Here is a 455,539-nt window from a genome sequence, read left to right as displayed (position 1 = left end):
AAATGGTTCTATTTAGTTTGACAATAAAACTAACTGCTGGGTTATTCCAGAGCTCATAACCCCTGCCTCAGTTCAAGGATGTTTGTTTTTCTTTATCTATATATTTACCCACTAAAACCCTCTCGGTATCTAAGGCCTTACAAACAAGTGAATGCATTTCCGACATCATAAAACTAGCAATGCAAAAGTTACAACGTTTCAAAACCTGCAGTTTCTGCATCAGCTTGTGGTGGTCTCCTGTCTTGACGTGCCATTTAATACAATGATAACACAGTTTCCATAATGATTTAGGCCATGTAAAGAGGAATAATTACTTTTATATGGTGACTATGGACTAAAACCACCTAAACCAAAAGCAGACCGGTGTGAGTCCAAAACTGCATGACAGACTGACAGACTTCCATTTAAAACGTGTAACATGTCAACCAGTCTCGGGTACTTCACCAGTTGTAAGGACACCTATCACTGGATCCTTGATACTGAGGAAAAATGGATGATTCTCACAAAGGTTTCTGGAATAATGAATGTTTAAAGAGATCATGCTATTTTGGGATAGCGTATGCTAAGTCACTCTGAATCCACTAATGTGTGCAACATATTGGTTCTCCTTACAATTTTGAATTTTAAATATTTCAGTTATGACTCCGAAAATGTTGGAGTATTTGGCCCAAATTGCGTCAATTTGGCAGAAATGGTAACGTAGCTACATTTATGTCTTTTCACCTTGTGTATCTTTGCCTCACGTATCTTCCTGCATGCTGCCTATTTAAACTTTCCATCATAGTTTGAACAACCCTACAACACCATTGTAGAAGTCTCTTCCAAGGACCTTTAATGATAACATGTTGATCAGGCTAGTCATTTTGCTCCTACAAAAACGCTGCTCCTTGTCATGGCCATTCTTTGGATTGATGGACAAAGCCCAGGTATAATTGTTAAAAACTTTATTCATATTCACATGTGAAATAGCAGGAGCTGTTGGGTTTCAACATGTGATAAAAGAGTGATGACATAAACTATCAAGCGTCAGTTTGTATTGGTATACACAATGTGGCTTATTATTTCAGCGATTCATCACTCCATTCAGTGTGTGCTTGCTTTGAACAACTGGCAAACAAAACTATTGGTAAGAGTCAAACGCCGTTATAATGAAATGCCTTCCGCGCGGTCGAGAGGCACACACCAAGGACGTCTTGTGATTGTCTGCGTTCCCAGGGAAACGAAAGTTATAATGAAAGAACGTTCATCTCTCTTCATTGAATGTCTGACACCGCTGCCTCTTTATGAAACACGTCACAAAGAAATCATTCAGGAATGAAACGCAAACAACATTACCATTATGCGCGATGCTTTACAATTCTATTGACTTTTCAAACTTGATTTCATCATTCATCAGGCTCATTGAACAAGAGCTGACATTAGTACAGTATGTGTTTTTCCAGTTTAGTTACCACACTGTGAAGAAGTCTTTATGGCCGCCTACATTCAACTCTACCTGATCACACCGTCAATGTCATGATTATCTGTGGTCTTCTTCTCCTTTTGTCCTCCTTTCTCATCAGTGGAATTTTCCTTTTTTTTTCCTTGATTATCATCACCTCTGAATACGCAATCACTCTCTGAAAGCTCACGATGCACTGCAGAGTGATGTCACCGCAGCCATTATCTCTCTTCCTGGCGCCAGTGGATGGCGAGCGTCCTGTCAAACTCAAGATGAAGCACCACAGCGAAGACCTAGTCATCCCTTCTTCTGCAAGCTCCCCCTCCTGCTCTGCTTAAGTTGCCTTTTTGTTTTGAAACAAAGCTGTCCTGTTTGACTTCACTGTCCATTTTGAGAGAGATGGAGGACTAAGAGCATTCATACATAAGACACTACAGTTTTGCCTTATCTGCTGTGTGATTTATCTCACCGTCAACCACTAAAAACATCATAAGGCCAATCTCATAGTTCCTCATAGACTTGACTAAAGGAGTCCATGGGTGACTCTAGTTGTGGACGGGATGTCAGGAATTTGTCTGTCTTTTACTTGATTTTCCCTAAAACTGTCAACTCTAGCAGTTATCATGAGGGGCAGCAGCAAGTACTGCACGGCCAAAAAGAGGTCACAGTGCTAAAAGCTGAAAACTGCTGGTAAAATCTTTAAAGAATTATTTAAACAATTTTAGAAACAAAATCTTAACTGGAAGTTACTAACTTTATCCGTGAAACTGTTGTAGTGGAGTTAAAGTGCAATATTACCTCTGAAGCGTATTGGAGTAGAAATATAAAGAAACATGGTAACGTACAAGTACCTCAACATCTTAATAATTGATAGGTTTTATATAGCGCTTTATTGCCTAGGCACTCAAAGACGCTTTACAGGGTTCCTGGTTCAATTCGTTCACACACAGTCATACCGGTGGTGGTAAACTACGATAGTAGCCACAGCTGCCCTGGCTGGGGCAGACTGACGGATTGACAGATGTTGAGTGAATCTACTTTCCCATCATTACATAAAGCTGTAGTTCACTTTGATGTGTAAAATTGGTGGTCTATCCCTTTATTTCATTCTATGGCAGGGTGACAAGCAAAACATGTAAATCAATGTTTCAAGACGGCTGAGGAAGAGAACATATCTCCAGGAGATGCTTTGGCACCCTTTGATCAGATCAGACGCTTGGCTTGTTGCGCTTAAATTCACTAATGAATGATTTGGTGCAGTCCCTCTGGTGTTTAAGCAGGAGACTATCCCATAGTGCCAATGGTGAAGTGTGCCAGACATATTTTCCCATGTAATCGTCGGTATGACAGCTGAAGAGATGTTGCTGTAAATAGTCTGAATCTTTGTCAAGGACTCTGCTCACAGAGGGAAAAACAAAGCCTTTTGTTTGTAGACAGCCACGCTGCAAACTGGCAGCCATCACGGCTAGATCTCCCACAGGAGGCTGCCGGGGGATGAGACGGCTAATTATTTCCTAAGAGGTGCTGCTTCTCCTCGTCTGTCCAAATCCCTCAGCCCTAGACACAGAAGCAACTCCGAAACCACTACAATGAACGAACAGCAACACTTTCTAGCTTCGTCCGTCAGCGTCAGCACACAGAATGTGAAATCTAAAGTGGAGTGAGCAATCGTAGAACATATTCCCAAGTCATAAATGTATTACCACCAACTCTGATGTGTGTGGTATCTGCTCTAATATGGTCTTACATTTCTAATGAAGGGTTTCTTTTCTGTGGATATTTTTAACTTATTTTCTACAGCGTGGACAATACAGCAAAGCTCTGACTCGCACTTCATTGTTCATCAGCGGAAATCCTAATAGTATGTATTAACAGGGACTTTATACCCCTTAAACAGGTCATGTGGTGAGATTTGATTTCCGTACACACATTCAAATGATAATTTCATCTCCTCAAAGGATTCATTAACCCCCAAAATTTGAGATGGGAGGAATCAAAGCAAATGCTTTGTCCAATATCTCAAATGTATTCACGACGAGGGTGTAGTATGTAATATAATCAAATTTCACATAGTGCCATGTACTTTATGAAATGCTTCAAAATCACCCAAGGGACAAAATATATCTGGCTGTCATTAAATATACATAAGAGGAGAGGGGAAAGAGAGATGAGCGTGTTTCAGAGCTAAATCCAGACACTCCGCATAGCTAATCATTTTAGATGAACACTGAATGTGGCTCGCAGATCTCACCATTTTATCCTGAAGAGCAAGCAGTGCTGAAAAGCCACGTTATCTGATACACAATGGGAACACCAGCATTTCCAGTTAACTGAACAAATAGTAAAGTATCAAAATTACCAGTGCATCAAAGTTGAATAAAAGTTTCTTAAACAAGTTATAGCATCAAATTCAAATGGGTTAGTTTAAAATAAAATAAAGTTTACCAAATGGTGAATGCAATGGATGCAAGTCTCTAAATATATGAAATATTGCTCTCCTTGTCCAGGGAAACACAACTTACTGTATATAACTTATAATATTGCCCTACCCACCGCCTCCTATTGGGGTTAGAATGACAGCATCCCTCGTTTCAGTAAGTGCCCAAAAAACGACATAACACAGACGTTTTGTTCCCGGGACAAAGCCTTCAGGCGGGCGGTAGTAGTAATTCTGACAGGAGCGATGGAGGAAGTCTGGTGGAAGGTGGCATTGATTTTGAGCAACAAAGTTCACATAGGGAGAAAAACGGTGTGGTATGGGTCAACGAAACATCAGACTTTAACACGATGTCGCTGTTTTTTTCCTGGCCCCGATAGTTGACAATTTTCATTCTTGTTCTCACTATGCCATGATGCACGCGGCACGCCCCACCAACTGTTAAGGTCCCATTTCTAAAGAATATTTTACTTACTGACCAAAGGCAGCAACAGAGGAGACCAGAGCAACAGTGCTGCTGAAAAATAGGAAGTCATGCTGCAATATGCTCACAGCTACAAGCTAATAAGCTAACAAATCAACAAGCTGAGAAACATTAAAACTCACACTTTGTCAGATTTAACTATTGTTTTGATTTTCTCTCATTTTACTCCCCTGAATAATGGATGCTGTATTTAATTTTTTATATTTACATCTCACGTCTTCGGTTTTAATTTGATTCGCGTTAATTAGGCAGCCATGTCTCTGTGTGGGTTTTGCTTCACGCTGCTCCGCTCGCGCCACACATCCAAAGACATGCATGTCTAGTGGAATGGAGACTCCTAATTGCCCACTGGTCCGAATGTGAGCGTTAGTACGTGGTTTCTTCTTGCAACCTGCTGTCCAGGGTATTTCCCTGCCATTTGGCCAGAGCATGCTGGGACAGGCTCCAGTTTAACAGAAATACATGAATATGATTATTTCAGTATCCTTGGATGGACCTGTCTTCCTTCTCATGTCATTTAAACGCTCATTCTCACAGTCACTCTCCTCATTGTGACAGAAATCTTGAATATTTCCAAATGTTGCACCTTACATCTCAGTTTGTGTACATGCGAAATCCTTTGAGGCCGTCGACTGCTTTTCCCCTGGGCTTCCTGGAAAATATTAGAGCCTCATTCACAAGCTGATTTTCAGATCCTTTTCCGCGTCTCGCTGAGTCCTGTCAGCGTTCGGCATCAGTGAGGCTTAATGGCAGATGGACAGATGGACCGCTCCATCCATATTCATTCACAGGATACCTCATGTCTCTCGTGTAAAGATCTGTCTGTCAGCAAACTGCATGTGTCAGTGAGTCAATGAAAAGTTGTCAGAGAGATAAAAAAAAAATAGTACTGCTCTAAACATGAGCAGTCAGTCCAAAATAGTCCCTGCAGGGGATGAATTGAAGGATATTAGCAGCTCAGTTGTCAAAATGGCTGACAGGTGGATGGCAGCAGGCCGGAAATCCCTCTGTGCCAGATTTACACACCTTTTGGCTTTGTTAAACACATAGATTCATGACAGCTCTCTTTCCCTGTCTGCTGGCTGTTTTATGTTATTGTAAAATGTACAGTAATAAGCAAAAGAAAGCAGCAGAAGTAGAAAGCTAAATTTGTAAACTGACTACTTTTAGTGAAAAATCCTGCAATTCTTCAGTAAAGACAAATACAAATATATTTCTCTGCTCACTTTGCATAGGAGATGCCTCATTACTTTGGCAGGAAGCTTCTCCTAAGTATTATTCCTGTGTCAGCGACAGGTCATGTTGCATCACAGTCGATGCGTTGCTGCAGGGTTCCACTGTGAGAGAAGTAAACAAAACCAGGGACGTTTTTTAATTTGGTAGGAGGAAAATTAATTCATGCTAATGCATAAAATGCCAAAGGCTGCTGTTAAATACAGATTGCTGCCATAGACTGTATATAAAAGATTTTGCGGCAGAGAATCCCTCTGTGATATGGCAATCGAGTGGTTAAATCTATAGGTAATACAATTGTATGATTGATCATCAAAGCTTAAATTGCCTTCACACACAAATATAATTATTTGGTTTTCTTTTGGTTGTATATTGATCATTTTAACAGTATGATTAATTAAGTTGTATGTGCACACAGCAGCATTAACAGTTGAATGAAGTATGTCCTTTTATACTTGATGATATATGAGATTTTTTCTTTCTGTAAAACAAAAGGTTTTTTCAAAACTATTGCTTTCTAGTCTTGTAGTGACACTGAAAACCCTTCATGCATTGCATTACATAAAATGTATTATTTTACAAGACTTCAACAGGAAATATAGTCACAATAAATCCCTTTCTTTTAGTACAATCAGTTCTGCTATATTGATCCGATAGCCGATGTAGGGCCAGAATATGTTTGGGCTGAAGCTCCATGCCTGCTAGGCTTGTGAATTATCATTGGTTTCAGGAACAGGAGAGGCATGTTGTCAGGTTCAGCTGGAGAATACCAATCGGCCCATCTCTGCTGAGCAAAGGTCAGTGTTGTTCCAAACAAACCTCAGTGTGACATCGGCTGGTCTTTCTTCTCACAAACTGACACTTTTAAGAGCCTCTGTTGGTGTTTGAACGACTTTTCCAAAGCAGCAGGCCAACGGCGGATGCGGAACAATTCGGAGAGCAAGTAAATGCACAATTTCAGCTTGTAATTTGAACGAACGGAATTTGTAATGACTGTAACAAACTCATGCTGTGCAGCTAAACAAAGAGACGGTTTGAATTTTTGGTGGGTGTGTTTGACATGATGCAGAAAACATCCGGAATATTTATACAGTTGTGCAGCCACGAAAATCATGTAGTCCTGGATTTGAATATGTCAGAGCTGTTTTGCAAGAAAAAGAATCAACTGAAGCTTCCACATCATTGGAGTGATGAAAAAGGTTGGTAAACAAATGCGCGGAGCGATGAGGAGACTGAAATGTACCACAAATGGAAACATGAAACAAATATATAGTAAATGCTGTTTTTACAACCTGCTTTCTTGATTGTTTCCCATAATTAAAGCTAAAGTGCGTCACTTTTTAATATAAATAAATGTCGGTTACATTCAAGCCATCGCCAAACGAGTTGACACCAAATTTGATCAGCTCCACAAAACTCTCTGTATTTCTCAGTATAGCAGCATTTACAAACTGGTGAAAAAACCTGGATGTACAGCAGAAGGAATAAAATGTATTTGTGATCACCGAAGGCTTATCTCATGTTGATGCAATAAGTGTTGTTGTAATTACTCAGAATTCCTTATGGGGGTGACAGATGATACGTGCTATAGCTTTAAAGGTTTGCCTTGTGCTCTCATTGGAGAAGACTGGAGAAAGAACGCCACCAGTTGTTTCTCTTGATGAACCGACTGCTAGATTTCCCATCGATGGAAACCGATATTAATTAATTTTTATTTGCCAATTTTCAGGGAAGTAAGTTCAAATATGAGCTACATTTGGATGGAAACCTTGCTAATTAATCATGCAGAGCACTTTCTGACCACACAAGAACGGGTGCTATCAATTACCTCTGCCCACTGTCTTGACATGCAACAAGGCCATCCATGCAGTTGAGGAGAGTGCAGATGGAGCCACACCTGGTTTCTTTCTTGAGGGCTTCTGGGACAATACATTCCAGCTTCTGGTGCCATGAAGTATTACCAGGATATCAGAGTAAAAAGCTCTGTCTGTGGCGGGCAGTATGTGACAGAGAGTGAATTAGACGGTTTAGGATGTGGGTTTGTGGTGATGAGGCTGCAGCTCTGGTAAGAGCCAGCTACCCGGTCGTTCAGGGGGATTTACATGAATCTCAGTCCGTGTGGTGTGTCTATGCCTGCCTAAACTCCCACCTCTGCAGTAACGCAACAACCCCCTCTCTTGGTTTTTACCTTGACCTTAAAATAAGACATAGACACAGTAAAGCAGAGTTGAGATAAATTACATGTAAGATTATCAGAGTGAAATTTTGTTGTTGAAATGTTACACAAATATGAATGCACAAATGCATACCTTTTTTAACCTCCAAACACAGGGCAGCTAGCGCTGTGAACCTTTGTATTAAAAGTCGATGGAATACATTTTAGAGTAATAAAAATAACTTAAAATCAATAAACCCCTCTGTAAACCAAGCCAGCAGTAGGGCGAATGTTTAAACAGGCTGCTCATACAGCAGTATGGATCGCAGCTTTATGGAAAGAATCCCTATGGATAACCTTTGTGAGGTATTGACTCAGGCCCACAGGGTTAGTATCCTGATATCAAGCTGACTGCAGGAGAAGTGATCAAGTTAAAATAAGATCTGCTTGAATTCATTTTTTAGAGTAAATTGTGCAAAAATGCTTAGTTGAACTATAAGATGCTACAGGCATTTTTGACTGAATTAACAGGTATTTTGTTATTGAATAAAAGCCCTGCAACTTGGTATGTCAGAGTAAAATGGTGCATGAACTCATTTTAAAATGTACAAAATTGAAATGTGTGAGGCTTGTGAAATATAACTTTAGGCAGTGTTAAATTTATCACCAATAAAAATGTCTCCACCCAGGAGAATAGTCATACACACTGCTCACATCTTCAAAAAGACACAACGAATAATGCCAAGGGATGGATGAATCATCCACACTGAATTTAGTGAGGTGTACTGTAATAGCAAAGAATAACTTATATTCATCACATTGTCAAGATGCTCCTTTATTCATATTGTGTCAGTTCCAGGACTAAAACACTGGTAAACAGTATGGCCTCTAGAGGTTTCTCTATCCTAAACACATCTTCAGGCCTTTCAAAGCCTTTCCAAGAAAAAATAAACCTGAGAGCAAAAGGACGATTAAACTGTGTTTATCTCCTTTGGCTTGAACTGCAATCGTTAGCATGTCCAGCTAAGTAACAGGAAAATAGCATTACTTTTTACATTTTATCATGTTTGTTGCCGTCAAATCCCTTTGTTTAAGGTTCTCATTCCAAAGCGAGTGACCTTTAATTAGTCAGCTTGAGATGATGTTTTAAACCAACTTGAGGATCTCTTATATCAGCTAAATGTGCTTGCTAGCTACAGTTGATAACATTTTCCAGCAAGTTCTTTTAGTAAGTAATGACAGTCACCAACTTGAAAATATTAGGAGACACATTTTCAGCGATCACGAGGCTAAAATCTCCGACCTTTCTTACTGCACGTGCCATGTGAAAACTAAGTATGGGCATAGTGAACAGTTTCTCACGTATCTGAAGAACTTGAAAACTTATTTATTTATTGTTTCTATAGAAACTGGTTAGCATCTGCCCTATGAACCAATATTTAACACTGCTGAAAAGTGTATTTTTCTAAACAAGATATGTGTCTTTCTCGTGTTGTGATCAGTGCTGTCAAAGCTCTTCGCCAACAAGGTGGAGAACGTTCTCGCTAAAGATGAATGAGTTTGACCTTTAACGCTGAGCGGTTGTGACGGGAAAGGACCCATGTATAATGAATTTCAGGTCATATAAAGGTAGCCTGCGGTTGCCAACTGAGGGGCTATTTTCTAAATGTTAATTTGTTACAGCGGTTAAATTGATTACGATGAATCAAACTCTCAATTATCTGTTTCTGCTGTTAAATGTCTTTGTTATAGCCTATGTGATTTGTTTTAACTTTGATATTGATGAAGGGGTTAAATATGAGAGCCCCCCAACCTAAAAAAATGTTTAAACAAAAGTATTATTTCATTCCAGAACTGGCACGAAACGTGTCGATAAAGTTCAACTACACTGAAGATTAATCATACAATAGACTTGATTGTACTTTTTCAAACAAATGCTAAAGAAGCATATACAAGGCTACAGTGTGTTAAAATGGATTCATCATAGATCAGCAACAAAGACATCCAGCCTCCCACGCCCTTACTTGTGGCTTTTATTAACCCACAAATTACAATTTCCAATTTTTTTCTCTGTATTTCGGGCTGGATGCCCCGCAGCACCTGCCATGCCTCATAAAGCTTCTCTGTTCGGTTAAAGTTACATTTCCATGTCCACATTATATCACTCCTTATTTCCCTTTGCTCCTGACAGCCCGCAAATCTTGCACAAAATATGTCTCCACTAATGACATAACAGAGTGTTTCCGGCAGTTTAGAAAAAAATCTATTTCTCGGACATTTGTAATTACTCTACCCTCTGGCACAGGGGAAGACTGTGGCTGTGAACCAAATTAACCACCAGTCAAAAATGTCTCAGGTCTGCCAGTGAGACGGGAAAGAACATACATGCATTTTGCAGTCTATTAGGTATGTGCTGCAAAATGATAAAAGTATAGAGTCAGGTATGTTAGATGTGTTTCCTCTTAAATTTTCATCAGGTGAGGGATTTTTCTGAGCTGGTCTTAACATAGGCGAGGTGGTGAGACATTGTGTTGCCAACTGGCCCAGCAAGAGAGAGCGACAGGCCGCTGACAGGCCGGGGCACACAGGCCTCAGTGAGTCACTGATATGGGACAGAGATGACACGCCGTCATTTCAGCATCCGCTCTCTAGGGGTCTGCAGCTCTATTTTAGAGCAAAGACTCCGTGGGAACTGACTGCAATAGCAAGGCTCAATGTAAGAGAGAGACAACTAATTTCCTTCTCTTCAAAGCATCTTTAGAAATAGAGATGATGATGTAAAAAGTGAAATTGACGCCATTGAAATTGCGTCACCAAACAGTGCATGGCTCCAAGGAAGACTGTCCCCCCTAGAAAAGTGGCGCCATCAGTAGTTTCTGCAAGGGCCCAAAAATGTCATTGGGTTAAAGTTGTAGTGGCAAGGCCCTTTAGCGACCGTAGGAGTTATGTCTGTTGTCCATCTGGAGCTAAGGAGGAAGTAGATTGACAATGTTATGGTGACTGACTGCAAAGGATGGGTCAAGTAAACATCAGACTTCATCATGGGAGATCGTCGGTTCATGTCCTGCCTTTTTTTAAGGTGTGAACTAAAAATCTTTGTTGAAACGTGTGGCTGAGATGGAAGAGTTAGTTTCTTGATAAAAGGAAAATGCAACAAAGTAAATAAATCATGATGTAGAGACACTTAAAACACAAATCTTCACCATTTGAGGTTTGAGTGGCGCTCTTGTAATTACAATATTAATAGTTAATTACAATACATTTTGTTTTGTCTTCCGCTTTCACAACAATCAAAACTGATTTCAGTTCATCTTGATTAATCACCTACTAATATTTGCATTATGGCAGTGGATGGAAATACTCTAATTAGCATTTTCCTTTACCGGTTTTAGAACAATTGGGTTTAAATTATAGAGTAAAATTGGGCTTTTGCTAGTTTCCTTCCATCATAATTCCAGGACTTTCACCACCACCTGGTTATTATTGTAAGTATGATGCCACAGGTCCCCTAACTGTAATGAAGGAGTTATTTCAACCCAGAGAGCCTTCCCTTTAGCCTGGCACCGCCCGCCTATCTACTTCCGCCCAATTTTCATTTCCCTCCAGTAGTCAGTCTGGGTCCACGGTATATTGACCATATTGCCTCCTCATTGTGGGTCTGATCCTGAAACCAGAACACGGGGTCTTGATTTGAACTGTTTTCATTAAGTATTCAGCTCCTGTTTTCTGATCTGACGTCCACCATGGATTAATTGCTTGTCAGAATTTTTGAAGAGCTTAAAATTCCTTTGATATAGTGATTCACACAGGCAGAAGTAACTGTAAGAAAGTGTGTGATGATTTCATCAGCAAATGGTTAAACCATGCTAAAAACTCAACAGTCTCAACCTACACACATGCTAATTAGCTGCACAACCACATACCTGAAAAAAACAGAGGGAGACAGACCGACAAGCAGGAGATATTTTTTGACATCTCTCATTCAGCTTCTGGTGGAAATGTTGCACTAAAATGTAGGTCTGCTGAAACAAATTGTCAGTTCCCACTCCATAGCATGAACCTTTTTCCTATATGTCACTGGTTCAGTTTAATACAGAGAGGAAAGTGACAGGTATATACCGACTAAGAGAGACACTTTGGTACGGCTTGTTATAAAGTAAGTAACAGGGTGCAGCCAGTTCGGACCAAAACTTGTGACGACAATCTGGAGGCCTCCCTTCTTTGGAAAACTCAATACATGATTGATGCTCATGCGAAGATAGCAGAGGATTTCCTCAAGGACTCATCCATAACATTTGGTTAATGATTACAGGCCAGCTCCCTCGCTAAAGGAGGAGATGAAGTGAAAGGTGAAGATATAATGGTTTGACCACGGCTTAATTAGGCACCCTTTTGGGGCCACTTTGGCATTTACCTTTGTCTTAAATAAAGTATTGCACACACACACACACATATCCAACACCTCTTGTTCTTATCCTCCGAGTCCATGTAGTCGAGCGTAAACTCACTCTGCCCCCGATGAAGCAACCTGATCACTCAAATCGCAAATCACTCAAAGATTTTGGTGTATAGTCCCTGAATTTAGGCTTAACTAATTCCTCCATCAGTCATTGACTTTATGCTTGTTGCCTGTGACCCTGAGCTTGTTATTATTCCCACCATGGCAGAGATTTCCTTCATTAGCTTGGGATCAATCGTGGGTAATATATTCAGATCAGAATAATATACACTATCACAATACTGAAAAACGGTCCATTCTGCATATAGAGTCATTTTACATACACAATACATAAACAGTAGTAACACGTCAGTTCGAGCAGCAATAGTGCTTTCACTATACAGCTCAATGCAATAGATGTCAAAAGCCTCCCTCATCAAATGATTAGATGATTAGCCCAGAAGAAACACCACTGCGCTGCGTGGGATTTTATGATTTGTAAAATGATCATGAATCTGAAGATTTGGCAGTCAATAAGCAAAAGTGCCAGAGTAGATTTCCTCTGAGGAAAAAAGTGCCCATGTCAACCTGACTTATCTGGCTTTAAAGAAAAGTCTTCAAACAGATGCATCTGGTAATGTGAGCTAGCACAGAGCGGGCACCTGCAGAGAGTCATGTCTCGTGCCCTACTTAACCTGTCAAGGCCAGTCTGAGAACTACTCAATCAAGTCTCTGTGGGCGAGAAGAAAAACAAATAAAAGACAGAGAGCAAAGGTGATGCAACATTGAGGGGATCAAGAGGCTTGTGCGTATATTTATCTTGAGGCGTTCACTCAGTCTTTGTTTGAGAAAACGTACCTCTCCATCCATCTAGGGTGTTAAAGCTCTTCATGTTGAACAGTTTCTTCAGAGGATTGAGCCACCTGGACAGCAACAGAACTTACGGCTGCGGCGGATGTGAGAGAAATAAAGGCTCCTCTGAATAGCTTCACCCCTGGGAAGGACTGTGGGTGAAGATTATTTATGGAAAGCTTTTCATAGTCTTTCCAGGGTATCGCTTTGATACATAGCATCCACAGACCTGCAACCTGCAACTCTAATAACCCAGTGACTTTTCTTTTGAGGTTGAATACAGCTCATACCAAAATAGTACAATCAAAATGTACAGACAATAAAAAAGTATCACAAATCAAAGAGTTATGGTGAGTTAGGCATGCAATTCATAAAACTGGAATGATTAAAATGGTCAAATGTTAGAGCAGCAGATTTCAAATGTGCCTGACTCTTAGTCCCTGGTCTATTGAAACTAATGTGTAAAATTGGTTGTTACCATTTGTATTAGCAATAACCGAGATATCCTGACTTTTTGTACCTATAATGGGTCAAGCTAAAAACATATCCTGTCTCCTAGATTTCCCATAATGCAACTCAACTCTTTGTTAGCTTACACACCAACTTTATAATAATAATAATAATAATACATTTTATTTCGAGGCGCCTTTCAAAAGCTCTCAAGGTCGCCTTACATTCAAAGAATTCAATAACATATACTGTTTAAAAGCAAGGTACACAAATAGAATTAAAAACAGTTTAAAATAAATACACAATGGGTGGTGAGGTGATGAGGAAGGCAGGATCAGGGGGGGTATGCAGATTTAAAAAGGTGGATTTTGAGTTTGGATTTGAACTGGGTTATGGATTCAGTGTTGCGGATGTCGGGGGGTAGTGCATTCCAGAGCAGGGGAGCAGAGCAGAGCAGCTGAGCTCTGCTCCCCATCGTCTTGAGACGGGCAGAGGGGACAGTGATGTGAACAGAGGAGGAGGAGCGGAGTGCACAGGAGGGAGTGGCAATTTGGATAAGGTCTGTTAGGTATGGGGGGGGGCAATGTTATGGATGGCTTTGATGAAGCTGGTGCAGGACAGGGGTGATGTGGTGTGAGGATGGGGTTCTGGTGATGATTCTTGCTGCGGAGTTTTGGACCAGTTGTAGTTTATGGAGGGTTTTTTGGGGGAGACTGAAGAGGAGGGAGTTGCAGTAGTCTAGTCTTGAGGTGACTAGACTGTGGACCAGGATGGCAGTGGAGTGAGGGGTGAGGGAGGGCCGGAGACGGTTGATATTGCGGAGGTGGAAATAGGCAGTGCGGGTGATATTGTTTATGTGTGATTGAAAAGAGGATGACACCCAGACTCTTAACCTGAGGGGAGGGGAAAACGGGAGTGTTATTGATGGGGATAGAGAAGCTGCTGAGTTTGGCGAGTGTGGATTTAGTACCAGTGAGAAGAAACTCAATGCTCAATGCACATCACAAACACACAATCTTATCAGTGTAAACTGTTAGGCTGAATCTTTTTTCCACCACTGATGATATACAATCTCAAAATTGTAAGTTAGAACCACTGTTTGAATCACAATGACCTGTTAATCCGTTATATAACAATTCTTAAAAGACACAACAAGAGAGTAACCCATGGGCATCTCAGTGGGCAGCGACACCAGAATGACACTTAAATGCTTCAATATCTAGTGGTGTAACCCGACACAGGGCTGGCATCCCTCTGTGGGGGGCTCTGGGTGACATTTGAGCAAGACTCCAGGAGGGCCAGATGTGCCAGTTTGATGGAAAAGAGACGTGTCAGCTTAGAATACCAGCGTGACAGAGACGCCACATAAGAGGGAAGACCGGTCCCAGTGTTGGGATGCCACTGCCCTTTTCCAGAAGCCTGAGGCCCGAGTTTAAATGAGAGATACCTTTATGAAAACTCCTGATGCAATTTAAAGGTGCACTATGCCATTTCAGACGAGGGGCATGTGTTTACATTTGCAGAGTCAGGAGTAAGTTTACAAAAAATATTTTTTAATATCGAATCACTATATCATTATACATCAAAACAAAATTATTTTGAGCAACCTTGAACCAGACTGTGGGACAACAGTGAAACAGTAACGTGTCAGCTATACAGCTTTTTAACTTCAACCATTGTTCCATGGATCCAATTTGCTTGTGAAGAAAGTTTGTTTATTCAGTTATGAGGATATACCTTAGAAAATGTTCACTTCTCTCACACCCCCAAAGTGCTTCCTTATTCAAACCCCGATCCATCTGAACTGGTGAATCCTCGACTATAGACTAAATAAAAGGAGGAAATAAAAACAGCCAGCTTTATCGCTTGCTCGCTGTCAATTAAAGTGAGGTCTTATCAAAGCCCTCCAGCTTTATTACAATGCATTGCACTGACAGGCGAATAACCTATGACAAATTAATTGAATTTTGACAGACGGCTCATAGCAAAAAGGCAGCAACGGAGAGATCATTAAACAGACCTCAGTGGAGACCGTACAACAGATGTTCATAAGCTTGTCTGTTTGGATGGCAATAAACACTGCATTATACAGCAGAGGTGTTTGCTTACATAATGGGTTCATTATAAATGTATCCAACGACAGACTTTTACGACAAATGCGTTTTAGAATTGAATTTCAGGGGAGAAGAAGACGAAAAAATACTTACCAGCCGCTTCATTAAAGCAGTTGACTTTTTTTTTCTTGCTTCTTGAATCATAAAAACAAGATTTTTTTATTTTTTATTTATCCTTTATTTAACCAGGTTAGTCTCATTGAGATTAAAATCTCTTTTACAAGAGAGACCTGGCCAAGATGGACAGCAGAACACAGTTACACATAAAACACAATACAAAATACAAGTTCGATATTAAATACAGTTGTACAACATAAAAATAAGATTCTTAACTAAAAACATTCACAATTTCCGATGGAGTCCAACTTCAAACTGTTAACAACAGCCTTAAATTCGTTTAGAAAAGATAAGCTAGTATATATTCCATATGGTTAAAACAAATCAGGACCATTACGAATGAACACGGTCTTTAATACAGTATGGAGCGGCATAACTCTATTCAAAATTGATCCTGTGAGACCCTGCACTTAATTAAACTTTTATATTTGATGTCTCTTTTTTCTCCAGTTCTTATAGCGCCAATCTGCCTTTCCATCATCGTAAAGTCTCTGTGAATTAAACTCCTCACACCGTTTTCCCTGGGGAGAGCCCCGGTCGGTATCAATTGTCTGGATCACTCTGGAATCTGGTCTGAGCTGTCACCCTGCTACCACCTTAGTCTCAATCTAGAAACGTTCACAGTCCCACCAAGGGCTCAGTGAATGAGATATGATTGTTTTTTTCTTCATTAAAACACACCCACTCCCCTTTTTTTAATACCCTCAATCCACCAAATTGTTGCATATTTACAGTTTCATAATGCATCCTGTTTATTGTTTGTTTTTCCGTATGAGAAATATTGCCCTTCATATTAGGTTTGACTTTTTCATCCAAAGATTAGCACCCCTATCGTTGTTATAATAAACCTTTATTATGTGGCGTGTTGGGATGTTATTATCTTATCTATAGGACCTTTGTCCATGAACTGTATGTGTGCAGGCATTGCCATCTCTGAGACAGGAGTGTGTCTATGTTCCCTCAAGTGATTAAAATAAAGAATTTCACCTGTTTTTTTATCTGTAAAACTAAAAGAACAAACTTGAATGAACAGTAACCTCAAAAGCTAAAAAAGGTTTAGCTTAAGGTTTAATGGTAAATAGCGGAATTTCACATGCTAATGCGCTATATTAATATGGTGAACATGTTGAACATTATACCTTCTTTCAGCCTCACGTTGCCACATTTCTATAGTGGCCCTTACGGTCAAAACTGGCTAGCTTTCACAAAACACAACACAATTATACAAAACATAAAAGTAAAATGTTGTGTTTTAAAAAAAATTTTGGGTGTTGAGTTTTCACCCTCAAGGCCTTCAATATACTCTTAGGGACAGCGTTGAAAACTGAAGCAAAGATAACACTGTGTGAGAAACCAAACATTTTCACGTTGTTCTCAGGATCAGTGTGTCAGAAGGCTTAACTCAGATTTATTTTGTCATAAAAGAGGGTAACAGGAAGACAAAGGCATTTCATTTGATTTATTTAACAATAGGCTCTTTATTTAAAAGAAGATTAGAATCACGAGCACCTCCTTGATCAGTGCAACACTTGTGTTATTATCGCTGATGATGAAGACATTTCAAATGATACCAAAGGAAAGTGGAGTAGAATAGCAAATGATTACAGTGGATCAGTGTAAGTGGATTCTTTGACTCTGGAGAACTGGGCTTTGTTCATGTGGTATTTGGGTTTGAATAGAGTACCACATGTGGTCGTATTATGTTGTGACTGAATGCTGGTTAGGTGCATGCAGACTATCAGTGACTTACTCTCACTGCCACTGTTTCCCGCAGCTCTCTCTTGTTTACCTTCATCTGCATTAGTTTGAAAGGACCTCAGTTTGGCAATTAGTGTCAGGGCGTGCCACAATCTCCCAGCAGGCCCAAAAGCTTCCAGATATCCCAGGAGTTTATGGGAGCCCCAGAGTAAAAGGTCTTCCTGGATAATTGGCAAAAAAGGTGGTGTATTTTTCCCAGACTGAAATTAATTTGAAATAATTTGGAAGTGAATATTTTACAGACAAAACCATTTGAATTTGACAATTCTCACTAAATATTTTCCTTGTGCTAAATAGTTCCACATTGTTATCATTCATAGTTAGACCCAATGTCAACACACTCATCTGTTGAGGCTTCCTCTTGGCTTTGAGCCTGTAGCGGCCAGCTCTGTGTGAAGAACGTGGACTTGATATGGGCGGAGTGACGCTACAGCCATGTTTGTTTGGGGACGGCAGCACACGTAATCGTGAGTTACCTGCCTCGCGACCCGTGATGTTACCTGGATTGACCTTTTCCCCCGCATGTGACAGGATGCGGATCGGTGGGAGAGCGCGGCGGTGGGTCCGTGATTAGACCAGATCAGAACTGCAGGGTGTGGTGTTCTCTGTACCGCTGCCACACACATCAAACAGTCAGATGTCCCCATCAGGTATGAAGGAGCAGCAGGACGCACAGACACTGGAGGTGGAGAATGACTCAAAGCTGAGCTCGTCCATTTTCTCCTGTGTCTCCACTGCCCCTCTGACCTCTGGGCTTGTTTACATCCGTGGGTGTGTGTGTGTGTGTGTGTGTGTGTGTGTGTGAGTGTGTGTGTGTGTGTGTGTGTGTGTGTGTGTGTGTGTGTGTGTGTGTTTGTGTGTGTGTGTGTGAGTGCGTGTGTGTTTGTGTCTGTGTGTGTTTGTGTCTGTGTGTGTGTGACAACCAGGAAGGAGGTGAGAAATGAATGTGTGTAAATGCAGTAACCCTGAGCAGCTCTCACATTGGCATAACAAAAAAAAATTACACCTCTTTTACACTGACCCGGTTTCATTATTCATAGAAAATAAGGCATGAGGATGGCGAACATATTGTAGTTACATTTAAACAGCACTTCAAATGCTACAAATTACATAAACTCAGACAGTTTCCACTGAATTTGCTATTAACATTAGAGGCAAGCTTCATGAAGAGTAATACAATCTGAACTGGAGGCTTTTTACGTGCCCTATTAAATACTACTGTTAAGAACACTATTAACTGTCACACTATGGAGAGAATCCCATTTAAGAGCACCGCTTAATACTGAGCTCTCAGCCAATACCAAAGGCTTTAGAGCCTAAGTGCATACAATAAAATTAGGGCTGTCAAACGATTAAAGAAATTAATCTAATTAATTACAGGCTCTGTGATTAATTCATCTAAATTAATCGCATACTTATATGACACTTTTATGCCTGTTTATAAACAACTGTATAGGCTACCGTTCATCTCTCTCTCTCTCTCTCGATCGTAACTTCTGTCTCCTCCTCTCAGCCAGGTTACTACATTAAATACATTTAGGCCGCAAAAAAAATACAAAACAACAAGCAGGCTAAATGACTGTCTATCTCCCACAACAGACTGCCACAGGTGCGGTGCACATAGCCTATGCCGACTCATTCACCGTCCTCCTCATAGCCAAAAATATTGACACACACACACACACACACACACACATACACACACACACACACACACAAAAGAGGAAAAAAGACAGGCATATGCTTGGAAGAGTGAGAGGGGGCGGGTGTCCGTTTGAAGGAGACGATCACAGCTAGCAAACAAAAGTGAGACACAGAGGAAGATTGAGAGATACTGTTTTGAACCTATTTTTAATTAGGCACCCACTAAATCAATAATGCACAGAATAACACAAGACGTATTCCTACCTTCATGCTTATTTTCCCGGAGCTTCCCATAAAACGTCCCTCTCTATGCTTCTTTCTTTACTCTTTAATCCCGTGCGGGCCGTGTCAGCAAGCTACAGGTGCAGCTCCGCTATCGCCTCACCTCTTTTGCACCGGGTCAAAGGGCAATATAGAAGTGCGATTAATCTGCGTTAACTTTTTTAATCGCGTTAATTTTTCTGTGATTAATTAATCGAAATTAACGCGATAATTTGACAGCCCTAAATAAAATACAATATGCTGAAACAAATATTCCAGGTAACATACAGTATTTAACTTTTTCCTTCTGATTTCTGATATTGAACTATGTTCTCCTCCTACACAGTCTTATTTCAGTCTGCCCTCAAGGAGCTAGCCCTGTTTTTGTGTGGCTATTTTACCTTTGGTTTAATGTGATGGTATGAGGGCAAGCAATCAACCAAACACTGCACACATGACTGTGGAGCAGAGCAGGATGAGATATTGAAAAATGACATATGTTCGGTGACCCCGGCTCTGTGTGTGTGGGTGTGTGTGTGCGTGGTATGTGTGTGTATGTGCATGCGTGCTCAAAGACATGCGAATACAATATTATTGATTATTCAGACAGCATACAAGCAGAACACACTTTCATTCACACTTGTAAATTTCAGCATATTGTGTTCTGCTGGCGGAATGAGGGGAACATAATTTTCAAGCAGCGGGAGCCCATCAGGACATTTCACCTCCATTCGTGTGCATGTGTGTGTGTGTGTGTGTGTGTGTGTGTGTGTCTCAAAGTGTGCCTCACTGCAACCGTGTTCACTAGAACATCTGGGTGCACTGTCGTGAAATCTTAAGCCAGCTGTTGCCAGACTATGATAGTGTGTTGGCTTTGGAGGACCTGAAACAAAATGACGTAATTCTCTGCCTGACTTTGAATAAATAATTAAAATTTGTCACACAGAGCTCTGTGGGTCGAGAGGTGTGGGAAGGTTAAAGAAAGACGTCATCTGGGAGGGGCCAAAACACACAAAGGCGGTGGCCTTCGTGTCACAACTCAGACAGTGTTTACAGAAAGGCTTGGTCCATGCTGCTGTCAGTGGAGAAACAATTGATTTAATCTTTATTATGGAGATAAATGATAACACTTAGAGGGAAGTGAGTTTGACATCTTACTCTGAGTCACTGGCATTGTAGAAGTGGATACGAATAAGAAAACAACAACAAAACTAAAAGCAAGAGCCACATCCTTTTTCTGCCAGAGTCGCCTTTTAATTAAACATTTTAATTAAATATTCCAAGCTGTGCGTTGGCCCTTCCTGCATTTGTACCACTGAATGTTTAACAGTGACACAAGGAAGTAATCCAAAGTACAAACATTGCTGTTAGTTATGCAAGTTAACTTTTTGCTGTTTACTCTCAAATTAAATTAGCTGTGTGGCCATGCACCTTGCTTTATAAAGGATACAATATGCTGCACAAGATTTGATTTTGGACTTAAAATGTAACCAAAGAAAAACAGGGAAACTGGCTGATGAATGGGTCAATCCACCAACCTAAGCAGGTAGTTCTCCAACCTCATTTCAAAATGTGTCAGTCATTGTTTTACAATATAACCCATTTTCCCAATCCATAATGGAATGATTGTGCTCACGGTCAACAAAAAACAACACTGACTTTATGTATAGGATGGGACTTGAATGCCTGACTTGGCTTTAATATGTAGCATTTCAGTTAAATGTAAACTGGATTTTTTTCAAGACTTTAAAGTGAACCCCAACAGGAACAAGGAACATATATTTATTGTGTTACATTGTGGATTGTTTCGTATTTGAATGCGGCAAATCAATCCAATCAAAGTGTGAAATTACAGTATGTTTATTGTACATTTGGTGAATTGGCCCCTTAAGTATTACAGTAGGTGATTTAGGAGCATCACCATGAGCAAAAGTCACTGTCTGGCACTTATGTCAAACAGCTCATCTGCATTTGAAGAATACACCTCTTGGAGGCTCTGATCACATGCAACCAGCAGAGGCCCGGAGCCTATATGACAGGGACGATGGGGGAGAGACGTGATGAGGCGGGAGCTCCGACACACACACAGCCCGGTGATGTGCGGTGCACCCTCTCCCTGTTCTCATTATCCTCTCTCTGGGTGTTAAGGAGGAGTGGAGATGGGCAGGGAAGGGTGGTGGTGGTGGTGGAGACTGGCTGGCTAACCCAACAACCCCCCCCCATGGACAGGGAACAGATGGGAACAGATGGGACGCGACTCCCTTCACACCAGTCCCTGCCAAAGAGGCTTCGGCCTGCTCCCATGACCGTTTCCACATGACACTTATACTGTTTACTCAAACAAGATCAGAATCCAGGGATGAGCGAGCGAAGGGAACACAAACTAAAACATGTAAAGGATACCAAAATATTTTTAGAAAGAGTCATGCTTCAGTTCTCTGGATGGGTGTTTCCGATGTCAACAATTGCTAACAGGGGGGCGCCTTTAGCTCAGTCGGTAAGGCGTCCCCCTCCCGGGCCGGGCCCAGCAGCAGACCCGGGTTTGATTCCCGCCCGCGGTCGTTCTCTGCATGTCACTCCCCTCTCTGCCCGCTTTCACCTCTGTCTCTCTGCACTATCAATAAAGCATAAAAATGCCCAAAAATATATTTAAAAAAAAAAAAAAAAAAAACAATGGCTAACAGATGCACTGTCAACTTCTGTGTTGCATGTCCAACTGGAGTATGTTACAGCCCTGAATAGCCTACAAACGTTGATAAAAAAAAGAAAAATTATTATGTAGTGTATATGCTTAAACAATTTTAACACCTGTCTCTTTATTAGTAGCCATGCTGACTGGCTTGCTAATGTTTGCTAACAACTGCAGAACCATGACATTGATAATAGGATGTTTCCCCTTTTTCAACAAGTCCAAATAGCATTATCTTTCAAGCATAAAAAACTGTCTGTCCCTTTACAACATTAAAAATGTAGGACACACCTGCTGGTGGACGCTCGTTAGGCTGGCATGGTAACGACAGCAAAGATTCTCAGTGGACATTTCTTTATGTTGTTTTTATTTCAAAACCTGCTGAGTACTTGGTAGCGACGTAATGCTAGGGCTAAGGTATTATACAAAGGAGACATTTCAGTGTTTTACAGATATTTGTTGGATGCAGGACACTCAGCTTGAGTCACAAAGTAACATATCAATTGCTGAAATCACACTTGGAACTACACAGCTATTAGATTCATTTTAGGGCTCGTTCACACAGACACTGGACGAGTCAATAGGCCAACCCGTCACTGGCAGTGTCAGTTGACAAATGCAAGGGGCGCTACCACAACATAAAGACTAATACAAATGTTACATTATAGTAGAAATCTGAAAAACACAGGAAACTATACAGAAGAAAGGGGTACAAATGGTTTGCCTGTACGCCTTCCCAGTGATTTAAATTATACTGTGCAGACCCCAGAAGTGATTCAGTACATCCTGATGAAAATCTAACTAATCAACGATTGTGAGACAGTGAGCTTACCTAATAGAATAACTGAGGAAATGAATCATCACATTTGTCATTCGTCCCAGTGATGGCCCATTTCCCAAATCCATCCACCCACCTGCCAGAGGCCTGGGGTACCTGGGTAATGTAGTCATCCACTGGGGACATAATTAGAGAGCTGCCACCTGTACTTCCTCCTCATGCTCTCCTCCTCTACAGCTAGGCAGGCCTCATTAGAGAAACCAGAGCCTGTGTGTGTGTGTGTGTGTGTGTGTGTGTGTGTGTGTGTGTGTGTGTGTGTGTGTGTGTGTGTGTGTGTGTGTGTGTGTGCGTGTGTGTGTGTGTGTGTGTGTGTGGAAGAGAAGAGTAAATTAATTTACAGTGGAAATCTGACACTAATTAGTATTTTTGCCCAAAACACTTTAAAGGTCCACGGAGACAATAGCATCGAATCACTGAATATATTTTAATTGTGCCGGTTAAATGCAAGAAAACAAAAACACATCAAAACATAGCAATTGGATTTTAATGAACATCTATTACCAGGACAAAACTGCCAGAACAGTGAAACATCATCAGTCTCTAGGGGGTTTGGTGGAAGACGAAGAGGTGAGTGTGTGTGTGTATCTGATTAGTCCTTAAATAACACGTCAACAATGTGTGTTTGTCTGTGTAAGTTTTTCTGTGTTTGTGTATTTAGTTGACCTTGTTGACCTAAAACTCCTCTGAGAACTTCGCATTAGAAGATCTTACATTGAACATTGAATCTTACTGTAATTGTATGCTGTGTGAAATAGTTGATGTAATGGCCCCTAATAAGAACTCTTCTATTCAGATATGGAATCTCCTGCATTCTAAGGATATTGGGGATATGAATATGGATATGATATGAGAAATAAGATCCTGTGTCTCTTACTCTAAAATGACAATTGAAAAAAAAAACTACAGTCAGTTACCTAGTTGGTACATCAGTACTAAATTATATTATAATTGTAACAAATCTAAAAAAAAAGTTGTAATTTTCAAATAGTAATGATTCCAAATAAATGTGTATTTCGATCTGATGTTGATAAAGGTGTCGCAAGTAGAGAAATCTAAATGTCATATTATCGTGTGAAATGTGTATGTGACTCATTCCAAGATGGTAAATACAGCACAAATCAAACTATTGTAGTCCATGTAAGGCACTTTTTGTTCCTTTTGGGTGCTGCAGTTGTCAGGTTTTCACAGCTGAAACATCTGTCGCGGGAAATATTATGCTGCCACATTTAGTTTGGCATGTAAAATGTTAAAAGTCGCAACTTTCGTTCTTTTCTTTTTTTTACAGAAGTTGTAAACCCTCACAGGCCACAAGGTGAAGAGTCATGAGTGAAATGCAATAACAATAAACCAAGTGGTAGCATAATGTTCACTTCCTTAATGATTTGGCAGAATTTTGGTTTTCGCTCCAATACACTTATTTTTAGAAACACCTATCACTTCTGTCAAACAATGTCATGAGAGCAAAACAATGTCTCCCTCCATGAAAGCTATGGTTGTGGTCAATGTTGACAGATGATAACAAGTGTCTCGCGGGGTTGCCAGATTTGTCATCGATATTACAAAGCCAAGAGACAAATCTGGTGATTGTTTGTTTATTCATCAACCCATAAAGCAGCAGAGCTAGAACAGATGCTGGGGACATGCTCGCAGAGATGGAGACAGACACTGCTCTGCCTGCTCAGTATCTCGCGGGAGGATAAAGAGATAGTGACAAAGCACACCTTGCAACGGTGCAATCACAGGAGAATGGAGAGAGGGTAATGCTGACAAATAATTAAAGAGCAGAGGGCAAGGGTGTGAGAGCATTAATTAAATAGCAATATCACATGCCCCGTTTTCCCCAGTGCGTCCTGACTCCAGCTGTCCAGTGTCAGAGCTGCAGTAGCACAAAGAAGTAAAACTTTTTCTCTGCGGCTGCTGGTGCAATTGAGCAGCTTCCAACCTGCTGAAGAAGGCTTTGTGTGGCTTTGGTAATAGAAAGTCACCTGTTGGATTGGAATAATTACCTATAACCTGTTTATACAAATGCAAGAAAATAGATAAGACTATCTGACCAATATTTTAGTAGAATATTTGGTTATGTTCATTTATCCAGTCCATGTTTTGCTTTGAAGCAACAATTTTCCAGAACACAGCATGACATAGTATAAATAAACAAAAGCACATAAATCAAAATACAATAAAATACATGTGAATTGTTATCTTCAGCTCCTTAATAAAAGAAATACTTTGTTTATAAAGTATATTGACCAAACTGTATACCATTACAGACATTCAGATATTTTATTACACTAGAGCGAGGAAGGCGCCTACGCTGGGTGACACAAATAAATCAGACTGCAAGAACAACCAGAGCAAGAGTGAGATCTTGGTTAATTAGCACTCTAAATTTAGCTGCAGCTCACACATTGTAATTGTCAGCAACATTATGCATGCTCAAATGATGTGAATGAACAATAATCTCAATGAGAAAGAGAAATAAAACAGGTGTTTGTTCAAGGCCAAGTTTTAAGTTCTTGCCTGTCAGGCATCTGAGGGACTGTAAGGGGACGTGGAGAAAGCGCTCAATGTGCCAAAGAGAGAGGTGGCATACTGACTGCTACAACAGAGAGCTAAAGACTGGGGGGAGAGCAGGACGTTTAAGAGAGGGTGGGTTACATGTGTGATGTTGCGATGAGTTGACAGCTTGAGATGAGATGACGGGGCCAAGAGAAAAAGATCCAATTTGTGATTTGGGGCCGGCTTATAGTGTCATCAAAGGGAATGCACGAATGTGACAAAGTTGAGGAAATAAATAAAATTGCTGCAAGCTTCAATTGCTTTTGTCAAAGTGACTAATGTTGACTGGTTTCACTCACAACTAGAGGGGCTTCCTTTCTTATTTCACATTTTCTGAATTTGCAGCATGGGGGTCAACACCAGGCTCAAAGTCTTATTACATCCCATCTCCTCTCTGCTCTGACCTGCTGCAGCCCTGTACCCTGTGTGACTGACAAAACCAAAAGAGAAATGAGGGGAGGTTTAAGGTGGCTTTCAAGTTTTCTGGAGCAGCACAAAAATATGCCATGAATTCAAAGAGCAACTCGTCCAGAATGTAAAGTCAAAGTTGGGTTGATTGGTAAATATTTCTCATCCAAGTGATTGTAAAAGTAACGATACATCTTTTCTTGGCACACTTTTTGTTGTTTTCTATTCGTTGGGTGTTATATCACAGCATAGTGTGTGTATGTGTGTGTGTGTGTGTGTGTGTGTGTGTGTGTGTGTGTGTGTGCTATCTGGGCTACACCTATCGTCATTGACATTTTCCACCTACTCGCCGACACATGGAGAGGAAGCAAACAAAATGCCTGCAGGATTGGGAACGTGATGTGAGCAATTAAACACATGTTGAGCCAACACGGCAGAGAGACACCAATCTTCCAACAGATTCTCCACATCAAACAGGCGGAGTGGGAAACAAAACGTATGTGCTCTTTGTCAGTGCGGGTGGGGCTGTAAACTTTAAAGAGTCATTGTTTGAACATGATAAGAAGGCAAATAGAGCATTTGACGAAGTGAAGATCACGTAATAGCACCTTTTATGAGCCAAAATATATGCAAGTTTATTGGAATCTGAATTCAAATAAATATAAAAATATATAAAAAGTGTCATTCACATCCAAATCATTTAGTTTAAAATTTCAATTGAGGTCCCAAGGTTTGAAAATATACCAATCATATCACCACCTACCACCATTTCATAAAAATGCGTAGAACATGATAAATTCCACTTACTGGGAGGGTTTGGTGGTATTATGGTGCATTACTCAAGTTTATATTTTCAATTACCTTTCTTTCAGTCACAAGAAATTGATGCGGATGTCTCACTCTTTTCAGAGTTTGGCGGACATTCATTTTCCTTGGTTTCTGATTTTGGGTATCTTTGAAACTTGTTAGCAAAGTCCTCAGAAAATTGGGACAAAGCCATGGCGTGGGTTGTGTATTTCAACTGCATACAATATAACTCCACCAGGCTATCAAATAACTTTTTGTTCAGCATAAAGCTGTGTTACTTCATCGACGTAACTCAAAATGAATAGCTTTCTTGAAAATAACATCAGCACAGCATGCAACATACATGAACCGCATCTGACTGCATTTTGTTTCAACTCACACTCTTTCATGAATCATAATTCCATCTCTTTTAATCAATGCATATTATATCTCAACACACTGCAGTCGACACATTCCAAAGTATCAAAAAACCAAATTGCTTTTTCTTTGAGAGACTCATGTGGACAATTGACAAGATATGAGGAGTGCTGGCTGGCTCGTGCTTGACGGGGGGGCATGCTCATACATGCAAACAGTGGGATTATAGAATTCGAGATGGACTGTCTTTGGAGAGCTCAGTGGAGAGGTTGCTGAGAGTGATAGTCACACGCAGGCACAGGCTGCCACATATATCGGCATTGACTCTTCAAGTCTGTGACGATCTTCTGGAGATGGAACACCATTCTTTCAAAAGAAGTTCCTCATTTGGTGTTTTGAGGATGATGGTAGAGAGCACTCTCTAACACATCAGTCCAGAATCTCCCATAGGTGTTCAATTGAGTTGATATATGGCAACTGCAAAGGCCACAGTACATCATTCACATACATTTCATTCTTGGATGGGGACATAGTCAGCCTGGAACTGTCAGAATCCACTTTCATAGGGACATACATGTTTCATCATAGTATAAAGCTTCTTACTCAGAAATCTTTCTTTATTTCTAATTATCTAGAACAATTCAAATATAAGAATAACAGAAAGAAAAAAATATAAATAACAACCAGCCAATTACAAGATAGACAAGACCCCTAAATACACAGTATTCATCATACTCCTTGGTCCTTAATTAATAATTAAACAAGCACCATTACCATCAGTGATATACATTCTTCTTCCTTACTAAATGCATTATATTTATAATTTATATATTTTCTTCAAGACCATTCTTCAAAACCACCCAAACAATCAACATCCTTTTAAGACTGATCCGAGCATAATGCTGTTTCATATGTAATCTCCCTCTTAAATTAAAGCCACCCCTCTCTATCTGTGAACAGTCTTTGTGTATTACCAGGCAGCAGTACTTTTTTTTGCTTTATAAATTATTTGTGTCTTAAATTTTACTCAGAACAACTTTGTATTGCCTTGCAGTGACCCTTCCCTCCAAGGGGAAAGTGGACCTGAACCACGCCAGCGAAACCCGTAACAGAGCCACTGAATCCCCTCACTGTGGGTCAAGCATTCAGCCTGTTATTCTCTTGGTGTTGAGAATATGGTGCAGGATGACTCATCTGACCATAACACCTTTTTCCACTTCTTTAAGACCACTATGTCTATGGTTTTGCACTGCTAAACTCTCAAATTTGCATTCATCTTTTACAATATCCTTCTCCATGTAATTGGGGACGGATTCTTTTTTTTTTATTGCTGACACATTCTGATAACATCCTGCATTGACATTTGCAGTCACCCGTAGAATACTAGATATTTTCCTTGTGCCATCTTGTTATACAATCTGATACTAATCTGATATACTGGGTCTGCTCATCATTTTATCCATGCCACAGGGCATGATTGGATGGTAATTGCTTGATTGTACAATGCAGTGCACCAGTGTGGAAGCATCTAGCATTGTTATTGTGGTAACACTTTACAATAAGGTACACAAAAAAGAGTAGTTACCCTTTTAAAAAGGTTAGTTTACCCTTTTAAAAGGTAAGTTTACCTTTCAAAAAAGGTTAGTTTACCTTTTAAAAAGGTTAGTTTACCTAAACTAACCTTTTAAAAAGGTACACTACCCTTTTTAAAAGGGTAACTACTCTGTGTACCTTATTGTAAAGTGTTACCGTTATGGTTTCTCCATCCATCTATGTATTCAGGTTTTCCCTCCCGTCTGTATCTTGCTTGCTGTGTGTGAAAGTATATGAGTCAGCATCTTAAAGACAAGTAGCGAAGCTACTTGTTTCAACCCTGCGCTCCCATGGCTACCATGCCTATAAAAAATGCATCCCCATTGTCCAAAGTCTGAGCGATAACTAGGCCATTTAGCATGTGTTTTTATTCATGAGGCTGAGAAGAGTACCCCAGGTTTTTTTTTTCATTTTTAAACCACACAAAAAGCATTAGCATATCTTTGAATCCAACAACTTGCTAAAAGATGAAGCAACAATCCAGCTCAATGAGCTTGGCAGTCATTAAATCTTAACCAAGGTGGTGGTGAGTGCAATTAAAAGCATCTAGGCTCAGTGGCATCCCTGGGTGGTTCGTGACATAACAAAAAAAACAAGCTACTATCAAGTTCTCCAACAAAGTGCTATGGTAGCTGATTCACTTTCTCTTCAAGTTTCCCTTAAGGTCAGCTTGGCACACTGAAAAGGCTGTGCTCAGACTGTAGCTGGGCTTCTTATCCTTTGGCCCGACTCTGGCCTCTTGCTTCCGCGACGTGTCAGCAATCAATGACAGGTCTGATACTGTGCACACTCCTAACAGCTGCAACATGCTAGGTGAATTGTAATCTCGCTCCCTTGCTACCATGCTATCCATGAATTGAATACAATGTGTGTAGCTGAGAAGTGATGTTGCCTGAGGGTTGTTGGTGGTTGGATGGTTGTTTAATGCTGCACTGATCGATCATTTTCTAGTGCTTTCCTAATTGTATACATTATACGTTCAAGTACCAGCCTTTGTTATTGAACTATTTCATATAAATCTATTTGAAAAGCTTTGGAGGACCAAACAGAAAAGACAAACGGATAAAATAAAGGTAAAAGCAGAAGGAAAAATACAATAAATACATTGAGACAGCAAGCACTGAAGACACAAATATATTGTTTTATTGGAACGTTAAAGCAAATAAAAATTTCTTGGATTTGAATCGATGAAGTGGATTGTACATTTGATGTTTAAACTATTCCGAATAAATCTGAGTTGAGGAAATCCAATAAAAAACTTTGCAGAGAAAATTGCTATAGTAAAGTCATATTAAACTCAAACTGTGACTTTAAGTTGTCACACTGTCTGAGTTTGTGTCCACTCTCAATGACACATTCGGAACTTATTATACATTTTAATATGAGATCAATACTTATTGAATTCCGAGTTACTTTTAGCGAGAGGTGTTAGATAAAACAATTACTGTTATGACAGCGACTGAACATCACTCAGCCAATAAGACTTTTAGAAATCAATTATGTGGCACCAATGTTCCATGACACATGGTAAATAAGTCACTCACCCCACTTATTAAACATTTATACAGCTTTCAGTAAGTGACCGCACAGCATTATATTGAGCTGAGCTCAGTTGATAACCATTTCCACTGACAGATTTTAAAGTCTCTGATAAACAGACATCTAAAGTGTTCTTTTTGTCATTTGTGGTGGGGTGACAATTAGATACATGAATTCAATCACAAGCAGATACTTTCTCCCAATTCACAGAAAACAACAAAGAGAAAGATACTTTTTTCACCAACCAATTCAACCAATAACTAAAGAAAGAAAATGGTCTTAAAACATCCTACAAAGAGAGAAATGATGTTGGCCTATATGCAAAGCAGGAGACAGGGGTGAACCTTGATGCATGAAGTTAAATATGAAACCTGTTTCATCGCCCTCAAGCACAATTTTACAGGATGTCACATTGGCGGCGGAGTGATGAAAACAGGGTTTCAAATCACATTATCAAAGCATAATCGCACTGATAATCATACAGTGTCACACAGAGACACCACAAGGACTATTCTTTGTCCTGCTTTCCCCTGTACTGTATTCCACGGTTCATACAAACCCCACCCAGGTCCCGAGCAGGGCTTTTGATATGGAAATCCAACTGCTAATTTGGTCGGAAGCACATTTTACTCCAGAGATTTTAAACTCTCTGCATGACTATTCAGTGGTCACGTCCAATAGATGAAATATTTAGTACACATTGACATTTCTCTCATAAAGCTCTTTCATCTGCTTTAAAACGCCAGAGGCAACACTGACTGGATACTCTTTTTTTATGTATTACTGAGTATAAGTGTAAACTATATTTGGATGTGAATGACGCATGAAGAGCCTGGACTTGCCTTGCGTTTGTAGACGAGAGAAAGTGTCTGAATCCGGAATGATCAGTCAGTCAGACAACATCAGACAATCAGAAAATACTGTATCAGACAAAGCCGGACAATGAAGACAAATAAGTCATCCGAATGTGTAACTAGGCTGACTACTAATGATTGATACCCTTTTATTGGAAGCCATCAGCATGTTTTGTATTTATATTTCATTAGAACACTAATAGCAGTACTTGCATTTATTTTACTGCTGCACCATGTTTGCCTCAAGTCAACAGATATATTATGCTAACAAGAGAGCACTCTCCAATTTCCTGTTTGTAATAAATGGCCAATATGCAACATGTGTTGCTTGTTTGGGAGTCATCGAAAACCCAATAAACTTTGAGTATTTGTTTGCTTATTTAATCACCTACACTGTAAGCAATTGCTGTTAATTTACGGCCAAATTTTAACAGTAATTTACTGTATTCATGTATTACGGTTCTTTACTGTACTTAGCAATGCATTGTGGGAAGGTACATTTGAAAAGACAGCTCAGAAGCCCTTAACAGTATGATAATGTTTTAAATTACAGTATACTACAGTATTTTTGGGAAAGTGGGCGGGCAACGGCCTTTTTCAGGAACATTAGTTTGAAATGAGCCATTCCAGATAGGACAAACTTCGAAGGACATGTGCTACGCATCAACAAAAAGTCCAGCATTAGGTCTACTCTGCATTGATCGAGTGGAGCGTCTACAAATGTTAAGGTAATATGTTTCTGATCAATTATTTACTCTTAAAATGTGGCTTTAGATAATGTTTGAAATTAAACTAATGCTCAGAAGCCTGTCTATCAAGTGAGTATGTGATTTTAGAATATTGTTTACCAGTGAAGATGAGTTAACTAGCTCAAACATTTATACTTAAGCGCATGTTAGAGTCCATGTATGTTCAAACCTAACAGTGTTGAGCATTAGTGAGTCTTAGAGTCTTAGTCTTTAGAGTAGTAGCCTACTGGTTGTTTTTAGCTAGTGGATAGCCTTTAGCTCCTTGTTAAGAGCTGACGCAGTGGAGCTGATTATCATATCATGCCACCTATACATTTGAATTGAAGCCTAATATATCAACTGTTTCAAGTGTAATACATTGTCAATTTTGAACCCATAAAATAGTTAATTTTTTACAGTCAGTATCTAATCTTTGACTATTCTGATTTCAGATGCTTCAATGGTTTAGCCTTAATCTGGAGAGAGGCACAAAGGCCATCCGGGGAACAGTTCCCTCCAAGAAGACATGGTGTGGGGGTCCAGAAGAAGTCAGCTACAGTCAATACACATGTATCAGGTCAGTGCATTCTCTCTCATCTCTCTCTCTCTCTCACTACTACACTTTTGATTGAGTGATGAAGCAACATTTAGTCACAACAGACTTCATCAGCTTTTTCAGCAGTTGTTTCTGTACATTCCCAATTCTAGATATATTTTGACAATTTTTTTTGTTGCTGTTTTACAGTCTCAACACTGGATCAAATCAAGATGAAGGAGCAATGACAGCAAGGTGATGGTCATCTCTACCCGACCCAGAAGACTCCTCTCAGATACCAGCAGTCTACAAACACCCAGACTCTTTCTGGAGCTAAGAATGCTCCTATCTCACAAGACTCTTTAAGAGGTAAAAGACAAGCCTATACCTCAAAGGATTATTTTAAGAGGTAAACCACAAGGCTTCCATGAGTTTCCCAAATGATCATATATATGTTTAACAGAGAATGCATTGTATTAAATAAATCAAAATTGTATAGCTGTATTTGTTAATACTGCCCTTAATAAAAGTCTGTTTGATTCACAATATTTTAAGTTGTTTACTGCTTATTTTGCATCACTTCAATATTAATGTATGATATGCATATGTCTTTAGGCCACAGAACAAAACATGTGTAATGTTAGAAGTTTGATATTTTAATTTGCTAAATTGAGTTATTGTATTACATTACATCTGTCTAAAGCAAACATTTATCAGTTATCTACTTGCAACCATCTAATCAGAATGTTAATTTATTTTCAAACAGAGAAATACTGCATTTCACTTTACTTTGAAAAACTGTAAAATATTCAACAGTAAGAATACTGTAGAATTAACAGTAACTTGCTGGCGTCTCTGCTGCCAGTATCTTACTGTAAATTTAAAAAAATACAGAAATATACTGTTTTTTCGATTACAGTAAAATACTGTAAATCAATTTAACAGTAAGGGTGCTGTAAAATAACAGTAACTTGCTGGCGTCTCTGCTGCCAGCATTTTACTGTTATTTTACAGAGAAATTATTTACAGTGTACTGTATATGAGCACACAATCTATTCCTTGCTGAACAGGTAAGTACACTCACCTTCAGCTCTACTGAAAGCTGCTCTGATCAATACTTTCATATGAAGAATGGATGAAATGACTTTGTGTAACATTGAAAGTGTGAGTAGGAGTGAATCTCCAGGGCCACTCAGCTCTACAGGGCTTCTTAGCCTTTGTTCGCCATTTTGTGTTGAACCAAAATATTTAGAATGTGTTTTTTTTCATAACACTACATTTTCAATACATATTGATTTTTATAGAATGTGTGTATTATCACATACAGATTTAAACAATTGTATTTATAATGAACTACAATTTGCATTGTGGAGTCTGAAAGCTCTGCAGAATATCTCCTTCCACTACTGGCCATTATCTGGCTGCATAAATTATTTGGTGACGGAAACTAAAACAGGATGATTTACGGAGAATATGTTTCACTTCTAGTTTGAAAAGAATCCAGGACATGTGCCATCGGTGTATGAGTGTGTGTGTATGAATGGGTGAATGTGGTAAGAAATGTAAAGCGCTTTGTGGCTGAGAAAATCGTCTAAAAACGCTATAGAAGTCAAGTCCATTTACCATTTTACCATTTATGTTTCCTTTGCAGAGTTTCTCCTTTTCAGCGCTGTGGTCTGACACTGACCACTGCACCGAGCCGCTGATGGACTTGTGAATGTCATTAGCTGTGCGAGTGCTCCCTCGCCACACACAGAGAGTACCTCAGTAGTGGGCCAACCGCTAACCTTTTAGGGGTCATTATAGGCAAATAGACACTCATTTGATACCATAACTAATGTCTGATATAAAATATTTAAGGACCACAGACTTTGCCAATTAGCCAAGCTGGTAGGCGGTCGATGATGCGGGCATGACTGCATCCACTGTGACTGGAGATGTGACCGCCATAGTACTGTCACGGCCAGTACAAGGCTGTTGTCAGTGTCCCTGTCTGAGTGGGAAGGAACAGTCGCAGGAAAAAAGTTGTACATTTCTCAAAGGTGCAGTGATTCAGCCCACACTTCATTCAACAACACAATGTGGCACTGCAGTATTTAAGATTTTAGGGCCCTAAATGAACATTTTTATTCAATTCTAGACAATTGTTAAAGTGGATTACAGTGGATCACAAGATTTTAGTTTTGTTACGTCAATTGTCTTGGAGCCTGCCATAGATGTGTTTTTGGTTAAAAAATAGCTGCTATGTTTATATATTATCCTGTTACAGAGCTACGTTATCATTTATTTTGAGTGGGGTTTCTGTCCACCAGATGAATCTAATCTAATATATCCAATTTGACTCTCTTTTGGCTCTGATTATTTTGTCCCTTCCATCTCCTGAGGGAAGTATTTGGCTCCTTAGCTTCTTAATGCTCCACTATGTTCACCACTGTTTCTGTCATTTTGGTGCGTGGCAGGTATGTGAACAAAGGGTTTTTAGAGATGTTTCTGCCTGCTGCAGCCAAAACATAAACAAGGTTGCTCGTGTCACCAGAGTGGTGATGCTGTGCATGTGTTGTACTACATTAAACTATGATAATAATAATAATATTAACATAATAGGAGCAAAACTGTCTTAATAATCGGATTAGTCTATGAAGTTTTGGGGGGAAATACATTTTTGAGTGTAACTATGAAAGAAATAGAGATTGTGATGTGCTTATTACTAGGGCTTTCAAGTGATTAAAACAATTAATCTAATTAATTACAGGCTCTCTGATTAATTAATCTAAATTAATCGCATACTTTTATGACACTTTTATGCCTGTTTATAAACACGCTGTTTTATAAACAGCTGTATAGCCTACTACAGTTTGTTTCTCTCTCTCTCTCTCTCTCTCTCTCACTCTCTCTCTCGGTCTCGTAACTTCTGTCTCCTCCCCAAAGCCAGGTTTCTACATGAAATACAATTAGGAACTAGCGCCGAATTTTCAAAAAAAAAAACAAGCAGACTAAATGACGACTTTCCATCTCCCACAACAGACAGCGCTGCACTGCAGGTGCGCATAGCCTATGCCGATTCATTCACAATCGCCGTGCTCATAGGCAAAAATATTGACACACACACACACACATACACACACACACGGGGCGGGTGTCCGTTTATGCGGGAGACGAGACAGCTAGCAAACAAAATTGAGACACACGGAGGAAGATTGAGAGATACTGTTTTGAACCTACATTGTTGCACCCACTAAATCAATAATGCACGGACACTGCGGAGAATAAAGTAAGATGTCTTCCTACCGTCATGCTTATTTGCCCGAAGCATCCCATAACCGTCCATAGAGCCCTCGGCCCCTTTCCCCTGCTTCTCTCTTTACTTTTCTCCCTTTTACCCGTGCGGGCCGTGTCTGCAAGCTACAGGTGAAGCTGAGCACCACTTTTGTCAAAGGGCATTATAGAAGTGCGATTAATCTGCGTTAATTTTTTAAATCGCGTTAATTTTTCTGTGATTAATTAATCGAAATGAAAGCGTTAATTTGACAGCCCTACTTATTACTTTTAAGATTGTAATTAAAATTTGATTGATTTCAGTCTAAAAGCTAGCTCGTCCTGGGGCAACCTGCACTATTGGGCCCCCTGGGTGAGTCACTGTTTGAAAATTTGATCAAACATATATTTGAGATTATTCACCCTGTAAGCAAAATATATGCAAAGATAGTAAGAGATTAACGACAGATTTTGTAATTAAGCCTTTTCGACAACCTTAACCCATTACAATAAAGCCTCTTAGTCACCAAACGTTCTCAGTAAGAAGAAGTGCACAATGTCATCATCAAACTAAATCCATGCCACTTGTTGCTCAAGTTGCTCGGGGCCCTCACTTGTCCCTCACTTGTCGTTGCTTATGAAAAGTGTCCAATCTTCCCAGCGTAGCCCTGAGCTCACCTCCACTGGTGAAAGGGTTGAGCAGGTAATTCTGTGTGACAGCTGACGCAGAGGTAGGAGTGACGGTGACTTTGACATGGGGAAAATATCGTGCCACCGCCGAGATTAAACAGCAGCTGAATCAATGGGGAGCTCGCCTCATGATTAATGTATGAGGGGCGTTCTCTCAACAACTCCCTTCGAAGCCCTCCAAGAGGAAGCACAAACAAGTATGAATTATGCAGGCGCAGGTCAGATTATTGGCCTTTGGTCACGTGTGCAAACAGGGAAATCGGCAAAGGAATTGGTACAAGGGCATCGGGATATACTAAGCTGTTGCTGAATGTGACGCAGGAACAGATAATCACTACAGCAAAGAAGAAACTTAAATACATTTTAAGCGGGATAAAGACATTGGTCTTCTTCCTTTTCAGTTCAGAGTTATGAGGTATGCTTTCCTTTTAAGGAAAGAAGAAGGTGTTTTATTTTAATTCACTTTTTTACCATTACCATCCATGGAAACATCCGGTAACGTGACGACACGATACCCGGAAATTTGAACAAGTGAATTCTCGACCGGCTGCACTCAGATGATACTTGAGATGTTGTTGAACAACTTGTCTGTATCTTCACAGTCAAGTCCAAAAGGACGAGGCCTTGAGCCTTTGTGCGAGTTGTAAATTGCCTTTGGGTTAAATCTGCAAGGATGTGTTATGGGTTGTGTGAGTCTGTTCTCAGAAATGTTTTCATTTCAGAAGAAAACTGTCTCAGAGTTTCTATGGAAACCCTTCAATTCTCCCAGATGATTCTTGAAGAGGTTGTGTGTGTTCTCTGAGACATTCTTCTCGGTACGCAGCAGGTTCATTGTGACAAGCACTAACAAGCAGACTGTTCATTAACACCTATTTCCAATCAAAGAGCGTGGATGTGAAATGAGAAATCTCTCTTCACAAAAGCAACACTGTTATTTTTAAGGGGCAGAATTATCAATGCTTTTAATGTCACGATGTCTTCTCCTGAACCAAGGAAACAAGACAGGTCCTTCACGTGTTTCGAATTATGCTTTGTATCTGGATAAAACGTTTTGTTTTAATGCAACACATTCTAACTTGCCGTCTTTTGAGGTGAGTCTAATTATTATTTGTTGTTATGGTAAAATGTTAACTCAAAATCTCCACTCACATAGCATCCTTGTTATCCAATGTGAGGGTGTAAAACTTACAACAAACATCTTGAGATAAAATGGAACTGGCTTCCTGTGTGTCAAAGTATAGATTTAAAAATCATATTACTAGTTTATAAAGCACTAAATGGTCACAGACCCAAATACATCTCTGATTTACTGGTACGTTATGAAGCTACTCAGGTTCCTCAGAATCAGGTTTACCTGAATACTTCTGCTCATAAAAATCACTTCTTAAAACCTTGTTGTTTACTGTGGCTTTCTTACAAGTTACATAAATAACATATTATACATACAACTTCCTTGCTTTTGTTTTTATTGCAATTTTTTGTATGTATTCCATCTGTAAAACATTTTGAATTGCCTTGTGACTGAATGGTGCTATAAACTTGCCTCGCCTAAGAGATAAAGCATTGTGTTTTCAGTAAATCATCCTCCAACTCTCCTTGAATTATTTTATTTCTACATTCCAAAACAAACTTATACGTTTGTCTGTGGATCTCTTTAGGTTTAGATTTATTTTTTCCATTCCCTTAGAGGAGATGCCACTCCTATGTATCTTTATGAGATCTCAGACTTTGATCTCATTCCGTGGTTTGGTCACTAAAATGAATTGATGTCAGCTGTGGTGCAGGAGGCATCAAAGGGCCCCTGTGTGAAGCCTTCTGTCTGTCTACGTCCTGTCTATCTTAGTGAAGTAGCACCTGGAGTGCCATCACCGCCTCAGTGACGTAGACAGCAATGATCCATTCAACTCTGTTGGGAGCCTTGTTCCTGAATACCTCTCCATATGAGACAACAACCTTTTATTTTATTCTATAAACCCAACAATACCCAAGAAAAGGTTGCCCTTGAGCTATTATTGATTGCGTCTGAATCATGTTTGTATTTCCATTCAGTTCTCTTCAGGTGCCGACCTGTTGGTATTCAAACCCCTTCGTTTTACAATCAATGTTTTACTATCAGGAGGATGAAAAGTCGTAACCATAGTAACCAGAAGTTCAGACCTTTTTTCCAAATAATTGTGGGGAGTGATATCAACAGCCAGGCTTGTATTATGGGCCTTATTATTTGATTATGAGTATGATCCCTTGGGAATATCAGGTGTTATTAACCTGGCAGGTAGATGAGTCGATGTTGTAGTGGATCAGCTCGGAGAGAAACAGCCTGGGAATTGACTGCGGCTCTGGACTTGATCAGAGAGCTCAGCTGTCGCTTTTTAATCATCTTTGAACAAACCTGAGCTCCATCTCAGTTGGTTTAAAAGACTCTCGATGCCCCCGGTTTGGTAATAATCAGTCTCTCTCTGCTCACTAATTAATTTCTACTTTAAAGTCTCTTCACATGCTCTCTTCATGTGTAGAGTCGACTCGTGTTGGCCCATTTATACATTTTGATCCCGTCCATTTTTTCTGTTGATTCAAGATTCAGTTAGTGCTGATTCCGCCGCCTGGTAAACATTTCTGACAGAAGCTAAGGAGATGTTGGCACGTTGAAAGATACAGAGAAATGAGCCCAAATACATATTAAATCTGTTAACACAAAAATAACTGCTCAATGATACTAATACTCACTCAATATTTTACAACACACACATTCAACTGAATTAATTTATATGATTTTTAGTGTGTTACACTGCCAAGCTAAGTGGGGTCATCACAATGTTCCCAGGGCTCAATGTTCCAGGAATTGTATGGGAACACCAAATGGGACGTTTTATTATTTTCATATTCCAGTGAAACAGAAAGTGAAATATGGTTTTGTGGATAAAGTCAACAACACTGACTTGATATTAGTGACTCCCCTGATTGATTCATCTACCACTAATTTTTTTTTTACCCCTGACATATTATCCATTTGAATATTTTTATATTTGTATAGTTACTTCAATATTTTATGTCAATATGATGTTATGTCATATGTTAAATGAAAAAAAGTAAGATAATTTCAAACGAACGTTTCTTTAAACAATTTAAAGCAATCCAATACTGAGAGACGGATAGACCTCAGCATCACCTCCCACACACTCCTTTTCACTTCATTTTCCCAGTGTGTTTTTCTCCGTTGTTTGTTGCTGCAATACATCCATTCAGCTGGGATGAAAGCCGGTGAAAGCAGAGTCCTATAATGCGCGACATTCTTCAGCGGTCAGATCGATAGAGGGCGGTCGGCCTTGGCTGAATGGATGAGCGTGTGTGGGTTCGGTGGGATGAAGCTGTCGTTACTTCAGTAAATGCATGTTAATTGACTGTGCAGTGTCTCCTTTTCTCTCAACGCCCAGGCTTGATGGAAATCTACTTCTTTACTAATTGCTTGCTTCTAATGTCCTCTTCTTGGAGGGGCGTCAAATCTTTGGGCCGTGCCTGACACTGAGTAAGAGAGGTGAGCTGGCTCGGAGGAGGAATAGTAATGAAGGGTATTAAAAATGTATGCAGGTAGGTTCACTTCTCAACTCTACAGCGCTGCTCCTTTACACAAATATTAATATTTATCTCTTGAAGACGCTCAAGTTATTTAACAGCATGTGTCGTATTTGTCTTATAGCTCGTTTTTCTTGGTTTACCGTGTTTCCTCACCTAACAGGTTTTGAAATGGTGAGAATGTATAGCCATAAACTAATTGGTTCATCCATAAGCAACAACATTTATCAGGAACACTCAGTGGAGCCGGACTGTTCACCTATTGTCCAATGAGGCTATTGTGTGAACCCTTATTTCAAGTAGCAGGTTGAAGTGGCAAGCTGCTAATGAGCTGAAAGATATGGCAGGTGGTGGTCACAGCTCAATGGAACAACATACTACTAGACCAAGGAAAGCATTAATGATGGCACGGAATGTTGTGATACATGTTAATGTAATTGCTTATGACAGCAAGAGAGGTGTCGTGAGTACCTATTTAAAATATGCCAATAAACGTTTATGCCTTTTTACAACCTCCCTGTTTGTCATTCTTCACAGTTCAAGGTATATATTTTAGTGAAAGAAAACGTCTTATTGAAATTACTTTAAAGCTAAGTTCAACGGATTTTAACACTGAAAACTGATCCGTGGGCCATATGATCTATACTGTCACACCATGACCGTCAAATAACACTAATCCAAAGTAGGCAAATGCAAGTTAGAATTTAAAATAATCCCTGTCCCCCATTTTTTCTGATGGTAGTAGGCCGAACAAGTTCTTCATTTGCTGTTTTATTGTTTTTTTACAGTGGCGTGATGAACGTCAGTTATTGTAGATGAGAATTTAGCTAGTGAATTTGGTGACAGTAAACTTGATCCACTAATTAAAGACACTGAGCTTTGAACTTTTGTCCATGGAAGAACAGGCTGACATCCAACTTAACTAATCTACTCCTCTTCACACATAATGAGACGCCATGCATCTCCCACCACAGCTTTTTTTTTAAACCCAAATTAAATAATTTGTACCTAAAGAAAAAAAAATGTATCATGAGGATTCATCTCAGCATCACTCATCAAGTACATATTTTCAACAGAGAACCATTAATGTGGTTTTGAACGTTAATGGCTCTCTTTAACCTTTTTTAATGTAAACATGTAAGTGCAGCAGATGTCCTAACGATCTAAATTATTAACAAACCATATGCAACGCAAAAACTAACTGATGTCCATCAAGTCATCTATGGGAATTTGGACTTAAATCTATAGAAATCTTGTCTCACAGTGATTAAATATTTAATTAGATTTTCTAACAAGTTTCAAAATAAAGAAACAGTCTTAACATATAAATTGACACGATCTGTGATGAAATAAGGCAACAGTGGTTTGAAATTGTGTGAAAGGGGTTTTTGAGGTAAAAATCTGATTCAAGAATCAATACAAAAAAAACAAGAATATTCCATTGAAAATGTAAGAAGCCATAATGCAGAAAACACATAACCCCACTCCCTCCGCAAAAACTCACAGTGCACATGTGGCGCGAGACTTGAGAATATCATATCCATGTTTGTGTGTCTGCAGTGTGAGAAGTTGTGAATACCATGAGAGTAACACGTGTGTAGGAGGCATAACGTCGGTCCGATACCAAATGTTAAACCTCTTTATTATTTCACACATAAAGTAGTACCATAACAGATTATTACAGATTGTGATTTATACCGACGTGATATTTCAGTTCTCTACCTGCTCTTAGGCTCTGTAGGCTTCTCGCAGTTAGCATTTAATGATCTCAGTCACAGGGAGCTGATTGAGAATGACAGGCGCTGTGACAATGAGGGAAACTACAGTCCACAGACACACACACACACACACACACACACACACACACACACACACACACACACACGACTCAGTGAGATCCTTGTTTCCCAGCAGGGAGGCTGCATGGAGAGTTGATCTGTTCTGCTCTGCCTCCAGAAATGCCAGCAGGTCAAAGCATAACAGTTCTGAGAGCGGGTGTGTGCATTGTGACAGGATGCTGGAGGTTTTACTTGCACTTGACATCGGGTCAAAATCATCCCATTGGTACTGGATTAAATGAACCCAGTATTGCTCCTGGTGCTGCCCATGGAGGTTCAATGTTTAACCCAGAGATTGTTCATGTATTTTGCAACATCTGCTGGCCAGGCCAAAATAAAAAGCTGACTGGTAAGGATTTTGGTTTAGTTTATTGAGAAAATAACTGAAATCAGCTTGGCGTTACACATCATACTGAGGAAATACTAAAGCAAAATACAAACTGTAGCTTTGGACAATACCCATTTGAACTGGCGAATTCAGACTGCTGAAGTCTCAAGGTGTCATTAAACAAGAGCCAATGATGTTTATTTTTGGGTTGCTCAAAGAAAGGATGCCTTCAGAGCCCCCATGGTCAGGAAGAGTTCATAAAGCAATCAGTCTATTACTGAACATATCACCATGCCGGTATAGTGCAGTGGACTGAAACCTGAAACTGTCCTTTAAGGCGTAACAATAAAAAAAAATACCTGCACAAGCTGAGAAGAATCTAGAAACTTCAGCCAACGTTGAACCATTTCCAATTTTTAGAACTTGATCTTGTATTAATATAATAAAGTCTAACTTATTGCAGGAATATTTTTCTGTAGCCTCATATTTCTGTGCAAAAAATGACCAGAATCTTGGATTTGAAGACACTGACAAATCACCATAATGTTGTCTGACAAAGATAGGCTTTGCTGTTTTCAGCCAAAGTGAACAGTTGAGGTGCATCCATATACGTTTTATTAATAATTTCAGGTAAGAAAGGCTCAGTTTAGAAGAGGTGATGTCACATATATCCATGCATGATGATGATTGCAATGATTGCACAGTATATGTTTGCCATTCAGAGATATTTAACAGATAACAAAGGCTGCTTAATAAGATTGAGCATCCGGATACTGTAGATGTCCATCTAATTGCACTAATTTGAATGTATGCAAATATCGCCTCCTCTCACGCTGGTCTCTGCTCTTTCATCCAAACCTGGAAGTCAAAGCACATGGGCAAACGTGTCCATTCACCTCAGCCGGCGATCTGCTAAATGACAAAGAGCATTTAGCCTCCATGTGGCCCTCACTGCGGGAGCTTCCACCAACCGAGCCTTAATTCCAATCAAGCTCTCCTCTCCATGGCCTGACATCCAGCTCAGCCTCAAGGCCACCACACCATAGCAGCATTATTGCATTGTACATATGTGTGGGGGAAATAAACATAGTTCCTACAGTGTGTTGTGGTATGCCCTTGTATTCAAGGCCTCCTGTAGTTGGTAGACACAATATTAACCAAAAAGACGCACAAAAACTGATTTACCTTTACCAAAAAATAAGTTATCGCTGATCCCTTCCTGTTTTTTTCTGAGTGATCACGATGTTTTAATTAGCTGCTTCCTGTTTGACACTGAGAAAAACTGAGAAGTCTTTCATTGCCTAAAAATATCCATCAAACGGGGGGGCCAACGATGAGACTGCGACAGACACAGAGGTGCTGATCCACTGCAGTGATAATTTTTGAGCTGGTAGCTCATGCCATCTTTTCTCAACATCAAGTTTTTAGTTTGTATTGGTCTTTTTAATTTACAATGAAATAGTATTGTGAGAACATCATCTTTTCTTAATTTGATGCATTTCATGCTAAAGCAGCAAGATGATCTTTAAAGTTAAATATCTCAACAATTATTGGATGGATTGGCATGGAATTTTGTACAGACATTCATCATGTTCATGTTCAGGTGGAGTTGTAGTGACTGTTGATCCACAATTTTCCTCGAATGCCATGGTTAAAAAGGGTAATGTGTCCAATAACTTATTCTATGACCTGCGAAAAAAAATCACATTCCCATCAGGCTCAGCTGTACCTTAGTTTTTAGTACCAATTAACTAATGATAGCAAGCTATCACGCTGCACTAAGATAGTGAATACAGTAAGCATAATAGCTGCTAAAAATCAGTAGGCCATGTTAACTTTGTCAATATAAGCATGATAGCATGCTGACACTAGCACTAAGCTAAGTAAAGTCTTACAGAGCATGGCTGTGGAATTCGAGACTGATATAACATACCTGTTAAGTTTTTCTTTACAAAAAAAAACAAGACTCTTTGATTTGAATGTGATTGTGCAAGTGAAGTGCAAGACAATATGTGCTCTCTGTCAGTTTGATTTCATTTGTTACCTGCTGCCTGAACATAGAGTAGAAATATCTCAGAAGCTCTCAATCGTCCAGAGATGCTCAGTAATGCTCATTCCTTGATTGACATTTACAGGGTCAGACATACTGAATAGCTACCACTCACTGAATACAAAACACGAAAGATAACCTGCAAAACTCATAGGCAAGAAGCAAAAAAATGGTGTTATAACTTAGGGGAAATTGAGATGAGTCCCGTACACGTAAAAAATATGGCATTCTGCATATTTTGATGGTCACACACACACACACACACACACACACACACACACACACACACACACAATGAAAGATTCTGTTTTGAGGAGGGAGCGTAGTTGACTTTCCTATCATTGCCATGATTGACAGAATGAATCAGACATTGAGCATGTGTCTGCCCCTCAAACTTTAATGAAGGTAATTAATGGACAAGAGAAAATAACCCTGCTCTATATCTAGCACCCCCACCCCTCTTCCTCCCTCTCCATCAGGGGGAAAATTCACCGTAGCACCTGATCCATACGGTTAAGTGATATCAAGGCATCGCCAGGGGGCCGACACGATATGTTGCTCATAAAAGTGTCAACATTTCTCAAAGATCAATGGAAGACATGGGTCTTGCTCTCTCTCTCTCTCTCTCTCTCTCTCTCTCTCTCTCTCTCTCTTTCTTTCTCTCTCTCTCTTTTAAAGGATTTGCATTTTTCACACATGATTCTTTGTTTTGTTTATTCAGTCACGTCAGATCAAAGAGTCCACAATCTCGAAAGGCTTCTCGTTTTAAATGTATTTTTTAGTTTTTAACATCATCCATAGAAGGAGAAGATAACGTTCAACTTGTTGCTTTTGTTCCAGGGTCACAGGAGTTGTTCATCATTAATAAGGCTTGATCTTTGACTGATTAGCCGTATCTGTAATTCAATCTCTTGAAACTCAAAGGAAGACTTATATTAGCATACTTTAATCTTATTACCCCAGAGAACAATACTGCAGCTAAATCGTTGACCTACTCAGATTCAAAATATTTTTTTAAGCAGGTTTTCGGACATTTTCCAACCAGACAGATGCTAATGAACCAAGGCACAGTATAATTGTCCCCTCTTGACGCTGAATGTCATGTCTCAGGCGTGTTCAAGCTGCAAAATAACTCTTTTTCGCCACTATGGAGGTGGCCAAAGCTGTCAATCACAGCTGTCGAACAAAGAAATGAGTTCTCGCCATGTAAAACAGTTTGTGGCCTTCAGGTTTAATCTTCTGATTTGACAAAGTTCATCTGGAACTGATTTGGGCACGGAGGTGTGCAGTTTATATCAATTGTGAGTAGAATTAAGGTTGACTGCATACAAATTGCATCTCCTAGCAAGTTATAGTCACAGTTTATGTGTTTTTGTAATGTAATCAATGTCCAAACATCACATATCCAGATGGAGCTTTACTCCACTGTGTCTTAAACGCGATGCAAGGTCACCGCGGAGGGGAATGTCGTGTGAATCGCCTGCCAAATTGTTTCACACGGCAAAGGGGACGCACGTCATAAGGACAGGAACACTTTTTATCGCTAAATCATTTATGACATTTTTATTCAAATCCTACCCTTAAGCTAAAGATTTGTGAGGCATGTATAACCAGGACAACGCTAGCAGACAGTGAAGGACTCCGATCTCTGAGCCAGGGCCATCAATATACCAGGAGGGTCTGTTTCCTCTGTGGCCCGCAGCCAGCTAAGGTACAGGTTCCTTTCCTGCTCTGTGGAAGCTGTAACACATACAGAAGGGAATTTTATAAGTCAGTTATTTAAGGTGAAATGACTTGTCATGTTGATGTTCTGGCACTGTTAAATTAGCTGGACATGTAGGTTCCCTGTCAAGCAATCTGCTAAGTAGGATGATCCCAACTGGAAATGATAATATAGACTGTTCTCCCAGGAAGAATGGCAGCTTTGTTGGTTGTGCAAACTCTCTGCAAGTCAGAATACATTTGGGCGGAAGTGTTGGAATCCTTTTTGTAGCTGTTGTAGTTGAGACTCAGGATTAAAGGAATAAGTATTATGATGTTGTTGTCGAGTCAAAAAGTGCTGATAGAGAGAGAGGAAGTCAAGGTGGAACAAGTCACTTACTTTAAGTGACTAAGAGGAACTTTCAGTTTTTGTTGATTCTAGCGGCATCTTTGGACACAAGCGGTAGTGTTTTTACGACACTAGCACCTGCTGTAGCGAAGATATCGAGTCATAGTGTTTGCCGGTGACGCATGCATTTGTTACGGAAGCTATAGTGTAAGAGAGACCACAGGATGCATCTCAATGAGGTAATGTATTTATATGTGACTGTGTAAAATTGATAATAGTAATATGATGATTTTAAAAGCAAAGTGAACTTTGATTTTAGTACCGTTTTGGAAACACAGGATGTTCCGGTCTGTCTGCCGTAAATTGCTTTGTCTAAGTTCATGGGAAATCATATGTGATCAGAGGCATTGAAAAAAACAGTCTTGTTTGCTGTTACAGGTCTTTTATGATCAGCAGAGTAAAAATTATTCTTTTTCGTAAACATTTAAAAGTTCCTCGTAGTCTCTGTAAGGTGATATACTTGTTGTAATGTTGTTGTTTAGGCACGTCTACACTAAATGGAATAATATAAGAATTCCTCCCACTAAGAACAACAGCATCTGTTGCCGCAGAAGCAACATGCTTTTACATTGTGGCTTGTGAGCAAAGGAGGAAGTAGTATGATGTTGTTATAAAGTCTGGAGAAAGAGGAAGTGCTTCCCACCGACAGCTTAGCTTTTAATCATGACCGCGATCGTTCCCTGACCTTTACCGACTGTAAGTACTAAACATCCGCAGCATGCTTGAGCACAAATAATTAATGATTATCTCCAACCTTTTGCAAATGGGATTTGCCTGCATTTTTACAAATTACATTACAGAAAAAGAATTGGTCCAAACAGAGAGTAAAAAATTGATGAGTGAACAAACAGAAAACAGAAATGATCGAGATACAGGTATTATATCATTATAATTTTGATGTGCTTTCTTTTATACACATAATATAGGAGCCTACATAATACTGTATAATCATATATGACAAATGATCGATCCTACAATACAATAGATAACGAGTTTACACAGAGCCACTAAGAAAGGGGAAGCTTTAGCACTTTTTGTAGACATTAAGGGGGGAAATTATTTTTTATTTTTGGGGCTCAGATGTGACATGAGTCATGACTTCATGATTTACTCTAACACACGGTGATGGATGATGATGAACCAACCAGGTGACTCTAGCAGGCTCCATGGGAGAAAAGTACCACAGCTCTGTATTATTAAAGTGTCTGTGTGCCTGCATTACCCATAGCGCAGTGAGCTTGTTTTATGAACACATTATAGACATTAAATGAGATTGTGGAATCATCCCCAGTCATTGTTCATCACTGGGATGTTGTTAAAGGAGTTTCATAAATACAAACTTGCCAGGGATGAACTTTTTAATTTGAGTTTTATGGGGAGATAATATGCTGGCAAAACACATTCCGCGCACACCTTTCATGAATTCATCAAATATTTTCGCAGTCTTCTCATATATCTGCAAGCTTTATTGCCAACGGAATACCAGAATTTCTCTTGATTCCACCCCCAAAAAAAAGACATTTAGCTCGAAACAAGCCATCAGCCATTAGATTAGAGAGCTGGAGACCTGTGGATTGTGGAGCTTGGCCCTCTCAGCTGCAGAGGCTCCACACAGCCAGACGGGAGCAATTATTCACCATAAAGCAATGCAGCGCTGGCGGAGAGTAAATTACGGAGAGAGCCTCCACCAATTACTTCTTGTAATGGTGAGACAAATCTCATTTGACACTATAACACCCTTGCATTGAATGGACCAATAATGAGCAAGTCCTCATTCCTACAAAGCAGAGACGAGAGACGAGAGGAAACCACTCATCCAGCTGATGCATCCTCTCAATTAGACAACATAAAGAAAAGGGTTCGACATAATTACCCCAAGCTCATTGACACTTTTATTAAAGCCTGTTTCACTGGTATTTTTTAAATACATTATTCCTTTTTGAACCACAATGTAGCGTAATTTACAATATGGGTAAAATTACCTTCTTGGGGAAACTTTTCTCCTCCAGGTAGATGTTTGTTTGACCATTTACCCTTGAGGGTAAATGAGCTGATGACATTCAGGGCATCACTCCACTCAAATGAAACGGTCTCCCCAAGAACACATAGGCCACAAGGAGCACAATTAATAACAAATCCACCCCTAGGATCATGGCATACTGGCATGAACCTTAAAGATGAAGTAAGCGATTTATTTATGTTAATATAAGTGTGAAATCGCTCTTTATTCGTACAGTGATCACTTAGACAGTGTGCGCCTTTCATGAAGCCGATCTCTCAGTCACTCACTCTGCATGCAATCGGCAAATAAACTTTTCGGGGATCCCGAAACTGGTATCCAATCAGAAGAGAGAACGCTACAAACCGGCACCCGTCTCAGACATCACCTATAGCTTTCAAATGGCACCAATTCAGTTTCTGCCTCTTTTCATTTGTTTTAGGAGGGAATAACATATCAGACTATATACACAAAAGAGGCTTTACTTTGGTGAACAAGATGCTTTAAGCTACATATTATCGTCATCATTCTAACAAGCTAATAATGACAATGTTAACATGGTGATGTTTAGCAATGCTCACTATTAGGCTGCTAGCATGCTAACGTTTTGCCAATTAGTACTGAAGCATCTGACAGCTAAAAAGTTATCGTGGCCCTTATGTCGTTGGTCAGATGTATGGCATAATTGGGCGGTTTCAAATGGAGCGGCCGGACATAATGACGAAAACAATGCACGTCGAATGACACCCGAGAGTGTTGCCCCTCCACAGGTTCCCAAACACTACAAAACAAGGCTTTACTGAGATATTCAGGGCTGTCAGCAGATATGGCCGCGCTCAGTCTTTTTTAATAAGCTCAGAGCTTCACGGTGTGGCTCACTGTCAGACTGTAATGGTGCTGATTCCGACATTAAGTGTTGTTTGTTGCTCAGCTGGGATTTTTCAGTGTGTGCAAATATATGAGCATCATGCATTTTTCAAGACTTTAAACTTCAAGGAAAGTGTAGATTTTAAGAAAGGCATACAACTTTTCTCCATTTATACATCTTTAATATCTGATTGGTTGCTGAGTTGCTCGTGGTTATTCTGCGTTTCTGTCACATCTATGATATTTTATGTTGACATTATTTATAAGCTCCAAAATAATGATATCAATGCTTTTTTCAGTCGTTGAAATTGTTCTGGGTCTTCAAAGTGCTGCTTCATCAACACTCCCACCCTGCAGCATTACCTCGGGAGAAATCTGAGAGGAGAAGACAAGAGAGTTTATTTCAGGAGCAGTCACTGTCTGCTAAGATGAACTGTGAACGGCTAAAGATAGAGGCTCTATTTTAGTAACTGCAGATATTAAAGATACACACGAAACACGGCAATGGAGAAGATGAATGATAGCGTGCTCATTTAGACCCAGCCGACTACAAAGCTGCCTTTGTTAAATAGCCAAAGGTTATCGCCAGTCGGGGTAATTATGGATGTTTAATTGACAAAGGTTAGAGAGCTGGTGATTAGCGGTCAAGCTGCAAATTAGCACCAACATCACAGACACAAACCTGCGCCTATTTATGCTCATTAACCCACTGACTGGTGACATAAATCTATTAAAATGAGTGCATGTTTGTATTTCAAGGGGCAACATAAAAACAATAACAATTTGCATATTACAGTCAGACTCATCAAGGAAATGTCGACCAAAGGAGCACTACTGTGTTAAATATCCGGCTGCATTTCAAAGGGGTGTGAGCTTCTATTGAGTAGTACTAAAACAAATGTATGATCCACATATGTATCATATTGCATTATATTTGATCAATCTATCTATCTATCTATCTATCTATCTATCTATCTATCTATCTATCTATCTATCTATCTATCTATCTATCTATCTATCTATCTATCTATCTATCTATCTATCTATCTATCTATCTATCTATCTATCTATCTATCTATCTATCTATCTATCTATCTATCTGTCTATCCACCTAACTAGCCAACTAAAATATGATCCAATATTACAGATCAAAAAAGTAAATAGTAAATTAACTAAAATTGAGTTCAAATGAGCTGCTGTAAGTACAGCTAACATAACAATATACCAATAATAGTGATCCAATGATAACTTTCACTTAATGGGAGTATTTATATGCGGTGGTACCGCTAATTTACTCAAAGTAAATGGTTTGAATACTTCTTCCACCACGTGTTTAGATGAATGACTCATTTGATCAACTGTGAACAGGATTAGAACAAGCTGTCTAATCATGTACGACAGGAAATTAATTTCTTTCACAAAGCAGATTGTAATGGTCATGAAGCTGTTGCTCAGCTAATTTAGAAATATGTTTGCCTGAGTCAAGTCTAATTACCTGTCTCATTCATCACCTGTATATTGATGTGTCATCACAAAGGTTGGCCGACTAGCAGGGTTAAAAGGAATTCATGAAATCTTGTTAGGCTGCCGCTCACTTTGGCATCTGGGAAGACCGATGGAGGGAATCTCCGATGAAGACGAATAATGGGAGCCTTTGCTTGAAATGCCAGACCCTAAGGGTGTGGAGCAAGATGGATGGAAGGACTCTTTATAGCATCTGTGTAGATTTGGCCGTGCACACCTTTAATGATTACATTTTATTTATTTATTTTACAAATATGTACAGCATGCAATGAACCAAAAGTGAGCCCGTAGATGATAATGGTAGCCTTTTTTGTGTTATTTAGCATTTTAAACGTGGAAAACAATGGTTAGCCTCGCTTATGTTAGCATATGTACTCAATCCAATATTTCTTTGTCTTATATCTTTTCATTATCAAATACTTTGTCTGAAAAATGAAATATCATTTGTGTGGTTTCAATATAGGCTACGAAAGGACAATACCAGAAAAGCGTGATGCTCATTTTTTAAGAGATGACTCAATGCTCTAGTCTTGCAGCCTAGATTTATCGCTGCTTGCGGTGTCCCTCCTGCAACAACAGAATGAGGCAGGTATATCCATGTGAGATAAATTTACTCTACCTCTATCTTTAGCAGGATTTACAGCCGGCAGCTGAACTGATGTGTAACCACTATCTCATCGGTGTCAGATGAGTGATGAATGCCCCAGATATGAAAACTACAACACACTCCATAGCCTTAGTTTCTATTATTCTCTATGAGCTCCCAACGTGTGCTGTAATGTGCAGAGAAGTGTGGGATTTAATTGTGTACATATCTTTCAAATCGCCCAAAGTGTCTGTGACCTTCTGCGTCACGAAGTTACCGCCACTGTCCTTTCCTCAGTGAGGACTTCATGAGGTAACGCGTCGTGCTAATGGATAGATCGATCTTGTGATGTCAGTAGATGCATATTAATGGCGCTGACGCCTGTATGCATGTGTGTGTGTGTGTATGTATGTGTGTGTGTGTGTGTGTGTGTGTGTGTGTGTGTGTGTGTGTGTGTGTGTGTGTGTGTGTGTGTGTGTGTGTGTGTGTGTGTGCGTGCGGTCTCCTTTTAGCCTAAAGGCCTAGAGTATCTCTAATGATGTGAGGGAAATGACATCAGGGGTCAGCTGACAGCCCAATAATGAGTACAGCGTTCAGTCCAAATCCAGGTACATGCTCCCCTTTACCTCTGGCCCCTGATCCAGACTGCCATGACGTCTGTGCCACCAGAATGCTAATTGGGCTCATATGTACTGTAAGGTGTCTGCAGAGAGAGAGAGAGAGAGAGAGACAGAGAGAGTAAGGGAAAGGGGAGTAGAAATGGGTTGGTTTGTTCCGCAGGTGTAAATAAAATATTATTTAATTACTTAGATATGGTTCTTTGTTTCGACAGCTTCTCGAAGATATTTTTGTAAAATAAAACCACCAGCACTCCATGCCTTGGACAGAGAGGTGGTGTGAAAAGCAGACATTCCTTCTTACCATTTATAACATGGTTTGCTGTGAACTGCTGTCGGCTCACTCCATTCCCAATGCACTTACCGAGCGAGAACACACATATGCACTACGGAACTAAGAATATGCTGCAAACAAATCGCCAGCTGTTTGGCGTTTATCAAATGTTACATGTCGACTAGTCGTGTGGGTCCATCACCCATTTAAATTTACCTGAAGCTGAAGAGGAATTTTTATTTTACTGTTTAATAGGCTAAAAGTGAGGTTATGTAGTGTGGCCACAAGTGACAATTATAGGAAAATGATAAATTCAGCAACATATTGTAAACTTCAGCATGCTGCCTGCATATGACAGAAAAATGTTGACAACTATTGCTGTGAAGTCCATGTGTGTATTGAATTAAGAGAGGAGAGGAAGAACATGTGATTTCTTTTTCCATAAATTACAGCCTCACTCTAGAGAGATGTAAAGGGATCAAATTGTCCGCTTGTCTTGAGAATGGTCAAAAGACTGGATTTGTGTTCATTACCCCGACAGACTATTTTCACTTTCTGGTCAAATCCATGGTTGAATTATTTCTGAAGTTTTAAGAGTTAGAAACTTTTTCACTTTTGAATGAATGTGACTCTTATTGTTGTCTCTTGTAAATACATGTCAAACTCCAAAAGATGTAATAATGTTAAAAATGTTTCAAGCTTCAATACAAAATGTGAGCACTATAATTGGCCTTGTCGAACTCAGGGCTGTTCTTTGTTTAAATTATTGATTCAGTTGCAGCACTGCTCAAAGCCACATATTTACACTCATCAAGTGCCTCCTCACCTCAAAAGGTAGAAGACGATGCACCCAAAGTCACAGTCTCATCCCATAGTAGATATTTCTCTTGCTGGATGTCTGACATTAAAAAATGACACATTTCACCAGCGTTAATACAGCGATAGCATTGCACAATGGCTGAACTTTTGCACAGTGTTGCAGTCAGTCAAGCAGGGCCCAGGGGGCGGCACTGATGAAACAGGCTTCATGTGGATTTCCCCTTCAGAAAGCTGTCACTCACACGGACCCCCAGAGGAGCAGGGGGGATCCTGTTCTGAAGCTCTGAGTTTGGGTTCTGGGAGCAACAGTTTAACGTGGAAGACAGGCAGTCTAAGTATTTTTGGCAGCAGTTTGCCAACAGCAAAGTTGGATTTGATAGAAGCAATGACGAACAATGGCAGCACATATACTTGAATATATTTGCTATTTCATCAGCTTGAATCTTTTATTTTATCTAAAGGTGGCTAAGGAAATAAAGGGAGGTGGAGTTTAATTTTGTGCTGATACATTGTAAAAGTGTGGGGAAGGGTCTAGTCTGGATTTCAGCGGAGGGATTTTAATTCAGACATTGTGAAATCTTTCCACATTGAGGCTACAAATTGCCAATATGTGTGTTTCTGTTAGCTTCAATCAAAACATATTTAGTATCCGCTTTGATAGTCAAACTCTGGGCATTAGTTGGGTTGTACGTCACTGCTTTATAGCAATGGTAGTAGCAACAGTTGTCCAACTGACTGAAATATCTAAATAACTATTGCATGGATTGCACTTACACTCGTTTGTGGTCTCCTGGAGGAGGAACCCTGCTGACCTTGGTGATCCCTTACCCTTCTATTGCACCACCATATTGATTCACTTTTAGTGCCTTGATAAGTTCCTTAAGAACCGTAGGGTTGTGTTTACTTTTCAGCAATCGTTTTGTCTTGATTCTGCTGCTGAGTTGTGTGAGTAATTTGTGAAAAGCAACTGTGTCTCCTTGTGTGTGTCTTCCTTTATGTCCTAACACTTATTTCTATGAATCACTAGACATTACTCAACCTCTGTTTTTTCCTCAGCCTCTCCCAGCAAGTTGCCATTGCAGCGGCTATAGCTGAGACCAAAGCCATTTGAGTGAAATATATCTAGCGTGATCTTTGGGTTCCCAGGAAGGCCACCGGCGACCCTCCCACTCTCAGCGCATCCTCCTGGGACCGGTTGCCTAGCAACACTGGCTGATTGGGTTAGCAGGTTTAAGAAAGGGTCTGGCACGGCCGAAGGGAATCAGATCACTCCCATTGATCATCTTCTCCCAGCGCTCATCTGAGAGCCGAGGCCACGGCCACAAAATCAAAGCCCTACCGTGTGTCTGAGAGGGGGTTATTACACACTCAGGGGAGAGACAAGGTGGGCTTTGTGGTGAGGCTCGGTCTGACATGCCATACGATGCTGCCACTACTCACGTGATTGTAATTGAAGTTCTTCAAAGAGTTCAAGCAGGTGGAGGGAGACAGGCCAAAGATGCATAGAAAAGGTCCTGCTCTGTTGTGACCTGATGCTTTGACTTTTATTATATATATCGAAATGGAAGGAGGATCTATTTAGGGTACATTTGTGGTAATATGGTTTGACATGCAAGTATAAAAAGGTGTCACGTGTGGAGGGCTATAGGGTGGGTGGTGCTTTCCTAAATGCCACCTGCACCCAGTGTGGGTGAGTCTCTTGGGGTCTCGACAGGAGGGAGTAAAAGTATTTATCCACTTTAAATAATAACATGTCATTTGAATATTTTCCATCCATCTACTGCTCAAGAATGAAAACCACCTAGAGTTTAAATGTTGGCCCTTAAAGAGGACCTATTATACTACTTTTCTGGTCTTAATTTCTTGTTTTACACTGCTATAGAGCAACCTGACACGTCCTGTCAACACTTGAGTGTGTGTGCTTCGGCAATCTCCGCTCCCTCCGCCTGTGATCGGCCATCTCCGCTCCCCTCCCCCCCCCCCCCCCCCCCTCCTGCAAACCCCACTCCGTTGTGATTGGTTACCTTCCTTCCGGAACACTTTCAGTGGCGGGAAGCGCGAGCATGGACCTATAAGGGCGCGAGGCAGACGCGAACAGGGAAGTGACAGCATTACCATACATGGAAACATCCGCGTGGTGACTTCACGAAGTTACATGCGACGTCACGAAGTTACAGAGGGTAGACCGCTTTGAACACGTGACTTCTCGACTGGCTAGAATAGTGTTTAGTGCTCGGCACAGACACCCCAGACGGTCAGCAGGGAATACGTCGAAATGCATGTAAGTCATTAATTGATAATTTAGTATGGTTAAGCATGACTATGAATCATCATAACAACGTTTATAGGTCATAAAAGTCAAAAAGCATCATAGGTCCTCTTTAAGCTGCTACTTTCCAGCCTAATAAAGAGACGTAATATTCTTTTGTTACCATTAGGCTTATATAATTAAGTCTGACATTGCTAGTTTGAAACCCTAACCGGGACCCTTAAAGGAATAGTTCAACATTTTAAATGTTTCACTTTTTTGTCTCACTCTCCGGCTCAAGAAAAGTTGAAGAAACCGTTCCTGTAACTGTGCTTGCATTTTCTCTGTAGAAATGGGCAAAGGTCGCTCATCGCTAGTTAGCTTAGCTCAAACACTGGTAGTCAAGGGGAACGGGTCAAAAGATAAACTTTACGGGAACCTTTTCTTGAGCTGGAGAGTGAGTCAAAATGTGGAACTTTTCCTTAAAATGTTTAAGCTTAGCTTAGCACTTCTACTGTGCCAACATTTCAACACCATTGACGCTATGAACGCAGTATTTTCGTAGTCGGTTACTTTACGGAAGAAGAATAAGCCTCCTTTCTCTTACCATTAGCACACTGACAGCTTAACATTAGCATACTGACAGCCAACCGTAAGAGTTCTGCATTCATGACTCATAGACTAGCAACGCACACGTGCAGAAAATCATTGTTGATTTCAGACAGGTGATGCATTGTTCACATTTTTAAAATGGGTTAGGGAATGAGTTGGATAAAGCATAATAAACATCTGTAAGAGTCGACTACAAATATATTTGAATTAATATTTTAATTGTGGCAAAAACAGGGACATTTTAGTGTTTTTCAAATAATTATTTCGACTTGGGACACCCAGCCTGAAACTGAGACAATCCCTGACAAACCAGGAAGTCTGGTCACTAAAGACATTGTTGCAGAGTAATTCGAAAACAGATAGTCCTGCTCCAACTCTGAGTTGTTTATCATGTTGAATTATGTTTTGTACAGGGAACAGGCATTAATCTCATAAATTGCTGTCATAATGTGGTGAATGTATCTGAAGACTAGCAAGACCGTGTGTTTACAACACTTGTCTTATCGTTGTAATTGAGTGATTGAATCATTGTTAAGTTTTCTAATATTAACATGTACTTTGTGTATTTATTTACCCATATAACTTTAAACCTTTATGTAACCAAGAAAGACATTAACAAATAAAAGTGCCCGGGCCCAGAATTAAACTGCATTCGGCCTATTTAGTGATGTTGGTTGGAAGCAGCAGATTATTTTATGTAAGCCTGGACATGAAGTGGGTATATATTTATTTTTCTAATACATTTGGATATGTTCCCTCATTGCTGTGCATGTGTCAGTTGAAACCAGTTCACATTGTTGTTTTTGGCACAAAGCGAATGTTCCAGCGTTGAGTCCAGCCAACTGTCTGTTCCACCAGTACTGCACGGCCTTTGGTGGCGAGTGCTGGAGTCCTGGAGAGGTGTAAAGTGCAGCGAGGCAGTGTGTGTAGCGGGCTGGGTGATCCCTCCCACGTCTCTTTACTCATGCTGTCCCGAGGGGAGGCAGACACCCGGCCAACTGGTGTCACTGTTCCTCCGCCAAAGCCACTCTGAGTCACCATGAAAAATGGGGCAAAAGACTTGGATCTCTTAGAGCTTTGTTTCTGGGGTGGATTTATTTTTGCAGCATCTTGTAGTTATTGAACGTCCGCAATGGTACAACATGTAACACCCACACCAATGAAGACAGGATTGTGATTGACACTTCATGGTTTTTGGTATTTAAGTGTGTTTTAATAGGCTTTTATTCCAGCTAGTAAGTGTGTGCTGTTGCATGCTTTGAAACTGATTGTTTCTTTGTCTTATATATGATTGTATGTGGTTTGAGATTGTGAGTGTCTCCATTGGTGTTGCTGATTTTTCTCTTAATTTCTTTCATCTCTCTTTTCTTATGTAACATCATGTTAAAACTGTTGAGGAAGGGTTTATCTCTATTATATTGATATCATTAGTTTGGTTTTTATTACTTGTGTTCATCCTCTTCCACCGGTTTTAACATCAACGCTTATGGAGATATCGGCTTCAAAGATTAGACGAAATGTTTTTGTTGTTTACAAAAATTTATTCATACAAATCTTACAACACTTTTTTTTTAGACATTTATTGACTTGACCCTTGCAGATCGCCATTTGAAGTAGTAATCTAATATTCACCTTCTACACAATAAATATATATATATATCTTTGAAGATTTTTTTCATTTTGGTAAGGCTATGGGCGCTTTCATTATCATACATGTAATGTTTCATGGAGAGCGGGAACTCGATCCTTTCCCACTAATTTCACAAAAATCTACGTCTAGTGCTCTAGAAAAACAAAGTGCAAAAGAAAAGCAGTGCAAGCGAAAGGCGCTTGACGTCTTAGCTAGATGCTACTGACGATACTATCGATCATCTGCGAAACACAGAGAAAACAACAACAAAAATGGTGAAATGTAAGCTGGTGATGTGCAGCATTGTAGGGCCACTAAATAGCCATCTGTGATTCATGGCGATTTTAAAGTCGATGCAAGGCACCACAGCCGCAAACTGCTTCCTGCGTCACAAAGCCTAGAGGAGAATGCAAAATTAAAGAAAGATAGATACAGTAAACACAGAACGAATAACTTTAACCTGCAGCTTGACAACTGAAATAAAGTGTATTCCTTCCGCATAAATTTGGTAATGTTTTTTGTCAGTTTTTAGTATTACATGTCGATTTTTTTAAATCTTTGCCACAGTGTTTCAAAATCACCATTTGCTTCCCATAATTCCCTTTCTTTATGTCTCTCTGTGTATGCCTCATGTGAACACCACCTAATTCTTCCTCTTCTTAAAATATAAACAGAAATTTGATATAGTCAATAATGGGAAGCCTTTGTGCCACGGTACAGTTGCGTAGATATATAATGGGAATAGAACACTTTAAGTGTCCAATGGTGGCTGTTTCTTCATACATAGTTCAATGGTTGGGTTACAAAATGCTTTTCTTAACAGATCCTAAAGAATAAAGCATGACATTGGACTCAGGGACATTTTGCCAGCAGTAAAGTACATTCAGATTAAGCTTCAAAGGATCAAAAGAGAACAGAACACAAAACAACATCCAGAGATGACAGGTATGTATGTTTGCAGTATTCAGAAATCAAGCAAAACCATCTAGTTGGAGTTGATTGCACGGATGCGGTGGCTAGTGCAATTACTTTAATCATGCAATCTACTGTAGTTTTTTTTGTTTTGTTTTTTACATTCGGTTCACATGACAGAAAAAGGGAAGCACAATAGACCCCGAAAGGTTCAAACACACAAGAGTTCAAACTGCCTCGTACATCTCTCACAAGGAACAAGTCGATGAATAAGTTCCCATGTAACAAGTATCATTTCTCTTTTTCTCGTTTTTAGATTTTTTAATGTTCTTTTTTGTTCTTTTTTAAAATTTGCTCGATGGTGCTGTAAATGTGAGTGATACTTATTATATGGGCGGAGAGACACGAGAACAACCCTTCAGCTGAACAAGAGGTTTCCAAACACACAGAAACCAGTTGATAGGAACACAAGATTTACACTTTACATGAGTCAAAAGGTGTAAGCTCACTCTGTAAACAATGCGGAAGCAGAGGGACGAAAGAAAAACCTCATAAGTACTCTGGTCCTCATCTCAGATTTTGGATTTTTTTTAAATATATATTTAAAGAATGGATAACTGGCATTTTGAAAATGTCTATGCCTACAGGGCTCTGGTTCAACCCAAATCTACCAAACAATTTTTTTTTATCATTATAATAGCATCCTTCTATCCATAAACAGGATGTGGAATCTGTATTTTTAAGTATCAATAGGCAATGATCGATCTGAGCAAAGTCTCTCCACATTGTGGGATTTAGAGTTTAAAAAAAATATGTGACGAGACTCTATAGAGAGACAGGAGTACAAATGAGGTGGAAGAAAAGTCAGGTTTGAATGTTTCGGAGCGAGATCACAAGGTTAAAGTTAAAAGTGAGGAGGAAAAGGGGGAAAGGGGGACATGAGACGCCCCCCTAGCGAGGACACAGGCCTCAGGAAAGAGCCTGGCACTCACCGGAAATTCGGGAGAGAACTGTTTCAGCCAGTCTCCCATAAAAGCATCAAACTCATCCCCGTCCGGGAGGGCATCAAAGTCTATGTCTTGTAGGATATGGTGCAAACCTATGTCTTCAAGGCTGTTGTGAATAAAGACAACTAAACTCTTAATGTCACTTTACAAAAAACAAAAAAAGCAGCATTCAATACATTGATTGTCTTTTAAACAATTTATTTCTCCTCACAATCATTATCTCTCTCTCACTCAATGTTTAAAAGACAGGGCTGTTGGATCATATATCTTCACGTGAACAACTGTCTCCCCTCAATAAGTCTTAACAAAAATAAATCAATGAATACATAAATATAGGCTATTTTTTTAAGGGTTTTTTAAACTTTTTTTAAACTTTTTTTTCTTCTTTCTTTTGAATGAACAAAAAAAAATTGGTCCACAAAGTAGATATGTGTTTTTCCTCAAGTGCTTTAAGTACAAAATAAAAAACAATATTATTATCAAAATATTCATTTTAATGGCTTACTTCATACATAAATACATGTTTTTAGAACACAAAAAGCGATCCACTGATTGTTCAGAATCTCAAAATGACTTCATCTGGGGCTGCACACACTTAAGATGTTTTTGTTTTTTTGTGTTTTTTTTGTGGGTGAGGAGGATGCTACAAATATGCCAGACGGCGTCCTTTGGTTCTAACTCTCTGTCTATACCTTTTCCCAAGGACTGCCGCCAGGTATTTCTTGACTGCCATTTGCTTCCGGTAGCGGCTGTAGCTGTCTGTGAAGATCCCATCCGAGTGTCTCTTGGACAGGGGCTGCTCCGAGCTGTCGTCCAGTGTTTTGCCCCCGCTGAGAGAGAGTGGGAGACATGGAGGTCAGGGTTTCACCACCATCACATCACATCACACTGTGCACGTCTGCAATTCACATGAAAGCTTGTGCGTGTGAGAAAGGGGAAAAAAACATTGGATGCTGAAGTTATGATAAGATGGATACCCCTCATGTTGGTCAGAGCAGTGTAAGCCTTTAGAGACAGGAACTAGTGCTGCAGATTTTGGAGCACTTTAGGAAAGATAACTTCAGTTTTGTTTGTTCTAGGAGAAAGCCTGTGAGTGCATTGTCATTTTGCAGACATATTTAGCAGGATACATTTTCTGCAAAATGATCTTACAAAGGCCTTAATGTATAAAGCTAAAGTAATGCTCTCTTAATCTGTTGAACTTTTAGTCCAGGGCAATGTGGCATAAACTATATCTTCCACCTGCAATAAGATGTGACAGCCCTTCTCATAAGGCTAGTAATAGCATTCCCACATCCCCAACCCCATCTTCCATATAGGGAACCACTTGGGGCTCCATGCCATAAATTATTCATATGGATATAAATGTAAGTCTGCACGCGGGTTAATTCGCCCCTCTCTTCGCCTTAACGACGCAGCAGAGAGAAAATGACACTTCCCAAATCAATCACTCGCCGTTTGTGCCTCGCAGCGCCCACAAAGGCGAAGATTCAGAGGGCGAGGTTCGCGTGCTTTAGCTGCATGCTGGGGAATAATGGGACCACACACGCGCGCGCACACAAACGCACACACAAACGCACACACACACACACACACACACACACACACACACACACACACACACACACACACACACACATATATATATACACTACGTATAACAGCGTGATTCATGGGCATTTAAAGAGAAACAGTCCAAAGAAAAACCAAACACGCACACAGGACAGAAAACATTGAGCATAAAAGAAGAGGTGACAAAAACAAAAAACGAAACAAAAAAGGTGTTTTCTTACCCTACACGCTTTGCCATCAGAGAATGCAGATATTTCCTTGCTGATAACTGACCCAGCGCTTTCCTGTAGGCATTATTAAACATGCCGTCTGCGTGCCTTTCCGTTCTGGGATGATAGATAGCCACACAGTAAAAATCACCACACACCCAGCGCAAAAAAAAGGAGGCAACATTTTTCAAGTCGCTGCACTACAAAAATATATAACAATTTTAACAAGGTTTATAGGTTTATAGGTGTAACACCTGGGCCTGACTTTCTGAATTTTAATTGGAGGAGGTGAGAAATAAAGGTAGTTTTCAGATTGTTCTACTTGCATCTTCATTTGAGGAGTTTCGTTTATTCAATTAGACTACGATATTTTTTTATCTGTCGTTTTGGAATAATATTTCACTTAGCCTAATTTTAGAAAAACTGCATTTTAAAAACGTAGTCATGCAGCCCAGATTAGCATTTAATCATGTCAGTCCTTCATGCTTTACGGTGGACTAAGTTCCCCTGGGAGTTTAGTTAACATATATTATAATAAATAATAATAAAAAAAACTCCTTTCCATTGTGTTAAAAGAACAAAAAAAAGTTACTGACAACATTTCGACAATACATTACACTGATTCAGACAAAACGTATAACATAAGTGGACAGAAATAGGACTAGAGCGATGAGATGTTCTGACATGAGTGTCTTCAATGTTGAATGGTGGATGACAATAAATTAAAACACAATTGAAATGACAATGATATTCACCTTTTCTCTGGTGGATAATACAAAGCGTAGATTTCATCTGCAGAAGAAGGGCTTCTCACATCCATTTGGTCTCTGTCGTAATCCAGGGAAGGTAAAGAGTTTCCATCCTCGTCGTAAACGTCACTATCAAGTCTGGAAAAATGACAGGCGACTCTAATAACATTTGCATATTTAACCTTTAACATTAACTGATATTTTTAATCGCCTTCTAAAGATACTTTTAAGGTCTTAAATAAAATGAAATAGAATGATTCTACCAGAGATTTTACTTGTAACACTTTTTAAAAAGAAGAAAAATGCTATTTCCTCTGAAAATCTGATCTCTAACCTTATTTAGCTATACACAAACGTTTGCTATAAATAATCAAATCACATGAATCGGCGCAGGATACATTGAGACTATGGGCTTGACTGTCTCAGTATCCTAATTATGCGGATCCCTAGCGAATGTTTCTCCGCAATTATTTCTGTGTGAGCAGCCCTATGTTACTGAAGCAGTAATCCAACGGACTGTTACAACCACACACTCAAACTCACTGTAAAGCCCTATTTACCCTGTGCCCTGCTGCTAAGTGCCACAATAAAATCTCCCTTAAAGATGATAAACAGTTGAAAGTAAACGAAAAAAGTGTCACTTTTTCGTCAAGTAAGAGTGTACATACCTAACACTGGGAAAGCTAAGCCCCACAGGTGAGCAGTTGACGCTGTACATTATGAGTCCATAGATGAGACAGGCTAAAATCGCTTTACTGGACATTGTCCTGCTGCAAAAGAAAGACACGATATCAAGTGAGAACACAGCTGTACAGTCAAACTCAGAAGGGCAATGCATTGTTTCTATTGTTTCCTATACTTTCACACCACACCTGTGAGTTTCTTAAAACATTCAAAAAGAAGAAAAAAATCAGCCACACGTGCCTTTCCTCGAAACGCTCCACACTTTTACGCTGCGTAAAACCCCACCAAAGTGTCTCCTCTTACCAGTTGCGAGACGCTGGAAGCGATCCGCTGAAGACCTCGACTGGGAGAGTGAGATAGGATCTCTATCTCAGTCTTTCTCTCTCCCTTCCTCTCCTTTTTCCTCTAGTCCCCTCACTATAGTGAAGCGGCTCTTCAGTCTCCTTGTGCTTGTTCCGAGTGTGCAGCCCTCCGCGCTCAGTGGATCTCTACGTGTTCTCGGTAATGAAGAGAGCCAAACATTTGTCTGCAGAGAACTTTCCGGCGTCCTATGAACTTAACTCCCCCCTTGGTTTTTATTCGTGAATCCGACATGCATGCCTATTTATTTCTCTTGTCACGGAGGCGAGGGGGGGTTGGAGGGGGGTGGCTGCGTCATTGCCCCCCCCCCCCCACCCCCCGTCCCATTGGAGTGCATCCCTCTTCCATACTTCCTTCCTTCCGCGTCAGTGAAGGCAAGTCATAAAAAAAGAATGGATCCTTGAATTCAAACATGATCATTAATTAAAAACGGTGAATTTATGTCAACATCTGACGTCACGCCGTTAATGGGATCACGTGGCCTCTCTGAAGGGATGGAGGGAGCTGTCTGGTGCTGAAATGAAATTTGACACCAAAAGTTTCTCCAACTGAGGCACCAAAGGGATAGTATTAGGGCTACGGGAAAGAAAAAGGGAGAGGAAGATTCAGTTTATAATCATTATGCACTTCTTCGATAATATGGCTAGATGTCCAGAATAAAGTGGTAATAAAATTTCGTGAATAAAGACGAGACGTGAGGTAATGCTAATGCATTAGCATTTTACATTTTTAACATTAGCTGTTGTGTCATGGAGCTGTCCGGTGCTGACATGTGACTGATACCTTCACTCCTATGATAAGGTTCCCTTACTAAGCTAACAAAGAGCTTCACCTCATGTATACTTATGTTGAAAGTTGACATTTTTAATTCTGATGTTTTGCTTTATGTTATGAGCTGTGTTGCTCTTTTGCAGTAATAACAAAACACAATTTTCCTTTCCAATGGAAACCACGTACAAAAGAAAAGAGAATATGTAAGTGGAAATGAACAATTAAACCTTTTGTATTCTTGCATTTTTCAGGTAATCCAGTGGCTCTTTAAAATGGTATATTCAGTTTAAGAGGAAGAAACCATTTTTTTAAAGACAGTTTATTTGAAAAATTCAAAAGCATCAAAGTAAATGTGGTTTTCATTAGACAGTGACAGAATAGCTGACGTATTAACCTATTTATATGACTGTAAGTCTGTGGGGGCAGCAGACTAAATTCTTAACTAAAGCTATAATTCTTTCTCATTTTTTACCTTTGCATCGTACTTCTTCCTCTTAAGGTAAGACGTCAGACTCAGTTATAAAACCTAATACTTTAGTATAACATACAGAGGTTGAACCTGAGTCATCTGGTTGAGGGAGAGTCTAAACATAAATCAATCAGATTCCATCAAAGAACCAACAATATGGAACAGGCAGAAGCATAATGCTTAGTACTGCCCCATACCTGACAATATCATATTATTTTAAATGGAATAAAGTAACTCTAAAATTGTACTTGAGCACAGTTCCTGGTTACTTTACTTGAATTATTATTAACTATGGGGTTTGCTGACTGTTCTCCCCGCCTACTTACTAATCATTTACAATCAGCTGTGTCATCTTTAATCACAGGAATCAGGACAAAATGCTACTTATGAATGTATGCATCAGTATGAAAAATATGATCGTCGTAGGCTTATATTGGTATTAGTCATATTGGTCATATTCCTTCTCTGGACATCTTTACAAGACATTAGCTAATGTTAAATATATAAATATGTTTATACTTCAGCCTTTCACTCACTGTCCAATGAAAACCACGTTTCTCTAAGTGTTGGTGCTTCTGAAACAACCCATTAACTGTTGACCACTTCCTCTTTCCACACAGGAATCAGGAACATGTGTGGAATCTTTAGTGGGTGATTCAGACCGGTCGATCCTTCTCAAGCTCTGACGTCATGACGTCTGACGCTCTGTTTAGCGCAAAGAAAGGAATTATAAGAATTATTATGATGTAAAGGAGTAAAAAGGTGCCTACTGACGAGTGGAGCTCTTTCTATACTCTGAGAGAGTGCTGCACCCAAGTGGAAATGAGAGCAAAGTGCACTCTAGTCAAATGGACAGGATGAGATTTTATACAAAATACAGTAAGATATCACCTTATGCAGAAACTTCTAACATATTTCAAAACATAATTGCAAATAGACCAACATGCTAATTTCACAACCTAAAATTGCGTTTATGTATTGGAAAAGCTAATTTAATAACCCAATATTGTTTAACCCTATTGTAAAAAATTGCCTAAAACGCTAAGGCATACCCAAAGTAAATTGTATGCTGTTCTTGAATCATTTGGGGTAATGCTTGGGGCTGGTCTCTTTAAAAAAAATGATAGTCTGAAGTTTCACATTGAGCAACATAACTGTAATTGCCATTGGAACTGAGTAATTTAAGTTTGAACACACCGAAGAAGAAGGTTTTTATTTTCTTCTTAATTACTCTTCGCACACAGATGCAAGGAGGCGACTATATCTTGGATATATTAGCTGGAAAACACAACGGGACCACAGCCTGAACCCTTCCATAATCAAAATGTATATTTGATAACAATACCACTAAAAATGTATGTTTCACACATGTTTTTATCAGGGAGTTTCCAGGCGTTCCAGGGCAAAATAACCCTTTAATGTGCACACCTTTTTTGAATAAATTTTTAATGTTTTATTAAAATCAATAGCGCCACACCTTTCCAGTCATATGTTCTTCAACAAAGACAGGTGAAGAACATATGACTCACTCTAATTTGAGCACTGTTAGACAATAGCTAATTCTGTGCAGAATTAAGGGGAAAACATACTTCTCTGTGCATGTTTCACCTTTATGCCATATACCTGTTAAACAAGTTGCATAATTAATATGCAAGATTAACACATAATATTTGAGTTTATGTAACCAGGATATCCTCTAATTACACATTCAGAACAGAGAACACGAGTTAGTTAAGACTATTTATTCAGTGATCACATGATACTTGACTCACCACATTGCTACTAGGTATCATAGTGGAATATTAATAAACTTGCTACCCTGAACACCATTTGAAGGAGCATTTTAATCTCCTGTCGAAAGTGCTTTTCAGACCACAAATTTATTATAATAAACACCTGATTACAACTAGATGTTTTAATTAAGTTGTTTAAAAAAAAATCATCGACAATATTGGCACTGCACGTGCAGTAACATAAAATATGCTTCTGTCTGTTTGAATGGGTGTGCAAACAGCAGCTGTCACTGTTCAATTTGTTTAAGTGGGTGAGCGAGCTGTGAGTAATCATACCATATCATACAGTGTGTGACTGAGCTTTATCACGCCAACAAAGACAGGTGAAGAACATATGACTCACTCTAATTTGAGCACTGTTAGTTTTTTATAGCACCTACTGTTATTGACACATCGTGTTTGGAGAGTTTTATTGGGGTTTAAGCCTCATGACTCAGGTATTTTTATATTCAGCTTTCCCAGCCACAAGTGTTGACAGAAAGCAGCTTTTTAAATCAAATGTCTAATTTGTCAAGAACGTGTGTGTGTGTGTGTGTGTGTGTGTGTGCGTGCGTGTGTGTGTGTGTGTGTGGGAAAAGAGTTAAGACCAGTTGATGGGATTTTTGAGTCATTGGGGACTAAAGCCACTAATCGCTAAAACGCTGATTTTAGAGTCAGTGGTTAGGGTTAGGGTTAGGGCAAGGTTTAGGTTTAGGTAAGTACTGGTTACGGTTATGTTTAGGTTAAGTCTCCAGGTAATTAATGGAAGTCTATTTAAATACCCCAAAAGTAAGTCACTTCGGGGGACACACAAGAGACTTAAGACCGGTTGATTGGGGACGGCTTGCATATTTGGGACTAAAACTGTGTCCAGTTGGTAAAATGCTGATTTTTGGGTCAGTGGTTAGGGTTACTGTTAGGTTTAGATATCGTAAGGGTAAGTCCCCAGGAAATGAATGAATTGTGGGTTTTTTTAAAGAAAGAAAAAAGAAAAACATGTCTCTCCAAATCATGATTTTTTCACGAGTCAATAAAAACAGATTTGTTTTCAGCTTTGACACAATTCATTTTCTCAAATGTCAATGGATTTCCTAATTATTTATTTTGAATAATAATATACATACCATACAATGTTTACTGTGCTATTGATGTTAATATCTTTACAAATTAAATATTTTGGATATCTGTTATTGTTATTTATTCTGATAAATTAAGAAGCATGAAGTAACTACTTATGTAGTGTTCTTCTTCTTCACCCACTGACATGTATTTGTCTCTTTTTCTTATGTCTCTGCTTTCTTCTTATGTTTGTCTTATTTTTCATTCATTTTAACTGCTGCCTTTTTGGCCAGGCCTTGCTCGGAAAAGAGGTCATTTGACCTCAAGCAATTTTGCCTAGTAAAATAAAGGTTAAATAAATAAATAAATGTAGTTACAAATAGTGTATAACAATTTCTAGGTACAGTAGCTGAATGAATTGTAGTCTCATACAACAGTCCTGCAATAAATCCTACTGTCATGAATTACCAAATTAATTGTCATTAGTTGGGCATCTGTATCTAAGAATTTGTGTACTTTTGTTACTTCAGGTTGCATAAAATAATACTTGGAATAGAAAACAATAAATAATTTCAGATACAATAATAGAGACATTTTAAAAACTCACTTGATAAGCCTAGATTTGTACTTAGGCACATAACTTGAGTTTGTGTAACCCACTTAAGTTATATTGAACTGACTGAAACTACACCCTTCAAAGTGAGATTTTATATTGTTAATATGTAAGCATTTCTTGTTTCAGATGTCTCTTCATACTATGGCCCTGTGTGTCTGAAATCAAGTTGAATTCAATTCAATTGATTTTCCTGAGATGCAGATGTGTAGCTGCAGTACCAAGGCACTACAACCAGCAGGGGGCGTCAGAGATCCGCACTGGTGACTGAAGACGGTGCAAATTGAGGACGCTGGGAGTCCTCCTTAAGCCCCATGAACGCGTCCTCCACTGCACGCCGCTGTCACGTTACTATCTCTTAATATTTGTCTTTGATTCAGCCGCTTCAGCTGCTGTCTCCTCTCCGGATCGTCTCCTCCTCCTCCTTCTTCTCTCTCGCTCTCAGATCAGCTGGATCCGGATCCGCGTCTCCAGCTGTGTGGCTCCAGTCCCGCAGGCAGGGTCGGCCATGTTGTTGTGTGGGGGTTGATGTAAGTTTAGGATAGTAGGAAGTAGAGGCTACAAAGAGCCGGGACACCTATAGGATCTCACTTTCTTATTTTTCGTCTGGATGCATCTTCCGTGCACACAATGAGCATCTCCTCCCTGATAACACTTACACTTGAGCTGCTTTGATTCAACTTCCTACACTGAATCGCTGCACAGTCGCCCCGCTGGATGGATGAAGTGGGGATGAAGGCGGTTCGGTCCCTGTTGGAATAACTCGGATCAAAAAAAATATATAACCAAGGAGAAACCCCCCTAGGAGGACCGCGGATTTGTGAAGGTAAAATCCCCAAAATGAAACGGGTCTTTATGTCGGATTAGACAAAGATGGGCCGAGACCATCTAAACTGCTCGTCTGTCTGACCCTGTCATCAACAAAGGAACGAAGCTGTCTCGTGATCATTCATTTAGATTTATAAATGTGTGCGTAGGCCTATAGCCTACCTGCGTTTAGGTTGTGTCTTTTGGTGCGATTCTCCCTGCAATGCCATGTAGCAATCAAAATAGGTTGAAGTATCAGGGGATATACAACATGTGCTCAGAGTCCCACAGGAATATCAGTGCAACCATAAATACTTCAAAGTAGGACAAGGTCGGATATTTGACAGTATAATGACATCAAAGCGATTTAATTATGTCAAACAGTTCCTATTAGATGGTGTATCTTGTCATTGGATGGTTGTAGTGAAACAAAAGGTAAGTAGCTGTTTTATTGATGGTATATGTGTTTCTTCTAGCCTATGTGTTTGGCTGATATAGTGAAGATGTAGTCCCACATATTGTATTCATTTAAAGCCAGATACAGTTGCCACCTCATCATTTTCAAACATCTAACCCATCTATTTGACTCTTGCTGATTCAGATCATTGTCAGAGCAGTGTGGGGTTAAGGATGAAGAAGAGTGGAAGGAGTTTCAGAGACCTTTTAGTGATGGGTGTGTCAGCATTGAATTCATACTAACTGAGGCATAGTTTCTGTATCCCATTGCCTTCTTCTTCTTCTTCTTCTTCTTCTTCTTCTTCTTCTTCTTCTTCTTCTTCTTCTTCTTCTTCTTCTGCTGCTTTTCCACATTCAAATTGAGGGCATAGGTTGGGGCAGTGTGACACTCTCAAGCTTAAACCTGACTGAAGAACATGTCATGTAAAGGGTGCAGCTCATCCAGAGCATTGACTGAATCCCTTCTTCTGTGAATCCTTATAAGGGCAGGTGAACATGGAGTGATGCACGTTAAAGGAGAATACCGCAAAGATGTCTTTTACTGTGACATCACAGTAATATTTACAAAGTACGTTTTTTTTTAACCCTATATTTCTCTTTCTGTGATGTCACGAGAAAGAGAAATATAGGGTTAAAAAAAACACTCTTTCTGCCTTTTCTCAGGCTAGGATGAACCGATTTTTTTTTTTTTTGCACATTTATACTACATAGGATCTCAGAATTCAATACACCTTCATATTCAAACCGGTGAAGTAGGCCTTTAATGTTGTTAAAGAGTGTGGTACAGATCAGATTCACAATGAGTAAACCTAATTGAAAGTGTCAAACTTATTGAAATCACTTTTTAAACACAACAGAAAGACTGAATTTTTAAATGACTGGTAAAAAAAATTGACTAGCAGATCCCAAAGCAGTTTAATAATGTCAATTTCAAGCTGTTTTTTCTAACAGTGTCACACATTCAGATGTACTGTCTTTATAGCTTAAGGAATTAATGTTGCGAGTATATAGCTAGGCTACTGACTAAATGTTCCTAGAGTAAATAAATAATATTTGTAAATTCTCATCGTCATCATCCTCTCCAAGTGACTATGAGCAAGGCAGCAAACCCTACCTGCTCCAGCAACAGCTCCATAAAATGGGGGCCTCACTGGCAGGTTTGCTGGTCTGAGTGAACATTGAAAAGCTGTATAATCTGCCCTGTCTCTGCAACAAAATAGGTCCTCTGTTTTTGTAGGATTTTGCTCAAATGAAGTCAGCAGCTTTTGAAAACTTCCAAAAATCCACACTTTACATATTATTATTGGGTGAGCACCACCAGTTATCTTCTTACATTTGTTTGAATCAATATTCCTTTATTGTGTCCTTGGGCAAGACACTTCATCCACCTTGCCTGGTGTGAATGTGTATGACTGCTGTATGTTTGAGGTTGTGGTCGGAGGGTCCGTTGGCGCGGAATGGCAGCCACGCTTCCGTCAGTCTGCCCCAGGGCAGCTGTGGCTACTATAGTTTACCACCACCGGTATGACTGTGTGTGAATGAATGGAACCTGGAACCCTGTAAGCGCTTTGAGTCCTTAGGGAATAAAGCGCTATATAAATCCTATCCATTATTATTACACAAACAGATGTTTTGTGAGTGCTCGCTGTATACTTGCATGTAAAACGTAGATGGAAAAACATGTTGTATGAGCAAACATCTAAGTCAAAATGTGGGTTTTGATTAGTCTGCCCTTGAGGGAACCAACTATACCCTTGTTCCCTTACAGTAGAGCTGCCTGTTGCCTCAACTCTTACTGACCTGGTTTCTACAGGAAGCAGGTGCAAAATCTTTAAAGAATTCAGATTTTAGTGAGCCATATTTTTCTCCAGGAGAAAACAACCAAATCCAGGCTATCGCATGGCTGTTGCAGTCACTCTTTTAGATGTTGGCAGTTCAAACACACAGCCTTGTTTGTGTGTGCTGACAAAATGATGATTGTACACACATTCAGATTCCCAAAATAGCTGACTCTTACCCACGACTCAGGTGCCAGTGTTCATGTATTCCCATAAGACCTGCTGTTCTAGAAAATGTGTGAATAGCACAACAGAAACCCTCTCTATGTGGATTTCTGCTTTTCAGAATATCTTGTCACACAATTTCCAAGATTACTATTTTACTCAGGAAGTATTGACTCTATATTTGGTCGAAATTATTTGCACAATCTCCATGGCTCTTCAATTACTTCCTTTGTGTTGGATATTTCTCAAATCTAACTGCTTTACAAGTCTGTTCTTGCCCTCAAACTGATGCAAGCATCGGGATCAGTTTACTTTCCGTTGCAACATTACTCACCCAGCACTGTCTAAATCTCATAATGAACCATTTATTGATGTGCCTCCGGATGCTTTTGAGGCTTCCCATTCGTAACATCACATGACATTTCTCCAGACCCAGTTTTTAACCCTTTAGGCATCAGAGGAATGTGGTAGATGGTGGCAGGCAGCATATGTTGCCGATCTGACGCCCAGTAAAGCTCCAGAGAACCCCCATCCCCGTCTGCACATCGGTCGCTAGCTGTCCAACGAGACGCTGGGCAGGGTTTCACTCAGACTGATGGATGGAGGAACTCCACCATAATACGCCTCAGCTCGGAAACTTCATTAGAGTCTAGATTATCTGAAGCCCAGGGGAGTGGAGGCTGTTCAAACAAGTGAGACGTTAAAATGGACCAACAATATATAGTTTAGAATCAGGGTTCAGTCGTCATTTATCAAGCAAAAAATTACCCATTTAAGTGATATCACTGTAATACAAAGACAACATTTTTCCAATAATAAGGCACACTTCACTAACATATTTTATTTATTTGATCTCATTTAACGTTAAAATTCCATCTGTATTACTCAAAATTGGTCATTTCTTTATAAAATGTCTTCTCAGTTGAACCCCTAAAACATGATTAATGATTAATAAACAAATAACCCTTTGCAATGTTTGTTCTCACAATGTAAAAGTTTGCAATTAAAAGTAAAAAAACTCATCTTTTCATTACGTTCATCATCACATCAAAATGTTTCCTTGTCCAATGGTTGCAACCCAATCCTGCCAGTCTCGGCTTACTCTCGTTTTTTCTAGAACTTATGATCAAATGTTAGCATGCTAACACCAAAGCTAAGAGGATGACAACGGCAAACCTGAGCATATAGCGTGCAGTCCTCAATGATGTTAGCATTGACCTAGCAATAGGAAAAGTACAGCCGCACAGAGTAGTATTAAAAGATGCTTAACATTCTCATTTAACTCAAAATGCTTATATCAGTTCTGAGTCTAATTATACATGGGCTTCATGTAATTTGTATGAACAACCACAAGTAATGGTTATTTTTATTATCAATTATTAACTTCCGATGAACCCATTACTATCTTAATTTGTCCAACTCATGTTCTAAAAGCCCAAAGCATCAATTAAAATCGTATAAAACTATAGGAAAGCAGCTAATCCAGAAGTGCTTTACTAATCAATCTGCAGTTCCTTCTTCTTCCTTAGTAAAGTATATCAAAGGTTATTTCTGACCACCAGGACCAAACATGCAGAGATCTCGGCCCTAAAATCCTGCTGCACTGTCAGCGACTTAACTTCTCTTCTGCAGCCTTCTTTAAAATTCTGAACCATAGGCCGAAGGTTCTCGCTATCAGGGAGTGTGGGAGAGCAGGAACTGAGTTTTCCTCTGTCTTATCAGCATTTTGAGAAACCTGTGTGGAATTCTCACACTACAGTCGGGGTGGCAGGTCGCTGATAAGAGGAGTGAGTGCAAGTCAAAGAATAGTAGGAATTTAGGATGTTTTAGGATGCACAGGGCTGGTGTGAATAGTTCCTTCAAAGCCTGTTAGTATGTGTATGAAAGCTATGTATGTTCTATATAGTGGACACGAGCATGGAAAAGAGAGTTCAAGGGTCACAAGGAACCTCGGATGTTCATGGAGGACTTGGTCCCTCGGGGGAACATCTGGATCCTTCTCAGACTTCAAATAATACACTTTTGTTCATCATGTATTTCCAATATTGCTTCTTCGTTGTTGCCCTTGCAATGTACCTACGTTGGTAACTTACAGCTACAGTGAGCTGTAAAAAATCTTTTCAATTTGTTTGATAATCAAATAACCTTTTCACAAAATACTTGCTCTTTTCAGCTTCACACATTTGAGAATTTGATGGCTCTTTTTGTCATGAATGATTGCAAACTGAATATCCTTTGGTGCTGGACTGCTGGTTTGACAAAGTAAGACATTTTTATGTGTCACCTTGGGTTGTGACCAATTATAACAGGCATGTTCCACATGTTATGAACAAAACAAGTAATCAATAAGTCTATAAAATAGTTGCAGTCCTAGACTGAAGGCTTAATCACTAATATGAAAGCATAGAAATGTCCCCGTCATAGTTTTCTTTGTGGTAGGGAAACATCGACAATTCCAAAAAACCTCTTAAAAGTGTCCCTGAGCTGCTTGATGTGAGTGTTAGAGCTGGGTTGGTAACTATGTCTAGGCAGGTCTTGGCAAGTATCAGCCCTGGTGAAGTGTCTTTGAGCAACACTGAATCCCTACCAACTATCAGTTGTTGTTTGTAACATTTCACACAGTCACAAAGAAAGGCCAAAGAAAGAAAAATCCTATTTTAAGCCATCTGTTCCAAATCACAAGGTATTGAGTAAAGCTCAGCGAAAAGCCGGACTTTCTTTGACCTTGTTTTCTGTCCAAACGGAGCAGCGCTAAGACAATAGCGCCACACCTTTCCAATCAGATGGAGGAAGGAGTCTCAGAATATTCTTTATGTTTTGTATATTACGATTTACGACATTTACAACTTCCTCATTCAAACTCTTCACCTTCCTCTCTCTCATTGTTTCTGTGTGGCCATAACTGGTACAACTGGGAGTCCTCTCCTGTGTGTGCGTGCGATGTGCGGTTGTAGGTCATGTTATCGTCCTGGGGGCAGTGCGATGTTGTTGGCTATGAGATTGTTACTATAATTAGCAGCAAGGCAGATTTCTTTCCTTGTGGTTTCATGGCTCCGCTGTTCAGGAATGATCTTGTGTTCAACAGAATGGACTTTGACATTTGAGATCAGGCCGCACAGTTTAGTCCTGACTGCTTGCTCTTTGAGGCTCTTTTGCCACCTCAAGACACATTATATTGGTTGAATAGTTTTTGACCTCACCCAGGGTCACTGCATTCTCACTATCAATATGAAGTAAGGGACACCGCCCAAGGTGCCATTATGTGATGGCTGGCTGGTTTAACCAATATGGCACAGATAGTGGTTTACCCGAGGTGATTCCGCGGCTCTGGGTAAAGCCAGTCTGCATCGCATCATAACAGCATAAGAGCTCCCCAACAGAGATATCCCATCTCACTGACAGATACCCATCACTATGGGCCAAAATGACCATGTGCACCCAGGTGGAGTCTTGGGGTTCGGGCATTGTTTCAGCTCCAGGCCCCGGTGGTCACTCCTTTTTGTATTTGTGTTTTCGGTTATTATCCTCTTAGGGTAAATCCTCCATCCTCATAATCCTCCTAGTAGCTCAAGCTGGTAGAGCTGGCAGTGCCTCCCTCACTGAACTAACCTGCTGTTACCCTCTGTGTTTCCCTCCCTATCTTTTAACATGTGCTACTTTTTCTCTTTGTTCATATTCATTCATTGATCATTGTCTTTCTCAATGTCCTGCATTGCATCGAAACAAATCCCTATCATTAAGCAAACGTTTTCTTGGTCCATATACTAAATTGGGTGTTTTATTTTGGCATCCATGGACTTAAATTCTCTCTAAGGGTGTATTCACACTGGGAAAGTCCGCTAGTTCACTTGCTTTGGTCCAGGCTCCCAGTCAAACCACAACTAATCTTCCTAACAATGGCGACAACAACACTTTCCCATAATGTGAAGCTGACGGCGATTTATTAAAAAAGAAAAGGCACAGTGCTTCCTGCAATTGGGTCGGATCGAGTCCGGACAAATTCACACCACAAACGAACTGCAGCAGAGTGCGTTTGGAAACGCACAAGACTACCTCTTCAGCTGGGTCTCCGACCGCTTGTTTGGTCCGCCCCCGAGTGCGATTGCTGTATTCACACATGTCTGAAAGATGCGCACCGATGGCGGAAGTGCATCTGAGTTCGTTTCAACCGAACTAAACACGGCATGTGTGAATACACCCTAAGAGGCTCCATAAGTTCAGCTCAGATAGTATTTTTGCAGTTATGATAATTTTAGAACTGTGATGTCACTTTTATGAAATGACTGATGTCTCTTTGGAAGGGGAAAAAACATCCTCACTTTAAAGTGCAAATATTCCCGGGATGCTTTCCAGAGTTTTATAGCGTGGTGAATTCACTGCTGGGCCGACGAAACCCGGCTCTCGTCTGTCTGATGATGAAACACAAGCCCACCATAGATGAGTTAAAGCTGCCGAGTGAAGACCTCTGCTTTCCATGACACTGGTTCTGTCTCGGGGAGGAAAGGTTGGCTTGGATCTTAAAAGTCTTTTTTTCCATGCCAGCATTCTATGCATTCGGGCTCAAGATCAAACATCTAACGTTTGATTTATTGGGATATCCCTTTGAAGACATTTTCAAGAAATCTGTTTCCTTTTGACTCGTCTCCGCTGACTGAACACTCATACAATTGTTTTGTGTAGAGGATGACCGGCGCTCAGCATGAGCTGTGACCTGTGATTGAAATGGTTGTAAGGTTTTATTTGAGCAAAGAGATCTGGATCTTTGGAAGGTTTCTGTGGTTTGTCCCCATTTTGTTGATTTCCTTGGCAGTTCAGCTGGAGAACTCGATGAACTCTGGATTTATGGCCCTCCTTCTCAGATGAGGGAAAATCCCTCCCACCTCTCTCAATATCAAGGCCACTGTTACAAAAATCAGTGAAAGGTGCATTAATGCACCAGCAGAGCCTCTTCTGTTTGGCTGATGCATGCTTGTGACCCTGTGACTTAGTGAACTGTCATTCCTGTCACTAGCTGTGCCACATTGCTGCTCCGTTCCACTGTATTTGTTAAGTCTGCTTTCATAGTTCAAGTCTTCTCCCCACCAAATGAAAGCTCCTTTTTTCACTTCAACCCTCCATTGTTTTACTGTCTTGTAATGTGTCAGCGCCAATTAACCAAGTCCAACTCCTCGAGCAGCTGTTGTTCTTGGCCAAATAAAAACGCTTTGATCTCCCCGAGCAAAGACTTCTTTACGAGCGTGTCTGATTTTCTCCACATTTTCTTGGCCTTCCCCTCAAAAAAGAATGCCTCGGTATGACTCCGGCCAACTTACTTTAGGAGGAGAATGACAACCATGCAGATGGAGGCACATTGATGTTTCGAATCTAGCAGTGTGGTCAGGCTTAGGCATGGACGAATAATGACACAATGGACTCTAGGGTACAGATGTCTTAAAGGCCCCCCACCACTCCTACAAATGAGCAGGATTGTTGCTGTTACATCCTGCAGGTCAACAAGAAATAAGTTGTCTGTGGTTATTATATGTCATTACGTAGTCTTAAAGGATTTCTTTTTAGTTTTTTACTTTTTTTTAGTCTCTTTGTGGTCATTTGGCGTCACATTTGATCTTCTTGACTTTTTTTCTCCATTTCAGCACACAATGGCCTTGAAAACATTAGGTTATCTCTAAATGGAATTGACATTGTTGACATGTAATACTGTAGAGATCACAACATTATAAAATGATAATCACTTGTATCCCTCCATTTTGCATTCGTCATACCACAAAACACGCAAAATGTAATCTACATCTTTGGGTTGTGCATGATTTTAAGCAGATTGAACTATGATGAACCATATGTCCCAGTTACCACATGGCTTATAGTCTTAGCATTTGCAACTACAAAATGATGCACATGTTAATATCAGGTCATTCAATTTTCCTCTCATCACTCATGTAACTGAGCGCCCTATGTTGCAACCGTTAATAATCCTGCGCTTCCCTTGGCCCTTCACTTAATTCATGTAAAACCGAGGCAAGTGAAGAATTGGTTGGTGTATGGTATGTTTGATGTGTTCAATCTGTTGGTATTAAAAAACGGCTGTGTGTTGTGTCTGTCCAGGCAGGGCGAGACGATGGGCTGCATAAAGAGCAAAGAGGACAAAGGCCCTACGATGAAGTATCGGCCGGAAAATTCCACCGTGTCCAACCCAAATGCCACCGCCACCACACCTCACATAGGTCACTACGGACCGGATCCCACCCAGAATCAACCTCCCTCATCCTCAGCAGGCTCTGGAGCCACAAACTTCAACCACACACCGTTTGGAGGCTCCTCAGCTGCCATGACTCCCTTTGGTGGGGCATCGTCCTCCTTCTCTTGTCCTGTGTCCAACTCATTCTCTGGTGTTGTCTCAAGTAAGTAGGCTTCTTTTAAAATGGTCTGCATGGAGAGCATTGTCCTTGTAATATCACATACACCATCTACTATATAAACCGACAACATTTTGTAAAAAAAAAAAATGGATACCAAACAATCTATTATAGATATATCCTGATGACTTTGACAAACGTCCAGCTTGTTCTCCAGTTGATGGATTGCCATGATATGTTCATGTCCCCTGAGGACGAATTGCAATAACTTTGGTGATCCCCTAAATTTTCATCTGGCACTATCCCTTTGTACCTAACTTCAATGTATGACCATACAAGTGCAAGCGTGACAGTCCCATCAGCCTCAAGCTTCACTTGCATGGTTGTGGCCTCAGTTTTTGGTAATTTCTGTTGTTTGGCATGTGACGATAGGACAAAATGTTATATAAAACACAGTATGCCAAAGATAATTATTTGTATTATGGCAAATGGGCTGAAACATGCAAACATGCTGACGTGCTGATCCAACATGTCAGTGGACACAGCTAATTCCCCAGTCATTGTCATTTTAACTAGATTTTCCCTTGTTTAATTGATCAGATGTCCTGTTATCACCTGACATCACCCTAAATGTGTCTGAGCAGCTTATAGAGATCCTGAGAGCACAGACATGAGATTGAATCCTCCTGTTTTCGGTGGGATTTAAATTGTAATCCTCCTCCATGTTGGATTATCTGCCCCACAAAGGGGAGGGTGAAGGTGGCAACGCTATGGTATTTACTTTCTGGAGATAATGGGATTACTGTTGACAACAATGTCGTTGGTATATAAATGTGTCATATCTCTCTGGGGGGGTATAGCTGTGCAGTGTGGCCGACTGTTGTATAGCATGTTGGCAAGGGATGGAAAGATGAGTTGACTATATCATAATATACAGAACTATGTCTCATAATGTGTAATTTGAGCTCAAGTTATCACCTTTAATACTGAAGTATGCATACTAGGATGTAGAGTAAGTGAGGGAGGCAATTTTGTTAAAAACTGGTTTGATATATTGACTTCTGTCTTTGTGTAATTGTCAGTCTCTGTAATCTAGACATATTTCCATGCAGGGGAAGTACTTACACTATAAATTATAAGAAAATCAATACCGTAAGGGCTCTCAGACTGATTTATCTGCCTTAATTGTCCTTTAAACAGTCACCCACACAAGCAAAAAGTACTATTTTGTGATACAGAAAAGTAATTGTTCCGATATCATGTGTTAACAGGACTTACTTTCACAAGCTCACAACATGCGGGTCTGTTTTTTTTTTGGTGTTTTTCTTTAGGTGGCGTTACTTTCTTTGTGGCCTTGTACGACTATGAAGCTAGAACATCGGATGATCTCTCGTTTAAAAAAGGCGATCGCTTCCAGATCATCAACAATACGTGAGCATCTTCCTACCTTTGCTCTCGGCTAACGGGGGGAATTTATTGGAATTTTTCCTTGCAAGTAGTGCAGCAGTGATTTAGAAATGCCTCTTTTTCATACTGTTATCCCAAAACTGCACCTGTTCCTTGTGTGACTGTATATTCATGAATGAGTCTGATTGCAATTTGTTTCCCGATGCTGTGGATCTTTTATTTTATTCATACCGTGGAGGAGACGCGCCGGAGGTTACCGTATTGTAATGTTAAGTAGATTAGTGTCATTCAATCCTCAAGTTGACAATGTTTTTCAGCCCTGCCTCACGTTTTAAAGAAAATAAAAAATTTCTTGCATCAAATCTGGAGGTTTAAATGAACACTGAACAAAAATATAAAAAGACAAAAAAGCAAAGCAACGTACCTTGAAGCTATTTCCATAAGCCACCATGATGCTGAAGTGAGGATACTTTCATACAAGGCTGACTATTAAATGATTTAACATAGACTGCAGTTAAGTGGTTTTCATTCAGAGTATCAATCATAGCACCAATCCTTGGTTGAATGTTAAATGAACGAGCCATTTGTCTTATCTCTCCTATGTCATTGTCTTCCTGCAGAGAGGGAGACTGGTGGGAGGCTCGCTCCATCAACACTGGAAGGAATGGCTACATCCCCAGCAATTATGTGGCCCCCGCCGACTCCATCCAGGCTGAAGAGTAAGGCTTTGTTGCCGCTTGTTAAAACCTCATTATTCCGCGGTGACTTCATTAGGAGACTAATAACACTTGCATGATACCATCACAAATGGCTTGCAACAAGCACAATATTAACAGCTTCACAGCCCAGACCCTTTCGATTTCTCTAGCGAAGACATTCAGTAAAGTCATTAGTCAGCCACCTCATTTGTGAGTTTCGAGGTTTCTTTAAAATATATATATATTTATACTTATATATTATTTCTCTTGACAGGTGGTATTTTGGCAAAATGGGACGCAAAGATGCTGAGAGGTTGCTGCTGAATCCAGGGAACCATCGGGGAACTTTCCTGGTGCGAGAAAGTGAAACGACTAAAGGTGAGTTATAATGGGGGAAGTGTAATTTACATCCATAAGTTAAACTCCTGTTCATCTTCTGTATGGACCATGTAGGCCAGTTAGAAACTAGGAAAGGAGTTTCCTGTTGGGGACAGTGTAAGCCACCGTTAAAATATAACTGTGAATCTACAGTGGTAAAAGATAGCCATGGAACCAGCGTCTCATCTCACTTTTCAGCTGGTTTTACAGGCACCATGTAGTCCAGTCGTTGACACTTGAATTAATTAACTCGATGAAGAACAATTCCCTTGCCTCCTCCAGGTGCCTATTCTCTCTCTATACGAGACTGGGACGAAGCCAAAGGAGACAACGTGAAACACTACAAGATCCGCAAGCTTGACAGCGGGGGGTACTACATCACCACACGAGCCCAGTTCGACACGTTACAGAAGCTCGTCAAACACTACACAGGTTTGTATTGTGAAAAGCTTTCCCTGCTTAGACTCATTCATAATTCATCGCGCTCTTCCATCACAACTAAAAAATGACACTCATTCATACCCGCTGCTCCGTGCCACCATGCATAGTTTTATTCGCTACCTGCGATTGGCCCCAGGGCGTTACCAAGGGAGATGAAAAGCATTTCATTTTAATAACAATTGATGGTGCTTTAATGACTTTGAGACTTCTCCTCATCTTCAGCTTGCGTAGAGGGGCTGAGGTTAAATCTCTGTGATCCTGCTTCATGCCAGTCTTGACGCTGGAATGGGTTTCAGCGTGTTTAAAAAACCCCACTTCATCTCATTTATATTTCATCACAGTTAGTATCAGTGTGTGAATTCAACCACAGCACTTGGAATGAATCGAGGCATGAAATGTACTGGCATTAAAAGTGCGCTGTATCCTGCTGTTTCAAAGACTTGTGTGAGTGGGTGGGTGGGTGTGTGCGTGACACCACTGGGTGTAATGTATCGGGTTTTGATATCTGTGCGTCTCTCTCTTTATCACAGAACATGCCGATGGGCTTTGCCACAGGCTGACCGCGGTTTGCCCCACGGTCAAACCTCAGACCCAGGGGCTAGCTAAAGACGCCTGGGAGATTCCCCGGGAGTCCCTGCGACTGGAGCTCAAACTGGGTCAAGGCTGTTTCGGGGAAGTGTGGATGGGTAAGAGCAAGATAGGCCAGACACACATGCAGGAACATGCTCTGGGAAAAAAATGCTTTCTGCTGGCAGCAAGCATTTATTTAGTTTTCAGCGGTGGTTAACTTGATGGGGGACGGGGACGGGGGGACACTAGATTAGCTCAGATTTATGTAGGAAATGCTGGCATTATGCACAGAAATACAAACACATACAAACACTCCGAAAGCCTCTATTTATTTTGTCTATTTTGGTCAGAGCTGGGGGAATTATCCACTTCCTGCAGTTGCTTCCTCTGTTTGTTGTTTATCTCCAGAGAGATCGTCTCAGTCAGGAGGACAGATCCAGCCAAACTTATTTGGTCATTTTTTTTTTTTTTTACTGCGTATCCGCTCATCACTGGGATATTTGTGCGAGGAGTGCACGCATGACAGCACATGTCTGAGCAATTACAAGACCTAATTAATGATATTGTCCCCCTCCCACGCCATTAACAACGCTGATTACCCCTGCGGCCTGTGAGCTTTTTCTCTCTCCCCCTATCTTGCAGGCACATGGAACGGCACCACTAAGGTGGCCATAAAGACGCTGAAGACAGGCACCATGTCGCCTGAGGCCTTCCTACAAGAGGCTCAGATCATGAAGAAGCTCAGGCACGACAAGCTGGTGCCTCTGTATGCCGTGGTGTCCGAGGAACCCATTTATATCGTCACAGAGTACATGGCCAAAGGTACAAGCGCAGACACCTGAACACACATGTGATCGGCATAGAATTAATTGGCAATTAAAGTTTTCCTACAACGCCCAGGAGAATAACAAGACTCAGCTGTTTTCCTGTTACAAGACACTGATGAGGGTCTTTATTTAAAAGAAAAGCAAAACAACACCAACCCTCGGAGTCCTTGGTATTTAAAAAAAAAAAAAAATATCAGGCATTTGAGCACTGATGACACGCGGTGATTTCCTTAAAGGAAAAATGTTAATAAAATAAATTGTATGGATGTTTTAATTAATATGCTGTACGGATTGAAAGTCCTTGAAAGTCCCTCTTGGTTTCCTGAGGCCAGAAACTGGGATATTTAATTGAAGACTGCAGTTAGTTTTGTGGGAGGTTTTCATAGGTTCAGCTGCAATGCGTTTTTCTTTTTCCAGGCCCTGTATAGGTAATTAGATTGAGGGTGTGTAATTGTTAACTCTGGGCTAAATTTGTGCATTTTGTTGATCAGCTGTGTGTTGCGATCTCAATGAGCAACTGATGTATTATTTCCCACAGTTCCTCCACTCTTCATACGGAAAACACTTCACTATGTCACTATAAATAGCATAGCAACTCACCAAGCAGATTAATTTAATATTCAGTTTAATTTTTTCAACCAGGTATGGGAAGGATGTAGGGCCTACTTGAAATATTTAACACTTCATATAGTGTACATTAGTATGCAGCAGCCCTTTAATTGCTTCTACAACATATCCTTATACCAACCCTGCATTTATGTCTTCTCACTTTTGCTTGTTATAGGAAGCCTACTCGACTTCCTCAAAGAGGGTGATGGCAAATTCCTCAAGCTCCCCTTGTTGGTGGATATGGCTGCTCAGGTGAGACAAACCACAAATTCCTGTATTTTTTTCATCAGTGAATCGTGCTGTCTAGTTCAGAGTCCTATTTTAAACCTCTTGATTTTAAAATAAGAACACTGGCGTCAGGTAAACATCTTCCTGTCCCAGATTTGGTTGTGGTTCTTTTTTGTTATCCAGCCTGTCTTTGTGCCCGACAGATGGGCTTGATGTTCTTGAGAGTGTGAAGCCAAAAATGATTTACCAAAGCGGCTATCGTGAGTCGCTGTCAAAGGTTTTTTTTTTTGTGTTTTTTTTAAAGATTGCAGACGGCATGGCTTTCATCGAGAGGATGAACTACATCCACAGGGACCTGCGAGCCGCTAACATCCTTGTAGGCGACAACCTTGTGTGCAAGATAGCTGACTTTGGTCTGGCCAGGTTGATAGAGGACAATGAGTACACGGCAAGGCAAGGTGGGTACACACACACACACACACTCTGAGTTACAATAAATGGATATGGTATCAGGGATAAATGGATGGAGGAGTGACCTCACAGCAAGGACGACTACCCACTGTCTCCTATCATGGTACATTAGGATAATAGTGGAAAGCAGATGCTCCTGTACACTCTGATTAGTTGCGCTTTTCACACGGTAGGAGAATTCATCTCAGTGCCCTGTCTGCTCCCTAAAGGGCAGCATCAAGTACATTACTACAAAAATATATTTTCTCACTCAGCTGACAGCTGTTATGTGGATTACTCTTTTTTTACACAGGTTTTGAGATTCTGCCTCCAACCTGACAAAGAAACAAAAGGGTCTATTTCCATGACTACCAGTGTAGGTCAATCTGTGCAGTGAGCTAAAATAAGAAATTACAAAAAAAACACATTAGTCATCTATATAAGACTCAATAGTCTTTAAGACTGTACTGTATATATTCCAGCACTGTTCTTTTATTTTATGAGATATACACTCTGCCCAAAAAGCACAATTTTTTTAATTTTTTGAGCGACCTTTTAAACAGAGCTTACTTAATAACATCTCTACATTCAATTCGACAGAGCTGGGATTACAAGCCTGTATGAGCCTAAATACCAAACAATGATGTCACAGTGGGTCCCTATGGTCCATTGTGACTTCCTGGAAATTAGGCCAAATAATGAAATCAGGCACCCTCTAGTGGCCGCACCTCAACAATCCCTTCTCTCCATCTCTCATACAGGAGCCAAATTTCCAATTAAATGGACAGCCCCAGAGGCTGCGCTGTACGGCCGTTTCACCATCAAGTCAGACGTCTGGTCTTTTGGGATTTTACTCACCGAGCTTGTCACCAAAGGCAGAGTGCCCTACCCAGGTAAGTGACCACACACACACACGCACGCACGCACGCACACACACACACACACACACACACACACAAAATAAAAATGTTTAGGGTGGCGATGGAAGATGCTGATTCACGTTCAGAGTTATCAGCTTTCAATCTGTAAGGAGACGTCAGGCTGGTGTGCTCGTTAATGTCGGAGGATGGAGTGAAGCTGTCTGACATTGTCTGGGCTAGTTGTTTATGCCTCTGCAGGGGGAACAGTGACACACACACACACACACACACTCACACACACACACACACACACACACACACACACACACACACACACACACACACACACACACACACACACACACACACACACACACACACACACACACACACACACACATTTGAGATTAGATGAGACCATCTGGTGGAGGACGATCGGGAGATTGAACACCATTCTTGTTTATAACCATCTGCTGACTGATACTGCCCTGGGGAATAGTGCCTGTAGTGTTCTGCACCACCTCCACACAGCTCCACTGTCTATCACTATCAGATGTAGTGCTGATAAAACTAATAGATTAGTCTGTTAACAGAAGATTTAAAAAAGATAAATAATTTATTAAACGGTTCTGTGTGTATAAGGTATTGACATTTTCGGTGGAAATTAAATATAATATTTTATTTTCATTACCATTTTAGAATGAGCATTTTAAATCTACTAGGAGCGAGGTGCGCCGCTATGTTGCACCGTCATGTTTCTAAAGTAGCACAGAACGGACTTACATAACCTTACACGATTTTATGTATAGTGGCTGCCTCCCGGAAATGCACCTGTTGGATTAAGAAGTACTATAGAATAAATAACTGAATCCATCTTCACCTCATCACTTAGAATTGTGGAAAGACTTGAGGCAGTGCTGGATGTTATATTGCCATCTTTAGTAACTAGCTTCTTGTCCTTGTCCAAATGGAGCGGTTAGCAAGGGAGCGTTGCAATCTAGAATCTCAGTTTTGGGAAATACTGATATACACTTTGTTGAAAAAACCAAGGTGATTAAAAGCCTTTCTGCCTCCCGTCTACCTCTCAGGCATGGTGAACCGCGAGGTGCTGGAGCAGGTGGAGCGAGGTTACCGCATGCCCTGCCCCCAGGGCTGCCCCGAGTCCCTGCACGAGATGATGAACGTCTGCTGGAAGAAGGACCCGGACGAGAGGCCTACTTTCGAGTACCTGCAGTCCTTCCTGGAGGACTACTTTACCTCCACTGAGCCACAGTACCAACCTGGAGAGAACCTATAACCAAGAGTCTGCTGCATATCCCTACGCCTAGGAGCGGCCGAGACAAGGAGAACACCTGAGCTCTTAATTAGTCGACTTGTAAAAAAGTCGACTGAAAACCAGGCAAAACCACTACTATCCCACCCATTCTTAATTTTTTATTTTTTTTTGCTTTTTGCATCCACCATGATTTCATCTTATTTGTATGTGTTTTGTTGTCACTCATGGTACTATGGAAGTATTAGCTGTGTGCAATGTCTTGATTTTTTTTAAATCTGGATTTCATCACCATGTGAGACTGTGGTAGAAAAAAAAACTAATTGATTTCTGCTTTGCTTCAAATACACTACACATGGGATTCTTTCTCGAGAACGCAGTGTAGTGCTGTGAAATAAACTGTGATAATCCCTTGCGATAGAAAAAACATGTTGAGAATGGCTGTCGGTCGTTAATGTGGTTTACACTCCATTTGCCTCCAAATTGTTATTGGTAAATTATGCATTACACAATTAATTATTAACAGAGATAATATATTATACCAGTGGCAGGACTCTCAGGGGACTGGTCATTACCACAGTCCATATGACAGTGATTATTTAAAAGTAAACCCCTCCCAGCTTCTCATTTCATCAGCTACAGTGCAATGTTTTCATGTGTTACATTCGGGCGACTACGACTGTGACATTGTATTTTTTATGTCTTTACAATGCATTGTTTTTAAGATTATTTTATGTTCTTCTTTTATCATGAGATTTTATTCTTACAATTTATCATCAATTTCATCATCATCATCATCATCATCATCATCATGCAGAAATCTAGGCTAAGGCTTTTTTATAAGAAGGCCGTAATTCTCTCTGTCCCCTCACTGCCCACCTGGGTTTGTACAGTATAAGCTCACTGTGATCACTACAGGGAAACACTTAGCTACATTAAAAAAAAACTTCTGTGAGTTAATCAGTGATGATTGTGGACTTGTAGACTTCCTGCCAAGCCAGAACGACTCTTCACATGATATTTATACCAACCGAGGACGCAGGAAGATTTTTACTCTCTGTAAAAACATGGAAAACATGAACAAAGCCACCAAAATAAGTTGGAAACCACCATCCTATCTTCTGAAATGTGACTAAACCAAGCACTTGGGACTCTTTCATGTGCACATATCTAAGGAGGCTCTCCAAAGACTATTTGTAATGCAATGATTTTTTTTTTTTTTTACAGTGTTTTATCTTTGCATTTTGCTCCTGTAGGCCTACGGACTCTTTGGGACAGTATTATGATGGGAATAAAACTAATTGATGCCCGGCTTGTAAAGAAGGGCTTTGTATATAATTATACAATCCTCATTTTATAAGATTATTAATACAAAAAATGGACAAGATTGTAAAATATATTTGGGATGGGGGTAGTGGGTGAAAACTCGTGAAAAATTCGTACAATAAAGACGTGATTTTACACAGTCCATAGTGGCTTTTTTTAAATGCGGTGTTTGATGTGTCTCTTTAAGTGTTCAAACCAATGGCTGAGGTGGGTGGGATCAGCGTTTACTACTAGTCAAATTAGAAGGAAACTGAAACTTTTCCAAACAGTGTCTCGAATCACAAGACAAGTGCAATCAATCTGAGGGGCAAAATGTTGCACAAAATTATTCATTTGACAGTCCGGGATGTGAGATTCCCGACGTCTCTGGAGCAGCATGGCTCAGATGCAATGGTAAGGGACCTTTTTGCAGCTGTAGCAACAATCTGGATAACATAGCCAAAGGCAGGCTATACTTCCTGACATTTGCATTTGTGTTTTTACTGAGACCCTTATCACTGTAACTTCCCTCGCTGCAGCACACCGACCCGGATTACTCGGCCGCGTACGTGGTGCTCGACACGGACAGCGGCTTGAAAGGCTTTGGCCTCACGTTCACTTTGGGGAAAGGGACGGAGATTGGTGAGACTCACAGTTATTTAACACGCACATTATAGCTTGACCAGGGCACGTAAACTAGAGCCATAAACAGTCGGTTATATCGTGCTTCGTTCAAGTGCAGCCAATAAACTCCGAATTTCGACTTCCTGGATCGAATCCTATGTAAATGCCAAAACCCTGGTATGCATTTATTATACTATCTATGGTATATGCAGTGATATATTTAGGCTACTGAAGTAGGCCTACCGCATACCCAGTTGAGTATTTCCATTTCATGCAACTTCTACCTCACTAAATAGCCTAACAGAGGAAAAATGTAGGCCTATAGCCTACTTGAGTATTTTCGTAACCTAGCCTACTATTAATTAAATACGGATTTGCATTCTTCATCCATTTACAGTCATAGGCTAATAAAGAAACCCACAAAAAAATCCTTATGATAAATACAAGCCTACTTAACAGTGCAATGTTACATGAAGATATCAAAATAGTTCCCATTATTCTGACTGTACTTGAAGATCATTTTCTCTCGTGCTCGTGTGCAAAATTGAACCTTTTAGCGCCATCTCGTGGTTGTGATAATATATGCACAATACAACTTATTTCATATGAGGTTTGGTGAAAATGTAAAAGGCCGGTTCCTTGTTGGTTTGAAACCCGCAGTGGTGTGTGCTGTGAAGGCCCTGGCCGGACTGCTGGTCGGGAAATCCTTGCAGGATATTGTGAGCGACTTTCGTGGATTTTACCGCCTCCTGACCAGTGATGGCCAGATGAGATGGGTAAGAGCAGTTGCAAGCAGTGGAAAAAAGGAAAGAAAAGTCTCACTGGAGAGAGAATAATTGTACAAGTCATGATTCCCCCCCCCCCTTCCTCCTCCATCGTTCTGATGACATTACCATTTATACAGCACCTTGTTGTGATTCACATCTTCTTATCTTGGTTCCATTTAACTACATCTGTTCTTATTTTAATACTATATCCGGCTTCTTTCTCCTCACCCAGAACACTATCATTTCTGTTACTCACCTTGATCCAAAAATAAGAGCCACATGAATCCTGTTTAGTAACACAATTCAATTTAAAATCATTCAGTCTGTCATGCTGGCAGACTGAATGATGTTGCCTCGTAATATTGAAAGGACCCACAAGTCCTCTAATTTGGTTTCCGAAGCTCTCTGATGGGTCAAGGGAAATACATGTGAAAGGGAATCGTCAGGATGCGAAAAAAGCTTTTTATGGTGTGTGCAAATGGCAACAAAATGTGAAAAATGACAGTTTTTGAATGCCTATAGGCTCTTCCCACAAATCCTATTTCAACACACTTTCTTAAATTTAATCTCCTTCCCATGCCATTAAAGGAGAGTCAGCAATACTGGAGAATGTTTGTTATCAAAATCACTTTTTCTTAAAATCTGTGAATATCTCCTCACCACTGTCCATTATGTGTGTGTGCACTGAAAGAAACATCTGTTGTTAATTGACTCTGCAAACTGACATACTATGGTGGGCACCCTTTGTTTAATTACCCTGTTTACATAAGCCTATGTGTTTACAGAGCCTAGGATGTGTATTAACACCAGATTGTTTTATTTAGCGTACACACAGTATGTTCAGGTAGCGGTGTGAAGGAGATACTCACTTATTTTGAAAAAGTGTTTTGACAACAATCGTTCTCAGGAATAGCTGACTATCTTTAAGCCTCTTTTTTTTGTGATGCAATTTGTTTAATATTGTTTGAACCAGTTAGGTCCAGAGAAAGGTGTGATCCACTTGGCCACTGCTGCCATACTGAATGCTGTGTGGGACCTGTGGGCGAGGGCTGAGTCAAAGGTGGGACTGTTTGATGATACATAATTAGAAAAACACTGTTTCTTTCCCACGTATGACACTTTGTCACTCACCCCTTTGTCACAATTTTTCTGTAGCCGCTGTGGAAGTTGCTCGCTGACATGGTGAGTCACAGGAAATGTAGGTCTCATTTTGAAAGAAGTCCAGGATGGGATCACAAGGGAAAAAGCAGGTCTTGTGTGTGTGTCTATTCAGGATCCCAAGCAGATTGTCTCCTGCATTGACTTCAGATACATCACCGATGTGCTCACAGAGGAGGAGGCTCTCGGTGAGATTATGCTTTATGATGCACAGAATGTCCAGCACAGTTTAGGGAAAGAGATCCCTTCTTTCTACCTAACAGACTCTTTCTGCTTCTCTTCTCTCATTCAGACATACTTGTGAAAGCACAGGAGGGCAAGCAGCAGAGGGGTGAGTGCACTAAAAAGAGCCATTAATTACATGGCTGAATGGGATTTTGCGTAACGAAATTGCCTCTTTAGAAACTAACAGGAGGGCTTTTAGCTTGCTTAATAGGCCCCGACGCTCCATAATTGCTTTATGAACACACACTTGTTCTTGAGTGATTATTACCTATGTGTCGACTGCTTCCTTCTTTCTGCCAGAGGATCAGATGCTGAAAGAGGGTTATCCTGCCTACACCACCTCCTGTGCGTGGTTAGGATACCCAGACCAGCAGCTCAAACAGGTCTCTGTGCTATATAACTCATCTAATTTTTCACGTTGGGGTTGGACCAATCATTGTCATGACAGTTTCTGTGTGTTTCTTAAGCTCTGCACAGATGCACTTAGAAGTGGTTGGACCAAGTTCAAGGTGAAAGTCGGTGCCGATCTAGAGGACGACATACGCAGGTGTCGCCTCATAAGGAAAATGATTGGACCCAATAACAGTTTGGTAAGTTTGTTTCTTTTGTTGCACCCTCCATGTTGTATTAACATTTGGAAATAGCAGTATACTGAAGTGTTTTTGTGTAAGATGATCGATGCCAACCAGAGATGGGACGTGCCCGAGGCAATCAGCTGGGTGTCCAGCCTGGCTGAGTTCAAACCCGTTTGGATTGAGGAGCCCACGTCTCCAGATGATATTCTGGGTCATGCTACCATTTCCAAGGTTTTATTTTGTCTCATTGTATTTATTATGTCTGCATTTGTAGTTATGTGTCCGTTTTGAAATTGTTCTGTCTTTTTGTAGTTTTTACATTTCTTCAAAGTAATTTTGCGTCTGTGTTGTCGTTTCACATCCCTTTTGAAGTTTTGCGTTTCTCTCTGTAGATGTTTTGGTAATCCACTGGTCATCCATCCCTGGTTGAAGGACTTGACAAAATATACTTGACTTTGTTGTTGCAGGCTTTGGCTCCACTCGGGATCGGAGTTGCAACAGGAGAGCAGGTCAGAGCTCAAGTTTGTCTCTAGCATACGCATATCACATGGCGGATGAAATAATAGTTTCTAGCTGGGCAACTGTTTCCTTTTCCAGTGTCAAAACAGGGTGATGTTTAAGCAGTTCCTCCAGGCCAAGGCCCTGCAGTTTGTCCAAATAGACAGCTGTCGTCTGGGCAGCGTCAACGAGAACCTGGCTGTGCTGCTGATGGCCCACAAGTTCAACGGTAAAAGTTATCAGATGCCTTACAAATGTGAACAAATACATCAATAAATAAAACTCTGTATGAAAATAATATATATATACACACTGTCTTCTCCCCTAGTGCCTGTTTGTCCTCATTCTGGAGGAGTTGGTCTCTGTGAGCTCGTCCAGCATCTCATTCTGTTCGACTACATCCGTGTGTCTGGAAGTCTCAGCAACAACAGGTAAGAGCAGAATGGAGTTATTTCTATTTTTGTTTTTCAGTCAGAGCTATTGACCGTTGAGCAGCTGTTTTTCTGGCTTCTTTTTCTCTTTCCAGAATGTGTGAATATGTGGATCACCTGCATGAGCACTTCACCAGTCCTGTGGTGATTCAGGACGCCCACTACATGCCACCCAAGGTGAGACGGAGCACAGAGATGCCAACGACAACTTACTAAATGACTCTGCATGACACACAAATGTCTCTTATTTGACATATTTCAAACTTGTTTCTTAAGGCATTTGTTTGAGTACATTGTAATTCTTGTTCTCAGGATCCCGGATATTCCTGTGAGATGCTGGAATCATCAGTGCAGAGGCATGAGTACCCTGAAGGAGATGCATGGAAGCTGCACACTAACAAATGAGGACTTGATTTGAACATAAAGGCTCTTTTAGACTTGATTAATTGGAATTAATCGATTACACACAAAAAAAAAACGTGAAGTGTAAAGCTGAGAACACACCGGGCGCGTTGGCGCTTTGGGCCAAAGCGACCAACGCGCCCGATCTGGCGCGTGGTCATTTTGTGTCAAAAAATGGTCCAACGCGCCCAAAAGCAACGCGCCTACGTCATGGCCTACGTAGATGAGCCCGCACGAAACTTATTTCCCCCCGCTTTTTCTATTGCTGATCAACCATGGCTGAGATAATCCCCATCGCTGCGCTCTATCTTTTGTGGGAGTCCGAGGAACGGAGCTACGCAGCTAGTCTCCCCCGATATATTTATTCCCCTAATCAACCATGGCTGCGATCAGATCCGACCCGACACAACAGCGTTCATGTCCACACAAAAACAACACCTACACGGCCAACAATTGTGCCAAAAAACAAATAAACAGCAAGTGAACGGAACAAATAGCCTTAAAACAGCATTGCAGATTCACGCCACTCGGAAATGAACACAAACAGCAAGGCAGCACCATACCAAACACATTTACAGCAGCATTGTGCACAGGGCAGTAGAAAATAAAGGCAAGTAGCCTACATTACCTGGCTGTGACGGGACCGTGGCTGGCGTAGATAGCCTATAGGGCAGGCATAAACACCGGTGCTTCGCTGTACTCGTTGTGAAAGTTCCCCGGATTTAGCCGTTGTGGGTTCATTATATGGAGGTGGTGGCCGCACACAGCCGGGTGAGTTAGCTAACGCTATCCGACCGGTGCTAACTTGGTTTATCGGCTTAAGCACAGCCACACATATTCACTGAATTAACCAGGAAGCCCATTCTCCTGGCTCACTTTCCCCACCCGAGCGGCTTCATATCACCAGCCAGCCGCATTAACTCCACGGTGTTTATACAGTCTCGCACACACAGCGGTGATTATTTGCTCCTGGTTCACCTTCCCCACGTCTTGTAACCCCGAGCTGCTTCATACAGCACCAGGCAGCCAGCCGTAAATACATTTCCTACTCGGTGTTTGCCTCTGTGTTGTCACGGTCTCGCACACACAGCGGTGATTATTTGCGCCTCCATTTTGTCTCAGATTTTTCTGTCCTCCGGCTCTCTGCCAGTGACGTAGGGTCAAGCTCACCGCTGATTGGCCAACGCGGCTAAACGTCACGCGCCGGAGCGTTGAAAGTTCAATATTTTCATCTTTTTTTTGAAGCTTTGCCGGCGCGGTGACGCTTTTTGACGCTTTGCCGGCGCGGTGACGCTTTGGCAACGCGCCCAAAGTGCCCAAAGCAACGCTTTGCCGCGGCCAACGGATCCTCGCGCCCCAACCAATGGTTCCCTATGCAAAAATAGGATTTTTCAACGCGCCCACCACACCCAACGCGCCCGGTGTGTTCTCACCTTAAGCAGTCTAATTCAGTGCTATGTTGTGAACTATAAATGACCCATGATCACATTCACCCACATTAATTCGAAAAGTCAGATGTAGAAATAACAGGGTTACAATCAGCAATGATTCTCATCTTTCTCTCAGGGAAGAAACAAGTCTTGCCGACAGGCCTGAATGCAGCTAATGTGATTGTGGTTCAGCTTTTGAAACTTTAAATTGAATATCATATTTCAAGGATTCAGTGACTTCTGTGCTTCTTGGACATGTATTACGTAAAATGATCACCAGCAAGAATCAATGATGCAGCACATAAACACAACTTTAATGTGAGCAAATTATATTTAGCTTTAAAAGAAATATCCCAATAAGGAAGCAGTTTCTCTTTATCCTGTTGGTTGGTGTGTAGAGGGTGTTGTCAGAATGTGATTGGCAACCTATTGCATTGTTTGTCATTTTCTTTGTGTTGTAATACATGCGTTTTTCTATTATTAAACTGTAATACTGCATGGCTCCCGTTTTGTCAATAACAATTCTGTATGCATCAAGCTGACAAATGAAAATTCTTTATTTACAAATGAAATCATGTATACAATTTAAAGTAAGGAAAGTGAACACAAACTGGCATTTTTCCCCATAGCACTCAAAACATTTCATAACCAAGCATTCAGCTATAGAAAACACAGCAGAAGTGGAGATTTGTTTCTTACAAGAGTTTAAAATATATTTAAAAAAAAAATTTACGGAAAAATATTAAACAGTACGTTTAGAAAATTTGAAAATAGATTTTCTAAAGCATCCGGGCACTACATTAATCTTGTTATGATTATTGCAACTTTTTTTTTTTACACAGCCAACTTCATCTTAATGGTCGGATGAGGGTTGTAGTCGTAGATCTCAAAGTCCTCTGCGCGGAAATCATCGATACACTCCACTTTCCTCAGGATCCTCAGCTTGGGGAAGGGTCGGATCTCTCTCGACATCTGCACAGTCGGACAGATTTGGTCGTTTAAGTTTAAATTAAAATCAGAAAACGGAAAGGGACGGAAAAAAATAAAAATAAATCTTTAGCCAACCCACCTGTAGTTTGAGAGGTTCTATGTGGTTGACGTATATGTGAGCATCTCCCAGAGTGTGAACAAAGTCGCCAGGCTGACGGGACAAAAAAAGATAAAAAGAAAATAAATGGCAGGTGAGGTGACGGGAGCAGACAAAATTCCAACCACGTGTGTTTCGAGAAAAGCGCAGCAGTCTTACCTTGAGTCCTGTGATGTGTGCGATCATGTAGGTGAGAAGTGCATAGCTGGCGATATTGAACGGCACCCCGAGGCCCATATCACCCGAGCGCTGATACAGCTGACACGACAGCTCGCCGTCAGCCACGTAAAACTGAAAAAGGGCGTGGCAGGGGGGCAGAGCCATGAGGGGGATGTCTGTATCAACAAAACCAGAAGAAAAGAGATTTAAAATACACCCAGAATGGTAACTACAAACAAATGTATATATTTTTTTTTTAAAGTTTGAGCATGCTTCACCTTTGGGGTTCCAAGCACACATGATGATCCGTCTGTCCTCTGGATTCTTTTTGATGGTGTCAATGACTTTCTGTAGCTGGTCAACACCTTGTCCAGTGTAATCTGTTGAGAGGGAATTGATTAAAGAAAGGATCATTGTAGATCTGAGGCACAGTGTGTGTAGTTGTTACTGTGCAATATGCAAATATGATCCATTTTGAGATGTGTGGAAACATTGAGAAGAGAATGTGTGATTGTACATTAGTAACTGAGTAGATACCACACAATGTATGTGTATATAATATATATATAAAAAAAAGTTTTTTAAAAAGCCTTTGTCAGTACACAGTAAAAATGAAACACTGTATACCTGTATGCATGTCTTTGTACTCTGCACCAAAGTGCCTCCACTGGAAACCATAGACGGGACCCAGGTCGCCCACCTCTCGATCTGTGAACCCAAGATTGTCCAGGAAGGACCGGGACCCGTTGGCCTCCCAGATCTTCACCCCTTTTTCTGAGAGCTCGTTTCCATTTATTGATCCCTGAGATCACACATTGAAAAGACACATCAAAAATGCTGCAGGTGAAGGCTCAGTTCACCCAAATCACTTAAAAGTGTAGCCATGGAGATATTTTTTCTCGTTTAGGGTTAGGCTAGACACCACATGAGGAAAGTGAAAACAATATTTTCATTTATATAGATGGTAGCCTAAATCTTATCCTCACCCTGATAAACCACAGCAGCTCTTCAAGGATCCCTCTCCAAAACACTCTCTTGGTCGTCAGCAGGGGGAACTGATCTACAAGTAAACAGCAACAGGTTATTTTACATTCCTGAAAACTTAATTACAGCAAGTTCAAAGTACTCTGGCACTGGAATTTTAAGGCCAACACAGATATTGATATTAAAGAACAGTAGAAACATGATTAAAAGGATCCTTCTCGTTTATGTTTATGGGAAATCTTACAGTTGAAAAATAACTACAGCTGCTCCCTGGTGGACAAACTATGTAATGGTGACACAGTTTCATGATAATGACAAATATTCCTCCTGCAAAGTCTGTGCTTCCATTTCTAGTTACTTTTCGGTCGACCTACATAGCTTTGATAAGCGAATTTCATCCAATGTATCAGACACTTTGGCCTAAATGCAAAAGCATTTAGAAAGCGTACTTCTAACAATCTATTAACTGTAGTAGACAAAACATTATCACTCACTTCATATAAAAGAGGAACAGTTGATTCTACTACCCCCAGTGTATACAACATTGGGGGTAGTAACATTATTTCCTTATCTTGACAATTATTAGGCCTACATAAATTACTCATTGTACAGTTTGTAGAAATGTGCAACAGTACACATTTATGACACTTTGAAAAGTTGACAATCTGCATAATTTACCTTTACGTTTACCTCGCAGATACTTTTCAAGAAAATTCAATTCACGATTCATAGTTCAAGTGTTTTTACATTGTTGTATTTATTTTATTTTGAAGGGCATGGATACTACTCCAGCTAAACAAGTTAAATAAGAAAAGTAACAAACCTCGCAGGTTGTATCTGATCTGAGCCCCGAACACTGACAGGATCCCAGTCCCGGTCCGGTCCCCCTTACTGCGGCCGTTTTGCATGATGTACTCGACCTGGTTCAAGTACCCCTGTTCATCACACATAATACCGAAGTTTTTCTTTGACGCTGCAGTCGTCTGGGTCTCTTCCTCCATTTTACAGCTGTCCTCATGTCGCTGTGGCTCCTCGTTGTGTATTTCTGTTGTGGCGGGCATTTTTCTGGATAAAGTTGAGTCCGTATCAGCTGAGACCATAGAGAGAAGTGCTGTATTGTTGCAATGAATTCACTATTTCCCGGTTAAATTTGGCGCTTGACAGATCTGATTGGTTCATGCAGCGCCCACCCATTTCTTTCGGCGGGTTTTAGTTCAGGCACCGGAAGTAGAATGACCCTTTCAAAAGTAAAACCAAGCTCAGTAATAGTCATGGTTTAGTCGTAGTCGTAGTAGTAGCTTTTATAATAGGTCCATGGTAGGTAGTAGCATAGACATAATAATTATGGGTAGTAGTAGTCTAGCCGGTTTCGAACCATGTTTCGAACACACCCACAAAAGGAGGGACTGTTGACTAAACGATTGTAGTCCCTGCTTTCCAATAGCCTACCCATACTTATGCTGGGCTTACACTACACGACTTTTCACGCGATTTGACAGTCGCAGACAATCTTCCAATGTCGGACTGAAATCACTGGAGTCGTGCTGGAGTTGTGGCGCGCGCACGTTATCTCAGTCGTTTGGTGTATGGTGGTCTTCCGACCCGATTTCAGCCAGTCTTCTTCCCGTCTTGATTATCAAACATGTTTGATATTATCGCTAGTCTTAGGGGGTTGGCTCAAGCGAAATGACGTAAACACTGTCACACTCTCGCATGCACCAAGCACGACACAGGAGGAGCGGCATTAGTCGCGACCTGTGCCCGCCTGGTGAGGCACTTATTTCGGATACTTTTTCATATAAGCCTCGGTGGAGAACCAGGCTGACAGCCGCGCAACCTGAACACTCTACCGTCAAATACAGGGTTAGGAGTTAAAGTTATTGGGGTATGAGATCAGCAAATAAAGCTGGTCAAATAACTAAAGGAAGTCCCCCGCTCGGAATATTGAATTAACTTGTTTTTAATTAAATAATCACAATCGCGTTTGCGGAAATGATATTAATCTCAAAAGGAATCTAGTTGTAGTCTTGCAATATGAGACCCCTGTCTTTTCAAAATCTCACTCTGTGACTGAAAACTAATGACTAGTTGTCTTCAGGTGTGAGTTGATTGTCTTTAGATGTAAGAGGGTTTCAGTCTTCAGTCTTTTCAAAGTCTTTAAAAAGTCCTCTAGTGTAAGCCCAGCATTACCTGATTTAGTATGGTAGAAAAATATTTATGAATATTTGAAGTATTATGTAGCCTAGTAGTATGAAGTGTAAACTATTTCAAACGCCGTCAAAAAGTGTGTAATGCTTTATCCTATATCAAGTAAACAAGTAGGCTATGTTCAAATTCCTCGTGTATAATCTGTAAAATGTGGGGAAACTTTTACTCTAGATTTAGGCATGCAAACTCGTCACCTTTCGGCGAAATTCGCCGTTTTGGAAACGAAATTTGCCATCTATGTGATTCGTGGAGATCCGTTGAGAAAATATTTTTTGGAGGGGAGGGGGGGGGGGTCTGATGGCCAGCTGTGTGTGTGGGTGTGTGGAGCGGAGCATGGACATGGTGACCATAGTGACTAACTAACTATGATTGACGCATCTTAACTCCTATCATATGAGCTTTGACGGTCATTTGGCCAATCAGAAACAGTGTTTGTCATTGAGGGGCGGTGACATCAGTCAGTCAGAGCGTCTGCAGGAAAGTTAATTTTTTTTTCTCTCAGAGTCATCGGAGCGTTCAAGTAGCCGCAGCCGCAGTACTATTATTTTACCGTGTTAATATGCCTACTAGTGTTGCCACCCGTCCCGTTTTTCCCAGAATTGTTCTCTTTTTTCACCAGCTGTCCCGGGAAAAAATAAATCTCTCCCGGGACACAATTTGTCCCGTTTTTTGGGGGGAAATGCCAAAACCTCATTTGATTTCCTTCGTTCAGTAGTTAAGGCCGTTTCACACGGGCCGAGGAATTTGTTGCGCCAACTAATGCATTCTCGATGGAGAGGCGAGCGGGGCCGGGCAGAGAGAAAGCGCAGCGGGCAGGGGCGGTCTCAACGATCTCGGGGCCCGTTTCAAGACCCAGTGTGGGGCCCCCCACTTTTTTTTTTTTTTTTTTTTTTTTTTTTAAATAATGCTTGTGCATGCTCATCGCGAAAATAGATGTTAATAATAAAAAAGATTGTGGAAAGACTCTTAAAGCCCCCCCTCCCCCTGCCCCACTCCTCCCTATTCCTATTCAACAGATAAAGGGTGGATAGCTACTTTTTATGAACAGTATAGAATTTACACATAGAAAGCTTATTACTGTATGTGTGAGGGGGCCTTCAAGGCCCCTCATGAAGCCCCTAAGACAGAGCTAATAATGCTTTAGTTTTGCACTTGCTTTTCTATTATTCACCTACTAGTTGAGGGGCCCATGATGATTTCTTTCCTTATATTATGCGATTCCTTTTTGGACCCTGTTATTGACATGAGTGACTGAGCTCTTTGACAATGTGACATGTAAAGTTACTATCAGTATTTCTGGCTTAGGGGCCCCTGGGCCTGGTTGCATGCAATTTTCTTCTCAAAGTGCACCAGATTGATGAATTTTACTTTAAAAGGTTGCATTTTTTTCTTCCGGGGGAGCATTCCCCCGGACCCCCCTACAAGGTCCAGGGTTCCCACCTCAGTCTCCTTATATATCCTATTGTAAAAAGCACTCTAGGTGTTTATGGTTATTATAGGTCATTACACTGGTCAGTCTGAACTGGTAGCCTAATAATGGCCGAGCCCTCTGCACCAAACATTCATTCAACATCCCATTTTGCACCATTATGTTCCTGCGCACGACTGAGGTGTGTGTGTGTGTGTGTGTGTGTGTGTGTGTGTGTGTGTGTGTGTGCGCGTGTGCGTGAATACGAGAGTAACTATGGTGACAGAGTGTATTCTTATGTGTTATATTGATGGTTGTGTAACAAAGATAAGGCAAATCCTGTTTGCCACAATATAAATAGTTAGTTTATTGTAAGGGAATTTGGTGTGATTGATTTGAGGCTCCATGTTATTTTCTGTCTTATTTAAAGCTGGTTTTGCCAGCATTTTTAACCGTTTTGTTAAGCTATTTTTAACGTTTTTCTTGGTAAATAGGCTACCTACACACTTTGTATTGGAAACGTCAAGAAGGTTGGCTGACTAACTGGTTTTGCTCATTTCACTATTCATCTGACAACGTTTTGTTTGTCCTTAATTCTCTTCACCAGAATACACCAAATTGCTTCTCTTAAATGTTCAAATCACAAAAAAAATCTTCTGATATCCCTACCGGGGTTTGTTTTCGGACTTCTCACCTTTTTCATGGTTTATGAGTTTGCATGCCTGTTTAATTTTAGCAATAACTTATTGACTAAACATTTTTAAATGCGTCAAATACAGTAAACTATTCATATGGCTCTTTTTTTGACAATGGTAATGAGGAATAAATGTGGTGCATATCACAAGAATAAATGGATAAAATCCAATACATTTTTATCAATTAACAAGAATAATATAGAATACAAATATAATAATAAAAAGTCAGCACAAACTCGTTTAGTGCACTTTCTTTGATTCAGTAAGAAAGACACAAAATCTGCTTTCACATCTCCGCATTGCTCAAATAGATTGTTTCACAAAAACGCGTTACCAAAACTAATAGTAATTATGATAATAATTAAACATTGCTGCAATTAATCAAATATCATCTTTATAAAATATGCAAATATCACTTTAAATTTAGGTTCAGGACGACTTTGTGACAAAGTTAACAAAACAAAATTATAGCTCAAATAGAAGTTTCACAGTTTTATTGCAGAAATATATCCAAGAATCTACATAAATAAATTAAAAGAAAAAAGATCCTGTGTTGGTAAAGGTTTAAAGGTCTGTGGCTGCAAATATGCACATTGCACATGAATCCATTTAATCTTATGCAAAGTCGATAACTGTGTTTAAAATACCTCATCATTCATAATTTATCATCCCAATTGCCTTGTGTCTCTTAGAAAAATATTACATTTGAAGAAATGTACAGGGATGTGTCATGCCATAAGGTTGATGGTTTCAAACGATCACAATGTATAGGGGAAGGTGGGGTGATTTGTGCATTTTGGAAGTTGCAAAACCCCTTGTTTCTAGAAAACCGTGGAAGAAATTGGAAATGTGACCACATATTTAAGAAGAGCCGTCCATTTGACTCATCCTGTAAAGAAGGGAGACACAAGGAATAAGATATAAGCACGTTTAAGCTCAAAAAACTGTGTTTTGCCTTTCAAAGTAAAATTTCCATGATCAAGGTTTTTTGATTATTGTGTCTGAACAATTATAGACACGTTTGAAAACATTTGACACATGTTTTAGTGCTTTGGTATGCTACACTTTGAGTCTATATAGTTAGCACAATGTCAACCCTAAATTGCTGCATCATGCCTATTATCCAAAATTCTGGGGATGGGGTGATTTGTGCGCAAGGGCCTGGGTGAGTTATAAGTAAGTAAGTAAGTAAAATGTATTTATAAAAGCACATTTATGACAGTTTGCACTGTCCAAAGTGCTGTACATAGTGCATTCAGTAGGTAAACAATGAAGGTACAATAACAATAACCAAAATAAAAGACGTAAAGCCCATACATCCACATAAACACAGATAGTAGTGCAGAGGTAAGATAGTTAATGGGGAGGAAACACCAGGGTGTACATATGGGTTTTGAGCCTTGATTTAAAGGCAGAAATGTAGGGGGAATCACATTTGTCAGGTGGCAGTTGGTTCCACAAGCACGGAGCAACTAGTGCAAAGTACATTTCTGAGAGTTGTGCCAGTGGCATGGCTGTATACGCTGGTCACCAAAAGAAAGTGACTGTCTACAGTAGCTCAGAAGAGAGTGACATCTCAATTCCACTTAACGACACCACTGATGAGAGTTAAGATGGCCAGAAAGATGATGATGGTGACTTTGTCATTGTGACACAATGACGCACAAATCACCCCACTACGTGGGGTGATTTGTGCGACAAGACAACTTTTTTTCCGAAAGCTATATTTCTTAAACAGTTTATTCCAGATCCAAAGTTTTTATTGCCAGGGATGCACAACATCCTGAAATATATGTACATATTTGAGTTGGAGACATAACTGTCAAGGCCTCACTTTAAAATCACTTTGAGTAAAAAGTTGCACAAATCACCCCACCTTCCCCTATAGCTCAAATTCTGTTTGGAATTGTGCCAGGTGAAGATAGGAGCCAAATAATTGATTAAGTCACAACAGTGCAGGGATGTATGTGCCATTTAAAGAGTGTCAGAGCCTCCTGAGCTGCATATTCGATAAAAGCAGGGTCTTCCACCTCCAGCTCTGCAGGGACTGAAACAGTAATTGGGGCAGAGTCCAGTATGATTAGAACCACACTGCTGTCAGCTTTAGGTCGGATACTCCTCAGCTGTTGCTGTGGACTCACCTGAAGAATGAGAGAACTGCATCAGTTTTTGAAATGGCAACAAATCATTTTCTATAGCACCTGCCACATGATGGTAATACATAATAACTTCCCCCATCCTTTAGCCAAAAGTATATATACATTTTTAGGTTTTATTATTGAGTCGGATAAATTCATTTCTTGTTCATTCCTTTTAGTGATCAAGCCTATACAGTATATTATCAATGACACAAGTCAAATAACTATACATCACATAGCTATAACATTTTGAATGTATCAACAGCAATCCTTGTTGATCTACCAACCAAAGAGAAGTATGAAAATGCATTTCAGTCTCAAAACATCACTAATGTAATACTGTAAGATCAAGTCTAATACATTTAGCATTACTCTAAACACACCGTGATCAGGCTGAAGATGTCATGTGGGCCACCAGTGTTGTTGGATAGCCGGCCCACCCAGCCGTACTTGTCTTCCATGTTAATGAGCCATCTCTGTGTGTCCACGGTGTGTCTCTGGACCAGCTGCAGCCAGTCATTCTGCTGCTGACGGGAGCCGTTGAGCAGCGTGTGCATCTCCTCCAACTCAGAGTGTAACTGCTGCACACTGGGACACTCTGCATGTACAAATGACCCGGGGTGCAGGGTGAAGAGAACAACACACACACACACACACACACACACAAAACAGTAGGCATTTATTTTCTAAAGTCAACAACTTAAAACTAAATTTCATTTACCTCACTCTATCAATTGCAATATATTATATAGCTAAAATGCCATTAGTTATATTCGAAATCAAGGAATTGTCCCTCATCGATAAACAGCTTGTTATTTAGGCTATATTTTGCATTAAAGGCTCAGATAGGAATATTTCTGCATATCTGTACTATATGTGAATATGTGCCTGTGTGATTGTCTGGGATGAACAGCTAAAAAGATCCAGAAAAAACACACGAATATATTGTTTGAATATAAGTTATTTACCTGTAAGCAGATACTCTTCACACATCTCACACAAACTTTGGAGCTGCCAGCACTCTGATGCTTGTCTGCGCAGGCGTCTGCACAGCTGTCTGCCCTGGGACTGTCCGGAAGCAGAAAGTGATCCATTATCTTTATTGGTAAACACACAATAACAGATGTTACAGTGGTTGTTTTTACATGTGAGTTTAGAATTAAAGTGCTACAAATGACATCCGATACCTCTGCTTGGGTAAAATAAGTCCTCTGCTTCTTGTGTCTCTTCAAACACATCCGCCATTGTGGAGCTGAATTCCTCCATCACGTTCCTCCCAAAGTCATACACTGAGTCGAGGATGTGATCCACACCCACTGTCCCGAAGAAGCCAGAGCTGGAGTCGCCCTGCGTGCCCGCCGGCTGGCTAGGCTGGATCTCTGAGGTGAAGGCCGCCATGAAGGAATGCCCAAACTCCTGTTGCATCTGTTTGGCCAGAGTGTTGCTCTGGTTGTCCAGGAGGCTGACATTTGACAGCAGCTGTCTGAACAATGCATCTGCCTTCAGGAGCTCCAGATCTGCCTCATCTTCCACGACCGCTTTCTCGGGGGAGTTGGTTGCGCGACCCGAACTCTCCTCGTTTTGATTGTAGACATGCTCTGTGGCTTCCAGCTGGGCGGCCATTTTCCTGAAAAAGTCCTCCACCTGCAGGAGGAGCAATCATGTTTGGAGCCTATTACAAATCAGTCTCATCTCTTAATACATTGAAGGTCTGTTTATAATTGGAATATGCCAATTCAAACCTTCATCGAGAAAAAGGTGAAGCCACGGCGACACTTAGAGGCGAAGAAGGCCTTACAAGTATCTTCAAGACATGGTCGGCACTCCTCAAAGGAAGATTTGGTTAAATCCTGACACTGCTGCTCAGCCTCATCCAGTTTCTGCTCCGTTTTCCAGGCCAACTGCATGGCCCCCTGAAGGAAACCCCCAAAACAGAAACGTCCTGTCACAGATACTTTACCTCTTAATACGCCAGAGAGGAGAAGATGCGGTTTAGGGGCCCTGGTACAAAGCCCCGTCTTATAGTTTGCAATATAAGAAAAACAGATTAATCTACAGACAGTTCATTTATCCTGGCTGCAGAAAAAAAACTATACAACCCAACTCCCCAAACTATCCCAACTCCCACACACATTATTCACTGTCTGCTTTGAGGTTTCTCCGTGAGGTTTTGTGTAGCAGAAAATATGTGAGGGGCTTCAGAAAGTCATTTGGTTACTATACATCATAAGGAGTGATTACTGCCAGTCTAATGTCTTTGCAGAGGATGGGCACTTAATTGCAATCACAGAAAACACAAATTATACCTTCCTCTTGTCACTGCTGTGTCTCAGGGCATCCATTAAATGTCTGTGTTTCTCCTCTTTCTTCTCCATCACTTCCTTCACCTGCTTTATCCCAAGTAACGCTTGCTTTATTTCCTCATCAACATACTGCTCCCCAGCTGCAGACAGCTCTACAGAAAGCCAATAATATACATTCATTCATTTCTGCAAACCATATATCAGTAAGATATAGACGCAGATTATTAGTGTGTTTTGTTAATGAAGTCCTCACTTTTCAGCGTTTCCTCGCTTACAGCTGAAGAATCAGCAGCACAGAGCAGGACTTCAGCGATGCAAATAATTCCAACAAGCAGCAGCCTCCTCATTCTGTGTCGATCTCTGGAAAAAGTGCAGAACTTGTTCATTGTTTTGCTGTGTAGCACAAAACAGCACCAGGTTTTGACTTATGTGCCTGCCATGCAGACCGCCACAAGGTGGTGCCATTTCTAAATCATTCTAATTTGGAAATAAATTCAACAATTTATCCCAGTGAGTGTGAAGCCCAATAAACAGGATTACCATTAAATAAAGCCACTGCAGTCCACTAATCTGTCTGAGGCTGCAGTAACACATGGCACAACAAAGGATAGTAACTCAGTGTATTTAATTATTTTTTACAATTTTCTTTTATTTATTTACACAAGTTCAAATTATTACTTAAATATTTCACTAATTTATAAATTGCGGTACTTTTTGTAGCTTATATAAAGATAATATGTATTAAAGACAGCGCAGATGGCCCATGAACCTGCCCACATACGGCACTACACACGTAGTAATTTTACCTTTTTACTGCTAATTCATTTCATTGACTTCTCTGAAAACATATATCATTACTTTAAGTATACAAGGTTGCCCAAATGAATCTTATTGGAAAATGATAACTGTATTTGATGCTACCTTTAGTTTAGTTTAGTTTAGTTTATTTATTTAGCACACATTAACAATTAATGGTGCAAGGAGGGAACGAAGCCCAATGGGCTTGTACAGAGTTCCACCCCTATCAATAATCACAATGAAATCATATTCAGGCTAACAAGTAAACTCTAGAAATTAAGGAGACAAGGTACATAAATACTCAAAATAATCAAAAATAGATGGAAAAAAAATTGATAAATACATGTCAAAGATAATGAAAAAATTAGAAAGAAAAACCTGTGAAGAAATACCTTCCCTTAATATTAAAGCGTAAACTGTGACAATCCCCTTTGCAAAACAGAAACAAAATCAATTGTAAGATTGCTAAAAATATTTACCTTGACAACTCCGTGGGAAAAAATCACACTCCAGAACCACAGGCGGCTGTGTTGTTAGAGATGTGAAAGTGAGGCTCCTGCTGCATCAAAGGATTGTTCTATTTTTATGGATCTACTCACCAACACAGATCCTATTAGTGTGTTTGCATTATTAAGCCTTACACGCTCAGCGTAACTAGATCAGCTTAAAATGGGGTTAAATCCTAAACAAACAATGACCTACTCGATTATATGCCGGTCTATACCACTAAATGGTGTGCAATGTGCTCCAGAACTGTCAACAGGTAAAACCTTCTACTCTAATCTCAGTCAGCCGGACACACAGTAAATCTGAGCTTCCTGCAGAGACCTGGCACACACTGGCATCATGGTTTTAGCTATAAGCTCTAGAAGGACTGGGTGTGTGCAAACATGCATGGTGTAAATGCATTAAAATGGAAACTAGTGTGTTTGCAACCTTACTTTCAAATAATGAAACGCATACTGTACATTTTACAGGCAGTTTTTAAATGCATGCATTTAAGTTTTATGATGTATTTTTTATACCACTGCTGACATTAAATGTCTCCACAGTGTGGCTTCAAAATGAGAAAAAACATTTAAATCACTTAAACTCCTTAAGGTTTGTTGTTTTACAAAGGAAGGCATGGTGATTTAGTGACTGAAAAAAGTCTAAATTGAAGCAGTAGAGTTAGCAAAGCCTCCCAAAACCCTGGATCGTCCCAGAATGCATCTGGATAGTGTCTTTCGACCCTCCTTCCCTCAATAATGACCATTACTTTCTAACCAAACACAAATATTCTAACACAGGCTTTTTGTTAAAAAGTCTCACACTCAATCCACTATCTTCTGAATAACACCATTAGGGTTATATTTTTAAATGAATGAAAGCCCCCTCCAGAGCCACAGAAGCAGTGGACAACTGTTTCACAGGCTTGATAGTAGTGTACTCCTTGTGATGAGTTAGCTGAACTATATATTGAAAGTCGGCAGAGTGCCCATTTAAAAAATACAGAATTTATATTGTGAACATGGAGAATTTAGCAGGCAAAGTTGGTCAGAAGATGGGGGAGACCAATACAGAGATTAAAGATAATGAGTATTGAATATAAACATGACGAAAAATGAATGTTACTGTTGCTCCATAACTGGTTGTGTTTTTAAGCAGCTGTTTGGCCAAAAACAAATCAGTTATTGCATTTTTAAAAGTGTGTGTAAAATACATTCAACATTTAAGAACAATGGCGGTATACCTGCCTTACATTTTTTAAGCAGAGAAATGCATGATATACTTTCCTGCAAGTTCTATAGCTCACATAATCTCAAACATCCATCACACTGTGCCAGCACTGTATGAGAAAAAAATCACCCCGCTTCCTGTCCTTCTGGCCTTACAACCACCAGTGACTCCCTCCTTGTACATTTAAAGACCAACTGAGTTGTTCTTATCAGGATATCTGAACGTGGTAAATGTGGAATTCCTGCTCACTCTCTCTCTCTGTCACTCTCTCTCTCTCTTTCTCCCTGTGGGTCTCGGTCCCCATGTTAATCTGAGCCCACTGCTGAAAGCCTTGACCCAGCAAATGAGGTCCCAACCTCTGAATGAGGACCAGCAGGAGCGGGGCTGTAAGATACCTGACCCCTCAGCTGCTTTTTATCAGCTCGCCACGATCCCCTATCTGAGCCCTAATGCCAGCCTGCCGCTCCAATTATAGCCGACAGTAGAATAACAGTTTTGAAGCCTTTAGGAAAACAAGTAATTAGTCGCTTTATCATCTCAGGCTGGTCTGGAATCTCATATGTGGTGGACTGGGTCAAACTGGAGCTATTACCACTGAGCCCGGGGTTTGACGGCTCTGCTATCCAAAGACAGAAGAAAAACAGATCTGAGTTTGGACGTCTGTGTTCCTCAGAGGATTTTCTAGAGCCCAGGCGATTTGCGTTATCTGTATCTTTGTCCTGTAAATCAATGGGTTTGAACTAGGAGTGTATAAAAAGATTAACATCAGGGCCACATGATGTAACCCACACAACCTGCACTGTGAAGACACTCAACCCAAGGGGGTCCGTCTAACTTCTTTGATGTGTGATGCGGCTGTTTTTAGGCCTTTGATCAGTGATCTGCATCTGCAGGCCGGAGAGATTACGGACACAGGAACTGCACCTATGGATGTTAAAGGGAAATGGCCGTTGGATAGTTGTGGTCAGTCTTGGCCGCAATTGGGATCTTCTAGATCTGATTCAATTTAAGGAAAAAGGTTAGGATATGTGGTGTACCAGCAAAGTAAATCACAGATACTATAGCTCTTCATCTACATTACATCTAGTCTCGCGAAGCCAGACCAAACTACAGCAAATACATTACATCTAACACATCCTTATCTGTCCGCAAACTGTGATCATTTACACATGTTTGATTGCACTAATGTACAGATCTTCATTTTAAATAGACCATTGAACATATTTATCCTTTTTTATATAATATCTTATTGTAAATGTACTATTAAAGGTGCTGTAAGCGAAATGGTTCTTTTAGCTAACTTCCTGTCACTGACAGCAGTTAGCAGTCCCCTCCCTTGTCCCTACGTCACCATATTAATACACTGCGGTCTTCAAGCAGCGAGTTAGCATCATCTCAGATCTGTAAGTGTGATAAAACATGATAAAAACCATCAAAACAGACATTGGGAAGGATATTTACCTGCTCCGCCATTGTAGGAGCATACACATTCACCCATCTGTCGCTCTGCGCGTGCACCGGCAGTGAGACGTGACGGTTATACCGTTCTCTCTTCTGATTCGAGATCAGTTGTGGGATCCCAGAAAAGTTTATTTGCCGATTACATACAAAGCGGGTGACTGAGAGATCGGAGTTATGAAACGTGCACACTATAGGCTATAAGTGATAAATATAGAGCGATTAAACACGTACAGTATCTCACAAAAGTGAGTACACCCCTAACATTTCTTCAAATATTTCATTATATCTTTCCATGCGACAACACTGAATAAATGACACTTTGATACAATGTAAAGCAGTCAGTGTACAGCTTGTATAACAGTGTAAATTTACTGTCCCCTCAAAATAACTCGACACACAGCCATTAATGTCTAAACTGTTGGCAACAAAAGTGAGTACACCCCTAAGAAAAAATTTCCAAATTGGGCCCAAAGTGTCAATATTTTGTTTTGCCATCATTATTTTCTATCACTGCCTTAACCCTCTTGGGCATGTAGTTCACTAGAGCTTCACAGGTTGCAACTGGAACCCTCTTCTACCCATTCATGACGACATCAAGGAGCTGGTGGATATTAGAGTCCTTGCGCTCCTCCATCTCCCGTTTGAGGATGCCCCAAAGATGCTCAATAGGGTTTAAGACTGGAGACATGCTTGGCCAGTCCATAACCTTTACCCTCAGCTTCTTTAGCAAGCCAGTGGTCGTTCGGAGGTGTGTTTGGGGTCGTTATCATGTTGCAGTACTGCCCTGCGGCCCAGTTTATGAAGGGAGGGGATCATGCTCTGCTTCAGTATGTCACAGTACATGTTAGAATTCAATGAACTGTAGATCCCCAGTGCTGGCAGCACTCATGCAGCCCCAGACCATGACACTCCAACCACCATGCTTGACTCTAGGCAAGACACACTTGTCTTTGTACTCCTCACCTGGTAGCCGCTCCACACTCTTAACACCATCTGACCCAAATAAATGTATTTTGGTCTCATCAGACCACAGGACATGGTTGCAGTAATCCATGTCCGTAGTCTGTTTGTCTTCAGCAAACTTTTTGTGGGGTTTCTTGTGCATCATCTTTAGAATAGGCTTCCTTCTGGGATGACAGCCATGCAGACCAGTATGATGCAGAGTGCGGCGTATGGTCTGAGCACTGACAGGTTGACCCCCCACCCCTTCAAGCCCTTCAGCAATGCTGGCAGCACTCATACGTCTATTTTCCAAAGCCAACTTCTGTGTACGACGCTGACCACGTGCACTCAACCTTCGTAAACTGGGCCGCAGGGTGGTATTGCAACATGATAACGACCCCAAACACACCTCCAAGACGACCAGTGGCTTGCTAAAAAAGCTGAGGGTAAAGGTTATGGCCTGGCCAAGCATGTCTCCAGACCTAAACCCTATTGAGCATCTTTGGGGCATCCTCAAACAGAAGGTGGAGGAGCGCAAGGTCTTTAATATCCACCAGCTCTGTGATGCTGTCATAAATGGGTGGAAGAGGGTTCCAGTTGCAACCTGTGAAGCTCTAGTGAACTACATGCCCAAGAGGGTTAAGGCAGTGCTGGAAAATAATGGTGGCCACACAAAATATTTACACTTTGGGCCCGATTTGTAAATTTTTTCTAAGGGGTGTACTCACTTTTGTTGCCAGCAGTTTAGACATTAATGGCTGTGTGTCGAGTTATTTTGAGGGGACAGTAAATTTACACTGTTATACAAGCTGTACACTGACTACTTTACATTGTATCAAAGTGTCATTTCTTCAGTGTTGTCCCATGGAAAGATATAAAGAAAAATGTGAAGAAATGTGAGGGGTGTACTCACTTTTGTGAGATACTGTATATTAACATAGCCTAAATAAATCACTTACTTCACCTTTAAGGCTAAACTCTCTGACTTGCATTAACGTAGGCTTCTATTCTTTATGTTGCAACCTTTGTTTTAGCTAAATTCCTTGTATGTGTGAGCGTACCTGCTAAACCGGATTCTGATAAACATTATTTTGTCTATTATGAAGTGCAAAAAAGTTATTTGTATCATGCAAATTGCTGTTGCATTAGGCCTGGTCTACCCATGCATGATTAAATACTGTAAACCTAATCCAATAATTAAGTAGTAATTTGTCTTGATTTTAGTTTAACTATTTGTCTTTGTTTCGAGACACTGATACGTAGCCTATTTCAAGCATTTTTTTACGAAGAAGTTGTTTTTACAAGCCCAGGTTGAAATAATACTCGTGTTGTGAGTTTTGTCTGTCTTGTTTAATGAAAAAATATATTGAAATAACGTTAGGCCTAGTATTGCAGAAATGTGTGGCGATCTTGATGAATCAGTATGAAATACCCAAACCACAAGATTAATCTATTATTAAGTCTGAAACAGAGAGGCTAAACAGCCCTCAAGGAATAGCCTATCATAAGAATATGAAAGTGATTTTTCATCCTGAAAGGAAATTGAATGTGAAGATGTAAAAACACAGGAACTGCACCAACATGTCACCATTTCAGTGTCGCTTCCACCTCCCCAAACCTTTTGAAATTATCTTTAATGGGTACCAGATTTTCACCCGGAGACGCGATTGCCATCAACCCCCAGTAATTTAATCTCATCTCCGGCTGGATTACTGACGCGACGTCCCGGGGTCTGCGGTGATGAAAGCATCCCGCACGTTCTACGTGCGCAGAGGAAGAGACAAGACTTGATCGGACCGGACTGTCACTGAAATGACTTAAAAAAAAGAAAGAAAGTCTGACAGTGTTGGAGAGAATTGTTGACAATGAAAAGTTACAAAGAGACAGTTAGGACCGGAAATGGGGCAAATTAACCTTCAAAAATACGTCTTTTGTTGGCCTTTGTTTTGGAGGGGAGATTGTTATTTATTAGTTGAGTTGAACATGACGACTGTATATAACATAGGTTGAACATTAGCAGGTAAACTAAAGCAGCAAAGCATTTATGGGAAAACTTGCAATAATGTATATCATATACATATCTGGTGATAACTAGGCTATCAGTAGGCCCATTTTCAACAAAGAAAACAAGAAATAGGCCTATGCCTACACAACAACATACAGCCTACTTTGTACAACATATTATAGTGTAATACACATTATCATTTACCGTTTGACAGAGGCCAGATTAAATATTGGCATTTTGAGCCATAAAATTGTGTTGTTGTTTGTTTTTGGAGTATACAATTAAACAAACGAGACATAGGCCTAATTGTGCTAATTGTGTATTTTTTAGGCACCCAGATAAGGGCCTACTTTATTCTTCCTGAAACTATATCTTTATAATTTTTTGTTTCCAAAAATATTTTATTCTGAAAGCGACACCGGACGTCCAGCTTGTCATTCTCTGTAACTTGACGCTGGAAGAAAAAAACCAGACAACTCTCGGATCAGCACTTCGTCCTCCTCCAACCGTTGTGAACATCACTCACTTCACTCACTGAAAATAAACTCCCGAGAACGCAGAGACGATGGGATTTTAAACTGAAGACTCATCATGAAGACACAGTTATAGGCTATTCATTTCATCTCTTTTTATCAGCGTGTGTCCTTCTCCGTGGAGGAAGTTTTACACCAAGTTTGCACTGGATGCTGAGATGCGCAGAAAGTGACAGGGGTCCTTATCTCTTCTACAGTCCACAACGATTTATAAAACGCCATGAAAGGTATGCTGCATTCACGTGTAGATGATTATTAACTGTGTTTAAAACAAATCCAAACTCAGAGTCACACCTTTATGCATATTTAAATCGGTCTGCGCGTATAGCATACATTTCTTTGTGGTGCGCGTTTCACATCTGGATGACATAACGGTAGGCCTACTGCGGTGCAGAATAAGTTGTGAAATACTTTGGGAGTTCGTCTTTAAAAAAAATCTTTCACCACTTAGCTGCATCCCATTGAAGGATATAAAAGATCACATAATGTTTGCACAATTACGCTATGCATAGTGTGAAGAATCCCATGTCAAAGTTGTTTTATTGGTTGTGTTTGAGACACAAGGAGTCCAGATGATGTTCCAAAAAAGTGATCCTAAGAAACTTTAATCATGGTAAAGGAACTATCCTGCATGACTCTGTGGATGACCAGTGAACGCCTCTTTATTACTAACTGCTGTAGGCTACTATTTTTCCGAACACGTCAGTATAGCCACTTGTTTGTATTACAAATAACTAGGTTTCATAATTTTTTCAGGAGAAACTGAGGTGACATAATTGATTACATTGGCATTAATAACTCTCCCTCAAGTCTGACCCCCCACCAACAAACACACTCTCAGCTCATCCCTCTCTGTCTCTCCCCTGTCTCCCCCCTCGGTCCCATCTGTTTACCATTACCAGTGATGTTCTCCGAGCTCTGCTCCAGTCTTCAGTGACTAGTGCAGCAGAGTGTAATTAGGGTTTACTGTCAACAACCCAGAGAAACCGCAGCCTGTGGCTTTTACAGTTCCCTGGACCTCCTATCTCCACACACACACACACACACACACAGACACACAAACACACACACTGGCGTTGATACTCCACTATCTCCAACCTAATGCATCGTTGGCTGCCTCCACTCCACTAAACAGACGCAATAAATTCTTGAATTATTGTCTTTCTGCAGCCGCCCCGCAGTGTTACATTCTGTTTTATTTTGTTTCTGGAAACACAATGTTCCCCCCTGTAGCGCGCATCTTTAAGTCATCTTTGTCATGTTTCTGATTATGTCACACAGACGACTTTGCAGACGAGGAGGAAGTACAGTCTTTTGGATACAAGAGGTTCGGTGAGTAAAACAAATTTCCTTTTTTTTCTTACTCAAGGTGGAAAAGAGAAAAGCCAGCACACCTGGAGCTCAAATCATAAAACTTTTTATTGTTTTCAGGGTGAAATGTTGTGAATAAAAGCCACTAAGTGTGTGGGCTTGACTGTTTTTACTCTTTTCTGTCACTTCTTAAGTAGAATAACTTTAATAGTTATGGATGAGGGACATGCAGGTCTAGTAGTTTACACAAAAGACATGTTTGTCGTGTCAGGACAGACAATGGACTGCTGGAGCCTCCTCTCTGTCCTGATATTTGGCTGGATCACTAATGGTTCCGCAGGGTTTGGGTTGAGAATAAATGTGGCTGACAGTCTGTGAGGTCCAAACTCACCACAGGCCCAACAACTGCTGACAGGGACTCGCCAGATCAAGAAGCTTCGGTAACTCTCTTCTCCCTTTTAACCACTTAAACTGAGCCACTTAAACATGTTGACTCACACAAACATGCCCCAGGACCTAAGAGATGTGTAGTTTTTCCAACTGAAATTATTGTCAACATATTTCCTTTGTGTTGTGGTATGGCACACGCAGACAGGGTTTACATGCATTCGGTCTGCACACAAGTGCACACGCAGCATGGTTGTGTAGCTCACAGGATGCACTCTGACACTCGTTCAGCCTCATTTTTTAAGAAGTTGTCCCAGTGGACTTGTACAATGGTAGTGAACCAGATAAGACCAGAATGATAAGAATGAAACAGCGTAAAGGGCCAGTTCACACACATTCTTATCTCTAGTGGTATGAAGCCTTGCAGCTAGTGTTGGTTGCATATTTCTCCTGCAATATAATGGAAGTGGTAGATCGTTAAATACAAAAATACAAAAGCAACTTATCTAAGATGTAGGTTAAAATGTATTTTGTTATTTATTCTATAGTACTTCTTCATCTTCAGACAGATACATTTCCGTCGGACACCCACTAACATAAAAAGGTTTGAGACCATTCTGTGCTACTGTAAAAACATGGCGGTGCAACAAGGGGGCCTAAGCTCTCCACCCCTATGTAGATATAAAAGGCTCATTCTGAGGTAAAACAAAGAAACAACAGCTTTTATCGTCAAGCATATATTCCATTTCTACCACGACTGTTCTGACAAACGCCGATTCCCTTTACACACTGCTCATTTAAAGAGCGAAAATGTCTTTCTTTAATATGGTGAACTAAGCCTTTTTTCTACCATGGCAACTTAAATAACATTCTGTCCCAATGCAAAACATTTGTATTTTATATTAAGTGCACATGTGTTACTCATAGCCTACACGCTACGCTAATGATGCACAATCTCCCCAACATAATTAAGAATCACAAAGTATTACTCCTCCAGTCGCTGCTGTTGGATTTTTTTCAGGCAGTGTGTTTTCCATCAAGTGCACGTGTTCATGCTTTTAGATAAATAAAAAAAAAGAAAAAAGAAAAAACTCTGGCAGCAAAGGGCAAATGCTGTGTCACACACACACTCAAACACATCGTTATTACTCTCTCCTTGGTAACGGAGCGCATGCTCTCCATCACTGTTCTGTTGATTCAACATTGATGTGAAATCAGGAGCCTCCGTGTCTCTGTATTCTGTATTTCAAACACAGTTCGGCCCAGGTCCATGAGAATGGATGTGAGGCGGCGGACAACACTGCGGCGTCGGAAAGACGAACTCAAACTGCGTTAAAAACACACATCTCTTTTATCCAAGTGATCCGAGTCGAGGCAGATCCTGTTTGTCTTTCTGTGTGAGCGTGTGTGAGTCCCGCCAGTGGCTTAGATTAGAGAGCTTCAGGGAGCGGGGCCAAATCCAGATCACTTTTAACTTTTATTCAAATGAACTCTTGACTTGAATGGGAAGACATAGCTGCTGAACTCTGAGTTGAGTGCTGTTGGCCCTCTCAGGGACACGGCAGCTGTTTTGGAGGGTCTGCTCCGAGGGTCCACCTCCCCCTCAAGAGGTTTTGGTTGTGCAAGAGATCTGCATGCATGAAAACCATCACAAGCGCTCTCTCTCCCACTATTAGCACTATGATATCAGCACTCAGGGGAAAACAAGCAGTTATTTCCCCTCTGCATGTTTGGCTTTAAATCATTGCAGTCCCCCAGGAGACCGATAGTGTTTAAATTGTTGAGATGTATCAAAGCTGGGACTGTTGTGCAAATCTGTGTCTAGTTTATAAAGTCAGCGCTGAGCTCATAAGAAGACGTCTTGACACAGAAACAGAGAACACTTAATCCTTTTGGAAAAAAAAGCTTTAGCGATGTGGGACAAGGCCTGGGGAGCTTGGTGGATTTAAGTTTAGTTTAAAAAAAAAGTTTTTTTAAAGCAATAGGAGAGATAAAGGAGCAATGAAAAACCATATGGTCTAATGGTTGGCTTCATAATGCAAGAAAGATTTTTCCAAAACTCTCCTCCAATACCTTGAATTCCAAGGTTTCATGAACTCATCTCAGCTCTATTATAAAATGGGACACAGCTTTCATTCGGTTTCTTTACTGTTTTGGCCAAGTACTAACCATGTGTTGAATATCTTGAATGGAACCTTTGGGACTGTTTGTGCATTCACTGAAAAGTTGCAAGCCAGCTATGCGAAGGTCAGAAAATGTCCAATAGGGAAACACAAATAAACACAGTCAACTGTTTCTTATTCTCTATCTTACACAACGTCATCCGGAAGGCATGCACATATCTTGTATATTTACACAAACACACACGGCGATCCACTGGTTTGTATACAAGTGGAAATGCACTCACTCACTCACTCACTCACTCACTCACTCACTCACTCACTCACTCACTCACTCACTCACTCACTCACTCACTCACTCACTCACTCACTCACTCACTCACTCACTCACTCACTCACTCACTCACTCACTCACTCACGCTCATATACACACACACGCTCATATACACACACACACACACACACACACACACACACACACACACACACACACACACACACACACACACAATCACACACACACACAATCACACACAAACGCACTACTGCAGTTGCTGAGTGAATTCATATGGTAATCCCATCCCTATCCCTGCCGAGTTGAAGCCAGGCCGGAATCGCTTCCACAGTGCTCAAGGTTCAAACATATTTATTTTTCTGTGGGGGGTTGACATGAGAAGGCCATCAGAATAAAACAGAAATCTACCTGAGCTTTGGCTGAACTCTTACAGGCCCTTTAGAGCTGGTATAATCATCGCTCCATGGCAGGCAGCAGTCACCCTTGGCCTGACACAAACCAGGAACTATAACTACTGCGACGATAAAGTTTGAGTCACATATTTGTTAAAGAAAAACCTATTCTGAATAAGTGCTGCAGGAAGAGAAACACAAATATGCAGATGGGCACCACGGGTTAAAACATCCCCAATTAAGACTAAGAGAGATTAATGTGCAGATACCTTTCTGAAGACGATATCTATGATGAGACTAAAGCAGATTCAAGTGAAGCTTTTGGTACTTGGACACACAAACTTCCACTGTTGACAGATTGCAAATAGTCTTGACGGTAATGTTATTTGAGGAAACAAGAGACCTGGAAAAATCCAAAAGGGAGGATGTTATTGTGTTAGCCATGTTGCATAATCCAGTTTCTTAGGACCCTGCCAGACTATGAACTCCTCTCCACAAAGAGAAGTAGCATAGTGGAGATTTGGCCTTTCCCCTTTAAAAAAACAGCATTATCTTTTATTTCAGTGAGTGAGGCAAGTATTCAACAACATTTGGAGCTGTTTTGTGTTCAGCTTATCTCACTCTTCTCAGTATTCATGTTTCTCTCTTAATCACAGTAAAATGCAAGAAAGTTCAGGCGCATGCACATTTGTGGACATTTAGATTTAAAAAAACTTCAAAACATGTTTTTCCGAAAGCATAGCAAACTTTCATATTTTTCATTTGTTTAAGCTAGGATAGCAAGATTAACTAGCTAGTCAAACATCATAAAATAATTTAGGCCTATATGTTATATTTAAGTTGTATAGCAGTCACAAACACATGTAAAGTGTTGAATTCAACTGACCTCACTTAGGAAATTAAACTGCAGAACAGTGTGGTAAAGTGATGTACTGGGAGTTTTTCCAAATTGTATTCAGTAAATTAAGTTAAACACAAAGAAAGGTCAGTAGAAAAAGTCAATAAAGGTAAGCTCTAATGCTCTAAACATCACATTTTGGCAATGAACTATGTTCGAATATAAGAATGTATTTTTCACAATTCAGTGAGTTTACAGTTCCAGCTGCCACCATATTGTACACATATATTTCATACCATGCATTTCTGGTTTGTATTACTGTACGCTGGGCTCTTGGATTATTACTGGAGACCTTGCATGATGGTCTGCAGGTAAGAGTTTGGGGCCTGTCATGAAATAATGGGGGCCTGATTACTCCGTGCAGAAGGCCCTCTTGGGATATGCGCTGATGTCTAGATGGGGGTCCTACTCCCTCCAGAGCTGCGTCTCCTGTTCCCACACATGTGTGTGTTTGAAAGGGCCGGGCTCTGGAGTTTTTTTTTTTGCGGCCGGTGTGGAACCCAGAGTGCACTAATCTATTTCCTGCACTTGTTATGGTTTCTCCATTGAGGCCTGGAACATTCCTGGAGCCCAGCATTGGTGTTGGGCCTTCTGTGCCTGGAACCAGCTGTGTCAGCACAGCCAGCCGGGGCTTGGTTCGGTCCGGTTTGGTTTCTCTGGCAAAGAGCTTTTCCCTCAGGCATCACAAGCACCTTGAGCTGCAGCCATAATGACACCTCAACCACCACCTCATCCATCCTGCTGAACACGGAATCTAACGTGGTTGTGTTAACATTACAAGCTAGCGTTTGTTAGGCCCCGACACGTTTAATGTATACCGTCATGTGATACTTTGCAGCATGTTTGTCAGAATGTCTGATGAGGATTTTTATGCACTTTGCTGTGGTTTCTTGGCCTCCATTTTTAAGTGTTGTGTTGTGGTTTTCTCAAATTCCGCCTCTTAGTTCTTTCTCAAAATTGCGTGACGGGTTTTGATCACTTAATGCTTTCTGTGAATTGTACAAAGCCTTCTTCCCTTTCTGCCATACCGCTGTCAAATGTTCCTTTGGCCTTGAGACTTAACAGTCAGCATGTCTTCACAAACAAAATTATCCTGCGTGTGAAACATTTGTAATTTTTTTCCCTCTGCTTTCTCTCATGTGATTCACAAGGTCCATCAAGTCCTATTTATTATTGCCAGTTACCTAAATTGCATCTTGTCCTTACAACTGCTAAAGATTATGTGTAATTTGATCGGTGGGAAAGGGTGAAAATAATAACTTGACTCTGCAGTCCTTCTCAGTTTTATGGGGCTTTACAACATTTTTCAGAACATTGTTTTGGTTTGCAGCCCAGAACTTTACCCTTTCTGCATCCAAAAATAAAATAAAAGCCCCAAAAACCCACTGTATGCTATGTGTCCAGCAAACAGGCAAAATAAGCTACTAGATGGTTAACATTTAGCAACTTTTAGAGCTACAGTAGATGCTTTCCTCAAGAGTTGGTGGAGACCAAAACAAAGGTAAAAGTGTGCTAGTACACTCATCTGGTGGACCCAAACACAGAATGCTAATGTTGCTCTGTATATTTACTGACAAGGTGCAGAGTGTTAAGAGAATTGACGTTGTTCAGAACAGACTTGTTAGTAATGGAATATAATATTTATTAGCGTTGTTTTGTGTAATCACTTGAAAATAAAAGTTGTTGTTTTATTTTATTACCTTAGAATTTTACATCCATTCCACACAGGAGTCGGGTGTGCCGCCATGTTTTTACAGTAGCACAGAACGGACAAACTTGACGGACTTATGCATTTTATATAGTGGGTGTCTGCTGGAAATGCACATGTTGGAAGACTACGGTCTAAGAAGAAGAAGTTCAATAGAATACATCTTCACCTCATCACTTGATATTGTTGAAGACTTGAGGCAGTGGTATATGATGCCATCTTCAGTATAGCTTTTTGTCCTTGAAGGCCACCATAGTTTCTGTAAATTCTCAGAATGGGAGGGGTAATCAAGGGAGCGTTGCAGTCTAGATTTTTCACCACTAGATGACGCCAAAATACACCTTTATTACACACAGGACCTTTAAAAGGTCATAATATGTCCACATTGTGTTAACAGCTTGTTTGTGCTGCCCCCAAGTGGCTTAAAACATCAGTGAGTCAGGTTTGAGTTTTTACAAGTGCTTACAAGTGCTCAAATTCAGCTTGTGGAAAAGCTCCAGACGCACACGTGTCTGAGCTGAGCGGCTTAAACACCTGTCAGAGAGAGAGAGAGATGGGAAAACACTTACTGCAATAAAACACAGGCTTTTTTTCTTGGGCTTTCAAGGGGCTTGTCTTGTAAAAATCAGGAAGTAAAACATTCTCTTCTGGGTTAGACATCACTTTGGTCTCGTGTTTAACTCATAATTGTTATGGTGAAATCATTGATTTTATTTGAAACTGCGCTGTATCAACATTATAATCCATCATTCCTTCACATGTAAAGTAAAAGATAGTTCTGTAGTTGGTATAGTGATGCAATGGGGTGCTATATTTTCAATGACATAAATAGATTTTCCAAGCACAGATGCTTTATTTTAATGATACAGTTTACCCCTTTGCACCACGCCTTTTTAACACCTGTCCTTAATTATTGGTGATCTGCTGCCTCACACCTGTTGCTTGTTGACTAATTGTGCCCATTCAGTATAAACGGAGCTGTGTGCTGTCGTTCTGTTATGTCTGCTGAACTTAATCGCTTTAACAATTTTCCTATTAACTTTAAAGTCCCTTTTGATGTTTTGGCTGCTTTGTGCCATCTGGTGTCACGTGCTGAAAATCCTCAATTGTGTTTTTTTTTCATCTCCTTTTTTCACTGTTTCCAGTCCTGTTGCCAAATAAATTGATTTTTCTCGAAAGAATTCATACCCACAATGAGGTTTCTTCAGGCCTCTCCACCACTTTTTTTTAAAAATACTAAAGCAGTGCCGAGCCCTGAAAACATCTCAAAGCACGTCTGAGGATAATTGTGGAATTGAAGTGGTGACAAGTGTGAGTGAGAGAGAGAAAAATATAGGCCCAAACTACAAATTGCAATACCAGAAAGACACCCAGAAGTATAATGTTATTAAAAACAAAGTCAGATGTCAGGCCAGTGGCTTACAGAAAACCAGCTTCACGTCTCACTTTCTCATGTCAAGCTTTAAGTCTTATTTTTTCTTCTCTGTGTGCGGGGAGAGGAGAGAGTTCAACCCAGAGTTTTTTTTGGCAGTTAATGAAAAAAAGATGATGTGTAGAGCAGGGATGAGGAATTTCATCGTATCTTATTTTTGGGGCGAATCTCACATCCCTGGACAGAACGGGAGGATGAGAGATAACACCGTTGAGATGCTGAATGAGCTGAGAGAGCATGGGACACTGGGGGAGAGCGTATATTATCCCTAGAGATGGGGAGGTGAGAGGAAAGGAAGTGGGAGAAGGTGGAGGAGACACAGCCGGTTGTAAGAGAGGAGCGGGAAGTGGACGGATGGGTTCAGAGGAGCTCATCGTGAGGAGATAAGGGGTTGTGTGTGTGTGTGTGTGTGTGTGTGTGTGTGTGTGTGTGTGTGTGTGTGTGTGTGTGTGTGTGTGTGTGTGTGTGTGTGTGTGTGTGTGATGGTAGATAAAGAAAAGGGGGTAACTGTATAAGAACCAGCTGGAACTGTTTATCTGAAGTGCAAACTACACACCTTTTTATGACATGCGAACATATGCACTCGCATATACAATTAAAGAATCATCAGTTTAGTGCCGCAGTGTCTATTCATCTGGCTCTCTCAAGACGTTTAGACATGGCCTTATCTCTTAAATAATTCAATCCCTTCACCCTGGAATCTCCCACAGTACTGCCTGAACTGCGAGGAAAGGAAAGGCAGCCAAACGGGAGAAATGGCAACAGATCACAGAGGAATTTTATAGACACATATATTTTTCTCATCTCTTCAAGTTTACAACAGTACGGCCCTCAAATGACAGAAGCAGTGGCGGAAAGTACATGTACACACATGCTGTCCTCCAGTATGATTTTAAACTACTTGTACTTGATTGTGTCAGTTTTAAACACAATATAAAAGTCCTTCTTTTGCAATCATTTGACAGCGATAGTACAATATACTTGCATTTTAAGATTTACCTATTTATTTCCACACATTTTATCTTTGTTCTTATGAGGGTATCATTACAACATGGGTAAATATGTACATTCAGCAGTGCTTTTGATGCTCAAAGCTGCATTGATCTTAATTTTCCTATAATTGATCAGTCAAATGACCATGTGTAATGCGTAAAATGTGTTTGTTGCAACAAAAAAACTTATTCAGCATTTACGCTCAATTCTTTGAGCTATATATCACCTTTTAGTTTGTTGTTTTGGTTTAACAGCCTTCAACTGAACTTGAAAACAGACAAAGTTGGCAACTATCTGCTAAACATAGTACATTTGGCAGCTATAGAGTTAGATATTCTCAGGAATTTGTAGCAAATGAAAGTTAATGTTCCTTCAGGTCAGCTTAACGTGTATACAAGCTACTGTCTGCTAATGCCTTTGTCATATCAATTCATACATTGGTAGTTTACCACCACCAGTATGACTGTGTGTGAATGAATGGAACCTGGAACCCTGTAAAGCGTCTTTGAGTGCCTTGAAAAGCGCTATATAAATCCAATCCATTATTATTCATTATTGATAATGTTACAGTTACACTCACTGTTTGCTGCACTGTACACTTTTAAATGCAGGGGCCTGTTTCACCAAATTTGCAACATGAGATCACTTCCCCTTGCTTTATTTCCACTTATTTCACTAATCTAAACGATATGCCATATGGTACTTGCAACCCTTTCTCGAGCATGTAAGAGACAAGTTCTCTATCTTCAGTTCAAAAGCCACAATAAATTGTGTCCGGAACAGAAATTGCTGAGATTCTGACTTTAAGTCCCAAATATATAGGTCCAGATCCAAAAATCTATGGGTCCTACACTTCCCAGGATGTAACTTGACCCCCTCCGGTTCTAATGCAGTCTTTTTGTTAGCCGTCCAATACCAAACTGAGATACCTGAATGCTTTCACTCTTGTAACTTTCTCAGAGAGCTAATAGTAACTTGACTTAAATGGAAACTCATGGGGTATGCATCTAAAAGGATCTGCTTACCTCACAGTCAGTTCTTAGGGATTGTGTAAACGTTTGTCCAAACTCTCCATCCCTTACTTCCTTTTCTCTCTCTCTCTCTCTCTCTCGCTCTTTCCCCTCTCTCTCGCTCTCCATTAAGCTGAATGAAACAGCAGTACCATGACTCTGGCTGCTAGATGCAAAGTGCAGGCGTCGATCGTTGATGTTTTTGCCAGAACAACACACATGTTGGTAGTTAGCTGCTATTTTCAATCTGGCTTGTGATCATCCGAGTGTCAGTGACTTTTCTGACTCACCTCTAAGAGTGAGGCAAAGCAGCAAAGCCCATCACAGTCCCCCCTCCCCATTCTCACACACCATAATGTCCCCGTTGTCCTTGACGTGACCCACATGCAGAAGTCAGGGGAGGCTTTCTTGAGTTCAGTATTGCCTCTAATAGAGAGCCTGTAAGGGGTTGTTCTACCTGGGGGTCTGACTCATTTATTTAGTTATTAAATAAAAGAATAGCAGAGCGGAAAGAAGGCGCTCCAAGACACCTGCCTTACTTTAACGCCACCCGTGAAAAGGCTCGTGTTCGATTTGGCAAGCTGCTGCACTTCGTTCTGCGGGGAGAACACTTCTTGCATTTGTATTCCCTCCAGTGTGTGTGTGTGTGTGTGTGTGTGTGTACTTCATAGTAACTAGTGCGTGCGTGTTCAACCTAACAATAACACTTTTTTAATAGAAACTGATAACTTTTATGCATGCCAGTCTCCTGTGTGCACGAACGCTGAAAGCCCTCCAACACCTCCGGCAGGAGAACACACAGGCACACTTTAACAATGAATTTGGGGATTTTTAATTTATCCTCTTTTAGTGTAAGTAATAAAACCTCCTACATCTGGTATTCACAGACCAAAATGGTAATGAAGGGGGGGACCGGACTGTGACGGTTGCCAAGATCAACGTACAGCTTCCTGGTTTGCAAAAGGGAGTTGAAGGGGAGAAGAATAGTGCTCGGCTCCAAAACTCTGTAAGCTGCATAATGACTATCACATTTTCCATGTGTGGCTGAGGCTGCAGACACAGGGAATTCACCAACTTCATTTTTCTGGCATCTCGCAGAGCTCTGCACAATGCTCGTCATGCATGCATATGGTTAATCAACAACATACAAAGAAAATAGGCTACAGAGCATTTCTGCTCTTCCAAAGATCACGTACCTCATACATTCAAGTGATCCACTTTGAAATCGATGCTGCTCTGAACAGGATGTCTGTGTTGATGAAGTTCACTTTCACACTAGTCTGTATTCAGTGGCTCCTTATGGTCAGAGCTTTCAACTTCCCAGGCATGGTAGTGCATCGTCAGTCATTTGACAAAATGAAATGAGAACTTGTCATGTAAATATTGTAATATAAATTGATATGTGATGATGTATTTTACATGTTTGTTGAATAGATTAGATCCAATACTCCATTCTTCAAAACTGCAAGAAGAACAAGTACCGAGACAATGAATCTCAGTTTTGAATTGCATCTAACCAAAAGTTAAGAAACAGTAAGGTTTAGATATGAATATGCGACATATAGTGTGATTTGTATCGTTAAACATCTCTTCTAATGCTTTTTTCCCTTACTGATGTTTGTGTTTTCATTTTATGAACTGTGCCAGTTCTGGGTCAGAGGCAACTGGACCGATTTACAATAGATTATTGACGACTCATTCATAAATATAATTATGTCATAGGCAGACTGAGATATGTAATGTAGAATATTTAGTATGAAGATGATTTGAGCTCTTGTGTTGTGGTGTGAATGGCATAGGAGCACTCTTGTGAGTCCCAGCAAAGTTTTTCCCTATGAAAACTAATAAAATAATAGTAGTTTGAATGGAAACCTACTTTCTTTAGGGTGACATTTTCCTTTGTTATCTTGAATATCTGTAATCAGAATACATTATTTCGTTAAGTTAACAGAATGCAATATAATATATGTATAGCACACATTGCTGACACTAAGATAAGGAAGTGAAAGCTCAGCAGTTTGATTACAAATAGTTTAATCAGATCTTGCTGTTAGGAGTAATAAAGTTATCACGTTGGTCCCTGCTGAGGCCTGTGCAGCATATACTGTAGGTTCACATCTTCCACCATTCATATAGAGGAGTTCCCCTCCCCCTGCTTCTTCTTAATTACCCTACACAAACAGTAGAGTCATTTAAATCCATTGTCTGGTGTCGATTACAGCCAGTCAGTGGTATCGCCTCTGTGTGATTCACTACCCAGATGTTAGACAGTTCCCTCCTGCCTTTCGAAGCTTGATGTCTTGACTGCAGGGCTGCTCTGAGGTAGAAGAACGTGCCACCCTCACGTCTGGAGTGCGTCGGTCTGAACGCAGTTTGGCAGGAGAACTTCCTTTCCTTCCTGACCAGCGGCTGTAGAGAAGAAGGCTTGTTGTCATTCAGACTGACAGACCACGGCCACGCATCCGACCGCAGACGTTGAGGGCCACCCAGAAGGAACTCCCAACACCCAAAAGAGAAGGCATTTTCCATTGTTGCCCATCTCAGAGAGCATCCCACCAGCCTTTAGACCTGTTCCTTTTTGTATTGTGTCTTGCTGACTTTGGACAGAAAGTATATCAATTTGTAAGTGGACATTCTGCATGTGGTTTGCTCTCATTTGTGCTAAGCAATTCATCCAAGTGCTCATAATTACTTTGTTTCCATTCTGAAGTTTCCACTCTCAGAGGGGAATACAAATGTTAGTCCCAACTTAACATGATTTAATGCAACTTCACTGACACTTTTGGATATTATAGGGTGTAAAAAACACCTGTAAAGTTGAACTATAAACCACAAACTACATTAGAGATCCGCCTCTTACCCATTCATATTTTCCAAATTTGCATGAATTAATCCTTAGTCCCTGTGTCGGTCTAACAACCTGAAAAAGCACAGACCACAGTCGTATTCAACTTTTACAGCCCTCCTTGTTTTCTCAAAGCCACTGTTAACATTTTAGAGCCTCTTATTACAAGCAACCCTGAAATCACAGAGCAGCTCACTCCACGATGACCATAATGTTATACCGACGTTACCCACAAGCGACCCAAGAGCAGAGAGCGTCAGTCCGCAGTAGATCTGCTCAAGAAGCTTAAGCAGACCTGCCCTCTGTCCATGTGGCGGATGTGGTCACCGTGGTGATGAGTTTGGGTGATGTGGAAATGGTCTATAAAATAACTGCCCCATTGAGATTTGTCCTAACTGTCTTAACCTCAAGTGACTCTACTTTGTTCTGGCAGCACCTTAGCCTAACAGAAATTGTATTTCGGTACATTTACTGAGGATGAAGTGTGACAGCAGACAGGGCTTTAAATTCAATCAACATTACAACAACTGATACATTCTGTTTGGCCTCGTTTAGAAGTTTGAAGAACATTCGTGTTCAATTTAGACACAAAACATTCTGCTGCTGTCTTTTTGTTCATCATTTACATCCGTCCATTACAAGTGATATATCGAAAACAACTGATCATATTATGATCGCAAATCACATATTTTTATATAACATGATATCGCTCTAATGTCAGGGTATAGAAAATACTAAATACCAGGCCATTAGCCAGAATGTTGCTTGTTTCTTTTATCTGGTTCAATGCATATTATTTTAAACATCACATAAACAGGCACTTTTTCTTTCCTCCTTAAAGAGGAAAAACCTTCAGTGTTATCATTTGGCATGCAGCTCTATACAGTAAACACTACCTTATTTAAAAAAAAAGATTCTTTATAGCATCGTTTCTTTATCGTTTATAGCAGGTCGATTTAACGTTTTGGAAAATACTGAATAATCCCTGCAACCATTGCAAGATTGAAAGGGGTACATTTTTTGCCTCAAATACCATGTTGTGGTTTATTATTCCAGCTGCTCATCAGAGGGAAAAGTCAAGTTATTTATATTATTTCTGGGTGTTTTTCTCCATCGTACGATATTTAGTTGTTTATTTCTCCTTGAAGTGGTTGCCAGTGCTCAATTGGGACTTGGGGTCTTTGTAGTGGTTTTCACATTTTGACTGGCACCTGAAGCAACCAGCGGGAGATCTGAGACACAAGGGTAGACATTGATCAGATGAGGTTTCGGAGACAGTAACTGAAATCCAGGTTGTCGCGACTCCACAGGAAGTGTCTGGATCCTTGGAAATGCTGACTGAAGAAAAATACAGATTCTAAGTGTTGCAATTGCTTTTGAAAGTGGATACAAATCAAACTCAAATATTGTTTGGTTATAGTGGGAAGTTCTGCAGTTTGTGCTGACTGAAGACCTTTGAATCTTGTGTCTCACTGGCTAAAGGTTTTCTTCTGTTTGTCTTGTTCGCTGTCCTGCATTCTCACTTTGAACTCCCTCCCTCCTTTTTGCGGATGGTGTTGTATTTCTTTCAAGGTTTAGCTAGGCAGGCTATCAAATATTGGATGCTAATGTGATGATCATTGAGCAGTGGGCCACAAACACACACACACACACACACACACACACACACACACACGCACAAACACACACACACGCACAAACACACACACACGCACACGCACACACACACACACACACACACACACACACACACACACACACACACACACACACACACACACACACAGAGGAAAAAGCACACACACTTCTTACTGGAGAGCTGCGACATTTGGGTGCTTAAGCTCGGTTGTTTTGCTTTGTAACTAAAATCCAAGTTGCTCCGTGGGCCCCAAATCCCTCAGCTGAGTAAGTCCATTCCCTCTCCCCACTCCATTGTTGATGTAGTTTTCTGGAAAGACGACCTGTTTGTGTAAGTGCTGTAAGTGCTTAGTCTGTGCAGAGCCGAGTGGGGCCTCTGGGCTCGTGGGAGGAGGCAAAGCTTCAGGGCGGGGATAAAGCCAAGGATGCTGCCCGACTGACCGCAAACTCATCTGTGCGAGTGTTTATTTCTTTTCCTCTTTACTATCAGTTGGGGAGGCGTCACTATGGCAGGATGAGGAGTGGGCAGGTCTGGCAGCTCCCTGTGTCTGACCAGAGTGATTGGCAAGCTGAAGGATTACTCAATTATTTATTTTCATGTAATCCAAGCCAGCATTTTTTCACTTGGGATTTGGCCTTTTGGCAAATATTTATGGTCATAACTCAAGAAGGAATGACATTTTATAAATCTATGGCATTTGCACAAAAGCTTCACTGGACAATGTTTTTGTGTTTTCAATGGATTCAAAGTTAAAGTCAAATGATCACGCTGTGCCCTACACAAAATTGTCATGTAGTTTCTTGTGAAAAAACTGATGAACTCACTGTACACACCGTATATCCATCATCAAATGGTGCACCTAAGGTGGAGACAAGCCCCAACCACAGCATGTTCTACCAGCATCCAATGCGGAAGTGACAAACATTTTAGTTCACAGAGTGGCCACTACGAGGTGGTACCAAAAAAGAGCAATTTCTCGTTGACTCCCATGTTAAATAGGCCGTTTTCACAGCATTATTAAACCTATTTACGTCCTGGTCCAAAAGACCATTCTAGTCTGTATGCTTAGTTCATATCTCCATGACAACACTGAGGGGGGTGAATATGTTTGGATTACGCTAGTTTTTAAACTATTGGAGGTTAAAATGTACAAATAATAAGAGGCACGGCCTCTTGAGTGACAGCTAGCCGCCTGCTGGCCCTCACTTCGCCCCGGAGGTATACGTCAGCTAGATGGGCGTATCTCCCTCCCCCGACGTCAAATCAATGCCCTTTTTCGGTACGAGAAAATGAGGTGGAGTTCAAATCTGACAAGATGGCAACGCGCATAGGCCAGGACGATTGGATGCAGTTGGAATAACTGAGGTCAGCCCGGATGCTAGATCCATTTTATATACTTTCTATGGGTGGATACTAGCTGCTAAATGCTCAATGCTTCTTCATTAACTAACTTTCCCTCTGGAGTTGGCTGTCGCCTCTGATAAGCAGGTGGTGCAGCTTTCGAAGTTGTGTTTATGCTCTCAATAAGCCAAAATACAGTAACTGTATGTATGAACAAACAACAAAAATGAGATGTTTCTGATGTAACTCCATAACCCTGCTACTGGATCAAAGGAGATCTGACAAATGAATTAGATCTTTATGTGGAAAAAACTAAAGTTCAGCCCCTCTGCCCCACAGCGAGGCGGCAGACGGTTGGAGCCTGAGAGCTGCTGGATGAATCTGACAATGCCTTCTGTTGGATATGATTCAAAGCTCAGTCATTGATATCCTCTCAGATAAACACCAACTTTCTCTTCTCTCTTTCACTTTTCTATGTGTAAGATTTGGCCATAGTCAAAGTCCACAGAGAGCTTCTTGGCTCGCTGTGGGACCATGTGACACGGGTCACTGCCTTTTACACTTCATCTGTCACTTGTGTCTCTTCACATCCTAGATCTTTAAATCATTTTTGCCTTCCCAGTCTGCTTTGTATTTTCTCAAATTTCAATTATTCCATTTTCTTTAATGCAATTGAGTGTTGTCCTTGTGTCCTGCCTGTCTTCACTCAACCTCTCACCCCTTACTCATTCACTTGTAACAATTTGCATCATGCCCGCCTATCTCATGTGATGGAGACGTATGGTTTCCATCACAAGCAATAAAAGAGATGGAACCTAAATCAGGCCACACATGGAGCTGGGTGGTGTCGGTTTCCTGTAGGCCCCAGAGCCATCCCGTGAACTCAGAACCCTTTGGCTCTAATTCTGCACTTCCCCCGATTGCGTCATTGGCAGGTACAGCCTTGGAGTGAGCGCAGCGGGCACAGGTTAGGATGGAGTTATGTTCTCCAAGCTGTTAAACAAGTCAGTTATAAGGTGAGGTAACCATGCAGCCAGGACCGCCGCTATACGGGGGATATTTGTGCATTGGCTGTGGATTGTGTTCCTCTCTGCACAAGTTCCTTTAAGAGTAAAACAAATCAAAATGTACAGTTACAAGAGCTGTGATTTAGTTTTCACTAACTATGACAAGAACATAGTCTATGCCGAAAATCTTTCCAGCTATAGAGTGAACTTTTATGCATTTTGGGACATGTTTGCTGCAAGAAATCCTCAACTTAAGACAGTTTGAGGGAAACATGAGGTAAGTTACAATATCAAAAAACTTTGCCTGGAATGGACCAGAGATCACAGCTGGATAGTATTTTCACCATGAGATGATCCAAAAGGGGGAATATTTCTTTAAAAACCAAAACAGAGGTTAGAAGTACCCGACAGTCGCTGATTTATGTCCACCAACATTGAAAGGCACACACGCAAACACACACACACACACACAATTGTGCAGACGTACTGTTGCAGCGCATGATTCAGTGCAGGCCACCTCACCATGCCAGTGAGAAAGCTGAGCTTTGTATGAGTCATTCATTGAGGCATCATCTCCCTCATGACTGTAAAACATCTGGGCTTCGATTAGTGTATCAGAGATCTTGTAAAACTTATTTTCTGTTTGAGTAATCAAGGACAGATGGCATGAAAGACGAGTGCCTTGGAAACAACAAGTTTGGTTTACAGCATTAAGTAAAATTGTACTCCACAATCAGTTTGTGGTGTATTGTTGGTCGATAACAGACATCCACGGTCAAAGGAGATGAGAGGCATTTACTCAAATACTGGTCTTGAGTGCAATTTTGAGACACTGGCACTTTAAGCCACTTTGTATTTGATCCTTATGTGATAATAGCCTATTTTTAAATTGTTCTGAAGGAACATGTTTTTGTCTGCAGAAATATTACCCTGTTTAAGTGAAAACTGTTTTCTGTCTATGTCAGTTTTACATCTATTGAATCTATTGGATGTTGGGAACAGGCATTCAACTGTCTCCAGTACATCTTTTTCAAATGCCACCAGTAGATGGCGGCTGTCAGAAAAGTTTGAATCAAAACTAATGCGACTTTAAGTAATTTTTACTATCTACATTTAAATTGGAAGCTATAGATAATTGTACAGTTTCTTAACATTTTGGATTCAAAATTGCATATACAGTTTATTGCTGCTGTCAGGTAAAAGTCATGTATGTCTAAAAATATCAGCTCAGACAACAATGGAAAACTGCCTTGTCGTAGCTCATTGAAGCCCTTTTCTTTGCAGCAAATGTCCAAAAACATTTTTGTATGAAGAGGTCGAGGTTTGGACGAAATGTCAGACTTTAACATGGGAGACTGACATTTGTTTCCTGTTTCCTGGCGGTAAAGTGTTGTGGTTAATACTGTAACCACGATGACGAAGGTGGCCTAACCTTAACAAAATATAAATTTGATCTCAAACCAAGGTGTTTCCGTTTCACTAAGTACGTATTTCAACATAAATCATGATCTTTCCCTGAACCTAACCAAGTTGTTTTTCGTGCCTCAACGTTAATTAAACCACGTCGTTTTCACTTTTGAAAAAGCGATCCCTGTCCCTTCCCTTTTTTTCTTCCTTTTGTCCTTCCTCTGCACTGGCCATCAGGGAATATATATATAGTATAACACACATGCTCTGGAGTGTAATCTGGGGGGTAAACTGTTTGTCTGTGATACCAGCCATGAAACTGAATGTTCGCATTTGTCCCGTTTTGTCTTTGGCAGTGTAATTTTGTCTTTGGCGGTGTAATATAAGAAAGCACCTGTGTGTGTGTGTCATTCTGGAGAGAATGGACATATTATTTTGTTGTATCATTTGGATGACTTGTTCTTTCTGTCTTGTTTTCTTCCTTTGTTCCCTCTTTGATCCTTCACTGCTTATTTATGTCACTCTTCATTCAGTGTTTTTCCATCACTTTTCCTTTCTTATATCCTCAAACCCCTTTCCTTTTTTGTCAAACTTTCCTGTGTCCTTCCTCTCTGATTTTCCTTTATATAATATGATAAACTTTCACTTGGTTCGAGGCTCTGAGAACTTCTTACACCGATGTAGTTTGTCTTGAACTCTGCTCCCTGTCTGTGGTGCCAGGTATAATTCACTGATTGCCCGTTTGGAGTAATCTGCACTTTGGTTCCTGGAAAGGGGGTTTGAGTGTGTGTGAGGCGAGGCAGGGATCCAAATCACAGTTTGTGTGACCTCAGCTCACAGCTTTGTGTTCTCATCCGTTACTATAGCGTCCCTTCTGCTATTTACAGTAAATAAACATTGTCTTCTAATGAGCGTGGCCCACATATCGGTCTGCTTTGCTGTGGACATTACTTCCGCATGTCAAGGGAAAATGAATGGCCAGATTGAGATGAAAAAGATGATGTTTGGGTTTGTTGCAGGAATGAGCGTGGTGAAAGACACAGGCTAAAAGGCACTTCATTATCACTAAGGTGAGACACTGTCCAGATATATATAGTTAGCTAAAACACACACTGACAAGAGCTCTTTGTTTTCAGAGCATCATTTCTGTTTTGCTTTGAGCAGTAAAAGTTTTGTTGTCATCTTGTGGTCTGAAGCATCCCCGGAGGAAGGTTGTTTTAGAGGTCGCGGTCGGTCAGATCCGACTGTGTCTGACTGCGAAGACGAATGGGAAAGATGACGAATCAGTGTCCTATTTAATGAGCAGCCAAACTCAAGGAAACTGAGTGAAACTGTGAACAAGGAGGTCAGTGTTCATGCCTGTTTTTCCATAGTCTGTTTTAAGTTCTCTCCTTCCTCATTTTGAACAATCATTAAGACCTGTGTCACTTTAGAAGCTATATCATCAGGTCTGAAGCTTTTACGCACAACCTCAAGATGTTTTATCCATGTGTTATGATTTGGGCATCTGGGCCATGTTAATGTGACAGATATATGAGGATGTGTGAAAGACATTTATCCTAACTGTGTCATATCCATCTAGCCATTTGTCATGTAAACAGCCGGTTAGGGAATGGTGGAGGGATGCCATAACCAACATGTCTCTGGGGTACTTGACGATGATGTTGAGTTAGATATTTTCTTTAATTATATTTACAGTCAAAACCTATTTGATTCTCTTTGTCTATTCCGAATATATTGTTTGTAATGCATAAGGTATTGGATTCAGTTTTCATTTTGAAATGCATACATTGTCACACCTAGCCTGATATTTCTTTACATTCCTAACAAAAGTGGCCCGGCAGAAGGACGTGAATGTGAAAATGTAGTTTACAAAGCTACATACCATGCAAGCATTTTGGTCATTTGAATTGGTAAACGAACCAAATTAGATTTTGTTAGTCTAATTTTGTAAATAGACACGTAGGCATCCAACTTCAAACTTTTGCTTTTCAACCCACTTTGCTTGTGGTACGTGGTGAGGTGACAGAGTAAACATAATCTACTGTAGCATAACTTAGAACTTACAACCTCTGTAATGTTTTGATGCTGAAGAGAAGTCCGGATATATCCTCTTATGCCGATGACGCACTTGTGCATATAGAGATATCTATAGATCTATACAAGGAACAATGTAGAAGAGACATGAAACACAGATGATTGGCACAGATTACAAAAAAACACCAATATTATCCTAAAGCCTCGCTCAGCAGTTCGGTCTAGCATCTGTCTGTTTTCCTTATTTGTCCTTCTCATACAGGAAGTGACCTGCTGGGAAATGAGCAGCAGGCGGGTCGCAACCCCTATTCGAGGTTTAGAAGGCCCACTCATGTGTCGACACTCTGGGGGTTTGAAAAGATAACAGCTGCTCCGTCTGATGCCATTTTCTCTGTCTGCTCATAGAGGAGATGTGAAGCTGCACTCTCTCCTTTGTTGTTGTTTTGTCGGCCACAGGTTTTGTGTTATGCCAGGTGTTTGTCCATGTTTGACAGCCAATGCAGAATTTCTCCACTTATCCAGCAAGCATCTGACATTCATCAGTCAAGCGTGCACTGAAATGGAAAAGCCCTTTGTCTAAGATGTCTATACATCTACAAAGTGTTTGGGTATCATTTCAGCGCAGCAGATTAGTAAACACTGTCAGCGTGTTTGGATTGGAGCAGCAAATTAAGGCAGCAGCGCTTTGATTGCTGTGAACTGATGAACTGATATGCTTGCTGTATTGTGGAAGCATGCGTGAGCTGACACTTCAAACATGTGAGTGGTTATGAATGATTCAGAAATGCAATCATTTATCGTGGCTGTATTCCCAGAGTGCACTTCTCTGCTTACAGGGAAACCTCCTGGTGTCTCACACACAGCTGTGTTGGCCACTTGGTGCTCAGGAACACACTCCACATGTAGAGTTGAGGCTTTGCTTTTAATACTTGGAGGTTGCTAGTTGTTAATACATTGTAATTAGACCATTGAGGCTCTTTACATGACTTGGACTTGAGCATGTTTAAGGGCTCTAAATGCTGAGGTCACTCTCAGGTGTATGGAAGGAAATAGGACTAAAACTAATACTTTTCCCCTCCACATAATGGCCTGCTATTTTTAAGCATATATTGATACATAACACAATCGTTAATTTGGTTTATTTCAAGTTGCCATGCTTTGAAACAGCTTGAGGAAATGTATGGACTTCTGCGTAGTCATACTTAGGAACACATGTGCGAGATCAGATTTCTAAATGGATTTTTCAGTGCATCTAACGGGGGAAAGTAAAGTATTGGACTGTTATTTGGCCTGAGAAGCTTGTGTTTGCAAAGAGTCGAAACTGTGAAAGCATTACATTACAAACCTTTATTTTTGTAACTCAGTTTAAAGCTGCAATAATAGATATTTTTATATTACCTCTCAAATAACTGGCGGTGAATTATCACCTGATTCTGCAGTCATCCTTAGTTCTACTTATACTGAGCTTGATAGGGTCTTTCACAGTAACTGCATGAGCTGATATTTTCGGATACATCATGTTTTTTACCTATCTTCTGGATGTGTGAATAGAATACTGTCTGCAAGTTTGCAATCATAAATTAATAATGTGATTAAATGTGAGAGTTGTGGTTATGAATATTTATGTCCCCAAGTGGCCAACAAACACATTTACAAAGATTAAAAGATATAAAAAATTATGGCCCAGGATTTATCTCTAAAAGTTCATCGAAGCCAGTATTTGTGAGTTAAGAAAAAAATCACATAAACAATATAACATCCAAATGATATCTTTACGTAATTCACATGTAACATAATAGATCACATATTTTAACAGAGACACTGTTCCTAAATCTTCTCCTCTTCTATAACATTACTGTGCTGCAATTTATTGTTATGGGCTAAAACATATTACCAATACATCTGCATGTGGCTAATATTAGAGTTGAATGAGTTTGACATTTTTAGAAACATAAGGAGTTCGGCTTTAGCTTTTAAAGTAAAGTAGGTCTTTATTTTGGCCTGTGAGTCAGCAGTGTCATTTAAGTGTTGACTTGTTATTTTAATTTCTTTTGTAGTACTTGCCTGTGCTCTTTACCGTAAATCTCATGCACTCTCAGGTTGGCTGGGTGCTAAGGAGACCTCGCTTCCAGCTGGACTTGATGTTTTACTGAGGTCGAACTCTCTGTGATCATTAACAATCCCTTCACACCCATAAGAAAGAGTCAAGTTGTTAACTTTGGCATCTAAACTCCCATTGAGACCCTGCAGAGCCAATCAGCGCTGCATTTTTAATTTATAAAAGCATTACCTCATCTATAAAAATGTCTGTGAACTAGATGTGTGGTAAAAAATAAAACATTAGCACTAAACGGTACTTGCACTTAACAGGTTGATGAATCATGGTCTTGCGATTGACTGGCTTTCAGATGGTGATGGTCATGCGCTCTTTGTGTAACCATGATGTTGAATAAGAGTTTTTCCTTCACATTGCGAATATGAAGTGGGTTTCATTCCAGGTGCATGAAACTAGAACCCCCCACACACACACTCACACACACCGCACCCCCCCCCCCCAACCTTTCCACACACACGCACACTTCCTGAATTGAAAATGAAACACAGCTGTGTTCCCGTCAGTGCTGTGGATCTCGCCACTCGTCTGTCATGAAAGATATCCTTAGGAGAAGAAATATTCCACAAGTGTCCCCGCTAGCTAAGGCCTTGTAGTTTGACTCCAAAGTCAGCTGACACAGCAAGAGAAGTACTAAAAGGTGGCAGCGTTTAATGTTGCAGGAAAGCACGTAACACATGGTTTACTTTCAGGGCTTCTTGTTTAAAACTCAAGCTTCAGTGGGCGAAACGCTCAAGAGGAACATCGACTGAAAAAGAGGAAGTTTGCTGAGTGAAGGCTTGAGTTCAGGAAAATAAGCATGTCCCTAAGAGTAAACAAGTCAATGGGGGGAGGGGGGGATTGTTTTTGTGTCCCCTGCCCCTTTACCACCCTGACCCTTTAATGTGGACTCCAGGGCTGTTTGTCCAGATGTTGTATTCCTGTACATGGAGAGTCCCTAGCTAACACCAGATTCTACCCACATGTCCTTTTTTAACCTTTCTGTATACAAATGTACAATGAGCAGAAACAATTTATTGAATCATATGGTTTTTTTTTACCCAGCGATCCAGGAGGGCACCCAGTGCACCAAGTGTAAGAATGAATGGGCGCTGAAGACCTCCATAGCTCTGCTCTATGTGCTGTGTACTCTCCTCACTATCGCTGTTGCTGTGCTTGGATATAAAGGTAAGACTAAACTTTGCTCTGCACGTCTCCCGTCACAGTGACCTGATGGGTACAATTACAGGGGCCCCTTATGTCAAACATTTCTAAACATCCCTTCAACAATGCAATTTGTTTTCCATAATGTTGAAATGGTTTGCTTACAGTGTGCTGAGAGGGTGGGGTGTCCAAGCACGTGATTTGGTTTTTCTTTGAGCTGTCAAGAAATAAGGGCATTGCTGTGTGATGAGTATGCACACACGGCTACCTCGAGTGTGTTTGCGTGTGTGCATGCATGCCACAAATGTCCTTCCTTTGGCAATGCTTCTTTGTCATTATTTAAGTAGATTGAATATGATGAGAGGACAACTACACACCTATACAAAAACATAAATTTTATCCCAGAAACGTATTTGTTAATCCAGATAAAGTATCAGTTTTGGAATGGATGAAACAGATCTGTACAACTCTGTAAAATGCTCCTCTTTGTTAAACATGAAACTACAACCAGGAGATGAATAGCTTAGCTTAACACAAACACTGGAAGCAACTGACCTGGCATTGTCTTAAGGTTACAACATTTGTCTACTAGCACTTTTAAAGGCCATCAATTAACATCTTGCTTCAACTATGTTTCTTGCCTGGACACCTCATACAACCACTGGTAACGACAGGGAAATAAATAGTCCAATTAATACATTTTTGATGAAACAACATATTACATGTTAATAAGTGAGCTTTGGAGATGGTGCTCACCTTTGGAAAGAGCAAGGGTAGATGTTTCCCCGTGCTTTCAGTCTTTATCCTCAGCTAAGCTAAACCTAGCTATGCTAACTGACTGGAGCTTTGTATTTGGTGTACAGACCAAAGAGAGATATCAATAATCCCTTTTAACTCATGGCAAAAAAGAAAAAAAGTGTATTTCCCCAACTGTTTAGCTTTTCCTTTAATACAATTAGAATACATGCTGGAAGCATAATTTTGGCTTAATTTTATTATTTTTTTCAGATTATTTTCTCTGAGGTTTGTGCTGCTGATCCAACAGAGTTGAGCTGAATGAAATTAATTTCCAATGTTTGCAATGTGGGACACAGATTTTGTAAAGATATGTTGCCACCAGGTTAATCAAATGTAATGCTTAATGCTCTGAGCACAAAAACGGTCATTCACCTCCATTGTATTGATGCGGAGGCAGACAATACAATAGGTTCCTTTGTAATTTGGCTGAACAGACTGTGCTTTAGCCCCTCTGTCTCCACCCCACAACTGTTTTTTTAGTTTATTTTACCAGCACCCCCAAAGCTCACACCTCTGGAGAGGGTCTTCAGGCTTTTGAAGACGCTGAACTTCCTGGTTTGCGCTTTCAAATTTTTTGTCCAGGTCAGGAAACGGTCCCGGCGTCTTTCGGAGAATTGAACTCTGAATGTCCCTGCCATAATTGTGCTAAACACTCCAATATGCGGCTGCGTGTGCCCCTTCCTTATTTTCAGTTGTTCAGGGGTTATCTGTGTGTCTTGAGTACATTAACAATGATGTCCTCTTACTCTCCGAGCTCGGTCGGCCCTGCTTGTTCCTCGGTGCATGTTTTCATGCCGGGCCTAATTGATGCCAGATGAGCAGCGAGTGAACTCAGTGCAACTCCAGCAGAACCCACTGAAATTGGGTTTTTACTGGCACTGAAGCACGGCTCTGTCAAGGGAACCACAGCTCAGCCTAAACACACTCCTTGCTCCAGATGGTTATGTAGTGAGCCCCAGAGTGCTCTATGCGCTTAACATGTGTGCTTCTCTCTGTCCTCCGCCTGTGACCCACAGAAATGTCTTCTTTTGTTTTGGTGCAATTAAAACCTTAGAAGTCTGGCAGGGATTTGTGACCTCGTCTTCCCTGTTGTCTTGATTGACACAACCGAAGGTAACATGAGGTCATTATCTGTAGTCCGGGGGATGTAAATCCTATAAGTTTTCCCTCAAAGACATAAAAAAAGTGAGTTATTCTCAAAGATTAAGTGTTACAGTGTAAGAGGAGAGTGACGAATCTCCATCAGTGTCCCCTGTAGGAGTTTCCACGTCTCTCAAAAGAAGCTAAATAGCGAGTAAGCTGTGTCTGGATCCAGGAGGAGACGCATTTAAAATCCAGATGGATATCGTTCAGTTTTCTTTACATTAACCACACATCAGTTGTGATTGTAGTTGTTGAAGTGAGCCGTGTAACTTTTGAAAGAAGAAATAACATAGTATTCTTACAGGTGAAAAGTTGAATTCATGCACCCTTGCTAAGTTCAGTGCACTCACTTGTTATCCTTTTGCAGCCTTATTTGGTCCGGTTTGAACAGTAGCTTATGGTGGCAAATGTTAGCTAATAGCTAATGATAGAAAAACTTATACCGTATATATATATATATATATATATATATTGTTGACCAAGTTACATGTGAGTGCTTTTTTAGCAAAACGTAGAACAAGATGCAAACACGTCATCAAAGGTTGAGACCATCAGGATTTTAACAAAGTTAAATGAAATTTAATTGTGAGCATTAAGTAATTGCCTTTATTATGAGTTAAAGAAAAACATGTACAGAGGAGTTTGTAGATGTTTTCCTTAGAAGTTCTTGAGGGCTTCCTCAGACTACAGGTACAACCACCAGAAAGGGTCTTTGTGGCCTGAAAAGCAAAACCCAAAAGTGCACTATCCACCTGCTGCTGATTATAAAGCTTATTGTCATAGTTGCTTTGACACACGTAATGATCCAAAAAAATATATATATTTAAATATACAGATCAGCTCCTCTCCTCTCAGTGTTTACAGAAATGTAAGTGACGATCAACCTTTAACTGTGTATAGGACGTTTTAGGAACCAGGACAGTTTTAGGAACCACCAACGCAAGAGTTGGAAAGATTTCAAACTGGGAACAAAAGAGCTCATTCTCACAACATTTGGAACTCTAACGATTCTACTAAAAATAATACTTTCCTCTGCAGCCCTGTTTCAATTTCAACTTCTTTGCATGTGTGTTTTATGGTTAAATTTGCCACAGTGTGATGCAATGAGTCTCTCTGGAGGGCAGCACATAGACATAGCACATGGTAAAGCTACAGAAATGTCTGTAAGTGGGAGTCTGTAGTACCATAAGTGTTGGTGAAAGAAACAATGTGCCATAGGTTCGTATTCTATGGACCTCTAAGTCAAAGCTTTTTTTTGTGCTCTGCAACTGTACATTGTGTGTGGAAGAATGTCCCATTTAGTTTGCTGAGTGGAACTTTTCCTGTCCAACTCACCATTTCCCCCTAACAACTAAAAACAATGTGAAAATCTGAGGATCATTTTATATGGTTTCAAAACTGTTAAAATTTGTTACGAGACAAACAGAGGTGTGGTTCTAGGATGTATAACAGGGTGAGGAAAGGAAACACAATTTTTCTTTTACCAAATTGGTTAAATATTAATTTTCCAATTTGAGGTTTTCCCAAACATTTCAGTCTCAATTACTCAGGAGGCAAGTTTTTTCCAGCAACATATATTTTCTATTTGCAGTCCAGAGACAAAATAATAATGTTCTTTTACTTTTGAAGTCTTACATTTCTTTTTTTTTTAGAATTGCACTAATTTGCCTTCTCTCGTGTAAGACCAAATGTAGAGCTACAAAGACAGTTAGCTTAGCTTAGCATAATTAACTCTTTCCTGGCTCTGTCCAAAGGTAACAAAAATACACCTACCAGCACTGCTCCCAGCCAAGCAGTAGAAATATGATTTTGTTACATTTAGGCTGGCTGTTTCCCTGTTTATGCCAAGCTAAATTAACTAGAGGCTGGTATGCTTAATGTACAGAGAAGTATCAATCTTCTCTTCTAACTCTCAGCAAGAAAGAAAATAAGTGTACTCCCCAAATGTTTTGCAAAGACTTTATTAAACACATGATTCAATAAGTGGGTAACTATGACAGAAAGTAACTAAGGCACATTTGTATTGCTAATCGGTCTCTAATAAAAAAATGCTTTACCTGACCTAATGTGGAGGGATGTCAGCTCATATTTCTGGTGATTTGACCTCTGGCGAGGTGAAACCCTTGGGACTGAGCTGTTGTTTTAACTGTCGGCAGCAGCTTCCCAGCAGAGGAGCCCATGCTGTTCCCAGTTCCAGGACGTGTCCCCCTGGCGAAGCTGGTGGTAGAGTTGGGCTGATTCCCTGGAATCCCAGACACATTCCAGAGGAAATGAACGCTGGTGTCGCCTGTGGGGGCGTGAAGAGCCTCCCTGCCACAGCGTCTGTCTCCTCTGGGCCGTCTTTGATCCGCCTGTTTACTGAAGAGCCCTCCCCCAGGTCACTTCCTGTCCCCTAGGGCCCTCGCCAGTGTCTCCCCGTGCACCTCCAAACGCGGTTTCTGTCACTGACCACCCACTCTATATTTGCTGAGTCTGTGTTTCTACATCCTTCCTTTCTTTATTCCTCTTTCCAATTGTATTGCACTCCAACTCCAAAATCCACTTTTTCTAAATCTCTGTCACACTCTAAATCTGGCCAATACCAAGAGATTACATTAATCGAGTCCACCATTATTACATGCCTACAAGATATGTAGGAGCATCTCTTATAGTATCTGTCAGTGAAGTTCATTGGTTTCCTCTCTGATCCCTTTTATATGATGTCTGTGGTTGCAGGCAATTCTGGTCTGGTAATAAAGCACAGAGCCTGTGATGAGACTATGACACTAAGCTTTGTCCTACCTGTCCTGTTTTTCTTTCAGTGGTGCAAAAAGTCGACACTGTGTCTGAAGGTATTGCCAACTATGGAGGAAAGATAATTGCTGTTGAGACAGATTTGAAAAAGCTGGGTAAGTTCGATGCGTCTGGGTTTAAATATTAAGTCAAAGCTAAAGTGAGAGGCAGAAACTTTTTTATCATAAACATCTCTGTCTTTAGATGATCAAGCAGGGAAGAAGTCTGAGAATACCACCACAGAGATCCAGGCTTTTAAGAACAACATCTGGACTCTCCAGAGACACCTGTCCGCGGTGGAGGACCGCATCCACAGTGATCAAGTTAAGCTAAGTCAGCTGCAGAACATTGACTCAGACATCCAGGGCAGCCAGGGCTCCATTCAGGGACTGCTGGATAGCCACACGGCAACCTTGCACTTTGTCAATGGCACCCTGCAATCTTACGGTAGCATCATCGAGGGTCTGCAGGACGACACGGCCCGGCTGCAGAAAGATGTCCACCAGCAGGCAAACCTTCTGGACCAGACGCTGCTCAGCATCAGCAGCCTTAACTTCACCCAGACCCAGCAGAGAGGCCTCATCGGCATTCTGCAGCGCTCAGTGGATGACACCAGCCAGGCCATTCAGAAAATGCGCAATGACTTCCAGAACATGGATCAGACGGCGCGACAGACGCGATCTGATACCGAGTGGCTTCGTAGTAAGGTGGAAAACCTCCAGGTCATGGCCAGTAATGCCTCAGCTCTCGCAAAGGCCAACAACGACAGCCTAGATGAGGTGGGATCACAGCTGTCGTTCATGACCAACCAGCTACAGAACACCAGCGGACTGGCTGACGCTCACGACCAGACCCTGAGGGAGATCTTGGACCAGCAGAGGGACTTCGGCAACCTCACGTCCACCAAGTTTGACCAGCTGGAGGTGCGGCTGGATGCGTCAGAGGAGAGTATGGACCGTGTGACTGGCAATGTCAGCTTCACCACGCAGCTCCTGGGTGCGATAAACATTAACCTGAACGGGTTACGCACTTGTTCTGAGACCGTTGGCCGTCACTCGGACTTCCTGCTGAACCTCAACAGCTCCCTGACGGATGTGAGGACTGATGCATCCAGTCTGAGGTCCCAGCAGGAAGAGCTGGCAGCACGTCTTGACAAGGAGGTCACCAACCTCTCTTATGTCATGGAGGAGATGAAGCTGGTGGACACCAAACACTCACAACTAATAACCAACTTCACTATCTTACAGGGTGAGGCATGTGAGGCTGCAGTGTGTGTTCTACTAATAAACTGTTTGATTTAAAGTTAAAATTGTTAACATTTTGGGGAAATATGCTCATGTGTCTTCTTGCAAAGAGTTGGATGACAAGATGGATACCAATCTCATGTCTATACCACAACTATGAAGGTACAGGTTAGCTCAGTACAGAGATTGGAAACAGTTAGCCTGGCTCCATCTAAAAGTATGATATCTTGTTTAATTAATCCGCACAAAAACAAAAACAAATTGTGTTAACAGCTTTAACTTCACATTGGTCCTTATTAAGACAGAGAACAATATCAATATTTTACTCTAACTCAGAAAGAAAGCAAATGAGCATTTTTCCCAACTTTTTCAAAACTATTCTTTAAAAAAAGACTTGTTTCACTATCTCACAGTATGTCTTACTTTCTAGGCCCCCCTGGTCCGAGAGGGCCAAGAGGGGACAAAGGACCTCAGGGGCCATCTGGTCAGTCCGGCCAGAAGGGAGAAAAAGGGGAAAAGGGTGTTCCAGGTCTACGGGGTACCCGAGGAGAGCAGGGTGTCCCCGGACCACCTGGTCTACCAGGGTTGAAAGGCCTATCAGGCGTACCAGGCATCCCCGGTTCCAAAGGTTCCCGAGGGTCCGGAGGGCGGATCGGACCTCCTGGGGGTAAAGGAGAGCCAGGTAGTGCCGGTTTGCCTGGTCGAGACGGACAGTCTGGACCTCAGGGAGCACAGGGCCCACCGGGGATCAGAGGCTCAATGGGACCAGCAGGGGAGCAAGGGCCAAGGGGACTGCCTGGACCAGTGGGGCCGCCAGGGCCAGCAGGGCAACCAGGAATCCCAATCCGGGGCCCTTCCATTCCTCTGGGCCCTGTGTCTATGCAGGACGAGGCAATGGCTCCTACGTTATGGGCCCCAGGTGTGACTTCACCCATTAAGTCTCTCATCGATTTTAACTTATTTCTGTTTTCAACTCTTTACTAGAATCAAATTATGAGATCCTGAAGTAATGAGTTTAATGAGCTTCTGTAGCATCAACATACTTTACTTTTACACAACATCTTAAGTTTACTAGAATATTTGTTCTATTATTGCAGAACACTTTCTGTACTACTCGGGGATGACAGTTTGACATTTTGTGAAATAACCTACAGTCATTTGCTTTCTTGTGAAGAGTAAGAGGAAAAACGTTGCCTCTGATGTATGTGGATTAAATATGAAGCTAGAGCTATCAGCTAAGAGCTTAGTATAAAGACTAAAATCAGAGAATAACAGTTTGCTTGACTGTGTCCAAAGCGCACCTCTAAAGCTCACTTATTATCATGTTAGCCTATATTTTGTTTGTTAAATAAAAAAACTAATTTCAAAACAAAAAGATGTTGTAGGGGAATTTTGAGATATTTTGTAAACTTTGGTCAAAGCCGGGCTAGCTGTTTCTCCTTTTCCAGTCTTTATACTAATTTTCCAAAATGTCAGTTATTTTATAATATTTTTTTAAAGGGGGAATTAAATGGATAACCAGGTATCATTGATAAAAATATGGTAGGTTTAGATGACTTAATTGAAATCACTTTATGTTTTACAGGATGCCCATCTGAGTGGGTAAACTACAGAGACAAGTGCTACTTTTTCTCAAAAGACCTGCACAGTTTCGATGATGCAAAGGCAACCTGTGAATCAACGTCTTCTTCATTGTTGATTATCAACGATTTGGAGGAACAGGTGGCTGATTAATCCTTTATTTTCTGGCACTTACATAATTAATTCCACTAAGTAAGGTAATTAAGTTCCTGGACGGAAAGGTTGTCATTGCTCTGTATTTTGTCCTCATGTGACCACAGAAATGGCTGAAGAAGCAGACTTTAGGAAAGGGCTACTTCTGGATGGGTCTGACCGACAGAGGGGAAGAGAACACTTGGCGCTGGCTGGACGGGACTGAACTTGCGTTCACGTCAGTATTTAATTAAATACCTCTCTTATAGGGAACATTAGATCCTGTATGAAGGTGCAGTTCCTTGGATTGATATTTTGCTTCCGAATTGTGAAAAACACTTCTGTCCAATAACAATAATATTTATGTTCCTGATGAAGAAAAAAACACCTATAGGTGTTTTGAAAATTCTAACTTTTTGATGTTTTTTGAATGTTTTGACCTGTATGCAAAACCCCCACTACCTTTTGCTTTCACACTTAATAAACCTTTATCTATTTAGGGTGGGTGGAATTCAAATCAGGACAACAAAAGCAAAACATTACATTTTAAGAAACTACTGGATGAGGATTCATTTAAGAGATTCATCAAACTTGCATTAAATGAAATCTGATTCTGAACACGGCAATATGGGATAAAAGCCTTAGAAAAACCTCAGGAGATCAGATGATCCAACTTCAAGTCCTGCTGCAGTTTATTCTTATTTATTCTCTCTCTCCACCACTGTAGTTTTTAACCAGTCTTTGATGAACTAGTGTAAATCTAATGTGTGATCGCCCCCTGTTGTTTGCCTGCAGGAAGTGGAAGCCTGGTCAGCCGGACAACTGGAGCCATGGGCATGAAATGGGAGAAGACTGTGCTGGGCTCATCCACGAAGGGTTATGGAATGATTTCTTCTGTGAAGATCTCATAAGCTACATCTGTGAGAAAGAAATGGAGACCTGTACGTCTATTTCTGCATTTCTAAACTCTTTTGTGATTCTCAAGTATCTTGTGGTTCATGTCCTAAGAAGTGTCTTAATGTCATTCTGTATCGTTTTCTGCAGCAAGATCACCTGGATCGTAGCGAAGTCTTGAAAGAGATCTTGCAGAAGTGAGCAGCTAAACTTTCCACATGTGGAACTGGTCCACTGACAGACACAGCACATGGAGAGTCCGTATGGAGAGAGCCAAGTGACAATTTTGAAAAGGGCCAAGGGCTGCAGAAGCAAACGTCTCTCCAACGCTGAAGAGATGCATTTCTCCTCCAAAGTGAACACAGTCCAACTTTACCAGCAAGTGCAATACAGCAGGGCAATCAAAGAAGGAGGACTTTTATTTTTTCAAGTACCAAATCACCAATTGATTTGTACACAGTATATATATATATATATATATATGCTTATTTGAAATACATTTTATGAAACTGTATCTGTATTCCACGTGCAACTGAATATCTGAATGTATATTTCATTATGCAAGTTTTTTTTAGGAAATTATAAATTCTATGAAGCCAAGTTGACTTACCGTAGTGCTTTTCATTATATGTAACTGTCTTAAGTTGAAGGTGCAAAATGATGCGAAAAAACATAATGTCGCTGATATGCTATCTTTGAGGAACCTGTTATCTAACCTCATGAATGTCTATATAGCATTTTCATTTATACGAGTTGAAACAAATAAAGTATTTACACATAAATACAGAAAAATGTCAGTCAGCTTAAGTTTTGGTTACTGCAAGTTTACAGTTTTAATACTCAATGTAAGATACAGCAGTTTGTGATAATGAGATTTATTTTTCACTTTTAGTCGTAGGTATTTTTATGAATATGAATCTGTGGATCCTACCTACGAATATAAAATGTGCCATTTTCTGCACTCAGGTACCGTTTCCTGTTAAGAAAAAAACACTTGAGTTTAAACAACACTACAAAAGATGAAGGAAATAAAATACTTAAAAACCGTGAGATGTTTGTATTTGGTGGCTTATTTCAAGATTTGAATGAAGATCCGGATACACAATAGCCTGGCACCGCCCGCCAACATACTTCCGCTCAATTTTCATTTCCCGTCAGTAGTCAAATGAAGTAGGACCAGGCTAGATACACAAGCTTGTCTAGTCTGCATTTGACTCGGGTTTTTGATCACAAAACTCCACAGTTTTGTAGAATTTAGTTTATTGATTTTGCACAAAAAGGTATTTTCACATTTGTTTTTTATCTTGAAAATACTTTCCCCTTAATTAGACATTGACTTTTATTGTTTTTCTCCTCATAATTCCAGATTATAAACAAAAAAAGAAGATTTCCTTCCATTAAACATGAGCTATGCATTTTCTTTCAATCATTTCACATCCTTTTTTCTTACTTAAAATCCACTCCATAACAGTCACTGCTTCAGCTGCACAGAAGATTGAAATGATCTTAAAATAGCACCTTTAGTAGGAGGGAATCTATCTACCTTTCTATCAACGTGGACAGAAGATTCTTTATGTTAAAAAACAAACAGCGACTGAAGACTGCGAGTGCTCACAAACATCTGAATTTTCTACAAAAAAAGCGGCCTATGAAAACAAATGCAACTTTTTGACTCCAAATTGGTTTGATGCACTCTCGTAAATTAATTTTACATAGTAAACATCAAAGCAACATAAAATAATGCAGGCGCCGAGCCATGCAGAACAACGTTTAAATTTGAGCTGTGCTTGGTTTAAGTGACACAGTATGTGAATAAATTATCGTTAAGATTTTCCTATTGATAGCCGCTCATTTCACATTGCATCATTTACACATTAGGTAAAAACAAACATACACAAAAGAAGCAGCACATTGTCTAAATGGAGATTTATTGTTGAGGTATGAAAGAGCTATTATTATTTTCTCTTTCCAAACCTTGTTTTGTATAAACTCACTATGGTGGAAACACTTTAAAAGTAATACAACTGCCAATTAGGTGGGTTTGGGGATGACGACTCAGGAGACACAACTTACAATCTTCCTCCCGTGTTTCATTTCACATTTCCCTGGAAGCCTCTCGTTTGCCCTTCTCTCCTTCAGACAGGTGGGTGCAGTGTTGGGGCTCATGTTTTTCAGTGCAACAAGATGCGGTAAGGTCCGTGTGTGAATGTAGGACTCAGGATCTCTCTAGGCTCTCTCAAGCCGCAGCAACACTGGGACTGTAAACGTGATTCCAATATTAACGCTCAGATAGGAAATAATCCTGTGCAGAAATACTTTTTGTCCAGTTGTTATTGCTCAGTACTGATGAACTCCTCTCTTCCTGATTATTGCCAGTTCTCGTCAGACAGGTCGACATGTAGGCGCCTCGTCCGGTCCTGTGCAACGAAGAATGTAACGGCCGATTGGTGCTTAGAGAGGTTCGGGATGAAGTGGATTGAAGGTGAGGGTGATGTGGAGGCAGGCTGGCTCATAAACGTATGTGAGTTGAGGTGGTTGCCCCCTCTAGTCGTCCTTCTCCACTATGACCTCCCCGTGAAGAACCCTTCTCCTCTGCCGCAGCATGTGGAAGTAGAGCTGAGGAAACACTGGTGGGAGAGAAACAAATACAAGATCAATCACATAACATTTTCAACATATTTTTAAAACACGACATGAAGCTTCATATGCTTCTTAAAAGTAGTGTTTCTGCATGGATTTTGGATTACAATGGTCATGGGGGGATGGTACAGGTGTCTGTGCCTTGTATGTTTTTTAATGTGGCTATGTTTCTTATGTGTTTTTTGATGACTCTTTAAATGCCATATATGGACAGGAATTGGATGGCATTGTCTATGTGTTGGCATCCGTCCCTATCATTATAAACATGAAATAAAAACATTCAGGCAAAAAACTTTGAGAAAATCACAACTTGTCATAAGCTAAGCTAACTGTCTGCTGGCACCAGCGCCATATTTAGCAAACAGATATAAGAGTGTGATCAAAATGCTTTTCCCAAGGACATGTGGGATACTGTCTTATTTCAGTTCTTTTGAAGTGATGTCACAACATTTCAAAAGAGAAGAAAGTTTTCATAACTTAAAGATGTTCAGGTGAATCCTCACTCTGACACCAGGAATTGGAGAATCAGATCAGCACACTTGTCATATAAGCATCATAGTCTGACCAGCGATCTTTATTAGTTGGGGTCTTCCTCTTCTACATGTTTTATCATAAATACTAGTGTGGGACAACAAATGCTCCTTACGTGGGATGTAGGACAACATGAAGATGATGAGGCAGTAGTAGTAGTCAAACGACACGTTATACATGTTGGGGAGCCTCGTGGAGAACATTCCCGATCTGCGTACGAACGGCAGAGCAGCGTAAATGGTCAGCAGCTCTCCAGCGACTCCCAGGGGGTACAAGATGATGAAGAGGTTGTATCTGGGGAAGGAGAGAAGAAATTACATTTTGACAATACATACCCTTGCGAATGGTAAAACGCTCACGTGGTTAGATGTCAGAAACACACACACACACACACAAAAGAGACATTTGACACACTCAAAGGCAACCGTGAAAGGATGAGTTCAACAATAAGCAGCATGCTTCCTAAAATCGGTTTTCACAATTAGCTTAAATTTCAAGGTCAAAAAAGAAGTATGCATAAGTAATAAGAGTTTTGGATAATACGGCAGTTTCTGCATGTTTTAGCCCATTTACCTTTGATTTCATGAAGTAATCTTAAATACACTGAGCTGTAGTTTCCTTCACATTTTCTGGCTTTACAAAAGTAATCGAACCCAAAGAATTCAGTTATCTTCATTTTCTGTTACACTGTGCCGTCAGTGAAGCAAAGACATCCAAGACTTTAAAGCTTCAAAACAGATCAGTCAAGAAGCTGCAAAAATCACACCATCTTTTTTCCAAAACATTGATGTGACGGTTTGCTTACAATAACCTTTTCTTGGGTTTAATTTCTAACCACATTTATAAGGAATTCAGTGCTGCTCAGAAGCCAATCGTGGAGAGTGGAGATTATCACCACCAGCACAAAGCGTAAAAAGGGAAGCCGAGAGAAAGAAGAGGTTGTGATAAAGTGGAATCTAAATGTGGAGCAAGCCAGCTGATCAAAGAAAGATCTCCAGTGCTGACGCAGGAGTGGTGGCTAATCCGTGGACAGGGAGCTGGGAATCCCCGGGGAACAAACATTTGATTTGGCAGATGTTGAGGGCAAAGCTGCAGGATCAGGTTGTTGCTCTCAGAACTGAATCGCTGCACTAAATACTTGATTGCTACAGTGACAATAGCCACATTTTTTCTGACTTGGCATGAAGACACTTAAATGCATCCACAGACAAATACAACCACAGGGCTTTCAGCTCCAACTTCCTGTCACTTCACATAACTGTAAGTTGGCTTGCCTCCCGTTTGTGACAACACACGGTTTTCAATAGTAAGATATCTGCTGTGGCTCAGGGTTACAGAGACCCTGTATTTAGTCAAGACCACAGCAAAGGCTCAGAGGAGCGTCTCAGCGGATGTGAGAGAAAACATTCCATGACCAAAACAGATGGTCTTAAAAACGGGAGCAGCTGAACATGAGCCCCTCTCCCGGGGGGCCTGACGTCTCCTCCATGTTTAAAGGAAGTTGCGAAGGGTGGGGGCCAGGGAGGAGCGTGGCATTCAATACACAAGAATCACCACCTAAAACAAAACAGTAGTTGGCACAAAGCTAAAATGCCTCATCCAGGAGGCTCACGTGTCAACCTGACGTAGCAGAAAAACTCTGGTCTGTGGCGACGCAGAGAGCGAACAATGTCGCACCTTGTAAATGGGTTGACGGAATATATGACAATCCCTATTCTGAAGTGAGAACTCTTGGCTGTAAGATGCCAAGCCGGTGTGTTGGACAGCTATCAATGTGTACAGCTGACGTTCCCAGTGACGACTCCGGTTTCAGCTGAGCAACTGTAGCCGTGAGACAAACATAGGGGGCCGGTATGCCACGTCACAACTCCTCTTCATGCAGAAGTATGCAGGCGCTACGTCACTTCATGTGTCGATCGGAATCATGTTTCACTGATAATCATGACAAGTGTTTACATTTTCTGATTTATGTATTGAGAATTAAGGGGTTTCAAATGATACTTCTTTGATAGCCCACTTTGACCTATGTTACTATAAAACCTTCTATTTACAAACTTACTTTTAAAATGAAGAAGTAATTGGTAAAACATATAAGTGCACACAATAATAATTAAATGTCTTCAGTAACCTGTCCTGCATTATCAGTATTTGTCGGAGCACAATGTTAGCAATTAGTACCCATTGACAGGGAATGGCTAATGAGGTGCTAATCAATAAACACACACACATGCTTATCCTCTGTGTGTTTGCCAGGCGAAACTTAATACAGTCAAACACACGGCTGCACTACTTCCAGATGTAAAGACGGTCTAGGCCTGGGGAGGGAAGCATGCCAGAGGGAGCATGCTTATACAGTGTCCGGCCAACGGCTAATGGCATCTCCACCTGGCCCATTTGATGAAGTATGGCAGGTGGTTGAGCAGGTTGAATGTGTAGTAGGAATATCTGGTAATCTCTGTCATCGTCCACACAACCAGGAATAGGATTACACTCTCTTCATTCTGGATCTTCATTTCAGTCCCCCCCAAAATGGCAAAATATACAGAAGAAGGGAAAAGTAAGACGCAAATGCAATGTGTGGGAGCAACACTAAACAACCAAACCATTGTAAAGCACATGGATTTATGCAACAGATGCTGAGGGGAAAGCCTAATTTGTCCCATGAAAGATTACTCTGTGTGTGGAGGTAATAATACTGAAGTAGAACTTGTGATTAAAATACTGTATTTTCTCACGGCAAACAGAAAATAATGCTAGTTCAAATTTGCTTTGCTTGTCAATGAAAACCTTTGGTAGCGGCATAGTCTGTGTCCTGCTTTGATTTGTTACCTGTCTGATGCTGCTAGCGACGAACCAAACCATGAAAATCCGTGAACACACTTGAACCCCGGTAACAATCACAGAAGTTCTCACTAGTCCTGCAGTGGAGCGGGAGAAAAAACAAACAAATGATTTACAGCTGCAGACCTGGAAATGTGCATTTTACTCTTGATTGAAAGTCAAAAAGAAATATCATCACATACCCAGGGCACAATGTCCCACCTGCAAGATAAGACACATAGAAAATAAGTTCTTAGTGGTAACAAGTAGGTTCAAGCATCTGACGAATATTATTACTTGTGAATGCTTACCTCAACTAATGCAAAGGTCTGGAAAAACTTGAGTGTCCTTGCTATACTTCTGTAAAGACCCTTGTGTGTGCGTTTCTGGACGTAGAAGCGCATCATCGTCATGGCCAAAACCAGCCACCTGCAGAAAAAAATTGAAACCGACAAGATTATATAATTGCAGTATGGAACCAGAGTAAGATTTTTAGGATGCTGAAAGACACGTTAGAGCATTAAGTGGACAGTGTAAGGTTTGTAAATCCCCTATGACAACATAATCTATAAAGTAGCTGAAAATTATGTTATCTAGCTCTACATATACTTGTACACAGTGTATTTCCTAACATGGCACACTGTATACAGGGTGAGACGTTCACATAATATCTGGTCACTTCCTCATTGTGTCAATCAACAAGGAAAAGAAAGAACATTTGAAAGTTATGTACAGTCAGTTGCGAATCTTTGAATCAAGACTAAATAACCTACTTCTACCTACCTACTTCCTACTTTTTATATTGAAAAGGTTGAAGATCGTATTTTTATTTGATCAAATTTTATATTTGAAAATATTTGACAATAAGCTAAGCATGTGCATCTACTGAATCACAAAGAGTCCACAGCACTATACACCAAGTTAACCTGAGATCCAATTTTTTGTATTAATCCAGCATGCTTCAAAAAAAAACACCAGCTCAAACGGTATTTACAGTTTTAAACAGTCAAACATTCTCAGTTACTGTATCCCATGCATTTTAACACCGTTTCAAAACTGAGATGTATCCCTTAAGCATGCAGTTTTGTGTTTTAAATGTGTTCATTCATTATCACCACTTTCTCTCCAAGTCTCCTTTATTGTAACAGTAGCTAACCCTCAATATAAGCCAATGCAATAATCTATGAATTCCTTTACTAAAACCGCTGAACTGTTAGTCATGTGACTGCTCCCAAACTCTTAGTGATAGTGATTAAGGGCCGGTTTCACAGACATGGATTAAGCCTAGTTCTGGACTAAATTGTACTTTGAATGGACAATCTCCATTCAAAATTCCATTTAGTCCAGGACTAGGCTTAATCCGTGTCTGTGAAACCGGCCCGATATGACCTAAAATAATCATCAAAAAAGCATTTAAATAAACCGTAATAATCTCTCTCACACTGCCATGTCTGAACCTGGATCAGCAACACACAAAACTAGTTATGAAAGACAGAACTGGTGAAATGATCAATAGTAGCCAAAACGTAATGGGCTATATTGGATGTAGGAGTGTGGACTTATTATTAGCTGTAACCGTGCCATATTTGCTTAAAAAGTACCAACATTGTAATCAAGATATCTTAGTTAATTTTCGGTCAATCAACTAATCAGCCATTTAATCCAGCAATTTAATTACATAATCGTAATAATTTTAAAATAACTAAAGCTGTCAAATCAAAATAGAAAGGTACAATATTTCCCTCTGAAATGTAGTGGAGAAGAAGTTGAAATGAAAAAAAAAGATGGTTCAATCACCTCAAATCTGCTAATAATTAAATCTATTTTTTTCACTTTATAATATCACAAAATAGTAAAGAAATGTAAAAGAAAATATATTTGTCTTATTTGACATCTTCAATTTGACCAAGTCATTGTGATCATTATAATGAAGTGCATGGTGCGGCAGCAGGAAGTGTTTGTAGCAAAAACACTTTATCCTGATGAACAACATTTAAAAAGAAATCCATGATGGATGATAAACCACAAATTCTGCATGGAAGGGGGTTATTGATTGTGAGTGAGTATGACAGGACAAGTTTTGATTGCTGAATATGTTGAATAAAGCAAGGTGTGCTTTAATGGGCTCAGGACATTTATATCAGCACAACAGTTCATCATCTGTGTCATGCTAATGTTCTTTTCCGGCCCCTCAGTTGTATTGTGTTAGGTTGGGATCGGACTAATCCACTGATTCATCAATATTAACAGTCCAAGAACTACTTTTACTTTGAGAAACTTAAGTACATTTTGATAGTAACGCTTCTGTGCCTTTACTAAAGAAATACTTTAAATTAATGACTTGTACTTGTTGTAGAGTAAAATATCTGAGGAATTCTTTCACCACTGACTGTCATTAATATGGATATCCCATTTTACACTTATTGATCCGGCAATAGTAGGGGCCTACTTAAGTACAGTTGTGAAGTACTTTTTTGAGGGTTTCCATTTTATGCTATTCTACTCCACTACAATTCAGAATCAAATCTTTACCTTTTACTCCAGTATTTACTTTGCAGTAATAAAACAAATAAAGATCATTTTAGCTATTTTTATGGATACAGATTTTTTTTTATCCCTTTGTGTAGCATTCAACCTATACCTGTGTAAAATCTCCAGTTGCAACATTAAATTATTGTATCAGTAGGCCTAATTATAATTATTTTATTTTATTATGATGACACATTCTGCATAATTGGTGTGGCAGACCTACTTTAAGGATAGTTTGATGCTAAAACTATTACTTGAGTGACGTTTTTATAGCAGGACACTGGTAGCCACTTTTACACAAGACCTGATTTATAATTGAATAAACGCGCTACAAGTCACCTGTTCTGTTCGGAATTTATAAATGTTATGATGTTATGAAAAAATCTGCCCATTGAGCATTTCACTATCCCAGACCTGAGCTCCAGTGTCAACTCTCCCCGGCTATACTTATCACTGCAACTGTCGGACGCACCGCAGGCCTTTGCACTCAGCCCTATTTGGACACGGCTGCGGCGCGAGCCTGTCACTTCTACCAAACGTCATTCATTCATTTTTCATTACACTCACATAAACACCGCGCGAGTTTCTACCTGTGTACCTATGAAATTGTTCTCTCAAGTTACTTGATAGCTCTGGTGAGCCGCAAAGTTGCGCGAGCTGAGCAGACACTTTGGACTTGACACACAGACCTATAAACAGCAACACGCGCTAACAGTGTTTCAGGGAGCGGCTGATTTATACGCTTTCCTTATTCATTGGCGACGCACGGACGGAATCACGCACGTACCCGGCGGTCATGGCGATGTTGTAGACAGTGAGCCATGCGGTGGCGAGGGCGCCTCTCGTTCTCTTCTTGTTGTTGTTTTCCTTCTCCTCAACCGCGCCGTCCTCCTCGCTGGACGCCATGGTACCGGGGGCAGGGTAGGGTAGCGTGGGGTGGGGTGAGGAGGGGGGAGCCAGGAAGGGAGCTGACAGCTGGGACTGGAAGGGAGGGGAGCAGTGGGGGGCTCATACATCCATCTATCCAATCTCTCGCGGGACTATGGGCTGCAACGAGCGCGTGCTCTGCCAGTGTGAACTGTTATTATGAAGTGTGGGGGAAAAACATTTACTCAAATTGGCTGCTGTATTTCAACAAATTTGAGGGGGCCTAGTTGTGCTTTACTTGAGTATCTCCATTATGTGAAGTGAAATTATGAACTTGTTGGCCTGTTTTTGCATAATTGTAAAGGCGTCACTCTGGGCTCTGGGTCATTTTAACAACGGATATTTTTTCAAACCAAACATGTTATCTATTTATGAAGAAAATAGTCAGCAGATTAATCCATAATGAAAACAATTATAGCTTAAAATCATATAAAGTATGAAAAAATGAAAATACTTACTTGAGTAAAAGTATGTTCACTTACAGCTTGAAGCCACAGGGAAAAACAGTTTGAATAACTAGATTTGTCAGCATCTTCATAACTCAATTACATTATAATGGGAACAAATAAGTAAGTCTATAAAATGCACCTTTAACAGCTGATGACTATTTCCCTCGTACGGAGACCTGTCTGTGGAAAACAGTTTGACTGCTTCACAGTTTGAAGGTTATTCCGTTCCCTATATTGAAGCTGACCCGAATCACTGCATTGTGAGAAATCCCCACTCATGCAGTCCAGTGCTTTTAGCCACTAATCCCATCAAGGCTCCGGCCATTAGCATGTTTTGTATCTTGAGTCCTTAGGTGTTTCATTGGTGGTGGTTTTAGGAGGAATACAACTCCAGTTAGAGAAGTTTTAGTCATATTCTGTATAAGGTTTTAGTCCTTGTATTGAGGTCATGGACACAAGGGATAGTGCTCAACATTTACCGGTATTTATCTGTACTGGTCTTGATCTCATGGAGAGCACTGCCTGAGAAACTGCACCAATGCAGAATCTAAAATGAGCTGTTTTAGTGAGAGCCCAGTGGAGATGTGTCTAAAAATGTCAACTGCAAATTTATACTTCTTTATTTGTCTTCAATTGCATGAACAAACAGGGTGATGGCTTAAAATATACTGTGCGTGGATGGTATTTGGACTACAGAGAGCAGTGATATAAATTCATAATTTTACGTCATGCTTTTATTTGGTTAGATTTAGGCATGTAGCATGCTTTTTGAAGGAAAAAAAAATCCCCTGTTACTAATTTATCTGAAGTTGCTGGAATTTCCGTAAGTATTTATTACATCAATGACATTTTACAGTTATCACATTTTGCCACTAGATGGCCATGTGTAAACATGAAAGGAGCCTCAAGTGCCTTCAGGTTTTCTGTGGCATTACAGCCGCTTGCCCTTAGATGTTGCTTTTACTGTCCACTTATTTTTGCTGGTAATGTAGAATGTTTACACATAATTAAAAGTAGAACTGATGCAAAACTATATTTATTTTAGATGCTCAAACTAGGTTGTCAACTATGTGTAGCTCATTGGGATGGGATTTTAGGTATTGGTAGGCATTGATTGAGGTACAATTTGAGATGCCTGTGGTACATACAGTACATATCCTTCAGGACGCAGAGTTAGACAACATTTGTTTGCATTTCTATATATAAAGGGATTAAAGGTCCAGTCACATCACTGTCACACCAAGAGACACAATGCCTAGTGCAGTGTAAGCAGTTGGGTGAGCAGAGAGCCAGGGCTGTGGTGTGTGGAAAATGCTAGTGGAGGCAGACAATGCACCGGTCCGAGGCCTGACCAGCCCTCAGAGGGACAGGGGTCGCCTCACTGCGACAACAGTCCCCGTCTCCCTCCCTTCTTTTTTTTTTTTTTTAGTTATCACAGCATGGGCTCGGGGAGGACGCTGAAGTTCGCCCTCTGCGAGGTGCTACAGTTTGCAGGCCTGTGTGTGCCCCTCTTCATCGTCATGCAAAGGTTCGCAATCATCGTAGCAAAGGTCAAAACCTCGGCGCAGCCCCCTGGAGACGGAAGCACAGCCTACTGGTTGATCGTGGCCTCCTCTATTGCCTATGTCACCTCCACCGCCCTGCTGGTCTGGGTACCCATGAAGTATATGGTCTTCATGAAGAAGAAGTTCCTCATTGGGAGGAAGAAGTGGTGAGTTTCTCCTGCTTTTGCTCCTGATGTCAGGACTCAAGAACGGAGGTTGGGTATACTGTGTGGTCAGCAGTTGGGACACTGTCCTAAGACTTGACAAGCTAGTCTGAGTCTGAACAGGCCTATAGATGGGTTGGACTTTACTTGGCTGGTGAATACCATGAGTTAGCAAGTCCTGCAACTGCCTTTGTCTTCCTTCCTTACTTTTTTTTGTCCTTCCCTTCTTTTGTCTTTGTATCAGGAGGCCTGTGGCCCTCGTATATGTGATCCTGTCCACATTACCCTGCTTTGCCTTTCTCATCGCCAGCTCTGAGGTACAACTTGTTGTGGATTGTTTCCTTACATACATATATCCGTACTATGATCATGACCCCTTTGGAGGTTTGTGTTTTTCATCTGAAGAAGGTGCTTGATCCTATAACTTTTCCAAAATATGATAACAATTTCAGTAGGTAAGTGGAATCACAGTGACATCTGTGAGTAGAAAGGTGATGATTTGTGAGGAACCTTTAGTTCTCAGGGGAGGCATATCTAGCCTTTTGGATAAGGAGCTACTGATAAGCAGCTTGGTTCCTCTTCCTGTCCAGGCTGCCCTTGTCAAATCATCTGTCCATGAGGCACATTTTCACTTCCTGGCTTGCTGCAGCCCATGCCCTATTTGCTGTTTTATGTGGCCCTTTTCTCAAACCAAGCTAACCTTTTGGCCACTGCTTATCTGGTATATTTTACATAAGAGCCCTCAATTCTGCTAAGATAACCAACTTGTCTGCGTTGTTCTGTGTCCTGTTGGTATGAACTCCTGACTCAGGCAAATATCAGAGCAGCAAGTGATTTAGCCCACAAACCCAGTGCTAGAGGAAGTAAACTATGCAAATACTTGGTGCAAACAACCATTATTATTAAGGTCAATTTCATGGGTTCTATATTGACTGGAAGTGAGTACGTAATTACATTGAATGTTCTGGTCAAAATGTATGTTCAACTAATGTTTTTATGGCTGTTGCCCAGGTACAGATAAATAACAACATGAAAAATGATACATTCACGGAGCTCCCTGTATCACTAGTCCTCTTCTCTCTCATCTGTATTGACGTTGTGGAGCGGATTCGCCACTGCAGACTGACCGGTCAGGGTGAGCGCAGCTTTCCAAACATGATACACAAACGTGACAAACCACTCACTGCGTTCTATAGATCCTGAACTTTCCTCTGCCAACTTATATAGTGATACCAGCCCGGCTTTACATTACAGGAGCTAGGAGGCAACAAATACAGCTAACACTTCTTTCTATCATTTAATCCAGAACAATTCAGAGACCCAATTTGAACTCCTTATTGTTTGGCTCTGTGCCTGCAGTTAAAACAATTATTCGTGCAGCTGAGGAAACAAGCAGGACATTTTCCCCACTTCTTGTAAAAAAATTGCTGAATTGACAAAACTACAGCAAAGGGAGGTTGAGTTGGTTGTGGTTGAGGTTGATAATGTTGTATCAGTATTATACTGATTTCTTTCCACACACCATTGGCCGAAGAACATTTAAAATTAAACCATGCTTTCTTGATACTATTAGACAATAAGCAACATTAGCAAATTAATGTTCAGATATAATCTTGTTTGACCTCCTTTCCTCTCCCCAGCAAACGACACAGAGAGGGATGCTGACATCCCTACCACTGTTCTGGAACAGGTAACACCTATCAACCCAGCTGTGCCGGGGCCGGCTGTGCCCGGGCAAGCTGTGCCAAATCCTAGGCCACCGGGACCAAGCCAGCACAACCAGGACAGGAACCAGCAAAACGACAGGAACCAGCTCAATGACAGAAACCAGCTCAACGACAGGAACCAGCTCAATGACAGGAACCAGAACGGAGCTCGACCAGAGACCAACAGGACTGTCCCAGGGATACCAGGTAATCATGGGAGACCTTTTAGTATCTCTGGATTGAGCTCAAGATCAGCAAGCAACACAGCATACAGCATACCTCCGTATGCCTACACTGGTCCACTGCGATTCCTGTGTGCCAGCGACGCCCGAGCGGATGTGTTTGTGGACAGCTTTATGTTCTGGATGGACACAGTGGAGATGGTGAGGGTGGCAGGACATCCCCTGGTCTTCTACTCAGGCTGGGTGTTCCCCATCTACATCTTCAGCTACCTGTCTTGTCTGCGTGTTGTGGTCATGCCCCACAGCCCCCTTCTTTCGTCGCTAGGAGTGGCCTTGCAGGACCTACCATTCTTTTTTGTGCGTGTTGGCCTCATTGCCTTTTTTGGTTTTGTCACCCCTGTGCTCTATCTAATGAAAAACTTGTTGGTCTGCCTGGCCTTTGTATATTTCAACTTCATGACCAAGCTGAGGGTCTTCAACACAGAGAGGATGTTCTTTTGAGACAAACCCTCAAAGCATAGACAGTGCAACATTAAAACATAAAGTAGGAGCAACAGGTTGCCGCAATAAGGAACTATAGGATGTAAGGATACAGGAAACAATTGCACCAGCTCTTCATTGATTCAAACTTAACATTACAACTTAAGTGTTTAATTGAAGATGCATTCAATTTCAAACCGGTCAAACCACGATATCCGGTTTTACATAGAGATTTGTTAAAAAATAGTTACAACCAAATAACTGTTCGATAGTTGATAACTGAACTATATAATGGAAATAACTAACATAGGTTGCCAATACATGACTCCTTTACAGTGAAGGTTAGTTAATATGGTCGACACAGTTAACATGGTATACATTGAATGACACAATATACCTCAAATAGTTGTGTTAATAACATTAAGTAAAATGTCTGCTCGGTCTGATCAGATATTCCCACCGATACTATTACTTTTTTTTGAATATACTGTTTTCCCCCATAAATCACTAGTAGCCTGAGTTTGAAGATAGCTAGGAGTTGCGAAGAACTCTGAAAAAAGATTAGTCACAAACTTATGGATTTATTGTAGACCTACCAGTAAATGTTTACTGTAGATTTATACTTCACTATCTCAAAAAGGGCTCCACCTCACAATTGTTTTTTCATGTGGTGATTGTTACTAAATATTCTCATCCACCTACTTGAGAACTTAGAAATACCTCTAGATACTTTCTTTTAATAGATTTAAGAATAGCTGGTGCAACCAAACTAAAGTATGAATTTGCAACACAGGAAATATATACTTTATTAAAATACCTAATAGTAATTTTAACAGGCCAAAAGGGAGCTCTTGAGCAATGTTTTTCCATAAAGGACATTATGTGTCTAATGACTGTTGTGTTATGTATTATTTACCTCTAGGTTCAAAAACACATTTTTTTTACCCCTCTAAATCCCTCACCAAGCATGGCACTTTGGAATTTGTACCTGTAATGTCACTTGAGAACTTTTAGCATAATTCTTCTACCATCATAAAGTGCAGTGAATATGTTAAAATTATAAATCCATGTTGTTTATATTAGGTTTTTCTTTGCTAAGTTATATTCACAAAAGAAAAACAAAGTGTGAGTTTGTATCATTGATACATATATTTTGGTAATATTAATAAAGAAAATTATTCAAATATAGAGTTTCACTAGTGTGATCATGTTTTTGTTCTCCATTCAAACCCTTTACACTGAATTTTACCCTATTTCTTCTCAATCAGTCCCCAAGAGAACAGATTTCCTGTCGTTAATCGGCGAAAACATTCCCATCACATTCCTCCCCATTATTCTAAATGGTCAAGTCAGCTATACTTATGTGCAGACTGTTGCAATTTAACAGAACAGCCATGCAAAAATCTAAATCTCTTGAAAAAAGCATGGCAAAAAATCCAACCTTTAAGTAAAAAAATACAATTTATTGCTGGGCTGTTTGTATTGAATTGTACATGTTTTTATTGTATTATGTCTATGTTCAATATATGATAGTTCTCTGACCATTGTTGTTATGACCAACATCACAAGATACAGCATTGCTATACACTTATGTCTATTGTAAGAAGATGTAGGCTAAATGATGATTAAATGTAGCCTATTGTCACCAATCTTTAGATCTTTAACAGAAGCCATTATCTATATACCCCTATATTTTATATTGTAATCATTTCCACTAATGAGTACTTCTGCTTTCTCAAGTCTTAATATTTATCCCTTTCAGAAAACTCGTCAACCAGTTAAAGCAAGCTAATTTTCGCTTACATGCAGCAACTAATCTATTATTTTGATATCAGTGTTTATTGCTACTTAACTATACTTTCTACAATCTTTGGCATTTATTTTTAAAGCTGCAATAATAAGTATTCTTAATATTAACAATGGATCAAATGACAATTATACAATGTGAAAGGTGTGTAACCAACCCGAGCAAATGTGTCATTAATAATAAGACAATATTATACATACATATATAATATAATACATTAATAATAATTCAAATTGCCTTTAAAAACAATAAAAAAGTCATGAATGCATTCACAATTGAAAATGACTTCAAATGTTTATTTTCCTTTTGATAAATAATAATATAATAATAAATCATTTAGAAGGTGCAATCCCTTTACAAAAGCTGCACATTCAATTGATGATATTTGGAGAATATTTAACCTTTGAAGTGGAAGAAGTATGCACATGTAAGCAAGTCAATGTCCTTCTGTGTAGGATTTGAAAATGTATCTTCTTATGGTTGAATCAAAAGGACACTTTGATCCAATTACTGCTTCATGAATCTCATTCTCAGAGACAAGCACAGAATGAAACATAAAAGGCTGCAGTCTGTTCATTGAAATATGCTCTAATACTTATAGTGTTTGATTAAGCATCATCAATGCCAAGCACAGGTATATTACAGGTACATGACCAACTTGTCTGCACCTCAGCTGTCTGAACACCATGTGGCGCTTTTCCATATGCATAGCTGGCTCGGGAAACCATGCAGTATGAGGCCAAAGTAGTCAGATCTTTACTCACTTCCCCGAATAGGAAGCAGGATTTCCTTCTGTCCTCTCTTTCTACTGACTTTTATCATCACTGCACTCCTAACCCGGAGCCTTGAGGACCTCCTGGGGGCTACTACCCCATGAAAAAAACACCCATCAGCAATATGCAGCAAACCTCATTTAAACAATGTTTACTCTGGCATGATAATTATGAAACTGGCACATTCCTAATCAGATTTGCATAAATCTTGTGACACCTGAAATGTCTTACAGAAAGGTCAATGGGTTCATTTTACGGGCACAGATTAAGAACTGGACTGTTTATAATGCTTCACACGAACAGCAATACATTGCAGTCGGCTTGTCATACCCAGACACTTCCAAGTTTTTCTTTAAGCTATCATTGGTAGCATTTATTTTCTTGTGTGAGACCAGTGAGATGGGATTGCTTGCTTCCAACTTCCTGTTTCCCTCTGCCTAAAAAATTCAGTGGAAGCTCATGGAAATTGCTGTCGTTTGACGAACCTTAGCTAACCATGTGACAGGATATCCATCAGCGTGATTAAGCAGGTGGGGGGGAGGGGGGTGAGCACCATGTCTCTGTCATTGTTGCTCTATGTCACACACCTTAGCACACACCAGACCTCTACTCTCATGAATGGAAAACTCTCCTACAACTTCATCCACCTCTGACTGAAAACTGCATGCAAAGGATAATGTTACCTTGTTCAAACTTTGCTGTGGTCCTCTGTCTCATGCAAGTCCTCCGCATTACTGCCGACATAGGTACGTACCACTGACAAACAAAAAATGCAAGTGCAATCTTAATGTAAATTAATTTGAAATTGTCTTACGAGACATGCTGTTGAAGCTGTTCTGTTCTGCTCCAGATAGTGGCTCCTTCGTGATCTTCAATGAGAACCACAACAAGTGCATGAAGGTGGAGAGTGCAACCTCAATAACGGTGGCCCGTTGTGATCCTCATGCCAAAGAGCAGCAGTTTCGTTGGGCCTCCGAATCACGCGTCCTCAGTCTGTCCCTCAAGCTGTGTTTGGGTGCGACAGAGATTAAAGACTGGGTGAAGGTTCTCCTCTATGAATGTGATGAGAGCAATGTCCTCCAACATTGGCAGTGCAAGAATGAGACCCTCTTTGGCCTAAAAGATCAGGACCTACACTTAAACTGGGGCAACCGCAATGAGAGGAACATAATGATCTACAAAGGCTCAGGGCTCTGGAGTCGCTGGAGAATATATGGCACCATGGGTGACCTTTGTTCGAAAGGATTTCAAGGTAGGACTTTTAGGGACACACAATCGTTCTTTATAAAGACAGATCACAAATAGTGTATACTGCGGAATCTAAACTGGAATGTTTTTTTTTTTTTAGAAGGTTTCGAAGGGGTCTTCCCAAGCTGTAGAATGTTGTAAGGTTTTTCATTTAGCATGCAAAGAAAAATTTATTTTTGACAAGTAATACTGTTTAGCCAACTGTCATATCTAGTTGCAGCTTTCATTCTGGATATTTTGGAACAAGACATGATCAGATCAGACTGGTTGTTGTCCGCAAATGATAAATGATTGAAGCTTAATTGGCTAAGTTGTAGAAAGCCTTAATCACATTTTATTACATGTCTATAGCTATTTACCAGAAGATACAGTATGTTGGAATGAAGTAATGTCTTAAGATTTGCTTAAGATTTAGACTGCTGAAACAACCTTTTTTAAGATAAAAGTGTGCTTGTAAAAAATTAACTTTTTCAACATGACACCGTGTGCATAAAGTGAGGTCCATAAACTAGTTTCCTACAGCTGTGCATAGCACCCTGACCGCAGTCCCATCAGTGGACGAGCTCACTTGTGTTCTTGTGGTTGAAAGGAATAAAACCCTGCAGCTGGGTTCAAAAGTCTTTTGGAAAGCCATCCCAAAGTGCCCATGATCAGCAACTGTCCACTGGCCACGTCGGTCATCTTGCAACAGGTTGCTGATTTGCAGGCTTTGTTTTTTTATTTTGCTTCATAAAATCATGATTTGTGTCCCCTCAGAGATCTTCACAATAGGGGGCAATGCATTTGGAGGCGCTTGTCAGTTCCCATTTAAGTTTATGGAGAAGTGGTACGCTGAGTGCACAAAGGACGGTCGCTCAGACGGACAGCTGTGGTGTGCAACTGTGAGAGATTATGATCAAGAGAAGAAATGGGGCTTTTGTCCCACTACAAGTAAGTGCAAGAGAAACCTATCACTTCGACATTTTCACATCTATTAAAATCAGTATTATCAAGCCATACATAATTATCTTGTTTGTCTGTAACTTCTCTAAGTGCTATCAATCAATAGGTCAGTGATGACAGGTCTGATTTCTGACCCCCCACCCTCCTTCTCATCTCCCCCAGCAGATAAAACACTACCATTTCCTATCATGATGTTGTCAACACAGCACTCTCCCGGTTTTCCTTTTCTAGCATGCTTGTCTTTCCCCTAATGCTGCTCTAAAACTGGTTCAGGAAAGGGATGAATAAAGAAAAAACAATGAACTGTTCACTAATACTGCATGAAGTGAATCATTTCCCTCAGTAATTTCTTACTTTTTTAATACTTTGTGTCTCTACTATAATGCAGCATCCTCTGGTTGGGACACTGACCCGGTTACTGGCGTTCAGTATCAGAGGAACGCAGGAGCAGTGTTGACCTGGTATCAGGCCAGGAAGAGCTGCCAGCAGCAGGGAGCTGACCTTCTCAGTATCATAGAGCTACACGAACAGTCATACATTTCAGGTACAAAGTCTAACCTGTATTACTTCTCAATACTACATAATGACCATGACTGAGCATTACTTGCATTATAATGTATGGCTTGACACAGGGTTGACAGATCATTTGGGAACTTCAATGTGGATTGGCCTGAACAGCATGGATTTTGAGAGAGGATGGCAGTGGAGCGACGAGAACCCATTCAGATATCTAAATTGGGCCCCAGGTTAGTAAAGACAAGTGTGACAGAAGCAGGACTTTACTGAATGTTGTGGATTCCCTTAATGTGAACGGTTGCATGATAACAGTAAGACTCTTAAATAATCTGAACTGAAGTGCACTTAAGAATTATTTATGAATTGTCGCTGTCCCAATAGGTCATCCCTCATCAGAGCCCGGGCTTACTTGTGCAACTCTTAATGCTGCAAAAGCCTCAAAATGGGAGAGCAGCTCCTGCACTAAGAAACTTGGTTACATTTGTCGTAGAGGAAACTCCACAGCTCTGCCTCCACCACCAAGTAATTCTAAATGATCTGAATCTGGGTTATTAGAGTCTTATAGTGCAAATTTACAATCGAATATTTTCTCACCTTTTTTAGTCTCTATCAACAGACAAAGACCAGCCCAACTTCTGCCCCAGTCACTGGGTTCCATATGCAGGTAACTGTTACTACCTGGAGCGGAGTAAAAAGATTTGGAAGGACGCTTTGGCTGCGTGCCACAAAGAGGGAGGAGATTTGGCCAGCATACACAATATAGAAGAGCAGAGCTTCATAATATCTCAAATTGGATACCGTAAGTATGCAATTAGAACATTCTTACATAATCTATGCTAAAAATAATGTTTTGGACAACACTTAATGATATTATTATTTATAATTATGGGATATGATTTTTTATTTTCTATTGACTTGTTTTTTACACTTCAGTTTGTGTAAATAGTAAACAAATGAAATATACTGTGTCTCTTCGTGAGCTTTGCAGGTGCTGGTAGGCCAATTTAATTACCTTTGGACAAAGCAAGATTAGCTAATTCTTTTGTTTGCAAAATTAAACTAATCCGCTGCTGGTTTCATATTTACAGTGGTGTTAATCCTCTTGGGCGATTCTCACAAAAGAAAAAATTAATAACCATGGTTACTGTCTGAAAAACTGTTCTTTATGACTAGATTAACATCTACATCTGTATTTAAAACACTCAGTGTCGACAGATGTGCTCTGGATTGGCTTGAATGATCAGAGGAACCAGCTGCTGTTTGAATGGTCTGATCGGTCCCACGTTACCTTCACCCAGTGGCAGACTGGGGAGCCGTCACATTCCACCAACCTCCAGGAGGACTGTGTTCTCATCAGAGGAAAGGTATCCACAACTATACTAACTATTGCAAAAGGGACCTGTGAAATTTGAACGCAATGTTAATAAGAGTGCTGGTGTTGTTTTGTGCTGCATATTGCCCATACAGGACGGGAGTTGGGCTGACCACATGTGTGAGAAGATGTATGGATACATCTGTCAGAAGAAGGGATCCACTAAACCAGCTGAAGGACCCCAAGAGGATGCAAACCCGGGATGCAAGCTGGTGAGTGATCCTTTAAATAATGATGAGTATCATTATACAACAAGGTCTCAGATTTATCCTGACAGTGTGTTTATATCACCTCAAGGGCTGGATCAGGTTTGGTTCTTTTTGTTACAACGTTGGATCTGAGACGAAAAATGCTGATGAGGCAAAGCAGGCATGCTCAGCGGCTGGCGCCTACCTGGTGGATGTGGCTGATAGGTATTTCCATCACTTTGATGAAATTAATTCTTAAAACAGGCTTTAAATGTTGTTTTTGTGTATAAGAAATAGACCGTTTTTGCTTTTTGGCATATAAATGTGAAGCTTGATTTTCCTGAACATAATCTAAGGTTTTATTTTCAAGTAATTTTCTGCTTTTATATGTTTTATATCCAGATATGAGCATGCCTTTTTGGTCAGTTTGGTTGGTTTGAGACCAGAGAAGTATTTCTGGACAGGGCTTTCCAACACAGAAGACAGAAGCACTTTTAAGTGGACCACCAGAAGAGAAGTCACATTCACTCATTTCAATATGGGCATGCCAGGTAAAACACACTTATTATTAGCCGTGCCTTTGCTTCCAAACCAGGCTTATATTGTCTGATGAAAAAGTTATACGTTATGTATGTTTAAATAACATTCAGATCGGTAATATCGGTAATTACATTTCCTATCTGTAATGTAATGTAATGTGCAAATGTTGGCAGGACAACACACTAATCTAAAATGGTTAACATGGTACATGTACTATATGCTATACTTCAGCATGTAAGCATCAGCCTCCAAGAGCATTGCTTAGTCTTTTATTGTTGTTCATCTTTTCTTTTATTGACACCTCCATTCATTATTCACTCCACACATTTCATGATCATAATAATCAATTATAATTCTAACATGTTTGAGCTCAGTTAATAGTTGTTTATTCCTGTTTCTTTTGGTGTGTTTAATAAAAGACAGAAACCAAGGATGTGTTGCAATGGCAACTGGGTATTTATCTGGATTATGGGATGTCGTCAGCTGCAACAACAAGGAGAAGTACATCTGCGAAAAACCAGCAGAGGGTGTTCAGGTGACAACCATTCCCCCCACCACCCCAACCCTGAACTGTGAGTCTGGTTGGACCCCTGTCGCCAAAAGGAACGTCTGCTACAAAGTAGGAGGACAAACTGAAGTCATCTGTGAAATATGTGTGATTTAAGTACATGGACCTCATCTCACTTAAACATTTTCTCATTAAAAAGCTTTACAAAAATACAGAGGGCCAACAGAAGACGTGGCAGGAAGCACAGGACTTCTGTAGGGCCATTGGTGGGGACTTGATCAGCATACACAATTCCCAAGACCTGAGCAACACACAGTATGTTAGCTTTGTACGTTGTATATGTCATAATTTATTTCATGCTACCTAACCATTCAGTAATCAATGTGGATGTTTTCTTCTGTCATAAAGGTTTCATTCCAGTGAAACAGCCTGGATTGGCCTCAGGCTGGGAGCCAATGAAGGTTATTATTGGAGCGATGGGTCACCTGTATGTAGCACTTCCTTGTTGCCAAAAAAAGCTTTACTCACTGTTATACTCAACTCTGGTCTAATAATGTATATTTCCAAAAATGTTGACCTAGTTTGGTTTCGAAAACTGGGGCTATGGGGAACCAAACAACCATAATGACAACGAACACTGTGCAGAAGTCCACTCTTACTACAGACGTAGCTGGAATGATGTACACTGTGAGTCCTTGAAAAGCTGGATCTGCCAGATACACAAAGGTAACACACACCGATCTCAACATTGAGCTGCAGTTTACATGGAGCCATTTGTCCCAAGTAGTTATGTGATGTTAAGTAGAGCCCTGCCCTGCTTTTAAGACTCTCTCTCTCTTTATGGTTCTTGTACTTTCAGGTGTGACTCCTAAACCTGAGCCTGTCATAGTTGAACAAGGTAAGTTCCAGCAGTGGCCCATTCCCCAAACAGCCCATTTACCTCTTTCATTTTATTTCCATGATTTACTGAGCTAAAATCTTGCTGTTTTTCCATTCCTCTTTTTTAATCGTCCTAGCTATGGCAATGTTGGGTTGGTCCACCACTCTGGTCCAGACTAATATATCGCAAGTTTGAGACGGATTTTCATGACAATTTTGAAAATGTGTCCTGTACATTGCTTTACAATTAAATACCTGCTAAATTAATGCTATTCTAATCAGCCTCAGCTATAATTTGTGTTTAGTGATAACTAGCAAAAGCACATACTACACCATTGTTTAAGAATAATAACCCATGGGGCGCCCTTTGCTCAGTTGGTAGGGCGTCCCCCCCCACCTCCCCGGGCCGGGCCCAGCAGCAGACCCGGGTTCGATTTCCGCCCGCGGTCGTTCTCTGCATGTCACTCCCCTCTACCCCATTTCACCTCTGTCTCTCTGCACTACCTCTGTCTCTCTGCACTATCAATAAAGCATAAAAAATGCCAAAAAAAAAAAAAATGCCAAAAAAAACAAAAATAATAATAATAATAACATATACTGTATATTGGCATTAAGATCAAGGCACTGTTGTGAATAAGTACTGCCTCATAGAGCTGTTGGCATGGCTGTAGACTCTTATGACTCGTTTCCAACGAGCAGAGCGGCTCGGTTAGGTGCGGCTCAGTCCGCTTCTATCGGCTGTTGGGGTACCAGCCTTCTAAAAGGGTGCCGAAAAGGTGGAGCTACACAATGCCGTCCGTTGATTAGTCAAAATAATCATTTCTGCGTTAGATCTAGCGTAAGCGAGCTGAGCCGGTCTGAGCTGTACTGACACCCGCTCTGCTCGTTGGGAGCGAGGCATTAGTGCTGTTTGCAATTGATCCCCAATACTGTATTTGTATCTGTTTGATAACAGTGTTGTTCTCTTCCCAGTATACAACACCACAGAAGATGGCTGGCTCATATACAATGACTCACACATTTATATCAACACTGAGCCCCTAGAAGTAGAAGCCGCCAGAACTTTCTGCAAAAAAAACTTTGGTGACCTTGCAATCATCACAGGGGAGAGTGAGAGGAAGTTCATTTGGAAACAGGCAGGATTTTTTTTTCTTCTTTGCAAGACAACCTGCATGTTTAACATTGAAGTTTAAAACAACAAACAAACTAATCCGATGTGGTTACAAAGTTACAGGTACAAAACAACCTCTGTGTTGATTAAACCTTAACGCAATGTCTCTCTTCTAATTATGTTCTTACAGATAGCAAATTCAAAAATCACAGATTTGCAGTTCTACATTGGCTTGACATTGGATTTAGATAAATCCTTTAGGTAAATCTAACCTCATACTAGGCATCAAAGTTTGACTGACATTTGATACTAAACAAAAGTAAAGCTGTTGTACCAAGTTATTACTAAGTCCTGTTCATTATCATCTTTCTACTTTCAGCTGGATGGATGGCAGCCCTGTAACATTCACTGCATGGGAAAATAATGAACCCAACTTTGCTAATAATGATGAAGGATGTGTGTCTATGTACAGAAGCATGGGTGAGTCTAATAACATACAGTAACCTTACCGAACCTAACAATGTATTTATCTATTTAATTCATTGATTAATTTCCCTCTTTAAATGTATAGGGTACTGGAATGATATCAACTGTGGTTCAGAGCTGCCTTCTGTTTGCAAAAGAAGCAGTAGTTTTATCAATGCAACAATGGCTCCAACATCTATTCCTACGGGAGGATGTGCTCCAGAGTGGCTGGCTTTCCAAGGCAAGGTAATGTTATCTTGCTGCATATAACACTGATTACTCTTATAAAAGCTGAAACCTTGCAAGATATAAATGGTTTTTATCAAGACAAACATGTCCTTCTACTTTCAGGATGTGATTTAAAGAGTCAGATGTACACTGCCCGGCCCAAAAAAGTCCCACCTGGATTTTACTAGGCAAATAGGCAAGAGCCCTCCATCGGTCAAAAACTGCAGTGATTAATATGTTTCAGTTGGCAACAAGTTATTTAACCCTAACGGATGCAGTGAAGATAGGAGATAACTTAAAATTAATACAATTATTTGGTGGAATCAAAATGTAAAATATCGACAGTAGAACTCCCGGCTATGTTTAATAGTGAAAGTAAAAGCATTTCCAAACGCACAATGCAGAGAGAACATAAGGGATATGGACTATGCAGATGTGCAGCCTTAAGAAAACCACTTATCAGTGGGGCTTATCAGAATAAAATACTTCAATTTACCATGGAGCATTATTAAAACATGGATGCTTTAATAATGCCTTGGAAAGTTCCAAAAACAATTGTAGTAGTTTCATAGTTTTCTTTGTTTTATGCAGGCCAATCTTTTCGGCCATCTGAAACAGAGTTATCTTTCCAAAAACCACAACATATGTCTTCTGACATGGTTGTTTAAGAAATAAGAAGCTATACAATGCATCAGTTAGAGTTAAATAACTTGTTGCCAAATGAAACATATTAATCACTGCAGTTTTTGACCGATGGAGGGCTCATTTTCCTAACCAAAATCCAGGTGGCAACTTTTTTTTGGGCTGGGCAGTGTACTTCAATCTGCTATGGTAAAATGTGTTACCAGTTTACATTGGTTGCATACAGTCCCTTTGCATGATATTCTAATACACATTGCAAATTCATCTTGTTTACATAGTGCTACAAAATTGTTTCGGGGAAAGATATTAAGGACTGGCAGGAGGCCCGGACGTACTGCATGAACCAGGGAGGAAATCTGGTTTCTATCTGTAATGAGCGAGAGCAAGGTGAGCAATTTGAGAATCCTGACCTTTGGGGCTAGTCAGTTAATAATCCACTGTTTAAATACTTTTAAAGAATAACTTTTTCTACCTTTACAGCATTCCTAACAACACAGATGCTGGGATACAATGAGAATGTGTGGATCGGCATGAATGATGTCAATTGGGAGATGCATTTTGTATGGACGGATGGCAAGGGCATTTCATACACCAACTGGGCAAAAGGGCATCCAACATCAGTGCCTGAGGGACGTTATTCATTTACGGATGAGGTTATTATAACTTTAACTTCTTTATCCAAAGCTTCTTTCTGTCAAACTATTACTTTCCTACAGTTGACTTCAAAAAAGTGATTTTCATATGGTTGCAGACTGGTTAGAAGAAGTGTGAAATAAGACTGAAAACAAAAACCATCTGCTATCAATAGACAAACCAGCAATGCAACCAAAGAACCATGGATATTCAAATGCCAGGCATTTAAAATTACAATATTGACTGAGCATAAAAATAAGCAAATATTAGGACAAAAGTCCAAAATTGAAAATAGGTTTACTGTCAGTCATCTGAACATTTAACTTTAAATTCAATGTATTAAGTTTTATTTATTCAACTGTTTTAATCAATAAAAACATCAATGTGCATATTTTCATTGTAAATTAAAGACAATGTAAGGAAATGGAAATGGTACAACCAAGGGTAACTAATGTACCCTTTTCTGCCTGATAGATGTTTGACTGTGTGATTATGGTGGGTGGCGCCCCAAGAACAAATGGATTGTGGAAGGTGGGAGAATGTAGCTCAAAACATGGCTTCATCTGTAAAAGAAACATTGGTGAGTAAAATTATTAGCAATGCCATTCAACCATCAGCTGTATACCGATAGAAAGCCTGGTGGGACAACATAAATAACAACTGCTGTTTCTTGGTTACAAAGATTCTCAGATTGTAGTCCCACCCACGACTGTGATACCGAAGAATTTCTACAAACTTGGCAATGACTCTTACAAACTGGTGACCCAGAAGATGAGATGGGATGAGGCTAGGAGGCAGTGCCAAGCAGACGATGCAGATCTGGCCAGTATCCTAAATCCTGTAACCCAAGCGTACATCATCTTGCAGATTTCCAAGCACAATGAGCCTGTCTGGATTGGCCTCAACAGCAATGTGGTAAAGGGGAAAACCTATCATCATATTTTTACACTAATATGTGCAGGATTTCAAATAGAAACAAGGACCTTTTAGTAGGGCTCTGCATCATAAATGCAACAAATTATTTTCTTTTCACAGACTGGTGGGCGGTTCAAGTGGGTTGATAACTGGTTGATGTCTTTTACTAAATGGGGCGTGGATGAACCTAAAAACAACTATGGCTGTGTATATATGGATGTGGACAGAAGATGGAAGACAGCACCATGTACCAATACCTACTATTCCATTTGCAAGAGGTCTCCAGGTCAGCCAATACCTTTATCAGTCCTTATGCACTATTAATATGGTACATAACCAAACCCTTAGCATGGTCAGAAAATAAATCTCCTGATTCTTTTTCAGACATAGCACCCACTGAGCCCCCTCAACTCGCTGGCAACTGTCCAGAACTCAAGAAGCCAAAAGCCTGGATACCTTTCAGAGGCCATTGTTATGCCTTCCTCAGCTCACTAGCGGACAACTGGGCCCATGCCTCAGTGGAATGTCTAAAAATTGGTATCTAATTAATTGGTATCTTATGAAGAAGTTCCCCTGATAATTTCCAATTTGTATGTGTACAAAATCTTGACAGTATGCTATTTTGGCTGTGTTCTTCAGGTGCTTCTCTGGTGAGTATTGAGGACCCTCAGGAGGATCAGTTCATACAGCAGAACATAGAGATCCTACAGGACGAAGCCAAGGCCTTTTGGGTCGGCCTCTACAAGACTCATGCAGGTGAGCATAGCTTATTGAATCAAATCAGAAAAAGTTTCTGATAATTCCTTTTTTCAACATGTGTAAATATTTCAAAGACAGTACCAATTACACATGCACTTCAAAACTACACGAGAAAAGGCAAACATTTAAGCATTTAGGTATTTTTTAAGATACTTAGCTCTATGAATAGAATGTCATAGAGGCAGTCTGGAGGTAATGTTTATTCTGAGTTAATACTGTAACAAGCTTCCCTATTTCAGGTGAGTGGATGTGGATCGATAACAGTGTTGTGGACTACACCAACTGGAAAACAGGGATGCCAAAGTCAGACTCATGTGTTGACATCCAGTCTGAAAGTGGAAAGTGGGGTACAACTAGCTGCAGCAGATATAGGTCTTTTATCTGCAAAACAGCCAAAGGTAAGTTTAATCAGCTGTTTTGTAGTTTTAAATTCACCAGTCAGTCTCTTACATTGAGTGTGTGTTCTCTGTTTCAGTTATTACACCTACAGAAAAGCCACCATATGTTGGTAAGTTGTTTTATATAATATATGTTGAATATGTTTCAAACTCAAGTTATATCATAGTAATAATACTTCTTTTTTTGCCTCCTCAGCCCATGTCATTAAAGAACCTTCTCAAGGGTCTGCTGGTGTTACTGTGGCTGTTATACTTGTTGTAATCGCCATACTTGGACTAGGTGCCTTCCTCCTCTTTCGTAAACGGATACCCACCCCTGTCTTGGGAGAAAACACCTTTGACAACAAGTTATACTTTGCCAATCCAATTCGAGCCCCTACGGACACCAAGGTTCTGGTGGCCAACATAGAGCAGAATGAACAAGCATAAAATGCATGAGATCAGTGGTAATCAGCACTACCAAAATTATATGATCAGACATTTTCTCATCTTTACTGGCAACTGAATCACAACCAAATCTTGTAGTGTTTTCCCATTTCAATAATAATTCTTACAAACACTGGCACTACACTAAGGGAATTAGGGACAAAGATAGTATATAATGGAACAAGCTATAACAAATTTAACATGAATATGTGATAAGTGAAATGTGTATAGATTTTTTACTTTTACAGATCAACATAAATCAACACATTTTGAAACCAGCACCAGTTAAAAATCAAGGAAGGTGAAGATTTTTCATTAATGCAATTAGCCAGATTATTCTCAACTGGGTTGCATGTTATCATTCTCCATGGGCTCTGCATCAGCCTTCTTCTGGCTTGTGATATTGTAAATAGATGCTCAATAAAATTAATTGAATATACTAAACTGAATTGTCATCTTTTTTTGTACTTTTGTTCTACAAAAACAGAGACGTGATGCATCGAGATGTATTGGTTAAAAATCAATTAAAAATCAAAGGGGTTTTGATGATGATCACAAAATGCTCAATTTGCACAAGTCCTGTCACTATTAGTTAAAGATGTAATCCGTTACGTTAACATCTAGTTTATTGTCTTAAGTTCCCATCTATCAAACAGTGAGTTAAAACAATGGTGATTGAGCATATGACCCACTGATAAAAGTGCCCGTATTTGCTGCTTTGCCCTGTTATACATCGGATGGGCTATGTTGTATTACCCGCGCTGCAGCGGTGCGTTCTTTCACTCAGGACATGGGAGCTTTAGACTTAGTACTGACCTGTGCATTCTGGTACATCTGTTAGTTTTTTAATTTACTTTTTATGTTTTATATACAGTCTATGGTTTGTATAAGACATGGTCCTAGGTCCAACATTTTCAAAATTGATGAAAAGGTCTTTCTGCACATCTGCAATCGAAGTCAGCAGGCATGGAATTTTTTTTGTAACAGGCTAATTTCTTTTGGAAGTTAAAATGTACGAATAATTAGGGGCGTAGCCTATTGAGTGACAGCTAGCCACCCGCTGCCCTCACTTCGCCTCGGAGGTATACGTCAGCTAGATGGGCGTATCTCCCTTCCCCCTACCGTCACATCAATGCCCTTTTTCGGTAAAAGGAAATGAGGCAGTAAAAATCTGACAAGATGGGGACGCGCATAGGCCAGGACGATTGGATGCAGTAGAAATAACTGAGGTCAGCCCGGATGCTACATCCATTTTATATACTATCTATGGTGCCAACTACCGTAGTGATACAGCCTCTCTGTCTGCACTTCTCATAATCCTGAGTCACAATGTTGGATCAGAACACACAGAGAAAGCAGTCTGCAGGTAAGAACTGCCAATATACTAACATCATACAGTCGGTTCGGTTTTGAAAGAAACTCTGGCCCAGAAGTGCCTGCAACTACATATACGGCCACTAGGAAATGCCGGATTAAAGTTTTAAGCAAAGCTAAATGCAAACACCAGCATTCTCACAATGTCAAAGCTAAAATACGTATGTTTAGCAGAGATTATGTTAGCCATGTTCACTATTTTAGTTTACTATATTAGCATGCTAACATTAGCTAATTAGCAATACATTTCATCAATGTATTTGGTCATAAACCATAATTGGTCACATTCAAATTTGGAATGGTAATGCTTAGTGAAAAGTCAGGGGATCACTGAAAGTCATTAGCTTACATTGTCTAGGAACCATTAATACAATTTTGGTTCTAATCTACTGTATGTGTAAGATATTGAGATGTTTCACTTAACAACTGAAAACTTTGTCAGGGCTTTACAAAAGTAGCCTAATAAGTACTCAACCTCTGAGGACTGTAAATCCCTGGTAATCCATCTAATAAAGTCAGGGGCACAGAAGCCAAACTCAGTTTCAGCCTGTGTGGACCATGAATCTCCATGAATCTCTATCAAAAGTTAAAATCAATCGCTCTTGGCTATTTCTTGAGATATTTCAATAAGGACCAAAGTTACAGACCAACTTCATTGATGCCAATGCCTATACATCTCAAGAAAAGGAAATATATTCAACCCAAAAAAGCCTCCTAATCAAAAAACTGATATATGTTTTTCAAAAATCACCATCCTTTCTTCTTTGAGTTATTAAAGACATATTGTTGTCATACCAAGATGATCAACTTTCTTTATGTGATAACAGGATTCTACCCATGTGACAGGATCAAAGGAGGAGATCACCAAGTCATGTAATTTCCCACACTTATCACAACGAAAACAACTTCTTTACTGACTAAGAACAAACTACAGCGTCACTCACCTCTGATTGCAAACTATAAAAAAATGTTTTATTGTTTGTGTCTCCTGCAAGTCTTCTGCATTATTGCTGATATAGGTAAAACCATATTTGCCTAGGATAACAGCATGAATTTGAATTTATTTGAAACTTGATGTTGATGAAAGTGAGGGAAATTACCAGATTATTAAATATCAGCCACAGAAAAAAGGTTCTGAAAAATCCATTTGTAAAGATTTGTATCTGCAGCAATTTTTTATTAAAATCTTAAATAATTCTTGTCCAATTTCAAAATATTACTCATTAAGAAATCCGTCATTCAATCACCCTACCAGCGACTGCATAACCTGTTGTTAAACATGAGGCAGCATTCTCCATGGCAACAACAGCCTTTTAAGGCTGTGGCAGCTTATCCTCATGAGGCTTATTCAACTCTTACTTCTCACAAGAGGTTTTTACCAGCAGCACAAATGCCCAAGAATTCTCCCAAAACAAGCCTTGGATCTCCTATTTTTCCAATCAGAGAAGGAAAGCAAACCTAGTTAGAGCAGCTGAGAGGAGCAGAGGGGCGAACGGTAGGCCCTGCTCATCCGGTAAACTTCTTCATCTCTTCTATCACAGGTATTACTGCAGCTTTTATCCTCTTATTTCTCAGTTGTTTCAACCTGTGGGGTGTGGAGTGTGGGAGGATGCTGGAAAGTGTTGTGAGAAAGCTAGGCATGTTTTGCACTGTGTGTTGATCTTTGATAACTCGGAGATCGCACAGAATAAGAAACCTGTTGATTTGAATGCTTTTGTCATGGGGGGCTTTGGGGCTCGGACTCAAGAGACTACATGCACCCACACCAGTGTTGTTTTAGAACAATTGATGCTTCGATATGAAGAAACTAGTTCAATACGTAGACTATTATGAAAACCAACAGTTTAAAAAAAAACATTCAGACATCCCTTAATCGAGTTTGAAGAGGTGCTGCCTCTGTGCTATTTGACCCGCACTTATGGATAACTGATTTGTTTTATATACTGTATGGGTCTCCGTATTTGTTAGCTGCTGCTTGGCATTAATAATAGCTTTCTCCTAGCCTCTAGTTTTCCACAATACTAATTATTTTCTCCACCGTCTTCCCCCCCTTCATGCGCCCTCCTCCCTGCCCCTGTGCTCTCTCACTTGCCTGCACTAATCCTTTTGTTGTGAAATGAGGGGCCCAGGCTTTGGTTGACCATTCGGCACTGTAAGGGCTGGTGTAGCTCAAGGGTGCCCACTGAGCAATCCGGTCCTCCATGCCATTACTAACTCACTTACTAACGCCTCCCACTACTTTTATTTTCTAGGAGCTTTCTGTTCTGTCTTCTTGCTCATCTAGATTCTGACTTCTCTCTCACTTCTTACTTGTTTGTGTTTTCTATCCTCATCTACTCGTTGTCTCACACCCTAAGCTAGTGCTGGGAGTCAGACAGCCTTGGTAGGAACATGCACTTCAGGAGCAATGCCCCCTCTTTGTTGCTGCTTATTTGTCTGCTGGGGAGGGTGCTGGAGGTGAAAGGGCAGGAGCGGGGTTACCTGCAAGAGGCTCTCAGGGCCTTGGACCTGCCCCTAGGTACCGAGGGCGAGCTTCATCTCCAAAAGAACCACATCGGTATCCTGATCTCCAAGCTCCTCCAGGCAGTGCACTGTGCAGAGCGGACTGGTGCCACTCAGGATGTCTGTGACAAGGTAAGGCCTAGACCTCTCTAAATGTTATCTTGCATGTATCACTACATGATAAATTAAGCAATAACTTTTACATCCACATGCTAAGAATTTATTATGTATTCAGGTCATTCCTTGCTGCTTATTCCAAGCTTGTCTTGGCTGGAATGTGAGTGAATGTGGAGGCTTAAGTCCTTGACCTCTGTGGGGCATTCATACCGAGTGGCTTTAGATGTCCCTCAGTTTGCCATAATAAGCTCCATTGAGTGGCCTTCTCCTGTTTGTGCAGGCAAGCTGACAATATAATTGTGTGTGACTGTGTGGTGTCTTCAAAATGGTAGAGCAACTTTCTTCTTTTCATCATTGTTTGCCATTTGGCAAGCTCTCTCTAAGAAGGAATACAACCTAAGCCACTAACTCCAGTTTCTATAGACCTGTATTATAAACAAAAAAAATGCATTACACAGCTTTAGCTTGTCTGAGAAGCAGAGTATGGCGCGCGTTGAGTCAAATAATTTTTCCACCACTTGTTGACATAATAATACTTATAATACTAACACTATCTAATCTAATGTCAAAACACACATGACCTGATAATTCTTTACTATTCGTCCCTAAAATCTGCCTTAAATGCTTCTTCTTCTTCATGCATATTCCTGTTCTTGTTACAGTGCCTGACACCTGATGTAGCTCTTTCTGTACTAGAGGATGATGGGATGGCTTACGTTGCTCAAGAAGAGTACCAGCGGATCTCCATTGTTCTGCTATTCTACATAATTAACTTGCAAGACCTATGTGTGTCAAATGCTGCCTCCCCTTCCTCCCTTTCATCCTCCTCCTCCTCATTTGGAAACTATCAATTCTACCTTTTGGCCCTCACCAATCTACACCCAGCTGAGGACAATGGCTACCTGTCATCCAATGAAACAGAAACTATCTTGCAGCTCATCAACCAGCACTACGACCCCTCAAGTCAAGATATCTCATCAGAAGTAAGGAGTTTTTATCTGAGAGATCTATCCCGTCTCGACAGGTGCACATCCAGATATGATCATTTCACCTTTGTTCCCACAGTGTATTGATGCCTCTAGGCTCCTTGAAGATGTTAACGCTGCAGAAAATCCAGGTGCTGGTGTCTCTTCTGTGCCCAAACTGGCCACAGCCATCATCAATCATATCCTGCAAGGCCACTGTTTCAAACGGACAAACCTCCCATCTCCTGCTTTCTTTACCAACTATATCTTTCAATCCCTTAACCGCACAAGTAACCTGCAGATCATAGGTAACTTTAAGAACGTAGTTGGCTAGTCGTTATTCAGAAATAGTATTCTCGCGGAAATGCTTGCCATCAGCTTTGAACTTTATAACTATATAATAGTTGCAAACACATTATCATGATGCAATGATTTTTATGCTCAGATTTAGAGGAGTTGCTTCACCAACTAGGAGTAGGACAGGAACGAGCAACACACTCTCACGGCAGGAAGAGACGGAGCATCATAGGAAGTCCACAGAAAGGGGATGATTGCAACAATGGTGGAATGATTCCTGGAAGAATAAGCCGAGATTGGACGCGGGTGAGTCTGAGGCAAATATTTCAGTTGACTTACAAGAAGCATGACAACACAACAAAATTAATTGAAGGGCTTCCTACTCATCCACAAATTTGTCTTTTCCTTTTAATCTAATTAGGTTTGTTTTTCAGCAAATCAGCTGGTGGATATTTTTACTTTAAATCCTCAATTGCCAATTTCCAAGGAGCACTTCAGACAGATTTGCCCAGCCATCATTCAGCAGTTGCTAGGCAATGCCTGTGAGTCTGAAGAGCAAACAAGAAAAGGACCTCTGCCCACTGCTCTGGAGAGTAAGATACAATTGTTTCTCTCTACAATCTGCAGTCACTATAATAAATATATGAAACAATTGGTTTGCTAATTCACTTTTTACAAAGCTCTTTTCTAAAAGAAAATGGGTCCAAGCATTAATTGAACTACTATTTAAAAAAATACAGGGCATTGGTTATTGATTATCAGCCAGAATTAATAACCTTAATATGTATCTAAACGCAAAACACTCTCCTTCCTACAGAGTATGGCTACAGCACGGCTGCTGTCCTGCTCATCACGTTGGGCTCCATGTTCGGTATCTGCCTGATCTTCTTTAACTCTTGTCAGGAGACCTATTCACTTATCCTGCAGCTGTTTGTGGGACTGGCAGTTGGGACCCTCTCGGGAGACGCCCTCCTGCATCTCATACCACAGGTATAGGACACAGAGCAACTGCACACTCCTTTGTAACTGAGTCAAGCGCCATACATGTACAGAGATAATCTTTGTTGAGTCGAGTAAATATCTAATTGTTTTCCTCTTTGTCTCCAATGGAGATCCTTGGCCTCCATGACAACACTCACAGTCATGAAGACCAACACTATACAGAAGGAAAGGAGTATCTGTGGAGGATTCTGGGCATGATAGCAGGAATCTACGGCTTTTTCCTGATTGAAAGAATCTTTTCCTTTTTAGTGCCTTCTCATAACCATGTACGAGTTAAGTTTTTGTATGTCAATTAAATGACATACAATTGTAGCAGAAATACTCAAACCATCAAGTGGAAGAGCTTAAGTTGTGGCCGATTTAATACAGTATATACACTTAGAGTATATTTTTTTTATCTCACCAGAAGTTTAACTTTTACAAATTTCCATATGCAAGCGAGAGTTTGTACGAAGTCTGACTTTCATGACTTTCTTTTGTCTGCAGGGTCACTCTAGCGAGCTTCCCTTAGAGCTAAACTACAATGGTCAGTCACAAAGGGGCAAGTCCATCTCCACCATACAGCTGGTGAGTCTCATCACTGCCCAACCAGCGCTATTTGTTTTTTTTAATGGGGTTTTGGCAGGATAGCCCTGATTCCCGTCTTCTTCATCCCTGTTATTTAGTTGCCAGAGACATAGGGACCATGACAAGGCAGTTCCTGGAAGTTAAACAGCCAAACATAAAAACACTGCCATATATCAGTTGCCAAAGAGGATAAAAAAACAGATTGCATCTGCCGTACTACCAGTCTTTTTAAATAATTTATCCAGAGCAGAAGTTGTAATAGCTTCTGCTCTGCTTTCTTGCTGACATGACATTTTCACAACATTCTCACAAACATGTACAGGTATTATAACTAACTGAGGTTAGTTGGAGGACTGTCCTGTGCAGTTTAATTTGCAACAATGAAAATAAGATAAGTTCAGCATCATATTCATTCGTGATCTATTTATTTTTGGTTTTCTTTCGAAACACATGTACATGGATCTTTTTATGAAATCATAATGTCATTGTTCTCCATTTCTGTGAACACATAGGTGTTTGGAAAGCAGCTATAATAGCACCTAAGTTAACGCATGGTTAAATAATGGTGTTTACTGCTGTGCCACTGTGGAGTTGTTGAAGTCATAAAAAGTTTAATTCGCTCCAATGATACTTCACTCCCACACTAGCACTACCCAAGTATCAAGAAAGCACTATAGCACTTGTTCAGTGGAGTTCTGCTAGAGGGAAATGTTCTATTTTCACAAACATGCAACAGCATGAAACAGATGTGAGAATGAAATATCCATATTTAAAAAAAAAAATCTTAACACATACGACAGATCGAGGGATTGTATGAATCCAATTAATTCATGTTTACATTTAAGAAACTAAAGGACTGAAATTCACTTTAATCAGATTTCCTGTGCTGCCTTTATATAACAGGCAATGCAGAGTGGTGTGGGAGGCAGTGAAGGAACAAAGCATGTAGGTTGTTGAATTGAATCATTCAGAAAGCACTTCATGTTTGGTGGAATCATGTACAAACAGTTGAATACCATCACCCTCTTAAAATAATGGCCTAAGTCACTTTTTGGCCAAAATTATTTTTTTGCTTAAATCATCTCCTTATGATGCTGGCCACCTCTGGTAAAATGGCCTAAATCCTCAGTTGAACAGATCATGTGATTTTACTTGACATAGGCCATTATACCATATTACCAGAATGTCAAGAGTGTGTTTTAGGCCATTTTATTTTGCCTAAGTCAAAATTTACTGTTAATTTTTTTTTCAAGGACATTTCACAAGTGTGTAAAATGGCTTAAGTCACAAGTTAAACATTAATAAAAAGGGTTTATTCGTAATATCTTACATAATTGACAGAAATTGTTATTACAATATCAAGAGTCATCTATTGACATAACCTGTTTGAGTGAAATTATCAATGAATATCATATTCAATCTTTGGTTAAGTTTTTTGTGTTTCCTGAAAACACTGAAAAGATGACTTAGGCCGTTATTTTAAGAGGGTGACGATACATTCTTCCGAACTAAAATATTTCGGACACAGAGATGGATCATGCACACGTAAAGCCTTGGTTTTTGTTAACAGCTGACTGGGACCTATTTTCTGACCATTCTTGTTCCATAAGAAATATTCTAATATTATAGCTGTGCTGTGAATAATTATCGGTATCCTGCAGGGACCAGTGGATGACTTGGAGTGTACAGAAACATCTCCTGAACACATAGACATGAGGAGCCCTTCACATCCGAGAGAGCAAAGTGAGTCAATGAGCTGCACAAAACAGTTCATAGTGATGTACTTTGTAATTAGTCGCCTGGCATGACAGAGCAACTGTCACGGTCCGTGGACGGACAAGGGGTGATGACACAGGCTATCCCTTTGTGTTTTGCAGGACACGGGATTCCTCTGCTGGCTGTGATGGTAATCGTGGGAGACAGCCTTCATAACTTTGCAGATGGCCTGGTTGTTGGGGCAGCCTTCTCTTCTTCAGCAGAGACTGGCATGGCGACCACAGTGGCCATCTTGTGCCACGAGATCCCGCACGAGATGGGTGAGAGATCACTTTGTTTACTTTGGCAAGGCTGTTGTTGATTTGTTGTAGGTTACAACTGATGACTTGTCTTCTCTGCTTTTCCAAAGGGGACTTTGCAGTGTTGCTCAGCTCCGGACTCTCTGTGAAGACGGCTGTGCTAATGAACTTTCTGAGTGCTCTGACAGCCTTCATAGGCCTCTACATCGGGCTGTTTGTGTCTTCAGAGACAGAAGTACAGCAGTGGATCTTTGCTGTTACGGCTGGAATTTTCCTCTATTTATCACTAGTAGAAATGGTACTGAAGCCTTATTCAAAGATAAGGCTGTTGATTATCTACATTTCTCTTAATGTCAACTCATCCCATGAAAAAAACACAAACCAACAATTAATTGATCCCGATATAGTTTAGTGCCAAAGGTTCTAACTCATTTTCTTCAGCATGATCATTGGAACTGTAGTTTCCGGCTACTGTAAAAAAAAGAAGCTTGAAACAGTCCCTTACAAGCAGGACTTTGTGAAAAAATGTTATGAGGCCCCCCGCGTACACTCCCGCCCGTTTGGTGTAAAATAGGTGCAAAATCAAGGCATACCAAAATGCCATTTAACAATACAATCTTTATTAATAAGACCAAACAACATCTGTAATAAATAAACAATATATTTTTTAAATGTCAACAATGGTATCAATAAAAGCTGAGGAGCTGCTGGTTGACATACCTGGCGGTGTACTGGGCGCTGCATCGGTGTCTGCTGATATCGGCCTTCTTGACAAATGTCAGCTTTGACACTGTTAATTAGGGAAATTCAGACAATAAATCCATCATACAAGCAGAGTTAAGATATTTGTTGGTCTTAATGGCACACTACAGAATGAAAATAATAAAAATATGAGCCTAAAAAAAGATTTAAATTTAATTAATGCAACTACTACTACTTCTACTACTACTACTACTACTACTACTACTACTACTACTAATAATAATAATAATAGCTAATAATAACAAAAATAGCTAAAATTAATATAACTATCTATAATTGTTATTATTATAATAATATTATGTACAATACAAAAAAATACTACTAAATACATGGATCAAACAGACTGACATATTAAAATCTGCATTCAGATTTAATTGCCTCGGTCAACAATGTATCAACTAAACACATTTTGGTTTAACATTCTTTCTTCATTTTGGCCAACATAAGAGCCAAAGCTTTTTATAGAGGGAAGGTTAGATATCTCTTTTTATCAATCTTATCAATCAAAAAAAAATGTTTTAAGTGTATATGTTAACCAATATACAGTATGTCCACCAACTGGTCAATTTCTTACTCCTGTTTACCAGAGGTGAAAGCAGAGAAAGGCTTAACAGGACATTAAATGAATTATAATGTCTGCAGCTGGACTCTGTCACGTTTTGAATTGCGGTTGAAGTACAATATGGTCAAAGTTTTTACATTTTTACTTAAACAACATACCCACCTTCAAGTGAAACAAGCTGCTTCTTGGTGAGATGTTGGTTATCAATCGCTTCAGTAATGCGTGCGTTAGATGACGGACCTCAATTATTTTCTCTCAAACTCAATTAAATTGACTTGACATGTGCAGGCCCCACAAGCCTAAACGACGCCTTGTGAACTTCTTGCGCCAAGTCCACTGTGTTGTGCAGGATTGCGCCGCATTTGGGCCTAGAGTGGGGCCAAAAGTATAGCATATGTTCTGCGTATAGGGAGAGGCGGCCCTGCTAACAAGTCTAAACCTTTTTACTCCCATTCTCGTAACGTTTCCTTTGAACTTCAGTGTGGTGACCTAGCCTAGTAGGAACATGTAGCCATATTATCTTAATAATAACAACTTCTACCAAAACTGATTATAATGTTTTTTTCTCTTTTTCTTTCCTTTATTTCAGCTTCCAGAGATGAGTCGAGTAAAGACTGACAGACCATGTCTCATGTTTCTCCTCCAGAATCTTGGTCTGTTGATGGGTTGGGCCTGTCTTCTGCTGCTGGCTCTCTTTGAACATGAACTCAAATTCTAAATGCATCCACGTTGTACATGTCTTCACATGGGGGGTTCATCCAAAACAATTGTTGACTTATTTCATATTTAAAAAAATAATAATGTTATCCTCGTTACACACAGGTGTGTTAGTATGTGCAACCAGGATGTTTTAACAAGTCCTGATTGGTGAACAAGTGAGTATTTCTGATGTTGTAGTCTCAGAACAGGCTGATAAATGTACATTAGCTGTATCAATCCTCTCTTTTTTTTATACTTTGTGATTTATTTTTGTATGTTAGGTATCATGTGTTCCTATATCTGGACAGTACATTTTTGAAACTCTTATAAACCTTGTTTGTCACCATCAGGTTATGTTGTTCAGTGAAATATTTACATTGCCTCAGACAATCCAATCATTTGATTTACAACTAATTTCTCACCAGCAAATATTAAATATTATTATGTACTTGTTTTAATTGGTATGTATTTGACTCCAACATATTTACACTGATTGTGGGAATGTGTAATTTAAAAAGTCATCCAGTTTATGTGGTCTTTTGTTGAAATTGAACATCCTATGCTATTTAACATGACAACATGTTATTCTAGAAAGCCTTTAATTCTTAAAGCATTTACCAAGAAGTTTCCTGAAGAATTTTGACTAATTATAAGAAAAATAGAGAACGTGCCAATTAACTCATTTGAATCAAATGGAGAAGTGGATTGATTTAATATTGCACTTCAACAGATTTGGAGAACTCACAAAAGACACGTTTTAAAAATATATTTAGATTAGTATACCCTTTTTTGTCTGTCTTTCACTGGACCCTCTCTACAACTCCCACTTTTATTTCAAGGAAATTCATATTTCGATGTTATGGGTACAACAACACATATGTACAACAACTCCAGAACATGACAGACCCATAAAATGTAGCAATACATTGATTTGAACAAATTAATACATCAAACCTGATACATTTAATGAGAAGCTCCAGTATTATTAGGTGTAAAAAAGGACGGATACCTCTTTGTTTAGAATAAGATGCTCTATTATATATGCTCTATATTTAAAACCCTGTTTGGAGAAAGGTTGCTCTATTTCAGCTTCTCACCTCAGAAGCATTGTTCTTTTGTTTTTGAGGGCCTCTTATATGAGGGCACTGCCACCCACCTGGGCTACTTGTTCTCTTCATCCACCGACCTCGATGACTAATGCCCGCTGTACAAGATAGAAACTCCGAAGCGATCCGGCCCACACAGCACACATGCTCTTTACCGTTCGACGTTGGCCTGCAACAGGAGGTGGAGGAAAAAAATTGTGATGAATACAACATAAAAAATACACAGTAAATCGACTTGTTTGTCTATAGAATTGGATTTGATGAGGCATGGCATGATTAAATTATTTTTAATTAATATTGCTCTTTGGCTCCAACACATTTCTGTGAAATTTGGAGACAGCTGTCAAGCAGTTCCCTTATTTGCATTGGGGATTAGTTCAATTGCACAATTTACACTGCGATTGTGTTAATTTGCCATTCTAAACTAATTGTCAAAGTGCAAAGTCAGTTGTGTTGATTGTGTCATGAGATTATCTGGCAATCGCATCAGAAAACGCTGACACCATTTATTGTGATTTCCCAAGAAATGTTCAAACAATAGCAGGAAGTCCATTGCTTTTTCTCTTATTCTAGCATTTTTGCTGTTATTTTGGAAATGCCAACCCCTTTGGCATTTCCAGGAAAGCCTCAGGCCTGGTTTGTGTGTAAATGATCTGATCTTTTGCACTAAAGAGGCATTTGTTGGCATATGTGTGTGTTTTCAAGGCAACTGCTGCCAGGATGGAGGAAGGAAGGGCTTTTTATCTGTGGGCCATGCTGGTGTGAACATTGAGTATCCTCAGTTGCTCCCCAGAGACCAGCCAGAAAGAGTTCAGCTCCAGGGTCATAAGAACACAGAGAGAGAGGGATAAGACAGGAAATATAAAAGTGTGTTTCCTTTGATTTGAAAGGATTTGACTGAGTATAATCCTTTGCACCTGTTCTTGTTATCGCACAAAACCACTTGTAGTGGGATGAGAAAGCAGCAGTTTCCTTTTATTATGTGTACTAAAAACTACATTCTCGTGACATTAAAGGTGGAGTCAGCTATTTCTGAAAAACGTGTGTTCAAAATCAATGAATATTTCTTTAGGATCTGCTACTGGTATGGTATGTAAACAAAGTGTAGCTAGCAACATGCCTGTTTACAGAGCAAAGGCTGTGTAGAAAGAAAAATCTCACCCATGCACAGTATGTACAGGTAAAATTCGTGATAAAAGGGTCCTACCTCCAAGCCCAAGTCAATTTAACAACTTATTGACAAGTAGTAGTGGCTTGGATGTGTGAAAAAAGTGTAATGCTCCTTTAAAATGTAAAAGCACATGAAGCCACCAGAGGGCAATAATGGGCTAGAAAACTTTAAGAGAGGAAATGGTTCCCTCCAGTTGCAGTATATGGCAACGAATTTAATGGTAAACTGGTGCACTGTGTACAGCGCCGTACATCACAGCTTGTAAAAATCCCAGAGGCTTGATCCTATAGCTACTAAGAATATAACTATTACCATGGAACTAAGATACAGTACCTTCCATTTAGCGTTATAGAGAACTTACCTGAAAAGGGGAAAAACAAGCCATAAGGAGATTACTTTTACTGTTTTAGGAAGTATTCAAGCAAAGTGGAAGAAATCTATAGATAAAATGATTGAACGATCAAAAGAATTATTTGGATAATCGATAAATCAATACACTTGATCACCTTCTCAGATTTGCGGCTTTCCTCTGTTTGACATAGCCTAATTACAAATAGAATATCTTCAGGTATTTGTCTGCTGGTTGGACAAACCATAATTGTATGACCATTAAGAGTGCAAATTATCCAGACCAATCAACAATACAAATGGTTGCTGCAGTGCTACTTTAATCCAATCATTCTTTGTACCAGCACAATGTAAAAAAAGAAAAGAAAAAAAGAGTCCTGGATCAAAATGTTACTTGAGTAAAAGTGTATTCAGGTAAAAGGAATCAAAGTTTTAAAATAAATAAATGCAGAAATATAATATGACCTTGGAAGACATTCTAAATATTAGGCTTTATCATTAGAGAATGCATACATGTTAAAACATGGTTTTACTATTGAGATGGAGCATATATATATATATATATATATATATATATATATATATTAACCTTTATTTATACAGGTATATCCCATTGAGACCGAAGACTCTTTTGCAAGGGAGACCTGTTTTCCTTTCCCACGTTACCATTCACACATCAATAGCAGGCTAACTATCGGCATTCACACGAGGCAAGGTGGGTGAAGTGTCTTGCCCAAGGACACAACAACTATGACTCAGGTGGCAGGGCAGGAATCGAACCTCCAACCCTTTGAGCATCGGCCAACCCGCTCTACCAACTGAGCCACAGTCGCCCAAAAACTACTAATGGACTCCAACTTGTGACTTTTTTCTACTCATGTAGGCCTATTCATTTGTTCATAATTTTCTCGATTATTCTATTATAATTGTTACAGTAAGTGGCTAAAGCTGTCAGATAAATGTGGTGGGGTAAAAGTAGAATATTTCACACCGAATTGTAGTGTAGAAGGTGGCATGATAATTTGTCTAGGCTACCTTATATAAGTAGCCCACAGAAGGCTACTTGAGTAGGTCTAAATGTAGCCAACTTTGTCCACTGTTGATTACTCAGAAATAATCATTTCCACCACTGTTTCCAAGGGGAAACAATGCTTTAAATCTACAACGGCCTATTTTATGTTCAGGTTGTCTGTGTGGAAGCCATTATTCATCTTCATCCTTTAGTAGCCTAGCCTACTGTGGGGAGGCAGAGAGGTGTTGGCGTTTGGAGCAAGAGAGCTCTCAGCCAGTGTAGGGAGGAGGGCACTGGTGAGGAGACTCTGTAAACCTGAAGGCTATAATATCCGAGAATTGAAATCAGCATCATCACCATCATCTGAACTAGAGGAAAAAACTTGCCCCACAAACCTCTTCCGCTCAAGCTCCTCCTCTGACTCTCCAGGCTCAACTTGAAGATTGGCGCTGCTGCCAACTTATCAGCAGCAGCCTCGTCTCTACTAGCGTGAAACGGTGAATTGATAGAAATTAAAGAAAAAAAATGTGCTTTAGCTTTTATATCGGAGACAGCTGGGGCGTCTGTCTAAGTATAGAGGCTTTGTCGAATATGAGCTTTTATCAAATCGTGTAATGGTCGTCAATAATACTCCAAAAACAAGAGCAACACCTCTGGAAAAGCACATGGAATCGTTGGAACATCCGATTTTACAAGTAAGTTCATTACATTTTAATGACGGCTACGTTTTTCATTTAAAAAATGTGTCGAAAGTTGGCATGCTAAAGATCAGAAACAAGTCAACTGTCAGCTCACCTGCCCCTCAACCTGCCCGCTTCCTCGCGCCAATTGGTTGTGGCTTCTAGGCTACTTATAACTTTTGATTACGTAAGCCGCGAGGACATCAGATCGCGATTGCCAATTTTGAATTATAACGGTCGGTTTTATTGAAACATGTAATTGACGCTGTTTTTACTTAAATATTGCTTTATTTTGGTACAGCCTACATCAGGTTGGTTTCTTACAATATGTTTGTGAGGTTGTCCAGCGCATGATAAAGTTTTCATTTGGTCTACATGACACAACCATATACTTAAAATAGTATAAGAAACGTTTTTACCATTACAATTTAGCTGCTATTGACGTGTTCAGATTACACCATTTAGTCTAGTGGTGTAAGAAGTAATTGCATCATTTAAGATACTTTATTAAAACGAGGGGTGCCTCAATTAATGTAGGCTATCATTGCAAGTCATTTTCAAAATTGGTCTTAATGAATCAGCAAAATGTAGCCAGTAAACGCACTTATTATGTGCTAATAGACTAGACCTATTATAAATGGGTGTAGCCTATGCAGGGTTTTAATGCTATAGCTGGTTTAAGTAGGCTAAAGCTTATTGTGTTAGAGTCAGACACATTTTAACAATAGCCTTTATCATATTTAAATTACACATCTGATGTTTTGAATCTTCAAAATAAGCTGTCAGATAGGTTACATTTCCCTGTGGGATAGGCCTACATGTAGCCTGTACAAAGGAGGCTACACTTCCTTCATTAATGTAGCCTGATGTAGTTGAAATATAAACTATTAAATATGATATAGAAAAACTGTGAAATCCTAAGTAAGCTAGCCTATAGCATAATGGACTTAGTTAATTCCCACCACTGAAGACATCCGCTTATATGCTACAGGAAGCCTCAGGTAAGACTGAATTGCAAACACATCATCTTCTTCATGCAGTAAAGTTATTTTTCAACATGTATTATTTTGAATTTAACGTATTATTAGCACATTCTGATCCTCTATACACTCTCTGGGCAGCTCAGACTGTTCTACATGACCAGCTCCAAAGAAACAGTCTGAATCTCTCTCTCTCTCTCTCTCTCTCTCTCTCTCTCTCTCTCTCTCTCTCTCTCTCTTCTCTCTCTCTCTCTCTCTCTCTCTCTCTCTCTCTCTCTCTCTCTCTCTCTCTTTATTTATATGTGTGATTAACATGTCTCAGGGGGACAGGCTGGAATAAAAGGCAGATTTAAAATGAATTTCTGTTTTTCAGTTGCTACTAGCAACACATGCTGTAGGAGCACTTGAGCTGAGTGCATTACTTTTCCAGCCCCTCACCATATCAGCTTACACATTCAAGACCACCCACATAATTGCCATCGTTTTTATGGCACCTGTCATAATATTACACTTCATATGAAACATTGGACCCCGTAATTAACAAATTGGAATAACAGCGATGCTCTATGTCTATATTAAAAGGACAGGTTCTAATTTTTTCAAGGCTGTGTTAAAACAATGCTCAATTTTTGGTGGGTGTAATTTTTCCTCCTCTTTATACAAACTTCAAAGAGATACCTTGACGCAATTACAATGTTAGAGATGGGGGACAAGTTATGAAAAAAAAATATTTTAAAATTCTGTGACGCTCATATGAGGCTTCAACAAATGAAGTGAATATATGTCAAAGTTACAGTGTTTTTAGTATAGTATTATCCCTCCACTACAATTCAGCAAACAAACACTGTCTGCATTTAAACATAAAGAGGGAGGTTTGCATTTGCAAGAGTCACTTGATTAATCAGTGCATTGACAGAGTAGTATCAGCAACTATTTGGTAACTTAAATAGTTTTAGGGCCGCAACCAAGAATGTTTAATATTTAAGCAACCTTTCTCAATGAACCCATTACTTGTTTTGTCTGCTAGATGAAAAGAGATAGTTAAAACATGCCTATTGATTCATCCAAGTCCTTGCTATTGTCATTAAATATTTTTATTTATCCAACCAGCAGTCTCCACAACCCAAATGTATTCAGTTTATCATGACAGTAAAATGATGATCAACTAATTAATGAGCATTTCCTGCTTTGCTTTCTCTATTGTAAACAGACTGTATCTCGGACAAACCCACTGTGATGGGCACTTTTCTTTCACTATTTTCTAGTTTTCAGTTAGTTTCTGCCGGACGTGAATGCATATTGCATAGAATAACAACTTTGAATGTTGTCCCATTATCTCGTTTATAAACAAAATGCAATAAAACAAGATCTTTGATGACAAGGGTGGACAGGATGAACTAAGACGGCAACAAAAATAATTATTAAAGTCATAGGGCTTGCAGGTATTGGAAATTGTAATATGCAAGACATGAAAAGACGTGAATACCTGCCTTTATCCATTTAATTAGTTCCTCTTTTGTGTTCTTTAGTCTCATGGCAAAGGAGCTCGAAGAAAAGGTCGATTTAAAGGTTCAGATGGCAGCACCTCTTCCGACACCACAACCAACAGCCTTGTTCGCCAGGTAAGGACACCAGTTCATTTTTCAAAAACACTGTGTGTGTGTGTTTGTGTGTGTGTGTGTGTGTGTGTGTGTGTGTGTGTGTGTGTGTGTGTGTGTGTGTGTGTGTGTGTGTGTGTGTGTATAAATGAATGCTAATGAATGCAAACTGGCATAAATGCCCAGCCTCAGTCATCATCATCCATCAGTGATGAGATGTGCATTGCAGTGAAAGCCTTCCGTAAACACTGCCGGGTACAGTATGTTAAGTGGAGCTGCAGCATCGACATAGTCGCCTGTTATAAAGCAGACCCTGCGAGGTACACACTCAACGTGTCTGGTATTTGTTGAGCGGACCTGCAAAGGGACAGGATGGGCCGGGTTAAGGATGTGCGGCCTTGCCTAAATGTTTCTGCCTTTTTTGGAGGAGGCACACATCGTCTTGTCTTTGGCACGGCAGCGGCAGAGCGACGGGAAGCTGGAGGGGATCTGTCCGGGAGACGACACCCACCAGTCTGTTGTCTGCTTCGTCTCAAGGCCACGGACAACTTCTGAATGAGCGGCTTACTTCAGTGTTACGGCTCAACAGCATCAGCTTAGTGAGAAATTGCCTAATTTTACCATCACCCTTGGGAGCTTGTGCCCATTCCCACAGTCCTGTCCCCAAATGAGGAGTTCCCCTACAGTCTGACTCATCAAAGGTTAACTAATTTAGGTTGAGAGTGAGCATCTATCTATCTGCATCTATCTATCTGCTACCTAACACCAAATCCCACAGAAATAAAAGGCCATTAAAGTAAGAGACTGTGGGGAGAGTGGAGTAGTTATGTGTTTCAGGGTCAGTGAGGGCTTTGCATGCCAGCAGAAATACCGTCTCTCAGATATTTGCCGCAAGAGGGCCCCAGAAATAGCAGACCTTCCAGTAACTTCTCATATGTTTGGATAATAATGTAAATACTGTTATTCATTTGTGTTATCCTGACATCAGTTTTAATCTGACCTTATTTCCCTCACCCACCCACATGTTCAATCATACTGCCTGTGATTATTTTCACTTTTCACAGAAGAACGTGGTAGTATTCAAAATCCCTCAACTAAAACAACCGGAGAGTATGGCCCCAACCTTTTTCTGGTTATTTCACTGCCTATACATCAATCTGTCATTTTGTATTTCATCTAATTATTGTCTCTCTTTGTTTTATAATTTCTCTCCTGACTGTCAACAGTCAGTTGACAGATTTAAGATTATGAAATGATCTTTTGTATATTTCGTTTTGCTCTCTGTTGTGTCTAAATCTGTTGTTTCTGTGCCTCATAGTCCTGTCATTGTTGTAGGCGTCTAATAGCGAACAACTATTGCTCATCGAGGTCACTGTGTGATCGATCCAATGCAACTCCGAGCATCATAAAACTGACTTTCCAGTAAGCTGCATATAAACAGCCCCTAAACAACGGAATTACTCATGTCTCTACACATAGAGGGCAGAAGCCAGACAGTGAGTAGGTTGAGAGAGAATGGATGAGAGACGTTCCCTGTGGTCGTGGCCTGATGCCCGGGGGAGTATGGAGGAGGCTGGGAAGGGTGGAGGTCCAGGCCAGACCAGGCGTGGGAGTAGCGAAGTCAGTGTTGAACTAGAGCTCGGCTCTCCATTGAGAAGTAAGGAGGGCAGAACTGTCAAACTTCAACATCAGGTGGACGGTCTATTTTTATTCATGTGGAGGTGTTCTAGTTCTGCAGTGTAAGCAAAGACATCCTCCCCCTGATGGCAAACATTTTAGTGATTTATGGTGCATCGCCCGTCATTGTTTTGACATCATTGTTTTAGCACTGGGCATGGACTTCCTTTTACAGTCCAGACATTTACGTCAACCCATTTCTTATGAGGTAGAAAAACAGATGTTTCAGCACTAAGTTGATGAAAGCTTTATTGGTTAATGGAATAGTTTTTTGGTAACAACTTGAATTCACTTTCTTTCTATGAGTTAGATTATTACCTCTTATGTATCATGCAAAGCTCTAACTAATCATCATGTTGTATCTCGGTTGTTTAGTCTGTACAAAAGCCAAAGTGTAAATATCAGCAGGCATCAGGGAACCAATGGGGACTCCAGGAAGTTACTGAAATTAATATTCAAGTACATAAACTCCCTGTAAAATGGCAGAGCTTAATTTCTCACATTGAGATATAACATCTCAATTTGTGAGCTGAGGGGCTTGTAAGCGGATTTTGTTACTTTTGGACAGAGCCAGACTAGCTGTCTCAACCTGTTTCTAGTGTTTATGCTAAGCTTAGCTTACCAGCTGCTGGCTGTAGCTTCATATTTATTTAAAATACAGTATATGAGAGAGGGATTTCCATGTTCTAATCTAACTCTTGGCAAAAAAAAGCAAGTAACTTGTAAACTTGTGTGTTTATTTGAACACAATACTATCATCTTGTAGTGTGCACACCCATTTGAATTTTGTATTCTCTGCTGATATTGGCAACTCAAAACTGCCCTTAGGTGTACTGTTAATATGAGGGATTGTCTATCTGTACAATGGCAAAGTGTTTAGAGAGTCTGCCTTGTGCCTAATGCATCCTGGGAAACGATCCAGCCCCCCCTGACCCTGTATAATAATAAACTTTCTTTATATAGCACTTCTCTAAAAACAGAGTTGACAAAGTGCTACAAGAGTGAGAAACAAAGCTCAGAGCAAACAACAGGCTTAAACACGAGGTGATGAACTACTCAAAAGCAAATCTACAAAACCTATGTCCTGAGTAGTGAATTTAAAAGAAGGACATTGACTTTCTTAGTAGAATTTATTTTCTCAGGTACTCTAATGACGAATGTCTGATCACCTGTTTTTTTCATTCATGGTTAAGACACAGTCTGATGATCTCCCCTTAATGTTTTCCCTCTGGCTCTTGTGTAGCAATGGAAACGATACAGTAACAATGAGGACCTGACACACAGTAGTTCAAGCTATGATTTGCTTATAGAAACTCACAGGGCATTATGTCATAATTAGCCTCCTGCTGCTTCCCACACTCTTTATGTTTATGTAAATAGTTGCACCAGTCTCTGTATCGCCCGCTCTCTTTCCCCTCGATCTCTATATAACACTGTGTCTGGATGTCTCCCACTGCAGCAGTTTTTCAATTGTACATTGTTGCAGTTGGACCCTTTCTCTGTCTGCTCCTTCTGGACATTCAGGCTGGAGAAATGGATTTGGTGAGGAAGCCTGTCTGAAGAGTAGGGCGTGGTGAGAGCAGGAAACCTCTCACTGATTGCGGGAATTTTTCCTTATCATCATCATCATCCTCTACATTATTTTTTCTCTTCTCAATAGAAAGAAGGTGGTGACGCAAAGAGCTTCTACTAGACTCTGATACTTATCAGATCTGGCAACCCTTGACTTTTTATGTAACAGATACCAGGGCCATACTATAGTGGTATGGAGAAGCTGCATGCCACTGGAAATCTTGGAAAGTTAAAGTGTAACGTTAATCCTGGCTGCAGACTTTTGTCTGAACTTTGAGCAACATATGTCATAGTTTTCCAATGGTAGATATTTCCATATGCGTTTTCTGGCATCTGGCAACTGCAGTACTGATGCATAGGGTTTAATAAGTGATGAAATGCTAAAATGTGGAAATCATAGAAGCACCAGAATGCCATCTAGTGGCAAAACTATTGAATACAGGTATTTAACTTAATGATATTTTACAGCGTCTTTGGCAGGGAAACCAAATCAAGCTGCAAAATCTGTATTTATGTTTATAATTTATCCTGATTGTGGCGAAGGTGCTTCAGTATTCCTACCTGATATTGTATACAGTACCAACTAGGAAGTTTCTTTTTTATACATGTATATTGCTGTTTCTACATAAACATTTTCTAAGTAACAAGCAAATGTGAAAAATATCTTGAAAAACACATACACAAGGAAAGAGTTTGTGCATGCTTGTGTTCACAGTTACCTGAATCCAAGTTTCTCTGCCTCTACATTCACCCCACACCCTGCTGTGTTACAGCAAAGCCTAAATTAATTTGCACTGCATTTATGCACTACCCTCCTACTGGACAAGGTCAGTGCGTTCCCGTTTTTATTATGCGTGATCAAAGTCATCTATTTAACTGTCCATCAAAATGATACTCCAGAATTTGAACGATGTTATAAGGACGGTTGCAGAATGTTATAGTGCTGATTATTCAAATATTTGCTTTTTATTGTTGTCACTCATACTTTATGGTGATTAGAGTATAGGCCATGGTGAGTGCTGCTGGGGATTTTATGTATTTGCGTTTTATCTATAAAAAGGGGCAACCAACAATTATTGAGCGAGTTATTTTTTTCTACTTCCATAAAATGTCAGAAAATCCCAATTTGTGTGGTCAAAGGTAACGCTTTAGTTGTTTGATTTGTCCATCCATTAGTCAAACCCGAAGGTTTTGTAGTACTTTATTGTCACATAAGACAAAAGAAAAGTGGAAAATCATCACAATTGAGAAACTAGAATGTGTTGATGTGCAGTGTTTTAATCATAAGATGGATGCATTTAATTAGCTCATTGTCATTCCTTGGAAGATTGCTCTTGTCTTCAGGTGTCTGCTGCCTCTGTGATTGATTGAGACCGTCTTCTGGGTAGTGAACCAATTGGGGACTTGATATGTCTTTCTCTGGCGCATAACTTGCTTTGTCACAGTTCGTTTCTATCAACTTGTGGATACTGGACTAATGTATACATTGCAGGTGCAGTTTTTTTTATTCAGTCCGTAGACATGATCTCTCCAGCAGTATTTGGTCACGTCAGCAGCAGCTGAGTGATGATTGCTTCTAAAACGGGGACGGTGCATGACATATTACCTGATCGATAGTGTTCTCTTCTCACTGTAAGGTGCACCTCTCTCTGTTTATAATGATGCCATTCCATCACACCAGACACATGTCAGCCGGTGAAATATTGTCAGTGAACTAAGGAAGCTTCAATGTTGATGAAAACCTGTGCCAGATTTATACTGGGCTGAGTGTCTGTCAGACCTGTGCAGGATATATAGATACTGATACTATCAATGATGTGCACAAAGCTTTACAACAGGTTACACACTGTATGCACTGACAAGTCCTGAAATGCTGCCTGTATTCACCAAAACAACACTGTCTTCTGTAGACCTTATAATAAATACTGCAGTTTGTTGTAAGGGTAAAAAACATCGAGGGAAATGCCAGTGAAAAAATAAAGGCCTTAGGGATGTTATTTGGGAACATACAGTGTATTACTTCTAAAGCAGCATAAGGACAAACAACCCCATTAACAAGTTTATAGTAAATATATATAAGATCTTTTTTTACCTACTGTTCAAATTTGAGAAGATTTTATTGCAGTGCTGCATTACTTTGTAGGTATGACTGGTGGGGTTAAGTTGCATTTTACTTGTATTGAATTCTCTTAATGAATAGGCATGCTTTCAAATTACTAGCTCTAGCCTAGGTCTGTCCAAAGCGTACCCTATGGGTTAGAAGTGCAGTATAATACATAGTACTACAGTAATACATACTATATATTTTGTTTTCATGAGTTGTACATAGGTAATAAATACAAAGAGCATCTCTTCTGATAGTGGAGTTTGTCTTCATATTTAAAGACTGCATGTTGTTATATTCCTGGTGACTAACTTCATAGAAACAACACTGTAAAAGAGGGTGAACATATGGGTATTATGGAAAATGAACTCAGCTTATACATATACAGGGACCAGAGACATCAAAACATTGAAGTCTCAGTATTGCATATTTATATCATCATAAATCAAAAAATTTTTTTGAGGAACCTGGAACCAAATGTTAGACTTAAATAAGTTTGGGCCCACCAAACTTTGGGCCCTGCTGAAACAGTAACTTTTCAAGAAGCTTTTTAACTTCAAACTGTGTTCCAGGGATCCAATTTTTCCACAAGGACAGTTTGTTTATTCAGTTATATATCTTTAGAAAATGTTCACTTCTCTGACACACCTAAAGTTACACAGTCCACCTTTAAAGCCATGATGTGTTTACTGTAATGCATCCTCATGAACTTTTACCACAAATCCCTGTAATTCAAATGAATATACTCTATCATGTTAATATTCCTGCATCATTTACAAATCATTTAAACTGATGAATTGTTGCGGGAAAGACATTTTGAAGGTATTGTTAAATACATTGAAATCCATTCTCATCACTCGTGTTGTGTGCTTGTGCTAAACTGCCCTTTTAGCCAGAGGAGATTCATAAACACATCCACATTCACGCTTAGCATATGAATATTACCTCTGTAGCTCCCTGCCACACGTGTGTCTTTTAATGACAGAGTGAGTATAAAGGGCTTCTGGCTGACACAGCAGTTACGATGCAGCAGTGAGGCTGCCTGTCGATCTGGACTCAAGGGCAAAAGTGGTTAGGAGGTATGTGAGGGGGAAAAAACACAGCAGCCTTGCGTTCACACTCGGCACTCGGGCATGACCTAACAATGAGAGCAACTTCCCTCTGCACCACAGGCAGAGTTGGGCTGCTCCTCTTCTGTCTGTTCAAGGCGCGCACACACACACGCACACGCACGCACACACACACACACACGCACGCACACACTCACACACACCACACACACACACACACACACACACACACACACACACACACTCTCTTTTACATGAATGCACTGTTCAGTCTATTCAGCGACCAGTAGCTGTCTCAGTCTCTGTCCTAACTGAATCAAGACACAAAGTCAAAAATAAAGAAGAGTAAAGAGGTAAGTGAAGCAGAGATAAGACACAAGGTAGAAAGTCAATAAGAAACACAGAGTGTGTGTGTTTCTGTCAAGCTTTTAAAGCAGATTGAACCTTGGATGAAATAAAGGGGGAGAGGCGGAGAGTGTAAAGGCGACGGCGTCCATTAGGAAGCAAGAGACAGCGGTCACTAAAGGACACTCAGGACTCCACCTCTTTCCTTCCCATGCTGAGAAGGAACTTGTGTGTGTGATGATGAGTGTGTCTAAATCCACCAGCAGCTGAAGCAGCGTGCCAGCCTGAGAACTGTACCTCTCTGCCACACAGCACAGCAGCACTGCAGAGGATTTGGCAGCCCCGGAGGATCTGCCGGAGCAGTTACAGATTTCGGGGTGGGGTAAACAGTTGTCACTGTCAGCTCGTGGATACTCTGTCTGCTGCAACAGTCTGGAGATGGGTAGAGAACGAGGAGGAGGAGGAGAAAGGGGCATCTGAATCTGACTTTTTAAATCCTGAGAGTTTCTGAATCGGGGGGATTTGGTTGCACACGTGGGGGGTGGGGGGACAGAAGTAGGGGGCTGGTGTGGAAGCGTCAGTCCTCTGCTCCCTCCTTCGTCAAAGATCATCTCCTCTGCGTCTTTTGCTTGGTCTGCACCCCCTGTGGGCCAAGTGTGCAGGCATGGACCGAGGCTGAGCGGATGCTGCTGCCTGACAGGGGAGTCTGTGAGACGGCCGTCCATTCCTCCCCGCCCGGGTCCCCTTCATGCCGTGCTGTGGGCTGGGCCATCGCCGGAGAGCACAGCTTCCATATGTGAGTTTGTGTAGCTGTGATGCTTATTCACAGAGGAGAGAGTGTGCGTGAGAGATTAAGAAAAGCTGATGAAGCTGAGAGAGTCGGCAGCATGTGCAGACTAATGTGTTTTTTATTCTAATTGCTTCATGATGGGTAAGGTTGTATGAATAATTCAGATATGATGTGTGTGGGTGTTACGTCAGTAAATGCATAACTTCAATGGAAATGTTATTGTTGCTTTAAAGCACCGAACTGAATAGTCGATGGACACCTGCCAGCTTTCTGCCTCAATGTTGATGATCACCGTTCCTTGCTAGATCTCCATCCTGAACCAATCGTGAATGCTGCAGGATTAAACTGAAATAATTCAGTAGCACTGGCCTGACAGTTTGATGCAGAGCTCCACTCTCACGTGCATCCAGCCAGACACAATAAATCTTTTATTTCATGTGTATTCCTGGTTCTATCCAGACAGAGAGCTTAGGTTGTAATGTTTTTGAATACTGAGGCTTCCCACTGCAGGCACATGCTCAGTTCACAGTTCCACTTAATGGGTTGTTCTGGTTAATCCCACGTTACCATTTTGTGTTTTAGTGTAATATAATGAGAATAAGACGACTGTTGCAGTTTGGTGTTAGGAAATGCAGTGAGAGGAAAATGTGGGTGTGTTTCTGCAAATGGCTTTGACTTGAGATGGGAATTTTGATGACAGATACCCTTATTGCTGGAGTGTCCTTTGGATTGTTTATTCCGTCATTACGCTTTTGGTTGGAAGATGACATGAATATTCTTTGCTTTCTAAAGTTCACCAGTTGATTAAATCTATGTTATTTTCCATCATCCACAAAATCCTCCAGCACTGCAGATAATGATGCTCCTCCATTATTAAGTTTTACCACTAGATGGCCATGTTACACTTTTACTCTCACTCACACATAAATGCATAAACACACCATTTCCATGCAGAGAGAAAACGCTCGAACACCCTCGGGGCAAAGAACCTAAGTTTTAATGAGGTGAAATGTTTTCATGTCATTGTCTGAAATGAGTTATGATGTCATCCCCAAATTAAAGACAGAAGCTGATTGGACAAAATGTTATGCGCTCTTAAGCCACAGGAACATTAAATAAACCCAAACAGTGATATGTAAATACAAAAAGGTCTGCGTGTCTTTATAGTTCACTCATCTAACATGACATATACATGGTACTATTAAGGCTCAAATGTCCTTTGAAACGTTTATAGTCACGACTGTTTTGATAAAGGATTAATTATTTCGGTTGTTTTAAAAGTCCATATGCCAAACATTTAGCTGATTCCAGCTTTTTAACTGTGATTATTTGGCACTTTGTTTGTGTTAGACTGTTGGTCAGACAAACAAGACGTTTTAATTTTAGGCTTTCCATAATTGATAGATATTTGTCCCTATGTTCCTGCATGTCATTAACTACAAACATTGATGAAGCAAGAAATAATCAGCAGATTAATCAGTAAAGTATTTTGCATCTCTCTCCCAATTCAGTTGTTTGATATTCCCAAAGACATGGACTATTAAACTGTGTGATTCAGAAAACAAACTAGAAGCTACACCAGCACAATAAACATCAATCGACCTGAAGGTTAGGCTGAACCTGTGCCACCCACCTAATTGAAACAGTACAGCCGCCTCACACAGACTATGTAATGATGACGTTTAAAGCTGCCAAATCATCACCATAAGGTATAAAAACTAGTGTAAAATAATTTATGATACTTCCATTTAAAGGCGATTTAATACATGGAACACATAGCAGACAATACACTTAGATAATGATGCATATTCATTTTCTTTATTCATAGTTAACATCAACAAATACATTTAGAAGCTGGTATGAGGTGAATAATTTCTTTAACAAGTAATTGATGCTCAAAGAAGTTGCCACTTGTGTTTCTGTCAGTTGTCCAATCGATCAATCAACTGATTGTTTCTGCTCTAATATACCCATCTGCATGCTCAGTGAAACAACTGAGGTGCACAGTGGATCATAATGCAATTGAAACATCAAGTATCCTTTAAAAACAAACAAAAGAACGCTGCTTTTCTTTGGAGGAGCCTTTCAAAAATGGACCAAGACTTGTGGGCCAATTATGATGTAATCTGTCTAGAAATGTGGTCCACGAAGGGTCCAGCTTCTGAACTGCGACAACAACTTCATCCAAGGATTTGTAGAGAGGGAAACATGTTAGTGGTTCTGTGCAGACTACTGTAATGTGGTTACACAATCTGGGTTTGTCTGACGCAGGCTGCAGTAGGCTGAATCAACATTTGCTGTACAACTGAGTAAGCTTTAATTTAACTGATGAGTGGATTAGTGTAGCACCAGCTGTTGGTACTCCACACCGGACTGTTTAAGCCCCATGTGTAAGGTGTTTGCATGAAAACAAACCATTCAGTGTGATGGAGTATCACTGGCAACATGTGTTTGTGTTTGATTACAGTGCACAAAATAGGCCTGTTGAAATTAATATAATGAGTTCATTTAAACTTTTTGGCTCACAGAGGACAGTCCAGTAAGTGTAGCCAGCATTGACCTTGAGAGGACCCCAGCTGCCGTGACTCGCCACTCTTTCTATGACACTCCTCCCACATGTTTCCAATATGGAGCACCAGACCGCCGCTTTACGTCTGAAATGGGGCAGAACACAATTCCGCTCTGGATGGAATGTGGAGCACGGAGACCCGGCCGGATGGGACTCCGTCTGACAGACTGAGTGGCCGGTCCCAGACACTCCTCACGGAAACTCAGCTAATTGAAGACAGCAGGCCCTACTCCAGTCCCTGCTTTGTTTTACTAGGCTTTCCTGATGCAGCAGTGGTAGCCAGTTCTACCTGTGAACTTAGGGAAGTGAATTGGGTAACACAGCAGTGAGACAATGAAATGCCTAAAATGTTAATTATGCAATGGTATAAATGGCAAATTCTTAAAATTATGTGGCAGAAAATGCAGTACAGTGCACTAACTATACTAAAGCTCTAAAATGCTCGCAATGACAATGCTAACATGCTGAAGTTTAGTGGGTATAACTCTTGTACAAAATTGTATGGCATTCCATCCAATAGTTGTTGGGACATTTTATTTAAAAACATAGAATGGAGGTAAAGTGAGGGGATCACCAAAACCAGAAAGATTGATGCTCTTGGGACCACGAGTGTCTGCACCAAATGTTATGCTGATCAATTCATTAGATGCTGCGATGCTAACCCTAAAGCTAACACATACAGGATGAGAAATGGCAAAGTATGACACAGAGGAGTGTACTAATTCCCCAACACTTTGCTTATTTGTTCTAAGGGTGAGCTAATATCCCACAGCAAAAAGTGTGACCTGGTATTCCCAGTTCTCCAGGCTTTGGGATGCACGCCCAGGGAGGAGTGTTGGGCCAGCACAGAGCCGACTAGAGCAGGGTTTCCTTGGCAGCAGTTGTGCGTTCTTGCACTTTTCCATTGGATATGGAAATGTCCGAAAACTGAGCAGCTAATTGGCCACATAGGCCCTAAGGAATGTCTCGGATTTAGGTGGATTTTTACTGCTTTTACATAATCCATCACCTCACTGTGGGACTGGAAAGTGTGATATAAATCTATGAAGCCCTATGTTGAGCATAGCTTCACTCCAGCCTGGAAACACTGATGTCAGTGATGCCGTGTGTTGAATCTATGTCCACTGACCCCGGTTCAGTTAAGACTGGGCTTCAACAGACTGAGTTTTAAAACCTTGACTTGTCTGGAAAGTCATGGGAGAGAAGATGTAGCTCACTCCCTCCAAAGTATTAGGTAAAAGGTGATAGATTAGTGTATTCCATTATGTAACGTGACATCATGTGACAAGGAATCACTATATCACTTATTGGGGGCATCTTGGAATTCTAGTGGCTAAGATGCATACCACATAACCGCAACATACTCTGATTGACTGGAGACCCTTACCGTAGGTCATACACCCACTCTCTCTCTCCCCCTAGTTTACTGTCTGTGCCAAATCTATCATCTGTCCAATTTAGAGATGACAAAGAGAATAAATATTGATTAGATAATTCCCTGTTAGGGGGCGCCCTTAGCTCAGTTGGTAGGGCGTCCCCCCCCCGAGCTGGGCCCAGCAGCAGACCCGGGTTCGATTCCCGCCCGCGGTCGTTCTCTGCATGTCACTCCCCTCTCTGCCCCATTTCACCTCTGTCTCTCTGCACTATCAATAAAGCATAACAATTCCCAAAAAATATCTTAAAAAAATAAAATGCCCTGTTGGAGCCCTGGAACAGCCATATAATGCAAAAAATCTCATGGTTAGTAGACTGTACCCTATGTAACTTAAATATTTATCTTTCCAAAACGTCTGTGTAAATCCAGTTAAAAGATGAAAGTATAAAATATTCAGCTAAACAGCCAGTTGTCAGTAAATATCACTGAAGAATCTATACTATTCTACGGTAGGTTAACCTGCTGCATGAGATCCATGCGTATGAAGTCTCTCTCTGGTGAACGTTAATTTTAGCCTAGCCTCTTTCCTCCAACACGTCATATTGGCTGCATCAGTGCTATCGGTGAAAAGCAGCTGCTTTGAAGGCTGGAGGGCCATCATCCATTTCTGTGAAGCTTGTGGTTTCTGGCACAATCTATTCTCTTATTCCACTTACTAGCGTTACGTTACACTTACAACACATGGCTTGAGGAAGAAACATGTCTGTAGTAGATTCTCTGCTGTTGGTGGAGCTGTTGTATTTATTAACTCCCTATGAGGAATAAGGTTTAGTTCAGGACTCACTTAAGTTCAATTTGAAACAATAACTCCTCGTATAATTTGTTTCTACTGCGTCTCTAATACCATGTGCTGACTTTACTTTGTGTCACTTCTTCCACCAGCAACCAGCAGACTGTGTAGAGTCTGTCTGTAGACAAATGGACAATCATGCTATCATTAGAGGGATGAAGGAGCTGTGGGCACAGCTCGCCCATTAAACTAGCACCTCAGACAACGAGGGCATCTAGGCCAAAACGAGCATCACTTAAAACAGGAGCAGATGTTCTTGTGGCTAATTAACAGTAGGGAGATGCAGACAACCTTGTGCATCAGAGGAGGGCTGCCAGCCCATATGGATACTAAAAACAATTAATTAGAGCGACAGGCGTTAAAAATGGATCAGGAGCTGTATAAAGTCTTGCTTTAAATCCCTGAATACCTTGACTCACAGATTGGGTTTTAATTATATCTGTCCGTTGTTCGTAATCTGGTGGTTGTCATCAGTATTGATTACTAAGTAATACAACTATGTATTCATAAATAGTCAAGCTCATTACTGTTTGTGAGGGGATAAAGTTTAGAGGTGAAACAATGTGTCAAATATATTTAATTAGTAGATCAACAGAAAAATAATCTGCTATAAACTGTTTTATAATTATTATCATTTTTCATCTTTCAAACAATGCACAAATTGAATATCTTTAAGTTTTAGACTTTGTCAGATTAATTAAGCAAATTGGAGACACTTTCGTGAATTGTGAATGCCTTAATATTCGGTATTTTTCAACATTTCAGAGACTAAATGTTAAATTGAATAATTGAGAACATAATCAACTGATGAGTGGATAATGAAAGCATTTCAGCCCTGATAAAGGCTTATTTCAGACTTCCCTTTTCTTGAAGAGTTTTAAATAAGGATAAATATGGTTTGAAGTAACTTGCACCTTTATTATTCCAGTTAAAATCCATGGTTGTTCTGATTGTACAGTCTGTCGTTTTTTTGGGCTCTGCTGATCTGGATAAAGGAACTCTCGCCGTGGCTCAACTCTGTTATTAGTGCAGCTACTTGAGGATAGTCTCAAAACTCCACATTGATCTTTAACAAGTAATCCGGATTGACTCTTGCAAACAGAAGGCAACAAGTGAGTTGTTGGTCTCATAAAGGAAGTTAGGACAAAAGTGAGTTAGACCATAGAAGTGTGGGGAGGGGAGAAGGTCAGGACAGCATGTATGGGCTAAATTGTTATCACCATTGAATGAAAATAAACAAAAGAAAGAGAAAGAGAGAAAGAGTATCCCATTTTCAGAGAGCATCGTTTACTCTGTCTGTCATACTACTCGTTTCTTAGCAAAGAGGTGCTATGACAACAGTTAGCAGCCGGGCGAGGAGAAGCACCCCTGGGAGGGAGGGAGGGAGGGAGTGAGGGAGGGAGGGAAGAATTTAGAGGTTAGAAGTAGGTGTGGAGTGGAAGGGAGAATACATGAAAAAGAAAAGACTGCTGAGTGTAATGAGCAAGGGAGGCACCTATAAAAAGGCGAGGTCAATTACTTACTTTTTTTTTGTCAGTTTTGGGGGAGATTTTGGATGCGTCAGTTACCTGCCAGTCAGGGGAGAACACCTTCCTCTCCTCCAGAGAATCAGTTATGTTCATCCTAATGCTTCTATAAGCTCACCCTCGGGAGTCGGCCACACAGATCTGCTTTGCGATTGGGTGCGCGCTGAGGCTCAGCAGGGCGGGGTTAAACCTGCTGGGATGTTTCATATTCATACTCGGCGTGAATACATAATCAGTCCATCAGGTCATTGTGTGCCGTCAGGAGGAAGAGAATCTGACTTTGCCGGATAATAATTCTTAACGTGACTTTTCCGCCACGTGAAGGGAAACCCTGAAAACTTTTCTCATCGTCCTCTTCTACGTGACGCATGGAGTGATCCTGCTGACAGATGCTGGATTCTGTGAGAGCAGGAGATTTGGGCTTGCAGGTTTGCATGGCAGATAATGACCTATGGCTGAGCGCAGAGTGCCCCCCGCGGCCGTCACCCCTGATCCCGCTCAGACCTGCCCACACCACAGACTGTGGGGCTGAAATCTGCTGAGGAGGGGGCTCCTCTCTCCATGTGAACCGGCCTGCTCTTGTTGCCATGATCAAACACGCCAAGAATAAAAACGTCTCGTGGGTAAGTGAGGCGTGTTGATGGAGTTTTTTTCTCCCCTATTCTTGAACAATTTACTCCTGTGTGTGACTTTTACTATCCATGCTATGCTCTTTGAAAAACAGAATTACATTGTTACGGATCTTTCTTTTTTATAAGGTTTTCAGGTTTAACAGATTATGTTGAGACCATTCCAGTATATTCTCATTGGTTTTTTGATGCTCCTGTGCCCAGTGGCTTTGCCAAGGCGAGGCTTAGAGATTTAGGTATTATATAACTATGCTACTACATGCCCACTTTATGAAATCTGGTTATTACTCTGCCAACTCTGCCTGTGTAACAAGGAATATGCCTTATGTTGATGAGTTGGAATTATACACCAAGACAACTCAAGGTTGAATCCCCAGCAATATGCACTGCTGTTTGATTATAATCATTATAGTAGCAGTAGGTAAGGTAGTGTTTTCCCTGGTTTTTATATGTGTTTGATATCTGATTCTTTGCCAGTGCAGACGGATCAGGGGAGATTAGAGTGAGAGTGGCTTTGCGAGGATGAAATCAGCTACTTGGGGGGATAAGGGGGGTGGGGTATAGGGAGGAGAGGATGTGATAGAGTTATGGTTTCCTACAGAATCTGCTTTCTGTCTCTTATTTGTTGTTTTCTCTCTATGACTTTGTTGCTTGACCTCCAGCAACTCAGCTTGGCCTCTGGGTTATGTTATCTATAAACACGGCTTATTATATGTCAGGTGCAAGTGACAAAGTTATGTTGTGATGAACCTGAGGCTAAATTCTCCATACCATATGTTATGCTCTCCTAAACATAAATAGAGATGTACTTTTGTGTTTTCCTCCGGAGGGAAACACTGCTCCACTTTTGCTCAACCCACCCATATGGCGTTATGTTACGCTGCTGCTCTCTGTAGCCTAGCTCTATGTCCTCACAATGAACCTGAGCATTCTTGCACACATAGCTGCAAAGCGGAGTTCCTTAATGTACCTCAGTACCTGGTAAGATATTGCCTGAGTTTAAATTGTTGCTAACTAGAATTAGATGAGCACGTCTATATTAAGTTGCCTGCTTTAACATTATGAAAGATATATTTTCATCAAATTGTTTTTTTTAACATTGTTTTATTTAGTTTTCTTACATAATACATACACTTTAACACTTTGCAAGAGTGGAAATGGTTGCCTCATGTTGGGGCTGGTGGCAAGATCAGGGGGTCATCATTAGAAAACTTCAACTCTGGGAGTTATCAATAAACGACACATTTTTCAGTAGCACAGCTAGGCCCACTGCATTGTTCTCATGCACATACTGTAGCTATTCCAGCCACTTCCTCTTCCGCTGCCTTCAAAAACACACTGGCTATTCGATAAACAATCTATTTAGCTCTAATTGTCTACATTGGAGATATGCAGCCTTTGTAAAAGTTTGAATGTCACATTCAATTTGTTTCTGCTTTCTTCAACTTCAGCAGTGGTTTTCACAAGCATGCTTACCAAACATTTAATAACATTGGTGAATTTAGCTTCTGATATCTTTCTGCAAAATGTCACTGATTCCCAGGTATCTACTTGTCTATCCAATAAGCCTAATGACTTTAAGGGCCACATCATAATCACAGTGGTGGTCAGTGCCGGGCGGATTAGGACTCCAGATGGTGCTGTTACTGCCTGACTGTCAGTCTGTCTGTCTGTCTGTCTGGGCTGAGAAGCACAGCTGCAGTAGGGCACATGTTTTACTACAGCAGTCGGCTCTGCCACTGCAGCCCAGCCCTTCACATAGATTCTTCAGTAAGGCTAAAGCTGACTATCGCCACAACAAGTATCTGTTGACAGAGTGTTTCTGGAGTTGAAAGGCTATGCTTGTGTTGTGTATGTGGTGTGTGGTTCTGTCCACTTCTTATAGGGTCATATTGCTAAGTTGACCAAGCAACAGATGTCACACTATCAAATTAAAGCTTAATGCCAGGCCAGCTGAAGAAAAACACTTCAGAGCTACCCATGACACCCCAGAGCTTAAACACTCGGCTGTGTGTGTGTTTGCCTGTGTGTGTGTGTGCGCGCATGAGTGTTTGTTTGCCTGTGTGTGTTTGTGTGTGTTCGCTCGTGCATGACTGTGTGTCTCCGCTTGTGCCCATGTCGCTGAGTGTTTGGTCGGACTGAAAGCCTCCACTACACTTGAGGCTTGACACTTGATGTTGTAACAGCTCTTGAAGACGACGACAGTGACCCGGGTGGTATCACAGAGCAACTTTGCCAGGTACCGCAGAAGTCAGTGTTATCCCTTTTTTCGACTGAGGCAGAGGTTGACTTTCCTATGCCAGGCGTCAGCTGCTTGCACCCCTGGGTCATGGTACTCTGAACAAAAACCAGGGGATTTGCATAATTCATTACAGTCGCTGTGGAAAAGAGAAGCGACACAGGTGTCCTGGGCATTGTGGGAGAACAAGCATGTCTAAGAAGCCAAAGGTAAAAGAAAAAAAAACTACGAACAACCTGTTCATGTTTTTTCTTTAAACTAGCTGTGTACTTATCTATTCAGAGCTTGCACTATCAGTTTTAACATTTGCTTCTTCCCTCAAAGCTTTATATGTTCTGTTGTTGTTGATTCTTTGCTCGGTGCAGTTTTGTTTGTGACGACAACAAGAGTATCGCGGTCGATATTCTGTCGGTTAGGTCTGATTATAGGCCTATAATGTCGGAAATGCTCATAATAAAAGTAGAGCTTAGTTTTTTAAATAATTGATTTGTGCAGGAGTGTATTTGCTTTTAAGTCCTTTAAAAGGGCTTTTTTTTCCCTCACATGGTTTTTTAGGTGAAAGACAATCTGCATGTTCATCTTTCTCATTCCATGTGTAGATACCTAGTTCTAGTGAAAGAGCTTGTTCATGCAGATATCCTATCTTTGAAAACTGCTTTAGATCAGAGAAGAATAATTCTTTGTCGATGTAGGGCAGCATTTCCAAACCTGTTGACATGTCTGTTTGAGGCAAGTTCAGAAAAAAGTGATTGTTTCATTTCAAGAATTTTAAGGAGCAAAGGCGCCCTTGGAATTTTTATTTTAAACCAAAAATACAGTTCTTTTGAATATAAATATAAAATGTGCGTTTTTAACGTCCATATTCCCTAACTAGCAGTTCATCCTTACTTCCTTTGTTTGTGCATTACATTTTGTTTTGTGTGAAACCGCCAGCAACTGTCCATCGAGAAAAAGTGAAAAACTGGCAGCAGGAATATGCTTTGTGTGCATATGTGTCCTCATGTAGGTGCATGATGTAAACCAAATGGGGAACTTCTTGTAAAAACATTACTCCATATTGTCATTAGTGGTGAAAACCTCCACAGGGAAATTTTAAAAGGTTAGATTATCCAGTAATTCATCAGAGAAAAAAAGAGATTATGGGAAAGAGCAAAAACCTAAACCCTCGAGTTTTCAACCACTACTGTTCACTATAGTCTCCTTTATAATCATATCTCATAGCGTTATGACCTCTTTCAAAGAACCATTTTTAACTGTTTCTGACCGTCTCATGTGTGTCATTCCCTTTACTCTGAATCCTGGATTGGTTGAAAGGCAGAGGCAGATTTAAATCTCTTTACTGAGAGAAGCAATCATTATAAAGTGAGTCAGGGATCAAGTGGACATAAGCAATCACCCCTGTGGGGGTTACTCTGTGTGCAGCATGGATCGTTCTCTCCCTCCTGTAATGAGGTACAGTGCACAGAGGAGCATGAGAAGACCAAAATGAAAATTTAAATGATCTATATAACAAATATTGTCTGAGAGTCCACATGTCTGATATAGCTACTTAATGCTGAGTCTGACATAGCCTCACTAGATGTGTTCTCCTGTTTCCAGTGTTATGCTCAGCTAAGCTAACTGGCTGCTGGCTATAGCTCAATATTTAGGTTGAGGAAAGTCTTCAAGAAACACATAGGTCAATGCAGTTCCCTCTTGAGTGACAAAAACGAAGTAATTTGTGATGTGTGCATGTGCAACCCAAACTTGAATCGCTAAATTACCAGATATTCAGCCGTCATGACTAATTAATAATGACTGGGCCTGAGCTCTCAGCAAAAACCATTGACTCCAGTGTTTGATGATGTGTGTATCTGAGTCTCTTGATCTACTAACTCTAACCTCCATCATATATGTGTCACCAGAATGCAGAGGGAGAGTCGCTGTGTTCGAGTGTGAAAGTATGTTTGCATACAGTGTGCCAGCGTAGCGCGCTCTGCTTGTGTTTGCCTGACCTGTTTGTGACTGTATTGGTCACAGCGTTCCCAATTTGCCGGCTGAGAAGTTTTTCCTATGAGATCCATGTGGGACAGCTGATATGTTGATGTGTTCATCGGACGTGTAGTGAGTCGGCACCACACGCCTGCACACTGCAGCCGGGAAACGTTGAACACTGTTGAACATGTCAGCGCTTCATACGTCATCGAGTCTTTGGTTCCACTCGCTCTCCAGCAATTCTGAGATGATCCTCATTCCTTTGGGCATGCTCGACAAGTTTCCTTTGTCTCCACTGAATAAACACATCTGGGGAAGGGTAAGCTGTGCTCAACTTTTAACATCAATCTTTGGCCTCAACTGGCAATAGGCTGCAGTTTTTGACTTTGTTGTCTGCTATCAGTTATACAGAAGAGTAGGGCTTCACAATTAATTGTAAAAAAAAATTGTGATCTTGATAAATATATCTATGCGATCTCATTTATCAATGATGAATATTCTCTCGCTCATATTCCCTTTTGCATTATAGCTGAATGAATGTTCATTCCTTGCCTTGGCAATTAGCTACACAATGTGAAACAAAAAGAGCTATTATTAATGTAACATTCACGCAGGCATACTTGTGTTTTTAACCAAGAACCTTAAATACAATGGTTGGTTGTCCAAACGTTCTGGGTGCTAGGTTTTATTTCTTTATAGTATGTATTCTAAAGCTGTTACTTTACATTATATGTCTTTAGGGCGTTTAAGTGTCAGTAAATGTTTTTATTGAAAGTACAAGAATTGTTAGAGAAAATCGTGATATAATTCTTGGGGAGACAAAACGTGGTTCACTTTTCGAGCGAGAATCGTGCAGCCCTTATTTTCAAGTTAAGCTCACATGTTAGCAGGATGCCCTTTAGTGGAGTTGAGGAAACAGCAGACAAACTCTTGAAGAGTCGCTCACAGAGGCAGCAGGAAGCAGAACACCTGGGGCTTCTATGTCTCCTTCTCATCTTCTATCTTTACCCTTTTTCTTCTTTCTCCCTCTGTCTCTTATTCTCTCTCCCTCATTTTCCTTTCTCTCATTGTCTGTAATTAGAGACAGTCCTGGGGCTCAAGTGGCCGGGCGTGTGTTGTAGCTAGGTAACCTAAGTCAGATGCTGGCTGCCTGCCCTGGGGGCGTCATTAGATGTGAATCACAGTCAGTCAGGCCCAGCATGGAGTCTACAGTGTGATCTGGATATTATGGATCAGGATCAGTACAGTCCTGCTTTAAATTAAATGTATTAAATATCAGTTGAGTTTTATATCATTTATTATCTATAATAATTTTAGTACAGGTAGGCCTACCATGACAAATAATACAGTATTTCTTTTAGTACAACCATGTTTTTGTACAACACCTTTTTTTACCCTCAGTAACAACTCAAAGTTTTCACATACATTGGTCTTCAAGCGATTCGTAAATCTGGATAAATGTGCGTATTCGCTTTCTTGTCAGATGTTGGATAAGAAGGTTGATACAACTTTCATCTGTGACTGGAAACAGAGAATAAGGGGCTAGCCTGGCTCTCTCCAAAGGTAACATGTTCACCTATCAACACCTCTAAAGCCCCTTGAATATCTATAAAAGAGCTGAAGTTGCCAGGACTCCAGGAAGTTAGAAAGTAGAAATGTTGTTTTCTGCACTTTTTGTTTGTCTTCAACAAATCCAATATAACGTGTGAATTAGTTTCCTTGTTTCCAGTTTTCATACATAACTAACCAGCTGCGGGCTCTAGTGACATTCGGATATGAGAGATACGAGATATTATTACTATCATCTAACGTTTAGCAATAAGCAAATAAGCTCTTTACCCTTAATCACGTCAAACTATTTTATTTAGTTTTATCTATAAATACTTAACACGGCTAGAAATGAACTTTTCCTTGAAATAAATTCATTCTACAATTACAAAAAAGATTTTATTTGAAAATATCTTAACAAAGACTAAGTAAACAAGACTTAGAAGCTAACCAAGCATTTGAGACAACTTTCTAGACTAGACAGCTTTTGATGCTATAGACACGTGAACGAAACATTTTATTTTCTACAATTCAGGCGTTTAACTGACATGAAGTATGATTAAAAGTATGTGAGGTTGGAGGTTGTTTTGAAAATTCTAATTGTGAAAGGTTATTTACAGGATTAACTAAGTACAGTGCTGTACTTGCTAATAGGATATTTCTATATTTTTTCCTTTTCTTTTTTTTAAACATTTGGGACAAAAAGCAATAGGCCTAGGGAATAGGAGACTTCTGGAGGGGAGATTTTCTTCCAGGGAAATTGAAAGATTTATCCACCAGCACTTGGAAGTCCTCTTGGAGAGTTTAATTTGGGTAATAGGTTTCTTGGCAAGGCTAAACGTGTTTCTGAAAGATCTTCAATGATCTAATTGTGGTGTATTTTTGTTATTTTACTAAACATCCCTAACATCATTTGTGTGAATCATGGCCTGTTACGATAGCACATTTGACAGAAAACAAAACACAGTTGATGTCGTTGCATGTTGTTTGTGTCATTGGCAAGATGCTCCGGTTTCAGAGTCAATCAATTATCTTCAGTGTCTGTCGTTGTTTTGTCTTGTGTTATGATGTCTTCATTGCTATGATCTTGTTTGATGTAACACAGATTAACTATTAATCCTTACTGCTTTAACGCTGGCAGTCTGTTTGTTAGTGAAGCTGTTTTGTTTGGGACTTAGTGAAACAAGTTAGTTTTAATAGTGAGTCTTAGCCACTGTGGAGTCGCACCAGTATGGAAGTGTCCGACACTTGTCCACCAAGCATGGGACAATAAGAAAACTTCATACCACGATAATCCTGTCCAAAATGTATGTGTGTGTGAAAAACAGTCAACCTTAAAAAAATCACCATTTTTGGGTGAATGGGCAAGCCTAGCTTAGCCAAATGGTTTAGTATCTTGGAATGACTGGAAGGATGCAGCGCCCCAATAAGCAAGGAAATTAAGATAGTACTTTACGTTAGCGAGCTAGACAGTTTTTTCAGGTCAGTCATATGAAAATATCTCGATAATTTGGATTCAAGATTATCAGTCACCATAATGAAAATTCACCACAATCTACATATTGCAAGTGTTTTATCACACTTTTGTAATCAAAATCTAAAATCCTCCTATCCCTTGTGTCCTGATATAGAGGTAGATCGTCCTGGTCGCATTAGACATAGTGTGCTGTGACGGAAAGTACACATGTATGATCGCCGCAATACTGAAGACTCAAGCAGCAGCTAAAGGGTTGAGACAGTGGCTTGAATAATACAATACAGTAGCCCTGAAATAAATCCTGCATTCATGAAGGTTGTAATGTTAATTTTCTTGTATGAACTGTTTTGGATAAGTGTTGATTCTATTTGATGGTTGTTTTGGAAAATGTTGTTCATAGTACTGTTGAATTACACTGCGTTATATGAAGATGTTTTTAGGTTTCAATGAAGATAAACTTTATAAAGCAATGATATATGGCAAGGCTGTTGTTGCAGGCAAAATGTAACGGAGGCAGAATGTATTCAGTCTATACCACCAGTCTCCATATTGTACAAGGTGACTCTTTAGTGACTGCATAATGAAAGGAAACGGTTTGCAATGTCATGTCAAGTAAAACACATTGGGAAGTTGTATTGATCCCCCCTTGTGGTCCAATTACTGTATGCTGGTTTTGTAAGCCATGTCCCTTGTCTGTTGGCCTTTGTGTGCTTGTCAGTGTGGAAGCCTGCTGACGTCAAGCCTGCATGTATACTGATCGATAAGCCAAAGGCAATGCCGGCACTCATTTCCCAGTGCAGGCAGAACTAGAAGACATTGATCTGTCAAATCCAATTTAGAGAGCCCATTAAGAGAGAGCTGATACTTGCTGTTGGCAGTGAAGAATGCTATTGTATCTTTACATTATAGTAATTACAAAAAAATAAAGCAACTATCTGGGCTATTGCTTAATTCGCTTTAGTAAATTCGATATATTCAATGCCGAAAATAGTTAAAGCCTTTTAGCTAAAACCAATTACATGCATTAAACTTTAGTATGGGCGGCCTCTGCATATAAAATCCTGGCAGGGACACAGAATTATGATAATGCGAAAAAGTAATTGTATGTTTATTGATCAAGTTTTGTCGTAAAAATCGCATTTAAAATGCATACAAGATTTATTTATTGATTTGGATTTTCTTGCAGCATGTTGCAGACTTGACATGCAAAAGTCATTTTTAGGGAGCATCCAGATACACCAGATCACACTTCCTGATGATCTGTCATCACCCTCAGCACGTGGAGATTTTTGCCTCCAGGGCTGAAATTAATTAAGAGTCTGATTTTCACCTTCATTTAACTTGACCTCATATTGCCACAGCAGGGTTTGGATTAGGCTACAAACTGTGCAAGCAAGAATGCCCTCCAACAATCTCAAATGTGAATATTTGTTTTTTTAGTTAGCCTGGAAATCCAGACCCATATCTAAACCGATAAAGGGTTTGGCCACGATCAATAGACCTTCCCAACTCAAGGGGTGGCCCCTACGAGGGCATTTCAAATACCATTGCACGCAATTGGATTGCACTACGACCAATCAGAGCAAGGAACAAGGTGACGTATTAAGCCCAGTTCATTTAGCAAACAGCGGGGTTAACTGGTAAATTAAGCTTTTGCTGTGGTCGGTCGGCAAAACATTATTTTTTCTTGCTAATGAAAGATTTGAGTGCCTTCTTCCAAATCGTTAAGTGTCGAGGCCAAAGCCATCTCAAACTCAAACAACATATCCACATCCATCTCTGTTGTTTACTATCAGGGCTTAGACGGCGCATGAACAGCACTGTCGTCATCCGATTACGTCCACCCAAGAGCACCATACATAGGGCTCTGGCCCGCCCATATCAGATGTAACCAATTGAAACGTAGCTCAGGATTTTCTGACATATTTAATGAGCTTCAATGGAGAGTGTCCAGACCAACAGACGCAGCAAATTTAATTTGCCAGCAGCAGGTCTGGATTTCCAGGCTAGTTTTTAGTCTTATATGATATTAAATTGGACAGCTCTGAATTTGGGGCAAAATAATCGTTAGTTACACCCTAATTATCAGAATTAGACACTATTGACACTATACAGTATGTATGAAACATTGCGAAATTGTGAGAAATGTGATTATCAATTGATATCTCCTTCATGTCTCTCATGTCTATGGTAACTTACAGAGCTGAGTGAGTTTAGCTTAGCACAAAGACTGGAAACAGGAAGAAACCAAAGATAATGACACTAACCCTGTCCACCAGCATCTCTTAAACTCTCTAATTGACACGTCTCATCTGTTTTAACTTCACAAAAGCCACACTATTTCTTGAAAAAGTTTTTTCTTCACCATGAGTTTAGGAATAGTCCAGCACATAACCCCCTTTTAAAATGACCATTGCATTAGTAGACTCAGTTTTTTGTAAAGATTAAACAAACACAATCTAATGTGTAGGTTTTGTAATTATTGGACAAAGCCATGCTAGCTGTTTGCCCAGTTTCAATTTGTTTCTGCTAAGCTAAGCTAGCTGGGTGCTGTCTGTAGCTTCTTACTTAAGGCTGTTACATACTCCGCGAGAAGAAAGAAAAAAGTTCTCGGTGACAGAGCTGCGAGAAGTTCTTTCTGGTCTGACATTACATACTTCACGAGAACTCAACTGCCAAACTCCTCACCGCGGCGCATTGTTACCATGGTAATTGACTCAGTAGCGCCAGCTGATTTCACTTCGCTTTCCTCATTGACTTCAGACTGACCAATCACACAATAGTTCTCGGACAACCTGCGAGAAGAAAGTTCGGCCCGGGTGATGTGTCGAGAACAAGCTACGAGAACAGCTAAACAAGAGCTGAGAGAAGAAAATGACGCCATTTTCTTCTCGCAGCTCTGTCACCGAGAACTTTGTTCTTTCTTCTCGCGGAGTATGTAACTGCCTTTAATGGACAGTGGATCTGTCTTCTCATCTAATGCTCTACTTGAAAGTGAAAACTTTTGCTCTTACTTTTGTTTTGTTTTATATATTGCTATATAGTCGTGATGTTAAAAATGAGTGAATATACAATATAAATATCTCTTCTATAACAACTGATTTCATCATCTTATGTTGTTATTGTAAACTGATGGACATGGCTTTAAACAATTGTCCTGGTGTCCTGGTTTGTCACGTGCCGAGCACAAGCCCTGGATGATAATCCCTTAGAAAGGGGTTAACCCTGATCAAACACACTATAATCCAGGATTTAGTATGGGCTGCCCAGAAAATGTCCCCCCCCCCCCCACTGAAAAAAAAATACAAATCTGGGCTTTATGGGGATGTCAAATAAAGCTCAGGGCTTGTAGTTTTATAGTTGTATGATCTTACAGGTTGGACATAAAAACTGACAACTCAGATGCCATCTGGGCTGTTCAGTTCAAATGCATTTCTCTGTTGTTGCTCCTCTTTTGTTGGTGAACATTGAAATGAGTTATGGTATCATTTTGTGAACTCAAGACTCATCTGTGTGTTTAACTGCTTCAATAGAAAATTGAACTCGTTCAGCCTAGACGAGCTGTGACGTTACAGCAGCGTGATAACAAGCCACACATCACAGGTTCAGAGTGTCTGACGTCAGGTCACAAAGTCACGGATCTGCTGAGTTACTTTGAAGTGAATGTGCTTTTATTTTTACAGTAACCACTACAGTTTCTTAGATGCCTACGAGCTGAATTACACTAGAGTAATATAAATGTGCCACTTGATCATTTAACCAACTTGTACATGAATTTAATGTTATGAATGCAAGAGTTTGTGGTGTGTTATAACTTCCTTAGGTATTTTTTTTATGTTATGTTAAACAGAAGTAAAACTGTTTGCCATCAAATGACCAAACGGAAAGTTTCAATGGCTTTTGGTCCCCTTGATGATGAAAGCAAATATGGCATTTTGTCGATGTAGTGAAGATAATTACTTCCTGACGTTTTGGTCTCGGCAACATGTGCTGAGACGATACATTGAGTTCAAATCCTTCAGCCTTCCTCTCCTTCAGAGTGTAACCTCTTTAAGGCAAAGCGAAACACATGTTAACTCCCCCAGATCACAAACTCGCACACAGACATAAAAAGCTTCTGCAGCTGCTTTTGGTGCTTTCTGGAATTTCCAGGTCGGCCCTGTTGGCCAGAGATCTTACTTCCTAACTGCCTGTGTGTGTATGTGTGTGTGTGTGTATGTGTCTGTGTGTGTGTGTATGTGGGAGGGGAGAGGGGCAGGGGGCTTGTTTTTGGGGGCTGGAGGATGGTCGCGGCGCTCATGAAGGAGTGTTCTCCCAGCGTGGGAAAGACGTTGGTCTTTTCTCTGCCTCTAAGGGACTGCAGTAGGCCAAAGAAGGGCTAAGAGCTCCAATTTACTCGGCTTGGGGCTTCAGAGGCCACACTGTTCCCCTCTGGAGCTGGGGCGAGGGGGATTTGTAGGGAGAGAAGCAGTCGGGGCTGGCAGGAGTTCCCCTGCTTCGGAGAGGAGATGGCCAGCGGCTGAGGAGATTTTCTCCCAGCCGGGCTGAACAGCACAAGAGTCGGGTAGGACAGAAATGTATCACTCCGGCAGTGAGGAGTCAGATCTGGTAAGTTTGACTAAAATTGCTTTGTGCTACTTATACAGTATCCTTTCACCCTTCATCTGAGCCTAACTCGGCAGTTCCTCTCACTCTTCTTCCCACTACCCTCCAAACAAAGAGGAAGGGCTCGAACTGCAGGAGAATGTGGGTTATTAGTGCAGGATTTAAAGGGGCATATTCAACACGTCCTGTGTTTGGACCTCGTCGCTTTGCTGGAAAGTTAGTGAGAGTCCCACTCAGGATGCACGCTGTGACTGTGGGTCTGTTTCAAACAAAGGCGCTTATTTAGGCATCTTGTCTGAATTTTGCGAGCACCGCTGTGTGACCACTACTAGCTTAAAGTGGGGAGCTGAGACAGTGGTTAACAAGCAGGGAGAGGGAAATAAAGTAAACACCTAGGGGAAAGCTTGGTCCTTTATCTACATAAACCGGTAGATAGCACAACAAATTGGCTTCAACGTAGAGCCGAGGGGAAAGTTTTGTTTGGCCAAACAGAGAATCTCTATCTAAAAAAATAAATAAAAAAGTTTTGACGTCCTTTTGTGTAACTTTGGTGCAGATTTTGTACAGCATGAGTGTAAATAAGTGGATGTCCAAGCAACTTTCTTGTTAGTATTTCAAACATTTCCTGTTTTGTTTGGAAGTGAGTGAATGATATGCCAGGGAAAGTCCAACTATTTTCCTGAGATAGTAATCAGTGACTGTCATTAACAACACCTTTGTATTTAAATTGAAAAGCTTCATTAAAGAAAATCAAAAAGGGAGAAATCTAAACACTAAAAACATCTACTTAAAGGTGGAAACAGCGATTCTGGAGAATGCTTATTGTCAAAAGCCCTTTTTTTCCAAATACCTCCTCACGATCCTCTACCTGTCTGTGCTGTGTGTGCAATGAAAGAATCCAGTGTTAATACACATCATAGGTTCTCTAAACAGGTATGTTAATATCTACTGCGGGCCCCTTTGTTTACATACCTGTTTACAGATATAGAGCCTAACACCAGATTTAATTAATCCGCATACACACAGACAGGTAGCGGATCATGACGGATATTTACTTGGATAACAATCATTCTCCAGAATAGCTGACTCCACCTTTTAATGCATGACTAAAAGCTGACAAAAAAGGACATTAAATCATATAGTATTCATAGCTACAGTGTGTCAAATAGTATTGTGGAAGAAGTTTTTTGTTGAAGAAAACTTCACTATAGTCCAAAATGAAAATAAATCTTTACTTAGTTCCAAAAGACAATAGAGATGATTATGGTCAGCATTCATGCATGGAGAAAAGACCAGAGCATCCTACTCAGAGCAATGCCAGGGTCTTGACTGAGTTGTATACACAAAATGAGCTGCTTTATACAGAATAGTTGACATGGTCAGATAGGTAGAATAACAATGGAACAATCAAGTTTGGTTCTTGATGACATCAATGCTAATCTGAATCTGGGAGCTTCCAGGATAGCCCACACCTAGGATGTCAGCCCAATCAGACTGATTTAATTACAATAGAAACTCCAGACAGGATATAAGATGAGAGGAAATACACTTCATACAATGATCGAATAATTAATGTAGAGACAAGAGTAGAATTAAACTAATCAATATAAAATTGGCTTCCACAGTATGTATGCATCAGATACTGTTGTCTCCTTCTAAATGATTTATAGTATATTTGAGATGACCTGACTATTTGCCTTTTGCTGTTCAATCTATAGTCGGTAGCTATTAGTCTAGTTCTTGGAAAACAAGTTAGTCACACACACGCACCACTCAGAAGCTCCTGATTTATTATTTAAGTGGTCTGTGCCGTCTGATTTACATCCACTTGGTTTGACTCCTCAAGTCAGGCAACTCCAACATATATAATATTTTCCGAGCGTGTGTTTAAGTGTCACTGTGTCAATATCTGTGGCTGTCAGTGAGAGATGTGAATAATTGAGTTTCATGGCTGATTATGAAGTGGTATTTGGACAAAACACAGCGCCGGGGAGAAAACGTCAAAGTACCACACTGTGTTTAACATGTAACATATATCAAATGTAACATTGATTCAAGGTGAAGCTAGAGGGAAATGGGACCGTTATCTCTTCTTTTTGTTTCATGGTGTTTACATCAACATGAGAAGAATGATTCACACACAGAGTGGGTCTGCAGGGTCTTTAATGAATTGATGAAAAGGTAATTAAACCTGAGATGTAGATGGTGATGACCATCACTAAACTCTAGATACATGATTTCTAACAACGACTAAAAATCAAAGAGAATAATTAAATAAATTCCCATAATTACAATTCATCTGCGACTAAAGAATGAACGATTAATCGTTTCACTCATTTAAAGAGAAACATTTTGATAAATTTATCAAATGTGACTGTTAATGCCTTTATTCATCATATATGATAACAAACTGTACCTAAATAGTTAATGTTACCATAACAAAAATTATTCTGTACTGACTTTTTGTGTTTTGTTTTGTTAATTTTTTTGTTCGTTTGTTTTTGCTTAATTTATCACTGAACTCTAGGAAATTCAAGAGATAAAGTTTACATAAATCTGAAACTTTGCCAGGATTTGGTCCAGCATGCTGGTTGCTTGACCGATTCATTGGGTTCTTTGTAAAATTCACCCACCACAATGTTTGGATGAAGTCTAGCGTTGAGTTAGCTAGTTAGACCCCCTGTTGAGTTAGGTAGCTAGGCTAAAGCATGCTCCCTGCTGTTTTGTTGCACATGAAATATGAGGGTTTATGTTCCCTGTTTTGGTCCAAAGTGCAAAATGTGTCTCTGTATGAATTTAAATAAATGAAGCATTTTACCCGAGCGCAGTCCCATTTGCAGGATGATGTGTGTTGCTCCACTGAAGATGGTAAGCACCTCGTTCTGCTCCCTTAGCCAGCTCTCATCAATCATCCACAGCCTGCTTTATACACCAGGAAACTGCCAGAATATTGATGACGCAAGCAAAAATAGCAGCACAGAGCAGCGCCCGGCTTCTCTAACTGTATCCCCTTTATCAGCCATCATCCTATTATGGTGTGGTGTTTCCACACAGGGACCTGAGCGGGGAAGGAGCCGTTAAATAAACTAGATCTCACTAGAGGGGATTCAGTGTTAACGAGAGCAATGCTCCTCAAGGGACTGATGCTGCTGGTTGCAGGTAATGCCTACATGGGAGATAGAATTAGCACATCATTTGCAGTGCTAGGGTTCCTATCACCCTTCATTTGTCTTTCCATAATCTCGCTGTACAGTGCAGCAACGTGCAAAACAGTACATGTTCATTTGTACGCCACATTGTCAGGACAGCCCCATACAGGTTCAACAGGCATGGTTTGTCAGCCCACCTGGCTGCTCTCCTGTGTGCCTGTCTCTTTTAGTAGCAGCCTGAGGGAGACGTCTCCTCATGGTCTTCACATTTGGTCATTTTGATTTGAATTTAGGTCTGTTACAACATTCACACATTGTGATGCAACCAAACATTCCTCAAATTACTGATTACACAGCCACACTCCATCTTATTTTTTGATTAATTTAAATAGAATAGTTTGTTATCTCTTCTTGTAAGAAACCTGAGCCAAGTTTGTAACTAATGGGGCCTCAATCCCGGATTCTCTGTAAAATTATCGTTTATGTTTTTTCAGCAGTCAGGTTTTTCGCTTGAAGTGTGAGTAACCACCATGCGAGGAGAATATTCATTTTGTGCTGTCAGTATTACCTCTCAGCCTTCATGGTTAAAGTGACCACTGTAAGCATTTTTTAAAGGGAGTTCCACATACAGTGGGTGTTTCATTTGACTGTTCCTTGTTAGAGTTTGTCTGGTGTGTTTCAAGCAAGGTTACTGGTTGGAGCTAACTTTCCCAGTAGGAATAAGAGTGTCTAGGTGGCTAGACATGTTGTTTGTCATTTTAGTTTGATGTTTTTGTGCACTTGTGTGGTTAGAGCAGTTGCTCGGGGACACATATGTGACTGTCTAGGTAGTTAAACAGTATGTTTTGCATGAAGTCTAGGGGTTGAGCTAGCTAGTTAGATCCCTGGTTAGGTAAGCAGCTAGGCGAAAACATGCTCCATGTAACTGTTTTGTTGCACACCAACTATGAGGGTTGATGTGCCCAGTTGTATGGTAGTTTAGCAGCTAGTTGTTTTGGGGGGCTGGATTGTTTGGCCTGTAACCTATATTTTGTTGGAAAATCTGAACTCTGTAGTGTAAAGCTTATACATTTGTCAGGCTCTATTTTTTTGCTCTGTAATACTCAATATTAGATTAAACAAATCACAAATCATCACAGTTAATTACCAAGCAAAATGCATAACAACAAAAGGTTCCATTTTCTACAAAAAATATCTTTCACAAATATGTAAGGTGAATATCGGAGAGAGTTGGATTGATGATCAGACAAAACAACCATTTTTGTGTCATTTTTTAGAACAATTAAGTCATTAAGAAAAGTTTATTGGTTTACTGATAGTAGAGGGGTACATGTTTATTTCTGTGTTTTTAAGCATTACCTTTTTTCCCTTAACCATTTAATTTCAGTATTGTGAATTAGATGTTTATATTCCCATTTTAGTCAATGTGCGATAATAGACTTGCGCACAAAAAACATCTCGAAGAAGATATTCAAAAAGCTGATCTACTATTAAGTCCTCCTGCCCCATGTACTTATTTCCTAATAGTAGCACCAGCTAGCCACTATGCGCTGTGGCACCATGTGATTGACAGCCAGTGAGTCCATCACCTCAATGGGATGATGCACTTATCTAATGCACTGGCACATGGAATGCTGGGTAAACACTTTTTTCATAGGCCTGTCAGTGTCACCTTGACGTCCATGCAGCCAATCCCTCTTTTGTCACACAACTCCTCATTACTCCTCCCCCCTCTCCTATCTCTCTCCTCATTTCTCTCTCACACACACTTTTCTTTTCCTTTCACATATAGACAATCTGTTTCTACTTCACTTTTGTGTTCACTTGGTGTTCATCCCTCTGTTCTGTGTTAAATATTAGTAACTATTCCTTGTAGCAATCACACATCTCTCACTCTCGGCTGTCACGTCCAGAGCCGGCCCGAGGCAAAAGCGAACTAAGCGGTCGCTTAGGGCCCCCGACCGCCAGGGGGGCTCCCTCAAAAAAAAAATAAAATAAAATTATTTTTTATTTAGTTTGTGTGTTTGATATTAACATCATATTATGCAAATGTGAGTTATCGTACAAAAAAAGGAATCAAATGTTTTGGTCTAGATAATTAATAGCCTAAAAATGTAATCAGTTCATCTGGGAGGTAATCCGAAATTATCTGATCATGTCACGTTCACATCCATGCACAGTGTGTATTGAGTTTATTTAAAAACAATTGGAATTGGGGCTGCCCTCAGTTGCCCATGCACTGTGTATAGTCTATAGCCTATTTCAGCCTCGTCTGTGGAAAAAAAGATACAGTAGCTGGACAACAGAGTTCTTCTGCTTCGTTCCTCTCACTGCATTTAAATGCATTCATTATATTACAGAGAAATATGTCCCGTAAAAGAAAAAGAGCTCCAAGCCCAACCCAGAGGACCCTCCATAATATTTAATTTTATATTAATATTTTTATGGAGAATCCATGTGTCTTTCTTCAATAGCTTCTAATTCATCTTACCCAGTGTCTCCAAATTATTTGTTCACACAAAATTTCTTAGATTTAGCCTCTTAATTTTCCTCTCAAAGTGCACCAGATTCATGCATTGCACTTTAAAATGGTTAAAAAAATCTCCTGGGGGAAACCCCTAGGAGGGTCTGAATCTCGGCCGTCTAATATTTTCGCACAGCTGCACAGTGGAGGCACTAGCGGAAAACACTGAGTGTGTGAATGATATTTAACTAAGATCTATAGTTTCAGCAGCGCTAACATTGGAGAGGTGCCCCCTAATCATATTTCGCTCTAAGCTGAAGAGCAGGGGAGACAGAGCCTTTGCTGTAGCTGGACCCAAGTTGTGGAATTCTCTTCCTTTATACATCAGATCTGCCACTTCTTTGGAAAATTTTAAATGTCTGCTGAAGACACATTTTTTTGCACTGGCCTTCGGAACCAGCTGAGCTGAGTATTTTCTTATGTGTTTTTCTTTTGGTTTCTTATTTGTAATAAATGTGGATTATTTTATTATAATTTAACCTGTACAGCACTTTGGGGCAGTACCCGCTGTTTGTAAATGTGCTTTATAAATAAATTTGACCTTGACCTTGACCTAGGGCCCCCTGAAGCCTTGGGCCGGCTCTGGTCACGTCTGCTCTCATTGGCTCTGTTTGACAAAAGAACCAATGATTTAATTGACTTTGTGTTGTGACTGAACTGGCACTGATGGACAGATGGTTGGTAAAAAAAAGTATTTGGTTCCAGCCAAGAATGAGTCATGCCAAGCCTTAAACTGCTCACACACTTGCTTAGCCCATTGTCAGCTACGGTCTGTCAGCCAGAACTGAACATGACTTGGCACAAGCAGTAATCTTCATTCTTCAATCATGATGCATAATGTGAGGTATACTGTGCAGTATGACCACGCCGGCCTATTAAATTCACTGCAGACGCTGGTATGAATTTTGGCTGTTCTGCTCTTTTGTTGGTACGTCTCAGTTGGAATGAGATTTATTCCGTCATAATGTTCAGATGGAGTTTCTATCTATGGAGTATGATCCACGGTCAGATGCCCACTGAGACAAATGTATTTGTGATTTTGGGCTATACAAATAAAACTGATTTGATTTGATTTGATCTAGAGCAGTGGTTCTCAACCGGTGGGGCGCTTCCCCCCGGGGGGGCGCGGACACTCTACCGGGGGGGCGCGAGGGGGATGAAAAAAAAAAAAAAAATCAGATTTTTTTTTTTTTTTTTTTTTTTTTTTTCAATTTTTTTCCTGATATGTAGCCTAGTTCAGAGATGATATGTATTTTTTTTCTTTCTTAACTTTTTTTGATAGGTAGTTGCCAAGTTCATCACACAAACACTCCAATCCACTGATATGAGATCAGTTTGCAATTTTCAAGTACTGAATTAATGGTAGGACTGTGGCCACTAGAACTGGTCTCTGGTCAGCAAAGGTCTTGAAAACAGCATAAGTGTGCTTGTGACATGCGTGCCACCCATGCATGTGTATGGGCACGTGTCCCAGCAGATTTTTGAAATCTGAATAAAAAAATTTAAGTTTGTAGTTAGCAAGTGTAATATGTTCTTAGGGCAGAATTTCATAAATAAAGGTTTATTTTTTTAGCAAGATATTTGGTCAAAAGCTAGTTGTCATCCGTCCCTCTGTCCAGTTGTTAGGCATCATGCTAGCAAGTTATGTTGTCTTGCTAATTTTACTATTCATCTGAACTGAAATAAATATTGACTTTTTCCTTTATTATCTTCGCCAGAATGCACCAGAATGCTTAGATTACATGTTAAAAACACAAAAAAATCTTCTGGGGGGGATGCCCCCAGACCCCCCTTCAGGGGTTTAGTTTTCTGACAAACATTACAATGGATACTAACATGATTTGGGCATTTGGGATTATAAATCATCTTTGAATTGGTTGTACAGCATATCACTTGCTATTAATTCAGGGGTGCGATGGCCACCCCACTCTAGCTCTGTGGCCCACCTTGGCCACCCCCAGTCAAAATTTCCTGGAATCGCCACTGAGACACACACAACTCCGCGTTCAGGCTGCACAGCACATTAATCGCAGGTAGCATTTTGAGCTAAATCTGGCCACTTTCCAAATCCAAGACTCAATAGTTGAAACATTCTCTGAACTGGGTTGTCAGACAGCAGTGTTTCCCATTGATCATAGACTTTGTTTTGTGAAGCTCTATCTATCTATCTATCTATCTATCTATCTATCTATCTATCTATCTATCTATCTATCTATCTATCTATCTATCTATCTATCTATCTATCTATCTATCTATCTATCTATCTATCTATCTATCTATCTATCTATCTATCTATCTATCTATCTATCTATCTATCTATCTATCTGTGTAGGGTGGTGTGTGTGTGTGTGGGGGGGGGGGGGTTGTCAGGGTCGGTGGGGGGGCCCAACTGCAATGACCCAGCTTTGGGGGGGCCCAGCTTGCAGAAGGTTGAGAACCCCTGATCTAGAGGGTAAGTTGTTCTGTTGATTTATATGCATGTATGTTACTTTTTAGCTCTTTGAGGCAATTTTTTTTAACACGGCAAAAAAATCTTAACTCCACGTACCTGGAGCTTTTGACAGTATCACGCTGTCCTTAAAAGGATATAAACTTTTGCTCAGTTGCCATTGAAAGGTAGGTTACTAAGAGGAGAAACTGCTATCACTGGAAAAAGCTAATTGTAAATACTGACACTGACAAGAATGGGCATTTTTTTCTTAAGATATTTTTTTTGGCTTTATTGATAGTGTAGAGACAGAGTTGAAATGGGGCAGAGAGGTGAGTGACATGCAGAGAACGACCGCGGGCTGGAATCGAACCCGGGTCCGCTGCTGGCCGAGGCCCATGGGGGGGACGCCCTAATAACTGAGCTAAGGGCGCCCCTAGAATGGGTGCCATTTTTGATTTGATTTGATTAAATTTATTTCAGACATATCAAACATACAAAACAAAATGAAAAGCATGGAAATACAATAAACAAAAATTATGTTTTCACAAAAAAAAGAAAAGAAAACAAATTATCTGTATTGCTGAGATATGCCTGAAAAGGAGCAGGAAGAAGTATACACTTAGCAGGAAGAAGTATACACTTAACAGGAAGAAGATTTTAACGTGAAATGCATCACTCACTACTGTAACAGTGGGGGAAAATACATGTGACGCACGCAAGCGTCTTCCCCCATAAGAGGGAGAAGAGGGAGGCCAAAGCCATTTGTAATCCTGAGAGAGACGGGAGATGAAAGCAGCTGAGTAAGGGGTCACAGTGCGGGAATGAATGGAAAAAGGTGAATGGATTTGCAAATGGGAGAAATACTGTAAGAGTGAAGGAACATTTGGGGAGCTGCAAAGAGATTGGTGAGCGTGCAGTGTTGTGACATTACTGAAGGAAGCAGGAGTTTTACAAGTAAGGACAGAGGTTAAAAACTGCTAAACTTAGGACTCCTCGACCATGAGAGCACTTTATTGCTCTCATGCACAGCCTTTATTTTCTGCATGACTACTCTCCATTTTTATAGTGGATACAAAAAAACGAATAACTCATATAGTAGCCACAAATGAAAATGAAAGCTTTCATATCAGGAAGAGATTCCTTGGTGTAAGAGTTTCATCCACTGTAAGTGATTCTGTCAGATGCAAGAGGCAGCAGTGGCTGACTCACATCTTCCTGTTTTACTGCGGTAATAGCCACAGTGATTTGTAATGTGGTGATTGCCGTGGCACTGCTGCATGTAGAGGTCATTGGTGGTCTTACAGCATGGACCTCTGTCCAAATGAATCAATAAGAGTGGCATAGAGACCAAAGGACTATTGCCCTTTCAATCCCCCCCCCCCACCTCCCTTCATCTCTCTTTCTCTAACCAATGCATGAAGATGGCCAACTCTCACACATAGTGCAGTTTCTGTTCTGCCTGTACAGATTTGCCAACCCAGCTTCCTTAGTAATTAGGATTAATATTGGACGATTCTGCGGGTCAAGATTTGGGTCCAGTGCCAACTTTCAGGACCAATGCATGGAGTAGTGTGCCATTAATATGTCGAGGCAAAGGGTGCAGAGGTCATGTTGGTGGATGGGACTGTACCGCTTCAGTGACCCATCTCAGACCAATGAGATGTTGGGTTTTTAGGAAGATACTTCCGTTGATGGTGCTTGATGGAAAAGTCAAGGGATCAGTCCGTAGCACTCATAACATAAGTGGCCATCCAGTACTTGAGCTATTTCACTCAATCACAAATGTCAACCTAATGTTGGTCAGTGGTGGAGGCAGGCTGGCAATCTTACTGATTTGTGATAAGATTTGCAGCTTTTTGGATCACGATAGAGAAGCAAAGTCTCCTGGAAGAGCTTCCTGTAATGCTAGTTTATGGTGCTGTGATTCTTGGTGAGCAGCCCTCAAAAAAATGAAAACCTCTCCTCATGGATCAAAGCAGTTTCATACTGCTGTAAGATTAATATTAGTTTGTGTGTGTGAGTGACAGAGCGCTGTCAGTGAAAGTGTGGCAGCGGGTCTGGAGGTCGGCCATGTCAGGCAGCCAGAGGCTTGTTCTGTCGCTGTGAGTCTTTGTCAGTGTGTTGCTATCGGAGCGCAGCCTTCACAGCTCCACCACTCTCATCTCCGGGCTCCTCAGCCCAGCGTTCAGAGCATCTGTGCCCTCTGAGGCTAGTGTCAAGCCACCTCGTTGAAACATATGTGACCATTGCACAAAAAAATACCAAGCAGTCAATTGACTTCCTGTTGTTTTCAGTGCATGATGATCAGAGTAGTTTGATGTTATGATGGCTAAGAAGATACATATTCTTGTCCACCATTCCCATTTATCTCTGTTCAAAACATTATCTACCTCACATTATCACCTTCATTGTTAGTTTAAAGGTGGAGTCAGCAATGCTGGAGACTGCTTTTTATCAAAACCAATTTTTGTCAAAATCAGTGATCTCCACACGATCCACTGCCTGTCCATACTGTGTGTCTGCTTTTTTTTTAAATCCAGTGTTAATACACAGCCTTGGCTCTGTAAACTGGCATGTTGTTAGCTATGGTGGGCCCACTTTGTTTACATACCATTTGTTTACATACCAGTTTACAGTCCCTAGGCTTTGTATTAAAACCAGATTTTTTTTCAGGCCACACGGACAGGTAGCGGATCGTGAGGAGATAATCACGGATTTTGTCAAGAAGTGATTTTGACAACAAGCATTCTCTAGAATCCCTGACTCCACCTTTCATTTGTTATGATGATCTAAACTCATAATTATTCTTTCCTCTCGTTTTAGATGAGTTGTGTTTGGTGCACGTGTCTTGTTGAAAAGCCCCTGAGCAGATGGAGGCGTATCATTGATTGGTTATGATAAGCAGCGCTGATTAGCATGTCATCTTATGATCTACAGTAAGTGCTCCTTGGAGAGTGACTGCTGGTCATAAACCATCAGGCTTATTTCGACCGCTGGTCCCATGGGCCAACCCCTGACTTCTATGACCTCACACAACCTAATGGCGGTTCGGACAAAGGAGCACTGCGTGTCAGCAGTGAGAATAGAAAAAAGGACACCTTGAATAATCCTTTTTCTGGTTTTCACTTCAGCTGTTCCTTTTATGAGAGAGGGATTTTTTGTTGTAATTATACTCATTTGTCCTGTGTGGCTTTGCAATTCCTCACTCAAATGTAATGATTCACTGCTGATCTGAAAGCCAAGGATTTGGCGCAGCTTTTACATTGGAATCTCTAATACTGAGACGAGTAAAGAATGGATGATTATAAAATCAAACCAAAATTATGATTTTCTTTTTAAGTTATTGGGAAATAATTTGCAATCTTATTGTTGCTGCTCCTGTTTTCGTTGTCAGTTAATCTTCTGATTATGTTCTCTTTTCTATAGAATTGTTTTCCCAGAGCCAAACGTTACATATTTAGATTAGTCATTTCTTTTGTTTACAGAGTTCAAAACCCAAATATATGCAAATCACACTGATAAAAAAGAGGAAAAAAAAGGAAAATACCCACATGTAAAAAGTTTGTCCCAGCTAATTAATTCAGCTCTACTCTAACTAGTCAGTCAATTTTTATGTGCTCTGAAGTTCACTGTCATTATATCTTATAATTACTGTATGTCTAATTGAGCCGCATTGTTTAACACATTCACATTCATCTTTAAATACATTTCAGCTTGCCAATTTGATTTAGTTTCCTCATCACTGTTACTGATTAATATTAAAAACCAAAGGGTAGGGGGGATTAAAGAACGAGTTGCACAAACTGATAATGAGAATAATGATCAGTTGCAGCTCATAATGATGAGTGAAAAAAGTGCGCAGATTCACATTCATATTTCAGGCTTTTGCACGGTAAACAAGCTTTCCACTTCTGAGACGATGGCGACGCGACACCAATTGTTCATCAGCTATAAACAGCTCAAATCAGGGTGAATGCAATGTGTTTACATTTAAAAAAAGAACAACACAGCAGGCAAATCCTTCTTATTAACAGTATCTATATAGCACATGCACTGCCCAGCATTGATCACTGCAGAGACACGGTGGCGAGCAGATGGACTGACTGTGAGGGGGTAAAATAAGGGGAGTGACAGAGAAGGAGGAGGAGAAGGAGGGGGGAGACGGAGATATATATTGGCAGAATGACAGAAGGAAGTGTGCAGGACAAACACTGGCAGGCTGAGACGAGAGAGGAGAGAGTGGGAATGGAGGGAGCTCGCAGCACCTGAGAAAGGCGGCAGCTTCATTAGCATCAGGAGGCTGAGCCGTTCACGGGCGAACACACCGGGACGCATGTAGATACACACTAGTGTTATCCATCCAGTGCTTGTGGAGCAGCACGGGGAAGCTACAGTGCAGGAGGAGGAGAGCCAAAGCCTGAATGAGAAGCATCCTGCCACCTGACTCACACTGGGAGTCAGCCCCAGCACCTGCAGCAAAGCACTCTCACTGCCTGAGCACTCCGGCTCTACCGAGGAGCCTGGGGCGGACGCGGGAAAAAAGCTGCTGAGATTATGCACGGGGCAGAGAGCTCCTGTGGATTCCCCATCTTTGGCAACGGCAGCAGTAGCAGGAGGAGCAGGAGGACGAGCTGTGGCTCTACAAATAGCAGCAGAGCTAGCTGGAGCTGCAGGAAAATAAGGAGCCCTAACTACTCCAAAGCTATTTATTTACCCAGAGATGAAAGTAGCATTTACAGCCAAGTTGTAGTAACAGGAACCAGCGGTGGATGCTGCTGCCACCACCACAGTGTTGAATGTACCTGTAGCGGTGGCAGTGACGGTCGCTGCAGCGCTGGTGTAAAGGTGACCACAGCAGCGGTGCAGTTTGGTGTAGTTGTAGCAGCAGCAAGGGGTGGCAGTGGCTCAGGACAGTGAATGACCAGTGTGGCTGATGAAGGCCACCTGGGTCCGCTTGCTGAAACGAGCCAAGGGAGGTCGCGTCAAGAGCGCCGATGACTGTGTAAGCAGATTTTGATTGTGTTTACATCAGTTTTCCTTTTTTTTTTGCGTGTCCGTGTTGTGCAGTGAGTCTGAGTGTGTCTAGTTCATCCATCATTCCATCGTGTTGAGGGGGTCAGTGTGGCACGGTTGTGTATTGCCTGGTGATGATGAGAAGCTGCGTTTTGTTATCAGTTATGGCTGTCACATTCTGGGCAGAGCTCCATATCACTTCCCTCTCTGACCCACTGGGCCGCTGTTCTTGTTCACGCCCCGTCGTTAGACGTGACCTGATGGGATAATCACACCGTGTGCCAGGTGTGTGTTCACCTGCACTATTCAAAGCCAATTGCAATAAGATGCCAATTTAAGACACTTATCTCTCATCCGAATGTGGTGGTGCTTAGAGCTGCAACGATTAATCGAAGAATAGATTATTAACCGATTATGAAAATAATCGCCAACTATTTTGATAATCGATTAATCGTTTTGAGTAATTTTTTAATAAAACATTTCCAAATTCTCTGATTTCAGCTTCTCAAATGTGAATATTGTCTGGTTTCTTTAATCCTTTTATGACAGTAAACTGAAATATCTGTGTGTTTTGGACATAAAAATACATTTGAGGACGTCAACATGGGCTTAAGAAAACTGATCAACATTTTTCACCATTTTCTGACACTTTACAGACCAAAACACTAATCAATTGATAATCGATTAATCGAGAAAATAATCTACAGATTAATCGATTATCAAAATAATCGTTAGTTGCAGCCCTAGTGGTGCTGCATATTCAAACTCAAGCTTGAGCAGTATTTAGATGCGTGTTTTTTAAAAGCATATATTATATTATATTATATTATATTATATTATATTATATTATATTATATTATATTATATTATATTATATTATATTATATTATATTATATTATATTATATTATATTATATATCATATCATATCATATCATATCATATATCATACATATATGAATGTTCTGACAGCAAAAGCAACACATGGATACTTAATGAGCTGGCTTCAAATGCGTTATTCATATCAGGTACAAAAGAGGGAGGATGAGAGACACAGTGGCAATTGATGAGCAGCAGGGTTTCATATGAGTTGGAGGACATAAATATAAATAACCTTGTTTGATGTGTGACAACAACACTTGTGTAGTCTGTATGCATAACTCAGGTAATGTAAGAGCCTCCTTTGTATGCATGTGATGGCTGGGTTATTCTAATCAGCCACAGAGTGAAGGAGGCTATTTTTAACTCAGACAGCAGAGTGTGGTGGTGCAGTGAGATGAATGAAAGACCTTGTGTGGGCGTTATAGTAGCGAGCAGGAAAGGATAAAGCTCATGCTGGCCTGACTTATTTGACAATCCCTTCCTTTAATCTATGTGTACGTTCCTGAAACTAGTATGTGGCAGTAGGAAATTATTCTGTAGTATATGCACACATAATGATATTCATTCCAACATCCACAAATGAAATTATACACTTTTCATCAGTATTTACTTTCATTTGCTGTCCTAAAAAATGCAGTCACTGCATAGTTAGTCATAGTTAATCACAATTTAACAATTTAGACCAGAATCTGATTAATTGATTTGTTTTGAATTAAATATATTCATTAATACAGTTATTTACACCCCAATTTTGTTGCACTTTGTGCAATGACAATAAAGAGATTCTGATTCTGAAAAATTACAAAGAAAAATATCAAGGGAGAGCCATACAGTATAGCTAGGCTAGTTTTTGCATAGCCAAATATGGTTAAATATATTGTATGTATTTTAACTTTTTTTATCCCCTAGATTTGTCCTATAATTTAAATATATCAATGTGGTTTACTTTTGGCAATTGTTTTGTTTAAAAAAGTGATTTGGTCGTTGTGTATAAAAACAACCAAACTAGCTATGCTAAAGCCTAGCTCATAGTAGAGTTACAGTTTTTATCTAGTGGAATCAATGGGTTGGTGTGGTAAAGCTATACCTTTTAATCATATTATATTTGTTTTTAATCAAGTGGTTCTGTTGTTACTGCTCTCTTTGTAGGACAGAGTGGTTGAAAAACTCATTGCAAACAGTAACACTATGTTCAGTTCCATACAGTTAGACCATGCACGTATTGCACTTATCCACTATATTATTATTTATGGTCTGTTTTCATGAAGTATATAACAAGAAATGTGATGTATATGTTTGTTCATGTGGTGGTGTGCACAATGTCTTTTTTTAGGAGTATATATCGATCACAACCACATATCACTTTGAGACGTACTGTACAGGGACTTGGTGTTCTTCAACATTTCCCCCAGTGTTTGTCACTTAATGATCACAACACATCTTGGGGAGCAGCTGAGAGAGCTAAGGATAGAAAGTAGCCTCTGGGGATGTGAAAAACTATTTGTGTCTTTCGGCATCCACTTTTAGAAAAAGAAGAAATGTCAATACATTGCTCTGGGTTCATTAAGTTCTTGTGATTTTTTCAAGTGGTTGCAGGGATGGGATTAGTCGATTAGTCGAATTGCATTGTATTGAGCACAGCCTTCACATTGATTATTTCTTGTAATCTACTGAGACCTTTGACGATTAGGGTCTGGGTTGGTGTGTGTTTTGCACAATTGTAGTTGCACATCAGATGCTTCACTTCAAAGTTAAACATTTGTTTGAAGAGCAAAGGGTAACGCAACACAAATTAATTCCTCGTGCTCACCTCTTGTCTAAACACCTGTCATTTGTACAGTGTGAATTCAAATGGACAGAGTTGAGTTTCATTGTATATCTGTGTCGCTAAAATGTTTTTCTGTCTCTGCAGGGTTCGGCCGACTCCTACACCAGCCGTCCATCAGACTCCGATGTTTCCTTGGAGGAGGATAAGGAGGCAGTGCGCAGAGAGGCAGAGCGACAGGCTCAGGCACAGCTTGACAAGGCTAAGGTTGGTAATCCAAAACCAAGCAGCACCCACATCACTCTAACCCGTTTGTGTGTGTGTGTGTGTGTGTGTGTGTGTGTGTGTGTGTGTGTGTGTGTGTGTGTGTGTGTGTGTGTGTGTGTGTGTGTGTGTGTGTGTGTGTGTGTGTGTGTGTGTGTGTGTGTGTGTGTGTGTGTGTGTGTGTGTGTGTGTGTGTGTGTGTGCGTGTGTCAGAAACATATTGACACAGGGCCATGTGGGGCCACATACTTTAACACAGTATCAACATGTTTGTGTGTTTTTAGAAAGAGTAGCTTGAATATTAGTCCTTGACAGTGAGAACATCTTTGAAAAGTAAGGCTTTTCTGGCTTTTTTTTTAGTAGACTGTTTGAGAGTTAAAGGCCACCTGTGGAGTTTTAGATACAACAAAAAACAAAAGCTATGAAAAATATTAATAGCAATGTTTCCAAAAAGGCATGAAAAATAAGATGGAAAAAATATTTTCAATATTCAAAATTTCAAATATTTGTGAAAATACTTTGTTTTAACTATGAATAACACGTTTCACGTACCATATTCAGTAGACCTTAAGTGTACACACACTTTGTTTTCATGAGAAACATTGAATATAAACAAACTTTTGTTTGTCTGTAAGAAAAACTCCACAGTGCACCTTTAAGAATATGTTTTTGGCTCAAGTAAGGATTAGTTTTAGTTTGATGGAGTGAGACATGCTGTGATGGTTATGGACAGGAGAATCCGTAATGTCAATGAGAAGTCCCCAAAGGTGTAGAAGTGTGTTTGTACGGATACAAATTGGTTTGTTATGCTTGAATGAATGATGTTGGGCAACTTGGATGGTAATGTAAACTTTACACTAGTTAGTTTATTATTGGAAGATGAAAATCAGTCTCTGCTTCCTTTTTGGCAAATTTGACTTCGAGACGACTTCCCCAGCACATTTTACCCCCACTCAGACATTAAAATTGCGATTATAAATCATATGTTGTTTTATTAATCTTTAGTTAATATCAGTGGACAATGCTCCAGGACTACCTTGGCTACTATGAGAGAAGCAGGATATTTTCCTCTGGTTTGTAAGCTGAAGACATGGGGGCTATCAGGGGCTGCTGATGTGAGAGGTTAGTGGCCTCGGAGGGCTCTGCGCCACTGTTTATCAGAGCCAAGCTTGGCCGGCTTTGCTCTGCTCTGGGCCACAATTAGCATCATATAAACAAACACACACACGGCAGAGCAATCCGGCCTTTGCGCGACAGGAATTGCAATCAGCGCCCGCTTCCGCAGAATCACTCAAATCGCTGGTGCTGCTAAGATTCATGCCTTTGATCTTTAAAATAATTTTGCTTTTTCTTTTGTGCACATTCTGCACTCTTCCTGCTTCACAGTTAATTTGACAGCTCATGATGTTCTATTTTTGCATATTAATTCAAGTAAGGGTCTGAAAAATTTGTTTATTGTCTTTTTAGTGTATGTAAGAGCTAGCTCGCTCATTAGCTGTAAGCTCTAAGCTCTGCGCTGTGTCTCAGGGTCGCTCGTGGCTGGCAAAGATGGATCACAACAGCAGGATCTATGTTGTTAGAGCCACCCTTTCTGGCTCACTAATTACAAAGATAAGTTGGCTTTATAGATAACCTGGCATGGATTATCCCTGTTGGCATTTTACATGACAGATGACTAGTAAAAAATAGTCCTCTCCGTGGGCTGGCCACCAGAGAGAAAGTGAAGCGGGGGTCAGAGGAAGTGCAGACTCCCTGACTGTGAGCCTTTATGGGCAGTAATTCACAATGGCTTCCACAACACACCACGGATATTTGTTAGTAATGGGGAGAGGGGTGATGCCTGTAATGGTATGTACATGTCTTCCAAGTGCCATAGTATACTTCATCACATTACAATACATTACATTCATAAAGTGTACAACATGCACATGTTTATTGTTAGAATCCCCATTAGTGGTACCCTAAAGAACAGCTATCTTCCTGAGGTCCATATAAAAATAATTAAGTATATTTTAACTATATTGAATATTTAAAAACATACATTAAGCAATGTAATCAGAGTATTCCAATCCACTTTCATTGCTACCTTGCGTTTTAAGAAACACTTTGTGTTTGGCTTGTATTCGTACATGTATTTACTACAAGCACACACTAAACCCCCTCTGTTGTTTCTAATTGACCTTAATAGGGTACTTTAATTTTACACTTCTTGACTAGTATTTGGAATACTTTTCAGTCTGTGAAAGCAGTTGTACAATGTTTTCTGTCTGAGATAATAAACCCGATGATGTCATTAGGGGTTAACCTGGCTTTAACATTTTTCAGTGGAAAGACCTAGTTACTTGGTGAGGAATTGTTGAAATGTGAATGCAGTTTAGCAGAGAGGGAGCATTAGAGTTGCATTATGGAAAGTGTACGCTCAAAGGTTGTTGGAGCTTGACCCATATATTGGATGAAATGTCAGTATATCTTGCCTTGGCTTTTTTATTTTGACTGCATTCTTTCTTTTTTGTGGAAGTGCAGTTCTAAATAAGTGGAGTACTTTAAAATCCATATTATAGGGAGCAACAGTATGTTATTTTACAAATACATTATGTATGGAAGCAATACATTGCTTTCAGTCAGAATTAATTTGTTTAAAGCTGAATGAGGCAGTTTTATGTATGAGTTTTTGTTGTTAATATCCAATTTTTTTTTAAATGTGTACGTTAAGTTGAGGTGGATAAACGTCTGTGGCTGCTGCGAGTTGAGGTGTTGGAGTAGTAGGAAGCTTTTACTCAGATAATGGATACAATATGAAATCTGACTCATTGAAGTAGTCCATACACATCATGGCACAAACAATTGATGTACTGTAGCTGCAGTCATTGCCATTAACAACCTTCATTTATCACATACTAAACTAACCTTGGATAATTATAGAAAATATATTTCCACACTGAATTAATGAAGGTTATGGCTCCCGTCATACCACATAATAATAAATACTACAGGCTCTTAGTGCCGCCTGAGGCCAGTGCACATAGTGCAAAAGAGAATGAATTTCAAATCGATCCACAACAGTCAAGGTGAAACACTGTGGGAATCTTGATTTATATAATGTGATAGTGCTGTGTGTGTGTGTGCGTGTGTGTGTGTGTGTGTGTGTGTGTGTGTGTGTGTGTGTGTGTGTGTGCTGCTAATGGACGGGATCTGGTGTGTTATATCTAAAATCTGCCTGTTCACTTACTCAATGTAAGTACTTATAGAACTGGGAGGTGAAATATTCATTAAGTGATGAGATATTTTGACAATCGTCGTTGTGTGATTTTAATTGGCTGTAGTCCATATAGTGATGCCTCCCAGGTTTCCCAGTTACAGATAAGGGCTTCTCTTGAGCTGGTTAACTCTTGTCTTATCTTTGCTCTGCCTCTTATCTCCATGAATGTGTCTCCTCGCCACTTCCTGCCCTCTTCTTTGCACTACATATTGTCCTCTATCATTCAAATCCATTTTCTCTTCTCCCTTTCTTTTCTTATTCTCTCCATTTTCCCCCTCCTCTCGAGCGTCTCACCAGGTCCCTAACCCTCCCTCCCACCCTCCCTCACTGCAGTCGATATGGCATCCGTAATGAAGCCCCTGTTACGTAAGAAGTAACAAAGGAGTATGATCTCGGTCAGGAGATGTAGATATATACTGTGCAGCTGAGTTAAAGGTGCTATAATGTACAAATCCCGCTGTCACCTGTGATACAAGGTGGCGTGTAGGACATGTACATGTGTGTGATTACCTTCGGGTCTGTGAAATGTCATTAGGCCTATAGAGAAAGCTTCTTCTGACAGGCAGCCATGATGGATAAGAGCAAGGAGGGCAGCGGAAGGAGGCAGCGACCCATAAGACAACCGGCAGAGCACGCACACGCACACATATGTCCGCTAATGGACCTTATACCTCCATGCAGCCCATGTGACTCTATGCAAGCAGGCACCAAGGTCACTCTGTCCTCTACTACAGGTCCGGGCGCTGCACACATTGGATTGGATGATCTCCTCAGTGGAAATGCTGCACACGCACATGCAGCTTACAAACCATCACTCCACCGAATATTTACATTTCCGTCTGCATGAGGGAATGATTCCTGGAGGATTTCACTAATGTATTATGTCCATAATCCCTTATAGTTTGTCCAAGTCACTTCACACCTGTTGTATGTCAATGAGGCATTAGTGGACAGGGGAGTCTATGATCAAGGAGAACGCCCGTTGTCTGTAAAGCTTCTCCCAGAGCCGCTGATGAATCACTCCCATGCTACTGAGCATTGCTGCCTATTTAGATCTCAAGTAGAACTCAAATACAAGTCAATCAAATCAGTGCTAACTGCCCCTGCCCTAACTGTCGAAGGTTAAAGGTGATTGAGCTGCATGAAAAATATTAATCTTTTACATCATTTAATCTTTAATTTTCTGGATTTAAATTACATTTATATAGCTTCTAGACACAGGTATTGTTGGACTATATGATGCCATATTCGATTGCACTTTGAAAGCATTTTTCAGAATCTGTATGAACTATGAAGTTCAACTAAAGATACAGCATCAAAGCTCTGATCTAGCAGAACATCTTCCCGCCCTTCACACAGCCTTTCCCCTCATCTTGCTCCCTTTCATCTGCAGGTAAATATTTAGCGTGTAAGTCTACGCAGGGAGATTACTCTGAGCTACCTCCCTGTGCATTGCTTTTTTGGCTTTTCAGTTGACTTCTGTCATGCTTGTCGCACAATCAAAGGCAGAACAAATGTAAGCTTGTTGAGGGCATGGACATGTTGCCAACTGTTGCTGCCATCGCCGCCAGGCTGGCTCCAAGATGATTTCCAAAATAATTGAATGTAATTCTTAAAGCAATGTGTCTCGGTGGGTATATTCCACGGATAGATCTACATTTAGAGTTTGTTTGTGAGCGTGTGGTTCTCCCATTACATTTCTTCATGTCATGACCTAAATATAATCTTGTTCAAATCCCTTTTGTAGTAAATGTCACTATGGGCAACATATTTGTTTTTTTTGCTGTGTGCAAAAATATTTGTGTCTGGAAAGAAAGAAAGTTGCTCATTATTTGTGGAAAGTGTTTGTAGGTTATATGATGGCTAGCATGATGAGTACAGGAAACATTTAATTAGCTTTGTGCATTATCTCAAAGGTCTGTTTGTCCCAAAAAATGACGGTCAGCAGTGGTGCCATAGGAAGGCCAGTGTTTATTGAGCCATTGTAAAGGTTGTGGGATTGATTTATGAACCATTAATACAAGCACTGTTTGTGTTCCTCATAAGTAAAACAAGAGTCCTGGCTGTTTTACTATTCATGTCAAAGCGCCGCGGTGATCGCTGCAGACACTTTTACGTCACATATCCTAATTGTTACGCGTCTCAGTCAATGCAGCAGCCATATCAGTCGGAGAGAGATAAACTAGGTCTGGATGAGTCAGAGCCGGCTTGGATCCTTAGCCAAAGGTTATTTTTACACTTCATACAAATTTAATTTTACACTTTCTTGTGGCTTATTCTGAAATGTCTGGCCTGGGTTTTCTCTCTCTCTCTTTTTGTAAATTAGGATACAGTTTTCTATGTGACATTTGTATCTCATGCACCATCTGTCATTTCCCTCCTGTGTTCCTCACGCAGACCAAACCAGTTGCATTTGCTGTTCGCACAAATGTCAACTACAGCCCGAGTCACGATGACGATGTCCCCGTGCCGGGCATGGCCGTCTCCTTTGAGGCTAAAGACTTCCTCCATGTCAAAGAAGTGAGTGCAAAACTTTCAAAATAAGATATTTACAAGAAATTGATTAGGAGAACAATTCTTATTTTTTTGTGTATACTCTATTAATGCTGAACTTTGACTATTTCTACTCTACTTTATCTTACTTTTGCTATTATTTTCATGCCTAAGTTAATTGGATGTATTTTAATGTAGAGCTTGTAATGCATGCAATTGTATCATTCTTAAGCACTCTTAGCTGCATTTCTTGTATGAAAGGTGCCGTACGAGTAAAGTTTGCTATTGTGATTTTATTATTTAATTATTCTGTGTAGAAATTTAACAACGACTGGTGGATAGGACGCCTGGTAAAGGAAGGCTGTGAAATCGGTTTCATCCCCAGTCCAGTGAAGCTTGAAAGCACTCGTCTCCTCCAGGAGCAAAGAGCCAAACAGGGCAAGTTCCATTCCAGGTAAAAATCCTCATCCTGTTGCATTATTGTAAGTGTGTCTTGGCTGAGAGTTTGTCTTAAGATGAATGAGGGCTCTTTGTTGGTGTTGTTGATCTCACGTGTCAAACACTTCTTCTCTTTTCAGTAAATTGGGAGCAAACTCATTCTCTAGTTTAGGTGAAGTCGTTCCTAACTCACGGAAATCTACGCCTCCTTCGTCTGGTGAGTAACCTTATGGACAAATTCAAAACTTTACACTTAATGGATTCCTTGATTTTTTTTACACCAACTTTAAACCACTAAATTCAAGTTCAAGGTAAGATGAGCTACTTAGATTTATCATACTCTATAATTCTACCTGAAATAAAGTTAACATTTTCCTGTGTTCACATCTGTATGGTGGTGCTCTTGTCTGTCTGTGCGTAGCCCTTGATATAGACGCCACAGACTTAGACCTCGAGGAGAATGAGCTTCCAGTCAACCTGCCCAGCTCCCCTAAAGCAAGTCGAAACACTGTCACGTCACCCCTAGCAAAAGAGAAACGAATGCCTTTCTTTAAGAAGGTAAACCTTGGACTGCGCCAATATCTCTTCTACTGTGTCCTTCCGCCAACTCAGACTAAACGCCTGTGGCTGCTCAGCCTCACTCTGCGTCCGTCCTGTTTGTCCACAACACTGTCCGCGTCCCTCGGTGTTGCACCCGCCCGTTAGCGTGCATGTCTCTTCTTAACCTCTCTCTCTCTTTTCTTTCCTCTTCCGTCTCATCACAGCTAAGCAGAAGCAGAAGTCGGTAAGTTGCTGCCTGCGGTGCACCAGTTCTTTAGGGTCTGGAGATGATCCCTGTACAAACCCTCTATACGTTTTCTCTGCAGAGATTCAGCTCTACACTAACCTCTCACCCCACTCACTGCTCCTGCAATGCTCTGTCTTCTGTTTGTGAATGTGTTGGATAGTGTACTGGTGAGTGAGAGCTCAGTGGGAACACACTTTTAAAACTAGACACGACCTGAGTCTTATTTTTATTTAATTTTTTTTAATAGTTCATCATTTTAGGAAATATGCCCAATTGCTTTCTTTCGTTTTTATGCAGATTATCACACATGATACATGTTAGATTAGTCAGCCTTAAAGGTGCTGGTAGGCAGATTTAAGCCAAATTAAGATAAGCAGTTGCTTGCTTTAGCTTCAAATGTAGCAGACAAATGTATTGATGTATTAAGCCATCTAATGTGACTATTCAACCTTTTACTGGTATTTGTGTCAGTGACACAACTACTGGGCAGAGTCGATAAAAAATAAACACAGAACTCCATTATCAAAATATATCTATTATGTAAATGTATACAAAATCGCAACAAACATTTCACACGTTTTGTGAATTGCGAATACTTCATGATCACATCGTCACAATATGGCGACTCAAAGTTTCCCATGTCTATGGTGACGTTATGAACGTAGGCTAAAAGATGTATTTCTGCAGAACCATTATTATCCTCGTGTTAGTCAGCAGCTCCGTGCATGAGTTCCCACAAGGTCCCCAGGGAAGCCCAGTGACGACAGCAGATGTTAGACAGTAAGGAAATGTTTGGAAGAGGAAGAGAGGCAATAGACTGCAACATGAAATCTACTAAAACACTCAAAATAAAGAAAACACAGACTGAGAAAACAGCTTCAACATTAGGACAAATAAGAAAAAGAAAATACTGCGTGGTGGGTTAAGATAATCAACGGTCGCTCAGCTCTCCAACAGATCATTCTCTGTTCTTGCTTAAAAAAAGAAAGAAAGAGAAAGTACTTGAAGTTTCTTCAAGTGTGCCGAGATATCCTTTGAGCAAGCTTCTCTGCCAGACGCCTGATACAGCAGCGTCAGGTTAGAACAAATAATTATAAAGATGTAAAGCAAACCAGTGAGATAGTTTGCAAGCAGTGTGCAAAGAATTAAAACAAATTAAAGGGAAGTTCTCTCCAAAAAGTACTCAAACGACTCTTAAACATCTAAATGTGGCACTAGCTGTAATAAAGAGAACCAGAAGAAAAATATAACTTTCCTTTGTAACATCTTTTAAATATGACTGCAATTAATGACTGTTTTTGATTCAGGGATCAGGATAATGTTGTCGCTACATCTTTAATTTTGTCAAATTGACAGATTTGAACTAATCAACTAATTGCTTCAAATATCTTTTTAAAAATCCCCTGTATGATTTGATTTAAAACTGAGCTCCCACTCCCCATGTTAGTTCTCCAGTTGCAGACGCCGTCTGACTAAGTTTCCCTGTTACATAGTTTCCCTTTATGATTCAGCGACATTAGAACCATGAAATCAAGATTTATCTGAAAAATAATAATCCGTCATAAAAATATTGGCGTTAACTTGTGTGGCTTGTGTTTTGTCGGGCCAGCTGAGACGTCTCGTTTCATGGTTCACAATGTTCCGGTGCTTTTGAATTGTCTAGTTCATTGTTGTTCCAACCCCTCAAATGATTTGTGATGGCGAGTGTTTACTTTGTCTCCATAAATGTGTGCAACTGTTTTTCTTCTTCTCTGAAGACGGAACACATTCCTCCGTACGACGTTGTGCCTTCCATGCGGCCCGTGGTTCTGGTGGGACCGTCACTGAAGGGCTATGAGGTACTAAAACATACCTAATTAAAAAAAATGTATACAACACTTTTCGCAATAAGTCAATTTTTAACAGTTCTCCCTCTTAATTGTGTGTCCACAGGTGACAGACATGATGCAAAAAGCACTGTTTGACTTTTTGAAACATAGATTCGAGGGAAGGTAGGTTCCCTGTGACCTTTAAAAAAAACTCATCCTGCTTCCTTCCTCATTCTTGCTCCCTTCTCCAGCGCTATAGGCTGGTATTTATCGGTCCCCAGAGGTTAGCCAGGGGAGTGTGTAACAAGTTTGTTTGGCCTGGAGATGTGTGCTGCTGCTTTAAATAGGCGCTCTCCATGTCCTTAATAGGCCATAATGGGCCCTAGAGCAGAGCGGGACTCGCCTGACTCAATGTCGAGTCCATCCACCATTCTGAAGCAGAGAGGCCATGAAGTTACACAACACTAAGATCCACTCAGGCCACCAGCCGCTGCAGTGAAGTCTGTAAAATCCCTTTTGAATCATGCTCTTCACACTTGGTTTAAACTAAAGCAGCCTAACGTGTTATCAAGCTACAATGATCCTATGCAGAGACTTTTGGTTCTTTAAATTTAGAAATGAAAGAGTTTATGTGTTATAGTGCATTCTTATTTTGAGATATAAGTCAACATGACTCATGAGTAGTACATAATATCAGGTCAATGTGTCCGTAAGCCTTCCAGCATGCACTGGGGCAACAGAACCATTGAGACATATGTCTCATTTTCCGCAAGGTTTCCACACATCCAAGTGAGGTTTTCCTTAATTCAGGTGGATGCAGTTGTTGCAGATTTAATTATTAGCCTGATGCCACCAGTAAACATACTTTTTTATCCTCACTGAGAATCACTGCAGCAAACATTCAACATATGAAATGAAACACTGCCACCAAAGTCTTTAGAAAAATACAGTAGATGTATTGTTTGGGCATATTGTCATTTAAAAATCATATAATATTTATCTTGGAAAAGTTGCAAAATCCAGGTCAAATCATAAAACAATCAAATGAATCTTACTCACTCAGTGTTCCACGTTAAGATAACGGTGATCAACTTCATCATGTGTTAACAGGATTTTTAACAAATCTCCATCTATATTCTTTAAATTCAAACTATCAGGCTCTGATTTATTTCAATCGTCTTTGACTCTATGATTTTCTTCAGGTGTTTTAAGTTTTTGTCTGCCTGTCTCATATTCTTGTCCCTCGTTTCAGAATATCAATCACTCGCGTCACGGCGGACATCTCTCTTGCCAAACGCTCAGTCCTCAACAATCCCAGCAAGCACGCCATCATCGAACGGTCCAACACGCGCTCAAACTTGGGTACGTTCGTGTTAAAAAAAAATCTGTGCAATGCCTGGGAACATCTGGTGTTTTGATTCATAATGTTTTCAAGGAGACCAGCTTATGTAGAAGAGGAAGGAAACGATTAAAGAAACTCTTGACAAAAGGGGGGATGATAACTCCCGACGGCGCCGAGTGGCCTTGGCCGGTGTTCCTTCGTTAGGAAAGAAAGATGGAGCAAAGACGCGCGATAACAAGTTCATGAACCTGCTCTGATTAGACTGGGGTTGATTGGGGTTTAGATGTGATTAGAATGAAACAGATTCCTGAGTCAAACTAAAGTGACATGGCTTATCTCTGCTATGTATCAACATCAGTCGGCGGCTGCAGCGGAGTAAGAAGTGCCCGGTAAAGCGTACGCTGGAAGCAAAAGGTGTTTCATATTTAAATGTTTTATGATTACACAGACACCACATTACAACTTGGTTATTTGACTTCAGTCTTTTTTTAATGGTGCGCTGCTGTCCCAGAAATCAACTCAAAAGGAGCTTTAAGGCAACAGCTCCTCCACCTCTGCTGTCTTTTTAATGATACATTAGAAGTGAGACGCATTTTGAGCTCTAGCCATATTCTACCCAAAGCTTTTTATTTTAAGCGAGAGACACTGAAGTCTTTTGAGTCCTTTACCTACAAAAAATATTTATCCTATCCCATTATGTTGCCCTATATGCAGCCTGAGCCTGAGTTATCTATTAAATTACATTTGTACACTTGTCTTATGCACATTTTCATGGATTTTCTTGAATCCAAAGTGACATTTGCTTGATGCTATTGAAGTCTCTCTTTGCAACAAATTATTTCAGGAAATTGATGCCTCAGGAACTAGTGAAATTATCTTAGCCATTTTAGCCGGGAAAAGTGAATTAGTGACTCAGTCAAAGTCTAAATGAGCTGTTAGGTTGGAATGTTTTCATGTTATCGGTATACTTCAGACTTAGTTGTGACTGGAAGTCATGAAACTTGGCCGTGATTCTTCTCAGATTTTGGAGTTGAGCCCTGCTGTGATATTTGGTGGATAGTTTTTGCAGCCATCATCTGTTGGAGTGGAGATTTAGTGAGATGCAACAGTCTGTATTTGTTACAGAACACGACTCGCTGTTTCTAACAGAGCTATTAGTCTGGTCCCCAAAGTCATGATATCTTTTGAATTTTTTATATTTAAGAAGAAAAAGAAGTCAAGCATGAAATCAATGATGCAAAACAGTCAAGATATTCAACCACATTTAGTCAGACTCATGTACTCCACTTTCTATAAAGAAACGACCTGGAAGGGGATGTACTTCCAGGCATGAAATGTAGTAAGTTCACAATAAATAATTAAAAACATATTGTTAAGTTCTTAATGTAGAATGAGCCTGGCCAAGAAATACCAACATTAGACAAAAAGAGACAAAAGCCACAAACCAGCATGTTTAAGAAGCAGCACTGATGCAATAATAAAATCATATCTTTCACTGTTCAGGATGTGTAGCCATGCAAAGCAGTTTAAATCAACAGAACACAAACACAGTGAATCAACACTCATTAGCCGTGCTGAGCAGCACGAATGGATAGACAGATTAAGTCTAATGTTTACTTTTCACTGAAAGACAATACAACATTCTAAAATATTACATTATATTATTCCTAGGCTAAGTGAAGAATAAGTTTTAGATAATATTTTTTTATTTTGACAATAAAGAAAAACCTATGCGTTGACTCCCACTCTCATTATTCTTTTTCAGCTGAAGTCCAGAGTGAGATCGAGCGGATTTTCGAACTTGCCCGGACGTTACAGCTGGTCATTCTGGACGCCGACACCATCAACCATCCATCGCAACTGGGGAAGACTTCTCTGGCCCCCATCATAGTCTACGTCAAGATCACCTCCCCAAAGGTGAATACATTTAACGCATCTGATCTGGTTGCAGAGCCAGTCAGTGTGAGATCAAAAGAAAAGAGAGGAATGAGAGGGTGACGAATGAAATCAGCTATGTTGATGTTCCCTCTACTTCCATATATAGGCCTATATACAGTATTAATCAAAGGGTTTATGAGTGTGTCTGGCTTGGCTTCGTGTCTTGTCACTGCTAATGTTTTTTTTCTGTGTCTGAGCTGCTCCCCAGCTGTGATTTTAAACACAACATTTAATAGAGCGCAAAGGAAAGTGAGAAAATGTTTGAGCGGGACTGATGCATCACTCTGACTTTCAGCACGAGCGATGATTGATTCACTGATCAATATAAATAAGAAAAAACAGAGGCATTTGGGTGACATAGAAAATGAGAAAAAGTATAGCTAAGGAGGCATGAAATGCAAGCTTTAAATCAATGTGGCACCAGCGTGAAACACACTCTGCACCACCGGTCTTCTCAACTACAGCCTGCTAACATTCAAGGGATAATCACGGCATTTTCATTTTTATTTCTATGTAAGTTATAACTGTATAATCAGCGGTGGAAGAAGTACTCATTTACTTGCGTAAAAATATACAAAAATTATTGAAATAAAGTACTGAAGTATGAACAATAAAATGTGCTTAAATAATAAAAACAAAAGTTTGACTAGTTCGACTAGAAGTTTAAAAACAAAGAAGAAAAACTAGATAGAATTGATTGGGTGAACAACTCAGACATCAGAAACATGACAAGAAAATAGCTAGTCTTAAATAATACTTTGTGTTTAGTAGGATAATTATATGTAACCATAGCTATCAACTCGGTGTGGTGGAGTGAGATTATTTTCCTCTGAAATGTAAAGCAGAAATACATAGTAGGATAAATTGGAAATACTTAAGTAAAGTACAAGAGCCTCACACGTCAACTTTTTGTAGTACATAACTTCAAAAGACCTTCATTCTTTGAGGATTTCATTATAACCGCCCACAGAGATCTTAAACTGGGTATATTTAAACAAGACGACCATGACCCTGTGGCCTTCTGTCTTCAGGTGCTGCAGAGACTCATCAAGTCCAGAGGGAAGTCTCAGGCCAAACACCTCAATGTGCAGATGGTGGCTGCTGACAAACTGGCACAGTGCCCTCCTGTAAGTCTTCGCCGACCCAATTATCACAGACTCAAACTTTTATAGTTTTGCACTGTAGAGAAGATTCCAGCTCTGTATTTTATTTATTTCTTAATCTGCTAAATTATTATTTTTGATAAATGAAGCAAGCACCACAGGCTTGTGAAAGTGCATGCTTAATTTAATTCAAATGACAGTTTATATCTTTAGGGATTTACTGTTTTCTCAGAATAAATATTTATGCCAGTGGTTTTATTCATCCTTGTAAATATTTCCTTCTAGATCATTTAAATTTCAGAATCTAGATTGAGAGTATTTTATTGTGAAATTACACCACAACACCATCTTGTTTTTCCTGACTTCGACATGTCTCCTTTCCATATTGGTTAACTCTGTGTGCACCCCTCCCCTCGTTCCCTTGTTCCCCAGGAAATGTTTGACATCATCCTGGATGAGAACCAGCTGGAGGATGCCTGTGAGCATATGGCTGATTACCTGGAGGCCTACTGGAAGAGCACGCACCCCCCCAGCCTCAACCTGCCCAACCCACAGCTAACCAAGCTGCCCACGGCCGCCCTGCCCTCCAGCCCTGCCCCGGTCTCTGCCGTGCAGGTACAAGTGCTGCTCGATCCCATAGGGGCGACTGGGATACCTTTAGCAAACCTGCTCATGTGAATGTGATGAGACAGGAAGTGACAGAGGCCATGCTAGAGGGCTACAAGAAGAAAACCTTCACTAACTGAGGTTTAGGGTCCGCCCCCATACCTGCACTTAAAGTTTATGTGAGGATTCAAGTGCCTACATGTATTTTAACTTCTTTTTCTCTTGATTTTTCTCGATCTTAAAACCGGCTTAAAGTCGTGAACTGCCACTATTGAACTAGATTGGTGCAGAGACTGTTATGCATTGTTGGAGATGTGTTGCTTTGTATATCGTTCCAAAGTAGAAGTACAAGACGAGCACAACAAGTTTATTTTGGATTGAAAATTTAGAGAAGTTCCAGAGGTAGACAGGGAATGGTGTCAGATAATGTTTATATATATATATATATATATATATATATATATATATATATATATATATATATATATATTTATTCATATATATATTTCGTACTATTGAATGTGATTTTTTAAAGCATTAAAGGCAGGGTAGATTGTCATGCATTTCATTTCCACATTATATGCTGCATAATCCCTTAACCTCTGCCCTCTCTCCATCCACTGCTATCACAATGGGAAATGTAAGACTGAAAATGAGGAAAATCTTGATAGTGATGAGGAGGAGGATTGAGTTTGACATGTGATTGCTAGTGTGGTGAGTGAGTGTGGAGAGGCGTTCAGATAATAGTCCTGGAGACTGAAAACACTTTTCTTTTAAAAGTTGCTTCTTCAAGGACTCATCCACCTTCAGATGGTTGGATGGTTGATGAATATTCAAACACAGAGAGAGAGAGAGAGAGTGTGTGTGTGTGTGTGTGTGTGTGTGTGTGTGTGTGTGTGTTCATGTGTGTGTTTCTGTGTGTGTACAATATGCACACAGAAGCAACAAGGGTGAAGTGAACAAATAATCTGCATGAGTTTGCATTTGCCGTGCATTTCCTCACGTTCCGTCCCATCACTGACTCACCTTGTTTTCATGTTATACCAACTCCTCAGGGCGGCAGCAGCGCCGAGCCCAAAGGAGACAAACCGCTGGCGGAGAGAAAGGGCTCCAGAGAGGACCACCAGCACCATCACCACCACCACCACCAAGGCCCAGAGCAGGAGCAGGCTGACGGGGACGCGGAGGCAGAGGAGGAGGGGGGTCAGGAGGAGGAGGAGGAGAGGCCACTGAGGACCGAGGCCTCCAGGAGAGGAGCCCAACACATCCACCACCGCTCTGCTTCCACCAGGACGACTGAGCACCACAACAACCACCATCACCACCACCACCACAACAGCAGCAGCCGAGCCAGGGGCCTCTCCCGCCAGGAGACTCTGGACTCTGAGACGCCCGAGAGCCGAGAGAGCAAAGACTCTGCTTACATCGAGCAGCCGCGCACTCAGCTCCTCCGCCAAGAACAGGGGGAGGTAGAAGAAGAAGAGGAAGAGGAGGAGGAAGAGGAGGATTTAGGGGAAGGGCATCCCCAGCAGCAACAGCGTTACGAGCCACTGCCCCACCGGGACCACAACCACCATCACCACCACCACCATCATCGCGGCAATGGTGGTGGAGGTGGTGGTGGTGGTGGGGGGGCGGACGAGGCTGGACACAGCACGGGACAGCACCATCGTCCCTCCAAGGAGCGCGAACAGGACCACAACGAGCGCAACAAGCAGCGCTCGCACCACCACCGGCCGCCACGAGACCACCACCACCACTACTACGACCGGGACAGAGACAGGGACCGGGAGGGAGAGGTGGCTCCCAAAAAGAGAGGGGACAACACGGGGGAGTGGGCCAGAGACTCGTACATCCACCAGTGACAGACCAACCCCCCCCCCCTCCTCTCTTCTGTTTCTCCCCCCATTGTGCTGCTACACCCCTAAACCACGGCTATCCTATTTATGTACACTTCCTTTGTAAAATGCTGTTGCATCTTTTTCAACGGCAGGGATTTTGATTACATAGATACAAATATAAATATATAAATATATGTATATGTGTGTATCTATGCATAGACGTTGTTTATGTGTGGATATGCATGAATATTCTTAAATATGCATATTTTAAAACCTGTGTTTGATAAAGCATGACACAAAAGCAGAATTTTTTTCTGTAATGAGCTGTGCTTTCTGTGATTAGCGTTTTTATTTTTAATATTATTATTATAATTATTATTATTATTTTTTGCTTGCTACCACTTGAATCATTTGTTCCTTCAGACTACTACTAGGGTTGACTGCCAGGGTTGACTAAACAAAGTTAGTTTGCTATATTTTCAGAGGTATTTTGTTAAAAATAATAATTTGGCAATTGGGAAATTCATTTTACTTCTTTGTTTTCTTGCTGACTTACACTCAGTTGCCAGTTTAAGGTACACTAAGCTAAAACTAATGCAGTCCAATACAACATACATGTGATATAAATTAACAAAGGTTAAAATCATTGAAACTGTTGTTGAGAACTTTTAGATCATTTTGGAGGATGTTGTTTGAGGTCCTGTTTATACACTGGCAGGTGTTCCAATAATTGTGTCCACCCCATTTTATATTAGTGAGGGTATTAATACAATTTAATGAAGGTGAATCAACATCTCTAAAACAAAATGAACAGAAACAAAATTATAACATCACAAATGTGGATTCATTGGTGCATCAAACTCAGTAGTTTGAGCTGCATGCACCTATATAAACTGGCAACTGAGTCTAGATGAGAAGACCTCTTATATTCAAGTTAAATATTGAAGCTACAGTACAGTTAGCAGCCTGTTAGCTTAGCTCGGACTGGAAACAGGTCTGTGTGAAGGTAAAACCGATCCATCTACCAGCACCTCTAAAGCTCACTAATTAACACGTCATATCTAATCTGTTTAGTCTGTGAAAAAAAACATATAGTTTTTATGGCGGGGCTTAACTTTAGTTTCATATTTACCAGAAGATAAAGAGGTCTCAATCTTCTCATCTTACTATCGAGAAAGCTCTTAAGCATGTTTCCCAATAGTGTCAGACTACTCCCTTAATTTTATTTTCATCATTCACTGCTTAGTTCCTTTTTTTAAATTGTGCGCCCATGGTTTCAATTTGGTTCTGACATATTTACTACGCCTCATCCGAGGTGCACCTTCGTCTTGCCTTACAAGACAAAACGACTTCTACAATAACTTCCTCTCTTACATGCAGTACTGTTCTCTTTGTATGGGTCCAGAAACATTTTATAACATTGATGCACCCTTTATTCTGCACTTTTACTGATTCATATTGGTTTCCAGTGAAAGCTAAATATTTGATATTTTACTGTTGGTCTTACTACCAAAACTCCCATCAAGGTTCATCTTTTTATTAAGTCCAACCCCCCCTTTTTCTAACAAATGTTGTTTAACTCCCTCTTCATACTATAGATAATGTTCATTTTAGGAAATCTTCAGTGTGTTCCTCACTAAAAACAAAGAAACATTAAAAGCTGCACTCGACAAAAAACAACTCAAACAATTGAAAATGTTTACCAGACAAAGTCCCTCCCCTGACTTGGATCTATTTCATGCAAAGAGATGGTTTAACACCTGCCTGTATGCTCAAACACCTTGGATAAAGTCATATTTTCACTGATTTCGTGGTTGAATTCATGATACCGAATGGCCCTCTGTTTACAAAATACTTGTCCCTTCACTCTCTTTCGTTTTGCCTGACAATTGTATTTACAAAAATGACTCAATTTCTATGCTACATTGTCAGCGTAACAGATTTTCTAACCCTGTACATGTGTAATGTACATAATGCATAAATACAACGAATAAAGTTGGCAACAAAGGACTGTCGCAGAGCAGGGGGGAGAAGAATTTAATGTGCGCTTTGTTAGAAGACTCAGACAGGCTATAAATAGTCATCTGAAAAACTCTACTGAAAAATTGAGGTAGACTCACCGTCCTGTCTCCTTAGTTGTCATGACAACGTGGACAAGAATGACAATACTGAGACAGGGAGGGGATGCTGCTGCTTCTCTATATACAGATGCCTCCGAAATAGACAATAAAGGAGCAATGCCAGAGATGCAGCTGATGTGATCTGAGAATTTTAACATTGAACAGAAGAAAAAAATCCTTCAGTGCTGCAGTGACCAGACACAGGTCTAGGGAGGCGATGTGTGGGTGGACCCATAAGATAAGGTTTTCCCAGGGCCAAGAGATTGAGCGGAGGTCGTCTGGAAGGTTCTTAGAATGCCGCATGATGACAGGAGAACAGGCCAGATGTTTGTGTCGGCACTAATCAATAAATTACTGCTGCATGCGCAATTTATAGGACACCCATAACTTAATTTGCACTGAATTAATCAGTGATGAGAACTGCAGTTCATATGCTATAATCAGATAATGTGCATGAAGAAGGGCTGCACGATTTAGAACAAAATATCAAATTGCTTTTATTGTAACTGATATGGCAACTGCAATATTTGTCATATTGGAGAGAATTATGACTTTTACAATCATTATGGTGAGATTGTTTTGGGAATCTGTACCAAACAAAGGCGTTTTCTTAAGTCTGTAGAACATGATGTGTAGACAGGATGCCAATATCTACTTTAAAAATGGTATTTTGACTCACATTTAGCCTTATAGACAAATATTGCACCTTCCTGCGATTTGAAAATTTGCAGTAGGGTCGTATTGGGATTTTGAATGAATGTCGACTAATTGTGCAGCACTAGCAAGAAGAGAGAATAATCTTATTTTTAAGGAGGCAAGCTTTTATTTTGAAGAAATTAATCCAGTTGCCTCCCCCGGCAGAGCAACACGAGCAGCTGAAATTCTAAGCAGAACTCTCTGTTGTCTCATTTCTACTAAAATACACTAAATTGTTAATACCTCTCATGACCTCTTTCCGCACGCTACTTCCTGATCCATGCTCTGACATCCAGCCAATCCGCTGTCCCCATGGCAGCTGTGTCGTCACTGTTGTTATGGCGACGCTAGCACTGCTGCATTTGCCAATACTCATTCAGTCTCCATCTCCACGTGCCCTCGCTCCCTCCCTCCCTCCCTCCCACCCTCCCTCTCTCTCTCTCTTGTCCTGGGTGTTTATAAAGCTTATCCCTACATGGCCCTGCAGTTTCAGAGAGCAGCTGCTGAGAGGCAGACGCTATAAACACCCGGGTGAGCGTCTTTGTCAACAGCGCCCCGTCAAAGCACATACACAGTGTCGTAATATAAACACTATTGTTCCCATCTGCAGTCCCGTGTGATGGTATTGCAAGACAAAAACATGCCCTCCAGTCAGTTTTTCAGGAACTTGGCAATAAAGAAGCCGATAGTGTCCCTGTCTGCTCTGCAGTGTAGGGGGGCGGCCGCTGTCTCCGCCTGGTCCCAGATCAGCTCGGGACTGAACCTCTGGAGGAGGCTCAGCTGCTCCGCTGTTAGCCCGGCTCCAAGCATACCTTCAGCACCGACGTGAGGCTCCTGGACACAAAAAGTGTGATTTGGTGAGGTTTACTTACGTCTGTCCATGATTTTTTATTGTTTTTGTTTTTGTTATTTATACCTGTGGCTGAAGTGTGAGGCAGGGGAAGGTGTTGAGGGCCCAGGCTACCTGCTCCTCATTCTCAGCTAGAGTCACCGTGCAGGTGCTGTACACAAGAACCCCGCCTTTCTTCAACAACTGCACCGCCTGCAATCACAATACAAATACATGAAGGGCGTTTATCTCAGCAGTTCTAATCAATATTTTTTAAATAACAGAGTGGAACACAGTGTGCCAATGAGAAATATGTCGCCCAGGGAGAAATATAACCCGACTGCAGCTATTATCACCTCTAACGGACTTTACAGTGAGTTTTAGATCATTGTTTTGGTTTTCTGTGCTTTAATCTTTTTTAGGACAAGCTGTAAAATCCTACTTTGGTATACGCCCGCTGCTCAGCACCAAACAGCAAATACAATGGAGAATTTGGTGGTGGTAGAAACCAAAATTGGAGCGAAATGGATTAAAATACTGCTCTGTAACAGCTGGCTGTTAATTTGTCGAAGTTAAAAGGTGGTGTATGTCAATGTGAACAACTGATTTCCACTGCCGCCTCGTAGCCTAAAATAAATCAGTCATTGCAGGTTTAACTTCTAAAGCAAATATGCTTTGCTTTCAAAAAGCTGTCTTTTTTCAGCTTACATTCTTAATAACCTTGAGAAAATGCTGCTGGACAGGAAAATGGGATAAATAACGTCCTCTGCATTGGACTCTAATCTCACTGTGGTAATCCATCTAGGAGCCATACCTAAAACGAAAAATCCACAATAAAAGGTTGTGCACTTGATTTATGCACATTTTTATGAAACATTTCTAAAGGTAGACGTAGAAATACTCTGGAGTTGCTTTTCTTGACTCTTTAAAAATAGCACCCAACAGCAGATCGAGTGTGAAATCATAACAAAACATTGTAGTGTGTAAATCAAAATGATCTGTATTATGTTTATATCTTTGTCACAGCTTTGAGTAGACCTAAAAGGAAAATCATGGAGGAAAAACCTTCCTAAATATAAATTTTGTATTTCTGGAGGTGTACAGCAGTGCAATAACTACCCAATACTGCCCTCTACTGGACACAATGAGATACTATCAATGTGATAGGAAAAAAAAAAACTGGTGCTTTATCTGTGTGCGGTGAAAACCTACAGCGTGGAATAACTTGCGCTGCAGTGGCTGGTAGGAACAGATCTCCTTGAGGCCCCAGGTGCTGGCCATGTTGGGTCGCTGTCCCAGTCCGCTACAGGGAGCGTCCAGCAGAACCCGGTCAAAACTCTCAGGAGGGAAGGGAGGTCCTGGAATACAGTCAGTAAAATACACAGAGTCCTGTAGTTATGGATTGAAAGATATTAATAGTAGAAACCTCTGTGTGTGTGTGTGTGTGTGTGTGTGTGTGTGTGTGTGTGTGTGTGTGTGTGTGTACCTTCAGCTTCCTGTGACGGGTCACTGCTCACAGCCTGAGTGCTGTTAAAGCAATGGGCTTTGATCGAACGCAAATGCAACATTTGGGCGTTTTGACAAATTTTATCGATCTTATTTCGGATCCTGTCCAGAGCCACAACCTCGCCCTTTGTGAGACGGAAAGAGAGACAGAAATTCAGCTATACAAGATTCTGATTTCTTTACTTGGGTAAAAGTATTAATACAACGATGTAAAAGTGCAGCACTCAATCAAGTAGAAGTACAGACGTAGTGTTAGCTAAATGTAATATCAAAGGTTATACAAGTAAAAGGGCCAATGTCACTAGTTTTGTTAAATAGTAGTATTACTGACACTGATGCATTAATGTGTGAGCAGCATTTTTGTTGATTTGAAATACTTAAAAATGTTGTAAAGTTTGTTTCTTCAAAAACTTCAATTGTGTTCAAAAATACATTTTTAACCAGTTCATGTCCTACCTGATCGCCCATGAGGGCGGCGATGTGACAGGTCTTCCCTCCCGGTGCAGCACACATATCCAAGATCCTTTCTCCAGGACGAGGCCCGAGCACATGTCCCACCACTACAGAGGGGAGGTTCTGCACAACATTATATCACTTCAGTTTTCCATGACAACAAAAAATTAAAAAGCATCGGTCCATTCTGCATATCCAAATGTATTATGCTACCCAATCCATCACTCTGACATGTAGATAAAAAAGCACGTATAAATACTCTATGGCACATTCTACTACATAAAAATACCTGTAGGAATGCCAGGCCGGGCAATACACCATCAAAGGAAGGGCTGTGATAAAGTGGCTCCACCATCCGTACACCAATCCCTCTAAAATAACAGAAAACAGCGACTGGATTATTTTGCTCTCACCATGACTTACTTCAGGAGCACCTGTTCAATCACTTCCTCATTTTGTGTTTTCTGATTGGTAAACTCACTAGTATACAACCAGTCACTACATCATCCTTCTCGTATCACTCTGAAGCTAAAAACTAATAAACACCAGAAGAAAATGCCGACCTGAACTACACATTGACCAGTTATTTCGCATCATTTGTATTTGAGTCCTATATTTATCTAAAGAAAGAAAATATAAGTCTACTTACTTGGCAGGTTCATCCGTGCGGAAGATTCTGGAGCGGTTCATTTCAGCGACTCCATTTCCCACAAATGCTCTCTTTCCCTGGAAGCTGATGGCTCCTCGGGTGCACTTCCCCTCCAAGTCAGAGAAGACGGACACCAAATCTCCTTCCTTCATGTCTGGAAACAGAGCCACACATTTCATGTTAGATTAACACTATCAACAAAGGAAAAGCAATATGATGTTGAACTAAAAACTAAATTAGACAACCTTTGGAGACAACAGCAACTATGTATATTGATTTACTTCAACCAACATTTTTTTTTTCAACAACTTTTGAGTCTTACATTTAGGGCTGGCGACGATCCCTGGGGCGAAGACATGAGCACCTCTCAGCACAGCGTTGCCGCACTGTGCGCCAACCACCACCTCTGAGCTCAGCTGCTTCACAGCTCTGCAAACCAGAGAGAGAGAGAGGGAAGTCACTACAGATACACCCATCCACTTCTGTTTCACTTCAGATCCAAATCCCACACCTGGATTTTGATACCTTCTGCTACTGATAGCGATTCCGATACCAGAATATTATCATTGCTGTTGTTTGTATTGTGTGTGAGGTAGCAACAATTGTTAAGAAACAACAGGAGAATGTTTGTGAAAAGAGACCTGCATTATAGTGAATAATGGCCGTATCAGCACCATATAATGCATTGGATCGGATCGGTCCCATTTGTAGAGGTCACACATTTCTAAATCTCTCTCGTTAGAAATCAAAAGACAATTTGAATACTGGAATTACATGCATGAATCCCGGCATAATTCCCCTTCTTTTAAACTTATCCTTTGTTTGATTGTTAGTCTACAGGTGAATCAGGTTGTGTTTCTGTATAAACTTGTTTAAAATAAGTGTTTTGTTTTTTGTCTCTTTTGGGATCAAAACACGTTTAAATGCACACAAAAAAAAAATAAACAAGTGTTTTTTCTATTGTGTTTCCATGAAATTCCATTTGGGTTTGGCCTCAGGAAACCCCAGTCCAGCGGTCGGACTGATACAACAATTTAAGGCTCAATGCGTGTACGGAGATTGAGTTTGGTCTGACGTGGTTCCAGCATTCCTCACATACCTCGGGCCATCGACAGGAAGGAGCAGCACATCTGGAATTCGCGGGTGAGGGAGAATCTGAACGTCCTCGACTGATGAGCTGCACATCTGCTGCTTCAACAACAACAACCACGACAGAAACACACCCAGTGATAAAGACTCAACTTTAAAGCCTCTGGAAACGTGCTCTTATATAGTAACACAAATAATACATGATATCAAAGATGGGTGTCTCAATACACTTTAACAAAAATCTGATTGAAAATAAATATGTTCATAAATATTAAAAAAATAAAAATGTTCTACTGTCTACCGTTTGACAGGACTGTGTGGGCGTGGCCATATCAAATGCTGGGGCAGACAACTGCCATGATTGGTTAAAAAAACCTGTGCTGTTTATAATAACCAGAGCATAGCCCACCTCAGCTAAAACCAATTGTTATAAAGTTAATAAAACTCAAATGACAATATCTTAAATATTTTGGATTGATAAATATGCCTTACTCTTTTTAGATCCTTACTATCACACATCTAACTCCCCAAATGACTTTCTTTGAATGATTTTGTAAATTTGGGTTGACAGCGGCTTTAATCTCAAAACATGTGAAGACAAAAGACTCCTACCTTTTTCAGCTCTTCTCCTAACTTCAGTCGGATCTCCTCCAGGGGAGCTAGATGAGTGCTCGCCCGAACACATGTATATGAAGGAGGGTGAGACAGGCATGAGAGCAGCTTGTGGAAACGACACTCTGCCTCCTGATGGCCCACTGCAGCCAACACCTGAACACAGACAAACAGAGGGAGTCATTAAACAGAAAAATACATCAGAAACTTTCTATCATCAGTTAAAAGTATTTTTGTCAATTATATAGCAATTTCCCATAAACAGTCATCTTACATTCAATTTAAGTGGAAATAACAATACTGTCACCTAAACAAGTAACATCATTCATATCATATAAAACAGAATGAATGAAAATGTGATTATGGCATTTCCCAAGGCCGGCATTAGTACATTTGTCATCAATTCGTCATCAACAAACCAGAAAAAAAGGGAAAAAAATAGCAGAAAACATCTATTTTTTAAATACGTGACAGACAAAAATCAACAACAAAATAATGATGGTAACATTTTGGTAGAAGTCAAAAGTTTGGTAGGGAGGGTTTTACTTAGTATATCTAGAATCTCTCTTAGCACATTATCTTTTCCAATGAAAGAGAAGACGTTTCCTTTTTCATCAAGTGTATTTATGATTCTCCAGAAGAGAACCATCGCTTCCAGGAATTGCTTCTGGTATAAATAAATCCTACCTCCTTGTTTAAGAAGACACTCCTTAGGAAATCAGTCACTTCAGGCTTCAGAGAAATTCTTGGGAAAACAGACATTTCTCTAGCAGCCTGTGCAGAAGAAAAGTATCCAATCAATAAGAGGAAAGCAATTAAATCATGACTGATGAGCTGTAGTGGTGGAATGTTTATTGTATAAGGTGATTACAATCTGGAAGACTCTGATGTTTATTGATCCCTTTCTTACGCTCTGGCAGATTGTCAAAGACTATGTTTTTTTTTTAAATAATATAATAATAATGTTCATTATTATAGCCTTCTATGAAACAGCTCAACATGAATCATAACTGGTATCATTAAACTCTAGTTGAAACAGTTTTATTTAACTGCTCGTCATGCAGTTGTATGGTGTTTTTCTAATAACATTTTTCGTTTTGTGCTGTATGGTGTGTACTATATTGTGTTTATGTGTATTTGTAAATTAGCTCAGGGCTACAAATGCATGTATGTTGCAATGGCTCACAACTATAATAATAACAGCGCAATAAAATACAAAACATCCTCATTTCAATGAGTTGCAATTTAAGAAAATGTATTTTAAAAATAAATGCAGAGAAAACACAAATAATCTAAACATATATGTTGATGTTGTTGTGTTGTGGAGATTGAGCTATATTATCTTTTCTGAATAATCCGTATCTGTAATGTCCTTCGATCTATTATTAGCTCAAAACAAATGCAATGTCTGATATTTAGGCTAAATACCAGAATCCACATGAGCGTATGACCTGATTAAAGAGAAAATAACATGTAATAACATACATGTCATATTTATAATGTAAATCCTCTACTGAGTCTTAATCAACACGTCTGCTTTTTACAGTCATACTAAACTTCTTCGCAAGTATATTCACTGTCTATTTGCGATGTAAAGGCTGTTTTAATGTTCTTTAGGTACTCACGCGTACTCACGGTTGTGTGCTGTTACTGTGCTGCTACTTCCGCATACGTCACTTGCTTCTTCACATGACACCAGTTGAATTCATAAATCCAAGTGATGCAGCTGATCAACCGCAGAACTATGACAAAATGTGTTTCAATGATAATATATATATATATATATATATATATATATATATATATATATATATATATATATATATATATAATACATTTTATGTCATTATTTTATGTCATTGAAAATACATGACTAAAATACCAAAAAGAATGTCTCATCAGATCATGCCATGCTGATATTGCTTTAGACAGGCATTAGTGAATTGTTTAAATTTTAATTTGAAAACAGGTGCAACCAATTTTATTTATAAAGTTTATAAATTGAGACGTCAGAAAAAATGTATACCATTTTGAAGATTTTAAAGTATTGATTAAAGACATATTAAATACCAATTAATGCATTATTTTTACATTAGGTTATAAAAGTAATCGTGTATAAAACTTTTATTTTTTTTTAAACTGCTTTTAAAAAGCCCTACGTAGACACAGCCTACGTCATCACGTAACCGGAAGCTAACTAATAGCTGGGGTTGCTGTTTTCGCCGGAGCACTGCCAGCAGCTAACGGGCTGGAGGAGCACCACTTCTCTGCCCGTTTACACGATTAGCGGAGGCTTTAGCGACACCCGAGGCGCTTAATAACAAGTCCTCACATCTTTGTTGGCCTTCAAAAAATGTTCCGTCGTGTGAGCTGCGTTTTGTGTGTGTCTGGAGCGCATGGAGCCCGCGTTTAAAAGATCGGTGAGGTGTTTTGCGGACAAGAGATCATCCAGCTAATGTGAGCTCGGTGCTGCTGCTGCTCACTCGACAGACGGACGCAAAAACAGCCCCGTTCACCCTAAAACAATGGGGCTCATATTCGCCAAACTGTGGAGCTTCTTCTGTAACCAAGGTGGGTGTCTGTGCAGCTTGTTACCGCTTCAATAAACCTCGCCGTTAATGTGAACCGCGGGCCACAACAACAGATGGGGGAGAGTTCACCTCGCTGCATATCTCTGTGACTTCAGCCTGTTTCTGATAAACAAGCATAGCTCAGGACAGTAGCAACCACCTTTTAATAGCTAATCTATTTATCAGTTTGTCCAACATGCTTTATCTTTAAGCCTTCAAGAGCGCATTCATCTCGTTGTGTCAAATCAGCTTTACTTCACCTTCCAGGCCACATTTCGTTACATAACTCCTCTCTGACTTTCTGGAAAGCTTTTCAATTATGATACATCTCATGTAGATTGATTATCCTAGTCAGAAAGAGACTAACAAAGGGAGAAAGAATGGAAAACAACAACAAAGAGCCTAGATGATCCCACCCACAATAGCCTACCAAGTATGCAATTTAAACTGCATTCTTGTTCAATTTTATATCGTAACACTTTTAATAACAATAATGGGTTCTTCTTCAAGCTTTCAGCTGCATTGTGTTGTGTGGAACCGCATGTGTGGATGATTATTCTGTTGTAATGTGTAGTGTGTGACGCTTTGGACACTCCCTGAGTCTGGATTAAACGGTTCCCAGTGTCAAATTTCATTCACTCCGGAGAGATTAAAGGCGACGTCTGAGTGGAACTGTTATTAACAGAGTAGTAGCTAATTACCTGAAATCAACACGTTGCAATGGGATTATCTGAGAAACAGTTTATCAGGTTAGGAGTGTATTGTTACTTGCATTTGTGTGAGTTCTGCTCTTAATGTGTTTCAATGTTATTTGTCTACCATTCTGAAACTTTTTTTTTGCTGCAGTGTGCAATCCTACTCAAAACACAAGCTCCTACTTCTGTGGTGCAGTGTCTCTGTACTTTTGAAAAGTGCAGCTTTTTTAGGTAGACGGCCAAGACATGCATGTCAAAGATAGTTGTCTGCAGCAGCCAGTGTAAATAATCACTTTCACGCAGGTAATATAATGTCAACATTTTGGCTTAGAACTCTGTACAAGACGCACATCACACGTTTATAAGTGTTCTCTTTCGACAGTCTTAAAGGGTATCCAATAGTTTAATCATTTCATTTCATTTGTAATAACAATGTCTTGGATCAATCTTTTCCCAATGCAAAGACATTGGCAGTAGGATTTAATAATTTTTTATGTTGCATTTTTAAACGGAGTAATAATTGGTAGCATCTAATAAAATAATATTGTAATGTGTCATGCAGATCAGCATGGTATGATCCTATATGATCATGTTGACACATTAAAGTGACACATTATTTTTCATGTTGGGCTTTTTAGCTGTGCATTTGAATGGCCTGAAAACGATTTGAAGTCTTCAATCTTACTTGCCTTAAGCTGAAGGAACACTGACTAACTGAAGACATGCTTGTCATAAAAGAGGGACACCCTTTTTTATTACAGGATTTGGACATTTGGATTTTCTCACCCAGTCTCGCAGACAGTTAATTCTGTTGTGCTGTCAGACTGGTCACGGCGTATCTTCTCTTTTAGGAAGCAATAGTGGAGCCCAGCGTGTTGCTCCCACCAGACTTCCTTCCTCCGTGGCGGTCTGAGGCCTCACAGGGGCGGAGAAGTCAAAGCACTAAAGTGGGATATTTTGGCACTCCCATCCCAGCTCTGATTCTGTGTTTAGTGGTCGGACAGGCGTCAAAGCCTGCTTGGTTTTTTTTCAAGAATGTAAAGAACGTGAACGTAGTTTCAGCGACGCTTGGAAAATATGAGGTCTGGGACGGGAAGAAGTTTGGCCAGAAATGAACGACCGGAATACTTTGTGTGAACTAAAACCAGACATATTGGCATACTCTGTGTTGTGTGTCCTCTTGACAACAAGTGTCAATGTAGATTGAGGTAACTCCTATAAGAAACTGTTTTTGTTTTACAGAACACAAGGTGATCATCGTGGGATTAGACAATGCAGGGAAAACCACTATCCTCTACCAATTGTAAGTAGTTTTATTGTCAAGTTTCCAGTTAACATCTGTTCGTCTTTTCTTCATCTCAATGTGCAAAACCTGACCTGTCCATTGTGTTTGTGTCCAGTCTGATGAATGAGGTGGTCCACACGTCGCCCACCATCGGGAGCAACGTGGAGGAGATCGTGGTGAAGAACACTCACTTCCTGATGTGGGATATCGGAGGGCAGGAGTCTCTGCGCTCCTCCTGGAACACCTACTACTCCAACACAGAGGTGAGAAATCCCAGCTGGCTGACTTTACTGCTCTGAAGCCTAGGAGCCGAGTAGTGTGGGGGGAGTGGAGGTATTGTCCAGCAGCAGTGTTTGTATCCGAGGGTGGCAGCTGGTGTGTTTGTTCAGAGCACAGACGGCACCAGGGACTAGCCCGAGTCAGAGGTCACACTCCTCCTTTTTTTTTAGAAGAAGAAGAACGAGGAGAGTGGTGGCAGATGTGTGGCAGATCTTAAAGAGAGCATATGCCAGACACTGCACATGACATTCAGCATGAGTGTATGCACTCTGTAATGTTTTACTTTTATTTTTTACATTTTATAAATTAAACAATTTGTTACAATTGTTAATTGCAGCCCTACTTGTTGCTTCTGATAATAAAAAAACATGCATTTGTTGCAACCAACAGTGTTAAAAGTCTCGTTGGTGTTATTTCTATGACATTTATCTCATAAAACCTTTATGCAACACATGACAATACACAACCATACTCAACCTGTGTTTGCCGAGAAGGCATAAAGGCCTAAATATCTCACAATAGATTTAGTGTCAACCCTACAGTTACTATAGGAACCACATATCATAGAAAAGCTACAGTAACTATAGTAACTTCTCCCTCTCATTGAAGCGCCATCAGACTCGTGTTCGATAGCGTGTGTCGTTGAAGCGCTGCTCTTTTCCCTGTGTGGTATGGCGTCTCTCACATTAACGGGCCTTTGGTCTTTTGTCATGCAGGGTCTCTCTCTCATTCACAAAGGGCTATTAGCATAGCCCTTACCATTGTGTGGAGGCCTCTGGCCCCCGGAAATGCCCACCCGCTGTCTTTCATAGCTGTAAATGTCTCTCACTCACTGCAGTGTGATTTCCTCCATAGTTCATCATCCTGGTGGTGGACAGCACAGACAGAGAGAGACTGGTCATCTCTAAAGAGGAACTCTACAAGATGTTGGCCCATGAGGTAATACACACACCTTTTGTATAAGGAAACAGAAGTTATGTTTCTGTTAGCCCTCTCCCCCCCTGCCACATTGTTTAGAACTTGTGGGTCAAAAGGTTGGCGACAGAGCGTGGGTTACGGTCTCATTGTTCTGGTGTTTTCTCCCCTCAGGACTTACGGAAAGCAGCTGTGTTGATATTTGCCAATAAGCAGGATATGAAGGGCTGTATGTCTGCAGCCGAGATCTCCAAATACCTCACCCTGAGCTCCATCAAGGACCACCCCTGGCACATCCAGTCCTGCTGTGCACTGACTGGAGAGGGGTGAGACACGCATGTTAATGATGCTTTAATTACAGAGGTAGACAGCAGAGTGACATGGTTAGCAGGGTTTAAATTGATTCAAGGGTTGGATATTGATGTACTACCATCAATGTGCCAACCAAACAGACCAACCGTCACAAGATGTTACAGATGTTTTTCATTGATCCTCTTAAAGACGCAGATTAGAATGAATAGCATGTTTCCTACACAAGCCAAAACAAAGATAAATGCATTGATTCCAAAGTTACACATCTTTCTAGGACATTCTATGTCCAGGCACATAAAGTTTTCAATGTTGTTTTCGCCAAATGGAGAGTTTCTCGTGGTGGAGGACCTTGAAGCTTTAAACATCACCTGCTTTCGCAGAAAACATAGCATTTCTTTATAAAACTATTGCATAAAAATATATTAAGTATCGTGTAAATATGTTGGATAAGAAAAGAGGAGCATAACACAAACACACAGTCAAAAGTCTAGAATAAGTCAAAAATAAGATCTAGAACATGAGATTTAAAACAAAAGTAAATAAAAAGATAAAGTGTCTGCGTCTATCCCAACACTTCCCTGCTGTTTAGCATGCCAGAGAAAGATTCACAATGTCCCAATACATGATGTCAGTTCTCCCAAAATACCCGGGTTTCAAACCACATCCGGTCGCATTTTGCGATGTACAAGCCTGAATGCTTTTTTTGGCTTTTCTTACCCACAATCTCTGCACATTGACTGAGCAACCGAATTAGAACAAGCAGTGATGCAACTTATAAAGACTTTAGTATAAACTTTATTGTCCCCATGGGGAAACTTTTTATTCACACCATTGTACGTTATTAACTGATACAGGAGCTTTACAGATAAACAGTAAATAACAGAAGTACAAACATAACAAACGGACAGGAAGAATAAACAAGTGGGTTCAAGGTCAAGGCACAGAGTTGAGATAAAACAGTATGTCTCAATTGAGTGCATACTGCATTGCAAACTAGATACTTCTTAAGGTCAGTGGCAGTATGTAGTGTAGTGTGGTAAAAAGAAAAAGTATGTGCGAGTTTGAAGAATTAAAGGTAAAACACATGAATGGATACTGGGTCTTCTCCACACATAAGAAATACTGAGGACAAAGCATATTGCATCACACTGTGTGAATTTACTGCACCATTTGATGTCTGAGTAAAAATCTTGTACATTTAATAAATAACACGTAGGCTTCTTGGACTTTATTGTGCACGTCATATGAGATTGAAACCAGGTGTTAAAAGAAGTTTGGAGAGCTGCTGTGAGTTCTGCAAACCACCAGGTGTCGCTGTGTGTGTGCTGAGTGTATCAAATCCATTCCAATGGACATAACTTTTCCAATATTTATTCAAACAATACACCCAAAAGTGTGTGGACTTTAAACAACTTCAACACTTTTTACTGCTGGGATATTTAGCCAATTATGAGAATATATACAATTAATTTAAGAATTATAGAAAATAAAACTCTGGACTGTAAGTAATTATGTATTGTTTGTTAAAATAATACAACATATTTATGCAAAGTGCTTAAAAGACACTTTTTGTTTATAAGTTATGTATTGATAAAAAAAAATAAACATTTCTATGAACAATCACAATTTATAGAATTTTTTTTTTAACTATTGGGCGTTTTTGTGTGTAAAGTTTCGTAGTTCATTCCGATGGATGTAGAAAAAAAAACTTTTTATAAGTGCAGTTAAAGTAGAACTATTACAACATTTATTTTGTGTGTGTTTGGATGATAGTTGCTTGGCTTCTGAACGGTTAAAGCCACAAACAGGAAGTAAAGCCTCATTAAGCTTCATCTGGCCCTCACTAGTATCAACAATAGGTCTTGCGAGAGTCTAAAGGATGTACACTGATGTGCTTTTTCCCTCTGTTGTTTGTCCAGTTTGTGCCAAGGCCTGGAGTGGATGACCTCGAGGGCCGGACTCAGATAGCGCCTTCCTCTGCCGTCGATGGCCTTGACTACCTGCACGGTGGCACGACAGCTTGTTATTACCTTTTTTTTTTTTTATAATGAATTTTAATGGACTTTGAACCTCTGAATACGATACAGCGAGGGAGCGTTGACCCTTTGACAGCTTCACTTTTTCAGCTGTGGGAAACGTGACCAGAACGAATGAACTTTAACCTGCTGGAAAAACAACAAAGTCTCTTTCAAAGGAGGAGAAGAAAAAAAAAGAGTTTGTCTGAGTGCAAAGCAGGGCTGCACCGGACACTCGTCATTTACACTACGTACATATCATGCCAGCACATCATATCATGAATACAATATCGGGAAAATATGGTGCATCTCTATTCACTATGCCTCATTATAAGTTTGTTCATGTTCAGGTGCAAATTGAAAGGACAGACAGAGGGATTAAGAGCAGTATTGTAAAACCAAGTTTAATGGGAAAGGTGGCACTAAGTTGTGATTTTTGAAATAATGTCCTCATGATTTTCTTTGAGATTTTTTCTTTCTTTATCCATAGCACAGCTATTGATATCTGTTACACATGATTTCAGTTTCATAAGCTACATTTTTGGTGGTTGTTCTCACACTCATTGGTGCCGTTACGGAAAATAATGTGGTCAAATATGAAAACTCGGGATGTAATTGAGCCAAAATGGTGGAGATTCAGAGTTGGCATGAACACCTTTTCTTAAAAACTAACCCTCTGATACAAAAAAAGGAGGCTACTCTCTTCATTTATTTAATGTTGAAAAGCATAAGCTCAGTTTTAATAACAGTATTTTAAATCCAAACAATACATTTTGTCAATGATGCATTATGCTTTTTATTTAATATTATTTTTATTCTTTGCTTTTATAGACTTCTTTTCCGTGTAAAGGAGTGCAAGTCGGCGTTGTATTGACACGTTTTGGTGCTCTGCAAGTGTGTGATTGATCCAACATAACCTCATATATTCTCGGTCTCATTCATTTCCTGCAGCCTTTTTGGCGCATGTTCTCTTTAAAACATTTTGTACTTTTTAAGACTAAGGGATCGGAATAAGCCGCTGTCAAACAGGTGCCACACATTAATGGTTAAGTTGTTACTTTTCAACCATTTGGATGCGAGTGTTCATGGGTTAAGTAGCATTCAATTCTAACTAAAGATTTGGGCCATCATGCAGATACAAGACTTGATCCATGGGCCTTAACTGTGTGCGTGTGAAGGGTGAATCCAACAGTCTGCACACGATCATAACCTTGTTTGACCCGGGGCCTATTGCATAAAACTAGGATAAGGGATTAACCTAGGATATTTCGGTTATCCTGGCTTGCGTTAGCCATGATCCGGTTGCATAAAAGCGGAGGGACATAAGTTACCGTGGAGATTTATCCTTTACGTTTAACCTGGTCCCGACCAGGCTAAACGTAAAGGATAAACTTATTCTGTTGCCTGATTGGCTCAGTCAGCTGTCACTCCGATCTGAAATCAAAGTGTTTAACAGTTATTCCATGATATTCCGTGTATTGCTTTATTTTCATTAGCCTGTTTTAAGGTACCACATAAAAGACTGCATTGTCATTTAGTTAACTAGTTCTTATTTTTTATTTATTTAACCTGAACCATTTATAATTAACTTAATTATAATTAGATTAAGATGCAATGATATAAATTATAATAATTTATGTGATAGTCTGTTCATATTGCAGGCTATATTTATACAATTGATTATCGATGGCAGATGACGTTGCAAGTGTGGGTCAAATAAATTCACTTTGTACTTATAACTATATCGAGGTGCATCTGAAACAAAATTCAATTTCAATGAAAAATTCCTTTAATTGAATTCAAAAAGTGAAACTTAAATATATTCTAGAAATTCATTACACATGAAGTGAAATTAATCTAGAATAAACATCAGAAGGTCGACATTTCTGTATTATAAATCCTTTTTCTGATTGGTTGTATGTAACATTCTAATATTTTGAGATACTGGATTTTTTATTCCATGATCAATCAATCATCCAAAAAAAAGGCCTGACATATTTCACTTTGTGTAAAGAATCTATGAAAGTTTCACTTTTTGAATGGACTTTCCATGATATTCATTTTTTTAGATGCACCTGCAGACTGCTCACTGTCAACTATTTTATCATAAAACAATGCAGGGACAGCAAGAACAGACAGCAGAGAATACATCTCCTGTATGAAATGAATTGCCCCCTGACTTACGGTTTAAACTAGCAAGGCATTGTGGGAAAATGGGCCGTCTTTTCCATTTTTCCATCAGTAAATCTGTGTTCGATCTTTGGGTCTACTTCTGAAAGCTGAGGGCTGGCACTTAACAGAATTACTTACACCTGGCTTGACAAAGCAGCCCCTTTACATCCTGGATTGGCGTTTATGCAACTGACTAATCCAAAGTGCCCAGGCTAGACTTTGTCAAGGCTGGCTTTATCAATCATCCTGGATGTCTTTATTCCACTTTTGTGCAATAGGCCCCTGGTGTAAGAACAGATCTATGCACGGTCACTTTGAAACCATGTTTACCTTTTGTGAGTTCCACAGTGGCCAAATCCGAGGAGGAGGTGCATGAGTTTCATTGAATGGAAACGGTTTGGATCTCGGCCTGGGAGGTGCCTCTGCGTATCTACAGTATAGTGCTTTTTGCTTTGTGGGCACAAGGTATTTTTACACTAAACAGGAGGCCCCAGACTCTACAGCATTGGGGTTTACAGCGTTTACCTTGATATCTCAAAACAAGGGAAACTGTTCATGTACTGTGTGGTGGGGTTTATTCCTGGTCATGTACTGTATTTCAGTTTTGTTTTTAAATAAAAGTTTGTTTTGAACTTCAAGCCTGAGTCATTTCCTCATTAAATGTATTTTTACATTGAACGCACTAACACACCTGGGCCAGAATGTGACCTTTGTAATGCCAAAAGTGGTGATTGATGATTATTTTCTAGGTTCCAGCAGATCCTCAGTCTTTAAACACTGAATTCATTCATTAAAATATGTGAAACCAATGTTCCAAAAAAAATCTAAGAAATAGAGAGTAGGATCACAATTAAAGTGTTAGCATCTATTTTTTGAAATGTTTCATGTCTGCCATTATCAAGCAGTTCTTTTATATAGTCTATGGGCGTGATCCGATAAGTGCAATATTTAACTGACACAATTATTGGTTTCCGAGCTGTGTATTTTGAATGACCTTAAACAGAATGAAAACATTCCAAGATTTGAATTACAATTGAGTTTTTCCACTGGACCAAAGATGTCAGGGTTTACGCTAAATTGATGTTTGTTTTTTGTAAAATAAAAATGATATAGTGTTACATACATTTACTGTTTCCAAAGGGAGGAACCACACAGTCCGATTCAAACAACGGTTTATTCACATCACGTTATATATAATCTGCCGATTAAAAGAAGCACAGAGCAGTCAAGAAGTCACAGAACTCCTACCCACTTTTAAAAAGGAACGTTAAGGGTAGCATCTCAATTTCTAAAAAATTAAAACAATGTAAAACATCAGCCATTTTTTGTACTGTTCTTTTTTCCTCTAACAGTTTACAATACATTCACTTTTCAATGAAGCCTTTGCACCGAGGTAATGAGCAAAGAAAAGCACTGGCAAGATCGACATTTAGAAAAACGGGGAGGGTGAACCGTGAAAAGGTTCGGAATCCTGGAACTGGAAAATAGAGGATTGAAACAAAAGAATGGGACATCTGTTAAATGCTGATATGTTTTTTTCTAAGCTGCAACCCAGGTGCCAATAGTTTTTCTTGGCAATGCCCTACCGTCTAAAAGTACAGATGAGCGATCGCAGTAATATGGTTCGATAAGTTATAAATGCGTTTCAAAAAATAACTCACAGGTACTATCACTGTCACACGGCAAAAAGCAACACACCGAAGAAAAAAAAACTGCAAACAGAAAAGTTATCTTCAGACTTCACTGGGGCTTTCAAGGACCCCAGTAGCAGGTCGGAATATCAGAAAACTTTTTTTTTTATCCTCGTCAGTTTTTCATTGATGCTGGTGTTTTCTTCTGAGCTCCTTTTGTTGGGTTTTTGATATCATTTGCAAGAAACTCAACTGTCTTTTTGTCGGCCATTCATCCACAACGAGACCATCTTCTTCTCAAGAGTCTGTATTCGGGTCTCTTTGGAAACGTGGCAGGTGGATAGAAGCCTTTGTGTGTGTGATGTTTATTTTCTCAGAGCTTAGGGTCAGAAACAATACTGGAGAATGAAGGAGCTCAATTACCGTGGGGTCTTAAACCAAATGTCATTCCGCTCACGGTGCACAGTTCACTGCCAGCAGAAGAGAAGCCTTCAAACATGCATTAGTGAGAACATGGCTTTGGATGAAAGCAACAAAAAAATATATCCCAAAACAAGAACGGTACATGGGGATGAAAAATGGGAAGAGGAGGAGGAGGAGGGGGGGGGGGGGCCTAGATATTCTTTGGCTGGGGTCATGAGCATCAGAGGGGATTCACACGCACAGAACTCTGGGGAACCTGGAAAGAGAAAAGAAAATGTATAAATAAAATAAACTAAAAATTAAAATGCAACTTTCATCACAGATGTTTTATAATTGGAAACCTTTCTCCTGCATCCTCGTCACCAACACTAGAGAATAAAGATCCACTGGATGATAAAAATCAGACTAACCTGTCCTCAGTGAAGCCGTCCATCTCCTCCTCGTCTTCCAGCTCCATGTCTAGTTCGTTGTCGAAACAATCCCGGCCATAACCACTCAAAACACTGCAGACGTGAAAAATGCATGAAGGAGCAGTACTAACCGTCTTGAGTTGTTACAATATTTGTGTGTCCATAAGAAGGTGGAATTTATTTAACATTACTGTTCAAACTAAATTTGGGATGAATAAACTACGTGTTTGTCTATATTTTATACACAACTATAATGGCTCTGCGCTGTGGACGCTGACCTGACTGAGCGACATGTGAAGAAAACAATCCTTTTGAGCTTCTTGTTGTAGAAGAAGTAGTTGAATGACCAGAGGCTCCCCTCCTCGCCAAAAGGGTCTGAGTCCAGATCAGGGTTGTAGCTGGAAAAACAGGAAAAAAATTAAACCTAAAAATTACAGAACTCGACACCAAAGGGATTTCCAGCAGCATAAACGATCTGCGTCATAATGCCAAATGGCATGTGTAAACACCGACCTGTAAATGTCGCAGCTCTGCAGGTTGATCTCTTGGTCCATGGCATTCCACAGCTCCGGCCCCAGAGAGTTGAAGTCTTCTCCCACGGCCGAGAACAAGCTGCCGTTCACCGCATTAGCCACCTGGACGTATGAAACAGTTTGTTATTAAATGCATCTATGACATAGCCTGGAAATCCAGACCTGCCACTAGGTGCTGGCAAATTAAATTTGCTGCGCCTGTTGGTCTGGACACTCTCCATTGAAGCTCATTTAATATGTCAAGAAATCCTGAGCCATCAATCAAATCGTTCTTTCTGATAGGGGCGGGCCAGAGCCCTATGTATGGTGCTCTTGGGCGGACGTAAACGGATGACGACAGCGCGCCGCCGAAGCCGTGATAGTGAACAGAGATGGCTGTGGGTATGTTGTTCGAGTTTGAGACGGCTTTCGCCTCGACACTTAGCGATTTGGAAGACGGCACTCAAATTTTTAATTAGCAATTAAGAGGAATGTTCTGTTTTGCCAACCGACCACGCCAACAGTTAACCCGCCGTTTGCTAAACGAACAGGGCTTAATATGTCATCTTGTTCATTGCTCTGATTGGTCGTAGTGCTATCCAATTGTGTGCAGCGGCATTTGAAATGCAGGCGTAAGTGCCACCCCTTGAGTTGGAAAGGTCTATTGATCGTGGCCAGACCCTCTATCGTTCTAGATATGGGTCTGGATTTCCAGGATCTATATGACATTGATATCATCTAATTTGCCTGGGAAACAGCACACTGACCCAGTTGACGCTGGGCTCTCGGCTGAACTCGTGGGCCTTTGCCGCGGTGAAGTCGTAGTCAGGCCTGAAGGACTCGTTGAGCGTTGTGATGAGGTAGAACAGGGTCTTCCTGCAACACTTGTCACTCAGAGGGTTCTCTCCGTCCTCACTGCTCTTCGCCAGCCTAAAACAGAAGAAGAAAAAACATGGGGAATTATAAAAAAGGAAATACTTGAAAATCATCTGCTCAATCCGTCCCTGTAGGCTGCAGTACTCACTGTGAAGGGCTGGTGGCGCTGGTGGACTGAGGCGGGCTGAGGGCCTCCAAGACATGGGGCTCCCCCTCCTGGCAGAACTGCTTGAACATGTGTTTGTCGTCGCCTGCCATCTTACAAGAGTAGCTCTCGATCCTAAGCGGGCAGAAAATACCATCATTGCATTATTACAGCCTACAGTGGTGACGTATGTTCCATCACGAGCTAAACAAAATGAGATTCCAGATGTGAGGAAACGGTCGCCAAATCCGCAGAGGATTACTTCAACAGACCATTAGGATTAAACATAGAATTACACAACGCATTAGAGGAACTTCTGGGTATTTGGTGCATTTTATCAAATACTTAAATCATATAAACCACTTTCAGCCCTCCACCCACAGTTGTTATGAAACAGTTAGATACCAATAAATACTAAATGATACCAGCTATATTTTTATAGGAAACCAGCTGATGCAGACAACATTTCTATATTTTGGTGTTACTCAGTTGTTTTAATATTACACTACTTTTTTTCCTTTTTGTAAACATACCTTGTAAGTATTTGTATACAGAATAACTTCTTTTAGATTTGTTGAATGTAATGAACTGCCAACATTGACGGCCTGGAAATGCCCCTGTTCAAATCAGAACATGTCTAGACATGCACCGTTTGAGAAATGTGTAAGATTGAGGATAGAACCAGCAGACCATAATACACACCGAAGACATAGCGCTGCATATACTTTTCCCCCGTACATTACACACACGAGTACCAAACAACATCATGTGTGTGTTCAAGAAACGGAAGGTAATGTTACACTACCTTAAAGCTTAGTTAGCACTCTGCAGATGTATTATTTAGGAAGATACAAACAACCCCCCACCTGACCAGACTTGGTTCTATAAAAACATGACTGCAGGACCTCAACAAACCATAACTCTGTTTTGACAAGATAGTACGCAGCGTATCTGCCAGACGTCTGCCAAGAGCAAGTCGGTGCTAAAACTTCCTGTGTGTGCTGTCATGTTTCTGGTCAGCCGCCAGCGTACACAGATATGCCAGTAGAGCAGACTGCTGTGCAGTTGTTTACTTTGCCTCCTCCCTCCTCCAGAGTTATGCAAGAGCAAAAAGGTTGTGCAACTTAAGATAGACTGAATCTGCGACCCTTGCTGGCCCAGCAGCTCTAATTATAGGGACATTGGCAGCCTATACCCAGCGCATTTTCCATCCACAACACAGTTGACCTGCCGACAAAACACTGACAACGAGTTAAGATCTTTAACTCAAAGATTTTTTTTTAAAGGCTACAGAAGCAAGAAACTATCAGTACTATAACAAAGCTTCACTATATTCGTTGTTTAATGCATTCAGTTATTATTGAATCAGCTATTAATGTGGTTAATTTAGTGCTGCGACAAATAAATGACCTTTAAAAAAAAGGAGCACTATCTGTGTTCATACTTTAGTTTTATCCAAGTTGTAAAGCAATGCATCAGTTCTAAAGTGCAGTACAAATAATGTTGGTTCATTTTATATCTACATGAAGGTAATAAAAAAAAAAGCTCATCTCATCTTCATAAAAAGCAGCATACAAACTTGGTACATTTTTAGTTAAAGCCTGCAGGTCCTGCTACATCCCTAATCCTCTAAGCAGCCATCACTGCAATGTTGTTGCTGTGTGTGTGTGTGTGTGTGTGTGTGTGTGTGTGTGTGTGTGTGTGTGTGTGTGTGTGTGTGTGTGTGTGTGTGTGTGTGTGTGTGTGTGTGTGTGTGTGTGTGTGTGTGTGTGTGTGTGTGTGTGTGTGTGTGTGTGTGTGTGTGTGTGTGTGTGTGTGTGTGTGTGTGTGTGTGTGTGTATATATATATGTGCATGCACAACATACGTGCCAATAACACACTTCACAACAGTCTCAGAAATAGCCACAGGGAGGTGTGATAGGACACTGTGTTGTGCGTCAGTCGAGGTCACACAAACCAGTGGGTGCTGTGGCTCGGTTTCAGCACCCACAATCAGACTGGGCTGCATAACTCTACAGCCCACTGCACTTTTTGCAGCTACACCGTCACTCTAACTGATGGCCTTGCATAACCTAAAACGCACTGTAATGTTTTGTACAGTATGCACTGTCTGTTAACTATTGACGTTCAGTATGTGCTCTAAAAGCAAGTTGTCAGTTTTAACACTGTTATCACCAAATTGCATAAGACTTCATGCTCGCCTTATTTGCTCTACTGCCCCGTTTTACGAGCATGCCCGATGATCTCTTGACCAGCCACACCCCTCACTCACACACCCCCCTCTGATTATGTCAGATTTCCCGTAAATGGAAAACTTAAAAGTAAGAGGCTGCTTAGGATATCTAAATGGTTACCACTCTAGTGGAACTTTGGCATACTCTCCTGTTTCAACTTTTATATAAACACAAAGTGTTAAGTCCCAAAGTCTTTACGACTGAAAATAGAAGCAGTAAAGCTTCTCACGCCAACACACCTGGAGAGCCGACCTGTGCATTGCATGCATCTTTGTTTTATTTACAGCTGACGTAGGCAGAAAGACCATCCTTTTTTTCCCCATTCAACGCCAGTGGGGCTCAAGTGTTAATGTTGCAATTTGAGCTTAAATGCCATGACTCTTACCTGCCAAGGATGCGAGACTCTCCGGTTTCAACACACAGCCGGGAGCTGACGGCTTCAAAGCTGGAGTTTTCCAACAGTTTCATGGCTGTCTGTGAAATACAACAAAATAACAGCTCATGTAAAGTGGGCTCTCTTTTACAGTTCTGCAGATTTCAACAAGTTACATGTAAGACTTTAATACCTTTTTAAAATAACATTATTTGTTTTAAAGCGCTTTAAACATCCACATTTCACATCCATAAAGTGCAGTCAAAAAAATTGCTCAATAAAAATGTATAAAATCCATGTTCCCATTTGTAAGACCCTTTAAAGATCTGTTTAGGACATTTAATACCAACATACTTTGTATTAACATATTCAATATCTTTTAGGACATTAAGTATTTGTGGTAAACATTTATTTCAGACATTTTAAACGGCATTATACTCAACTTATTGAAACACTGAAAATGTATTGTACAAACCAGTAACGGTACCAAGGTAAAGGTGACAATGCCAACACATAATTTAAACCATATTTAGGTAAAATTACAACCTAATTAAGTCAGTTAATATCATAGATAGTATATAAAATACAATATATACGAGATGCGAAACTACAGCGCCCTGGAGGGTACATTCTGGGTCAAAACAGTTTCCTCTTTCGCTTACTGCCCCTCCCCCACCCCGCTCAATACAAGTTGACAAATCGTCTTCCTGGTTCAAGACATTTGACGGTATTACAAAACATTTGTACTTACCAATAGCAATATTTCCACTCTGGGCAGTAAATGGAATCCAACTCTCGTCTTCTTGTTGACCAGTTAGAAGATTAACGACCCCCGCTTTGCTTTGTTTGTTTGTTGACCCGCTAATGGTTAGCTCGCAGATTAGCACCGTTTATATCTTTAATTCACAGCTATGTTTAATTCGCAGTCGACTTTAAGCATCTTACAAAAGCACTCGGTCGAGAATGACTTACTCTGAAGCTTTTTAAATGTATAGAAAAACTGCTCTTGCCCATTAAATGCGATGAGATTAAATCCAGAGACTGTTTGCGTCCGTCGGAGTCTGTCTGCAGCGGCATCCCTTTCGACCTAATTTCACAAACAGCGTCGTATTTAGCTTAATCAAGCCGCCTTTTTCCGAGCGACTCGATCACACAAGTAGCAACCGACGAGCTACTAAAACCTAATTATTCGCTGAAGATGGTCAGTGTTTATAAATATCGATCAACTCGAACGACGCATCTATTTCCTTCAAAACAACGGAATGTACTGTGCGCGAGAAGACCAGCCCCTTTTCATTTATATATACACAGAAGACGTACCCACCCACTTTTTATCAAAACGGCCCCTTGATTGGCTGTTTCACCTGTCCATATCCATGACAACTACTGAGATTGGTTGCCACTTGCTCGAACAATCCCCCCAAGGCTAGAATTGTGTCAGATGTCACTTTATTGTCTGTCAAGGGATAGCATACAATTCAGATGTTTTTTTGCTTGTATTTTATATTTGTTATGGGTTTGTCTTAACAACAGTCATTTAAAACCTTTATAAATACTTATGAATGTATATGCATATAATCTGACCTATCATAAAATCTATGGCTAAAACAGTCAATTTGACTTGTATTGCATCGGTTTTCTTAATTTTTATTTATTTAACTATGTTATGCAATTTGTCTTTGCTCACTAGTTTTCTTGATCGTCCTTAACTTGATTGCAATATTTCATCCAATTAGTCTTTGCCCTTACATGTGTGTTTATTATATTATGACTTTCATAGTAGTAAAACACCATTCTTTGCACATCATGTGCTGCTTTCATCAAATATAAGCCCTTAGCATGCAGCAAATGCACAATTATCTGAAGAAATATCAAGAGAAAATGGGATAGCAGACTAGGCCAGAGTGGAAAACTTCAGTAATGTTCTTATATATCTGCAATAATCATCTAACTGCTTACTGTTATTAAATTTTATATATGATTTAATGATTTATGCGGCCTAGTGGCCTAATGGATAAGGCATCAGCCTCCGGAGCTGGGGATTGTGGGTTCAAGTCCCACCTGGGTCGTTATATATCATGTGTGACATGATTTATAATATATTATAATGAGAACGATATTTGTGATCTCCAGTCTTAACCATCATGCCTGTTACATAATTTGATACCATGCATAGCTATTAATCATTCCTCCTTGTTTAAAAGAAACAGAGTAGGCATACTTACATAAGAAGGCAAACATTTCATGAGAACATTTTATTTACAGTTAAACAGACATAAACAGAAATCCTCTGTGCAGTATAGCTGATGTTGTTTCTTCAGTTCTGTGTGATATAGTCTGAAACATCCTCCAGGCTGTTGAACTCATTGTCCAGGTACTCCAGGATCACGTTACCCCCATTGTACAGGGGGGTGTCTTGGTGAGCCAGCAGCAAGAGGAGGGTGTCATCCATCCGGAGGGCCTCACCTGTCTGAGGGTGACACAGCCGCAGCTTCTGCACACAGGTAGGAGAGAGGCACGCTCGTAAGAATCACTCAAGAGATATCCACTGTACTATGTTTATTCTCTAGGTATATTTGAATGTGTGTTTAAAATGTACTCACACTTGGAAGAAAACTTACAAAATACAAAAAAACATTGGAATCCCTTTGTATTATGAGAAATAAAAACATTGAAAAATAGACTAACTTTATACTATGGACTGTAACATGACTTGGCCAGCGTGCTTATAGCTGTAACCAAGTTGATACACAAACACTGACACCTGTTTAACCCAACTTCCTGTCAGTTCTTTGTTGCTGCTGTCACATGCTGTTGGCAGGAAGTGTTCATACCTAACACCTGCAATTCATGTGTGCAAACAAAGTTGATCTGTACGTAGTGAAGGAGGTAACTATTTTTTTAGCTTCATTGTTGACCGTTCCCTTTTTTAAACCTTATTTGAGGAAGATATAAGAAAGACAAGAATAGGGAGGCTGAGAGGTAGGTAGAAAACTCCACTACTGCTCTCCGTTACCTTTGCTGTCAGCACGTTATTGTTGTTCTTGAGGCCTGCTAGAGACGCTGCATAATCCACCACTTTCCCCACACTCCATTTGGAACAGAAGAACATGGGTTGGCTCGCGTCTTTGGATTCTTTAGGAAGGTAAACCTGGAAATAGGATCTCTCTGTCTGGAAAACCATAAAAAAGGAAGAAAGTAGTCAGCAGGGTTTCTGCAGGTTTTAATAAGTTAAACGTAAGACTTTTTAAATACCATTATGAATGCAATTTAAGAGCCATTTTACATCCATATTGTCAAACAATTAAGAATATGAAAGAATTCCTTTTCTAAGTAACAAAGTATTTATTCACATTCAGCACAATATCTATGGTATTGTGTTGATTTTGTATTTTGCTACAGCCTGATAAGTGCACATATTTCCACCAAAAATCAATTTAAAAAGGAGACAGCTATTAAAGGGATGTTGACTTCATAATCTAATAGCTGTGCAACTGATTACAGACGGTTTGGATCATATCGTGGATTTGATAATGTTTTGGTTCAGTGGAAAAAAAGAAAAGAAAACACAACTATGAGTCTGCTTTCCATTTATTTTCTCGACTACCAGTGACTGTAACTGAACTATTTACTCTGTTTTTGCACCACGAGCATCCAAGATTAATTTGCTTCTGTTCTGAACCGCGTGGGTTGATCTGTACGGATCACAGATCTGTCCCTTACACCACTATAATCCAATCAGATTTTAAACCCTTTCAAAATTCAATTTATGACATTTAAGGCATACAACTCAGATTGTTAGATTTGAGACTTTTTAAGATGTTTTTTGTCCTACATGAACCCTGGGTCAGGTGAACAAAATAACCACAGAACAACATGCAGAGGTAAACTGTAGGTAAAATGTAATTGTGTTGATGTATAACACTATTTATAAATCAAGAGAGGTAGGATTTTACCTGTGGCAGTCCCTTGTCTCCTGTGGCATGCAGCTTCAGTTTCATTAATGCTACCTTAGCTGCAGTTGCACTGTTCTTTGCTCCTCTGCGTCCTTTACTCTTGGACTCGCCCTTTGACTCTGAGAAGCCACAAGAGAGAAATGCAAACATTTAGATGAAGGCTGATGCCATGTCCACCATAAATAAAAAACAAGAGGAGAACTCTTGTTGGTGGCAATATGTCATGAAGAAAGTACCAGAGAAATAACAACACTGTAACTAAACTAACCAATAATCTTTTGCACCAGCTGTTTTGTGGCGGCCATTCGAGGCTTTTGGACCTCCAACTTCTCACAATTGTGATCATCTTGGTGACGATGGCTTAAGAGGAAGGAACACATGGATAAATTAACCTTTCAGTAGCATACTTCATATATTGATGGCAAAGCAGTAACCCCTTTCCCTTATAGCAAGGAAGTTACAAAAAGTGATTTTGTATTGTAAAAATGTAAATGGAGGAGAGGAAAAACCTACGTCAAACAGAAATGTATTTTACAATGCGGACATATCACTGGCAACAACTCTTTCCCCTTGCAGTCTTGGAATGAGCATGGATAACTTGTGCTGCCACCCACAGGCCGGGGCTCCTTTTTCACTGGCTCCTCCTGAAAAAACGCCAAATTAAAACAACTGAGCTTAGTATCTGAGTGAGAGTGGGGGAAGGATATGTCCTAGTAGTAGTAATCTTATCAAAGAAGCACATATGGAAATACGTAAGCAACAACACAGTTTACCACTGAACATGAATGGGCTTCTCTGCTTCTGTGCTCAAGGCTGTAAGAGACAAAAATTATTCATATAATTTATCAATAATAAACACATTGAAAGAGTTTAGCTGATGATACATTTCTTACAAACTTTATTTGACTATTTCATTGCTTTGCAACATTTTACCTTTGCATCCGTATATATTGCAAGGCTATTACAGAGTGATTTATTTATTTAGGGATTTGAATATGTCCTCTAATTTTGTAAATGTGTTTGCAGTTGAATCATTCTTACCAGAAAACACCACTGCAGGAGCTACACACAAAAGGAAGGAAATCTAAAAGAAAAATGTGGAAAACAATTCAGTTAAACAACAAATTAAAAACACAGAAACCTCCTTGAATTCCACTCACTTTAAAACACATTTAACATCTGTTTCTGTTTACTACTGTTTGTTTTTCCATTTTAATGTATTCTATTCCAATTATATGAAATATAAAATTTTATTTTACATTCTATTTTTTATATATTATACTTTATCTCTTTATCCCTGCATTTTAATTGTGTTGCACTGCCTTTGATCTATTTTTGTTTATTTAGTTGAAGTTCTGAGATTTTTCTTTTCACTGGTGTGTTCCCCTTCACAATAAAGATCTGGAATGGAATCTCATTTGACAAAGATTTGTCTATCGTAGCTGATGCCGCCTTCCAGTCAAGTCGGTTTAATCGGAAGAAATATTTCCCCATTTGGAACATTCACGTAGGCGGGACCAGAACTCGGAAAGTGAGCGAAAATCAACATCTTGATAAGACTCACTGAGCAATTAAATACAACTAATCCTTAGCGAAGCGTCTCGTCTTTACCCTCATATATATATAATAAAGCAGATGAACAAAACGAAGGCAAAAACTGGGGAACCCGGAACGTCCAAGGAGAACGTGAATGCAGCATGAGATATTATTATTTACTATCTATGTTCATTACGGATGCACGAGTGTCAAACACACTTTCCACAATGAACTGCTCGTCTTACGAAGCTTTTTAAGTTATATAGTAGCTGAGCCAAAAAATTATTCGAACTATTAGTTTGCTAGCTAAGTATTGAGCTAACACTAACTGACAGTCAAACCATGCTAACAGGCTAACGATGCTAAGGAGGCTTTTATCGTTTTTCACATTACCTAGTTATGGCAGATTAATATCACACACATCTTTGTTTATTGCAATTCATGTGGAGATTAAACGGACCTTTCAGATAGCAGGAATCAATCTGACAATGTTTCCCAATGTCTACGGCAGCCATTAGAGATGTCAACACGAACTTTAACCCCCAGACGTTATGTCACGTGACAGAGCTTTCACGAAAGATTAATTTAAAACACTTGGCTTTTTAGCTAGACCTTCTTTTATTTGCTCACCATTCACAAAATACACCCGTAGTAATTAAATACAATATCTAAATTAATAAATAAATATGAAAGTGAATTGCTTTATGATTTAAATTCAACAGGGCGTCAGGTGTCGCTACGTCACACCAGCGTCACACAGGTGCTTTTGAAAGGTGCGGTGCATTCACTGGCTGCTTTGAATTGAACACACAAAGCCGTCGAGCCTGAATATCTGCTCCTAACACACCTGTCTGATACAGTATAGCCAAGTAGTCCGCGCTACCTGGGAGAGCTTGTTAACACGGTGTTCACCTGTATTTTCCTGGGTTTTTTTACACCGAAAAAATGAGCAAAATCTCGAAATTGTTTAAGGGGAGCTCGAGCTCCAGCTCGTCCAAACACCACCGGTCGCGAGGGGGACCTTCACCCCAAGAGGCCATCCACAAACTGCGGGAAACAGAGGAAATGCTCACGAAGAAACAAGACTACTTGGAGAAGAGGATAGAGCAGGAACTTGCGATAGCCAAGAAGAATGGTACCAAAAACAAGCGGGGTATGTTTGAATATATCTATTGTTGTAGGTCAAATTGAAGTTTTAAAGCAAATAGGCATATAACAAGCATGAAAGAAAAAGTTTCAATAGACTTTCATGTAGGCCTAGCTAAAGTGACGTCCCTAAACCAAACACACAAGCACACTTCCCTGTGCGATAATGAGCCTACAGTGATAGTTTTATAAGGTGAAGGTGTCTACTTCTAGGGAGAATTTAGCATTTGATTACAGCAGCATGTGTAGAAAGAATGGGAATTATTAGTTTATTAAACCTGAACGTTTCACTCCCTGTGCATTTAACCCACAGTGCTAAGTGTGTTTTTCTTTTATCAAGCCTCGAGGAGGTGCATTGCTCAGTTGAATCACCTCAAGCCTATAAATAAACAATACCATGCAAAAGGGAGGAACCTTAGTTTCTTGTGTACGCCCAACTCTGAAAATTCCTTGAGCGTAAACTGGAAGTGAAAGGTGTGAAAGAAATAATCATAAAATAGTCTCACACTTTTCCTACAATCTGTGGCTTTCAGCTGCCCTGCAAGCCCTCAAGAGGAAGAAGCGCTTGGAGCAGCAGCTGACGCAGATCGACGGCACACTCTCCACCATTGAGTTCCAGAGGGAGGCTCTGGAGAACTCACACACCAACACTGAGGTCCTGAAGAACATGGGCTTTGCCGCCAAGGCCATGAAGAAGGTCCACGAGAACATGTGAGAACACGGCACAAGAAAAGCTGATGAAGGCTTTGTTCAAATGGCATCTTTTTAATTTAGACTCTCTGGATATTGATACTTTGATTTTCCTAAAAGTCATAGCATGGTGGTTTCTTTGCCGCCTGATTAATTTGACTTTTGATCAGACACCTTACAGTATGTGACAAGTCATTTAAAAAAAATTGTATTGCACAAAAGGACTTAACACGTGTCATTTAAAAAAAAGATAGAAGAGAAAATTATAAATGAGTGAAACTGGGAATTAATCTTTATCCTTGTACATATTAAGTGATAATTTAATAGAGAATACCCCCAATATCCACCTTCTTTACTGTGATAATTTGATAATCTTACAGATAAATGTTTCCCTCTTATTTTTTTTCTTATATTTTTTTTTACAGCATCAAAGAATAAAACATTCTCGTTTGTGGTGTTTAATCTGATCTTGTGTCTCTCCTCTCTATTTCAGGGATGTTGACAAGATAGATGACCTGATGCAGGACATCACAGAGCAGCAGGACGTGGCCGCAGAAATCAGCGGGGCAATCTCCAGACCCTTCGGCGAAGATTTTGACGAGGTTGATACCTTCCACAACTCCTCTGTCAAAATCCACTTTTATGGGCACTCGCACTTTAAACACACTCAGCACTTTGTGTGTGTGTGTGTCACATACCATCTATTTCCTGCTCTACTGTAAAAATGGCATCTAACCAACCACTGAATCCTGTATGCTCTGTGCGTTTTCTTAGGACGAGCTGCTTGCGGAGCTGGCAGAGCTGGAACAGGAGGAGATGGAGGACAACATGAAGAGTATGGGTGGATTACCCAGCGTGCCCAGCTCCTCGCTGCCATCGGCACGGCACGGTCACCGTGCAAGTAAGTGCAATACTTTGTTAGTTGGAAACGTTTTGTATAGCAGCTACTTTACTTGTCGTTTCCAGTTCCCCAAAGATGAACATTTGCTGATTTTGATATAACAGTAGACACTTAATACCTTTTTTAGTGTTTTTGACTGTTGCTCAGAAAATAATCCACAATTTGAAGATATCCCTTTGGCCTCAAATAAATTATAAACTAAACTAACTAACATATCATTTTAAAACATTCTTATCACAACTTTCTACATTATTCAGCAGGGAATGTTATGCCTTTATTTGATAATGAGGAAAATAATTATTATTTCAATAATAAAATGAATCCGTAGCTACAGCCTTTACCCCAATGATTGCTCCTTTCTCTCCACAGCAACCAAGAAAAGGGTTGAAGATGATGACGACATGCGTATGCTGGAATCATGGGCAACTTAACTACATTAACACATCCTCTTGTTTCGAGAAAATAACACACAAAAGCTATGGGAAGATATTTAACTTTTTTTGTTTAACTTTTAATATAACATTTGAAATCTTTTTTGGGGAAAATGAAGAGCAGTATATTCTTTTTTTAAATAAGTTTTTTCTTATTTTTCAAGGCTTGTAATGCCCCTTTACTGTATATATTTATAATTAAAAATCATGTGAAGGAATCAACAAACTGCATTTTAGATGTCACTTTTATCTTTTCTGTTCTCCTTTTTTCATTCTTACTTTGCCTGAACAGACTGCACTACGTTTACTGGCCTACTAAAGACATAAGAAGGATCTTATATTTTAAACACAGAGCAGGATGCCATATTTCATACAGCTGTAAATAAAGTCTGATTTTGCATTATTGTTGTAAATAAATTGCTCTAGCAATGTTTCACAATAAACAGTCTCCAACATATTGTCTTATATTTATTTGCTGTTCCTGGTTCTTGAGAGAGAGGGACCACCATAGTTTGTCTTGTGTGACATGCAAGTGTTAATGTGTTTTTTAGATTGACATATTCTAAGGTGAGTAATAACTATAATTATTCATTATAATAAGTACTGTAGAAATTCACTTCACCAATAATTTGCCAAAACATTTTGCTAAAAAAATAAATGCATAAGGTGAATGAAGGTTTTTGTGAAAGCTGGGTAAAGTAGAATTACATACATATTACAAACATATATATGATATATTTTTTGTTTTTTTCAGAAGAGTTATTTTATCAGTATATTATTATTGCAGTGTTACATTGCTGTTACATAATTATTGATAATTGTATGTGTAAATATTATAGGCCTTATATTACATTTACATTTTTTAGGCTAAATATTGTAGTATAAGGCACAGCTTATTTTTTGCTATATTTCTATTTTATTTGAACCGAATTCCCCAAAATATTTGAATTTACAACATGCATAACACAGACTACAAATAGCAGGCATTTGAAACAGTTTTGTTAACAAGTTTCGTGAGTACAATCATTCATCATAAAAATGTACTAAAATTACGCGTTTTAGATATTAGGCCTACATTTAAAATGTCGCTACTGATCTTGCTTCAGTTTTTATTGCCAAACTTTTATGTTGAAAGGTGTGGCTAGAAGTGACGTCATTACATTTGAGCTGTCGTCAGGTTAAGGAGGAAGTCTTCGGAACCAACTATCCGCCCAAAGACCAGACACATAACAGCGGAATAAAACTACGACCAGTACTAAAAACAGAAGAGAATGGCCACGAGTAGACCACTTCAAACGTCAGGTGAGACATTTACTTTATTCACTTTTTCCAAAGCTGTGGTTAACCTGCGAGTTTTGAAACAAAAACGGGGAGTTTCCTTGGCTATTCAAATTAGCGCTGAGTTATTAGCCTCCAAACCGGAACGCGCAGGAGTTGACAGCAAATATTTAACCTACTTTATTCCCTAGTAACAACGTAAAAACACGGGTATGAATTGAATTATATGACTATTCTAGCTTATAGTTTTAGTAAGATGTTGTAGTTAATTACTTTGGAAACTATGTTCGCAGTGAAGGTTATCTTTTAGGACGAAAGCTTGTATTTGTGAAAGTTTGGTGAGAATCACGTCATCAATATAAATAATCCTATTGGGGTTTCAGGAGATAGTGATTTAAATGATTATATGTAGATATATTTCACAACTTCACAACGACCAAACAAAGACATTTCATAGTAAAGTTTTTTTTTGTCTTCCGGGTTCCAACAGATCCTTAAAAAGTCTTAAAAGGCATTGAATCAGTTCATCCAAAAATATGGCCTTAATTTGTATTCAAATTGTTTCAATCAATCTCTAAAAGGTAAAATGCTTAGACTTGGGGAGGTTCAGGACTCTGTCAATATTTTTTTCTGACGCTGCAATTTTAAATACTATTTTTAGAATAATTTACAAATACCTCCTCAAGGTAATTTTATGCAGATCAGCATTACATGATCCAATATGGACACTTGAGACATTTAAGTGATTTTTGATAATACAAAATAAGTTATTTGAATGTCTTCTTTGGCTTAGGGAATTGATATGTTCCTTTATTATTGTTTTCTGACATCCAGCAGATGAATTACGCATAAATAACAAGTTAGTTTATAAACCCTTGTTATGACAGCTTGATCCTCTGTTGCAACCTATTCATCACTGATATATTATCTATATGTACTGACCACAGCAGGAGATGGCCCGCAAACAGACGAGCGGGCCCGAAAAGCAGCGGCCGCGGCAGCAAAGGAGGCTAACCGTCTGCCTGAAGTGCGTCTGGTGATGGTGGGCTGGAGGTGGCCGGGGAAGAGCCTGACTGGGAACACCATCATAGGCCGAGAGGAGTTCCGCTTGGAGCGCGCCGCAGAGTTCTGTGTGAAGAGGGAGACGGAGGTGCAGGGGCGGGAGGTGACGGTGGTGGACACTCCGGGCTGGTTCTCGGCCCAGGACACTCCAGACTCCTATAAAGAGGAGATAGTTCGGGGAGCGTCTCTCTGCCCGCCCGGACCTCACGCCTTCCTGCTGGTCATCCCCGTGGGCATGTTCACAGAGGTGGACCGCGCTCGCATCGAGGAGCACCTCAGCCTCTTTGGCGAGCGCGTCTGGAAGCATACCATCGTGGTCTTTAACTGGGCTGAGGTGTTGCGGACCATTTCCATCGAGAGATACATTCGCAGGGAGGGCAAAGAGCTGAAGTGGGTGCTGGAGAAGTGTAAGCGGAGGTACTTTGTCATTAACAACTGCATATTCGGAGAGCATCCCCAGGTGGGACGCTTGCTGGAGAGAGTGGAGAAGATGGTAGCGGAGGAGGGCGGCCACTACGACCCCGAGGATGTGGAGGTGGAGAAGGAGAAGAAACCTTTGGACGAGAACCAGAATCCAGCCGTGGTGGCGCGGGGACTGGGGGCGCGGCCCAAACAGAACTCCGGAGTGGGTTTGTCAAAAACCATGCAGGCCGAGTCGCTTACCAGTGAGTGATGTGTTGATCTTTTCCCACTAGAAAGTGAATCCTCAGGGTGTTGTGAGTGTATATAGGGACCTTTGTTAATTGTTATCTTTGTCAATATTTGTATATATAACAATTGATTACGTGAATACATTGAAGCTTTATAGTGTCTTCCAGCTCAGACTTTTGGTTCACTCTCATCTCTCTCATCAGCATCATTTTGGCCACAACAAGCAGCTATTTGCAATTTAAGAAAACATTCTTAAAAACTGACTGACGTTCGTGGCTAGCTTTTTAATATAGCATAACATTTAGCAGGTACAATAGACAAAGATTTTCCTAAGAAACAGCTTTGGACAGCAGAAACAAGCCTTTAATACAATATTGACCTATTTCTGCCCTTTAGGTTGATATGTTCAACATGTTTGCAGGCTGCTTTATTTACATACCCAGCAGAGATACAGGTACATGTCTATTATCCACTATGTTCACCAGCTAGTTGTTAAGTTCAACACCTGTCTGCTGCAGAAGGAAACAACGCCATGAGAACAGTGAGAGTGACTCAAACTGTAGCTTATAAAAATAAAAAATAATAATATGTAAGGCGCTAAAAGCCACAACAGAATAGATTATTTCTTGTTTGTTTGTCACTGTGAGCAACTGCTTTTCAATCTTTTTGTCCATTGTTATTATAAAAATATTGATTATGCTGCTAAAATGGAGGCTTTAAATGAGATGCCTTTGTTAGCTTGGTTTCTTAATATCGCTACTCTGTGCCAGCTGGTGTGTTTAAACCTTATTAGACTACAGCCGCATTTCTCTTACAAACTGATCTCTTCTTTTTTTTGTACATTTTTCATTTCCACCTGTGTCTCCCTAGCAACTCAAGAAAGACGCACTTCTTACACCACTACAGCATTGTCACACTAGTTCAGCTCAATGCATGCAAATGAATCTTGTTGTTTGTAAAATGGAACCCTATTCATAAGGCCCTCTGTGTTTGATTCCAGATTAACCAGACACTCTTGGCTGATGGACCCTCTAAACCACAACCAACGGACCCTCTGCCTTGCTGTACTGATGGCAAAGCTGCTTATTTGACAAGACAGACAAAGGGTAATTAGGTGAAAATTAACTAGTTGTAGGGATAGTTTATTTATTTTTTTAAATCCGACATGTTACTGAGCGTTTAGGCACGTTTTGCGATGATACAGGTTCATTTCTCTATGATGATATCAGAGGCCTTTATTCATGCTGTCCAAAGATTTTTAACCCTGACTGTTTTAACATGAAATTATTTAGTTTGTAGATTTGTAACCATGTGTTATGGGTTATGTGATGGGTCGTGTGGTGGGACAGAGTTAATTTGATCTAAAACACGGAAACACAAGCTGTTACACAGGGAACCGTCATCATTTGAAGCCCAATATTTACACTCCTTAGTCATGGTGGATATACCAAGGACTGAACTGCACTACTAAATTGTTACTATAATAATATTCTGTCTGACTGTTGAGGGAATTGCTTTTTGAAAGCTTCCCATTTATTGTGACCAAACTGTAAATGCCTTTCTCATGCTGCAATGTTTATTACACTCAGAGTGAACAGTTATAAAGCACTTGTGCAGTTATTGATTTCCGTCTGTAGTCTGTGGCCTTAGAGGACTGATTTTCTTTCCCTTTAATGGATTTTTCCAATGTTTATCACTGTGGCAGAGGGATATGTTTGAGGCAAAGATGTGCCACCATGTGTAGTTGTAGTAATTTCAAGACAAAGGATACTGCGATCAGTATTTTCTGTATTTGGTGACCTTTTAAAAAATCACTATAGACATTTTTATACACCAAACAATATATGAATTAATGCAGATATTAATCATAAAATGCATCCGTATACAGTGCCTTTATGAAACCACCATTTTGAGCTGCTGGCTCAAGGGACCTTTTGGCTGTTGTTCCCAACAAAACAGGTGCTAAGTTACACTCACTCAGGTTACTATAGGTTACGGATCTGGTCACTCGGATCCAAGCCTTATTTCCTGCAAAAAGTCCTACATAGTTTATGTAACAGTCCCACTGGGGACGAATATGTGATTATCACATCTTTCAAATAACAGTGAAAGCTTAAACGTCCCACTTTGAGTTTTGTGACTACTGTGTTTTGCAATTAAAGGGTAACATAACACCTCCTGAATTTAATTTGAGTAACACAAACAATGTGTATCAGAGAGAAGCTCAGAGTGTAAGCATTACTTCTGTTTATTTGCAATAAAACTCCATGGGTCACCCTTTCTTTAGATGTCTGTTTTCAAAATATAAGTGGCCTTTGGCTTCAAGCAAGCAGAACAAGACGTCTCCCCGCTCTCTGTTTGTGACGGTGCCTTATCATCGGAAAGCACACCATCAGGTTAGCTTAAGTTACATGTTCCACTGGAACAGCCAGCTGAGACTTGCCCCTTTTCAAATGAAGTGTGGCAGTTCTTAACACTAACAGTAGAGTCAGCTGCTGGCGACAGACCCTCAAATCTTCCTTGAGGCAACGTGAGTCCCTTGAAAGCTCAAGCCTGTTTTGTGAGCCATGAATTGGGTTGTGTGTAGTGGACCAGTTTTAGGAATATACTGTAACAAATAATGGATACATAGTTGACCCAGTTAAATCGTTCCTGTTCGACCTCTTGCTGTTTTGTTTATCGGGCTGTTAAAGTACTGGCCTGGCTGCATAGAGCATGAAGAGGTGAAGAACACAGTAGGGACTCCTTGCTTTGGACATATCCCTGCACTGCTAAGTTAACCTGGGTCTTTAAGTTCAATGGACCTGGGTTAAAAAACAAAAATGCCTTCAATCTTTTGTAAACGTCTCACTCTTGGCCTTTTAGACCTGCTGGTATTTCATCTAGCCATCCAATCTGGACCTGTTTCCACTAAAACAACATGTTAACCAAATTACCAAAATGATCTGATAGAAAGCCCGGCAAAGACCTGATTTAAAACAACTGACATAAGGCTTTTCATCATAGGAATGCTGTAGAGGTTTCTGCTGACTTTATGCATGAATGTGTGTTTGTGTGGCAGAATAAAGACATATTTGTTGACGTTAATCACAGAAATCTGAGACAGGATGCAGGCCTGCTTTAGAGCTGGTGTATGCTGGTGCTGAAAGCACTCTGTTACTGATATTTAAGTTTAGATTATGTTTAGATGTAAATAATCAAAGTTACTAACACTGCTACAGATGTAGGTCACACTTTCATATTCAAGACCTCAGAAAATCATTGCTCTGATACATGTTTTTATAGCAACACAAATCAACTTATTATCGTCATTACTAAATAAATATAAAAGGGAACAAAAGGCTGATCTCATTGGCTGGAAAAGAGCATCAGTCACAAAATAAGGTCAAGACATGCAACCAAATACAAACCACCTTTGTAGCAGTGTTTGTTAACGGTGGTTCAGTTACTTTTAGCGTGTGAATCAAGTTACTCTTTAGAAATGAATGAGCGAAGCAGAGCCGTCCATCCGAGCTGTTTGTGCCTTTGTTAGGCCTGCAACATGTCCTTGTATGCAGACACTATTCAATTTGCTTGTTAAAGATGGAATGGCTTTGTTTTGATAGGTGCACTGTGTTTTTTCCAATAAAGTCCAAATAAATGTATATTTTGATCTAACTCTGCGTCATGCTCCTTGAATATTTAACAGGTGAAGACTTTATAGTGACAAACCTTCATTAAATCAATGTTTAATACTTAATTGTCTTAAAAAGAAGAGGCAGCTGTACATCTTAATAAAGCTGCAACTTGTTTGTTTTTTCATGATTGGTTGAGCTGCCGATATTTTCTTGACTTATCTAATTATTTGGTCTGTGAAATGTCAGCAAAAAAGAACAATGAAATAACCAATTTTATGTCTTAAAATTGGTTTTTTTATCTAAAAAACCATCCAAAAGCTAAAGATATTTGATTTACTATGACGCATGACAAATAAAAGCATCAAAATGTCACATATGCAAAGATAAAACCAGATTATTTCTGGGCAGTTTTGCTTGAAAAAACGACTTAAACAACTGATCAACATTTAAAATATAAACAACTGATTAGTCGTGTCATTGTCTCAGCTCTACAAACTAATCTAGTCAAATACACAGCTGAGATGGAAGTTTATGAGGGACATCAGTTATAATGTAGTTTTACCACTAGATGGCAGTAAGATACAGCAATGAAGGGACATGTCTACAGAAGCAGCAGTAAGCGGCATGATCCACAGCACTCTATGACCTTGCCTACAATAGAATCATTAATTTTATTTGGAAAGTGTAATGTCCAACAATAAACTCCCACTTATTATTTTTTTATAGGCTAAATGTGCAGGGCTTGTTTTTATGTAGCACACACTTCATTACTTCCTGACTCCATCATTGAGTTATAACTCAGCTGTGCCGAACATTCCAAAAGTTTTAATTCTGTTTTTGTCCTTTGTGCCACTGATGCCAATCTTACGCAACAAAAGTTACGCAACACATTTTCCTCCTTCATGCTTCTATTTATATATTAAATGTTTTGCTCCACTGCAGCTTACCCTCTGTGCTGCTGTATCTCCTCAATCTGTTCCTCTATCTACCTGATCCCAGGATTTCACATAAGCTTGACAGCATTTGTTACTTTCCTGCTCTCTTTCAGGTAAAATATATATGCTGTAAAGAAGAATGTTATGTATGTATTTTTTTTCTAATACAAATGTTCTGCATGAAGTTGTGGGAACATTTTAGTCAAGTGATTGACTTACAGAATTGGCATCAGGCAAACACTGGATTAAGCCATCCTAAAATCTCATTTTTAATTTCAAGCATGAATTTGAATTGATGCATGAATACTGAAGTGGTTATATGAAAATTGCTCCTTCTATCCTCCTATGGTCTATGGATATGAATACTGCCAAATGAGCACTTAAAGGTCAAATAGTATGCTCTTCTTCAGATTCAAAATGTAAACTGGGATATCTAATAGAAGCTGTTTGCATGACTTAAAAACGTTATATTTCTCATGGTGCCATGGCTGAATCTCCTCTTTTCAGCCTCTGTCTGAAATGCTCCGTTTAAGCCCCGCTTTCCAGAAAGACCAGTCTGCTCTGATTGGTCAGACCCAGTAGGGACACAGGCACTGCCCACCAGCTCAATATAGCAGACCGGATTAGATTCAGGTATATCTGGAGTTGTGCTTATCGCAGGTGTATTTAGTGCTTAAATAGTTAATGAGGTGTTGTGGCTTTTCCCGTTATGACATCATAAGGGGAGATAAAACTGACTGGGGGTTTTGAACACATGTTTTCAGAAAGGTGGAGGTGAAGAAAAAGAGAGGTGGTGTTTCTTCACATACTTTTGAAGTCTCTAGTCACACCCATATTAATGTTGTAAACAATGAAAAAGTGCATTTTGCATAATAGCTGATCACATCAACAGCTGTGCGACAGTAATATTCAGAGGATGTCCTTGTGTATTTAACAACATTGTTTATTATTTCAAATGTAATCAAAACAACAGCAGTTACATAATTTACAGACAGCTATGATATGGTGTGATTTTGAGTGTCTTGGCGTGTCATGATTAGATAAAACAAGATCACGGTTCTTGTTTTCATTATGTCTAAGCTCTGGCAATCGTCACTTAGTGTGTGTGTGACTCAATACTACACAGCAGTAAGTAACCTATCTCAACAACACCACTATGCTGCTTCTCTGTCACCTAAAATAATAGTTATTGTTTGGAAGGAGTGTGTGAAACCAGCGATTAGTCTGGTCCGGTGAAGCGAGCGAAGACTTTGCTGCAGAAGATTACCTTTTGGGGCCTTTTGTAGATGCGTTTAGCACAGACAAATCCCAACGTAGGCCACCTTCGTTCTCTGACTGATTTACAGACAGTGGTTAAAAAAAACACTTGCAGTTTCAGGTAGCAGTGTATACAACAAGCAGATGTTCCAAGTAGAGAGCATTTCTCCACAGGGATCAATCTATCAATATGTAAAAACACTAATCTGTATGCATGAAAAAGACACTGACCTTGTGTGTTCTCCTGTATGCAAATGTATGTATGAGGAGTCATAAAACAGGGAGTGGGAAAGCAGGGGTTTGTGCTCTCTGGTCGACACCGAATGAGACCACATCAGAGCTCAGTGGGGCTGTAAATAAAGGTCTGTGTGAAGGTTTGAAACAGCCAGGGGAGTCTTGATTTGGTATTTGTGCATGGCTCTTTGGGTGTGTAGGTGATGTTATGTGTTACTGAGGGAGCACTCATATGATGAAATGGTTAAATTGGATTTAAATTAAAGAAATAAGCTGTTTGCAAAGCCCAGCCCCCTAGGTTAATAAATAATAACAACTATGTGTCCAATCCATGGTCCAGTCCAGCATATCAGTGGCGGTCGCCCATATTTAGTTTGATTTGGGGAAAGGAGTATGTATAGGCCTATATCATTGATTCGAAAAAAGATATATTTTATAGTTAAAGTTTTAAGGGTATTCTGGGAATACCTTCAGAAGGATGGTGAGGTTTTGAAAATGGTCTTTGTTGCAGGAAAGATTAAATAAATAGACAACACTCTTTAAACATAGGCTTGTCATGCCTAGATACGGTTGCTTAACTACGACGATTGTGCAATCGGTTTTAGGGGGAGGGGCCTAGCGAAAGGTTCATTGTGTACATGGCTGTGAAACATGTGAAACAGCATTATAAACAGTAAACATACACAACTTAAAACTATGCCTACAGTAAAACTGCTGTGTTGTGGATGGCTGCTGAGGCTGTGGGTAGGTTGAGGTAAATACTTGAAAATAATATATACTGTAGCTCACTCAGATGCTGCTGAATAGTCTTTGGTCTCAATGTGATGATGAAGTGTGATTTAAAAACAACTCCAGATGTTGTTATTTGAATGTACTTTCACTGTCAAACTGAACGGGTGTAATATTGCACGTTTTATTTTTCAGTAGAATTCCAGGATACCAATACGTGTCTCTAAAATGAGTCTACAATCATTGGTGTGAAAACATGATTTTTGTCCTGAAATAATATCAACCAGTAAAAATAATGTGCATTTGAATGTGATCAGTCAGAAGCCTTGAGAAATTGATTGGTGACAGAAATGATAAGAACAGTATTCACATTTAAGTAAAAAAGTAGAGAAAAAAAGGCCACTCATAAAAAATAAAAAAGTTTTTTCTGTACTATACTGCTATCCTACAAATGTTTGCCATGAGTTACCTGAAATCTGCAAATGTTTTGGCCTTGGTATATACATTAATGTGTTGACACGGATGAGCCAATTATGACATAAACATAGACTAGCCAATGGTTATGCTGGCAACATACGAAAAAGAAAAAAAAAGGAAACCACACTTTAAAATCAAGGAAAACTCCAACTGTACCAGTGTGTTTTCTGGCTCACACAAACCGTATCCAGATACCTCAGATTCAAATCAATAAGAATCAACTGTGCAGAGCCAGCTCAAACAAATGCACCCGAGCAGGTGGATATCCAAACACTACTGTAAACGGCTCTCTTTTAAGCAAACACACACACACACAGACACACACACACACACACAGACACACACACACACACACACACACACACACACATTTAGAAAATATTTTCAGCATACACACTCACAAGCGCCTGTCTTGTCATTTTGCATTAGTACCACATGTCAAATGAAGGAGAAAAAAAATGTGCAAACTCTAGTCAGGGACAATATGGCACAGCATTAATGGAAGAAAAAAAATTTAAGAAGAAAAAAAAATACATTAAATGGTATCAATGATGAATCAATCAAAGAACCAATCAAAAGATAGGACAGAACGTGCCCCTCGCCCATTTAAAAGTGAACAAAAAACATCTTACACTTCCAGTCAGACATCTAAACAAAACTAATTCAACAACGATGCTGAATGTTCAGAACTCTTTCTCTGTCCGAGCTGCGATCGATCGCAGCGACGGGAGTTCACACCTCGCGTCATATCGCACAGCGGCAGCCCGTCTGTGCAGAGCGCGCAGTGGAAAAGTCAATAAAGCCTGCCCTATGGTATTGAAAAGAGATACCCACCGTCTATACAGATTAATGTGCCAACCCCATGTGAGAACAACACACTGAAGGAAAAAAGGAAAAGAAGTCAAAATCTGGTTGATATACAAAGGCCTATACCGTATAACCCCACCTACAGTGAAGTGGAAATCTCTGTTCATGTACTCTGTATTGTTTCTGAAAATATATATTGTATAATTCACCCCCACACACCAGTATCCAGTCTAGGAAGTCAGGCTGTTCAATCCCTTCCATGGGCAACATGATCGGGGTCTTTCAAAAAACGTAACATCAGCACTGTCCCCTCCCTCTGTCTGTGACACAGGTGATGACCAATGAGCTTGTCTGGGATCAGCTTTTTTTTTTTTTCTCACTTGCTCAGGTCGTTGGCTGCTATATCCAGTCTCATAGTCTTAACGAGTGTACACTGAGCTCATAAAAGCAGAACCTGTAGTTTTTTCCATTGAAAGGAAGAGGGCTGAGGGAGGGGGGGAGGTGGGGGGGCTGTGGGGGATGCAGACGCCCCCTCCCCCCTCAGCACTGCTCTGACACGATGAAGCCCTCCTTCTCCTGGCCCACCGGCTCCACCTCGGCGTACGCTGGGTGACCCGACCCACGCCGGAACTTCATGGCTGGCCACCTGCTCGGGCGTCTCTGCAAAAAGGGAGAGGACAGGAGGAGACATGTGTGTGTGAGGATAAAGGTCAAAGGTCAAGGTGTCATCAAAGACAGAGGTCAAGGCTCTTTGTCTGTGACCTGAGGAGAACCATTGGCCGAAATCACTCCCTATTTACTACATAGTTCACGAGATTTACCCACCCTTATTTGTTTAGCTTGAATTCTTAGTGTGTCATTAGTGCTCTATTTATTTAGACAAGTAGTGTCCTCAGTGTGAACCATATACAGTCTATGGAGTTAGCTACTTTCTGCAAACAATCCTGTGATGCAATGCTCCACATTTTATAGATACAGAAAAATGCCTGTTGTGTGACTGTCAGTTATGAGGCGAAATGAGTGATAACAAAATCTTGAATTAACATGTGTGAGTTTTGAGCAGCTGCTCAGGTTTAATTGGGATAATTTGTATTGCCTCGAAGAAGGCAAACCTCTACAAAAAAGTACACATTAAAGAGATATATTTTTTTCTATCCGACCCAGACCACAACTATGCACAAATGCAGCACACACTCATATTTGATTAACATTTTTAACAACTTTTATTTACATCTTCAGTTGTTATTTTTTTTGGAAAGTCAAAAAAGCATTGCGAGGCCAATGATAGTGTTGGTCTTTCATTAGATTTGTTGACGATAACCGTGACAAAGAATATCACCTTCCTTACCCTTTAAAAACTTTTTGAACGTATCAAAAGTCAAATATGACTGCTGTGATATGTGGCATGCTGAGATGGGGATTCAATATAGTTAGATCTACATCAGGGACTTTCCCTTGAATGATTATGACCTTGTAATACTGACAATGTAAAATACCTTGTAAAACATGAGCCTTTGTGTTTTTGAAAGATGTTTCAACACCACTCTGTGAACCAAACAGCACTTTGTCATCCTTAAGGAATTGACATTTAGACAGTGTGCTGTGTACCAAGTCATCATTCCCCTTTGAAACATCTCAATGCATATTAAGTCAGGAATTGAAGGCTGTTGAAGTCAAACAGACATATGGTGCACTGGATTTTTTCAAGGTCTGATGAAATGAGTTTGTACACATTCCTAACTTAACTTTATTCTGCCAAGGGACCTGAAGAAGGTAGACAGAATGAACGGTGAATATCCTTACCTGAGTATGAACAAACATATTATTGAGGATGTTATTACAAATGCCTCAAATTTAGGAAAATATGGCTGCATAACTCATCATTTTATAAATAAATACATAGAGGATCCATCTTCTTTTTTTTCTCACTTTTGCAGAAGATTACTACCCACCACTTCAAGTTGACACAAATATCTCACAACATGGTCTTGGTGTAGTGTGTACTGAAGCTTTTTAAGTTGAGTAGCCTACATCTGTGGCCAAAAGTTTTGAGAATGTCGCAAATATTCATTTTCACAAAGTCTGCTGCTTCAGTTTTTATAATGTCAATTTGCATATACTCCAGAAGGTAATGAGGAGTGATCAGCTCAACTGCAATTAATTGCAAAGTCCCTCTTTGCCTTGAAAATTAACTTCATCAAAAACTTCAAGGAGAAAGGTTGTTGCCAAACAGGCTCCAGGGCACCCAAGAAAGTCCAGCAAGCGCCAGGACCGTCTCCTAAAGTTGATTCAGCTGCGGGATCGGGCTGCCACCAGCACAGAGCTTGCTCAGGAATGGCAGCAGGTAGGTGAGAGTGCATCTGCACGCACAGTGAGGCAAATACTTTTGGAGGAAGGACTGGTGTCAAGAAGGGCAGCAAAGAAGCCACTTCTCTCCAGAAACCACCAGGGACAGACTGATATTCTGCAAAAGGTACAGGGATTGGACTGCTGAGGACTGGGGTTAAGTCATTTTCTCTGATGAATCCCCTTTCCGATTGTTTGGGGCATCTGGAAAAAATGTTGTTCGGAGAAGACGAGGTGAGCGCTACCATCAGTCCTGTCTCGTGCCAACAGTAAAGCATCCTGAGACCATTCATGTGTGGGGTTGCTTCTCAGTCAAGGGAGTGGGCTCGCTCACAATCTTGCCTAAAAACACAGCCATGAATAAAGAATGTTACCAGAACGTCCTCCGAGAGCAACTTCTCTCAACCATCCAAGAGCAGTTTGGTGATGAACAATGCCTTTTCCAGCATGATGGAGCACCTTGCCATAAAGCAAAAGTAATAACTAAATGGCTCGGGGAACAAAACATAAAGATTTTGGGTCCATGGCCAGGAAACTCCCCAGATCTTAATCCCATTGAGAACTTGTGGTCAATCCTCAAGAGGCGGGTGGACAAACAAGAACCCACAAATTCTGACAAACTCAAAGCATTGATTATGCAAGAATGGACTGCCATCAATCAGGATTTGGTCCAGAAGTTGATTGACAGCATGCCAGGGAGAATTGCAGAGGTCACATATTGACTTGTTGCTTGAACTCAGTGTAATTGTCAATAAAAGCTTTTGATACTTATGAAATGCTTGTAATTATATTTCAGTATACCATAGACACATCTGACGAAAATACCTAAAAACCCTGAAGCAGCAGACCCTGTGAAAATGTAATATTTGTGTCATTCTCAAAACTTTTGGCCACTACTGTACTTCAAAGACTTCTTGTACTTGTTGGCTTAAAAGATTAAAAGTCTGAAAATTCACTGTTGACCTTTTAAAACACTAGATCTAAAGTACTAGCGTGGTGAGATTATCCCTTTGCCTTCATGTCAGATGGCGGGGCGTCTCGCTCTACTCACCTCGATGAGGAAGAGGCCGGCTGCAGAGGACGGGTGGTGGTAGATGTACACGGTGACCAACACACCGGCTACCATGACGATCGTTACCAGGAGGATGCCGAGGATCAGTCCGATGTGCAATGGCTGTGTGCCAGGCTTCCTGTCTACAGAACTTTCAGCTGGCATCACTGGGGAAAAAAACACACAAAAATAATCCGTTACAACCTGTTGTACAGGGATACAGAGAGTAATGTTTTTTATAGATTAACCTTTTAAAGTATTTGTAGTGTTTTACTTGGTTTGTGAAATAAGCTGCCTAGCTAATTCGCTTAACCCCTAATGCACTTACATTGATATTGACCCTTAAAATTAATCAAATAAATATATATTTTTTTAAATGCAGAGTTGCTGTGTTTTCTCCTTGTACTACAGTTCCACTTGTTGACCAGCAGGGGGCACTCATTAATCATCAATACACTTCTATCTTACGGTACAAAAATGCCTTAAAATGTACATGTGCTTGCAGTAAAAAAGTTGCTAAATGTCATCACATTAATAAAAAAAGAGAGAGACCGACATTTGATTTCCAAGCTTAAAACAGTGACCCTTCTATTAAAAAGCCCCTTCAGCCATGCATGTATCTTTCAGAAGAGTTCAAATTTTTCCCTAGATTCCATAGGTTTTTTTTTATGTATTAAAGACAGCGATTAAATGGACATTTAATTTGCTTTGAGAGCAAACTCAAGGTTATGTCCATGTGTCTGATCTTTCTGTGGTCTGTTTAGGTATTCAGGAGCAGTGTCTTCATTCCCACAAGTACTAGTGCTCACTTCTCCCAAAGCAATGTTAGCAGCACATGGTTCTGATAGGAGGAGAAGGAGGAGGAGACAGGCCTATATATGTCGATTAGGGTCCGATTGTATCCTCCTGTCATGGCAACGCAAACTAAAAAGAGGCTGTCTATGGTGCCTATACATAATAAGCCTGTCCTTCAAAGAGTTTTAGAAGATATCAGTCGTCTTTAAAGTATACTCTCTCAGATTCATATCGGAGGCTGCCCTTATAGTCAACCCAGCAGGTGTTCAAAGTGTTGTTTTGAAGATGATGAGAGCGCCTTGTAACCTATTTGGAAGATCGGTTGTTGTTTCATCTATGGAGGCACAATTTACATACACACACAGACACACACAGACACACACGGACACACACACACACACACACACACACACACACACACACACACACACACACACACACACACACACACACACACACACAAAAGTGTATTTTCACAAGAAATTTGTCAGCTAGAAGAACATACGGGATGAGAGTAGAAGATGTAAATAAAAAGATATGCATCTTCTTGGTGCAAGTGAAGCACTGATAGTAGCCAGTATAAGAACTAATGAAGTGATTATAAAAACAAGCATCTTATCTCATACAGATTTATGAACAGGTTCAAGCCCAGATCTTATTCACAGATTTCTTCTCCCTCTCTGCCCCCCTGACAACCCCTTCCCAGGCTCCTCCGTGGCTTTAATTAGCAGATATAGCCGCTGCCGAGTTCGTCTGCCAACCAGCCTCTCTCCTGGCTCCTTGCCTCATTGATTTTCAGCACACAGAAGGACCTGCTGGTAATCAAACCTGTCCGAAGTGTGTGTGTGTGTGTGTGTGTCTGTGCAGTCAATGTGAATGTCTGGTTGTGTAAGTCAGTGCGGCCGTTTATGTGAAAGTATGGATAATGTGCTGAAACATCAGCAGCGTTACACAAACAAAACAAGACAGTGGATTAGCTCCACTGTCCATAATCCAAATGTTTGCATAAAAGCTTTTGTTATTGAACGTGGCGTTTCTCACGATATAGCTCTCACTCAGTATACTGTCAGTCACTCTTACACATAGCAAAAACAACTTGGCAGAGAGACTGACATAAGACATTGGCGCTAATTTGCATAATCCTATAAGATTTTTTTCTCTGTTTTCTCACAAAGTATACTTGTTCCTGCATTTATGTGTCTCTTGGTCAGCAGGAAGCCCAAACAATGCAACAGGCGGTTAGTCTCGGTGTTGGGAGGGCTGGCAGGGGGCAAGCGATTGAGTGGAGATGTGAGACTCAGTGAGATATCAACAGCCAAGCAGTTAAACAGCCAGCGGGTTAGCTAGCAGAGAGAAGTCTTCTCCAAACCCCTAGAGGAGCTTTAAGACTGACAGGTCCATCCAGACTTCTTCAAATAATAAGACAACACAGACAAGGGCTTCAAATACCATTTAGGATGGCTAATAATGCTCCCAATGACAATGCTATCATGCTGATGCTGAACAGGTATAATGAATACCATCCTCACCATCCACCGGGCACCATGAATGTTTGTACCCATTTTCACACCCATCCAATCTGCCCTTTGCCCAAGGTGATGTCTTTAATTTGTTTTGCCTGATCAAAAGTATAAAAATATTGTTTTGGGGATTCCGTAACATTTTTTGTTGATTAAAGCCTTCCTTATTTTTGGGTTCATAATCTTTTAAATGATTGGCCATATAAACCATTGAAGCACAATGCAGCCGGGACACAGAATGTATTCTCCATTAGCTTTGTCCCTACGACTGCTAGATACTAATGGACAGCAGGGCACTTAGGCAGCAATACAATACATTAGGGCTTTTGAGAAAGGACAAATGAGGCCAGCATTTACTGTACAAGTGGAGCTGAACCGGTATTTTACCTGGATAATGTTTTATTTTAGGAACCTAAAATGATCTATTTTGCAGACCTCTTATATTAACTTGTTGAAAATGGGCAGTGCGGATTTGCGATGTTGAGTAGATACTCCTGAGAAAAGGGCGTTTCGCTCCTGCTGTTCTTTATCTCAACACTCCTTGTGGCTTACCGTTTCAACAGTCAAGGTCAGAGGACACTTTGCTGTAGCTGGCTGATATGAGAGCTACACGGCTGATCACGACATACACACATTTGAAAATCACTGCCATTTACCAAATCTATAAATTGCCAGTTGATATTAAATGTAATACATAGTGTGTCTGAAATCAAGACGTAGAAGTAGAGATTCATGCTTTGAATGTTTTTCTCCTCTCAACATGATAATCCTGGTGTGTGCCTCGCAATTCGGAACACGTTATTGTCCCGGTATGTGGTGGAGGGAAAGAAAAAAGGTTAGACGCATAAAAGACAAAATGCCATGCAGAGAGATATCATCACAGAGCCATTGGGCCAGAGCACGGGTGATGAGAGACATGCAGTGTTTGTGTAATGCAAGGCAGCCACAGATTCCAATTTCTTTGTGATCGTATTTGATATAAAGTGTAACTTCGTACACCTAACTTTTAACTACACTGCCTGTACTCTCCTGCACACCAGTCCAGACACTTTGATTGATCACTGCGACCCACAGAGGTACTGTTTTAAGCATTATAGTCGGTGACTGGATCACGTTTATCGGCTGAATGAGCCACACGTACCACGAAAATAGATTTTAAAAAGCAATCAATGGTAAAAACAACAGGGAGTAAAGGCACAGGTTAGCAGCAGCCAAAGTAAGCGCATTGGACCTACCCTGGTTGTCTCTGAGATGCAGGGCGATCTTGGTATCATCTGAGGAGACAAAGACAGGAAGACATGTTGAGCGTCAGACATATTAATCAATATTTCTCTTTGTAGTTTGCTTATGAAGCTCCGACAATATAAACAACTTCCAGGGGGGGTCCCAAATGAGATGTGGAGCCTCGTTCATAAATGGATCATCTTCCTTTCAACGTGAAATTTACTACACTTTACAATGTGATTAAAAATTAATGCTTTGAATATAATGGTCCAGCGTGCATAATTCAGCACATAAAAGATGTCTGGGGTTAACTGTACATGCAAAATATGTAAATGTACCATGACCCACTTCTCCTCGAAGGGTAGCAGGCATTTAAACACAGCATAGGGATTCACATTATGCAAATGCAGCTCATACTCCGCCAGATGCATTTCACTGAATGATGTAATTCAAAAGGATTTTTATTATTTCGATTCTCAAAAGAACGAGTGCGGCCACATTTCAGTGTCTCAAATGAATCATTAAATGAGATATTCTACTGTGAGAGACCACACAGATACTTAGTCCCAGTCAAACCCACACCAGAGTAAAAAGTCATGAATATAGATTATCATCGCCCCTCAAGGAAAAGAAGTCGAAGTCTTTAAATCTGTTGCAGACATTAGTGGTATAACACAAAGATACTATCTGCATCTGTTTATTTCATAAAATAGGGAAAAAAATAAAATTATATTCATATTTATACCAAAAGTCAGACATTGTCTTTCATGCTCTATTTTTTTGTATAAAATTGTTTTCTACTGCAGTTTATATTCTTCATACATATATGTATGAGCTGGGTTGGCAAAACAATACACCAATTTAACCATGAATCCCATATCACTGAAATATTGAAGCAGGATTTTCCCCTTCTGTCTAACCAACAGACTGTGTAGTAGAACAGGAGGTTTATATACAGGAGGAAATACATTCCTCGTGGCATGATTTTTCTTTGTATATATATATATATATATATATACACAAAGAAAAAATATATACAAAAAAAAAATATATATATATACAGTATATATATATATATATACTGTATATATATATATATATATATATATATATATATATATATATATATATATATATATATATATATCGGAAGTGGGTCAAGATTAATGTAAAGTTGGTCAAAAATGTTTCAAATAGACAAAGCAAGATATCAACAAGAAGATATTAAATAGGTTATGAAATGTTCTCCGACTTCCGCTCATGACTGTGGAGTAGGGATGTAACGATATGAAATTTTGGGTACGATACGATACGATACGATATTGCGATTGATATCACGATATCACGATACGATATTAAGCGCGGAATTCATTTCTACCCCCTCAAATGAAATGTTGTACCGCTGATTTAAATAAAACATAAACGCAAGAATAATTCAAATTTTTTATATCTTAATATGAAGAAGAGATTTCTGAGAGATTTAAACAATTTATCACCAAAACAAAGACACTGCTTCTCTACTGCTGTTTTTAAAGAAGCTTTACATCTATATTTTTCAAACTGAAATAGGAATTTTAAATCTAAACTTAATTTAGTCACTTGTCTGTAACTGTAAAAGTATGTATAAAATAAAAATTATTTAAATAGTGTGATAATTTCCCCATTTATTTATGTTTTATTTGCTTATCAACTCTATTTTTGCAAGCCATGCTTTTACCTTATTAGGCCTACATTATGACAAGCACAATTAACTCTGTAAAATATTTATTTATGATTTTTATTTGTTATTAACTTAAATTGCAGTCTCAAAATCAATGTTTTTGCAGTGCACTCCTCTCCCCCTCCCTTCCTCACACTTTCGCAACGTCACCTTCATTTGACCAAAGTAGTGTCACCTAAGTTTGACATAGTAGGGATTCCATAGTATTGCGCAACATGCTGTTAGCTACTGTCTGCTGAGTTCACGTGAAGTTGTGATGAATATATCAAGGATCTTTGGACTTATTTCCTTCATCTGCCTTTCACGGAAGTTCGCCGACTTTACCGGGGATTTAACGCGCGGTGGCGGTGGATTCTATTCTATTTTTTTTTTTTTTTTTTTTTTATTTTTTTTATTATAATCTCATTTCCTCACGTTCGCCTGGATTCATAATGATATAATTGACCCGCGAGCAACTTTCTCTTCAGTCTGGTAAGCTAGTCGATCTTTTTCTCTATCTCTCCCTTTTCTCTTTCTCTCTCTTCTCTGCTGCTACGTGACTCAATGTTGTGAAGCTGCACGCGCTAGTGTAAACAACGGCCCACGTGAGACGTGACTGTTCAGTTTAAAGTTAGAAGTCATGTTTCAGTGATAAGATGTTGTGTCAATGTGTTATTGTTTGGTTTCCAATGTTGGTGTGGCCCATACAGTGTTAGATTGAGTGCTACGTTTATGACAACGTTGCTTACCAGACTCTCCACAATGACGGAGCGCATTTACCATGCATGCTCGCCTCAATACCGTGACGCGGTATAACAAGAAAAAACTTACGGTTGACATTCGTGGCCTTTTCATATCGCGAACGACCGTTTTGCGGTATATTGTTACATCCCTACTGTGGAGTATCTCATAAAAACAAAATTCAAAAAGTATTTACAAAATGGGCCACAATAACTCATTCAGATTTTAGAATGATTTAAAAAAGAGGGGTTGTTCACAAGTCAGGATGTAAATAAACTGTCTATAAAACAAAATAAGAAAGTTGTTCGCTAAAATCTGCAAAGCCCTCTTGACAGTTACGAATGCACTTTTGAGACGGTCCCTAACTTCAAACAGGCGCTAGGTAAAAAAAACATGTCGTCCAGCTGCGGTTTCACCAGCCTGCTCTCTAACCTAAACCTTTGACCCCTGCAGCTGAAGGGACAGGGCGAGGGTTGGGAAAACTGATCCGCTGTACGTGTCAGAAAGTGCATGTAGTCTTTCAGTGTCGGCTACACAACGCAAATCACAGGAGGACCTCTTGACCTCGTTGACACTAACACTCTAGGATACAGTCCCTCACACGTAAACTAAACACATTATATTTCTCTCCAAAGTGTTCACTGCATACACACCCTCATCGCAGCAGCCTGTCCAGCTCCCCTACTGTGATGGAGCGTCCATTTTAAAACTCTGCTGATTAATGGGGCTGGGATGGAGAAAAAGGTTGTCTACTGAAAGTAAATGCCCTTTTTGTGGGAACACACTAATGGATAACCCAGGCCTGAATGTAGAAAGCCTTATAAAAGAAAAATTCAATAAAAGAGAAAAAAATAACATCAGCGAGATAGGAGCAGAGTGGTATAACACTGCAGACGCTGCAGTCTCCCACAACAAATAGGCCACCTCAAGTTATTTAGCCCCTGAAAAATAGCATCTTCGGGACAATCTTTAACAAAGTATTAATTTTTGGAGAAATACAATTTTGATAACAATATATTTAAAAGAAAAGTGCAGTAAAGGAGAACAGAATGAAAGGTTAACAAGGTACAACATTTGAGGAGATTAGGAAAACATGGACAAATGCCAAAAATACAAAATTATCTCATTGAGAAATTGCCATAGGACGCAAAGTCATTTTATGATGCCTTTTAACCCCTACGTCCTGTAGGAAGAGCCAATTGTCCCTTTAAGATGGGTTCCTTGCAGCCATCGTAACTAATAAGGTCTGTCTTGTTGGGTCAAAAACCTTCAGAAAATCCTTCATTCCAACGTATTACTGTTTGTGAAAGGATTAGTTCAACTTTTAACCACAATTACATTTCCCTCAGGAGCAAAAAATGCATTAACTCAACTTAAATTATGAATACAATTTTGACATTGACTGATATTGAAATTTTTTCTTAGTGTAATATTTTTTGGCCATATCTCCCGGACCTATTTAGGACTAGTTTTTAGAGATGAATGGAGCTTGGGCCAACAGCCACAGACAGGATAGAGAAGTCAGAAAGCATTAAGAGATGGGCTAAGGCATAGTTGGTTGTCTATTTAAAAAACAAGACATAACAGAAGCTTTATCCATTACATTATGAACAAGCATTCTGCCCTAACACTTGAACATGACAAAGCCATATGTCCTTTTAAGGCTCATCTACTCTATAGACAGATCTTATGTTCTTCAAAGGATTAAGTGAATTCATTGATCCCAGGGATAACAGTGGACATCTGAATGGATTGGTTGTCCATCAGTACATCCACTGCAGTGTTTGTGCTTTCGGTATTGATTAAATACATAGCCTTTTCAACTGATGACAGAATGTGAGTGGCTCCTTCCTATCAGTTTGATTTAAAACCTCCTGTTATGGAGCGAATACTGATTCATTGTCTGTTTACTTAAAATAAATAAATAAGAAAAGGGAATGAGCTTAAAATTGGCACAATAAATTCAGCCGTCACTGAGGCATCTCTGTAGAGAAGGGGGGTGAAAAAAGAAAGAAGTGGAAGTAAACAAACTTAGAAGGACACCTTGGCTCCGATTTGCTGTGATCAGCAGAAGAGCGCAGTGTGTGCTCCTATTAAAAGAGGATTTGCATAAAATAACTGAGATTATGCTGCAGTATGGTTTGGGTTTAGCCTCCCGCTGGGGTGCAGTCAATACTTAAGACTTAAATATCAAAGTAGCACGTTAAACTTTTGATGGTTAAGAATGTCATGAGAGAAAAGGAACTGTTACTAATGAAGGATGAAATACTTGAATAATTATCGGCTGTTTATAACATGTTTTGCCCAAATTTAAGGAGATTATTATTATCCTCTATCCTCAATATCGGGATCAGATCGAGGCAATTTAATTAAACTCCTAAATGATTGTAAATTCAATTTCCACTTACAAAAAAGCCAAATCAAATTTCCAATTAAATGTTCAGCCTTCCAAATAAAAATCGCTAGCCGTCAAAGTCAAATAATGAAAGGTAAAGCTTAACAATTGACATGAAACATTATTTAGAAGAACAATAGCGGGATGCACATTTTATTGTAACATCGATTGATCATCAATCATCAGAAAAGTTTTCAGGAATAAAACATTTCTGATACGAAAGACTGAAGTTGCAGCTAGCAGAGCCGAGCAACATAATCACAGGTGATCTTTGTTCCAATTCAATCTACATTGTTTAAAAGTTGGTTCCAACACGCCTTGCTCCAATGCCTGCCATCTGGAATTCATTTGTTCAGTTTAAGTGGGGAGAGCTACCGAGAATATTTATGTCTTCTCCAAAAGCGAGAAGTGTCTTGTGCATACCGTGAAACAGGAAACACATCAATACCAATAAATAACATTTCCCAGCAAATGCACTTCATTTAACACCTTGCCAGAACCAGAGCATCCATCACTGACAGAATATGCACAAACTGTGGCTTGGTTCCAGCCAAAGTAGTGGTATGTGTTTTCTATTCTACCTTCTGTGGGGACGCTGGTGGGTGGCTGGGAGGTGGAGGGCGTGTCCCTGCCTTCTGTGGCCTCTTTGCTCCTGGACGTCGTCTGGGCGACAATGGTGGTGGTGAAGGGGTAGAGATGTGTGGTGTCGATGGTGTCACACATCTTGTCCTTGGTCTGAAAAGTGAAAGAAGTCAGTCAAACAAATGCTTTGCACACTCCGGCACACACACATGTATTTAACTGTGCGTAAACCCACTTTTAGAAGTAAAGCTGCGTTCCAGACAACAAGGAAGTCGAGATATTTCGACCTCTAAGTAAAATATTCCATGGAGCGCCAATCAAAGTCAGCCTTCCTACTTGTTAACTCGGAGCAAATCCATCAACCCAGACTTTGCGGAGTGCTTCTAAGTAGAAAAGTGAAGTTAAATCAATTGTAAAATAACATCTGTTAACTGATGCAACCTGCCAAAGAAACACCAGTCACAGTTAATCGGCCATGTTTTTTTGTTTACGTTTGTTGTTGTGGAACCAAAATGATTGGACGTCGTAAAAATCGGAAATGACAACTTAGAAATTCTCCACTTCCGACATGTCTGGAATGCAGCATAAGACACTGTAACATCTCACACACCTTCACACAGTTTCAAGTCATGTCTTTATCCTTGACTGCAGCTTACCTCATCCGGGCAGCTGTTGTCCACCCAATCCTGCCGATGGCGGTCAAAGCCACTGGAGCATCTGAAGGTGGAAGAAACAAATATTTAACAAGAAGTGAATATTCAACATATTTAATATGGTTGTATGATAAGTGGTGGGGGGGGGGGGGGGGGGGGGGGGGACTTGCCAGGTCAAAAAGGCCCCAGACTTGTAGGGCCCTTGAAACATTTAAAACATTTTAAAAAAATACTTGAGATTATTATGTGTATATTTATTATTATTATAGATTATTATATTTTACTCTGAATCAAGCTGAGAGGAAAACATCAGCACCTCCCACTCCCTGCCTCCCCCTGAGGTCCAGACTCAAAGAGGGAACGGCTTTGTGAAGTATAGGAAAATGTGGGATCTGTGAGGGAGAGGTTCAATGGGTTACGGGGCTGAGGTGCGCTGATTTTTGAGCGGACAATATATCACGGTCCAGGACTTTTTTAAAACCCTCACAAGGCAGACAGCAATCCAGGCGGCAGCTACAACTCCTTCATGTCGTAAACAGATCCAAATCATGACTCCCTATAGGCGAGTAAACTGTTTATTCGTGTCTTGAAGGAAAAGCTAGTATGCAAAGCAGCAAACCCACTCACACTGTGTTCTGTCAAATAAGTGTAGTTTAAAAAAAGTTTTGGTAGTTCGCTAATTATTTGGTCACTGCATGTGGGAGATTTATAGAAAACCAAATAAAAACAACACACACACACACACACACACACACACACACACACACACACACACACACACACACACACACACACACACACACACACACACACACACACACACACACACACACACACACACACACACACACAATGCCCTAAACACAATGATTTACAGCATACAATGGTCTCTATGCTTTGTGCTTCAAGGACAAAATGAATCCAGTCCAGTCTTTAGACATCCCCCAGCAGGCCTCATTTGTCCAGTAAACATATTGTTATAGTAATGGGTTTATGAATGCATTTTCATCTCCCTATAGTTTTCTTATCATCCCATTCCATATCCCTTCCCCACCTAAACAACTCATCTGTTCAATCAGGCGAGAAAGATTCCTCGGCTTAATCCCTCTACTTTCCCCCAGACTGCTTGCGTTTCCCTCTTGAGAGGAAAGCAAAACGAGACACAACATTACAGAGCAGGTCTGGTACAGTCAATGTGGGTATAACCAGTCCCTATTGGGGGCACAAGCGTTTTGTCTCTTCTCAATGGCATCCATCTAAGCTCTTTTAATTAGAAATGGTCTGAGGCGCTTTACATTTGAATATAAATGAACCCACGGGAAAAGGGAATATTTCTCTTTCAGGTTTTTTCTTACATTCACAGAAGGATGGATGGATTAAATTATTGGGTTTCATTCCCGCTTCTTGAGATGCCAACTCAGATTAAGGGAAGACATGCAGATTGTCTTTTGCATTTGCAGCGGCCGAAAGTCACCTGGTACATTTACTCAATTATCCACCATCAAATCATTGGAATATGATGCATGTATTTCTGTTGCTCAGCAGTTTCTCTTTTGTTGTAGGGATGTTTTTAGTGTTTGCTGTTGTATTAACTTGCATTTGCTGTTGCCACGGTAAACAGATCTCCATTTTTTTTCCCAAGTCATTTAACTCTCGAAATAAGAAATTATACACATTCCGCCAGTGGTTGTGTATTTCAAGCTGTTTTAATGCAAACCAACCTTTTCATCATTTTAAACAGCCCCAAACCATTTATTAATTATTTTCTTTGAACAGAAACAGTTCGAGAAACAGTTTTGAAATATGCACTGCGAAATAAGGGTTTGTTTTAAAAAAACTAATTATGGTGGATTAGTGTTAAGCAGAAAACTACACTTAATAAAGCGGTAGATACATCCTACTCTGTCCACACATAAATGCATCAAAGATAATATTCTTAGAAAAGGGTAATTTCACACAAGTACAAAAGAGCCTTTCCACATTGTTGTATTATTAGATTTGCCAGAGTGAATACTTTCACATCCCTGATTGTTCAGCAGTGCAGCGACGGCTCAAAGAAAGGTGAGTCTGTAATTACACCATTTTTCTCAACATAAAAGTATGCACTAATAATATCCTGGGAGGCGAAGACATATTAATTGTCAATACTTTTCTCCTTGAAAGCCATTTATTTTCTACAAGCTGCCTTTCTTGTGCTCTCCAGTCAAGGTAAAGAAATCCCTGCAAGTCTTCTGAACATCACATCAACAGTGGTATACACAGGCTCTTATGGTCCCACTTGCGGGTCCACTGGGACTTCTCTCATGCTTTATTAACCTGCTTCAGCACCGGCTGTACACAACAAACAGACCATAGCAGCCCAGAACTTAGCATGAGCGAGGCGCCGCACTCTCACCTTAGCACTACTTGGCGAGTTCATTAGGGCTTTTCTCTTGAAATGTCAGCGCCTTTTTATTAACCCTGGAGCCGACCAGGACGCCACCACGCTTTTTAATTAGCGCGTGTTTAAGGCGTGTTTGCCTTATTTCAAAGGAAGTGGCTGAGGGATCCAAAGGGGCAGAGCAAGGCTGAAGAGTAAGATATTAACAGAGTGTGAAAAAGCCAATTAAATTGCAGCTTAATGAGATCACTGCTTCAGGCGTACAGTATCTCTCCATAAACTGCTGAGAGGAAAAAAGCACGTCTTCATGTTGCCGCACTTAAAGCTCCTGTAAATCCAAATCCACAAAATCCTTCTAACTATGAACTTTGGGGAGTTAGTTGCATGATAGTAAAGCATCTGAAAAGAGTTAGGCGTATTTATCGATCCAAATGAAAGATGTTATCATTTAAGTTTGATAATTTTTACACAAATTGCTCTGGTTCTTATGACACTGCATGTATGTTTAAAGAATCACAGCAGTTCTTTGTCCGAACGTTCTAAGAACGTTTTTTTTAACAAAGTTTTATAATATTTAGGAATGTTTATTTTCAATCAGATTTTTGTAAAAGCTTACAGACACCCCTAACTTTGATCCCATATATTGATTTTTAATATAGACCATGTTCCCAGAGGCATTAATGATTAGTTTGTCTAGGTCGAAAGCAAGGAGGATTAATTTCAAATTCAAAACACATCATAACCAATCTCAATGGAGCAGAGCAGAAGTGCGGCACATTCCTCCATTCAACCATATTAGGCCACACACAGAATAAACAATGAATCCACAATAAAAGAGTGGCAGGTCAATATTTGATGCAGAAGGCATTCAGCGGCATTCACAAGAGAAGAGATAGTGTCTGCCCCAAGTCAAACTGAACACAACCCAACCACAACCTTCAAAAAAACAAACTTTTTCTAAGCAAAAAGCAGGTCAAATATTTATCAGGCTAGTAAACATGGTTTGACTTACAAGTTAAAAACGTTCTCAACTTTTCCAGTCTACAGATAACGCAGCTCTTGCTGTCCCTCCATTATTTACTTCTCCTCGCCGTCTATTTGGCTCAAACTTTTTTTCAAATCCAACACAATATAAAAATAACAAAGAAAGAAAAACACTGCGGTTCATATTTCAGCTGTCAGGAAATTCTAGGAGGAAACACTAACACCTCTTTAGCAGCTCAAATATTTACTTTAGCTTGAAGTGCAGGGGGGGATGGGACGGGGGGGGGAACGGATAAGATGAAACAGTGGAGCAGAGGTTTTGAAAGAACAGGTGTGAGCTGAATGAATGTTAAAATGAGCTCAGATTCTTTTTCTTCAAAATGTTAGAGGCATGTTCCCACTCACTGAGTAGGATTATCCTGCAACGCTAACAGAGATAAGATGGATACGGGTCAAATATCAAAGTGTTAATCCATTCTGACCTTTCGTTTGGTGGTGCAGACTGGTTGATACATTAAATATGTGTTTAATATTGTGTAAGGTACCATAAAACGTGCTGCTATAAGTATAATTCACTTATTTTAAGCTTGGCTGAGTTTTTCAAATAGTTGAAAGCTTACCTCATTAAAATGCAGCCGTGTGTTGATTACGTAAGAAACAAAGTTGATGCCAATGTCAAATTTAAAGCTGAGAAATATTTAACAATCAACAAAAATGCTAAAATAACCCGGTTCCAGCTGCTCAAATTAGAGCATTTTCTGCGTTGTAGCTAAAACAATTAATCGGGTCAATTGACAGGAAAATTATATTAAACTATTTTGATGTTAGATTAATCATTTGAGTGGTTTTTACCATCTGATATGCAGAGTTGTATGTATTTATAAAGTGAATATCTTTTTCAAATGTTTCTGCCATTTTATATGCTAAGTATACAACTGATTACTTAGAATAATAACCCTCAGATTAGCAGGTAATCCAAATGTGTTGGTAAATGTTTGGAATAGAGGTGTGAAAGACGTCACAGGTGAATTTGTTGGGGAGATAAAGTGTTTTTAAAAGTCCAACCTGTTGAGCCGATGGCACCAGCTGCAGTTGAAGTTGATCTGTGAGGAGATGCATGTGCTACAGCTGGTGAACTGGAGACAGGCTGGAGAGGAGAGAGATCAAAACAGTTCAAATCTCAAACAATTTACACCACTGCTATAGCCCTAATATGATAGACAGCCAAGGCAAATGTCTACACTCCATATAATGAGAAGAAATCCGTCTACTAACACTATACTCCAGAAACTGACTGAGCACTAAAGCTGTTACGATATATTCTTCTTACTGGACAGAGGGAATATTTCCACGGCTGTGGAATTGGTGATCTTGGTCTTCGTCAGCTCCACGCGGTGATACTCGTAGATCGTCCTGCGCCTCACGTCTGTATTATGGAGAGAGAGGAGATGGAGTGAGAGAGAGAACAAAACACCACAAATCCTTCAGATAAAAACTGGGACGAAGTTGTCCCCAGAAGACAGAGGCAAGAGATTGGGTGGCAGAATGGGGACATAAGGGATGCTACCGCAGCACTTTATGTCTGCCCTCTCTTTGTGCCCCGAGTGTCAGAAGAACTGCGACTTGGCAAATGGACGGTGGCAATTTCCCCCGGGACGCTGATATCAATCAGACCCTGTTGAAAAGCTGCCTTCCCCCATTCATCCGTAACGGCAAGTCATCAACCGAGGGACGATGGTGCAATTGATTGGATACATCATTGACTCTCAATGCATTCTGGCCCTTATAACTCATATGGGTCAGAGTGAAATGGACTGCTTGCTTTTGCTGACTATGCATTTCCACCGTCATCAGTTGGGAATGGGAAAAAGGAGGACAAATGACATCCTTTGTTAAGTTAGAAAGGTCTTTAGGTGCCGATCTGATAATAACTTCTTGGCTCTGTTAATAAAGTGGTTCATCCAAACTCTAATTGCATTGTAATGTGACTGTTTGTGTGCAGGTGTTGTAATGAAATAGTAAATATGAACAATAACTCACCGACATGCACCGCATCGAGCCATTGCTCAAAACATGACATTTCCTATTGCACTTGTGTTTGCTTGAGCAATGAGCTACAAAATTGATATTCAATAGGCCTGACTAAGTCTGTGTGACATATTAGAGCCAGCAGTGACTTGCAAGTCTCATTCATCATTTTTGTAATATGCTGAAACTCTTTCAGAGTTAAATGAATAGTTTGACATTTGGTGAAATAAGCGTATTCCCTTTCGGATCAATTCCACTCTAATGTCTGCCTTAAATATGAGGCTGCAGCCAGGAGGCGGTTAGTTTCTCTCTCAGAGTGTAAAACAGCCCTTTGATTTATTCACACAATAGCTATAGATACAGCCTTTATTTAGAATGTATATTCAACTACACACTTTAATAGAACAATACTTTGTGCAATAATTTTACTGTCCAATACCGTGGTAAACTTTGTTATTAATGCTTATTTTATACTGTACATAATCTATATAAAAAAATAAAAACAACCCCTGCAACACCAAACAGCAGACATAAAGTTATCAACTGGCTGATAGAGCATTTATCAGTCCAAAAGAACCACATATTTCCCTCAGGAGTTGGTGGCAGAGTATAAAGAAAAAGAATATCGGACTTGATTTATCAGGTGGCCCTAAACAGAAGTCCATACTAATGTTGCTCAGTATCTGCTGGATGTGTTAGCAGCAAACTGTTATCTCAATTTAAAAGGTGATCTTGTTGCTGAAATGAATCAATTAAGGTAAGTTCAAGGACAAAAATGCAAATAAGTACTTTCTTTGCTGTGCTTTTGCTGTTGTTCTTCTCATGTGATAGGATGTTGTTTCCCTGCAGACCTGCTTACTTTGATTACACACCGGACAGCTGATCAAAGCAGCCTGGTCCAACCTGAGAATAAGCCCCCGCCCTCCTCTCCTCCCCTGGTGCCTGACTTCCTCTTGCCCCTAGCAAAGGGATTATCAGGTGGCTAATGACATGGTGGGGGCCAGAGGAAGCACAGTTTCCCCCCCGCCTGAGGCTGCTGATGTGTGGGCAGACTGTGCAGCCTCGTGGGCCTGTGGGATTGTGGGTGGAAGGAAGCCAGAAATCAGATCAATTATGACCTGGTCTCAGCCCACAACATAAACAAGGGCTAATGAGGATTTAGCTACCTTCCCCTGATGCTATCAAACAAAGGCAGATTCACTATAGTGTCTAATCAATTACGCACTAGAGAGCCATTTAACTCATTTTCTAATTAAATTTACCATCGTGAAAAGACAATACACTTACAATACACAGTGTTCTCAGTGCACTCTTTTAAGCTATAAAATAAAATGGGAAAATTGCTGTGTTTACATGCTCGCTGTGACAGATTTACAATACCAGGCATTCTAATATTGGTTATACATTTGTATTGAAGAAATGCTTGGAAATCAATAGAAATGTGAGGTCAACCCATTGAGTTAATGATTAATGGTGAAATAACCGCTCATCAGACAGGACTGTGGCTGTTTGTGATCCTATATAATAATATAAAATGGTGTTCAATTGACCTCTTCAACCCCAGTTACACTCCGTATCGTTGAAATCTCCAATATATAAGATCACAATTTTTCTTCTTAAGCAAAGTTGGTCTTTGTTGGAAAAATCTAAAAATAAGAACATAGGATGACGACTGCACCCTCTAGCTGGGAATAAAGATTATGAGTCAACGTACAGGCAAGAAGATATGAAACGGACTCAGGTGGTTTTGGCTTCATTTTAAGAATCACTCACTGTGAAGGATGATGCATAAACTATCATTGGGAAAGTATATTAAAGCCTGGGTCTTCACATGTGCTTGTACCTGACCTGTTAATTACGCACCCTATCCACAGGACACGCACAAATCTTCCCCCTCATCTCTTCCTTTTACAGGAAGGGCTGTTGGCCGGCAGCATAAAATGTTTTAATTGAGCTTTTAATCTGGTGAGAAGCTACAGTCGTTTAGAAAAAAATGTCCCCCTAGTTGCCATGGCTGCCATGAAGTAATTGGCTGCAGAGACAATTAAAGGAGTTGAAACCCTTCTTCGGGTGCTGCCTGTAGCGATCTGCTCTCTGTTTTTTCTGTGGTCAGATTAAGGACCCAATGTTCTCGGTTCATGGAGACTTCACATGCCAACTATCAGAAGCCATTTATTAATCTGTCATGACTGACTTGATACATTATGAAAAAGGTCACAATATTTTTCTTTCACATGGCTGACCGCCCTTAAATGAGATCCAAGATAATTTCCTACATTTCTACTGTATATGCAAAGGGTAAGAACAAATGGCGATGTTAACTTAAATCATCCTACAAAGAGGGACTGTATACTCAGGGAGTAATAAACTACTGAGGCTTCAAACTTCATAATGAAAACGGCGAGTTTGTGCTATTTCTAAAGGTCATTTCTTCTCCATCTATGGTTAGTCTTCTATTTAAAGTCCCATTCTCTATGATCTGTATCAACATAAGGACTATTATTATAAGAACATTTGATTTGAGAGGTTCCATCCTTTACTGTCTCCATACAGCTCCTGGGTTACATCAAGCCAGTTGGACTGACAGGTGCGGGATGCAAATGCTGCCCTTTCCCTTCAGACAAGTGAACTTCAAATAACACCTTAAATATCACCTGCTCGTTGCACAGCAAGGATACAAAGCTTTGTTTATTTGAGCTGCAGTGAAAGTTTGATTCTATGTTCAATTGACTATTCATTAAAAACCCCTCCTACTTCACCAGTGGGAATATGAATGTGTATCGAACTCTGAGATCCTATGTACCGTAGTATAAATGTGCAATTTTTTTAGAAATCGGTTCATCCTAGCCTGAAAGGCAGAAAGAGTGTTTTATGGTCTCACGGTCTAACCCACAGTTTGTCCAGTTGTGACAACACATTCCCACTGGTGAAGTAGGCCTTTAACATCAAATGTCCAATCATAACTTAGTAATGGTAGGCACATTAGGCCTGTCCAGATTTAAATTTCTACATGTTGAAGCAGTGTATGTAGTAAGACAGATACACATAAATGTAATGTAACGGCTACAACTATGTGTGTTAGCCTGCTCCAACATAAGCCGAGAACTTAAAAACCGCATCGACCCCGGCTAACTTTATCCAAGATAGTTTAACTTTTGCCAAAGTCATCTTCCAAATAGACCGTTTTTGTTTTGTTACATTACATGTTAAAATAAAATAACAGTATGCTCTTACTTTTCTTTATGTATCATCAACTGATGAGCTCGATAACTTAGCTTTAACCTCAGTGTTTCAGCATGATAGTACGTACATAGCTGTCAAGTATGTATTTAAGACCCTGTTTACTGGATTTATTGTTTTTTCAATCAGCTCTTGTTGCCAACATAAGCCGAATTAGGTAGCTCGCTAAAGCTGATCATTTCTACCATGACAGTTGTTATTAGAGCCGACAGAAATTGACGTTCACTGACCAAAACAAGAGGCCTGCTTTTGTGTGTTTTGATTTTTCTTTGATTTTGGATTATCAAAGCAGAAGCCATGTCTCTGAGATAAGAAGAGAACACACACACCTCAGAGATGCAGCTTATGTTCAACACAACACTTCGGCCTCTGCTTCCATTCAAGATTTCATCACATCTGGTTTCATCATGCAGCTTGGTCAGAGCCAGAGGCATCAAAGACAGCTTGATTTATGAAGTCTAGGAGGACTGCACTTACAGGTTCAATATACACACTGCTCAGTGCCAACTTCTAGAAAGAGATTTTGAAGGAATAGCTTTCAAATGAGACAGTCCATGTCAAAACACCTACCACTATATATCTGATGTTTTGTTTTACTCTTAGCGCATACTTCATTCATTCTCACGACATTAGCTAATGTTAATGTCCTCCCCGTCCAATTCAACATAAATATGCCAAACAAACGATGAAAAAACACCCTTCCTATGTACTGGGTTTAAAGTTTTAAGTTATTGCTACAGTTTCACACACGGATTCAAAACAGAGTTTAAATTACTGAATAAATCATATTTGACAACTCATTATTGTGGCTCTCATAAGAGAGAGAGAGAGAGAGAGAGAGAGAGAGAGAGAGAGAGAGAGAGAGAGAGAGTGACTGTGAATGACAAGGTTTGAACCGACTCCCCTTTGCTCGCATTTGCTTCAAATTTAATGGGCCTAAATTGCCGTAACTCCAAAGCACATGGGAGCGGCAGATCTGGAGCTGTGCCCACTGAGAGGAAGTGTTGTGGAAGAAATGATGACAGTCGGCGCTAAAGCAAAACAGACCTGGCTGAACTCAGAGCTCTGAAACACAGTTTAAAATGGGAAATCAAAAAGCTGATGCAACGATTCACTCAGTCAGCTTAATGACTCTTAGCTATGCCCGGCCCCCTTAGTTACTGTTGCTACCAGGCCCCAATGCCACTCATGAATTATGATGGAAGTGCGAAGGACAAGTATTACATTAAGCCTCCAACTGACTTAATTTAAATTGAGTACCTTGCAAAGGGGCCTAAAACATGTACTTGATGGCTAGGATAAAGCTACATGTCCCAATTAGCATCATCACCAGTGGATGATCCACGTGTACAGTAAAATCCATGCTAATAAAAAGGAAATTTGTTTTTGTATTGAAAGGTGGAGGTAGAAGGCCTACGCCATAACATTTCTTATTTGTTGCATATAAAACCGTTCCTATTTGCATGCTTACTATAAAAAATAAAAAAACATTCTGGTTACTAATAAAGTTGGCATTTGAATGTATTCAGAATTTCTTTCTGTTTACATTTCAGCAAATGTAAGCTAGAGAGGTGTGTTTGGGACTCACTGGGTATCTGTTGGATCTTGTGGACCACCACAAAGGCATCAGACAGGCCCACCTTCACCGGATGATTGATAGAGCTGATCTGGGACACCTCAATAGGGATCTGAAATAGAAAAAAGGGAAAAACAATTACCAGAACACTATAGTGATCTGTCTGGGACAGGCTAGAAGAAAAGAAGCAGGCCACAACAGTCTGACAGCATGGACCATTCAACACCATTTATTATTATCTCCCATTGGAATCTGCTGAGGCATGATGAGACTTGAAGACGTTGGTGCATAGGCTAAACATTACATTTCTGGAAAGCTGATGAGACAGAGGTGCATCTCAGGTGTCCTAACCAAACCTTGTGTTATCAAGAAACACATAAAAAAACTCACATAATATGGTCAGGTTGATTTTTCAGACCAATTATAACAGCAAAATGAAACACTCCATCAACTTTCAGATCAGTTCTAACATATGGAAACTATTAAATGTCAAAAGAGTCCTCATTCATAAAAGAAGCAGCACAGCTGTGAAAACCATTGCAATTATTACAGATCATTACTAAGCCATTGCAAGTTCACACTTTCACAGCAGTCTATGTTGGATAATATCTTTCATTACCATCCCTTTTATTTTTTTCGATTACGTTGTTCAACATTTTTTTAAATTAGGAAGTTATAGAAAAAATCTGATCTCTGAATCCTGATCCAAAACCTGTAACATAATGTTACAATCAAATCAGGCATTTGGTACAATAGTACAAAGGCATGAAGTGATATTTTCCTAAGAGGCGGACATTATTAAACCTATTATTTTGTCATTGTTGTTGGCGTCACTCTTCTGTATAATGACCAGTGGTAACATCGGGCATGTTTCAAAAGAAAAGGCAGCGGGCTGCAGAAAGTGTTGGAAGAAAGGTCAGACAGAATTAGAAACAGCAGTAAAACACATGCAGACGCTTGCGTGAGCCGTGTGAATTTGGAGAAATGGAAAGAGAGCCTTATTTTTGCTCTGTACAAACTGAGTCGACTGTTTCTAAAAAGCCTGGGAAGAAGGCAAGATGAACTATATAATAGAAATAACAGTGATTGATAAAAAAACATTTCTGTAGGTCTGAAGATCTGATTTTGACTCTTTACACTTACAGTCATCTGAATCTGACTTTTATTCATTTGAGTTGTCTTGTTAGGTCACATAGGCTGTGGCATAGTTGTATTCATGTTAAGAAAAACTTTTATTTCTGTAAATCAGATACTGCAGATGTAATATAGATTTAAAAAATTGGCATTTTTACCTCTTTATATGCAAAAACAATCCTGCCGGTGTTGTGCAGCGTTGCTTGGAATGTGAAGCTCCCCAGGTTGTAGTTGTCCTGTAGGTGGACATGGTCCCATTGCACCACCAGAGCAGTACCTGAAGGAGGAAGAACCCCAATAAAAACACATTCAGCTCTTTACCACATGGAGGTGGACATAGAACTTACAATACTGGAAAATACAGCCGTCACCGGTGTTGTAATTCAAGATTATTGTAGGTCTTGAGACCATTGTTTGAAGGTCTTGTCTCATTTCAGAATCGAAAGGATTTTTACACTGCTCAAGACCACAACTGCTGGCATATCACTAAAATGCCTATGCATTTTCTGATTTAATGGTTAACATCATTGCTGTGATTGGGTGGTCTTCTTGACTACAACACTGGGCGTCACTGACAGCTTCATAGCTCACACCTTCTCTATTTTCCTTTGTAAACACTGACTTGTAATGCACTGCTTCTTGAAATACAATCTCTACTGACTCAGATCTACCGTGAAATGAACCGCTGACTGGGCAAACGCCTCCTGAAGAAGACATCAATGTAACAATCATGTGTGTGAGGCCGATGTGTTTTTAAGGGATTATTTCCTGGCAGAGGCTTCATTTTCCCCCTGTGGGTGTGAAGCAGTGCGACCGCCGATACGAAAACACTCTCACTGGAGAGGAATGAAGAGGGTGATAAAACTGAAACCTTGTGACAAAACCCCAAATGGAGGCGTGGTGGTTACTGTGATGGATTACGTAGCTCAATTTTCAGAAACAGTGAAAGTTTTTTATATGGTGCAAGAGAGGAGGGCAGAGCTGTAAATAACTTTCTCCTCATCATCATCAGGAGAATGAGAATACATCTACACAGGATGTAGGCAGTCACCAACTACAATAAAAGCAGGCAACATTGATGCTAACTTATAGGCAAAACAACACAACACCCTTTTTTATCTCTTGTGGTGAAAATGGTTAATAACAAAGTGTGTAAATCATCCAGAAAAAGACATGTTGCTGTTGAGTTTTTCAGGTTGTCAAGCATGAAGTCCTTTAGAGACAGACTGAATAACTGTTTGTGTATGGAAATGAATGAATTAACCAATGAATGAATACATAAGCAACCTAAAAGCCATAACATATAATGTAATGGCATCAAAGAGTCACCATTAGGTCTTGGCTTCATTTGGGTTCAGGCTTAATTAGCAGCAGACTCACAGGGCCCTCAGCACCACCCTCCAGACTACAGCCCTCATGTTACTTTTAACAACATCCTGATTTAGTGTGGACTTAGGAAAACCTATTGATGTGAAAACCCTTCCCTACTCCGAGCTAGTCATTTGGCCGTGCGCCAGGGCAATAAATGTTTGTTAACACAAGTAATCAATTTTCACGTCACACAGCCGGAGCTCTTCCATCCAGAGTAAAGATGAGATGCAGCCTCTCTGCTGACAGATAGTGCATAAAAAAAAAACATTATAAATAACATATCATGTGTATAAAGGGGCCTCTGGCGCTAGACGTAGAAGCTTTAAAGACTAGCTTCAGTTCGATTTCTCATTGACATTTAATATCATGTGGTTAATATTACTGCAACTTGACAACTGTATACAGTTAAGAGCAGCAAATGTAGGGAATACAGAGAGGGCTGTTAAAGAGTGGCTGTGTAATGCATCACAGAGGACAGTGAATTTTCCAGGGAGGACCAGAGCGTTAAAGTTCTGCCCAGCATGCTCACTCAGTCAGCACGAGTTAAGCCTAATATAAGACTGCTTAAAATGCATTGAGTTCAGGAGGGGAAGCTGCCATCCTATCTGGGGCTTCCTGGCTAAAAATACAGAGTGGGCGCGGAATCAGGGAGGGAGTACACCCTGGCCTTGTTTCTAACTCCACAACACCAACTTTTATTTTACATTTACTGTGTACATATCACATGAGTATTTATTTTGTTAGTTATAATTGTTTTGATGATTTCCATTGTATAAAACACTAATTTGTAATGCCCTATATATAGGCCTTTCAAGTGTTCTGTGTAAACTGGGCATCTGCTTCCTATGGGAATCAGCAAAAAAGATTGTATTTCTTCAATAATAAAGAATTTAATTTTAACAGGGTCAGATGACAGTGTTGCGACCCTAAATAATAAATGCATGTCATGGCTTTCCGCTATAACTTTGAATTTCAATCTCCATGCCTCAAACTTTCAAATGCTCTAAGAAGTATTTTTACCACTGACTGCAGTTCTGTCACTATGGTCCCACTGGCAGCAACAGTCAAACTCACAGTCTGTCAGATGCTGAATCACTTCACTCCTCTATAATTGTGTGAAATCGAGCTTCAAGATAGTGTTACAGTGTTCACGTCCTCACCTATCACACGTGTTCTTTATTTAGCAGATTCTAATTAATCAAGGCGTTTTATGTGATATAGTCAAACAGCTTTCACACCATCTCTGTGAAGTTTGACACTACTCCCATGAACCTGATTAAGTGTGTCGAGAGCAAACAATACGTCTATGCTGTGAACTCCTCATCATCAAAACTGCTCAAAATGTGATGGGCTGACTCTGCCACAATACATCAGACAATACAGCGCTGTCTACTGTATTGGCGGGACATTGAGCGATGGACAGGGGGGCGGGTTGAGAATCGATCCGCTGCCAGTGAGGTGAAAGTCTGATGAGCTCCACACTGCAGAAGGTCTAACAGTTGGTCAGTCAGTCCGCAGCAGAGATTAGACGGCACACGGCAGTGACACACATGAAGGAGGAATTTAGAGTGACCCTACGAAGCTCTTGGAGGATTTACAAATAATTTAATAAAAAGCCTTTTTGTGTCAAAATGGTGAGCACTGAGCCAAATTTCACCAAGCAGAGATGGCTCATGAGTCACATAACTTGAAAATAAATTTAGCTTGGAGCTTGTTACCATAAACTTGGCTTTGGGGATATCTAATTTCATTCTGTTATGACACACATTCAGGCAGAATGAACATATAAGGAGTGAACTTCTGTTACCGTTGTCAAAGTAGATGACGGTAGAGTTTCTGGAGACGCTGGGGTCAAAGTTGGCCATTAGCGGAGCAATGTACTGCGTAGCTGTTAGCATCCTGTGGACCACATCACCCGTGTAGATGAACCCTGGGGAACAAATAGGAGATAGAGGAGACAACATATAAGTACTCTGAAAATACTCAAGCAAAACTCTTAGATTAACTGCAGTGTTGTACCTGCTTTAATTAAGTGTATGGTGGATTTACCCTTTAACAACTCATAAAAACAAACCCCAATCTTCTCCACCTCCACTCAGACCTTTCCTCCCTCTACTAAGCTGCTATCAGATACGAAATCTTTATAGTAAAAAAAATAAATCCGTCCTCCAGTCCAAAGTAAGCCCACAACCACCACTTCCCTCTCTCTCACCGGCCTCATGCTACAAGCCGCTGCAGCTAACAATGGCTTTTAATTAGCGCCATTATCTTTTATTAAAAAGCAGATGGGCTGTAAAGTAAGATACCCTTAGTGGGCAGTTATATATCATCACTTCCAACACTTCACTATCTTTTACCCACTTGGTGTAATCCTTCATGTTCTCCTGTGTGTGCGCTTTTTACTCAACACCATAAATCACAAGTGCTAACGAAGAGACCATGACAACCAAAAGGGCTTATGTTAACTTTTCCAATTTATTCATGCCTTCGACGTCGAGGCCCAAATAGATCTCTCCACAGAGAGCGACGTGCTCAGTCCACACAAAACGGAGCTGCATCATTTAGCAGCCTGTAAACATGGTTATTAATGGACTCCAGGAAAGGGGGAAAAACGCCCACAATTCATCACCAAGGAACAGTCTTTGCATAACCAATAAAGCTAGGATGACACAATCAAACATGGCTTAATTTACCTACTGACAAAGTTTAGCAACGTCAACTGCTATTCAAGATTTATTCAAGGCAAAAGCCTTTTTTTTCTCATAGGCGAAGAAAAATCCATTACAAACTTGATTGTACCTATATGTTTTACTCAGAACAAATGGGAAAACGTAGCATTGGGGTGAGACAAATTTACACTGACAGTATCTTGTAAAAAAACATTACATGTTTATTCAAATAAATTAATCCTGTTTTAAGTATTTTTGCAACGGGAGACGAAGCGGCAATTTTAGTCGGACACATAGGGCCTAGTCTTTAACGTAAAGTTATGAGTGACTGACATCACATACCATAAAGTGGTGAATTTTTGCTTTTACACTTTGTTAAAGTGCTAATTAATGTATTCTAAAGGTGCTGTGAAGCACATTTGTTCAAAACTGTCAGGTTTGCAAGGTTAGCTGTTTCTCCCATTTCCTCTCTTTGTGCTAAGCTATAAGCTCACTGGCTCACTGGCTATAACCAGGCCATAACCAGGCCATTGCTTGAATAAGACATTGTTTCTTAGCAATTTTTGCCTGTTTAAATAAAGGTTGATGATGATGATGATGATGATGATGATGATGATGATGATGATGATGATGATGATGATAACGACAACTATCATTTGAAATCATGGTTGGGCATGTTGAACGTCCTTCACCTCACTTGGTCTTAGGATGGAAATGTTTTCAATGATATAGGCCTACTGACTATTGCAATGATATCATCAAACGACCCAGAGTAAGAAATCATTCCTGTATGAGTCTTTAAGAATACAGTCTGTTAAGTTGCTGCCTGAGGCGTAGGGAAAAAACTCTGCTCGGAAAGAAAAGAAATAAGGATTTTTGGGAAAATTTTCATCAAGGCCAGGCCTGTAAAACCCCTTATTCATGTCACCATATGTCTTCTTGTGCAGTAGACGGGCTATAAAAACACATCTATCACTTCTGAAACCAGGAGCAGAGCATGTCATTGGAGGGAATCAATCCTTCCCTAAAGACCTCAATGTAGAGCGCTGTCAGCACACACAGCAAGAAGAGCGGGGAAGATGTAACTTTATTTAGTTGTGTGAAGTCATGACTTTAACTGCGAAAGATTCAGCGCTTTTATGGCCCAATAATAGGAGGAGCTGCCAAGGTCATGGTTTGCTTCTTAAAAGTGTGCACAAATGACCTCAACTCAGCGGCCGCTCACTCATTTCTCCAAAACTTTTTTTGTATACTTTTGGTTCAGGCTCATCCAATAATTAATAGTTCACAGACAGTGAGGGAAGAAAAAAAACAATTCTAAAACATTTTGTAGTACATGTCAATTAGTGTTGCATGTAAAAAGGTGCGTATAGGGCTGCAACTCACTATCTCTTTCATTATCCGTTAATTGGTTGAATTGATGAATTTGTCTATAAAATGCACAAAGTTGCAAATTCCCATTATTGAGGGCAGCATCTTCAAATATAGTTTAGTGTCAGTTTCCCACACTTCATTCCCATAAACTTTCCTTTTCTGATAATACGTGATAATCTTTCAGGAACATTGATAAATGTGTAAAGGCTGTAAAATGGCAGATAGGATCATCCACCCTATGTTATGTCATGGTGTATGAATGTAAAGAGGGGGCAGCGTTGTTTAGTCTACCTGCCTGAATGAAGGTAAACACACATAAAGCTACGGCGTTTTATCTGATGCTGCCGCGACACAATTGACTTCCTTCAAATCAGCCACTATACATTCCTCATCTCATATTTACCCTCCATTCAACTCAAGCACTTTTTTTTTATCTCTTTCACTCATTCTTTGGATTTTGCTATGTTTTGCTCCTTTCACTTTAAAACCTCTCACACACACACACACACGCGCGCGCGCGCACACACACACACACACACACACACACACACACACACAAACACACACACAAAAGCTCTATGTCAAATGGTATTTTACTTACTCACTGCCTCTCTCCTGACAACACAATCCAACTTATTTGACAGTCTAAAGGATATCAGACAGCCTCTCAAATCACTAAAGAGGTGAAAGCCACCCACGGGGCGCTCTATGGAGAGGGTGATTCATCCATCATGGCTGTCACTTACACCAGAGGGAGGCCGGACAGAGAAGGGAGGGGACCTTGGGAACGACAGATATACAGGGCGGAGGTAGACGAAAAGGTTTCAAGAAAGTGGGATAACTCTTTCCCCAAGTTATGTGTATAAGTGTTGCTGTCCAAGAGTGCTAGGCTGTCTGTGTAGGCCAAGAAAAACATGAGCATGGAATAAGACGTCCCCAGCTCTACTAAAGCTTCACTTTATTGAACATTGTGTTTGGACAAGTTCTTTGTTCCTCTGTACTGAGCTGTGCTTAATATACAGGATATTTTTCTGTTTATACACACACACACACACACACACACACACACACACACACACACACACACACACACACACACACACACACACACACACACACACACACAATTTTAGTCTTTCAAATAGAAAGATTTAAGGTTTTTATCTAAATTAAATATCTGCTTTTTTTTTTTTTACTGAGTCAGCCTATAACCAATCCATTATGTTTCACCTGTAGGAAAAATCCTCTGGCACACAGCACGTAATCGTTTTATGTTTCACAACTAAAAATTGGCAGCCATCTCAACCATGACTGGACAAAAAAATAAATCTTTAATATGCCCCAAAAAAAGTTACCATCCTGTCAATGCTGTAACCTACAAATTGTGTTGAACTGAGGAAACATTTTTGTACCATCAACGGTTTGTAGACGCAACTGGGGTTTGCATAAAATGTCCAATAAAAGTGCCCTGAGGGACCTTGGTTTAACGTGCTCTGGTATATTACAGGAAAACAAATCAAATATATGGTCGGGGTCGGGGAACATCTTAAGAATACATTTAGAACATTTTCCAACTGGGTCAATATGTTCAATAAAGACATTTCACTATTATGTTGAGTAGTGTTGCAATTTATTTAAGTGTATACTATACTTTACGAGAGTCATGTTCTCAGCGGAGCAGCAGAGATTTGAAAAAAATAAAATAAAATATGAAATTATAAACATAACTTGTCCAGCAAAAAAGTGTTTCCTATCTTGTTAATAAACCAATAATTCCATCATGTGTTTTCTGAATCTCTATGTTTTTGTTCTGGTTGTATATTGTGACAGCTGGCCCAAACAGCTGCATATCTATACACACAGCTGGTGACGGTGAGATCATATCGTCTCTGATATTTACAGTTTCTACTGTACATGTCGAGTCGTCCACACACACACACACACACACACACACACACACACACACACACACACACACACACACACACACACACACACACACACACACACACACACACAAAGTAACTCTGAACTTACACACCTAAATGTACAGTAATGGCAACTGTAGCTGAAAGGAGTTTTCATTACAGGTAACAAAGAGAAGTAATATTTCCTGGAGTCAAAACAGTGACTTGCTGACAGCAATGAAAAGGGGCAAGATGAGTTGTACAGTTCGGAGGGGAGGATGAGTTGACTGATGGAGTGCTGAAAAAGAGGGATATGAGGAGTCTCGAAGACAAAGCCCCAGAGGCCTGCGAGAGTCAGATAGCTGCCTTCTCTACCTCCTCGGCCTCCTCCCTCCATCTCTGTCTGCACAAATGCAAATTCCTGTTATCTCCCTTTGTGCTAGAAGCTCTGAGAGCCCTGTCCATACCTCAACACCATCCACTCTAAAAAGCCATAGAAACCAACTGAGCTTCTGCGCCATAGACAGAGTTACCAAGTGGGCAAACGAGACAGAACCGATAATGATGATAAGAGACACTGCGGATTATTCCTTTATTATTCCAGCGGCATTTAAACGCAGCACCGCATCTCTGACATAGTTTGAGTAAGAGCAGAGCTTTGGTCTCTGATGTGATAATGGATGGTTGGGGTGTTGTGGTTTTTGCCGTCAAAGACTCAAGTGGAAAATTGCTTTGCACACTCCGGCAAATATGTCTGCTGTGTAACTAGTGCGACCCCCCCCCCCCCCCCAAACACACACACACACACAAACACACACACTCGTTACACACATCTCCTGATACCCCCATCTCCTTATATCCATGTCTATCGAAGTGTGCTCGCTAGGCCACTTGGCAGAGCGACTCCTGTTTCCAGTCCAAACCCAATCTGGTCTGGTTTCTCTTCCAGTTAAGTCTAGTGCTGACCGAGCGCTGGGAGCGGTTTGTTTTCTTACCCCCTCAGTCTAGCACTAGCAGACTCTCGCGCAGAGGTGAGAGCTGCAAAGCGTTTTGTATCAGGTCGACTGCCCGGCTGGCGGTGGTTTCGTACTGTGGTTTGTGCCAGACGGGTCATTTACAACCAATAAATCATTTGATGTATTTTTCCCAGGGTCCAACAATGTCTAAAGAAAATAACTCATTGTTTGGTTCTTTTCTGTATTCGGGGGAAAGGTCTCTCCATACAGTAGCTGAACTCACAGGTACACCAAGGATCAGAAACACACATGCACACACACTCACAGACACATACACACACACACACACACACACACACACACACACACACACACACACACACACACACACACACACACACACACACACACACACACACACACACACACACTTTTCTGCTCCGTTTCCACTCTAGACTCTTTTTTTTCTAAATCCCTACCACATTCCCTCCTAAACCCAGCAGCAATACAAAACGGTCTGTGTGTGTACAGTCCAATATGCCAAGCACATAGAGTATATCCAATAACAACAGTAATGACTACTATTGAGAGAAATGAGACCCAAGAACAGTGTTCACTTACCACCAGTGGCCACGGTGATTTCACGCAGGAAATGTCCGTAAAAAGGGAAATCGAAGGACAGATTAACTCTCTGTGAGGAGGAGAAAACAGACGGATGACCCAGGTCAGAAAGGTAGAGGGAAGAAGAGGAGCAGAGGAAATGCTTTTCTCATCTTCAATACATCACAAAGATTAAGAAAAAAAACGTGTAGAGGAAATACAGGGTGACTTGACACATTTGATTCTTGTTGTGGTTATACAAACCTGGTTTTGGTGGAGAGTTACCCGACCATTAGTCTTGTAAAATCAGAATTATGAGCTTTCAAGTAGAATGTTGTGACATTATAAGTCAAAATGATGTTTTTTAGTAAGCCATAATCATGACTACGTAAGTCTAAACCTTGAATTACTGTCTCATAAAATTAATTTTCCATTTGAAGATCTATCACTTTTTTTAAACGCATTTTTTTATATTGCTGGCAGAACTGTGCTCCATACTTATAATATAATAAAATATCAAAATAAAAAGGGTTTCAACAAACACATTATATTATAACATGTGCCACTGTTGCATCGCACCACTGCCAGAACATGTTGTGGAGATGGACAGTCAGCAGCGAACATGCAGCTATTCTACATCATCCTAGAAGGTGCTGGAGGGAGCTATCTTGTGGCAAACCACACTGAATCTCCTAGACTATATAGCTGTTCCAGAGCTTAAGTTTCCTGCAATCCTGTGTTGAAGTTGACCTCTGCGGCGGTGTTTTGTTTTACAGCTCTGTTGGCCAATTCCCTTTCTAGTGTCGGGGGCCAGAGAGCCGGCGGGCAGCCACATGGAAGATTGTCTTCCAACCGTGCTCCAGCACTCAGAGTTTAATGCAGTTTCTCAGAGATTTGTTTTTACTTCCATCATAATAAAGCTTATTTGTTTAACATATCAATCTGCTGACACGGTGGCTGACTTTCAGACTCACATATGGTTTTGTTTTAACTTCTCCTTGGACTAAAATGTATCATGGCAAGATTTCCACATCTCCTTTTGACTCTGCATTGCTTGGCTGGTCACTGAATTGAGAAAATTCACTTATTGAAATTTTCAAAAATGAACCCTCCTTTCCAATACTATAATATTATCTGTTACTCTGTTAATACACAGTCCTGTAAACTGGTATGTATACAAAAGGTATGTAAACAAAGGGTGCACACCTAGCTATAGCAACATGTTTTCTTACAGAACCTACAATGTGTATCAACATTGGATTTTTTTCCAGCGCACACACAGTACGTACAGATAGTGGATCGTGAGGAGATATTCACTGATTTTGACAAAAAAAATTGACAACATGCTTCTCCAGAATTGCTGACTCGACATCTTTAAAGCTTTATATTAAGAAAAGCCTTGCCTCGTAGCCGGCCCGTTCTGTGCCTAACATGAATAGCCTGACTTATAGTCGGTTCAATCCATCATTACATGACTGAAGGCAGAGCAGCTGAATGCACAATGTGGAACTCTTTTCTCTATTTCCTGGCCTGCTATTGTTCACCCTGGTCGGTCTACCGCTGCCTTGTGTGACCTCATCAGTATGCACCTCACATGAGTCACCTGCTTGTTCACAGGCAGAGGCTGAGGAGCGCTGAAACTTTACTGCAGAGAAGCATTATAAACTGTCTGAATGCTAAAAGGAAAACTTTTTTTTCTGAACCACATCTCCAAGGTGTTAATGGTAGAGTAAAGAAAATCTACTCTGGTAAAAAAAATTCTTGAGTCATGTGTTGGTGACATATTATTATTAACATATGGTTAACCTAACAGCTGATGGTTCATGTTCAGCAATGATGAAGCTGTCATAATTGTTGTAATGTTTTAAGCACGATAATGTTTCCTGACAAAAACACCTTCCTGAGTAAACCTATATAAGCCTAGTTATTCTTTGTGATGTGATACTATGGCGGTGCGTTTAATAGTCTAAAAAGGATGTGAGAGCTTTTACATTTGTTAACAACGTTGATCATGTTGTCTTCATAAATCCTCACTTGTCAAAAAAATGACAACTTTTAGAAATGTATAAAATTATCGAATCTGCTCACAGGCTGAATGTTGTGACCTTAAAACTCCATTAATAAAGCAGGTTCAAACACAATTATCTACAGTATAATCCTACAAGACTCAACAACTGGGTGTTGTTTAAATCTCACTTTATGATGACACACCAATGTGACCGCAGACAACATCTCTAAGTCTTACATTTTCTACATGTTGTCTGCAACAATGAATGGGGTACATTTGAATAAAGGCCTATTTACTACGCGGGTAACGTTCAAAGTCACTCAAACATCAACAACAGATTGAGCATATCCCTTTAAACTTCCCAGGAGACCAAAGCAAATCTCCGTCTGCCGTCTATCGACTTACCGCTGCCTGTCTGTGCGTGTTGGACAGAATCCCGTGGATCTTCACTTTTTCCTTGTCCATCTGGTCGACATTTACCCACAATTCCTTGGTCATCGGATCCGACGGGCTGTACGTTTTTGACGTGTAGTAGTCGTGATCTGCATCCTCCTGCCGAAACAAAATGAATCCAGTGAGTGAAAGACTGAAGAGGCGTGGGACAACAGGAGAATGTAATAAAGCTTAAAGGAGAGAATGTCGCTCTGTGGATTGAGCCGACGCAGTCCGTGCTCTGATTATACAGAATATATTAACACATATTCATAAAGAAGACTTGCCTTTTGCTCAAAGTTTCTCAAGCTGCTGTGAGCCTGAATCAAATTCCACTCGATTTAATACAACTTCTAGACAAACAGAAAACTTCTACATGTGGAAAATCAATAACGAGTATATTTCATTATTTCTGCCCAACAAAATACCTTAATAATTAGATAACGTGACAATATAATCATTTCCATTATGTGTTGCTGTGTTTTTTAACGCTCTCTGTCCTTTCATTCAACTCAATTTTTTTTTTGCTTAACTAATAGGAAAACAAAGTGGTTTTAAGAAGCCAATTGACTTATTCCACTCTCACAATAAAAACCACAGCGCTTGCAATGTCTCGATTGCTTTCTTTCTTTCTTTTTTACAACAGAAACATGCACAGACTTTTATAAGCCTCCAGTGAGCGGCCTGTCTGCTTTTATTGTTTCCTGTGTATAGCATTATAGGAAGAAATGCTTGTGTCTCTATCCCCCATGGGTCTAAATGAGATGCCTTACAGCTGTGCCTTTATCTCAAAACACGGGTAAAGTTAATGTTTTTGTGTTGGTTGGAGGAGTCACAGGAGTGTGTACGCTACATCTGACAGTGATCTCACTAAAAGGAGCCCTTTGAATACTTTGATTTGTTTAGGTGGTATTTTTCTGGGCCACTGTGCTTAGGTTGTCGAAAGGACACAAGAAAAAAATTAATTAAAGCTCAATCTGTCCCTTCAAGGATTCATATTTCCCTCCAAGATAGAGAGATAGAGGGAGAGAGAGAGAGGGAGATAAGTAGTCTAAAGGCCAGGACACACCGGCCAGATAATCGCCGTCGTAGTGTCGGTAGGGGGTCGGGACACAAATCTGTTTGGTGTGTGCCGTGACGTCGGCCGACGTAGAGGTAGTCGGGCTTGTTTTGCGCCGATTGAACATGTTCAATCGGCGGCCGACCGTCTTTCATTTGGAGCAATTTGATTGGTGGAGGGCTAGCGAATCAGTGAAGCCCGGAAGTGAGGCGGGTAGCACAAACAGCTAACAACAGCTAGCCATCGTTTTAATGTGTTTGTTCGTTTCGTTTTGCGAGTACTCACATGCATCAACCCTTGTTGACTGCTCGACACCATGCTCGACACTCTGCTAAAAATTGTGCTCTTATGGTCCATAAATATAAATACGTATTTCTATCTATGTTTATGCTCTAGAGAGCTGTCCCATCATTTCCGGCTTTCGTATTTTTTCGGGCCACAATACAGATTAGCGCCGCCTGCTGTTGTGGAGACATTACAAGCGCGGGACGTACGGAAAATAAGCAGTCGTCTCGGTGTGTTTTTGGGCCGCGACGGAAAGACTGGAGCTTCCTGAAACGGCGACTCCAGTTTTTGGGTAGTCGGAACGTGTCGGACTGGTGTGTCCTGGCCTTAAAACCTTCAGGTTTACCTTCCTCCAGCCATGTAGGGGGTGTTTCATTTGTAGATTCAAACAAACATTGCCAAAAATCGTTTCATCACAGCTTTTAGGTGCAATGGGGATACAAAGTAGGGCTGGGTATCGTCAAGGACTTCGCGATACGATACGTATCACGATACACTGGTCACGATACGATTTATCACGATATATTGTGTATCTTGATATATCACGATATATTGCGATATTCCATAAACAAGATGCCTTGTCAAACATAACAGCACAATATATTGATAATTGTACAGACAAATGAAGTCAAAACTATTTCATTCACAACTTTCTTTACTATTTTCTTCCTTTTTTTTGATTTTGGCAAATTATCAAATACTGCTGCAGCTGCCATAACATCAAAATAACAAATCCAATTCACTCTTGTACTAACTGTACAGGACACAATGCAAATGAAAACACATCAGTGTGATTTTGTGACACAGTGAATCTTAAGTGTTCTAAACAAAGCATATTTAACTTCAATAGTATCCTAGAGGCTCAGGCCTCACAGCAGACATGGGTTTGAATCTGACCCGTGGTTGTTCTCTGCATTTCTTTCCCTCTCTGCCCCATTTCATATCTGTGTCTCTGCACTGTCAATAAAGCCTTGAAAAGCAAAAAAAAAAAAAAAAAATCATAAAAAATATCGATTTTTAGTTATAAAAATCAATACTGATATCGCGAAACTAAGTATCGCGATATATCGATATTTCGATATTTTGACACAGTCCTAATAAAAAGGCCCCTCTAGGCAGTTTTAGTCAGCACATTACTTTCAGAATAGAAAAACAAAGGTGCTTATAAAAAGGAGCAGACACGAACGCAAAGGGCCGTAAAGCTTCCTCCTAATCAGCACAAGATGTTTTTCGCTTCCGTGGAGAACGGATGGAGGGAGACGGAGGAGGCTCCTTGGAAGGTGAGAGAGGCCAGCTGTTTGAAGTGAAGGGGAACATGGGCTGGGTGCCATCTTTAGCTGGGTGTGTAGGTGGATGTGAAGACCATAGTGAACAGAGCACAAGGGTGCTTGACCAGATAAACCGTCTCATGAATACACAATCTTCTAAGATTGGTTTGGTAGTAGGAGCTTGTGGGAGGAAGGTATACTATTCGACAACATGTGTCGGCAAGTGAAGCATTGTGCACAATGTTGATCAGTGAAAGTGGCTACTGCTACAGCACTGGCTCTGCTTTGAACAGACTTTCAACAGCAGCACTATCAACTCAGACAGGTTGGTGTGGAAAGATTTCAAAAAAAGTAGAGGACAGAAACTATCTCCACTTATAGATTTATAAAATATCGAATTATGATCACGCATTGAACAACGAAACAAGTCAAACTAAATGGCGATTCAGTCTGACAAAGGTACATATTCACGCAGTGGTATTTTTTGTATTCTATAGTTTCATTCATCCATAATCAGTAATGACTTGTGTCTTGGATCCATCCATTGCAGCCTGAGTCACATGTGACCGTGGAAGTACAAGGCGACAGAATCAGTGTCTTTATTGTGCACAGTAGATTGAGATGGAGAATACAAAAAATTGCAGCCGCTAATGGACCATTTTCTGTCTCTGGAGCTAAAAGAAAAATGAACTGAAGAAGTGATTCATTCAGTTGATGAACCCATCCCAGATTCCCTCCCATTTCTGGTTGAGGCATTTGCTGGATCTGCCCACCAAATTAATATTGCATTATACTGAGACCTGAATTTCTGGTGCCGACATGTTTTTGCCTTCTGAACAGCTCGTCAACACAAGGGAGTAAACCTCGAGTAAAAGGAATGTATTGCCTTGCCGTAATGAGATTATTCTGGGTGTCTTACTAAACAAAAATAAGATGTTTTGGACTGTTTCTGAAAGCTACTACCGAAGAAGAAGTTGTGGCTGGGAATGTTTTTTCAGAAAAATGAAAAGGGAAATCCATTATCCCCGTCAAGTGCCACCATGTCGCTGTCCCTGTGAAAATGTAATTTCATGTTCCCAAGAAGGAGCTGAAGCTGCATATATGTTTTTCTTTGCACACACACAAACACACACACACACCTACACACACACACACACACACACACACACACACACACACACACACACACACACACACACACACACACACACACACACACACACACACACACACACACACACACACACAGAGCAGTTAAGTCAGCCAGTGCCCTGTCTGAAAATGCAAATGAAAAAAGACGCCCATGTGTGCAGCTCTTCATCAGAAGATAATACCTGTGATCCATTATTCATCGCTCCGCTCCGTCTCCTGCCAGATGTGGCAGCTTGATGGCAATGCTGGTGTGTGTGTGTGTGTGTGTGTGTGTGTGTGTGTGTGTGAGACTTCGTACCGCTAGTACAGTATTCTGGATACTCTGAAAAGTTTTCTCGGGTCAAAAATTTTAATAAAAACGTACATTATTCATTTAGAAAAATTTGAAACCTGCCCAAAAGGTACCCATGGGGAGTGCTGCCTTTACTAATGGCCCCTTAAAATTCTCCAGCAATGGTTGATCCTTCTTTAAATGTGTAACAAGAGAGAAGCAGACAGTTTTTTTTAAGCTGGATAAATATTCATGTGGCACTGTTCAAAAACAATGAAACAATGAGGAAACTAAAGTTAAAAGGGAGTCTGAGGGGGAATCCGGGCAACTGATACATAATTTAGGTTCCATGGTCTTTAGTTGTAGATCTCATGAATTGGATATGCACGCTGCCTGCTGGGTTCAGACAGAATGCGTTTGTATTTTAAAGTGATGTTCAGGGACAGGGAGGTGCACCAGGAGTTCACGGCAAACTCTCACCACCTTTGCTGTCTTCTTCTGTTTATCTGGAGAAACGATTGCTGCCAGAATGTCAGCTGACCCTAATGGTTGGTCGGACGGTCAAAGGGCGAAGCGGACTAGACACATACACAACATGCCTGAGATAGCATTTAAGAATACACACCAAAAAACACAAAGACAGTAAACATCTCTTCTTTCCAGACACACTCTGTACTCTGGGAGGAATAATTTAACACACTGTCTGAGACACCACGACAAACAAAAACAACTCATTTGCATTCCCTGCAGCTTTTGGATGTGGAGCGTGGTGAGGGTAAAAGCAGTGCTGGGAATCAAGTGCAGTAATGAAAATTAGCGAGCTGTGTGAATTCACTCCCTTAAGAAACAAACAAAACAAACAGTGAATGTAGGGAATCGCATAACCCCTCCAAAGAGTCTCCTGAGCCGTGTCCCAGACATCCAATAACAAGCATTCCCCATAAAACCTGCAACCTTATTACTACACATCAAAGCAAAGCGCGCATGCAGGCAACATCAATACACTGTATGCTTCTACTGGCAACATCACGTCTGACGGTGTGTTAAATGATCAGGACTTTACTGTAGAGATGAACATCTAAAGCACGTTACCTCAGAGGGAACATGCGTCTCTCCTGTGTCGACTGGTGCAATATGATACAGATTAAGCGACTGCCAAGTGTGTGTTTCTGGGGCTGTTTCTATGCTCCTCATACAGTGGATTTACAAAGGTGCCTCCAAAATACTGTCATTAAAGTTGCTTGTAAACTCACTTGGTATGCAATGAAGAGTAACTGCAGGTGCAAAAGGTATATATAATCCAATTAGTCCAATTTTAATAAAATGTAATATATTACTATAAGAGACAAACACAAAATAAACATGCTAATAAAAAAATGACAAGCTAAGAAACCAGGAACGTTCACTCGCATGATTGTGTTTTTTGAAGAGGTACTGCTGGTATGATATATAGATATAGGGTTCACCCATGACAACATATTTTCAATAATCACTCACATTTGGGAGTGTTAAAAAAAACATTTCCTTACACAAAAAATGAAGTTTTCCAATGGAAAATCATACAGGAATGCCAATTGTACAGTATACTTGAGCTACTAATGTATTAGAAACCCTCATCAAGAATAATGTGTTTTTAATAGAATAAAAATGCAAACAAAACATTGCACAAGGACCACGATTACATTGTGCCACACACACACACACACACACACACACACACACACGCACGCACACACACGCACGCACACACACACACACACACACACACACACACACACACACACACACACACACACACACACACACACACACACACACACACACACACCATCATTTTAAATGACTAACAGCTGGGGTTATGAAATGCCTTGGACCTAAAAACAGGGGCGATGATTCAGGATGGAAGATAACAAACAACAAAACCCAACTGTGTGACGGCCACAAGCCATTACTGACAGCACGTCTGGACAAGCACAAGCAACTTTGCACCGAATCGTTACCACGGTTTGTTCAAGCTGCGCCTACCTGTACCTGGTGACCTGAAAACGCCTCATAATCTGGGATGAGGATCTGGAGAGCTGGTACAGTGAGTCACAGCCATAAAGGGCGTCAGACAGTCTGCTGATACCACCACTGTAATAAACCTGCACGTTGAGGTGAGAGGAATCTATGGTGTTATGGCACCAGTTAACACAAACACAGGCTGACATCATGGCCAAGACGAGGAAGGAGTCAGAGATTTCTTCAGCTCTGTAAAAGTGGGAACCTGGTTTATGGAAATCTTAACAATTTAAAAGATGATAGTGAGCTAACCTGTTATATATGGAGGTGCACTTAATCCACCTATCCATCTGTCTATCTGTCTATCTGTCTATCCGTCTATCCGTCTATCCGTCTATCCGTCTATCCATCTATCCATCTATCTATCTATCTATCTATCTATCTATCTATCTATCTATCTATCTATCTATCTATCTATCTATCTATCTATCTATCTATCTATCTATCTATCTATCTATCTATCTATCTATCTATCTATCTATCTATCTATCTATCTATCTATCTATCTATCTATCTATCTATTCACAGTATTTATCAGGTAACAAAATCTACCTATCAGCTGCTCTTAAGCTCACTAATTGACACTTTATATATTTTTGGTTTACCGTAAAAAACAAAACTTTTTATACAGAAGACGAGTCTCCAAGCTAGCAAAGCCATGTTTTTATTCTTTGTGCTAAATGAAGCTAACCGTCAGCAGTTCATACTGAACCGACACACATTAGAGTGGTATTGATCTAATTGCCTAACTCTCAGCAAGCACGTAATAACACTAATTTCCCAAAAATTCAAACTATTCCTTTTAGTGATCAAACAAAATCATCTGAAAACATAAATCATTAACATTAAGTAGCTATTTGTGGTCTATTAAAAAAATCCAATGCCGCATGTCTAAAGACACACCGCTCCATGAAAGAGAATGAGACAGCAAATCTGGTTACAAATCACAAGCTAAAAAAAAGACAAAACGTTTTGATGGAAGGAAGGTGTGAACCAAAAGATAAATCATGACAGACAATAACTCTTGGTATGTGTTTACGATCACATTTATACGATGATATACAGTATGGCTTTTTCCCCCTTTTACTTTGACACACAGTCCCAGAGTGTCAGAGCAGCAGAGACAAGCCTTTTTATCCACTCAGCTCCCTGCTGGCTGTAAGACTCCAACCATACTGTCTCTGCTCTGTGAATGCAAAGCGCTTTTCTCATGTCAACAAAGTGTCAGCGGCAGGTGAGGGAATGTGTGTGTGTGTGTGTGTGTGTGTGTGTGTGTGTGTGTGTGTGTGTGTGTGTGTGTGTGTGTGTGTGTGTGTGCGTGTGTGTGTGTGTGTGTATTTGTGTTTGAGTGTGTTGAGTAATGACAGGAATGACGGTATGTTTGTGCTTTTCAATTCGGCAACAACAAATGAGTATCGGATGGGCGCCAACAATAAGGGAGGACATGTTTGTGTCAGCAGGCATGTCAGTGTATATGTGTGTTTATGCATTAGCTGTGTGTCCCTACATAAATGTTTGTGTGTGCTTTCGCAAGCAGACGATCAAAGCTCCCCTCCCCTCCTGGCTGAGAGCCGTTGGGCGCTGAACCTGAGATGATTAGAAGCCGCGGGAAAAGTTAACGAGCTGTCTAAGCCCCCGGACGCCGCCATCCTTATGACAGAATGCGACTAAGCTGTTTGCCCGGTGCCAAGCGGCCATAACAAGGCGACACGGGCAATGCCTTTCATTTGCACACACAAACTCAGGCCCACGAGCTCCTGCTATCAATCTACAGCAACTCCACTTGGAAACTGTGGGAGGCCCCGGGTTAATTTCCTGTTCTGGTCTCTCACCGAGGTCAAGTTTAAGAGAGGATCCAGCCCTCACGCAAAGAAGGTAGATGACCACCTGAGGGGCTGAGTTTAATTTGATATCAAATATTAAAGCCCAAAGTCTCCTTTTTCATTACCCGACATCCACACATACCAGGAAGATTTATAATTGCTCCAGGGAAGCAACCAAAAGGGGTATTTTTAGGACTTTATCGATTCATTTCTTTTTATATTAGTTGGCTTCTTCACTCGACGGGAAGGTTTACTGTGCGAGCAGCAAACAACACAGATGGATCCATTCAGTGGGAAGATGGCGATGGGAAACACGATTATGATTATTGCCCCTTATCATTTGCATGAATTATTTTCACTCCACTTTGCATATCAAAACTATCAGATATAACTTATACCAACACATTTTTTTATTTGACTTTGTTTTCATGTCCCTCTATGACTGCAACATGGCCTAGAAAAAATCAAACCAGCAAATTTTCAAAGCCAACACGGATGTCCTTGAAAAACCTCAGAAAAACATTGAAATTTGAATATCTACAATTTCCACGACAACTGAGCGAACATCAAAGCTCTTGATCATCAGCTTCTAAACTAATCTTGAGATAATATTGTCAGCAAGATTTGGGGGACTGGAGTCAAATAAAATAAATTGTCAGAATGAATGCAGCAGAAGACGAGAAATCCTGACTTCCCCCCCTCAAAAAAAACCTGGACACTACACTTCCCATAATGCCACTGGACACTAGTGTCTTCTACCATACTAAACTTCCAGTTTGTGACACAAGCTGTTACAGTTGTTGTCGCCCTTAGTTAGAATCAGCACCCACCTCTATCTGGGAGCTGTTGTCCGTGTCCTCTGCAGACAACAGGCCTGGGAAGCCCTCTGGTTCCACCTGTGCAGCGTCTTGGTCCTGCTCCTGACTGGCCCTGTTACTGTCCATGTTGCGAGGTTTTGGGGGAACCCATCTCCTCCACCGGTGAGTGTCCACCTTCACGTCCACTGCTGCGTCCTCTTCGCCAGCCTGCCCCTGCACGTATGAGTAAGAGACCCCTGGGGAGACAGGAAAACAAAGAGTGAGTACTTAAATAAAACATCAGTGTAGTATGCGTACATTTTAAAGTAGTATTATCATGTTGTTAAAATGTAAAGTATTTCACAACAAAGACCCTTTATTGCCAAGTGTTGCAAAAATGGCAGCGTCATTACACAGGAAAATAATCTTTTTAGTTTTACTTCAGCAAGTCACAGAAGCGGTGACAGTATTCAAGACATTGATCTTGCACCATTCCCTCCTCATAAGTCAGTGTCTGTGCAGACTTTTCTCATTTCTCTGGGGGGGGAAATCTCGCTGTCTGAAACAGACACACATTAACAATGACTCAGAAGCAGCCAACACACAGACCAGTGGGGACACACTCACACACACCTCATCCCCTTCTGAAATGAGACACTGCTGAAAGGTGAGAAGTGGTACCGTGTTCATGTAAACACTGACTTGATTAACAGGGCCGGGCTGATGGACCCAGCGGCTGAAATGTTCTGAGTCATTATTTTGAAATGAGTCAGAATGAAGAAGAAAACAGGAATCAGGCTGAATATCACACGTTCTGTCCTTCCCAACCTTCAGTAGAGGTGGAAATAACATTTAAAAAATCACTTGCTGCTGATTTGATTAAATGTGGTTGTTCTCACAATAAAAACTAAACATCCCTCTCTCTGACACCGTCTGTGACTTTATTCTGCTCCTTTTGGCTGTCTTTAGTTCAGCCTGAGGATGTTTGAACTTGTTTGGTTTAAACGGCCAGTTAATTCAGTCTGTTTAGATTGGTGTAAAAGTTGTCAATCAAACTCTGGTGAGAATCAAACAACCACACCAAGACACACTGAAAAGGTCACAAACCATGGAAACAACAGCCCATTGTTCTAATTGCATATTTTTTCTCTTTCTCTTTCTCTATACTACATGCTGCAGCTGAGCTTAAAACACATGTACTGTACTTAACATGCAGTAGGTCTATGCATACAATAGGGACACACTATTTCGTCATAACATTGTGCCTGGAACTTGACCCTCTTTTATCTGTTGCATATAAAACATATGATAAACCTTAAACCTGACAAAGGACGCATGCTCTCCACTTGCTTACATTGGTTTCCCCAGAAGACATGGATTAAAGATGCTAATCTCCTGTAGGTATGATAGAATGAGAGCAGGCAGAGATGCTCTGTGTTTACTGTGGGCCCTGTAATGGACTGCAGACTGGTTTCTCCGCCTTCAGGCTAATGTTCAGCATGCTTGGATTAACTCCCGCTCCCTTGCAACCCTAATAGGATTAAGTGGTTAAAGACAATTAGCAATTTTACTTTTATTTTCATAGCACTCATCCAAACACAAAGTTTACAGAGTGCTTCCATGGTGTAGCAGCAGTGCAAATAGTTTTGGTTGAAAGAAATACTGCTGATTCCTCGACCATTACTCCACGTTGCTTCTTTTTCATGAGACAGAGGTCACTGGGTTCAACTAGCAGGGCACAGTTTCCACTCTCTTTTTCTCTCACGCTCACATTTCTCTCTGCCTGTCGTCCTCTCCTTTCTGTGGGCCCCTCGACCAGTGGTTTGTCAGGAGAGGAGGAGAGAGAGGTGGTGAGTGCATGTGAAGGGGCTTCAGATGCTAATTCACCCAAAGTGGAAGCTGACAGATTCACTTTATAATGAGTGTCTGGGAAAAGCAAGAAGCAAATCTGCTCTTTGAGAAGGGTGTTGATATATATTAGATGAAATTAACTGAGCAGGAGGTACAGCGTATCAAAGAGGACTGAGTGCAATTTGCCTGCTAATTGTTTTTGGAGCCAAAGTAAAAACAATTAAAAGTAAAGTCACCTTCAATCAGTGACATTAAAGATCCCAAAGCACGGCAGAAGAAATAAGGTGTCATTATCGACCTCAATGTAATCCACTATAAATTTAGGAATGGTCAGGGAGGTAATGGGGTGGAAATGGTTCTCTTGGAAACTACTCGGTCAGCCAGATAGGCTACTATGGCGAAGTGGTCCAAACACTTGTCTAATGAACCTTAGCTAAATTTCCAAAGAATCAAAGTGTAGGCAGACAAGGCTGTAAAGATCCCGTAAAGAGGGATTGAATGTTACATCCATAAAGTTAAAGTTAAGACCACCACCCAGCGTCTGCTATTTAACGTTAGCTTTGCTAATTTTCGTCGTCACCAGAAATCAATACACTGGCTTGTGGTGTCAATGTTACAATAAACTATTTTGTCAGAGATGTGACCAGCCTGCTGGTCTGTTATAATATAAGTAATAAGATAGCTGAGGAGCTGTTTTGTTTGTATTGTCCAGGGCTGTAGGCTACAGTACGGCTGCAGCTGTATCCCATTTTCTGGATTCTTTTGGGGATCTCCACAGCGTTTTCTCCCAGCATTCCAATGGTTGACAATTTAGGCAAATATGCACCACTTGCCATAATAGCTTACTGACTGGTTTCCAGGAGAATCATTTCCATCTTCTTCCCACCCTGACCATGAATCATGATCAAAATGTTTCAATTTGGAGCAAAGTTCAGGTCACCTCAAATTGTATATCAAGGCTTAAACCCTTTCTGTGTGCCACTGCACTGTAATATTTATTCTTAAAATGTGTTAATACTTTAAATCTAATAGCATTCCTCTTGTATGCATTTGCCAGCCCATTGCTACGTCTTGTCAGTCATAGTTTGACACCTCTAGCACAAATGTGCCTGGTTGTTCCAGTTTGCTCAAATGAATTCAACACAACCCATGTAGGCCTACCCCTTTCCTGAAATACATTTTCGACCTGTGGAAGGATTTTACATGAGTTACAGCCTAACGTTACCAGTTAACAGAGTTTTGCATGTTTTAGTAACGCTTTGGTACGTAATCGAACCCCTAAAATGTGTGGTCACATTTTCCTGAGGGTATCTTTGGATCTTTGCAGAACAAGTTCTCAGTCTTGTTGTTTGGTTGTTCCTGAAGAAGCTCTCTGGCTCCAACTCCTCACTGTCTCATTCTCACCACACAGCTAACACTTCCTGACACTCACTCTATCCCTAATGGTCATTAGTCACACCCATGGGGACAAAGTAGCCCAGGCAAACTTCCTGTCAACAGCAGTTATATACTCCAATCCAAGAGGCACCTACACACACACTGTCCACTAACACATAAACATCTATTTTCCTCCTGTGAAGAATCTTTGTCAGTTCCTCTATATATACGATGGAAAGCTGGCAAACGGCGGCTACTTTAAACTACACCATGACCACAACATATAGGGGCTGCTTGAATAAGTGGCTGCTCTTTTCCCAGAATGTCCTTCTGTGAGCATACATGATGAGTCACCCTTTAGAGAATCCTGTGTGTGCACCTGCATTTCTCTTTCCGAGCACCACCTCTGTGTATTTCAGGGGCAGCGGATTTGTCTTATTATCTAGGGAAAAACTCCAGTCTTTTGTCAAGCATTATGGGAGGGCACTGGGGCCAGACCCCCGAGGGACACCTAAAATAAACCCCCCAGCAGGACAGGGCTTCTCCTCGGTGCGAGACCGTTCCTCTGCTTTTGTGTTAAAATAAATCTTTCCCCTCTGCTTCTTCTTTCAGTGGGTCTTAAAAGCCCCCGCATACCTTAACCGTGACTCTGTCGAGCTCGCCTTGTTGGCCGGCTCACGCCTGTCAACACCTCTGATTCACAAACACCGGAGGGACTGTAATTTGGTTCCACCTAAAACCTTTTTAAGGACGTTTAGGAGGTCATTAAACCACAGAATAAAGGTGCTGTCTGCACCCCTTCTTTCATTCGTTGTCTGCATGTTTTCACCCTCTTCTCCCTCTCAGTTCCCACCTGACTCAGGGCTGCTGACAGGAGACGGCCACACATGACTGGCAAGCAGAGGATGTGGGATGCTTGACTGCATTTGCACATGCTAGTGAGTTTCTAGTGTACGTGGTGTGCATAATTTCAGCAGGAAAAAAAAAAAGAATATAAAAAAGTCACATCCTTTTACGATTTCCGAGCCTTTCTATCTCTGGATGCTTAATTTAGTGCCCACTGGAAGCTGCTTTATCAGTGTCCCAGCAGGCTCTCTGGAGAACTTCCACTCACAGTGCAGACTAACTCAGGGTCGTGTAGTCGATGCCAATATTGGCGTGTTTCTTTTTTAGAATTGTGCTCATTTTAGCTTCAGAATTGCAGAAAAGAAACTCAAGCTAAACTTGAGCAAATAAACAGAAAACTTTTCCTTTTAATCAGATCACATGTCTCTTTTGAAGATCATCAATGTTAGTGAAGAAGAGCTTTTCAGATCATTTTGTTGTACCAAGAACAAATCTGTTGCAGTTAAACTTAATGGAGGTTTGCAAGAATGATAAAAATCCATAAAATCCCTAATTCGGGTTGCTTCCGAATCATATGCCATTTCATCCTCTCATTAATCCTTTGATCAATTAGTCTCTAAAATGTCAGAACATTGGAAGAAAAAATGCCCCTCAAAGTTTTCCATAGGCCACCATTTTCAAATTCATTGATTTGTCTGGCAAATGTTTCACAACACGAATATATTACATTCAAAATTATACAAAACTTCAGAGAACTGAATAGAAAATGTTTGGCATTGTTGTGTGATAAAACCAACAATCTGTTATCGAAATTGCTAATATCCCGCTACCTAATGCTGTCAATTAAATAATTAGTTGGATCTAATGTTTATTGATAACGAGATATTGTATCGAGCCACATAACCCAGCATTTATAGATTTGAATATACTTTGAGTTGCATGTCCCAATCGAATCATTGGATAAATCAGCGTTCCAAGCTAAATGTCAAATGTCTGAAGTCAACAAACCAGCAGGTTGGTCCCTGAAGTCGTGTTTTGACACGATCCTATAACAACACGCGAGGCTGGTTTCAATTTATGGCCCCTCACAAGCCAATTTATGTCCAAGGTCATCTCAGAGCAGGAGCAGAAGGTCCAAACACTGAGGATCAAAAAATCCTGTCAGACAGAATGTCATCAGCTTTGTCTGAATGGTCAGGCAGAAACAGACACGCTGAGCCATTCAATATGACCGATGGGTTAATAAAATGGGTTTTAATAGGATTATGGCTTATGGTTTGATCTAGTGACAAACAACACGTGAGCTTCTCTTATTCTTACTGCGTCTTAATAGCTTTTTTATTACACACAGCAAATGAAGTGATTCTTGCTCATATTAATTGAATGCACATCAAGTATGATGCCACGCAACTAAACTGGCGACCCTCTAAATCTCTGTCGCCTGTGGTTCGGGAGACACGTAAAACATTACGGCTGCCTCCACAAAAAGTCTGCAAAAATTCCAGACATGCACACCGTCTGAAATTATAACGCAAAGAAAAATGTGCTTTTTAAACCTGCCGTAGCTTGCTTTTTTTTTTTTTTACAAACATCCTCTCTTTTAAAGAAAGGCACCCTGTCATTAAGCAACCACATAAAGTCAAGAAAAGCTGACTGCAGGAGAAAGTTAATCACAGGTATACACAGAGGCAGCACCTGCCGACAAGATCCATTTTCAAACAGCGCTCGTAAAGTGATGAATTAACATGGGCGATACCATAACAGAACATTTAAAATGATTAAATGAGAGACAGCGTTAAGACAAAGGGTGAAATACTGCTGAGGGTGCACATGAACGCAATCCCATTCTTCTTACAGAAAATGAAAGGTTCCCCTCCAGGCAGAATCATCAAGCGAGCCTGCTGCCTGTCATGAATGCCCCATTGCACCAGAGATTTAGTTTTGCCAACAATTAGTCATATCTTTCCAAGTCAAAGCACTGCAACGCAACCATCCTGTTTGTTGTAGTAGAAAAACACTTTTCTTGGTCTCTTCTTGGAATCGACCACATCTTTACTCGGACTATCCAAACACATATACAATATACAGTATTTGGCAATACATTAGATAAACAAAGGAATCTAAAAAGAAAACTTGTTGGTGTTTTTCTGGGAATGTGGATCTTTCAGATCAATTTGGGGAGTGCCTATGGTTTACATATTTCACATTTTATCGCAAGTCTGTCAAGCAGGGTGGGACTGGAACTGGTCTGGCACTGGTCGAAACCCCTCAAAATCTTGGCCCTGGTCTTGATACACTCTGGTCCGGATCTTGACTTGGTTTCAGTTTAGGTGGACTTGAATACACTGTAAACATCCTCTGAGTTCCACATTGGTGCAGCAGACAGACAGCTGTATGTATTTTTCTAGAACATAATAACTTTGTTGCTGAGGACTTCTCCTACAACGCTTATTTCTCATTCAGTAACCCAAAGTTGGATCTCAGCCTCCTTTCGATTGGACACAAAAATGGAATTGGAATGGGCCACACTATGATCATGCAAATAGTGACTTAATACTGAAGTGAGTTCCCGGCAACAGCATAAGGAGTCTACAAGAAACAAAATCATTTCTAACCCTCACAGAAGGCGCTCTTGTATCAAACCCAAATGAGAAAAGAGGCAGGTGTGAAAGCATGTGTAATTACAATCTGTTGAGCCTGGAAGCTGGAGGAAATTCATTAGAAGGAGACTTATGTTGGGTCCGGTGTGCCTGGGGGTAACACAGCGCCTATGAAGCGGACAGGTGTCAGGACTGCGTGTTATATAGGAAGGCAGAAAAATGAGGGGCGGGTAGGAGGTATACTTTCCAGCTTTCTTCAGGTCCATAGATTATTTATCAAGGCTTAACCCTTCAACATAAATGTTTTTTTCTATCAGGCAATGCAGAAAAACGCTAATTTCTCTTCCGAGCTTCTGCTCAAAACAACAAAATCCAGTGGACATGAAATCCAAGCAGACTAAGCCACAAAGCACCCAGAAACATACCCCAGCACACAGCATCAAACCCCAAAACACAGGGTTTAAAGTGCTGGAGTAAACCATCATGGGGTCTGCTGTCACCGCCGCGGCTTCCTTCGTGTAATTGGTGGTTGTCTTGGCTCGGGCGTTGGTCAGTGCAGGAAGTTCAATGCTTTGGCAAAGAGACAAACACACAGGCACAGAGGGCTGTAGCAGGCAGTCAGGAGACAGCGGGATTACAAAGAGCAATGTGCTTCTTCAGTGACACACAGGCGTTAGGCGGATTCAGGATTCCAGACAGGCACAGTGTCCGTCTCATATGTCAGATGATTGAGTGATATACTGTAGGGCTATGGAGCGCTGCTGTTGGCTTCACTTTCCACTTATTTAACGTTGCAGCTCGGTCCAGGAGCCTCGAAAAGCCTTGAATCACTCTACCATGAGAGAGCCTGGCAGGCAATGTATCACCGGACACTGGACCTTCTGTAACAGATTATTTTTACTCTACTGGTCTAATGGTCTACTGCAGACCATTACCTTTGATAATATTACTGTATTCTTACAGGTCATCGGCAAGCAAAGGAAGGAAAAAAAACTCAGCATATCTCATTCTTCCTAAATATCTCCTTTAAAACTTTAAATCTTTAATTTCACTCTTCCCACAGTCCTGTGAGTGCTTGCTTAACAGACCTGACAATTGGAAAGTGACATTGCTGGTGAATAGATGAGGATGGGCAGGACAAAAGGCTGCACATTTACTCTAATACGACCACATCACAAACAATAACCTCGCTTTTTTTATCCTCCGGGCTCTTCAGCTGAGCTTTTGTGAGCAGAAACACACCTACACACTCAAACATCTGAGAAATCCTAACAGAATAATCCCTTTTGTTGCCCATTGTTCCTCTCCAAGAGTGATCTTGCCATCAATTCACTGACTCACTCACTATACCATATGTTTTTTTTGAGTGCCAACTACACATCTACACACACTACGTTTTTCTTCAGTATTAAAGTAATCCAGAGATAGTTCTTCATGCATCGATGGATAGGCTGCAAACAAGAACTGCAAACAGCTAATTTGGCATACATTGAATGGTGCCAATTTTCCAAGATGGAAACAAATGTAGGCGGACAAAACCAGGTCCTGGGGCTACTTTGTATAAAATAAGGCTGAGAGTGAGTGATGCATCGGATACACCTGACGCAGAGATAGTTAGTCAGATGGTTAAAGGCTCACTGAAAAGATATCAAACCTCAAGAAAATGAAAAGAAAAGGAAAAATCGATACATCCAGACAGTTTCATCACTACACCTTAAATTACAGTCATTTTAAACATATGGATCAGCATGAGTGCTTTAGACCGATTGACCATTTCTTCATTTCTGTTACTCTAAAAGCAATGGACCCTAGAGGTGACTCAGAGACAGACGGTGTGTAGGTGTAAGAAATAGTTTGCCCATGGCAGGCAGCGCCGGCGCTTACATCGAAGATTGATTTCCTGTAGTGTCGACAGGCTTGTCCTTAGTGTGTGTAGTGTAGGTGTACATGTATGTGTCTGCAGCTTGCTCACCTTTCATGTGTGTCCTACATGAGGAGATTGATTGACTGACTGGGGGTGAATGTGAGTGTATTAACTGCATATATTTTCCTAGGGCCCAGGGCTATAGCCGAGGCCAGAGGGGGGGCCTCATTCTTCCTGCTAATCCATCAGCATCACAAGCCCCTCTCCCCTCCAACCTGACAAACCTCTCCACTCTCCAATGTTCTCCAAGTTGAGCTCAGTAAACACACAGACAGGTTTACGTCCCAGCCCAATGGACATCTCATTTCCCAAAAGGGGCAGACGAAAATCCCATGGATCACAGACACAATAGCTATGTTGAATGACTGAACCTTGAAATAACTGTGTGAAGTTACATCTCTCCAATATCCAATTTAAAGGCTTATCAAAACTGTCATGTTTTGTTTTTAACAAAACTAAAAAAGAAAGCAAAGAAAAAAATCATGTATGGAATGCTATCATCTCCCTCATACTACGTGCTGTAGTTTGGTCTGGCTTTGCGAGACTATCATCTCCCAGATCTAGTATCCATAAGGCCTCACTTTTTATTCCAAGTTAAATTGCTGATATCAATCTTCAAGTGTTTAGTCAGTAAAGCATCCTCCTTTCTCAGGGCGGTGTCTAATCAATCATGACAGAATCCACCAACAACACATACTGTGGTCGTTAGCTAATTTTACAGCACTAAAAGCAGCCCTCATACACTTATGAAATTCCTCATAATCAAATTAATTTGCTTTCGAATACAGCACATGTGAGTAATACGGAAACAAAAAAATAAAAATGTGCATTACACATGTTTTTCTCCAAGATCTGGATCATTTCCAGTCAGTAAAGTCAGCCGATATAAACAAATGTAACGAATACTTTAAAATGCTCTGCATAAAAAGATGTTTGAAAATAACATATGCCTCCTTCCAAACGTCTCCAAATCCCACATCTTCCCACCTACAGCCTCCAGACACCAACCAGCAAAAATAAATAAATAATAATATACCAAAAAAATCTACAGCATCCAAAAAGCACAGTGAGAAATATATCATATTTTCTGCTGTAAAGAGAGGACCACACCCCAGGATTATGGCTGCCAAACCATTTCTTATATCTGATGACAAATTGTGGGCCACATCCAAGTCACACAGAGTCCGTAATTGCTTTTAATCTCTTCCAATTCTGCAATAGAGACTCCAGCCACTCAAAAAGAAGTCAATATTAAATATTGTTTACAGCACACCCTCCTGAGACCTAAGGAGCAGCATGTCACCGAGCAGATGGCCCATTGCCTTTTTCGAAAAAATCCCATCACGGAGAGGATTGTGTTGGTAGGAAAGTGTATCTCTTACAGTTCCATTCAATCAATGAACACTGCCAAATATTTACACTGCCAATCCAATAAACAGATTTTCCTGTTTACCTCTCTTTAGGCAGAGAAAACATTCCAGCTGAGCTCTGCTTTATCTTCTCTGACGAGACAAGCACAAAAGGTTTCTCTACTTGTCAAAGTATGTATGCTTGATTAATGATAATACTGATAATTGATAGGTTTTATATAGCGCTTTTTTGGAGGTGACTTAAATTCGCTAAACACACAATTCATCAGATTTCTCATTTATTTTAGTCTTTGCACTTTTATCCAGGGCATTTAAGTGGTGCCTGACATGACACGGGTGACTGCAGGAAAAATGTTCAGCAGACTTCAACAATCTAATAAACAGCTCAGCTATTACATCTTAGATGATTTTCTCAATGTTGGGCTGTCCTGGAGGTAGAAGGCACTGAATATTCCGTTAAATTCAGCAGTTTTTCAGGAGTTCTATAATTGGGAAAAGACATAAACAGAGGCGGAAAGATCCTGTTGTAAAGTGGGAGATGAGCTTTATTTGTAAGGTCGCACAGGCTTGAGATAAAATGGTGAAAAAGAGAGAGCAGATCATTTTGGTGTATCGCTTCCACAGCTCTGGACAGTTGTGTCGGTGCTGCACTGGGTTGTACTGTATGTGCAGGTTGTTAACGGTTACGAGTGTTCATAAATAAAAACTGATTCTGACTCTGGGGGGTGGGGAGGGCAAAATAAATCAAACCATCTTGACAGTGCTGATCTGAATCATAGGACAAATGTATTAGCCGGGAGATGGTTACCTTAGCTTAACATAAAGACTAAAAACTGGGTCAAACAGCTAGCCTGGTAACAAGGTTACAAAATCCTCCTACACAAACCTCTGAGGCTCAGTCCTCTTCACAGCAGACCCGGTTTGAATATGACCCGTGACTCTGCATGTCATTCCCCTCTGCCACGTTGTATCTCTGTCTCTCTGCACTATCAATAAAGCATATAAGATGCCCCAATCTCAAAAAAATTATAATATCCTGATATATTCAACTTCAAATTACAACTCATTGGCTGATTTTTCGTTTTTGGGAAATTTGGATGCTATCCGTCATGTTCGGTCTGAAATATGTTTAGAGTCCCAGGTGAGGTGAAGTTGCATGCCAGTGCTCGCATTTTCACCCACTGGCTCAAACACTCACTGGACAGCCTCCCTTTTTAGCTGATGTAATCTGCATGTTGACACAGTTCTTTTACACTGCAGCGTGTGCCGACGTGCCTGTTCACGGCACAAAAGCCACTCTGCGTTAATGAAGGCTGGTATTAGCCACCATGTTCCTGTGTCTGCCTGTGGTTTGCACCATCGATCCCTCAAACACGCCTATTGATCCGACCCAAAAATATTTGTGACCCCTGCGGAGGACAAGGGAGTAATTGCTCACGTCAGGAGTGATGGCACCATTTGTCTTGTACAGCTGAGCGTGGCTGCACTAGAGTCTCTAATAGAATCAGACAGTTCAGTGCCCTCTGACAAACAGCCCTGGAGACACTGGATTTGAATGCAAATGAGATACACTTCTGAAATCCGACTTTCTCTTCTTTTACTTGTTTGTCCCTTGCTGTTTTCTTCAAAGGTAGTCAGTGTGGATGAGAATTAGTTTGCTGCTCCTGAGGTGTTGATGAAAGAGGGAGGAGGTGGAGGAGTGTTTGGGTTGTTATTTGGTTAGAGAGATGGATGCACCTTGGCAGTCTCAACCCACCCTTACAAATCCTTATTTTCCCAGGGGGGAGAACTAGTAACTAACGCTGCCTTTGTTTTGGCTCGAAGTCAGGGAAAGAGTCTCCTAATCAGTCAGTGAGACATTCATATTCGCACTTATTTGAGCCCTAAGCTTTACTTGATATAGTGAAAAACATCAAACTGTAGGCTTGTTTGAAAGAGTGGGATGAGACCCTCGAGTCCAGGGAGGTAAAACAAATTTGTTTGTGTAAGAGGTGCTACTGCATACCATGGTATTCCAATAATAAGTATGAAACATTGCTTCTTCCCTTGTGATGTGTATTAGCTACACACAGCTTCCTTTGCTTGTGATTAAGTTTCTGTCCTTGAACATTTTTCGTTAAACCTTCTGGTCCCATCTCAGTTAAAGTAAAAGTTTAACATTTTGGGAAATACATCTAATCATGTATTTGCTGAGAGTTAAATGAGAAGATTGGTACCACTTTCATGTACACTAAATATTAATGTGCCACCAATTTGTTTAATCTGTACATGAACTGAAGTATAAAAGGTTTTGTTAGTCAGAAAAACAGAAAATATTGTATTCCCAAAATGGTTCTTTGCACCTGTCACAAGACTTTAAGGTTTGCAAACACTTGAAATATGTATTCTTAAAACCATCTCGATGATAAAATAAAATACCATAGTATTTGTTGAAGACTGCACTGAACAAAGGTTGCAGTATAGTTGCAAAATTTTAACATTTTATAGGAAAGCTAAGCCCCAAAACCACTCTGGCTTTGAAAATCTGCCTGTTTTGAGAATTTCAAGTGTGACAAGTAGGCCTGAGCCCCCCCTCTCTCCTCATGCCATGCTTCTGGGCGCCATGCCATCTGCACTGGGCCCCATGTTTTGCCTCTCCTAAGGGCTTCACTGATCAAACTTAGGGGCCCACACATCACCGACAAAGCCTTGGCTGGCTTTGCCAAGCAGCCACAAGAAGGAAAGGAAAGATAGGCGCACTCATGCTTTTACACTCCTCTGGTGGAAGAGATATTCCGATCCTTTACTTAGGCGAAAAAGTCCCAAACATAATATATTAATATGCTGTCGGAGATCGGTTGATTTAAAGGACATAAGTCTTACAAGTTCAATTATATTTTTGTGAAAAACAGGATATTTATTACCAGTTTTATATAAATGAAACCATGTGAGAAGTTTTTAGGGAAGAAAAACTCATAGATGTCTGAAATGAAACAGGGGGCCCTAGATAGACCCTAAAAGGGACACAAGCAAAATATATTTGAAACCATGGATTTACATTATGCGTTGTATTCTATAAACTTTTCATGTTTTTGTTTTAATGAAATCTTAACCTTTAAACTAGTAGATACAGCTGTTAAATAACCATACAACAACTGAAGAATGAAATACTAATTTAAAGAATACCTCAAAAGTGTACTTCAGAATTGTACAGTGAAATAACAACAGACAGTTGCTGTACAGAGGATATATTCACACACATGACATACGAATAAAACATGAAAATCTGCCTGACTTTTTTCAGACTTTTTTCTTACATCAGATAAAGATGTACTGTGTATTGCTCGACTCGGGAACAGGTGAGGAAGCATACTCTCTCGTCCCGTATGTAATGTTTTCCGATGATAATGTGTCAATATAGGAGCAAAAAGCAGGTACAAAAATAATGCAAAGTCAAAAGCTGTTCAAAAATGGGGGGTTTGCCTGCAACAACAACTTGCCAACTTGTAGGTTATGATGATGGGGTAGGGAAACAGCAACTGGAAGCTGTCAGAGCCACAGTGCAGGGGGTGGGAAAGGCCCTGAGTGTGGTTGAACACTGCCACTATGTAACTCTGAGCTGCAGCAGACACTGTACTCTCAACTCTCTAACTTAACCTGTCTCATTTCACCAAAAGGAGACAGAGCTGTGGGGGGGCTTTACGGGCAGAAAACAAAGGCTCTATTACGCTGAGACACACAGGGAGGCAGTCGACCAGAAAGAGAAGTAGAATTATGATGCTACCATTCATCTTTTCTTAAATAGTTGGCGAGTCTTGAAAGTGAGCAGTTCAAAATTGTCAAGAGCCAATGATGAGGTAACGACTGCCGTTTGGGCAGCGATTGTAGCAATCCTTCATCTGTTTCTCAGACGTCTCAAGTGTAACTCTGTCCTTGGAAACAGAAGAAAAAGTTTGATGCTTGACAGGGAAAATAATTACAGCATTAGCATACCATTACTGGCTGGCAGGGAGACGATAGATCAACAAGAATTGTCTTTGGTCCGGCTCCAAATGCGGCCACAATATTTGGCAGATAACGAGATTATAGCTATTTCTCTAAAGGATTTTCTATCACACTCTGAATGAGCTTCCAAACTTGAATTAAATAACATTGATCAAAATGGGAAAATGCATGACAAGTACTTCAGTTTCTAAGGAGTACAACTCAGAGAAAAATGTAAGGTTTCAGTGAATGCAGCTTCATCTGTTAAACCAGGTTTGATCAAACACAAAGGCAAAGCCAATCTAACAAACCCGCAGTGGGAATGCAGCCACACAAAATCATGGATTTACTGATTTGTTTGGGATGAGAGCGTTTCCACAACTTATTCTCTATAGGCCACAAGATGTGCAGACAAAGAGGCTAGGCATATATCCTGGAGACCTGCAGCATGTGACCGGCTCTGTGAGAAGCAGCATAATGACGCCCCTGGCTCTTTCACAGAGTCCATAAAGACAGTATGGTCGTGCGCTGCTGTGTTTTATGACCCTGTTAGATGAGGAACTGGGTCACCGCCCAGACACAAACCTGCAGAAACATGTCGGAGACAGCTCTGCGGCAGGTCTTGTCAAGTGGAGAAAATGACCTTGACTAACAAGCTTGTACTGCACTACACTCAGGTCATCTACTCTTTGTCTCCAATCTTCGGTGTTGAAGCTTACACTGAGGACAATTGGGAATCAGTTATTTCACACCAATTATTGGAAATCCAGACTAAGGAACACACAAGAATACAAGGATTCTGCAAAAGACTGAACAAGAAGCAAAAACGCATTGGAAAGTTCATACAATAATATGTTAAGGAAAATGCAGACAATCGGCACCAAAATAATTTATAATCTGCACTGTCAACACATTCAAGTTGTCTAGCATTGAAGAGGCTCGGGCTCATTAAAAGGATGAGGCTAATACACTTTTTTTTATTAGCAATCTCTATGATTGATTTTCCACAAATTGCTAAAACACCAATAATTTCAAACAGTTCCTTCCTACAAAACATAACCCAAAAAGGATTTTCACTGCAATGCTACACTGACTCACAGATCAGTCCCTTATTGTGCAATCATAAGAACCCATGCAAAGTCAACCAATATTTCCACTATTGTACCAATTACTGTTGCACTGTTACAATGCAACACAACTTTAAGACTTTACAGCCATACTAGGGAGCATATTGAGCTTAATGCAATTATTAGCATGCTCGCCTGGTTATGTTTAGAAAATATACCTGTAATATTCACCATCTTTGCTTAGCGTTTTAGCATGCTATCACTTACTTTTTAGCACTAAACACAAACCACTGCCAAGGCTGATTGGAATGTCATTAGTTTATCAGATAGGTCGTCATTAACCAAAGTATTGTACCAAGTGAGATTTTGAGCTGATGATGGCGCTTTAGAAAAAGATTTAACCTGTGAGCACCAACAATTGTAAGTATAATTATTTTTTTACATAAATGTCAATTAACTGGTGGCACTAGGGCAAAAGACAGGAGATCACCAAAGTAAGATGGTCCATGTGAAATATTATGGGAATCAATCAAATTGTTGTTGAGATACTTCAGTCTGGACCAAGGTATAATAGGCCGCGGCAAAGTGTTCCATTAGCACATTCAGTTATTTTGGGCCACAATAAAACACTGTGAGATCCTGGAGGGACTGACATAGAGGGAAATGATTTAATATTCCCACTTTCCCTCAGGGCAGAGGTCAAAGCAGCAGTTTTAGAGCTGGAATGGAACTTTCAATGACACTCCAGCAAGAGAGATGCTAGACGTCCACAGGGCTTGAACTCACATTTATTTATTTATAATTTGGGCAAGATGCCACCCTTTCAAAAAACCTGTGCGAGCCCACCTAATTTATAATGAAACACCTTGAGTGTCAGTGCTATTCAATAGAAAATAAATCAACACTTTCCTGGCCACCGTAGCTGAAGCTATTCAGAGCTCAAGAAAGGATGTTAAGTGACTAACAAGAGCCTTCACATCTGCAGGAGAGGTAAGGAGGAGTAGTGGAAAAGAAATAGTGCTGGAAAAAAACAAGACGTCTGCACAAAACAAACCCTCATGGGCTGTTCGAGTGGAAGCTAGCGTGAGAAGCTACAAGAGACAGAGAAATCCGAAATCGCATTAAGGTCAAGGAGGTGATGGAACATTGCTGACACGTGGAAAAACAGTAGCAGGCTCACTCTGCTAACAAGACCGTGATTGGAAGCTTGAGTCGGATCTTTGGCCTCTCCAACACTCTCCACAATCCCTGTAATGCAACATTTAGAGCCTATATCTTCTCCATGGGTGACCTTTTAAAAGTTGAAGCGATTAAACAAGTTATTTCACAGTGGGTTACTTTGCTGCATCTGCCTTTTTCCTGGCTCACAACTTGTAAATCTGCATGGTGGCTGAAGGGAAGCTGGTGTCTCTCCAGCTGTTCGATCCCAAAGTCCTTGAGATCAGACCCTGGTGTAGTTTCCTCCATTGCCTATACCCTCACACTCCCCCTCCTACCCCTCTCCATCTCTTCCTCCTCTGTTCATTGTCCTCTTGACAAAGCCAAACCTGTTCGTTCCCTCTAAGACAGATGGGTTGGTCCCACATGGTATTCCCATGGCTCCTTCCCTGTGAATTTTAACTGGGACAGAAACAGCTGACGGGAGGAAAGCTTGTCGACCAGAAAGACTGTTCCAATATCTGAGACATTCCAGAAAGCCTCATCTTGAAGCAACAATGCTGAACCTACAAGAGAAAGTATGAGAAACCTCCCAGTTTCAACTGTCGCACATACACACACACACATTTTGACGGATTAAGTACATCTACAATTTGAGCTGCTAACATGTGACCGCCGAGACAATCGGGGTTCCTCGTAATAGTGCCGCCCCATAAAGAGAGCCTGCGCTGACAGACAGGGTCAAATTATCCCCGTCAATCACTCTGTAATCCATGTCAGCACCGGCACCGAGTGGGGAAGGCCAAAGTGTCAGGGAGACGGGCCCTCTCATTATCTTCCTGTCAACGTGATTGTAGCCCCACATCAAGCCGGATGTGTTGCCCGTCATGTCTCGGCAGTGGGCTGTCACTGCAAATCTGCCACAGGACACAAACAACTGGGGTGATGCAGCAAAATCACCCAGGCCAGAGGAAGTGATTTACCTGCCGGCATGTGTGTGTGTGTGTGTGTGTGTGTGTGTGTGTGTGTGTGTGTGTGTGTGTGTGTGTGTGTGTGTGTGTGTGTGTGTGTGTGTGTGTGTGTTAGACTGAGATACGAAATGAAAGGCTGCAGCATGCTCAGACATCATGAAAGCATGCAAAGGAAAGTTTTAGCTCAAGTTATATTTTTTTATTGACTGGAAACTGAATCCAATATTGAACCTACCATCGGACCATCGCAACAGAAACTGTGGTTAACCATATAGATTATGTCAACAACAACATCAATGCAGTTGGCACATTTTCAGCTTGTGGGAGTCTGTATTTGTAATATTTTAGGGTTAATAATGCATCTGATGAAGAAGGGGTCGGCCATAGAGATGAAGCCACAGATAATTATCACACAAAGCTGTACGTGTTTTGTTTTCTGGTCAACAACTTCACTTGTTTGGGTTGACTCTCATGGCTCTCACAGCGTTGTTTTTGGGTGCAGCCGACAGCTGTTTTACCTAAAACAGCTGAGAGAGGGCAGAGGGGAAAGTATGTACTCATCATAACGTCAAATGTACAGTATCTCTCCTGATAAAGCAGAGCCATAAAGTTTTATGTGTTACCTGTAGGCTATGTAATTTTTTCCCCACTAAAGGACTTATTTACACCTTGAAGTTTATGGGGTCAAAGAGTTGAATCCAAACATACTGTAAGCCCGTGGAGAATGAAAGAGAGAAAGAGAGAAAGAGAGAGGATGGGAGGGATAGAGAGTGCTTCTACTCGGAATAATGACAAGTTTCATGAGGCTTCACTGACCTTAACAACCCTAGAAGCGGCCCAAAGCTATTCTCTCCTTAGTCTTATTTGGCTGTAATGAAAGACTTATCGCTGGATGAAAAATGAGAAAATACTTAACTGAAACTGCCAATCATTAAGTGACAATAGAAGGATGGGGCATTTCATTCTACACGCAAACACACATGCAGCACATATGTAATCATTTGCTCCGTTTGTCACTTTTTTCTGATAAGACACTCAAAGTAATTTGAAGCCTTTAAGCACTCCAGCTTTTGAAACCATGTAATTACACAATGGGCATACTTATAGTTTTTACAATGGTTCATTCTTGAACAAGCTTTCCCCTAGAGTTTCTGTGATTTATCTTGAAATCAATTAGTGTGCTCTGGGACCACTTTTCCAGTCATGGCTGAAAGTCTAGGATCTTTACTGCAGTGCAGTAAATGTCAACCTGTCTGCACTATAAAGTTGAAGGGTTATGTGCCCATTCAGTCATGTATTTGCTCATTGATTAGGAAACTTTCCCAGTGCCTGCAAGTCCAGTATTTACATTTGTATTTGTCTGAGGTCTGCTGGCAAGCACTTTATTTGGCCACAGGCGAACACCACAGTGTTAATGTGTTTGCCTCCCTCATGTCCAGGCAGAGAGACACATTTAGCCAACGGGAGTCGGATTGAGGTCTTTTCTTGCCACAAGTGAAAGGTCAACGGTCCAAAGCAGTGACATGCTATCATACTGACTGCCTGCCCCGTATCACTCTCTTTTTTCTCTCCAACTCTCTGACTCATCATCTATATTTAATGAGAGCAATCTTTCTTTAGCCTCCAAACAATCACAATACTGTGGATATTATCCAGCCAGGAGGTGTTTAGTTAAGCTATAGGTAGCTTAGTTTTGCATCAAACAGTGGGCGCATGGATAAGCCCACATCTTCCCATCTCAACTCTCAACAATAAAGCAAATTAGCATACACTTAACAAATGTCAAACCATTCCTTCAAGGGAAATATTATAGTTGAAGCATACAATGATCTTTTAGACAACAGTGAGGTCAACTTGACCATTCCCCCTTGCATAATACAAGAGCCATAAAAATAAATAGTTTTTTCCAGTTTTGTGTTTTAGAACTTTAGACTTCTTGACCTCGACCCGGTCCAACACCTTTGGGATAAACTGGACCTTCCAGACTAAGAAAATGATTAGTTGCATCCATAAATGAGGAGTGAATCAATTGGGGTCCAAAATGCTGAAAGTCTTCCCAAAACCTCCGCAGTTGAAGGCTGTTATAGCGGCATATTGATATGGTTGTAAGGTGTGCACATGCATTCACACTTTTTACCTCCAAGGTCCTGCTTTTATCACTAAATTAAAGTCAAAATACTGCCAAAAACCTTTAGTCCAGTGACAAAGAGTAATGTTTTGTTTGGCTGTGACAATGGTGTCATGGTCACCTGATGGGATTTCTGGTGTAATATAGATTAATAGCTTCTTTCCTCAGGTGCCAACTAAATGTTATCAGCAAGGTATTGATTTCCTGACTCTCCATCAAGCATTCAGGCGTGAAGGACAGGCCACTCAAATGAACTCATATGATGGATGATACAGACTCTTAAGACCTGTCATTTTTAACAGCGCTCAGACGTTTCCAAAAAATAAACTGGGGCATGAAGAGAAATGAGGATAAAAAATAAATAAAATAACCTTAAACAGAAGAAGGTACACACAAATGTGCCCGTTCAAAGACTGTACGCAGAGATATGCATACAGAGAGGGACAGCTATGAGCCTGACCTTTCCACGCACCCTCAAATTCATCTGCTCAATCTTAATTATTTGCAGAGATGATGTGCAAAAAAAAAAAATGGCTCAGCGTAAGATCTGATCTCCTCTGATCTGAGCTGATGCCTTGAACCATTGAGAAAAAACAATAATTTGACAGTGAACATATAAGATCAGGATAATGCTGGCTTTGACAACTTTGGTTAATTCCCCCCATCATGAATTCACTACAGATTTTTTGTATATGGTTGTCTATTGTTTTTGTAGTCTTCAATAGAGGAAATGTCACTTTAAATGATACTTTGAAAAAAAATATTAATTTAGGGTTGGCATGCTGAATGTCTAATCCCTAATTAGCATCAGGCAAAACATCATGGAACATCTCTAAATGTAGTGGACTTTAGCTTTACTCTAAACAGAACAACTGTCAGAAGGATGTTTAATACCACTTAAGAAGAAAAAGGCAATGTGACTTTAAATGACCTATTTAAAATCACATTATGTCACAAAGCCCAATTGGCAGCAGGGAGATGATAGATTATTGAAAGAATGAGTGAAGGGTAGGTGCCCTCAAAAGAAAACTGCCCATTTGGGGCAGGCTTGTGGTAAGTACAGGGAGTGAAATAACTAATTTATATTCATATCGTCAGCTTTATTTTTTCAATTTTGGCTCCTTGTCGATAGATGGGATTTTCAGGGCATACATCACTGGTTTGGCAGCACTCTGGAGAGCGGGCATTTCATATTTGACCCCCGTTCAATATGTGTTGGAAAGGTCTTTCATTTTATCAGGCCAAAAACCAAACAGAGAAAAAAAATTATTGCATCGCAAATGTCAAATTATATCCACAGGGGTGGCCGATATGACCAAAAAGGAAATGCCGTATTTTTTAAGAATTAGGCTATAATTGATTTACGGTTGTATTGATGGGATTGCAACAACATAGCACCAGTAATGACTATGACAACATTGTACTGCACAACCCGAAACTTCACTACTATATACAGTATATGATTTAAATAAATAAGTTAAGATGAAGCTGGATTGGCAACGAGCATGGCCAAAGTGCGATGAGGCACAGTGCGTTGGCACCCTGATCACTTTCAGCGTAAGTGATAACAGACACCTGTGGGTAAATGGGGAGCCGGCCAGATGATCAATCAATAGCTGGACCTCTTTAGTCCGAGACACATATCAGCTTTTGCTGGCAGCAGTACATCAGTGTAATGGTGTACTGCCCCTCAACACTGTCTCTGCGTTGAACAATATCACCAAAATGAGGATAGATATTCTGAAAAACGGTTATTTATTTTTCCTTTATATGGTGGCTCTGAGGTGCAAAACACATAAACATCGGTCAAAACACAATTTAAAACACAATAGAATTCTAATAAACTTGTGATTTTTAGAATGTAGTTTTCTAATTTAATGTACTTCTGTTTTTTTTATTGGTTTTCTGCTTTGTTTTTTATTGTAATGTGTTTTGCACCAAAGGGCCACCGTACTTTTATGACGCTGTTACATCTATCAGTTACAAATCCCTTTCCGCCTGACACTCATACTGATTTCCAGCTTTTACTTTTATTGTTCCCTTATCATTCACTCCCACCTGTTTGAGAGAAGGGCACATTTATTACCTCTGTGCAATGATATGAATAACATATTCATATTTAATCTGCGCACACTAATTTACTGGCCGTCTAATTAGAGCATTCTGGGGCACGGGACACAAAGGCCTCTAAATGGGAGTCAATTAAGCACTTTACGATGTTAGGGCTCCTCTCACCAGCTGACAAAAGAGCTCTCGAATAAACACCTTTTAAAGAGCACAAACACTCAGAATTACAATCACCATTAATCACATTCATCTGACAGGACATTATTAGCTGCCTAAAATTTATGTAAGTGACCATTTTAATACTAAACCTTGCTGCTAGAAATATAGTGTTACATTCTTAACACAGCTCAACAGCCCCGGAGAGATGACAGAGTATTTCAGCAGGATGATCCCAGGTCTGAAGAGCATTCATTTGCAGTGAGAAAATGCTGCATGTTGGGAGACAAGACAAAAGACCTACCAAGGGAGGATATTACTCAGAGCCGCCCCCTCCCTGGATTAAGAAAGTGGCTGCTATACTCGGCTGGATGAGCAACCAGTTTCTCCCCCTCACACCAGTTCCAGCCAACAGGACAGAAAGGGGAAAGAAAGAAAAAATTAAAATGCATGCATTGTTCTACCAAATACCTGTATTCAACAGAGATGCCGCATGCACTCAGGCTAAGGCTTGCAGAGCGGCCAATTTACTGCTCACGAAGCCAAAACCACACTTTGACTATGATCTATTGTGCCTATTAAATGTGATGTGTTGTTACCTTATGGATCATAACGTAGGTACACTTCACCACACCCAGACATTGCCTGATATCAGGATGCTTGTTCTTGCCAGACTGCACAAGAATAAACAGTCAACTCCCATAGTTTGTGCCGGACGAATACCGCTGGATTGAGACCAGAGAAGCTCTAGTTACCTGGGCAAATCTTCCCACTTTCTCTGTCGCTCCCATACAGCACCAAAGACACACACACACACACACACACAAGCATGCACGAAAGGTGCTGTTACACCTTGCAATTCATCGCCCCAGAGACTCAAAGCAATCCTTTGTTGCTGGCTGTGCTCTGAGCTCTGAGAGAAAGCCTGAGCTAGTAAGCCCTGGCCAGCAGACAGAAACCTGAACACCTGGCACAAACCAAAACTCATTTACCAGAATCTCTTGGTGGGGAGGTGGTTGTGGTTTGTCTCTATTTTGTATGATCCTACATGTTTGATCACAGTTTTAACACGAAAAAAAATAAGTGGTAAACAACAGTACAGAGATGAAAATGTGCTGAGAATGCAGCTCTGATTATGAATTAGCTGCCAACTAGCCTCCTGTTTACAGTTTCGGGATGAGCTCAGTGCCGGCATGGAGGAGGGGGACAGCTGGGAGACACTGGAAAAAGACAAACTGTATGTTTCCAAACAGAGAAACACCCTGACCTTCAGAAACCTTTACTTGCTTCTGGGAAGATCCCCTTGATCTTCCCATTTCTGGCAGTCCCCCTTCCCGAAGGAGAAACCCTCACAGATGTTTTTACAAGAACTGTGTCTTGAATATTGATGACTTAGTCGAGGAGTGAATGAGCCACAACAAGTCACGGAACAATGTTGACTTCTCCTTCCATCACATTCAGTGACGGCCGTCGTCGTTTAATTCCCCAACGATGCAGCGCCTGTAAATCTGGGTCAATTTAAATTAAAACCACCAATAAGCATATAGCTCTTCAAGATTTGTTCCACACATTTGCACTATATAGATTTAAGCAAACTGAAATCATCCCAGTCCCAATCGCTTCCCAGCCTTCGTGTGCTGAAATACACTTGTGGCTGTAAATCGTCTCATTTTCACCCAAAAATGCTGTGGCCTGTCAAAAGCAGCCTGTGTTGTGCTGTGAAAAGCCGTTGCTTTGGGGCATACTTGTTCTTTTGTCAGGATGAGTTTGGTAGGGGAAAACAAACTTCTGGACAAGCGATGTGGAGACATTTTCCAGGCAGCGTAACAAAGACAGCGCTGTTGGACCTACAGCAAGGAAAACACATCAATGTCTGAGAGGGGTTTGGCATGGCACAGTTCAAAACACAGTTTGAACATACTCAAATGTGTGCACGCCAGCAGCAGGCCAATCATGACACAAGCTACATGTTACACCAGGGTTAATCTAGAGGAGCATGATATAAATCATGAATAGATCGCTTTTTTTCGAATGAGCCTGCTATTAACATGACATACATGACCTATAAACAGATCAATACAGGGCTAAGGTTAGAGATCAGGGTAATGGATTTTCACCCAATGAAATAAATGACTGTGTTTTGTATTTTGCTCACTCAGTCTACCTCAATTAACAAGGAGACATCAGTCACAAGGTGAAGCTATTACTCCCCGTTAGCTAAACTGTTGTCATGCAGTTTAATCGATACCGATAACAAATTCTTGGTAATCTTTAAAACAATGTGTCCTTGAATTCAAACAAAAAAAGAAAACAACAGCTGCTTATTTCTAGCTGGCAACCAAAGTAAGCTAGTTAGCCAGACATGCTAACAATTGCAGCCCATGCAACAGCTGACAAACACACAGTTTAATCTCAACCTTTCACTCTTCTTCTCATCTTGTGTTTTTGGTTAGGCCAAAGCTTGACAGGCAGTCATTTAAAAAATTCAAAATTAAATACTAGAAACTACGCTTTTGGCACGGACACCAAAACAATCCTTATTCAATAACTCAATTTGCAAGAAACTCTGTACATGCCATTTTCCCTTTTAATAAAATCAGACTTCTGAAGTTTTTCCCCCAGAGCTTGATATCGGATGAGAGAATAAGTAAACAAAACTAAGAATCTGACAAAGTCTTTCCAAGTTTCAGTCTTTTGGCACTGAAGACTTACCGGTACAAAAAGTACTGATGTTTGAAACTCTGCCCAAACAGCAAATGTTAAGATTCGGAGCAAGAAAGCAACGGTGCTGAGAACCTGTATGGGAACTGACAAACAAAAAGATAGAAAGTGTGAGAGTGAAAACTTTCACACACAGTTGCACATGCAGGCAAAGGCATGTAGCAGCATGCCGTAACCCCCGTGAGTGACACTTGCTTTTGTGGGACAAAGCCAAGCCGCCGCTCCTGCTGGGCTCAGGATATGAAGCCCGCTTCAGGGTGGGGGTGACAGGCTCCTCAGTCGAGCGGGCACCTTATCTTCTGTCAGCATGCCTGGATGGCCTGGAACTCTCCACTTCATGATAGCCAGGCATAGCCTAAAAACACTTTGTTCCCCTCCTTTGGACTGCCCACTCTTTCAACTTTCTTCAGCAAATGTGTGAATGCTTTTCATCATTTCGGTGAAGGCGGTGTGTGAAAACGTGACCGGCACCAAACATTATATTCACATACTGAGAAGCTGGTTTATGTAATGGTGGACAGCTACAGTCTGGGCACCTGCTGGAGTTTTTTCTGTAAATGATTGTAGGTTAAAAATATAAATCATTGCCTGTTTCCTGAAAAAATATAAAGCAACACATTCAGAACATTCATCTCCAACACGTCTACTGAGCATCCAGCGTGAAATCATTCCATCTGTATTTCACATCAATACTTCTTCGAGATGCTTTAACAGGTTTCCACCAACAATGACCCTTGTTACAGGCGACGCAGCTGAGTTCCAACAAGCCAGCCATTTTATGCTATGTTACTCATAAAAGTCAATACCGTGAACTTTGGTTTACTCTCGTCAAATACCAGGCATGTGTATTGAGCTCAAAGGTGCCAGGATGTAGCCCCTCTCAGGGCAACAGAGGGGTAATGAGCCAAATCCGCCAAGGTGGAGAAACATGGTCAGCAATAATTCAGGTGTCTGCATTTCTGGATTGAGTGTTGTTATTTGATGGATTAGTCTGAAGCCTAAAGGCATATTTCACAGTATGTAATGCTTCATAATTTAAGAAGAAAAAAGACACTAAATAAAGGAGAGGAGGGGAACTTAATGTCAGATTTGGGAATTTGGCATCATAAGTAAAAACTTTAAAGATGTGTTGATTTGCACCAACGTTCAAGGGGCAAACCAGCCAACTAGGGTTTAATGATTTAGGAAAAATATCTAATTGCGATTTTTCAGACTTTTGAGAGATTTGATTTGCGATATGATTTTCCAAAGTCAAGCTTCAGGTCAATATTCTCTGTGTCACGGTGTTAATAGACACTGTTTTTAGGGAGGTAGTTCGTTAAAATGTTGGTTACCTTCCAATGCCTTTGTGAGATCGTTCCATGCAGGAGAGTTGCAAATGACTGAAACCTTAGTTTATTTACTAGGTGAGTTATAGCTTCTATACTTTGTTTTGATATTTTGACCGTATATAGCTGCTACTTTTTCAAATGCTGATAAAAATAAGTGTTTTTTCCTTGTGATGTTGTGACTGTTCCACAATATATGCTTGAAGCGATATCTTATGTGGTTGCACATCTGTTGATTCAAACCTTGAATAGTCCCTCAAATTGTCCAACGTTGCTTCAGGACATTTTTCCGCACCACGAATGTAACGTTTTCCTTGTGTTTAAATTGTTTGTTGTTGGTGGGCGTATACACAGTCCCTTTGGACCACTTCTGATTGGTTACTGTGACTGGTACACTAGCAGGAAGGCATGATTCTGTATAAACCATCGACATGAGAGTTGCAATTTGCTAGCCACGTTGTTTCAAGTCAGTATTCGAAATTGATGAATTATTTAGCCCTACCGCCGACAGTATTCATTTGACTTGCTAGTATTGGTTTGAGGAGAGGGGCCCTTCAATACAGCAGACAAACGTACCATAATCTTCCATTACTTTCAGTACAATATTCTATTAAAATGGATCCTTGAATCCTTTCTTTTGCCATGTCTTTGTCAGCCTGCAGCAGTTGAAATTCATAATTTTTGGTATATTTGATATTTAGTGTCCAAGGGAACAATCTCCTCCTGTACTCTATGCCGTTTATCATCACTCCCTATACTTGAAAGGGTAATATTGTTCTTATTATGCTACTGTAACTCTTATCTTTGGTCAGCAAGGACAGGGAATTGCCTGTTTTTCCAAGCCCGTCTCCCTCACCTCGTTATCTCCTCACACTTTACCCCTCCAGGCAATAGAAGAATGGCAACCCATCCCACATAGATAAAAACTATTTTGCTCATTTCACTCCTCAGCCGATGATCTAACATCTCCTCTGGCCCTCGGCAGATAACAGCCCGGCATGTGGACGATGCTGTGGTCTACTCGCGGTTTATGCAATCATCTGTGGATCTGTGGTTTGTGGAAAATGCTTGTCATCTCCAGCTGAACCGCTGACATTCAGATCTTTATCACTTTCGACCATCACAAGACTCCTCCTGCATCTGACCTTTTCAAACTCGCTTGACAGGCAAGATCCGCAATTTTCGCTTACTCTGGATGAACTACATAAAATCACACAAGCAGAAAAATGCCAAGGAGTGATTACTCCAGGGCACGACAATAACAATTGGAATTGAAGAAGCTTTTGAACCACATGAAAGACAATGAGGGAAAAGAGCTAAAGAGGAGCTTAACTGCGCTGGGTTTCATTAACTAGTGGCCTCTTCGCCTCTTTGTCTCCTGAGCCTATTGAACTCTGTGCTGCTCAAGCCGTCAGACTGAGTTTCTTCTTCCCCGCAGTAAGAAGGGGCAGGGAGCTCAGCGACCAGGGCCAGGCATGACTAATGCAGGAGGCTGGTGCTGCTGTTGCATGCTGGTATGGGGTGAGGGGGACAGCCCGGCCTCCGCGATGTATGGCATGACCCAGTGGGGCTGCGCATAAACCCCTAGCCTCCGCCACCGCTGCTTCTGCTGCCGCCGCCGATACCGCCCCTCCTTGTCTTTCGGTCCCTTAATACCATCCCAACCCCCCGTCATCCATTCATGGACGATCCTTTCAGCAGGTCATTCAGAGGGCCAATAAAGAGGCTGGCTCATTCTGTCTGTCCCGAAAATGTGCAATGTCAGAAAGAGGGAGAGACGGGGAAAGGAGGGAGGGAGGGAGAGATTCCAAGAAGGCTTACAATCTTCTGGCTGAAGTAGACTGAGAAGGACCTCCCATTCTGTGAAGGAACTTCTCTTCTATGTCGGGAATCATCCCACAGTCATGAGAAAGACAGGATAGCAACATGAAAACATGTGTCATCAAAGAAACTCCCTTAACAAACCATTTTAGGTTGTTTGTTTGGTGGATAATGTCTTATCTAGAATCATTGTCTATTGAGGTGCGAGGGGAAACATATTTAGCTCTTTGCTGGGAAGAACCCCTTAGGAGATAGGAGTAAAATGCAACACAGGGTGCAAGATATACGAGTTCAACTTCATCATTAAGCAATCATCAGTTGAAAAAATGGCTATGTTTTTATCTGCATTCATGCTGCTGCACTTAACGTTACACACAATTGTTGTTCACTTGTCCAAGTTTTGTGTCACGCACCATACGACAGCAGGGTGGGGTTAGTGAGGATCAGGCGGTTATCAAGATGACATAGTTGAAAGAGATCCAGCCAAACCTCTTGACAAACTTCTCATGAAAGTTGATCTGCATGTTTCCTCGCATCTCTCATGTGCCCCTGAGTTTGTGTGTGTTGTATGATTGCATTGCAGAGGTGGCAGCGGTTGGCAGTATGATGGATGAGGAGCAGCGTGTTGGAGCTGGGGACGTCCACGTTAAAACTCTCCACTAACCCTCCACCAGTCTCCTCTCGAAAAGCCTGCAGAGAAACAGGACTCCGAGCGAGCAGCATCCACGAACAAAATGGAATTCCGCACACAACCACAATCTTAGCACATTAGCAGCCCTCGGCAGCAGCCTTTTAAAATCCGACCACATCATTACACGAGGCAATACTTTCCCTCTCACGCTCTCCCTAAGTCGCAGACCTATTCCAGTCTGGACTCTAGTGGAACATCTCTTTTTCCACTGCCAGAGAAGCTTCGGAGTGCGGATTAACCCCCAGAATCAGCCCCAATTTTGTGAAAGTGCCGACGGGAGAGAGAATCAGAGGGTGAACATCACAGATTGAAAGCTTATTAAATTTTATTTTTTTTAAACTGAGCTCACAGGATGTTGTGTAATTTCACCCAGATGTGCTCCACAGCTCATCACTCTACTAAAAGCAAGAAGATACATGTTGAATGCCTCACTGGCCTTCACATCTCAGGCTCTGCTGGACACTTTCTAAGAGATTGTGTAAGCTTTTTCCGGTAGTGAATAGTGCATTAGATCTCACCATTGGAGTCCACCTGCGCTCTATTTATAAAAAGCCCATCTTAGGGAAGCACAGGGGCTGCTGCATACAGAAGCATAAGAGTTGAGGGCAGTCTTTGACTACTGTAGGGGAGCACCTCGTCTAGATGTCTAAAAATACTGTCCTACATACTAAATGTATCCAGCAGGAGCATGAAGATGGGAGCAAAGAAATTGGAAATGCCTGTTGTTGGTGTTTTTGAGTCTGCAACCTCTTAAAAAAGCTTCAGTTTCTCTATGAAGCTACGGGTTGAGAAGTAGCCTAAAGGAAGATAATAGTTTCTGCTTAGGTCCCTGATGTTAAACGAGCCAGAGCACCAACACAGCAGATTGATTGGATTCATAAATAAGGCAGAGTACAACCGTGTGAAACCTAAAAGTGTGTGCATGCGCGTGTGCGTGAACAGTCACGGGGCGGCCCGATAGCATCTCCCAAACAGAGCCATACATTCCAGTAACCCTGAGGTCTGCACTCACACTCACACACACACACGGGTTTAATTTACAGCCACTGTCAGCAGCCGAACATTTCTCTAACCACTATCTGATACGTGATGAAAATCCACTGCCAGCAATAAAAGCCCTGGGAAACAAGAGCTCGCCTGTGTGAACCGAACCGATGTTGGCATCAACTTTATTCCACCGTCTGTCATAGGGCTTGTGTGTGTGTGTGTGTGTGTGTGTGTGTGTGTGTGTGTTTGTCTGCGTATGTGTATCTGTTTGTGTATGTGTATGGTGTGTGTGTGTGTGTGTGTGTGTGTGTGTGTGTGTGTGTGTGTGTGTGTGTGTGTGTGTGTGTGTGTGTGTGTGTGTATGTGTGTATGTGTGTGTCTGTCTGTGTGTGTGGTTGTGTGCAGTGTGCAGTAAGGGAAGGGAAGGACTAGATTTGAGATTATGGGAGTTTAGGTGCACACGCTGGGGCTTTACAGTAGGTATATTGTTCAAACTGCAAACCTGGTCCTCCAGTGTCTTTACAATCAAGGACATCTAGAGGGACAGGGCGTGCAGGTATCCAGCATATCCTCTAGCAAAGCACCTGCACTGTGCAAAGGTCACTGAACTCAGATGTGGTAAAAAGTTGCAGGACCTTACAGGATGTTCCAGGTCATAACAAGAGAGGGAAATGTCACCAATAAAATGAGACAGAGACACTTTGCAGAGACAATTTTGAGGTTTCCTAATTCCTGGAGTGATGGAAAAAATCAAGGCAATGAACTAACTTTGTATTACCTCTGAAAATAGTCATAAAAAGGAAAGTATTTGATCTAAACAACAACAAAGGAAGTTAGTAGGTCATGACAACCTCCTCTGCATAGATTATTCCTATATAGGAGATAATGAAAGACAAACAGCCTTGAAGGTTGTCTTTGTCCTGCAGGCACAGCACATCTGCTTTCATTAATAAGATGATAAACATAGGTTTTGTACATCTACAAAGGATGCACTCTGAGCGTAAAATAAAGTCATTCCTAATCCTACCCAAAGGCAAACCACACACTGTATCTCTCTCTCTCTCTCTCTCTCTCTCTCTCTCTCTCTCTCTCTCTCTCTCTCTCTCTCTCTCTCTCTCTCTCTCTCTCTCTCTCTCTCTCTCTCTCTCTCTCACACACACACACACACACACATACACACACCTGTTTCTGACAGTTGTGCATGCAGCAGGATAAATCATTTTCTCCTTGTATGTTTAAGCAGATCCTGCAACAACAACACAAATACACGGACTTTGAGCAGCAGGTCTGGTTAAAAGCTTAAGGTGCTGGTTTTTCTTACCGTCACTGGCTGAGATCTCGGCTCTGCAAATCCCCACGCAGTGCAAAACTAAAACAACTCCAACGAGAAGGTCGAGCGGCTTCACACGCGCCATATCCAAGAGGATTTCTTCCCAGATCACCTTGTGTTCGGTTTATTATTGTTTGTATTATAGAGAGAGAGGTCTCCACGTATTTGTAGTGCACCGCTTTCCCCCCGGGCAGGACTCCGTAACTCTCCTGCCGCTCCTGCTGCTTTTAAAAACGGAAACCTGCCTGCGCTGCACTCGCTGCACCGAGCTGTTTTTGTTCCAGCGTGTGCCACACACACTGCGCGCTCCTGGAGTAAGAGAGAGAGAAAATAAGAAAGAAAAAAAAAACACAAACAAACAAAAAATTCAAAAACCGTGCACGTCCTACAAGTTCCACCACCTTTGGAAATGAACCAAAAATAATATCAGCAGAGCAAGGAAAAAAAGTTGTCTTCCTTTAATGTTCATCCCAATCCGACTCACTCCTCGTCTCGTGCCGCTGTCCGGAGGTGCAGCGTGTGTGTGATGGAGAGAGAGAGAGAGAGAGGGAGAGGGAGAGAGAGAGAGAGAGAGAGAGAGAGAGAGACACTGTGCGCTCCCTCCCTCATCAATTCCTCGGAGCCAATGGTTCTCCTTCTTCTCCTGTCTGATGCTCGGTGTGTGCTGAGGCACCCGAGACTAAAGACTAAAACACACAGACATTTCTTCCCCAGCTGCCCAGGGAGAGAGACGTTTAGATTAATTGTGTTATCGAATGAGTGTGAGTGATGTGGAAAGATGTAGGTATTAAAGATGCTTTAGGAACTTCGCTGTAAACCTCCTGTTTGACAAAAGATGTTCAACATCATAGACTCGACCCTGAGAGAGAGAGAGAGAGAGAGAGAGAGAGAGAGAGAGAGAGAGAGAGAGAGAGAGAGGGCTTTGTTTTCATTAGGATTGAGAAGACGTTGAAGTTGTATATGGCCAGTCCAGTCTAAGATTTTAGTTAGCCTATTTACTGTGATTATCTCTATCCATCCATCCATCCATCCATCCATCCATCCATCCATCCATCCATCCATCCATCCATCCATCTAACCTGTAGGCTGTACAGTGTACAGCCAGGTGATTGAACTGTGAGGGCGCCCTCTTTAGGTCAAAGAGAGTTACCCTCTTAAGTACACATCTGAGGTACTTGAACTACTTTAGTATTTCTTATTCTCTGTAATTCAATTTCTCAGTTTTATCATGTTGGGCTGGTGTACATGCATATTGAACATTCAAAGTTTAAGCAAACTGTATGTTTTTGGGTTGAAACCTGGTTAAAAAGGTAATAAAGTCTATTAAGTCCAAACCTAGGGGCACATATATTCTCCACATGTCTCACAGCGCAATAGTCTGACTCCCAAAATGGAAACAGTTCAATAAAGAGCAATTACTGCCATAGTTTTGACAGTAATTGGTCCTTAGCTTGATTATCTTCACTGGCCTCTCAAAGTCATCCCCCCAATTATCTCCACAGAGTGTTGGCTGCCAATACAAGTGCAGCAGTGGTGAGTAGTTTATTTTCTGAAACAAAATGAGAGCTGCTGCTTTGTGCCAGAGCCAGTAAAGTCTCAGTGTTTATGCAAATTTGACACCTGGTGCTGTTTAAAGACAATGAGGAAAAGCAAAAACTAGACAGCCTAACTGAAATAAAAAACTGTAATTATATTTAAAAAATAGCCAAAAATAACATTAATATTGAAAAATATAATCAAATTATTCATCATCAAAGTCATTTAGCGATAGCTGCCTGTACATCCATGAATACATTGCAAACAGGAATTGCTAATAGCTAAGTCGGGATATTTTGAATTGTGCTAAAATGTGAAGAAATATATTGACAAACAAGAAAGAAAAGGGGCTCAAGGTGGACTGACCGTCTCCATGTCAACATTATACTTCCTCTTTACATTTGACATACTATGGGACCTGCAGGTGAAACAAATAAGATTTGATTATACCCTAAGTTAAAGGTGCAGTGCCAGGAAATAGAAAGAAAGAGCTAGAAATGCACCTGTTGGAAGACAAAGAAAAAATACAATAGAATAAATAACTGAATTCATCTTCATTACTTGTTTGCTGCGACTCAGGCTCAGTCTGTCTTATACAAAGGGTTCTTATGAGGGTCACCCCTCAATTGGTCTCTCGAGGATAAATAAAAGTTAAATGAAATGAAATGAAAATTATATTCCACCACTATCCATTCACATACAGGTTTAGGCTACATAAGATTCAAATCATATCAACAGTACATAATATAGAATATTTGTAGACTAAAAGTGGAAATGAGGAAATGTATACGCATCATTTACGTAATTTGTCCAAGCTCTTGAAGTTTTGAGGATCTTGGACTTGTGAAAAGTCCTTTTTCAGAAAATAGAGGAAGTGAGTGTGCGTGCTTGTTCCCTATTGAAAAACCTTAGATCAGATTAAACAAAAGAAATATTGCTGACAGCACCTGTCCGTGAAAGTTTCAGATCCACTTACTGACATACAGTATACAGTATCTGAATGACCACCACGGTGATTTTCCATCAGAACACATGCAAACCACAGGGACGTAAATCAAAACCTCTGTAAAGGGAACCGAAACGATATGTGCTGCTTAGTTGTGCATTTCATAATAGGAGCAGCACGGCCATTTTCACCAAACAGCATCTTTCAATCGGATCATGAGGCCCAGTATCTTGATGAAATGTGATTTGGTCCAGAGGCTGAAAAGAGCCCTGTCTCCTCCATCTTTCTTTTTGTCCCTTTCTATTCAAGTATTTCCAAGCAATTCAATCATCGCAGCAGTTGAGACTCAGCTGCCACAGCTCGCCCGCTGCTTTAATCACCTTGTTCCACAACGCCAGCGAAACCAAAGCCAAGCATGTCCTTGGACGACCGCTCAGAAAATACATCTCTTTATCCATTTTCTCTCAATTCCTCCTCACAACACTATAACCTTCTTTCTCCCTTCTCTGGGTGACGTACAGCAGGAACACTCTTTTGTTTGGCTGGGGGCCAAACAAAACTCTGTATCGCCCCCGGGTTCAACCTTAAAGAGCAATAGAAATCCTCTAAAATGAAATTACCAAAATGAAATGGGGCCGCTTCCAGTGACATGATGAAGGCACTAGGATCTGGTGGGGGGTGGCAAGTGTCAATGTTTCCAATGAGTGCTTATGTGTAGATTTGGGGTCCCACTTGTTGAGTTGCAGAGCAGCATGTCACTGCAGCGTTTATGGCGCTTGGCCGCTCAATAAACGGAGAACAGAGCAGCAAACGCAGTGGAGAACAAGCTCGGCACTGTCTCTGTGTTTCCATCATAGCATTGCCCATTATAAACTTTTCCCTTTCATGATAATATTAACAAGACCTCACCACATCATTAAGATTCACCTTTAATGGAATCTTAAAATAGCTTTGCTGTTTTGTAAGAACTTGTTTGCACAATTTTATTTCCGTTGAGGTAAATTAGGCTTCGATCTGCTTGAACATCCCAAACAAATAGATCTGGTTCACATTTCATCCCTCAGTGGTACAATATTTTTGACATTTGTCCAGCTTGTCTTTTCCGTTGCTTCAGCATCATATCCGATAATGTCATTTCATTATGTCTGGGTTCCATGAACTCAGTTGTTGGATGCGGCTCAGAATGCTTTTTTAAAGCTGCTATATCCATTATTTCTACATTATATTGACAACAAATCAAATGACTATACATATTGAGGTGTTCACGGGAAATATCACCAAAATCCCCTTCAACTCTACAGTTATTTAAGCATCATTTGGCCAGAGGAAGGGGCAATGCAGAGTATATCCGACAAGATGGCAGTTCGGCAACAACATGCCTTCTCCAGCTGTTCTGAGGAAAGACTGACACATATAAAAGCTAATGAGATACTCGTGCTTTCTTACCAATGGCAATATGTTGATCAAAATGAGTCATTCGTTTTATGGCCATTGTAGAATATACAACCCTGCAGAGGCCGTTCATTTCTACTCATAATTTTCTAAGAAGGCCTCATTTGTGCATCTCATGACGCAAACAGTAAATAATAAACTTAAGAATGTCATTAATTCAGCAATGTCTGATGACATGACCTCTCTGTCTTGTATTGTTAAAGTCAATCAAGCGTCAGCTCACAATGACGGATGGCCAATATTTACGGCACATGAGAATAGATTCTACTTGTTCTACTAGGCGCATAAAACACCCTTCACCATTACTTTCTAGGTCATAATGAATCCTTTCTGTACAACACAGGAGGCAGTTTAGATGATGATAAAACATTTTTACTGCCCCAAACCCTGGAAATCCACACACACACACACACCCCTAACGCACACACACACACACGCACACACACACACACACACACCCCAAACGCACACACACACATGCACACACACACACACACCACCACCATTTCCTAGAGTGGAAGGCCATCACCCACTCTCAGTGAATACAGAGAGCACAGGAAGACATTTTCCTCTGCAAGAGAGGAGAGGACCAATTATGAGTTGTCATTACTAGGACAGGGGGTAAATTTCCCCTTGACCTGACAGGGCTGGTGGGATGACCCCAAGTCCATGGCTGCATAGGGTAAGTGTGATTTTGTGAGTTAAGAAAATGAAGCAAAAATCAACTGTCATTCGACATGGGATAGTCCTTAAAGGCTGTCATTGCTGAATTCTTCAGGAGCGTTTTCATTTCAGGAACATCTCGGAGCCAACGGGTACACAAACAAAATCATTGACCTTTAGATGGACGCTATATGTGATGAACAAAACAGTGACAACAATAAGCTCCGGTGTGAAAAGCTGACTAATGTTGCTTTACCAACAACACAAGGACAAAAGGGCTGGTGGTGGCGTGTAGCAGCAGCAGCTCTCCTGTGTGCTATTCAACTGCACCAATAACGAAGCTCCCAGAAAAGATGTTGGGACAAAAAACATTTGTGAGCTGCACATTCTCAGTCCGCGGGACGTCATGCGAGCGTGTTCAATCTAGGTAAGGCGAGTGGAAGGCGGCTTTGTTTGTGTGTGGTGGCATGTTAGTGGAAAAGGTATTTGTGTAGGCTATTGATTGCAGTTGTGTTAGGTCGAAGGTCATAGGGGTTGAGGCAAACAAACATTGATGTCGTGGCTGTGAAAAGGCTGAGTTGGTATTTTTTGTGATATACACAGGCAGACAGAGATTTTTTCTTCCGTAGGACTTTAATGGAACCAATGATGCTAATGCAAGTTTGAATTTGTATATTTTATACCGTAAAATTTTACCACATCCCTTCATTTAACTTAATAAGGGGAGATATTCTCTTTTTAATTTACTTGATAAATAAGATGATGACAATTTTACATGCTTTTGTCATGGTCATTTTACATGTATATGTCATCAAATTTGTATAATGCTAAAATAGATGCCAAAAAGGTAGATTAGGTTACAGTCTAGTACAGTTCTGACCAAATATGTATCTAGCTTTTCCTTTTGAGCTTTGGAGGGCAGAATATTGTGTCAGAGGATAAGGCAGTGCTCCAATAAAAGGCAAGGGCACAAACAATAAAACAATGGAGCAATTCAAAGGCTGAAATTGATCTTGTGGTACTCTGATAAATCTCTGACCCAGAATCCACCTAAAAACTCAACAGTGATGGAGAACCAGACTAAACAGTAATGACACCGGAGATTGTGTTCGTCCATGGTCTAAAAAATTCAAGATTAACAACTTCAACTTGAACCAATATAATACAAGGGAATGGAAAGGAGTGTTTTTGGATGTGTTTTTGACTTTAAGTGAAGCTAAGGCTTTTAGAGCACTCACACGAACCAACAGATTTAACCTGACATTTATTATTAATGGGATGGAGACCGGTTATAAAAGCCAGACTTACCAATATTTACAGAAAACAGACCAAAGAAAGAAGAGCAACAAAAGTCCCAATGTTATCGTTATTTTAGGCTATTTAATAGTACACCAATAAATGTTTTCTCATTTAGGCCTTTTTCTTAGCAGACATATGCACAGGTTTTATTTATAACATTAACAATGTGTCTGTGCTTGCTATTTATGTGTCCCAGTGAGCTGTGACAGTAAGCCATCATATGCCCCCTGACACTGGAGTAGCTAAATGGAACCCAACCCAGACGAGAAAGACTTTATTCTGGCTGAGTTGATCACAAATTCATCTCATCTACATTAATGGTTTCATACACAGCTGAGAAGAGCCATGAGTGAACACTTGTGAAATGTATAACAGACTATTTTAACAGTGCTATTTATGACCCGTGTGCTTTGCCCTGGATGATACCAATAGTTTGAGAGAACACGCACAAAGCAGCTGTTGGTCACTGACTTGTAATGTATTTTAATTTGCAAATGAAATAGGGGCAAACCATTATATTTGCACTTGTGGGGATTAAAAAAGATCCCTAATGAAGTCAGTACTCCATGTGTATTCAGTATATCCTTACAGTTCAATGGACTGGATGTAACTTACTTAGTTTTTTGTACAGATTAAACAAACAATATGTTTAGAGGTGCAATTTGAAGAAAGCCAGGCTAGTTGTTTTCGCCTTTAATTCTTATGCTTAGCTAAACTATACAGATGTGACAGTGGATTTGATCTGTTCATCCAACTCACAGCAAAAACAAGCAAATAGGTGTATTTCCAATGAAGTCAAACCATTTAGTTGGTTTTGTAATGATACAAAGAGCAGAGCTCATTCAAGACTCCACATTGCTGTTTACCACCTCAAGTAAAGATATTGGTATTCATGAACACAATTTCTTTAAGTCTTAAACTTAACCATGTAGCTTTTATTTTCACACGGAGGGTGGGCAGTATCACATCATTCATTTAAGTCATTAATAATTTAGTTGTAAATCATAACAGCACTGTATCAGAATTGTCTTTGTAAAAGTTACTTGCAAAATACCCAAACTTCTTCTTCCTTCCACTCTTTGCATTGCCCACCTCTCAGCAGGTGAAGACAAACTCATCAAGTACAGTATGTGTGCACACACACTGTTTGACCCTGATCTACTGCAGTGTCAATATGTAAAGTCCATTGTTTTTAAGCTTCAGAGCTTTTGTTGTCAGCACTATTAGCATTGGGGCTGTTATTGTACAGTGGGTTGGCAAAGGACAGCTTGGCATCGTTCCAGGTCGAAACCTGCTGTGGACGAATGAACACACAAAAGAGACATACATCACGTCACTGACTTCCAAACAGATCATTAGAGTAAAACCCCAAAAGGTTAGTGCAGACACCTCACCTCCACCTCCACCTCCCTCCTCCATGGGTAGACACTGATGGAAAGCCCTGGACCATCACTCCTACTTGGGTTGACTCTTGCACAGCAGCATGGCCTTCCCTGAAAGAAAAGAAAAATCATGCACACCGGCCATTAAAATAAGATGAGCCTTAATGTGGGAAGAGCGTATGAAATGCTGGCACAATTAAAAGGAAATTGACCCTGTTATGCCTCCATAATTACACCTCTGACATCTATTAAACATTTCATCATCTTTCCAGAGGTGGAATAATCACACACTGTCTGAGCCGCTCCGTTTAAACGAGTGTTGGCACGGATCTGTCTGTGTCGTGGAAATACCAGTTCACACCTACACCTCACTATTTATAGCGCGTCCTCAGTAGCAGCCATGAAAGAAAACATGTACAGGCAGCACAGATATAGAATATATTGAGATGCATTTTACGGTATGTGTGTGTGTGTGTGTGTGTGTGTGTGTGTGTGTGTGTGTGTGTGTGTCAAACAGCACCAATAATTCCATGATAATCTCTATCATCTGAGTCATGACAGTCTTGGTGCTCAGCATCACTCTCTGTTTCATTATGGGATTGCACTCGCTGCACACCCACACAAATAAAAAATGTGTGTGTTTGTGTGTGAGCGTGTGTAGAGATGCAGCTTGATCCACACACACACACACACACACACACACACACACACACACACACACACACACACACACACACACACACACACACACACACACACACACACACACACACACACACACACACACACACACACACACACACACACACACCCACACAGGATAGCCATTATCCAAATGGACTGGCAGTGATTATATCATCTCTCCGGAAGGTTGCAGGAATAACACCAGAGACAATAAATTACACTATAACTAACTACATTTATTTAATGCTGTCTTCTTAAGTATAAATTTGAGGCACTTGCACTTGACAATTTTATTTGACTTAATACTTTTTATACTTTATACTACTCTACATCAAGGAAATATCACTTCTGAGTCATTTATTTATGGCTATAGCTACTTATTTCATTTGAGAGTAAGATTGTGCATGAAAAATGTAGAATAGCATTCCTTTTAAACTTCTCCATTCACAAAAAATCACAAGATTTGAGAAATAACCAGAGGCTATGATTTTTGTAACCCTACGTTGGGACCCACTTATCAATCTAATCTAATAATGTAATATACAGTATCATCTTTTATCAGTTACAAAGGGGGGAAAAAGTACTTTTACTTGTGATGAAGTATATTTTGCTGATAATACTGTATATTATTATGTTTTTTTAAAGTAGCATTTTTAATATCAGAATTTATTCTTGTTGTAATGTTGGATTTTTTCCATTGTACTGGTACTTTTTACTGTAAGTAAATGATGCGAGTGTCTCTTTCACCACTGCACCTGTGTGAAGTAATGCAATTTATAAAGCTTCTTATCAAGTTACATTTCTGTAAGACATTAGAAAAGCCGTCAATTTACTGGTTATTGCTGGTCCCATTTGATCAAATTATACGGTTCAGTTCTTGTGTCAAACTGTTGTATACATACACTACAGTGTGTATGTAGATATAGTGCACACAATATCCACATAAACTGCTAAATCAATAATCCTAAATCAAAAACGTAATCTAGCAGAAAGGCTCTGCGATCCCCCCTCTGACCTCCTCTAATGTTTGGTCCACCTTATTGAATGAACATAAGATGGAAGACATGAAAATTTGATTTGTATGGCTGAGAAAGCTCGGAGCAGAATTGGCTGATGATGGATTGGACAGTTCTTTGTGCTGACCTCTGCTCTGCAGTCCAGGGCTGGGTTATCCATCACGCCGTAGTCCATCGGGTTAGGCTTTCTGTTGAGTCAGCAATAATAATCATCAACAACATCATCATCATTATTAGTAAAAGGAGAAGGGGAGTCATCAAAGTAGAACCAGAACTCACATGAGGAAGCATTTTTGCATGTATAACGCCAGAGCGCAGACAGCCACTCCGACTACGAGCAGCAGCAGTCCGATGCCGATGCCAACATACACAGAGTCTAAACAAGAGGGGGGCACGTTTAATATATGCTTAGAGGAGTGGACTATACCTTTAACGAGCTGCACAGCCATTAACATGGATACAGCAGATACATTTAAGTGAGACAGTTTAACAAAGAAGAGCAGGGAGGTGGTGATCCTTTATTACCAATCAGCTGTGTGTCCTCGGGTGTGGGTGATGGAGTGGAGGGAGATGGTTTCTCCCTCACATGGCAACGGTTAGCTGTCCACCCTGAATGACACCTGTGATCAAGATATAGTGCAGTTAAAGTTAAGTTATGATACTGATGTAGGGACAGCAAACTGAGGGGTCAAATGGGGAAAGTTTTCATGCAATAGTAGAATTGATTTCAAAACAACAGGAGGTTGTATACCACTATTAGTTGAAAGTAAATGTTACAGGAGTCTCTTTTTTCTTGTTTAATTTAGTTTAGTTTTGTATAAAGTAGTTTATATACTCTAGCCATTTATATCTGACTTTCTCTCTTCTATTTTAGAAATTCATCCATTACTTATGTGCAAACTACTTTCACAACACACTCTCAATCCCTTGGTGTTAAAAACCGAGAAGATTCTGTGCAATGTTCCTAAACTATTTGGTTGATCATTTGGAAAATAAACATACTGAAGATCAGCCTCACACCGATTTGTAATCCAATTTGAGTGTGTATTTTCCTCCTAAACATATAGATGTGGTTCTTCCAATAAGGTCAGCTACTCCACAGTCTTTCCACGTATCCTTTGGAAGCTGATGTTGTGCCCCCCTCCCCGGGTGCCCCTGCCTAGGTTTGGGAATCATTGAACTAATGTGGTTGGTGTTTGGTCTTTTCAATGGATATATTGACAATAAGAAAGATTTTGAATATAATTTGCCTTACCCTTTGAAATGTGAGTAAAACCACACAAATAAAATAAAGTACTAACAAAGATAAATAATGTAAATCAAAATCTCATTTCCCAAGTAAGCATACCCACACATGTTCTCTCACACAATCCAAGTATAACAACAAACAAACAAACTATGTTGACAAATGGTTCGGCATTTATCCGCCGGACATCCAGCATGGAAACACAGACTAATTGCAGTTAGGCCTTGAAGTTCTTCCTCTCCCAGACGGAGACTCTGTTCCAAGTCAACATCTGTTCAGAATCAGCCTGACTTCTGAGCAACATTGACCTTTTAATGTGAAACACACAAGCTCTCTGCAAAGCCAGACTGTGTCATTATCATTCACGGTGGGTCTGGGTATATATTGTTGTGTGGCAGTCTGGCCGTGGCAGTGGGCGGTCCCAGGACTTGTTCCCAGGTGGATCCTGCTTAGTATAGTCTTGTTGGGGGTGGAGGGGTGAGAGGGGAAGTGATGCAAATGCTAAGCCAAAGGTGCCTTCCAATGCTTGGACTAGGGTCTACTTTTATCACCTCTGGTTCAGCTACAGGAGCTACATACATAGCACCATGTACAGTGCATGTAGCGCTAAAGTCTTGTTACATAATGAGAGGAGGCAGCGGTGGCGGCGGCGCTGCATTGGAGAATGTTGGACCAGGGATGAATGAAAAAGGGGAATCAAACAAAAGGAGACGGAATAACAAATGGGAGCAAGGGAGAGGCAGCATTTAGGTATTCACATTGCAGAACCGCAACATTGTTGAAGTCCAACTGAAATCACATTTAGTCTTCCTTTTTCTAGACAAAAACCTTTCAAGCGTCTGGAGGGTTGTGTGTCTATGTGTGATTGACAGCAGCTGGCAGGGTAACCAGAGACAGAGAAAACAAACTTGTAGCTTACAAGCCCTGGGCAAACTGTGTGATGTTCACTGACTGTGGTAGTAGCCTATTGAATTGAGTGAGGACTGCATCAGCATGTAAATGGACCAAAGTTATTTTTACAGGGCGTTAGCTAGCTAGCTAGCTGGTGTAAGCGGTTCTCTTTTTCCCTGACAAGACGTGAGTTCATGTTTGTAAGGTAAACAAATTATCAAATTTCCGTTGGTTCTCGTACAAAGTCTGTTGCTCCTGTGTTTTTTAGCTGCTGTCTGCTCGTGATAGAACAGTGACGTTATTGTTTTATGCAAATATGGTTTGAAATGAAGCGATTTCATTGGCTGTATGGAAATAAGTTCCCTATACTGTGCGTAGAGAGAACCCAATAAATGATAAAACATGAATTTCTCCTTTTGGGCTAGGCCTATATACGATCGTTTTGTCAAAGTAGAGTACAAGCCTTGGTTTACAAAGCAGATATTTAGGCTGTAGCAGAGAGAGAAAATAAATTGAATTCAGTTGGTGTTTAAAAGTGTTTTCCTGTTCATTGCATTTTAGATAATATGACACTCTTTGTGGACACATTATGCGGTGAGCGACGTGACTCCACTGAACAAGTGTATCTTGTGCCAGCTGCACAATTCACCATCCAGCCTGTGGAAATAACAACCTTCTGACACGAGGATGGAGAAATGTGAACATCTCATTGAGGATTCACCGGTGCACAATGACGTTAGCAGATCCAGCAGAAATAATCTCATAATTGCATTCTCACTTTTATAATGGAATATCACATTGCCGACATTCCAAGCTGCTGAAGTGAACAACTAGATTCATGAGCTACTACTAAAAGAGCTCCGAGAGTCAGGCGCAGTGTGTGTGTGTCTCCAATGCGTTTCGTCCATACCAATGTGATGGCATGCAAGCATATTCATCTGATGCATGAGGCTTTTTTTTAAGGTCTACCCACTATGACCATTGGTGGAGGGGGCCATGTTTAAATATTGACCAGTGGGACCCACTGTGCTGGTGGATAAATGAAGGCACAACCACCCTGGTTAAGCTGTGGGGGGATTAGCAGATTCCCACACGCTTCACAGAGCGTGTCTTTTTCCAAGAGAAGAAACAAGACTGATGGGATTTCCAGGTTTTTAAGTCTCACAAAGAGAGATAAAGGAACGGGAGGACGAGTGGGAAGAACAGACATGATACTTATCTTTGCCAACTCAGCCTTATGAATGTGAGTGTGTGGGTCTGTGCTTGCAGTGTATGTTTGTTCAACTTACTTGCATACGGGGCCGTGTTTATCCACGACGCATGAGCCGCGATCCAGGCAATACCGCGGAGGGCATTCTGCAAAATAAATTACACAAAAGAAACTGACCTTCACTGATACATACAGTATCGTATTAAAACACATAGACACAGACACACAGACAGATGCACACACACACACACACACACACACACACACACACACACACACACACACACACACACACACACACACACACACACACAAATTAAATCCTTCAAATATTTCCCTCTGCTTTTTTTCATTTCTCTCTTCTCCTGACATGAAACAGACGTACACTCAAGCATGTTGCCGCTCAGACATAAGAACATGATATCGGTGAATTATGTTTGCCTGGGGGAAAGCAGTGCACCTTTGACCCCATCCATCAACCTCTGCATTGAGTGTCAGCATGTGCATTAAGCCAACCACAGGTTGTGCCAAGGTTATCAGAATACACACTTTAGGCAAACACATTTTTTTTCAAGTACTGGTACATTTAGAGATGTCTTATACCATACTAGTATAAATAAAAGGCCCAACATGTACATTTTATGATGATATCTATAAGTTAAAGATGTTACCCTATTCACATGCAGTGTCTCGTTTTAAATACCCATCATGCTTGAAACACCATGAAGATCTTTTAGGCTTTGATAAAGTCACTTTGGATTGGCAGTGAATTCTGGCTAAATGTGAGATTTGGTATTCTTCCTGAAAATGCAGGAAGAGCAAAGATTTAAATAGATTTTGGCAGGTGAGTTGAGCTTTGAAGTCAGAACAGCCCGGCATGGATATATCCTGGGAGTCAATGAAAAGGCTGGAAATGAGCAGACATGAAGGAAGTGTTGGCAACACTTGAGTCAAAACTGACAAGTGACTCATTAGAGTGTGATAATAGACACATGTATGCATTTAAAATAATCTTGTTTTCACTAACAAACAGAGGGAAGAAAGAAAGAGCGTCAGGCCTTTTTTCTTTTTACCGAGATCAAGAAATGTATAAACCAAAATGTCACAATTGACACTTCAAAGCATCGACAGTACAATCCACACATGGAGGCCATTGATGAAAGTGGAAACTACATGAAGAACTAATTCACCTATAGTGCTACACTGAGGTACAGGGTCGCTGTTTCTCTACAGTGTGTCTGTCTGTCTGTCTGGGCTTTCCAGGGTCGAGCAATTGACTGAGGGTTAATGGCAAAAAGCTTGAAAAGGAAAAAGTAAGTAGAAACATGTTACCATAGCAGCTGGACTCGTCGGAGTGAAAAGGCAGACAGTCGGCGGAGTGGTCACAGCGCTTTTCAAGTGGGACACAACCAAGGGAACCTTCACACACCAGTTCTCCCAGCTCACACTGCAGAAGGGCTGGGGGAAAAGAATGACAGGAAGGAATGGGTAAAATATGTAGTAGGGTTGGAGAGGTGTATTCACTGATCCCTAAGAGCACACATGGTATTCAGAATGACCCCTTTGATCCTTGCACGTTTTCCGTTTCCCACGTGCACATGCTGCAAATCACTCTCACATCTCACATGTACAGACACTTTGTCAGTCCTTGCACCAAAGATCAAACAGCACTTCTACCTGGTTAAAAATTCTCCTGTTGGCATGGCATGTAGAAGGCATATTTAAAGCGATGGTGCGTAACATTTTTCATATGGATGAATGTGATTCTACTGCTAAGAAAAAACCTGGACGTACAGCACAAGGTATACAATCAATGTGCAATCACTGAAAGCTTATCTCATGTAGATGTGCCCACAGTGTATTGTGTTTTTTTGTGTGTGTTGTTGTAATTACTCAGAATTCCTCATGGGGGCGACATAAGTTATGCGCTATAGCTTTGCAAATGCTCACCCTAGCGCTTCAGAAATGTTTTTTAAAACAGGGAACAAATAAGTAAATGACCATAATAGACAAAATAAAAGTAATTGTGTACTTTTGAACTTAAAGCAATTGTTTTGCGATGAGTCACCGGCACACATATACTTACGGCAGCTGTACTCATCCTCTCCATCGGGGCAGTCTGGGACGCCGTCGCAGCGCAGTATGGACGAGAGGCAGACATTGTTCAAACACTGGAACTGTCCACTCTCACAGAGACTCTGAGGAGGGAGTGTACCGGGCACCGCAGTGGGACAAAGCTCTTCGTCTGATTGGTCGGCACAGTCTGTCTCTCCATCACACCTCCAGCTCTCTGGGATACACTGATAGGAGTTTGAGCAGCGGAAGTGGTCCACTGAACAGGTCAGAGGAGCGGGGGTCACCGGTCCTAAAGTGACATATCACAGGGAAGAAGACATATGCTCATAACACATGGTGATAAAACAAAGATGCCCATGGTCCCAACGACTGCTTCTTCAGACAGTCAGCTGAAGAAGTGATTCAAGGGTGACAGCAGGAGGGGAGTGAGTGAACACAATATAAATTGCCCTCTGTGGCCATCCCTCTCCACCAACACAGTGTCCACAGTAAATGTATACGGACCTACAGGGCAGCAGGCTCCATTAACTCAGAACACTCACCCCAAGGGGCTGCACGATTTATATGTAAACAGAGCAGAGGAGCATAGATGTCGGTGAGAAAGAAAAATTGGAAAAATAGGAAACGGGAGAACGGGTGAAAAAGACAAAAAAGCAAATCCTTAGTTTGTACCTCCTGCCACACACTCTGCAGTGTACGAGATGTCATCCAAGGCGATGTCCGTCCACACGTCTCCGCCCGCCTCAGCCTGGAAGGTCACTCTGAAAGGTGCTGGGTTGGACACGATGACATTAGCATATGTCCACTGGTTGCCATGGTTTCCAGTGGCTGCCCACATCAGCAGACTGGTGCCGCTGGGACCGACAGTGTAAACCTGGGTCGGTGCAAAACAAACATGGAGACATGTAGCTATAGGTGATGATTTGCCAGTAAGATTAGAATTAGAATTTAGCATTTTGGTCGAAACAACTTTGGAACTTTTGGAAAGATTTATATTAAACTTATACCAAATGTGTGGTTAAAATCTACCAAGTGTCTTAATTTTAAAGCTATGAAGTATTTGTTTGTATGGCTCTTTTCTGTAAGCTTTAAAATTGGATTTAGTACATGTTTTTCCACATACATTAAGTAATGTACTGTAATGTGCATTAAGTACATTAAGTAATGTATGTGAGTATGAGTGTGAACAGTATTAGTGGATGGATATCGAATACTCATGTCATTTTCCATTTGGAAATATCTCATGTAACGATTCATGCTTTTTTTGGCAGTTTTTAAAGTGCACATCATCTCTAATTAGTTGTTTTCTTCTTAAGATTTGCTTATTGTTTGTTGTTCTCCAAATTAAGGCAGCAAACAAAACCACCCTTAAAAAGACCTGGAACGACAGATATGATAATCAGGTTTGCGAGGTGACACTCTTGATGGATTATTTCCTGGTCGGCTGACTTTCATTTCATCCTGTGGGTATCATGTGATTGACAGTAAGCAGAGCGTGGTGCAGTGACAGTCACAGTAAAAATGTCTGATAAAAAAATAAAAAAAACAGATTAAGCCTTCAGTTTGACCGTGATGGATCATGTGACTGCTGCCTGACAGAAACACAAACACAGAAAAAAATAAAAAGACTTTGAATTATTTATGGAAATTGGGCTCAAAATAAAATCACCTTCAGCGTTCCCATCCTGTCAGAGCCGTGCATGAAGAACCAGAAGCGCAGGTGACACAGGCCGACACTGGCTGGAAATGGATTCTTAGTTGTCACCTTGGCAACGTCTCCTTCCCTCTGAGGGGCCGAGTGTATGTATATGAAGTTCCCTCCACCACCTATGGAGACAAACACAGCACAGCCACACATTGATAGTTATTTTATAGAAGCTTTGAACAACAATGAACAGCAATGCTTGAATGACAAAACAAAAATATCCACAGCTAAACCTTTTCCACCCATCCAATGTCAACTTTACTGCAGGGAAGGAATACTCTAACTTTCTTTTCTTGGTTCCAATTAGGGTTGCAAAATTCCGGGAATTTTCAAAGTTGGAAACTTTCCATGGGAATTAACGGGAATTTATGGGAATTAACGGGAATTTTGGGAATTAACGGGAATAAACGGGAATTTACTAAATTTAAAGCAGCCCAAATGCACTAAATTCTCCTAACTATGTTATTTCAGTCCAGGCAAACGTTCTAGACTGTAAAAAGCAGTTTTTTCAACTAAGTTTTAATATATTTATGAACATTTAATTTCAAATCAGATTTTTTTTTAAAGTTTATTGAGATACCCAACTTGATATCATAAATTGATTTCTACTAGACCAGGTTTACAGAGGCTTAAGCTTTGATTTTAAATATAGTTGGGGACAATACATTTTAGCATAATCTTGACTAAAACAACCAGATTTTATGCAAGTACACTTGGCAAATTGCACATAGCACACATCCTACTGCATGGGTACTGAGGCCACGTCCCCTACATGCTCTGTGCATTCCTCCATCACATGGTGGGGAGGGGGAGAGGGGGGGGGGCATTTGACTTTATTTATTGAATGGGTGGGGTCAGACAGATGAGTAATAATTTACTCAACATTCATCTTTTTGTTGTTCAGTGAAATTATTGATTGTTCATAAAATAATCAACTTGATAAAGTTCTTCTTACAAATAAATCTGTTCAAATGTAATGTTTTTTGATTGTATTATTTTGCATGGATGTCTGCCTATGACCAAACATAGTGTTTAAAAGTTTAGATTTATGGTTGGTTATGAAAAAAAATAGTTTAAATTACCGCCATTTTGTTAATTCCTATAATTTCCAATTTTGAATATTCCCAAAATTCCCGAGCGAAAGTTCCCGTGGAAAGTTTCTGGAAACTTTCCGGTAATTTACCGGAAACTTTCCACCCCTTTGCAACCCTAGTTCCAATAAACTTGATATTGGCAGAAAGATAGAGAAAAAGGCATTTGAGCTGTTGTGAAAGCTTGTAGCCTGCAGCCAAAGAGAGCAGCACAGGGCTTCTTCAGCTCGGCTAAGCTTTTTTCGGAGATGAGACGGCATCCGCGTGAGGCCAGAGCAAAGTGGGAGTTTTTCCACATGAGTTAAAGGGGGATTTAAGGCCACTGCTTCCACTCACAAACACTGGATGTATTCTCCTCTGACGCAAAAAATATAAATTAAAAAGCCTATGTGCATTCATACAGACAAAAGCTGTTTCCCGTTCACACACACGTTGTTCGATATTTCTGACGTTAACATCACTGATGTGCAACTTAGTGCTCTCTCTCTCTCTCTCTGTCCAGCTCTCTGGTGTCTGATGTGTTTTCTTCACATATGGTTTATTGATCTGCTCTGTAGTGTGATCACAAGTTCACTGGCCAAAGTCATCGCTCGGATCAATATAAAGTCAACCGGCCAATCCAGTGGCTGTGACATTACCAACAACCAATGAAAGGAGGCATGAGAGCTTCACTGTAGACTAGGAAAGTTGTTTACAGGCGTGCTATGATACCAATGAAAAAATTGCTGATTTGTTCTCAAGTTTATGGTCCATCTACAAATACGATGCCTGCAGTTTAAACATAGACATAGGCCTATCCCAGTAGGCTACAATCAAGTATGAGTTGAAATTCCTGCTCAGAATAAATGTACAGTATATAATTCCAAGTATTTTTATCATAATGTCCTAGATCGAGACCAAGCCATTGATATAACGGCTGTAAATGGGTTTCATTTTCTCGGTGTGAACTAAATCAAACTGCTACTTACCGCTGCTGCTCAAAAATGTATATGAATATTTTATTGTTTTCATGCTTCTGGCTTTTGTTTACACGAACACAAGAAATACTAACAGCCAACACACAAATCAAAAATCAATGAATGCAAGATACGGGCAAAGTCACAAGGAAATGAAGGTTTCTTTGTTTCATAAATACAGCAGATATTTTCACTTAATCTTGAGCAATAATCATGTTTTTATACCACGGCATCTCCGTACACATGATACACAACAAGTCCAATGCTGTTGAGCTCAGTTTGACTCGGGCTGACATTAGTCAGGAAGGATGTATTATTAACCCTGCCTTCACGTGCCTGTCGGAAGCTCCAATTTCCCAGCTGTCAAGTTGTAATTGCAAAGGCGCCGCGCTGAGCTTATACATGGAGGGTGTCAAGGAAGATGCAGGAGTTGTTTGTTCTTACTTTTGAGAAATGTTTTAAATTTTTTTTGACAGCATTCTTCATATTTTACCTTATAAAAAAAAGACAGAAACGCACAAAGCGAGTTCTGAACACAAACAGGAGCATTGGTGGAGAGGGGCTTTCACTGTGTTATGATGAAAAAGTTGTGTATCAGGATTACTTAAAACCTTCAAAAAGGTATGCAATGTGGTTGAATTTAGAGCACATCTTGTCTTGCATTACTTACTTCATGTCATTGCTGAGTTATTTCTTACCAAGATTTTAACTGCAACCAAAGTCAATCCTCAACCTACGACCGGGGGATTATCACTTAAGGCAGACCAACGTCCCCGTCATTTTTACAAATTCATTTTAACCCAAACCACGGTGTTCCCCTCATGTTAACCAAGCTTTGTTTGTGCCTAAACCATAGAAGCATACTTTTTTTTGATGTGTAATCATTTAGGAAAGGGCCAAGTACAATACCCATTATAAATATGCCTTCCTGCCAATGATGGATATTAGAAAACGTTTGGAAGGCCCAGACAAATCATGCCGTACTGCTGATGGGGGAGATCAGAAAGCACTCATATTGTCGTTCTGGAGGGCATGCTGTTTAATCTGGAGGAGTTGTTAAATAAACTATTTAATTTCCAAGAAGCAGAATTGAAAGCAGAGTTATACTAACCAGGACTGTGATCAGCAGTAGGTCCAGTTCCTGGTGTCTCACTGCTATGGCCGATCCTCCAATCAAAATCATCGTCAGCGTCATTAGAAAGCTGACAGGTGTCTTCCCACTGGTCTCCATCCGTGTTGAAGTTACACGCGCCTGGCAGGCCCAGTATGTGGTCTACAAGGGAGAGAGAAGAAGAGTGACAGGTCTGGGGGTTTAAAAGTTGTTTTTCCTGCTTTCAATTCCAAAGAAACCCATTTCCCATTTTCTTCTCACCGCAGTTTGTCTCATCCGATTGGTCGGCGCAGTCGGCCTTGCTGTCACACACCAGGTGGGACTCAATGCAGTGGTCGCTGCGGCACACAAAGTCATTGTCTGCAGGACAGCTGACTGGCTCCACAACATCTAAAACACACACAGACAAACATGGGAAGAGATCAGAGGGAGAAAATAATGTATTGCATATATACAGTACAGTATGTACTGTATACTGTATACAGTATATATTTATTTATTTATTTTTTGGGACAGAGTAGACCCACTAGACATGGAAATGATCTCTGGCTTTTTCGCTTGAGATGACATACGGCCTGAAACTTAAGGCAAAAACTTTGTTTTTTCAAGTGCTGGTCAAGATTTTTGGCTATTTTGCCTCCATAACATGTCTTCTGTTTTACTAGCATTAATACAAAGTCCAAAATGTAAATGTAGGTGTTTATTTTACTAAACCTTATCTCGATATTAAAAAAATATTCAATGCTCTGAACCAAAAATATCAACTTCTAAAGCACTTAACTGAACTTCCCAGAATCATTCTTAGCACTATTCTGAAGGTTATTATAAAAGGATTTGTTCATATGGTCTGATTAAGATACAATTCCTTAAACATGCTGAAAATGCATTTTTAAGACCTGTGCATAGGAATGTTTGATTTAACTCTGGCTTTATCCAACATCTAGATGTGTTCTTTTTAAAAGATACAAATAACTAGTTAGACATTGCCAAATTTGTATATCTATTCAAAATGTAACTACATTACGTTCACTTTCAAACTTCAAAGATGGCTGAAGAAAGATGACTGAATTTCATTCCATGAGGACAGCTGCATTTTTGCATGCACGGTACTTTTGTGTTGAGTGTCATTTAGTTTTAGTCCTCACTGGCCCAGCAGAGACCTACATAGATCAAAATCTATGTAGTTCTCTGCCGGTCCAGGCCAGTATTTACGTCTCCCTATATCTGTGTGTTTATGTTTGTGTGTTGGAGATGGAGACATCCCACACAGTGTCCAGCCTCGCAGCCACGTCCCCTTTAATGTGGAACATCTGTCTGGGACATAAACATCAAACAGTGTCTGTCTGTCAGCACAACGGACGTCACACAAGAAAATCGACATTTTTCTCCTTGGAAGACTCGCCGGTTCCCTCTCTCCTTTCTTTCTCTCTGTTCATACTCTGAGTGTGCCAGCGGCAGAATCAATTTCACAGGCCAAGATATGAGTTGAAAGGATCGTAAAATAATTTCACAGCATATCTATATATCGATTGAGGAAGTATACTTTGAAAAGATGAGGACAGAGGATAGCAATGGAGAGGTTTAGTGCCATTTAATTTAACGCATTTTGTAATAAATTATTATTTTCTTACACTTAGTGCTACAATAGTTGAATATATAATGTGCAAGGAATATTGGATTCAGAGGGGTTTAACATCAATCATTAGTGAACTTTCAACATTGTATCCTCGCATTTACAAACACTGAGTCTATTTAAGGGTTCAGTAATCTTCAAAGACAAGTTTAAAGATATTCTCATGACTTCCAAAGTTAGATATGGACTGGAATGAAGGGTTGACTGACTATATGATTTAATGCATGAATATGCTTCTCAAACAAGTTACTTTAGAACTAAAGCAAAAAGTTCAATTTGTGCTGCAGCTCTGCACAAACCGACCTTGGTACAAATGACTCTGATGACTTTGTCAGGTGGTGAGATTTGTGGCTTTAAGAAAACCTCCTACTCAAGTGCTCCACTTTGGAACAATTAAAAATCAAGACATTTGACAACCTTTTTCACACCAAGTGTAGATGTAGTGCTGCAAAGTATTTCAATTACAAAGGTGAATCACCTTTGAAATCACACAAGTAGCTTGGGTTGGAGTGAAGGATCCATATCTTACTGTTTGCAAACACTACCTACTACCAACATCAGTTTATATAGCATGGGTAGCATCTGTCTATGCTGGCAAATGTTGCTCAAATTTTTTTTTTTGACACACTGCTTACAAAATGTGTGCACAGTTCACATCACCTACTTGGGGCACAGTCAATGAACTCCAGGTCATCCAGGGCGGCTCCTCCACTAACGTCCCTAGAGCGAATCCCTTCAAATATCACCTGGAAGTTCCTCAGCTTCCTCAGAGGGATCTCTGCTTGGTTCCATTTATTCCCCTGATGCCCCGTCTTGTTCCACACCTCCCACAAATCGTTCTCAGTCTGTGGAGAAGAACAGCAGCGTTTGACAGAGGCCGATCATGTGGTGGAATTTCTGGTTACAACCTCAACTGCAATATCCTTTCATAAAGCCTCAAAGTGGATTTAAAGCTACAGTGGCGATCATCGTCAGACACATTAATCAATTCAGTCACAAGTCAAGAGGCAATAACTTAAAGCTATACTGCGTAACTTCTTTTGCCCCCATGGGGGATTCTTAGGAACAATACTGTCGGTGCATTCACATAAGGTACGCCTTCGGTGATTGCGCATAGATTTTATACCTTCTGCTGTGCGTCCAGGTTTTTTTCTTAGCAGAAGAATAAACAACTGAAACATTTCTTGGACGGGTCTCGCGAGTTCCTGCGTCAGTGTTGACACTATTTTGTGTACGCTGCCATACTTAGAAATTCAGAGTTTTGTGGAGCGATTGGCTTGATCAACGTTGTGTCAACTCGTTTGGCGATGGCTTGAAGGTAACCGACATTAATTTATATGAAAAAGTTAAAATAATCTGATATATTAACTCTTGGACAGACTGCTGCTGCTTCTAGGAAACTGTGAGTACCATCCAAGAGGAGACATTAAAGGCTCATTAGCATAATATTGTAGAAATAAGTTCCCCTGCTATTCAGAAACAAAATTGTGCTGTCCTCGAGTTATGGTAATGGCTTTCTCTCATGCCACATGTGGAACAAATTAAAAGGCAGACCAATGCGTATCCCTCTGTAAGTCCTCTCTGTCGTTTCCCATGGTGCCACGCATGTTTTAATCCATGGCTAATATACAGCCTTTTAAACAACAAATGAAGCTTTGAAAGGCGGTTTAATTGATTTATGCGTTACTAGCCAGCATCTCACCGGCGGTTTTTAAATGTCGTGTCAAGAGCATGAATGAGACATTTATAAAGTCGTATCCGCTTATATCAAAGTCATGTTGTTTTATGAGGAACTAGCACTGAGTGAACAATAGTGCAGAGGTTATTTATCCCTTTCAGAGAGAAATAAAATGAATTATAGGAGAATTAATCTGCCTATACGTTGTGACAATAATATCAAGACATACAGCAGTCAGATCCACAGAGAATCAAACAAAACATTCATAAACGAAAAGGATTAATGGATAAGGCTCTATATTTTTCTTATTTTCAACATAATCAATGCAAAGGCAAAAACAGGTTGTTTCTGATATATCTCATGTTATTGTTTATTTTGGCTCCAAATGTGTATTCATTCGCAGGAGAAAATAGTGCCCAACAAATACACTATTTGCTGAAGTTGGCAAAACTACAATGCCCAGCTGTAAGCAACCTGACTACTAACTGTTGTCCAATGGAGAGAGGTCACATGGTTAAAAGTGTCTTATTGGGCAACTAAGTGAAATCCATTCTTGGGAAACACACAATCTTTCTACCTTGTTTTTCTGCTTGACATGATTGGAGTTTTTGTCATTCCCCTTCAGCTTTAGGTCAATATGGGGGAAGCGCTGCCTGGTTAAACCAAAGACTGTTCAATAGAGGAATGTTTATATTTAACTAGTACACATCCTCCTGAGGTGACACTATAATTCAGCATAGTTTCCTTATCCTCTGGTCTTTTTTTGTTCTATTTTTAAGGTGACTGCAGGTCTATGACATCACATCAATAATTCAGATTCAGGGCAGCGTCATAATGAGAGACAATCTCAGGAGTTTCAAACTTTTTAGAGACATTTAACAGATCAAACATAGTGAATTCTCCAATGATATACCACAGCAAGGACAACTGTATTTGGAAGATGCTGAAGATGTGGCCAGAGGCTTTGCTCCTGCAGCAGCAAAAGAGACCCGATCTAATGTACTCGGAAACCAAGGGACGGGCAATGTCACATTCTACTCTGCAGTTTGAAAGCCTATTAAAATGCACCCTTGGGTGAGGCATGCAGGCGGCTGTCTCCTCCCCTCGACGCTGGTGGAGCCCTGGCTTGAAATAATCTTGTTACTGTGAGAGTGGATCGTAGATTAATAGACAGCCTTACAGCGGGACTTATCCAGATTTATGTCATGGAGTGAACGCTCAATTCATAAACGCAGCCTTAGAGCGGCCGCCCGGGTGCGTGATACGGACATACTACGTAGCCCATACTGGATGTCTCGCTGGCTTATGAGTTGAGACATTTATTCCATCAACTTGAAGGTTAATTTCCTGAGCTACTATAGTCAGGTCAAAGCGGTCACAAATTCAGTGGGCTCAAAGTGAAAAGAGAACGTACATTTGCATTAATTCATTTTATCATCCCCATGGTGTCCGCAAAGAGGCCAACTAAGAACAAGGAAAGTTGTAATCAAAATGTCTATTGTAATGAACATTTGAAATCCCCTTCGTCTTATTTAATACACAAATTGTACACTAAGCTGAAATCCAATTTGTATTCATGGCTTTTTCAGTTTTATAGAACCATTTGCTGCCGTCTTCTCTGAATACTTAAATTCAGAGTGCATTCGCATTTTTTCTACTCCATCTTTGCACAGTTATGTAATGTTACAACGCTGGCTTATTTGCATATTGTTTGCATGATTGAGCCTCTCTGCAACTGTGCCTGGAATCAAGAACATGCTAAAATGATTAGTTTTGACATGCTGTATTTTACTTGGGTAGAGCATCCTCCCTTTGGCGGACTGACAGATGTTTGGCTCACCATAATGACAGGCCACATTTTAACCCACTACACCGTATTTAACGATATAAGTGGGCAAATGGCTTCGCTTTAAAAATCGTTCCTCTCAATCATCCTAACAGTTCGCAGATTCACAATGGATATTTTAGTAAGTGAGGCAAACAAACAGCATGCTCTCACAAAAATATCATAGAATATACATGACATCTGAGTAAGTGACATGTTCTTTGCATGATAAGGAGAATGATGATGATTTCTATAAGATAGTGTGAGGAAAGGAAAGAGAAAGGAAAGTAGTTTGACATTCATGTAGATGCAGAACATGTGATGATACATTTTTATTTTATAAAACACCCAACTTATGTCCTGGTCTACACGTCCAGACCACCCACTGCTGGGTTCACAGGCCTGGTGATATAAATAGGACACCATTGAGCACCTTTTGGACTTCACAGAGCGGGAAACCGTTGCCAGGTAAATATAATCCCCCTCTCTCCAACTGTGTCTCTGCCCATTGAATTCTCACTACCATAAGAGCCTTTGTTCTTCCACCAACCTCTAAAAGATGGCTCACACTGTATTTACACTAATGCTCGAGTATGTGTGTGTGTGTGTGTGTGTGTGTGTGTGTGTGTGTGTGTAGTCATGCCTGCAAAATGTGTTCATATCCAACATCACGGCTACTTACAAGTAATGTGCCATAATGTTGTAAATTATAGCACAAAGCCATAAACTGGAAGTGCTTAATATCTTTGACCCTTGTAGGTCATTCACACACTTACCATTTAAGTGTCATGGGAGACTATAGCTGGACTGAGAAATTCGTTCTTCCCATCTCTATCACTCTCAAACACACACACACACACACACACACACACACACACACACACAACACAACCGAGATAACACACACTTCAGTCTATGTCTGAAATCGTATAGTACGACCTCTGAACTCCCTGCCCCGCCTGTGTGTCTGTGTGTGAGTGATTCCACCACCTCATCTTCATGTGTGGCCAACCTTCCTCAAAAGGCCAAATTTTACATTTTCCGTCCGTTATGGGAACAAGGCAGACGTGTAAAGCAGTCCACAAGCATTCATTATCTCCTGCCTCTCAGAGAGTCACATAATCAATCAAAGGGCCAATGGGCTTGACTGAAAAAACTGGGCGAATGCAAAATGATTTGAATTTCTAAGAGCGGTGCAATCCTGTCTGCACCGGGCTTTTAAGTGCAATCAATAGCCGGAGTAGGTGGTGAAGTATTTGTGTGATAATCAAATTCAAAACAGCATCAGTAAATATAACACATACGTACATCCACTAGAGTGAATATGTGTATATAAGGGGACGAAGCATGGATATTTTACATTGCTGTACAGTCATAAAATGTGAAGGAAGTCTTCTGAAATTCTATATCTGTATTTTAGTCCACAGATACCGCCTGAAGACCGAAACCAGCAATGTATTCATGTTTGTACAGTCTTTTCCAGCCCTGTTGGTTCCAATAAAACATATTTTTAACAATGGGTCACAAAAGCAGATTTTCATCTCTAAGAAAAAAAGCCAAATAACTTTCAAAATCAGCTGGGTAACAAACTCTAGAAAGGAGTAGTATGATCATTTGTTGGGATTCAGAGCGTTGTACAGCAGGAGGATGGTGTATGTGGAATGCATAATGTCATCAAGTGTTTGGACGACAACTTGACAACAAAAAAGTAAATCAGGCTTTGACTACACAGCTAATACATGTTTGGAGGGTCAAGTGTTTGTGTTTTTCTTTTGGTCTTTTCAAGGGATTTGTTGACCACTTTGACCTGCATGACGAAAAGGAGCTATGCAAAGGAAGTTTGTTAGTGGGATCAATCATGGTTGGCTTGCGTCTTTTCATGGGACTTGTTGACAATAAAAAAAATTACAAACTTAGCCTTTAAGATGCATTTTAGATCAAAGTACTGACCGAGGTTCTTAACAACCTTTGATTTTCCGTCACAACATGAGCCCTTGCTGCTTCACCAACTTGGCTGCTGCAGCATGACGCAGTACCGGCGTCTATTTTTTGCCTTTTTGATATGAAAATGTTGCAAGGTGGGACACTGCCTCCCGCTGTTAGAGGGAAAAAAAGAAAAAACTTGTTGAAAAACTTTCCGACCTGCTTTGCAAATTGCATGTCTCTGCAGCGCGCACAAGGACACGACAACTAATATGCACGTGCTACGCATATGTGAGTGTGTATGGAAGAAAGAAACACACACAGACGATTGACTCTACTTATGCACCTTGACCCTCAGTCGTGGATGACAAAGGCAAAAGTCTAGAGCACACAGACTGCAGGAAGGATGCAGAATTTCAATACCAGAAAAAGCTGCGAGCAGAAAATCTCAACCCTTGAAAGTCAGTCCATGCATACACAACATACTAAAATAGCTGATTGCCAAATAAGCAAGAAGCATTGAGAAGCGGCAGAGCTGGTGTGTACACAGATGGTGAGGTGGGGATGGTCTGGGGAGCAAAAGGGTGACTATGACCCCCCCGTCACTTACCTCCACCCCTCACAGATACACTGGCAGAGAGATCCACTCACCTCCTTTTGAATTTTTCATGACAGAGACGGCTAGACAGCAGCGCTAATATGATGTAATTACTCCCTACATTTACATGATTTAATGTGATCAGGCTTCAGTTCTGACTGAGCGCAACAATCGTAACCACACTTGATGGACAGCTGGATCCTCAGGGTCTGTTTTTATATCAGTCCGACTCATCAGTTCCTCATTACGACTGTGTGCGGACACAGTAAACAAATACCTGAGTCCAAACACACATGGTTTACCTTGATCAACAGGCGGATCGTTCCAGAGGCCTTGTGGGAAATGTAGTAGGAGAAGGAGAGCTTGCAGATGGCACTCGACTCTTTCCAAACAGAGCTCCGAATGTGAGCTTTATCGCCTTTGAGTCCCACAGGTGTGGCTTCCAGATAGGCAAAATGACCTGAGGAAAGAAGAGAGAGAGGAGAAGTGATGGAGGAGGACAGCGAGGATGGAGCCCAAGCAAAGTGAATTGGATCACTATCTCCGTATAAGGGCAGCTCTCACAGCCAGTGACAAATTACAGCAAGGTCACCAACAGAGTGGTTTGGAAGTGAGGGCCAGGGGTCACAGACTAATCTCTGACACATCTCCTTATATCTCATTGCCTTTTGACACCGAGGGAGCACTCTGAGAGTTTCTACACGTCCAGTCACGAGCATAAAGAAAGCAGGAAACCTACCAAAATGGCTGAACACTAAACCAAAGGGAGTATGTCTGTCTTTTAGCGAATTAGATAGATAGATAGATAGATAGATAGATAGATAGATAGATAGATAGATAGATAGATAGATAGATAGATAGATAGATAGATAGATAGATAGATAGATAGATAGATAGATAGATAGATAGATAGATAGATAGATAGATAGATAGATAGATAGATAGATAGATAGATAGATAGATAGATAGATAGATAGATAGATAGATAGATAGATAGATAGATATTATAGTGGGCGAGTGGTGAATCCGCCATAAAAGATTGATGAAAGAGGGATTCACAGGAAACCAGGGCTACATGCAATCCAGTGTTTCGTCTCATCGATATCTGCAGTCCTCCATCTCCTTGGCAACCTAATGCCGTGTGGATAGCTACTAGATCAGTGCGCAACATGAAATCCATCAGTAATTTGTATGGCTGCACTGTAAACACTTCTGTACCATTCTGTATGGCTGCTGCATACAAAGTAACTCCTTAACGAGTGTTTGCTGTTGTGTTTTACCGTGTTCCTGTTACCACCGAGAACCACAGGTTGTCACCAAATCAACCAGGACTGGAGGATTACAACTTTAATATGCATGAGAGAAGAACGTGCATAAGAGCTCTTAGTGTGGATAGGTGTTTGTATTTTATTCATATATGTGTGTCGCTTTTTACGATGCACATTCTATAATGGAACCTCAGTCCTGCATCAATCACCTCAAGGCTCACCTGCTGTACATGCACATACCGCCAAGGAGCTCATTGATTTTGTCCCTGAAGTGGTTGAAGCATGAATAAAACATTGTGGGCAAGCTAGCGTAGCATTTCATGTTTAACAAGTGGAACGTTTCAGCTCAGTATCTTTCACTTTGATTTTGAATAATAACACTGAAGTCAAGTTTTATTACCAATATTTGATGGAAAAATCATTGATGAACACATACCATTCTCATCCTGCAGCGTGTGATCATATGGAGGCCGTATGCTCTTAACAGACCCGGTCCCCAGCGCCCAGTCAAAGTTGTCGGCCAGAGAGCCCTTCCAGCCACAGCGGCCGTTCTCAAAGGAGCACGACGTCCCACAATCCTTTTCATCTGTGCCGTCGCCACAGTCGTCTGTGAAGTCGCAGCTCTGCCCCGGAGAGAAACACTGGCCATTTTCACATGGCAGGAAGCCTGAAGGACAGGAGCCTAGAGGGGGAAAATATTACAAAAAATCACATTTAACATAATTCACTCTTCAGTCTGAAGCTGTGGACAGGGTCAGGGTAGGTTAACATTGTGTGGCAGCAGGCATGATGGGCATGTGTTAACAACATTGTATTGGACAGTGAGAGAAATGAGGGCTCAACTAAGGTAACCTGGATGAGCGACATTTGCCCATTTATACATCAAAAATGCACACACAGTTACTTGAATGATTTCCGTCACCTTTTCTTGAGCCAGGAGAGTCAGGCAGAAAGCTGAAAAATTCAAAATGTTGAACTATTCCTCGTAGCAAGTTCAAATAAAAAAAGATACAACATTTTAATAACTGAGGTTTAGGGGTGCTGGTAAGTAGCTTTTCTTACACTTTGAAAGAGTCAGGCTAGCTGTCCTATGCTTTTGCTAAGGACTGGAAATGCTTTTTTACAGTGTGATTCACCAGATTTAACAGCACTGCGAGAGTCCAGTATTAACTTCAGAGCATACGAAGTCAACTCAAGAGTGGGTGGACCCATCTACATGTAGCATAGGGGTTTCTTTAACAGGCTTAAGAAGACAAAAGGGGGATGGGGCTTTAAACCCAAATCATTGTATCATAGGGTAGCGATGCTGGAGGGGCGGTGGATTGGAATCTGTTTCTTTGGGCACCAAGCATTCCAGCAGTCAGTGCTGGGATTGGAGGAGAGAGGGGTGGGGGGGGGGGGGGGTGTTAGAGAGGCAGATGAGGCGTGATGAAGAGGGGTGGTCCCTGCAAGTAAAGGAGTAAAGGAGGAGAGAAAGGGGCATAAAAGTCCCTGCTAATCCTTTGTTCCTCTTCAGATGCACAGGACCAGAAGCAATGCGTCCCACACAAAGGCACATATAGGAAGCCAGGAAGCCATGGCTTCCGACTGTGAAGCCGGTGCTGCCTCACCTCCCGATGGAGGAGCATGCTGATTCTGAGGGGGGGATTTCACTTAAAGGTGTAGTCATCAATTCTGGAGAATGATTGTTTTCAAAATAACTTTTTGTCAAAATCAGTGAATATTTCCTCAAGATCTGCTAACTGTCTGGACTGTGCGTGCACTGAAAGAAAATCCAGTGTTGATACACAGCCTAGGCTCCCTAAACAAAGGGGGTTCACTGTAGCTAGCAACTTGCACGTTCACAAAGCCTAGGCTGCAACACTGGATTTTCTTTTGTACAGGACACACACTCTACGGACAGGTAGCGTATCGTGAGATGATATTCACTGATTTTGACAACAAGCTTTCTCCAGAATCGCTGAGTTTATGTTTGAAGAAATGTGTCAATTCTCTGAGAGGCCTCTTAACATATGCAGCTCTTCACCCGTTGCTCTGTGAATGTAGACTAACTGACTGATTCCGATGCTTATCTTGTTACATGTATAACGTTACAGCTGTGCTTCAATGTGACCTTCACACCAGGGAGCCACTGTTCAAATGTACAGTATGTGGGTTAGTCACCCTGGGCGGCACGCCGCCCTCTGTCTTCCTTCCAACGCTGAAAATTGTTAGATCTATACCCAACTTACTCTCATTTCCTCTTAATAATTCATAAATGCAAGCTCGCTTTTTTCCTGCGTTTCCCTTTGTCCCCCTGTAAATGAAACATGGATGCATCAGAGCCCCATTGCTCTCACAGAATGTCTGATAAATAACCTGCCGCGTTTCTAAAAGCTGTCCAATTCATAGCAGTCAAAATGAAGCATAAAACTGGATTCATGAGATCAGAAGCCATTGTTTACAAGATGAGGACGGACAGCAAATCTAACATTGCTGGCTTCGTCTGTCTCTTAAAGTAATAGCATTTGTGTCATTCCTGACATATCCTTTATTAGGTGCACCTGTGCTGACTACTCCAATACAACTGTTCTGGCCGTAAAGTCTGCTTTTATGACACCTATAATGTTTTGTAATAATGTTAGTGTCAGTTGTTTCACATAAAATGTCATAAAAGGTGTTAATTTAATTATATGTTTTTTCATGGAGGTCATAGTATGATGCTTTGCCAGGAGGACTGCATTATATTTAGAGGTGTTTTTAATATTCTGCTCGCCAAGTGTGTGTGGACAGGTTGGGAAAGAAAATAAGAAACACCTCTCACTCAGTATAATGTAATCCACAACAACGACTTTAACAATGACCTCTGTAATAAACATATACCCTCATCTCTCTTAGACATTTCAAATCTGAACATTACATGCTTTTTAAGATGTATTTTATATGGCATGGCTGCTCTATTGGAATGAATTGAAAGAAAAAGAGAGTTTTCACTTATGGATTTAAGAACTTATTTTGCTATTGAACTTATTTTGCTTTGAATAATGACCAATTAGATACGCTGAGGAACATCCCCCCGATCACTTTAATTATTTTTGAAGGATTTCTGCGGCCCAAGCCTGACTAGTGCTCGAGCAGGGAATCTCAAGATGTTAAATCAGGAATCTGCTTTATGTGTATTACGTTTTTGCTGAATTTTTCCATGCTGTTGGCAGCGTGTGACATTGAAATTGTTTGCAGGTATTGGTCTGCAACGTCTTGTTAAAAGCCAAGATGAAAAGCTCAGCCATAATGGGACACATGCTGGGGGTGTGTGCGGTCTGTTTCCCCTCTCCATCATGTAATGTGATCGTATTATAGAATGAGGCAGTGGAGGGACTGCTGTATATAATTACAGTTCCTGCTTTGGTTTCATCAGTGTTACTGTACAGCAGCCTGCAGCTCTCTATTATGGAGGGATGAACGTCACTTTACTGTTTCACCGTCTGAGGAGCTGAGAATTACTCCCTGTCGTCACCTCAAAGAACTAGCATATTATCCATGCTGAAATCCCTTTCTATTTCCATTTGACTCTTTATTTGCTCTGCTTTGACTTGTTCTCAACATGATCCTGTCACATTTCTTGAAATATAAAAATTCACCACATCTTCTTCTGCAATCTTTCTTCCAAACAATGTGTTTTCATTCTGACCTAGTCACACTTATTGGACAAATTCTACTGGTACCTTTGCTTAAGATAATCACCTAAACTCTTTGTATATAAGTTTGTCTTATAATTATCTATAAGCTGTTGCACTTATTTTTGTCTGGGTTGGATTGTAACTTAGTTTATAAAAACATAAATTCCATCAAAGTAATTGCATTTTAATTGAAATTAAAGAATCAATTCTCCCAAATAAATCATATATTTCTCACCTTTTTTATTTTATTAGGTTTTGAGATATCTATCCCTGGATGTCAGCCTTGACTCAACTACAAAGTGTACTTACTTACTTATGCCTCTTCTTCCCCCGTGGGAAATAAGGCCGAGAATACAAAGTAGGTGAATCAAATTTAGTTTGCGAATCTGGATAATCCACAAAATACACAGTTTTTCTTGAGTAGAAAGTTGTTTCAGTGAAAACTGATCACAGAGAGGACTGTGGATTTATCGGATTAAACAAAGATGGGTTTTTGTAAAGACACATTTGAATTTTAGAGCATAGCAAACAACATTACTCAGATGCAGATATTTCAGAACCTTCAACAATGAATGAAAATGGCCAGGCCACTAAAGGTTTGTAAAAAGGATGGATGGCATAGACAACAGCATGCTGCCAAACACAGAAATAACATTGAAGCAATGTTTTGAAGCTCCAGAGTGTCAGTGAAGGCATTGAACGAAGCAATTGAGTCAAATGAGAAACTGTTGATGGGAGACTAAATGTTGCATCATTATCATGGGTGCTTCATAAGCATACGGAGTCACGGACCTACTACTACTACTTCTACTACAGAAGTCTCTAGTGACTCTATATGGGAGTCCAGAGTCCAGCTATTGACTGGCAGCACTAATAATGACAAAATAAAACAAGTGAGGGATAGATATACAGCTGCTAGAGAACACAACACATTAGTCCTCTGCTGCAGTTTCCTCCTGATCTTCTCAAAATGAATAGCACAGTCTCACAGTCTCATGCCTTTTTGAGCACACACACACAACTCAAACACACTGTCTCTGTTCTCCCGGCACACAATACAAGAGAAAGGCAAATCGTTTAATCGGCCAATTATAGCCTCGGTAACAACGGGCAATAAATCAGCTCTTGTTGTTTTTCCTCTCTCCTCCTTAATGGTTCCCCTCGTGAAGGAGATCAGGGATGCAGAGAAACATCTAATAGAGGAATAGTTCCCAGGTCTGATAACAATAGGCTTTGCTTTAGGAAGTGCTTAGATGGAGTGTGACAAACACTGTGTGGGAGCTCAGTGTGTCCAGGAAATGTTTTTTGGTTTATTCCCTTCAGCATTTAATCGATAATGGTTTCATAATTTTTGCTTCATTAGGCAGAGAAATTGCATTTTTATTCAGCTTTTTCTCCATAACTCAACATTATTTTAATTCAGACAGGATGTTATTAGGGGACCCGGGGTGGGAAAACCATAGACAATGAGTCAGTGCTTTGCTCAAAATCTTAATTTCGTACATTTTTACATTTAATAAACCCACTTCCGCCGTGAAAAATTGAGGATTTTCTAAAGCTATAACACCAATATGAATGTATTCATTTTGCAGGAGATCTGACACGTTTTTTTTTGCCAGGCCCTATAGACTAGCTAAATTTCATTCTTGCTTTCTATGAATACTGCATACATTTATGAAACTGCCAATTGTTGCCCTCAGAGCGAGCATAAGGTTTTAATATCCCAGCAGCCAGTGATTGTCTGATTGCAAATTTGAGCACAATATTATCTACACTGTCGTAACGTGATATCTCTCCAAAATCATTTAAATAATCCTATTTAGCACTTGGGGATATCCACAGCACGCATGTTTCTTCTCACACTGTCAGCCATTTTTAAATATTCTCATATATAAAATAAAAAACTGAAGGAAATGCAGTAATTTAACTCAGGCATGGAGAAGAAGAAGGCTGCAGCCACTGCTCTCTCCTTTACAAGAAGTAATTAAGAAGCTGTTATTAACTGGCTAAATCTTTCAGGAAGAGAAATACATTTTGTCCCAGCGTCACCCTGGACTTTATTGAGGTTTTATTACTACTTCACAACAAATAAGCCTAGCTTTTCACCGTAATTGTTATCTCCCAAAGACAGTGCTGTGTTGAACCTCAGTCTTTGTCTACTAAAACTAAGCTGCTATTGTATATTTACAGTGACATTTTGCACTTGATTGAATATCGTATTGAAGCCCTGAAAGGTCACTGTTGTGCACAAACATTCAAGAGGCTTTAGATGCTACAACAGAACAGTGTCTGATTCAGCTTTAGAAAGACAAGGGGAATAATTCTCTCCCAAAAAGCACATAAGAAAACAAGGCTTAGCTTTAAGCCATGGGGCTGTGAGACTGTACCTCAGTATTCTCAGCTCTATGCCAACACCGCCATGCTAACTTTCTCACAGGGATGCTGATGTAAAACAGGCTAAACATGTATAATGTTAACCTTGAGAGAGTAGGAATATAGTCAAATAATCAATACATTAAGATGTAATCTATTGGATGTCAGTCCTGAATAATACCAAAAGGATAAGGCTCTAGAAAAGTCCAAATAAAAGATCCCAGTAGCATTTTTTCACATTGTTTTAAAGCCAGGTTGTAGAGATAGGGGAGGAAGGGGGGGGGGGGTACAAAAACCTACACCAGCTCATTATATATTTTATATACTATGTATGATAGGGACACAAAGCAGAGCGCATACCTTCAAATGGCGGAGGAGTGTTGTCCTCTTCTCCAGCCAATGAGGCGAGCAGACACCCCGGCGAGAAGGTGATGTCATCCAGGCAGATGTCTCCCTTTGCGCTGCGGCCCACCTTGCCCTCCAACACCACCTGAAAGTCCCCGGCATGGCTCAGCTGGATCTCCCTCCTCTGCCAGTAGTTCCCCTGGTCCCCTGTCAGGTTCAGGAGGAGGTGAAGACGTCCTTCACTTCTCCTCAACACGCTGAGAGTCCCTATGCCGTCTCCGGACATGTGGACATAGAAACGCATCTGGGGAAGAGTCAAATGAACTCACTGAGTAACAGATGTATGCAGATGTAAATGATGCTTTGTCCCAGCACATATGCTTCTTATTCATGTTGAAACAGGGTAGAAATATTACATAATACGATTCTGGAGAATGCTTGTTGTCATAATCTGTGAATATCTCCTAACAATCCATTACCTGTCTGTACTGTGTGTGCGCTGAACAAAAATCTGGTATTATTGCACAGCCCAGGCTCGGTAAATTGGTATGTAAAAAATTGGTATGTAAAAAAATAAAAAAAATAAAGGGTAAGTAAACAAATGGGGAGGGGGGGGGGGCACCGTAGCTAGCAACATGCCCGTTTACAGAGCCTAGGCTGTGCATTAACACCAGATTTGTTTTTGGCGGATCGTGAAGAGATATTTTCACCTTTGACAAAAAGGGATTTTGACAACAATAATTCTCCAGAATCACTGACTCCACTTTTAAGGAAAAAAAACAGTATTGCGATCATAGTGCTGCATATAACACAGTGTTACAGACTACTACATAGACATCATGTTTTCCTTTCTCCACTACTCCTCAGGGCGGAATATGGTGAGAAACCAAACACAGAATGTGGGCATACAAAGGTAATTAAACTTTAATCCAGACCACTACAGCGATGCACTTTTCCCTCTCGGTCCTTGCCTTTATCGAGGCTCTGAGAGAAATTGCATCCCTGCAGCAGAGAGCGCCGAGGCAGTGATATGTTTTATAGATGGAGGCGTGTTTGTGAGCTACAGCAGAAGAGAGATTGCCCGTCCTTCTCTCTCTCTCTCTCTCCGCTCAGCCCTCCCTACAGTTTAATTGCTGCCTCTTTTTGTGCTGACTGCGTGACTGATTGACAGGTCAGGAGTGGGATAAGGGAGACGCAACGCGGAGAGCAAACTGCGCAGTCAATCAAAACGCTGCTCCCGCTAGACCGTCGGGCTGACAGCTGGGAGGGTGCGCACTCTCACACACACATACACACACACACAGACACACACACACACACACACACACACACAAACACACTACATTTTCAAAGTACATGAATTAATGATTCAAACATGGTCATATTTGTAACCTTTTTTGAAGGGTACCTTTTGGCGAGCCTAAAGGAATAGCTCTACATTTTGAGAAATGCACTGAAATGCCACTGAAAACCACAACTTGTTTGACTGTTCTTGTATTTTGTGTATGGCTTTAGATGTTACCAGATTTATGTAAACATTTATTATTTACAGAGCCTGTAAATTCAACCTTTGTTCTTAAGGGATTATCAAGGCTAACATTAAGTAGGTAAAGTAATGGCATCATGCTAACCTCTTAACCAGTTTGAAGAAAGAGGTCATCTCAATCGTGGGTGTAGTTTTATTTTATAGACCCCTACCGTCTGCACTTTGCCCTCCACCTCTCACCTTGCACTGTGAGCTCCTGCGGCTCAGTAAGGGTCCTGTTATGCGGGCGCTGTCTCCGGCCGCCTGGGGGAAGGAGCTCTCCAGGTAGAGGTAATGCCCCGATGGGTCTCTCAGGGTGTGGTCACTGGATGGGCCTGTGCCAGCTGTGGGAGTGCTGCCCGCTTTGATCAGCCAGTCGAAGTCATCCTGTCTGCTCTGACGCCACGAACAGAGGTCAAACTCAAAACTGCAGCGCCCGCTAAAGCCCTCTGAAAGATAGCAATAAAAAAAGAAAATTAATCCATCCAGGTGTGATGCCCACTAAAGTGTGTCCATTTGTGTATGTTACATTTTTGTATATTGCACCGTTTTATGTTGGGACACTTTGTTTTCTGCGGAGGCGATCTTGTTTTATATGTTCAATTACACTATCCCGCCAGTAGGAGGCGCCGTTGTATTGTGGTTTGCCGGGGTCCCCGGATGCTCCTCATAACTGATGGAGATTTAAAAGAAACAAACCACGTTTCCCGTTTCAGCGTTATTTTCCTGTCTTTCAGGTGGGTGGTGTGTTTTGAATGTGGAGCGGATCGATGTTAGTGATTGGAGAGTGTGTGGTGTTGTGTGTTGGTGGAGTGTGACTATGGAGATGAATGTATTTGTAGCGGCGGCGCCGTTTCAGGTCCCACTTTTAAGCTAGTAGCTTTAAGCCAGTAGTGAGCCACGCTCGTCTCTACCAAGTGCACCACACGTGGCTTTCTTCCTGACGTTTGTAAAGTGTTAAAAAAGGTTTATTGATTGTTGTTAAAAACGGGTTAAGAGAAGTAGTTGAAGTTAATAAGAAAATGTGTATGTTTAAATGTAAGGTAAATGTTCAATATTGTTAATATTTACAAGGCACTGTTAGAATACTAGTCCAATAAAAACTTAATGGGTTTTAAGGGTTTTAAGAGCATTAAAGGTGCAGAGACAAGAGAGATGAAATAACACTGTGTGAAAAGGTGTGTTTTTGAATGTAGTTTTGAAGAACATTTTAAATGTCTAAATAGACAACATATACAGTGATATGATACTGGCTTTGAAATGTGTGGACAATGTGAAGTTACAGTGACCTTCAGTGAAGTTACATGTTGAATGAATAAAAGATAACTGATGGAGATTTAAAAGAAACAAACCACGTTTCCCGTTTCAGCGTTACTTTCCTGTCTTTCAGTTATATATAATCTGTTCACGGGCGTCCCCACCTGGGACCCGTAACAGATTCTTGGGGGCTCGTCCGGGATCGGCGCCACCTTCTGGCCGGAAGCTGATCCATCCTAATGACATCTGGGACCAATGACCAACGCAGACGCTGACGTGTGTGGAGGCCTGCTGTGAACGTGAACGAGTGGAGAGCGGAGCAGAGACTGTGCATTACCTAACTGTTTAACCTATCGTGAGGTAGAAGAGGAGCAGCTATGGCTGACAGAGGGAGGAAGAACCTAGTGTGGGACATTAGGAAAAGTCTACTCGCCTTGTCAGGAGAAGAGCTCTACCAACTTACCAAGACCGTGGGTCCAGTGTCGGGCAAAGAACAGTCCGAGCTTGAGGAAGGAGACCAGGAGGGATGTTTTGAATACATCAACGCGTTCATGTACAGTAAGCACTTGCTTGATTCAGAGGACAGTGGTATGGTTGAATTACTGGTTTTGAAAGATAATGTTGATGCTGTGTTGACGCACCGTGATGCAATGTTGTTGTTAAATGCAATGGGTAATGTTGAATCAAATACCATGCAGACTGACACTTATTCAGTTCACCCTGCTCACACTGTTGATATTAATGCAACCCAGTCAAACCAAATTGCCACTGATGACACTCCTATACAGATAACTCCAGCTGTTGTCAGCTCTAGTCCCGCCACAACTGTCTCATTCAGCTCTGCGTTGCCTAGCCAAAGTACTGATAGGCTCAGCGCTAGTACAGTGACTTTTGTCCCAAATTCAAGCGTATCTAGTGCTACAATGCTAAACACATCTGACACATCAAACACTGAGTTGCTAAAAATGCTAGCTAGCTATGAAGACCTTAGCAAGAAGCTAATACAGTGCATCCCAGTAAATGCTACACACACACCAGGGGACTTGCAACCGTCCTCACTCTCCTTCAGCAAGCCTGAAAGTGAACCGCCAAACAGTAACCCGACTGGTAAATCTGTCACTCAGCCAGGCCGTGAGGGGATGATCTCCATAAGAGAACTTTCCTTCCTTCAAAGAAGAGAGTTTAAAGTGCAAGGCGGACAAATTGGCGACCAATCATCAGACATCAGTTACAATAATGTCTGCAAACAGGTCGAAGAAGGAATCAAGGCACGTTTCACTGATGCAGAAATAGTCCGTGGTGTGTTAAAAATAATCAAACCTGGAATTTTCAAAGATATGCTAATAAGTAAGGATGACATGACACTGACAGAACTTAAGGTGTTCCTCCAAACCCACCTAAGAGAAAAAAACAGCACAGAGTTATTCCAAGAGTTGATGTGTGCAAAACAGGATGAAAATGAAACACCACAACAATTCCTTTACCGTGTAATGGGCTTGAAACAGCGTATCCTATTCACATCTAAACTGTCAGACACAGGAATAAAATACTCTGCAGCTACAGTACAAGATGTTTTCTTGCATACAGTGTACCAAGGATTTGGAAACAAACACACAGACATACGTCGAGAACTAAAACCTCTCCTCTCAAACAGTGACGTCAGTGATGAGACAATATTACGCCATGTAATGAAAATCCAAAGTGAGGAAAGCGAGAGACAGAAGAGACTCGGCTCTTCCCGTCGACAAACTGCAACAAATGTACACAGCGCACAGCTTGAACTTAACGCAGTTAAGGGGTCTAGCAATAAGCAAGAGAGTGCAGACCACAAAACAAAATCAGATCCACTTAAAGAACTTGCTGCTAAAGTAGATGCACTTACAAAAATGGTTGAGGTCATGCAACAACACACCCAACCACAACCATTCTACAGTGAGCATCGGTTCAATCAAAATAAGGCTCAATCCAGGCGTGGAAAGCCCTACGGTTGTCCGAAATGTGTTGAACAAAATCGTCAAGACTGTAAACATTGTTTCATTTGTGAGGAGGAAGGACATCGGGCAGCTGGCTGTGTAAAGCGACAAAATAAACAGGGAAACTTCAACCGGCCTCTGTAGAGGGACATCCAGTGACCGGATCTGAAAGACAGTCCCAATCAAAATGTTCAACACAGGCTAATTGTGATAATCATACCAACCTTAACTCATCCGCTGCAGCAACAGTCAGCAAGCCAAATAACTGTAAACAAACAACTCAGCCTTCTCCTAAGCCACCACTTACAGCAAGCGGAGCTGTTGCCAACCTAATCGGAAGAAAAGCCTTCGTCCAATGTAATCTTAACGGGTTAGCAGTCACCTCATTGCTAGACACGGGGGCACAAGTTAGTATGATAAACCGTGCCTGGAAAGACCAATACCTGCCTGACCTTGATATTCACCCAGTGTCTGAAATAATTGAAGAAATAGAGGAACTAAAAGTCTTTGCTGTAAATGGAGATCTCGTGCCATTTGATGGATGGGTAGCCATAAAGATAAATCTACCAGGAAATGAGGACCCCAGTCTTTCCATCACTGTCCCATTCCTTGTCAGTACTTTACCCCTGGAGAGACCACTGCTTGGTTTTAATGTTTTAGAACAGCTCATCTCCAGCCAACCAGAACGGTTAGTGCCCGTCCTTGTTAATCTGCTGTGTAATGCTATCTCTGTCCCCAGTGAAAAAGCTGAAGCTATTGTGAGCTTTATCCAGACAGCAAGGCCAATCATGCAACAGGGACGCCTGAGGACAGGTGCCCAGGATATTGTCATCCCAGCTGGTAGTGTGTCATGGATAAAATGCCGGCTTCCACCAAACATGGATGCTCATGACAGTATGGTTTTGTTTGAAGCAGAAGAAAATAGTGTACCGCTAGAGCAGTTGGACGTGGGGCCAGGGTTGTTTGACATTAAAAACATTGTAAAACCGTATGTCACCATACCAGTTGGTAATAATACCAATCATGACATTACCTTACCCCGAAAGACAGCTTTAGGGACCCTGCAAAATGTTGAAAAAGTTGTGGAGGGTGACGTCCCCGCCAAAATACAGTCAGCAGCGACAGTCAGTGAGGTCACCACCACTCAAACCAGTGACCCAGCTCCACCCTTGTGGCACCCAGCTGTAAGTCTCGACCACTTGGATGAAGAACAACAGGAAGCTGTTAAAAAGATGTTGCATGAGGAGTCCCGTGCTTTCGCAAGAGATGGAAATGACATTGGCTGCATTCCAAACCTGCAAATGGTGATAAACTTGAAAGACGATATCCCTGTACAAAGGTCATACACCTCCATCCCAAAACCACTCTTCAAAGAGGTAAAAGAATATATTCAAGACCTCATACTAAAGGGATGGATTGTGAAGTCTAAGTCTCCTTATTCTGCCCCTGTCGTATGTGTGCGGAAGAAGGATGGCACACTGCGCCTTTGCATAGACTATCGTCTGTTAAATCAAAAGACAGTCCCAGACAGACATCCACTGCCTCGGATTCAGGACTTGACAGACACTTTGGGAGGGTACTCATGGTTCAGCATCCTCGACCAAGGCAAAGCGTACCATCAAGGTTTTGTGGCAGAGGGTTCACGACATCTCACGGCCTTCATCACCCCCTGGGGATTATATGAATGGGTGAGAATCCCATTTGGACTATCAAATGCACCTGCTGCTTTTCAGAGAAGCATGGAGGAGATGTTGAGTTCCCTGAGGGATGAATGTTGCATTCCCTACCTGGATGACATACTGTGTTATGCAAAGTCCTTCAGTGATCACGTGGAGGTGTGTCGTAAGGTTCTCCAAGCTCTGCAGCACCATGGGGTGAAGCTTCGACCGGAGAAATGTGAGGTATTCAAGCGAGAAGTTCGATATGTTGGGCGCATGGTGTCAGCCGAGGGTGTTCGAGTTGACCCTAAAGACTTTGAGGCTGTGCTGGCTTTGAAAACCAAAACACCACAAACAGTCGGCGACATCAGACAGGTGCTTGGCTTCCTTAGCTACTACCGATCCTACATACAGGACTTCGCCAAGATAGCCAAACCACTATATGAGCTGCTCCAAGGGAAGTCCCCCACGCCACAAACCCCCCACCGCCACAGTAAGTCCAAGGGTCCTCAATTACCCTCCAGGACTCCTATAGAATGGACTGCAGATCACCAAAGTACACTAGAAGAGCTAATCAACATGCTAACGCATCCCCCAGTTCTAGCATATCCAAACTTCGAGGAGCCATTCGTTCTGCATACTGATGCGTCAGAGAAAGGGCTCGGCGCAATCCTCTACCAGCAGCAAGATGGGAAACTGCGAGTCATTGGATATGGATCTAGAACATTGACACCTGCGGAGAGAAACTACAACCTCCACAGCGGAAAACTTGAGTTCCTTGCTCTAAAGTGGGCAGTGTGTGAGAAATTTAGAGACTATCTCTTCTATGCTCCACACTTTACCATCTACACTGATAACAACCCACTGACCTACGTAATGAGCACTGCAAAACTCAACGCAGTTGGACATCGCTGGGTTGGAGAATTATCCGATTTCCGCTTTAACATCAAATACAGGCCTGGGAAAATCAATATTGACGCTGACACACTCTCCCGCATCCCGCTGGATATGAACAGTTATGTGGAGACATGTACTGAGGAGCTGTCACAGGAAGTGTTACATGCAACCTGGGAAGGTAGTCAAGCAGCAAAGAGAAAAGAAGTGGCCTGGATAGCTGCTCTCTACGCCTCATCTCTCGATGTAATCCCACAGCCTCGTATGACCCTACCTGAAATCAGTCACGATGAGCTCGCAAAAGCGCAAAGAGAAGACCCGGCAATAGGGGAAGTAATACGGCTAAAAGAGACGAATGCTGTTCTTACTGATGCAACACGGAAGTCTGTGAGTGGGCTCACTCGAAAGATCCTTCATGAGTGGAATCAACTACACCTTGAAGATGAAATCCTATACCGACGGACAACTGAAAGAAAACAGTTAGTTCTTCCTGTCAAGTACCAACCTGTTGCTCTGAAACACCTCCATGATAACATGGGACATGTGGGGACAGAACGAGTGCTTCAACTCGCCAGAGAAAGGTTTTACTGGCCTTATATGAAAAGGTGCATAGAGGACTATGTGACAAAGAAATGCAGTTGTATAAAACAGAAGAAGCCCACAACGCATGTGCGCGCACCAATGGGTGGCATAACATCTAACTCGCCCCTTGACCTTGTCTGCATAGATTTTCTGCATCTAGAGAAGAGCAAAGGAGGCTACGAGTATATTTTGGTTGTCATCGACCATTTTACTCGGTTCGCTCAAGCCTACCCAACCAAAAATAAATCTGGACAAACCGCAGCAGAGCGAATCTATAATGATTATGTACCTCGTTTTGGATACCCAAATAAACTCCACCACGACCAAGGACGTGAGTTCGAAAATGTACTCTTCAGAACACTTGGACGGCTGTCAGGTGTCGGTCATTCTCGAACATCCCCGTATCACCCCCAATGTAACCCAGCGGAGCGGTTCAACCGAACGCTGCTGCAAATGTTAAGAACTCTGGAAGAAAAGGAAAAGGATAAATGGAAGGAACATCTTCCACAGATTGTACATGCGTATAACTGTACGCGCCACGAGTCAACTGGGCACTCACCCCATTACTTACTCTATGGACAGCACCCTCGCCTCCCTGTGGATCTCTTGTTTGGATTACTGGAGGAGACAGACCCGGTAACACACAAAGGATATGCGGAGAAATGGTCAAAGAGGATGAAAGAGGCATACAAAATTGCAACCAAAAACAGCCTAGCCTCTAGTGCTAAGGGCAAGTCCTATTATGATCAAAAGGTGAGAGGAGTAGTCCTAAAACCAGGAGACAGAGTGCTAGTTCGGAACTTAAGCGAGCGAGGAGGGCCCGGAAAACTGCGCTCGTACTGGGAGAAGAGGATATATGTGGTAAAAGAGCAGGTCTCAGACAATCCAGTGTATGTCATCCAACCAGAAGGAGACTACAAAGGAAAAACCAGAACCTTACACAGAAATCTGCTACTGCTAGTCAATGACTTACCGGTTGAATCTCCACCACAGTCAGCCAACACAGTTACAAAACCACCCCAAAGGCAAAGAAAGTCTCAGCTGAGAGCAAGCGCTGCTACAGACCTGGCTCAAAGTGAGGAGACATCAGACTCTGATGATGAATGGACAGGAGGTTACTGGTTGAGGACGCCTGTAAACGGGATGGGACAAAGCCAAGAACCATCCTCATCTGCAAAGGTCACAGTTCAGACTCCTAGTAAACCTGCCATAGTCCACAGAGAACATGCAAATACATTACCTGAAAGAGGGGATGTACAACACTTACATGAAGGAGAGGATGAGCAATACATACCTGAAACAGAAGACTTACAAAACATTCCTGAAAGAGAGGACAGTCAAGACGATCCTGAAAGAGAGGACGATCAAAACGATCCTGAAAGAGATGTGATATTGATGGGAGATAAAACACAGACAAATGAACTATCGGACGCTGAAGACATGCCAGAGCATGAGGAAGACGAACAAGATGGATACCCTCAACAAAGACAGGATGAGAGACTTATTCCCCCCCTTGTGGTGTCTAGTCCTGCGAGAGATGAATACACAGAAGTCAGACAGTCAGTGAGAGAGAGAAGACCAAGACAGTTATTTACATATGATACACTTGGCCAGCCCTCTCTACATGCTTATATAGACACAGTCTCCACTTGCTCTACACCATCCCACATACCTGCTCTTAGTATGCCACACTACATCCGACCATTGTTCTCATCTGTGCCCTACACATCACCCATGTACATGCCATACACATACTACATGCCATACACCACACCTGTTTACTAATGATGAAATAGAAGATTTTGAGGTATTTGAAATGTCAGGAGCCATTTTAATTTTGTCGGGGAGTGTGTGATGCCCACTAAAGTGTGTCCATTTGTGTATGTTACATTTTTGTATATTGCACCGTTTTATGTTGGGACACTTTGTTTTCTGCGGAGGCGATCTTGTTTTATATGTTCAATTACACTATCCCGCCAGTAGGAGGCGCCGTTGTATTGTGGTTTGCCGGGGTCCCCGGATGCTCCTCATAACTGATGGAGATTTAAAAGAAACAAACCACGTTTCCCGTTTCAGCGTTATTTTCCTGTCTTTCAGGTGGGTGGTGTGTTTTGAATGTGGAGCGGATCGATGTTAGTGATTGGAGAGTGTGTGGTGTTGTGTGTTGGTGGAGTGTGACTATGGAGATGAATGTATTTGTAGCGGCGGCGCCGTTTCAGGTCCCACTTTTAAGCTAGTAGCTTTAAGCCAGTAGTGAGCCACGCTCGTCTCTACCAAGTGCACCACACGTGGCTTTCTTCCTGACGTTTGTAAAGTGTTAAAAAAGGTTTATTGATTGTTGTTAAAAACGGGTTAAGAGAAGTAGTTGAAGTTAATAAGAAAATGTGTATGTTTAAATGTAAGGTAAATGTTCAATATTGTTAATATTTACAAGGCACTGTTAGAATACTAGTCCAATAAAAACTTAATGGGTTTTAAGGGTTTTAAGAGCATTAAAGGTGCAGAGACAAGAGAGATGAAATAACACTGTGTGAAAAGGTGTGTTTTTGAATGTAGTTTTGAAGAACATTTTAAATGTCTAAATAGACAACATATACAGTGATATGATACTGGCTTTGAAATGTGTGGACAATGTGAAGTTACAGTGACCTTCAGTGAAGTTACATGTTGAATGAATAAAAGATAACTGATGGAGATTTAAAAGAAACAAACCACGTTTCCCGTTTCAGCGTTATTTTCCTGTCTTTCAGTTATATATAATCTGTTCACGGGCGTCCCCACCTGGGACCCGTAACACAGGCTATATGCAATTATCTGAACATTAATCTGTCACTGGGTGTCATCAGTGGGACATTAGAAGGAGGCCTCACTGCAGATGTAGTGGTCCTCGTCGGAGTTGTCCCCGCAGTGGTTGATGAAGTCACACAGGTTGTCCTGGGGGATGCACTGGCCGTTAGCGCAGGCAAACTGCTCAGGTGTACAGGGCCGGTCAGCAGGAAGGGGAGGGACACAGTCCAGGAAGCTGACATCATCGATCACCACGTCACCCATGTAACTGATCCCCCGCGTCACCCTGAACACCACCTGATAACAGACAACCAACCGCAATCTACTCTTAGCCTTGTATGTCGTGTCAACATACTGGCATTTTAGTTGATAGCGTAAAGCTACAGTGCGTAAAGTCTGTCCCCCCCATGAAGAACTCTGAGGAATAACAGCTATAGGCACATCTATGTGAAGGTTAGCCTTAAGTGATCGCGCATGGATTTTATTCCTTACATGCCGTACATCAAGGTTTTTTCTTAGCAGAGAAACAACAACTGAGACATTTCTTAGTCGCTTCTTGAGCCCTTGCGTCATTGTCAGGGGGGCGACACCAGTTTTTTAACGCTGCCATACTGAGAAATACTGAGAAAGTTTTGTGGAGCTGATATCCTTATTCAAGTATGTCACAACTCATTTGGCAATGACTTGAATGTCACTAACAAATTAACAGTTTGCTGATGTTTTTTTTTTTTTTTTTTTTGTATTTTATTTTTAACCTTTTTTTATTGACACTTGAAGATCTGATAGGAAAGTGTAGAAATGGGGAGAAAGAGGGGGGATGACATGAAGTAAAGGTCCACGGGTCGGATTCAAACCCGGGACCACTGCGAGAAGGACTTAGCCTATATAGTATATGGTATATGGGCTCTAGCCACTACACCACCGGCGCGGCTAGATAGCTGATGTTTTAATGTATCATCAGAGCATTGACGAAGAGCTCAGAGACAAGATAAAAAGGGCACTTCAACTCTGGAAAAAGGGGAACATTGCTGTTCAATGCGAAAAAAAAGGCCCTTCAGCTGCTGATTGCAACATCAGTGCAGATTTGAATCTATTCCCTCTGACAAAGGTTAATGAAAATGTGCAAGGGTCTTTGGCCAAAGAGATGACTGCCACCGGTGCTGACACAGGAAACATACTGACCTTGAGTCACTTCACGCAATGAAGGGATCACAGTCCCACTCGCAAGCAAAGACTCATTACAATGAATTAAACTCAATCAATTAAGCATTGATCATCAAGTCAGCGCGTCAAATTTAGCTTTAGTGTAACTGAAATCTGGCCAATTACATTGATGTGCAGAGTCACTAGTTCAAACTGAAGGTCAATAATGTGGATCGCTTGTCAGTTAATGTAAACTGTCCTCATCTATATTCCACATTCGGAGGGTTAAATATCTCATAAAATGAAGTTCATATTGACGCATAGGATTACAACTGAGAAGACTGTAGTGGAAATCTTGGTTGGGAACTAAGGGCAAAGCATTCGGTGCTGTGTGATTGCACAAAGGGAGTGATATGAACCATTCAACTGCATTGAATTCGGTTATATTACACATTTTAAAAAGTCAATAAGCGACAGACTCATCTACGGACCTGGAAGGTGTTCGATAATCCCAAAAACACTTCTCCTCGTCTCCATTTGTTGCCTTGGTTACCACTCTGAGACCAAACCTCGTGACTATTGTTTCCGTACTTCAACAGCACCTGCAAATAAGACAGAGATGAGTTCATATCAGTATGAGTTTACTTTCTCCCGCCGAGCAGAGTACATGTTCACTCTTCTTACTTGCAGTGTTCCCACTGTGAACCCGCTCATGTGGTACCAGAAGACCAGGGTGCACTGTGGCCCAGTGGAGGAGATGACAGGTGTCTGGAGGTCTGTGGTTTGACCGTAGCCCCCGTTTGAACTGTCTGCACACATATACCAGCCCCCTGGACTGCCTCTGTCAGGGGGCAGAGAGAAAGATATCTGAGTACTGTTGAAGCAAACCTTGATCTCCTCTGTGAGATAAAATCAAAACTAAAAACTTTCCATTTCTTTGGTTCGTTCTTCTACTTTACTTCCAGTGGCTTTCTGTAGATCGTCCAATTTTTTTTTTAAGATGAATAAAATACTAAGTTCTGAATTAATATGTGTCTGTTACGGTTGTTACACCAAAAGCTCAGCTACTTTGTCCTTGAAATTACTCATTCTCCCTCATTTAAAAGTCCAGAAACTATATGAATATGCAAATATTTCTCATTTAAACTTTCATGAAAAGTCAAAACTCAGTGCACATGACCTGGAGGCTTAACGATTCCACATCAGTGTTGCATGAGTTGCATATTTAAAAAAAAATTGATTTATCCTTTTTCTCTTCCAACTGTTCTTGTTCTCTAATTGGATTATTTAATATTCCTAATACTTTCTTCTTTTGGCAACTTTTTTTTGTTGCCATTTTATCGTGTTCTTATTTGTGTATATTGGTGTCTGTGATATCTTCTTACTTGGATATATTGTAAATGAGGATCCTATATATCAAATATATTACCAAAATAAAGGTTATGAAAGGATGAATATTGAACTATGGTTGGCTATGATAAGTTGACAAACCTTCTCCCGGAACCTGATTAAAGTTAGCTCATTCTGCACTCTGAAAGTCAAACAACCACTTTTAAAGACAATTTATTTTATTTCATTTAGTCTATTGACCAAGTGTTAATCTGCAACAATTTTGGAAAGGATTATTATTTTTAGTTATATTTTAATGAACATTTTTTTTGTTCTTATTTGTCTTTACCTTCTGAGAGAAAAAACAGAATATCTTTGGGTTTTAGACTGTAAGTGATTTGAAGTCAGTTTCTACTTTTTTCACTATTGCTTGACATTTTGTAGACAAATCAAGAAACAAAACTGGTAGATTAATACATAATACAAATAATTATAGCAGTAGTTGCAATCCTGATAACGACAGCTTACCAACCCTTATTGATACTCGTAGATCTCTCGTCTCTCGCTCATGATCTGCCAATCACAAAACTAACCACATAGTAACAGTAGGATAACTGGTTCTGTAATAGCCTTCACACACAGGCCTTATCTTTATCCTCACACTCTCTTCACTGCGCCTATATCTTCCTCTGCTTATATTAAATTCCCATATAGTGGTTGCGGTCTCCTCTTAAAGAAGACACAGCTGGCCCTCTTCTTTTCACTGCCTTATCGATTGAGAGCCAGTCAGAGCTGCTGCAGGCCTGGAGAAGGGAGAGGTTCAGGCAGGCGGATGGAGAGGTGATGAAAGAAGATAGTGTCTGCAATTTGTGGCTCAGGGAGGAAAATAACTGAAATGTATTGAGCCAAAAGAGTGTACTGCCAGTTCCTGCTTTCACTGTCCACTCAATAAAACAGGGTTAAGGACAATTGGTTCACGGTCTAGCCGCTACAGATGGGACACATAATTACGAAGCTCACAGTAAAAAAGTAATTTTCAGAATGTCATTGCTTTTTGTGAAATAAAAATTGCTTTTCACTGATTAAAATGAATTTCTACTTCTCTCAATGGTAAATCTCTTGAACGTGTATAGATGGCTTAAGTCTTGAGTCTTATTTAGACTTTCTTCAATTGTGATCAACTTACAGACAGAAGGATAATATATTTCAAGAATATCCAACTTGAGTTTAGATATCCATTTTCATTATCAATGAATCTGCTTAATTATTTTCTTGATTAATCATTAATCTTTTTGACGATAAAATGTCAGAAAATAGTAAAAATGTCCATGTCTTTAGAAGAGCCATAGATGGCATCTTCGAATTGCTTGTTTTTCTGAGCAACAGTCTTAAATCCAAGGACATTCAATTTACAAGCAACAAATCCTAGTACTATTTAAGAACTATAGTTGCAGATTAATTTATCAGCAATAGACTCATTGATTGCTTTATGGTTTCAGCTATAAAGATATAACCTTAACATGCATTGTTTTGCTGGTACTCACAGGGTGTGGTCAACAATAGGACGGTGGTACTGCTCTCCATCATGAATGCTCTCTCCTTGGTCAGGTGACCAACAAAATGTCTGGCTAGGTACCGTAGTGGGGTCGACGCTCTGCCAACCACAAGTGTTTTTGTCTTCAAAATCGCAGCGTTCCTTCACTGCAGGAACAAACAGGTAAACCAGTGAAGAAGTGAAGTGAAGATATTCAGTGTTTTGAAAAGATTATAAGGAAATTATTGATCGAGTAAATTTGAGTTTACCGCAGTTCAACTCATCCGAGCCATCAGAACAATCCGGTCTGAAGTCACATACTTTGTTGTTGACTACACACTCCCCATGTGCCCCACACACAAACTCTCCATCAGGGCAGTTGTGGGGGTGAACTGTGGGGGGTGGAGTGGTCACAGCTGGGGTGGTGTTATTAGGTGTGGGGAGCTCCCCTGGAACAGGTTAAGGTAGAAAACACAAATCAAGAGAAGAAACTAACAATAAAGGAAGTAGAAGAAGATTTTCTGTTATGCCATATGCCCAATAATTTACCTTCAAATGGGCTGCAGTCAAGGAAAGAAAGGTCATCAATGGCAATGTCTCCATGAAAATCATCTCCAACAGTACCTTCTATCAAAATCTGGCAGAGGGAAAAGTGAACAGAAATATAAGAAAATACACGTTTAGATGAAGGCATATGTAATACACAAAGAAAGCCTGTTAAATGTTTATTTGAAGCACCATGTGAATATTAAACTTGGGTTTGAATGTCACATAAGCATTATTAAAGCAGCAGCAGTTTTGCAAACACATTTTGAAAATATGTTTCCAATAATCTGCCATTTCCACTCGCCTAGCTTGACAAACAATTTCAAAATCTAATTAACTTGGATGCTGCAAAGCTGCATGACGTTGCCTTCACACGTAACATGTGCCTTAGTTGTGTTTGCACTATGCATATTTAATCTCAGCTAACTCAGAAGAAGTGTGTTTGTACAATTCATGATACTTTGTCATCTTTTTCGGCAATATGCCCACAGCTGGGCGGAATGGATGAGTGCGGGTTTGAATTGAATTTATCAATTTCTCTTTTTCTTTCTCACCCTTTCTGCAGTCAATTATTTTGACAAACAGAGCTCCTGTTTTGAACGCAGTAATGGAGGAAAGGTCTCTAACTGCTTGTCAAGTGAGAAATTACATTGGAACATCCATCTTCAGGGATTGGTTTTGAGAAATGAAGCTTTCTTAAATCATCAACTCGGCTCAACTTCAACTTTATAGGTACCTGAAGGACAATTGGTTTTGCAGCAAGAAAACACAGAAACACAGACAAACGAGACAAGAAATATAAATAAAAAAATTAAATAAAAAAATTATACAAAAGTACCTTTTCCCTTTTTGGGCAATAGTTACCTGGAAAGGCCGAGCACTGGTGAGGTAGAGAGTCTTCCTGTGCCATAGGTTTCCTTGGTCTCCATATCGTACCCATAGCATGTGTCCGCGACCTGTGGCGGTGGTCCTGAGGTACACTGCTAAGCGGAACACGTGTGAGCCAAACATGTGGTAATGGAAGCGGAACACACAGCGGTGGGTGGACCTGAACCACTGGAGGGTGGGTTGGAAGACTCTGCTAAGCAACACAGCTGTGTCCTTAAACTCCTGGGGGACTGAGGACTCGATGTAGAGGTAGTGGCCTTGTTGGGTGCCCAGTGTGTGGTCCTTCCAGGGGCCAGTGTTAAAGGATGGCGTGGGGCCTTGGATGCGCGTCCAGTCAAACACATCTCCACCACTCTGCTCTTGGTTCCAGCTGCACAGGCCATGCTCAAAGTTGCACTGCAGCTCTGGAGCTGTGAGGCATAAATGAGTGTCACACAGAAAGCTACAATTGACTGAGTTACAGAGGACATAAAAGCTTCACCCCCATGTTTTGAACCACTGCATCTATCAGTATCTAAAATATTTGTACCATGTTACTTCTATAGACTTTCAATGATACACTCTCATCTGCTATAAAGTATATTTCTTCATTGTTCTATTCCAACTTTATAAACGATTTTGAGTATTCCTTCCACCACTGAATATTCGTAACCAAAAAAAAAATCACTTACAACATCCCTCCTCATCTGAGCCATCCCCACAGTCATCCACAAGGTCACAGAGCTGCAGGTGCTCCACACATGCCTTGGTATGCACACAGTGGAAATGTGTGTGCGCCGGACACTCCACCACTGCCGGGGGCATGGAACAGTTCTTGAAGGTGACATCATCCATGGCGGAGACCCCGTCAAACACACCCAGGCTGATCTTGGCCAGAGCGATCTGGAAGGGCTTTGTGATGCGCCCCAGCTGGACGGTGACCTGGTTCCAATGGGTTCCCTGGTCGTACAAAGTCCTCCAAATGACCGTGTTGTTTTGGCCTCCGTTGATGCGGAGGTACATGTCTGCGGCACCGACGGATATGCCCGAGTTATAATGCCTGAAATAGACAAGGGACAGTTAAACTCTCTTCATTTTCCTCACAACAGATACTGTAAATCACATATTCCACTTGTGGCAACGCATGCTCACTGAACATTACACACGAGGGCTTTTGACACAATGCAAAAGAAAAAAGCTAATTTATAAACCTCCAGTACTTTTCCTGCCAGGAGTGCCGCCTCCAATCATCCAGGGGGGAAATAAAACTTGTCATTTGACATAAACTTTTAGGAGCCATAAAACAGTCAAAACTTTGACAGATTGGGACGTGCATCTTTTTCATTGTGTTTGACTGTGAAATAAGAGGGATGCTGAGAGAGAGCAGACCTGAGACAGGTGAAGTGATGGTCAGGGAGATAAGGTCAAGAAAAACACAGAGCAAGAGACAGAAAATGGGGAAAAAATGGAAAAAAATCGGAAATTGCTGGTGGATCCACAGATTCTGGTAATGATAACGTTATAGCTACAGTGTGACTCTCACCAGAAGGTCATGGTGCACCCGGAGGCCGACTGTTTGAACCAGGGTCCTCGAAGAACAGCCCTTGGATAGAGACTGCTGCTGTTCTTTAATATAAACATGAAGTGGCCTGCAGTGAGTGAGACGACAATTACTATTCAAACCATGTTCAAAACTGTGATACATTACGCACACCCACCCACTGAAGCTGTTTTAGATGCAGACATTCGAGAGACTACAGTGCATTCCAAATTATTATGCAAATGATATTTTTCTCAGATTTTCCTAAATAGTCGATGCAAATGACAGTCAGTATCATTTTCAAGTCATCAACCGTTAGAGTATGATTCAAATTTTATTGAACAAACCTCCCAATGATAACAGTATTTTTTTCAAAAATAAAAAACTCAAAATGCACTGTTCCAAATTATTATGCACAACAGAGTTTCAAAACATTTTATAGGTTGTAAAGAACTAAAAATGGTAATTTGTTGAATTTGCAGAATGTGGAGGTCATATTTAGTGAAATCAAAAGCTATTTCAATCAAAAACATCTTAACAGGCCAAGTTATATGTCAACATAGGACCCCCTCTTTGATATCACCTTCACAATTCTTGCATCCATTGAACTTGTGAGTTTTTGGAGAGTTTCTGCTTGAATATCTTTGCAGGATGCCAGAATAGCCTCCCATAGCTGCTGTTTTGATGTGAAGTGCCTCCCAACCTCATAGATCTTTTGCTTTAGGATGCTCCAAAGGTTCTCAATAGGGTTAAGGTCAGGGGAAGATTGGGGCCATACCATGAGGTTCTCTCCTTTTATGCCCATAGCAGCTAATGACACAGAGGTATTCTTTGCTGCATGAGATGGTGCATTGTCATTCATGAAGATGATTTTACTACGGAAGGCTCGGTTCTTCTTCTTGTACCACGGAAGAAAGTGGTGAGTCAGAAACTCAACATACTTTGCCGAGGTCATTTTCACACCGTCAGGGACCCTAAAGGGGCCTACCAGCTCTCTCCCCATGATTCCGTCCCAAAACATGATTCTGCCACCTCCTTGCTGACGTCGCAGCCTTGTTGGGACATGGTGGCCATTCACCAACAATCCACTACTCCATCCATCCGACTATCCAGGGCTGCACAGCACTCATCAGTAAACAAGACTGTTTGAAAATTAGTCTTCATGTATTTCTGAGCCCAGTGCAAATAAGATGTAAGTTCATCAAAATGGACATTTTTCCTAAAGCCTAACTATAACACAAAGGAAAATGCTAAAGGCCTTAGTAAAATCAGTTTGTCTAGCTCACATTCATCAGCTAGCTTATGGTAACTATTGCAGGTTATCTCTTCATGGCATATTTTTTTAATACATTGTAAACCAAACACCGAATGTTGATTCTTGTAACGTAATGTTGATCTAATATGTAAATAAGACAACATTAGACTTGAGGGGGTAATTGATTCAAACAGCAGCAGAAACAGTGGCCATGTAATGACTGTGCAGTAATGCATTTATCATCTTAAAAAGGAAAATTATATCTAGTCTATGAATTTATTCAACCTGATGCTGAGGTTGTGTTGTGAAGTAGTTGTTTTTCTTGGCTCTTATTAGTTGCCTTACTGCCAAATAAGCCCCATTTGAACACCACCACATGGGCTTACCTACAGATTCCTGTGATTCCTGAGTGGTCACAATGACTTTTTTCCAAATCTTCAAACAGATGCTCCCAAAATGGTATGTGGCATTTGACAAAGCTTGAAGCATATGAATAGGCTGCACATAACAGAAACCTCACAGTCTCCAAATCTGACCTAACATTTTTTGACAGCATTTTCACACAATGTAGCCTACTGACAAAAAAACAGATGGTGAAAAAACTGAACAACGTTATAAAGTCAATCTATGATAGAGTTACTTTCTAAATCCATGAGAGTTATACAATCCTTGTTATAAATAATGTATGCAGGGTAGATGAAGGGGAAAAAGCCTGAGTAGAAAGACATAATGATATAAAGTCATGTGTTGTGGTTGTAAACCTAATGGTGTATCGGAATGAGCATAAAAGTGTGTGTTTCAGTGAATGGTGTTGTGTTAATATGCTGTAGGCATGTCGATTCCTTTTCCATTATTCAGATGGCTGAAAAGGCATTTGTCCATGAACTGCTTATCTCTCAAAAATAAACAGAAAGGGGATTTTCTTTCCTTCCACACTACCTTGATTTGATCCTTAGATTATATTCTCTGTATTGCCAGTTATTTCTGTGCAAACACCCTGGGCAAAGTGACATCATCTTATCAGATCTTTCGGTTCCATCTACATCCCAGTTATATATTGCAGATGGAAACATGAAAATATGCAATGTGTTGGTACCTTCGGTGCTGTTTGTAGAGTGGTCCAGAGGTGGTGGGTGGCCGTAGTAGTCTGGAGGTACCTCTACAGAAGATCCCCTGACCCAGTCAAAGCCATCGCCGAGGGTGAGCTCGTACCAGCCACAGGAACCGGCTTCAAAATCACACTCTGAGGCTGAATGGGTGACGAGAGATAGGCAGTTATCTTAAATAAAGTTGAGACTGAAATGGATTTTCAATTTTTCTGAGCACAAAGTTCAGTTTTTGGTGACACCAATTTAAAAAAGCTCCAGGAGAGCAACTCATGGACCCTGCGGTGGGGTTGTTGTGTCAGCTACTGTTTCCAAGGTCAAAAATACATTTTAAAGCTCAACTTTTAAATCAGCATGGATTGGGAGTTTCCCAAATGTTCAGAACAACTACAGTTGTATGACAACTGGATAAACTCCTTAACTCACACTAAGGCTTTGGATGGAATTGAAACTCTCCCAAAATATCTAGTACTTTTATGGTCACATCTTCAAGCCTTTATATGTTAAAACCACCCTATATGTACAGTTAATTAATGTAACTTTATTGAAAAATTTTACCGAAAATGAATTAATGTGAACAGCAACCTACTCCCATTGTGAAACCCTTTGGACCTTGTGCCGAGATTGTTGTATCGACTATTTTGATAGTTGAAAGTTATCACATTCTCGGTTTAGTTATCCACCTACACTGAAACTTCAAATGTAATATATAAAAAATGGGTTTTCAACCATTGTCCTCATACACAGATGCCTCATTATATGAGTGTGTTACTTGGCAACTAGATGCTTACGGCAGCTGGCCTCATCCTCTCCATGGGGACAATGTGGGGTGAAGTCACAGACTTTGTTCTCCTCGATACATTCCCCACCGCCACAGGGAAACCACGAGGGAGGGCAAACAGGAGGAGGTGATACGCTGCTTTCTGCCAAAGTAAAATCCAGAAATAAAATATTAATACAATAGACATTTCGATATAAATTCACCGTGGTTCGGCTGCATGAGGCACTTTGATAACCGAGATCTATCAAATCAGATGCTGAAACTCCAGGTACAAAGAGCTGCAGTTGTTATTACTGACTCCTATCACACAATTTCATCACTGAAAAGCACTCATGGAAGATCATGGGGGGATTAATATAGATGAGCTCAGCTGTATCCAGAAAAAAAAACCTGAAGTACATTAGCTGTGTTATGGAAGATTAAAAAGAAGCAATGAAGTTCAGATATTTTGATCAATAATACGTCCGAGACCTCATCTCTTAAATGAACCCAATTTCATTCCGCTTATGAGTCGTACTGGAAACATAAGTGAAAAATTGTCCTTGGCTTTTTTAATGGCTTTTGGCTGGCGGTCGAAAATAAGCCTTTAAATGGTTGTTTCTATTAGATTTCTGTAGGACAATGTTCAGAAAATGTGTCTTTAAAAGAAAAAAGAAATCGGCATGATTAAAAATTAGGATTTCAGTTCATATGGACTGGCTGATTAGACATCAGATTTATAAGGTAGAACGGAGTGACAGTAGACCAGACAAGACCCGGCCAGGCAAAAAAGACTGTGCATATCAGTTAAAAAATAATAGCTGTAATAAATTATATGGTGGCCACTTCACTGCCCAAAACATGTGCCGACATCACCATGCTGGAGACACTCACACATACATTACAAAGAGTAGCAACAACATGGTGTAAATGAGGTGTCAAACCTCAGACGAAAATGCAATTTACAATATTTTCGTCTTACATCCATTTAATCACAGGCCTGTATTTATTGCTTATAATGCCATTAAGTGTGACAGTGCACTTTAAAACTCAATTCATTGATGGCGTTAACCCATAATTCAGTGTAACAAATGTGTTTGTTATGAAGCAGATTGGATGACAAATAAAGAACATGGCACAAAAACAATCCCCTTTAAGTGACCATAATGGCATGTGGTTAGCAATATTAGATGTGAGCCACATATCAAAACAATATCCTTGTGTTTCCCCTTGAGCACAGATCAGACCATACAGATGCATCATCACCCTAATTGCATACATAAATAAATGCCAGTGTTGTAAGTGTTATTGGTATTTTTATGTGGCACCTGTGTTTTAAGTGTAAAGAAAAAATAATAAATTGTCAAGTTTGCTTGAGTTAAGATGTAGTTCATACCAATTCTATGCCTTGAAAACGATTGTCAGAGTCAGGTCAATGTTTTTTATTGGATAAACCGAACAGTGCTTTTTGGGGTGTGTGGAGCATTTCATAAACTCACTGTTGGGAGCAGATAACAGATTGGGCATCAAATGCCAAGGTGACTCAGAACTGTCTTGTCTACTTTGACATGTTAAACTAGGTCTGGTGACGGTCCAACAGGCTCTTAAGTCTGTCTCATCGATCACTGTGTCTTTCCCACTTATTTAACACACTTAACTCAACTTGCATTGATTATGTTTTCAGCCACTTGGGGACAACTTAACGAGCTGTAAACACAAACTTGAAAAATGTGGCGAAACAAGATGCAAACAGTTGCCTATTTACACATCCAGTAATGGAGCAACTTTAGCATTCATTTAGTGTCCCGTGAGTCCAACAATCTATGAGCCCCGTTTAGTTCCTCACCATCTCCTTAAAAAACACATCTGGCTCAATGCCTACAAACAGAAACAACTTATATGATTCAAATCCAACTCAATGGGCTCCCCCACATGTACTATACAATCAAATGGACGAGCTAGCCAAAGCCAACATAAACAGCTCTTTGTGGGCTTTTGTAGAAAAGTGATAGGAAAGGAAATGTCAGTCTCATGGTTGGTCAAAAAACACGGGAAAAGTTAGCACAATCCTCTAGGTGAGTCAATGTGCCTGCATGCATGGTCATTAATAAGTGGGAATTATTATCATCTTTTTCATTAAAAATCTTTATCTGCAATTCAAGCTTATCATTTAGCAAACACTTTGGTGCTTAGGCTCAGACTGTTGACAGTAACTTAAACCTGTGGCATTCATTCTGACTTGGAGCAGCTCCGTCTCCACTCTACAGTCTGGCCTTGACGCTCCATCAGGGAAAGAGACCTAAAAGGCCGAAGGCCACGAGTTGCCGCCCAAGCGAGACAATCAATAAAGAACATCCAAAGCCTTTCATAATAATAGCTGTTGTAAAGATGCTATACTTTGTGCCTGCAGCTGAAATACCTGCATTATAAATCATCAAGGCAACATATACAAATTCTGTCCAAAACATCAGGGGGGCAGTTCTTTACGCCAAGATGTTCAGCTGTACCTCATTCATCACAGAGATGCAGGCAGCGGTCTATAGCGGACATAAATAAACCCCAAAGACGGTGGCACTGACTGTGCTCCATATTCGGGGCAGGGGAATGTGTCGTAAGCACTATTTTAATGATTCGGTTATTGTGCTATGTGTCCCATCCAGGGTGCTTTAGTGTCTTTGCCCTGTTATCAGCATTCAAAACAAGTTTGTGGCAGTCTGTTTATGTGTGGTGGTATTTCAAAATGTCAAGGTCTGAACCTGTCCCGTCTGTGTATTGAGATGTCTGTGCGGTGCGATGTTATTAATGGTAGCAGTACCAGGCACAGTCATGCAGTCGGGACCGAACGATAGGTCATCGACAACCAGGACCTCTGAGACCAGGCTGTCAGCTGAAAGTTCCCCACGAATCACCACCTGGTAGACACACAGACAGAACCTTTGAGATGTCATTCAAGTCATACTGTTTAGTTCTATGGCTCATTTAACCATCATTGATACAAAGTGCTTCGAGCAGAATAAACAGGAATAGAAATCAACAGGAAAGAAAACTAGCAAAACAGAAACAACGCAGATAACACAAACCCCTATCTCCCCTGAGCATGTTTCGACGAATGGCTTGTCTGGCCAGTAGAGCAGTATTTATTCATCTTACATATCACAGTTTGGGGATACCAAACAAGGTTTTCTAGAGAGTTAGGGCTGGATTCTGTGTTGAGGGCCTGGCTACGTTTTTTTTTTAATATATTGGACCAGACCTTTTGTTAAAGGAAAATGTAGTCATCATCTGTTTCCCAACACTATTGTCCAGCTTTGTTTCAAACTTCAAAATGGTGGATGGGATTTAAGCAGATATATGGCCTTTTCAGTATTCCTCCAGAAGGTTAACTGTGGAGCCCATGTTGAGTTGATTGCCAGAAGTCTTTGTGCAGCCGGATTTGCCATTTGTTTATTTGATTTGACTGTCATATTTCTGTAATATATTTGTAGGATTAATGTTGTCCACTTACTGATCAGTATAAGCACAGGGCGTTTAAAGGTTTAATTATTGGAAATCACCGAAGTAGGACTCAAACCTTGTCTATCCAAACAGTTCAAACAAAGTCAGCAAGAAGATTTTGAAGAAGTGATTTCAAAGACCCTAATGACTGTTTACCAATTTTTACCATTTTCAGCATCTTAGTTTGACTACATGTGCTTACATTATCCAATTATCTCGAAATACAAAGTTAGGCTAATAGAATGGAACTAGAAAATCCCGCGGAGATTGTGAAAGTACGGGCCGCCCTGCGCAGGCCCGCCGATCCCCGCGTGGGCGGCGCCCCGCCCGTCGGCCGGGCCCGAAAGCTTCTACGTACCTCCGGTGTGCGGGGCGTGGCCTCTCAAACTTTCTTCAGTCGGGGCTTAATAACAGCGCCCCTAGCGGAAATTAAAAAAACTGTCCGAGAGGCTATATTGTAGAGCACCATGAGCTGTACAAGTGTAATCAATTTCAAGGCAATCAGAGTCAGGTGACTTTTGTGGCGCCCCCTATGGGTTAATCTCGATAAGTTTAGAGGGACATGCTACCACATGACTTCTGCACATACCCAGCAAGTTTGATGATGATAGGACCTATGGTTAAGGAGTTATGGCCAATTTGTTAATAAGCCCCGCCCCTGCGTAAACGTTTTGGGCAATGGCGGCGAAAAAAATAATCATGGCTGACCCCTATTGTCCGAGAGGCTATATTGTAGAGCACCATGAGCTGTACATGTGTAAGAAATTTCAAGACAATCAGAGTCAGGGGGCATTTGTGGCGCCCCCTATGGGTTAATCTCGATAAGCTTTGAGGGACATGCTACCACATGACTTCTGCACATACCCAGCAAGTTTGATGATAATATGGTTAAGGAGTTATGGCCAATTTGTTAATAAGCCCCGCCCCTGCGTAAACGTTTTGGGCAATGGCGGCGAAAAAAATAATCATGGCTGACCCCTATTGTCCGAGAGGCTATATTGTAGAGCACCATGAGCTGTACATGTGTAAGAAATTTCAAGACAATCAGAGTCAGGGGGCATTTGTGGCGCCCCCTATGGGTTAATCTCGATAAGCTTTGAGGGACATGCTACCACATGACTTCTGCACATACCCAGCAAGTTTGATGATAATATGGTTAAGGAGTTATGGCCAATTTGTTAATAAGCCCCGCCCCTGCGTAAACATTTTGGGCAATGGCGGCGAAAAAAATAATCATGGCTGACCCCTATGGTCCGAGAGGCTATAAAGGTAAAGGGGAGGAGCCTAACGCGGTAAAGGGGAGGAGCTTAAGGAGGAGCCTAATGTGGTAAGGGGAGGAGCCTAAAGCCTGATTTATACTTGTGCGGTACCGCGTGCGCAGAGCCTCCGCGGAGCCGCAGAGAGCCTGTGCGGTGGCCTCAGACCCCGCCGCGTACCAACTGAAAATTGTGACTACGCGCCAGATGCCGCAGACGCCGCAGAGGTTTGGTTGGGCATCAAAGCAACAAGGAGGGATTTCAACAGCACAGGAGCTCTTCCTCATTGTCATCAAACTCAAAATCTTCCAGTTTTCATTTGTTTAGCAACGGATTTCGCCGATAACATCAAAAGTGCAGTGTGCAATCTGCGACACGGGCGAAACTACTACCAACGGTTCATGAGAACGTTCGGTGTCCGCAGAGAACGCAGAGGCGCAAAGCCGCACAAGTATAAATCAGGCTTAACACGGTAAAGGGGAGGAGCCTAACACTGCAAAGGGGAGGCGCCTAACATGGTAAAGGGGAGGAGCATAATGCTGTAAAGGGGAGGGGCCTAACATGGTAGAGGGGAGGAGCCTAACTGGTTAAAGGGGAGGAGCCTAATGCTGTAAAGGGGAGGGGCCTAATGTGGTAAAGGGGAGGAGCCTAACATGGAAAATGGGAGGAGCCTAACGTGGTAAAGGGGAGGAGCCTAACATGGTGAAGGGGAGGAGTCTAATGTTTTAAAGGGGAGGAGCCTACTGTGGTAAATGGGAGGAGCCTAACATTGTAAAGGGGAGGAGTCTAACACGGTAAAGGGGAGGAGCCTAATGCTGTAAAGGGGAGGGGCCTAACATGTTAGAGGGGAGGAGCCTAACTGGTTAAAGGGGAGGAGCCTAATGCTGTAAAGGGGAGGGGCCTAACATGGTAAAGGGGAGGAGCCTAACGGGTTAAAGGGGGGGGGCTTAATGCTGTAAAGGGAAGGGGCCTAACATGGTAAAGGGGAGGAGTGTAACACGGTAAAGGGGGGGAGCCTAACACGGTGAATGGGAGGAACCTAATGCTGTAAAGGGGAGGAGCCTAATGCTGTAAAGGGGAGGAGCCTAACAGGGTAATGGGGAGGAGCCTAATGCTGTAAAGGGGAGGAGCCTAACAGGGTAATGGGGAGGAGCCTAATGCTGTAAAGGGGAGGAGCCTAACATGGTAAAGGGGAGGAGCCTAATGCTGTAAAGGGGAGGGGCCTAACATGATAGAGGGGAGGAGCCTAACGGGTTAAAGGGGAGGGGCCTAATGTTGTAAAGGGGAGGGGCCTAACAGGGTAATGGGGAGGAGCCTAATGCTGTAAAGGGGAGGAGCCGAACATGGTAAAGGGGAGGAGCCTAACAGGGTAAAGGGGAGGAGCCTAATGCTGTAAAGGGGAGGGGCCTAACATGATAGAGGGGAGGAGCCTAACGGGTTAAAGGGGAGGGGCCTAATGCTGTAAAGGGGAGGGGCCTAACATGGTAAAGGGGAGGAGCCTACCATGGTAAAGGGGAGCATAATGCTGTAAAGGGGAGGAACCTAACATGGTAAAGGGGAGGGGCCTAATCATGTAAAGGGGAGGAGCCTAATCGTGTAAAGGGGAGGAGTCTAATTTGGTAAAGGGGAGGAGTCTAATGTTTTAAAGGGGGGCCTAACGTGGTAAAGGGGAGGGGCCTAACGTGGTAAAGGGGAGGAGTCTAACATGTTAAAGGGGAGGGGCCTACTGTTGTAAAGGGGAGGAGCCTAACGTGGTAAAGGGGATAACACCCTGTTTTTCAGTTTATGCTAATTAGCGGGAAATATTCCCTGGCGGACTTATATGCTCCACATTTTTTATTTTGACCTGAATGGCTTCGATGAAATGATAGCAGATCACCAAAGTAATTCCATTCACTCTTGAGGAAGACAGTAATGTTGGTGCCAAATTCTATGGCAATACCGTCAATAGTTATTAAGACATTCAATGTAAGATGCTAGCTGGCTAAAGGCACCATTATCTCTGTCTCAGTGCTAATATAATCAAAGCTGCACCGATCAAAGTCCACACAACAGCTTTATCTTCACCAATGGAGGTTTATAACCCCTCATTTATGACTGACCCAAGCAAAAGGCTGATTGTGACATCATGTGTGGGAAAATGCATGCAAATACACCATTTTCATTGGTCGTACTTGTTAGCTGCTATTTCTTTGCTATTTTCCCCAAACGTGGACTTTGAGGCCATAAAAGTATAATACAATCTATGGTATGATAGCAAATAGTCTACATAACTGTTTATTTAGTGTTTCACAGCCAAACTAGAGAGTTTGTCTGATCCAGACAACGATCCCTCTCAGAAAATGCTGGCTATTTGTTTCCACAGTTCACTTAGTTATTTTCAGCAGTAACATCTCTTCAAAACACTCCCTAATCACGTCATATATTAGATTTTCTGTGTTTTTTTAAGCTTTAGGCCAAATGTTTATGTATGCATACAATATACTGTTTTAGATGCAGCAATTTAAAAGCTGCCCAAAGAAAAATGTTTTCCCCAACTCAATTAGAGAACAAGCTCAAACCCCTGGAGAGCCTTTGCAGGTGAACAGGTGTGGGTTGTTATGCAAACTGGCTCATATTGAAATTGCTAAATAAAAAGACGATCAACTCAACGGCTGTTCAAACAAGAAGTAGATTGATATAGGGGAAAATTAATGTTAGCAGAGAGTTGCACACGCTCTGTGCACCGGCGCTGCATGGTTCAGCCATGTTATGAAACTGAGGCTTTAGTCGGTGACAGATGGTAAAGTCTAAAGAGGGGGAGAATGGTGACACACCAACATTTTCTGAGGATATAGGAAGGGCACAGACAGAAGGTTTTTCCAGACAACTCCAGATGGCCTCTGAAGGGTCAAGGTAGGTCAGTACCCCCTTACTGATCATAAACTGCTTCTGTTGTGCGACTCATTTATGCTGTGATGACTTAATCAGATTAATGATTTCCCTTTGATAGTGAAAATTTTATAAAGTATCTATCTATCTATCTCTCTCTCTCTCTCTCTCTCTCTCTCACTCTCTCTCTCTATACAGTAAGTTATACCATAACATAGTGTGACAGCAGGGGTGGACTGGGACAAAAATTCAGCCCTGGCATTTTTGGCCATGGCAGCCCACCATGATTATTTATACGATATGTGGAGGCAGGGGCGTTGCTCCAAATTCTGGGCCCCTATACAGGAAGTCCTGATGGGCCCTCTGAGAGGCGGTCTTACAATACAAACATGTAAAAGCTATGTTTGTCTATAGTCCAAAACGTATGAGTGACTGGTCACTCTCTGAGCCAGATAACAACACAATGTTTCTATTGATGAATGACCAAATCATTACGCGTACTTGAACACAACCCCTGGTCTAATGACTCTTAATAACCATGCACACACACAGTGTTTCTCACAGGAATTTGGGAGACTGTGTCGTGGACCCTGGACCTTCTAGAGCAGGGGTTCTCAACCTTCTGCAAGCTGGGCCCCCCCAAAGCTGGGTCATTGCAGTTGGGCCCCCCCACCGACCCTGACACCCCCCCCCCCCCCCCCCACACACACACACACACCACCCTACACAGATAGATGGATAGATAGATAGATAGATAGATAGATAGATAGATAGATAGATAGATAGATAGATAGATAGATAGATAGATAGATAGATAGATAGATAGATAGATAGATAGATAGATAGATAGATAGATAGATAGATAGATAGATAGATAGATAGATACTCAATTATTGTTATTAGCACAAGGGCTAGGCCAGTGGCGCACCTTTGAGTTGAACATTGGGTTTAGGGTTGGGGTCCAGAAATTTCTTATAATTTAACGTTAAATTCTGGTGCACTTTTATGTGACACTGAGGAAATGTTTTTTTTTTAAATCTCCTTAGAAGAGAAGAAAATAGTAGCCTAAATAGAACATACACAGAATACATTCTACAATAGGTATACCTGTTATGAAAAAGCTTCACAAAACAAAGTCTATGATCAATGGGAAACACTGCTGTCTGACAATCCAGTTCAGAGAATGTTTCAACTATTGAGTCTTGGATTTGGAAAGTGGCCAGATTTAGCTCAAAATGCTACCTGCGATTAATGTGCTGTGCAGCCTGAACGCGGAGTTGTGTGTGTCTCAGTGGCGATTCCAGGAAATTTTGACAGGGGGTGGCCAAGGTGGGCCACAGAGCTAGAGTGGGGTGGCCATCACTCCCCTGAATGAATAGCATGTGATATGCTGTACAACCAATTCAAAGATGATTTATAATCCCAAATGCCCAAATCATGTTAGTATCCATTGTAATGTTTGTCAGAAAACTAAACCCCTGAAGGGGGGTCTGGGGGCATCCCCCCAGAATATTTTTTTGTGTTTTTAACATGTAATCTAAGCATTCTGGTGCATTCTGGCGAAGATAATAACGGAAAAAGTCAATATTCATTTCAGTTCAGATGAATAGTAAAATTAGCAAGACAACATAACTTGCTAGCAGCCAGATGCCTAACAACTGGACAGAGGGACGGATGACAACTAGATTTTGACCAAATATCTTGCTAAAAAAATAAACCTTTATTTATGAAATTCTGCCCTAAGAACATGTTACACTTGCTAACTACAAACTTAAATTTTTTTATTCAGATTTCAAAAATCTGGTGGGACACGTGCCCATACACATGCATGGGTGGCACGCATGTCACAAGCACACTTATGCTGTTTTCAAGACCTTTGCTGACCAGAGACCAGTTCTAGTGGCCACAGTCCTACCATTAATTCAGTACTTGAAAATTGCAAACTGATCTCATATCAGTGGATTGGAGTGTTTGTGTGATGAACTTGGCAACTACCTATCAAAAAAAGTTAAGAAAGAAAAAAAATACATATCATCTCTGAACTAGGCTACATATCAGGAATAACATTTAAATTACAAAAAAAAAAAATAATAATTAAGATTATTATTATTTTTTTTCATCCCCCTCGCGCCCCCCCTGGTAGAGTGGGGGGGGGGGGGGGGCGCGCCCCACCGGTTGAGAACCACTGTTCTAGAGGGGTCCGGGGGAATGCTCCCCCGGAAGATTTTTTTTCAAATGTTAAAGTAAAATTCATCAATCTGGTGCACTTTGAAGAGAAAACTAAGGATAAATCAACTGTTTCCTATGTAAGCTATTTAGTAGGCTATTATTTGCTGGAATAATGTATAGACACAGATGACCAAAAAGCAGAAAGAAGAAATGTACATGTTTAAAAAATCCAGTCAGCTTCGGGATTTTTTTTCCTTTGTTTGTATTTTTTAATGGCCCAATATAGGCCCCTGATCTTCGTAGCCCCGAACAATGTTATTTAAAAAATAACATAAATGTACTGACGAATGAAAGGCCCATGAAATCTTTTTTTTCCCTAAATAACGTTTTTCTGGGCCTTCAAAGATCAGGGGCCTATATTGAGCCAGTAAAAAAATAAATAAAAAAATAATATATATATATATTTTTTTGGGTGCAGCCCCCCTCTGCCTTGGGCCCCCCAAGCCTGTCCGCAGTCCGACGGCCCTGAACGTAACTGACCATCGTCAGATGCTCATAATTACGGAGTAGAAGTTGAATGCATGATAATACAATTTAATGCAGCCTCTGAATGGGCGGCCCTCTGCTGTGTGTGTGATTGGGCCAGGCCCAGCCTAGAACCAATCATAATGAGTAATGGCCTGGGACAAAGTTTTATTTAACTTTCAGGTGAAGTTGACAGCCTGCACGCACAATTATATGTCCATGGCACTCCCGAGAGGGAAGGGCCCTCGGCCCTCGGCTGTGTGACTTGGCCGGGCCGGGCCGAGTCACACAGCCGAGGGTCCATAAAAAAAGAAAAAAAAAAAAAAAAAAAAAAAAAAAAATTTTTTTTTTTTTTAAATGGACCCGGCCCGGCCCAAAATGCCTGCCGGCCCACCGGGACGATGCCCGGTATGCCAGATGGCCAGTCCACCCCTGTGTGACAGTATGTATGTACTTTAAACTATTTTATGGTAAATAGTGGGTGTTACAAACCTGGAAACTATGATTGCTGGACATGGTAATCACTGTGTGCTGCCACATTTCCGTCTGTGCTTGTGTGGGCCGTTTCCACACCTCTGTGATCTGACCCAGAGTTTGAGTCTGAACCAAGACCTGAAGATCTCCATGGTGTGCCTTGGCATAGTGGTAGAAACTCATCTGTTGGGTGAAAATGAAAGGAATGTATTAAATGAGGTTGTTACGTCATGGTCGGTGATGTTTTTTTTTTCTTCCTGAGGATATTTCTTACTTGGCAGGTCTGACTGGGCAGGAAGAAGGGACTGTTTAGGTCTGCTGTGGTTCTGTTTCCACTAACGGACCAAAGGGACAGGAAATGTGCTGAAGGACACAAAGGAGTTTGCAGGTAGAGGTGAATTCAACATGGATTTACAGTTTGTCCCATATACCAGATGTTTGAAGCTCCGAGTCCTACCCGATGTGTTGTTGGTGTGGTCATGTTCAAGTCCTGGAACCTGGGTTGTTCTGGTCCATCCAGAGAGGGTCTCCGAGCTCTGGATCAGGTCACAGAATCCCTCCTCAAAGTCACACCTCCTATATCTGGAGCCTTCAACAGAAAACACTTTTAACTTGTGTTTCACGGCTGAAATATAAGATATTTAAATATAATCGTTGTATTGGGATTAGGCTGTCAGTACTACGCACCAAAAAGATTCATCATCTCCGCTGAGATCAGAAACTAAAGTGGTTTCTCATTTTAAGAAGAGATTTCTTATTGAGCTTTATGGCCAAATGTGAAACAAGGGAGCATTGGCGACTAAACTGTATTTTCAGAGGAATGTCAGACAGGTCAGCAATGACGCAAAAAAATAATTACACATAATAATATATAATAATATATTAAGCTGTATGAAGATTGTATATCTTCACAGAATTCTTCAGAATTGCATTTTGGTTTATTTGCTATGTCAAAAACTGTGCACATATCAATTAATATATGCTTTAAGAATGTTCAAGACACTGTTAACTTATTTAAATCAAGATGTTCAGAATTATTGAGTAGTTTGTTTACATCTGTATTTGGACATATGTACATTTTTACTTACATTTAAAGTGTTTAGTATTCTTATATTTAGTTCTATAACTTTTTTTTTTTCACAGAATTCATGAGCGTAGACACACTGCACTTCACTGCACTACACATGCATTGCTTGTTTATGTGCAACTCATGATTTCTCGAAACCTTGAACCACCAAACGTTTAACTATAGCCTCAAAAAACAAGGCATGGGAATTCACAAAGTCTGCCTTCAGGCTTTTGTAGACTTCAAAAGCACAAAATGTTTGAGAAGAAAAAGTCACTGTTTTTGTGTTGCTTTAGGGGCTCAAAAGATGATAGACAGACATTGGCTTGTATAGAAAACAACATGTTTTACCATAAAGAAAATAAACTGCACCTTCCAAGGTAAATAGATGAAAAGAAAAAGAGAGCGAAAAATGATTTATTTGCCGGCATGTATTATCCTGTCCAGTTTCTGTACAGTACTACATTGTTCTTTTAAATCCAGGAGTTATTTTTTTTTAGTAGTGACAGCTTTACATAAGTAAGTATACACAAGTAAATAGTATATCTGGGTTACTTTCGGTTTTACTCCTTTACCACATGTTTTACACTAGCCGTCTTATTGTCTTTATTCAAGGTTAGATTAATAAACTGTATATTCCCCTGCTGTATAGGCCTACTCACAGTTTTCCTCGTCGCTGCCATCTCCACAGTTGTCGGTGAAGTCACACACACAGTCTTCAGGCAGACATGGTCCCTGAGAGCAGGTAAACTCCTGAGGCAGACAGGCCTGCACACACAGCAGCAGAGACGAGGCCAACAGCAGCCACACCGGGCCCAGCAGCAACGTCATCAGCCTGGTAATATGTTTTTCCTTTAACACCTTTTCTGCACCTCCAAGCAAAACATTTTGCTGTTCAGTCGAGGTCCAGATTTCCCATACAACACGTACAGTTTACTCGGATCTTGGATTGATCCCGTACCTGTGCTCGAGCTGTTAGTACATTGTAAAGGGCAATAAAAAGGCTTTTATGGCTGTTACTCAATAGGGTCACTCACTGTGCTGGGTTGTATGTTCCTGCATTTGAAATGGAACAATATATTTTCAAGAAGAGAGAAAAGGAAAACAACACTAGAAATTGAGAAAAAAAATTCGTTTTTCTTGAAATGATTTTACGCTGATGAATAAAAAGAAGTTAAGCTTCATACACTATGTAAATGTGCTTTTTTTCCTGCTGGAAGTAAGACGAAAAAGATACCATTCCCCTGTCGTTATGGTGAATATGATTAGATTACCTAAATTTAGCTTAGCATAAAGACTGAAAACAGCCTTTTTCGGACATTTATATTAACATCAACCCAAAATGCACCTCTAAAGTGCACTAACACGTTATATCTTTGGTGATTTCAATCATACTAAAACTAAAGTGAAAAAAAAACATAGAATAAGCATAATTGCCCAAAGATTCTCCTTCTATCCTTATAGTGGCACAAGAGGAAAGCCATGGAATGATTGATGTGATTATTTGGGGACCATGAAAATGAAAATTTGAATTCAAACCATTCATTGCGATATGGCTCAATTCAGGTTTATAGTCAGTTAAGTGTTTGTGTTTATGTATATGTCTGTGTTTGAGATGTAACCTAAACATAATCCCTATACATTATTGTCCTTGAGCACAAAGGGCCACTAACACATATTATATTATTGAAATATAATATGTGTTAGTACCTATGACTAGGTAAAGGCTGTGACTAGACAATGAGGCACAAATACATTCGCTTGAGCTAATGACTTTACTTAAAACCAGAATGAGAAGAGCTGAGGTCTGGAATATGAACTGCTGTGAGAGAGGGATCGTTAACTGTGCTCCAACAGGGCTCAGCCCCCGCTTTACAGTGAGACATAATTTCATTTCACTACAATCAATAAAGACAGGACCTTAAAACAGTGAAGCAGCAAGTCAGTACAAGAGCCGATGTAGTTCAAATGAAATTAACCTTGACAGAGAAGGTGAACTAGACGTCTCCAAGAAGGGGGAGGCGAGGGACCAATGGAACAAGGAAAAGATCACTGTATTAACCTCTGTTGGCAGTGGTGTATGCTAGTGCACCTGGCAGCATGCTGACAAAGGGCCATATACTGCGAACTGCACTGTTGATTTGTTGTTCTCTTAATACACAACTCATCACGCAGTCACTTTAAATGGCAGTGTCGTGGTGTATATAAATACATGCATGGGCTGGGAAGCAATATGAGCAAAGGATAATGATAATATTTGGGTGTTAACGTGTGACAAGAGTACAGAGTAGCAACATGGTCAATCGTTGTGACTCATAGCCACAATTAGCTGAACTCAACGAGGGGGGAGTCAGTAACATCTGCCAGCAAAGTGGTGAGCCAACAGGGCAGCATGAGGTGGAAGTCTGTTAGAAATATTATAGGCTAATATTCTAGGCAGCAAGATATAAAAAGCAGTCCATCAATGCAATGCTGTTTCTGCTGAAGAAAATGTTATCTTCACATAAAGAATATCCTGAATATTTATATTCTCTAGGAGAAATGAAGTCCCAGAAGTGAAGATGAAAAAATAACCTCCCATTTTAGCAGATATGTGAGGCTCTACTTATGCACATCGGGGCTTTGAGCTAAATGCTGATGCTTGCTTAGCCACTATAATGTTTAATATGCTCACTATCTTAGTTTGTTTATTGCCATTGAAAAACTACTTAAGAAGATTGCTTAGTGGGCAGAGAGCAAATCCACAACCTGGAGAGCATGTTGGAGCGTCATCCATGTCAAGAGAGGCTGTGTTAGGCTGTGTGAGGGCTAGTTGGGCAACTGCAAATGCAAAAATTGTGCAGTTATTACATTGGAATTGCAGTTGTGCTATTATTAAAAGCTATTTGAAAATTGGCCATAAACCCAAGGAAAACATTTTTTTCATAGAAGTTTGTACCAAATAGCATGGCAATCCATCCAATGATTGTTGAGACAATTCACCCCAAAACACAACTGTCAAGGTCATGGTGGTGCTAGAGAAAATAAAAGTATGTTAATATAACTGCTCTTCCACCAAGTAAAAAAGAAAAGGATATTCATGTATTTCCTCCCTCTTCTGTCCTACAGCTGTTGAATTCTTAAGAACTCCTGTGATTCAATTCACCTTCATGAGCGAAACAGAGGTCGAAACAAAGCAGCACTTGGCTTAAATAAGAGAAATTCATCATCGTGAGGCCAGGGTGACTGGTGTGACTAGGGCGACCATGTATCAAAGGTTGGGACTAATCGGTTTCACACACAGTCTTGTACATATTAAAGAAGAGATGTGATTAAATTCTGTTTGCGTTTGTAACCAGACTGATTGTCTTTGACCTCAAATGTTTTGCCCCTGCATTGATGTTGCATCTCATTGCAGTGAATGGGTAGCCTGGTTCTACCAGACCATCGTACTTAATTTAATTTGTACAGAAGGTCTGGAATCGCTCAATTGACAAACGTTAACTCACTTGAAGGCGGGTGTCTGTTGAAGTTTAAAACTATTGGATCTGCCCAGTGCCACTCTGGATCTGCCAACCAACCATGTCATGCGCCGGCTTCTGAGCCACTCCTTCTGTTCGCTGATTTGACCGGCAGAAATCTGTCCGGAGAAAACCTAAGAATATACCGCACACCCAGACTGACTACTGAAGGGAAATGAAAATTGAGCGGAAGGAGTAGGCGGGCGGTGCCAGGCTAGTGAATGGGAGGTTACCTTCACATACTCGCACGTAAACAGATATTTTTTTAATTTTTTGTTAAAAAATCCCATTAGCCCCCCTAGTTTTAAATTATAATAATAATTATACAGAGGTAGTATGCTGAATTGAAAGCAAAGAATCTCTGTCTAGTGTTATTTTGAATGCAGAACTGCAACAAATTGGTTCAGGCCCTTTTAGCACAAACAAAGACAGGCAGAATGTATGAAAACAATCAATGGAAACTCGGAGAATTTATATGAAGTACACCAGACTGTATTTTTTTATTTTAAATAGGAAATGTGGCTCCAGGAGAGAAAGAAAAAAACAGGTTTTGTTGGGGGATAATTTGTCTACATAATGGCTTTTTTCCTACCCTGGCCCCTTTTGTCAGTCTGTTAATTAGAACATATTGACAGTGAGGAACATTTGCATATAACTTTAAATGCAGCCAATCAAGCTGAGGCAATGTGCAAAACCTGCTTATCTATCTCCAACCTGAATCTTAACAGTGTTCCTGTAGGAGATGCTTCACTCAGCACCTGCAATTAACACTGTATGAGGATAAGAGATCCCGCGGGTGCTCCATTGCGTGTGGTTGTGCACAAAGCAGCCAGCAAAGTGTTGACAAATCAGCAAAAACCCAGACGTATTATGTTTCCCATTTGCCAGAGCCTTGTCCCACCACAATGCATCCACCTGTCAGTATAAAAGACACTCTTTCAAAGTACATAAAAGGCAACTCCAGGAGCAGTCTAGTTTATTTTTTATATCTGGAGTGTGTCATCAGTCATGCTATACAGTATCTAAAGCCTCTGCAGTTAATCACATTTCAGTAAAATTACTGCATCGAAAATAGCTAAATGTACTTAAATGATCAAACGTGAAAGTAGAAAAATGGTCCAGTGGCTGATTAGGTGTTACCTGTGGCTAGCATAGATTGCTACGTTTCAGGGAATCAAACTGTGTTTGTTTGAGCGATTGGCTGCGCCTGCTAAATACACTACAGCTCAGGTCAAAATTCAACAAATTTGAACTTCTGCTCCTCGCTTGCACCAGTTTCAACCCGCCATGTACACAACAATGTAGAAGCAACCGGATATCTGTGTAATTTAAACTGGCAATGTGAAAAAGATAAGCCCATCATCAACATCAATATGATTCCTTCACCTTTTTTTCCTTTTTTTGCCGCAAACAGCATCATATTTAATAAGCTTATCGTATTTTTTAACTAATTAATTATTAACTTAAGCTGTCAAATTAAAGTAAACAACATTTCCTCTGAAATGTAGTCGGATTGAGGTAGCCTATGCAGTAGCAGTAAATGAAAGAGTACCACTGCAATAACGCAATAAATATGCACTCAGGATACCTTAACTAATTACTAATTTACTTACTGGTGATAATTTTTTCAGATCAGTATGACAGATTCTGTAAATAATGATTGTGATAAAGTCTTCGGATTCTTTTTCTCCCTCCGGTCATTTTTCCGCCCTCAAGGTAAATCACCTGAAAAATTACAGTTTAATTAACAACTCAAAGAGAGGAGTTTCATTAGACCGAAAGAAAGGACAGGTTTAATAAGGGCAATCCAGTATGATCCTAAAATAAAAATCTGCCCTGAATTTACAGGCGTATCCTGCATTGTAAATTTAACCTTGAAACCTCTTTTAGAAAACATTAAACCAATACTTGAGCTGACAATTCCAACTTCATTGAAATTCATATAGTGCTGCAACATATGAATTATAACAAGCAAATGGCCGAATCCTTGACCATGACAGCCCCTTCTGTGCTGGAGTAATGAGTTCACATCAGGAAAAAAATGCATGGAGCAATCGCTGTAACTGAGGCATTTAGATGCATTCATCACAGCAGACAGGCATTGAGTCTGTGTGGTTTAAGGCCATTTCATTTAATGACAACCGCCTCATGTGGGACTGATTCAGCACATGATCAACGACACAGATGTGAAAATATGAATTATATTATGATGTCAGGGCTTTTTATGAAGAGGATATATGCGGTTTAGGTTGACAGCTGATTGATGTGGGTTCACAGCTGCTGATTGAACTCATGTTTGTCTTCTCCATCACATACGTGGCATTGAATCAGCTTTTTCAGACATCCAATAATTAAAAAAATAAATAAAACTATTCTTAGTGGTATTGCTCTCTTGCTAACAATGTGTAGATCATATATGCTTGAAAGATAAATATTTCAGATAGATATAGCTCATGTTCAGTCTTTAAAATGTGTGCCCCAGGGTTTAATCCTTGGCCCACTACTGTTCTCTGAGTAAAAAATCTTTGAGCGGAAAATGCATTCTGGTGGATTTTTATCCACCAATCTGTGCCTTTTCTGCAGCAATTTATGGTGGAAATGTCTATTTTCTGTAAAGGGAAATACAAATTTTAGGTTCCTGGTGAAAAAATTATAATGGCATATAATGGAGTAAGGCTCTCAGGCATTCTGGATGGAGCCACAATATTTATTCTCCTGGACATTTCTACACTTTCTGGACATTCAAAACATGGGTATGTTTCACTTATTTATCTATTTTTGTTTTGTTGATAAATTACTTTGACTGTCTTACCGTAGCTATGCCGGAAATGTAGCGTACCTTTTATAGCATTTGTATTGCTCTTCAAACTACTTCTGTTTGTTTTTACCACTGAAAGTATAAGGAGAAAGTGTGGCAATAGACCGCATTGCTCCTCAGCCAGAACACACTTCAGACAAAGTAGGTCAAAGATTTCCTCAGAACCATTAGATCTGTGTTCGCTCCACTGGTTTGGATGATTTGGGTGATGCACTATAGTCTCAGCTCCAGAACCCTTGGTGTGGGTTAAGAGTTCAAAAGGTGCAGGTCTTTTTGTAGGACATTCTCTGTTATGTGTGAAGAGACGGTTGGTTGGTTATGACAATGAATAGTTTTTATTCAGTGCCAATTGAAAAAAACAAAGATGTACAGCAAGTATGAGAACTGAAAAGCACTGTGCCTATCATAAAAAATAATATGTGTTCCTTTTAACAAATTCAGAGAAACTCCTGAGGACGCATATGAATCATCGTATTATCGTGGGTCGTCTAAACTGTCTGCCAGATTGTTTTGCCCAATTTCCCGTATCATGCTCAGTCCTCTCGCTAGAGCAGATCAGCTAACACATGTTTCCATCTCAACCTCACGCAGCCACACGTTTTGCCAGACGACAGCTAATATATGTGTCAAATTTCCTGCCACTCGGGCAAGGGAAGCGAATGTGGTTTGGAGAGCTTTCGCAGAGGATGGCTGGAAAACCTGTCATGTTGCAAATTTCACTATAGCTTCACTATCTTTCAATCTAGCTGACTTTTTTTCCTTTTTTTGTCTCAGGATTCCAGTTATTTTTAGACCTATTAACTGTTAGCCGCTTTGGAAGTTTCCCCTTTACTCTTTTCTATTAAAAACCAACAACTTGGGGGCGCCCTTAGCTCAGTTGGTAGCGGACCCGGGTTCGATTCCAGCCCGCGGTCGTACTCTGCATGTCACTCCCCTCTCTGCCCCATTTCAACTCTGTCTCTACACTATCAATAAAGCATAAAAAGTCTATTAGTGCTGTTATAGCAGCAAAGACACCCTGTGATTTACTGTAAAAATCTAACTTGATCGAATACTGACAGCCAAGGAGCTTAGGTGGCTGCATGAGATGTTGTGTAAAGTTTGGAGAATTTTTAATATGTTCAACCCTTTGGTTTTTAGTTTAGCCTACTTAAAGAGTAAGAAAATTATTCTTTTGTTTCCAAAAAAAAAGACTTTTAGAGCTATATTCTGACTATTATGGGCATTTACAGCCCAGCGAGCGTAGCTTGACAGTTAACATGAAATCTATTATGCTTTTTCACTAACAGATTCTTATTTAAAGGAATCAACTTGACAACTATTCAATCATGCAGGTCCAGGAGATGCATTAATTCTGTTTGGGAACGGAAAGGTTAAACGTTTGCTCTCTCCAGTTATTTCTGGGCACTAACTGGAAATGTCATTGGCATTTTTAGACTGCAAATGAAATATTACACACAGCTTAAAGCAGAGGGCAAATAGATGATAAATTAAAAAGAGAACAAAGGAATTTAAAGGAAGCATAGAGCTATATTGCACTGCAATATGTCTGCTGCAGAGGAATTAAACATACTGTATATAACCTGTTAACATAAGACCTTCAGTATTGTAAATTGGCAGTGTTTTGTATAGAAGATGACTTGTGTTACCCCCTGTGTGATACAAGCATCATATACTGGGAGTATATGTGATTGAAGTGTAGGGGCGTTTGGGAGGTCCCTTAAAAAAAGCCAATTAAGCTGCAAAATGCACAAGAAGACAGGCTCAAACTGACACTTTATATGACAGGGGAAATATCATGAGAGTGGTGGCGGCCACATCTAGGAAATTGAATTTTTATGTGAATTAATCTGCGGCACTGGCACTATTGTCGTCTCTTAGAAAGAGAATAGTGGTGAAGGGAATATCACTATTAGTAGGATACTAAAATGATTCTAAATCGAATTGACTGGTTGGAAAAAGGGGGAACCAGGATGATATTGTATCCCTTAGAGCAGATATCTGAATTTAAGGATGAAGAAGACACTGCAGGAGGAATTGCACGTCAAATTAAATTAAGTGAGATTAGTAACAAAAGCTCCAAGGTTCAGTCAGCAGCGCAATACATCTGAAATTACAGGAAATTAAATGTTTAATTGTATGGAGAAGCAACAGGGGGCAGAATGTTGCTGGCCCATTATGTCTCTTAGCGGCATACAGTCAGCTGCATAGTAATATATAAATTACAGGTATGAGTCAGTCAAGGCTGCAGAAGTATAACTGTTCATGTGTCAACACTACCTGGTCAGAGATAATGTGTTACCATGGTTTTCAGAGGCTCGGTTTCTTGGAGGAGTTGTTGGACTGAAAGCCAAGAGAAAACAGAAAAGGGTGTTTTCTGCCCGAGGCTTGCTTTATGCCAGTCTGGTGAGCATATGGTGTTTATTTCACCCAATTCTAGTACAGATCCTCTTGGTCCAAATTCAAAATGCATTTAATTCTGACAGATGCCACCTCTCCATATGATGGTGGAAAGCCATGTGAAAAGTCACATCATTTAAAAAGCTGCCCATTTAACAGTCCATCCATGTGAAAATAATAAGACATAATAGTGTGTGTGTGTGTGTGTGTGTGTGTGTGTGTGTGTGTGTGTGTGTGTGTGTGCGTGTGTGCGTGTGTGCGTGCGTGCGTGCGAATGCAGTGTTTACATTCGCCCTCTAGTTCTCCACTCTCTAAATGAATAAAAGTGATTATGTTCACATATAAAGCATTAATTACAGTTTTGAGATAACATTTAAAGCCTGAGTGAGCAGTGAATGCATAATGAATCCACTTACTAATATAATATTTATCATCATCATCTTAATCAGACTCAACAGACCCAAATGAAAACAATTTAAATAAGAATGTAATCAGTGTGATATAAACAATAGTTGTTTGGAATTTATAATTTACAGTTTTTAAGTATCAGTAACAGCTGAAAGTATAGAGGGACAGTAAACAGGCAACTTTCTAGTGATTCATAAAATTCTGTTAGTTTTTTTTATTAAGCAAATTACAATTTAGGCTTGTTATAAGGCAGAGGGGCATCAGAGGACAGTTAGCTTGCATGATCATTTAGCGCCATCTAGTGTTCATTCCTGGTTGGCTTGTTTTATAAAAATAAAAATAAACTTTTTTTTTCTTCTAGGGTTTAACATACTTCTTATCCTTTTCAAAGCTCTTCTGTATATTACTTAACTTGAGTTTCACCAGGACAGAGTGAAAAGAAAGTTAGAGTCCTGGATAGATAACAAATAAAACAGAAGTACAATCAAAACATATAACACAGTCTGTTGATTAACGGTACTGAGCTTCTCTGTTGTGCATTTGGTATAATACGTGCTTTAAATTGCATATAGTTTTGATGCAAGCCTAATTTAAATGCACATTCTTCAGATGGATTTGCATGTGAGTGTGACTTAGTGTTTAGCTACAACATAAAAATGTTACTCAAACATGAAATCATCAGTGATATATTAACCCAATAATATATGATAACATAAGACTCACTAACTGTCTTAGCTTTTGATACTTGCTAACTATTTAATGTACTTTTCATTAAAACATGTAATATAAGACTTCTATTAGTATTTTTATACTGTAATATCGTTTCTTGTAATGCTGTAAATGATCTGAATATTTATCTTAGTACTGCCTATGCTAGAGTCCAATTGTTTTCAGGTCCAATTATATCTATGCATTGGCTACACCTATTTAAAGTCAAGGGGCAGGGGCTATAAACATGGAAGCAATGACAGTGCTTCGTCAACATGTTTGGTTGAACTCCGTGGTCCAAAACATTTCCTAGTATGATCCTTTCATTATAGGTTCATGGTATCGTCTCCCTAAATTAGTCTCGCAAAGCCAGACCAAACTACAGCAAGTAGTATAGATGTCTATTTTGTTAGGCTATACAGAAAGTGCAGAAGGCCGATCTATGATTTGATTTCTAGCCATGACGTCACGCCTTTACGTGCTGCGTCACTGACCATGCGTCAATGTAAATTGTAAACACTCCTTTCGCACCACCCATGGCACCACCCCACCAGCAGCCGCTTCCGTACTTTCTTTGTCGAGCAGCTAACAAGATGTGCCAGCGGTTAATATTTCAGCTGCTAAATGGTTTCACTGTTTATTACGGTTAATAAGCCGCGGATATATCAGATGATCTCATAAAGTCTTTTTCGAGGCTTTACACGACCTATTCGAGTTACAGTCATAAAGTTAATCTTAGTTTTACAGCTTTCTAGCTAACTCTCAGACGTGTTAAATCCGGTTCTGCTGCAGAGGGATTCGAAGCAACATTATTTCAGGTGCTGTTTTCTTTTTTACGCTTAAAAGCTGACTTTGTGCTGAAATGGTGCTTTCTTTGGTGACCCTTTGTGCGAAGGAGGTGGTGAGCGACCATAGCTCGTCTCCCTACTGGTTGAGGTGGGTTCCCGGAGAGCTGTACAGACCTCTGCTTGAGGCCGCGTTCAGCAGCTGCAGACCGCTGGCTGTGGGCGACCTGGTGCAGCGGTGGCCCGAACGCACCTTGCGAGTCGGGAGGAAACGAGGCCAAACTAACCCAAACCGACTCTGCATCCAGGGGCTTTTATTAGCAGTGGTCAGAGGACTGTCGGACCCAAGGTAAGGGTTTATTATTCTATACGGGCTACTGCAGCTCCTTTAAAAAAGTCTTAAAAGGAATTGAATTCCTTGACCTAATAAAATGCATTAGTTTGTATTAATGATATGTTTTCCAAAGTACTTAAAATACTAAAACAATTGTTTTTTAATTTAAAAAATAGATAATTGGTTGCATGCATATCTTTTGATTTGATCCAATTGTCATGTTGAAACATTTAGTAAACATGTCCTTAATCTAATTTGCCTTAAGCTGTAGGAAGAACCATGTAGCTAGAGTTTTTGGATGATCTTATTCAGTCGGTGTTGTTTCTGAAAGTACCATCTAATTCCCAGGTGTGTTCTGCAAGTGCTGGACCTGTGTGGACTGCAGGGAGATGAAGGAGGGATGGGAGACTCCATGGGAGGCTGGTCTCTGACTGTAGCCCTCTGCACCATGGTGGTTCAGGCCAGAACTGGAGCCAAGAGGGCACTGAAGAGAGAGGGGGAGCGTGAGAGGAAAAGGTTCTCGGCTGTGGAGAGAGAACAGGATGTGAAGAGAGAGAGGGGACAGTGGAAGAGGGAGAGGGAAACGAGTGGGGACGAAGCAACTATCGCAGACAGCCAGGAGTTAGGGGTGAGTGACGGGGAGAGAATGGAATCATCAAGTGGGACTGTTGGTGAAGACGAGCGAATGAAAGGAGTCAGGAGGAGGATGGAGATGGAGAGGATAAGAGAGGCTGCAGTCACGAGTTTAGGAGGCAGTAGAAAAGAGACTGAAGATAAAGATGCACACAGTGAGGTGTTGGTACACGTGAGGGCTGATGTGTTTGTGAACGCTCGCTCTTGGGAGCGTGTTCGTGCGGCCCTGAGCACAGAGGGGCCCCTCAAGCTTCAGTGCAGGTATCTTCGCGTGGAAGAGATTTCAGTGTCTAGTATCAGGACCCTGCTAGACCTCCTACCTCCCCATGGACTGATGGGTATTGATGTTCGCTACAGCAGCCTCGGTGTGGCCGGCTTTGTTGAGCTGCTGCCGTTGCTCTCCGTCTTCCCCTCACTCAGCTCTCTACGCCTGCACTACTGTAACTTGGATTTCCGCAGAGACCTCCTTGACCAGAAGGAGGCTCTGAAGGACTTGTCTCTGGGTCTTTCACAGCTGAAGAATCTGCGACGCCTCAGCCTCACTGCACTGCGTCTGCCGGGACAACTTCGCGTGCTGCTTAGGTACGGCCTTAATGCTACCCTGTTACTCTATGTCTTCACATTGAGCCTAGTAAATAATAATAACATTATTTATTGTCAAAAATTAATAAATAAGTAGTTCTTCACTATTGCTAAGTAGTTTGTGTACTTTACTGTTTTAAATTTGTCCAACCCTAGATTTAGGAAATTTATTTTATTTTAAATTCACATTTTCTAGACATTTTAATTTTAAACAATTGAATTGGGAAAAGTATTCCTATTTTTATCTCATATTACACAAATAGGGAATTTTCGAAATAATTGGAGACTCATTTTAATCTTACATTTAATTGCTTAAATTTGGGGAGGCAGGTCCAAATCAACCAGAGTTTTATAATGAGTAGTAAAAGTGAATAATAATAAATATGACTCCAATTTTCTATCCTTTTGTCACAGCTCACTGCCTAGGCCTCTGGAGATACTGGAGCTGCCCTATTTGAGCCTGAGCCCGGCTGACCTGGCCTACCTGTCCTGCAGCCATCACGCCTCCAGCTTGCAGCAGCTGGATCTGAGTGAGAACCATCTGGACGAGAGCACACTGACCTCCGTGCAGCGCCTCCTCTCCCAGTCCTCTGCTAGCCTGCTGCACCTCTCTCTGAGCGGCTGCGGTCTGACCGACGGCCTGCTGGCTCTGCTGCTGCCCTCGCTGGGAGGCTGCCTGGCCCTCAAGAGCTTGGCTTTGGCCCTGAACCCGCTCTCCATGGCGGGCCTCACAGACCTGGTTCGGATGGCTGTGAGAATGCCCTCGCTCCGTCACTTACTCTACCCCAACCCTCTGGAGGACTACCAGCCGGGCCTCCCTGAACTGCCCTCCAGCGCTCAGCTCTTAGACTGGCCCCTGGACGAACACGCAGACATCAACACCACCAGTAGCCAGCTCAACAGGCTGCTGGTAGACAACACACGCGCTGACCTCTTTCTCACATGCGACCTGCTCAATTACGATAAAGACTTGGTGGACTAGAGTGGAAGGACACTTTTTAGTTAGTTCTGGTATGTACAGACACTAGACAATCAAATTGTCACCCTCATAATGGAGGAGTTTTTAATGATCTGTTTTATCTTTTCTTTATCACTGTCTATCAATAGAATATAGAACTCCATCAAAGCCCTATAATCTCCATTTGGGCTCAGTGAAAATGTACTTACCAGGAATAGTTACATTTAGGTAGGTGAAGGTGAGGGTGGAATTATTATGTCACCAAAGTTAAAGTGGTGTTATTGTTTTGATATCTCGTGCCTTGACAACTGTCACCAGTGCATCCTTTATAACAGGCTCTCTTAGAGATACAGTATCTGAATAGCTATTACACATGCATAGTTAGCAAAAGTTTGACAGTGTTTTTTTTTTAAAAGGTGTGTTTTACTAAATATTTGTATGTTTTATATAGGATAGGAAATGAATGTACTGCAAAATATTAACTCTAAAGACGGTATGCATATTTGTCATACCGTATTTCTTGAATATCTGTTTTAAAATGTTCAGGATTATGTGTTTTTTGTATTTGGACAAAACAATCACAATGACCACCCTTGTACCACATGATTGTACCATTTAGATACTGGCAATCAAAAAATAAATCCGGCCAAAAGCTATGAGAGCAATTTTATTGTCGAAAATAATGAACATATTTCAGACTTGTGTCTTTAATATGTCATGTATATATACTGTATATGGCGTTTCAGACTAAGAGGTGTCATCTGTAGTACTCTACGTATGACTGCTGCCGCAGGAAGTAGCGGCGAGACCAGGCCTTCACCCAGTCCTCGTCGGAGTATATGTGGAAGGGGCGAAGGGTGACCTGAGGCATCGGCAAAGAGATGAAATGGGGAAACTGCGATAGGAAGGGACGGTTTCTCAGTGGGGGCAAAATTATACCTGTATGAAAATAAGGCGTTAGATGTTGCAAATCATTTCCCTACAATTGCAGCAGCATATAATCAGACGTCTTGGCTAAAGTAGAGTGAACTCTTACCTGGTGGCTTGTATATCCTGGCCATGCTGTAAGTCTCTCCAAGACGAAGGATTGGTTGATAACTACTACTAAAAACAAACACAGAACATTAAAGGTCATCTATTATGCAAAATGCACTTCCATGTTTTTCAACACATTTCTCTTCCCTTGTGATGTCATAAGGGGATAGCCACCCCCCACCCTAACTTCGTACCACCTCCGCCTGTGATAAGCATACCCCTAACTTGCAGTTAAATTCAAACAGACAGTTAGTTTCAGTGCCAATTAGAGAAGACAGGACTTTTTGGAAGGCAGGGCTTAAAGAGACAGGCTCTAAACGGAGTGTTTCAGACAAAGGCTGAAAAGACGAGATTGAGCAATGGCACTGGGAGAAATATAAAGGTTTTTTTTAACACTACACTTGAAAAAATGTTGTAGTTGAAAACCAAATTACAAATGTGAACAGGAAAATGAGCACAATATGTGACATGGGTTAGACTTAAAATAAACTATCATAAGTGCATCACTTTTACATCACATACCTGTCATACAGGGGCAAGAGCACTGTGTTTTTGCGCCCAGTCGGTGCAACACTTCGGGTCTTTCTGTACTCTTCGCAGAAATAATTAAGCACCTCTACCATGCTGACTGATGGCTTCGACTTTTCATTACTCGTGCTCAGATTCTGCTCACGTCCCTATGGCAGTGGAAAGAGAAGCAGACGGCAGTTAATCACTTACAGTAAGCAAGCCAAAACGGGCCAGCCATGCCAGTCAACAACACTGCGACAAGCTCTCATGTGCTCCTATTTAGAGAAGCTAAGGTCACACCAAAGGACATCAGAAGCAGCAGGGAGCGGATTCACAGACGGAAAGCCTCTCAGTTTTCAAAACACCTGTTCTGTCCTTTTGTCACACTCAAAAATACTCTAATGGATGGCGTTAATGAATGCGAGAAATGTCTCTTTTATCCATCCCCCAGATGTAAAACTAAAAATGTAATATAGATAAGTCAAGATTGAACGTAAATATGTCTTTGTTACTTTGTATTTGGAGATCCATAAGTCCAGCCAACATTCTGCTCTGCTGTGAAGGCTTTCCCACATGTCAGGCTGGTCCTTCAGGTCCGAGGCCCACGTCTCCACCTCCATCCACAACCACTGTTCAGCCTCATATACACCGAATGCAGACAGCATGCGCAACACTGTTTCTCTATTGACAGGACAAATAGATATTACAATCTCTCAATCATTTATTATAACTATATACAAATAGCGGTATTTTTGCTGATGGTCTCGTTTCCAGGTCTTGTATTATCATCATGAGAGGAAAAATTTTACTATTTCATAAACATTGAAAAGTTCTTCGTACAATGTTTAGAGGTTAGAAAGCTTGTATTGTTATTCTAACATTAATGGACTTACTGTAGTCCCAGTTTTTTAAAAGCCAGAATTGCGAGAAGCTTTTTAACCAGGTCTTGGCTGGCAGATTTAAGACGCACCAACAGATTCAACATTTCAATAACCTCTTTCCGCTTCAGAGATGACTGAAACACACACACACACACACACACACACACACACACACACACGCACACACACACACACACACACACACACACACACACACACAAGGAAAAAACAATTAGACACAACCACAAACTCCACTTCTTGGAAATGCACGGTGCCAATCTTGATAAGTGGTAATACTGTACCATGGGAGGCCTGACAAATTTGGGCACCAGCTCAATGAGGCCTTGGTAAAGCTTGTCCGGCTTGTGTAAGAATCCCTGGCTTTGCATCGAATGCAGCGCGGTGAGGATCTTCATCTTAGGCAGGCCACCGCCGGCGTTTAGACAGCCCAGTAGCTGCAAGGAGACGTCCTCCGCAGAGAGGGTGCTCGGGATGCACTGCACACAAACACACATTCATTAAGTAAGGCAAGACACTGCAATACCACAATAAAAGGATTTGTTCATAGGTCCAGTTTGATTAATAGGTATTTTAAACTTTTATTGACAGATGAGAGTACAGAGTGGAAATTGGGAGAGAGAGAGGGATGACATGCATTAAAGGCCCACGGGTCGGATTCGAACCCATGACCACTGCATCAAACATGCCGAAAATGGATTTTTAAGACTTATGCAGTTTTTTTTTTATTATTATATAGAATGAAAAAATGCTCTATCCAAAATTTGTTCTGTTAAATCTTTGGATTCTGACATGTTGTAAAAATAAAAATAAAGATTTTATCTCTGGTTTTATCCAACATCAATAATGTAGTTCTTTTAATTCACACATAATGAGTACAAAGTTACATGTTTATACATATATACAAGTTAGAAATGTAACTCTATTCAACTGCAGGGGGTTTGCCTTAAGATCTCAACTTGGACCAACTTTACCTTTGTTTAGGACATAACTGCACTGGTTAAGAGAAGATACGTGGTGTCTATATGTTTGGTTACCTTTTTATCAGGATACAGGTGTTTTAACCAGTCCTCATCTGCAAACTGTTTGAGGAAGGACGGCCGCTCTGGGCTGGGTTCCCGCTGTGGGACTGGTGCTGGGACCTTTGGAAAGTGAGGAGGCTTAGGAGCAGGTGGAGTAGGAGCTCTGGGTTCGGGCTCCTCTATTGGGGGAATGACCTCTGGAAGCTACCGGGACAAATATACACACACACAAATAAATGCACATGTGTGAGAGCTGGCGTTTTCTCTTCTGTGTTACTGAGAGACGATACATTGCTCACCACTTCCTTCTTCTCCACTTTGACGAGTTTCCTGGGTATGGCAACAGGCTTGACATACACAGGGGTCTCTGGTTCAGGCTCGGGCGAAGGAGACTTTACCTTTACCTGCAAATACAAAAACTAATCAAAACTTTGCCTTCCAGACTTACTTACACATACATATTAAGAAGCCTTGTTTACCTTCTTTCTCTCCACAACCACAGGAGTGTTTACTCGTATAGGTTCAGGGGGGGGGACCTCTTCTTCGGGAGGAGGGACATAGGGCTTGCGCTTAAATGGTTTTGGTATAAATACACCTTTCTTGGAGTTGAAGGCATCCTCCAAATTCACCTGAAAAAACACAGCATAATCATATTAATGATATTGTGAAAATATGAAGGAAAAAAAATCAAGTAACTGATTTCTGAAAGCTGACGGAAAAATACACCCACATTGTATTCAAAGAAAGGTGAAATCCTTATGAAGATTATTGGCTTATTTTTGGAAGTATTAAAAAGAAGCATGAATGAAGTTGACGAAAACCTTAACACTTTGAGGCAATCTATATATTATCTTCATATAACGATCAAAGGCCTCTATCTTGGTTTGCCTCGTACTGCAAGGCTTTTCTTTTTTGCATTTGACTGAGTCTTGTAGGAGTGCAGTCAGATCCATGTTCGTGGTCAGTAAACTGTCACACTCCTGGTAAACAAGACAGATGGAAAAGATGTTAACCTCTGTGTTTTAACACATTTTTATGCCTTAAAATATCAATTCACAATATACCTTCTGTCTCCAAATGTCTTCTGTGCATAGCAAATTGCTGGTGATTTCCAGCGATTCCTCTTCCTCATCCTCATCTGGGCTTGCCTTCCTGTTTGCACAAATATTGCTCAAGTAATTGTTTTGGATTATTTTTAATATGTAATAATATCTATGTGAACCTTATCTTACTTTCTTTTGCTGCGCTTTTCTTGAGTCGGGGTGATAGGCGAGTCGGGAAGGGGCTGAGTGTAGTACGTGTAAAAAAGCTGTGAGAATAAAAGTAGGATTAAATAAAACATTTAGTTTCAATACTGCAGCTTTGGTCGAAAGGAAAAGGTCGAAATGGGGCTGACGAGTTACCATTTGTTGGTAGTTTTGTGGCAGGAACTCTGCACAATTCATCTTGTACAGATCGCCTTTGATGCCGAGAAACAGTTCCCCTCCGAAGCCGCCGTACGCCAGGCACTCTGGCACTGCATTCAGCTTCAGAGTCCTGGAGTTGCCACGGAGACATACATTATACATGCATTGCTGAATCACTGCTTAATGTGTGAAACTGTGTGTATTTTCATATCAGTCATGCAAAGGGATCAGATCTTTAACCTGATGAGGTGATTGTGCTCGTTCCAGATAAGCACCGTCCCATCTAGACTGCTGGAGACAAACACCTCCAGATCGGGGCACACACACAATCCTGCAAGAAAAAGTGAGCAACCACCCATTTGCTCATGCACATACAGACAATACAATCCCATCCACCATTTTTTTTAAACTGTTTTTGTGACCTGTGAAGTCGTCTAAATGTCCTTCTGTGGATGGGTCACCGGCCTGTTTGGGGTTGAGTAGGTCATAGTGCATCAGGTTGTAGGTGCCACTGTGAGGCTCTGGAAAGGTCAGGGCAAGCTGGGACCCCAGCCCTGCCAGGTGGACTTGAGGTTGGCCACAGTACAGGCTCAGCAGTTGGCTGAGACACTCCACGACGTGGGGGAGCACTTTCCACACCACCACTCTCATGTCTTCACCTTGGGAATGCAGGGTAAAGTATTTAAAGCCCCGGTTAACAAAATCCACTCAATCTTTCTAACAACGTTATTTGGGGAGTTATTTGCATAATAGATAGCATCTGAAAAGAGAAAGGCATATTTACTGTAATTAATCCTAATAAAATATATTGTAATTTAAGTTGTATACACTATTTTACAATATGTATGAACATTTATTTTCAATCAGGTTTTTGTAAAAGCATATTTAGACCCAACTTTGATATTATATATTGATTTTATACTATTTAAGACCAGATTTCCAGAGGCTTTAAGCCTTCACTGACAGACAAAAGGCAATGAGGTCACATCGCAGAGTACCTGTGGAGAGGAGGCATTTGTTCTCAGGGTACGCCTTCATTGTGGTTACTCTTTGGCCGCTGTGTGCCGGCGTCCTGCACATGACCCTCCCATTGTTCAATTTCAGCACACTCACGCAGCCTCCGCTTTGGCCAAGGATGACCAAAAACCTGCCTCAAGCACAAACGCACAATGAATTTCCTGAAAGAAAAAGATGGTATATTTACTCAAAAACAAACTTAAAGCTGGAGAGAAGCTCACTTATTCTTTGCATCATCAAGAGTCGACTTGTGCCTCTCACTGCACCCTCTATTTGCCTGCAAACTCTTCCACTCCTCCAAAGCTCTCTCTGAGTCGGCGACACAGCTGTAGAGCACCAGGCAGCAGGCCGGGCCGGGGAGCGGCAGATCCAGGGCCTCGCTCTGCGTCACGTTGTCCTCTCTCTGCCATGGCCCCTCCCCTCTTCCCTTCCACTCGTGCATCAAAGTGACGGGATTGGTGAGCGCGTTGGCTTGGAGCACCGTGCCTGTCTCGGTCAGGGCCAGCAGAATCTCTTTGTGCAGGCAGTAATCGGCACACAGAATCCTCTGCTCTGCCTGGAAGGAGGTCAACACTGAACCTGTTTTTGCTGCCACCAGTGTGAGGTCACTGTCCCCACTGATGCATAGGACTCGTGTGGGGTAAGGACCTGGGAAGGGGGACACTTTGATTTGTCTCAGCGGCACTCCTTTGTCCCCCTTGAATTTACAGTGGAGCATGTACAAGTTATTGATGGACCAGAATTCAACTCCCTGAGGAGAGAAGGAGAAGAAAGCGTCTCCCTTTCTGGTGCCTACTAGGTAAAGCAGAGGGTTATTATGCCCTGTGTGGACACACTCCAAAACAGCACCGGCTTCCAAGTTCCAGCTGCGGATGGTACAATCCACAGAGGCTGAAAACAGCAGGCTCAACCCAGGGCAGTAGAAGAGTGAGGTTACCACACCTGGACACAAAGAAAAAGAAGATTTAAACATTAGGTTTTGTCATGAAGGGGAAATAAAAAAGAAGCTGTATAGATGTTATGTCTTTACCATTGTGTCCTAGAAGAGTAGTCCGTGGTTCCCAATCTGGGCCCCATATTGTTATGGAGAGCTCTTCACACGCAGTGATCAAACAGTCCAGCTGAGAGCAGAATATCATTGCAGTGATGTATCTGTAAAAACAGGATCTTTATGCTTAAAAATTCCATTGTTAAGAAAGATTCCCCCTCCACAGATCACATCACATACAACACACCCTGAGCTGAGGTCCCTCTTGTGGTCCAAAACCTTCCCGGCATCGAGGTCCACCACTGTAACAATTCCTTTGCTCGCCACGAAGGCCGTGTGGGGCCTGTCAGACCGCGGGGGAGCCAGGGCCATGTGAGTGTAGGTGCCTTGCTGCAGCCCCTCCTGTACCTTCACCCTACACCTCATGAGCATCACTGACCAAACACACACATTCCCTTCGCCCGCGGTCACCAGCTCTGCAGAGTGCTCTGCTGCCTCACACACACGTACGTCCAGGGCATCATCGCAGACATCCAGGGGCCGCAACTGTCTGTCCAGCAGTGTGAACACTGGCCCCGGGCCCCAACCCACCACACATCCGGACATCTTGGTTGTGGTCAGGCCCGTGAAAGGCAAGCGTGCTGAGGAAGTTTGCCTGTGGCCATCGCCGTTGTAAAAGCAAACTGTGTTGTCTTCGTGGAGGCTGACGAACGCCGAAGCAGCTTCAGAGTACATCATGAAACGCACAAGGCTGTCACCGGAGAAACGCCGTTGCCGACGGAGACCGTGAGTGAACACCTGCTGCTGCTGCTTGCTGGTAGACTTTTTCACCTAGAGAGTCAGACAAAGACTAAATATGAGACATCTGTCTGAGATTAAAGCAAGTAACGCTGCATGTCCTGTGGTGCTCTACCTTTCCCGCAGCTTGCTTCACATCCGGCTTGAACAAATTCCCCCCATTTGATGTCCCTTTCCCTTGGGACAACAGAACTACTGTTGATGATCTCATATCGTCTCCCGGGGCCACCATCTCTAACACTGTTTTACACAGGACTCTGATGCATCCACTGACCTTTTGCACTTTTGGCACGACAAGTCTTTTCTGGCATCCATGTGAAATTAAATGAGCAGAAACACTGTAGAAAAACACAAAGGCAAATTATATATGAATGCCCAAAGTGTACAAACAGTATTTTCTCGTCTTTAACATACTAAAATTACACAAATTGTTTCAGTACCTTTCAAAAAATCTTTCTATCTATCTATCTATCTATCTATCTATCTATCTATCTATCTATCTATCTATCCAAACTCAAATAGCCTAACTTAAAGACTTCATAGCTGTAGATCCCTGCACTACAGGCTCCCCAGCATTCTATGCTTACACTTAAATAAAAGAAAATTAATAAAATTCATCTGCCAAACAAATGTCACGCAGGGATATTATGTAGGCCTAAAGATAATAAAAATTAGGAAATAAATCACGGTTTCAACTCAATTCATAAAACAACCAAATAACTGATAAATATAACTTACCTTTAAAAAGCTTGGGCTAACGTTAGCTTGGGACGGTTTATTTTCTTCAACAAAGCTTTATATTTCTAACTTTAGTTTTAGCCTAAAATGCGAGTCATATAAGGTAAACTCTTTTTTGTTTACCTTCCACCAACTAGTAGGAGTTCAGTCTGCGTAGCTAAG

At 40.7% G+C, this 455,539-nt stretch overlaps 18 protein-coding genes and 1 pseudogene across 27 annotated transcripts; 10 read left to right on the top strand and 9 right to left on the bottom strand.

Moving 5' to 3' along the window:
• Positions 1-57,583: 57,583 nt before the first annotated feature.
• adcyap1a (adenylate cyclase activating polypeptide 1a) lies at positions 57,584-62,854 on the bottom strand. The gene is made up of 7 exons (XM_080049827.1): positions 62,745-62,854; positions 62,426-62,527; positions 61,764-61,895; positions 61,021-61,125; positions 59,920-60,057; positions 59,213-59,333; positions 57,584-57,705 (listed from the first exon to the last, which is right to left on the bottom strand). Exons 2-7 carry the CDS (start codon positions 62,518-62,520, stop codon positions 57,697-57,699), a joined length of 600 nt encoding a protein of 199 aa, XP_079905953.1. The 5' UTR covers positions 62,521-62,527; positions 62,745-62,854; the 3' UTR covers positions 57,584-57,696.
• A 4,966-nt stretch (positions 62,855-67,820) lies between these two features.
• Positions 67,821-86,301, top strand: LOC307267745 (tyrosine-protein kinase yes-like). The gene is made up of 12 exons (XM_080050127.1): positions 67,821-68,311; positions 76,854-77,149; positions 78,436-78,535; positions 79,132-79,230; positions 79,484-79,587; positions 79,870-80,019; positions 80,559-80,714; positions 81,241-81,420; positions 82,210-82,286; positions 82,567-82,720; positions 83,474-83,605; positions 84,661-86,301. The coding sequence occupies exons 2-12, from the start codon at positions 76,867-76,869 to the stop codon at positions 84,867-84,869; spliced, it is 1,644 nt and encodes a 547-aa protein (XP_079906253.1). The 5' UTR covers positions 67,821-68,311; positions 76,854-76,866; the 3' UTR covers positions 84,870-86,301.
• A 146-nt stretch (positions 86,302-86,447) lies between these two features.
• Positions 86,448-92,739, top strand: enosf1 (enolase superfamily member 1). 2 transcript variants are annotated; one of them, XM_080050511.1, is made up of 15 exons: positions 86,448-86,564; positions 86,690-86,792; positions 87,435-87,550; positions 88,515-88,601; positions 88,697-88,723; positions 88,815-88,887; positions 88,992-89,030; positions 89,225-89,307; positions 89,392-89,514; positions 89,596-89,730; positions 89,967-90,008; positions 90,097-90,226; positions 90,326-90,424; positions 90,523-90,605; positions 90,741-92,739. In XM_080050511.1, the coding sequence occupies exons 1-15, from the start codon at positions 86,484-86,486 to the stop codon at positions 90,831-90,833; spliced, it is 1,314 nt and encodes a 437-aa protein (XP_079906637.1). In that variant the 5' UTR covers positions 86,448-86,483; the 3' UTR covers positions 90,834-92,739. The 2 variants fall into 2 exon arrangements, with proteins under 2 accessions (XP_079906637.1, XP_079906636.1); XM_080050510.1 differs by having other exon boundaries at positions 90,326-90,428; positions 90,524-90,605.
• A 121-nt stretch (positions 92,740-92,860) lies between these two features.
• tyms (thymidylate synthetase) lies at positions 92,861-95,781 on the bottom strand. Of its 2 annotated transcripts, XM_080050513.1 has the most exons (7): positions 95,314-95,771; positions 94,493-94,566; positions 94,134-94,308; positions 93,785-93,886; positions 93,507-93,682; positions 93,330-93,401; positions 92,868-93,232 (listed from the first exon to the last, which is right to left on the bottom strand). In XM_080050513.1, exons 1-7 carry the CDS (start codon positions 95,588-95,590, stop codon positions 93,095-93,097), a joined length of 1,014 nt encoding a protein of 337 aa, XP_079906639.1. In that variant the 5' UTR covers positions 95,591-95,771; the 3' UTR covers positions 92,868-93,094. The 2 variants fall into 2 exon arrangements, with proteins under 2 accessions (XP_079906638.1, XP_079906639.1); XM_080050512.1 differs by having other exon boundaries at positions 92,861-93,232; positions 93,330-93,682; positions 95,314-95,781.
• A 4,960-nt stretch (positions 95,782-100,741) lies between these two features.
• LOC307267687 (clusterin-like protein 1) lies at positions 100,742-103,589 on the bottom strand (annotated as a pseudogene). Its single transcript has 6 exons — positions 103,496-103,589; positions 103,246-103,394; positions 102,682-102,852; positions 101,908-102,583; positions 101,323-101,537; positions 100,742-100,942 (listed from the first exon to the last, which is right to left on the bottom strand). The product of its transcript is annotated as a clusterin-like protein 1 (transcript).
• A 7,071-nt stretch (positions 103,590-110,660) lies between these two features.
• Positions 110,661-144,361, top strand: LOC307268134 (collectin-12-like). Its single transcript, XM_080050668.1, has 10 exons — positions 110,661-110,927; positions 111,982-112,032; positions 134,680-134,802; positions 139,521-139,607; positions 139,696-140,739; positions 141,166-141,654; positions 142,321-142,457; positions 142,577-142,686; positions 143,244-143,389; positions 143,493-144,361. The coding sequence occupies exons 1-10, from the start codon at positions 110,921-110,923 to the stop codon at positions 143,510-143,512; spliced, it is 2,214 nt and encodes a 737-aa protein (XP_079906794.1). The 5' UTR covers positions 110,661-110,920; the 3' UTR covers positions 143,513-144,361.
• Positions 144,362-144,667: 306 nt separating this feature from the next.
• Positions 144,668-152,768, bottom strand: hacd1 (3-hydroxyacyl-CoA dehydratase 1; the record flags this gene model as incomplete). Its single annotated transcript, XM_080050480.1, has 7 exons — positions 144,668-145,969; positions 146,629-146,807; positions 148,899-149,020; positions 149,343-149,431; positions 149,537-149,555; positions 149,645-149,762; positions 152,650-152,768. 7 exons carry the CDS (start codon positions 152,766-152,768, stop codon positions 145,887-145,889), a joined length of 729 nt encoding a protein of 242 aa, XP_079906606.1. The 3' UTR covers positions 144,668-145,886.
• Positions 152,769-154,549: 1,781 nt separating this feature from the next.
• LOC307267686 (macrophage mannose receptor 1-like) lies at positions 154,550-171,667 on the top strand (the record flags this gene model as incomplete). The annotated part of the gene is given in 36 exon segments (XM_080050069.1): positions 154,550-154,619; positions 154,622-154,949; positions 155,191-155,263; positions 155,958-156,081; positions 156,587-157,325; positions 160,128-160,131; positions 160,487-160,640; positions 160,745-161,146; positions 161,899-162,072; positions 162,473-162,628; positions 162,717-162,830; positions 162,982-163,122; positions 163,217-163,399; positions 163,807-163,964; positions 164,068-164,184; positions 164,270-164,385; positions 164,563-164,711; positions 165,120-165,319; positions 165,408-165,523; positions 165,617-165,695; positions 165,790-165,934; positions 166,068-166,106; positions 167,060-167,223; positions 167,389-167,459; positions 167,578-167,678; positions 167,770-167,909; positions 168,812-168,920; positions 169,014-169,186; positions 169,641-169,746; positions 169,849-170,081; positions 170,202-170,367; positions 170,466-170,618; positions 170,721-170,837; positions 171,080-171,238; positions 171,316-171,348; positions 171,435-171,667. Coding segments are annotated over 36 exon segments (5,739 nt in total).
• A 3,762-nt stretch (positions 171,668-175,429) lies between these two features.
• On the top strand, positions 175,430-182,545 carry LOC307268031 (zinc transporter ZIP12-like; the record flags this gene model as incomplete). Its single annotated transcript, XM_080050544.1, has 12 exons — positions 175,430-175,672; positions 176,320-176,640; positions 176,723-176,930; positions 177,068-177,225; positions 177,341-177,512; positions 177,737-177,909; positions 178,032-178,187; positions 178,408-178,488; positions 180,150-180,231; positions 180,366-180,524; positions 180,614-180,801; positions 182,417-182,545. The coding sequence occupies 12 exons, from the start codon at positions 175,430-175,432 to the stop codon at positions 182,543-182,545; spliced, it is 2,070 nt and encodes a 689-aa protein (XP_079906670.1).
• Positions 182,546-186,761: 4,216 nt separating this feature from the next.
• On the top strand, positions 186,762-249,353 carry cacnb2a (calcium channel, voltage-dependent, beta 2a). 2 transcript variants are annotated; one of them, XM_080050269.1, is made up of 14 exons: positions 186,762-186,858; positions 189,353-189,445; positions 231,682-231,801; positions 237,455-237,577; positions 237,868-238,004; positions 238,129-238,205; positions 238,410-238,546; positions 240,533-240,613; positions 240,708-240,766; positions 241,836-241,945; positions 243,691-243,842; positions 244,895-244,990; positions 245,399-245,581; positions 246,628-249,353. In XM_080050269.1, the coding sequence occupies exons 1-14, from the start codon at positions 186,778-186,780 to the stop codon at positions 247,435-247,437; spliced, it is 2,259 nt and encodes a 752-aa protein (XP_079906395.1). In that variant the 5' UTR covers positions 186,762-186,777; the 3' UTR covers positions 247,438-249,353. The 2 variants fall into 2 exon arrangements, with proteins under 2 accessions (XP_079906395.1, XP_079906396.1); XM_080050270.1 differs by lacking the exons at positions 186,762-186,858; positions 189,353-189,445 and adding an exon at positions 215,587-215,774.
• Positions 249,354-250,712: 1,359 nt separating this feature from the next.
• On the bottom strand, positions 250,713-257,034 carry nsun6 (NOP2/Sun RNA methyltransferase 6). 3 transcript variants are annotated; one of them, XM_080050527.1, is made up of 12 exons: positions 256,993-257,034; positions 256,055-256,141; positions 255,368-255,523; positions 254,766-254,857; positions 253,989-254,095; positions 253,667-253,820; positions 253,307-253,388; positions 253,021-253,140; positions 252,545-252,689; positions 252,271-252,416; positions 251,146-251,271; positions 250,713-251,063 (listed from the first exon to the last, which is right to left on the bottom strand). In XM_080050527.1, the coding sequence occupies exons 2-12, from the start codon at positions 256,127-256,129 to the stop codon at positions 250,881-250,883; spliced, it is 1,386 nt and encodes a 461-aa protein (XP_079906653.1). In that variant the 5' UTR covers positions 256,130-256,141; positions 256,993-257,034; the 3' UTR covers positions 250,713-250,880. The 3 variants fall into 3 exon arrangements, with proteins under 3 accessions (XP_079906653.1, XP_079906655.1, XP_079906654.1); XM_080050529.1 differs by having other exon boundaries at positions 254,766-254,854; XM_080050528.1 differs by having other exon boundaries at positions 257,003-257,008.
• Positions 257,035-257,603: 569 nt separating this feature from the next.
• On the top strand, positions 257,604-266,242 carry LOC307267546 (ADP-ribosylation factor-like protein 5B). The gene is made up of 6 exons (XM_080049893.1): positions 257,604-257,938; positions 259,875-259,935; positions 260,033-260,180; positions 261,052-261,135; positions 261,286-261,437; positions 263,343-266,242. Exons 1-6 carry the CDS (start codon positions 257,893-257,895, stop codon positions 263,389-263,391), a joined length of 540 nt encoding a protein of 179 aa, XP_079906019.1. The 5' UTR covers positions 257,604-257,892; the 3' UTR covers positions 263,392-266,242.
• Positions 266,243-266,765: 523 nt separating this feature from the next.
• maf1b (MAF1 homolog, negative regulator of RNA polymerase III b) lies at positions 266,766-273,474 on the bottom strand. Its single transcript, XM_080049819.1, has 8 exons — positions 272,967-273,474; positions 272,228-272,316; positions 269,611-269,742; positions 269,354-269,516; positions 268,588-268,709; positions 268,353-268,472; positions 268,075-268,167; positions 266,766-267,920 (listed from the first exon to the last, which is right to left on the bottom strand). The coding sequence occupies exons 2-8, from the start codon at positions 272,308-272,310 to the stop codon at positions 267,896-267,898; spliced, it is 738 nt and encodes a 245-aa protein (XP_079905945.1). The 5' UTR covers positions 272,311-272,316; positions 272,967-273,474; the 3' UTR covers positions 266,766-267,895.
• A 998-nt stretch (positions 273,475-274,472) lies between these two features.
• zfand1 (zinc finger, AN1-type domain 1) lies at positions 274,473-278,242 on the bottom strand. Its single transcript, XM_080050326.1, has 8 exons — positions 278,168-278,242; positions 277,213-277,255; positions 276,945-276,984; positions 276,685-276,815; positions 276,440-276,531; positions 276,172-276,290; positions 275,232-275,387; positions 274,473-274,709 (listed from the first exon to the last, which is right to left on the bottom strand). Exons 1-8 carry the CDS (start codon positions 278,220-278,222, stop codon positions 274,533-274,535), a joined length of 813 nt encoding a protein of 270 aa, XP_079906452.1. The 5' UTR covers positions 278,223-278,242; the 3' UTR covers positions 274,473-274,532.
• Positions 278,243-278,523: 281 nt separating this feature from the next.
• Positions 278,524-281,324, top strand: chmp4c (charged multivesicular body protein 4C). Its single transcript, XM_080049905.1, has 5 exons — positions 278,524-278,860; positions 279,387-279,564; positions 280,037-280,145; positions 280,318-280,444; positions 280,814-281,324. Exons 1-5 carry the CDS (start codon positions 278,653-278,655, stop codon positions 280,873-280,875), a joined length of 684 nt encoding a protein of 227 aa, XP_079906031.1. The 5' UTR covers positions 278,524-278,652; the 3' UTR covers positions 280,876-281,324.
• A 722-nt stretch (positions 281,325-282,046) lies between these two features.
• Positions 282,047-287,517, top strand: gimap4 (GTPase IMAP family member 4; the record flags this gene model as incomplete). Of its 3 annotated transcripts, XM_080050538.1 has the most annotated exons (3): positions 282,047-282,177; positions 283,101-283,880; positions 284,867-287,517. In XM_080050538.1, the coding sequence occupies exons 1-3, from the start codon at positions 282,147-282,149 to the stop codon at positions 284,869-284,871; spliced, it is 816 nt and encodes a 271-aa protein (XP_079906664.1). In that variant the 5' UTR covers positions 282,047-282,146. The 3 variants fall into 3 exon arrangements, with proteins under 3 accessions (XP_079906664.1, XP_079906663.1, XP_079906665.1); XM_080050537.1 differs by lacking the exon at positions 284,867-287,517 and having other exon boundaries at positions 283,101-283,888; XM_080050539.1 differs by lacking the exon at positions 284,867-287,517 and having other exon boundaries at positions 282,055-282,177; positions 283,104-283,888.
• Positions 287,518-290,808: 3,291 nt separating this feature from the next.
• Positions 290,809-367,141, bottom strand: plxdc2b (plexin domain containing 2b). 2 transcript variants are annotated; one of them, XM_080049850.1, is made up of 15 exons: positions 367,062-367,140; positions 366,652-366,969; positions 336,338-336,561; positions 327,561-327,707; positions 325,169-325,238; positions 319,449-319,571; positions 316,429-316,547; positions 315,149-315,248; positions 309,623-309,718; positions 309,358-309,439; positions 304,932-304,992; positions 304,275-304,428; positions 298,870-298,908; positions 295,320-295,486; positions 290,809-292,582 (listed from the first exon to the last, which is right to left on the bottom strand). In XM_080049850.1, exons 2-15 carry the CDS (start codon positions 366,743-366,745, stop codon positions 292,463-292,465), a joined length of 1,596 nt encoding a protein of 531 aa, XP_079905976.1. In that variant the 5' UTR covers positions 366,746-366,969; positions 367,062-367,140; the 3' UTR covers positions 290,809-292,462. The 2 variants fall into 2 exon arrangements, with proteins under 2 accessions (XP_079905976.1, XP_079905975.1); XM_080049849.1 differs by having other exon boundaries at positions 366,652-367,141.
• Positions 367,142-373,748: 6,607 nt separating this feature from the next.
• Positions 373,749-434,669, bottom strand: malrd1 (MAM and LDL receptor class A domain containing 1; the record flags this gene model as incomplete). Its single annotated transcript, XM_080050068.1, has 33 exons — positions 373,749-373,847; positions 373,957-374,049; positions 375,766-375,826; positions 375,918-376,014; positions 376,164-376,258; positions 379,065-379,131; positions 380,318-380,443; positions 381,072-381,350; positions 381,734-381,935; positions 382,731-382,888; positions 385,925-386,086; positions 386,186-386,314; positions 388,222-388,402; positions 393,884-394,041; positions 395,286-395,531; positions 401,242-401,530; positions 402,953-403,200; positions 411,986-412,199; positions 413,537-413,647; positions 413,730-413,886; positions 415,919-416,075; positions 416,178-416,357; positions 416,458-416,545; positions 417,319-417,752; positions 418,014-418,381; positions 418,865-418,970; positions 421,213-421,365; positions 422,014-422,145; positions 424,798-424,894; positions 432,791-432,955; positions 433,047-433,135; positions 433,230-433,354; positions 434,497-434,669. The coding sequence occupies 33 exons, from the start codon at positions 434,667-434,669 to the stop codon at positions 373,749-373,751; spliced, it is 5,439 nt and encodes a 1,812-aa protein (XP_079906194.1).
• Positions 434,670-444,258: 9,589 nt separating this feature from the next.
• Positions 444,259-447,742, top strand: LOC307267877 (leucine-rich repeat-containing protein 14). The gene is made up of 3 exons (XM_080050324.1): positions 444,259-444,806; positions 445,140-446,006; positions 446,421-447,742. The coding sequence occupies exons 1-3, from the start codon at positions 444,535-444,537 to the stop codon at positions 446,986-446,988; spliced, it is 1,707 nt and encodes a 568-aa protein (XP_079906450.1). The 5' UTR covers positions 444,259-444,534; the 3' UTR covers positions 446,989-447,742.
• The last annotated feature ends 7,797 nt before the right edge of the window (positions 447,743-455,539 follow it).

This window comes from Ammodytes marinus, assembly GCF_949987685.1.
Source record: "Ammodytes marinus genome assembly, chromosome: 21".
Classification (NCBI taxonomy): domain Eukaryota; kingdom Metazoa; phylum Chordata; class Actinopteri; order Uranoscopiformes; family Ammodytidae; genus Ammodytes; species Ammodytes marinus.
The sequence above is the reverse complement of the archived record's forward strand: the minus strand, read 5'-3'. Positions and strand labels throughout refer to the sequence as shown.

Bases quoted from the DNA above. Each gene is read 5' to 3' on its own strand.
- adcyap1a (XM_080049827.1), bottom strand. From the start codon at position 62,520: ATGTCCAGTAAAGCGATTTTAGCCTGTCTCATCTATGGACTCATAATG. The intron at 60,058-61,020 runs GTAAGAAAACAC...ACTCTCTCTCAG, and splicing joins CTGATGGCAAAGCGTGTAGG to CGGGGGCAAAACACTGGACG. The intron at 59,334-59,919 runs GTATAGACAGAG...TATTCACAACAG, and splicing joins GCGGCAGTCCTTGGGAAAAG to CCTTGAAGACATAGGTTTGC.
- LOC307267745 (XM_080050127.1), top strand. From the start codon at position 76,867: ATGGGCTGCATAAAGAGCAAAGAGGACAAAGGCCCTACGATGAAGTAT. The intron at 77,150-78,435 runs GTAAGTAGGCTT...GTTTTTCTTTAG, and splicing joins ATTCTCTGGTGTTGTCTCAA to GTGGCGTTACTTTCTTTGTG. The intron at 80,020-80,558 runs GTTTGTATTGTG...TCTTTATCACAG, and splicing joins GCTCGTCAAACACTACACAG to AACATGCCGATGGGCTTTGC.
- enosf1 (XM_080050510.1), top strand. From the start codon at position 86,484: ATGTTGCACAAAATTATTCATTTGACAGTCCGGGATGTGAGATTCCCG. The intron at 89,031-89,224 runs GTGAGTGCACTA...TCTTTCTGCCAG, and splicing joins GGAGGGCAAGCAGCAGAGGG to AGGATCAGATGCTGAAAGAG. The intron at 89,515-89,595 runs GTAAGTTTGTTT...TTTTTGTGTAAG, and splicing joins TTGGACCCAATAACAGTTTG to ATGATCGATGCCAACCAGAG.
- tyms (XM_080050512.1), bottom strand. From the start codon at position 95,590: ATGGTCTCAGCTGATACGGACTCAACTTTATCCAGAAAAATGCCCGCC. The intron at 94,309-94,492 runs GTGAGGATAAGA...GTGTGATCTCAG, and splicing joins AGCTGCTGTGGTTTATCAGG to GGATCAATAAATGGAAACGA. The intron at 93,233-93,329 runs GTGGGTTGGCTA...CCGACTGTGCAG, and splicing joins TAGAACCTCTCAAACTACAG to ATGTCGAGAGAGATCCGACC.
- LOC307268134 (XM_080050668.1), top strand. The intron at 139,608-139,695 runs GTAAGTTCGATG...CTCTGTCTTTAG, and splicing joins GACAGATTTGAAAAAGCTGG to ATGATCAAGCAGGGAAGAAG. The intron at 142,458-142,576 runs GTGGCTGATTAA...ATGTGACCACAG, and splicing joins TCAACGATTTGGAGGAACAG to AAATGGCTGAAGAAGCAGAC.
- cacnb2a (XM_080050269.1), top strand. From the start codon at position 186,778: ATGGTCGTCAATAATACTCCAAAAACAAGAGCAACACCTCTGGAAAAG. The intron at 241,946-243,690 runs GTACGTTCGTGT...ATTCTTTTTCAG, and splicing joins CAACACGCGCTCAAACTTGG to CTGAAGTCCAGAGTGAGATC. The intron at 243,843-244,894 runs GTGAATACATTT...TTCTGTCTTCAG, and splicing joins TCAAGATCACCTCCCCAAAG to GTGCTGCAGAGACTCATCAA.
- nsun6 (XM_080050527.1), bottom strand. From the start codon at position 256,129: ATGTCTGTTTTCCCAAGAATTTCTCTGAAGCCTGAAGTGACTGATTTC. The intron at 254,858-255,367 runs GTAGGAGTCTTT...TTGTTGTTGAAG, and splicing joins TAGGAGAAGAGCTGAAAAAG to CAGCAGATGTGCAGCTCATC. The intron at 253,389-253,666 runs GTAAGTAGACTT...CTGTTATTTTAG, and splicing joins CGCACGGATGAACCTGCCAA to AGGGATTGGTGTACGGATGG.
- LOC307267546 (XM_080049893.1), top strand. From the start codon at position 257,893: ATGGGGCTCATATTCGCCAAACTGTGGAGCTTCTTCTGTAACCAAG. The intron at 257,939-259,874 runs GTGGGTGTCTGT...TTTGTTTTACAG, and splicing joins GAGCTTCTTCTGTAACCAAG to AACACAAGGTGATCATCGTG. The intron at 259,936-260,032 runs GTAAGTAGTTTT...GTTTGTGTCCAG, and splicing joins ACCACTATCCTCTACCAATT to TCTGATGAATGAGGTGGTCC.
- maf1b (XM_080049819.1), bottom strand. From the start codon at position 272,310: ATGAAACTGTTGGAAAACTCCAGCTTTGAAGCCGTCAGCTCCCGGCTG. The intron at 268,473-268,587 runs GTCGGTGTTTAC...CTGTTTTTCCAG, and splicing joins CAGAGCTGCGACATTTACAG to CTACAACCCTGATCTGGACT. The intron at 267,921-268,074 runs GTTAGTCTGATT...TTCTCTTTCCAG, and splicing joins GACGGCTTCACTGAGGACAG to GTTCCCCAGAGTTCTGTGCG.
- zfand1 (XM_080050326.1), bottom strand. From the start codon at position 278,222: ATGGCTGCCGTAGACATTGGGAAACATTGTCAGATTGATTCCTGCTAT. The intron at 277,256-278,167 runs GTCCGTTTAATC...TTTTTCTTTTAG, and splicing joins TGATTCCTGCTATCTGAAAG to ATTTCCTTCCTTTTGTGTGT. The intron at 276,532-276,684 runs GTAGGTTTTTCC...CTTCCTCTTAAG, and splicing joins AAAATACATTTCTGTTTGAC to CCATCGTCACCAAGATGATC.
- chmp4c (XM_080049905.1), top strand. From the start codon at position 278,653: ATGAGCAAAATCTCGAAATTGTTTAAGGGGAGCTCGAGCTCCAGCTCG. The intron at 278,861-279,386 runs GTATGTTTGAAT...TGTGGCTTTCAG, and splicing joins TGGTACCAAAAACAAGCGGG to CTGCCCTGCAAGCCCTCAAG. The intron at 279,565-280,036 runs GTGAGAACACGG...TCTCTATTTCAG, and splicing joins AAGAAGGTCCACGAGAACAT to GGATGTTGACAAGATAGATG.
- plxdc2b (XM_080049849.1), bottom strand. From the start codon at position 366,745: ATGGCGCGTGTGAAGCCGCTCGACCTTCTCGTTGGAGTTGTTTTAGTT. The intron at 309,719-315,148 runs GTGAGTCCCAAA...TCCATAATACAG, and splicing joins CAAGATCCAACAGATACCCA to ACGTGAGGCGCAGGACGATC. The intron at 304,429-304,931 runs GTAAGCTGCAGT...TTCACTTTTCAG, and splicing joins ACAACAGCTGCCCGGATGAG to ACCAAGGACAAGATGTGTGA.
- LOC307267877 (XM_080050324.1), top strand. From the start codon at position 444,535: ATGGTGCTTTCTTTGGTGACCCTTTGTGCGAAGGAGGTGGTGAGCGAC. The intron at 444,807-445,139 runs GTAAGGGTTTAT...TCTAATTCCCAG, and splicing joins AGAGGACTGTCGGACCCAAG to GTGTGTTCTGCAAGTGCTGG. The intron at 446,007-446,420 runs GTACGGCCTTAA...CTTTTGTCACAG, and splicing joins CAACTTCGCGTGCTGCTTAG to CTCACTGCCTAGGCCTCTGG.